The sequence below is a fragment of the Leptosomus discolor genome, chromosome 7 (assembly GCF_034619465.1).
Source record: "Leptosomus discolor isolate bLepDis1 chromosome 7, bLepDis1.hap2, whole genome shotgun sequence".
Lineage (NCBI taxonomy): Eukaryota > Metazoa > Chordata > Aves > Leptosomiformes > Leptosomidae > Leptosomus > Leptosomus discolor.
In genome coordinates, this window is record NC_141397.1 from 59,129,390 (window position 1) to 59,706,105 (window position 576,716).

General features: G+C 38.5%; 1 protein-coding gene across 7 annotated transcripts; it reads right to left on the reverse strand.

The window, feature by feature from the left end:
* Positions 1-142,601: 142,601 nt before the first annotated feature.
* Positions 142,602-451,666, reverse strand: NLGN1 (neuroligin 1). Of its 7 annotated transcripts, none has more exons than XM_086468695.1 (7): positions 451,174-451,666; positions 450,678-450,737; positions 350,405-350,464; positions 341,322-341,474; positions 149,866-150,051; positions 144,424-145,213; positions 142,602-143,424 (listed from the first exon to the last, which is right to left on the reverse strand). In XM_086468695.1, exons 1-7 carry the CDS (start codon positions 451,664-451,666, stop codon positions 142,602-142,604), a joined length of 2,565 nt encoding a protein of 854 aa, XP_086324821.1. The 7 variants fall into 7 exon arrangements, with proteins under 7 accessions (XP_086324821.1, XP_086324820.1, XP_086324822.1 ...); XM_086468694.1 differs by having other exon boundaries at positions 149,839-150,051; XM_086468696.1 differs by lacking the exon at positions 450,678-450,737 and having other exon boundaries at positions 149,839-150,051.
* Positions 451,667-576,716: the final 125,050 nt, after the last annotated feature.

The window sequence follows — 576,716 nt, forward strand, 5'->3', positions numbered from 1 at the left end:
AAAAAAAAAAAAAAAAAAAAGTAGATGATTTTTAGATTAGCATTGTTTTGCAGTTCTTCCCAAATCTGCAATAAAGTTTTATTTTTCCCATTTCCAGTTGCGGTGGTGTATTCTCGGAAAACACAGCTGCTGGCTTTGTATTTCCTAGTATACAGTTACTGCATTGCTGAATATATTTTCACATCGATTTTTTTAATACAGAAGCAACATAGGAAATGAGATCTAAAATACAGTACTCATGCTCCTTCCCCCCTCCACTTACAAACCATGCACTTGTTTCATGTACTTTAATGAATAAATTGTCTCCGTATCTGACAGGGTACGACGTCAGGCAAATGAAACAGCAGAGAAGCCAAAAATGAAGGATGAGAAGTTAATTCTGTGTTCATAGTCAAGGAAAGGAATCAGAATCTCACTTTCAAACAAGGCTCATGGTACACAAAAATAATTAAAAAAAAAATTAAAATTATCTTTTATCTCTTGTCTGCTCTAGGTTGATCTTTCCATGACTTTCTATGTCTGAGTCCCGTAAGATAAGCAAAAGCCCAGCAGAAATTACTGCAGTATGAGGCAGTAGAAGAAAATTAAAGAAAAAGCACGCAAAAATAAGTTCAAAGTGTCAAAACTGGCTGATGCAAAGCATCATTTTAAAACACAACTTACATACTTTAAGTTTTCTTAACCAACACGTTAATAGATCAGTAGTATAGAAATTTCTTAAGACACTGAAGGTACTCCAACAGACTGCTGAAAGCATTTAATATATTCCACTTGCATTCCTTACAAAAGCTGGCCAACAATTATTTAAAGTTATTTAATTTGGTTGTAAATAAAAGAACACTTCTGGCAACGTTACAGAAGCTGTCCAGACTTTTCAACAGCACTGCATGGTAGAGACAGAGAAATTGCCATAAATATTTATTTTAAAATCTTATTGATCCTTACTTATTTTCTTTGTTCAATTATAATAATTTTTAAGGTATTTTGCTGTCTTAGAATCTATTATAGGGGAGTAAATAGTCAACAACTTGGACATCTTGGAAATGAACACAGATTCATAAATCTTAAATTTACCATCTTTTCCTTCATTGATACAGTAGATCAAAGCATAGCTTCAAACACTCGGATCCAAAGCTTCTGTAATGCTGGTGCAGTATGCAGCTCCTTCAATCATGGTGGTTATGTTTAAGTTCATACAATTATATTAGCAGACACTTAAACGTGCAGATGATGGGAAAGAGCAATCTTACCTACAGACCAAAGTTGCCCTTAAGCATACAAGTTACCACGAAATACAGTCCAGAGCCGTCTATCCAAACTTTCCCATGAATCATTATAAGCTACAAAACATTTCTCAGTACCCTGTAGCAAACTTAGGGCTTGTAATGTAAGTATAGGCCATTAAAAAGATAAATAGTAAGTCAGAAACTACAGTTTACAACATGAAGAATGAAGGAGAAAGACCATTTTGTTAATGACAATTGCCTTAAGGCTTTGGTTATACAAATTGAAACATTTCAAACCTTTCACCTGCTTTCCTGAGTATCTCCAGTTACAAGGAAGTAATTCTACACAGTTGGCTGCTGCTATCTTGCCTCTGTGTGTTTGCATGGGGACAGAGAGAAAACAGACTGCACAGAAAAAAAAATTAGATGAAACACCGATTTTCATCTAGATTATTCCAAGTCTGATAATTACAAAGTGTCCAGTTAACACAATTGATTTACCTGCAGCTTCCATCAAAACACTTTCATACAAAGACACTACATTTTGACAGTTAGTCAGGTTTCAGCGTGCCAAACTCTCTAAAAAGTTTCAGCCTTAACAACAACCATTAACAAAAAAACACTGAACCCAACAAGAAAAAACTGAAGCAAGCATTTTGCAAATGACAATTGCTCTTACTAGTAAAAGAGAGATTTATTTTTTATTCTTTCAAGAATTCCAAAGGTAATACAATTGCAGATATATACACATTAACCTCATTTTTATCTGGTGGAAGAAACAGGCACAAAATTGCTAGGTAGATCTCCTCTCCAACCATTCAAAACAAGAACCCAACCTGTTTCCTACAGCTTTGACCTTATCATTGGGCACGAAAGTTGTTTGTGAGAGCCAAAATAAGGAAACTACTTCCTCTGGCAATACAAAAACTACACAGCCTACCAGATTGCACAACCCGGATCTGCAAGCCAGTTGCAACCTCTTCCTTCGCAATTATCTCCATAGAAAGGAAAAAAAGTTAGTAGTTCAATATTCACTTAACGATAACCACCTTCACGTGGTAATGTCCATCTACTTTTCCATCAAGGCCTTCTAGAGAACGCCAAACTAACAAAGGCCACCATCCATCTCCCTAACGAAGCACCGCCTATGTACAACTATACCGCAGCAGACAGATAGCTCTACAGCTCATACTGGTACCCATATTCAAAATTCATTCAAACGGTTGTAAGAACAACTTGTACAAGGTCAAGTCTGTCATCCACCTCAGTGTACACACTTTGTTCGCAGCCTGGTATTATTCCACTGTAAGAAGGGAAACAAAGTAGATGCGTCATTTCATAGCTGTGTTTCAACCACAAAAAAAGCGCTCTTCTCAAGGCTGCAATTATAACACAAATCCCAGCTCATCATCTTTCAGCACTGAGTGTATTGATGATCATTTTCAGAGGGCTCTCAGACTAAGAAAACATAAGTTTACCTGGAATTAGACCTAAGACCTTTCAATTTTAGGCAAATCTCTTACAAAACGTGGCACTTGTCTTGAAAGCATAACAACTGCATGGGACAGCATTCACAACATGTTTTGTTACTTCAACTAAAATGCTTGATTTGCTTCCATTCTTCTTGTGCTTCCTTTAAAAAAAATGCAATACATAGAGACAAAACATATAATACACAAATCTAACCCAGCTATGATACATACTGAGAATAAAGTATGCAAAAATGCAGGTCAGTCTTCCTGAGCTCAAGAGATGAGCCAATTGTCAACTCCTATGCACTGACAAGGGACCTCCGCCCATCCTCCCCACGTTGCCAGGCAACCGCTCCCGTATCCTTAGCTGTATTCATCCGCCATTAACCTCATCAGGCTCCCTTTCTTTTCTGCCTCGCGTAGGCTCCCACTCTCAGAGACGCATGAAGGGGAGGGGGAAGTCAAGCAAGATGACTTACTTTCTGATCAGAAGTAGCATTCTGAGTTTTAACAGCTAATAGATTTTAGCCAATTCACACAATTCATGTAATTGCTTTCCAATGAAAGATACAGCATGATTATAAGGTACACTTCTTTTAGTAAGAGGGCTCTGTTAAAAGTTGACGTTAATAGAAATCTTCTAAAATGCCTATTATTAGACAGCAATGATCTCATGCTGACAGTACTAAAGTGCCCTTCGAATTTGTAAAAAAATAAAATAACAGATGACAGGTTTTTAACTCCAGAAGAATGGCATTCAACATGAGGAAATGCTATTCTAAACCTTGTCAAGATAAATAAAAATCAATTGATCTCAGAAGTAGAAACGTGTTATCTTTAATGTATTCCATGAAAAGAAAACAAAACTTCAGCCACTAGCGGTACCGATCCGCTGTCCTTAATGTTGACATAAATACCCAGTGCCTCAAAAGCAGCAGTTTCCCTGCCTGCCCACCCTCAAGCCACAGCTTAACTTCCACTTGCAGGCACTAACAGGTAAGTTATGCAGCCATAAAGGGAGCTAACGGAGATGAAAACTCTTTCCCTCCCCAGCTCCTGGCTAGCTTCAGCCAGAGCAGCTCTCATCCAGCTCCTCACACTGCAGCCCAAGCATCCACATTGGCACAGGGGAAGTGGTAGGGTCACGGCTGAGGACAGAGGGGAAGATACGGCCCTTTCAGCAAAAGTTCATACTCGTATCACGTTAATGCTACCATCAAATAACCCTGTAATACATTCTTGGTATTTCAGAGTTTTGTTATCTTGCTATTTTTCTATGAGTTCAAAGTTTAAAAGAACTCCTCAAGCGAAGAAAAATATTAAAATATTGAAAAACTTATCGCAGAGCAGTAGAAAACATCAAACATTGCAAAACTCACAACTCTACAACAGAGAAATGCAATATTCCCAGTGTGATGCTGTACAGAGGTCTCTCTTGAGCATAGAGCTAAGAAGCTGCGTTGTCTTTCTATGTGGTTTTTTATTTTTTTTATTTTGAGACCACCATATGAACCTGTTTTCAGGTCTGTTAACCATCACTGGAGAAGGAGCTTGATTAGAGATTATTAGGACAGGGACCACGAACAAGACTGGAAAACATTCTTATAGAGACAAAGCTAGAAGAGCTTAAGCTGATATTTAAGTGGAAGTTCAGGTGTGATTAACTAGCAGTCTAAGTAACTAAGCCAGGATCAGAAATGTGATAGCATAAGGTTTTGCAGGTAAGCAGGAAAAAAAAAAAAAAAAGCTATTTTCAATGCTTCAAGCTGATTCAGACAAATTCAAGAAATAAATAGGGCAAATGTTTTCCAACAGTGTAATCTGTTGGGCAATTTTCCAAGAATCATGAGAGCTTTTCCATCACCAGAATCTTCAGGCTTGGAGGCTTTTGCTTTAACTACAGCTACTGAAAATACAGAAGTAATTGTTCCAAGGAAGGCCTGCTGCCTCCAGACAGAACCACCACATCGGCAGCTCCAGCTTTGAATTATTCCACAGTCTGTATATAGCAACGTTCAGAGGAGAAAAACTACACCACAATACTTCCACATTTGACATCAAGAACTGCTAAGAGAAGGAACAGTGCTATCACCCAAGATGACTACTCTCCCACAATTCCTTTACAAGGCTCCTGGGTATTTTGTTATACACTTCATGAAACAAGACTTCAAAATGAATGAAATTTAGCAAAGCATATGTAACGCACAGAAACAACTCTGGTGTCAAACAACCACATCATGGAGACAATTCTAAAGCATGGAAGGAAACATCCTGACTACTACTGTTTGCTCCTTAGAGCACAAAATCATTTTTACAGGCTCACGTTTCACAAAATTTTCTTCTGGCTGTGTCCACACAGGTCAAAATTGAAGATTCTCTTCTGGTTTCCAGATGAAACTTCTGTAATTTGCACCCAAAGCATACAGCGCAAGAAAAAAGATTTTATGATGCCCATTTTATATTATAGTCCCTTGAGTATAACACGCATAGCCATCCTTATTCGCCGATTAGACAAATGCAATACTGATCAATCTCTACACTGCCAGTCTTCTTAAATATTTCTCTCTGATGCCACTCTAATGGAGACTTTAAAACTATTTAAACATGAAACCATCATGATACAACTGAAGGAACTGCCAAATTTATTTGGCAGCGTCAAACAGGGTGAAGAGAGAAAGCGCAAGAACCTGAAAACTGTTTTTGCTGTGACCAGACGGCCCAGAACCATTGGGAGAGATCCCATCTTCAGGAACAGCAGCCTCTCCACAAGCCTAACCCTCCATCTGTTGTTCCAAGTGAACTGCTTACTGCACTTACAGGAAACCTTTGAAGTGTAGAGTGGAAATGGCTCTCCTGGCCAGACAGAGCTACTACTCTGAACTACGGGGAAATGCAGTTTTGCTTTCTATTTATTGTGATTAAGTTCTATGAGGTATTTTTGCAAGTTCTGGAGTCAAATAATTTAATCACTGCAAGCCCTTCTGTCTTGATCTGGTTCTGTAAGTACCTGATGCTTAAGGGCAAAACTTGGGCCTTTAAATCAAATACACAACTGAACATATATTGACAGTGAATTTTTCAAATTTATTGTGCTGCCTGGAACTTGTGCCAGTATCACAAGCCCTAATACTAGGGATATGAAGTAGCACATAGTTTCTACTACATGTAACAGCATTGGTTTAATTTGGAGAAAGTTTCACTTGAAAATAACACTTTTTGAGTACAGCAGTCCCACAGATTCCTTCAACTGCAGACTCAGCAGGGCAAGTAGATCCAAAAAGTTTCAAACACTGAAAATTGCCCATTTTGAGAGATTTCAATAAATGAACAAGACATAGGAAACAGTTAAACAAGGTACAGCCATGACAAAGGACTATTTAGTGGAGATTAAGAACACTTAGCTGTACTTGCAAGTAATTAACTATTCATAAAGTTATTTTAATAATTATTTTCTGCAGTGATTTCACAAAAAAACAAGCTTGCCACATCTTACCATGGAACAAAGCAAGTTAAACAATTCTGGAGGAGAAAGACTAAAAATATGCAGTGTTAGAGGATACATTTTTCCAAATACATGAGAAATCAAAGCATATACATATATAATGAAAGCTGTAGAGTGCTGAAAATTAGTCTCTGGTTTGGCTCTTAATTTCCTACAGATATTTAATTACCGCTTCATCACTTTCACTGCCTTGCTCTCTATACCAGGAGAATGGTACCATGAAAGTAAAATTAAGAAGAACAAAAACGTGAATTCCCATTCTAGCAATTTTGTTTGCAACTGAGCTCATGAAATACAGAAACTAGAGTTGCAACCTGATTTTCAATTATTTATACTTTGCTGCCTTTGTAATTTCACATCTTCCATTCAATTATAGTGATCTCTCCTTCATATGCATACTCGGTTTTTAGACAAAAACAGACACTTGCCAAGTCAGGAAGACACATAAGCATTCATGCCATTGACCATCATTTTGTTTAATTACTGAAGCCTACTCCAAATTATTTGCTCTCGCTTACACTTTATTTTGACCAAATATGAAGTTTTGCAGCTTAACTGCTTAAAATACTTCCTTTCTCTCTTTGTTCTGGGCACATAATAGCCTCACATTTCTTTCAAACAGAACAACTATGATGAGAATTTACAATAGGTGTTTGATGTATTTTTTGATTTACCTTAAAGCCAAGATGGGATCAGTTTTGTAGAGACTTTTTCACAAAGGCATATTTTCAATCTGGCCTCTGCATTAATTCTCTGCAAAAAAAGGAACACATTACGTTTTGTAATACCATTCATTGAAACAGAAAACTAACCATTTGCAATGATGTAACTTGCAAATATAAACAGAAAATGCATTTTCCTGACACAGCAGTAAAGTAGAATGCATTTTTAAACATGCTGGCACTTATGAAGTTTTTTTCTCGTTTAAAGAATAAAAGTGAGTGTCTAAAATGTCAAAACCAATGCCCTTGCAGCCAGCGAGGTTTGGTTCATGAAGCAGCAGGCTCATAGGCAGGGAACCTGTGGCTGTTGTTCTGCTCTAGCATAAAACACTGTACAATAAACAATTGCCTTGTTTACCCATCAGTAAAGTAGAAGTGCTCTTATTACAAAAAAAAAAAAAAAAAAATCCCCGATAGCCTGATAATTTCAATTTTTCACCTATTTCCCACTAGTGAGATCATTATCATCCACATAAATCTCCCTCCTTTTAATGAAATGCAAAAGGTGTCAACGTGCTCCTTCCCCAAGCAAAACAAGGTACCTCAAGTACATATTTAAACAGTCTCTGCGTATATCGCTGCAGTTCAGTACTAATCAAAGCTTATTATAAAGATTCTACAGATAACTCCACTAATAACCCTGCGTTGCTGCATTACATAAATTATAAAACAAAAGGGAAAAAAGGATCAATAGTAACCAAGTTGTGCCATTGTCATTTTCTATAAACACAATTATATTAGGGCAACAAAGAAGTAATCTTGAAAACGAAGAAAATGCACTGCAGCTTCTTTTCCGAGGCATCCCATCGACATCCACAGTGTAGAACCCACCAAGCCCCTCCAACACTCCATTTTGTAAGACCACAGCCAGCACAAATCCCAATAAACAAATAATGCACTGAACTAGCAAGAGTGCAGTTTCCATCTCTCAGACACTATGTTTTCCTAAAAATTGTATTGGTCCAACGTAATGGCTGCAGCAGCCATGTTGAAACAGGCTTCCCCTTGTGCGGGTACGGAGATGGGAAAGTGGCTGGGAGATGGACAGGCTTTGAGTGGGGGATGAACTGGCTTTTGCATCTTTCCCTAGGTATGCATTCTAAGTCTGACCACAGTTATCCATTAACTAATGGGGAGAATAAAAGCTGTAAAAGAAAATTTTAGAAGACATGTTTGAGTTTGACTTCTGGAGATAAATTATCTTTCAGAAAAAACACACAACTGATGGTACTTTAACTATTCATATTTCAGTTGCTGTTGTAATTGCCTTCAAGGTAACCCTGCAGAGTCACAGCTCACAGAAATGGAAGAACAACAGCAGGAAGACAGTCCCCTTATCCTTGTAGATTTGAACCTTGTCAGAGATGCATAAAGTAATTTGGGTTGGGAGAAGCCTAAGAAGTCACCTGGTCTAATCCCCCATTTAAAGCAGGAATAACATCAACATTCGATCAGGATACTCAGAGCCTTGTACAGTCAAGCAAAACTAAGAGGAAAATACCAGTCCTAAAGTAGATTCATGCTTTGCCCTTTAAAGACCCAATCCCCTTTCACAAAGACAGCTGACAATGAACTGCAGCAAAGAAGCAAAAATTTAAAATTAAGTATGGATTTACTGAGTTCCAAAAAGCACATTTCTTTGACAGTCATAAATACAATATTGTACTACTTTTCCATAAAACAACACCTTTAAACTATACATGTAAAGACACATTACAGTTACGGCCTTACTGGACAAGATTAAGGGGGGGGGGGGGGGGGGGGAGGGGACACATGAAAAAAGAAAAATAAATAAATTTAGTCCTTTCCCTGGACCAGAAAAAGACTTATTTGCTCACAAGTCTCACATAAAAGCTTCACGTTAAAACACTTTATCTGTCTTACAGTTTTACTGCTCAAAAGATGAACTATGAGATTAAATCCAACTTTCTATTAAGCTCTAGAGATGGCCACATGCCATGCAACTCATAAGACTTTAGGGTTTGGACATCAGTAGTAGATATTGAATATATGAGGGAAACATTTCAAAAAGGCATTAACACTAATAGGGCTTACATATGTGTATCAAGGGAAAAATAGCCGCTAAGTTATGATACTACTCAGTCATGATCGAGAGGTAGAGAAAGACGCCGACCGCACAGCTACAAAGAATTCTGAGAGACTCTCATAAATTTGCCCTAATAAGCATCTACCAAGAAGGGAAAAAAAAAAGCAGGGCAAAGAGGTTAAATCATAAACTAATCAAACTCAAAAGCTTTTCGTGTTTTACCAGTTTGGAAGAACAAGTGCAGGGACAAAGTTAGCAGACACAGAATGTTGGAAGAACAAGTGCAGGGACAAAGTTAGCAGACACAGAATGAGTTTTTGGGGTGTGTGGGGGGGGTGTTTAGTTGGTTTTGGGGTTTTTTTATTTGTTTTGTTTTGTGGGTGTTTTTTGGTTTTGTTTTTTTTTTAAATTGAAAAAACAGAGGAAAAAAAACAGTGAACTCTTTCCAGGAAAAGTCAACAGGTAACAGTTTTGTCTGCTCTTTTGCATTTAGACAGTCACAGCATCATCCAAAACATGCAGAACATTGCAGGTTTTTTCTGTCACTATGACTAACAACTGCAGGAGCTCACGCCCCTGCATCTTCCAGGTATGCAGTTAAAAAGAGGACAACATAATTTGTCCATCTACATAGTAACAATGAGATTCAGGATCACAGAACTGAAAAAAGGTCATGTTTCAGTTTTCTCCTTTACCATATAGAGACACTTATTTCATTGCTGACCACCTTCCTGTGCAGGAATGACTATGTTCATAATATACATCAAAATTTTTGTCCATGTCACCTGTATCTAACTTTTAAGCAGCTAGCAAAAGTACAGATAATGACTCTGACGTAATTTAAGTAGGCATGCATTAGCCCAAGGAAAAAATTCCTGTTCACAAATCCTGAAGAAATTATTCTCTCCTCAGCAAAGTTTATATTTGAGAAGATAAGTATTTTTGCTGGGAGAGAATATTGCAAATTAGAACGGAAATCCCATTTGACTTAAAATTGTAATTACTGTGTTTCACATGAGGCTCAGAATCCAGTGGGTAGAGAAGGCAGGGAGAGGAAGGAGGAATACAATAGCTAACAGATTAGATGTGGTTTACAAGCCACTTTCTCAGATTATGAAAATGAAATTTTCCCAGTAGGGCATTTTATGCTTGACAGATTACAGATCGGTTTACACACCCAAAATTGGAGCACTCAGATTTTGCAACAGTTCAGGTCTTCTGAGAGCAGCATTTACTATATTTGACCCAAGTCAAGAGAAATATTCAACAAGACAGTGCCAGAGACACTTTCATGCAATGAAATGTGCCAAGTCACAAACCCCTTGATCACTTCAGCAGGCCTGAATTTAACACTTCTTCCTTGACTATACAGCTGGCTCAGAAAGGTCATTAGACTATTATATTCACTGTTACGCAGAGCAGCACTATACACATGCAAAGTTTCTATAGCAACACTTTCTTAATTCACTCTTTAAGCAAAACACCAATTAGCTTTTTATTATAGCCAATTAAAAAAATCTGCACACTAATTGACAACCTCTCTACTCAGAATTTAAGCTTATGCAAAAGAAAATTGCAGTGACATTTTCTGTGGTAATAGCTTACTTCCTATTCTTCCTTGTTAACAGAACAGTAAATTATTCTTGATAGGGGCTGAACATTTATGTTCAATCCAAAACGTTTAGACACACAGAAGTAACCTACCCTGATACGCCTCAAATCTTAGTACAGCCTGAAGATTACAGGTTTCAGAAAGGCAACAGAAATGTAATCAACTGACTTATTTCTGCATCACAGGAAATTGGGCATAGGCTTATGTACCTGGAGACCAAGCAAAAGCCAGCCAGAAAAATGTTTCTCTCTGAGTACTTAAGCATGTGGAGCCAAGGGAGGGAGATGGCAAAAAACAGTACTAAAAGTCAAATTCAGTAGGGCAGCAGAGACATTTTCATTTGCTTCTTAATACTTATTGATGGGTTTCTCAGATGTCTTCTACGCAGCTGGTGATGACAGCTTCTTTGTACGCCACTTCAAGTAGCAAGTATCAAGATATATTAGTCAGAAAGCAGTCAGTGAGTACAATATAAGAAGAAACACATCATGATGCAGAGTATCAGAAGTAATCAACAACAAAAGCTAAACTGTCCTTCTTGGTAAGATGTTCTGCAGGAAGCTGAATAAAAAAACACAGTTCCCCTTACAGTTGTTCCATGTGAGATGTCGGGATTCACCTTACTAATAAATAAATAAATACACACAGAACAAAGTAGCAGATGGCTCCTCTGACAAGCTTGGCATGCCCCAATCAAGAATTAATGGTACCTGAGGTATCAGTAGCTCTAGTAGTTCTTAAGGACAATCTAAAGAAACCACTTCTATTCTCACCATCTTATACTTATTCACACTGCTTATACCCCAGTATTATCTATTATATATAAAATAGAGAAACTTAAGGCATTTGATGAGTTCTGTGGAGACACAACAGCAGCAACCAAAAGTGGTTCCCTTGAAAGGCTGATGAAAAGAAAGATGGGGTAGGGTGGTCTTTCAATCCTATCACTGTGCAGAGAGATTGTATTAGTCCAAGACACAGTATGCAGTGTAACAAGTACTAATTGAAAATATGTCATCATTTGTCCAAAGACTTCCCTGCTACCAGCACCTCACCAAAATACATGGCACTTCACACACCTCTGCAGTGTACGCCTATCTGGTCTCTGCCCTTGAAGGGAGGAGAGTAACCTACATCCCAGCACAAGACCTGTCGGTCACAGGAATGCAGCAGTGAATGCTTGAGAGTAACAGAGCAAACAAATTCACTTTTTTGTCCTTTTTCAAGTTTTGGGTTTGTTTTGGTTTGGTTTGGTTTTTTTTTAAGCTTTCTGCATTGGCATTTCCATCAATTTAGTATTTCAGCAAGTGGGTCTACCCTGCCAGTTAAGTATCACACACAGACACAGTGTATTTGAGGAGAAGGTTTAGGGCAAAGTTTAAAGGCCGCTGGTAATAGCACAGTTACTTATTGGCAGCAGCCAGGGTCACCTTCAGCTACTCTCCAGGAACCTGCATTCCCAGTATCAGAAAGGCTCCAGCCGGTGACAGTCATTTTTCAAATACATCATCACTAGGTATCTCTCTTACTTTCTTCTCTGATTTGCTCTTTGCCAAGTCAGACTGCACTGGACAGTCACATCCATGTGGTCAGGCAGGTGGTGTGTGATGTGAAAACTCTTGTGGGAGTAAAACAACAGACATGATTTCTGTCAGTCTCATCCCTGCCAAGAAAACACCTTCAATGGCCTCAAATATGAACCCAAGCCAGCTGTGCAGCCATCCCAGTCTTTGTAAAAGCAGAGAGTCCACAAATCAACATCATCAGATAGGTATATGCCTCTGCTCTATATTTCCTGCTATTACCATCAGCATTCAAAGTATCTTCATTAAAAGAACAATTCCCACATTTGGTTACAGGTAAGAAATATATACTTCTACATTCCACTTTAAGAATCCAGAATCAACATTTTCTACTTTGATTGATTTTTTTAAAAAAAAAAAAAAAAAAAAAAAAAAGAAACACCACAAAAAAAACCCCAGAAAACCAAAACCCTGTTCACAGGAGGGCATACTGCAATTAAATTGTCTTTGTCTAAGTATAAAAGATCAAAATATTCTGTTATTTCCAAGAAGTAATAGGATGGCTTTGTTGCATATCTAAATTACTCACCCACTGTTATGACCTACCACAGAACTAAAGCAGATTAGAACAATAGTCTAGGCATTATTGCGAGCGTGGATTTTTCAACAGTTTTCAAACATCCTTTTTGACTCCTTTCATTTACTTTTCTCATTTTGAAACACGTAAAACACAGAAGCATGATTGCAGTAAATTTTGATAACTACTATGGATTTCTCCCACTCCCTCAATGAAAGAAAGTATTTCAGAAAAACCTTCCATCCAAATATATCTATCCAATTTCTACACAATCCTGTGCAGGCAATAATGTGCACCCATACCGCTCGATGATGAAAAGAAAAATTTAAAGAAAAGCATCATTTTCCCACAACATTGTCCAAGCTCTGAGAAGAGCTGGCATTCTCAATCCAAAGTTTGAACACAGAACCTGAAAGCAAAATGACCATACTAAAGATACTTTTCTTTCTTCACGTCTTGGTGAAGAAAGAAAAGTATCAACTTCATGAACTAGTCGACTTCAATGATCTGAAGTTATGACCCCCAAACCTAAAACAACTTGGGTTTTATTACAATTTTGAATTAAAAAGTTATCCAAATAATGCTATTTCAACACAGTTCTAGTTCTTGGTACTCTATTAAGTAAGATGGCAAGATCTCTGACTAGCAATCAGCTCAACTAGCAAATACTGAAAGGTTCTCCTTCCCTTGCGCTGTCATTACTTTATTTACTAGAAGGCTGAAAGTTAGGGGTAGATTCAATATTTCTTATGAAACCTCAACCTTGGATGCACAATTGCCACATCTGCAAGCTCCAAAATTAGAAACCCTGAGCAAACATAACATCATGATCACTATCAAGTTCTCAGACCACAACATGACAGAGAAATTATTGCATCTTTTTAATTTTTGTAAGGTCTCCCAAAACTCATGCTTTTTTATCAGGCAAAATAAATACAACAAATCGCCAGTCTTGCTACCGAAATTGACCAGCTCCTATCTACAGGTGATTATATCTATTTTCTTATTTTATCATTTCAAAGTTAAGTTCAAAGACCTAAAGATAGGATAGATTAAACCTGAAAAAGCAGCAACCACCTCACCTCCAAGGATCCCTCCATCTCAGAGTCAGGAAAAACTGGTCAATTAAAAAAGTATCAAACACTAAGGAAACTACATTGTAAGTTTCTATGGAGGAATAACACTATTAAAACAACCCAGCCTATCTCCCCTTTCCTATTTCTTCCATCTAAAGCTTCCAGTAAGCATCCAGTCACATTACTTCTTACATTATCTTGTATTACAGGCAGAGCAGCATACATTTATATTATATGTATGAGAAAAATCGACACATGCAATTCAAATCTCAGCAGCCATGCAGTTTGACAGATACACCGCTCTAGCTAGTGCCCAGGTTGCAGCTGGGAATCAACAAGCAATTTCAGCACTACCACCAATCCTTGTAGCACCTGATGGATCCACTCCACCTCTTTGGTCCTCAACAAAGTACAGGAAGAAGGAAGAACCAGTACAAGTCACCACACGGAGAGAAACAGAGAACCTATGTTGGCATTATGCTTTGTCTTTGAGATAAGAACTCCAACAGCCTGCCTTTATATATTCAGAGAAAAATAACTATCTATACTTAAATTAAAGGAAAAAGATGGCTGCTTTGACTTGAAAGAGAAGGCTAAAGAAACTGGGTTTAGTTACAAAGCCCCCTAATAACAAGCAACAGAATGCTGTATCTTTTTTTGGGTGGAAGCAGCTGTTCTCTACCTTCCCTACTCCTAATGGTATTCCCTGGGGACTCTTTTACAAGTTTCAAAAGGTCAGTCGCTGTCTCCAAGTGCTTCTTGTCAATGTTAAAGCCACAGTCTAGTCTTTGATACTGAGATAAAAGGTGTATTTGCTGGTTTAGACCTCCACAAACTGACAATAAGGCCCAGCACCAGCATTTCAAAGCAGCAAGTGCGTAACACAAGACGACCAAGGCAGGGTAATATTCAGAGAAGAACAAAATAACTTGTAATGATATACTCAGTGATACGTTTTGCTTCCAGCCTGGTCCAAAATGCACTGAAGTTTGCAGAACTTCTGACAATTTTAACAGGTTTTGGAATATGTTCTCTATGCCCTTTGAAATTATATCAGGAAAGTAGTATCAGTTTATCAGGTTTAGTGGGCACACACATCATATTTTATCTTTAAGCTTCTCTCCTCCAAGGAGAAGGAACACACACACTCAGCGTATTCAGACACAAGAACTAAAGCAAATGAGAAGAAAGGACAATTTCCTGATGACAGAACAAAGGCAATAGGTTCATCTTCAAAATGGTGTGTATTTTCTCCCTTGGCAAAAAAAGTTCAGAGAATATATATTGTTTTTACTTTCATTCTCATCAAGATTCATTCTAGTTGTGAAGAGAAGTCTCTATATAGTTAAATCATAAAGAACAGCAAAAAGTCAATTTCCAGACTTTACAACTATTTTCATCTAATAATTTGTTGTATTTTGCAACTGCTAAGTTATAAACCTCACCAAAACAGGGTTTATTATAGCAGGACTACAGATAATAATCTGTCAGCCTTTTTATTAAATGTCTTATATCAGCAGTGTTCATAAATTGGTAATAAAAAAAAAAGACATAATTCCAACACAAACATACCATACTGGGGGCCCAGGTTGTTTTTAAGTAAGGAGAAAAAACTAGACCATTATACCTCTCCATCTTGCCCCAGCACACAGCCAGCCAAATTTTAAAACTGAAAATTGTTCTTGGCTCATCAGCAAAGGCTGAGCTGCTGTTTTACATGTGCTCACCACTGCAAAATCTTCAGTCTTGATCCTCCAGTACTGCCGCCCACCAGGACAGGCAGAGCTCAGGGGCTTCAGCAGCAGCTGCGGGGGATCTATGGGCAAAGGTGACTTTGGGCATTCGGCAAGTTTAACACCTCATCGCATGTCCAGGGAACTACAGAGGGCTTGGTAGCCCAGGAAAAGGTAATTCAGCCTCAGTGCTGACAAAGGGCGTGGAGACAGTTTTCGATACATTTCTATATAGCAAAATGTTTTGTGGCGCAGAGATGCACAAAGTAGTAATCGATGAGCTCGTTCAGGCACGTTACATACACTACAGTAACTCAGAGTTGTGCACTAATGAAACCAGACTGCACTCAAGCTAGCTTATCCTGAATTATGGTAGGTATTTCTGCCCAGCCCTAAATTGTGCTGCTTTACCTAATCCTTCAGAAGACACTGCATTTAAGTCTTCCCATGTTTTCACAAAGGGGATGTGCAAGGAGAAGTCTCCTCTCCCCTGCTTTCTTCACAACTGACAACACACCTGTCCAGAGAAAGAGCCCCATGAGGGGGTTACCCTCCTCTTCCTCACTACGTAGGATCAGGAGCACTCAGTGCCTCTGACACAATAGGAGGGAAGGTGCATGACTCCCACCTGATTCTGCCCACAGTTTCATGGTTAGGACATGCCACGGATCCGGAACTAAATCTCAGTCTACTCTTTCCCACATCCAGGCAGGCTCTCTGGACTGCTCAGCTTCAGTTCATTGGCATCTTCTGGTTTCCATCATCCTTTGACAACCCCAGCACAGAGATATCCACCTGCTGAACTGCAGCACTAGCCTACCATCTGTCCAAGATTAGAGGAAAAATAGGAGCTGATTCATTTTGAACAGTTCAGCCACACTGAGTTTTGCTGACTTATTATTGGTCAGCATATTTATTATGCTAGATATAAATAAAACATTAAACATTTTACTCAAAATACCCAAAATAGCCTGCAATTTTCCTACTTCCTGAGCAAATTTAAATGAGTTTTCTCTCCAAGGGCTTTTTCTTTTTTTTTATTATTAAACAGCCAACAAAAGGAAAAGTCATGACTAACTACGCCTTTACTAGAAAAAGCAAAAAAAGCAAAGGGAAAAAAAGGAATAGCCAGGAGATGACAGAGTCAGCCAAACTTATACTGTTGCTATAAGCAAAAATTTGTGCTATTGTCGCTGTTGCATTATTTTGGTAGTCCAATTAACTTCTGATGTTGTCAAATGCAAAAATCAGGTAACTAAAAACCAGTCTGCACAATGAGTACTTACACACAATACTGATAAGTTAACAAAACTATACAAATTTCCATTAGCCTATGCTATGAATTACATATTCTCAAAAGCAAAGGAAAAAAATACCTATTTTACAGCAGTAGTTATTAATTCCTGTAGTCCAGGAGACAAGTATTGCACATGGTGTCAAACAGCAATAACTAATTCTGAAATCTCGTTTGCTTGGTTTCTAATTAAACCCATTGAACAACTGCAATGTATGTTTGCAGTTAGCTGCTGCCAGACATCACTGTCACCAGCAAGTACCAATAAAGATCATATTGATTTAAGAGTAGACATTGCTAAAAATCAATGTTCCAATAGGTGGATCCGAGGTGACATCAGAATTGCAAAGTCCTGTTTAGTTCACCGTCCAAAACAAAATTCTCATCCTAAAGCACTTAAGAGTCTTATAAACGAGAGCAAAGATGAAACCGGGCAGAACACACAACTCAGCTAACAATGCAAAACCCACATTACTGTTCACACTGCAAGAAAATAAATAAATAGACCTGTACCGATTTTATTTTGAAATACAATTTTTAATAAAATGTAGATGTATCACCTTGCCCTGGTGAAAAGCCATGGAAAAGTGATTTATTCCAAACACAGAGCTTGATTCTCCACTGGTTCTCTATCAGGTAAGCCAGGAGCAGTCTCAGTGAAAATAAAAGCTACTCTAGTGTTGGTGAGTGCAGGTCAGACACAATCACCAGCAGCTCTGTGACTTAAGAGTCTCGCTGATAATCTGTCTGTGAAAAGATCAGGAAAGCTCTGATGGTCTATTATGCATTATTAAGAAAGAGATCAATACAGAAATCTCCAGGGGCCACTAACATGTACCGCATGTGTGATTTAACCTTCTGCAGACACATCGAGTAAGCAATGAAAGCCGGTTTCCTTCAGCCTCATGGTCAAGCTCTCTGCTGCACAAGGCAGCTTGAGCCATGACTGAAGACCTCCCCCTCAGTTAGGACACGATTGGCATCTCTCCTCCTCTATCTCACCTTCCTCCTCTCTCCCTGTTGGATTTTTCTGGTGTCTACTAAAGCTGAAGCCTCAGCTTTTTCTAATGGGATCACAAACTGTCTTTTTTACCCAGCTCCCTATTTTCAGGAGATTTCTAGGACAGTACTCACATTCTCCAGGCCATCCAGCAAAAATGGCTCTGCTGCTGACACATCTGCATACAGCTTTCCCACCTCAGGGGGATACACTCTAAATGTGTTGATTTTAATGCCCCACCTTTCAGCCAGCATGTGCCTCTGCCTCACCCCATTGCTCCTCAGAAGCTAGCTAGTATACAGGAACCAAGCCATACACAAGCACATGGAAGTTTGCCCCAAAAAGACTGTTTTGGTTATAATGCCCAATGAACACTTGACAACAGATAAGCAGCTGTGACTCCTGCTTGCTGTGCCAGGCACAGCTCTCTCACATTAACTTGTGCTCCTCCAGCTATATCCACTGCCATTAAATTTCATTTTAAGTTCTTCGGGGCAGAGGTTGGGTTGGGAGATGGGGTTGTTTGCATGCAGCAACCAAATGCAAAAAGTACCAGACTCCAGCTGGAACCTTTAAGCATCACTTTAAATACTAAGAGTCACCAGTCATTTCTACATGCTTTTCAGCTGAGGGATTGCTTTTAAGTATCAGAGGACAGCAACAGTTCATTTTTGACAGTTAAAAAGTAAAATATCAGGAACTCCAGTCGCTCAATAATTTTCCTCACAAGACAGATATACTGCTTAAAATCCCCCCCTCCACCAAATAGTATTCTTTTCCTTGAAAACATGAAAATAAAGTTAATTCCTGAAGAGTAGTGTATGTCACAAATATATGTGTCAGCACCGCCCTATGAGCCTCACACCACTTCGCTAGCATTGCTGGGCAGATTTGTCTTATTTACAGTAAGCATAGTTAACAACTTACAATAATCATGTTTAACATCAAGCTCAGAAGGAACTTCTGCCAAACGGATAAATGTGGCTATGAAAATTGATAGCTTTGAAATTTGTTTCAAGTTTCATATACAGAAAACCTTGCCAGCAGACATACAAAAACTAGAACACTTTTAAGAATAAAAGTGTTCTGCATATGACTGAATTAATTAATTATCTGAAAATCACCTACTTGGAAGAAAAACTGTCTCCAGCTTTGGTGACTGACTGTTTCTTTCCAACACAGAAATAACTTTATTCATCGCAGAAAAGGAGGATACCTGATTCTTTCCATCTTTTGAAGAGTAAAAATAAGTACGTAGAGAAAAGATAAAACATCATTCATTTAAAATAGGTCTTCAGGCCCTGAAACATTTTCAATTGCAACACCAACTCCCATATGATTCTCCTTCTGCCTAAAGTTAAGTGATCCTTACTATTAAGACACTAACACGCTACAGAAAGGAGTCTCTGCGAGGAGTTCCTCCTCCATCCTCTTTGAGTTATTCTTCTAGACACAGAAGAATGTGTATTATAAACAGTTAAGCTCATAACAGTAACAGAAAAATAACAAAAATGACAAAGCAATGCAGGTGCCAAGCACTGGACATTAGAAGAAGAACTGGCAATGAGACAAAATGGAAGAGAGTGGAAAAATCTAACAGTTGTTTTCATCACATAGTTTACATGGCTAGCAGTCACGCTATATAGTACTGTCTATATGTTGGATTGTTCAGCTTACCACTGCATGGCATCTGGTTCCACACCCCTGTAACTGCCAGATTTTTATTCTATGGGCTAAAATTCTGAATTTCTCAATCCGAAGGCAGATGTTTCCACAGGTTTCTGAAATTTGATTCCATTAATTCACTGATAACAAATATGGAATCTTCCCCTTACACTGTTAGGGAAATGGAGTTCATATCACAACAAAGGCAGACTGGGATGAGGAAGGTTGGGGAGAAGAGGCAGAGAAGACATGGAGAGGTCAAAGAAGAGAGCAGAAATGGACACAGTGAGACTCATGGTCAACAACGTTCTCCAAAAATCTTACTGCAGACCCCAACATACTCTGAAGCCTTAATTTCTTCTGCTCATCTGGAAGAATATGTGAACCACACCAACAAGCCGTGCATCCCTCATCCTCATCCAATGTTGAAAAACTACTAGTGGTCTTGCTCTTCCAAAGACAAGAAGAGTCTGTTTACGGATTTGTAGCTACCAGGCACACTGCTAGATGCTGGTCAGCTCTGTGGGCACTACTATGATTATGTATCACATGAACGATTAGAACTGTTCAGCCTGCCTAAAAAATTGAACAATAACAAAAAAAACATTAATATTGCAAAGTCAAGCAATGAACAGCTACAAATTTCAAACACAGACATATTTATTATTATTTAATCCATGCATCTAAATTGACACCATTGGGGGTAAAATGGAAGCTGCTGTTTTCTTGTTCTATGCTCATCTGGCAAGAAAGAGACAGAAAATCTGATCCAACAGGGAAGCAGTTGAATGAAAGCCTGAAGACAGCATATTGAACCAGAAGAAAAAAGTATACCATCTCATATATATACTACATATATATACTACTGAAAGCTGAATCGATATCAAAGATAGATGAAGCGTTTCTAACTTGAGTAGCTGATAACTGAAACTTCAAACGAAAACATTTCTTTGTTTTGAAACTCTTGGGACTTTTAAGTATTGAAGAGGGAAGAGGAGTGTGGGTGAGGATGCAGAGGAGAAAGAGAAATGTGAAGGACAGAAGGAAACAAAAACAAGTCGAAATCTGAAGTCCACTATAGGAGAGATGATGACTGCCAAGTACAGCTACCAGTCGCACGGAAAAAGTCTTCAACTGAAAGCACCCGTGTGCTACAGGTAAAACAGACTCTGCACAGGAAAGTTACGTGGAATAAGATTCAGTAAACCAGCATATGGTTACATATGGACATTCAGTAATACAACACCATCCTAAAACTCTAGATTCATATATGACACTTTCAAAGTTATGACTGTAAACAGCGCAATTTATTGTCTGCCTTCTATAGTTTGAAACTGCTGATGCTGTTTAACCAACTTCTGTCCCTTAAGATATTACTCAATTTCTCTATAAAATATTTATATTAAGCTTCTAGCACAGGTTTCTGCTCAGGATCCTATTAAGCTCTCATGAGGAGCTGAGTCAACATGTCACATCCTCAACCCTTTAAACTACTGTTTCTTTCAGGTTACATAAAGATGGAAGGAAACTGAAAGCCCTGGTTGCACTTTGCAGTTCTCATTAATGAAAACATAACTGCAATTAAAGAATGACCAAAAAAAGTAACACGTAGGCATCGAAAAGTTATTTTAAAAATGCTGTTCAACTCCTCAACTAAATTAAGCTCCAGCAAATGGAAGGTATTACTCCAGCATGCTCTTATCCCATCCATCTCCTACTCTCCTACATTATCATCCAACTTCTGTGCCAAATAAGATCAGTCTACTACAGCCCACACCTGGTGAATAATTGATTGTTTTGACATTAAATGTTCATGCACAGCAGCACACATCAATTCATCTCTGCGACCATGGGAATGTGATCTTTGAGGCGCCAGGCTGCCAAAACTTCCACAAAAGTTAATCGCAGTTGCGCTTACATGAAGCGTGCTGTGTGTTCATGGGTTTAAGTTGAGTCCAGAATTTCACGGTTTTCAAGAAACATTCTCTGAAATTCATCTTTAGGACCCTACTTCCCTTCAAGGGAAGTATATACAAGGACTTGCATGACTGAGATCACTCAAACATAACCTCATGGTTTTTACTGACATTTGGCTATCTTCACCTCCAGGCAAAACAGTAAAGAAATTTATATGTAAATTATTCAGTGTGTTAAAGAATCTGGGTAGAAACTCCAGCTTCAATATGAGAAATATTTAGAGGATTACAGGTATCTTAGCTATTTATTAAATTATACTTCCTGGATGTTAGGCTGATCATGAAAATTAAAACAGTCTTGCTGATTTTTTCAAGAGGAAGCAGCTGGAATGCATTTGGTTTAAAACTCTCTGAATTTGTATGTATACTTATGTTAGTACTATTGCAATGCTGAGCAAAGGAATACAGCTTTGCAGCTCAGGCCAGCCAGAAGGACCCACATCAGAGCAAAGTCTCAGTTGTTTTGCACATCCCCCCCCCCCCCCCCCCTTGATTATTGTGGAAGTCTATAGCAACTGAACTTTCGAGACTCAGTCTCAATTAATCAGCAGCTTAGCTGTAATAACAAGCACAAATCATGCAGGTACTAAAATTTGATAAAGATGCTTCAGAACAAGAACCACTCTTCCCTTACCACCTGATGTTCAGAGGGTACACAAGTATCTCACCCTGAATCACATAATCATTGTTAGTCAAACAGCACCTTATTCCACAGCAACCTGAATTTTCTGCTAGCGGAAAAGTCACGTGCTGCCCAAGCGCCGAGTATCACTCACTGCACAAAGCAGAACTTCAAAACACAGAGTGCCTCACATACCACATCCAGAGCTCTGCCACTGTAGCACACTGTAAAGCCAGCTAAGATACACAGCATGATGAAAGAATAATAAATAAGAAAAATGTTAGTTTTAAATAAAATTTGTCAAAATTTAGAACGGGTGGAGGATTCAATAAAATGGCTTACCACAAGAGAGCATACTTGCATACCTAAACTGCTCAACGGTGAGGTAATTCCAGGATAGGATTTTAATTTTTTAAATTTTTTTTAATTAAAAGACGCAGCTGACCTACGTATCATCATTGAAACCAAGGACTTTATCAAAGTGAAAAGCCCAATTAGCATCAGTCCTCTCTGGATGTATAGGCTAACATATCCCTCATCAGCTCAATAAAAACCCAAGGGTGCCTCTGCTCTCCAGAACTGCAAAACTAATAAACAATTTCATTTAATTTGAAACAGACTACACTGAAATCCAGTTTACCTCAGCGTAACAGTGGATTGCATGCTTTTCTCCAGGGCACATGTGGAAAAGTAAGTATAAAAAAAGCTAATGCATGGAAAAGTACGCTGGAGAGGCTTGCATTTACAACCGGAGGAGGGAGAGTGCCATATTTATCAAATTTGAAAGTCACATGCTTGGAAATCTCTTATGAAATGCATCCCAAACACATTTCTGCAACGTCCTCTAAAGTAACTTTCCAAGCTGAATCTAAATGATACCCAAAAAGTAATTTCTTATTATCATTTTTAAGAAGTTATGATGAAACAAAGTGCCGTAGCTTCTTTTGCTAACCAGTATTTTATTCTGGTTGTTTCCATCACCACTAAACGGACTGTCCAGCATAGAAAAAACCTATAGGAAAAGATTTCAGCATTTTGTAGGGGAGTCTTTGATCACTGGAAAGAAAATGCCTTTCCAATTACAATGCTATTTCTATTGCTGTGTTTCAATTACAGTGCTATTACTATATAACACAATAGTTAAAGCATCTGTTCCACGTTAGTTCAACCAGATATATTTTTGATTCATCCTTGATTGTTACATAAATCAAAATCCACATGCTATTTTTCCTTCAAAAGACAAAAGAAAGCAAAATAGCCCATTAAAAAAAACAAGCCTAGAGAGTAAAAGCACCCAAATGTCTAAGTAATAGGAAAGAATAAACAGAATAAGAACCATGTTTTGGGTGCCCTTTGCAACTTTTAGCCAAACAGACTTACAGTCAAGTAAGTGCTAACAACAATGTTCTTCTCTATGGGTCAAACCTAATTCCTGCAGCCTTTAAAACTGTACGAAGAACTAACAACATTTTGCTAATACTGCCCAACAGGAAAGTAACATTTCAAAATTTCCTAAACACAATTCTTTTTAGATACTCTTAAATCCTACTACTCAAGTTAATGCTGATAAGTCAGGATCAGGACAAGCAGCCAGGATGAACTGAAGAAATAAGGGCCTACTCCAGAGAAACACAGGATTTTGAAAAGTGAATGAAAATGAGCTCTCTTTTCCTATTCTTCATTAAAAAAAATCAACCACACAGGGCATAGAGTACCCACCCCAAAACAGACTATAAGACACATACACGAGAGCAAGGGAGGGAGAAGGGACTGTGAATCCTTGTTTTGCAACCACCAAGCTGGAACTGCCAATCGCAAGAATATTTTTGAAGAGTAAACCTTATTCCAGGTCGCTCCCATAGCATTTACGTTAATGTTTCCCACCACCAAATCCAGAAAACAGTTTCACTGAAGAGTTTTGACCAGATCTAATTAAGATATATACAACTCTCACAGTTGCACACCAGTTTGGTGTTTATTTGAACAACTTACGTATTTAATAGCTAACTTCACTTTTAATTACCATAAATGTCAAGAGTTTCCTGTAGGGTAAGAAGAGCTCCCCAAATATTTCAATGATTTTTGAGCTTTATCTGAAGTGGTTAACTTTAGGATTTTGTAATGAAAGCAACCCTACAACATTTTAAAAAACCCAACAACCTTCATGCCTACAGATTTACACTCTAAAACATATCCAAGGACTTTTAGTGAATAATGGTGCCTCTTCTTGCACTTGACATTTATTAGTCATGATTTTAAAGTGAGAAGTATTTAATTACAAATAAAGGATCCCTGCTTTTGATAACTCTCAAGGAACTGCTAAGCATGAAATAAAATATGATGCTGGAGCCTCCCCTTTGACTTTGCTGTGTATATTTCTTTCTTTTGATAATTCCAATAAAATAGGCTGATTGTCAAAGTCTAATTTAAGACTTAATGAAGCAGTAAAGGTTGGGGTGATGAAAAAGGAGCTAGAACAATAACAGGAAAAACAGTTGCAGACTATGACGATCCAAGAAAAATTTTCTGGCCAATTAGATTTGATTGTGTTAAACAATGAAAAACTACAGAATTAATTAGAAATCATATACAGTATTAGCAAGTGACTAAATGCCTGTGCTGGGTAAATGCATTTTATGCTTCCTGAAGACTGCCATGTGTTTTAAACCAGAATCCAATTTAATCATCAGAATTGTACTTTTGCCTCTCATTAATTGTTGCCAAATTGTTTCCCGAATTTTATCTTCCTGCTGGCTTTACTATTACAAAACACTATTAATATTAAAAAGATATTAGGGAAATCTTGTTCACGTATAGTCCAATATTGATAGTGACACAAGAAATTAATAAGCACAATGACTGAAGTCAGGCAGATGCTTTGATAATAAACATTTATGCTTATTTTGTGCATATATAAACAAAAAAAATAATTCATGGAACTGTTAAGGTCCATAGATATCCCCCCTCAAACTGAATCATACAACCAAGATTTTCACATGCCACTTTAGCAGGCCCAAACAGCTGAAAACCCGGTTGTTTTTGCATTTTAAAACACACCAAAAAACCCTCTCTGAATCCACAAAAACACTCACATCACACACAAAAAAGCACTTTATGCCATTGTTCAAGACTGAGGGTTATTCACAATGGCTCAGCTGAACACTGTGGCAAGGAGTACTTCTTGACGTGAAATTAAATACAGTCAGCCTTAACATCTCATAAGCATCTTTGTATTCACAAAGGGTGTTATAACACCATAGCAGTGAACCCACCAAAAAATGTGGAGACAGAACAATACTTAATGTAAATGCTGACAGCCAATTTCCTTAGTGCCTCAAAACAATAAATAAATACAAATCTGACTGCTAACACCACAAGCAGATCCAAATTACTATTGTGCTTTAAATCAGTACCCCCAATTTTAATGTGTCTGTGAAAATAAAGAGACAGAAGTAGGCAGAATTTTCAGAGGGCACAAACATGAGTTAGCAACTTAATGGACTCCCTACATTTTAAGCTTCTCCTCCAGGTGATGCCATACTCATGAAGAATTTCTCCTGACTCACCCACTCAAGTTTTCAGACAATTAATTGCCAGAAAAAATTAAGCCACAAGAGATCCTTCAGCAACATTTCCACTAGCATATTCTTGAATACAAGCAGCATGCAATCGTCTCTATCACCGCATCTGATTAAAAATCAAAAATTATACACTTTTCGTTGAGTACCGAGAAAGTCGTATGTCAAGCTGTCTAACAGAAAACATGGGTTCAGCCATGATTCCCACGGTCAAGGTGCAATAACGAGTGCCCATACAAGACGGATTTTGTTCCGCTGACAATCCTGTGACACGTGGGAGCGTCCTAAGGTTAGATCATTCTCTGCTTTACTCAGCCTCTTTCAAATTTAAATTCAGAGAAAATTCTTCACGTGGCAAGAGGTACAGCAAGCTCATACCTATTGCTCACTTTTGAGTTTTCAAGCTCAAATTCCTTAAAGACTTAAAAATGAAAAGAAAAAAGGAGAAAAAAAAATTTAAATTGTCTTTTCACACAAGTACCATCATCACGTGTAAAGTAACCCAGTCAAGTTCACTCATGCAGCAAGGAAAATAAGAACAAAAAAAGCAGGACTACAGCTAGACTGCTCTTCTGTAGATGCTTTGTGCAGTGTATGATCCTTCAAACCCTGACACAGACGGAGTAATCACAGTTCAAGTTTAACACAGTCCCTTTTACTGTGCTCTCACCTTTAAGCAAATTTCTGTTCAACTGAGGGTTATGTTCATCTTTTATCCCTCCCTTCCACACAATGCTCAGAGAGAAGAGGGTTTATCAGAGGGTAACAAAGAAGCATTACATTTAGTGCTTGCTCAGAGCAAGCTCTCCAAGTTTCTCTTTTCCCATCTTAGACTTGTTCTAAATTGTACATTAATCCATAAAAGGGCTGCCTTAATCCTGTCCTGTGACTCACTATTTTGGATAAGACTGGAATAATCTAAAATCGAGAGATTATTCCCTTCGCACAGATGAATTTCAATTTTCAGAGTAAAATCTTAAAACGATGAAGGAATAACAGGAATGTATTCAACCTAAAAGACGGCTGGCCACTACAGTAAAACTATGGCTAAACACCATAGCTAATCTGTTTTTCCATGTCACCACTAAGATAACCATCCTAAATGCTGTCACTTAATAAAAGGTAGAGTTAATTCCTTGTAATTATGTACGAGTGCTAGACACAGGCTCCAAGATCACAGTGTACGCTTCTTAAAGTTGGGCTGCTTGTTGCAAACACGTAACTCAACTGTGTTCATAAGAACTATTAGAGAGCAGAATCAATTTTTTTGGCAAAAATCTAATACTGAAATTGAGCTTCTCTGAACATCGCAGAGTATCATCTTTTCTAGGCCTCCTCCCTGAAGCTGACGGAGTTTGGATTAAGGGTACTGGGAATCCTGTTTGCCAAAACACATGGGTTTTATTTTTTTCAAAGAGGACAGTGAGCACCGTTTTAGTAAGTTCCTTTAAAATACTAGCAGTAGAACTGTTTTTTTTTTCTTTCATTCTAGCAATATTTGCTCAACTTAACCAACTGAGTGATACTACTATGCTGTAAAAGGAACAAGACTGGAATCACCGGGTACCATGCTTACTTAACCAAATTAGAGTCAACAAACCTTGTCCCAGTTCTAGGAAATTATCTTCAACTTTTGTCATCCCAAAATATCAACATTTACTTACATCTGCTCAGAAGGATTGTCTAGAGAAGAGCAGAAAGAGCAAGCAAAAAAGCTAGGCACTGCCTGGTTTACAGCACCAAGGAGCAACATCTGCACTGCGGTACCTTTTTCACCTTTGCATACTACCATCTTAAAACTTGAAAATTATGAAAGTGGAAGTAAAGGTCTCTCATCCCAAAATTAAGAAAGTGATTCGTTTCATGTCCTGGTTTGGGCTAAACCAGAATTAAATCTGGTTTCGTGCTTTAACTTTTCAGTTAAGTCTCCTCTAACTAACAGCACTTGCTGAAATATCAGCATGTTTTTCCAGACAGTGACTGCTTCTAGCAGTGATAAGGCCTGATGTTTGTAGTTCATACCAAGGAATGGGATGCAGAGAGGCCCTTGCTTATACTTGTTCTTGTAGCGACCAAGGTCACTGCTAAATCTTGTACTCCGTGTTGGGGTGCCGGGAGTGAAAAGGGTCACAAGCACGAAAAACGTCGCACCTGCAGGGAGGGGCCAACCGGCCAGGTGACCCAAACCCGACCCACAGAGTGTTCCATCCCATAGACATCATAGTCAGTATAAAGCTGAGAGATTACGAGGGTCTCGCTCTCTTCTTCGATGGCCGACATCTGAAGAGGACTCTGTCTGTTCTTCTGTCATCTATCCCGATCCGTGCATCCCTGAATCCAGTGCCTGAGTCCAGCTCCTGTATCCCGTCCCTGTCTGCTGCTGAGTCCAGCCTGGGACAGCCCCAGTGCCAGCCCTGCAGCATCAGTGGTGACGTATCGTCATCAGGGCAGGGGGAGTTGGGTTCAGTATTGGTTTTGTATATATTTGTACATATTGTATCTGTTTCATTATTTCCTTATTCTTAGCTTTTCTTTTATCGTTGTTGTTTCATTAAAGCTGTTTTAGTTTTCTTTTCCAAACAGCAAAGTCTCTCTCCCTTGTTCTCTCTCCTTTTCCCTTTTGGGAGGGGAGAGGGGTTAATAGAGAGCGTCTGTCATTCGTTAGTGGCCGGCCCAGCCTCAAACCGTGACATTTCACTATATTTCACACTACGTGAGTGGGAATAACTGCTCGATACAGATGGCAAGGAGATGCAAGAATACGAATATGGAGAGCAGTATCTTGAGCAGTGCTTCTTTTCATAGGTAACTGAGAAACTACCCTGGTTGTCTGATGGAGTTTGTAGGGAAGCGTACCAACAGCCAAGAACTGATTAAGCCTCAACTTTAACAGAAGATTCCATTCAACCAGCAGTAAGACCCGGTTTATCCTTAAAAGGCTTGTCAACTATTTTTGACCAGGTCAGCCTTATTCTGTGAATCAGATCATTTAACTACTGTCTCGCTCTTGTTTCTGACTTCAAATATTAGTTCTGCTTCCCTGCAGTGCCACTGCTTTGCATAAATATTGGGCACATTTTAAAAATTAGATACTATGACCACGTTCTCTCAGTGCCAGTCTGAAGCTTTAATTAACAAATATAAATAATCTCTTGAAAATAATGCTCGATGTCTGGTTGGTTAAATATTTAATAATTATTTAAATGCAATACTGTCCAGTGTTCGAAACATTGAAATTAGTCAAGTAAAAAACCAGTTTTAAACTCAAGCACTGGAAATGCACGTTTTGTGCACTTCATTTCATTTTATAGTCTCTAAGAACTATTACAATTTTTAATAAACTTGTATGCAGGATTTGAAGCCAAACAGTTATGCTCAAAAGGCACAAATTTATTAACTAAAAGACACCCAAAGTGGTAATAAAACGTATTCTCCAGTGGTATATTGCAAATGGGCTGTAAAAATTACATTTTACTAATCCAGCTGCAATTAAAGAATAACAGCTGTACTACTTGCATTGCAATGCCCCACTTTTGGGGAGATGACAAATACTGTTCATTATTCATTATATATTGCTGATTGGCAAACATTTTTCTTAGTCCAGTAGTGATGTCTCTTGGGCATGACTGCTTCTCTTTATGATTGCAAACTGAGTTCTCCTGGTATCATGGGGTTTGCAAATGCTAAGAGTCTTTCTTTCTTTCCTCTAAGATGTTCCATATTTCAAAGAGAATGATAAATTTCTGCTGAAGCCAACAAAACTAAGCAACACATATATATAGACAAGTATCTGGCTAACAAGTTTTTAAAGTGTTACTGACAGTTATTTTTCCACAGCTAATAAGCTAGTTATCACAGCCTCCATCTCTTTATTGGGATAACACATTGAAATGTTTGGCAGGTAGAAAATGAGAAGCAAAGAAAAATAGCAGCTAATATTTAGCTAAGAAATGTACAGAACTATCTATTTATACAGAACTACCTATTTATTTTTACAATCAAAATAATAACTAATTAACTCATCTTTCTTTGGAATGAATACTGTTTGAAGTAGCTAAAATATGGGCATCATCCTCCTTCCACAGTTTGCCATGCTCTGACTTTAGAGTTGGAGTACATATACTGCTCTGTAAACATTAAGACTGTTAGAAAAACATTACAATAACATAAAAGTTGTATGATTTCTGAAAACAGATATGAAGCCACAGTAGGTCAAGTATGATATAAAACAATCAAATATTGGCATTCTTCTATGTATGTCTGAAAATCTTAACTAACTCAGCTTCGTTATGATCCTGACGGCTCTAGCTCCAGCAAAACAGCTTTAGAATTCTCTGTTTAAAATTAATTTTAATTGAAATGTTATCTGCAGCCCACAACATTTTTTAATTAATATTTACGCTATTTCTGACAGGTTTTCCAACCATACAGTAAAGACAGCAACCATTGGCTGGTTAACCATTTGCAAACCCCATGATCATAAGAGCACATGAGCAACAAGCAACAAATAGCTTTGTTTACACATCCAGAGACTAACAAAGTAAAATATTCAGGCATATCTGACAACACAAACAGTATTCAAAAGTTACATTTGAGAAAAAGCAAAGACTTAAGAGTTTGCTATAAATCCACCTCCCAACAAATAAGAATACAGAGCCTGGTTTATCATTGTGTGCACTTTCGGAAATTAGTTGCACATATACAAGTCATTAGCATTGAGAATGCTGATGTATTACAACTACTTTACAATATTAAAAGCAACTGTGCAAAGAGGAGCAGCAAGTCATGTTGCAGGCTACACACCTCCACTGCACCGAAAGTTTTTTGCTCAAGGCTTCTTTAACAAAGAACACAGCAAAATTTCTATTGACTTCACGAGACGATGAGAGCTGGAGCAGCAGGGGTGAGGGTTCCGTGGGATTTCATTGAGCCTACAGATACAGGCAGGATGCAGTTTGGTGAAAACTAGTCACTCCAGGGTGAAAACACTGCCATGGATCAGGCTTCATGTACAAAGATGCAACTATCCTCGCCCTTACCAAGGTCAGGATAGCCAAAGGGGGATTCCTAGCTCCTTGATACCACGGGCCCGTTCTGACCAGTCATTATCAAGCCTGGGTGCAAAGAAAGAACAGGCTGGGGAAATCCATTTCTCAAAGTTTATTGCCCTTCCCCTAGGACTCCTTTTTCTCCCTCCTTCCCTCCAAAGGAAAAAAAAAGCAGGTTTTGGGAGAAAGCAAGCAATGGTTTGCAAAGAAAATTGATGCCTATCAACCCAAAAAGCTGCAGCATAGACTATGCCTCTTCTGCATAACATTTATAGACTGAAAGTAAAAGAAGACTTTACCAGATTAGCAGCAAAATAAAAGTATTGTAGAATTTGGACAAAGTTTCCTTACAAGAAAAAAAATTTTCCCCCTTCCTTCACATATTCGTAGATTAGAGAAAAAAAAAAAAAAAAAAAAAAAAAGCAGCCTTGTCATTTCTCACCTGCTATTCACTGCATTTTTTTATTTTTTTTTTTTGCTTTCCCAGATGCAGTCTCTTGAGTGCATCGACAACAATAGCAACTTTCTGACTTACCTACATCATCTCAGATATTTAGTGATGTTCACTGGTAAGTAGCAGAACATAAACATCTATTTTTAAAAAGATAGTAACATGGCAAGCTATCTTCTCCTTCTTACAGGCTTACTGACAGAGTAGGAATTATCATTCCTTCTGGGATAAAAACACAACCTAAGTAGCTATAATAGTATTGCTTACTTATACAGTGTTAGTAAGCCTTATTTCTTGTCATACTACATTTTCTAGGTAAAAATTTCAGACTGACAGTTCATAATCACTACTACAGGGAATGACTTCAGCGTGTTTCCTCTATGATAATGGGAATAAGTCTTGACTTGCAGACACAAGGACTGGGTTGTGAATATACTTTCATCCAAAAAATCCGAACCCCACACTGAATCTGAAGATCTGTAAAAGTCTGTATGTAGACCTGATCCAGGATCTTTTCTCCTCATTAAATCTATCTCTCTCTGCTGAAAACCTACTAAATCCATCAAAAGGTCTAAACAGATGTCTCTACCAAGCTTCCTGCTGTCTTCAAATCTCATGCACACTGCAGCATTTTCAAGATCTGAAATGTACATTATGAAGGTTTCCTATTGACCCAAAGCAGCTTTACAGCATGGTACATCTGAGAACTTGGAAGAGGACAGCACAGGCTGACTATTCGCAAAGCTCCTGAAGGAAAGAGCAGAAGGAAAGATCTGTCTGTAAAGTCTGAATCACAGAGAGAAAAGAAAGGAGCAAGGAAAAGGCATTTAAGAAGAAAAAAAAAGGGCATAACATTGATTTTTATTCTTTTCAGTGAATTAATGAATCCACTGAAATAAGAGTGGTCATCCAGGAACATCAGATGTATGCAGAGTATCAATTTTATTGCCATTTGAGTTCCTCAACTGCATTTATTACTTGTCATATGAGCTCCACTTCCTTAAAACCTTACTTCTAATGTGATCTAGTAGGATTAACTAGTTTTCTCAATAAGCAGAAGACTAGTAGTTCAGGTGAGAGGGTGCTGTTCACTTTTGTGTTTTGTTTTTTTTGTTTTTTTGTTTTAATAAAGAAATATGACAGCAGTCATGAATTGCCACTTCCAGGCCAGAACATTGAACTGACCTACTTGAAGGATGCTTTGGGTTTTGTTGGGGGTTTTTTTCTGGAATTTTGTATTCAACCCTGAACTGATCTCAGTTCACAGTACAACAAAGGTTCATAAACTTACTACACAGAATCTATTAAAAAAAAAAAAAAAAAAGTTGTGCATCCTGACCTTGAAATCACATGGTGAAAATGAACAGAAACCCCACTTCTTGCACACTGTCAGCAGGTGATAGGGGGGGAAACTAGTGCACCTCTTCTCACCCTTCATTTCCCAAGAAAGCAAAAACTCTTTAAAATGGGAACCATCTTTGCTTGAAGAAGTGGATTACAGCTTATGCAAACCACGAGTCCTGCAATCCTACCTTACAGTAGAGAGCACAGACGCAGTGCCTGTCGGGACTGTCTTCAAGTTCCCATGCCAAGTACAATGCACCGCTAACAAGCTCTAGGCTATGCTGAAAGGCACAGACTACCCAAGTACCTACGCTTTCCAAAACCATTCGCTACACAGAACTTTTATTTTCACCCCATAAAGTTCAGCATTACTTTGGTTGCTGCTCAGTGAAATATTTTTAAAGGACCTGAAGCGTTACAGTCACTTTCCATTAAGTGAAACGTTTGGAAACTTCAGATAAACTCAGGAAAAAAAATATTGTGTAGGGCCTAAATGTAAGAAAACCCAGCAGGCTCTCACACATTAGAGCAGTGTGGGTTCCTGAATTCAGCTCTCAAAGAACCCAAATACAACAATAATGATCTTGGCACAGGGCACTTCCTGCAGATTAATGACCAGCAGGGAGGAGCTGATGGCCCACAGCAAAGCCAAGGGCCATTAACCCCAGCCAGTCATTAATCCCCAGGAAATGCCCTGTGCCAAGATCATTTTCTTATTTCAAAATGAAAAGCAGCAGAGACTATGTAGGTTTTTTTGTTTTGTGTTAATGAATAACACTATTCAACTTCTATCTCCAGGGCATAACACCTATGTAAGTTAACTTGCTGTAGTTTAACTAAGAGACTGCAAGCACAGAGGATAGGCAGAGCATATGACCCAAGCAGAAAACACTTGTTGTATATGAGGCTGACAGCAATTAGGGGATGGCTGCAGCCCTATTCCTTGCTCAGAAACATAAGGAAGTGCTGCATCACTGTATCATAAGCAAAGATATTGTCAAGCTGCATTTAATCATTCCCAACTGTGCTGCTGAGCACACGCTCAGTAATAAGAGGCATGGATGTGCCTTGTCCAAAAAACTAGTATAATGTTGCTCGAGACCAGACAGTGCTATGGACTTTATAGAATATTTTATGGAAGAAAAAGGACAGTTATCGAGTTCTTTACCATTCCCGTCACTTACACACATGTTGGTAACTCACACTTCCCAAAAATCACATTCCCAAAAAAAAAAAACAAACCTACCAAAATAATCTAGAACAATATGATTTGTGTGGACAATTTCACAAAAGCTCTCCGTTTGTAACAAGTAGGTATGGATTAGCATAGACACAGAATAACATCTAGCAATAAACCCATGTTTACAAGCTGAACTGTCACCATAAACTTCAGTCTTCTGTTAACAGGCAATTTGAGTGCTTCACTATGCTGCTGCTTCAGCACGGGTAACAAAACACATGGCTGGAGCGTTCCCACTGCAGCTCATGAGTGAAGCCAATTTGCAGGTACTGCTGGGATTCACTACAACAACCCCTGTGTACCTTGCACTCCTGACGGACTTATTCACACAGTATCCTCAAAAATAACCAGTTTGAAGGTATGAAACTTGCACAGAGAGGGATTTTTCAAAGGGCATCAGGTGAATAACTGTCTTTGAGATGTTGAACGTTACCAACATACTGAAATTCAAACAGCCTATCACAAAACTGGCTGGCAAAGGAGTATGCAGGGGCAAACATCAAACTCCCTAAAGCAGATAACTTTTAGAAACACTTTTATTATATTGACAACATGTGGATGCAGACATGGGAAGTCTTATCTTTAAATTCAGAGTTTAGCATATCTCCAGGTTATCGTGACTGCATGCCCGTGAGTCTAATTTTCCTGGTCTATAATCATGCAATTAAAGCTTCTTGTTAACAGCTTTATCACTGTTTTAAATACCAATATATCACCAGACTTCAGGTTAAGAGATTTTTGTTCTATAAATACTGTCCTAGTGTCTTACAAATTAAATGAGGTCTTGGCAGAAATAAAGACAAGGCAGAACTAAAGCCTTAAAAATTATTCTAACCAACTAACTTCCAAGATATTTCACCATCCTATTATTTGTAAATTGTCTCCTCCAACTAAACTACTCCAATAGTTCTAAACAAATAAATAGTTCATTGTCCTCGGAAGCACGTCTTCTTTCTCCTCTACACTGGCAGTTATAAATCTACCTGCTATTCTTACTGTCTTAAACTGAGCTTACTGTATGGAGTACCTCCCACACACAGTCCCTTCCCAATCTTCCGTAAAGTGCTCTTTTCAAAGATGAGGCTATATGAAAAGTAGATTTTTCTGTACAAAGGAAGCACTTACATGTGTTTTTATCTAGCAGAAAACAACTGTGCATGGTTACTTGCTCTTACAGTCCCTCATCTTACAGAAGGCTATAAGCATCCTCCCCCCCAGAAGGAAAGGCAAACATATAGTACTTTGAGGCATCCCACCCTCATCAAGACTGTATGTGAGCAAAGGGGAATGATCCTAGCACTCTTAACAAGTGCTTGCTGTCCCCTGATTATATAAAAATTTACTGGGAATAAAAACAATTCACAAAAACGATTCAGGGGGGACTGAGTAACACCAGCAGTGCTTTTCAGGAATTTGCTGCCCAGCTGCTATGAAGGCCAGCTCTTCCAGCCTGTTGATCAAATTGATACATGTGTTCCCACAATGAAAAGCAGAGTTGAAGGTTTTTCTTTATTCAGGAGTAGAACAGTGTATCAAAACCCACACTGCATAAACAGAGGACAGGTTATCCACTTCATTTCCACAGAGTGGAGTCGAGTACCAGAAACCAAAACACAGAACAAATTCAGCTCTTCGTCCAAAGGTATATCCAGATGTCACATGAAGTTGAACACGCCCTCCATAAAATGCAGCTTTTAGCCTCTTGCCCAAGCCTACTGCAGTCAGGAAAAGCAGTAGCAAAAACATCTTTACACAAACAAATCATAACAGCCTTTTTTCTTCAGAACAGACATCCTAATAGCAAAGCAACTGAAACACCACATCTCTTGCAATGTGATCTCCTCACCAGCAACCCTTTCCCGCAAAAGGGCAACAATCAGTAAGGGAAAGAAACTGCAGAGCACTGATGGGGTCTGAATTTCCAGGTTCATCTTCACCACTGAATGAAACGTTAATACAGTATCTATCACACAGGACTGTATTTCAAAAGTAGTACAAAACTGTAGGAAATAACTAACTTAAATACTCAAGCAGCTGCTCAGAGTTTTACAGCCCAAAGCCAGTCCTGTACAGCAGAAGAGACCCTGTCAACCTACCCAGGGAAAGGCAAAGAAATCCTAGATATTACGATGAATGAAACAGGCCAGTCTAGCAGTTTAGGGGGCGAAGTTCTGTTTACATATTCTGACATAAATCTAGTAAAACCTCACTGATTTTGGCAGAATCCCTAACCACAAACATACTGTTTGTTAATACACAGTATCCGGATAGAAAACACAATCCTAAACTGAATTGTATTATTTTGTTTAAATTTGAAATTGCAACCCTAGTAATAAATTGAATACATTAATACCTTCAGCAATACAGTAGATACTAACACAGACAAGTGTTGTACAATAACCAATTACTCTCTAGGATGGACTTTTTCACTTCGCTTTTTTTAATCAATAATTTTATCCCTCAATAGAAATAGGTCTTTTCAGAAAGTACTACGGTGCCAAGTAAGAACAGTTATTACCTTGATATAGTAATTGGACACCCCCTTGGTGTGCATCTGTGACACTTTAATTCTGTCAGCCCCATGTATTGAATTTTCTGGGTCAAAACTACAGAACACATCAATAATCTCAACAGTTGACAGAAGAGTGGACAGAGTAAAGTTTAAATATTTATTCGTACAGCGAAATTTTTGAATGCTAGTGAATAGAAAAATAATTCTTTCTTTGCTAACTGTGGCATCTTCAACTGCTGACAATGTATATTTGTGCTACAGTATTCTAGAGTACATCCCAGATTTTAAAAATTAGCTAAAAAAGTTTTTAAATGTGCTCAAAAATTCAGAAGCACAAGTTCCAGAGTAAATTTGCCAAGAACAATATATTCAAATTCCCCTGAAATCCTTCTTGCAGCTCCTCTGATAGGAGACAAAATAAGTATGAAGCATCCTAACAGTTCTATATAAGAGCTCAGGATCTTCTTTCACCTCTCTACTAGGTGCACTGACCTCTCACCTGAGTAGCCTCACAAGTCATCCTCAAATTAATGAAAAGTTACACACTTTTGCTAGTTGCAAGTGTGCTTAAACACAAGTAAAAGTAAGGCTTGTAGCTGTTTAGCGTACATCCACTTCGTGGACAGGTTTTCCACCCACACATCAAACACGTTTTCCTTTAGCTTCAAGTTGAGGTGCAACAACAGACATTTTTCAGGAAAAAAATAAATTATAAAACCCCACGATATAGTATGTATCACATAGAGACAGAAGAAACCTGATTCTCCATTATACAGCTGTGAAGAGGCTTTTAAGAATTATAAGAGCTTTTCAAAGAAAGATGTTTTCTTAAATATTACCTGTTCTCCACTACTGGCAACTTCATTCTAAGTCCAAATGGGACTAAACAGTTCACAAGGATCACTACAATTTACAGAAAAGTCAAAGAGATTGTTCTCAAAACAAGGAAGACACACGTGCACACAAAAACCAAACCTCTACACAACTGATGTAAAGGCAAACTGTACTGCCTGAAGTTTTTACTTTCAAGGTTAAATATTCTCCAAGTCATCAAAGAAATTGCTCTTCAAAAGGTGAGAATAACAGCTCCTGTATACAGAAATCTGTCCAGCTGTTTTGTGCAGAGAGGGCCAATGATAGCCTTTTTTATTCCTAGCTGGGAACTGCTGGCCAAATGTCATGCTAAGATAGTAATGGGCTGATTTCAGAATATTGAGAAGCAGCTTGAAAGTAAAAAACTTCCACAAAATGAAGAAATACCAGCGTTTCTGTACAGCTACAGCCCACGATGATTTAGAGGAGCAACCAAATTGGTTTCAGCATCTTTGTTCCTCTAATTTATCAATCTGCAATTACTGTCATTGTCATAATAATTTGTATCAGTTGTAATTTACCCAATTAAGAAAGAGGCAGATGCTAAAACCCAAATTACATAATTACGAGAATGTTACTGATATTGTGTGTTCTCCAGTTAGTCACGGCCCTTAGAGTGGACAGCTTCTGCTCATCTCCGCGGAGGCAGAATTCCACACCCTTCTAATTGTTTTCCCTGTAACAAACAATAATCAACATGCAAAAAAAGCTCCCAACTACAGAAACTGTTCCATTGTGTCAATGTTAATAATGCTGAGTCCTAGCATACAATTTTCTTGAGCAGTTAAAAAAAAAAAAGAAGTCAAATTCAATAGAAAAAAAAAAAATTAGAAACCATTGGGACTATACTGACCTGTACATTTCCACTACAAATACAGTTTTCCCAGCACAATTCTCCTGACTGCATGTGGAACTCCCAGTTTTTGCACTCCATTTGAGCCAACGGCTCTCAGGAATGGCTGCTGACACAGGGCACCCCAACACCCAGGGGCAAGTTTTTGGGGGGAACACAGTAACAAAGTTAAAGTCTACTCCTCAACATTCTTCTTCCAAATCAACGCTTCCACTTTCCACTTACCTAAGAACTCACATCTCCTAGTTGATTAACATCCTTCATTTTGCATCTACTCATATGGTTTTATTTAGCACAAATAAATTAACGGATACTTGAGCTCTCCTTGATATTACACCACTGCTGACTTCAAGAGTACAAAATCTTGGTCATCTTTTCGCCTTCCAACCCTTGTTATGAAAAGCAGCAAAGGTAAAAGATTATTTTGCCTCTCAATCTCACCCTGATTATTCAGCACACAGAAAAACTCTGGAGCCACTCACTCTTGTTTACAACTTACATTTCTCTAAAAATATTAAAGAATTTCTTTTCCTTTCTCCACCCACAATCAAGAGGGAGTCACTGCAATTTACCTCATTCATCCCATATTTCCACAGTGAAATGACTCATTTGTGAACATATTTTTTCTCCAAGCCAGATCAGGCAGAAGATAAATCTTGGCCTCCCAGTGCTGCTGTTAGAAACAGACTGAAAAAGGACTGAAGGACTTGCCTGTGGCCCCAGGATTACAGTCTGCTGTGGTTTCCATCATTCTTGGCTGGTCTTTCTTAACATTTTGTTTAAAATGTTACATTCTACACCTCTCCCCTCATTAAGTTCATAAACAACTCCATCCTACAAAACTGAAATGCAGACTTTTGAAAATTCAGAAGCTCAGAGGCATTTGTAATATATTGGGCTATGGGATTTTTTTGTTTAATCCTTTGTAAATACATGGATACTTCCACACCTTAATAGTCCCTTTTCACAGTGTAAGGCAAAGGTCATCATAGATTTTGGTTTGGGACACTTTCATTGCATGTTCATTTTATTCCATAAGTAAAGCAGTTAAAGAAATTCACAGGAAGACACCACTGACTATGTACTATCTTAGCTATTCTGCAGCAGCCAGACACACGTCTGTTTGTACTGATCCTGAGAGCTGTTACTGCTAAAAGGTAATCTAATTGAGCCAGAGCCTTCAACACATCAAGCAGATGCTATAAATAATGCAGAAATGCTGAACTTGGTGGAGCTATCACAAAAAACATTCACACCAGTAAGTCCAACTTCTTAGAATGTCTTTAGCCCGAGTCACGCTACACACATCTTTACAAGTAACTCGGGAATTCAAGACTCATTCACCAACATATCAAACTCTTCTTTGCCCATCTGTAAAGCAAATAGTGTGTGCACCTGTAAATCCCCTTAACATTCTGTTTCTATTTATACTGCTTTTAAAAACTTGAGCTGAATACATAAACTGGTAAGTATTGGGCACTCTCAGGAAAAAAAAAAAAACAAACCAGCTCAACCTGTGCACTGCAATATAATGCACTGCAGATCATCACATGGATGTTCAGAGAATGAGAATTTTTTAATTTTTACTGTTTAAAGGGCAGCAAGCACAGAAGAGCATGATACAGGAACGAGGTTTTTTTTGCTTCACTGCTAACTTCCCAACTTGCTGCCTCTGTCAGCTGCATTGCTCAGCTTTCATTCTTGTGTTGAAATCCTGGTTGGGGGGGCAGGAATCTGAAGTCAAAGGATGGAAACTGGGACTTTTATTCTTCAGCTTTAGATAGTAAGGCAGCAAGGAGGTTTATATTGCCATTTCCTTTACCAGTCTCCCCAATTTGTGTGTGTCTCTGTAGCAAACCCTTAAGAGTGGCAAACACTCCTAGAAAAATTAGCTAGCATGTCAGAGTAACTTCAGCAATTTATCTTTAAATAGATTTCAATGGCAATCTTTTCATTTGAATAAAAGCTTGCTTAGCTATTTTGCAGAGAAAGAGCCCAAAGAATCAAGCATCCGTCTCAACTTGCAAAAGACTTGATAAGCACATAAGGATAGTTCATCTCTAAAAAAGAAACGCTTTAAGACTCATTCAAAACCATTTCACCATTTTAAAATGTATTGTCTTCATAATCTGCTGCTTGTATAGGAAGCTTACCCATAAAAGAAAGTGGAAATTCATGTCATAAACATCAAGTCTTTCAGGTTTCTACCAACTACAGAACAAAAATAGCCTTAAGTAGTTAACTGCTACTTATCCCCAGATGATGGCTTATATTTTTAAGGAATTCTGGGATTCATACTTTCAGTAAACTCAAGCACTAATCATCTCAAAGAAAAATTTCAAGTAAATACATTAAGCAGGCTCCATCTCTAACCTCTACCCTCCAGCAGAAGCAAACAGTCAGAAGTATACCTCAGGGAGAAGGATATTAGTCTACCTCTCAGTTTCAAGCAAGCCTGGAAAAAACACAAGATTTAAGAGAACTGGGAAAGCACTGACAGGAAAGATTAGCAGCAATTGCAGCACTGGGAAAAATAACAGAGGAGATAGACAGTTGATGCAAGTCAGTCTTTCTTTTACAAAGCAAGAGAAGCTTCTCATCAGCTTCTGATTTTAGGATTTGGGAGAAACAGCAAATATTTTTATTTCAAATATTTGTATTTCTCAGCTTTATTTTTGCCTTTCCATTCCTATAATTACATAGCTGTTTGACACATCATATATTGTCCTACTTGGCTTTTCCTCTCTCTCAAAAATAAGTTTGTCACTTTCCCCCTTTTTGGAAAATTACTAACAGTATGTTGTTGGGAACAGTACTAACATTATTTTACCATTTGGGAATTGAAATAATCAGCTCACACCACTTTCAAGTGATGTAAAACACAGCTCCACTGTAGCTAAATTCTCAAGCTGAAGGAAGCATCACCATGCTGACCTTAATGGCTACACTCCTACTGTCCCCTGAGCTAAAAAGATTCCTTTCCATGCTAGTCCTGTCCCCTGTTGCCCAACCAAGCACATCTGGATTCTACAACCCTGGGCAAGAAGCACAGTAAAGTCCAGCAGCCATTGAACCACTTACACACTGGAAGCCCAACAATACTGCAATGTTGAAGTTTCCAACAAACCATCACAAATTCAAGTAACTTCAATATACACAAAAAACACGGAACTAATGTAATACAAAAATTAATACTTGTTTCGATGACCACACAGAAAGTAATAGTCATTAAATAAGCAGGCAGTATCCAAAGTCCTCATCACCCCCATGAACAGGTGGCAGCATGCAACAGTCTCAGCGATCTGATTCAGCTCCGTTATTTTTTTATTCCCCTTGAGGCTTCTCAGCAGCAGTTCAACAGTGTTTAAGACAGAGGGGACACACAATTTCCAGAACACTACACTTTGAATCTGTGCTGAAATGAATAACTGCACGGAAGTTTAGAAAATGAAAAATATCAAGCTAGCTTCACAGATCCATAATTGAATGCCCCATGATGGCACAAGTTGGGCAAGTCAGCCGTAAATTTTTACACCTTAAGATTTCAAGTGGCAGAATAGAGACTTGGGAGATATTTCTGGTTCCAGCTATCTATCACACAGTTAAAATTTGCATTAGTTAGCATGTCTAATGCCAGACAAGATTCACTCCAGCGAGACAGTAAATTGATGCTACTCAAAAACTTTGAAGCAAGCACCAGAACCAACATCGTATCGTACACAGTACCAAACACTTTCTTGCTAAATCCTGAGCTTTCAGCATTCCTCCTACCACAATAAGCATCTAATGAGCTGTCAGAGCACACAGAGCAGCACTCCTGGTGTGCAATAAAACATTCTATTAATCTACAACTGGAGACTTATGAAAATCAATGTCATAGTGTCACTGCAAAATGTCTTTCTTCATTTCCCCTTTCCCTACTCCTGTATCCTCAGATACCACATTCAAGTATTCAAAGGTTAGGTTTTTTTTTTTCATTTCCCCATTGCCCAGACTTTCAGGAGAGGCAGACTGTACTCTACAGTACTCTCTTCTCTGAGTCAGGAGTTTTCCTTTGTCATGGATCTCCTTCACTACCAACCAGAAAGCATCTACTTCTCCTGATAATATTAATGACTAAGGCAATCGTATTTCAATATTGACTTTTCTGACAACCCTAAATAACGTTGTCCTATTAATAACATACTCATGAGCTAAGGCTAAACGCACCTTATTTCAGCTAGCAGTTACAATGATTACTACTACCTATGGATCTACAGCCCAACGACACTTTATGTACCCAACAGGTTATTATATAAACTGCTGTGTCTAGAGAATGAAAAAAAAATTACTTCACCTAATTATTTCTTTAAAAAACCCAACCTTCTGCCTTCTTGTATGTAGCTTTTGTTTTATATATATACACACACACGCACACATATTCACTTACATACAAACCAAGGAGCATAAACACATCAACATAAGAAACTGAGTTATTTTATAATAAAAAATAAAAATAGAAAATAACATGACTGGTCACTGGTGGCTTTTGACACCCTGATGTCACCAGCCAATGGCTTGTAATGGCTTACAAAACCTAAGTTAAATCAGTTATTTCATAACTGCCTGAGGTATGACCTGTTTTGACCTGCTCCCCTGCCACACTCCCCTCCCAGATTGATTACATTTTGCACAAGCACAGATGCTGACACTCACCAAGAGCAGCTCCTTATCTGCTTTGAAATTTTCACAGCAACTTCATCCAAAAAAAACTACGGATCACCCGTGCCCCACTGCAGAAGCTGCTTAATGCCCTGTTCTCTTATGTTTAAATGTTCTACTACTCAGGCACTTAAGAGTTACGTACAGGTTGATTGCAGGTCGTTAACTAACACGAACTGCATTCGGGCTAACAGGAGATAAGTTATTGAACTCCAGTACCATCAGTGCTACAGCTAGAACAGATCTGTCCTTCTATAAAGACAAATGCCACAGTTTCAGCCCTTTGCACCCTAAAAATCTTCTAGATATTGTCACCTCGTAGGCAGCTCTCTTTATGTATAACAGTGTGTAACAGAGCCAAACCCAGCATCAGAAATCATCCAGAGTTTTATTAAATAATGCAAACTTACAAACGGCCTTTTTTAAATCTCTGAAACACATTCCTCAATGATTTTTTTCTCCTTCCACTCTGAAGCAGACTCAATTATTACATCAAAGGGACAGCTAATGTGAAAATTAATACAGAAAAAATAATTTAAACAGAAAACTGGCAAAGAAAAGTTGTAGGTGGTAATAGATTACATCCCATTTGTTTCCTCTGAAAGGAGATGGGGAGACCTCAAATAAAAAAAAGCGTACATACACTGAGTGGTTTATGGCAGCAGTAATCAACCTTTTGGTCTAATGCTCTGCCTAGAATCAGGAATGTGAAGCTCATTCAAACATGAGCTGCACTAAAAGAAAAAGCTTTGCCACATAGGGCTATAAACACTAATTTCATTCCCACTGGAGCCAGCAGCACAATTTCCATGAGCATGCTGCAGCCCAGCTCACAGTGCAACACCCAGACTCTTAGATCAGGAGCTCCAGAGAGCAGGAAGAATCAAGTGTGCCTGCACCAGTCACTGGGCTGCATATTTACACCCTAATGGTTTTAATAATTGATTTTTTGTTGTTGTTATTTTTATTTTTGAAGGACAGCACAGCAGTGGATTGGCATTCACAACTGTTCAAAAATAAGATGACTGCAACAGCTCTATAAATGCTAAGAAAAAAAAATGGGAGGCAATCTTATACAGAACGTCCAACCTTTTATAGAAACCACAGTGAGGGGTCAGCAGAGCATAGTGCCTGTCATTCCCGCTGCAATTACAATCACTGCCAGAGTCCAATCAACTTAAACACTCCAGAGTGTTAGTGAGAATCTTTTTTTTTGACACAACTTATGTCATTTATCGACCAACACTGAACAAATCAGAAACTTCTAATGAAATCTTCAGAAATAACTATTACAGGCTCTGAAGGAAGAGAAAGGAAGAGATAGAGGCAAACTGCACGCTCTGTAAATGCACCCTGCATTCTGAAAAGTATATAAATGTTTTATGATGCTTAAGTGTCAACTTCACATCAACAATAAACTAAATACAGAGCCAGGGGTAACCTTTATATACAGTGATGCACATAATAGTGGCAAACTGCTGTGAAGAGACTGTGCTGGGGGTTTTTTATGTATGTAAAAATGTATGTGTATTAGTGTATCAGTACGCGTGCATTATATTTACATATATATAAATATACATATGTATGTGACAAGCTTTTTTTTGGACAAAGTCTTGGGGTTTTTTTCCTCTTTTCTTTTTTAAGTTGTTCTCTGGTCATTAAGACATATAAAATCAGTTACCTCTCCCCAGCTCTTCAAATCTCAGAAGTTCTGAAAATATTAGATCTTTGAATAGAAAATAAATAGTAATATTTTATCATGTTAGACAGAAAGCCAGTCATAAATAGTAACAACCTGATGGATCAATTGTACGAAAATTTTGGTTCAGGCTAGCCATTAATTGGAAGAATACACCTATTGTCATATCCACAGGATTCTAATAGAGATCAAAATAAAAAAGGGTGTGTAAGGGCTTTAATTAATTACTGTTTTCACTGACAAATGCTCCAACAGAAATTCTATCTGATGCCTTTCAATCTAGCCCTTCATCAACATGATAGCTTTTTCATTCTCTCTTTTTTTTTTTTTCTGTTTCTACACAGTTCCTCAATAAAATGAGTATTATGCCTTTAACTTAAATAGTTCTCCTCCAAAGAACTGCAGAGCAGCAGTGATGCACAGTGGCTTTGATACCATCACCACAACTAAAACTCCCTTGACAGTGCAAACAGACTTAACCAGATACTGCTGTCAAGGTAAACTTTTTGTTCAGAAGCAATGCTACACTGAATGCTGCCAAAGCTTATAGTCACTGCTTGAGAAACACCCTGTTCTCACTTTAAGCCTTCCCAGAATATATTTGGTTTACGTATTTTTTTCTTAAAAAATATTTTCCTTTGAAGACAAAGTTAATTTTGTAAGCTTCATGAAACTTCAATGTTGGTAAAAACCTCAAATACAATAACCAGGAATGGACAAGTAGTATCCTGTTTGTCTGAAACTGTATACTCAAATTAAAGATTAATGGAGTTTTTTGCAGGTTTGTTTGGGGTTTTTTTGGTTTTGTTTGTTTGTTTGTCCTTTTTTAACTATTACTAAAGTAGCCTAAAATTTAGAAACTCAAGAAGAGGTAGAGTCAATCTTTTTCTTACAGTTTCACAACAAATATTCAGCAGTTTTCTTAAGGAAACTAGTCATATCAGACAACAACTTTATATCTTAAGGATATTTAGAGAGATTTTTATCATATTGATGGCTTTAGTAGAAATTACTTTGATACAGCTCAATTCTTTCAATTCCCTTTGACACAGGGCAATTAAAAATGTTTACCTCGTTCTATAGCAAGTTCTTCATCATTCAGCAGCAGACTTGAGCATATTTCATACATACCAGTACATCTGCATCATACTCAACCAGGTAAGCTCTAAGCTGTGAGAGCTGGTGGGATTTTTACATTACCAGATTTTTTTTTTTTTTTGGACTTGCTTTATTTCAGCCACTTGATGTCAGCAAGCAATACCAGTTACTTGACAAAGAGCAATGAGTTGCTCAAACTACATTCCATAACCATTTTTCCGGGTCTGCTTCTAGAACATGATACAACTCACTCTTCCTCTTAGGACTTGCGCCAACTTCTGAGGGAAGGGTGGTCATGGTGATGGTCACGGTTTTGATACCAAAAAGCAGTACAAGTATTCGTGGACATGATTGCCCTTCAGTTTAAAGGGGAGTGCTCTATTAGTAACACCTCTAACAGAAGATCAGACAGCCCAAGCCACATAGCCATAGCCCCAACTGGGTTAAACAAGACTTTACTTAAGCAAGACAAGGGCTGGATTGCCATACATTAAGGAAAGCAGAGCAAGAGATTCTGACATAGGTGTCCATTGCATATAGAAGAGTGGATACTGGCTACAGATCTTGAAATGGTTCTTGTTCAGGTAGTGATTCAACTTTTAACCTTACACTTCTGCATCTATTCAATATTTTGCCTCAGCCCCCAAACCATGATGAATCAACAAGCAGAACAGTCTGATTTTTTAACACAGGGGCAAACTTGGTTTCAAGGAACTGAAAGAATGACCCAGATAAAGTTTGGGGTTGAGATAGAACCTCCTAACTAACATCATTGTCGTGTTAAGAGTTAGGATGTAACGTTTGCCCTTCAGAGTCCTCCCAGGGACTTCCACTGAAACAGTCTCACCAAGGTGCAAATGCAGGCAGTTTATTAAGGCAACAGACATAACAAATACAGAATTGCCATTGATAAATACACTTACTGCAATAGTGCTAATATACTGTAATAATGCTGGCCAAGTTTTCCCAGGTATTCTTCACCATGTGCAAAGGTGTAATTCTTACCAAGGCCTTCCTCACCCAAGATAGGGAGAAGAGCACAGCCCGTAAACTGCCTCTTCAGGATCTTCAGTCCCTTTCTCCCAGTCTTTATCCCTTATTCTCCTCTTTTTATTCTCCAATGCTTTGTTTCCCCTCCCACAAGTTACATATAACATGATTTAGGCGGAAAGTTGAGTAAGTCAAGTCATATATGTATAGTGCGATCTCTATAATTCTCATATAGAGAATTAACAAGCAGGGGTGTAAACTGTAGTATTAATTTTCTAGATAATTACACAAAAGTTTCACTCCAGGCTATCATAGCCTTCAAAGTTTTTTGCTGAAACTGTTTTTCTGCATGGTTCCTCACTCTTTACCCAAAACAGAGCCGTCTTGCCGCCAAAAGGCTCCCTCTTTCAGCTGTTATCTCCCCTCGCAAGGTTTGTGGAAGGGAGAAGCAGATACCAGCATTCTTAACCTTCTAATGTTTTTTGCCAGATGAGCAAGCTGCTCAGCTCTCATCCTTGCTCAATCCAGGGCATGATAAACACGTTGCTTTGCTTAAGTCGAACCTTACAAGCCTAGCATTTCTCCAGTCTTCCCAACACCATGCAGAAAATCACTGGTCTCACTTCCCTATTTCTAAATAAACCTACGCAGGTGATGCATATTTACAGGGTCTTTTTGCTTTTGTCCAATGCCCAGAGTTAAAACCATTACCCTTGCATTCTGGAAATGCAGAGAAAGGTCCAAAAAGAAACACAAACTACTCCGATCAAGAAAGAACCACGATTTAACAAAATAGAGAGGAGTTTAGGAAGTCAAGAGAAAAACTTTCCAATCTTCCAACTTTTAACATTAACTTTTATAGTAGCTTGCTCGCTCCTTAGACAATTACTTCTTTGCCTACATTTACCAGTCTGATACGTATCAGAAATTCTATTTTTAATTTCCAATTATAGATGACGTGACAAGGAAGTCTATAGAACTGTATGGAATTGGGTATTACACAACCCTTCACAAACACCACTCAGGGTGTACTGAACACTAAGCAGGAGAACAGTTTCACTGACAACCACAAGGATTATTGTGCTTGAAATAAAGCACTGCTTAAGAGCTTTTCTCATTGAAGCTAAATGCAAGTTAATATCATGACCAAAAAGCATCCACAGCCTCCTGCTTCCCTCCAGATACGAGACTTTATTCAACAAAATTAAAATAAATCGCTGCAATTTCACAGAAGTTTCACATGCTTAAAGCCGGATTAATGTCACTGGGGGAAAAAAATCACAAATATTTCACACAGACCTATGATTCAGTAATGTTTAGTATAACACCACTTTAGAAGCCTGTTCCTCCAACTTAAAAAAGTGTACCACTGCACAAACAAACAACTTGTTGAATAAAACACCCATTTAAACAGACCCACAAATCTTTTTCTGTAGTTGGTAAAAAGGGCAGACATAGCTCAGAAGTCTGCCTGAAGCTGACAGCTTTTGCTATCAGTGACTTGTTAATGCACACTCCATTTTATCAAACTTTTCCTTTTTTTAATGTAAAAACATACAGGAGTTCTTCTGGGTCAACAGGTCATTGTTCATGAATGGTTTGCAGAAGTAATTCTGAATGCAATCATAAGTGTCAAGAATACTTTATTTAGGCAAGGAATTGAACTGCCTGATACGAGATAAGCTTGATGAAACGACCAACACAGATAACAGGTCAGTGGCATAAGTTCAAGGCAACTGCCAAATTAATCAACCCAACGTATTTACTGTAAGTGGAACCATGCTGCATGCCTGTTTTCACTCAGCTGCATTTGTACTCTTTCATTTATTTCTTGAAGCAAGTTGCAGGCTAAAACTGCACAACAGGAAGAGGCCAAGACACTTCAGCTGGCACCGACGGGAGGGCCATGAAGTCCATCTTCGGGGACTCTGACCTGAAGACCACAGCCAGCAATTCATGCCAGCTGTGCAAGTATCCGCACGTAAGCTGAAGAAATCACTTGCAGAGCTCAGATAACTCGAGCTACATGCAAAACGTTCCTAGACTCCTCTCTTCAGACTGCCAGGAACATGTAATGTCAGCAGCAGCGTTGAATTTGGTGACAGAAATGTGTTGCCTTGTGATTTCAATCATGCTGCTAGTAAATACATGGACAAGTATTAATTTCATGGCCTAATGACCAAGGCCCTGATTATCTAAACTTAGCTGGTTTGTTCAGCAGGACAGAGGCACACTTCAAAGCCGAAGTGGAACGCTGCCATCCCTGAGGATCCTTCAGAGGTCCCTTCTCAGCAGAGGGAGCCTCTCTGCTCAGCTCTCCTCCACATTTTGTCAGCAGTGACAAATACAGAACTCTATTACTGGTAACCGTTGAGCTTTTAGTGACAGCCACACAACTGCAGTATATTCAGGGAAAGAAGCAGCTGCAAAAACACTGACCTGTTACAGGAAGGGCAAAATGATTTGTTCCCATAACAGAACTAGTCTCCATCCTACTTCCCAGCACCTTCGAGTAACGCAGAGCACATTTTTTTCCTCCCTGTAAGAATGATAGATGTATAATGTGGTAAGAACAGTTTTCTACTGTTCTAGCTGCATTTTCTTTCTTAGCTCACACAACACTTTGTCTGGAAGAGATGGATAAATATTTGACATGGCACCATTCCCAATGCTCCCCACAATATAAAAGTTTTAAAAAATTTAAGTGTTTTGTTTTCCTGTATAATAATTAACGACAAAGGGCTTTTTTTCTTGCTTTTGTATTCGTTGTAATTACAAAACAAATTACATCATTTCACACACATACAAAAATCCTCTGACATTATTTTACTGATTCTGCCAGCTAGGATTTGAATAAGAACGGGATCACAGCTAATGAAGTCAGCACTAAAACCCTCATATAATCTTTCTGAATACCCAAGAAATTCCACATGGAGTAAAAATAAATCATTTTTATGACTGCTTTCTGACACAGTGGGGCTGAATACAAAAGACAACACGAACTGAAAAAAAAACATGAGAATTATGAAAATATGTCAAACACATGATGTGAGACCAGGATGTGAAGAAGCCAGCAAGAGATGAATGCAGTATAAAAACATATCTTTGGGTTAATTAGTAGCAAAGCTTGTACAGTAGTTAAAGAGAGTTACAAAAATAAAAGGTACTGAAAGTTTTAAAATCTGCTGTGACTGCAATCTGTCACAGGCTAAAGTTATGACCAAAGGTTTCTAGCTTTTTTTTTTCCCCTTTGTCAGTCCATTAGGTAATGTACCAAAGAATGAAAAGGTCTAAGTGAAGAAATCATTTTTCTAAGAAAATAATTCTATTGTGGTTCAGTATAAAGCATTTCCAATACCTTCACTTTGTAGAAGGAAATAAGCAGCTGAACAGCACAGTTCATCTTGCAGTGGAAACATTTGGGAGACAAAGGAAACTGCCGCCCTGCCCCACCAAATCACACGGGTACCTACCGCATACCCTGGGTGACAGCTATTACCAGAAGTCTCATCAACACACAATAGTTGACAAAACACTGTTCCTTCAAGTCCTTGGCAGTTATCTTAAGAACTACTTCACTGATCTTACTATAATATTTACAAATAAATAAAAGCATTCTCATGATTTCTCACTTGCCAAATTTTGTTCCACCCTCAGTGATTTGTATGAGAATTTGGTTCCAATACTAATAAATATCTCATTTTGAACATTAAGCTCTTTGTATCATAAGGACAACATGAGGCAGCATTTTTGACAACTGATATGTCATTTTTTTTTTGTGCACCGATTCCATCCTTCCTCGTTAGAAAGCAGACACGTGCAATCCAGTTCTTTCTGGTCAGCAAAATCTGTTAAAAAAATCCTTCCTCCTCCCAACTCCCTTTCATTTAGAAATGAGACAACTTAGACCTCAGCTGGCTACATAACTTGCAGAGACCTCCAAGAAGCATATTGTGGTTTTGAACCACAGCTCTAGAAGCAAGTAAGACTTGGACTGCCAAGTGTATCACCAACTCAGACTTGCTATCATTTGACCACACTGTTGTCAATGAAATTACTGTATGATCTCAGTCTTAACTTCCAAAACGATAATTTATTACTATAGGAAAAAACCTCTCCTGACATGCAGGGAGAAAGCTGCATAACCGAGTGTTAAAAATCCCCTCAGAGATCTGGAAGGCAGACAAGTGCTTTACCTCCCAACATTCGGGTTAAGAACAATGACCCAATTCATCAGAGCAGTGACCGTGACCCAGCACGCGCTGCGAGGGGAAGCACAGCACTAGCACATGCTCTAGCAATCCTGCCAGCCAGAGCAGGAGCCTCGGTCAGACCTTGGAAGACACCTGGCCACCACGTAATCCGGCTCTCATCCACAGCTCTGGAGCACGGGAAAAAGCTTGGGCCTTGTGAACGTGGTGAGGATGAGACACCTATGGTTGGACAGTGAAAGAATATTCTGTCACCTTGCAAGCAGTTTAAATGCAACAGACCACGCAATGCTCAGTTCCTCTGCTAGGAGACCTAAGGAAGCAAAGCTACGGGTTTCCCTAGCCCTAACTTGCCTTTCCTCCTTCCCCACCCACACCCATACAGCTCACGTTCCCGCTGTGCAGGGGCTTGGCTCAAGGGGGAACAGAGTGTTACAACTGCCATTGCCACACTGCAGATTGCAGAGGCAGCAGGGACGAAGGCTGCTGTCTCCCTTCATCCCAAAGTGTATTAGAACTAGCTATAAAATTAGTAGCTAATATTAGATGCTCACGCTTCTTTTGCATACCGTTGTTGTTCTTGTTAGTCATCTGAGGACTCTGCATTAGGAAATTTTCTCCTGAAACGGTTTTAGTCTTTACCCTGGAATTAACTGCCTCTATAAAAAAGGAAGCATTAAAAAAACATTTAACAGCTGGATACAACATCTGCCTTTCCCAGGTCATTAGTACTTAAGAACAGTTAATTTACGAGACTACAAGGTGACTAGGAGACTGTCAATTAAAAGAATCATACTTCTTTCTAGTTTAAACCTTGTCTGCTGAGCATTCCAGTTAAATAAACTGTCTTTTTGTTTGGTTTGTTGGTTTGTTTTTTTTTTAAATGCAAGCTATGCCAAAGAGACAGCAACACCCCAATATTCCAGTAACTTTGCCACAATAATGGGTCATTTTTCTTTGTAATACGTTTCGTGGAGTTGTGTGATTTTATCTAGTACTTTCACATCTCAGATTCATGCTTGCGAAGTTTAAGACAGGAACTTGGAAGGTTAGACAAAGGAAATATGGGAAGCACAGAAAATTTTATCTCAGGTATTATACGCGTGACGTCCTTCTTCAATATCAGAATTTAGGTAACTAAGAACTAAGGATTTCTTTGGGATATGGTACATAATTTCTGAGTATGTGAGGCAGGCAGGACCTAGTCACCTGCACTGATTTTCTTCCTTTGATCACCAAGCTCCTGATCACAGAGTGACACCCAGCCTTCATTACCAGAGATTTACAGCTTTGTAGTCTTTCTATTTTCTGTTTCACCTCTAGTATGTAATGGGTGAGAGAAGCACATGTACATGAAGTAAAAAGATTATTGGAGGAAAAAAAAAATTTCAGAAAAAAAAAAATCACGAACTACCTGGCAATTCAGCAATGTGTTTAGGAGTACAAACTAATTTCAACTCATTAACAGACCTCCAATAGCCAGCATCTTTAAGACGAAAAATACAATCATACTTTGTGAGTCTGTATAAAGAGGTGATACAATTCTTGCTTTCAACAATAAAAATAAACATCAATCCTTAAAGAGTAAGAAACAGAGCCTGAAAAGGGCAATTTAAGAATATAGAAAAAAAAAAAATTGAAATAGTCTAACTACACACTCAAGAGGGAAGCACTGGTTCTAATTTCTAATGAAGCACTTTTCAAACACCTCTGTTGTCAAGCTCAGAATATTATACTACTATTGAAATTCATTCTCTGCCAAAAGTAAGGAATTCAAGTCTTTTCATTTCATCGTTTCAAATCTAAGTTCAAAAGCTTTTCTTTTTTTCCTTTTTTTTTTTTCCCCTCCTAATCCCAGTTCGAATTGTGCTGATGCAGGCCTGTACCTTGTACAGGTATGCCGGTACTTCCACTATCATGGCTTGTTAAGAAAATATTCTATCAAGAAGCATAATGGCATACGAGTATCTCAGCATGAACAAAACCAGATCTTACAAAATCTGGCATCAAAAGTTACTTCTGCAGAAAGCAAAGGACATCAAAACCTAACTCGCACACCCACAACTCGTACAAACAGACACTTTTAAAGTCAATGAAAGAAAGAGGGCACCATGTAAAGGATAATTGAGTACAAATTAATACTCAGAGGGATATAGAGGAGACATGGATCCAGATACGGCCCTATTTGTTCACTCTCCATCTTCATGACTCATGTCCCAAACTAAACGGCCGTAGGTGGAGTGAGTTTCCTCCTGCTCAGATTTCAGTGCAGAACTAGGACCTACATCTGCTCTGAATTAGGGCTGTAACTTACACTTAATTTTACTGTTACCCAAAGCAAACCCTTTACTGTCTCAGGCAATAACAGCACATTATTATTACACCAGTACTGCCAGAGCAGCACAGCCCTTCGATAGCACATGTATGTGGTCGTATTAACTCTCACACCAATATAACACTGATCATGTAAGAAGCTATACTCATTAAAAAAAGAAATCTGGAGGCTGCAGGAATACATATGGAATCAGAAACAAAACACAACCTGCCCCCAAACATGGGGCATCTAGATTACATGCCTAGGCTGCAAAAAATCTCAGCCATAACTTCAGTCAAGAAGTTTTGTTTCTGTTTTTCTAACCTCTGGCAGGCTTTGAAAAATCAGGCTTAGCTTCAGTGCCAGTCCTTCTCCCAAACCAGATGCAACTCATGATAGTAATAATCCCATCTTCAATTGCTCAATCCATCCTTTTCAGTGCCATTTCCTTGTGTTAAGCCAGTTATTGGCCTGCGGCTCCCCATTCTTTCAGACTTTCCCAAAACTTGATCTTTTAATATTCAGTATGTGCTTCTTCCACACATAGCACATTAAATAAATTGGTTCCATCACGCCTAACATCTTAAAAATGCAACCACATGTGGCCTAAGATGCATATTATAACCCACACATTATACTCTAAGTCTGCCAAGTTCTATTTTGCAATCATCAAAGTGGAGTGGGAAAAAGTGTTAAATCAGATGTAAACAAAATTGTATATTCCCCTATGGTGAGAGATTTCATGCCAAGATTTAACACAGGATGCACAAGCTTTTATAGCTAAGTTACAAAGCTCTGAGAATAACCTTTTTCCTGATGGAGATACTGAAACGCCTTAGGTGCAACAGCAAGTACTGACCATCTTGAAATCCTCATAGCTGGTTTGTGTGAACCACAACAAACAATGGTACCACACACAGTAATAAAAATCACATCCTACATTAATGTATATAATATCAATATACGTTACATAGTTATGTAAGAATTAATGTAGCGAAATAAAGATAAACTGAGATTCATAAGGAAATAGAAGTCAGAATTTCCATCTGGACTCCCATCTTCTTCATTTCACCTCTGTGTTCCTGCTCTTCTATTAACAAGCAGTATTCTCTAATTTCAAATTCTTGCGATGTCCAAGTAGAATGGAACAGACATGATGAGTGAATAAGAAATACTGATTTAAGTCATATGTACAACACAAACAGCAAGCAGAATTTTTAAAAGTTTCCAAATCCCTATTTCTGTTTTCACTATCCATATTTTATGGGGAAATTGTCTCAAAAACCACATGCAGGTTTCAGAAGTTTATCTATTGATTTTAGTATAACAGTCATAAAACTGTTTAGTATAACTGGTGCACTTGCATGAGTGTGGACCAGAGCATATCTACATCCAGGAAATGCCTTTAAATCCAGACTTTAAAAACACTTTCCTAACAGAAAACTCAACATTCTACTATTCCATGGAGATGACGTTAATCACGTTTCACCTTTGGGAAGTGAACAGGAATTAAAACTTCTCCAACAGCGTCACTGTGAGACCCTAATGAACTAACCCATATATCCAGAGGCCAAAGGATTGCAACTGCATCACTGGAGAATCTGTACCATCTGCTACAGGCAGAAATCAACCACAACAACACTCAGTACCTTGGACACAGTAGAGATATCAAGCAAGGAAACCTCATTCTGCAGCTTCTTCCATATATTTAATGAAGAATTCAAAAATGGACCTTCAATTCCATTTATCATCAAGGCTATAAATGTCTACATTTGCAGTTAGAGATATAACTCGACTGCATCACCATTTCTCTTCTCCAAAAGTCACTGTATTTTCAAACTTCTACTGTGATGTAAATGGTACACAGAGCAATAGCATCATGAGATTTAAGTGGTATGCAGACCACATATCACATCTCCATACAGCAGTACCTTCCACTTACTTGCACATGGCCACTGCTTGTGTACCAAAACCCAATACTTTTCTGTCTGTTTTCATTTCAGAGAAGTTGGTTGTCTTCCACAACATACTTTGACCATCATTTAAAACATTTGCTGTCCATGGAATCCCACTTTGTTTTTAGTGGAGTCTTCCAGGCACAGTATTTCCTGAGACAGACATTCTGACTCACTACCTGTCAGGTGGCTGAAGGCACTTGCTCGGGCAGCCTGCAGCTGGAGAGGATTATAGCTCACAACTGCTGCCAGTATCAGTGAGACAGCAAGTAGCAGACAGTTCATTTTACAAAAACTTAATGGAGTGTATGGCCCTGGCTGCTTAATACAAGCACTGTCAAGGCATCTAAGCAAAAAGTCTCAGCTGTCACTGCTGACAAGCTGAGCAGAATTATTTGTCACACTAGAATAGATAAGAGACCAGTAGAGTGGTGTATGGTGAGATTCCCATACATCTCCATGCTGCAGTCTCGGGCAGCAGGCATATGGTTTCCTCCAATACACAGGCAGTATAATGTAATCTCACTACAAGGCAGTATGGTTAAAATGCTGTTCTTTCATCTTCATGTTTAACCACATGATCCTCCTCTTTGCTCAGTGTTTTACATTTTCCAATTAAGTGGTCTCTGACTTCCCCTTCGTGTTTCCGAAAAGAGACGGCATGCAAACCCCTGAATAATCTCAAGGTCATTAGCTAGCATAATCCTTGTCATACTACGTCAAATTATACCAGCTAAAGAACTACCCTGATAGATCTGTTCTATAACACAAAAGTTTTCATCTGGATATTTCTTCTAGCCCCACCAAAAAGGCTATCATTTATTATCTTTCAGCACATTTGTACTCATTAACAAAGACTTCCAAAAAGCTATTTCTTCCCCCGCTGGTGTACATGTCCCAAAGCTCTCATTATCCAGAGTACTGGATGTACAGAGTTTACTTCTTTAGGATATATACCATCCTCCTACACACAGAAACACGGCCTTAAAACTCTACTATTCCTCACAACAGAAGATAAATTAATGTTTTGCATTTATCAGCATTTACCTTGCAAAATCACATTGATATTAACACTGAACACTGTAACCGAAAGGTGCATATCTTCCCATAAACTCGTCAATTACCTAAAACTCAAATAAAAGTTGTTCAAAATCCTCAGTCAAGCACTATGAAACAAACTACTCTGGACAGAAACCAGGTAGTTTCATATGATGCGCAGGTGTTTATCTAGTCCTAATATCTATTATGCAACCTAAAATAAATTTATTTAATTTAGAACTCTACTACTACATTGCACTACCACAGCCTTCATAACATCATTTTCCCCATCAGCCTGCTGCAGGTCATTAAATCCAATACGTGAGTTATTTTGGATAAATGCCTTTTTATGGAATGATTCTTGGCAATAAAGCATAGCAGAGATCGGGTCCCTGACAAAGGCCTCCTGATGTTAAGATAACACATATAGCAGCGTGACTGCCCAACTAATTCACATCCAGATGTCTGGGTCCTTTCAATGGCCTGCCAGACAGACATAGGCAGGTCTGCAGTCCCTGTGCTTCTGATCACACCCTTCGCCTGCCTGGTGTACTTAGAAAATAAGCTCTACAGGTGATGGAACTTCTCTATTGTTTATATAATACCTTTTAAAATAAGGGCCTAAACTGGACTAAGCCAAGGACTCTAGATTTTCCTGTACTACTTTACAAATATTTAAGCATTTATTAAGAAAGAATATACTGCCAAGGAGTGTTTTTCAGAATCTACCCAAAAAGGCTGTAGATCGGTAATCATTTTGGACCACTGCAGTCAATTAATTGTCTGGTATAGAGAACACTGGAGTACCTAGAAATGTTACTAGTTCGGAATATTTCGTCTTTTTAATTGTTTTAACACATAGAGTATATAAATTAAAATTAGGAAGCTATGCCCATCTGAACTTTATTGAGGGTTAATTAGTAAGTTTGAGGATATAGTTTTACTTGGTATCACTTAAAACCAAAATGTTATCTCAAAATCAAGTTTCAAATGTCTGTAAATATATTGTCAAAACTAGTATAATGAAGGTTATTTATGAGTTCTAATCTCCATGATGGATAACCACACAAGAAAAACGCCTGCGTGACAATATTTTGTATTCAGCAAGAGCATTCATCCAGGACCAACAGTTAAATTGATGCACCCAGAGGGCAACTACTTAGTGATGAAAACTTCATTATTTTACCTCTATTTTTAATCCATGCAGACTGTCCATGATGATTCACTCAAGATTAAGTGGTGAAGGAGGGAATGAGTACCACTTAAACCATTCTCCTTTTGAGATGAAGAAACTTAAGGCAGTAGCACTATGAAGGGTTTACGCTCATAATATCATGGCAAAATTATTTATGAATATTTTGTAAAAATATTTTAAAACAGATTTTGTCAAACACCGATATAGGCATGATTTTCTGCATGTAACATTAATGAATAACCAACTTGTCATTCACAAAAGGGCTGATGCCTAGTCTGAAAATAAGCACCAATAAAGAACGTATTTCAAAGCAACTCTCTCAAACTATTCTTAACTTATTAACACTATCAACTATGATCACATGCAGATATGCAGACTGAAGATCTATGCAAGATGCAGAAGAACCATTTGACAGATTGTATCAGAAGAGTTCTGCAAAAGAAACATAACAGCCTAAGTTTGAAGCGCCAAATCTCATTCTCCTAGTCAATACAAAACCCGTATTTCCCTTCAGACAGATTTCTTAAAGTTTTAAGAGACGAATCTTCAGAAAGAATAAAGTAATAGCAAGAAATGGAAGTAATAATACAGACTGAGTCAAGTTATAAAGGGTTGTCAGACAAGGATGAGAAGAGAACTGTGTAAATGACAGAAAACAAGCCTGCTAAAACAGGCTACCTACGTCGCACAAATGCCAGTTTTGCTTGCTTGCTCCTGCCACCTCTTGCTTTACATCTACGGCCTGCTACTAAACGGTGAGATGGCATGAGGCAGTGCCACTTCTTAGGCACACTCCTTCACTCTGAAATATGCTATGAGGTTATCACTGGATGCGATAAAAGTAATTTGTCACACTATTTCCTAGACAATGAAGCAGTCTCTGTATCCCAAAGGCAGTTCTTTCCCACACAAGTTCCAAGGAAAAGCATACACATTTCCTCAAACATTCTTCCTCACAATAGCATGAGAAGTTACAATTACTGAAGTGTTAGCAAGAAAGGGAAAAGACCAAATGACTAAGATTCAGATAAGAGTATCTTGTCTTCTACTTGACATTTATTAAATTTAGGAGTTAGATTGTACAAATAAAATTAAAACCAGGGAACTCCAGCATGTCACCTCATCTCCCAAAGACCTTCCCCACTTCCAAGCAGCCAATAGATATTTCTGTGTTATTTCCTGCACACTGTAGGAGAGTAACAAAAGGTTCTCACTTAGTCTACAGTAAGGAATCGACATGTTACAGAGATGAAGCCTGACAAAATTTTTACTATGTATTACTCATCTACAAACATATATAAACCTACAAACCAGGCCAAGCATGTTCATTTTTTTTTTTTTAAAAAAAAAAAAAAAAAAAGAAAAAACTAAAAAAAAAGGAAAAAGAAAAAGAACCAAGTGCCTCATTGCTGGAGCTGAGAGTCATTCCCCAAGGCTGAAATTCATTCACGGACAGAAGACTTGTACATAGTTTAAATCCCATGCAGTCCCTCAAAAGACAACCGGAGACACAATGCACCCCACGCACAGTTAATTTTGCCTCCCTGCTGAGCCATCAAATTGCAATAGCTCTGACACAATCAGCTCCTCCCTCACTGAAGGACTGTCAGAGGCGCACAGGCTTCCGAAGACAGGCTTTTACGTTCGTGACCAAGAAACGGCTGTGGTGTTGATGACAAGGTAAAGCCTAATGCTGTGGAGATGCTGTACTAAGTTGTGGCATAACAAAATCAACATTGTGAATTTGCAGATCAAGGTGGGAGGGCAGGGCAGAAGGAGATAAAACTAATCATGAATGAAAATCAGAATGAATATGAGATACAAGTGCATAAAGGCAGACACTTGCTAATTCAGACAGTTGAATGTCCTTAACAAGTGAGCAGCTAACCTACTTAATGGGTGCTCGAAGGACTTAAAAAAGCCAGTACAGTCAGCATTAAAATTCATTCTCTTCCAGAAAAGCTCTGTCACTCTACGAGCAGCAAATCATGTCTTGAACGCAGTTAATCAGCCATACAATGAGAACAGAGAGAGACATCCATAAAAATAAATGCAAGTATTTCAAAGGTGTTTCTTTACAATGCTAGCTTTGGGAAAGACCTATGCTTAAATTTCACTCACTGATAAGGGAACTCCTTCCTACCAATGTAGTCAATCAGTTAATGTTATATCATACTTCCTATGATTAACGCAGTCTCACAGACCAAGAAACAAGACTACAACATCCTAATTACACGGAAATGCATAACATCGAATGGGCAAAGATAATCACATAATTCAACAGAAAATTAAGATTAAACCACTAACAATTTAAATCAAAGCCAAAGTAATAAACTAAGTGTAATGTTACAAGATACTAATTCAACTTCTAAATATAAACACAAACTTAAGATTTTTGTCTTGTATAAACGCAAAAGATCAAGTACGACATAATTTATCAATAACCTCCGTCAAGAATCAATGCACATTTATGACCTTTCTGGTCCACCCAGTTTTCCCTTTTCCCTAAAAGCTTCAAAGTGAGGATTTTGAGGCATCAACCCAGAACCTCTTAGTAAGCTTGCACTGCAAGATTTCAAGAACTATGCCTGTTGGCATAAGCAAAGTGCAACATACTGACTGCACCATAAAAATGGCAAGACTGACATTCAGTTGTAGCAATTCAGCTAGACAGCACTGCGTTATAGCTTCACTTTGATGTGTAAAGAAACAAGGTCTAAACACTAAAAACCTGCTGCATGCCAGTTAAATTGCTCCACGATTCCATTTACACGGTGAAACGAGAACATTTAACCTTAAGAGCCTTCAATCCCATGCCAGAACATACACAAGGTTTTGGTGGTTGCTTTGGAGTCACAAACGAGAAAGCCCTTTTGCCCAGGAGAGACTATCAAATTGCAACAGCGGGGCCATTTAGATGGCTGCATTATCCCATCCTAAAGATCCTGTCGTTGGCTCCGCTCAGCCTGACATACACAAAAGGGAAGCAAGCCCAGAGTGAGCTCTCCTCATCACTTGCCTGACAGCTGGTAAAGACTGAAAGACCATCTCCTGGCAAACAGCACCAGGAAAAAGGAGAGAGAGAGAGAAAAAAAAAAAAAAAAAAAAAAAGAGGTAAGCAGAACAGATCACCTGAAATCACTCCTTGCTCTCCCACATCCTATCCCAAATCTCACAAATTCATAATTACTAGAGCTTCAGGAGACAAGTGAACAGATGAAGTAGAATAGTTACTGCTTTCTCATTTACCAGGTACGCCAAAGCAGATAAATTCTTCCACTTTTCGATATTCTAGCTATTTCTGAGCTTTAATCAGCCATCTCCTCCACTAAAATCTGCCATGCAACGGAAGGCATACCCCAGAAAGGAATTTTTACTACCGGCTCCTGGTGGGACCAAACTGATATATTTTTTAACCCGTTTCTTTTTAATAAATGCTACGATTTTAATCAAATTTGTTCAGAGGACAGAAGATTAGTTAAAGAAGAGAAGTAAATGAAACATTAAATTAAGGTATCATTGGGAATTAAAAATGTAATTTATGTTATTATCAGTGGTATATTATGAATAAAGAATACGCAATACGCAATTAATATGCAGCACAATATGAACAGCATTTGAGAAAAATGAATTTGATATGTAGGACAGAAAGGTCATGAATTCTTAAACCAAATTCAATTTGCCTTACTCTGTTCAATCTTCCCATGGGCAACTGTTTAAATATTTCCAGGTATGGGAAATTCTGATATTTTAAGGTGATTAGGGCTCATGCAGGCAACCCAGTATATTTCCTATACGGATCATGGCACTGCTCCTGTAAGATTATTTTTGTTTAAGCAGACAGCTGCTTCCCACATGGAGCTAAATGGAAAGGAACAGGACAAAGACTAGCAGTCTACCAACAGTACAATTATGCTCCTAATTAAAAAAGTTATAAACGTTCTTAAAATTTATTCTTAACTCCCAGCTTATCTAAGGTTAAAATGCATTATTCAGTCACTAACCGGTGTACAGAATTACATTTTCCTACGTCACTCACTGTTTTGTTGATGGATATTTTGAGGAAGAAGACAGGAAGTAATGTCCTGTCAAACTAGCAGTACATTCCAAGTATCATCAAGGGGAATAGCAAAGGTACCCAGAAAACAAGACAAATATGCTGCATATTAAAGAATGCTCATTTGATTTAAAAGCATTTGTATTTATATTTATTTGAAATTATTTTTGTTTAATCAAGACAACAGAGATACTGCCACTTTGCTTGACTTCAGCATTTTTTCTATAACACCAATATCACTTAGGATTTGATCAGGCTCTTTCTGAGCACTGAAAAATGAGAAAGTTTTTCTTAGCCCACTAAACTACACCCAAAGATTACCACATAAGGTTTAAATTCACAGGTATCTGAAATTTTTCAGAACACAAATAGCCAATATAAAGGTTTCTTTTATTGCCACTTGACTCCACTCAGGAGCAACATTGCATAAAACAAACTAAGTGCAGGTGTGTACACAGGCACGGGCACACTCCAACTTTGTGGTATGCATTCGGGAGCCTGTTTTCAGATTCCTTAACCTCCCCTTTCCTACCCCTTCCTTCTTCCTCTTCCCCAGGGGGACGGATTCTTCCAGAGCTCAAATGAAAACTGTATGCATGGAGTCCTGTTTTGTATAGTAAATATAAATAAAAGGAAAGAGGCAGTCCACGAGTTTTGCACTTCTGAGTCACAACTGCAACAGCCAACTCTATGTATGTGTTAGAGAAGGGTTTTTTTGGTTATTTAAAAAGATAAACAAAAGTGACTTTCAAGCGTACATGGGACCAGCAATTTTTTCCCTCATTTCCCTAAAGCCATTCATTGTATCCATCCCAACTAATTGCACAGTCTCACAATTCTCTGCTTATTCCAACCCATGTAATCTATTGACATCTCATCTCTAATAAATGCTGTCTCATGCTTCTGCAAATGCATTCAGCTCAATGTTCACTTCCGACAAACAGCATTTAGAGAGGGCAGCTGTGATCACCCAGACTGACCTTCTACACCGCACAGGCCAAAGAATTTAACTCAGTAATTTCTGCATTGAGCCCACATGCATCTATCTGAGCTACACTACCTCTTTTAGTGATATACAACCTTGATCTAAATATTTAAACCAACACAGTAATCTGGTTAATTTAGTGTTTTGCATTTCTATCTACAGTTGTGACCCTCATTCACAAAACTAGTGGACTAATTTCCTCTATACATTTAGTACATAGGTCAAATTTCCAACTTCATTCTTAAGGTTCAAACATTTGATAAATCCTCTCAATTTCAAAAGACAATTATTATTAAACCCAAATTTTCTTTCTGTGTAAAAGGAAACACAGCAAGATGCTTACAGCTATCAAACAAGTTCTGTAAAGCCAGCTAATTTATCCACAAATAAATAATGTACAAGAAAAACAGTAGTGTTGAATACTGCTAACTACCAAAGATATACTTGGAGACCACTCCTCACAAGTATTAGTGCAGCTCAGAGATCAATAATTACGTGGTCAAACTTGTCAAGTTACAACATTAACACACCATGCATCAAACTTCTTAACACAGATTATCAAAGATGATGCAATTTCAAGAGTCTCATGAAGAGTTTTCATGAAGGGGGTTTTTGTGAAGTACTTTTTCCAGGGGTCAGCTCTAGTATACATTTACATACACTACTTCTTTCTGAAAAAAGGCAACACCACTGATACATTCATAAAATTTGGAGTGCAGAACTCAGTTTTAAGTTACAAAATCAGTTACATGTTCTGAAAGAAAACTACAGAAACCACACTTATGTCACACAACTGAACAGCCAAGAAACAAAACACATTATGCTTAAAGATCAATCAGCGCTTGGCAACAGGGACCAAGGTGACACTGACCTCATATAGTGAGAATTGCTGACTTGGTTCTGTTTATTTACTTCCAAGTACAGTAGCTTTGGACAAGCCTCTGTTTCACAGCTCTCATGAAGAGGACCACCCTGCTTTCTCTCTCATTTTGGATGTTTACTGAGCCATAAACTAATGAAGTGTCCTCAGACAGGCGGCAACATACCTCTGTATGTTCTAGTCTCGCTCATGGTGAGAGGTGATCTAGACAAGCATGACAGCAACAAACTAAGATAATACTTAAATTACATTACTGAAAGGATTTCCTGGATCAGAAACACCTAAGTTCTTTGACAGAGGAAGTCTTTGACAAGCAGACAGAAGAATTCACCTGAAAATGTGTCCTGTATTTTGTTGTCGTTAGCCTATGTCTTCTGCCAAAAAAACCAAGTCTCCTCTTTTTCATTATGTTACAGGCATAAACATGTTGATTTATATCTCTACTTTGCATGTTGACTATTTCAATGCATTCTTGGTTAAGTCATATCTCAATTCTACTCAGAGAAGATAAGTCTGCTTTTTAAAAAATAAGAGTAAGCATATGCTAAAGACACATTTTCTTGAGGGAATTAGATGACTGAAAAGTTCAGAACTAAATTTTAAGTATTAAAGCTTTTATTTTTCAAAGCATTTAGTTATAATTTGCCTTTACCTTTTCCCTTACTTTATTACTGCAATTACTTTAAGATGGTCAAGTTTAAGAGAAAAAAGGCAGTACAGTAAAACTGCAAGCAAGAGGCAGCAACATATTTCCAATGATTAAATTTTGCCTTTGAAATACATATTCACATACAATTAGGTAACCTGAGAGCAAACAGGAAATCTGCAGATTAGGAATATGAAGCAGATTTTAATTAACAATAGATATTTTTTGAGATATTTACTTACTCCTTGACTTTTTTAATTCTTTACTCCTGTAGAGAGCTATAAAGAAGCTTGTTTAACTGATTAGAGAAAGATATCTGCTTACTCAGCCTAAACAGAGTTTAAAACTCTTGCTTAATCCAGCTCTTAGGACTCAAGGCCTGTCAGAAAAACTACTGAATATATTATAGTTTGAGCATAAACCCATACATGGAGACTATTTTTAACTACTGAAAATAATATTAATTGCTGTTGCATTCACAGTAGAGGTGTGCTACCAGAATGCAAACCAGCACAGATTATTCAGAACAGAGGACAGGCAGTGATTTTGAAATGTTAATTAGAAACACGAGGGATATGAGACAGTAGTAAAAGAAAAAAGAATGTGCTGATTGCGAGAAAAAGAGAAACCTTTTGGAGCAAAGCATCCAGAGTAACACTTCCAGTAAAAACAGAAACATGCAGTCGGCAGAATTAAAGTGTGCACATCTACAGTGCCTACAGAAAACTCTATTTTGTGCCATCGTGCAGCGCACTGAACGTCAAGCCTCCTACAACACAGTACACAAACACTCACCAGGTTTACTACAAACCAACTGCATCTCCCATAGAAATCAGTAACACTTCTGTCATTGGATTGGGTGGTCATGGAAAGAGATACCAAATAAAAACAATAGCTTTATTCAGATAAATTGTGCAACTCCCATTAAACTAGATGAATTGTAAGTTAGTTAACATTCACAGCAGAAGTAGATGTGCTGTCTGGATTTTTTTAAAAAATGCAAACCAACATTTTAAATCTGAAATGTTTAAGATGTACGAGATACTATGAAGTAACAGTTTGCCTCTACTGCTGGCTTCCATTGAATTTCAAAGCCACAAGAGCTTCGACACAAAATTCCTCTTTTTCTGCTAACATCTTCCATGCACCTTCTATTGTGATGCCTTCTTTCAAGCTTTACTCAAACCATGAAACAAACGGACCAAAAAAAAAAAAACCCAAAAAACAGCAAAACTTGGAAATCAATCGTAAATGAACCTGATTCTAATGCAGATTACCACAAATTGTAACATCAATTTAATCCCCCTAAGATTAATGAAATGCAACAGAAAATGTGACAGGCATCAGAACCTTCTGCTTGTGTCCTCAAGTGGAGCTCCCTGCAAAAGGGAAGCTGAGTGAAAGGTAAAATTAACTCTTTCCCATTTTCTATTGTGCCACAGTATAGATGGGTCTAAAAGTTTTTGTTATGTAAAGAACCAACAACAGGAAGGAAGAGGCAACTAAGCACACAGGGGCTGTTTGTTTTCCTACAAAACAGAAATTCAAAAACTCACATGTCGACAGGAAAGGTTATCATTTGAAATTTTAGAACTGCTTTAGTTAGCAGTATCAAAATACTTGAGCCTCTATCACAACCCCAGTGTACATGCAGCTATACCATCTATTTATTTATTTTGACTTTACCATTCTCTCAGGGGCAAGAGTTAGTCTCAGTTTGTCCCCCAGCCATGGGCAAATTTAAGGGTGGAGGAGGAAAGATCCTGCAGTTTGACTGCCACGATTAACCAGAAATGATACCAGAAATAACATGCATCTTTATTTCTTTAATAAAGAGAACCTGCTTAGGAACCTGATTTTACCTTTGGTTATACTGATCCAAGTTAGAAATAAACTGATTAGAGGTGACCAACTATGCTGTAAATAAGAAAAGACTTAAATTAGTATCATAGTAATTCCCTGCTTTTGTAGGATGCAGCAGATTATTTAATTTAAATTCATATTGATCTGTTGCAACACAGTACACTAATGCAATATAGCACCAACAAAAGGGGTTGTTCTGAAATAAAATCTTTACAATCAAATACACATTTGATTTTATCGATACTGATTTTTGAAGACACTGGAATCGCCAATTTTGTTACATTATCAAATAAGACAGTTTAAGACCAGAACCTGAGGATTATACACCTACGGTTATTGCAAATAAAGTTAGTCTTTTAGAATTCAGAATATGAAGTTCCATTCATATTTAATTTCATTGATTATAATTAATGGATTATAGAAGAGCAGCTACTAAACATACTAATGACATTTTAATACAGTCATGAAAATTATATTGTCATAGGAGTCTTTCAGAGAAAACCAATAGACTATAAAGCTTTACTGTTTCAGTATGTAATACTGGAATTAGATAATTTCTTTTCTAAACTAAGCATTCCAGACTGACCTTCACTGAAACAAAAAAAGGTTTTTTGCCTATAGGTACATGAAGAATGCACCTGTGTGTACATATACATGCTCCTTAATAAAGCCACCCATATTTCTAGGACTTGTTAACAGTTTCTTCTTCATTCAGGCACCATTCTTCCTTACAAAAAAAGCAAGATGACAAATTGATTTCAGTAGTTTTCTCTCAGAAAAGGAATTAAAAGGCACTATATGAAACCTGATACACATTTCCCATCTTTCACACCAGGGCTGTATCTACATTCCAGATGATGCAACACTGAAGCTGTAGATTTAGGCTGCAGTTTAGGAATCCCTAGCTAATGATGCCTACCCGGCTTGCTGAATAACAGAGCACTTTTTCAGCAGTCTGTCCCCATTTAAAGCCTAATGATACTACTGATCCCAGTTTACTTCTTTTTGAACAGGAGTCACTATATAAGAACCACCAACAGCCTTAAGAAAAATTATCCCTGTAAACTTGCAAATTATTATTACTTTGGCTAGGGAGAAGGCTGAAATGGAACACAGGCATGCCTGCTCGCTCACTGCTCCGGAGCTCCTGCTAAACATACACACTTCGATTGCCAGAAGACGTAACATTTTAAAATTTGAGTTACCTGAGCTCTTTGTTGCACTCGCTCCCTATTTTTTTCACGTATTTGGCTAAAATTGAGGTACCTTAATGCCTTCAACATGACTTAAGTTTTGAATAGTCACAAAAGCCAGACAATTTAAACTGACTGGAACCTGCAACACAATCATTTACATGGATCCTCATCATTCTCTGTATTTTACTCAGATGTTAAAACTGTTTCCTTAAGGATGATTTTTTTTCTTTGTTTGTTTTGTTGGATTTTTTTCGTTTGCTTTTTAACAAACATTACTATCAGATAATAATTGGACACAGGCCCACACACACATGCACGCACATTAAGTAATTATGAAATTCTAGTTTCAAGAAGGTAACAGAGCCTGTGAAGACAGCTTTGTAACCCTTCACCTTTAATCTCAAGCCAACCCAGTAACACACTGTTTTAAAAAGGCATATCCAATAATTTAATATTTAACAGCAAAGCAGTCCGACAGCATCCCATTCTTGCATACACACATGTACAGACTAACACAGAAGATACCTAACAGGCGTGGGTCCCTGAATCACAGAAGCATTCCAAGAAAAGTCGTAGATATATCTTTTCTGACAAGCCAGAACTGTTTGTAGTAAGATCCCTGCTGCAGGTACGTGCACACCTGTGTACGAACTGAAAAAAGGCATCAGAATGTCAGTGGGGGATCTTTTGTAACCGCTTTCACAATCGACCACCTCTGCTCCAATGAAGTCTAGAATGTAAAAGAAAATGCCCCTTAATACTTCTTAAAAAAGCAGATTGTAATAAATCCTAAATAATAGTAATAATAATTTAAGAAGTTTGCTGAAGCAATTCTACAGTTCAAAGAGAACTTAAAGCTTCATAACTTCAGGGGCGCTATGTAAAATGCAGATCTATTCTCGCAAGTTACTATTCTCATGATTGTCCCATACACAAGTCACCAATAACCTGATCCCAGATTTTCAAATGTGTATGAATGCATAATAATGGAGACAGATATTCAGTGGGAGTTCCCAAAAACATCCAGAGCCGTCTGTTACCTAGCTCCAAAGGTTTACAAGGATCAGGTTGTTCAAGTGAAGTTTAGTATTTAAGCGTGTTGGCAATTTTGAAAAATGCTACTAGGCACGCCTAGGTAACATCGCAACTCAGGTCCTTGGAAGCTTTGCTCTTACAGAAAGTCAAACGGGAACCCCTGCTCTACTGGGAGGACAACCCAGGTAGCTGCAAGAGCCCTGCTCTCCAGGCTGCGGTCTGAGCCAGGCGGCTGTAAGCCAGCCCTGCCGAGGAGCCAGAGGGTCATTCACTCACACTATTCCCACACAACTGCCTGAGCATACTACTAAGGCAGAGGACCACAAACTCATGCCACCATGACTTCTAAACCAAATTTGCTGTCCCCCACCAACCCGAAGCACAAACACAGTGAGGCCAGGTTTATCAGAGCCTCGCTGAGAAAGCTCTCCCTCATGCTCTGGATCTTGTCAGAGCACTTGGAGCACTCTGTACCACTGAGTGAGCGAGAGATGTACAGCTGCATACAGCAATAATCAACAGATTTGTCCCCTGCTGCTTCAAATCTGTTGTCCAAATCTACAAATCACCACATCACTGTGCTCCTTTTCGAGAATGTTAATAGAATAATACAGATTGAGGTCTTTGGATAATTTGAAGAGCTGCACTCTTTCTTAGTTAAGAGGGTATCAGCTTACAGCATCATCTTCCAGAATCCACTGAATGCCAGCAAAAGTAATGAGGTAAAACACTACTTTTTGGAAAAACATCTCTTTCTTCAAATTCAAGTATGCTTTCATCACGAATGCTGTATCGAGCTGCTCCTCAAGACAAACAGAAGAATTGCTACATCTCAGTCTAAGTTTCAGAAGTAGAAAGGGCTGTGACTCTGCAAAACTGCTACTACTGATCCTGTATTGGAAGGCATTTACAAATTCTGAGAAAGGATTACAATAAAACAAATGTTGCACAGATTAGCAAGCGTTCCAGCTTTAAAAAAAGAAGGAATAGGCAACATTTGAAACACCCAACAATTACTGTTTCCCCCTCCATTTGCTTCAAATCCTAGAAACCAGTGGTATGACTTCATCATGTACACACACACATATTCATTTGGGCAAGAAAAGAAAACCTCAGACCGCAAGTGGCTTAGTGAACCTTAACCTGCCATAAAATTAAGACCAAGAACATAACACCATTTGACTGCTGTTTCAGCTCAGTGGTCATTTTGCATTTAGCATGTCATAATCTAATACAGCCCAGAAAAGGTTCATGGGGCCTTTTCCACAGCAGATAAAAAGCCCTGGTTTCCATTCCATAGAGTTTACAGCAGAAACTTGCTATCAGCATCACAAGACACTGAAGATGATGCGTCAAGGACGAACGTAAGCCATGTAACTTTAGCGTTCTTTATGACGTTACCTACATTCCAGGTTAATATGAGAGTTTTATATTGGTACATTACCGTGTCTGAAGCCACCAGAGTTATGCTGCAGCTTCTTTACCAGATTGCATTATATTTCTTCACAGTTCCTATCTACTTTCAAATTTAAGCAAACCCCAGGGAACGCAGCCATTCGGTATTTCTGTTGATAGCTCAGCTGCTTTGCCACCGTCTCTCTCAAGAGAGCTTGTTAGGTGTAATACCTCTAAGAAAAGGTTTAAGTAACAGTTTGTTCCAAGTCCTGAGAAAAGTAAAAATAATTTTTATTATATTCCCATTTCAATGCCAGGCCATCTTCTTAACTATGACAACCAACTAAATTCTGTACTGCAACTGACCTTGAGAAACAAACAAAAAAACATCTCGGGCTCCTTAAGCTAGGAAAGTAGTTTTATTTATTCAGCAGTAGGCAACTCAAATGCCTATCATAAAGAAACTATAAAAACATTTGAACAGATACTTCTTATCGCAAAGGGAGGGGACAGAAAAATCTGAAGTACAGCTTGAAGACAAGTCGTAAGACCACCTGCATTTGTCAAGCTTCACCTGATCCAAAGGTACAGGAAAAACATGAATTAAAAACACTGGGAAAAATAAACGCAGCAGGCTTCTCACATTCAGTTGAGGGAACTAACATCACCATAAAAGCTATAAAACAAGGTGCTCTTACTCCTTATTGCAAATGTAGCCTTACGAACATATTCTTACAAACACTGCAGAACCACCAAACTATTCGGAACTAAAATGCCAAGGGCCACATCCCCTGTGTTCTACTCTGTCCCTGCTAGCCACTTCAGTTATGCTCCCACCCTTTCCTTTATTTCTACTCACATCTCAACATGTATCTAACTAGGCAGATTTTTCTGTGTGTGTTAAGAGGAGGAGAACTAATGGATAAATGCAGACGTGAGCACAGACATCGAAAAGCAAAGAAAATGGATTGAAATAGCTTTAGGAGGTCCAAAAAGGAAAAGAAAGTGTTTATTACTTACATTGGGGGGGGCGGGGCAGGCAGGGGGACTGCACTTACTTTTTTGGCACGGCACTTTGTAAATGTAGGAATGCGGAGAAGTGTCGTGTTTTAAAGGAAAAGTTCTAAAGTGATGCACAAACAAAATTGTCTTTCAGATGAGGGGAAATTGAGCTCATGAAAGTATATTTCCGAAATCCAATCCATCATTATCTGAAAGCTATCTTTAGCTGTTGACTAAAGCAGTGACAGTACTATCTAGGATAAAGGATCCTGTTTATCTGAAAAAGTCATATTTTGTAAAAGTACCTGCTAGTGTAAAGCTTGTAATAAACGTTACTCAGTGAGCTCACAGTAAATCCATAAGGTCTGTAGCAACAAAGTCGGTGACTCCCAGTGCAGAGTGTTTTCAGACAACAGCTGGTTTTGATAGAAGGCACAGGTGAACTGGTAGGACCAGAGGTGAAAACAACAGAAATACTTAACCCTTGAAGAGAAGCTTCCCAAAAAACTGGACCTGCCTACCTTCAAGTCCCTCCATCCTGTCTCCAAACAATGCATTGAAACCTCAAGATTTTAAGTTCCACCTTCTGCAAGCCCCACATTTTGGATATCCTCCTTGTTGAAGCTGAAACCTCCATTACTTTAATTATAATATTATTCATTTGCTGTGCAGGTGTTTTGTTGGGGGAGGAAAGCAGGGGTTTCCTTAATGAAAAATTGGGTTATTGCTTCTTGGTTACAGCTTTAGCTTTTGTGAAAATAAAACCATTGCAAACTATTTTTCTCTGCAGTGATGAGCTCTTTTCCATAATGCATTAAGATGCCTTAGAGCACTGAAAGCGTTCATACTAGGACTATGAAATATTGTGCTTTGAGCAGTACTGTATCTATACATACAAACTGAATTTCCAGCAGAGAAATTCATAACACTGCTGAAATCCATCAGAGCTTTGTCATCAACATTGCCAGGATGGGGATGGTTTATTTATACAGGTATAGCCATATTCTTTCTAATTAAAAAAAAATTTATGAAAAAACTCCAAGAAAACCCAAAAACAAACCCCACAAATCCACAGAATTGACAATACATTACATAAAAGTGTTTTACCTGAACAGCTTGAACAGCTCAATTTACTGATTACTGATCAGTATTGCTGATCATTTTTAAATGTTATTCTAATCTAGCATTTGTGCTTGATCCTGCTTCCATTAAAACAAATAAAACTCTCCCAAGAAGATTATCTCTTTCACAGGTATTAAGGTAAAGGACACACTCACTTTTGAACTCAGATGTGCTATATTTAGAACAACATAGTCTTAAAAAAAATTTATTAAACATACTGAGAATGCCACGAGGCTGCTAAATATTACACCTCCTCCCTGAACTACAGCAGGGTCAGAAGAATCTATTTAAGCTTCCTCATTGTCTTGAATTTTTTCAATATTTGTGAGAGAAATAATGATATCACAACTTGGCTGTTCTGAAAATGTTTTGCACACTACTCTAGATATTTATCAATTAACAAATAGTGATTACACTACCTTGCTTGAAAACAAAGGCTGATGGCAGTGTCACACAAGAGTCATTAGTTCCAATTTGCACGTACAGAGCCATTCGTGCCCTTCTTTGTGCTAAGGCATGTAACGTCCTACAAGATCATGGAAGTATTGACCTGAGCGAGGTAGTCAAGGCTGCACTTAAATTCAACGTTTCCTTAATTAGACTTTGGAATTTTTGTTGCACATTCCCAAAGCCTTTGCCATAGCAAACTAGACCTCAAGGTCTAGTTTAATCTTCAAGAAGGGAGTCTTTTTTTGGGCTATAACACGCAAGGGCCCGTTTACAAGTACAACTTTTACTTCCACCACTGCTGCTGAAAATATTAGTAAAGGAAGGGTTAATGCCTAAATCAACCAAAATGCTACAAACAAACTGAAACAGCAGAAACACACAGGTCTGGTGGGCTTGGAAAGAACCTTTCAAAGTGTGACACACTTCATAGCACAATCAAAAAGATGTCCTACATGGTCACAATAAAAAGACAGTAAAATAATGTCCTCAGGGGTTTCAGAATTCCTGCTATGAGCAGGGGAACATGTTAGCTCAGAGGGTCTTGCACACAGAACCTTTCCTGCTCGAACTCACTGAATAATATTACTAGTCTTCCTCCATCAGAGCAGCACATGGGCAGCTTCCCTCCCCTTCCAGCCAACACAGTCCTCTATTACAAACTCATGCTTAGAGCATTGGTCATTAAAAAAACCAAAATCCAAAAAAACCCCAGTCACGGCTAGTTTGTAATGCTGTCTCAGCTAGACAAACCCAGCTCTCCACACATCGCTGGGAAAAAAACTGCTCAAAATTCTCATCCTTTAAATCTACAGTATGCAGCTATTGCTGTAGTAGCTTACACTAGCTTCAAAAACTCACCATCATCTGTAACAAAAGAGATTCTTCTTGTGTTGGCACGGGCTGTCTAACAGTCTTCAGTCTTCACAGAGGCAAACTACACAGCATTCATTCCATGTCAATTTTCAATTTTAAGACAAAAACTTTTACTTCCTCTTTGCAACAAGGAAAAAAGTCCCTAGTAGTATGAGCCTTTTAGGAGTTCTATAAAATAAATATGCTAGTCTAGAAAAACTATACTTTGTTTTACAGATCATATTATAGTTCTGTAGTATTTCCATGGCCAGTCATACACTATTGCAGTCAGAAAAGAGGAATTCACCCCTCTAAGGAATTAATACGCAATACTGAAGGATTATGTTATGGTCTTCTAATTACTTTATGGCACCCTATAGAGAGAATCAACTTTAAACAGCAACACATTTCTGTTGATGAAAACATTGCTCTACTTATGTGTCATTTTAGTATGGCACAGCAGGCTGTCACAATCTACCTCCCGCATGCAAGTCAAGTTTTTACAAATGTTAAAAATCTTAATTATGTCTCTATACTTAATTCAAGAACATTGAGCCAAATTCTTCCCCAAAACAGCTGAAAATAAGGGAACATCCCTAATAACAGATGGTAGGGGATGGAAGGCTGTATTTTCTTCCTTTATATGAAGACATGGTGTGAAATCTTGGCTCTACTGAAGACCATAAGAATCAGTGACAAGTTTGCACAACTTCTTTCTACGGTTACAGAAGAGCCATAGGAGTTGTGTTCAGCCATCAGTAGTGTAGCCAATTACAGCCATAATTTTCAAAGAAGCCCGAGGACATGCTTATCAAATAGAGCAAATACTATTAACTCAATAGCAATTCATTGATTTACTTACAGTAATTCAAATCCATATGCAGACACATGTACTTGGAAACCCATTCTGAATGGGACTTCAAACAATTTTGTTCTAGTAAATGCAAAAAAAAAAAAACCTAACCAGCTGCAATTATCATTACTTGTTGCTTAAACAAATACTACAATTTCACAGGGAAAAAATTAAAATGCATTAGGTCCTGCTAACGGTTTTGAGCATTGAAAATGTTCCCAAGATGCTCCTGCTAAAATAATGACTTGAGGAAATGTAGTCAAAGACACTTCCCTCCACTCTCAAATATACTATGCATAGATGATCATACCACACGCATTTCGAGTCACTGTTTTGACTAAAGAGACTTTTGGAACCTACGGGTCAGCATGTGAGCTTCCTCCCCTGCCTCTGCTCAGCTGATCACGCAGCAACTGAACCATTAAGCTACTTCATGGTATTTTCCTGTACAGTTTGAGGGGATCTTCTAATTGTTAATCTCTCTGACCATCATTAACACATTACAGCTAGAGTCAACCATGAGAGAAGGATCAATTAAGCAAGTGATTAGCAGTTTCCTATCCCCTGCCCAACCCCCTAAAATTAAGTGGTTCAGGCTTGACCGCTGTACCACAATGAAAACGAGTAAAACACATTTTATCTCATTATTCCTGTTTGAATAGCAAATTACCCAAAACCAACTCATTCAGCTGTGGCAATCAGGAACTGCAAATTGTTTATTAGCACTGTCTTATGGGCATGTCTTCTTCACATGTCCTTTCTGCTATGAGTTCTATTACATCACTTGAAGCAATGCTATTTATAAAGCAACTACACAAAACATTTCAGAGGAAAACAGTTGGATAATAATGTTTTATAACAACTAAAAGGCAGCAGCAGCACAGAGCAGAGCCTCAGATACAAAGAGGTGAGGAACAACTTTTTTATTCCATGAGTCCCATAACAGACACTCAAGGAATAACATGGTGCAAACAAGAAAAGGTGCTAGAAAATGGCCTGATTTTAGTGAGCAATGATCTTGAGGATTTTAAAATGCATCTTCTAAAAGTAAAATTGTAAAACCTTCATTGACAACTTCATAAATGGTAACTCCTCCAGATCTTATCTTTCCCCACTTCACCAGGTTATCCTGCCTTACTTCCCCCCTTCTTCAATTACCTTTTCTTCATATACAGAAGAGCCGTCTTATGCCATGAAGAGTCAAGCATTTGGGGACTGGGAAGGGTCTGTGATTCACCTTGATGAAATGAGACCAGTACATCCCCATGACCCAGAAATACAGCATCTTTATTCATTTAAATAGGAAAAAAAGCCATTTGCGTATGAAAAGGGGTTAAAGGAATATTGTGGGTTCAGAAGCCAAAAAGTAACCGTCATAATGAACAGCAAAGTCTAACGGGTTAGTTAAACTGAAATTTTAATAGTTTTAACATTTTCATTTACAGTTTAACAAAAGAAAGTAATTCAGTAAGATAAAGCTCTCAGTTCACTTCCCTATTCCCTTGCTCCCGGCTGAAAATAAATTTACTGGAAACCCATATTAGCAGTACAGCACTGTCTTTGGCCCACTAGCAGGAAGAGTTCTCACTGGAGCGAATGCTCTGTGTATGCCTTCAGCTCTTCCTACGCTCATTCCCTACTTCCAAGGTTCCTTAGTGAACAAAATAAGCAGCGGTGGTGTTCACATGTTTCTCTTTTCCATTAATCTGCTATTTGCTATTTGATGGATGGTGATCTTGGACAATCCCCCACTAAAGTCAGAATATAAATCATGGTAATTTTGCTAATCAGTACATTTCACCCGTTGCTTGTAGAGACATCCAGCAGTTGAGAGAAATCTTATGATTCAGGCTAATACATGGAAGTAATCCCCACATATGCAACCTCTGGTGCACAGAGATTTATATATGCAGAACCATGCATCAGTGTATGCCCAGCTTCATAGCAGAAGCTGGGGCCAATCAACATCAGTAACATCATGAAACTAAATATCATGTTTACATGCAGGGATTTGGTGATGGAAAGTCTAAGCTTCTGCAAATCTGCCAAGTCATATTTAGCCAATACCCTGCTATTGTTTCAAGGCATTACAGAAGTGTTCTAGATCACCCTTCACAGTGCTGCTTCACACCTAAGTGGGTGCCCCATTTAAATCTGAAATGCTACAAACATCCATTTAGATTTACCTCAAAACAATTTACTGCATTGTTAATGTCAAATGGGGAGGGTGGAGTTTCAGGGATGCACAGAGCTGATGGTGCTGAGTTCTACTTCATTTTCATCTAAGCTTTCCTTCCTTCTCTCTTTGTTTACAGTAACAGTAATAATTAATTACACAAACATAACAGCCTTCAACTGTCTGGCTGATTCACTGAAATTATGTAATCAGTTTTCACACTGCCAGAACTCATTTTCTGTCTTTGTACTAGATTCACAGCTCAGATTTTCTTCTAATACAAATAGAAGAAAAGCAAGGTTGGGCAGCCCACTGCTGATAACGCACTGTTAGGGACTGTCTTAAAGAGCTTTGTCCCAAAGTTTGTGCTAACATGTAAACAAGAGTGTCCAAAGTACAAATCAAGGGTGTTCTTTGGTACTTTGAGTGAACAAGTTTTTATTTCTCGTTAAAGGAACAAAAATGAAAATTCTGAACTTTCAGGAAAGCCGACAGTTATTTTAGATATTCATTTAAAAATTTTTTAAACAAATTAAATGCATTCCATTTTAATTAAGCCAAAGGTATATCAGAACTGCAAAAGCTGGCTGTGAGTGTAACACATTAACGCTCAAACAGCTGACAAATATGCATACACAAATGCAAAGAAATTTCTGCTGTGTTAGAAGTAGAGCTAATCAGGCTACACTACAATTCCAGATGAAAGAGAAACAGAAAAGAAATCTGTATATAGGGCAGGTCACACCGTACACTGTTCCTGTTTTCCCTTAAAGAGCCCAAGTCCTTCCTGGATTTCCTAGGAGTTTCTAGAGTACAAAAACGACAGTAATGTGATTTTCTTCAGTTCTTCTCTTTTTAAAGATCTGCTATTAGCAATAGCAAAAAAAAATGCAACTTGGTAAAATATGCTGTGACAAAAAAATAACGTGCACTGAAACACAGACTTCGTACTGTTCGCCAGATTGCAAACTATGTGTGAACCATTGAAGAACCCCTTCAGAAATACTCACACAGAACATCACAAAACAATTCTTTCTAGATGGTGCGAATTTACTTTTTGAAGTCAGTGGAAAGGGGTAAACTCTTGTCCTGTTACCATTTGCAGGTTACATTTCCTAGACAGACCAGAAAATATAAAAATGAACAAAATTGCTGTTAAGTGTGCCACAAGGTCTGTCATCAGAAACCTTCAACTCCTATTTAAAGGATCATGGGCATTTCTATACACGCTAATAAAGTTTCTTTCACAGCAGTTTCGGTAAAACACTCCATGTATTTTTGACTGCTATTGCAAAACTGAAGTTCAAGGAGAAAATAACCAAGACATTTTTTATCATAAGTGATAGCAGTTTAGATACTTTCATGTATCTAAACCACCACAAGTATTTCTCATAATGAAATTCCAACAGATACCCATTCTTATGCTAACATTTTGGCATTAAAAAGGGTTTACTGATATTGCCCATTAGGTTCACTTACCCAGCCAGCAAATACATAAGAAAAACAGCTTACCTTTTGATATGTTTACAAGCAGCAATACACACTATAATAACCATATAACATATATTGAAAGAGAATAAGAAATTATAAATATTGAAGAAAAGAACACTATCGATTTAGAAGTACATATTCTTTAGAAACAAATAAAACCACATAGCTATATATATCTTCTGTGGCTAGTACGGCTGCATGCAACATTTGCAAAGTAATTACCATGATTCACAAATACTTCTGTCGAAGAAAACAAGAAATAAATCCATTATGTTAGTAGCATTCTCAAGTGTGGACTGTATTACGCAGCTTTGATACACATTCATCAGGTAATTGATAAGAATTTCTAGCATTTCATCCTTTATAAGCACTGAAAAGCCAATATTATTTAACTGTCGCACAAATGTTAATAAAAAGTCATAGTCCAGGGAGCTTACCCTGGGTCAACAGAAAGAAGCCCAGAACCATCCAAAGTTATTTCCAACGTCCAGACAAGAGACCTGAGGAAGAGAATAACAAAGGGTTTGTGACAAAGCTGACACACAGTACTCTGAAAGGAGCAAAATCAATTGTGACATTTTTCATTTATTTGTAAATGCCTCTTTGGCAGTATGCTCACTCAAAACGACAGTTGACTCTTACAGAATAGGGGAGGTGATGGTAAAATAGAGGAATCCTGACAGTTGCTTTAATGAGATTCTGCATTAGGACCACTCTACCACTTTCCCTCAACAAGGAGTATGCCCTTCACTTTCAATCTTACACCCTCCAATTTGGAAAGCATTAACCCTATGAAAAACTCTACTCAGCCTCCTCTAATCAGCATCACAGCTCTTCTTTCTACCTTCTTCGCTCCCTCACTGACATTTATGTATGGAGCCCACTCACAACTTTAAATACGTGTAAGTAGCATAGAGCAAATTTAACTTCAACTTGACAGTATTACTTTAATCAAAGTCTAGTTGCAGTGTGTGTGGTGAGCAGAGGATAAGACTCTCGAAATAGACCTGATTTGATATTAAGACAGAGCGCAAGCCCACAGAGCATCCCTTCCAGCTCTACAAATTATGATACCGAAGCGTTCAATGCAGGAGCCTCTGACACTCACTTTTTTTATTGTGAAAATAAATAGGGAAATTTGTAACACGACAGGAAACTTGCCTTGCAAATATTGAGAGAATAATCATTCTGGGAACAGAAGCAGACAGCAAATTTTAATAACTGTAACAATATGCAGCATGGTATTGAACATTTTGTGAAGAGGCCACTGGCTTGAGGATCTAACGTTTGAGTGCACTTACTCTGACATACCTCCAATCTGAGCTATTTCATTCTCAAATTTTCCAGCAATAACACCTTTTTTGTTGTTCAAACTCCTTTTCTAGTACTGTATCACGTATCTTTCAATGGAATTAGATGGCAGTACTGAAAGTATCATGGTAGCCTCAGGCTGCACTGAAATTAGTATTTTATCCTCTGTTAACATCAGTAAAACACTTGTTATTACAACAGTAAGGTTTTGGAAAAAAAAAAATAGAAAAAGGCTCTCATTGTCATTGCTAGGAAGAGCTTGAATCCTAGCTCTTCTGCATGAGGTAAACAACTTCGAGTTGAAAAAACCAAAACACCTGCAATAACATTGCTCAGTCTGTGTTTCAGAAAACAACTCCGTATCACCTCTGTTTGAAGTCTGGCTAAGTCACATTCGGGGAGTTTGCATTGAATTCATCTATACCACAATCTGCTAGACAATCTGTCTACATAAACTGTGAGTAAAGATCTTTCATTTCTTGAAAAAAAAAAAAATGAAGCAAGAGATGGGTCATCTTCATGAGTTACAGAGCAGTTTGCTTGACAACCTTCAGAAAACCACTGCAGTAATCCACGGCTCAAGAAAAACATCCTTTTTCCATGTGATTCGTTTGCCTCAGAAAAGCCCACAACTTTTTAGGAGTATGACACAGTTTTCTAAAAGAAACATTTTTAGTACCTCCAATTTAAGAGTGCAGACTAAAGGTGTAACTTTGAAGTCTTTTGCAAAATCTTTGCTGGTATATAAGACCTTTTAAGAAGTCTCAACTGATAGAAACAAGGACTTTGATTCACTGTCAGTATTAGCTTATATTTTCCTTTAATGAAGATTCACTATTCACTCATTTAAAATTAGCGTTACAAAGCCTAGCACATTAAATCACCCACTGAATATATCAATCTGAGTTAACAAAAAAAAAAAATAGAGTATGCTTCCAAACAAATTCACTTGCAGTTTCTTCTGATTGGTATCAATTCTCCTAAGTTAAAGGCCCTCCATATTTCATTCTTCAATACAGTTACTCCTAGCAACCTTTCACATTTGGATGGCAAGCAGAAAAGGCCAGATTCTGACCTCTGCTCCAGCATGGGAGCACCAACGAAAAATAATGAAGTCATAGAATGAATCATAGAACGGTTTAGGTTGGAAAGGACCTTAAAGATCATCTAGTTCCAATCCCCCTGCCATGGGCAGGGACACCTCCCACCAGACCAGGTTGCTCCAAGCCCCATCCAACCTGGCCTTGAGCACTGCCAGAGAGGGGGCAGCCACAGCTTCTCTGGGCAACCTGCTCCAATGTCTCACCACCCTCACAGTGAAGAATTTCTTCCCAATATCTATTTCTTCCCAATATCTTATCTAAATCTACCCGCTGTCAATTTGAAACCATTACCTCTCGTCCTATCACTACACTCCTTGATCAAGAGTCCCTCCCCACCTTTCCTATCGGCCCCCTTTAGGCACTGGAAGGCCTCTCTCAGCCTTCTCTTCTCCAGGCTGAACCACCCCAACTCTCTCAGCCTGTCCTCACAGGGGAGGTGCCCCAGCCACTTGAGCATTTTTGTGGCCTCCTCTGGACCTGCTCAAGCAGGTCCGTGTCTTTCTTATGCTGGGGACCCCAGAGGTGGACACAGAACAGCAAGTGGGGTCTCACCGGAACGGAGTAGAGGAGATGAATCACCTCCCTTGACCTGCTGGTCACACTTCTATGATGCAGCCCAGGATGCGATTGGCTTTCTGGGCTACAAGCGCACATTGCTGGGTCATGTTCAGGTTTCCATCCACCACCACCCCCAAGTCCTTCTCCTTATGACTGCTCTCAATTCCCTCATTGTCCAGCCTGTATCTGTGCTTGGGATTGCCCCAACCCAGGTACAGGACCTTGCACTTCGCCTTGCTGAATTTCATGAAGTTTGCACAGGCCCACCTCTCAAGCCTGTTAAGGTCCCTCTGGATGGCAATACGCATTTTCTCTAGAAAGGGAAAAAAAATACTATTTAGCTCCAAGGAAGGCTGTTTTATAATTCAGACAGGTGATCTGGAGGCACAGCAGAGCAATAATGACTAACATCACATACTAGAGGGAGTATAAATTTTAACGATACCGCTCATAAAACCCACATTTTAAAGGTTACAAAACAGAAACAAGTTTACAAAGAAAACACATAAATCATTCAAGGTGTTGGGTTCCTACTCCTTAGCTATTTTAAAAATTAACAGCCTGTCCATCACTATATAAACTAGAATATGCTGTACTTATTTATGCAGGACTGAAAAGGAATGTACATCAGAGTTCAGCAAGCATATACCACTACAGTCTCTCTTAGCCACACAATAACCATAATCATTCATACCTTCACTGATTTATTCATTATTCAATAAAATTAAACAAAAATACTTGGCCAAATTCACTTACAGCTAGACAAGATGACAACAATACATAACGATCACTATATTGGCCAGGGAAGTTACATGGACTTCTTAACCAGACACACGAATGCACTTAACTATTTGCTCATATGCATTTCATTGTAGTCCCTTAAATATCTTTAATGGGGCATTCACAGCAACAGACTAGATCAGTTGAATGTTCAAAGACAGTTAAGTCTCAGGGAACAATAAAGTCCATTAAAACACTGGAGTGCTCACTGCATTTTGTTCTTGGTTTTTCAACTTTAACTTCAAAATTTTATTGCCTTGCATATAAAATTAAAGTTCACCCAATAAACTACTGTACCATTTATCTAGGAACTCAAGCTTCTGAACAAATCACAACACACGAGCACTACACTCCTGACTATCTGCACCACAAATTGACCTGAGTTATTACTAACACTGTTGGAAACATCAAGTATATTATAGTTCATATCCATCTGTCACTAGAAACTGCTAAACCAAGCATTAATTTTAGGTCCAATATGCAAATAGAAATAAGTAATTCCCTTCCAAACCAAAACCCCCTAGTTAACCATCCTACCGCTCCCCACAACTCAACCTTCCTCCTATCTGTTCTTCATAAATTCACTGATCACTATTCACGTCTAAAACACCCTCCTTGTAATGTCAAGCACCAAATTTTACCATCAAAATGACTCAGTCAAGTTTAGTCTAATCTACACCCCAACGATCCTCCTTGGAAAAACAGGGTGGCTTTGGGGGCAAATTAGGTGATGAACAGGCCTCTCTAGGTGCTGGAAACATGTAAACCTATCTTGTTTTCAAGAACAGGGAAAGATCCTCTGCACATCCTCCTGTGGCCCACAATGAGACTATTATTGTCCAAACTCCATGACTTTCATAGGAGAAATAGGGTCCAGCATTGATACAGCATACTAGCTTCATCAGTCAAATGGACTGAAGCACACATCACTTGCTTGTAGTAAAACAAGGAAGAAGGAGATTCTCAAAACAAACCTTTTCTTCATCTTGTCCTGCATACTGATGGACAAAAGTGTGGCAAACTGTGTCAAAGCAACGTTGTATCCTGCTTTCCACTCACAATATGAGAAAAAACAGAAACAGGGCCTTATATTCTCATTTTTATTACTTTAATCAGTCTGCAATCACAACTGTATTTACTGTTGTCCCTATACATAAGCTACCAATACACGACATTTTAAATGGCTGGTTGTTAAAACTGTGACTTAGGGCTGATAAGCCACTATTAATCTTGAACTTCGACAGACTTGTCATTCAAATCCACAAACCACCTTTCGAGCTGAACTGGATTTTACAGAAATCACATGTAGTGTTGCTCAGTGATCATTTCTCTTAGTCACAGAAACAGGCACCTCCATTTCTCTGCAAGTAACTTCCACCGCCACCACAGAAACGTACTCCAGGCTCCCTTCTGGAAGCAGCACGCCAAGGGCCAGGCTCAGCACAAGAAGTTTTCACTGCATATGGCTTTCTGCACGCTAGCTCAGAGATCAGGCTTTTAGTTTTTGGTTTTGAGAGTTAACTCAGTTTTATTGTTACTTTTCTTCTTAATATCCTTCTATGTTTGAGCTGTTTAATGGATAACTCAAAACTGACTAACTTATTTTTTCACAAGTAGACAAACACTGAAAGACACTTGCACAAGGTCATTTTGCCTTGCTGCAAAGTCCAGCAAGACTATGAGATAAAGACTCAGCCAAAATCCTTCCATGTCAAAGGGGATATTTCTACTGGCTGGACTTTCATATTGAATGTAGATTTGAGTTCCAGTCTCAGTCCAAATGGGAGTGCAACAATCAACCACACAACTACACAGCTCTTGCTGGCAATGCTCGTTGGATTTAAAACTGCAACCTTGCAGTTGAAATTTCTGTATCCAATTAACAGTTATCAGAGGCAACAAATCTCTTAAAACTGTACTGGTTAAAGAAAACTCAGTATTTAGTTTACGACAGCAATAAACACCTAAATATTTTCAATAAGCTGTTTTCCTTATGCCATATCTTTAATTCTGCATCTTTTCCTGTACCTCTGGAGGAACTTTAAGAAAACAGCTAAAATACTCTTTTTCCAATCTTTGTTTTCTTTAGGAAATTATTTAAGAAGAAAAACCTTGAACTGTGATCTCAGCATTCATACAGCAGTGAACTTCAGATACAGTAATTGCGTTGCTGTGAGCTATGATGACTTTTCCATGAGGGAGAAATGACCTGGTAATTCAGGAATGACAAAGTCAAAAGTAAGGTAAGCTGGGGGAGGGAAAGGATTTCCCCCTAGGATGAGATAAATATAATTTCTCACGGCAGTGTATATCTCTCTTAAGCCTCAGGTGGTTTTAAGTTAATGAGATTAGTTCCAGCAGGCAGCAAAATCCCAGGATATAGGATTTATATTTCAGCAGTTTTCACTTCATCCGGCAAGCACAGTGAAGTCAATCTTTGTGTCATTTTGTTATTGTCCAGGTTTGGGTCTCATTCTCCGACTCAAGCCTGGCTAAAGCACCTCGTAACTTTGACTTGAAAGCTTAAGCATCATGTAAAGAGTGTGTTTAAATGTTTAAAAGGGAGGAGAAAAGCAGCAGTCTTAATCTGTAGGAAAGGATTTTTATTTAACTTTTCAGATGTACTTTCATGCAATGGAATTTGATTTTGTACTTTTTTTTTTTTTTAAACCAAAGTCACACATTTTTATCCTGAACACACACACCCAAAAAAGCAGTAGGCATTGCTGGAAGAAACACTGGGTTTTTTTTAAATTTAGTCCCTAAAAACAGCTGAGGAAGACTGGCTAGTTCAGTATTTTCTACATGCTGAATGACTGCCACCCAGCTTGGTAATAACCACAGTGAGCTCCTATCCAGCGACTACCCACTGGACAGACAAACTGCAGTTTTACTCCAGTCCCCAGTTCTGTTCATACAACAAAACCTTTGCTCCTGTTGGCAGCTCTAGCAGTATCACAAGTTAAACTGGGGTAGCCTCATGCAGTGCTAGGAGAGGGAAGCATTTTGTCTATCTGATGACAAGGCACAGCAGAAGGATTCAGAAGTGTACAGAGTAAGTACCTGGAGCTATCCGAAATATAAATCATTATACAGAGCTGTTAAGCCTAAGGCTTTTAAAAGGTAACATAATGAGAAAAAACTGAGGTCAGATGGTAACACTGATTTCCATGCACTAAGAATTCTTCCACACCCAGCCTGATTTGGACTTATGATCACTACATATTAATAACTGCTAATATAACAACTGTTTCACACCCCAGAAAGTATTTTTAGTTGTGAATTTAACTAAAAAAAAAAAAAAAAACAACAAAAAAGAAAAACTCAGTAACATTACCAGCATAAAGAAAATGCAGAAAAATCTAGTGTTGACAATATGGTTTAGGTAGCTCTTTCCCATCCAACAGGAGAATGGCCACAGCCCTTTCCTCATCTTGTGAAACAAAACGCGCAGGCATCACATCAAGGAAATGCTCTTATTAGTCCCAGGCTTTTTTCCAAGACAGTCTGATTAAACTATGTATCCAGAAAGCACACACAGAAATTATTTTCATCAGGGCATTTAACCTCAAAATACACGATGTACTTTAGTCAAAAGACTTTCCAGAATGCCCAAGCCCACCACAGGAAAAGCTGTGTTTATTCTAGTACTAACTTACAAGCCTTTAACACAGGCACGTCCCACCCACCCACACATCACTGTTATAACTTTTTTGTTGGTGGGTTTTTTTTGTTTTTACTCATGAATCTGCCTTCTCGTTCTGTGTCAATGCACCACCCCGTTATCTTTATTCTTCATTCTCCACAGAGATGTCCTTCCTACTTCAGTTTTTGGCACTTCATTAACCAGGTGTCTTCAGCTACCCATGAAAAGTTCAGTCATCTCTTTGCCAAAAGAAAGGGTGTGCTCTATCATAGCTCAGGGTGAAGAGTGGCAAAAGCTAAGTGAAGGGCAACTGTTCAAAGCTGTGAGACCTATTTCCTTTTTATGTGGAAGTACTGAGCTTGAACCTCACCTGGTACAAAAGTGTATCATTTAACTGAACAGAGACAACATCAGCAAATGAATCTGAGGACAGAGGCCAACACCTGACCACAAATTGGTTTCTGGAACAATTCAAAACTTCATAACCATTGGAATCCAATATGCCGAATAAACACCTAAGCATTACTTACTTACCCGCCACTACTTGGACTGGATATAACTGCAGCTGTATAGGGATGTAGTATCACATGCAAGTGATATTAAAATGCATTCTCCTGTCAGGATAGCTAAATGTTTGCTTACCTGCCAAGTAAATACACATTTGCTCTCAAGTTAAACCCAATGAGTATTTCCAGATGTGCACAGAGCAAAGCACAACGTTTTCAATTAAATATAACATGCAAATATGATTTCCGACTATATGAAAATGAACTACCAGGGTAATTGTTCTGGAAGTACTGCAATTATAAGTGTCATCAAAATGCATTATGTTTTCTGTTAGCAAAAGAATTATTTTGTAATGGGTCAGGGAACTCCTTTCACAGACTTTAATAATCAGCACACAAGCTTCAGAAAGGAAATATATTTTAAATCTCTCCCATCATTTCACTGTCAGCCTCTGCAAGTAACAGGCCTATCAGAAAAATACTTATAAAAGTATGATCACAGAGTGAGTTTCCCCAAAACTAATGTTTTGAAAAGAAAACAAAACAAAAGCCCAATGGTCTTAAATCATTTACGTTAATTTTAAAGCCAGAAGGGTCAATTAAAATGAACAATTTGGATCTCTTGCACAATTACAAGTCAAGAACCCTCATACAGAAACATCTGACACAAGAAAAAGGCTTAATAGATGTACAATGTTCTAGAAGATTTTTGCAGGAAAAAAGTGCAGCTTTGTGACTAGTTCGAAGTGTTAATGTGCGGTTAGCGGCCCTAATCTACTCTGACTAGCTTTTAAAAAAAAAAGTCTAAATACGTGCTTTAACCTTACCTTTCTCTGGGTCAAGTCCACTCTTGCTACATGCAATTTCATTGCTAAATGAAACACTTCACACACACGCACAAAAGAGTAGAGCCTATTGTCAGCATTTGGCTGAAGAAAGCGCAAAAGCATTAAGCTTCCTGAAAGGCAAAAAGGAGAGTCAAGCTTGCTCTCTTTTCACAACAGCAAGCAAAAATGGCCTGATTTTGAGAACAGCCTGCTGCACCCCCCCATAGCTTGCAAGGAACTGCTATTTTATGACCGCAAGTCATGAGCTACAGACGCAATCTCCTCCATCCTCAGAGTACTATGCACCCATATAGCTGGTTGTATATAAGTAAGCACAAGAAAGTTGTGCCCTGTCATTTCATTCCCATGGAGAGGATGAAGAACAAAGCATCTGAAACAACGCTGCTGCCATAAATAGAAGGGACAACTAGTCCGGTTCTGTCCCGGAAGGTATGAAATAAAAACCATGCCTAGCTGTGTACCGATATTTATCTTCTCGATGCTTTGTTTCTTCTTCTCACCTGTACGTGTGTCTCAATATTTGCAACATTAAAAGAAAACTACTACCCTAGAAATTCGCCTAAAAGTTATGTTTTACAGAAAGGGGAGGAATTTAATCTCCACTAAGACTCCTTTATACCACCATAAAAATGGTGGAAAGGGTGTGCATATGAGAGCACGTATACTTAGAAATAATACACAGAGATACACACTTTCCTGCATAAACAGAAAGCAGCCTTAGCGTAAATGGGAAAAATATTACATAGTTCAGTGAAGAGATTCCATTTCGCACATGAAGGTACTCCAACTGCTGCTCTGTCTGCTCTGGGACAGAGCACACCTTGTCAAGAGTCTGGACATTAGACATCACATCACACTAGACAATAAGACTGAGTGATGCTAGAGAATGGCAATACTAAAGCTTCTTTGCTTCGCTGGCATTGCAAATATCCTATAGCAAGACTACTTTTGAGGAAGAAAAATAACAAGGCAATAAAACATCAAGTTTGAAGTCTCATATTCTCTGAAATTTTTGCTCCTAGGTCCAGAGGTCTGCCTGCCACAGCTGCCTGGATATGTCAGGAAAGATTCGGCTTCCTTCTGCAGCAGGAATGCAGCAGATTAACGTAATGCATTAGACGGAACCTTGTTTGGGAGAGGAGAGAGCTGCTGGCATCAGCCTGATGTGTATGAAAGAAGACAGGCTACAAAGTTTAAGGAAGTGTCGAAACTTTAAGAAACAGTTTTGCGATTAAAAAAAGAGATAATGAAACGGACAGAAGTTGTCAAAAGAATTTTCATTTTGCTTTGCATTTCCCAAAATAAGTATTGATTGATACATTCATAGTTTCATTGCAGTAAGCGTTAGATTAGGGCTACTGAACTAACTCAATATGATGCATTGCATGACAGCGAGAAAAATTAAACAGCTCAAGCTGCGATCTTGTCAGATCTCAGAAGCTAGACAGGACATGAGTGACCCGATAGGGAACTTCCACGGAAAGCTGGGACATACAGCTGGGACTTCAGCTCCCGCTCCCACTGAGCAAACAGCCAGCAGACTTGGCTCTAGAGGCTGAGCCTTCAACCCAGGTTTCTGAGCACAGTGATCATTAACAATTGCCAGGAACACCTTTTGCAAGTCAATCCTCTTGTTCTTGAAAAGCACTCCAGCGACACTTTCAGTCACCTCAACACAGAATAGCCCTAGCTTACAAAACTCACACATACAGGAATAAAAATGAATGCTCTTGGAGAGTCCTTGAATGGAGCTAGTCAAGTATTTTTATTATTTTAATGACAGAGAAGACCTATGGTTAGAAAACAGGACAGTTACAAATAGGGTACTCCAATCTTCCTGTAAGAAGCACCCTTCACTTTCCATGCCAGACAGAAGCGCTGCACTCTTTTTCTGCACAGCAACAACTCAGTGACTGAAAAACAATTACCCACAGACCAGACTTTTGAACCACCAGACCACAAAATCTTCCTGGAACCACTGTATACAATCAGCATATCAGGGTGTTGCATATCCTTCATTAAAAGTACCATAGAACCACATTAAAACAGCAGCACAGAGGGTTTCCCCTTGCACAGCCCTTTGCATTGCAGGCCTGGCGCAAGACTTTCCACAAGCTAATGATACATTCCATTTGCTGAAGAATGGGCTATTTTAAATAAGTGACAGCATGCCAATACTTTGCAAATGTTGTAGCAAGGTTCACTCTGTAATGTTAAGATGATTGTGTAGATTGTGCTGGAGGGAATTAAGTGCAGCTATTGTTCATTAAGATTTTCAGACCTTGGACGCCAGTAAAGCGCTTTGGTTATTTCACAGGACTCCACCTACAGTATCTCTCATACATAAGCTTGATATAGGTTCACATTCCTTAAGAAACCTTGAAAATGTGCAGCGTAATCTCTTTTAAGACTATTATGTAAAAATCATCACACAAACATTAGCAAGAGTCTGCTCCAGAAGAAACTCTGCCAAGTTTTAGTTTCTCCTACTTTCAAGCCCTTCGTCAACCTCACTCCACTGCGAGTTTTCAAGTTACACTGACTTTATCGCTGCCATAAAGGATAGAGCATAGATGCCCCACTTCACTACAATGGAAATAATTTCTGTGCCCAGTCTTAAGCAAATAAGCAGGGAACACAAATTACTTTTACCTGAAGAGGCTGATAACCTTGAGTTTCAAGCTGTACCTGGCATTTCCCTGATCTTCACTTGCCATAAGAAAGGTAGAAAGTCCCTAACTGCAAATTACTAAAAACAATCAGCTGCAAGTGACCTTGGATAAAGCAATGTTAAATTGGCCAGCAAATTTTTTCTGAGGCATCACTGCTATTAACTTGCAATTTTTTCATTTCAGTCTGCCACTGATGCTTGGCAGGTTGTAATTTTTCATTTTCTCACTTGGCTGACGCTCACTCAAGTAGAGATTATGGAGATAGTGGTGGAGAATTTTTACAATGAGATTTTTTTTCCCCTTTCACTATCATATCAGATACAAATACAAATCGTCTTTATGAGGTGGGTTACCTTCTAGGTGTACTAGGATTACTGTTAAAGAGCCTTTCAGTACTCAACTAGCAGGAACAGTTCTTGTCTTATTTGGAACTCATGAGCTCTCCAGTGTGTGAACGGACAGCTGTACAACTACTACTTTTTAGGGCATTCCCATTGGACATCACGTGGCCTAACTACATTTCCATTCTATGGTTCACAGACAAAAAAAGTTCAACAACTTTAGTGAACTAGTCCTTTCTCTTGAGGTGACCACTCCTTCCTTTTTTTTTTTTTTTTTAAAGCTGTTGCTCAGTTTGTCATAAAGTAGAGCATCCCTCACTCATGAGAAAGTATGTTTGGCTCCACCTCCAGATAAAGGTTCATCTCTCCCATCACTCCTTCGCTGCTGATTTAATGAATAAAAGCTGTAATAAACAGCTCTTCCCAGTGATCCATTCTGGAACATCACTTCCTATTCCTTAAACGTTCGAGGTTGTTTGGGTTTTTACTTTTTTTTTTTTTTTTCCACATATCCCCTGCTCACAAGGAAAATGTCCAAAATACAAATATCTAACTGCACACAAAGAGATCAAAAAATTTGATTTCATTTAAGTTGTTCTGCCTCTGGTGATGAACCAAAGTATCCTTCTGCCAGAAGAGCCATTTTGTGACATTTATCTCTGACTAAAAATACCTGTCCCCCAAGCAACCCTGATGCAGGAATTGTACGCAATATGCTGTGAATATTTGCAGAGCTTTCCTCATTATCAAAAAAGATATTTCTATTACTAGTATTCTAGCTAGAGCTATGCTAGAAGATACATCACAGAGGAAGTCAAAGAACACATTAAAGCCTGGTACATGAGAAGTGTAACTCACAGTGGGAATACATTATAATCGATCAGAAACTACAGATCACATGAAGCTGGAGACACTATAATGTTGTTACTACTAGATCAGCTTTAAGTTACAGCCCAAAAGATATTAACACAGCCTGACAAAACATGTCATTGCCTCCATAATTATCCATTTTCAGCCTTCCCATTCAAACCATGAATATTCAGTAAAAAGAAGCATAGGCCTGTTGCAATCACTGATCTGAGTGCACAAAGAAACAAGATCACATTTATTTACATTGCCTTTGCTTTGTCTCTTTTAATTACATTTTCAAGTATATATTACCCTAGCAACAGTCTGGCCACATATTTCATTCTTGATATATTGACTGCCATTGAGAATAAGCTTCATCGTTCATTCAATGAGATTGCAATTTTGGCCGATAACTAGAATGATGTAATAAGGTTTCTAACGTCATATGACTATACAAAACTATAGTTCTTAGATCTAATTCACTGCTTTATTGCAATTTCTGATATTTCTTTAGAAAGACAGCATAACATCACTCGTTTTATACACAGGGAAGTGAAAGCACAGGAAAGAAATCGGCCTTGGCCAAGGCCACACAGGGGAACAAGGGCTGCATTTGAATATTGATTGTCTTCCAAATCCAAGTTCATTCCCTCTTCTGTTTAGTTAGATATTCACATTCTGGACATTTTCCTTGTGAACAGACGCTATTTACAGAAAAAGAAAAAAACACCACCACTTTCAGTTCTTAAAAAAAGGGGTTGAGACATTTTTCTTAAGTGTCCATGAAATAGACACATGGTCTAGAGAACAACAGCTTGTGTCAGCTGAGCAGCTCCTCAAGAGCCTATTCCCAGCTTTGATGGAGCTACTAATTTTCTGTTTCCTGTCTTACAACCCATGGGAAGCTGCTTTTAACATCTCCTGGTCCCATTAACACATCCAGCAACACCATAAAATCAGCACACAGGGAACTCCACACCTCTCATGGCCTCAGAGCATCAAGCAGCCTCCTGGGCAGCTCCAGCAGGTAAGGAATACAGCATCACGGCATTGGTCCTGCTTTACTTTATGTAGCTGTAATGCTAGTTTGACCATACAGAGTTTGCAGAATCATATAACTTCTATTCAGATAAAATATCAGCTCTGCTTTTGGTATTTTAATTTTGATTCTAGTAATACATTTTTCCAATTAACTTGGAACCAGGTTGGAGAAACTATTTTTCAATAATGCAGAAATATATTATTATAAACGAGTTTAAAAACAGGGGGTTTTGGGTTTGGGGCTTACATTTTTTCATTCGCCTTTCAAACTGGACTCATTCTATAAGCTGATTAACATTAATTTACCTCTGTTAGTGACCATTTGTTCCAGTCAAAGCATATCATGTGATGGAAGGGGGGCAGGGAGAGAACACACAACAAAAAAAGGATGCAACTAACTTCTATTAGTCAACTCTGCATTAGTCAAAACAGCACTACAAAACAGTCAAAGTCTTTTCACACATTGCTTTCCACCAAACTAATTCACTTCAAACTACCAAATTTGCGGCAGGTCTGACCTCGAGTCCACTGAAGTCCAACAGACATGTTTGGGTGAGAACAGGCATGAATTACAGACGTGTGGAGCTGCAGCTCTCCAGCAATCTCTGCTAGGTAAGGTCTCTGCTTGCTAAAAGGAAACAACCTTTGTTGTTGTTGTAAAGACAGTAGGCTGCCAATGAAAATAATTTACAAGTTTACAAATTAAGGCATGAGTCGCTTCCAATATTAAACTATAATCCATTAAAGCAAGATCAATTAAAAAAAAACCAAAAACAACAAAACACAAACACCACCTTGCCAACAGTTTCACTTCATTACATCCGACTGCAAAATCCTGCAAATTTTAGGCTGTGTATGTATTTATTTCCTTCAAGTCTGACCTGCAGTTCTCTCCACAGGACACAGCCAAGGGAATACGTTAAAAAACCCACAAGTACTACAAAAATGCTAACAGCCTTCAAAAATGCACCCTAGAAAAGCTCCAGAAATCTCTCATCTTAACAGTATCTTAGATAAACACTGAATCCCTCTTTACTTAGTATTGCTGCTCTTATTACGAAGCCCTGATAAACCAGACTCTCAGTACCGAGCCTGCAGAAAGCACTTCTGATTAAATTAACTTCCATTGGCTCTTCCTTTTAATTTTTAACCTGCTGCAGTAATTAACAAAATACAGTGCAGACCTCTGAAGACCCTGATTAGTACACCACAACAGCGAGGATTAAAAAAATGTTCTGAAATAAACAGGAATCACACTGCATGTTATGGTACAGTCAGTGCCTAGAGGACTATCAGAAATTAAGTCTTAAGAAAAGTTCTGATTTAAAAAAGATTATCAGGAAAGACTGAGGTAATATTTACATTAGCTTCTGTAAATTAAAGAACTTCTTGGTGCATGCAGAATGTTCCTAGGAAGAGTTAGTTAGCTAACCAAGACAAGTAGATTTCCATCAGTGAATTACTCAAGTTTTAGCCAATTCCAGATTGCTGGCTTCCTTTTGTTTGTAAAATATCTACCCAAGTTCCCACTCCAAGCAAATCAGGAGAAGGGTCAGTCTGCATTTTAAGCCCGTTTGTGAGGCATATCTCACACCACTGTAAGATGATTTCCTCTATATAGTTGCAAAGAAAATTCTGGTTTTCACTTTTCTTCATAAATCAGCATAACTTGGTGTCAGTCCACACTTTAAATCGAGGTACATTCACATAGCAGGTTGTGATACTCCACATTGCAAGAGGTAACTGAATCAAAGTTTCTAGATGGAACCCCTCCAAACCAAGAGATAAACAATAAATGGATTAATATTCCCTAGGGAGCACCATAATAACAACCTCTAAAGATTTTCTACAGCTTTCAGTTAATTTATTCTAGAACCCATAGAGTAAATGCAAGCCTTCTAACAGAATAAACCCCAAATTTCCACTAATGTGGTTTTTAAGACCTAAGTAACCTGACAGTTTCCTTTTAAATCACATTCATTTCAATTCTCAAAAACTGAATTACTTTGATATATCTTTTACACTGGCACTTTTATGCCTTCTCAGGACATCAGTGATTTTCAGACTTTTGAACTGGTACTAAAAATAATTATGCACTGAAGGTCAAGAAAATGTCTTCCCCTCATTTTTTTTGGTAACACTTCTATCTCATCTTTCTAGGAAGCGTCATTAATTAGCTCCCTTCAATCAAAAAAAGAAAAAGGAGTGTCCGTTCAACATAGAAAGAATTGGACTTCAAAACTGAATCACAAAAAGTATCTGCTAGAAAAAGGAATAAATTACTTAGGCTTTGCTACTTAGAACATATTATACAACTAGAAAGACATTTTATTTTAAAAGGAAAAAAAACAAATAAGCTAAACAGAGCACAAAGTAATCATTATACATCAGTATTATTTTTCAAAAATATACTTAATCTTGAGAAAGATAGAAAAAGTTTTTTTCAGATCTCTCATTTATGCCTGAATCACATACCAAACAAAAAACCAATTTTGCATTAAGAGGCAGCATCAAGAGCAAGTATTTTACTTACAGCAATTCAATTATAATTTCATATTCACTAACACTTTTTTCCCCTCCTTTCATATACTGGACCTTTTACTGAAGGAAGACTGGATAATAGCTCCCTTACACCTCACTCCGCCCTTCCAAAGGCGATCAATACATCTGCTCTCAGATACTAATCCACAAAGACAACTCTATCCAACCCTGATCTATTAGCAACTACACAACAAACTTGTTTCAATCTCAGCATTATACACAGGGTGTGCAAGAGAAACACCAATACCTATTCCAAAAGGGAGACCATCTCAGGTTGCTTTTGCATAACTTGAAATAACAATTCAATAATTGTTCAAACTATACATTTCCTAAGAAATGTACATTTCCTGTAATATATCTCAGATTCCTTTCTGGATAGGAACACAGAAAAAAATCATATAAATAGTCTCTATAACCTTTCTGGAACTACTTTCAAATTCAGAAGCCACAAGCCTACCTGATCAAGATTGAACATACATAAATAAATCCTTGTATGCTTTCATACTTCAGTATATAAATGCTACGTATATGAAAAGGTGCATTACACAGAATCACAGAATGTCAGGGGTTGGAAGGGACCTCAAAAGATCATCTAGTCCAACTCCCTTGCCAGAGCAGGTCACACAGGAACACGTCCAGGCAGGTTTTGAACATCTCCAGAGAAGGAGACTCCACCGCCTCTCTGGGCAGCCTGTCCAGGGCTCTGTCACCCTCACAGTGAGAAAGTTTTTCCTTATATTCACGTGGAACCTCCCGTGCTCCAGCTTGCACCCGTTGCCCCTTGTCCTGGCACTGGGCATCACCGAGAAGAGCCCGGCTCCATCCTCCTGACACTTGCCCTTTACGTATTTATTGACTTTAAGTCACCCCTCAGTCTCCTCTCCTCCAAGCTGAAGAGACCCAGCTCCCTCAGCCTTTCATCAGAAGGGAGATGCTCCACCCCCTTAACCATCTCTGTGGCTCTGCGCTGGACTCTTTCCAGCACCTCCCTGTTCTTCTTGAACTGAGGGGCCCAGCACTGGACACACTATTCCAGTATTTCATTTCGGTTCCCTATACTCAGAGGTACATTGATAATTTTTATATGTAAGAACCATCTGCGCATTACTCCACAAAACAGCAGTACATTGCTTTTTACAAACTAATGGGAACAATGAAAAAATAACTTTACCAGAAAAAAAAAACCCCAAACAAAGCAAAATTCCACACTTGTGCCACAGAAGTATCCTATGTTTGAACACATATCCCAGGAAAATTCTTACTCCTGGAAATTTCTGGTTCTGAAGTGCTGCACCTTTGAACACTCATATCAATTAAAAAAAAAAAAAAACACTCGAAATATTTTCTATTTTTTCCTACAGGGCAGACCTTATTTGCTCTAGAAAACCGAAGTGTCCTTTAAAAACTGAAACCCATGTAAAATACACATGCAAACTTAGTGAATTTCAACTTTCATCGTTTCAAAGTTGATTATCCACTCAACTTCAAAATCTAGACTTAAGTGCTGGCATACAAGATACATCAAGAATGAAGCATCTATGCAGAATCACTTTTTGTTATGGTTGAGTATTAGCATTGTAGAAAAGCCAGCTAGACTGCATGGGAAATGAGGTTTTTTGGTTTGGTTTTTTTTGGTGGGTTTTTTGTGGGTTTTTTTGTTTGTGGGTGTTTTTTTTGTTGGTTTGTTTCTTTTTTTCCCCACATAAAAAAAAACCCAGCTGTTGGAAAACATGAAGAAAAAAATTTTTTTGACCAAGGAAGAAAGTGAGAAAGCATGTCCCAAAAATACTCATTTTCAAAGTGTTTCAAGTAGGTGGATGAAGCAAGTGAAAAGAAGCCACATCTCAGTAATAAAGAAAAGCTATGTATTAAAATTGCAAGGTCTGGTAATTGATCAGAATTAGAGATGCAATTTTGTATTCCCCTGGAAACATCATGTTCTCCACAGCCTCTTCGTTCACTACATGATTTTTTTGCTTGGTTTTTGGGGAGGTTTTTTGTTGGGTTTTTTTGGCTTGGGTTTTGGGTTTTTTGGTGGGTTTTTTGTTGTTGTTGTTTGTGGGTTTGGGTTTTTTTTACTATTTCCATGAAGACAAATTAAACCACCTGGCCCATGCCAGACATACTTGCCCATGTTGTACCTGTTTTTCAAATAGCAGACACCCATCAAGCATCTAATACATGTGACTAGCTGGTAGGAAAACAAGAATTCAATCTGATTTAAAAATACTTTTGCATTTCTTCTCATTCCATCCCAGTAAACAAGTGGATACTTTTGCATGCTTTTCTGCGACTGACAAAGATGACCGAATAACCAGTAGTTCAGCATGTTGAACACACGCTCACATACCAGCTCTGGGCCAGCACCTTGGCTTGAAAACAAGACCAGGCTTCCCTGAGTATTTCAACATACGCCTCTCGTGCAACCACTTACGTAAACAATATTGTATAGGCTTTTTTCTCAGCTGATACAGTGAAAATATGCGGTAACGCAGCACCTCACTCCAAAACAAAAATTTCAGAGGTATGTTTCCGACACCATGTAACTGTCCTCCCTTTTTAGTCAGAACTTCATCCCTGGCCTTGGTCTAAACAGCTGTTACAGCCCCATTTACCGAATGCAGAAGGGGGCACTGCATTACAACCGTCTCCTTCGATAGTTCAAGAGAAGCAGCAGGCTGATCTCTCAATTGTCTTCCACAGGTATTCTCAGAGACCTCTAAATGAGTACATCCTTTAATATTTTAATAGACTTCCATAATTCAGCCTCAGACACAGTCTACTATACCAGCCAGAGGGACAGTACATTTCACCCGCGAGGTTCATTTCCTCCTTAGAGGCAGTTCCTTCCTACTGTAGATGCTCTGCAGTGGTTCCCACAGCAACAGCCAGTATCAACAGGAAGATTACAAAATTCTGTAAGTCCCCAGAATAATCCTTTATTTGTTGTAGATATAAGGTGTGTGTCCACAGCTTTTCAATTTTCTTCACCGCCCTCTAATTACACTTTCAAATATTCATGCAAGAAAATTTCTACGTAGAGTTTATATGGACTTGTTCCTACTAAAATAGTTCTAAAACCAAGTTATTTGAAGCAAATGACCACAAGGAAAGTATGGGTTTTTTTAACATGCCCAAATACTGTAACTCAAAAAGAAAGGCAAGGGAACAGTGAAAGACAATTAACTGATTCAGACAGCAACACAATGTAGATCCCTGCCCTTAGTCTCACCCAGCATGATGCTTGTGATTCATAGATGTAAATCTCTTGGAATACACTTATAAAAGGCATGTGTAATAATTTAGTGTTTCAATGCAGCCTGCAGTTCCCACCTATTAATTCCTCTGAGACTTTACTGCCAAGTTCTTTTTTTTTTTCCCCCCAATTGGCATGACCAGTGGACTTCAAATTTCATAATAAAAGACAATTAGGAAAATTAATCATCTACCATCTATTTTTCCTGGGAGTTTTTGTATCATATTTCATGCCTACAAAGTGCGTCAAATTGACTGTAGAGAACCAGCTGTGACAGTAGATGTATCCAAAGGTGTTGAAGGAGCTGGGTAGTGTCACCAAGAGACTGCTCTCCATCAGCTTTGCGAAGTTGTAAAAACTGGAAGGGTCAAGCGTTACGCTCATCTGCAAAAGGGCATGAATGAAGATGCAGGAACTTGAGATCATTCAGCCTCACCTCAGTCCTGTCTTGCCAAAGCACGGCACAAAATAAATTTTAAGCAAGTAACTGCTGCCTGCAGACGGACACCAATCCTCACTATACAAATACAGCGACATAAAGCTACAGATGGTCAACGTAACTCGATGCCTTTGCTCACTTTAAAACACACTGACACCTAGTACCATATAACCCGGTATGCTCCGGAAGAACTAGAAATACTAATGTCACTTAGACAACCTGGAATAAAGCAGTAGCTTCAAAGTGTAAAACTTACTTGAAGCCCAACATACAAACACCATCTGCTCTTTTGTAAAGGTATAACATTTGAAATAACATTCTTTTCTCTTCCTCTTACTACATGCCATCATGAAGAGAATAATTTTATTATATAAAAGAGCCCGCAAAATGAAGTTCCATAAAAACAGGAACATATGGCCAAATAATTCTGAATAGCACTTAGCATATTCATCTGTAAAATAAGAACCATAACGGGTAGATAAATACACCCAAGTCTACTTGGAAATTGCCAGTATACACATGGTTTTCTGCAAATAATTTTTTTTTTCCTTAAGAATTTCTCACCCATCACTTTACAGAAATACTTCTCATTATTTAGAAAAGGGAACTGCTGGAAAAGAGTCCAGGACAGAGCCACAGAGATGGTTAAGGGGGTGGAACGTCTCTCCCTTCTGATGAAAGGCTGAGGGAGCTGGGTCTCTTCAGCCTGGAGAAGAGGAGACTGAGGAGTGACCTCGTCAGTGTTTATAAACACATAAAGGGTGAGTGTCAGGAGGATGGAGCCGGGCTCTTCTCTGTGATGGCCAATGACAGGACAAGGGGCAACGGGTGTAAACTGGAGCACAGGAGGTTCCACGTGAACATAAGGAAAAACTTTTTCACTGTGAGGGTGACAGAGCCCTGGGACAGGCTGCCCAGAGAGGCGGTGGAGTCTCCTTCTCTGGAGACATTCAACACCCGCCTGCACGCGTTCCTGCGTGACCTGCTCTGGCAGGGGAGTTGGACTAGATGATCTTTCAAGGTCCCTTCCAGCCCCTCACATTCTGTGATTATGGTTTTAGCAAAGTTAATCTATTCAAATCACAAATTTGGCCTGTATCACCTTACATCACACACATTAACAACACTCTTAGGCCTGAGTCAGCACATAAAAGAAACTCCTCTCTTTCATAAAAGTTAAGTTTTTATCGCTGTTACAAAGTCAAAGCTTGAAACGAATTTAGGCAATACCTAACATGAATGTAAATATAAAGTACCAAAGGTAGCATCTATGTGGAGCCACCCAACATTAAATAAAATGCCTAAATGTAAACTTAAGTCAAAAAATAATCATTGAAAAAAATAAAAATACTCCTTAAAGAAAATACGTACACACCTCCGAATTACTTTATGCTAGTAGTAAGGAGAAAAACAATGCATGGTCAAACAACTCTACCTTGCACACACACGCATGCAGGATTTTCTGTAATTATAGCATTTGGAATCACTTTCTTTTTTTCAACAGTACTTTATACATCTATCATCCACTGGTTTTTAAGTCATTAATCACTCTTCATTGTACCGTTTCTTACTAGTAAGCAGACAAAAATTTGTTGCCTGAGCCATAAAAAAACCCCAAACAAAACACACCCATTTTTGCAGACATCTCCTACTCTTACATTGATCAATACTACAACAAATATCTAGCTTTCTCTTCAGCATGTATCATGAAACTTTCTGGATCCTTGCATGTTACTACTTGAAACAAGAAGCACAATCATCTTCAGATTCTGAAAAATCCTTCCAGCTGCAGACTTCTGCTCCAATTTGCTGCAGTATTGTAGCCAGCTGGTCCTCATTGCATACATGATTCAGTTCACCAAACCACGCTCTTCTAATCAATCCTCTGGTCAGTGCTTCAGTATCTTCAGGGATTTAAGCAAAAAGAGTGGTTTCACTGAGTGATGCAGGTTCTCTTGGGTCTTTCTCATTTATTTTGACTATTCTCTCACCATATTGAAGGCAGATTCCCAACACCTTCTCCAAAAAGCTGAAGAGTTTATACAAAACAGTCATATCTTATCTGACTTGCATTTCAGCTTGATTTCTGCTCTTCCTGTCAAAGCCTGTTAAAAGGAGGTTTCACTATTCTGATTTACAAGTCTTATTCCTCCTTATGCTGCCTACAATTCCACTAAGCCCAAGACCTGAAAGCATTGCCTGCTAAAGGCACGTAAAACCGAGCAAACTAAAAACCTCAAAACATTCCTGCTGGCTCTTCACTGCAGGAGTCAGTGCATTATACCACAGATTTCCCCGAAATCTCTGCAGGATCTACAAATCCCTCCTTGCAAACCCCCCAACAATTCACACACACGTAGAGCAGACTCTTCTGTTAACCAGCCTGTTACACTCAGCAGTTTTCTAAAGCAGCCCAAGTGCTCTCTTCTACAAAAGTTACTCAATGACAGCAGAAAATTTTAATTTTTTTTTTTAATTTCACCTTTCTTTCAGATTCTGGATTTAATCGTATTTATTTCCACAGTACTCTCATGAAAACTTGTAAAGAATCTTAGAAACTGGCATGTCGATCTAGTATTTACAGGCAATGGCCAAGACCTACAAACACAGAAATTGAAAGCAATGACATCTACCCGTTGAAGATGAAGAATTTTGTTGCCAACATGACTTCACAATCTTCAATCTTCAGTACAGAACTTCTAAAACAAGTTCACTGTTTCCAAGCATTCTGGACATTTTTAAAAGCCTTAAGTTAACTATCAGCTCTGTTCTAATTTCAACAGTATCCTGGGTTAAAGGACCATATTTTGTTGTTTTCTTTTTACGTAGATTCATGTATTTAGATACAGAAAGAACAGCGTGACAATCTACTTTGACTTAGACAGAACATGGACATAGGCCCTCCATTTTTATTTAGGTATATCTTAAAGGAAAAATATTATATTTAAATTAAAATTTTCCTCTGATGAATATCCTACCATAACCTGCAGTAAATTACCTTCACTGCTGAAGATGCATTTCTTATTTCTACTGTAAGTGTGTCTGGCTCACACTTTAGCCACTGGATCTTGTTACACCATCATTTTCTGCTTCATTGTAGAATCTCTGTTCACAATGCACATACTTAAACATTGCAATCAAGTCCCTCCTTACCTTTCTCTTTGATAATATTTAACATATTGAGCTCTTGAATTTCTCCCTCAGGAGCTATTTTCAACCTTTATTCATTCTTACAGTTCTTCTCTGAATTCTCTTTGACTTTAACATCCTCCTTGAAGTATGAATACCTAAACTTGACAGAGGATTCTTGGAGTGATCTCATTAATGTCAAACATAAAGATGCTGTACATTTTCTGCTCAGTGATATAAAGATTGGATCATATCGAACCTTTTCCTCAAGATCTCGCACAAATTAATCCATATTTACATGGGAAATAGTTAACCGAGAAGCTCAAAAACAAAAATGAAGAAAGAACAAAGGAACAGACCCAACAATCGTCCTTTCAGACGACTGTTACATATTTCTCTCTCACTACACACATGTGCTCTGGTAGCATTTCCCTCTGATTTTCAAGCAGAAACCACAGAAGAACCATATGATGGCTGAATCCTTTGGATCTGTATAAAGAAGGAATGCTGCACTTACCAGTACAGAGAGTTTAGAGTTAACCAGTCTCAGTGAAAAGTCAAGGCTTACTGAGGTCAACAACCAATGTCAATAAAGTCAGGATATCGATTTTCCACACAGGTAATGCATCCATAACACATAACAGGACATTCTCCTTTTACTGAGCTCCTGTATGTATTCTGTGCTTCCCAGATATTCACAGAGAACCGCAAGCACGTTTGTACAAGAAACCAGAGCAGTGTTCACGAACATTTGTTTGATTACTTCTTGACTATGTTTTGAGATACTCAAGTCTTAATTTTTTTTTTTCCCTCCTAGATTCCAGCTGACCAACAGATCCTATGGCTAGTAGAGGGCTCATAGAAAACAACTGCCCTTCTGCACTCGGCCTGGTCTGCAAGAGCCGTACATGATTTCTGCTTCATAGAAACCATATAGTTACTGCAGAATGAGCAATGACCTTTCCTGCTTCCCTGCACAGCAGTGTTAACCGAGCATACACAACCAACAGAACCAGTAGATGCACATTTAAGGAGAAACAAAGTGCTTTAATGCACATGTTGCTAAGGCTCCACGAATAAAGTGCATTGTTTTCAACTGATCATAACTCAGTCAGAACACTGAGTTACTTCTCAATGGAGGCAATTTCCACATCAAATTTCAACTCTCAACCACTTCAGCAACACAGTTAAGGAACATGAAAATCTTCAAGAAAATTAGAGGGGAAAATGTTTCTTCTCCTCATTTCACAATTTAAGTGCACAGTGGGAGTGGGGGAAATCAGGGCTTTTTTGCTGTTAAATAGTATAGCTGTGTTGATGGGAGTTTTTCTGCTGATATACTCTGGAAATCTAAAACTTTTGAATCTAAAACCAGTGCTGACTTAAAAAAAAAAAACGCAACAACAAAAACCGCCACACACACCCCCCAAAAAACCCACAAAAATAAATAAATTAAAAAAAAACCAAAGACACCCACGCACAGACAAAAGATTCATGCAACCACAGAAGCCAGGAACAATAATAAGTGCTTCCTTTACTACTCTAGCAATCTTACCCAAGCTTTTGGAAGAGAAATATAAGTGGACAGAGGGACAGGAGAGATATCTAAAGGACTTCAACTCAAAGGAGTTTGGTTTGCAACCAAAAGAATACACATGTAAGTTTCAGAAATTTATCAGAAGAGGTCCAAACAAAAACATCAATATTAACAAAGCAGTTTTTCTGCAGAAACTGGCAGCCAACATAGCAGCCTTGTGAACTAAGCTGTAGCGCACGTTCCATGGAAGTGCTAGTGCAAAGTTTCATATCCATAAAAGTCCATTTCTGCAGACCAACACAAAAGAGTTCTGCTCTCCCTGCTATTGGCAGTCCATACACAGACCCGGTGGCTGCTGAACTGCCAACAACCTACAGAGAAGATACAAACATAGCAACAGTCTCCTCTGCACACGGCCACCTCACAGAAGGTTTTGGCATATAGTTTTAGAACAAACATGACTGACGTTCCTGACACCAATTACCAGTTTATGTTGAGATACATCAGGCAAGGAATCAAGCAAAAATAGTCCCAGAAGGCTGCTACTTCCAATAGATCAAACATACAACAAAAGTCAAACCCCAGTGGAAACAAGAATGGCACCACTGTATCTCCACATGGACAGAAAAAGAAACTACTTTGCCCCTCAAAAAAAACCAAAACCCCAGACATACAAATCTGTTCTGTAGCTCACAGCTGGAGATAATGCCAACATTTCATAGTTAGATTAATTACAGCTATCTTCAGGAATGTGTTATGACCTTGTTTTACAAATCAGCAAACCAAAGAGTTAACTGCACAGGAAGGCAACTTACAGGATCCCAGTTCTAAGTTTTATCACATCTATCAATTATTTCCTCACAGTACATTGCATGCTCCTAATAAACTCATTTATAAATATATATATTTTTATAGATGCACGTGCTTAAACATCAATACAAATGTCACAGTGGGGAAAAACAAACAAACAAACAAACAACAAAACAGCCCAAGCACTGATCCTAAAGAAATACATCCTACTACAGGAGTGCTGTCTTGGCCAGCAAAAGTACACTTAGAGTAGGAGCTCCAGAGCCAGTGAAAAAGTCTGAGGGTCTAGAAGATGTCTATTTGACAGCTTAACCATAATGAAGATCTACAGCACACATTCCCTTGAGGGTTACATGTGCATCACTAAGAACTACATTTCTGAAATAAATCTGTCTATTAAGGGGGAGAGAAAACATTTTAAAAGTCTATTTTTGGCTAGTTTATATTCATACCCAGAGGTTATTACAGAAGGGGAAAAAAATAATGCAGGTATGTACCACAGTGACAAGCTAAGGCTTCAGCTATGAAGATTACCAGAGTGAGAAGTCATATGATTCAGCATGACTACTGGGAGCTGCTACGACAAAAAAATCTGCAGCTTGTGACACTCATATGAACCATGAGCATCTTTTTATCAACTTAGGCAATTCTGATATTTTTACTACTTAATCCTTTTTTTTTTTTTTGCTTTAGATAAACAACCTGGACCAAACCCTTGAAGCAAACAAAACAGCCTCCCATCAGCACAAAGTATTGCTTTATTATCGAGCATTTTGGCCTGTTAATACTGTCTCAGCTACCATCTTCAACGATATAAAACTGGTTTTACTTTAAGGATGTGAAAAAAAGGCAAAGTTCCGACAGACATTTAAAACAAAAAAAACCTGATGAAACTTGGAGAAAAGTGGTTTTCTGCAGTATTATTTTTTTTTTTTAAAGAAAAAAATTGTGTGTATTGCTCTGCAGCTTTTAATTTAAAAATTTCAGCTGAAAAAAACCTGCAAAAGGTCTGCTAAAAAAAAAAAATCATTCTCTGGCTTGTTTGTGGTGATTAACCTTACAGTAGATTACCATACAGTTAAGAAATCTACTAGGAATGTGATCCAAGACCAAACTTGAGAAGATACTCACCCTTCAGTCTTTTAGCAATACTGGAGATAAGCACCGCATTACGGAGGCACTGGGACTCATACGAGAGCTCTTTAGACTAAAATTCTAAAAATATATGTAGTATTGCCTGATACACAGGACTCTGGCACTATTACAGTTTCAAGTCATCTAATGCCTTCCATATGCTAACCACTGAACAAATAAATATGCCTGTAAATGCAAGAAATATGTACCAAGTAATAAATAAACCAACATGAAACAGATCATTCATATTAGGGTACAATCTAAATTCTTTATTTCTTCCCTAAATATTTCTGTCCAGATGACTCTGCAACAACGCTGCAAATTTCAGCTGAGGTTAGCAAGATGCCTCAGCAGCGTTTGCAAGTGTCAACTCCACAGCCCTCGCAGAGTACATTGTAAATTACAGTTTTGAGTCCATCTCAGTTAGGGAGACTTACTGTACTGAAACCTACTGAAGTCAAGGAGCTCCACATGGATGGAGAAGCCAAGACACGGTGGATCACACAGCAGAACTACCATGTTACCCTGTGCTGGTGAAACAGGTGTGTTTCAGATAATCTGAGCGCACACAAAACGAAAGAGGGGAAAAGCATGTTTTCATCCAGTTCGTTGTTTTGATGGCTTCCAGAAAGTTTTCAAGATGTCACACATCGCTGTTCGGGGGGGTTGCTTCTTTAATATTTACAAGCTTTAAGGAGCTAAACACATAATCCAGTTTCTAAACCTAGCAGAGCCAACGCTTGTGCCTCATTTCTCAACGCAGCTAAGCGAGCACAAAGCAAACAATTAAACCACTCCGAGTAACTCAACGCGGTAACTCCGAACCAAGAAGGGGAACGCAGCGGCGGAACGGCAGCCAACCCCATGTACGTCGGGCACACTCGCAATGCGGATTTACCTGTTACATCGCAAACCGTGCCGTGCCCCAGCCAGGACCTCCCACCCGGCCGGGCCACACACCCCGCGCTGCTGAAGGGCACCACGCTCCTCAGCGGATGGCAGCGCCGCAGCAATTAGTTAATTACCGCGGAGGGACGCAGGTCCCCGCTCACCTCCGCCGTGGGGTGGGAGGGAGGAGCAGCCACCGTGCCCGCCGGCTGGCTCCGAGCTACTTTTTTTTTTTTAAAAGCAAGTTCATAGTTACTTTTAGAAAAACACCCACAAAACTGCCTCGCTTTGAGAAAGTTTCCCCCCGCTGGCGTGAGGGCGAGCCCCGGCTGACAGCGGGGCTCCACACCGACCGACGGACCGGCCTCCCGCCCGGAGCGGAGCTGGGGGGGGGGGGGGGGGGAAATGATACGGTACCGAGGCTCCGGCGCCCCTCACGGCAGGGCCCGCCCGCCCCGGCGCCGCGCCGCCCGCCCGCCCCCTCCCCGCGCCGCCGCGTCGTTACCTGCCCGCCCCGGGTGCCCCGGCGCCGTACGGCTGCCCCGCGCTCGCCGAGGGAGGTTTTCAGCAGCCGTAAAGCGGGGAGCGCGCTCTCCCCGAGCGGCGCGGCACCGGCGGCCGAGCAGGGGCCACCCCGGGAAGCGGCCCTCCGGGCGGGTGGCGGCACCGGACGCCCCCCCCGCGCTGCGGGGCAGGCTGGGGCCTGCGGGCGCGGTGCCCTCCCTCGGCTCCATCTTTGGAGCACGGGGGTTTGCCCACCTCGGGGGTTCCCTGCCTGCGCGGAGAGCCGCTCCCGCCGCCGTGAGCGGCCGGGCCTGCCCTGACCGAGGCCCCCCAAACCCCCCCCCGCAATCAGTCGAGGCACAAGAGGCGAGCGGGAACCTGGTCCCGGGGAAGGTGGGGAGAGGAAAACTGTAGGCGGCTTTTGACACGGTGCGACAACAGGTGGTGCGGGCTACGGGTGAGGCCGTTAGCTCCATTCGAGCTGCAGCCGTTGATTCTGCGGAACGAGAGGGTTTTACGTGGCGTTCAAGCCTTGTTCTAAGGCTTTCCGGTGATAGTTTGGGATATGCATACGGATGATAACATACTCTATACCCACAGACCCATCACCTGGGAGAGGAGAGGCGAGCAGTCAAGTGCACCCAGCACCAGGCAGGACCCACAGGTTTTCACAGCGCAGCTCTGTGGTAGTGAACATCTGAGCACTATGGTCACATCTGACACCGATATCAGCAGGACTGGAAAAACACGAGTGTACGGTTTTATAGTGTCTGAACTGCCGCAGTTATATTGCTTTCACAAAGCCTCTTAATGTCCACGGGTAGACTTGGATCTTGAATGCAGTCCCATTACAATACTGTCTCCCTATAAAAAGGAATTTCCTCAATACAGATTAATGACTTAGTTCTGCTTGGAAGCATTTTGCTGTTCATTCTGTCCTAAATCTACACTTTGTGCTGTAATCCAGGATGCTACCACACAAGCTACAGAGCTCCCCTGTCTTCAACAAAGGCAGGAGAAGTAATAGTCTGTCAAATTTCACTGCCTGAAGTCAGGGTTGGTATTGTTTACCCTAAGAGAACTAGAACTGGAAATGTTTTTTTAAAAAGGGGAAATATGTTAAGAAACATTTCCCAGAAGGACATTTATGGCATACCCCTCCCCACGGGAGGGAAAGAAGGGGGAAAAAAAAGAAAAAGAAAACAATTAAAATGTTTTCCCTATTGGGTGATAAGAACTACTATTAAAACAGAAAGAAACACCGCAACAAAACAAAGGCATCTTAACCTAACAGTTACTGCAGAGAAGGCAGAAAACAAAGTCTTTGAAAAGTCTTCCATGCATATGGTACACATATAGCAGACAGAAAAGCAAATTTCAGGCATTTATAACAGAAGTAGCTTCTGCTAATAAAGTATTAATGGGAAAGTCTGGTTGGACTGCTACAGCTCTGAAAGCAATTTCAGAAAGCACAGAGCAATGCAATCACTGAAGAGCAGGTGAACTAATCTACAATCCTCATTAATAAAGCAGTTTTTCCAACATTAAGCAGAAGCAAAACAACTGCAACTGGAGGCATACTTTCTTGCCCAAAGAAACAGAAATCTATCAGGCATTTAGGTGTACAAATCATTTACTCAAAACATGATTCATGAGGTTTTATTCACAATTTTCTCTTCTCCTGCAAGAAGATGTTACAACTCCGCTCCTACCTACATTCTTCTCTTCTCTTGACCACCTACAGGTTAGAGCCATGGCTATACGTTAGGTTTGCTAGTCACATCATAAGTACAGACTTGAGTTTTTTGTGCCGCGTTGCTTAGGCCAGTTGTGCCTGTTCTGTGTGAAGGGCTGAGACTGAAATTCAAAACAGATTCACCACCAGGACAGTTCAACATTTCCGTGCTTCAGCTGTGAACCACTTCTAAATAGTCCAGAGTTTGGCACAAGCATGAGCTAACACTGCAGCAGAGAAGTCATTTCTGACAACAGATCAGTGCGACAGCCATGACTCCCCATGCTTTCACACAAGGCTCCCAATGTGTTGGGTATCCAGAAAGTTGACTCTTTGGAGTCTCGTGCCTCTGGTGCACCTTAGTCAAAAATTCCTGGACAGGCCTCAATTACTCTGAGCAATAGCATAAAGTCACTTACATCTAAAATTTCATCATTTTGCTAACCAGGTTAGCTTTGCTGCCCAAACCATTGTCTTCCTGCTGCAGTTCCAATAGTTCCTCCCTTCCCCCAACTTTTTTGCCATCCCAGACAGCTGGAGAAGCAAGAATTCACTTTCCACAGTACAGAGTTGTAGCCAAAGGGAGAAGTTTGACTCAACTGGCAAAGAAATTGATTTTATTTTTTTTGTACTGAATCGTGAGCACACACTCCAGAAGTGAGTCACAAAAAAGCAAACAATGACCCAACATTCAAGAAAACTGAAATAGATTTACACTATGAAGACAAAAACTTCAAGCAATTATGTTTTGCAAAACCTTAATGTGACATGACTAGAAAAGAATATGCAAGACAACCAAATATAAACTTAAACCTTCATAAAACTTTTCTGAAAGGAGTTGTCGCATAAAAACAGGACATCCATAGAACACTTGAGTATTTATGTGCATCTTGCCTTATCAAAAGTATCTCAGGTAATTTGGAAATGTTATGGAAACATGGGAAAAGTGGAACATTACGCTTAAAGAGACTTTACTGACATTAAATCAGCCTTGAGATACTGGATATAGGCAGAAAGGGTAAGAGTTTCTGCTTCACAAAAAGGCTAGGTTGAGAGGAATCCGTTTGATGTTTTTAACTGCTGTCTTTAAATTGCTGTTCACAGGAATAAGCTTGCCTTTTTTTCCTGTAGGTTGAAGTTCGGTTTGTTTGTTTCTTTTTTTTTTTACCAGCCTGCTAAGTGGTTGAGCTTTAGTCGTTACGTGAAGCCAAAGTGCCATCTTGTGGCGCTTTTAGTACTTGCTGGTTAAGACGCTGCCTTTTCGGGTCACATTAGAGGTACTAATATAAAAATGTCATTTTTAAGAGTTCAGCCTACGAACAATAAAAAAAAAAATCCTACCTAGTTCACACATTTATGGACTGACGCTGTGAAGGATGATGTTCTCCAGTCCTTGCTGGAGGACACGGATCACTGTAGTTGGCAGGACTATTTATTCCACTCCAGGTGAAGGAGGGCATTCAAACTGTCATTTTAAAGGTCTGAAAGGGACCTACAGTCCTGTCCCTTGTCGTCCATTCCCGCGGTGTTTAATCAAGGAAGCTACTGAGACCAAGACAACTTGTAGGCAATGCCTGGAATGTCAAGTGTTGCTTCCTTGCAGAGGCTAAAGCCACCACACCATTTAAAGAACAGAAACCCCACCAGGGGAAAACAAGAAATTAAATACCATTAAAAGCATCTGCCAAATGTAGTTTGAAGGTCTAAAATTCCTTTTTATGTGCAGTCTCTGCTTTTTATACTGAAGAATTAATTGGATATATGTACTTTACAGAACTAATCCATGATTCAGCAAGAAAATTAATGAAATGAACAGACAGTTGGAACTGCTGCCAAGAGTGGTCATTTTAGACCTAGCAACCTTGGAAAATGACCTTTTAAATAGTGAATTTGGATAAGTACACTACAAACCAACAAAAATGAGTACTATCTACCTATAAAGTCTAAGAGCAATAGCTTCTAAGGAGTGAAGACATTAAACTGATCATATATACTTGCTAGAGCTGCTGTTGATGTATGAAGCATCCTAAGTGTTGAACATACCTGCCTTATCGCACCTGCTGATGTAACTCCAGTCGTGCTCATTATATGTTTCTATACAATGAAGTACTCTGATCCACTGAGGCCACTGGGAGCGCAGAGCTGCGTAGCATTATGACAGAGAGAAGATGACAAAGTTAGGCCTAGGAGGCTAGCGTGGCTTCCCCAAGTACTTAGAAAAGGGTAACCAAACAAGTAGTAATACAACGTATTTAGACAATACTATTAATTATTCATTATCCCATAAGCAGTGAAATACTTCGTAAAAAAAGGCATTTAAGCACATATGCTTTACACAATTGGAAGAATGTCTAATTCATGTTGAACTACTGTTTAAATAGTGCATAGCAATGCAAAGGAGCTGTGTGGTTCTACCGTTAGCCTGGAGTTTCTTTTCATTCCTTGACCCGTGCCGTACAGGGTAGAAAAACTAGGAAAAGCAGGCAATTTTGATTTTTGTCCAAGCTTAAGCTAGAGCAGTATTTTTCTGTAAAGGAGATGACTTCCTGCTTAATAGAAGTATCACATTTTCTTTTAACTTTGAAATCTATCATATTGCAGTGAAGTGGAAGTCCACCATTTCTTATCAATGCGTTCCTGCTGTGGACTTTCTCAGCCTTTTCCCTTTTCCCTTCTACTCAGGAAAACTGTATCCTAAGCTGCAAAACATAATCCCCCAAAGTTTGCATAGTTTATTTGGGTTTTGGTTTGGTTTTTTTTTTTTTTTAAGTATTCAAAGCTTGTCGTTTTTATGGACCACAGGATTCATTGGAAGTTCTTGGCTTCTGATAGCTGCCTAGGATAGACAGCAGTTACAAGTACAAGGAAATACCTCTAGTATATGACATTTACTGAAAAAAAAAAAGTTGATTCCAATTAAAAAAATTGCAAATAAGTAAGTGAAAACAAAAATAGTCTCCTCCTCCTGCCCCTCCACCCAACTGTGTCCTCCCCTCCATTCTCCCTTCAGATTATATTCATATGAAAGAGACCAAGATGATTTACTTAAGAATCACTCACATGCCCAGACTGGCCCCAGGACACTGCCTTTCCAAAAATTATTTTTTAATAAACAATCTCCATAATGGTGCTGTTGATCAAAATGTTGCCATTTTAGAACTGCTGAGAAACACTGGAAGTACCATCGATTGTCCTGAAGTACTTGAGGCTGTTACGGGCATTTTCATGCACTACCAGAAGTTGTTTTGTCACTGACTTGGTAAGATCACAATTCGGGGTTCCTAGCAGGTAATTCTAGTTTATTAAAGCAGTTCAGGGTGTACATTTCAAGATGTTAAAGATGTTCATAGCTCAACTCATTAAAAAGATGTAAATGAGTGAATCTAATCAACATCTCTAATAAGCAGGACTCCACAACACTCAAAGTTGTTTCACAAGAGAAAGAGTTCCTATGATAAAGTTTATAACCACAGATTATGAAAAAGAAAACCTGCCTCCTGTTTTTTTAATTATTTAAAGAATAATCATTTCAGTGGTGGGTTTTAGAAAGTGTTTGTGAATTGAAACAGAAAATGAGAGTGCAGAACCTGAGCCTTAATCCTCCAATTTAATTTCCTTTAATCTTGCTTATAGAATATAACCTCTTTTTTAACTATCCAATTTTTCACCAAAGCCTAGCAGTTTCAGATCCTCTTATGCCTTTTTACCATGAGATACATGCATTTCTCCAGACAGACTTCCCTCCCTCCTCTGTAGGTTCCTCCACCTCATGTTCAACACAGCATTTGGCTTCTAATCTAGGATGGCTAACACAACAAAACTAGAACAGGAACAGAACATAGAGCATTGCAAGTGGTCATTTGGCAGCCTGCAGGGCTCATGCTTACAGCAAATACTCAGAGCACAGGTAGGGAGGCGAACACAACATTAAGACTAAATAAAAACCAATTTATATTCACCCCCATTGAGTTTTAAAGCTGGGGTAGGTAATTTGTTCCAAATGGAGGAGGAACACTACAGACTTTAGTGCTCCAGGCTTTTCTGGGTCTTGATCATTTAACTCATCGTGGGGTTTCTTCACATAACCTGACCTCCAGTTGTTTTTGAACAAAGAGGTAACCGCTGAAGGAGATTGTGAGGAGAAGAGGAAGGAGACAACCCCTAATTACTCGATTGGTTGATTTCATCACAAGCTGCATTATAGTCAGTACACACACATAAGAGTTTTTGTTCTTTACTAAATCAAAACATTTTATTTAAAAGCAGCAGGCCTAGCTAAATAAGGGACATCCTAAAAAACCCCCAGTGGCTTAGACATATTCCATTTGGTGTAGTATCTTGCAACATATAATTTACTTCAAAGGACAGTAACTTATAACCTATGATTTTAATGATTGTCCTGCAACTGATCATTTTGCGAAGTACCAAATAAAGTGCAGTTACACTAAATATTATCCTCTCACCCTTTCAGAGAACAGTATTTCATTTAAGCCATTCAGATAGAGGTAGTTTTGAGGGTTAGTGGGAGATTGGAAAGCTTGTTTGTAGTTATTTGAGCTCCAGGACCTCAGCCTTATTTAGACTGGTTCACATTTTTAAAACTTCTCAGAAACTTTAAAGTCTCATATATATTTTAAAAGTTCAGCTTAAAATAACTGAACCTGCTGCAGGGCCCAGTTCTGATTTTGTATATACCAGTACTTTTGAATCAAGCCAACAAACTTCTACCAGAAAGAGAAAATTCTGTTATTTCACCACTCAAAATAATTCTATTGCCACCGCCCATATTAGGTGGAAAAGATAGATGGCCTTTACTCAAAGATGCTCTGATTTGCCCTTGCAGAGTTAATTGGAGGACTGACATCTGAAAGAACTTTCCGTCTCACAGGACTCATTTTCTCTTTACTCACACTGTACCAACTTGAAAGATAGAAACATTTAACAGACTAGTCCCCAGACACACATTGTTTTTATTAATATTTTCACACCGTGGTATAGCAATCCTGCCCAGAACCTCACGGCAAGCAGCATCTTCAACATAAAATATATACTGCGCCAGCAGAGGAAATTGTCTGTTTTGCTTTTACCTCCTAGAAGTATCTGGATACCAGGGAACAATGTCAGATATACTCATCAGTCACAAGTAATTACAGATCCCTATCATCATTGTTTTTCTACACAATCACCTTATCTCTGACAAGATAGAAAAAAAAAAGCCTACACGTTGTGGAAATGATTCATCCCAACAAGTTTGCTGCCAGAAGAGTAAGAAAATAATGAGTAAGTGTTGTCCAAATGTTTTTACTGTTGCTCGTAAATAGGAAGAAATTAATTTTTTAAGGTTTTTTTTTTTAAATCAAATGCAAGCCTAACTAGCTTCTAAACACCTCTTTATACTTTTTTTTTTTAAGGTTTTTTCAAGAAGATATCTAACACTGCTTTCTTAATGTAGTTTGTGGTTATGTTTCATAACTATTTAAATAATCAAAACCTCATTCCAGTCAAAGCCATAACAAGTGGAGACTTTGCCCAGTGAATCGTCAGGAGAGTCGCTAGAGCCTGTGCCCAGTGCAGTGCTTCCCTATAGAGAAATCTAATTAAATAAACTATATAAATGAAGTGACCATATGGAACATCAGTGGTGGAGAGATACTACGATTTGGAAACAAAATTATCACAATAGATTCTAAAACAAGGAAAGGAGCTATCTGTCAAATATTCAGAGAATTGGAGCAGGAGCTATGTTTAGAAGGGGAGAGTATGAAGAAACAACAAGTTACCATAATTCTGAGGCATTTTGATTGCAGAAAAAGTCACAGAAACATAAAAAAATAATTTCTTTCTATTTAATACCAACTGCAGTGGCCACCTGCTGTTCTGTGTTTGTATTTATTGTGTATTTTTGTTTGTGCCACCAGACTGTAAGCTCTTCTGGGCAGGGCCTAGCTGTTTGTTTGGCACAAACTCCCCTATTACACAGTAATGGGTACACTTAAATAGGTGCTATACATGCTATGTTAACCCTCTCCCTGAAGCAGACTGATTAAATCAAAACCTGATAAAGTGGGGTTACAGTTTTTACATATCAGAGTCAAGGACATTATAATTTTAACTCGCCAGGGGACTGGTGTGGAAAAAATGCAGTATCATTTAAAAAAACCCATAATTATAGCAAAACTATGCTCTAGGAGTAGTGACAGAGTTAGACCTGTTGGGAAGATGCAACTCAAGTCATTAGTTGCATGCTATTGATGCAATAGGACCTTTCAATACAGTGCTGAGCACAGGCAGAGCAATCTAGCTTGTGGCTTGCGTTGCAAGTCCTTAGTATAGTTTGCTTTCACTATAGAGCCAGGGGAAGATTAATGGATCAAGACCTATTTCCACTCCAGGACCTCAGAACTTTTTACAGACTCACAGGGAAGCACTATCCACAGCTGGGATAGCCCATCACACTGCACTATGATTGTTTCCTTGCACCTGCTTGGAGTTAACACTTGCAAGAGCTTGCACTTTATTCTGTTGCTGTCAGGAGACCTGTGCCTGCCGTAATTCAGACCTAAGTATCTAAACAGCCTGGAGAACACCAGAGTGCTATACCCTCTGCTGTTTCCATGGTATTTCCTGCCCCATCATATGCACTATACCCACAGCAGAACAGGTTCTGTTGTAAAAGCATTCATGAAGCCTCCATTTAAATCTGTACCTACCTAGTCTTGTGATTAAACCTAACCTTCTGTTGGCTTAAAAAAAAAAAAAAGATGAAACCCAGTGTTTGAATGGGTTTTATTTCCTTTGCATTGACATAAAAGCCTATGTAAAGTACAAGAATGGAAGACAGCAGCGAACTGTCCAATGGATTTCAAAGGTAGGTTTGTGACTGTCAAGGACCAGAGGATGTCTGTTAATACCCTGTCACAATATAGCTTTACAAGAAAAAACATTTACGTGACTGGTATGAAATCCATGCAGTGACATTTGTTTGGTAGTGCAGTAGCTCTAATTCTTCATTGTTTTCCAGATACATACCCAAGCAAATTATAATAAAGGGAGCCAAATAGTACAAACACTAAAAGATAATAGCAAACCTAATAGAGCACCAGAATTTCATCAAAATAATATCTGCTTCTATCATTGCTACTCATTTGTTATATGTAGCAAAAATAAAGTCACGCCAATTAAAAAACCAAACCCAGATTAAAATGGATAAATTGGGGGCTTGTTTGTCCAGAGCTTAGGTTTTCTTTAAAGCACGGCTTGTACTCGATTTACTTGTCCTAATGCAGGCCAATGTAAAGAATGTTATTAAACCTTTTAATTTCAAACACACTTCTGTGATTGCAATTTAAATGAAAACACATGACTCTGAATCCCACTTGATCTCTTCACACTAGTTCTGGCAGCACATGGGCTTTAATTCTAATTGGGATAAACAAATCCATAGCTGAAACTGGTAAAGAGAAATACATGCCAATTTTATAGGAAAACCTTCCTTGTTTTGTTAAATGCTGAGCAAAGGGAGAAGTACTGAGCAGTAACTGGAGACACTAGCCTGAATAAAATGAGAAAGAGAGCTAAAGTACAGGGCAGAAGGGATCCAGAAAAGACCATGTGGGCAGTAGCACTGCTTCAGTACCTCTTATTAGATGGCAGAAGGGGTGGTTTAGCATATTCATTGATTCTCATTTCAGTTGGTATTGTCTTGGGATATTAACAGTTTTACTCCCTGTGGCCAAAGCTTTTAAAACTAAGGGTGATTAAATTAGCTTTTGAGCAAAACACGACATGCAGACTGCTAAGGTAAGAAACTAAGTACAATAAAAGATCTTTTCAAACTAACACAGGCTTGAAGATGCCATCATATAATAAATAGTACTTTTAATTGGTCTGGTTCGCTTTCATACTGGGCACCAGTGCATGAAGTAAGACAATTTGGCTCTGAATGGTTGCGGTTTTTTTTGAAGTGTGATGGTGTAGCTGGGTACTTCTAAGGATAAAAATGCTGTCAAAACAGCATACAATTTAAGGTTCGTAAGTGAAAGAAAGTGGAAGGTTCATCAACAAGAATGTAATTTCTAAGACTAAACCAAGTTGTTTTTTTTAAAATGCTATTCATTACTTCAAGAGAAAAATTAGAGTCTTTTACAGAACTAGAAGGAGAAAAGCAGCAAGGACAACAAATGTCAAGTTAAAGCAGATATATTTGCTGGTGGGTCATTTAAATTGTGCCTGAAGGATAATCCCAGCAAGATGGGTATTTCAAGTTCGTTTAGCAGCATCCCTAGCTGGGATAAGGAGGTCTAATCACTTATTAGAACAACAGTGTAATTAGAGGAGAATTTTGGAAAAGGTGGCTATTTTTTTTTTGCTTTACTTTTTTTTTCCCAAAGATGTAGCAGTAAAACTTTAGCAACCAGCTTGAAACTGTGTATTTTTATGACTTTAGCAATTAGTCTGATTTTGTGGTATGCCAAAATGCTGACTGTGCAGCAGACTAAGAATTGCACTGTTGTTGCCCATAGAAATACTGAAAATAAAATACATCCTATATTTATATTTTTTACCTCTTATGAGTGGCAAAGTACAGCCTGTTGTGTTTTGCACTTCAAATGTTTTAGAGCAATACACTCTTTACCTCCAGACATCTTCATTCCTTTTCAAATAGTACCTAGAGTTCAGGTGATACAATAAAATTAATGCAGTTCGACCTTCCTTGCCTTACATGCAGAGTTCCTGTGACTCTAACCAGCAGAGTTTGGGACACAGATAAAAATCTTCACTGCAGCTTGGTTACTTGTGGGGATATCCTCTAACACAGCATTAGTGCTGCAAACAGACAGACTAATTAACTCAAATTGAGGTTTTATTCAGCCCTTTAGCCTATTCCCCCATCTAACCAGCTACATCTGTGACAGAACACACAGTATCATTGGCTTCCTCTGCAGTGCCACATTTTGATTTTTTCCTTATACTATGAGGAAAAACTATTCATAAAAGGAATGCAGCACTATTCTTGAACATTACACTGCTAACTGGAGACTCTCATCCAATTAAAAGCTAGAATGATCAGAGCACCTCTGAACCAGAAACTGGAATGTCAAAAGTCTGTCTGTATTTTAAGCTACAAGCTACGTGCCAGTTTCCATACTGAAGGGCCCATAATATCATCTTGGAGCACACAGTAAACAGAGATGCTCAGAGCCCTGCAATGTTCTTAGAATATAAAGCTTAAAACAAGAATTGTGTAAAGGCAACAGAGAGTTTTGTAGTCCGAGACTGGGCGGTCTCACATTGCTTGGGTTTTGGGTTTCTGTGCCATTTTTTGCAAAATCGGGACTGCATTAAGAGTATGCCCAGAAAAATAAGTGTTTTCCATAGCATGCAGAGAACAGAATTCAGCACCAAAGAGCGAGACATTTGATATGCACAGTGCCCAGTTTTTAGCTACTAGTGTAATACTCTTTAGCAGCCTGGAGTACGATTCTTAAGATGAAGATGGCATGTGGCCAAAGCCGTTCTACAGACTGCCTGACTGCTCAAAAGGGTATATTCTGGGCTGAAAGCATCATCATTGTTCTCAATGATCTATCACTTAAAACAGCCTCACATCAGTAGACCACCATTAACGGCTAGTAGCTGCTCCTTTGGGTCCCCCTCCTCTTTTTATTCATAGACTTGAAAGAGAAATGCCCTTGGACAAACATTTTCATTTTGAAACACTTCCTACTCTAAAGTCATCTCCAGCATCAAAATTAACAACTGCAGCATGAATTAAACCTTTTAAGATATGACTTTTGCCAAGTATCACCATCTGGATATTTAAATCCACAAAATCTCTGCTACAGGGCCAAGTGCAACCCTTGTTTCTACAAGTCAGAAATCACCCACTCCTCAGATGTGTCTGTACTTATTGGTGCAGACAAGGTGCAAATTACACCAAGATACCAACCAAGGTAAATCAATATCAAAGAGCCTGTTCATCTGGTCTCACTGTGACTAGCTATGCTGAGATTGACCACTTGCAAGCTCTTAAGTACATTGTTTTAGCAGTGATATGCACACACATCTGGAAAGGAACAAGTCTCCATAGCCCATTGATTTTGCCTCCTTGCACATTTCTGCCTGAAGGTAAAGGGTAGTTAGAGGCAAACAGGTACAGTAAGCTGATTGTTCTGTAACTGGCATAACACGTTTATATGTGGAGGGGGAAAGAGTTCAAGCCACAAGCAACTGCCCTTTCTCCATTAGCGCTTTCCTTTATATTTTCAACCTACCTTACTCTGAACTTGCCCTCCAAACATCACCACTCACTGCTGATACCAGACACTATACCTCTACAGCAGTTCTGATGTGCGTTACAAAATATGCCATGTCTGGATAGGGAAAAAGGGTGGTTTATGTGCCCTATTCCTAACCTTTATTATCGAGAATAAGTTATCTGACTTATCTTCCAACAGTCTAATGAGAACAGTATTTTTGAAATTCTGTCAAATGTAGTTCATGTAAGCTGCATCTGATATTTAATGAGTCAGGAAGTCACCACTGCACAGTTGCACTGTACCTACTACGTTCCTACTATGTATCTAATGTTAAGAATATTAACATTAGAAATTAAAGAGAAAATAATCTCCCAGGCTATAATTTACTTTACCTGTTGCTATACAGACGTACATCAAAAGGAAGTTTATACAGGTACTCCAGGTTTTCACCAAAAAAAAAATCATAGAATCCTAGAATACCAGCTTGGAAGGACCCCAAGGATCATCTAGTCCAACCTTGTAGTGTTAGTTTATGAACCGAAACTGCTGTTTGTCTGCCGTAGTTTCTCAGAGCTGGATCCAATCATGTTTTGAAAAATCTGCACCAGTGGAGACTATGGCCAAAATCTGCTCCACTAACCTAATGATGAGAAAGTTTGTCCCTTAAATCCAACCTAAACCTCTGTAATTCCAGTTTATGTCCATTGCCTCTCAGCTTCTTGCCATGCACTGCTGTAAAGAGCCTGGCTCTGTCTTCTCAGTAATCTCCTCAAAGGCACAGGAAGGCTGCTCTCAGGTCCCCCATAGAGCCAAATGTATCACAGTTTCCCTGTACTCAGTCAATGTAGCATACCATGGGGACTATGGTTTATTTTATGAGATGCAGCTCTCCATGTCCAAATTTTGATTTCCAAGAGAAACTGCAGCAGTTTTATCTAGAAACCAAAGAGCTCATATTTTTGCCAGCAGCAAAATGGAGAAAAAAGGAAAAAAAAAACCCACGTTCAAAAAAAACGCAGCCCTACTTGCCAAAATGTTTTTTTTTTTAAAAAAAAAAAAAGCAAAGGAAAACATTAATGCAGTGCTAGAGCTAGAACACCCACCTCCTGTTTATCCCACTATCTCAACCATAAGACTGCTCTATAAGAACAGCCACATCCACAAATAGAACAGTAAATCCCTAGCAGCATTTATCCAAATACAGAAAAGGCATGTTCCATACAAAAGTTTAGCAACAAAAACAGAGAAGGTCTGATTTAGTAAATCCAGTTTGCCTTACTTGTTATTTAGCAAACACCTTCTACTAAAATCCTACAGTTTGTTGACAGCAATCTGAAATGTGTTAAAGTAGGATACACATACAGAATGTCTTATTTACTAAAGCAGAATTATTTTTGGAAAAGCTGAATGTAGAACAAGCTACATCTTGCTCTAATTTACAGCTGAGCATCCTGTTTACATGCTGATGTCCGTGTTTACTTTTTTGGTTACAGGAAGCAATGCTGAAAGACTTGAAATAATTTTGCCTCACACTGCCTATCAAGTTATTCCACTCCCATAGGAAACAATGGCTTGGGGTCAAGTTAACTCATGCAGAGAGATGCGAGAAAGCAGAGTTGTTTCACTGCTCTAAGACAATGCCATTTTAACAGCTTTGCTACAAGGATTTTCCTTGCCAGGTTTCTTTGCCCAATCTGTCTCTCTGAAATATGTACAACTTCCTTCTGGCACTTTTGCTCAGAATATTGTTAAAATTATTTTTCCTTCTATCCAAACCTTATCTTTTTTTTTTTTTTTAGCTCTTCTCTCCTCTTTTACAGGGCAAAGTACTAACATTTTCACAGATTTACCCTCTATCTTCAAGCTACAGTCTTAACACATCAATCTCAACTATGGAGCTGTACACAACAGAAATTTCTACATCATATTGTTGTCTTTTCTTTAAAATTTATATCTGGAAACGTAGAGTGGCTGGCCTTATAGAGGGTTAAGAGGAGGAAGCCAGGACAATTTTCCATATGAATCTCTATGCAAGCGCCAGCTGGATTTTGCAGCCTGGTGCTCAGCAAAGCACAGTGGAACAAGAATGCTGTTAGTATTCTTAGAGTGCTCTGAAGAGGAACAGGAAAAGGCAGGAAAATAATCTTACTCTGTACCAGAAAGAAGTGCTGGAAAGTCAAAGAGGAGAATTCAAGCTCCATCCTCCCCACAGCACAAAATCAACATCACTCACAGTCACTCTCATGCATCACAGTGACACTAAAGGTAATAAGCTGTACATGAAATAAGGGAAATACTGAAGAGGTGTTGTTGCAGCACATCCCCCTTTCCACGTGCTCTCCATGCCCTCCAAAACTGCACATTGCTTCCAGGATACTGAAAACAATGCTTGCTGAAGCTCTGCCTGGGAGGGGACCCCCATGCACCCATTCCTGCCTCTTAGGATATATTTATTAATGATTTATAGCAATACACTTATTCAAATAACTAGAGCTGACTTAGTCTCTCAATTTTTAATTTAATGGCTGATTAACCCTACCTTCAAATCCCTGCTAAGGAGCACAAGGCAGCCCTAACCACAGACAGAGCCCTACAGCACAGGCGATGCTGGGGTGACACAGAAGTCTTGATGACTCCCTAATGCTTTAAACCAGTTGTGCACAGTGTGCAGGGCCTCTGGGCTGGTTCTGCTCACACAGGGATGTTAATTCAAACACCACTGATTTTTATTATTTCTTTATCAAGAGCAATGAAAATTGAAAGACATCCAGAACATAACCCACTGATAAAATCCCCGTTCTCCCGTTGTCAAGAGCAGCTATGTGGGGGAAGCAGGACTAGATAACATCCCTGTCCTGTTCCTACTAACCTTACCTGCCTAGCTCTACAAATAGACACATGTCTGCCCCCACCATTCTTAGCTTATCCCAAATCATTACATGTGTCAGAAGCACTGCCAGATGGTACAGTAATGCACACAAGGAAAATCCTCCAAGTTCCAAGGTTGTGTAGAAGGGGGAAAAAAAAAAAAAAACCAAAAAACCAAAACCAGTTTCTTCACCTCAGGGGCAAAACTGGACTTCGCATGTGTGATGGACTGAGTAACACTTCATCAAAAGAACCAATTTTCTTTCAACTCCCCTGCAGCTCTTAAAACATAGATCTTAGTTTTGCACCTGATTTGCCAAATGGCCTTCCTCTCTGTCATGCCTTACAAAAAAATAAAAGGGAATGATAAATACACAATTTCATGATTTACTGTGCTTACCGAAAGGTAGATGTTTTAGGAAGGAGGACTGTTCCCACTTGAGAAATATATACGGATATAACAATAAAAAAACAAACAACAGGTCACTCCCCCTCTTCCACAAGGAGAGAAGGGGTATTATTTCCTCAGAAAAAAAACAAAAGCCAGAAGGAAAAGATAAGTAGTTATTAATATGGAAATCATCTGAAAGAACCAGCCCCTGTGACATATAACAAACAAAAAGCCCTAGGACAGTTCCATCTCACATAGCTTATATTTTAGTGCTAACTGTAATAAAAACATGAGAGGTAAAAAAAAGACAGAACAAAAAAAACCACACGTATATAGTGCAAGTCTTGAATCAATAATTAATGTAAGTATCCTAAGAAAGTCAACACTTACACTTTTTGCTACTGTGTAGGACTTTGTTAGAAAGAAATATGACTTTTTTTTTTTTTTTTTTCAAAAAGGACCCTTCCAGCCCAGTACTGAATTCCTTGTTTGGACTTACTATATTGCTTTGCTGCATAAAAGGCGGGTGAGTGGGTACAGCTCCTTGGCTGCATTTCTATTAACTCTCCTGGTTTACCCTTACCACAAGACACATTCATTCAAGAGTACCTGGAAAATAACCATATAAGTGCCTCCTGCCTTACCCTTAAGACTGACAAACACTCACCTCCACCGTAGGAAAGGACCTTCTTCCCTGAGTGAAGGTATTCTGGGTATCTCACTCTTTTAAGCCTTTCCTTCACACCAGCTTTGCAGCTGTAGGAGATCAAGGCCCCAGAGCTGCAGACCCTCCTCCACCATCTGCCCACCTCTTCCCCTCTCGCTCCACATCTCTAGTTTTGCCCCCTCTTTCTGGAAGTTTCTTTCCAGCAGAGAATTCCAGGGGGGGTATAGCATGTCCCAGCTGCCAGGCTACAACCACTGACCCTCACGGGACTAAGGCAAACCATTCCGGCTTTGGCACCTATGTGTAGTTCATGAGCCCCTGATGCAAGACACCTGGCTGCAACTACCTGACAGAACCCTACATCACCTGGGCTCAGCCTGGTTTTGGGTTCCCAAATGGAAAACACTTGGCCACGAGGGCAGGAGAGGAATCCCATCGCTGGGACTGACCTGGGCCTTAGCATCCTGCCCAGCCATGGTGCCTCGCAGCCTCAGGTCTGATGAAAAAAAAACCTGAGGAACTGTTTGCAGAAGTCCCAGCAGAAGCACAGCAAGGCTGGACTGCAGCAGCACAAGTGCTGGGGTTTAGGTGGCTGTTTTGTTAACTCCTGTCCCCGCTGATATACACCGCTCGCCTTCGTCCAACACGTAGGAAAGCCTCTTTTGCAGAAAAGGGCTCTGTGTTTGATGGTACAGTAGCAGCTGTGCAATTACCCCCGGTAACATCTAGTCCCCTCTGAAGCCACATCCAAAGTTCTCAATGCCACTTTCTCATTGTTTTAACACAGGTTAGAGTTTATGTTAGGAAATCTGAGCAGCTTAGGTGCATCTGGACAAGGCAGCGGAGGAAAGAAATTGCCTAGAGCTAAGATTGTGGACACGGAAGCTCAAAGTCAACAAGGAGGTTTTAATTTCTTAGATATGAATGTCATCACAGAAATTTTATTCATGGAATTCAGTGCCATGGGACAAAAGTTCATTTTAAAAATGCTTCATAGTTAATGCAAAACCGACCACTCGCAGGGGAGCTTATGAGCTAATTTGAAGTAAGGTGCTTGATCTATTTGCCTTTGCTCTGTTTTTATTTAATATTGTGGAAACCTGAAAGTATCCAATTAGAAAAATAAAGTTGAGCCAAAGATATAAGATGGGCCAAGTAAAGATCCCCCACTGCTTTCAGCATGTTACAAAATATACAATACCTTTTATAATAATGCGGCAAGAATAAATCAGCCTTTCAAGATCTAGAGGAGACAGTATTACTCGTGCTGGTGCTTTCTGCATTTCAGAGGCAAGTGTACTCCGAAATATTGTCACTTTTGTTGCTTCCAATATGTCAGCTTGGAAAGGAGATCACAGAATTGAGATCAGGCCAAGACAAACGTTTTACTGCTGTTTTTTTTCCCCCTTATTACAATTGCTTTTGGGTGGCTATCAGTGTAAATTTTAGTATCTCATACCAGCCAGATGAAGTTTTTTACTGGGCTTGTTGTCCTTACATAGTTCAGACTTTGATGGCACCGCATTTCATTTTAAGCTATCGCACAACTGCAGAATCTTTTAATTGAAAAACAGTCACTATTTAGATGCATCTTGTGACACACTCTGTGGTTGACACTCTGGAAGAGGTCTTCAGGAAGTCACTGCACCCCAAACCACCCTCGTAGACCCAAATCATAAGGTTTTATTCACTCATATGCTCAGTGTGATGGGAAGAAAGTCCTAAACCAGCTGTGACTGTGCAGACCCACCGTGCAGCACCGGGGCTGGAAGTCTGCTGGGACCAGCCCCACGTTCCTGCCTCCAAGCCCCAGCCAGGCAGCCCTGGTATACCCAGCAGTCTTGCCTTGTCTGGCTTCTTTTTAAGTGAATCTCACCCATAGAGAAATAGTGATTTTCTTTTTCCTTAATGCTGCCCACAAAGAGCTTCTCAATTTTTAGTCCATTAACAAATCTTTCCTGGGATCTATTAACATGTCACTATGGAATGCCTTTTTCTTCAAAGTTTAATATGGCTTAACTCTGTCTTAATCATATTGCTTTACTACACTTTATAGCCTGCGGCTTTAGGGAACCTTTGCCTTTTATTAGTACCCATATACAATCATGATGTCATTCTAAAAATCCAGTGCTGCTTTGTGTTTCATAAATTCTTACACCTGTGATTTACTTCGAGTAACTGCAGCTCTCCGAGATGGAAGATGTGCAGGCAGGGCAAGGAATGAAATGTTACAGTACCGAGTTGTGCATTGCTTTGCAAGGAGGAGCTGTACCTGACAGGAGATACAGTCCTTTTTTCCCTGCAATGGTGCTCATCAACATTAACAGTAATACTGGTTTGGCCAAATTTTTGGTACAATCAAGGTGAGTCTTGTTGTGACAGTCAATGAGAGCTGACAGACTTTCACGCTTGCAACTTTGCTGTGAGTGACTGTTTCTAGCTTGATAGTGACCGATAAGGACGATCTCTGATGCCACAGTCCCGTCAGAGTGGCAGCATTTCTGGCCCATCCAGAAGCTCTGCTGACTGACTTGCTGGGGAGGGATGGGAGTACCGGTCTGTCACCCGTTTTGGGTCATTTGCACCTCCAGGTGAGGAAAAAGAAGTCAGGGACTGAAAATCCTTCCTAGAAGTGCCGATGTTTTATCTTTTGTTTGAGGTGGTATTTTGCACTTTATGACATTTATGAGGGCCGTAAGAAAGTTTCGCTGTGCTAAATCTATGGTGTCCATCTAATGAATCTCTTATTTATATCACTGACTTCATTACTGGAGGTGACAAAACTAAGATGATGCAATTTTATAAAAGTAACTGCTGACAATTCTGTTGTCTTTTCCAATTCCATTTCTACTGAGAAGCATATTTGAATGCAATTTAAGGTGCTATAGTCCTAGGAGTGTGAACAACACTGATTCACTAATTAAATGGAAACAAGGTCCAGCCTGCTGTCTCTAAAATACAACAGATCCCATCATATCCACATGCTTCTCTCCCTGCTCTTAAAGAGATTTGTCATTTGCAGGTGCTTGGGTTCCTTAGCATCACATCAAAGAATCTGAAAAATACCTCTCTGTCTTCTAATAAAATACCATCTGCCTTTTTTTTTTTTTTTTTTAAGGGCAGCATCCAAGCAGGCATTGTCTGGGTCTGCTTAGACATTTGTTGCCTTTTCCCAGTTTCTTTAGGAGAGTTTTTTGATTTTTTTTTTCCCGAGTCAGAGTTGCTGCAATGTTCTCTATGTGGTGCAAGTGTTCAAAGGCATTGGGAATGTGCAGTGTGTACAGAATGCAGCTGCCTGCCTCTGAAATGGTATTAAACACGGAAAATACAGTATATCGATTCTTTGGCATCTATATCAGCTTCCTGTTTGTTTCTGAGTATAATTTAAATCCTAGTTTTTTACCTGGTTGGATCCTGAAAGGTTACTGCTTTTGTCTATATGAATTGCCATAGCAACTGTGATGCTGGAGCAAACAGTCATGAGCTCTAACAGCCTGGGGGTCAGCAGCAGAACACTCTTAATTTAGAGACCTTCATCTCTAAAATCTGGGTTGTTTTACCAGCTTGACTGGACTATATTTTCTGTACTTCAGTATGACTTACTTTGTGATCTGTGGGCTACAGAATACTGATTTCCACGTGGCAGGGAGGGAAGAGATGTGAGTTTATGTTTGTTGGTTTAGGAAGGATTATATTATTTTTCCTTTGAATAAACACCATATTTTAAAAGTCTAGAATGAAACTCAAAGTACAGATCGGCTTGCATGTACATCTTGATGTAAAGGCCAAGTTCTTATATTTTATTGCAAGACTGTGGCTCAAGCCTGAGGCCAGGATGAGACCCTGACCACTATGACATCGCATTTGCTTATACTAAAATTCATTTTGGCTTGTTGCACCGTGCCTTAGGTGCCTTAGGGCCTCAGCCTTAGCAGCGCTAAGGGGCTGCTGTTTGCAGCTCTGTAATCTTTCACATCAGCTGCCCAGGCAGTGTTTTCCCATTGTTGTTCTCGTGTCTTTGTTCATTGTTCCCGTGGCCTTGCACCTGCAAACCCCAATAAAGTTGTATATGCAGGTTCTCATGGGAAGCCATTACCACTGGTGTGATAATCAGCCCTTTCCCCCAACCTTTTCATACCTCATTTTGTAGATGTTAGCTTGTATTAGAGACGACTAAAGCATAGCCCACAACAAAGCAGTATTTGTATACTAAACACTATTAGTATTTTAAATACTAAAGTATTATCCAATAATATACACGCACAGAAAGTTAACAACCAATGTACAACACTTCATTTAACTACCATAGTCAGCTGTAATCATGCCACAAAGAGGAACATCCAAGAGGGAGTTTGAGTTGATCCCATTGAAAAAACCATACAATAAATAGTGGAAAAGCATGCCAAGAAATATCATCACCTTCCTCTTCATCCTCACCATTGCTGCACAGGAGGGAGCCCCCAGAGGACACTTAACTGTGGACCCCACCACTGCTCTTCCCAACTGCCCACTGAGGAGGTTTCCCTTTTCCTTCTGTGTGTTCCCGGCTGCAGACCCCACTAATACTACTCTGTGCACAAGAGCCTGTCTCAACGTCCTGTGTGCTAGCAGTTTGCAGGGGGCTTGCTTTTCCATCTTCTTGGTAAGTCTTTTCCAACCTGACTGCTCTATGACCGCATTCCATGTGTTTTATCAGGACTTTGGGGTTTAGCCAAGCTGACACAGCTGCATCCATCCCCAGAAGTTTGAATCCAAGCTTCCTAAGTAGTCTGTGTGACTACCAGAAGCAGACATCTGCCCACCCACCTTTTGACAGGTATGGCTTTAGGTGACAGTTTCTGTGAGATTAAATATTATTGAAAATACTGCTTTACCCTTTCACCTGCTTCATTTTTACCTCTGAGACAGTTTTGAACAGGGGAGGATACTCCCACTCCCATGTTCTTCAGATGAATGATAGCTACCTACCTTCTTCCTAGAAGAGAAAACATCAAACAGTTGCAAAAGGAACTGAAATGACCCCCCAAAAAGCAACTTTATGTGAATCTGGAATATCCAGAGATGCACTGAGCTTTTCACTCACATTACATTTCCTTGACTACCATTGCTCACATGTAGAGGGATGAGTTAAGCATCAGACAAGTCACCCAACTTTAGCCTTTGGGGCAATCCCCGCTGCACTTCTCCTTAGAAAGCTTCAAAAGCAACTATTGTGGCAACGCAAGTGTTAAAAGAGTAGGATGCTGCGACACAGCGAGCGGGGCTATGGCTCCCTGGCCGGGTGGCTCTGTCAGAAACAGATCTTGGTCTCCTGTATGAGAAGCATGGAGTGGGGGAGAAAAAAGGAGAGAAAGTTTAAGACAATTGTAGTTTTACACTCTCGTTTTTTCAGCTTGCAAACTGGAGATAAGAGCAGACAAGCTTTATGATGGTGTGGAGAAATCAATACATTTTTATTGATTCTTGTAGCTGCAGAACTCTCACCCAGCACAAGTACAGGGGTCAGAGTATGAGTACATGACTGTCCTGCCACACAAGTGTGCTCCTCAGAAATCATACTATTTGATTCACCAAGGATGAAGTCTGCTCCATTACATGACTGCAACAACAGCAGCTGACCCAGCATCCCTTCTCAGCGGGGCAAGTGAGGTGCTGCAAATTATCCACTGCACAGGCCAGAAACTACAACAAAGCTAGTGGCAGCTGCAGCTGAAGGCACAGTTTCACATAAGGAAAGCACTTTCTTTACAAAAGACTATTTTCAAACAATTACACAGAGTCTATTGAAACAATGAATGTTATTCCAAAAGAAAGATGTCCACAAAGTTGCATGTGAAGAATGAAGTATTCTTCTACACAGAAGTCTGATGTCTTCTAAATGGAAGTAGAATCATCAAAACAAAACAACTTGGGAAACTAGCTAAAAAGTGGTGTAGTCAAAACAGAATAAAATTAAGAACTTGGAACAAGCATCTAATTTTGAAACAAAAGGAACTAGAAAAAAGCGCAGTCAAATGAAAATGAAATAATGAAAACTTGAGTATGAAAAATAATTGAAGCAGACTTGTAAGTTTTACATTTAGTTTACATTTTTGTAAACCCTCCAAACACATCAGTGGGAGTCTTTCAAAGCCGTTTTGATTTTGCAGAAATATTAATTTCCTTATACTGGCATTTTCAACTTCTGATGGAAAGTTTCTGACCTGCTTCGACCCTACTGAGAAGCTGTTCATTAGCGAAGTGTGAGGTTCTGTTGCCATTTTCAGTTGCTGCGAAGCTGTCAAAATGGTGTAAAACTTACTGGAAGGTCCTTCTAATATTATGGCCTACCTTTGCAGGTGACATTTTATAGTTGATTCAATTGTGCAGCAGTGGACCTGACCTTTGTGTTCTGTCTTTCGTTCCCCATTTCTTCAGCAGAGTCCATTATCACTTGTTCCAAATTCCTTCAACTCTTCTCTTTGACTTTATGTTACTTTCCACTTCATTCGCAGACTGCACCGCCTAACACCCTACACCTGCTTTTGATGTCACCAAATAGGGACAATGACTATAAAGTTATTTCCCTTTACAAGTCAAACCTGGAAGGTCTCTCTGTTGTTTTGAAGGTCTCTATTTCCATTGCCGGTGTAAGTGTCCTTGTTGTTTTTCCCACTAGTGAAGAAAGGGCAAATGTCATATTCACTGAAGCAAAGACTTTGCTTTGAAGCAGTATTGATTTTTCCTTTTCCCTTCTGAAGCTTTGCCAGGCTCCATAAAAGCATGTCTCTTGTTCAGAAACTCTTTGGACTGAGAGACAACAGGGGCAGCAGAACCAGCGGGGTGCAGTGGGAAGTTATGGCATCTGGTGGGGAATGACAATTATGACAGCAGCTAGAAAAAGAAAGAGGTCATTTTATTTTTAACTGTACTATGAGAACAATTGTGGATCAGAACAAAGCCAGATGGAAAACACAGCTTTAATTCCACCTCATGATTCCTCCTTGTCTAAACCTGAATATGAACATTTTTCTAGGGTTCAGCTGTTGGCAGCAGGACACTGAGACCACCAGAAGCAACAGCTTGGCTAGAGGCTTAACCACAAAGGTGACAACAGCATGACTTTCTGGCACCATGCTATAGAAAAGAGCCTTACACGGCACTATGTGGAGCAGCAGCATCATATGGATCTGCCAAGAACTTCTGAATGAAGGTCCAGTGCTACGACTGGACTCCTGTTTAAAACATCTGAATTACTTTGTTTAGCGCTAGCGTATGCAACGCAAAAATAGCCGATAGCATTTGTTAAGCTCACACATATCGCAAAGAACAAAATGTCTCTGGCATTCACAGATCCCTTGAAGACTATGACCACATACACGTATTTGTCATCCGTGCACTGGAGAGTCTCTCATTCTTAATGAGAAGATGGGTGCTGGCTTCAAGCCTTATTTAAAGGTGGTGCCTCCCAGCACTCTTCCATGGCATTTTGTTTGTGCTGACTCAGAGGAAAGAATGTCACTTACTGAACCATCAGTGCCACTTTTTGCCATGCTTCAGTATTTCTCAGAGCTGTCAGCCTGGGAGAACTGGTCTTCCAAAGCTCATTAGATAAACAGCTGCTGCTGTAACTGCATGTAAAATTACAGCAGCTGCCTTTTGCAGAGTAGGTCAAGTAATAATTATAGTAGATTTTTCCTACAGTTCTTGTTTTTTTGGTAAAATTATTACCTACTACCCAGGAATTAAATAACAACAATAAAAATTATTCCTAATGCTAGTGAGTGTGGTGTCACACTCACAAGAAGTAAATCAACCTAGTGCCCCCCTCTTACCACCTTTTCCTATTCAGTCCCATCTCCCAGTCAGAAAGTTCTTTAAAAGCTAAAAATCCATAAAATGGCTTCCAAATTCTCAGCTATTTTGAGAACAGTGCATACGCGACAGCTGCAAATGAGACTGATTTTTTTTAAACACCTGTGAAAAAAACCTGTTATCAGCGGCCGTGAGAGGGTTCTGTTGATTAAAGGATATTTTCTGCTACTCATTTGTAAGGGAAATGATTCATTAAGTGCTGTCTGAAAACCATCTTCATCCTGAATAAAAGGAAAATGGTTTGTGGTCACTAGGGCTTACAGGAATTGCTTGAACACCCGTGACCATCTCTGATGCTGACCTGCACTTTGCACATCAGCACTGCTCCAGCTGGCGATGACACTTGTCATCAATGCACTTCAGCCTCCCCCAGCACGGCCATCACAAGCTGCTGCTTTTTCCTCCCCCAAAGACCAGCTGTACCTGTCAGTGCAATTTTGCAGTCTCTTTCTCCAAGGATAGGAAATACCTTAAAACGGTGACACCCTGCATAGGGGAAGAAAAGCATAACCGGTATTGTTTGCCCCATCAGGACCCAAGCACAGCAAGTAATAAATACACAGAAGCTATTTTGGTGTCCTGTGTCAGCTCTGACTTTACACAGTTTCCTGCAATACGTTTCAGGGCACATCACACTGTTGACTTCTGCACTGGTGTTACTCGTCCAGTTCTCCATGTACATTTGTTTTCATTACTTGTGCCCCCTCCTGCTGTTTTTTTCTGACAAGCTTGGGATCTGAAAGCTGCTTTGCCAGACCTTTAAGTAACAACCTATCATCAGCTGTACGGCGGCGTATGGAAGGCTGAAGCTTTAATTTGTTTTCACAAAAGGCACATCACAAGACCTGCCTAATCAGCAGTTACCTAGTTTGCTCACACCAGACAGAGTCAATTTACAGACCATGCCTGCTGTTGACCCTGCTGTCTGCTCTGGATTCTTCCAGTCTGCCTCCACTTTCTAAAATTAAATGTTAGTATTTTTAATTGCTGGTTTTAACTCTTCCCTAATTGGGCACAAGCTCATGCTGTTATGGATCTCTCTAATGCAAGCAAAAGGGACCGCAAGTAAAGGAGCTACAGTGGGGTTGCTGGTAGTAATGAAATGGGTTTGTGCCATTCTGGTCCTGTCTGTCTTCCATAGATCATTGAATGGTGATGAAAAAGGTCAGGTACCACTGTACCCTCGCTGCCGAATTCACACTCACCATCATGTTGCAGAGACTCCAGCTCTAGGAATGTGAAGCCTTCGTAGGACTGCCAGTTTAATTCAAAGCAACTCTGAGGTTGCTACTTGTTCATGTTGCAGCTGAATGAGCTTGTGGATGTTGGAGGATGTATCTTGTGGGTAGGTATCTCAGGCTTGCCCGTGGTAAGCACTCAGTGCTGAGGTTACAGATCATGATGTTTTATTGCTATTCTTTCTTTCCTTTTTGTTGTTGAAGACATATGAAATAAAACTGGTTCATTCAGAATAATAACTGCAATATAATTTTGCAATAATCTTGAAAAATATAGGCTTTCTATATATTACTTCAAGGTATTACTAAATGACCAAAGGAAATATGAAAATTCATTATTTTTCTTTTTTTTTAAGCCAAGAAACAAATGACTGGTGAAATTATTATAGCGTTTCTTTATCTTTGACTTTTAATGAGATTTTCTTTCTTCTATGCAACTACCTCTAGTTGATCCCATCTTAAAAATAATTTCACATTAGGGGAGAAATGCAGCCTAGCCTACGCAGTGTGCTATATAGGGTGCCAAAGATTTGCAGTCTGCAAATTCCAAGTTCAGCTCCTTATAGCATGAACATTTTTCTCTACCCATGAGCAAGTTGTGACTGTAGCAACACAGAACCAGGGTGAACATTCAGGAAACATAAGCTCAGCACCTACCTGAGGGATTATGGGCTGATCACAGACTGCAGAAATAATGAGGCTGAAGAAATAGCTACGGATGTGCTCTGGTTTGGAAACGAGCACCTGAATACTCTGGCCACTGTCACCTAGCATGCAGCAAAGACACAGCGGGTCTGCTATAACATCTGTGAGTTAAGGTCATCAGCATGCCAACAGTTCAGATTCAAATTTTAAGCTCAGAAGATGTTCGCTTGTTTTTTTACTTAAGATTTTACCACGACTTAATTTGCTGTTTCTATTAGCACACCAGACCAGGGACCTAGACCATTTTATCATCATGACGGTGATAAAAACCTGAAATAAACACTTTAGTTGCTCCCTGCTGCTGCATTTCAGCCCAATGCCTGCAAATGCCATGTGGAAGGGTCCCCAGTGGACTCAGCTGGGCTATGACCACTTATCCTTACCAGCCCGTAGAAAGGAGTGCTTTCCCTGCCAGTGCTGCCTTTTGATAACCTTTCTTGACTTTCCAGGGAGACTTTCACACTGCCGAGACAGCCAGTGGAGCTACGGCGGCTGCAGTGTTTGTGTCTAAAGCTGAATGATTGTTTTATACTATCACAATGCTTGCACAGTATTGTATTCCAGTGTGACTTGCAATGAACAACTTAAAAGTGTATATGCCTAACAGCCTCATAACATCCTAGGGTTGTATGTCACTAACATCAACAAGGCAAAGACATTTTAAAACTCAAAAGTTGAACAAGAACATTCAAGATTTCTTATTTCATTAGCATATACCTATAAGAATAAAGAGAGAAAAGAGAGTAGATATTAATGCAAATCTAATTGCAGAAAGTAACTGTATGCCAGCAGGGAAATTCCTGTTGTCAAAGATGAAATACAAGATATCTCCTGTTTCCTATAAGTGCTCTTCACTAACTTTGTGAAAGCCAAACATAGCTAATATGCAGGTAAGCATGCACAAGTTCCTTACCTCTCCTCCTCCCTCAGAAAACGCCACGTATAATGCAAGACCGAAGCTAGGGACACATAGGTAACAGTCACAGTATATCAAAAAGAGCTTATTTTTTGCTGATCAGATGTGAACCATACATAATTGTACCAACCCTTAATGCAAACAATTCTACTGTAAACCAAAGTCTGCTATGTCTGGTATCGAGGTTAATTAGATCTACAACTTCTCGGCAAATTCTTCAAAAAAAAAAATGAAAGAGTTCCTAGAAGATATTAGAGTCAATGAGTCTCAGGAATGCTCGCAGCTGTTCTCTGAAATTCAGAATTTTCTAGCTTTGACCTCAGATCTGAGAAGCCAGTTTTACAGAAGCCGTGTAGATCAACAGGGTGGACGTGCACTTGATGGTGATTACGCCACAGGTAGTCCCCATTAGCTGATGCTTTTCATATTGATTTCTCCTCTAAATGGATAATGTTTAGTAGTTTCATAGGCAATGAAGCTGTCAATATCTGTCAGTTTTTACACCTCTTTGACCTCAGCGTGTGGCAAATATTGCTATCAGTTTTATCTGCTTTGTTCTGTTTGGTTTTAGTTTTTCAGTTAGTCTGATTGCAACACAGCGTGACGTTAAGAGGTTTGAACAAATGCAGCTAAAGCTTTCATGTAACTCCTCTCAGACATAAGTGATCACATTTTGCATAATTCTCTTAATAATATTAATGATTTACAGGACAAAATCAGTTCTCTCTCCAGTAAAGTAAGTTTACAATGATTTAAATGAAGTAGCCCTCTAAAGAATGTTTTTAGAAATCTTGTGGTCTTAAATGCTTGTCAAATAGATGTCAGAGACCACATGGAAGTCTAAAAATACTCATGTAAACCCTTCTTCAAGTGCTTGACATCGATCCATCTATTGTACATCTTCATGCTCAACACAGGTTAAAATAGCGCAGCTCACTGCGACATTGTAACTAGAGGCTGCTAAGCTGACAGAAATAATTTGTTATGCTGCCTACAAGTAGTAAAATCCCTTTTGCTTTTGGGCAGTTTTTGAAAATACAACTTTCATCTATTTCACATGTGAACTCTTGCTGTTCCTGCCATCTCTTATAGTCCTTAGACAAAGGTTTGAAGCCTACAAACACACTCAAAACTAGAAGAAGAAAGAGGAATGTCTGACTACATAAAAAAAAAAAGGACTCCACTGCACCAGCTAGTCTTTTTTGTTAACTATAGCTATGGTGCGTTAAATGCATCTAAACCCATACTAACTTCTGAGAAGAATCAGCTTACTTGATCAGAGGAGCTCAAACTGGCAAAACACAGCAGTCTCACCGAGTGCTACAAGAATCCCCCGTTTCTGCTGGTGTGCCAGACTGCTCGGTAGTGGTTTGATCCCCAAAATTCACTCTTCTGGGCTGATCTTTTTCCTCCAGCTCTTCTTCCCTGCTTTCTCCCCCCTGTGGCATTTCTGTGCTCTTCATTTCCACTTCGCTAACACTCCTAAAGAGGCTTGCCCCTCACAAAGTGTATCATATAGAATAAAATAATGTTATGGAACTAGCAGTTCTTGTAAGCCACGTAAGTGTGCCTTACCTATTAAGAATCTTGGAGCTATTTAGAGAGGTGGAAGAAATAAGAAGAAAATCTCCAGCCCATCTAGCCATGCCAAGGTAGAACCCATTCAGAAATGGATTCTGTGCTATAGAAGCCATATGCAACCTACTCCAATCATAGCTATGCTTACCATTGGAAATTTTCTGCACTATAAAGTTTTTTAAATGAGGATTGTTCATTACTTCATTCTGCCTCAGAGTCTTTACTGTTTAATTCTTATCGCTGCTGGTCTTATTCCCTTAGCCGTAGGCAGTATGGTAATAAACAATGGGTGTGAAAAGATATCGTTCTGATCTATGCAACTAAAAAAATTATCAATAGCATACATATATAAAAATAAATGCTTTATCTCATAAAAAGGTTTCAGGCTTTCATAATTAGTTAAGCGTATCTGAAGGACAGAAAGGACAGCAATGTTTTTCACCTACTTTTTCTTCCCTCTTAGTCAACAGGGAAAAACAGATACCAGTGGACTATGATTTATCCAGCACTAAAATTCCCTCTCTTACCAACTTCAGATAAAGTCTAGTCAGCTTCCTTACACTAGGTACCTAGTACTGGTAGTTAAATTTAGGTAGGAAGAATTTCATCCTGATAACCTCCTACATCCAGCCAGAAACCCACAGCAAAAATACCTTCCACAGTCATATCCAAAGTATCAAACCCTCCTTCTGCTCTTTAAGAAGGGAGACAAAGGGCTGTTTCAAGTTATAAAATGGTAGAAGATTGGGTGTGATGCTCCACATTTGTAATTCATTCTCTTCTGCTACGGGAGGCACTCATCTTTCTCAGGTGAAGTCAATAGAAATTTTGCTGTATGCTGCAGTGGGGTCAGCAGGAGCTCAGCTCCATGGAACAGCTGTAGCATAGATACAGGCACTGCCACAAAGGCCACTTCAGAACAAAGTTCTTCATGTCTGCGGAGCCATGAAAAATACACCAACACTTCTCTGAAATGTGGCCATGGGTTAGAATCTATTCATAGCCCTGTTAAAATTTTTAATCTAGCAAGCAGCACAGTTTACAAGTCACTGCTTATTTCTGGAGGCACATGATTGCCTTAGCTCACGGCTGCCTTTTGTCTGTGATATTGATATCCAGCATCTTTCAAAGGGAAAAGCTACCGTTTGGCACGTGTGTGAGGATAGTTCAGTGATGGCTGTGAACTTCCTGGCACACGCCTGTCATTATTTGACTGAAGGGATTCTTGTCCCTACCCACAAGCAACTGGGTTTGGCCATGCAAGACGGTACAGATACTAGAGTAGATGGATTTCCATTCCCATCCCAAACAGCAATTTCTCTGTGGCTGGGAGTTCATACGTTAGTAGAGGAGTTTAGTCTCCAGAGCTGTTCTGTACCCAAACACTACTTTCATAGAAAAAGAGATCATCTGTGAATAGCCTTGGACATGCAACTACAAGAAAAACAAGATAAAGCAAAATTCCAATCAGAAGGACCAAGGCGACTGATAACAATAAGTGAAGAAAACAGAGGTTTAAATTATTTCAAATTTTGCATTTGTGTGAGTAATGATGTGAAAGGGCATGAAGAACAACAAAATTACACTTATCACAGAAACAGTTTGAAAAAAAAAAAAAACAACAAAAAAAACAAAATAAAGCTTAAAGAAAGTAAGAAAAACCCAAGAAAATAAATCATAACTGAAAGGACTGGGATAATATACTTTTTCAGTAAACAATGAATGAATTAAAGAGAACAAACTGCACCTAACAGCAATCCATACTGAAGGAACTAAATAAAAACAAAGAGTTTCTGGTTTTAAAATAAAATTCCTGAATTGAATTGTGGAGTGGAACCAGGAGAAGCATGGGACAAAGGGGAATTCACATGCAGTATAACAACACAGTCCAAATTCTGGTAACCAAGTAGCCCTTTTAGGTTTAAGATAAACTGTATTGTTGAAAAAAGGATTACTTGTTTTTTAAAACAAAGTTAATAGAATCTCAAATATGCAAACATTACCAATATTATATTACAATTGACAATATATGCTCCTTATTCTGTCCGACATAGTAGAATTTGCAAGTGTTTTCGCACCTCCTTGGTGTGTCTCAGAGCTACAGTTCAGAGTTTTTCTGGAGAAGGCTCCTTTCATGAACTTAACCCTGCCCTTTCCTCCTGGGCAAGGCAAGAGAATTCTCAACAGAGCTCCTGGCTGTGCCAATTAAGACTGTATCCTTCCCGGGGTGCTGGTGAGCCTTCAGAGATTCAAGACATACAAATGTGCCTATAGGGAAAAAAAAAAAAAAAAAAAAAGGAAAAAAAAAAAACACCAAACCACCCAAAACCCGACTTGCTATTTTTCTTCTTCTATCACATTTTCTGATCTTGGACACAGTAGTCATGATTCATGAAAAGAAACCAATAGTTCCTATTATCTTCATCTTCTATGAAGAGCGTGGTACACTTAGTCCAGTTACTGACTGGGGAGAGAAAAACATATTTATAGCAAACTGATGAATGTTAAAAGAAAAAAATCATCACATGGTTTAACATAGGAATCTCTACTAGCTGGCCAAGGGTTTGGATGTTACTTACCTTTTTTAGCGAAGGTCTGTGTTTCCACTTTCATGAAATTGCTCTAGACTTACCTGTATGCAAATGAGAACAAAATTTATTAATCTGCTTAGCCAAATTTCACCACTACATAGGAGTAACCTTGTGAAAAGTAGAAAAAGAATACCGTACAACCATATCTCTATCATCAATCAGTAAAATATTGTATGAATCCTTCTGAAAATTTATTTGGTGTCAAATGAGCCATATATTATTTTTAGAACCTTTCATGTAGTCTTAATTGCTTTAAATTACTGCCACAGTTGTTTCTACAAAGTAATGGATGAAATAGGTACGTTGTACATCTCGCTCTCCCAAACTGCCTCGTGCCAGAAGTTTCTGCCCCACCTCTCACTTTATTCCAGGGAAAATCTATATCGAGTACATTGTACTGGGTCTGGCTCATGACTGCTTTGCAGTCACGAGTCTTCTTTTTCTGTCCTTCACGCCCATGAGATGCAATCACGCTCCAGCTCAGAGCCATGTGGCTGCACCAACCTCATGCTGAGACCAGGCTCACAAGACCTGGTTAAAAATAAGGTGTAGTAGCTGACTTTACAGTATCATGGTGATGTGTCTTTTTGGGAAGTAGCTCCCCGTATTCGACCCCCAATGGTGAATACCTGAACGTACCTGCTCCTCTTTGCAGAAATACAGATGGATAAATAACTCAGGGAGGTCTGGAAACATCCAAAGGCTCTCAGAAGCCATGGTCATAGCTGTTTAACTTTTATATGGACCTCACAGGAGTTCTTACAGGTTTCTGAACTGATCCTTCTTTCAATAAAGTCAACGGTGAAATTCTCATTACCTTCCACAGCAACTGAACAAAATCACTACATGCAAAATTTGTCTCTTCTTTTTTCATTTTTTTTTTTCTTTAATAATGCAGTTAAAGTGTTATCAGCTCACACAGTCTTTCATGAACCTCTTGGTAATTGAGCTCTAGTATTATCACCTCTGGTTGAGAGTATTATCAACTTCTGTTTGAAAAGAAGTTACTGGCTCTTACAGCTTTAAAGCAGAACAACTTGAATACTAACTGCCCAACCCTATAGACTTAAGAACTTAAGATTTAGTATTTCTTAAATGGCATCATTCTAAAGCTAAGCTCATAACCACTGAGTGCCTGGCGTCGCTGACACTGAGAGGGGAAAATTCAGATGACAGAGAAAAATCCAACTAGTTCTGTCCTGAATTTACAGCAAGTGTGTGGCTCAGTTGTATGCCTCTTCCCTTCCAGAATGGAGCAGAGCAGAGCAGGCTTACAACTGCTGCAAAGTGTCATTGTGTCTTTGACATGTAGGTCAACGTATAGATTCACGGCTCTGACAAACTGAATGTTCCTTTTTAAAAAGGTTTTAACATAAAACTTACTACAGCATGTTAAGGCTGCAAACTGTAGTACAAACCTTTTCTCTGCATCAGCACAATTTCCAGGGATTATTTTAGTGTAGAAGGCTCTTTTTGCCTGAATTTTGGACTTAACATACAAATAACTATGAGCATATTTTAAAGCACATTTCAGTGCCTGATAGTGCTCATAGAATCAGGTAGTTATACTTGTAATAATTTCTCTGTGTGGGAGTTCATGTGCGTGAGAAGATATGCAAAATTGGATGGTGAGATGAGCCATGATGAACATTAAAGGTCCGGAAGCAGATCGATAGCTGCTGTAAATTGTCAGGGCTCCATTGATTTCAATGGTCCTATGATAAATACTAATTCAGCTGGTGGTAAAAAAAATGTCATCAGCTGAGCATCTGGTCAATAACAGTGGAGAATGTAGAATGAGGTATAGCTGTTACCTCCACACTGAGCACTTGCATTTACCTTTGAATTGGCTCTGCATGGTGCAAAAACGTGAAATTCCCTGTTTATTCATGTTTTTTGAAATCTCCTCTATTGGCTGGAGTAGTGCAAGTAGGTACGCATGTGGAGAGAAAGATGCATATATATACAAGAAGGCATTTTCTGTGACAAACAAATACTCACAGAGCTTTTACTGCTGTGATCGTACTTTTATCTTCAAATGAAATAAAAACCATTTCAAGATACTGTATGAAAATTACTTGTACAAATTCGTTGCACTTCTATGAGGTTTTTCATTCATCCCAATAGCAAGGGAATCTAAATTCGAAATAGGCTTTAATCCACAATTTACATACAATACTTAAATTCCTTTTAAAAACTAAATGTTATTACAGAAATGATGGTTTCCCATGTGTATGAATTACTGAGAATTATAATATCAACAAAAAGGAATGAAGCCAGGTTGCACATAAAAATCTACACTTGCTCGGCAATTCTCAACATTTTTTTCTAAACATTTTCCACCAGATAAAGTTCATTACCTTGTACTAACCATTTCCCACTTCACAAAGATAAGTTTTCACTGAAACTGTAAATAAGAAATCAGTTATACAATAGCATTAACAGAACCTAAGAGAAAAGGGACTTTGCGCATGGCTGGTGGTTAACTCATTGATTCTGCTGCATAGTTCTCTTGAACGCCTTTATCAAATACCGCTAATTTCTAGTCTGCATACAAATGTATTGATGTGCCAGAATTAAATCAAATTAGAATGTTTAGAGTAAAAGCCTGCTCACCATGTTTCAAATTGTTTATATTTATTTGAAGGCCTCAGGAGGACATCTTAATCTTATCAAGTTACTATTTCAAATAGAAAAAGAGATTTTTAATGTTTTTTGGAGAAAGACCCTTACCTCACAGACTGAAAAAAAGCTCAGAAAGTGCTGCGACAGATATTTTGACAAGAGTTTTGAATGAAAAATAACAAAACCTCTGCAGGGAATTTCCCATTAATCTAATTTATTTGGGAGCACATTTTCACAATAATAATTAAATTATCTAATATTCGCTTACATTAAAAAGCGATCATCTGTAACAGTTCATTACCAGAAAAAATGAGGGAAAAGGCCAATATTTTAAACTAACACCACAGGAAAAACAATCAACAACTTACAAACATCAAAGGAATGCCATGATGTTTGACAGCTTCCTATGAATTCAGCTGTTTCATCTCTTAGTGAACTTGGCAACAGAAATTCCAGCGTTTTCTGTGCCGTGGTGTCTTTAAAGCTGTAAGATGTTTATTTGTAGACCTCTATTCATCTGTTTTTCAGAGTGTTTCAATAACCAAAATATTCAATAATTAAAGTCTTGCGACATAGGAATCCATGTTGAGTAGGGATCAACAAAAAAACCAACTACATTTTCCTACGGAACATTGTATTCAGGTAGTTCATCCATGCCTTGCAAGTCTTCAGTGGGTGGAGAATACCACATATAACCAACTGAGATACCACTGAGCATAACGCGTTTTTATCTGCTTTATTTCTCCTAGAAATGTCAGCACAGCACATTATATTGTCTGTAATTTTAATAGATAAACGAGACAATAATTCCATTGTTATTTTTTTCTCAAAATGGTAGAATACATTTTCTTAAAAAGGTCTGCAAACATATTTACAAAAGTGTGAAAGCAATAAATGCAGGCTTTTTATATTTTTACTGAACTTCCAAAGACTGACTGATATCCTAATTTTATTGGAAATCTGGTCCAAGGATGATACAAGAAATTAAATATCACACTCAGTTTTGCTTTCTTGTAGGCTACCGTGGAAAACAAATAAAACAGATAAATACTTTAAAAATATTTTAAAAGAACAAACTTATATTCCATGAAGCATAATGAAGATATTCCCAAACCATTTCCGATATTTTTATTTTGTTTCAGCTTTAAAACATGCCTTGGTCTTTCTCAATGTTGTGTTAAAACATGGGACACCATCTTACTTTTGGAAAGCCAGCTGCTGTAATGTAATGATAAAATAGCCACTAAAATGTGATTCACAGTATCTGCACCACAGGAATGGATTTTGGTTTTTTTCACAGGTGTGATAAAATTTGTGTTGTTGACTTCATCTTTCACATCTTAAATACTGTTGGCTCACAGAAATAAAGTGTAGTGTCATGCTTGGTTTACCTAAATCATTTATTTTGTAACTAATAAAAGTAAACAATTACCAGATACTGTATATATAGAGATATATAGATGTATGGCCACAAAAAAAACTATAGTAGAAAGTTATTTTGGTTTTGATAAAGTTAAGAAAAGCACATAAAATCATATTTAATGAATATCTTGTTTTATGGCCATCAATATTTTTGTATTTTTTTTTGTTTTGTTTCATCAACATAGCAAAATACAATCTTCCTATTAAACAATAATTATCAGATGGCAGACAATTCTTTTTATTGGTTTACATTGGCAGGTCACAGTCTAAAAGCACAACCACATCAGGCAGAAATTGCACACAGACCGCCCTGGGTTTTGAAGACTATTCTTTATGCTTCTACCAAAAGAGCTTAATTTAAAACTGGGGACTGTAACAAGCACTAATTAAATACATTTTTTTTAATAGCTAAATAAAATGACTGAAATTGCAGTACTTTATTCTGCTTTCAGCTTCAGTTTTAACATTTGAGCTTGATGTTAGCAAACACACTTTGAACTTCCTAGCAGTTGTTTATGAAAGTTCAATCACCCAAATAAAACCCAGGTGATTTTTTTTTTTCCCATCACAGAATACTGCAGATTTATTTCAATTAGGCCTGTTCCTTGGCTTTCTTTTTTTGGTGTTGATATTTGCATTTTCAACTTATTCCTGAAATATTCCTGAAAACTAAGGGAGAATTGCATGTAATACTATGGCATCATACAGCCACGATGACAGTATTTCTGTAAGAAATGGTTGTAGGTGGGACTGGCCCATAAATAATGCAGTTGTATTTGTTGTAGAAGGCATATTCATTTCTTCAAAAACCAGACTGGTCTTAAGATATTACTCTTTATTTGAGACAGTTACCATTACTTCATTAAAAAATGACAAAACAGCAATAAACATTTTAGCTCTTTAATGAGCAAAGATCAGGTCTCTTAGCATTGGAATAATATTCGTTATCCAGATTATCTTTATTTCACTCAGTGACCAGTAATATGGCCAAGAAGTACAAAGTAATTTTCCATCAAGTAGTATACAATTTTTGTGTGTAATAAGCTTTCATTCTTGAAAAAGAGTAACTGAAAAGAAATGTTTCTGTTACTGCAGTTAGTTTGTCAGAGAAATTCTTCGCATTATCTTACAAACTATCAAAATTGCTAGTAATTTGAAAAAATGTAAAAAAAAATCACATAACTTTAGTCTAATAGAAATATAGTACAGGTAAGAGAGAAAGTATTTATCAGGGATGTGCTCTTAAGTCCATCTCAATTATTTCTTTTATATAAATGTACATCTGATTACATATACAAACATTTTGAAAGGACCGTGGTATATAATTACTGGAAAGCAACAGGGGAATGAAAAATTTCTTGTGATTTTAGAACATTCATTTCAAATCACACAAACATATGTAGTATTCAGATTTTAAAATTTCCGGTTGTTGTCTCCCCATTCTTACATACACACCCTCTTTTTCTACACTGTTGCCATCTCCTCTAGAGAATTCATTTGAATGGCAAAGCTAATGTATAGCAAAAAGGGAATTAACTTTATATTAACGTGTTATAAGTAAACTTTGTAACATGCAACATGAGTTTAAACAATAAACTGAAGTAATATTGGGGCATTTTTATATTATGAAATATCATTGCAATTAAATTTTTGGACACACTTTACCTTACCAATTTGAACTAGATATATTGTAACTAAATCACAGCAAATTATAAATCCTTCAACAAAGGAGATCCCATTAAACTTATGTTAAAGTTAGAAATTATTTAGGTGGAAAGGCAAAAGTACATTAAGAATACAGGTTTTTTGTCTGGGATTCGTACCAGCGAGGGTTCACCACTGTATACCTTGAATGCCATAAATACCTTTAAGAACTGTTGCAATTCCTTCTATTTGAAGCTACCATGAAATATTTTACGGTAATTACTTTTGCCCCTTTAAAAAACCTTTAGGTTGTGCCAATTGATGAAGAAAGCTTCTATTAAAAACTCCAATGGGATGAGAAGAATTTTAATTACGGCTTAATCAGCAGCACAGCCACCAAGCATATAAATTATCATGCACATCGTGCTAAAAATATCCAGTTTCCTTTATTCCCACAACTTTTATACTGACAGCACTTATGTGATAATGTTGTACCTGCCAGGCTGTAAAACTTCTTTGACTGGCAGATTTCAGCATGAGCCCCTTTCTAAGGCCTTAACAGCATTGGTGCTTTGTGTACTTATTCAAATATGTAAATATGGTCTACACAAGAAAACAGGTCCAAATAAAAATTGGTGAAAATTATCTGACATTCCATTAGTGTGTCCCTTGTGCATATTTATAGGTTTTTAAAATTTTCAGTCATAGTTCTTTCCTGTTTGTGTTGCACATGCCTAATTCCATTATGTAACTTAAATCTTCAAAAAATTAATACTTGAATGTGAATGAAAAAGGATCATTCAGGACAACTGCTTCAAGCAATTGCAAACAGTTGGGTTTTTTTTGTTTTGTTCTTTTGTTTGTTATGTTTGCTTTTTCTTAAGTTCATTTGATATATGTACAATTCATTTTTTTCAAAACCCCAAAAGTTCTTGATATGTATATTCACATAATATTCCTCCATATTTAAATAGTAAGAGTCTTGTAGGTTGAAAGCCAAGTAATCTTCAGTAATATCACCTACTGTAATCCATCAAAAAATAAAGTTTGTTTCGTCTTGTCTGGCTATACCCTGGTTGTTGAGTGTGAATGGGGGTGGGGATGAGGATGGGGCAGAGTATTGTTCTGTCCTCCGGTAAATGTATTGAATGTGTGTAGGGGTTGAATCCCTGGTATAGTGTTGGGGATCATTGTGATGGTGTTGGGTGTCATTAAGGGAATATCATCAGGAGACCTTCTCATAGCTAGAGTGTAGTCTGGGGGACAGGCGGTCCTAAGAACCACCTCATGTGGATGGATGGACTCACATTCATGATCCAAGTCAGTGTGCTTCATTTGGAGGGACATTATCTCCTCTTCTTGTGCATGGGTGAGATCATTGGTAGTAGTACGTTGTGGGCTACATCTCCTATGAACATCATGTCTCCGCTTGTCTTTTTTGTAGTACAATGCTGCAAAGGCCAAAATGTTCAGGAACAGCAAAGATGCACCAACTGCAATAGTAACACTCAATTCTGTTGAATAGTCCCTTTGATCCACTGAAAATGGGCTTGGTTGTTGTTTGGGATCGTCTTGTTTGGCTGTAGGAAAGGCTGAAGTAACAGAAACAGAATTTTTCCTTGTTGGTCTGAAAGTATTATCAGTTGATGGCACTTTAGTTGTGGTAGAGGTATACTGTGAAATGTCGTTAAGATTGTGCAGATGAGGTACCAGTTCCAACCAAAGGTTCACTTTATTGGCCCTATAATGTTCTTTAACTCGTGGTTTTAATCCAATGTGAAGATACAGTTGGTCTTTCTGAGAGTATCTGGTCCATGCTACTTCTTCAAAACGGTTTGGTTTTGTGTGGATGAATTTTGTATCTTGCGGCACTGGTTGATTTGGGTCACTAAAAAAAAAAAAAAAATCATCTCCAATGTTACAAAGTATTTCAAAAGGAATTATAAAATTAACATCATTAAGAATTTTTACTTAATGTTTAAGTCTGCCTTTGGACAGAGCAAAATGCTGTTTCCTAAAATTAGAGGCCTTAATAATCTTGATTAGAAACAGCATTATGCAAACGAACCCTTCTTTTACATAGACTCCAACGACTTCCCTAGTTCCACAAAGCACTAGTACCTCGCACACTGGACTCTTTCGTGGCTGAGAACAGATTGCCAGCAATGTGGTCATGCGGACAAATGTCTATGAGAGACCAGTGAGAGAGGACATTAAGATTTGCTTTTCTTTTTTTAGTAACATAAAGCTAATAAAGCTCAACATTTCAGTTCGCATGCAGTGTCTGCGGCCTTCCAGAGGTGACAGACCATGGCAGGGCATAACTCAGTATAACAGTATAACACATAGTGACTTAGAGTCCAATGGCTGAAGGTAGAAAAGTGGTTTAAACTACCCGTGAAAGACGAATTACTGAAAATGACAAAACTTTTCAAGTTTAAAGTCACATATTTTATGGTCAGAAGTGTCAATTTAAAATAAAATACATTATTAAAATAAGCTGTATTATATTTGATGCAATATTTATGTAATTTTCTGTCTCATGGAATAAAATTCTTATCAGTGCTGGGGTAAAGTCAGTTACTAATGTAACCATTTTTAACTATACACACATGTTAAATGCTTAGTTTTGCACTTTCCTGGAGATCCCTTAATTATTTTTGTGTTCAAAGTATTTTTTAATTTCTTCACTCAGAATTTTCCCTCTTTTTTGCTGCAGTGTGTAGTGAGCTGAGAGACACTACCATAAATAAATATCCAACCCAATTCTTAATCTCTCATTCATCCTACAAGTACAGAGGCATTCCCAAGGGGGATAACCAAGGGAAAGCACTGCATTGTTATAGCCTGAGTTTGTATATGAGACTATTCATTATGTGGTACTCACCCAGTTTTTGCAAAGTTTGTCCAGTATGTCATCACCACCGCACTTAGCATGACGTCATTTTTGGAGAAATTACAAGGAAATAATTCAGTAGGACCAATCATGGGGATTCCTAGTACGTAAGGAACCTCATCTCCATGGGCTGCATCTGCCCATGCAGGTACCTGATCTGTCTGGCAATGATGGTAGAAGGCATAGAAATATGTAGGCGATCCAAAATTCGAGTGAAGATCTGCTGTAGCCACAGCTGGTGCAACCCACTGGTGATCAGTAAACAAAGCCAGCAGTGTTTTCCTTCTCGTCTCAGGATTGTGTCGATCTGCCCAGTCCGTGTACATAAATTTAATAGTTTCCCTCAATATATCTTTGCCTTCAGGGTATCCGTATAAGTTATCAACAAAGTTAGAAACTGCAAAGTCAAAATCACTAGCTGATATGCCATCTTCGCTATCCACAATGTTTTCAACAAATTTTAACCCTTCTCCTTGGTTAACTCCCAACATGATGTCATAATTGAGGAATTCTCCTTGTTCCATCAATATCTGAGGATCATCTGGTATCACATCGCCATCAATTACTGGTCCAAAGGCTATATGGTATCTTGCTGGTTGAATGTCCTGGTCAACAAGTTCTCTATAAGGCTTCTTCTGTAGACATTCTACCAATTCTACAGTGTCTGACATGTTGCAACCAACTTTTGTAGCCAACATCCTCGCGTATTTTGCAGGCTGAAAACTAACTGCCCAGCTGGAGAGAGCTGTTCCGCTTTGAGCTATTGCTCTTTGAAAAAGTCCTGTAGGGAGAAATATTTAAAAACTACTGAAGTGACCTTGAAGCAGCTACATACTTGAAAGATTCAAAGGAATTCTTTGAAACAATAGAAAACTTTAACAGAGGAGATACTTGAATCTTAATACTATTTAAATACACAAGATGGTGAAATCTGACTGTTATTGTACCTACAGGTAATGTATACAAAATAAATGCAATATGTGCAGAAATTGAAGCAAATGATTCTATCTCAGTGTAGCCCAGCTGAGAAACAGATTTTCAAAAGAAACTCAGGAGGAAAAAGAAGTGGCATCACCTTATGTAGGATAACACTATTATCTTGAAATAAATTCCTAAAGTTAAAGCAATTTATGGGTTGGAGGAAAATCCAACGAGTCTCAGAAATGGATTGAATTTCTGGATATTGTTCAAGCCATTAGCAGCATGCATGCATATGTGTTAAATTAACGTAATGTACTGCTGGTTCATGTTTTGTTTGGGATTAAATTTGGTTTGAGAGGTGCAGTGCTTTGGAATTGTATATCGTAACAAAAGTTTATATTCTGGAGCAATAGATGAGAAGGTACTAGGCAGCTATTAACTTTATAAGTGTCTAAGAGCCAAGATCCTGTCTTGTAAGTAGTTTCTAAATGAAGATTTATAGCGATCACACTTATATAAAAAAGGAAATAATATGTTTCACACTATCTAGCTTTGTAATGCGGAGATTTAAACATATATTCAGGTATTAAGAGGAGAGAGAGAGAGTATGATCTGGTGCTACATATAAACTTGTAGCAAATCCCAAAGACTTCAGTGCAATTAATTTGAATTTATTCTGATTTAACTAGCACTCTGGACCAGGAATTCTACTCATAGAAATAACAAAAGATGTATAAATTGACATTTTCCTCTCCCTTCTGTAAGCATTTTTGAGCATATCATGGATGAAAGCCTCACCCCCTTGTAGTCAATGAATCAATCTATTTTTTTTTTGCTTTTGACTTCAATGCAATCAAAACTCCACCCTCGTTCCTATTGATACTTCTTTTGCTCCCTTTGTGTTGGGGCTTTGCCTTTTCCCACTTCCTTTAGGAAGGGTAGCTCGGGTTCTGAAAGAGATTTTGATTCTGAACCTTGCACAAGATAATGCTCATCTCTAGTGTCAGAAACTTAGACTGTATTTAGGTAACTGTGACCTTTCTGGTTTTTTTGCATTTTCATGGAAGTGCATCCAGTTCATTTCAGTAGCATATCTTTTGCACTAATTACTGGAAAATATTTTCTACTGGGCCCTACCTCCTATAGCTCACTGTGGGCAATATAAAATGGTCTATAGCACATGTAAATTATGCTGACTTAAGACATATGGGTCAAAATTTGGTTTTACTTACACTGATAGTCACCTGGAGTAATTCCACTGACTTCGGTAGAGTTGCTTAGGGACTGGAAGTGACATCTGGCCTGACTCACTTAATCTTGCTAAGAATGTATCTTTGGTCCAATGGTCAATGAATAGCTGGATACTCGGACTAAAGGAGCTGGAGTTAAAAAGGCTCAGCTTACCTCAGAATTTTATTCCAATAATGCAAAAGAAGGCTTTTACTTTGATAAGTAACACATTTCTATTGATAAAAAACTTCCATAGCCTCTAAATCAAGTCACAGACATGCCTTTACAGCCTCGATTGCACTACCAGACCCTGTAGACTCCAAAGTTGTTGGAATCAGTTGCTGGCAGGAAACATTTTACAAGCTTCTGAGGAATTTTAAAATCATTCTAGACTGTATTAGGTCCAAATCTAAAAGTCTTAAAATCAGATAGGTGTAGGAACTGAAACATGTAAACTCAAGCCTCTCCTTAAATTTATGAGAAGTCATATCCAAGATATTATTTCCTTGTAAGATATGAGTAAAAAATATGAAAGAACTTGAGCTATAAAGCATGTAAAAATATATTTGCATGTTTACAAGGTCAGATATTGAGCTAGTATAAATCAGCTCAAAGTCAGCGGAATTACCACAGAGGATCTAGGCATTGTAATAAATGTAACTACATGACAAAACTGAATTTTCACAAAGATGTATTTCACGATACTTCATAATGTCTCTTTTTTGCATATTGTGTAAATCTACTTTTATTGCTTTATTAAATATCCCTGAACAAGGACAGAAAGTGTAAGCTACATATTAAGAAAATGCTGATATAAACACTATGGCTTGCTAAGTGCTACATAAACATTAAATGTTGGATTAAGTAAAAGTGGTCAAGTCCCCTGGCCACAAAGTTCTCTTAGGAAATGGAACTAAATATCCCTCCTTCTGTTGAAGAATATTTACGGAAATATTCCTCCTCTCAAACCATTTGGTGAAAAATGAACAACAGTATGAAAAATTGTTTTCATTCTGTCACATAATTCCTGGCAGAAATTGGTACCACACAGGATGGAGAACTACATTTTTGTCTGATATCTGTATGATTATTATAGCTTATGGGCTTCAGACTGATAGAAAGAAGATTTAAACGTTCAATGGACCATATCACTTTGTGACTCCTATTGGAAGTCTCGCCAAAGTGAATAATAATAAATTGCATATATTCATCTGCATTTTCAGAGCACTTTCTAAAGATGGGTGCTGTTCTGCCCACTTGCAGATGGGCAGCTACGAAAAACACCATCTTGAAACAGGCTGGATGCTTCCTCTCAACTACCAAGGGATCCTTTCAAAGGGAAATGAAGGAAGCAAGAGAGCATCCGAATTTATAAAAGAGACTGGTTAACAATGTGAAACAAAAGGTTTTTTTAAAAATGTGAAGATACTTGAAACTTTTGGAATACTTGAAATAACTTTTCTTATTTGAAGCTGACCAATTTTTGTTGTAATATTTTTTTTTAATGGCAGGTCTAACCATCCCCACATGACATATAACATACATGGGGGTGTGGCACATTGTTCTGTATAATCCAAATTTCAATAAAGCGTGGGTTTGCTTTCTTATAAAAGAAATACTCAAAAATTTACTTTTACAATTGGATTTTAAGTATACATCTGTAAGCCCTCTCCATTCCCCTCCTGAATCCTTTGATCTGCTATGTTGGCAAATTACTGCATCAGTTTCCCCAAACAAATTCTGCTCCTGGCAAAATTCTGGCCGTGTATTAGAATCTGACAGGGTAAAATTTGCTGATAAGAGGCAACACATGACTGTCCAGATATTGTAAGCGCAGCGTTTCGCATTAATGTCATGTTACATCAAGAAGATCAAGAGTAAGATCAAGTAAGAGTCAGGGGAGGATCAAACAGGTCTCCTCATTCAACCTTAAGCTAAATCCTCTATGACAAAAGTTACTTTCGTGAATTCTGATGAAAAAAGATGGTGCAGTGTGACCCTGAGATTACAGTGTGATGAGGTAATGCTTACATCTTTTTCTCATAGGCCAGTTTATAAATATGTCCTATTTAACTTCAGGTAGTTACGGGAAAAAAAATTACATTAAAAATCAAATTGTGAAAATAGATCAAAATTTAAACCACAGTCTATTTTCCACTAGACTTTTCTTGTAAAAGACCTTGTAATATTTTGTAAATTTTTTTCTTATTTAAAACAGTGTAAAGTCCTGATGTAAAGAATCTGTCACTTCCACTGACCTCAGCGGGCTTTGCATCATGACTTTGGGCAAACACAGCTCTTTTAATGTCAGTGGAATTATTTTTTTATGACTAGCCAATTAGTCCCCCATGGAGATACAGCAGTATAAATTAGTGGAGGATTGTATGCACAGGACACAGAGTGATGTCCCTGGTAAAACTAAACAATACAGATAAAAATGTGTGAAAACAGTGAGACAAAATTAATGTGATCAATAAGCAATAGCCATGCAAATGAGAGAAACTGTGTGGAACTCTGCTGCAAAAATCATAGGAAAAAAAAATGGGTGCCTCAAACAGTGTGTTTTTAATTTCCTGCTGTCTGCCTCAACTAGAGAGAAAAGGTGTTAGTTAATGGAATAGGAAAAAACATATAGAAGAAAATCTATTTGCAACTTGGATGCTTTGACAATTTTGGATCACGCATGCAAAACATTCAACCATTCTTTTATTAGATGACAGCAAGTGAAGTTCATGCAGTTTCAGACAAAAGATTTCTGAACTAGGTACTTGTTTCCTTCACACAAAATAATAGTTTTAAGCGTTTCAGCTGTTAGCCTGAAAGAAAAGAAACTGTGTCATTTTAGTTTTCTTTAAATTCTGCTCCTCATGAGAAACTAAACATGCCTTTCATGACTGTCTGAATATAGCTGACCTCATCTACTGTGAGCGTGACTGACTGGTTTTCCAAAAAGGACACCCTTAGGTAGGAAAGAAAAGGGACAAAAATGACGCACCGAGAAAATGCTGTTCAGAAGTCTGCTATAAAGTGTTTCTACAAAGCTCCATAGGAAAAAGAAGAAAGTGACCCAAAATTTAAACATGCACAGAAGAGCTGAGGGAGAAGGTGGCTTGTGCAGCCTTTAAAAAGTTTGCTTAATATTGAGATGAACTTAACTGTTCATAGGAACAAAGAGAATATACAGAGCATCACATAGTACTAATGGCGGTGGCATGCAGACACCAAAATTGTCAAAATTTGCAACCTGCATAATACCTTTGGTTGAATTGCTCCAACGGTTACCTTCAGAATAATGGGATAAAGTCAACAGATTGACGCATGAACCGCCAGCACCAGATCCAAAAACAGTTATTCTTAATGGGTCACCACCAAAGAACCCAATATTTTCACTAGTCCATCGCAAAGCTTGAATTAGATCAAGGAGGCCATAGTTTCCTTTTGCTGCTTGGTCCCCAGTGCTCAAAAATCCTGTGAATGTAAGTGAAAAAAGAAAGGGTTAACAAGTACTCTTCTGAGTAACTCTACTGCAATCTTATAAGTAAGATTTCAAAAGTATATGCCATTCAATACTATGCAACTACATACTTTTCCATATTTACCGGACAATTTTGCACTCTTCCTGAAACAAACGATTTGTTGTTCACTGTTTTGGCCATGATATATTAACGTAGGGAAGATGAAGATACATCCCAGGCAAAATACTCATCTAAGTCTTAACAGGTCACAGAGTGTTACTCCCGAAGGCTTTATGTTGATTATACTAAGTTTAAGAGTAAAGGTTTAGCAAACAGATGTGCTGCCGTCATTTCATAAGTGATTTGGTCAACTGTGTATTGAACTTCTGTACTTAGATGCAGCCATGAGATTTGCGCATGCCCGAGAGGCAATGGTCACACTTCTCTGTAGACTGTGTTTGGTTATGTCTCGGCAACACACTATCTTTTCCTTTTTTTGCCCCCCAAAAAACGCAGCTTATGCCACAGGACAAGCCAGGTTGAACAATGTGAGCAGCTCTCAACTCCCTGAGCTCCATCCCATAGTCATTAACCTGAGTTAATTGAATCTACATTAAATGGACAAAGACAATTTAAGCTGTTTCCATGACCCCTTAACATCAAAAAGATAAGAGCTCAGGGGTAATCCGAAGAGCACAAGAATTGCTCCCTTTTATTCATACTGAAAGAAAAACAGCAGAACATGTCAGGTGCAGGAATGACTGTTTTACATTTTACTCCCAGCAGTACCCTCGTATTTAGTATTGCTGTTACTCTTGTCATCAGAGCCTACTGACTCTAAAAGGTGGACAATAAAAACGTTGAAAAAACTCTCTGTTGATAAAAGACATTGCTTTGCTTTTGGGTCCCATTTGTTGACATTTCCAATTTTCTCAGCTTAATAAACAAATGTTTAAGTAATACCAGCATTATGAAGTATCTCAGCACCTCCATTTGCATATCAAGCTGATTTAAGGCTCACTAAATCGACAGTGTAACTGTTTTTCAGTGCATGCTTCGTACAGGAATGCAACCGTTACAACAATTATTTCCACATTAATTAGATATTAGTGGTTCTTCTAGTCTCGTCAAAGTTCTACAGATTTAACTCTCTTGAGTGCAGACAGCCTACTCAAAAGAAGTTTACAGTAGTTTTTCAGACAAATGGCTCTCAAAGGAGTCCTACTGTTTCATTATGACAATAAAAGCAGCTTTTGAGACATTTCTAAGACAGACATGTGTGTGTATACCTATATAAAGTAAGGATTTAACAAGAGCACGGATAGTTGCATGTGTGTACCTATATTCATGTACATAACGAACATGTCATTTGTTACTTTATTATCACCCTGATTTGACTTCAAATAGCAAGCTACGTTTGGTATTCTGCCGTATGTGTAGACATTTATACTAACAGATCTTTCCTGTAAACTGCACTGAAAGCTAATTGGCCTCACTGCCTCCGTAGTTGAGCTATGCTCCGTTTAGGGCGAGCGGCTTTGTTTGTGTAGGTCAATCCTGATTTTTGTTACCATGGAGAGGGAATAGGAAAGTGGCATAAGGTGCCAGGCCAGCAATTCTCCCACTTTCAGACCTAATGTACCAAGTCTAATGGGCATACTTCATTCACTGTAGCCATAGTAAATGGTTGCTCTGATACTAGACTTTAAAATAACTACTCTTCTACAACTAAAACCTGCCACATTTACTACTTAACTGCATACAAAAACCAAGTAGCATCACTACCATAGAAGAAAATACCACCTTGATATGCAGGGAAAGCCTGGAAAAGAAGCCATCAATGTAATTAATTCATTCTGATTTCACTATTACAACTCAGTACTGAATTGAGATGAATATGATGTTATTTTGCTCTGCTTCACTCTCTTTCCTTTTCTTCTGCTTTGCCAGAGGCGATGGTGTGCACGCCTATGTGAAAGGATGGCCCCAGTATAATCCTCCCTGCACAGAAGCATTCATTTCTGTCTTCACGCTCCAGTAAAAAGTTGTCCCCCATAAACTGTTTTTAAGGACACAGGGACATGGCATCTTTGAATCTATGATAGCAAATCTAGTGAAAGCTTCCTAACCAGTCTCACTGCCTTTGTCAGCCTGCTTGGAGTTGAGGGGTGGTACCAGTGACTGTGACAAAATTAAAATGCAGGAAATTATGGGAACTACAGGATCCTGTGGCTGTACATGCTGGGAAAGTCTTCCCCTTTCTTTGCAGCAGTATACGACTGTGGAAAATCAGTGACAAATCAGTTCATCGTATTAAGCACATAAGTGACTGCACTGATTTAAGGGGTTAGAGGAACGATTGACAGTGGTGGTCCTCAAAACACAGGCAGCAAAGAGATGAGAGCAGTTACAGCAATTACCAAAACTGTGCCCTAACCAAGTCCTTCTTTGCTTTTTTCCCTTCCCCTGGTTTGCAGACTCCCTGAGCTTGGACAGGATCTGCCCTCAGCAGAGCTGCAGCCCTGGTTCAAAATGATCTTGTAGATTTCTCAAAGTGATTCCAAGGTATTTGTTAGGAAAATAGACGGTAGGGTTATAGCTGAGATACAGTGATCACCCTGAAGGAAAACAAATGCTAATATGCAAACTTCCTGAAAAAGTTGTTTTCCATATTCTGTATAATATGCAGCAAAGTGAGAAGCAAGTCTTTGCCTGGAAAAGCAACAGACTAAAATTATAGGTAAAGCCTTGGGGTAATCCCCTGCTCTTAAATGAGTTCACATTAAGCCCCAAAGTTTGATGGGAAATTGGGAAATCCTTTGGAAACTGTAAATATACTACTTTTAAAGAGTCTTTGCAAATCTTAAAAAAGAGAGCAAAAGAGGAAGTGTCTCCTGTTGATAAAAGTAGACGTCAGGAACCTTGCATTCAGTTCAGGAAATGTGCCAGAAGGGGGAGCTTTCAGTTTATTTAAAAAAAAAAAAAAAAAAAAAAAAAAAAAAAAAAAAAAGGCAGTATTAGTAATATTCTCCCCATTCATCTATATTGGGCAAATTATGACTTGTGTCCAGAGCAACAGCTCCGATGCAAAAGAAATACCTCACGCCTCCTCGGCAAGAACCACATTGGCTGACTTCCATATCTGCACAAGATGGATGATTATTGATGTTGACTTTCATGACATGAAACATTTCTATCTCATTTTTCAGAACCATAAGAAGCCTTTTAATATCGCCACCTGTTCATGCTTTTTTTCTTGTATGCAGTAGTATCAGCGTGGCTTAGAAGGATTCAGAATGTCATGGAATCAGAGATAAGACTGATAAACAGATGAGTTTTTTCTCTTCCAGTTTGTGGGGTGTTTTTCTCTAGCAAAGAGTGCCTCAATACAGATAAACTTGTCTAACTGAACACCCGTAGAGAAATGCTTTAATGCGCAGCTTCATACCCAGTCTTTAGGTCTGTGGGTGCAAGTACTTATTCCTATTTATCACTTAGATAAAATAGAGATTGCAACAATATGTTTTGTCTTTATCCCAAGAGGAGCTTTCAGTATGTAATTAATATAGATCCTATACATTTCTATGACACAATCATTACACTATCTAGATATTAAGCTAGCAATTTTGAGTCACAGAGGGGAACCTGGTCTTGATGAAAAGGGCTTGTGTTTCTGAAAACTTGTCTGATTTTCTACTGTATCATCTAGTCTATTAAAAAATATTATCCCTTACTGCAAGTGCTGTCTTATTATTATCCTTGGATTGTCATCTCATCAAGAACGCTGCTATCATATGCTACCAGCTTTTGCTCTTGCAAAAAAGGGAACTAAAGTATTCCTTATTTTAGTTATTCCAGGAAGACATTGCAAAAAAACTTACTTTTGCATTATTCTCTAAAAAGGTCAGATTGAGCTAATTTTGTTCCATAATTAAGTCATTCTACTGGAAATATTCCAATCATCAGCTGAACAATTGCTATTTTATATTCTGAATAGAGAGGTTATCTCTTCTTTTATCTCCTCCAAAGGAGCAGACTCTAATAGAATTATGGAAGTGAGGATGTGGTCTTTTGTGAGTTTAAGAAAGAGATTTATTAAGCTCATTTGGACCATTTCTCTGTTACATGTCCATTAGACAAATAGGCAGAGTGTGCCACAACCAGGCCCTGTATTTTGTGTTAAGATAAATTTTAATGCTTTATAGGCTTATCTGCCTGGGTAATGATTTCTGCTTGCCATTCAGATAAATCTTTTTCTAATATGATTCCAGCATTTTTGAAGAGTAAATAAAATAATAGTGTTGGGAAACTTAAAATGTTTTGTTGAAAACCTTAGTAGATTGAATTATGTTAAGCTCTGGCCTGATTTGAACTTTCAAATTAATACAGAGGGGAAGACCAAGACAGAATTTTTCCTAATGTAGGGGGGACTGCTACAACCTAATGATGCAGTAAAAGACTAGGCGCAGGCTAGTAGGTACGTAAGTACCATTTCACATCACAGAGAACCAAACCTTCCCTCTGATGATTTCAGTCCATATAAGTGTTTCATAACCCAGCAACTTTTGTGGTTGGACAAATGTAAGGGGCAGAATGTCTTGTTGGACTAAAAAAAAAAAATCTGCCTGCAAGAAAATACACAGCAACGAATGCTACTCTAAAAATAAAACACAAGAGCTTACAAAAACTGGTCTGATGAGCTTAAAGGGTTTTTTTTTTTCAAAAAGCTATGTTACTGAAAGCACTAACACTTAAGACTTTAATATCACTCACCTGTTTAGGCATATATTATAATAATTTAGCTATATTTCAAGTTACAAATCCCTATGCAGTCAAATGTCATCTTTTATTTTGTGAAAAGCAAATGTTAAATTGTACAAGTATAAATGCATCAATGCATAGTGGAAGACTACAGGACATATTTTGAGGGAAGAATTTATATTCTCTCTAGTTTGCAAGTTCCTTGGTTAGGACGTTAGTTTGACACCCACTATTAATATTGAATGGTAATTGCCATGTACAGAAAATTTCAGTTGCCCTTTAAACTATACCTACTCAGTTAGAAATGTGAGCAAGATAAGCAAATTTTAAGCAATATAGTTAAACTTAAAGAGCACATTTCTTTTCATCTTAGACATCTCTCTTGAATTCATATCAGCTAACTAATCTGAATGAATAACATGGCCATGAGTGCTGTGAACATTAATGTGTATCTGATATTCATGAAGCAGGGTATACTGCTCCTCGCTTTGCTGACCAGTGCATCCTAATGTTAATAGCGTATTTTAGTAATGAATAAGGGGTGAGGTGATTAAAAGGACTAGGAACTCCCATAAGGAATATGTAGGAGAATATAAACTATCCAGTGCAAGAAAGATATTCCTTTGTAGACATCTACAATATACCTCTGCTCAAGAATCAGATAAGCAAGCCTTCTGAAAATGCTGCTCAATCAGTTTTGTATAAAATTTGTTTAATATTAAAAAAAGTGATTGCAACATTAACAAAGTACTTGTTTGTTTCTGTAGCTTTCTGTCACATACGTATTAGTAGTAAGATTAGTGATTTCAGCAGTGCAAGATTTTAGCTTGACTCTATGAGATGTGCAAGTATTATGCTACATCATTATGCACTCTTTCCTGGATGTTTAAGATATGTGAGACACTGCATTTATATAGAGATTTTATTTTAACTGTATGTATAGAAGATAAATTAATATGTCAGAATCTTTGCAGGTGGACACACGGTACTTTTAAACAGTTAGAAGACAAATATTCTGTTGCAAAATCTTTGTTAACAGATGTACATTGCCAGGCTGGACAGGGCTCTGAGCAACCTGATCTAGTTGAAGATGTCCCTGCTTATTGCAGGGAGTGTGGCTAGATAGCCTTTAAAGGTCCCTTCCAACCCAAACCATTCTGTGGTTCTGTGATTCTATACATTATACGCATATATTTGCAAACTATTCACTTTTCACATAGTAAGGTTACATGACTGGTCACATAAATTGTTCGAAAACTTGCATACATTTTCTGATGCCATACCACAAACTTTATAAGTTAAGGACAAGTATCTGCCATACAAATAGCCTGCAGTGATTTTTTTCAGCCACCAACTGTTTTGGGATGTGTTAGGCTTGCATTTCTGCAGTGATCAAGTTTTGACTACCAAAAGAGTTGAATGTGCCACATAACACTGGTTGAAGTGATAGGGGGGACCAGGAAGTATTCTGATATAAGGCCAGTTTAATTGCAAATGTTTTAGAGCTGTGGAATTTGCTTCTTTTTTTTTTTTTTTTTAAAACAAAGACTCTCTTATGGAATGAAAATCCACCCACTCAATATGGCTGGACTATATGGCTGACTTAAAAAGAACACCTCAGAAACTGAAAAGTTTTTTGTGTGTAGTTGTTCCCACCATTCACATGACCTCCGTCACTCAGTAAAAAACTAAGAAACAGCTCAACTATTTTAACTGTCTTAATTAAGCTGTGTTACTGTAAGAACAGTACCTCAAGGTTAAGCGTACGAACAATAAACTGTACTGCGAGTAATGCGAAACAGCTGCAGTAATTCATTAACTTACCAAAGTCTAAAGTGGTGCATCTGTGAGGTAGAATTGCTTAAAAATACCAGCTTCAATGGCCAGTGCTATTGCCCCAGCAGTTAGCCTTTGGAAATTCCCATTCATTTCACCAAAGTAAATAATTTACTGAAGTGAATCAGTAAATATAAGAAGTTGTAACTATATCCTTTGGAGTTTTGAAAGTATACATGGAAAAAAGTGTGTGATGATGTAGAAACTCTGATGTGCTTTTTCAGCATTGCCGTTCTACTGTTGGAATTTTTAACACTCCCCCCAGCATACCAAATCCTTCAAATTAGTATTAGTGAAGTGGCCGGAGTCTACAAAAAAGGCTGGCTTTTCCTGGTGGCTCTTTGAAACAATGGAAGTTTTCACTTCCTTGCATTTTACTTAATTTCTCCCCCCGTGAGACACTAAACGAACTGAACACTGCAAGTTACAGAAGTCTCTTACAGCTGTTTCGGTCTGACATCTGGCGCTTGCCAGCACTGACGCATCACAGCGATCTTCCAGTATAGAGGCAGATTGCGAAAGAGCAAAGTGTCTCACACCAGAGCACTTTATTCCACTGTCAAAGCTGTATTGGCATGACTTTGCTGGGTTCAACGCAACCCAAAGCAGGCTAACCCTTGGTCTTTTTCCAAAACACAGGTTCTCTTTCACAGGCTACATCAAAGTCCTTTAAATGACACAAGAAGTCTGGATGAAGCCAGGTTGTTTCCTATTCTGGAAAGATTATCCTCTACCATTACAAAAGGAAGGAAGTTGCTTAGATTTACTGTGATATGCTTGGCAAGTATGCTGTGGATGTTGAAACAGTCTGAGATTATAATTTCTAGCATTCTCTAAAGGCTGTGAGAAGAGGGTGACTCTCTTTGCCTTTAAAGTTTCAGTAAAGAGATTATAAAAGTCTGAGTGTGCTTTCAAAAGCTTTAGCTGCCTCTTCTTCATATGATCAGTGGTTATTTTCCATTCTGCCTTGTCTATCATGTCAGGACAGCTGTGGGCAGCATCTCAGATTCTAGATATTCTCCATGTGTGAGACATTCGTGTATCAGTCCCTATGACAACCCCATGCTTGCACATGGCGTCGTGATATGGGACAGGCCCATACGATGAAGCAGGTCAATTTTTGATGGTAAAGTACAGAAAGCTGGCTGGTTTCTCTGCCTACAGCACAACACAGCACGGCACGGTGTTGTTTCTTTCCAGCTCTCCCAGCCTGCGTGTCAAGCGTGACCAGTTAGTGGGCCACAGCTCCCGCAGCGCGTGGCAGGCTTCTCGGATGCAAAGCAATGGTGAGAATACAAAAAGTCAGATGTTTGCTGCGGAACTGTCAACGGCAGAGACAAGTTTCACAGTAGCAATTCTCTAAGCCTGTGTGGTAGCGTCGGTATCGGGGTGGGCAGTGTAAACTGACCCTGTGCTCTGTAGGCAGGTCTTGCAGCCAACGTTTTGGCTTCAGCACAGGGAGCAAGGACAAAAGGGGCTTCAGCTTCCCTCTGCTTGTCAGACCTCTAGTCTAAATACAACACAGCCGGTCCCCAATGATCACCCAAGAGATCAGCTCTATAGTAGCTTATTATAGACGATCTTTACTGAAGAGTCAAATGAAAGTCTGACAACAATCTCAGAGATTCTTTGGAGGAGCTATATAAGCAACAGGGCTAGTCCGCTCGAAGTGATCTTTAATACTGATTTCTGGATATGCTGTAAAAGGAGAAAAGAAAAGTAGCCGGCAAGTCTAGCCTCAGAAATACAGCTGCAGGAACTAATTCCACAGGATTTTAAGTGATACATGCTGACACATATCAGAAAGTAGAAGTAAGCCTTAAGAACTGATGAATGACATTTGGCATAGGTGGACACAAAAGGCAGCTGGAGTATGTTTGATTTGATTGTCTCCTCTTCTTCTTTAAAAATACAGAAAAAAAGATGGGATTTGTTATAGAAAAAAGCAGATATATATGAATATTTTCATCTGTGAAGAAATAAGCAATTCTGCTGCCAGGAGAGAACATCTGCTTAAATGCCTTCCACAAGGTAAAAATCATAGTTGTTAGTACACTGCTGAGTCATGCTCTAGGGCGACACAACTTTTAGTTTAAAGTGTTTTTAAGTTGCATACGAGCGTTTCACAGGAAATGATCAATGCTGTATTATTAAGTAATACAATAGTAATGCTCTTACGAACCACCGTCTTTGAGAACTTTAAAAAAATAAATAGATAAAATCAATAGTATCTAAAAGACAGCATGGGCAAAACCATATCTTATTATAGGATAAGGTGTGGAATAATAAAAATCAAACACATACTGATCCTTTCAAATGCATACACTCAGCCAAAGCCCAAACGATAAGGAAAGACTACATGAGAGAACAGAAAAGTCCATAGCCAAAGCCATCACTTGACTTTCCTACTTGGCAGAAGAAAGCGATGCCCTGAGGGAGAGATTCTTGTCTTCGCCAGGATTGAGTGCACAGCTGTTCCACTCCTACTTACTTCAAGTAGTGCAATATGCAAAATTAAGTAGCCCACAGCACATTGCATCAAATTTCTGTCCTTTGCTATGGCCTTTCAGCATTCCCTTTTTCAGTAGCAAGATCAGAAACAAGGCGTTAAGATACGCTAGTCTTTCATCCAACATGCCATAACTTTTAACTTTGGATGACACAATTAAAGGCAGCAGCTACAACCCTGGAAAACATGTTATGGTGGAGAGTTAACAAATATCAATGTTCTTAATGTGCAAGGCTTTAAAAATCAAAATTGACCCTATAAAAAAGTCTGATTTCCATTTTCCTTCAAGATTTGGGCAAAATGAGTTCATTATCTCAAGATAGCCCAGATGGTATTGAAGATCTTTCTACCCAATATATCTGAGAATTTTTTGCTGTATAATGAGCTGTGTAATATGTGCAGCTACTCAGAACTACATGTAGTTCAGATTCAGCTTTCAAAAGCATCTTTTAGGTAGTACATTTTAATTGATCATTACATGCCAGAGAACACTTTTTCTAACATAGGCCTGGAAATCGTCTTTGCTTTATAATGGTCACTCTGGTTGTATATTAGTATATGTTTCCAGTAATACCATGCAGTTTTTCAGAATTTTGAATACTTACGTGGATGACAGAAAAGATGGGTTTAATTTCACTAGAAGGGAAAATTCATATTTTAGAAATAAAAAAAAATCATAATTACAAGTTCCATGGAGAGGGACAGCACCATAATTTTTGATACTTCTTCACAGTGTTGAGATTTGCAACGAGGGTCCAATCAATGCTAATATATATTCTATGAGGTGATGAAAGGGAAGTCAGAAATCTTCATGTAAAACTGTATATGCAAATCACTAATTAGAAGTCTAGCAGCTATTTGAAAGTGCAATCTTTCAATCAGATCGCAGAAATTATGGTGCTAATTTACTGTGAACTCAAATCTCCTTATTTGAAAATAAATAGAAAAGATTAACCATTGCACCAATTTACCAGGAACTGCATTCAGTATGTCATCACTCGCATTTTTAAATCAGAACTGGAGGTTTTCTAAAAGTACATCATTGTACAGATAAGATTTAATTCAGGAAAGTTTTATGAACAGTATATACACGTAGAGGTCATACCAGACCATCACAAAAATGCCTTCTGGTTTTGAATGTGTGAGTTAAACAACATACGAGACTTAAATAATCAAGATCTGCTTCTCTAGCCTGATCAGTGCAGAGAGATCCTTTAAATGTACTGGGAATTTAAATAAGTTTTGAGAAAGCCTGAGAAATAAAGCTTTTCTATCTTCTTCTTTCTCTCTTCCTCTCCTTTTCCTCTTCTTTTCCCTTCTCTTTTTGCAAATGTTAACCTTATTTGTTCAGTATCACCATTATTCTAGGAGTTCTGTTATTCATGTGAATTTATGTATGTGTCCACTATGCTCTTTGAAATATACTTAGGGGCACACTATCAATTTATCGCTTGACAAATCCTCGGGAATACCTGGCAATATTTTTACCCCTGTGATAACAATCCGCCATGCTCTCTATAGACGTTATGTGGTTGACCAGCTTCTTGATCTACCTGCGGCACCACATCCACATCTGCTTCCCTGCTGCAATACAATATGCAGCGGTAGCACGGTGATCAGAAAGATGACATTCTGCTCTGCCCCTTTAAACACCCAGAGGCATATTCGTCTCACTGAAGACACTGTATTTGTGGCTATCTTAGCCTGCATGTAAGAATAACTTTGGATTAAAAAAAAAAAAAAAAAAGTAAGTAGAAAAACAGCCACCCAGTTTCAGTTTGAATTGTAAAGTGAGGCGTGTTGGAGCAAACCGCAGCACCGCTATCATTATATCACATCAGGTTATACATCACGGCTTGTTATTGCAGCTGCCATTTGTGTTTATGATGGCAGAGATGCTGAATCTATTCTTACCCTGAGAAAAGGACTTGTCCAACAGTGAGAAAGCTAGGAAATATAGCAGGTTTTCAGCTTATACCTGTGGACCTCTGAAAGTCTGCAGACTACTTCTCAGGAGCCAAAGATCACGAAGAAAAGCAAACCAATTAAGAGCAATCACAAATGTACTTTATGACTCTCTGAGCCACTAAGCAAAAACCCTGAGAGCTCTGTAGCACAAATATGTTGCAAACAACTACCTTCATACATGGACTTCTGCTAGTGAGATCCTTATACTGTTTTCATTGCTATTAACTGAACACCAGAAACATTTATAAGCACGTATATGCCTAGACAGAGGCTTCGAATCTGGTTTTCTGGTAAATATCTATCAGTTCTGGTAAAACGTGAAGTAACTAAGAATTCACCGGATCACCATGTGCCTGTTCCTTTCTTACACGGCATCCTGCTTCTCCTAGCACAATTTCTGCTTTCTGCTGTGTCTGAATTTCCTGTTCCATAGGGCAAGGTGCTTTATCTCTTCACAATAATTTTACTGCACTGCACACACATTTTGTGTCTTATAGGCAGGGAGCTGAAGAAAAGTCATGAATGGGATGAGGGTAGCTGTTACAGAGGCAGTAACTGCCATTTACCAAAAGAAATGATTGCTATTAAACTATTCCTCCCCAGCAGAATCCCGAGCTGTTTGGCCACTGCTGACTGTACAGCTGTTAAACAAAACAGTAGGACACAGAAGATGTGTATTAACATACAAATCATACACACAACTCCTGTGTATCTCTTCAGAGCAGTCTTATAAAACACCTGGTCACATGCATATCGCCTAACTTTCCTAGCAACAATTTAAATAAATACAAGATGTCAAAGAATCATCCTTAGTCCAAGGAAAAGGAAGAAAAAAAGCCTCAAATCCACCTAAATTTAATTGAGGCTGGAATCACTGCAGCTCCATCCATTGCAATTTCACATTGGTGCACTTCAATTAAGGCATAATAAGAGTGCAAAGTAATTTATACTTATAGATTAGATGTCGTCTGTGAAAAATCACCGATTTAACTCAAAGTAGGCTTCTGGCATACCAGAGGAACAAATGTTGTAGTACTCTAAGTTTTGCTTTTCAGTGAGCACCCTGATACCACAAAAGCAAAGCTGAAATACCTTTCAGTAAAGGTATTAGTACAAAATTTTTTATACTCATGGGCACACACAAACACATCTATCAGCATGTTGATCTTCAGGCTTCACCAAATAAGGTTTCATTCACCAATAAAGCACCAACACAAAAAGGGCTGTACTGTTTCCAATAATGATCTCAAACATTTATTCAGATGATGAAAGGCAACTTTTTTACTCTGTTTCGTTACAATTAAAGAATTCTTTGAAAGATTGCTACTGCAGCCTCAACTAAATGCAGAGCTCTAGTTTTCTGTAAGGTGTTGCGTCGTTTCATTCTACTCTGCAATGAGTATCATATGCATTACCACAACATCATATGAAAATAAGCATATACTCATCTACAGATGGACCAGGCTCATTGTTATTCTACATCTAACTAATTCTAGTGAAGTCAAGAAAATTTGCCAGTTCAAACCAAGCAAGTGTGTGATTCCAGGCTCTTAATCTTTTGAGATATGTAAAAGCATGACATTCGTAAGTGCATTCATAGATACTGTATCAAATATATAGCATCAACAAAGTGGCTAAACTAAGCTATATTTAATGGGTAGCAGAAAATAATTGATGTTTCAGATAATTAAGTACGTGAGGTGACTGGAAGCTGAAGTAAGAGTCTGGAAATCTTTGAAAAGAAAAATACTTGTCCATATGCCATCCAGCTCCCAATAACTGAGATTGTTCTACATTTAAAGATTTCTGCAGCAAATATAGTGAAAGAAAACCAGAGTCCAGCTGAGGTAAATACACTGTTAAAGATGCTAACTTTGCATTTACTGCCCCTATATTTGGTCCGCAGCAGGAAACAAGGTATTCAATATTGCCTAGTTGGGGAGCCTCATCTAGCATGGCTAGTTTCATCTTTTGCCATAAGAACACAGAAACCTGATAAGTGGCAAAGTGAGGAAAATAAAAGCAACACAATCTAAACTATTTCATGTTTCTGTCATGTATTTTAAAATCTAACACTTTTTTGAAAGCTACTCTACAATTATAAAGTAATACTTTGATACACTACAATTACACGGTCTTTGAGTAGGAGGATTCTTTTATGGGGAGGGTAATATTCTTCAGTTACTCACATTTGGATGAAATTAGGTGTCTTGAAGCTTACAACACCCACTTACAGCCAAGCTGAGAGAAGGAACACGAGTCAGAGGTCACAGGGAATAAATTCTTAGTCCTGAGCAAGAACTGAATTTATACAAAATAGTCACGTCTAAGAAAACAGCACTAAGAAGAGGACAAGAATGTCAAGCACTTCTGTAATGGCAGAGTGGCTCACTCAGAGGCATCAGTTTTCTATTTTGCTGCTAAAATTCTTACAGCTTACTACAAAGTGAACTAATATGCACAGTATTCACACAGTAAGTAAAATGGTGCTAATTTGTTTTTAGCACTTAACCAAATACTGCAGGTTCTAAAGGCACTTTTTTAGCCTCAGATGAGTTGGAAAATCTAATCTGTGCTAATTTCCCCCCAAACAGATGGTGCATGAATTAAACTGTGTAGACCCTTTTAAGCTTCCATTCTCACTAGGTCCCTTTTGGGATAACTAATGTTCATTTCTTAGGGCTCTATTCTCCTGCACTTATTTCTCTTAAATAACCGAAAACAGCCTCCTTAATTTTATAGGAAGATACACTCAATGGGAGAAAAGTCACAGAATTTGGGCCCTCAAGGGATTATGTTATGTATGGAAAACTCACTAAACCCAGTATTTTTTTGCACGGACAGTACAGTGGTATTTGTGTTCTTTACAATGGGAAAATGTTTCACTCCAGACCGAGTAATATCATTACCTATGGAAAGTAAATAAAGCCAGGACTACGCCAGTAAACCTCAGTCATGTACCTCACTTGAAGGCAGGAGGTATGAACTCATAGGTCTAAAGACCACTTCATCTGAAAATAAAGATCGCAGACAGTAGATATTAACATGAGACTTTAGCGGTTGTTTATTATTGTACATGTATTAAAACCTCACCACAGCCCTGGGCTTAACATTAGAGAGGTAACAAAGGGTGTTCTTAGACTTTGTAGGAAGGCAAATCAACACGTGGAAAAGTTGTGAAGGTGAAATAACATCAAACGAGAGTTTATTAAACCAACATGACTCAGTTTCTCAGTAGCCTAAGAAGAGCAGATTTCTGCCCATGTTGTTGCAGTATTATAATCTTTAAAAAAAGGTTTCATAAAACCTGCAGTATGCAGTTAGAGGATACCTACATCTCCTTGCACAACATCTGCCATCTCTCCCTCCTCTGAGTCAGACATTTCCATATGGCGCTTAAGCAAGCGCAAGTCCCAAGGTCTGCTCTGATTTCAGTCACCGTCTGCTCCTTAAGGGAGCAGGTCGATGGAACAAAATCAGGACGGTTTCCAGTATGTTATGTTTTTATCCTCACCCTGAATAATAAGCTAGTATTGTTTAATAATCAGTTCATAGGAACAAGGAGACAGCACAAAGAGAGGAGTGACACACCCAAGATTATAGAGGAAAGCTGTGCTGGGAGAGGTAGTTGAACCTGCCTCCGAATTACGAGGCCATAAATAGGATCTGGTAGACTTAAGCAATAAAATAGCTAAAGAATTATTGTTCAATTGTATTTTGAAGAATTTTTGTAACCACATGCCCACCTTTAAAATTCCAGTGGGAAAGATCTTTTAACATAGTGTATAATGCAAGCTGGGTGCTAACTGATGAAATAAATTGAGTTTTAATAGACTTTGCTCAACAACACACCCCAAATGACACATCAGTAATTACCATCAGATATCAAGCAACATCCTGACAAAGTTACTGAATGTAAAGCGCATCTGCTAGATTGCAACGGATTGCATTCTTGGTACGCTCGAGATTTGTCAGAAAATGTATTTATACTCAACATCAATTCTGCTGACTCCGAGGATTGTTTCAGTTAACAAAGGCATCTCTGACACTGCAGTATAGAATCATGTCCCATTTCTGGCAATGTACTAGCAAAATACCAGCTGTTTTCAGTGGAGGATCAGTGTGATACAATGCGTGGATATGCTGGCTTGATTAATCTTTATATGATTTCTCAGCTTCTAAAGTAACATTTGCGTAACTTTATATTTGTAGTCAATGGTGTAGAACATCACTTGACAGCTAAAGTACTTATGTTCTTGTTCTTTACTCATGAGACAGTTGCTGAAGAAAGAAAGTTCATCTCTTAATTTGTTAACTTCTGAAAACAGCAGTGATGAGTTGAGTACACAGACTATCGAAAGTGAGTGGCTCAATGACTAACAGTTTCATTTAGTATCGTTCTGTATATCATTGCTGTTTTCCTCCATCAGAACAAAAGGTACCACGTGGTTTTTGCTTTTCAATGATCCATCAGCCAAATTCAAAGAAGATGATGAATCATAATTTCAAAATATTAATTTTGAAAATGTTTTGCTAATTCTCATAGAAATATCACATATGATTTAAGAAATAAGTAAAATATGTCCCTAAATGTTTAGAACCAGTCTCAGTAATTTTAAGACAATGTATTTCTTTCTAGGATAGAACCTAGAACTCTACCATATCCTTTCACCATATGTATACGTCATTATCACATGTTCTATCTCACACTAAAAATGACTGAATACAAATAATGCTGTGCAAGGTATGAAAAACATTACCTGAAGGGACCCTGCAAGAAGGCTAGGGTGGGACTTTTTACAAGGGCCTGCAGTGATAGGACGAGGGGTAATGGTTGGAAGCTGGGAGAAGGCAGGTTTAGACTAGATGTAAGGAAGAAGTTCTTCACCCTGAGGGTGATGAGACATGGGAACAGGTTGCCTAAGGAAGTTGTGGATGCTCCATCCCTGGAAGTGTTCAAAACCAGGTTGGATGGAGCCTTCAACAACCTGGTCTACTGGGAGGTGTCCCTGCCATGGCAGGGGGCTTGGAACTAGATGATCTTTGAGGTCCCTTCCAACCCAAACCGTTCTACGATTCTGTGATAATACTGTAAATCACTTCCTAATAGCTGTTTGGAACTGGCCATGTAGGAGAGTCTATGCTTCCTTCTACCTTTGTCCTTCTTCCCAGAACTATGTCAAAATAGATATAGAACATGGGGAAAAGGTGCTGTGTACTAAAAAAATGCCAAGTAGAAGAATGCTATAGCTGGACAAAACTTAGACATAAGAAAAGCTGGGTTCTTTGGACCCCTGTGTAGTACAATACATGGCCACTACTTACATTGGTACTTTTGCATTCACAGTGGTCTAGGTGTCTTAAAAGCTATTTCTGATAAGCTCACAGGTACTGTGGATTGTACCTCACTTCATAGAGCAAAGGACAACGTTCGTGTCTAGATCACAGTACTTACTGTCTTTGGCTTGCTATTGTTTGGGGGCTACAGGCTTCTTACATTTTAAATATGTATAATTTTAATCCCTTGTCTTGTTCCAAGCATAGGAGGAGTTGTGGAACTAGCAGGTTCTCTGCTTTCAAAATGTAGTGGTGAATTTAATGGGTTTTTTTTTGAAATACATATCTGTCTCAGGATCAATGAGTTTCATTGTCAACAAATAAAGATTGGACAGCTTTCTGCTTATCACAGCATCCATACAGACACCTTTCCCCACATAGATAGGGCAGGTATTGACCAGTGTACAAAACAGACTAAATAAGGAGGAATCATTATTATCACACAAATGGTAAGAGATCAGATAATAAAGTAACTGAGCTGGGATGTAAGAATGAACTTACCTGAGACCTGTTTGGAAAAGCCATCCAAAATTAAAACCTTTATCCGTCACTTCCTATGAATCTGCTGATGGGGATTTTGCAATGCTTTCAAGAACAGAAGATTGTTTTCTGAGGCAGTGAAGCCAGTGAACTTAATGAAGATATTTCCATTAATTTCATAGACTCTGCATTCCTCATTTAAACCAGGGACTGAACGTTGGTACATTTCCTGCTGTTTATTGCTGTTGTAGCAAAATCTTGCATATATGTTTTAAAATCAAAACCCTAAAGCTATTTATTCCAAAGTGATTAATTGATTGGAGAAGATGCTTATTACAAAATAATGAAAGATTTGCTTCACAACTCACCTATTGCATCTATTTAGTATTTCCAATAACACAAAGGGCAGAAATGGAAGTAGCAGTTATTTCATCACTATATTGGTTTCTTTCATCTGTTTTCAAATTAGTAATCAGATTACCTTTTGCCTGTACTCTCACTATGGAGGGGTAAACAGAATGAACTTTTCACCCCTAGAATCTTTTATATTCCAAGCATTTGGTTTCCCACAAGCTAAAGAAAAAATAATTATACAATCTTTGTTCCCACTGCAGGTACCAGGCAGGTTTTAAATATAATAAATGCATTCTGGCAAAGTTAATGTACCATAAAATCAAGCCGACTGTATCACTCTTTGATACATATACCTGGTAAGCCATCACTGAAAATAACAGTAATTTATGCTAACAGATTATTCATCCATAGCAAACCCACCCTCTCTGTCAGGAAAGGTATTTTAAGATACAAAAACATAATCCCCTCCTCCTATATTTTTTCTCTGAGCATATTATTTACCCAGGATGCAGTGTCTGGTTTAAGTCCTGCTTTTAGTCAATTTTATAGCACGACTGAAACACTGGAAGTCAAGTGACTCAACGCAAGGTCACACAATGAATCTGTACCTCCCTGCAAACCGGAGCTCAAACGCAGCCAACACCTGCTCCTTTGCCCTAGATCATCCTGCCTCCCATTTTAAAAGCATCAGCCTCAAAAAGAAGTTGCTCTTGCAAATTCTGTTTACAGGCATTAAGGTGAAGCGTTGTTCAGGAGGATCAGCTAGCTCTTGTTTTGGGATGCAGGGCAAACTGCACTTGTAAAACCAACTTAAAGGGTTTCCAGCTTCCTCTTCGGTGTCACAATTGTACTTCTCTTCCACGCGACAAAACAGTGCAGATGCCAAGGTCATAAAAAGTTTTATATGGTTCTGCCTGCCGTCTCTTCAAGGTGGGTTGGCAAGGCGAAGGGCTACAGACAGAAAAATGGAGTCATAAAGTTTAAGTAGTGGGCAATAATATCCATCTGTAGTGCTGCAATGCCGATTAAGAGATTGAGAAAACTCCCCGTGGCTCTAATTGGATTTTCTTGTGTTGTGTACAACCCTTGGGGGCCCTACACTGATAAAGCCTGCTTGTGCCGCCTGTTTATCCTTCATGCGTGACTCCATATAATGGACTTACCTGTAAAACATACAAATTCTTATGATGCTGTGGAGCTGTTGCAATATCTTTTAGAGACCACTGTATATCACTTAGAAAACCACAATCTAATCAATTAGTATGACACAATACAACACTAATGGCCATCTAAAAATGTCTTATTTACACCATAATAAGAACAACAAAAGAATCAGAATACAGAAGTTTATGTGCGGTTACCTAACTTATATAGAATCCTCTTAGACCTTGTACATTGCTAACAATACACGTAAGTAAATATGAGGAAAAAATTTAAAACACATGCTAAAACCTAAGTTTTGAAACAAAATATTTGTCTCAGAAAACAAAAAACTATAGGGTTTGAACAACATTGCCTTCTGCAGAACTGAATCTGTTTTAATTTACTAAGCCTTGTACTATAAATTGAATTACAAATGCAAAATGAAGACCACTCCTGAGTCTGCAGACAGCCTTCACAAGTGTTTCCTTTCCTTCTCACAGATTTCCTAAACTACAGATCAAAGCAATGGACTATTCCTGTTTCCTGCTAATTTCCAACCCATTAAACAGGAGAGAAAGCTGAAACCGTTTCACTAAATGGAAAGAATACTGCAACTATTTAGAGGGAAGAAAACTCTGAAACAAATGAAATATTAGAAGACTGGGAATGTATTTATCCTTTTGTTAGAAACAGAAGGAAGCTGGAAGCATAAGTAACAACCCTCTCACTCTGCCAATAATTAAGAGCATTGAGAGTCAGGAAGAGGAAATCAAGAAGCGGGGAATAGAGAGGTACATCTGTGATTCATCAACATAGAGCTGACAGTTGTATTTGTTTGAGATTATTGAATCCTGTTTATCAAATTTTGTTCCTTGCTTATGATTGTCTGCTTCCTTCATTCAGATGCTTGCTACCTGACCTGAAAATTCCATGAGTTCACATGGACTCATCTCTTAATTCCGGGAAGCACGTTGGTGGTACAGGGTATTGAAAGGCGCATCACAAAAAATGGGGTTAGCACCTCATTTAAAACCCTGACAAATAATATGGAAGAAGATCAGTTAAATTAACCAATGACACTAAAAAGGAAAGAGGCTTGTGAACAGCAATAAAATAGAAACAGAGAGTATAAAAACACTGTGAAGAAGGATTAGCTTCAGAAAAAATGCAGACTGCTAAACCTGGGGGAAATGGGAAAAGATAGGATAAAGATGTTAGCAATTTCTCTGCTTCTACCCCAGTTAAGTCCATCACAGGTTTGCATTGCCATACAGCAGCCAAAAGTGATGCTGCTGCAAATGCAGCTCAGCACTTGTTCAGCAGTTGAAAGGTACTAAACAACCCGGGTGTCACAGTGTGTCTTTCTTATCTGGAATACAAAGGGAAAACGAATGGGAGTAAGCTCATGAAAGAGAAACATAAATGATAAGGTGCTGAAGGGGGAAGCATTTGGAAAAGATTAAAAAGTGGGTAAACAACAGAAGGTAAAATGAATATAGTCTGGTCAAAAAACACCCTAGGGATGATGGGTACATTACAGTATGAATTATTCAGGTCGCCACATGAGGTTATCATTAGACACAATAGCACCAAAAGACGAACAGGAAACAAACATACTTCTTGGTTATAAGAACTGCTAAAAATGAGGGAAATTTTCCTGAGAGAAATTCTGGCATACCTCATTGATCTGAACTTTTAAAACCTAGAGACATAAAGCACCAGAAAGTTTTTGCATTGGTGGAAAGAGGGAGATGAAGATGAAAAACAGCTTTTCCCTGCCTAATTTCTCTAGTTCTGCGTTTCTGCAGCTTGGCTGATAGCATGATTGATAAATGATCCTTACAGTATTTTACCATCACCATGCTCCTGCTTTCCAGTAATGAGAAGACTTTCCTTAAAAGGGCAGCACATGGGCGGCTTTCTCTGCTTTATAAATTTTATCCTTGAAGCAGTCTAGCTGCCAATTATTGCAGAAGGTTAGAGAACCCGGAATGTGGGTGCACAATATGCTTCAGATCCTCTGTATAGCTCTAGAAAAAGGCATATTTTATAAAGGATGTTGATGTGATTTCAATAAGGCCTTAGAAGCAAGGGTCAGGCTTTTCTGAAAAATTTTGCATTTTCTGTCATGAACTTCCATCTAGGAAACCTCCCCTTCATGCCTCCCTTTAATTCCAGAGACAAAAAAATTAACTCAACCCATTACGTAACTGGATCAAGTTAGCAAGTTTTACTCTGGCTCTTGTCCATTCCCACTGACATTTATATATCTAGTGTTCTTCATTCATTGAAAGTAAAATAACAGAGATCTTGGGGTCTCCAGGGGTCACACAACCATTAGAGTAGGGCTCAGTCATGCACGTTTTCCCAAACCAGGAGAGGAAACGGCTCCCAACCTTTTCAGAAAGCAAGCAAACATCCAAGCGTGACAACATGCTTCAGGCTGAAACAGTAACTAAACTGATTGATTTTCCTTTTTCAATGCAAACTTTGATGCATTATGTACCTTGGCAGCATCTTTTGAAAGTGGCTACGGAAGCATATGAAGCATTCATGCTGTTTACCGGTTAGAATTTGGCAAATAACTCCTGTTTGCAGGCATTTAGGATTAAAAATACATTAGTAGAAAATGTCTCTAATAAAAGTTTTCCTTTTTTGTTAGATGATGAGATCAAATCTGTGACAGATTAAAACGGCAATCGTGATAGCTATGCTTACAATGCTACAAAAAATAGCTGTATTTGTAATACAATTGAATAGTTCTGCAGTCACTTAAAGAGCCCTGGAAAACTAAGAAACAGACAAACAAAAAGGTAGTTTTTCAGCACCTGCTATTCAACCCCTAGTTGCCATGTTCATCAATCCTGTGTAGCCATGAATGCCTGCAAGCGTACTTCAACACAACTGACACCTGCACACACACATCAGCAATGCTATTAAAGACTGAAAAGAGCATTTATGAAAGCTCGGGGGATAAACTCTAAAACCCACATGCACTTTACTATTGTGGTTGTTGACCTGCACAAGTGTAGCTGCAAAAACCTCTGTTCACACGGCTGGAGGAGCACATTTTAGAAGGAAACATCGTTGAAAATTTGGTTTCCAGCACACAGTGACTGAATACAAAACTGTTGAAGCAGGTGCGAGGGTCAGACTAGTCAGAGGAACAAACTGATGTCACTCTTTAATTCACTAAATTTTCATCAGTGGAGACCAGGGTTCAATATTTGAAATGTATCTGTTAGACTATGGCCAGCTCACAGACAAGTCAGCCTACAGTCCAAAGGGCTGAACACTCCCCACTGCTTGGCAGCTTTTTCTGGCAAGTCCTTGTCAATGGAATAAGCTGCTTCAGCTTGGAATTAGGTGTACTTTGAAACTGGCTTCAGTACCCACCAAAGTCAAAGTAAATTGGATCAGGATCCTATGAAGACTATTTGGACTGTATGCTTGACACTGTCAAAATACTCTTAAGTTTCTCATTCGCAATAACGAATAAGACATTTAGAGATCTGAAGTGGAAAGCTTTTTCAAACTTAGGAGGACTTCTATATTTAGCCTGTGTAAGTACAGAATAAAATCTAGAGGCAAGAGCGTGCCATTTAAGTGTCACGCAGGCAGGGAGACAGCTGAGCTCAAGAAAGACCCTGGCTTTTTCTGCTGCTCAAATGGTACTGCCAACCCTGTCGAGGGCTCCAATTTACTGTATATCTGCTAAATAACTTCAAGATGATGCCTGTTCACAGGGCTGCACTTCCACTTTGTTTAAAAACCTGAGGCAACCGAGAATTCAGCATTTAGTCCTCAGAACTGATTCAGTGAGGAGTTTGAGCACCCAAGTACTTAGATTTAAGTGCTTTGCCCAATCAGGGGCTAAATGTTGAAAGTGATTAAAAGCCCCTTGTAATCTGAAGGAGAAGTCATTACAGTGCTCTTGCATAAATTTAAATTAAATACATCTCCAAAAAAACTTAAGAGCTTTGGAGCCTATTTGTAAAAAACCCAAATGGCAGTACAATTAGTGAATCATGTAAGTCTAAACATCACTATTTTTGTTTCTATAAGCATAATGAAATAAACCTTAGATCTAACCCCAGGCTAATTGTATTTTAAAACAGGTTAGATGGCAGAAGCAAAGCAAAATGCTTCATGGCTGTGTTTTGAACCTCAAGGCTTTCTCAGAGGAAAACAGAGAGTTGCTGCAGCTGAGAATTAAGAGGGGCATGCATTGCGGCTATTGTTTTTCCTCTTTGCACTCTCAGCACAGGCTACTTTCTTTGCCACAAATAACTCAAAGGTTATGAAATGCACTCTTAAACAAAGCCATGATATATAGTCATGCTTGCATGTCTTATTCATTATTGCAAATGAGAAACTTGAAAGTTCCTGAAAGGTAAGTCTCTATCACTAGATCAAGCATAATAATATGAATAATTTTCAACATACTCTTCCTGCTGGCCTTTTCCCAGCTAACACATTTAAATCTGTCCTTAATGAACCCCTACAGACTAGGAAATTATGTCCGGAGGCAGGTAATCCAAAAAGATTTTGCAGGAGCCATCTGCAATAAATCTGTTTGAAGTTTAGTTAATCTGCATTTTAATAGTTCAGCAGCCAGGAAATTCAAGATTTGGAAAGTTGGAGGTTGGTAATACACTAAGCTCTATCAGATGAAAGTCCGTAAACATGAACAACTCAAAACTCTTGTTCACTGTAAGTAAGTTTTCTATGGACTTCAGCCGAGGAGATGTTACAGAACTTGGAGAGCTCTGCATCCACAAAGCCTGATTAGGGGGACTTAATTATTCCTGTGCTACAAGTACTGTTCACCAGTTTGGGCCTTCTGCCTTCACCTGCATGACCATCAGCTCCCATTTACTAGCCCACCGCATTAATCTACAGCTGCAGTTGGTTGAACCTCACTGGCTTTATAAGAGAGTCATTTGTCATTCAAGGTGGAGAGGCACTTTCTGCATCTGCCTGGCAAGCCACCTGCCAGGCAGCTGGGTGGCTCCAAATAGGCATTGTCCCTGGAGGTTATAGACTGTTAATCCAGTTTCTGGACAGTTTAGCCACCACCCTTTTATAAAAAAAAAAAAAAGGCAAACTATTTTGTGGTTGAAATAAGCTAGTGTTTGCTACTTTTCATATGTGAAACATCTAGAGAGTCAAAGTTTGTCTAGCCTGCCTTCATAATTACACTGCATGTCTGTAGAGTGCCAGGTACATCTTCGTATGTATGTGTGTATGTATCTACTCATATAGACAGGTAGTGACGCCAAAGTGTGAAGAAACCAAGGTTTTGGTATGGGGAACTTCTTTTTGCCTCCTTATTTTCATGGCTTGTTAAGCCTTCAGAGAAGGCCTGTTAAAATTTCTTCTGAAGAAACCAGTGCAGACTTAAATGTTTGGACTCAATTAGATGAAGGTCAAAAATGTGACCAGAGATTATTTCCAGGCTGTGTTTTAGTTCTGTTTTAATTAGTGATTTCTCCCCGTGTCATAACCTGTTTGCTCCTGCTTGGACTTCAGTCCTAGGTGAACACGTGCCTTGTTTTGCAACAAACACAAAAACAAGGACCATATTTTTGTGCAGACCAAATTCAGTCTTTGTGTGAGTAAGCAATAATCCCTTGGGTTAAAGCAGCTATGGCTTTTACAGCAGCTCTGAACTGGTCACATAACTTGACCACACAAGCAGCTTCAACAACACCACGCAAAAAAAAAAAAAAAAAAAAAAAAAAAAAAAATCTGGCATATATACCAATCTCTTTACTTGAATAAGAGAAAAATCACCCTGAAGGGGAGACCAATAAGCATTTTGAGTTGAGTTTGAATCTTGTTTTTATCGATAGACAAACTAGGGCTGAATTCCTACCTAGTGTAACAAGCGCAAGGCACCTGCCTACCTATACATGGACTGATTTTGGATTTTCCTCTTGTGCGTTATTCCAGCCGCCATATGACTCAGAAATAAGTAGCTATTCAAGAGACTGCTTGAGCATGTTAGGATACAAAGCGTCTCTCCAGCAGTAGGTGGCAAGCCTCTCTTGGTTTGTCAGCTGCATCCTTTCCTCTTAGCTTGAGACAGATCATAGCTCCAAGCCTCATTTTTCCCACATAAGAGATGAGGATTACAATTCTTTCTTCTGAGGATTATTTTGATGTCTACTGGTATAAAATGATATACATATCATTTAGTAATACTACGTGTTTGTAAAAATCTTTAGGATTGTTGTAAGACACTTACATTGAGGTCCTTTGAAAGGAAAAAATAAAAAACACCTTAAAACCCCAGACAGTAATAAGGGATAATACAGAAAACTCAATCAGACATTGCCTTTAAGAGACATTTCAGGTTGTAATAAATAAAAACCTTGTTATTAGCATGGCTATCCTAAGGCCTTCTGTAAATCCACACCTGATAGCTGCAGTCAGTCATTAGCAGACTGCTGATGAATGACTCATTACCTCTCAAACAGTTATTTATGAGGCTAGACTTCAATTTTTCAGTATTGTATTAACCCAAAGATAAATACTGCTTCAGACTCATCGATGCACAATCTCTGCCTGCTCATCAGCTACACTTGTAACATTTCTTGTTTGCTCACCAGAGCAGCACAGCGAGCATGACAACAGAGAGATGACATTTTGAAGAGTATCACTATATAGCATCTGTTCTGAACTGTCTGGTTTTTAAACTACCTTGTAAATGGCAGGTTATTTTTCACATATCAAATATTTTCATGTCCCATTTTCACAATATCAGAAACCTCCTCTTCTGTCAATTACTGCGTAACTTAAAGAATGGGCTAAATCAAATTAAACTTTGTCCTGGTTTTAGAGATTGACTGGGCAGGTACACCTTTGTCATCATGAGCGCAGAGGCTGGAAAAACACAGACTTAAAGCTGGAGCTGGAGGATTCCCTTCTTCACGCACAGACAGATAACATTCGCTTCTTATGAGAAAGAATGACAGCCTCATTTAAATTCATTCTGTAGGTGTTCCACATGTGGAAAGGAAGTTATTGTTGCTAAAGATGAAATCAAAGGGCCATATTTTGGTCACCATTTACCAACCAATGAAATACTGTTGATTCAGATTTGGAGTCCACTTCCACAGTTTTGTAAAATAAATAATAAAAAAACCCCCACCCAAAAACCCCCCGAAAAATCAGATCCTGGCTTGTTTTGCACTATGAAAATACACTAAAGAGATCTGATATATCCCAAATGGATGGCTCCACCACCAGGCACTTCCTGCACTGCCAGCTACCTGATGCCGCCCTCTTGGTGACCTGAGATGAAGAGGCATCAGAGCTGATGTCACTCCATGGCTCCTGCTCTCCCAGTGGGCCATGGGAAAGGGCTGGTTTGCACCACCGCTTCCCTGTGGGAACACATCGGATTTCAATTCCAGGTGCACATGTATTTGTTAGTTTTTAAAAAAAGCCCCGTGTTTCTAAATGTTTCTCACAGCCGTAGTTTGGTGAAGGTAATTTGCAATGGTCAGAATAAGTATTTCAAATGCCACTGTGGAACTGTTGTCTTCTGAATTTTATATAAAGTGACCACTGTAACGTGCCATTTAATTAACTGTCATCTACATCATGCTTTGAAAGCATAATCATTTTTTTTCCCTTTTCTTCAAAAACTAGCTTCAGTTTTAAGCTTATCTTTATTTCACGATAGTTTTATCCTTATCACATTCAGGTTTTTGTTGTTGTTTTTTTTTTTTTTAAAAAATCTTTTTAATATAAAGGCAACATAGTGTTTCATTAAAGAAACGTAAATAGGCTCTGCAGATAATTTTGTTCATCTGACTTGGTTCAGACCATGCTGTAATCTAAATAACCTGATTTAGCTGTGAAAGATGGAAATGAAGGTGCTGAATATAAAAGAGAAAGCATTATAAGAAGGTTTTATTCTAATTCTGATTCAACAGCAACTGTGTAGTTCTTGGTATTTTTGGAAAAGCCATAGATGGCTGATCTTAGACTTGATGAATGGAGGTTGCAGTGCTTTTAGGAGGAAAATAACAGGAGAACAGAATGTTGAATCAAATGAACAGGCACATCCTCATGAATACACTTGACAAGAGAGACACCTGGATCAAGCATATAGGAAAATACTTCTCAGTACCTAGGTACTTATCTATCTGATTCATTTATTTTCAGGTCAAAAACCCAATTAAAAGTAAAATGTGCACAAATTGCATGTCAAAAGCAATGGATTGTTTCAGAATATACCCATTTCTTTTCAGTATACAATGAAGGCAGCCGGAACAACCAAAGCCAGAGTACTCCAGCAGTGCTGTTCTCTGACCTGAGATGAACAATATGTAGAAACATATACAGATTCATAAAATCTGCTGCTGACATTTTCTGTGAGTCAGAGAAGAAAGTACATCTTTGCCTAGCAAGGTATTTAAAGGCCATACACAATTCCTTCAAACTCTTCACATAAAAGAGATTCATATTCAAGCAACCCTTACAGCAATGATGAGAGACAAGGTATTTTCAGATAGTTTGAAATCTCCTTTGTAAATGCCTCTTTTCACTAAGTCAGTAAAAATTCTGTATCTCTACAATTCAGATAATGCACACCAGTGTAAGACAGGCCCACGCATATGAGAGGAAAAGAAATTGCTAGTTTGAGAAGCAACAAAACACCATGCGAGAAACTGAGAATTACATGTCTAGTCTATTACCTGTGCAAAATGGCTAACATAAAATTGTGAATCTGGCATCTTATCAAACTTGCCCATCAGTAGACAAAACACATCTGTCTGTATCTCTGCAGTAATTGCATTTTAAAGTGAACGTAAGAAGTGCCATAATTTAAGTTATATACACATGTACCTCCTTCTTTCCTCGTCTTAAAAGGTAAGATATTTCAAGAGCAGATTTCCTGGTGTTTAAACATGTTAAAAGTTAAGGTTTATGTCATCCAGTAATTTAATTGCAAAACTGAGTTGCAATACCACAGTTGGCCATGTTACACCTTTCAACCCTGACTCTGTCCCAAGTGTTGTTATGTTCCCATTTATCGAACCCCCTGGATATTGATGTCATGGTTGCAAATTGGCTTCCCTCCCAACCTAATAACTCGGAGACTTTCCCTAAAACAAATGTAATATTAAAATGCAGACAAGTGACCTAAAAATGGCCCTTGAGGGCAGGCCTGCAATTTCCTGAATCACACTTTCCTTATTCCCTCATTTGTTAAGTTTCGCAACATCAATTTTTATACTGTTGCTGTTTTATTCTGTCCAAATGATTGCTGAATACTAATGAACTGTCTCTCTTTGACAAATGAGTTATTGTTTGATATATTACATTAGGGACGTAGAGACTAAACTACTTACAGATACTAGACATTTATAGAAAATGCATTTACATAATAGTATACTATTAGTGTAATGAGGTCCTATATCTGGAAATAAATAGGGGTTTCAATAAACACAAATTTTGGCAGTTATACTGCAGTAATATTTTGTAAAATAAATGTAGGGAAACCACGGAAAATTACTTTCTTTCCAAATATTTTTTCATTTTGATGTTTTATCCTACACTAGTCAGCTGTGCTGATGCAGTGGACATTGCAAGTACAGTAATACCAGTATGCTTTATCATGGTTTACCACTACTGTTATCATAGAGTTTTGCTTTATAATGTAAAGATATACTATTAGGACCTGATACCCAATGTATTCGGATTATTCACCTGTGGCATATTTCATTTGTATACTCTTAACCACCATCTATAGGAAAACAGAGGGAAGACATACAAAAAACCTTGAGTGGACCAGCCTCATTTGTATAATGCTGTACAGAGCACCTGCTCTGTATTGGAACTTCTGCACTGCTCACTATTAACTGCTTTTTCAAAAATAATAAGTAAGAAATTCTGTGGAGAAATCCCCTCTCCTTTATTATCTGTCAGAGGCTGAGTACTCTCAGAGCACAGAAGGGAGTCACTGATCCACCTCGAGCACTAACTGGTCTTCTTAAGTTGTGACTTTATTTTCTTTTGACAAATATTTTCTCTTTTTCCACAGCTAGATTTCTTTTTTTCAGTTGCAACTCCTAGAATATTTTACATTCCCACTGATTAAATAATTTTAACTGCAAGTCCTTGCTTTAACCAAAGTGCCTTTTCCCTACAGCTTATTCTGACTTCCTACGTGAGAAACTAGTACATACTGGCTTTGTTACTTCGTGGCAAGTTTTTCCAGTTGTGCAAGAGCATACAGACCTGAGCTATCAGACAGAGCTTGTAACAGAGCTTCCTCCTCAACCTGCGTAGAAGACTGAGATCCTAAAAATGCACTAGGCTGTCTTTTCTTTGATTTTTAAGGTGTTTTGCTGTTACGTTGAGGCATCAATATTTTCCTTTTATCCAGTATTGCTTGCTATAGGTGGTTTGGTTTTCTTTTCATAAGCTACTCTGGAACAAAATCTATCTTTGCTTAGATTTACTTTACTAATATTGGCTGGCATTTCTATTTGAACCCCTCAGCTAAATAATTTTATTTCTGTTTTGTGGTCTATGGAGAACAACGCACCTTCTGAAAACACGAATGGAGCTGTCTGTGTGCAGCTGTATATACTTTTCCCTGGTTCAGCTCATAGGCTATAACGCGACAAAAGGGAAGGATCTTTGATTTTTCAAAACTTTCAGATTAAAAAGAGGAAGAAGGAGGTAGATGTGATGCTGCTCTGCTCATCTCCTGTGTTTGTAGTCATCAGGATTTGTTTATAAGATTCCTTTTTCAGCATTTCTTTGTAATCAGTGGTTAGACATACAATGTGAAAACTAGCTTCTCTAGAAATTAATTTATTCATTTTATTACTGTTTAGTTACATCTCCCTGTTCTTTTTGTATTTTACATATAGTCATTAAGCTGGGGGAAGAGTTCAATTCAGTAATGTAAATTTTTCCTTCTTTTGACATTTCCCTTTAACAAAATGCCAAACTTGAGATATTTTTCTTTATGTTTCTTCCACACAGTTGAGTCAAGCAATACTACAGATATGGAATTAACCCATCAGCAGTGTTATGGTGCTCATTGGAACCTAAATATTTAGACTACAAATTTTACAATGCAGTAAAGATCAGGATGGCTCATGAAATACTGAACCATTACCACAGTCGGTAACACTTCTAAGAACATGATATTGCTGTCCTTCAAGTTCTGGGCTAACTCAGCAGTGAATGCATGCATTTAAATATGAATAAATTTATATTTTATACTAAATTTATAAAGAAATCTCCCAAAGAACCAATTAAAACCAACACCTAGTAGACATGATTCTTCACTTAAAAGCCAAAGTTGCTTTGGATAGTGTATTTACTTTGAAGCGATTGCTGTCTTTTATGTCAGATTTGTTTTATTTGTTACAATTAAGTACTATCCCCCAACAGAGTTCACTAATAGCAATTCACATGAAGATTATCTACCATTTATTATATACAAGTGGATTTATCTGATTGGATGGGCAAATCCACACATGCAGACATAGAGAGGAAAAAACGCACCCAAAAATATGCATTCAAAATGCTGCACCTCAGCACCTCACTGAACAAGAACTCTGTAAAACTATAGTTTCATTCCTTCTCAGTTCTCTTGTCAATTATTGTATTAATCCGGAGCTCTTATTTATCAAGTCACTCACTGGTCAGCATTTCTTTTCCTTTTGCTACTTCATCTTTGTCATTGCTCTTCTCCTCATTCAACAACTTCTTTAAATCTCATTAAGAAATATTCACCTAGAAAGCCCATTTGTGAAAAGTACTACGTACTTTATGCCCAAAACACTAAGAAATATGAATATTACCTGGCAAATATAAACCAGGCTCCTGCATTGGTTTCTCAAAAAAAAAAAAAATAAAAAATTCCCCAGATCATGATCTTTCTAAAGAAATTTCCTATCCAGGTAGAACGGCCAAGATATCGGCAAATGACTGTAAGGTTCACAGCTACATCTTTGATTCCCCTAGTGAATACAGCACTAACAACAAAACACTACACATGGTATTTTCAACACATTCACCAATTTCTGAATTTGTAAGTTAGGCAAAGTGTAAACGTTGCTACAAAGCATGCAGCGTGTCTGGGTAGTTATAGCAAGAATTATTACAATTACTGTGAGCATTCAAGATGTTGCTACCAGCAAGGAAGCATTATCTGTCTCATTCATTTCTATTCTTATTTTGACCACACAATATTTCTAATTAAGTATCCTGTAACAATTGTATTTTATGAACAACATTTATTAAAGGCATTGCTGCTTTCTCATTTATTCTGTAAAGGTTATTAAGTTAATGCAACTGTCACTTTTAAATTGTGAGGAAATAAGCCCAAGGAGTATTACAACTACAATCAAACAGAAATTAGAGGTTGATATACTATGTATGAATTAATGCTGGGTGAATGAGTCACTTACTGAGTGCAATTAAGAAGCTTGTGGATTGTTGGGTTTTGGTTTGTTTTTTTTGTTTGTTTGTTTTTAAGTTCCTTCTAAAGCCTTAACTAAAATAAACTACTAAAACTCAAATAAATTCCTTTTTAAGAACAGAGCACATCATGAAGCCAATACACATTGTTCTGGACTTGCAGATATGATGTAATTTACCGCTGCTACCCAAACAATGGTGAATACTAATCTATAAAAACCGGCTACATCCCACAGAGATTAGACCATCTGGGTCATTCCATGCTCAGTACAGAGATGGTGCCTTCATTTCCATCTGTCTTTTAGATCTAAAACATTTTCTTCCATTTATCTCCACTTTTAATACAGTTATTTTGAGAACAACTATTCAAAAAAATACAACAGGGAGAAAAATGCACATCTATACCTTGCTTAAGCTTTTATTTTGGAAGTGTTTGAAAATAATTTTTCCACATCTCCCAGGCAAAACGTATTAAAGATAACAGGATAATGATAATTAGAAAAACCTCCTTGGATTATGAAACTTTGAACACCAGAGCCAAATGAAATCTATGTCCAAATTTATTGTCAAAAAGAACATATCATTCCACTGGAAAGATCAAAACCACCCAAACTGATGTTGTACATGATGAAAAACATTATCTTTAAACTGCCGATCCAGGTCAAAGTATTAAAAGGAAACAGCGTGTTAAGTGATGGCAGCTACATGTTCTTCATTAAAAGCTTTTTCAAAGGAGTCACTTAGTGATTTATTGTGATAGACAGAATGTTCCATGAACTGCATGTATTGGTGGTCTGGTAATCAATAATGGAACTGGCTATCAAAGCAACTGCTTTGAATGAACCTTTAGCAGGAGGCAAGGAGCTATAAAACTAATAGCTGTGGACAGTACACTCAGGGAATACCAACTGAGGAACTCTTCTTTTATGTTTATACTTCAAAAGTATTCTCGCAAGCTGCAGGAATTATGAAACCTTCTTTCCTATGACCTCTGCTCTCTAGTAACAGGGTTAGATTCACATGGCAATGTTTCCTTCAGTTAGGGCATTAAGCTCTATCTTCCTCTTCTGCCTGGCTTCTCACCCTCACGAAGCGTGTAGGTACCTAACACATTTTTGGATCTTTGCCCTCAGTCGTATTTGCCTGAAATTGGCCAACAGATTAACAAGCTACTAGCACGGGAAACCAGAGAGGAGACAGTACAATAAAAACAGCAGACAGCATAACTTAAGCCTTGTTTTTTAGCAACCCAAACTAAAAGTTTCCTTTGATACAATTTTCAACTTGGGCTCAAAAAGAAAGAATACTCTAATTTTGCAGTTGTAAATATAAAAACCACTCTTTTTTCCTATTATTTTGCTTCTAAGTCTTGGCTGAAAATATAAAATACAATAGTAGCACTAAATAAATTAAAAAAAAAAAAAGAAACCAACAAAATGAACTGAGCAAAATAGAATATCTTTCAACAAATTGGGCTGGAACCTAAATTATTGTTTCTTAGATTACAATAAATGACATCACCATTCAGCATTAATAATGATTTCAATGATACACAGAGAACTCACCACAAATATTTTCCATCATATCACTACCATCGCAAAAATCTCATTTTAATAACATGTGTGACAGAAGGCTGCTTAGAGCACATTGTTTCTTGTCTGACACTGTTATGATGATGTATTACCTCAACTAAGCAACGAGGCTGCAGAGATATATTATTACAGTATGTTGTAAGCGTGCCCCTTGATAACAGATGATTATTTGATACATCATGAGAGCACTCTTGGAAGCACGGAGTCTGGGACACAGATCTGTTTGGCAAGGCTTGAGCTTTGTAAAAGTACATATTTTGCTAAGAAATAATTTGAGGCACAGATCTGGAAAACAGGCTATTATGAGCCAACACTTCATGTTACTGGGGTCTAGTGAGTGCAAGAGAAAGCTCTCCGTTCTAAAGGACATCCTATTTAAATAGTCTGTATCTCAGAGAAGCATTATGTTATGGGGCTGTGCCCAAATGTCTTAAAATAGTAGAAAGCAAGGTGTTTAAGAGGCAGCTGTAATGAGGGACTTGAAAAGAGACGGTGCAAACAGGGAACTGACATTGTGACAGGTGGATTAATGGGAATGAGACATAACAGAGATGACAGGGGAGGATAATGTTATCAAGATGTTTCTGTAGCCTTCATTACTTTGGTTACTGAATAATACAGCTAGAACTGGTATAATCAGGCACAATCATTCCAAAGGGAAAACAAATGAAATAATATGGATTCTGTAGGGATACTAAAAACATGGACAAATATTCAAGTGTTCAAGGGCACATGAGAAAAATAATGGGTGTGGGTTTTGCTGCTAGAGACTGATTTCACACAATGGAAAAGCAGCACAAGTGATGAACACTAAAACCATGAAAGGTCCCATCCTTGCATAAAATGTATTCAGTAATAAGGCACAAGGGATTAATATGGCACAAAACATGATGTGTGTGGAATATTTTCTAATGCACTTTTCCTAAATGTGAAGAAAGTTCACATTTGAGTCTAAATGAGCAAATTCTAGGTTTCCGAAAGTCTCCTATGAGTCTCAGTAGTCTGTCTGAAACAAATAGGAGCAGCAAAGTTCAGTAGGAAAACATCAAATATAAATCAAGACTTACTGACAAGTTTTGATTTCGGTTTTATCAACAAATCTGGGGGAAAAGACATACAGCCACTTACTCTTCCTTACGAACATACTGAAAAGACCTCAAAGAGCCTTAGCTGTTTCTCACTTCCGTGTCATAAGCAGATTGCAGGGCTCATTGAAAACTTCTACATCTGAATTTACAAATGGTGCAGGTCTTTGTAAACACTGTCCCTCGTTTTACACAGATTAATAGGTCAGTTATCTCCTGCTGCTATTTCTTTTTATTAAAAACAAACACATGCACACAGAGCTTTCGTATGGTTTGATAGTCTTCAGCTAGCTTTCCTCTCTGTTTAGTTGCTTGGCTTCTGGCATGAAGCTGACTTTCATACCGAGGCACAAACCCACCGCCCTCCCACAGCGATGCTTGGCAGTAGGCAGCACGAAGCTGGGGCTCCGGTTTCGCGTTAGTGCCGGCTCTGGCTCAGCATCCTGACAAGCTTCCCAGGGGCTGGTACTGGGGGGAATTCCTGCTGAGGATACAATTAGCACTGCACAAAAGTAGACTGGTGCCAGGCGGCAACACATCAGCCCATGTCCTGCACACACAGCCTCAAAGTCCAGGTTCGGACCTTTAATTTGGGACTGCAGCTCACCATTCCCGTTTTAAAGGGCAAGCGTTCAGGGGAATGGATGCACATTCTGCTCAACTGGGAGCAGGGTTCATGGCAGCAGGGTCAAGCAGCATACCTGGCAGATTTTTAGGAATTCAGCAGTAAAATGCTAATGGAAAGCTGAAAATTTATTTCAAAATGAAACTGGACAATCTATTTAATTTATTTTAATAGGCCTAATTTTTCAAAAGTTGCTCTTGCCTTGAATCTTTTGACTTCTCTTTTCCATCACGAGAGGAGTTCTGCTAGAATTTTGAAGTTAATGACAATTTAATTAGCAACTTTGCATGGAGTGGAGACTGCTAAACACCTCTGGAAAATCAGTTTCTTCAAGCTGAGTATTCAAAAGTCGAAACAGATTAACATAATGAACGTTTCTGAAATGCCTAGTTGTCTACTCTGGCAACATGTTTCACTCTAGTTCTTGAAATACAAGAATAACATTTCCCAGAGGAAGGTGATATGAGTTAGTATCTTACTATGAAGTACTTATTCCTAACTAGAAGATACTGCCCATGCACCTTCTGTGTGGACCCCACAGGCATGGCAATGAAAACAATCAATTAAAGGATGAATTTGGCAGACTTTTCACAAAAGTATCCCATGGGGCATGTTGAAATAAAATAATTGTGGTGGGCTGACCCTAGCTGGACGTCAAGTGCCCACCAAAACTGCTCTATCACTCCCTCCTCAGCTAGACAGCAGAGAGAAAATACAATGAAAGGTTCATGGGTCGAGATAAGGACAGGGAGATCACTCAGCAATTACTGTCAGGGGCAAAACAGACTCTACTTGGGGAAAATTAATTTAATTTATTACAAATCAAATCAGAGTAGGATAATGAGAAATAAAAAGTAAATCTTAAAATACCTTCCCCTCATCCCTCCCTTGTTCCCGAGCTCAGCTGTGCTCCCGATTTCTCTACCTCCTACCCTCCAGCAGCACAGGAGGACAAGGAATGGGGGTTGGGGTCAGTTCATCACATGTTGTCTCTGCTGCTCCTTCCCTCTTAGGGGGAGGGCTCCTCATGCTCTTCCCCTGCTCCAGTGTGGGGTCCCTCCTATGGGAGACAGCCCTCCACAAACTTCTCCAAGATGAGTCCTTCCCACGGGCTGCAGCTCCTCACGAACTGCTCCAGCATGGGTCCCTTCCGTGGGGTGCAGCCCCTCAGGAACAGACTGCTCCAGTGGGGGCCCCCCACAGGGTCACAGGTCCTGCCAACAAACCTGCTCCAGTGTGGGCTCCTCTCTCCACGGTCCTGCCAGGAGCCTGCTCCAGTGTGGGCTTCCCAGGGGGGTCACAGCCTCCCTCGGGCATCCACCTGCTCCAGCATGGGGTCTTCCATGGATGCAGGTGGGCATCTGCTCCTCCATTAACCTCCATGGGCTGCAGGGGGACAGCCTGCCTCACCATGGTCTTCACCATGGTCTTCACCATGGGCTGCAGGGAAATCTCTGCTCCTGCACCTGGAGCACCTCCTCCCCCTCCTTCTTCACCGACCTTGGTGTCTGCAGACTTGTTGCTCTCACTCCTCCCTTCATCTGCTGTTGCTGCTGTGCAGTTGGGGTTTTCTCCCCTTCTTAACTACGTTATTACAGAGGTCCTACCACTGTCACTGATGGGCTCAGACTTGGCCAGTGGCATGTCCATCTTGGAGTCGGCTGGCATTGGCTGTGTCAGACGCAGGGGAGGCTTTTGGCAGTTTCTCACAGAAGCCACTCTGGTAGCCCGCCCCTTACCAAAACCTTGCCACACAAAACCAGTACAATAACAAACATGTTCACTGTCACTGGAAAACAAACTGCAATAGAAAATCAAGTTGCAAGAGGATGTATGTGTATTTATAACATTTAAGGGACCTGAAAATATAGTGGAATTAAAATGGCTCAAGACAGCCTAATCTCTGCAGTGATGTATGTATAGCACTTACAGCACAATATTCTGCAACACAGGAGAATAACTGGGCTTTCTGGACAGCTTTAAGATGTAAAGACATGCTTGTGCATTTCCCCCACTTTCAAAGTAAGCTGGAGTAATCCTACCACCTGTCTTGCAATAGCTTAGTTTTTAAGTACTTATCTGTAACGAAAATAAATTTACTCTAATTCTCCAATAATTTGTTTTTCAGAACTTCACTTCAGCGTTAACAAGAAATTGTTTAGTCTATATCTTGAAACTGAGCACCTACTAATGACAGAGACTACTGGTGAAGGAGCTAGGGCAGATGGATGCTGCAACTTTCACTCCCCAGCACCAGGCACTATCATTATTTCATTTGGGTCTGTTCAAAGACAGAAAGTAGATAAAGATATGGATCCTTGTAGCTGAAATTTCCCTACTGCTGTGACACCAAGGGGGAGAACAGTTGGCTTACTGCAGCGATGAGTGAGAAAGTCATTATTATGAGATACGATAACATTATGTTTTTTCCTCTATTGGCACTATATTTACCACTACAGATCTTCCCTGAAGCCCGGAAAAACACTTCATTTTCCACTATTTCATCTGCAGTCTATGCTGATGCTGCACAGTACAGTGTTTTACTTCAGTGGTGAACAGAATGAGAACACAAAGCAATTCAAACTTTTTTCCCATGGATTCCAACATCCTTATTTGCAGAATTTTAGAACAGAATAGAATGGAATAGAATAGATCTAGATGTCATTTACATCACCAAAACACTCATTATAGCTTACATCTTGAAAATCATAGTGAAAAAATATGTGTCACTGGAATATAAATTAAGCATTTTGATTGCTGTGAAGCCTCTGCAAGCATGTACCAGTCAGTAAACCTGCAAACACATTCAAATTTTACAGGAATCTATTAGACTCTTTTCCACCCAAGCTTTCCTAACCTGGATAAGTCATGTTCTGTTGTTTGTATATGAATCTCCATTCAATAAAAGATAATTTGGTCAGTCCCATCATGGAAAAATTAAGGCAGGTTTCACAGTAGTACAGATGGTTTACAATAACTTTAGCTTGGATTCCTTTCTCCCTCCTGTTCTCCTTGTTCATGTTCATACAAACTCTACACTGAAAACTTGCATTTAAAAGTTCTCTTAATCTTAGCAGCAGTAACAGAATCTGACCTTATGCAAAGTACTGAAGAGACACTAAATGCCAATGCTCGTATACCAGGTGGGTTGGAATGAATTTCTTTAAGCAGCCCAAAATTGAGCCTGGCTTTCACCTACACTTACAAGCTTACAAATTCAGGAAAAAAAATGTGAGTGGTATTCCTAAATTGCTTTGTTTTCTTTGTCCGGCTTGACCTGAAATTGAGATGTATATTTTTAAAATTGGCTTCATACTCCCTTAGAGGCTGCCTGAGCTATTTTAATACCATGTGAACCACATAGACATAACAGTGTTTCTTCCAACGTTCCTATATGAAAAAATTGAAGCTTATTCCCACCATATATTGCTCACAAATGCCTCATTGTCCCTTTGACAAATGGTCTGTGGCAAATTGCTGAAATCATCTCTTGCAGCAATGCAGCTTAAAAGAATCATGCTATTGAATACTCTCCCTCAAAGGCTAAAGTCTAGCCTCAAAATTCCAAATATTGCAGCTTAATAAAATTTTTAAGACTGAGAGACCCTCTCCTGGGATCAGCTGTCAAACATCTTTTGAAAAGAAGAGACATAAACAGCCTCCACCCTAGGGTCTGAAAGCCTCAGTCTTTCGGAAAAGAAAAAAAGGGGACAAAAAAAAAAAAAAAAAAAAGACACAGCAAGGGGTGGTTTTCACAGAAAAAAACCCCTGAATATGCTTTCTGATGTTAAAATGATAGCGTTTTGATCTTCTGTTGAAGGCTATGGCAAGGATACCTTTTTAAATTGTTAGGATCCTGTTTGTAATGAAAAAGCACAACTGCAGTTGTCTTTCTTCCAGTATTTTTAAATATCCACTGCTTTTGTGGAACGTTCTTGGGAATTGCATATATGTTTCCATCACACACTCCCCTGATATCTGCATCAGCCCAACAAAACAGCCAAGCTTCATCTGGGCTTTCCTCCCTGCCTTAATGTTCACTGTAGTTCATGAACCTTCTGATTTTGTTTATTTCCTTCTAATCAAGCCTTATCACAGATTTTTTAGGAAGTTTCAATAACACTCTTTGTCACCATATGCTTGGAAAGCTAATTCCCCCGTAGCCTCTTCTAGGAGGGAAAACTGTCTTGTGTTTGATGACCAGAGGCAAGCCAATACAAAGCAGCATTTGCACAGACCACAGCTGGGCGAGTTTACAATCCAGTATCTGTGCACCAATATGTTACACTGGTGGTTTAAGGTCATGCACGAGGTTGGGAACTGGAGCAACACCCAAGGACACACATCTTGTTCCGCCATCTCAGTGGAGGAAAGGGGCAGCGGACTTATCTTTCAAGAGCTGTGTCAATAATTGATACCACTAGAGCTCATCAGAGGTCAAATAGGCACCAGTTAGTCCTAAACCATGAATGACATTCCTGTCCAGCCTCCAAATCCACAACTTCAATTATGGATGTCTTTTATGTTCACATCTAACCAATGCTAAATAAAACTACCTCTTTTATTGTGCCTGTCAAAGTTACTTTTGAATGTGAAATCTATGAAATCTGTTGCAACTACTTTAGATCCTGGAAAAGAAGAAAAATTGGAGCTGTTTAATGAGAATTAATGGGAGATGTACTGAAACCTGAGCTCTGAGCGTTCCCCACGCTCTCAGACATGCACTGTGTGGGCACTGAGAGAGAGTTTTAAAACTTTCAAATTCCAACCTATTAATCAATACCGTAACACTTAGTGGTAAAACTCTTGAGTAATTAATACTTAGCTGAAGTTATAAAGCAATGGGTTGTTTATGCTGTTCCAAGCACACCAACAAGTCTCCATGTTCCAGCTACAAAGTGGTGCTTAGGGAATAATCAATCATTTCTACCAAGTTAGCAACGATTATTTATTTTGAATACTAACTGCAGAAAATCGTTCAAACTGCTCCAATTTCAAATACTTTTTCTATGCATTATGACAGGAAGCACAGAAACCCCTTACTTCCACCCACGCAATACTAAGATTAGAAGACTAAAAACTCTATTAAAACACCTATGGTCTCATTATATATTTTGTAACAAAAAGGTTCCCTGTGGCAGTTTTGCAATACATTGCATTCCAGCCTTCTGGTTCAGTGCCCACAGAAATTAAGGAAGATACTCTTACAATTTCCAGAATCTACCGGCAAGAACCTTGTTCTTGCCCTTCATTTCACAAAACTGATAAGTGTGTATCCTATAGAAAATGTAAATGTAAACCGAGAAGCCTGCTCTAACAAAATCAAGGCTGCAGAACTAAATGAACTGTTACTTAACACAACAATATTTGCGCTGCACTGGTAACCTGGGCTTTGTTTGAACAACACCATTGCTCAGTGGCATTTCAGTTGCACTGGCAGAAGGAAAAATTCTTTTATTTTTATTTTTCGCTTAAGTCCCTGAGTTCAGCATCCTCAAATAAAGTAATTGACTGATGGTAAAAACAAAGGCACAAAGAAGCAGGGCTTTGTGTTCATCAGAAAGTCTCCTTAGGCGAAGCAAAATCATACTACAGTACTAGCAGAATAAAAGCTGCACTACATACAGTACTACTATTGAACGGTAAGACAGAAGGAGAACTAACATACTGAGTCTAAATCTGATCTCTCCTGCGTCTCCAAGAAAGTCGTTTCTATATGAGCTGGTGTATGCATATCATTCTCTTGCTGTATTACACATGCTTTAGAAAGAATTTTAATGTTTCCGTAGCATGTCAGATGTCGCCAGTGTTCTTGCCATTTTCTTCAAGTCTGTTTACTTATCCTCTATTTGAAATCATCAAGTTTAAATAACTTGACTTGACCATATCTAATTTCACTGAGTTTATGCAGGGCTAAAGCACAGATTTTTTTTCCTTGGCATGTGGAAAAGTCCATTAAATTTAAATTAATATTATATAAATAACATATACACAAAAATACTCTCTTAAACATACTCTCAAATATACTCTCTCGATAAATATTCTCTCTCTCTGTATGTGTAGATATTTATACACACACGTACAAAAGACAGCTAGGAGAATCAGCCAACATAGCACCCCCGCTATAACAATACATGAAATTCTGAAGCTAGGAGGGACTATCGTCCAAAGTGGTCCATTCATGCAAGTGGTTACTACTTATGGTGTGCTGATGGAGAAGACAATGGAAGTAAAATAATCAGAAGATCAAATAATAGATAAAATAATTTGTATTTAAAATTACAGTATATTAGTTTATATTACTGGAGATTCTGTAATAATTCAAATGCATCTATGAGGAATGAAGAAAAAATTATAAATCTATTGGTTTTAAGTGTTAAAACTCTATTTTCTATAGTACAAACTATTTTCTGTACTAGCATACCTGCCTCTACCATGCTTCTAACAAGCAGAGCAAAATGAAAAAGAAATGGCCCTTTGCTATTCATGGAAAGTCCAGCTTTTTGAGAGTATCAGAAGAAATAAATTCCCTAATCTGTGATCACAGCTGGAACGTGGCTTTGTGAAGTTTAGAGCTACATTATGTCAGGCCAGTCACCATATATGAGGTCACTTTTGAAGAGAGGAGGTCTCTAAACCAGAAGACTTCAGCAATGCTATTACATGAAAAATAACTGCAGATACAGGTTACGTTGCAACTTGAAAACTCAGCCATGCATTCAAGATATACCAGAGTGACTGAACGATCAGGAAAACGGTGGTAATCCAGTGAAAACTGCACGCTGCAATTCAGCTTTCCCATAGGGATGCAGAGCACACATAGCCCGTGTGGGCAGCGGCTTCCCATCCCACGCACAGTACAAAACCATTATAGCAAGCTGCTGGTGAGGGGCCATTGGGAAAGCTGCGAGACACCCTCTTCTCCCTTTCGTTACACTGAGAAGTCCGCCCTAAGCATGTCGTGACACTGTCAGTGGCACTACAGCAGGTTAGTGTTTCTTCAACTCTTGCCTGAATTACAGGTGACACAAACTTTTCTTCTTTCTTAAATTATAGTACTCAGTGCAATCTTTAATTTCATGTTCTTATTCTCTGGCATATACAAAGAACTCCACAATAATGGTTTAAATATGGAGCAGACAGAGGGACAGAGGCAAATAGAGCTGAATTTAAAAGCTGGCGTAATTTTGTAATAAATTGGTTGAAGAGTTTAAGGGACACTTGTTAAAGTTCTGAAACTGGCAGGTCTATGAATGGTATCAGCTTTTAAAAAAGCATTTAAAGCCTAAACGATCGCTGCCAAATACTCTCAGTAAGTAATGGAGAAATGCCTACCATTCATGGGCAATTACTCATTCCCACTCATTTCTAAAAGCAGTGGCAGGAGGTGAGACATGAATTGTGCAGTGTTTCATTACATAAGGACACACTGGGTCTTTTTTTGGAATGTAACCTGCCAAAATCTAAAAGAATATATCTTATTAATAAATGATGCTTTCTCAAAGGCACTTTGCATTTCATAGAATAGAGGACAACAGCTAGAAAGGGTAAGAAGACTTCTAAAGCTGGAATGATGTATATGATGGTTTCCTTCCTGCCAGATCTGCATTACTCTGCAGCCCCGTGGTGCGAAGACTTGAACTTTAGAGCTGTATACTACGTAATGTGAAGCTTGAAAGGGATAGAGGCTTGAGTGCTGACACCTAGTGATGATCAAGGAGAGGTTCCACAGTCCTGGAAGGTTGAGAGACTTGCTGAATCCTAGACTGATGTCCCAAAGGAACACCACCATTCCTTAGTGGGTAGTCATAGCTAGATAGCAGAGATTGGGAAGATGTTTAGTCTGTTACAAATGTTTTTGTTAGGCTGCCGTCATGCTTTGAAGTTATGGGTGAAGAGAGTATTATTATTCATGCTTCAAAATCAATGGACAACATAACTGTGGCTAATAGGACTTGTGACACCTTAGCTTGTTCTCACACTCTCTGTAATTCATATGTAAAACTCTCTAGTTTATGTAAAACTTGAATTCCAGAGGCAGATCTCTGCCCTTCTAGACTACCAGCCTAAAGCTCCAGAGGAGAAACCTCCACACTTTGCCATAATAAATAGCTGGGACTAAGAATCTGAGCAGAAGTGTGATCTAATCATTGCAGCAGGAATGCAATGAAGCAGGACATTTATGATGGAGTTACGGTGCTGCTGAAAGCGTCAGGGATAAACAGGAGCTCTAAGCAGTGTCATAAGAAGGTTAAAAAAGGAAATGCGATTTCTGTAAACGTGGGGATTCAAATACTACATCAGCATATCCAATATGAGAACGATTTCACATATGAGAAATAAGAAAGGCTGCTTATTACAGAGTGTTAGTCACAGAGTCTTCGGACGTAATTGCATGAAGTGGGTAGGAAAGCTGGAAGTCTAATAACTATGTAGAGAATCATTTCTTGCTTATGGAAAAGGGCAGGACTCAAGAAAATACATATTAATTAATTAAAAATTGGAGTGACCGCCAGGAAATTTGTCTGTTGTTCAAACAGCTAAATGTACAATAAGCGGTATGGGATGGACACAAATGTAGCTGTCTTGAAAACAGAAAAGCTGTAGGGCTTTAATGACATGACCACACTGACACAACCTATACCCAGCATGTCCAGGGGACGGGTAATTCCCAGCAGTGCCACAGCCAGTGACGTCTGAGTGACTGAGTAACAGTGCTTCGGGCAAAGGGAGAGGAAGGAAAAAGGCTCTGGATCACCATGGTGGTAAGGTCTAAGCTGACATCCTGACTGCTGTTTCCCCTGTCCCCAGAGCTAAGCACTGCAGAGATTAGCATCACGAGCGAGTCAGGACCCAGGCACCGAGGCACCTGTGACAAAAGCAAAAGCCCTGGTGGTATGGGACTTGTCAGGAGACACGGAGGCTGAGGGGCACAGCTTTGTCAGGGCACTCTGATGAGGGTCTGCTTACGTGATGCCAGAACGATTGCGTTTCTCTTAAATAAAAATCTGCCCTGTTAACCCTGGACTCCCTGGTTGCAAGCAGGCATCCCCTGAGCCCAGCTAGGGGTCAGGCAGTGCCAAGAGGGGGCTCAAACCAGCATTATTTGGAGGTTGTTTATTTAAGTGGGATGTTTTAGGAACTGAATCTGGTCCTTTTCTCCATCAAGTATGTTTATCAGTTGAAAGATCTTTTAATTTGAAGGATCGTAATTTTTAAAGGCCCCCCAAGTGAATGACAGCTGTTGTCCGAGTTCTCACAGAGCCCACTGCGGTTTGTGGGTCAGCTGGATATTTCAGTTTGTTCTGCAACTCTGATAGGGAGGGAAAGGAAGGATCAGGGATAATTCTAATAATGTAATGTCTGCCACTATGGGAAGTATACAGCACAATACATCTCTTGGCATTGGATTCCTGACAAATAAAATGAGTGTGGTTATTTTTAATTTAGTATTGCAGCATGTAGGTCGCAGGCAACATAGAGGCTTTGATGCTTAGAGAATATTCACAATATAATTTACCTTTATGTTTTATTTGTGTACTGCAGGGTCTTTTTTTAGAAAACTGCACAAAATCATCCTTAATTTTAACCCTATATCAAAGCATTGCACTAGTCTAGAGCATAAATACTTAAGGATATTAACTAATTAGCACTGTAACTGTTTGAAAAAGGAATGCTGCAATTTAAAATTGTAACAAAATAAGGATGTTATTTTTAACCTGTGAAATCTCTCAGCACCAGCTGTCTCAACATTAACTGAAAGTATGCATGGCAGTCTTCTCTCTTCTTCATATTTTATACCCCTGCTCATCTTTATATCTTATGTTGCTGCAAGCAGGTCCTGCCTATTCTGAAGTTAACTGTCATATCTTTCCAGGTCAAACACCAAAGCTGCTATGAATTTCAGTTAATTAGTGCCCTCCTTTTAATCTACATATTTTTTATTTTCTTAGGGGTTTGGGTTTTTTTCAGTCCCCGTATTTAGGCAGATGTTTTTGTCCCAGTGAAACCCCTTAGTAAGCTCTGTGTAGTCCAGGGGACCAGGCACAAATCAGTTCTCAGGATCTTTGACAAATTCTAACTCATCATTCTGGAGCCTTGGTGAAAACACTGGGTTTTTTTCTGTCCTGTCTAACCGGTTAGAAATACAACCTTACCTTCACTTGCGAATTTCTTGGAGGAAGTAAATAGCACTCCTTATTAACTTCCTGAAAAATAATTTGATGTCAAGAGATTTTTTTTAGGCTTGCTTTTTCCTTTCTTATTACAGAAGTTTCCTGTATCACTGCGCCGACAGGGGAGAAAAACAAACCAATCCCCTCCAAACCCTGGAGTATTTTTAGGAGATCTAGAAAGCAATGTCACACATGAAAAAACAATCTTGCAATAATATTTAATTGCCTACATTCTGTCTTTTTCCTGTCATGAGTCGGGATGCACCAGTATAATTCAGGGTAGAATTTGGCCCATTATATTTAACTTGTCTACACTTTTTTTGCAAAATTCTCACATGTCCTCAATAATTAATTCTCAGATCTAAATACTGGATAACAACACATTTCAGAAATTAGGAGGAAAAAAAACCCTAAACTAGTTGTCAACATCATACTGAGTAATTCAATAGTACTGAAATATCCCAAGGGTGGATCTGAATAAACAATTCATGAAGAGCTGGTAAATTACATTTCAGCTTCTGTTTATTGCAAAACTAGATACTAGTCAAATACTTAGCTCTATCAAATAAAGATAGCCCATTGGGCTTAGAATAAAGAGCATTTCTTAAGAGTTTTTGTCCTATATTTATTTTGTGTAGGATAGGTTTAGGTTTGTAAGCAATCTTGAACACAAACAGATGAGATTGTATCAGACAAGGTCAAAGAGGAAATCTGATGACCTGCAGCAAGCTGGGTTAGTCCTTAATTCTTTCATAGTGTACACAAAAAAAAAAAAAAAAAAAAAAAAGAACTAAAGAGAACCTGTCTTTCAGTTTTTAAGATAACATGAAAAACGAATACAATTTAGAGTATCTTCATGGTACATTTATAAGCTTTTGTAACATTAGATGTCTAGTGGATGAGCCAGTAGCATGTGATTCTTCCAAGACCTCAGCTCACGTTCATCCTATAACCCTAAACAAAATTAATTTAACCCTTTGAAGTCAGTGTTTATAGCAAATCAATGCAGAAGAGAACATCACCAAATACTATTCAGTGTGAAATTGCCAGCAAAGACTCAAAGAATAACTTAGGGTGGGAAGGACTTCTGCAGGCCACCAGGGAAAGATGACCTTTCAAAGCAGAGCCAACTTTGAGGTTGAATCTAACTTTGAAGTTGGATCAGGTTGCTCAGGGCTTTATCCGGTCATTTTTTCGTACCTCTCAGGATAGGGATTATGAAATATCTCTGGGCAACTTGTTCCAATGTTTGACGGTCCTCATTATGAATACTTTTCCTAATATCTATTCAGAGCTTCCTTTGCTTCAGCTTGAGCCCTGTTTCTTGTGTTCCTTAACAACACAAAAGCTTCTAGCACCCTGCCTTAGGTCACATAACTGATTTATGTAGTGCCAGGACAGCACCACTTAGAAAACTGAGAGCTGTGGGAATTTTCTCTACCTGTATGGCAGTTGTGAAAATCCCTGAAATTGGAAAAATACCAAATCTCCCGCTACTGGGTCAGATTGCAAGATTCACCTGCTTGTTGCTTAGGAATATTCTCCAGTGAAATCACCCTCCTTTCAGTGGGGAGTAAAGAACATTAGGAGAAGAAAGAAAGTGCAGCGGAAAGGTGACATGAATGAGAAAGCCCTCATATGCTGCAGCCTTTACCACTGTAAACAGAAGAATCACTTTTATTATGATAGTGATCATTTATACATATTAAGAGCAGTGTGACCAAGATCTACTTGCTGCATAGCATATGCCAAAGAACCTCACTGTAAAACTGGGATTTTTATTCACATACACTTACTTAGAAGCCTCATTTGTTCTGCAGATTTGCAGATTGATAAAGTCATCAGGACAAGCCTGAAATTCATTGTTAATTGCCTTAAATATTATTTATGTCCAAAAATACCAATGAATCTGCTAGTTTTTTCCTCAGCAGTAATGCTGGTGAAGCAGTCTCTATACTCCGAAGCTGGTTGCCCAGTGAACTCCACAGTGTCCAATAGAATTCATGAGTTCTGCACTGTTTTTCTTTTTGGATATAGTTTGGCATCAAGTGGGAGATTCGTTTGCGAAAGAGGTGCTAGGATTGCTGAAATGTCAGAAGCATAAAAGCTGGGTCCTGCTGGCGTTTAGGAAAGTATTACGAAGGAACTAGAAAGCACCTTGCTAGCCTTCTCATGTCAGTAGGAATGTGTTTTGGGGCAGCTTAGAAGGAGAAAAGTTTGAGAGTAAACAGAACAAAAATACCACAAGGTGAAATGGCGATTGAGCTTCTGGGATGCTTCATCAAACCACTGCAGTATTCACTCTTTTAGACCTGGGAAGAGAGGTGAGGTGGGCCTGTGGGACTGTTAGTCAAGAAAATTACCAAGACAAAACTCATATTGTTACCTATACCGCAATGCTATATGAGGTACGAATAAATAACACTAAAGTGACAATCTCTATAATGAGATTCACAATCATTCTCATCACAAATCCACACAACTTCTTAGTGTAAATTGATACTCCAGCTAGAGATGTCCTGACAGTCAGATATCAACTGAAGGCTGTAGGTAATTATAACAATATTTTCCTGTTCAGATGTTGGTTTGATTTGTTCCTACCTGCTACCATAGTTTTTACTGACAGCTTTAAAAATGGGTTACTGCACTGTGGTATTTTACAAAGGTTCATGTCACTTCTTGTTACTTCATTTCATGTTGCAACATGACAGAGCACAGTCTGATATAATGCAGTGTGGTCTCCTATATTAGAAAGGGTCAAACATTTTCTAAACAGTAATATTTGCATTGCAATGGATATTAACGCAGCAGTATTAAATGTTATGTCAAACCATGGCAGCACATTATTTTCCATTTCTGTTAATTTATATGGCTCACACAGACTAGGCTACATCAGTCAATGCTCTGCACCAGAAAATTATTTCTGTAGTAAGGAGAGAGAGACTGAGGAGAAAAAATGGATACAAGTAAAAATAAAATAAACAACCAGCTTTCCTCCCCCAAAATGCACAAAAAAAATTATTTTACATAGGAAATTCCTAAGCTTGTAGATGCGTGCACCCTGCTATCGTCTTAATAAAGCACTCGGATGAGACTGACCTGCACAGGAATGCCAAAACCTCTGCCTATTTGTGTATAGGGTAAGAATGCACGTTCCACTAGCCTCTGCAGCTATTCGTACACCTCATTTTAGCTCTGCTCTTCTCCTTAGGACATAAGCAGAAGGGAAGGTCAGTTTTTCTTTATAGCAACAAACTCATCACAGGTCCAACCTGTATCTGGGAAAAACCCAAGTCACTCTTTTCCATTTAATTTTATTTCTTCTAGTTTACACTGATGTGAGTATAGAATTTCCTCCAATATTTCCCTACAGACTTAACAAACTTAAGATCAAATTAGTAAAACACTCCTAGTCCCAAACAGTTTTACTTGCCTTTCTCCTAAACAACTTTTTTAAAGGGCTGCAAGGGGAAAAAATCAGATGAAATCAAGTGTCAGTTTCCACTTGTGTTTGAGAGCTCTGGAGAAAATTTTAGCATAGGGGTCTTGCCTGTACTTCTGCCTTTCGTCACCACAGAGAACCCTCCTGTTATTCCTGCTTTGAGTTTAGCCTATTTATAAGAATTTAGTATTTCCCATTAAAGCTATGGGAAGAAAGGAAAGCATGTCAGAATACTAAAGCAGAAGAGTGTGAATTCTAATAAGAGCCACAATATAGGCTGACGTTTAAAAAACTGAGACTATACAAAATCAGTATTTATTTGATTGCATAATACATATTGAGAAATCAGGATTGAAGAAATTAAAGATCAAACACCTGGTATTGATAAGCTTTTTAGGAGCTTATACTAATTAATAGTATTTTACTCTACAAATGATACTGTCGAGAGCTGAGTACACATAAGTAATCTCAGATTATTTCTCTACTTGGTGCTGCTTAACAGCCTAGAAGTGTGAGCCTTCTGTGTGCTGACTACCACTGATGGTTGGCAAAAGTATAACTGTTGGTATAAATTTAAACCAATTTAACTTAAAACAGGTGCAAAAGACTGTGTTATTTGGGCTTAAGCCAAACTCATTTAAGGTAATTTCAATCAATATGAATTGACTTATGTTAAATTTAATTAAACCAGTCCTAAAAAAAAATAAATTGAAAGTGCTTTGATGAGAAGTTGTACAGAATTAACTCAAATTAGGTTTTAAAATTACATATGGTAAATTGTGCAACCATCTTTCATAGACGAGTGTCAGAATTTAAAGAGGTAAGTCAGTAATGTGAGCGGCTTGGTTCCTAAATGCTGCCTGAACTAGAGTGATGGAGTCTAGCTACACCTCTTGCTGCAGACCAGGATGGGAACATAAAGCCACTCTGGCCTGTCTCTTCTTCCAGGAGTGGTCTCACTACAGAGCGCAGTACACAATAGCAAGACTTTTCTTGGAAATTATCCATTGACTTATTTTTTTAAAATGAAAAATGGTAATTTCTCAAAATCTTACTATTTTCGGCAAAATATTTACAAAATATCGTAAGTATAAACATGCTTTGATAAAACAATGCTTTTAATTGAAAATTTCAGAATTCAAATTAATTTACTTTTAAAATGTATTTTGAAATTGCCTTTTGCTGTCTTTGTTTATATTATTCACTCTACACCAGCAATAGTTCACTACAATTAGTGATACAGTCATCTATAGCAATAGAGTTGAAATATTTTACTTTTAAATCAAAGAGACATCTGCCACACAACATTGATTAAAACATGTCATTTTTTCTGGACTGAAACATATCCTGTTTAGTTTATGATGGAACATTCTGATGCCTTGACAATCAATAATAAATAACAGGTGCCCTTAAAATGACTTTAAAAGTAAACCCAAGTATTTCAATTATACTGTTCGATATTATGTCAAATCAAGACCAGCAATGAAAACTATGGCAGACTGCCTTCTCTAACATCACAGCCTGCCTTTTTGTACAAGTTCATAACAAAAACCCAAAGAATTTCCATGAAACATCTGAGTTTCCCTGAAACACCATTTTCCAGGAAAAAGCATTCTGCTGGAAAATTCACGACTAGCTCTTCTCTCTCATTTATTTCCATTATGTGTGCTTAACAACTCTAAGTGTCTCTACAACTCGCAAGTGCACTACAAACCAGAGACCTGATTCGGTCTCTAATAATAAATAAAAGTCCCAGTGAACTAGGAAAAAAGGTTCTCTGCATCTGTATCTTCCATTAAAATACATGGAAAAAAATATCTAATTTTGCCCTCAGTAAACAGAAATAATTTCTTTATAATCTGATACATTAAATTTCTGATTACTTACCATGCCCTCAGAATACCCAGCACAGCACAATTGTTGTGTAAAAAACTGTTAAATGTGGGAGGTTTTCAGCTACTTTGTAATTACTGGTTTCACAGAGTCCCCTTGGTCTTGCGGTCGAGTGGGACCATCTTTGTGTGAGGCACCCACTTTGGGTGCATGCATCCCAGATCCCGAGGTGTGAGGGAGAACACAGAGAGGCCAGTCTCGCTATTCTACCCACTGGCAACTGCCTTTGAGAGTCAAACCTACCAACAGAAGGAAAGGAAGAACATCCTGTGGCAGAGAAAGGGAGGAAAACGAGGTTCAAGTGAGAACCTTGGGAGCTAAAATCACACGCAGAGATGCCCAGAGCCAGACATTGGGGAAGCATAGAGGCACAAGTAGGCAGCCAAATAACATCAGGCAGGAACAATTGAACTCCACCTTCATCAGAGGAAGAGGTGATAGTGAAAGGTGGGAGAAAAAGACACCAGATGGGAGGAGGAGGAGGCGTGGAAGAGCAGAAATGCAATTAACAGTTTTCCAAGTGGTTTAAATGGTTATGAATTAAGAACTGCTAAAATTCACAGATAACAAGAAACGAGCATTTTCCACCTGTAGGTGCCAAGCTCTTCGAGAGGAGCCACGCGGCATTAACTCCATCTGCTGACAACAAAACTGAGAGGCACAAAGGGAAAATAAAAGGCATCCTGCAGGTCAGCTTCAGAGAGAGTAACAGGGTCTGAAGGGCAGCTACAAATTCATCCCTAGCCCAGCTACAGGTCTTGTGTATATTTTTTCTAAGCTAGTAACTGCTTCTATAAATAAAAAAATACTCTGTGGATAGAAACACAGGCATAGGGGAGAATCAGCCTTTATGAAACGAGAGTCTATGAAGCCATGTGTGTTGGAGTTCTGCAGAGCTTGAGAACACCAGCTTAAGAAACTAAGTTTTCAGAAATGGTTATTCTTAAATGGTCTGCTAGACAGACTCAATGACCTTGTCCATTTCAATTAACTGAAATTTATGAACATGAAGGGGGAAGACATATTTTGAATATCCCAAACTCACATTTTGCACAATTTACAGGGAACAGAAGGTTCTCAAACCTTGAAGATGGCCATTAGCATTTCACAATATTTTAGTATTTAGTATGCAGCCAGGTCATTTTTAATTACCAAAAGAAGAACTCTTCAGACAGAACATATTCTAAAGATGTGTGCTAGAAACTCTACATAATAGGTGATAAAAATGTTAGCTGATGTAATGACATTCAGGCAAAAAATGTGGACAACATTCAAAGTCCAGCAGAAAAGTAGACTGACATTTCGTAACAAAAATGACTAACCACATATTTTTTTAAAAAAAAAAAAAAAAAGAAAGAAAAGAAAAAAAAAGATCCAACACGTAAAATTGAGGAAAGAGACAGCAGCATGTCCAACACTGACTCCTCCAACAGTAACAATGAGTCAAAGGACTGTTGCAGATTGCAGCTCTGTCCCTTTTTTCCTACTTTCCTTAGTTACTCATTTTCTTGCTCTATTAAAGAATCCTCTCAGTGAAAGCTTTAAGGTCAGACATTGATGTGCACTACAGCCAGTGCTCTACTCTGGGGTGGAAGAAAAATTCTTTCATTTTCCATTTTTATTTCTAGTTTTAATTTTACTTGATAGCTTGTTGCACTTTAACTTGCAGTGAGTGTTTCCTATGTGAAGAAGTCACATCCAAAAGTTAAAAGACTGTAAAAATCAAAGTTTCTACATACTGAACTTCACAGCCTGCCTGACCATGCAGAGACCATCTTGCCCTGGATGTAAAGAACAGATGCCTACATAAAATCCTCTCTGGAAGAGCTCTTCTAGGAAAGCTTTATTCTAAAATTAATCAATCAGAGGCATCAGTGACTACAGAGAGAAGAAAGAAAAAGGTATGCATTGAACCACCAAACCTGTTGTGTGGAATGGCTAAATGGAAAAACCTGTACATTCCACTAAAACTAGAATGCTGCAAAGGTATAAAGAAAGAAAAGCTCTTTGTAAGTGCTTCATAATTTCATGTTATTGCTCAAAAAGACTAAAAAAACCAGAGTAACCTTTATGTTGTAGAAGATTTTCAAATCCCATAATGAAGACATTCCCTTCCTCCTAGTAAGACCTGTTCCACACAAACTAATTTTAGCAAAAAAAGTAAAGATGTCATTACTGTATGCACCAACCTCTAAAATAATGACATCTCAGCAGCGGCGTGCTGTAATTCAGTGCTTTAAATAGCACAATGAATGCCATGAATTTATAGATACGCTGATGCCTGTAAATGTTATTAAGTATATCAAGCTTTCTTTCATCTCTTCATAGGTTGAAAGTAATACCTAAACCATACAAATTCCATTTAAAAACTCATGTCAGATACTACCTTGTATACAAGTGACATCTTTTACCTGCTGTGTACGTGCAGCATTTTATTTGTGAGGTTTTTCTGTACTTCATATGTAATGTTGGCATTTACTTTCCTGAGAAAGCCTTTCAATCTTTTATTGTCTGTTGTGCCAGACATCTCTGCCTGCATTTATACAGAAAACAAAGGTCTTGCAATTACAGAAGTTTTGAAAAAATACCGGAGAAAGGAATCAATGGCATTTTTAGGAGAAGATACTTCATTGTTCTTTGAGCTAGAGAAGTTTCCAAATGCAAGTATTGTTTAATTTAATCTCACAGTATCATGAAACAACAGAGTTATTACCACATATGCCCCAGTGCATTTACTTTCCTTTCTATGCAAAAATTCTGCAGGTCATTTCTGTTTGAATGGCCAGTTCTTCATGTGGAAAGAAAGCTCAGAAAATGTCTTATTGAATAAAGCAGGCTTGTTTCATGATTCATTACACCTCTTTTTGTCCTTATACGTAAGCCAGATCCTCTCGGTTCCATACTAAGGCCAAATGCAAAATGGAGGTTGTGCAGAGCCATAAAAATAATGCTGCAAGTTCTCATGCATACAGTAAAATGCTCAATAAAAATAAGAACATTTTGCAAAAGGTACTAATAGTCTCCATTTTAGAACTGATTTTCATTCTGCATAAGCTCATTTTTCTTTGTACTTAAACAAAATGACAGATGTTCATAAAAATGATATTAAGGATTCCTTTTGGCACTTCTGTTCAGTATTCTCATTTATTACTCTTCTGGTAATAGAGTATGCAATGTTATTCTTATGAAACCAGGATCATCAAAACTGCCAGGTGTCTGATGTGTGATCATTCCCTCTATATGCAAAGCAAAGTGTTTCCAAATGCATTAGTCTAGTGAATTCTATGCTTACGGCTCAATTCTTCAGAGTGTTGTGTACTTTGATTATATACACCTTAACTCTATGAGTTTAACGTCAATAATGTTCAGCCTCCTGTAAGATTGAGCCCTTGAAGAAAAGAAATTCTAATTGTGATTCTTATAGTGAAAAGGTTTGTGTTCTTGAGCAAACCTATAAACTCATGTTCCAAACTATAAAATCCATTCACATTTTCTAGCTCTAAGAAACAGTCTTTTTAACAGAAATGCTAGGCTGCAGATGAAGTTTGCAGTGGCAATAATAGCTGTCTAAATATAAAGCTAGACACTAGGCACTTAATTTAAGATGCCTGGAATTGGTGATGCTTGTGCAATCTCTTGCCTATGTATGATTTACACTGTTCATCTTCCCCCTGCATCTACCCCTTCTCCCCTGGAAAAAAAATTAAAAAAAAGAAAAAAAAAGTACAGATCCATTCATTCACAAAGTGGGTCTCTATATGGATAGATCAGGTTACAGTGTGAAAGATAGCAGCAAGCAGGATAGAAAAGTCGAGAAACATGTGGTAAAGGAGGCAGTTGATAGCTAAAAGCCACTATATATATGCACCACATATGCACCGTACATATCCATGTAACACCCCCTTTATGAAGCTAGCAAGTAAATTTTCACGGTTGGTAGAAGAATAGGACAATCTGACAGGAGCTTTACAGACATTCAGTGGCAGCAAAAGAAAGGGGACTCTCAGAGGACGCCTTCCACCCTCTGAAATACTGTTTGCTCTACTAGGGAAACCCTCTGTGCTACTCCACATTTTCTACCTTCTGCTGCATTCAATCTAGCTAGTTCCTCTCCTGTTTCTCTTCTTGTCCCAGCTTCAATCTTGTCACTTACACAGTCCGCCTTCTTATTCACCTTCTTATTTCCCTTCCCCACGTACCCTCATTTCAGTCACCTTGTGCAAGCAACCCCAATGCTCCAGCATGCTCAGCCCCTGACCTCCAGTGTCTTGCCACCTCCATTTCGATGCCCCCTTCTCACTGTAGCTTCAGAGCATCTCTGTTCTCTGGACATCCAATATGCCCCATTTCTACTGGCTTCACCTCAAAGAAAACCACTAGCAATGAAATACTTTATAAGCTAATGTATTCTTTAACTGTTTATGTGTAAAAGAAAATGCTGTTTTAGTTGATCCAAGTCTGTATCTTTCTAAATATTTCAAGTGCTATTGTATATTTACAGTATTTTTAGCTCAGCTACGCTCTCCTTTCTTATAGAAAAAAATGTCCTAATGACTTCAGTGTCACTATGAGGACCAAATTTATTGGCATATTTCTAGTTTTGGAGAATCTGTAATTTTGTTGCCTTAGCCACAGGGCAGTTAAATGGTAACAGATTTACTAATCACTACTTTAAGAGGGATAAATCTGTTTACTTCCCAAATAATAGAGAGATCCTGCCTCCAGCTACTTACTTCTCCTTCTTGTCTAAAAGTTTTTAGCGCTTTGTTAAGAACTGAACAAGAATTCATTAAAACAAAGGAGGTTGGGAGATGCATCATAGCAATGAGCAGTGAGGAGGCTGGGGATGGAGAGAGAACTCTCCTAAGGTGGATCAGAAAGAAACTTCATTAATGGCAAAACTGCCATCTCAATGAAGGTTTTCATCCCTTCGTTTATGGCACTTTAGAAATTAACTAATTATGTGACCACAGTCTGAGTGGGAAAGAGAAATGAAATGCAGAAGAGAAAAAAGGAGTGTAATAAAAAATTTATACCTAATTTTTAGAGGATGATTACTATTGTAGCGTGAGTCAAAATTAACAAAACTACTTAGGAGTAGCATGGCTTCTCCATCCATCCTCGCCAGGACAACATGATACAAAACTAGAACGAAATAGAAAAAATACAAAACTACATTTCTAATAAGTATCTACTGGACTTGTGTGAAAGGTGAAATAAGAGGGACTCATGTAAGGATTATAAAACAGACATTGCTAGAAGAAAAGATATTTCTCTTTAGTGCAGTATATCCAATCCATGTGTTAAAAAATGTGGGTGAAACTGTTTTTTCCCAGACAGAGTTTTTAAGACTTAATGTAAGCAAAACAAAACTTCTCATCTGGATTCACATTCTGATAAAAAAATCACTCCAATTGTACACGTAATTTGGCCTGAGACAAAGACCTGCTGTGGGTTTCATCACAAATACATCACAAAAGTTAGAAAATGAACTCCAAAAAGAATTTTACCATCACAAGTATCAGAAACCCCTAATTATAGCCTACGTAATTTCTCTGTCTATACTGTACATACAAACATAAGTCTTACAGTAATCTGTAAGTACTCCCCCAAAGCAGTACTTCAAATAATATTAAAACTAAAAAAAAAAAAAAAAAAATCTAGATAAATGCTGAAAATCTTCAGTAGTTGCTTAAGAAGAGAAATTAAATAACAGTACTAGAGTACTCAGGTGAAAATAAAACAGAAGTGAAAAGAGTGTAATGTATCAGGCTGCCCTGTATTAATCCTAAAAAATTTACTTGTAACTTATATGAACAAAATTCTGCAGTTATCCTCTAACACACTCAAGGTCACTGTTAGACATGCTCTGTATTATTTTTTCAGTACAAACCTTGCAAATTCAGAGGCCCTGCAAATAAGCAGAACATTTGGATGGTTACAGAAGACCTGAGCAGTATGTACAAAGCAAAATCAGCTTCCAAAGGTGCACGAGTCACCTTTGCACTGATCAAAAAACCTTCAAGACCTACAGACAGGAAATATGTTTTTTTCTCTTGCTATTATTGGTGTATCTCAGCTGCAAAATGGAGATCCAGATTTGCATATAGCTAAGTAAAGGATTTAATCTCAGGCCAGATTCCTATTTTATACAAACTTCACATTTTGCTACCACTGAAGTAAGGGAAGATATGTTTCTTCATTCAAAAGGGGTAAAATTAAGCAATTAAAAATGACTCCAACTCTTGCCCTTTAATCTCCACATTATCCATCATCTGTCTCATTCATTGTTTACATATTATTGTTGTTACTGCTTTTAACCTAGCAAAGTAATATAGGTTTTTTTCACTCCACGTCGAATAACATTGTGTAATCAAACACTGGTTTTGGCAAGAAATGAGAGTTTTCTCATAAGTTGTAAGCTTACCAAGGGTAGCTGTTGCAGTGTTGCCCTTGCTTCTGTTTTATAAGCATTAATTATCACCAGTATGAGGGAAGAGAAGTACAGTAGAGTCCCCTTGCTTTGGGAGGTCTATCCCCCTATGATGACTTAAAAACAAAGTCACTTCAAGCTTGAAGGGCAAATTTAGCACATAATAATCATGGGGAAATATTACAAATTGTTCCCCACTTTACAGCCTGTCTCACTGATGAGGTTATTACAGTGTAAAACCGAAAAATCAGAGGTTAAAATAAAACCCTTCCCCCTGTGGAACAAAACCAGGTTAAGACCAAAATAACCGATTTGATTTTTGTCATTCCATAGGAAAGAGCTTACAATTTTATACTCCTCTAGTTCTTTTACTAGTCACAAGGTAGATTTCAGTGTCAATCTACCAGTTTTACAAGCTGATTGATGCCAAACTCTGTGCCAACTGCTACCCAGGGAGTTACAGTTTACTCCTTCTCAGTAGTGAAGTGTGATTTTTAAGGGCTGCGATACTGTGTTAGCAGTGGTGCCGAAGTCTTCCAAGCTTTCCAAAGCACACACAGTGGGAAGAATACCAGATCATGTTCAGGATGAGGAACAAGTAAAGGTGTGGAAATCTCTCAGATATACCCTGGGTAGGATGGAGGTTAGATTGGAGGGGTCTAAATCTTTTTGTGGCTGGATTCATGACTCTCCACATCAAAACCAATTATTTTGTGATGACTGGATACACTTAGGACACAGTCACCTTGCTGTGTTTTGATGATTTATTAGACTTAACTTCTATTTCTACATTTTGCTTCAACACCTACGCTTCACCTCCCAGCAAGTATCATACCTCAGATGCTTTTGAAAGTGGTTTGGTTCCTCCTTCCTGATTCTGAGGGAGGAAGAAGGATGTAGCAATTAATTACCTTGCAAACACCTGATCATCTCTGGTCATCTATCATCCATGTAGTGTCTCTACCGTATTAAGGTTACCATAAGTCAGCAGACACACGGGTCTGTCATCCCTCTCTAGCACATCTCTATAGCAAGCTGCCTGTAGAAGAAGATGTACATAAAGCAGACATTTTGTCTGAAGGCATTCGAATCAGTCATAAAGTCTGGCTTTTTTACTCATGAGGTATGCTGGTTCTTATGCATTATGGCCCTCACAATGAACAAAACCGGGAGAGTGAGAGTGGAGTTCAGCAGTGGTTACACTCTGCAGAAAGTTCATAGCCCACAGCATCTGCACATAAATAACAGGCCATAATGGTTGAAGGCAAACTGCGTCCGCTTGGGAATTTCAGAGTAAATTGCATCCTGGGACAGGGCTCTGACAAGCACTCGTTGCACTCAGGACTTGAGGACAAAAATCTCAGGACCTTGGGCATAGAGGAAGGTCACCGAGCCTGCAGCTTGAACTCTGAAGCATTTTCATTCTCCTGCACATTATGAGCAGCCCTTGCTATACCAGGGGTACATGCTGGTATGCTGACCTTCATTCTTTTATTTTCCAAGCTATGTAGCACATTAGTAAAGGAAAGCTAATGCAATTGGCATCAAAGAACTTACATGCATCTGATGGGCTGGCGAGCTGCCAAGCCTCTAATCCACCATGTGACTGACAGGACTTCAGTCCCCAGGAGAAAGTGATTTTTAACACAGTTTTCTATTTCTCTGAAGTTATCAGCAGTTTCATTCAGATCATACAGATCAAATGCCTTCAAGGTAAGTGATTATTTAAGGAATTATTTTCAATGAGAGCCTTTGCTCCTAGTGTTTGTTCTGATAGTATTCGGAAGGAAAAAATATACTTCAGTTCTCTGATGTTGAGCATTTTTGTTCCGACTAGTGCCAGATGAGGCTTATGCTACACAAAAAAAACCAAACCAAACCAAAACAAAACAAAAAGTTTGGGCTCTTTATATATTAAAAAAAAGGCAAAAAGCAAAGTTCACAACTAAATATGGTATATATGCCAGGGGTCACCTAAGTAGATGGAGCTAAATCAATATTAAAAAAATCTTATATTCTTACACTGCAGTTTGAAATACCAGCATGTATTACAGCTGCATCTATGGTGTTTGCCTACGAAGTGCTCAGACAGGAATGAAGGAGAAGGATGTCTGGATTCAGCAAAGCACTGCAGCATGTACTAACTTTCCTCATAAAAAGTGTTCTGAAGTAGTAATAAAATTAAATCACCTCAATGGCTTGTAATAGGACTTTAAGTTGGCTAAAGATTTGAGGTAAATCTGCCTAGATCTTTTCCTTACAGTGAGTTCACAGAAAAGACAGACAGTCTCTTAAAATTAAAAGGTGAAATGTCGTTAGAATAAGAACCAGAACAATTAACGCTGTAGGACAGAGAAAATTGAAAGGGATTAGATAAGACCGAAAACACATGAAAAACATTTTTAGGAAAGAATTCCCCCTTCCTCCTCTGCCCTTCCAGGCTGTTCCTCTCCTCCAAGCTTGGTGTAGCTCTCTGGATTATGATGAGCACCACTTGGCCCCTGAGCTCACGAGGAAATGTCCTTTCTGCTGTCCAGAGGCCTGGGGTTGTCCCTTCCCAGCGTCTCTGTTCTTCCTGTGCTGTAGGCTCTGTCCTCGCTCACAGTCTTCACCACAGCCCTCCTAGGCACTGTTGGGACATCCCCTTCCTCACCCTCTCTGAAGAGGAGCATATTGCACAAACTGAACAAACAAGCCAGACAAGCAGCCATGAGGCCTAAATCCAGGAATTCTCAAACCCTTTTGTGGTCAAAATTCCTCAGTGCAGCGCACACAGTACATCCATAAATCTTGATCCAGGACCTGGAAGGAGTGATGCTCTTGTTTAAATCTATGCCCCTCAGAAGTCCCATCGATTTCAAGAGGATGACTTAGGCATGTGAAGTAAAGCACATACATTTTGCGGGCTGTAAGTTTAGCTTTCATAGGAAGTGATAAAGGAGATTTACAGCATTGCTTTTTCACCTGGGTTTTTACCCCATTTGTCCAGCTGGGTAGAAAAATGACCAAAGCTAGCCAGTAACTATGGTGAGTGTTTGAACAGGCTTTCACTGCACAGGAATATGAGCAAGGTAAAAACAATTTGAAGTTCTCACATGTACAGAGACTTTATGCTCTTTTCCTTTCTTTTTAATGTCCCAAAAGAGTGGGCTGGGTTCCCAGCCAAGACAATGTTCCTCTTAGACCAAGCATTTAAGAAATGCCTAATGAATGACAAACCCTGCCAAAATACCTTGCAACTTAAGTATGAGATGCAAATAAATGCAGATATGCACCTGCTGCTCCCAGTTACACAAACCAAATCCATTCAAAATCCTGTATTTCCATGGAGTTAGTTTTGCTCATTTTTGCTACACAGTAGAGAATAAATAATTAAGTAAAAATCTGGTTAAAATTCCGTAAACGATGTTCATTTATCAACATCGCAGTTATCTTGTCTTCTAATTTACTAGTTCAGCTCTTTAATACCTACTTTACAAAGTCTGAAAGCCAGTGCAAAAGAATCAGTTTTAGAAGGAGAGACTCAGCCAAGGCATTTGTTAGGTTTTTTGGAGCGATTAAATACTTAGCATAATCTGCCATCAAATTATTTTTGGAGTTTAATACAATTTCTAATTCTGCTATATACTTTGAAGCATATGGAAGATGTTACACAAATCAATACATGATCACATTGATTTTATTCATGCTTTAAAAATGGGGGGGGGGGGAGCGGTGACGATGACAACAGAAGAAAAAGTGGACTGATCCATGGTTTTTCATGCCAGAAAATAGTGTGGCTTCAAAAACTGATTGGAAATAAATAAAAGATAGCCTCAGGTGCACATTTTATACTCCCAGAAATGGTTTTGAAACATAATAAATTATTGGAAACAGGCTTTGCATCCAGCAAATTAAGTCAAAAAGCCCTCCAAGGCAAATACCACTTATGCTCTTCATGTTACTGCCAAAGATAAAGCATTCATTAGGGCTACATACTAAAGATAACACAAGCATGTGCAATATCAAAAGAAGCCAGGTCTTTGAGAAAGAAGTGAAACGATGTAAATCCATTTCTTTAGTATACATGGTAAACTGTTTTAAATATTGTTTTCACAACCTATACAAATCAATAATCTCAGTTTAAAACATATACACTGCATAAACACGCTCAAAAGACTGGGGAGAATGTACTATCTGAACTCAAATCCAAGGTCAGATAATCTCAACTGAATGCAGCTGGAAACACGCCAGTCCCTATGAATGAACTGCTAATAAATTGCATTGCAGAATGCACCGTATAAAGAGAACGTTAACTTCTTAAGCACAAATTGGATGCATTTTACAGAAAATATATTCACTGAAGATTCAGCTCCATTATGCTGCATCACGTCTAATATTCCATAAAGTATATTCTGAGAAGAACAATTTGTTTTCTAATAAGCACAATGAAATGTGATTTATGATCCTAAACACAAACTGGTCAGCATGCTCAGGATGCCTCTCTCTACAAAGAGTGAGAACTTGTTTTAAAAAGATTATTCGCTTGAACTGAAGCAAAAATTAGCTGAGTAAGTCCTCCTTAAGAAGTGCATAAAACCATGTATCCAGATGGCAGTGAACTTGACATTAAAGGAATTTAAAATTTAAGGGGAAAATAACACATTTTATATGTCTAATAATTTATAAAGAAAAGGACATGGGTTTAAATTTTCCTTTTTGTGACAAACTGTAATTGTTCCTTTGACACAGTCTAGTTTAAATTTATAGTTGCAATGAATGTAGCATCAGAAAAATAGGCGTGAAGAGCTCGGTTAAGTATTTATAGAGCTACTAGAATTACCTATATTCTGCTTCAAAATTTTGGAGTATATACACATTAAATTGTAACTTTATAACCTTTTCAGTCTAGTGAGTAAGGTTTTAAGTTGTCACTCATAGCCTGATCTTTTTTATTACTTCAATTCTTTCAAGTACTGGAAATGGAAATGCTTGTCATTATTTACAACCAAAGCTGACTTGCACTCATCAGTAGTTTCAAGATCTAAATCTAAAAGCAGAACTTTTTAAATGTCAATCGAACCTTATGATGTAGGATTTGGGGCAAAAAAAAAACCCCAAAACATAACGAAACACATTCCCAGGTATCAGGAAGAATAGATATAGAAACTAAAAACTATGGACATAATCTGAAATGCAGTGAAGCAAGTGGAAAGACTTTTGCTTGCTTAAATGGCCTTTGGTTTAGACTGTATCACACCTTTACATGGTGCTGGTTAGCCTTAGTAACGGCTTATCTAGGAATTCAGGGAGAGCCGCTATAAAATCTAAAGTAAAAACCAATTCTAAAGTGCTCAGTACTTGAAATGAAAAAACTTTTATTTCATATCTGTTCTGATTTGTAAAGTTATAGAATGATCACTTACAGCTGCATTGTGTTTACAACACAATTTAAACATAAGTGTCACAAAATTTAAAAACCATGTGCCTTCTTTTTTTTGAATTTGTTCACATTTATCACTGTTGGAATATTAGATCATAAAATTCTTTTCTAAGAAGGTAGTTGCAAGTGAAGACAAAATCAAAAGTATCATACTGAAGACTATCAAGGGAATTCTGGTTGATAAAAGCCCAAATTATTTCAAAACTATTTTAAAAGCAGAAGTTAGAAGTTCTGTAATATTATCTCATTCTTCTTATATTGAAGGTGTAACCTAAATAAAGATGGTATTAGCTATATCAAGTTATCAGTGCAATGAAAAGTCTGCTTTCCTGCATTCCTGTTAAGGACTAAGACAGTTACTCTGCCACAGCAGTACTGAATTCTGAACAGCATTGAAAACTAGAATGTTAAGAAATATCACTGAAACATCAGTACGTCAAAAGGATGATTTATAGAGCCACATTTGCACCAGTCTACAACGATATATGTATTTCGATGGATCAGATTTCAGCCAGACTGTCAAAAATCAGTATTCCGTTTGAAATAGATGTATTTTGCCAACATCAACAAGAACGTATCAGGGAGTCTCCTCTTTCCCCCGAAGTTAAGTGCCAAACTAAGATAAGCAAAGAAACCAAATCTGCAGTCCTCTTGGTGTAAATAAGAGGCAGCTGCTGCCAGGCTATCGGTGCTGCTGTCAGTGAGGGTCTCTGGCTTCTCTATGAACTCTATCTATTATCTTAAAAAACATCCTGAGTCTTGCCACCTCTCGGGAAAGCTACTCTGTTTAGTTCTTAGAATGTGTGTTTATTTATATCACATAACTACGTTGTAATAACTTCAATGTAATAATTTCATGGAACTATTGTACTTGGGTAAAGCCCTTGATTTCTTTTGTATTTCTGCACGTTTAGACTGAAGATGTAATTGTGTTAGTCCTATGCTTTCTATGGGGAGTCATACTTGCTATTGTAGTGTTCAACAGTTTGAGTAACTGTTGTTAATTTTTTTGCACCTTTAGAGACCATGGGCTCTCTTACCAAGCTGAGTTGATGCCACTACAGGGTCAAAAATCAAGTTTTTTAGAGGAGGCATCAGACTCCAACTGATAATGAACCTTGATTTTGGAACAAAAAAAATCTAGACCTACACTATGCCAAATGTTAATTTTATGTTTCAAATGACACGGCAACAACGCATTGACCACTTCCTGTCAAGAGCGAATATGAGCAAGCAGTTTCCAAACCATACTACAAAACTCTGCAGTAAGACTTGAATTTAAATCCGTGCTACTTTAGACCTGACTTAATGAAATGCTGACCAGTGCCAAAGAGTGCCTCGGAGCATTCGATTCCTAGAGGGTCCAGCCCCCTCAGCGAGACATTCATGACACACCGGAAAATGTCAAACACTTTCAGACTCAGACACTTGTTCTGTATCCTCCTATGAGTCCATTAGTTCATCATCATGACAACTTGTGAACTTTTAACGCTCTACGAACATTCTCCAAAGATTAAATCAAGGTCATTATACTCATAGCTGTTTTTGTTCTAAACCACAGGAGATGTGAGGGCACGTTGTACAAGGTACTCATTTTAAACCACTCTGTCACTTGTCATTTATTTAATCTACTAACCAAAACAAACTAATGGAAAAGTCAAGAAACATCCTCAATACATGTTTGAAATATCAGGTGGTTTTCTTCATATACGATACGGAAATTTGTAATAACTTTTACAGAATAATCACCACAATGTGTAATAAAATCCTTATAAAAAGAAATGAGATCAAACTACAAGGTATTTTCTTGTGAAGAAAATGGGAAGATCTTTCAACCACTCCATCTTTGAAACTGCATTGAGTCCAGACTGAAGGGAGCTCTAGTATCAAACTCAATTTCTTTGTATTAAGCCTGGTATAACCAATGCAGTAATGGAAGTAAATTAAAAAAATAAATACGATTAAAGCAGAAGGGGTTTTGAGATGAAATGAAGAGCAACTAGTGGATCTTTAAATGGAGGTAAGGTCAAATAAGGTACAGTAAACAGCAGAAATTAATTTAATAAGTTCTGATTAGGCTGAATCCATAATGAAGGGAAGCCAACCAAATGAACATTCAGCTACAAAGATTACATACTTATGTGTGAAATAAACTGCTGGCTCACATGTATAGCTCTATCACTTACTAAATACTTCCTATAACTCTTTAGATACACAGAATTATTTAATTTTATGTTCTAATATATATTAAACTATAGACACAACAACAGAAACATAGAAAAAGGTAGAATAAATTGCCTTTCATTTTAACAGGCTAACAAATACAATACCCAAACCAAAGGCACTAGTGACCTTATATATAGAAAGTATTCCTGGTTCTACACATCTGGTAGAAACATCTACTCACAGAAATACAACGAAGTGCAATAAACAACATGGTCTCACCTCTGAGACTATTTAGGAATTTCGTATAGATTGTCGCATAGAAGAGTACTGACAAAGCAATCACTCAACAGAAAACCACTGTCCATGATGAAGAAGTTTTGTAAAGTGTTTGCAAATTCTCTCACAAATTACTGCAAAAATCTAAAGTAAATTCATGGCCGTGGTTATGTGTATGCAGAACCCTTTCTTGGTTTTCTCACTTGGAGCATTCAGCATCTAATAGCAAAATTAAATTAATCAAATTGGCAGGCCAAAAGTATTAAGAACCCAAATTATATACTTTCAATTTCAAATTGCAATTAACTGTGTATAATACCTACTGACTTCTGCCTCTAAGAAACAGAGCACGCAACAGATTGGCTTCAATTTGCTACAGTGAATAGCTATCACTTCAGGTATGGAGCAAAGGGGGGCTGCAAGGTAAAGGAATTTCTTCACCCATAAACGTGCCTGCTGAAAAATGATGCAAAGCAACACACAGCAGTCTCTGCACACTCACGTGATCGTCCAGCAGCGGTCAGTTTAAACTCTGGGAGAAAAAAAGCACACCTTTGCTGCCACTGATTATTGCAAAAGAAAAGTGTTCTCCCACAAGAAATCTTGAACGCCAAACCCTTCACTTGATCAGCCTCGCTGATTAGGAAAGAGATAACAGAAATACTAATACTATACATTTCTCCGTGTGCGAGCCATATGAAGCCCTGGAGAATTTCAGGTTTAATCCAAACCAGCTATTCCGTGCAGCATTGTACTCCAGTGAATGTAGGCTCATTCTTAACATTCCCAGTGTCAGGAGCATTACATTTACTATCAGATTTAGATGAGATACGTGCATGTTGATTGAATTAGGCAGATTAGTTAGGCAGCCTCCTGATGGCAAGAAGGAAAAAGAGAATGAGATCTACCTTGTGCCACTGAACTGGCTGGCATGTACCCAGATATGCCGTGCTATCAGCAAGCTCGGAGTGTCATGCTGGGTATCAGTAGTTAATAGCGAAAGAGCACAGGTCTGATGCAGAGTAATTCTAAACAAGACACATATTCATAGGAGCAGAAACTTTCATTTAGAAAGCTCAACACTGGCCAGCGCGTCTACAATTTTTGTGAAAACAACTTGAACAAAAACACACACAACCACAAGCTGCAACCACAAGATTTATGATCGTACTAGGCTCAGCCTTTATTTTATAGCTGCCATATGAGATTTTATTTCTGGAAAGACGCAGCATTGATAAAGAGGTTTAATTGTCTGTCAGCATGCCTTATGCCGCAGTTACTTCATTTACTTCAAGCCTGTATCTCATTACTACTTCAATTCTCCAGGTTCTCCTCCATCTTGAGGTGGGTGCTTAATTAGAGCAGCCCTGGTAATGCAAGCAAATACAGCAGACTTTCACTTTTTCTCCCGCTGTCATCCTGACAAATCTAATAGACTATCGATTTTCCATCCTCAAAGAGATCAGGCTCCACTTTTACCATTCAATCATGATATTAGCTGTCCATTAACTCCAATTCCCTGGCCTGACAGCTTGTGGACACCTCCAAGGCTGTTCAATCAGCCAGTCAACACCCAGTCAACAACGCAATTACAAACCTCTTCTACACCATAGCCCAGGTCTTAACCTTCCACTTTCTCTTGCTTCCTGAGAAGTTTCTGTTCCTTTTTTTTCTATTTCTTATTTGTCAACTTAATAATACTATTGCTTATTTAATTACTGCACTTGAAAGGAAATATATTTCAAATTGACAAGTTGATTGTGTTATTCCCTAGCAAAATCATCATTTTCAAGCAAAGTTATTCCTCTGTCTCTGCTGCACCTGTAATGGCTTGAAACTAAAGCAAGCACTATAAACATTTGGTATTTGTCTGAGGAAATAAATTGTCAAATCTCGGACCTCTTCATTAACTTCAGCTGTGCAATTTATCTTGCCATTCAAAAATCACAGTCAGGAATGATTAGTCTACTAAAGAGATCACTCAGTATTTGGTGAAAAGAAAAGAAAGGTGATAATTTTATTTCCCCCCTTGCTTATTAGCCAGTCCATTTTATGAAACTACAAGCAATGGTCAAGAATTCTCTGATAACCGTTATTCCCTCTGATATCTTGGCATTAAAATGTACATTTAGCTAAATTAACTCTACATTATCGATATACCTGTTCTTTAGGTACATTAAAGCCCCAAGCTTTTTCTTTTCTTATTTTTTAGCTGCTGACAGTCACCAGTGCTTATCAGCCCTCGGTATTTCTGCCAATTGCAAAATGAACGCTCCAAGTATTTCACTCCGAGTTTTAATAGCTTGTAACAACTGTGGCATGAACGACCTCAGTTTGTTAAGCACAGCCATGCAATTTGGCATGAACACAAAGAAAACACTTGTAGCTTATAGGAATATCCTTATATGAATAAAGCATGTATGGAAAAGTAACTGCTCATGATGATCTGATCTATGGGAATGCAACTTAAATGCCATTTTTTGTTTTAGACCCATAGATTGACAAAACCAATCAGCTTTCCTTGGTTTTATCTCTAATCACAATGGAAGAAGACTCACATGATACTTTTTAAAGCTTTTTGTTTGTGAGATTTTATGAGAAATGTGGCATTTTGGTGTTCACTTAAGTTCTGCCTGCCACACTACATTTGACTTAAATATTTTACAGCCGAAATTCTAACAGGTATCTAATTCTGTAGAATTCCACCTGTATAATTCTGCCTTTCACTATTTGATGATTACATTGCATGGCATTCTCACTGCATGTGCTAGGGGATACAGTCAAGCAAAGTGATCACTTAGGATAATGTACATAATATGTGTGGAATATTTTGGGTCTTTGGTGAGGGGATGTGCAGGTGTTTCAATCTGAATTATTATTTAGCTTTAATGAACAAATGACTGGTTTTACATACCTCATTTTGAATACAGACTAGATTTTTTTTAGATGGATGTTCCATTTTAAACAATAGATACACTTTCATTTATTACTGATAATGTTATTAATAAGAAATCTAAAAGATTTTTACAGTGCACATTCAATTAACTATTCCTGTAAACAGATTATCTGTTCCATCCCAGAGATCAAGGATGTAACTAATGTCACCAATTATATTACGCTCTATGCATCCTATGATCAAATACTTAGTCTTCCAATCTAGCCAAATTAACGCACCCCAAAGGACAGAGTTCACGTCCCCTATTAATTTCTCCCTAGGATTCTTCAAAAAAAGAACTCTTAACCTAGAAAAGCATGTTTCTGCACTGTGATGCAGAAGAATATGATCTGGCAAGAATGATACTGTCACAACAAACTGATTCGTATTCTAGTAAGTTGATTTTATCAAGGCGTAGAATTCTAATTTACACAATACCTGAACCCTATGGTAAATATTTGACCAACGGCAAAATTACTGTCATCCCTAAATTGCACAGCAGGCCCACTGAGATATTAATACTAGTTTAGCAGCTCCCTTAAATGCCCCAGAGAATAGACTGAATTTAAGATAATCATGTGGTGGCATTACATACAGTTGGCAAAATTCAAAGACTATATGAAAAATTATGGAAATTAAACCTATTTACCCTCAAATTTTGTCTTATCTTTCACACCTCACAGCCTAGCTGAGGGTAAACTGAGGCTATTTGATTTTTATGACATCTTCATCTACTCACATTCCCACAGATCTCAAAGGATTAGTTGTAAGTAGGTCTGCAGGAGACACTCTTAAATTAAAAGCCAGTGTTTGCAGATATTACTGATTTGATGTCCAATCCAGCACTCTGTCCTCATTCATGGACACTGCAGAAGGGTAGAATTTGCGTTAAATGAGATTTTCCTCTCCATAATGCAACCAGACAGGAAATGGGCATGATATGTCACCTTTGATGACACTGTGCCCGTTTACTCCTGCAAAGAGTTTAGCCTCTAAAACATTACTATAATGCCCTTGGTGAATTACACAAAGTGTGACTGCATAATATATGGAAAAGATAAAATATACACTAGTATAATCTCTCCAGAACACTAGCAACATGAAGTCCATATTTTACTTTCTATACAGATTCTTCTTCGTTCAAGAGACCGTTATAGTTTTAGAGGACTTCAACTTCCCAGGGAGTAACTGATGTTAGCATTTGTCCACCAAGAGTCTCTAACAACTCCTTCCACAGCTGTAGGCTGAGCCTCTGAATGTCTTGTGTAATTTTTGGGGTGCATTGCTGCAGAAGTTTAAGGTTAGGCAACCCGGCAGGCTCCACAATGACTGATTATTCCCTTTAGTGCAGCAAATTTGCCCGATTTTGATTCTTTGTTGAATGAAGGACATGGTCAGCCAGTTTAGATAGCCTCCAAGAAGTGATACCCGGCTTCTAGAGAAGAGCTGCAGAAGAATTATGGCTGAGTTAATAAAGTGGTTTCAGAAAGAAATTAAATTAAAATATTAGTGATCAGACATGGAAGCAGAACAGAAGAAATTTTGCATACAGAAATTAATTTCAACCAGAAGGCAGACTGGAGATGAGTCTGTTTGGTCTGTTGTACCACTCCAAAACAAGCTTTTATTTTAGCAACGAGGAAGCTCTCTGCCAGCACCAGACCCTCTCTCACAAGCATGTAATAATCTTCGTTCTCTCACTCTCCTCTTTAGCAGCTTCCTCCTTACTACTTTTATCTTTAGATGCTTATTCGCTTTCCTTCTTTGGCATCATCTGAATCATTCTTGCAGGACTAACCTGGGAACCCGAAGTGGTCACTGTAGCTTTGTACAATCAAAGTAACGCTGTTTGTTAAACACCGGGGGTTGACTGTAGTTGAGGCACTTCTAATCGAATGTCTCAAACAAGAACCAATTTAGAACTTCAAATTTTCAACATTTGCAATGGTGTATCAGGTCAAAGTTTTAAACGAGAAAGACCGAGGATTGCATGGCAGCAAAGGAGCTTGGAGCAAGGTGGAGAAAGCCCTGACTTGCTTTCTGACTGAAGACTAAGATATTTAAACAGAAAATAAAGGAAAAGATGGCATTTGTTCTGGTATAATTGATACCTTTTTTCCTCATTAAATTCTGACTGGATCACTGAATATAAAGAGCCCAGAGATTTCTATGTCTTTTCTAGGAGGACCTATCTCAGGACCGGAGAAAGGCTGTGTTGGCCAGCCAAAGAAAATCTGCTGATCAAATCTCTGACTAATCCTTCCTTAGCAAACATGTAACCTCTAAATCCACTGACATCATCTTTGCTCAGCCTTCACTCAGGACAGAGGATGGGGCCACCAATGCACTGTTTCGTCTGAGACAAATTAAACAGGAGCACATAAACACACATTCATTGAAACTGCTATGATGACCTACATATATGGGAATAGATTTTGTAACGGAGATGTAATTTCAAGCAGTAATGATACTAGCTTGCCAACAAATCTACTCAATACGCAAGTCATTCAAATAATTTTAAAAGTCACTGTTCTTTGATTTATGTAAAAATAGCCTTTATGTCCATTTATACAGGTTTTAGTATGCATTTATAACCAGCCCTCAGCCCGATTCAATAATCTTTACGCAGATTCGGTAGTGCTTACTTAAGTAGGCACAAAATCAACAGAACTACAGGGGTGCTTAAAGACTGCCAAAATGAGCTAAGGTTAAAAAAAACGAAACCTGAGCCCAGAGAGAAGTCTTCACTGAAAGAAGCAAATGTGTAATAAAAGTTACACTCATTCAGAGACTGAAAAATTAAAAAGGAGGGACTGTTTTAAATAATACATTCTATTTCTAAAAACTTTGCACAGTCCTTTTTCATCTGCTGACCTTACCATAGGGAAAATTACTGTAACTCTTTTAATAAAAATTACATATCTCATTTTCAGCTTTCCGATCTGTTTCATCTGGAAGCTTTTTCATCTATTCCCTATAGGTGGAACTCCTTCTTTAGACCTTTAATTAGATGGTGTTGCCTTGACCACTGTAGCTTAGATTTAGTTTAATATTCCAACTCTAAAATGGCCACTTGTGTATTTGCGCTTCGATATTGACCCTACAAATTTGTCTCAGAATTTGTTACAGTGTTTTAAAGTGTTGGGGTTTTTTTCCGCCTTGTTCCAGTTCACCGCTTTTTTTTTTTCCCCAAGAAGACCAATAGCATTCTTTGATGAACCTTGATTTTATTGTCCCACTGCCTCTTTTGAACGACTCTGAAGAAATTGGTTAACAGAAGTTACAGAGTTCACTCCCATCTTCTGCAATGCGTTTTTTCACACATCTCAGAACACATTTCTGAATCAGCATTGCTACAGGTTACAACAATGACTTGTTGATGTGATTTATCTACTGAATATTTCATATATTTGATACTATCAATGATAAGATTTTAATGAATTGTTTACAGGCATTATCTCAAAGACCAGTGAATAATTTCATCCTTCTGTGAATGTGTTCAGAGTTAAAATAACAAACAAACCAAAAACCCAACAACAAATACACAGACAATATCTCCCAATAGAAGATAACTTCTGATTTCTGGTTTACTTACTGTTGGAAACTGGGGTCATATTTTAATGTTGATCCCTAACTTAGGGCACTGTTACTTCTTGGTGCACTTTGGTTTGAATTTTCATTTGTATGTAAATAAGGCTCTGATTTATGGCACTAGTAAAGATATTACTCAACGACTCCTATTCTTCCAAATTGCTTTCAGGGTATGTAAAATTAGATAAGCAACCATCTTCTTTGAGCCTGCATGCTGGCAAAATCCGATAGAGTATTAAAGAATCACCTAGTTTTTTCCTGAAAAAATATTTAATTTTTTATATAAAAATCATGTTTTCAAAAGAGCTTATTTCTTTAAAAATACGAAGAAATAGATTTATACTTTAAAAGGCCCAATATCTTTCATTATCTGGCGCTCTGGTAGAATAGAAGCTGCCCAGGCTCTTCATTCACAATTTGCTTCCAAGAGACTAAGGGATTTGTAGTAATACTTGAAACTTACACCTGAGTTTTATTGAACTTCAGTCATTGGTAATAAAACTACACCTACAAAATAAAGGCATTAAATGAAAAACATAAGTAGGAATAATGGTATATCATTCTTCAACAAAAATCACATTTCAAAATTATAACCAATCCAAAGCTGGTTTTAAACAGTTTTCTTTGTGTTTAAACAACCATGACCTGACCTAATAAAGTACATGGTTGCTGAAGAAACTATAGAGTTAATTTTTAGCCATATAAATCACCATTTTCCATAGCACTTTCTACACTTCATAAATTACTTGGAAAATGTGCTAACAATCAATGTCTCAATGTTCTTTTACAATATTTAAGTGTGTACTGCACCCATTACCTATCTACCACAATTAAGCTTCTGGCTGCTTACTCATTAAATAAAAAGGAAAGGTAAAGGAGTAAGGAATAGCAGGGAGGGCAGCACAAGAGCATTTCCTAAGGAATTTTCTTATATTGTCCTTCCATACTGGAAGGAGCTGGAAGGGGTCTCAGGTCTGCTAGTCTGACATAATTACTTAGAAATTAAAAAAAATCTTTTCATGCACATACATAGCGTGATTCACAGAACACCATTTTATCTGTCACGTTATCTCCAGATGAAGAAATGCTGTCATTAGTTAGATGACTGCGCTTCAGATGAAATGAGTGGGCAATTGCTAATTGCAGCTTAAGGATGAATTTACTCACTGCCACCCTGCTGTATGGGAGGTAGAAGATGGAAACTATGCCACCATCCACGCTGTCACTGCTGCTCCAGTTCTGGTGATTTCTGTGCCCACAGAAGAGCCACAGAGAGAAGTGGTGGCAAAGAGCACCAGGAAAACAGCACCTCTGTCCAGCAGAGAATGGGAAATACAGGAGCGAGAGTCTGTCCATCTGAAGCTCTGTAGGTGGCATCAGTTTCTTTCAGTGTTTCCACTACCCACAGCTTTTGCCACATCACTTAACTGATAGGCAGCCCAGATGCTGAAACTGTATGATCTAATTATGCAAAGCATTATGTTTTGAAATGAGCAATTTATATTGGAAAGCGCAGATTGAAATGCTTTGATTTCAACACTCTTCTAAATACAAGCCTGTCATTTATTGTGTATATGGTGTTCCTTTTCATGACAAAAATTTCTTGTACTTAATCTTTTTTTTTGTTTAGATTTCCCCAGGGCAACAACCAAATTAATATGTTCCTCATGGGAAAACACATGTTGGTACTAACACTGTAGACAAATTAGGAAGATAACCTGGAATCACAGTCAAAAGTAATCAGATCAGTGCCGAGTTCTAGGACAGAAAGTGGTAAGTTTTGCCTTCCATAATATTTCTAAATTAGGTTTCCCTGTATGACCTCCAGAAATTATTGCAGAAGACTTTATACAGAGCATCCTTACTAATGAAAAGATATTGTCTTCGCTAAGTAGAGAAAGAATAAACTTTGAGGTTTAACTTCAAAATCCGCCATTTGAAGTGGCAGGTCACAGGCAGGGAAGATTTTTGGGACTTACAAACCAGGTTTTGCAACAGAATAGAATTAGGAATGCATGAATGGTATTAGATCTTCACCTTCACCTGTTTCTTTAAAGTACAGTCAGAAATGTGTCTAGCTGTTAACCAATGGAGTTTTCACCTTGAGCCACGGATAGCTAAGCCACAGAACAGTAAACCATGCTGTTTCCAGTCAGCCTAAATTTGCTGTGCTCTGTTATAGGCTATTATGCTAGCTGCAAGCCCTGAGCCACTCTAAATAAATCTTCCTCTATTTTGTACTTAGAGTCTCTAGAAGTCTAAGACAGTTATGCTTTCCATCCCTTATATATTTACAGCCTGATTCTTCTTTCTTTAAGACAGTGTAAGTCAAGACCTCCAATGAAATTAGCACATTTGTGTTGCTGTAAAAGAGGCATTTGAGCTACAGCAGGCCCAATGTTCTAATTATGTTAAAAAAAAAATCTGTTATGGCCAGACATCAGATGAGTACAAAATACCTCCTTCAATATCAGATATTGTTAGAAGTAATTCAAAGTGTGCTGATTATTTCTCATTTTTATGCTCTTATAAGCTATCTATGCAATGTATACTTCCTTCCCTATACTTCTGCAGGTTGAAAAGTTTTTCTCCACGTGAATGTATTGCCAAGGCAGACACAGTGAAGTGACCGCAGAAAGCATGAATTAACTCAGTGTCTTGTTTTATAATTAAGTGCCTTCTAACATGATCCATTTACACAGAGAAGTCAATTTCTTAGTACAAGTGGGTGCTACAAAGATTTTGAAGATCTGAATATGTATATTTATGGATAGAAGATAATTTCTTCCATTCTTTCAAGTTCAGAAAAATATGATGGAAGAAAGATAAGCCTCAAATTGACAGAGGGGCAATTGCCAGCCATGAAGGAAAGTTTTTTGGCATCTACTGGCAGGTCTTCATGACCACCAAGAACCCCTGAGAAACAGGGGAGCCTTAAGCCTCATTTTACAACTTCTTACACCATCCCACCGTCGTACAAGACTGCCATTATACTACTTCTAAAACAGCATAACAAAAACACCCCACAAACAATTATATTATGTATGAAACAAAGAAACTGCACTTTATAAAATCCTTATAACATGGCTGTCTTGGTACATGACACCTTCCAGAGCACCTCTAAATAAGCATTTGGGAAAAGCAATCTGAGTAAATGGTTTTAAAGACAGGTTATTTATTTATTACACAGGACACAACTTCTCACATTATTGCCTCAAGTAAAATGAATGCTGATAATACTCCTGTCTCTGAAACTGAACACATTTATATTAAAAATGTAGAAAGTACAGTGTACACTGAGGTGCAATCTATTGACTATGTCAGTAATAGCAGCTTTTTCATTTTTCCCCTTGTAATAGAAGTCATTCCTTGCATTCAGAATGTATTGTCAAGCTTTATTAATCTCAGCACAGAGGCCATCCTGGGCCTTGAAAGCTATTGCTTTTTTTAAAGAGATGGTATTCTTTTTCTATGGCCTACTTGAGATCTATTTCAGATCTGTCATAAAAAGGAACCTCAAATTACAGGACACCTTAAACAACGCTTAGTGATCAGCGATGTATTTAAAGTCTCTTACTTGAAAAGCTTGAAAATGAATTATAATATTTTCAATTTTAAAAAACGTTTCTTTGCAGGTCAGCAATCACTTTGTAAGATGCTGCTTTGTCTCATTATTCTCAGATGAGAATTGATTATTAGACACTGAAGGTGATACTCTGAGCAGAGCTGAATGCATGATCTAGGGAAAGGATTGAGAAACAGCCCTCTTTAAGCTCTGTAGAAAGAGCAGTCATTTTGGTGTCTTAATTCCAGAGCTGAAATTCTGATCTTAGTGAGGTCGTTGGGATTTTTGTTATTTACAGGATGGTTTGGTTAGCGTGGTTTTCGGTTTTTTCTTCTTTTTTTTTTTTTTTTTTTTTTTTTTTTTTTTTTAACCTATGAGCACACAGAGGAAGTATTTATGCTACAAGCAACCCTAATATGATTTTTCTGAAGCTAAAGTGCCAGATAAGCCTGTACATATCGAGGAATGGGGGAGTTGTTATAAGGTATAATGTCTGTGCAGTATTTGCACTTGCTTTTTCTTTAAAGGGGCTGAATGCAATGGTATAGGGTACATCAGTAACTCCTCTGCAGTCATCATTTAGATTCAGACTTGCGTAAATATAAATTACCTCCCTATTTTGCAGCATTAACACTGTAATATTCTTGTAGTGGATGCCTGCATTACTTGTCTGTTAACCATTGAGGGACTGGAGCCCAAAGATCAACGTCTTATAACCATTTCAAATACTGTTGACCATCTGACACGCCCCTGACTTACCTGCATCCTTGTTTCTGCATCTGTTTCAAAAATTACTTTGTCAAGTGATTTGCATGAAAGATCCTATGCAACTCTTAACGCCACGAACCAGCACCAAATATGAGCATAAATTACTAAAGAGCAAGATTCCATGCAACACGTGACGCTTGAATTCAAAACCATTAATAGTAATATAGAGTGGTACAGACACGGAAATATGGAAACACCCATTTAATTGTTTTTGTGGCAAATGTCAGTAGTCTGAATTATTTGTCTTTGGCAGGTCTATATGCTTTTACTTCATGCTGTCTTTGGAGAAATAATGTAAGTGGTTTGTACCCTTTAGTAAGACAGCAAAAAAAAAAAAAATTATAAAGAGGCTTGCAGTTTTGTGGCTTTACATTCAGGTGGCATAGACAGGGTTATCAACTTGTCCTTACTACTTGGGTATAAATAAATTCACTCTACAGAACTAGGTACTGGCTGCTGAAACTCAGCTCCTGCAGAAGCGTAATAGTTTGTGTGTAGCAAGTTAATAGCAACACTGAATAAGATTTCACTTGGCATCTTTCAGTTATTAAGTCACGTTGGAAATCAAAAAAGTAACTCCAATAGCAAAGTAGTGAGACTTAAATCTCGCAAGTGATGTGCACAAAATGGAATATAAAACAGACACGACTAATGAAATAAAAGCCAGCTCAAACTCTGTGATTTACAATTGAAATTTGATAAGCCAACGAGCGCTTATACAATAACTTTTGTATTTTTTCAGGCTTGATTTTAAAGTTTTCTTTTAAAAAGATGGAGGTAGTTTCAAAAGTTTAATTGCAGGAATCTCATTCAAAGCAATATGATAGAAAGCCTCTATTGTGCCTTAGCATAAAGCTGGCTAATTGGAAGAACTCTTTGTAGGATAAAATAATATTATGTCATTATCCAGAAGACAATAACATTACTAAGTTGGCAGCTTCACATTTAATAAATTTATTTATGATTACTTTGGGGGTAAATGTTGCTAACAGAGTCAGTTCAATCAACACACTTTCCAGGAATGTGCTTTAACTTTCTTGCACCATTGCTTGCATATAGATAGCACTAAAGGTATGAAATGAGTTATTATAATCTATTTATTATATTCCAGTATTTAACTTACTTTATTTATGTACACACTATACATAGCTCAAACATTGCCATACTTTACTGCATATCTGCACTTTTTTATTGCACATTCTGCAAACGTGAGAGATTATCAACCATGATTCAAAATTCCAGTAAGAAATTCTCCTTTAAGCTGGAATTCCCAAGAAGTACATAGGAGTTTGTTGTCCTGTTTATTTCTTAAAAATGAAAAGTATCCTTTAGTAGACCTTTGGCCTATGAAAATCATCCTTCCATATGAATTGCAAAATCAGACTTTAAATAAATGAGTCAAGTAGCCTTTGAGAATAATTTATGCTTTTTTTCAAAATGGGCTTACATAAAAAAGGAAGCCTTCTTGCAGTTACAGAGTAAGTGTACTTTGTTTAATACAGGGAATTGCTGTTGAAGTCAGCAAGAATTTTTTATGCCAAAGAACTGTAGAACTGAATAAATTTTGTGTAATTTGACAATTCAAGTAATCAAGACACTCTACCATATACTCAGTTCCTTCCGGACTGAAGTACATGATGACAATATCCTGGTTTACTGCATTATAAGATGTTGGGAAAAATTAAGATTCTGGGAAGAACCTCTAGCATTAAATGCCACCAACAGCTGTTAACACTATACATTGATGGGGTGACATTTTGGTATCTTAATCTTGGCCACAGCAATTCTTTTTTAATTTAAAATTTCTCTTAATTTATAATTTTTTTACTTTTAAATTTTGACTCAGCATTAATAAATATGTCACATATTGATTAAATCTACTTTGAAAGTATCAAAATATGTATTTTATTGAAAAGATACACTTATTTGCACATAAAATACAGAAAAATAAACGTAAGACAACTGAATTGTGTTAGTCAGTCCCTAAAAAAAATCAGATCCTGAGCAAAATAGCATAGTTGCTCAGAGTCTATGGATGATACAGTCATGCTCTACACCAGAGAAAATAAACCCAAAACCTCCAAAATTATGTAGCATAACTAATAAGCTCATTCTCTAATAAAGCCTTCTCTCTTCTACGGCCTATTTTACTCTGCAGAGCATATTTCAGACCAGTAGTTGTGTCTTTACATAGAAGTTCTACAGCTCCACTTCCTACCTGCCTCTCCGAGATCTGTCCATTATCAAGTGTTCCGTAACAAGCTAGAAATACACACATGCACACAAGAGTTGATGTCTACATTCACCCATACGCTCCATCCTATTTTGCCAGACGTACTAACAGTTTAGTAAACATGGTAATTTCAATGACAGAATAGAATAAGGAAATATACTTTAGGAATACTGTAATTCTTAGATGTTTCCATTTAAAAGAATCCCTGTGACACCAGTGTTTACTTATAAACACTGACCTTTCCGGGGCCCTGTTTAGTCTGTGAAAGAATCTTCCATCAAGGAACTGTATATAGTAATCATAGGATCATCATGGAATGGTTTGGGCTGGAAGAGACCTTAATGATCATCTAGTTCCACCATCCCTCACCCCCCCATCATGGCAGACTTGTGCACGTGATAGCTGCTGGCAATTTGTGACCAAGATTAGGGCTGGCAAAAGGGCATAGACCCAGCCAGGAATATGAAGCAGGGGTAAAAACGTATAGTGGTCTTCAAGAGTTAATGAAGGAAAAAGAAAGACATTGTATTCTTTAATAGAGTGTCTGAATAAGAAAAATAAGAATAATTTGGATTTTACTGTAAACCATGTCAAGCCAGTCCTCACTTGATCTAGTACTGCTTTGTGTAGAGACACTATTGTTCTGCCATTAAAGGCACGTAGGCAAGCTGCAGACTCTTCGATTTTAAAAGAAGTCTTTGTCCCTACTAAATATAACTGGATAGTTCTTTTAATGGGTACACTATGGAGATTCTGGGTTAAAAAAGGGTGAAGGTGAAGTTTTTCTGATAGAATCCAGAGATAAAACAACTTTCTCTGGAAATACATAGATAAGGCAAGTGAACAGATAATAATTGAACTTAATTTGCCACTTGAGCCTTGCACAGGTATAATCAGCTCAAATAGGACTCTTCAAAAGCACTGAATACTAAATGGCTAAAATGTTATGCCATGGGATAAAGGTAGAGCTAATGATAAAAGTGTTGTCTTCTACTGGATACTGATGAAATCGTATCTCTCTAGCCTAGGACCCTCTTGATGAGAATAAAAGTAATTTGCAATGGGGTCATGTCCTTAGGAGAAACTACTAGCAGAAGGTGCTGCAGAGAGCAAGTGTGCTACACAACCTATTTCGTGTCCACAAAGCAAGAGAGAAGGAAATCTTCAACTCCAGTTCACTCTGCAAATTACTGAAACAATTGCTGGGGCAGGGGGAAGATGCTTCCCTGATATTGGGTCTTATTAGGTGCAGAAGAAGGACATAGAATAGAAAAGAATCTCTTCAGTTTAGCACAGGGAGCTTCTTACAAACACACATGAATGACTTGATCCAGAACAAACAAAGCAAGGACTAATGGTGTAATCAGTTCGAAATTTAAAATGTTTCTCTATTGTTTGCGAAGCAAACTAGCCCACTGTATTTGTCGTATAATCGGGTATTCTGATCGTAATCACTTTCATCCTCAGGTAGTAACAACTGCTATCAAATACTTTTTTGACAGTCAAGAAGTAGTCCCTGCCAAGTGTTGAGGGTCTTGTGTCTGGCGGCTTGAGCCCTGCGAATGTGAGATACGGCATATTCCATCTGTGGTGGAAGCTGCCTTGTACCCGGCACCTCTCCAAACCCAGTCTTTTCCTGGTAACATCTGTCATAGCACTGCATTGCAGTGGTCATGGGGTGGTGGGAGAAATAAAGGGAAAATAAGAAAGGAGAAATAGTTACTTTACCACCCAGTGCTTCTGGGGTGTAAACTATCCAGTCTGTAAAACTTGTTAAATGCCATTGCAAACTGCATCTTTTTGGCATATAGCTAAATTTTGGTAAGACCAATGAGTTCAATATTTGTTTCTTGTCAAAAACAAGAGCTTGAGATTACAGTTGCTCTTCCTTTTCTTCAGCAAGGTAGAAGATGCTAATGTAAAAAGGCAGAACAAATGGGCTCTTTATTTTTGCAGGACAAAGAGCATTTGAACTCCATCAGTGGCTCTTTGACTGCCTTCGAAGCCTGTCTCTGACTAAAATAAAGCCCCTGCTAGCTTCTGATTTGTACTACACTGTAGGCTTTCCACTGCACTAGCAGGTAAATGCATGTAATAGATTAATTTTTACCTTACAATAATGAAAAATATCAGAAACAAGATTTACGAAGGTCTATGTTCTCACTCGATGCAAAGTAGCATAGCTCCCCTAAGATCAATTTTTATTATGTCACTTTACACTGGCTCAGAATCTGCCCCATAATTCAACGAGCTAGTTCTGAGACAAAAGTCTTAACCTTATCCTGTATAACTAGGATAGTGCATTTTGAGGTCACTGATAACGTGAAATAGTTTAACTGGAATTAAAGTGATTTTGTGAAGTTAGAAAAGCACAACTCAGCAGATGAACCAGCAAAATTGGCCGCAAAGCAGGAGACCACTGATCCTCATCTCACTTAATTTAAAAGGCACTCCTGTGAAATCTGTGAGGTTATCTGGGTACAAAACCCCCTCAATCACAACAACAAAGAGGAGAGCAGAAAAGAGCACAGAATGCATTTACATGGCTACACTCCTGATGTAATGGCATTTCTTCATCATAACGTTACAGTAACTGGTTAACACCTAAGCATTTGCATATGAGGGGTTAATATACACCATTATTTCCCCTTTCCCCACTGCTCTCGCTGCAAGGCTACCTCTGTATTCCTCCTGAGTGAGGCAGAGTTGTAGCTGTTGGAAGATCTTGCTTTAGGAACAGAAAGCGGCCTTTTAGGCAACCTTTTAGATGCAGAAGCGGGTAAACAGTGCTGGTTTACCCTATGTTCTTCCTGTACATGAACATTAGGTGACAGCTGATAGATTTGCATTGTTGAACTAGAGTGAATGAATTTGCATTTTGGTCCTTTAGACCTGAATTACACTTATTCTACTCATACTGGTACCACCTCAGTTTTCACTGAGGTTGTACCACAGCTAATAAGTTTTGAAAATGCTGTAAAATCTCTCATTGATTTTCATTAAAGAAATCCAAATATGAACACACAAGAAGCTCCCTAATGATAACTAAAACAATAAGCTTGAAATGCTGCAGCGTTTTCTTGTAAAGCAGGGCAGTTTACCTTGTCTTCAGTATTTAGAAAAAAAAAATATTTCAACAAGAGCCTCACTGGAGATATTTCTACATCAAGACCAAGTGCCCTTAGTGATGAGAATATCCATGAAAGAATTCACCCACAAATGCATGGCTGCTCCCAACAATTTTAACTTTCAAGAGGGTGAACACAGAAAGCAGGGCTGAACGTTCTTTGTACTCACTGGAAATAAAGCTAAATTGCTAGAAATAGAACAATAAAAACCATAAAAGCTGTAGTACATATAGGAATCATGTGCAAGGTTGTCTACCACAGGCACTTGCTGAAATCATAAACACAGGACCAAAGCAGCAAAGATTCATTAGAGGCTGCAAATCAGGAATGGAAAACCTCTACATGCATTTTATAGAGAGAAAGAACAGTAAGTGGTCAGACCTACTTAAAGCTATATTTCAGCAGCTCTACTTAAAGCTATATTTTATCATCTGTTTTGTTCGTTCATTATTTTGTCATTTAAACGATTAATTTTAAAGCAACTGATTTTTTCATTCCTATCATTTAGAACCGTGCAGTTTAAAAGAGACATTTATTGTGTAATTTTACCCCTTTCCGAAATTAGGACATGTAGTTATCCAAGCATAAATCCTAACTTCTTAAATAGAAATGCCACTACTCTGATGGGATTGGGAATTCATCTGAAGGGCAGGATTTGGATGTCTAGTCTTTTTTCAGGCTCTGCAAATTACCATGGCCCACCTCCAGATCCAAAAGGCTGGGCGTCTCCCCTAACTCCTGTGTTGCATTTGTCTTTCCAGGTGTCTTGGATACCTGGGGGTATCTTGAACAGTGCTATGCACCGTTGCTTCTGAGACTGGAACCTGGCCCACAGGTCTACACATTCCGGTCTGGACACACTGTAGAGAGGGAACAAACTGGATAATGACCAGTGGTTGCTGACCCCATGTATAACCAGGCTTTCCTCTGCCTAGTACTTCTGTGTGGTTTAAGTGGTTTCCTTTTCCCTCTGCTGTGTTGGACTAGAAGGAAGCATTTCTACAGGCTGCCTGCTGACAGAGCTTGATAAACCACGGACAAGCTACTGCTTTTAACCACGTGTCCCTACAGCAGATCAAACCCAAGTTCTCCCAAACCTCTCTGCCCTGTTCCTCCATCTGCCTCATTCGCTTAATAGTACTTCCAAAATGTTACAAGCTTCATGTCTTACCACTCATAAAGCACAACAAAAGAAATACTATCTATCACTCAATAATCGCAGCTGAACCCTGTTTATTCCTGCAAAGTGTGTTTCAATCTGCCTTTTAAAGTGAATGTTCTGTTCTTAATGATGCCAGGCTAATAATCCTGAAGGTTTATTCTTCAAGTAAAGCACTAGAAGCTTAACCAAAACGTTGATCTTAAAATTACTAATGAGCGTTTCTGTTGGGGAAAGACCAATACACCCACAACCTTAAGCAGTCTGCCGTTCTCTGAACTACTAACAAACAAATAAATAGGTATTTGGGTTTTTTTCCCCCCAGACAGTCACCTCAATATATGTAAATCCACAAAGCCATCAAATATAAATCTCTTTGGCTTCTATAAACTCTGTACTCAAAACATTAGAAGGCTCTACCTCAGCTCAAATCAGCCCACATCACCTATGAATGCAAGTAAATAAAATGTGCATTTTGACCAAGATGCCAGTCTTTGCTCTGATCGGTTACATCTCCTGCTGTCTAAATTGATTAATGGTCTATTTTCTGGGAAATTTGCTGCCTAAAAGTTGCAGCTGACTGTTCAGAGCTTTCTGAAGGCTGATGGTTGCCAGTTCTCTAAGGACTTTTTACTGTTAGAGGTCATTGCACCAGGATTTTTTGTACCTTCTTTGTGACATTTTGTCATTGTCTATAAGTTTTCAAAAAAAGCCTTACCTTCTTGAGCTCTGTCAGTCACAGAAGAGAATGTAATTTATACCCAAGTGCCTTAAGCACTGCAAATTACCCCCTTTTCCCTCCCCTTTTCTAAGCAGATTCTGTGATTGAAGCTTGGCCATAAACATGACTCCTTTGTGTGATTACTGCAGGCTTCTTACTGCTGTGTAGTAAGGGTGCACCTGAATGGCATAAACTCATTTTAACAATGCATCATGTGTCAGGATGGAAACTTATCTCTGTAGGCTCAACTGGCTGTTTCCCTTGAACATTCCACAAGCGATTGCGTGAAATATTTTCTCTGAAGCCGCCAAGGCCACAATTGCTGAGTGGTCTCACTGCAGACTAGAAGAGAACGTGCTAAATTCAAGGATGCAATCCCTTTTAGTGCAAGTTCAGCCCATGCTGAAGAGCTTTACTAGGGAGCAAGGTTCACACCAGCCTGCAGGATTCAGCTGAGGGCTTTTTATGCAATAAGGAGGACTATGCAGTCCCTCTTTTTCTTACAGGGCACACACACAGATGACTACTGAAAATTAATGGAACACATTTCATTCGACTTTCAGCTTCAGTTTGTCACTGAAATCCTATGAAATAAGGCTTTTATTTCAATAACTCTCCAAAGATTAATAGTTTCCTATAGTTCCATTCAGTCTGTTATTAGAATGTTCTGACTTACTTTCACTACAAAATCATTTAGAATTTTCAGTCAGGCTAGCTTAATAGCAGGTGCTGTGCAGACTGATTTTCCCCAAAGAATTTTAAATCTTGATTATAATCAAGACAACAAGGGAATAAAACAAAGCAGAACTGAGACACGCAACTAAAAAAAATTCTAGAAACGTTTCCATATAGCTAGAGCGTTGATCTCACACTTGTAGGGTTAATATTTACAAGTCTTTTAAGTAATTTTAGATAAGCTTTTAGAGGCAGAATATAGTGCTATCCATCTTCATCAGGTAAGAGAGCAGCAACCAGGGAAGAAATGGGGGAGGGAAGAAGAGGAAGCACTCTTTTTCAGTTACGATGAATTTAGCTTAAAACTGAACAGTCACACAGAATCTCTGGAGTTGCTGGGGTGTTAGTTTGGACAGCTAGCAGGATGATAGATAGGGTTTTGATTCAGCATCATAGAATTGGTTATTTGAGTTAGTTACAAATGAAGCCAACCAAAGATGAGGCACAGTGGGAAAAGAGCAACCAGGATATAGCTATGGGGAACCCTCACAGAGAGGAGGATGGCAACAAAGAAGGACTTCCTGAAAAACAGTCTAAAAGAACAACAAGAGAAAGGTGAGGAAAAAGAAGAGTCAACTGTCTTGACAACTGTCAGCAGGTCCAGGATAAGAACCAAGAACTAATCCTGAGGTTTGCCTAGGAAATGATCAAAATGTTTTCATTAATGTAAAGGAAATACAGAACTGGCGTTTAGTCCAGAGCTCCAGAAGAGAAGTCCTAGATAACATTTGGAAACACACTGTCCACGAGCTCAAGAGGAAAAAAGGAGTAAGGTGGGGAAGCTGTGAGAAGTAACTTAGCACGTGTCCATGCACGGTTGGAGCCCTGCAGATTCCGCTTGGTCTGTCTTTGCTTGGTGTTCACATGTCTTCTCCAACCGGCAAGACTGTCAGAGGTAAGTACACAGCTCTGAGAAAAGCACCCTCTTTCTTAACTGTTTTTGTTGTAAATTCAACAAGGAAATAAATGCAAAATGATTCCCCCATAATAGCTTCCAGGAAAAGAATGCAATTTCTGAGATGTTAATCTGGAGTTTTGCAAATATTGCTATTTACAGCCTGGGATGTACTAGAAACTATAGACGAGTCACAATTTGAGTTTAGGATCCTTGAAACAATATTTAAGAAATGTTCCTCCCAAGTCTTATTATGCTGTTCTCAGAGACGGCATTAGCTGCGTGTACATAATGTGGCATGCACCTGCCAAGTCTGTTAGCAACAAAGTAAGCATGTATAAAATATTCTAGCCTGGTCTGATAAATTAGAAAACAAAGTAAACTAGACAGGTAATTAAAATAATAAACCAGTTTTAATTGGTTAAGTAACCATGTAGAAATTCACTGCCAGCAGCAAAGGTATAAAATACAGCAACTTGGGGTTTGATGTCATCAGTATCTCTGATGCTGTTGAGCCACAGTAATTTCAGATACCGTAGGGAAGCTAGTACTTCATTACTATGAATGTAGAAATCATTACCACACCTCATTCTATACACTTAAATAAAATATGTAATATAGATAACTGACATCCTGAACATAGCAGGAAGGTGATTAAATAGCAGGTACTCAAGAAATATTGCCAATGGGGCCCAAAAGGCATTTTTATTTTTCTGCTGGCCAAGTTAATAAGTGGCCTGATGACCCCATCTCACAGCAATACACCATTAAATTTCAATAGGAATGATGACAAGACTTCATAAATAAAAACATCCATTTGCAATAGCTTCCCACTAAACAAGGGCTAGGTAAGGCACTTTGCTAGCTGAGTACTTGCAGCTAAAGGCCTTATCCTTCCACACTACGACAAAGCTCCAACACTCACGCTGGGAAAGCGCTGTCCAGAAGTGGATGTTCTCAAAGCTCAGTAATCTCCTGAAGGCCACCACAAGAGATAGAAAAGTTAAAGCTGTTAAATTACATTAAATGTAACATCATTCCCTTTTGAATCTCTCAGCAGAAATACAGCCAGAAGAGCAGTATGGACGGGCTGGGCACAGAAGGTGGGTATCCTGAGTGTGATGGGGAATATAATGAGTAACTCCAAAAGTTATTGGCTCATTAACAATGCCCTACAGGAAAGAATTTTCTGTCTAATAATAGAAGTAGCACAAGCACAGATTCTCAATATGATCTGAAGCCTGTTTAATTCAACTGCTTTGGGAGCAGGGCTCTTGATTTTCCCTTTCTCTGTCACTTACATAATTTGGGCACTGAAGTGCTAACTCTATTATATGGTTCAACATGAAAATGGAGACTTTTTTTCAAGCATCATTAGCATATTGTTGCAAAAATTGGCCTCAACAGAAGCTCAGTCATTTTCCAAGACTCGCTATATCTAGCACAATTTGTTGCTGAAAATAATAAGATTCATTTTTGAAAAGCAAAAACGAGATTACAAAATGTTGTGTATTATTCAAAATGGACAACTCTGCATAGATCAGAGCCATACAATACAACTCATCAGAATGGTATTCCATTTGGGCCACTATGCTATATTTAACACTAGCCACAGCACTACAAGTTCATTGCCATCAACACTTTGCAAAAAATGGGCTGAGAACACAGTCCATATTTTGCCTAGTCAGGTCAGCAACACCTTCCAGAGATTTAAACAGTACGTAACTGCCTCTTTCTTTCTGAATGTCACATTAATCACTTTTTTTTCCCCAATTTATTCTAAACAGCATCATAGAGGATAGTCACATACAACATGATTTCTGTGCAATGGTGAGAAGATCGTACACCAGATGTACACCAATACTATAACGCATTCTTCACCTTTTCTTTCCGGAAGTAACTGATAAATCTATATAATTTAAACTGGAATCTATGACTGTACTAAAAAATAACCATTATAGTAGATCACATTTGATCAAGTGTCCTACCATACCCCAAATTTGTCTATCCCAAAATATTGAACCAAATTAGAAAGTATATGGTTACAATGAGAACATATCTGAATCCTACAAAATTCTGATTGCATCTGCTTTCACAGTAAACAAAGTGTGTATTAATAAACTACATTTTCTAAACCAAAGGTATTTTAAATCTCAATCTAATACAAAAAAAAAAACAAAACAAACAAAAAAAAAACCAACCAAACAAAACAAAACAAAAATCCACCCAGGAAAAGAAATTATCTGCAATTTCAAACCAAACATATTCCGATAATTGAACTCAAGGAAATGTTTCTGTCTTACAAACAAGAGTATACTTCAGGTTTCTATGTAGCCTTGAATATGCATGCCAAGCGTTTTTATTTGGATACGAGACACATTTTCAATAAGCGAAGAAAAAGGAATGAAAAAGAAGTTTTATTTTTAAGTGATTGTGGGTGATTGTGAGAAACAAATTGAAAACAGATTATATGTATTTTAAACAATTCAAGGCACAGGTGTTTATTTTTCATTTTTATTCTAAAGCTGTTATTTTTGGCAACATATCTTATTTTTCATAGGTGTTTGCACTCTACAGCAGTAAAACAATTGCACTGTCAACAAGAGACATTACTAACTGAAAGAACATGCTGTAATGGGAATCACGACATAAAGTCTCACATATTTTAATAAATTATAATTAGCCAAACAGTTATACTAGCAAAAAGATAATTGCTAAATATAAGCGAAAGCCTTATTACCTGATGCAATACACATCTTGGGAAGTGAATATAAATAGCAAATATTACCACCATTGTGCGATTTACATTCTTCAATTCAAGTAAGTTTTCCAGATACACCAAACATCATGCTTTAACCAAGAATAATTCCAATTTAGAAATAATTAGGCAAGAAAGTGTTACTTACTCAACAGAGCTTTACCTTATGTGAATGCACAGAGCGACAGCTGATTATTTTAATAACTCCTTCATTTTTACTTCTCTACAGCCTTCTACTCCTTTCATCCTTATCGATCCTAAACAGCGATGTGAGAGCAGGCGGGGTAAAGGTAACGAAGCCTGTACCTGAATATGCTCATTATATTGGCACAGTCCAGACTCTTAACCCTTGAAAGCCCAAGTAGGAGGTAAAATGTAGTACTGGAAGTTTCAAAGAAAGTGTTTGTAGTTAATTAAGATTGTTTGTCCCTCATTTGGATTGAGTAAAAGGTAAATAAATTAATGCATTTTAGCTGCAAGACAGTGAGTTTAAGCCTCCTTCGCTTTTGAACTGGATATATTTCCTATGGCAATGACAGGGAAGCAGCAGGCATGAAGTTATACAACGGCATCAGTACCCTTACTGTCCAGAATGGATCGGCATTTTGGTCTTTATCCAAAGCTCAAATGTTCAGCAGAAGTCTTTTCACAAAACAAGAGGTACAAACAGAAGTATCACCTCTCAGACAAGCAGAATGATCCTTTCTACTCTATAAGCATTGGAAAGACTTCATCTAGAGTACTGCCTCTGCTTTTAGACACTATCTTCGCAGACAGGAACTAACAGGAGAGAGAATCGTTCAGGGAACAGCAGCGACGACAGGAAACAACGTGAAACAAAATGTTTAAGCTGAGGAAAAGGATATAAAAGAGAAATTTGATAACAGTCTGCCAGCATGTAAATGCCTCCTGCAATTAATCCCTCCTTCATGGAAGGCAGTATTGAGTGAAGCAAGAGAGATTTTGGCTAATAATTAGGAAAAAATGTATAACGATAAGGACAGTTAAACTCAGGATAGTTTAATAGAGTCATCTCCTCTCTCAAAGTTTACAAAGATGGATGTTAACTTTCATCAGGAATGACAGAAGTATGGTTGATCCTGTTTGGGGCAGAGGAACGATTTAGACAACATTTGCGAGCCTGGCTCTTGAGACTATACTTGAAATACCTACAAACCGGGTTTATTCGAATTAGCATCCAAAAGGACATATGCCTCAAAAGTATTGCAACAGACTTCAGGGGTCCAATTCTGTAATACACTTAAGGAAGAGGGACCATATCAGCATAGAAGATCCTTCAATTTTTGAAAGAAACAGTATGTAAATCTGGAGGGTTGAAATTTTCAGTTGTAGAGATAAATGAATGATGGAAATTTGGACCAAACAAATATAAAAGCCTCCAAAATGAGCAGGTTTGGATTAGCAGGCTTGCCTCAGGTTCACAGCATCAGCGGGTGTGTGTGTGTTATGAGAAATCTTCAAGCTCGTGTTAAAAAGAAATTTCTGTAATTTTCCATTATAATTTCTTCAGTAACATTTTTATCTATTAAAATACTGTCTGCTGATTAATTAAACACCTTAGCATAATCAATGCACAAAAGAATATGCCTCCAGTATTGATTAAAGGTTTCTTTGAAAACCTGTCTGAGCTCTTTTATCACAGTCTGTAGAGAGATGGTATTTTCTAGAACAAATCAGAATTGCATAGCAAGTGTGAAAGCGTGAGAGAACAAAGGTACAAAATATGTAACTGTTTAGCTGAGGATGTTGAAACAAAGCATGTTCAGAAATGGAATAATGTGACAGGTAATTTACAGTGATCTGATGGAAGCTGACTGGATGCCAAATAACCTGTTGTAGTCACAGGGTTGGTGGTGTTTTTTGTTTTGTTTTGTTTTTTTTTTTTCCTCCAGATACTTTGAGTATCTTTTTTCAAAGCTGGCAGTAATTGACACATTAGATTAGTTACAAGATCACCTGCCAGGAATGAAAAGGGATGAACACTGACATTTAGTTTTTTAGGACCATTTAGGAGTAATGGACTTGATCCTTACTATACCACTCAGGTATAAAAAATTATGAGCCTCCATGTAAATAACAGTGAAGTTGATAGAAGCTTTTTTGCAGTTTCCTCTTTTTGGATGTAGTTGCCTAAATAATATAAATTAATTGTTAAATATAGGGATGAAAAGCAAAGACTTCAGAGGACAATCTCAGAATTTTGCAGGCTCTGATCACTGAAAGCAATGGAATGACTCTTGGTGACTTCCGTATTCGTTTGATGAGAACCAGTCATTTGGTATTTTTAGTTCTCCCAACTGAGTACCCACATATTTAACAAAAAACGTCTTAGATTGGTCATGCCACGTTGGTGCCCCTTCCACTTTAAGAAAACCAGTTCCTAGGAAATCAAGTTGCTAATGTGAAGAATGATTAAAAATTGCTATTTTTTCCATATGTATCAAAAAAGCTCCAGTTTTATGGAGCAATTGAGTAAAGTTCTTTATGCAAGACTACAGAAATACAACAAGCCCACAGTTTTTCATATAACTTCTTGTCTATGTGCAGATTGTGACAAATTATGCCAGAACATAATTTAGCATATCTAGAGAACTGGAAAGTAAAATTGTTCCGTATATTTTAGTTACTCTTAATTTTTCTAAGGGCATGGCAGTTTAGATTTATTCTACCATTTTATTTTAAAATGCACAATAACTTAAATTAATTTCAAGTCAATTATATGCAGGGAAGTTACGTGGTCCGTTAAATGTTGCTCTATTGGGTGAACACCTATACTTCTGCAACTACAGGTGCCGTTTTTCAGAGAAGTAGGGGGAAATGATGAAGTCTATGGGACCGAAGGATACCTTCCCATGCAGATATGATTCTGGAAGGCCACTATCACTTTCAGTGGTATGAACCATAAAGGCAGCCATTATAGTTATTATCCCAGAATTCTATGTATATACTACATATATACAACATAACCTGCCAACCAAAACCTGCAAACGTACAATTATGCAGTGTAGCACCTGCAATTATTTACATGAACATTTTCATTTGGTACAATCGTTCTGTCACCAACGCCCTGCTTTTACAGATGAGCCACATACAGTTCTGTTTATCTTCTGTCTTTCTACCTACAATGCATTAACTAGTTCCAGTGGTTTTCTTGAAAGCATAATGACTTTTCCTGTACTCTAGTAAAAATATATCCCCACAAATCAAGAGGAAGCAGGCTCAGACTAAGTGGCTGAGAAGATTTACATTCTATTGCTAACTCAGTTATTACTCTGCTGAAAACCCCATAGCATCAATATAATGAATCCCTCAACCTCTGCTGCTAGCACAATTTTTCTTCCCAACCTCATTGGCTCCCAACTTTCTGCTTGACCTTTTACAATCTGTGTGTGGCAGAACTTCATTACAACCTTTTAATGATGCACAAATGGCACACAACACCAAGGTCACGGCACACCCCCAGTGAGAACCTCTCCAACACCTCCCGAACAGACAGCGAGTTTTCATTTAAAGAGACAGACAGCCCAGTGGGGGAAAAAAAAAACCAACCAAACCCTTAGGATTTAGTAGGGGTCTTAACAGCTACTAGTGAACAAAAAAGTGACCATGTCATAAAATGAGTATCTGCTCCCAAAAAATGTTTTAACAAACAAGTTGATGTCTCAAACTGTCAGCAATCAAATTAATAAAATGTCTCATTTAAGAAACTCAGAAAAATAGCAGTATTTTTCTATATAGAAAGATTATCCAAATCATAAAAGAAATATATATATACACTAAGGGGTTAGTAACATTCACCCATCTAGCACATCAGAAATCTTTCTAATGCCACAGCAATCAAATGAATATCAGATGATGGTTTCTATTCCAAATAATCACAAACTTTTTGTTGAAACAGTTCAAACCCTGTTCTGTAATTTTCGAGCTGGGATGTGGAGATACCAATGATTAAGCCTATTTTAAAAGTATTTCAGTTTTTTGTATTGAGAGTGCTATATAAATGCAAAGCATCTCTGTATTCAAGCATGTAGACTGTAGAGCACATTATTCATTATTGGTTAATGTTAAGTCACTGCATTTATGCATGTATTGCACCTCAGTTATTGGTGATGCACAGTACAATGTTCCAAATGCGTATTTAACTTTACCCTCATATACTTTTTACATATGAGGTAATTTACACCCAAAACCCATAGAATCACATCTAAAGTTACCTACTAGGCAATGGTGCACTCCTGACATTTTGATCTTCAGTTTATAATATCCAGACTACTTCCATTTGTTCTGTGCAAGTATATGCACACAGAGGTACACTAAATGTGCTTTACATGCTCAATTCTTTTCTCTTACAATGGGGAAATTAGGAATAACAAGCTGAAGTCACTGCAGTCAGACACACAACTGTGCAGCTAACCTGTGATGAGAATTAGTACCCAAATTAAGCTCTATCTCATGATACACTACTACAGTGACAGTGATCATAGTCATAGAACATTTCCAACGATGGAGACCCGCAGCTTCTCTGAGCAACACTGTTCCAGTGTCTCATCATCCTCATTGTAAAAAATTTCTTTCTAATGATCAACGTAAATCTTACCTCTTTCAGTTTAAAACTGCTGCCCCTTGTCCTGTCACTACAGGACTTGGTAGAAAGCCTCTCTCCATCTTTCTTACAAGCTCTCTTTATATATTAAAAGACCACATAAAGGTCTCCCTGGAGGCATCTTTTCTTCGGGCTGAATAACCCCAATTCTCTCAGCCTTTCTTCATAGGAGAGGTGTTGCAGCCCTCTGACCACTTTCACAGGTCTCCTCTGGCCCTGCTCTAACAGGTCCATGTCTGTCTTGCATTGGGGACCCCAGAGCTGAACACAGTACTCCAGGTGGGATCTCACAAGAGCAGAGTAAAGGGGGAGAATCACCTCCCTCGACCTGCTGATCTGTTAATTGGATTAAATATCTCACATTCTACTCCCCAAAGTGTCACCGACACCACTTTCTACTCTTGTCCAAATCGTTTAATCTCTTTGTACTTCCACTACCCACTTGTAAAAACTGCACAAAACCTGTCTCCCATGGCAGAGTATAGGGATCACTGCAGTCATAAAGATCTCTGTTATCCTTGGACACTCAGCACTCTAAAAATGCAGGGCCACATATATGATTTTAGGTATTGTGCTATTATTAAAAAGGAGGCATCAGGAGTCAAACTCAATCCCCAATAGTAGTACAGTTTTAGTACTGCCATATTTTCCTGGATCTTAGACAAATGTGAAAAAGAACCCAAAAACCATTCATCATGGACACTAGAATTCTGCTTCCTTTGGACAAATACAACCTGGGACAAACTCGGTTTTCACAACTTTCAGAGAAGTAACTAATAAATTGTTCTGGATTCACAGCAACATAAATAAAAGCAGATATTGGCTATGTTCCTTTAAACAGTTTGTACAAACACATAGATTTTGTTCAAGAACATAATGCAAGTTTTACTGGTCATTAAATAGTCTTGGAAAGCAACACATTTTAAAGGTTCACTCTCATGCACTTAAATTCTCATAGTGGGTCAAACCAAAATTCTGGTCTCCAAGTCAGGCCAGGGACAAAATCCCAAAGTAGTACTTTGTCATACTGCCCCAAAACACTCATCTAGCCTCCAGCAATTTGTAGCTTGCAAACATCTTGAGCTAGACTGGTGCTTACAAGTCATTAATGGATTACCCTTCATGAATTTTTCTCCTCACCTCCCTCTTCAGTCCTATATTCAGCAGACTTGGTCCATTTGCTATTTACATTGCAGAATTAATTTGAAGTACGAGGACCGGAACATGGATGTAAAAAAAAATTTTAAAAAGAAGTAAATGAAGCTCAATATAATGCCTGACATAGTTGCTAATAAAAATTCAAGATCAAGGCTTGATTTTGATCTTGCAGCTCTATAGATCAGATACAACTTCACTGCAATCATTGGAGTTACATCAGCACAAGATAGTACATGATATGGATGCTGCAAGACAGAAACAGTGGAGGACACAACTCCATCCACCACAGGAAAAAAACCCGAACAACCAAAATAAAACCTCAACAGACCAAAAGTTCACTATGAATTACCACTCCTTTGCAAAACATTCTAGTTTCTTGTTAGAATGACTACTATAGCTAGAGCTTCTAAGGGAGAAATCTAGGATTTTATTTTAGGGCCTACAGCTAGACTTGCCATATGCCGCTTAGACAGTAGGAGGTTTATAAGCACTGTATAAAGCAGTCATAGGCAAATGCCTCTATTCACTTTTTAAAGCTTTTGCATCTTCTTTCCCACATTTCGAAAAGCACATTTCTCTTTCCTTACATTTTTAAAGTACACTTAGTAGCCCCCAGCTGTGCATCCCTACCCAACAAGACAATTGGACACGTTTTATAGAATGCTGCCTGGTCTGCATCTGCAGAACTGTAAAATATCAAGCGAAAAATCAAAGTGCTCAAAGCTTCTGAGTTTTGACATAATGGAAGTACCAGGACTTACTTCTCTTTTAATTAATTAGATTTAAATTGGTCTTGAATTGTAAATTCTTGGAGGTTTTATTTTCATTGCTAACAGGCCCTAAATTACAAAAAGATAAGACTCCATGGAAATCAATCCATAGTCCCAAAACTTTCATTAGTATGGTCATGAAATTATAGAAGAATAACAAAATGACTGTATGTAATTAAGCAAGAGGAGAATAAGAACACCACAAACCATCAATCAGCAAATAATGAAGCTCAATGTATGAAAACAGAAAACAGTAAGTGTGATTTAATGCAGCTTTTATAAAAAAACAAACCTAAACAAAAAAAATAACCCCACACCACCACTGAAACATTCCCTAAAGGACCTGACATTTCTGAAATATATCTGAAGATAATTTCTTATTAATTTGATCAGATTCACATATAGTAGGACAAATAAGGAGATTCTTATTTTACTGAAGCTGAGACATTCCTATTCCTAAAGCACATTGCTGTTCAAAATGTGAGAAGCTTACTGGGAGAGGCTTGATCAGAAAAATATTATCTTTAAGTGATATGTATGAACATATATACCCACAGAGAATAGAAGACTTTCAGTTCGGTTTGTGGCTTGATTACAGAAAATTCAGGTGTAAATATTTTTATTTGGTTTTTAAAAGTGGAAGGGGGGAGGAAGATGTCGACTGCCTCTGAGGGAAGAGAGAGATGTTGGAGGACAGGGTTCTCAGCAGGCTAGAGAACAGAGATTTATTTATGTGTGTGGAGAAGTAAGGCCCAAACCTTCATGGAGAAGCAAGCTGCAGTTCAGTTTTAAAACTGGAGTAATGAGATACATTTTTTATCTTTTGTTCTTTGTACACTGATTAGCAATGAAAATCATTAAAACCTGTATAAAATTATATTATGGAAAAAAGCAGTTAATTGGCCTAATGATTCAATTTACTGAGAACATCTCATGCATCACGTAACATAACTTCTTTAAAGCTTTGTGATACTAAAGGCTATCCAAGGGATCTGGTAGAAAACCTATTCTTGGACATTTTAACAAACATCCAGACAAGAGCCTGAGCAGCCCCAAATTTCAGTGGTAGCCCTATTTTGGGGCATGACACTGGAAAAAGTCTTTTCTGACCTAAATTATTCTGTCTTTCTGTGACTGGTGGCTAACTCCTAGCAACTCATTCACACCAAAGGAGTAAAAGTATTTTAAAATTATTTTTTAACCAGAGCCTTGCTTAATTACTATGAAGCCCTCTTTATATTTTGTTCCAAGTTGGTTTTCTAGGGGGTTTTCTTGTTGGTTTTGGTTGGGGGTTTTGGTTTGGGTTTTTTTTAAATTCTCCTGTTAGGCTTTAGCCATGCTTTTTGGAGAAGTGAAAATAATACACTTAAGTCTTGGAAAGACATGGCTGGTATTTAATATCAGTTAACATGAAGAAATGCCCTTTTCTGCAAGGCTCTCTTGCAAATTCACCATACAATCTCACAGTACTAAAACCTCAACAAAAAGAGACTTCAGAAGATCTCGTACAAGCAGGAAAGGTTTACTGGCATGAAAATGTTCTGAAACTCAAGGATCTTCTATCTCTTTACTCTCATCTAGACAGAGCAACTGTGCATTACCAGGAAACATCCCTATTCCTATACTTGTTGCACTAAAATTGTTCTTCAGTTGCTCAAGCGGCTCCTACTAGATTAAAAACTTTTGAAAATGCACAGCTAATATGCACATGGATGCAGCCCAAACAACTAACTAAATTAGGAATCTGCTTAGTCTGAATTTCATTAGTATACATAGCAATGAGGAAAAAATAATCCAAAACCAAAACCCACCAAACAATTAGTACATCAATTTTTACATTATCTTAGTCACCAGGATGTGCTAACTGCTTTTTAAATACAGAAGGAGAATGTCCTTTTCTAACTACAAGACAAAGATTTTTCCAGAGCAGGGAGTCACCCGTGTGCAGGATGATGCACAATCAGTATCTGTGATATTTTATTCTACTATTAGTCATCCTGACAGTGAAAGACACTGTTGTACATATATAATATACACTTAACTCCCCATTTTTTACAACAGTCAATTTAAGGTCATCAAGACTATGTATATGTACACACGCATACATATACAATTGATACAATTTTATATCTATATATCCACACCATATCTAGAACACCCTAATAAACCTGCAGAGATTTTTTTATTAATACAGACACTACTGTAACCACTCGGGCATATCTTGCATAAGGTAGTGCACCATGTTGAAATGCTATACTGTCATGTGGTTCTTCGATTTTTTCTTAATCAAATTTGCCCCTTAATTTTTCTTACTAAATATTGGTAATGAGGTTTCCTTCCTGCTGAAGAATCAGTAGAAAGAATCCTGTTACTCCCCAAATGAAGTCCCCAAACAACTGACAATTTGCTAAACAAAAGAAAAATGTTGCTCTAAGCTTCAGAACTGACCCTATTGACCGAAAGCTGTGTCTTACCTTGTTCAAATTAATGCACTGGGCACATTACCCCACGCCAAAAAGACAAGAGAAAAGGCTTAAATGGCATTCATACTCCACATTTCCCAGTTGGTATTGTCAGTAGTTGTTTTGTGGAAAACCCAGCAACATCTTAATAAGAGTATACAGCTGGAAATAAGAGAAGAAATTGCTATATCATGGCAGATCTGCCCAGGGTCACTTCAAAAAATTGTCTAGCACAGGTGGTGCTCTCCAAAAATGGAAGGAAACTATTTTGTAGAGGAGTGGGAAAACGAACATTGTCAATCTGGGCTTCTTTAGAGTGTCTGGTCCTTTCATGCTGTCTCTGTTCCAGGTCCTCATCAACAGGGTTAAATTTTCATACTTAATAAACTCAAAACACTCCTCAAGAAGAGAAACTCTTCTCATGGATTAATGCTCATGAGTTATGCGGATAGTATAAAAGTTAACCCCTTCTGTTTTCATTTTTTATTCTTCTAGTTCACATTATCTTTTTATTCTTTTCCTTAGCATCAGTAATAGCACGGTGCTACCTCTGCTACCTTGCCTACCTGTAGTATTGTTATTTCTTCTTTCTCTGAGGAATGCAATATAATCTGACCTCCAAGCTTTCAAATCTCAGTCCTCCGACTCTAATACCTTTATTTTTGTTAGTTGTTGCTACTCCATCTCTTAAGCCTTGTCCTGTTTCCACTCCTTCCTTCTTGCTGGAAGAATCTGCTAATATAATGTCTCAATGTTATGCTCATCTATTTTTATACCATAGTTGTTTCAAGCTTTTAGCACATTAAATACTTTAATAACCAAAGCACAGCAAAAATATTGAGTATGTTAGCCAAAAAAAGCTCTTTAAATGCAACTGGTTAGCATAAATTAAACAAAAATGGTCTTGATTACAGAAGACATCCAAACTAAGCATAAGTTGCTTTATTTTCCTGAGTTAAATTTGTTTAACTATAATTCTCAGCCTCACCTTTTAACTATCCCTCTATGTCACATTTATTTGGGATTTTTTTTTCCCCACACTGACATTGTCCAAGCAGGATCAGGTACGATTTAGTAGCAAATGATAATTCTAGTTAACGGCTACAGAAGACAGGTTGGCTTTACATGCTACAAGGCTACACACCAGCATGATCACCTGGTCCGATTCTGGCACCCAATGAGTCCCTGCTGGCCGGGCAGCCATCAATCAAGGGTGGCTTGACTAAATCAAGATTTTAGAGTGGGCTGATCCTCAGTCTTGCAGAGTTGCAACCTACTGACCCTGCTTTTATTGTAGTTTTGTATCTTTTCATGTCAGTACTTTTCCCTTGAACCCTCAATTTACTATAATCATCTTGAGATTTCACTTTTCCATTATTTATTTTCCTATTGCAAAGCTTTTTGTTATAGACAACCTCACAGCTCAACAATATTGTGGGGTTTTTTTCAGTAAAACTAAACCAGTCACACAGCTGTGCTTCACAAACCTGGCTTTGAGCGAGACAGCCGAACTCCTGGGACATGGGTCACAACCCGAGCTCAGCATTACTTAGAATTGCAGCCTACTGGTGTCATGAAAACTATTCAACATTTTTCTTTAGTTATTTAGTTTATATTTTCTCTAAGTATTGAATTTGTATTTTCAAGTGTCCACTCCAAATAGGCTTTCTGCTCATTTCATTTGTTTTGTTACAATCAATTTGAAATCAGGATTTTATACTGCAAGACCAAGCCAATCTCATAATATTACCACAGCATAACAACAAACTGTTGAAAGTTTCTATAGCAATTCCTTCCTCATAGTAATTAGTAACTAGTGTTTTGCATTAAAGCATTATTTAAATTCAATTGCTTGACAGACTTGCTGCATTATTAAACCTTTTGCTCTTGGGGCCTCTATTTCAATTTCTGGTTGTGCTGGTAGAATCTGCACAATGCTCTCCAATGTCAAGTGGCAATTTTCTGAAGTTCATTCTTACCGGTAAGGACCAGTACACCCTCACTGATAGCAAGTTCATTTGCTTCCAGGAAAGAAGTAAAATGATTAGGGTTAAATTCCCTCTGGCCTTCATTACAGGAACTGATAGGAGGTTTCAAGTTGGTAACTTTCACTATTCAAACATATTTAACTTTAGCAATAGAAGGCAAACAACTTGAAAAGAATGATGATTATTTGTGTCCCTGTTGCATACGTTGTCTCGAATTGGGCTTTCAAAGGGGAGTGGAAGAGTACTTTAGAGAACTGCTTTTATTCGTCTCTAGTGAAGCAGTTGAAAATAAAAATATTGAGTCAATTGATGGCAAGATCCCCAATGCAATGTTAATAGAGGACTTTCAGGCCTACTGACAAGCAACAGGAGGCAAATCCTGCCTTCGTACTAAGCAAAACCAGTGTCTGCTGAACACAGGAAGATCATAAGGTGTCTACTAAGAAAAAGAACACCTTATGTGCTGGCATTTATACAGTGTAATACATGGTATATTTACACATACATTATACTAATTTTATACAAAGTACATACACATTCTCATACCAACACTCTTCTAAAAGAAATGCTAATTAGTCATAGGCAGTAGTCACAGCAACTGCACAGGCCAAGATGTGTCAGAGATGATGTGATGGCTGGGAATGACAATGAGCCCCCTGTTGTGATAATGATCCATCTTAACATTTTAAGGATAGGAAGGGGCAAAGAAAACATGCAGTTTCATTAAATACAGTAAATTATTTAAGGACAGAAAAATTGTTCGTCCTGGAGTAGTTTCCTTTAAAATGCCTGCATGGCTATGAAGCAAACTGCAAATTCTACCTCATGTTATTAGATGGGGACCAGTAAGACTAAAAGCTGATTTTTCAAAAGAAATTTTTCATGCATTAATTCATTATTCTCTACTCCTTTCACCAGAAAAAAGCGTGGCTCAAGTTGTACTTAATTTTATATTTGTTTGTACTTAATAATTTTTATATTTGTCTGTTACCAGAGTAATCCAGGTACAAGAAGAGTACCAGTTCCACCACAAAGAGACAAATTCCTAAAAAAATGTATTTTAAGAGCTTCCCTCGAGTTGTGACTGTACATGGATAGGTATAAAGACGAACAGAACTAGCAGATATCATGCGTAAAAGAAAAGCAAAGAGATTGCTTTGATCCTTCAATCATAAGCTTCTAAGCTGAAGCTTTTTGTTAAAAAGAGCAGATAATTTTCAGATTTTATGGTAAGCATCTATGATCAACCTTGAGGTATCTCTAGGTACCTTCTCTCAACACTCTTGGCTACATGGTGCTGCAGAGGACGAGATGCACATGCAGCTTCACCCAGTTCAGTTCCACCAGTTACTATTTAAAGATATTTCTACTCTTCAGAAATTTGTCTGCATTTTTTCAAAATGTGGAATTTTTCAAAGGTGATATATTACAGCATATTTTTATAATGTCAAATCTTCCTTTTGCTTATCCCTGACTACTTATGCTACTCCCCTTCCTCCCTGAGGCATTCCCCTGGATATTTGAGACTTTACTACATGAGCAGAGCAGGAACGGTAACACTGAGAAATAGGAGATTCTGTAGAGAGAACCCCTAATCCAGTCTCTTTGGAGGCTCATTAGAAATAAGCACCAGCTCCAAAATGAGAAACTATATTGTTATGCTATTATAGAAGGGAAAGACACATTTGGATATGCAGCATGCAATACCACTGCATTTCATATTCAACAAAGAATGATTTAAACAATTACTAGTAATACGAGGTCTGTTGTCCATTCAGGTGCAGCAGACGTTGCAGTAACTGCATCACCAGACTTCTTCAGCAGGCCAAAGAACTGCAACTGATACAGACACTGAGATCCACTCACCATCAGGGGGTTGACACTTCTTGCAACATCTGTCAGGACGGTGGGAATAGCACTGCTGCCTACATGGTCCGTCTTTTACAGACAGGAAAACAATTTCAGTTTCCAAATCTGTCAGTTTAACATTTTCCTAGGCAGTAAATCAACTTCAAAAAGATGTAAATAAAGAGCCACCAACAAAAGTAATGTCAAACACAAACATAAACCAAATATGCAGAATATGTTTATTATTCAAATGTGCAGAATATGCTTATTGTTCAAATTCCGGTTTCAGGAAATATACTTCCTGAATATGGGGGTGACCAGATCTGAAATGCTAGGATTTTGCTCCTAATCTGATTTTTACCATGTGTTTTATACTTTGAAAGAAATCCATGATGATATTTCCCCTGTCTCTCTTGCTCTCAAACTAATCATGTCCTCCCATGTGCCACTTTCAAGAGAGTCAGTTTGAATTACACTGATTGGACACAGGCAAGATGAGAAAATACATAAAGAAAAAGGTAGATCAAGCAACTTTAATGACGAAGGAAAACAAAATCAAAATACATTTGGAGTTACGCAACTTCAAATTTTGTGAACTTACCACTACTATAGCTCGTACATTGCTGTTACAGCAGGAAGAATAGTCAGTTACAAGACTTACCTACCCCTAGGGAAAGTAACACTTAAGTGAAGTGTAGGCGCTTAAACTTTAATGCTATAATGTGACACAATCACAAAATAAGTTATACCAGTGAAGAAACAATTAGCTATCTCTTTCAAGGTCCAAGCTTAGATGCTCTGAGATTCTCCCTAGTCTGGGCAAAGGTACGAAATTCATGCAGCATAGGAAGAGGAAGGCTTACAAGGAGGGGAAACACAGAAAGGACCTAGAGAGCTTCAGAGTTCACAGACACGAGACTGCTCTCTGTGAGTTATATATCAGGGAAACTTGTTATTCAAAAGGCATAAAGGAAAATATTCCCTCATCTGAGACCTTCTGCAGAATTTAAAAGAAAACTGGTTTTCTTGAACAAATCAAAGAAATCAAAAAACCAAGAAGCATTTCTGCAAGAAAACAAAGAAACCAGGAAAAAGCTTCAGCATTGACGCTATTCCCTGTCAAGCTATAGATCTGAAGTAGAAGAGGTCTTGCTGAGATATGTGCCACAGAGGAACGAAAGCATATCTAGACCTTCCAGTGTAGTGCATCACTGTTTCCTGCACAATGTCATGGTAAATTTGAAGAGTTAGAAGCTTCACTAACAGTTTATAATACTAACTGCATTGCTGGTTCTGTCCTCTAGACTAAAACAACCAAATTTTCAGTTACTGAAAGGGAGGATCGCTCTGTTTGAAGGTCCTGCGCTGCCATTGTAATTTACAGTTTATCGATCTGCTCCATAATCTGTATAGGACGTTTTCTTAAAAATTGCCAGTGACCTATTTTATAAATAAAACATACCATGGGTTGAAAGACGGGAAGAAATACTAGCAGGGGGAAGTGAAAAACTAAAGCACAAGAATAAATTGTTATCAATAAACACCATCTGGCAATGAAAAGCAGGGGTCAGAATGAAGTTCTAAGACAGTTTTTCTGTAAGTGATGGAGGTAAGAAACATAACTAGTTTCAAAACAGTTTGACACATATATTAATGGTGTTGTGCGATTTGGTTGGCTGCACCACTGCAGACCACAAGCTTCATACTCAGCGTGTCCCCTTCACTTCTATGACGTGGTATTTACCCTAAATCAAGTATTCCACTGGTAAAAGAACCTTTCCATTTTATGTAATCTGAGTCATGTTTCCTATTGGTTCAAGCGTCGTTCGAAGTTTATACAGACGCTGTTACTTGCTAAAGAACAGAATAATTTGTCCTAGGCTTCAGTTCTCGGGGAAAAGAAAAAAGAAAAAAAAAAAAAAGAAACTCAACAAAAAACCCCTCCACTCTTGCAATGTTATCTTGTTGAAACCTTGCAGCAAAATTTCAAAACACAGCAGCTGTCATTTACCAGATTCTCCAGTACTCTTCTAAAGCTAGATAAGATGAATACAGAAATCTCTAAGGATGGTATATAAACTGCAGTATAAATGGGAAAATGTGAAACAGAATTCATTAAAATACATCAGTAGCTCTACTACCAGCTTAGAATGGATTGATTCAGGAGAAAATCCTGTGCAGAACTTACTGAACTGCTGCTGGCAGGCAGCAAAGGCTCAACATGTGCAAAAGTGATAACTGGTGAGACTGCAGAAGGCCTCTTGGCGATTTAAATGCATAGGCTGCAGACAATTCAGACTGATTCTCCACAATGATTTTTAGTGTTTTATTCCATTACTTTCTGCAGAAAATATCTGGGAACAGAAGGATAGCTACATTTAAAAAAAAGTATCAGTACCCTTGCTGCCTGCCCAAAAATTTGTCTAAGCCAACTTACCACTTAGAGTTCTGTCCTTGCAAGAAAGAAAAAATTTCTATGATCATGACATGCTCTGCCAAGGTTGCTGGCAGTAAGTGAGACCCTCAGGTCAGGAACACATAAACAAAAATGCTGAGGGTCTATTTTAGCTTTGCATACAATGAACCTTCCAGTCTTTACGTTCTCAGGCATACCGAGCAAAATTAAATTATGAGTTATTCAACCAAAAATCATTCCGTGAACTAATGGCAAAAACAAATTTAATGCCCTGAAACCTTGAATCATTATCCCATGCCCTCGATACCTTTGCCTGCACAGAATAACAGACTGATATTTTTCCTTGACATACAAATACCAACAAGAGTGTCAGGTACTTGCAAAACACATTTGATATTCCATTTTATCCTAGCTATCTAAACATGTTAGGATAGCCTAGAGAAGTTACTTGTGGGTAGTGAGGGTGGAGAGGGTGGCTCTGGACTGTGCAAATTGCATCCAACCTACCTGGATTTGCTGATTTTAAGCTCTTGCCAATAAGCAAACAGATAAATAAATCATATCCAAGGCTGATCCAAAAGGCCACATCAAAAGTCCTCCGGGAAGAGCAGAAGAACAACAGATGTTTTGCAAACAAAACTATGTTATCATAGCTGTATCAGCAGAACTTTCAAATTAAGACTACGAGCTTAAATTATATGCCATACAAAAAAAAAAAAAAAAAAAAAAAAAAAAAAGCTTTTTATCTAAAGCAAAATAGATTCGAGTATCAGCCAGCCTTATTCCAGGTTTATCCAGACATCCACCGATCGAGCCCCACCACTGCTACCAAAACCAGTGTTGCAAGGGTAGCTGGGCTGCTGCAGCCAGTTCCAGCCACTGTGCAACAGCAAATCCTAGAGACACTCCTGAGATAAATTTCTTTAATCCCCAAAGAGAATGGGCAAACTTAGTGTTGATTTCCTAGCTATAAGGCTTCTTTTAGCACTTGTAATGCAACTGAACTACCTCCAACGACGTTCCTTATTTGATACAGCACTTCCTCAGTGCTTGTGCACTTCCTCGCACACAGCTTAGTTCTCATCAGACAAGGACAAACACACCACAATTTGCCACTGGAAGCAATGTTCCTGAAACTTTTAAACCTAAAAACATTAAAGCATTGAAAGGTTGGACTAGATGATCCTTGAAGTCTCTTCCAATCTGGTATTCTATGATTCTATGAAAGCTTTCTGACAAAATCCAGACCATTTTCTGGATTTTTATTACCAACCAACTAAAAATTATACTATATTTTGAACGATAATTCGTTGCAGTTGCTTTCCTTAGTCATGCTTGTTTTGCTTGCCTGAATTTTTACTGTTTATTCTTTACATTTTATTTGCTTATATTCTTTCACTAACGATCTTAAGATATTTTCATCTATCATGGGCTTATTTAGAGATGTGTCAGTAGATCAGTTCTCCCACGTAAGAATGGATATTTTTGTAAATTAGACATGCAATTATACATGGCCTATTTAATAGTTCCGAATTCTGCGTGCACAGAAGTAATGCATGCAGACGGCCAACTAAAGCCATTAGTATTGTGTTCAGCTTTGTTTTGTTTTTTCCTGTAACAAAAGCACAAAATATGATAAAGGACTGAAATGAAGGAAACAGAGCTGTGCTTTAGCTAATTATGGTTAGAAAAAAATACAAATTTGTTACTGCCTTTTGTCACAGTCTTAACTTTGAATTATGGGAGGGGTAGTAAAACACCAGCATCACTTGGGCATATACCAACATACCATGTTGTCAGTCCCTTCTCGGAAATTCTTCCGGAGATAATACTTCTGGGAATGACACTAATTAGTCACCAATCAACATTACCAGCTCTGTAACATTGTTCCCAGAAACAGCATCTTTCTGTAGTCATATTTCCAGGAACAATACATGGTATGTTCATAGAGGCAGGCAAAAAAGGTAATAAGTACTTAAATAGACACGATGCCAGAGAGCCCTGGCTCTTCAAACGTAGAGACTTTCATAAGGCATGTTCTTTCAAAACAACACTTATGAGTATTTTTTCAGTCAGACAAAACATTACTATTGATTAAACTGATCCATTTTTTATCGAACCGGGCTCCTTTGCAGCATGAAGCACACACCACTTCTTGTGTTGCGTAGCGTACAAAACTAAGAAAACTGTGACTGATCTGTTTGCTTTGGTGTAATGGAGCCTTTTGCAGCCAACTTGGAAAAAAAATCTGTGTTGCATCCTTTACCAACATGAATAGATACTTTCCTCTGTTTCCTTAACCGGGTTGTAAGAATTTGGACCCAAACAGCGCAGTTTCAAAGGTAAGCAGCAAGGTGTTGGGATACTTAAAAGGCAGCTAAACAGGTTACAGACATTGATTTTATAGGGAGTTAAGGTCCATAACTTAGTGTCTTACAAAAATCCAAACTGCTGCACAGTTAGATGCTCAGTTCAGGAAACAGTGAATCTGTCTCTAGTTTTTCAATAATTAAAGTTATTACATAAATTCTCAATCATTTTATCATTTCAACAGAACTCCAAATCCCTGCACAAACTTAGATTTTACTTCCAAGTCACCACATATAAATGCAGTTTCTTAACTAGATTTCCGCAGCTAGTTTTTTTTCTGCCTTATGTACTCCAAGCTTCAGGTGTGATCTGACAGGAAAACAGTGTTTAAACAGCAATGAACTTAATTTGACCACTAAAGATCAAGGTGAAAGTCACTGTACTGTAGCATATTCACAGTCACTTAAAATCAGTTGAAGCATTCAAATTAGCACTTATGTTGGAATATGGCACGGATGCTAATGTAAAATGAATCCTTTACAAGTTTATATGGATTTCCTCAAATAGATACTGTAATAGACTTCCTTTTTAAAGCAGATCTAATTGCAAATTTGGGAAGAAGAATATTCCATGAAATAGATGTCTACATTGAAACAATTAATCAGAATGACAGTATTAACTACATCATCAGGCAGATTGGGGGTGGGGTGTGGGGGGGTGTTTTATAAGCAGTCTGTAAAACTAAAAAGTAATTCATAAAATTATACGAATTATCATCCTTTAAAAGAGGGGGGGAAAAAAAGTTTGTTCTACTTTTTTCAGCACATACTGAAAGTGCTCTCAACAAAGTTGAACAGCAAAGTTTCATTGTAGTCCCACCACTAAAATACTTAAATTTTGATATAAATATTAAAACATGCAAATTTTTAGTCATCCAGGATTTGTTACAGAGGGAATCAACAATAAAGATAATTGTGAACTATAAAATTGTTAATTGACTCAAGTTATTCACACTGGCGTTGTAATTTGGAGAAATGATCGGTGAAAAAGAGTACCTTAAAACATTTACTTGATTCCAAGTGTAGGTTGTACCGGGAATAACTTCATTAACTCTGTGCCGGAAGAATGCTGAAGAAACCGCTTGGAAGAAAAGCTGCAGAATGCATGTGCTCATTTTCATGACGGCAAGGAGAATTTACTCACTTGAATCTTGGCTTCAGTTTAAGGCTTATTGCAAGATGAAAATATTTTGGATTATGTCCCTGGCTGGTGTTCAGAAGGTACCCTTTCCACATCAGTGATTTTCTTACTAACCACAGTCCAACAGAAACAACAGCAACAAAAAGAAAGTGGAAGCAATCAAAGCTATCAGGATTGTATTTCTTAGCCCTACAAAAGAACTGGGAGAATGTTTGATTGAACTTCTGTTGGTTTTATTGCAGCAACTATGAAGAGGCAAAAATGTTTGGGCATTCATTAGACAATAAAATATTGCTAAAATATTATATCTAGAAGACCTACCAAATGTCAGAGTTAGCAGAGTATGTGCTCAACACTCTTTTCCCCCATTTGGAATTTTTGCTGTCTTTTCCGTTTGTGCTTGTTGCAGAGAAAAAGAGGGCAAACACAGTTTAAAGATTACTGGCTTTGCAGACTGTAAAAGGAAGGTTTCTTTGTTTGATACTAAATGTTAGATAGCAATGACAGCTCACTTTCCAAAATTTTATTCCTGCCTCTTCACGGAGGAACAGATATTTATGCAATGTCCCTTTCCTCATTTGCTGAGGGCAAACTTTGACAGTACTTAGCAAAAGAAGCCCACAAGCAGACACACACACCCCCCCCCAACCCGTAAATCTTTCGTCAAAGATATAATGGCCCTCACACAGCAAGAAACCTCATAATATTTTTACCTTCACAAAGGCTCTCAAGTGACCGCCAATCAAACGAACATAAACATGGCTTTAAGTCAGCCTGTTATGTATTTTGTGATAGAGGATAAGAAATACTGAAAATGATAAACAGATTGAAGATAGTGAGTGTCTGTTCTTCAGGTTATTTTGTTTTTCTCTTTAGGGATGATCTTCCCATTTCCCTAGTTCCATTCCTTCCATGCTCTGCAAGGAAATAAAATGTGAGGAAAAACATGTATGCCATTTTTCTGATCCTTAAAAGGACTTACTTATTGAAATTATTCTTCAAAATATAAAGTAATATATATATCCACTACTATTAGAATTTTCTAATAAGACTGTAAATGTAAAAAGAAATCTATTCATATCGAATTCTACTATCTATGCAAGATGGCTCAAGAACATCTATATTCAGATGTTCCATATACAGCATTAGAAACTAATAAAATACCAGATAATTATGAAGAAACAGCCTGCAGACCTGATTATAGATATGAAGCCTCTCTCAAGATTTTTAAACTTATTTTTAGCAACATTGGATTGTGTGTCTACACTCTTATTTCCAGAGCTAAAGGAGAACGAACACAGTATGTTCTTCAGTACTGCTCTCTATGAGAACGCTATTTCACATTTACAGCTTGAGCTCCACTAAAATGTTAATGACAAATTGTTATTAGATGTCAAATAGGGCGATACATCTGTCAGGCAGAAGGATAACAACCACCTTCAGGACTGCTAGATCTGGACTTGCATCAGAATCCGGTGTAAAGCCAGGAACAGCAATTCAGCAAAGCCCAGGAGGAGAGGTTTCTGCCTGGAACATCCCAGCACGCAATCAGCAAACCAGAACGAGAAGTATGTGCAGTAACCGGATGATCCTAGACACTGTTTGAGCAAAGCTGTACGGTGTTGACTCGTATGCGTTCTCTACGCCTCCACTGGTTAACGGAAAGTCTTACGTACAGGACAGTTGCAGTGTCCAGAACACAGCACTGCCTTAAAAACTGCTTTTCATAACTAATATTTTGTTTGCTTGGGCTAACTTTCTACTAGAAATTTGAGCGTATATTTATGGTAGCAAGACCATTTCAAAAACTGCATTCATTACAATATATTTCCATGCTTTTCTCCAAGGGAATTAAAATACAGTAATTCATGTCAGGATTTTCAAATGACAATGACAAGAAAATAAGATTAATAACTGCTGCAAATAACTTGCCAAAGTCATCCAGCTAATGCTACAGAGAATGCTTCTGCCAACCCACTGAAGAAAGCAGCACAATTCAGAGATTGTTTCATTTACTCTGTATAAGTATATTTAGCAAAGATCCTGAGCCAGAAACAGAGATGACAAATGCCGATGTAAATTATAGACTAGTAAATGGGAGAAAGGCAGAGTAAATTGGCATAAGTTGGAAAAAAGTAATTTAGAACCTTAATTTCTGAAAAGGACTGTGACATGGAATGTCAGACCGGTGATGACCCTCTGGCATGGTGTTGAGAAAATTTTTCACTGGTACTAGAACTATTATTTATGTATCTCTTTAGTGGGAAAATGACATTTCCATGATTTCTAAGTAAGCATTTAAAGATTTATGAAAGTACTTATCAAAGACTTGTATGGCTCAACATCCACACAACTGATAAGATCAAAATCACAAACATGCAAACTGCTCAGCAGAATGCAAAAAGAAAGGGTATATGCAAGAAATCAAAAATGGCTGAAATTGAACTAATAGCATTATAAACTACAGCACAATTTTTTTTCAGTATAGACTTAGGTTTTAAGGAAACAGACACGTCACTTTGACAATGTAACTATGCACATTTTAACCAAAACTTAATAATAATAATAACAAAATAAATCTACTCAGTGAATAATAATGGGAAAGTATTACATCTATTTAATCCCTCACACAACGGAGCCGATGTGCGTACCAATTGGGCTATTCACACATAAATTGTATTTATCGGCTTCCTGTTAATATGCTCTAGTTATATAATGAAAACTCAGCAATCTTAAAGCTCAAGTATCCTTGTTCCTCTACTACCATCAAACTGAGCAGTAATTGAGTCACTCAGGAAAGAACATTTGACCTTGAAGCTTTAAATTTTGATTATCCCACCACATCACAAAACTAGATGTAAAGTCCTCTGTAATTTTCTTTTACTTAAAAGGTTGGAGGCAGTAATAGATCTTCTATTTCAATAGTTTAGAACCAATACCATTTTCAGAAGAATAAAAAATTGTGGTTCGTTTGAGTAAAAACTGGATCTGTTGATTTTTTTGCAGTGGTCTTTTGGCACAAAATGAATTTTCTAAAGACAAAAGACAATAAATCACCAATAAATTCATAAATTTTCATTCAGAGAACTAGAAAAATTGATGAAGCAAAGCCTTAGCTCACAGAGATTCAATTTTTTGTGTGTTTCACCAACCATAAGTCATTTAACTAACAAGCAATTCCGAAATCTGTCAGAGTAGAATTGTAGCTATATCGTATTATGGGAAAAATATCAGTTAAGAACAACTTGTGCAGCATACAATAGGCAGGTTTACTGATACATACCTTATTCCTACAGTATGTCAAAAGAAGTTAAGTCCAGAGCACGTGACGCTTCCAGGTGATTTTCCAAGCTTTGTGCTTTATAGTGACTATAGTGGAATGGAACCTGGTCTAGTGGGAGGTGTCCCTGCCCATGGCATGGGCTTGGAACTAGATGATCTTTTAGGTCCCTTCCAAGCCAAACCACTCTGTGATTCTACGAATATGTACCATGTAGCTCAATAAGTTTTTAGTTTGATTGTATCAAACGGTATTTTAGACATTACACAAAAACAATCAGTTTCCTTGGCCAAAAGGACTATCATGCAAATCTGTCTAACAAAAAAGCTTCCTCTGAGCCAAGACTGTTAAAAAAAGAAAGCCTCTTGCCAAGTCCTTGTTCCATCTCCTGTCTCCCTCCCCGCAGAAAGAAAACAGATGCTCCCACATCCTCTAGTAGCCTAAGTAGCCTCTACAGCCAAAAGCTGTCCTGTTGTCACATCTCAGCCTGAGATATCTCAAATAATAACAAAAGAGTCCAACTCCACTGAATACCTTACGTATCTTACAAGTAGTATTGCTCTCCTTCCACTCAAGGAGAAAAAAAGCTAGCTCAATATAGATGTGGCTGATGGTGGGCAAAGCATTAACTGGCAAGGCAAAGACACTGAACTTTAGTAGATCCTAGATGATGTCCTTAATTTTTAAATACCAAACTGACTTGCTAGTTCTTGAGTTCATGCTTGAGGATATCACAAGGGCCTTTTCATGTATTTTATGATTCAGTCAAGCAGCAGCATCTTACTACAGTGTTCTTCAAGACATTTGCTAACTTTCTTTTCTTTGAAGTCTTGCTAACAGCGCCATGCATACAGAAGCAAATAAGCTGCATTTATTTTGGTATCACTCCATGCAGAATTTGACACAATTCATGCCAGTAGCAGTGGCTTCTAATCTGAGTTTCTTTTAGAAGAATGACACTCTAGGAAAACTCAAGAAATCCATTGTCTGTATTTCAGTAAAGTTATAGCTACCCACTTTAATTAATTAAACATTAAATTTATCCAAGTTTTCTTATGATATTGTGTATTTGCTGATCTATTTCCATGCTACTCTCATGCATTACATATGAAATTTAAAAATATCTAATCATATCTGAAGCCTAATGGATTTGATCTGAATTTACTAATATAAATTAAATGTCTAAACTAAAACTTCATATTATTGACTCACAAAGTGGTCAAAACTATGTCACATGGGAAAATCAACAAGTTTATAATCTGCTGCACCATCTACTGCCCGAAAGATACTTCAACAGATCTCAGAAAAATGCTACACAAGTCAAAGAACATACTTAAAAGGAAAATACGTGTATACGTGATAGACTGGTTTCTCTAAGCCACAGTCCCGATGACCCTAATATTTTGGACTTTATTGCAGTGATACTATAGATAGTACATGTATGCGGGATGTAATTACTCTAAGTTATATATGGCAATAAGGCTAGTGTTTAGTTTTGGGGTTTTTTAAAAATATTTGACTGAATTTCACAATGGCTAACTGCCCATAAAACTGGTTTTTTTTTTTAATTATTCATTGGATTTTTAAGGTATAGCTGTCACACATCTCAAGCTTTCCAGCCAGAATAGCTGAAATGTCACCTTTCCACTGTATATAGGTCACATGTTATAACAATGCTGAGATTTTCTTGTTGATACCAGGAGCTATCAAAACCAGCTGCAGGATGTCCCCTACTTATTTACGTATTTTAACAAGAGCCAAGGAAAACAAGAAAAGGACTATCTATCTATAGGGCCGTGAGATCCTCTTGTTCTATCAAACTTCATAATTATTCATTGTAACTGCCTCACTTTTTTTCCAAACAAATGTGGAAAAATGAGTCAAGACACTTTTCTCACTGGGAAGGAAGATAAATACTGCAAGCCCAAGTTATCTATAACAATATGCTGTAACTACATACGACTATTTTTCCTTTCCAAATGATTGCTGAAAAGATGCAGTGGCACATGATGAAATAAAAAGGTACTATTCCCTATTTATAGAACACCAGCATAATTACAACACAAAGAACGCACTTACTTCCAGCAATGTGTATACAAGGAAGAGACTAGTAAATTGTAAGGCAGAAAGAGAACTGCAAAAGTAGTAATTACAAAGATGAAAAGAATAACTTATGAAGAAAGAGTACAAGAAATAATATGCATAGCTTGGCTACATAATTACTGAATGGACTCACTATTACTGCATACAAGTATTTCGAGGATGTAAACATGAATGAATTGCAAGGTGACTTTCCTAGCATTAATGGACTAAAGCAAAGCAGAAAAAAGTTTAACTGTAACACTTTATATTTTTCATTTGTGAGCAACCCCAGGCCTTTTAAATTCTATGTATGTTTCTGGTGACTTTCCATAAAGTTTATCAAATACCATAATTAAGCATACTTTTTTTTTTAAAACATTACCTTGCAGTACTACAAGTAGAAGGTTATGACACTAACTTTGTTATATATTTTAATTAAAAGTTCAGGGGAAAAAAAATACTTAATGTATTCAGTGTTTTCAATATTTTCAACAGGAAAATGAAGGAAAAAGAGAAGAATAATAGCATAAATTATTGAAAACCAGTAGCATAAAGGATCTTGACTTGTAAATTTCTAATCCAATCCCAAATTTATAATACATCCCTCAGCAAAGTTGAAAACAAAAAGCTTCTTAAGCACTTGACAAGGACATACATTCTTTCTAGTGTTGACTGAACTCCTTGTATATACGGCTGCATACAGCACTACAGAAACTGTTAACAAGACTAAGCAAAACAAATCACGTATCAACCAAATCATCAGCTAACCCTTAAGTGGTTTGTTAATAATTAAATGAGAAAAACCCACTGATTCCACAACACGGAGACATCACCAAGAACTGGATAGATACCACCAAAGGCATTTTTCCTCTCTGAATGGTATGTATGAAATCCTGTTCTTTGTAGTTGGAACAAGTGACAACAGACCAACACTTAAGTCACGCAACACAAACAAATTGGGGAACTTACAGACAGGCTGCTCTAGATAGCAAAACTATTACATTAAAAAAATAACTAAGGAAATTCACACAAGAGCGTGTCGTCAGAATCTGTTAAGTATAAAGTCATGACAGAACATTCCAATTCAGATATGAATTTGTATCAGCCTGCAAAGCCAAAGCAATAAGTGCAGGGAGTTAGGTAGGGACTCACTTTACATTTTCAGAGGTATAGAACATATAATCCATATGGTTGCCTAACTTGAGAGCTCATGGTGCCCAAAGACTTCTGAAAAGCCTTAGATGATGTTCCAACTTATGCATAGTACTTCTCTTCTCCCTTGCTCCCCTCTTTTAGGGGCTCTCATGCACACTAACTATCCTAGCTAAAGTTCCTTTTCTTCTAACGCTGTTGAAAAGCTTTACAGGATTTTATAAATATCAGTGAAAACTATCATATATCCTCAGCATGAAAAGTGTAATTGTTCTATCAAATTATTGCAATGAAAAAAAAAAAATCAAACCTATTTTCTTACAGGAGAGGGTTCATAATTCCACTAGTTAAGTGAGCATTAAGCAAAAAAAGGTTCAGGAACAGTTTTCTCCCTTTTAAAAGTCCATTCGAGTAGCACTAAATGAAATTAGTAACAAAACTAAGACCGAAGAAGCCCTCGCTGATCTGAGTAACAGCTTCTGCTTATTGACCACCCCACAAAATCTAGTTAGACCTAAATTAAATTCACTAGTGTAATGGTCCTGTTCACCCTCAAGGCTGATACAGCACAGAAGAAATCTTAAAGGTGCCAGTGTTCATGTCAAGCTTGCTTGGATAAATAAAATAAAATGAAATATCTCATCTGTATTATTTTATGGCAGCTCAACCATTCATTTACGACAAGGCTTGTCAACTTTTTTCAGCTGACTTGAGAGAAAAGACAGTGTCTAGCACCTCACTGGATCCACATCCTCTGAGAGCTTGTGGAAGACAGGTAAAGTTTCTAAACGCTAAGTGTTTAGCAAACCTAATCTTTGTTCTTTTTCCAAGAAAGGGAGAACAGAAGAATCGTTGAACTTCAGACTGCTTTGCTTTATTAAGTAATCAGAATTATAAAACTACATATGAGTACTTGAAAGTGTTATTTCAATTCGTAAGTCAATCATATCTTGTAGGTGAGAAGGGAAATACTAATTTCATATTTTGACTTCAGAAACGCTTTTCACACAATCACACTTTACATTTTCATAATCGAGACAAAGAGAAACAGTATAGGTCTCAGAGAAGGAAGCAATAGAACATAATTCCAGGACAAGTCATTTTACACTTTCAGCAAGAATAATCACGTGCATAAATGCAAGATACTGAACAGTCTGTTGTGCTTCCATTCTTTCAAAAAAACCCCAAAATCTCAGAATTACAATGGATCATAAGTTGACCAACCCTTAGCTGTATCAGATAAGACAGACATGTTCCTAATATTCTGTATGGAAAACAGGCTAAGCTTTCCATCCTGTTAATTAGTGGTAAGGCCTACAATGCAGCCTATGCAACCCAACTTTGAGTACTCCAGGAGATGTGCAGGTTAGTTGAACCACAAGTCTGGAAAACACCATCTAAACCAACAAATTCCAGGAAGCTATTTATGATTAAAACGGTATCAGACCAAGAGGACCCAGAGCAGTGACATTTAAATACACAAGAGGTGGCTGGAAAGACAAAGGGAATAAAATATTCCTCATATCTCATGTCTACCTGAGGCAAATAAGAGTGGGCGTAAATTGTAGAAGCAAGAATTTTGGTATATGAAATCATGGACTCATAGATTGATTTAGATTTGTATGTTCTCCTGGAAATCATTTGGTCCAACCTCCTCAAAACAGGGCTGACTTCAAGTTATTTATATCTTTAAAGTTATACATTAGGAAAGTAAATCTGTTTCATGGCACAGCTATAAGAACAGACTGCTTCTAACCATTGGTACCTCCACTATTTGAAAGCAAGAATAGATTGAATAGGAAGAGTCTAAGAATTTTTACTATGTTTGGGAAAAGGAATGAAGCCCATGAGGTCCTATTCTATAGTTTGTGACCTTGATTCTTGAGCTCTTTCATACCTAGTGCACACATGCAAAAACATTTGCCTCAATGATATTTAAAGATTCTGCAGAGCAGCTTTTTGCAATGTTTAATGAGAAAGCACAAATAGGGAGATTCATACATCACTGACACCAGCCATGAAAAACAAACTGCATTATTTGCCAAACATCAATTTATAAAGTATCATTTAGTTGTTTCTCTGCAAAAAACAAATTAATAAGTGTTATTGTATGAAATATTCATGAATATGCATTACTATACAAACATTTTGCACAACAGCTGTGAGTTGTTTACTAATTCCTGGTTTAAATCATAATGACATTATTTTGAGGAGGTGAATATTGCTGTAACTATCATTATAAGTGAGGATTAATCAAGTACTCAATGGAGTAAACAACTGCATCGTCACCACTGGTATCACAGGATCTCAAAAGCCACAAAAAACTTCACTGAAAGTAGAACTTTAATTTCTATAGAAACAGAAATTTTCCTTTTGTTCTGTGGGAAAGTACAACTGGTGGAAACAAAAAAGGGTTGTCAAATGTCTCAAGGAATATTTTTTCCAGACGTGTTTCAATGCAAGCTCTGAGAACAGAAGAAATTTACAGCAGGAAGATAAAATGGAAGCATGAAAAATGAAGGACTTGGGTTTTTCACTTTACTGAGAACTTTCACTTAAAAGAAACTATACATTTCATGCAAGGCAATGTCCAGCTCTAAATTGCAGAATTCCCAAGTAAAATCTATTATTATTATTTTCATGTTGTGATCCTTGTACTAGAACATGACTGCCTCTTCTAAATAAGGAGATCCACTACCAGAATTTGTGGACATGCTTACATGAGAACAAAACTGTGCCTGAGATGAGTTGCAAGCAGATCACAAATTTCACAGGATTCTCTTTAAGCTTTCTCTTTTCTTCCCTGTTTTTTCCTTGACTGCTCACTTGCACATTAAGGAGATTTCATAAAGGAACCGTCCCTGTACCAGTGATCCTGTTTGGGATACTTGAATTTTGCATCCTCCTATTTGATCATTCCAAACAAAACCCCACGAACTGCTACAGGATAGTTCCTGTGATGAGGCAGTGACTACTACATTGTAATGACAGAGTATATCCTGATCCTGGTGCACGAAGATTCCAGCTTTAGAATGTAGTGCTGGTGAAGAGTCTAACAGTCAAGGAGAAGTTACAAGCAACTGAGATATAGCAGTCTTGCTGAAGTGAATGCTGGATCCAGTGTTACATAATTTTGCATATAATTAAAGACTAAGCTAGTTTTGGAAGTTAGAAAATCGTATTCCTCAAGATTATGGGCATCTAAACAATGCTGAAGGTAAGGGAAGGATAATTTGCATAGCTGTCTGAAAGCTTCAGGAGCCCAGTTCCAGTCCCAGTTGCACTCAAGTAATGACATTAAAGCCTCTATTACTCACTTCAGTAAGAGATGCTTTCTCACATGAGGTGGAGTTACAGTATCTTGCCCAACGTTTGAGTCTATATACATGTATGAATAGTTGCTAAAGAGAAAAGCCCAATCCTAGAATATCTCGTGGCTAACCCTTGCGCAAACGCCCAATACTATGTATTGCACAAGGATGCACAAAACGAGTTCTTTAATTTTGTTTTGTAACCACAGAAACTTCAAAAGAAAATGAATAAACTACAGTTTTTCTAAACAAATATGGACAATAACTAACAGCAAGTTTCCTGTTATTTAAAAGGTAACCATCTAGTCATCTCTATTTCCTCCTTTCTCCCTAGATTTTCTCTATCACTGTTCCACGCCAAAGCTGGCTGAGATACTTCTGTGTATCCTCCAGTATACTTTGAAATGGGTTTTGGACCTCCTCTCTATGCTGAAGAAACAGGTATATTGGAGAGAGAAAGATACACAGTTCCCAAAACACTGGCTCTTCAGAACTAGCTGCCCTCAGGAATTTATTTTTAAATTTTATGTGGTAGGTATTTCCTACTTCTATTTTGTTACATACGAGCTTTTTCTGCTCTTGCACAATGCAGTTAACTTTTTACTTCCATTATTCATATACCAGTATTCTGGCAGCCTTTAGAGGAATATTAATTAATAATACACATATTAGGGAAACCAATTAATATGATGCAATAAAGGGCATGAAATCAATTTTTTATAGAATATAAACGAAAAGCATACATAAACTTTGATCTTCTGCCATGAAGCGTTCTGCAGGAATTGATTTGATTTTATTTGTTATCATAAACAACGTGTTTACATGTCATGCATATTTTAGGCAGGAAACTTCCAATAAATCTTCCATTTAAAACACATCTGTAACCATGCATGGTAATCCTATACACACAAGACTACTTTTATCAGCTCTAATTGTTCATTGATAACACATCTGATTATTTGCCCCAAGGCAAGATTGTAAATTCTAAGTTGTTTTTTCACAGTTATAATTACCATATGTTTTCATTAATCTGATTCTGTTAGCTCACTCTTTGCTGAGCAATCTTAGCGTCAATCAATTACTCTTCCAGCATATGCATCAAACCAATTAGAATGGATCTGGGAAACTGGAAATGTAATTTTTTTTTAGTTCTGAGGAATTGTTCCAACAATCTGAGTCACAAAAACTGCTTTTTAAACCAAAGTCACGATACGACCCCTGTGTTTCCAAGAGGCTGTAATTTATTCTCTGTGCATTCTTTAAAAAAAAAAAACAAACCCAACAGTCCGTAAGCACATGGATACCTGTTAAAAACATAGGTAAAACCCAGTATTTGCTTTTACGTTTTGTACATGTCAGACAGGGTAAAGAAGCTGCTGCTCTGGAGCAGCTACACACTTGATCATGTTTCTTAGCAACAACTTCTGGGGAGAAGTTTGCAAGGAACTGCAAAGAGGATTCAGGCAGTACTTCGTTGTTCAGTAATTCAGTTCTTTGCCTCTAATTACAGTGACCCTGAATCTCTTTTGTTTATTAATAGTTTATTTAATCCAAAGGGTCTAGGCACCAAAGATAAATTGATAGTTAACAAACACACACTAAATTACTACCGTAATTTCAGTTGTGTAAGACAATATCAGCAAAAATATGAACAAGTTCTGCACTTGGTATTTGAAGCAATTTTAAACAACACTGACTGTCACTAAAAAAAAAAGGGAACCCTGTATTGTGGAAACTAAGTTGTAGTTGTCATTGTATAGCAAACAGATTTTTTTTTTTAACTTAAAAGACCGCCTATAAATAATTTTTGTTAAAATATGTTTTAGCAGCATTATAAAACCTGAAGATTATTAAACCCAATGCTGACAATATGAAGCATAGTTAAACAAATTTTTACATTATGTTTGTTTACAGTATTTAGTTGAGGCACCAAAAAAACCCACCACCTTTTTTACTTATTGGCTTTTATTACAGTAACATACCCACAGCATTAACTTTAGTATATAGAATACAAAGCACACCATCTGGCTATAAAATAGATCCTACATGTTACTCAGTCAATTTCATTACAGTTAATCTACAGCACGAACATCACAGAAATCAAAGCAGGTACATTTTAAAAAGGAGCCTGCTAAGGGCATCTACTACGGCCACACAGATGACAAACTCATAGCACCTGAAAAGCACTATTGATATAAAGCAGGATAACATGAATCAATGTTAAAAATAAAAATTAATTCAAATAGCATCACTATTTTGTTCATTTCATCAAATTTAACTCATGAAATACATTTTTTCATGGCGCTATCACCTCATCTTGTTAGCATTAATTAGAGATTACATGGAACGATGTCTGTGTTCTTCAGTGGAAGGACACTAAATGAGGTATTTGAGAGGAGAGACACATAACTTGGATTGCAAAAATTTTGGGGAAATATCTTAATTCCTAGCATCTTTCTGGATCATGACTGGAAGCATCAGGCACTCCTGTTTCTCCAGCAACAAAGAGAGAGATGCACTTGTCAAGACTATATGGCCTCAGGGTATTTCAGAAGCCCCTGGACTAGCTAAAGGGCTGCTCCAGTTTAGTAAATCTCTCGAATAATGCCAGCAAAACAAGTGGCTGATACACCGTCATACCTTCATTTGGGAAAGCATGACAGTACAGCTGTTCATTTGGGCAGGTTGCAAACTGAGACATCTCAGAGCATCTCACCATCTCCTACAGTCATCCAGCTGCCTAGAATCATAGAACGGTTTGGGTTGGAAGGGACCTTAAAGACCATCCAGTTCCAACCCCCTGCCATGGGCAGGGACACCTCCCACCAGACCAGGTTGCTCCAATCTCCACCCAGTCTGGCCTTGAGCACTGCCAGGGAGGGGGAAGACACAGCTTCTCTGGGTGACCTGTACCAGGGCCTCACCACCCTCACAGTGAAGAATTTCTTCCTAATATCTCATCTCAATCTGCCCTCTGTCAGTTTGAAACGTTACCCCTTGTCCTGCCACCACCCTCCCTGATCAAGAGTTCCTCCCCACCTTTCCTGCAGGCTCCCTTTCAGCACTGGAAGGCTCTTATGAGGTCTCCCCGGAGCCTTCTCTTCTCCAGGCTCAACAACTGTATTTTGGGGGCTGACAGAAATTTAAGTATTTCCTATCCCAGTGAATACAAACTGAATGGAAATTGTGTGCCTTCTTGGCAACTTAAGATTTTGCTCGGTGCTTTTATTATTGCACGTTGGTATAGTTTTATACTCTGATTATCTCTATCTGGAACATATCCTAATTTACATGAAAGCATCCAAGTTCCATTTCTGAAGGCCAAGTATTTAGTGGGTTGCAAGTCTCCAAACATATCAGATACAGCTTTCCATTTCTGTGATGAGGTGAGGGCCTTTCAACTCACTGCTCATTGCTGACAAGAGGATTTCCACGGCTTTCACTGTGTCCAGTCTTATAGGTCGAGGCCTCATGTGCTAAGAAGGTCACAAAGCAACGGTTGCTAGCTTTTAAGACCAATTTAATTTCAAAGTTGTCTAAATGAGGTGGGTAAAGTTTAGAAAATATAATTTCACAATGAAGTGTGGATGTTATTTTGGGTTTTTTTGAGTTTTCTTAATTTCCTGTGGAAAGAAAACTGCAGCTTCTGATTAGTTCAAAAGCTACTTTATGTTTTGAGGACAACAGTATCTTTCCTAAACTATATGAGTTTATCCAAATATAATCATAAAAAAGTGATTGAGGACAGAGCCCTAAGGAGGTGCAGGCTCCTCTCCAACAGTGCTGGACTTCATTACTCTTTAAATCTTAAATTTGCCAAGCTAATTCTCACACTTGTTTCTCACTCTTGCCAAACTTATTTACATGATCAACAATTTAATTGCAACATAGTAAATATTAAATATTCAGCTTCCTAATACTATTATTTAAAAAACAAAATGCATCTCAAATTGTCTGAAATATAATTTCCATGCTAAAAGAGCGAACATTTATAACACTTATTTACATTTCTACATTAGCAAACATCCCTCTTCACATTCCTGACTTCAGCACAGGCCATAAGTACATTTATAATTACAGCTTCCATTCATGCAAATGACAGATATGCCTCAGTATTTATCAATGGAAACGCTAGAGAATTCTAAGTGGAGCATGACACATCCAAAATCATTAAAAAACCTCTCTATCAACAGTTGACATGCAGTAACACATTGAACAGAGTTAAATGTTTGTCTTTGGAGATTTCGTACATTAGCTTAAAAAGTGATTAATAATGCCAGAATTAGCAATGGATTTGTCTGTGGTTTGCTGTCACCTGTTTATCTGAGATGCATTACTGGAAATAATCTCCCTGCATAATAAACATCCCAATATAAAAACAAGCTTAATTAGAAACTCAATCCAAGCAAGCCATTTACCAAATCAAAAAGAAAAATGGGCACTTCTTTTTTAAAAAAAAAAAAAAAAAAATCAAAATCCTATCAGGTTACCTTTTCCAGAGATAAATATCCCTGTGTCAGACTATACAGGTTATGTCTGTTAACCTAACAGGCACCCATCCTCACAAACATTATCACAGAAAAGACATACACTGGCAGTCACTGCCCTTAAAACAATGGTTTAAGCCAGGTGAACCATGTCAAAAACTTGAGATAAAAAAATAAAATCAAAGTTCACATGGGGCTATTGCATTGTTTTAGACAACTAAAGCCTTCTTGCATTAGGCTGCTTCTGAAAGTTTCAATCCAATAAATTCTTTAAACTATACCTATAAAATAATTCATACTGAGTGTTCAAGGTTTAAAGCTACAGCAGAGCCCTGGGTGGGACAGCTTGCCAAATTCTATTTGAAATTCTATTTAAGAGTTCACACTGAACTCGCCAGTTCTTATGTACCTTTATCTACAAGACATGTATGAAAGTGTAAGAGGCTCAGCAAGTGGCAATGCAGCACAGAAGTCCTCAGAGGATTACACAGATTTACTTGCTAAACCCTGGTCAGTAGTGTTATGGCTTACACATGTGTTTTTACAGTACTGCTACAGTGATTTAACAACAATGAACTTCTAAAATATAATAGTGACTTCAGAAAGTCCTTTGCTGCTTTTAATCTCTTCTGCCATGGCTCTCCTCCTGTCAGTCTGATCCCTCCTTCAGTGGCTTTTCAGAGGCTTCTCCATGCAGCTCCTCAGGGCTGTATCCTCAGTCACTTTTATGGTCATCTTTGGATAATCTCACACACAAATGAAATTTTGTCTGAACAAGATTTCGAATTCTACTAAAAATCTCTTCTTTCTCCGAATCTACAAGGGCATGTGGGTTAAGGCTGACATACCTAGCCGTTCAGTGACAACGATGTAGCACAAATTGTCCAAGCAACTCATCTTAAGTTCGAGTGTTTGTCTACAATCTTATATGAAACTTCAGTTGTTCCATCATTACTGCCATCACTCATAAATAATGCAGAAGTATGTCTAAGTATGCTACAACCACATCTTCAACAATATTCAAATATGCCCTGGCACACTTGCTATCTTACACCTTAAACTCTTTATAATAGTGGTTTCTTGATGCATATTTAGGTCTCTTGGTGTTATGCTGAGTGAAATCATAGGGCATAAACCAAAATAACTAGAATTTTCCATTTAGTCTAATTCTATTTGGCCCATTCCTACATTTAAATTCTTTTCAGCCTCATAACTTCTTACTGTAATTTCATAATCTATAGATGTTGCACACTGTCACAGTGTGGCTCCAAAAATTTAAGCTATACATAGAATGATAAATGTTTTCTTTTCTTTAACAACATTCTTCGCAATTTCAGTGATTAAGGGGCTTCTTAAAGGGGATGGGGGAGGGAAGTTCCAGGGTTTTTTCCCCAGATACTGTATAAGAGATGGCTGAGAAGTCCAAAATACCTGTAACAAATACACATGAGCTTAGCATTACTCAAAAGGAAGAATAGCTTCTGTGTGGAGTAAACAAAGTTAACCTGGGGCTTTCACATGATAATGCAGAAAAAGCAGAACATAGAAATATCTCAAAAGCAAAGATATGCATGGTGGTTTTAATCACGCACATAGAGACTAGCTCAACTGGACAGATCACCTGTACTGAAATAGAAACAAAAGCCTTAGAATAATTAATTTGGTTCTGCATCTATCATTTTAAAAGACCTAATTTCAGACCTAAAACCCCAAAATTTAGTTTCATTTCTAAAAATTCTAAGTTCATAACATTCAAATTCTTGTACTGTTTCTGAATTACTACCTTTTACTTATACAGTTGTACAGCAAATACATATAGGCATGACAAACTGAAATGGGGAAGTTATATATTAGACTTACTCTGTATACCTTTCAACAAAGAGATATTTAGAATAACGTCACACACTGTTTATTATCATCATCACCATCTAGAGCCACATTTACAGGCTAGCAACATCTTTTTATGATGCTCCAATTTTAAAGTTGCTTTCGATTGCTCCTCCCATTAAAATTAGAGTTAAAAATATTAATTTACGCAATCCAAGCCATGGACTGACTTCAACTAGGCTAATTAGCATAACCTTCTCAGATGTCATCCATATTCATTTTGCAGATTGTGGCAAAGCTTAATGGCAGAACTAGAACTGATGAAGCCTTAAGCTGTTTTAGTGCTCCACTTCACAAACCTGTGAATTCAGCAAATCTTACCGTTGCCACCTACAGCAAGCGCTGTGTATAATGTTAAGTAACTGCTATAAACTTCATTAAAGCCATCAGGGGATTTGTGCACTTAGTCACAGCAAAGATTAGAAATAACAGTAGCAGTGTCCATGCAGCATCCTTCCTCAGCTGCAGGATCCCCTTGGCTGGTGGAAGTGGAGCAGTTACATCCTCGAGGAGGTGGTGCGAGTAGGTCGAGAGCGTGCATGGCAGCATGCCCAGCCAGGGCAGCTGTCCGGAGAGCACAGGTTTGTATCTTTGGTCACAGCACATATTATGGGAATCACCAAGAAGAGTCAGAGTCAAAGGTTCAGAGCCCCATGACCTGTGCAAAAGCTTGTGTAACATCACCTGAAGGTGCTGCCTGGGCTTACACTCGTTACGACGTGATCTAATACCCAGCCCATGCTGGGTATCGGGAAGTAGATTCCTTTTGGAAAATTAGTTTTATTAGCAATCTTATCCAGTCTTGTGACCAGCAAATATGGGGCCGTTCAGGACTTCTACAGATGAAAGAGTTTGTGTGAAAACAAATGGGGAAGAAGCTACTATATTCCTGACACTAAGCTAGATGCATCTTCCAGATGTTGCTAGAAAACAATTTGAGCTCCCATATGAAGTGTTGTACTCTCATCAAATATAAACCATGAGTTACAAGTTTAATAATCCTTATTGTTAACACCATCTAAACATTATGATGAGGAAATCCTAAAAGGCTGCAACCATACTCCTAATCCCTTGGGTTTTGAGGACGCTAGATTAGAAACAAATGTCTGATAGTACTTCTTAGGATCAGAGGTCTTCCTCCGACTAGCCTCTCACACTCTTACCTCCAACCATCCATGGACACACATTTGTTGACAGTATCCACTGGCTACAAACCTTATACAATATTAACACCTTTTAAAAATTACAGTCACGTTGGTTCTCCGTTACAACACTTCACACACAATTTCTTCAAATATTAACTTTGCAAGAATCTCAAGAAAATAAGCCTGGCTTCATTAATGTTTATAGGGTCATTTGAAGCGAGAATATCCTTCACAAGCAATTCAAATACATGTAAATGGTCACCAAGATACACGGTTTCTTGTTATTTTAATCCTTTCACATAGAAAAGGACACAAATTCCTGCTAAATATATTAACTCACTCTTGCAAATACATAGTCCAAACACCATTACAGAAACTTACCCAGGAGCCCCCAAGCCCTAATCCTGCTACTATGCCTTTCTAGACATCAGTGCTACAAAATGTGAATGTAATTAAAAAGCAAAAAACCCTTTCCATTGGACACAGATGCCTGTGGCTTCCAGGACAAGGAGTACAAACAGCAACCTTCCTCTGGGTGATTTTAATTGGAATTTTAATAAAGGCTCTACCACACTGGAGCAAATTGCCATTAGCACAGCTCTGACTCTTTTAATCAAATTCCTTGGTGATCACTCTTGGGACTGACCAAGAATATAGAAAGTTATTTTAGCAATATTTATATTTTTTCTGATTTATAATGAAAAGTTTTACTCAAGTAAAAAGACAAAAAAATTGTAACATCCTTGCAGATATTACACTGGATGGCTCAGGCTATGGGTCAGACCAGGTTTTTATAATACTTCCATTTCAGCAGCATCCAGAATCACTAATAAATGGATTTATCAGAACCATTTTTCAACTCACATTTTGCTCTTAACATGGAGCTGCATATTCACACAGAATTTCAGTGCATTAATATCTCTAGATAAAAATTTGTCCCTTATCTCAAATGATTGTAATAACAACAGGTTACAATAAATCCAAATAACTAAGCTTCACTCTCTTTGATAGCTTCCTCATCTGTTTACCAATTTCACTTCATTTTTAAAAGGACACGTTGCAGCCACTACATTAATACTGTAAAGTGTACACTTTGTACTTCCTGTCTCAACCTGAACCCAAGAGGCAGAGAAAAAAATAATCTTAATTGCTCTGTGAATTTTAGAATGCACATGTAGAGTTCTTATATCATGCAAATCAAACTACAGACATCAAACGATTTCACTGAAGTGTTTTGGTTTTTCTCCTGAAAAGATTTCTTAAAAATTGGAGCTAGCTATACACAAATATTTGTCATTGGTTTGCGTTCAGCAAACACTTGGGTCAAACATCATTTCATATCTCTCCAAATTAAAACCTCTCAGTAAACGGATGGCTAATACCCTTCAACAGCAAGAGATGGAATTTATTAGATTCCTTTCTTCAATGGCAGAGTGAACCAGGTAATTGATGTAGTAATGCAAAACATTATTAATACTATTGCCTCTGCTAATTCTAAACCTCCCATGCAGTCTTTTAAATCCACTGTGGCAATTTCTGTTACTTCCCCTCACTCTTGTTGATGTGCTTCATATTTTTGCATCAGAAACTTCCTTTAAAATTTTTCTGACAGATATTTCAATGAAGAAAAACACGTAAATCCTGAAATATAACAGTTAAAATTTCCCAAAACTAAGAAGGAAGGTAGAAGTTTAACTCCAAGTAATCTGTCCATGGTCCGCTATTTACTTAACATTATGACTTAGTGAAAGTTATTATTTTTGCATCTAACATTTCTATACTATAACTAAGACACATATCTAACAAGTTCCTCAAAAATCTCTTTTTTAATAAAGCTAAGCATTTTAAAGGCTTTACATCAGGCAAATATTTCTTCACCAGTGTCGCTTCACCAGCAGAATTCTTTGACCCAGTTGGTTTTAAAAAAAGAACAAAACAAAACAAAAAACCAACCCCAAACCCTAGTTTAAATGTAATTTCTACTTCTTTTTCTATTTCTGATTATCTGAATCCAGTTTTCAAGAACGCCATCAAATCCACACAATTCACCAGCATGTGATGTTCCGCAGCAGGAGGGTAGGCAAGATTGGGGGAACAGAGGCAAGCAGTGCCCCTTCTGCATCGTCAGCAGCCAGCTGGGCTCTTACTGATTCTGCAGTAATTTTCCTTTCCTATTTTGGAAGGAGAGATGAACCAGGAGACATGATATGTGGTTCAAATGAGGTGTTGAGCAACTCGTAGGAGGGAAGCAAGTTCAAAAGAATGTTGTCTATTTGGTCTTCAGGATGGCAATTGTAAAACTGGTCTCAGCAGTAATGAGGGGCTTGTGCCTTGCATCCCACAGAGTTCTCAAACATGTCTCAGTTTCATCACTTCGACATTATTGCAGCAAGGGAGGTTAAAAATAGCACACCAAACCAAAATAACATGCACCGAAAGACTTGATTTATAAAAACTATGTTCAGAACTGATGAGAAAGAGCCTTGGGACATTGTGACTTGGATATTTGAACTGTCTCAAACTCAGAATAATAAGTTAACTAAAACTGTCCTGAGTTCCCCTTGATTCTCTTTGTTCAAGACAAACGGCCACCTAAACCAGCAACACTGGCAGATTGTACTGACTATGGGATCTCAGTATTACACTTTCAAGATTCAGCCAGTTCAGGCTCGATAATTTGAGCATCTGCTGGTTTTATTCTTTTATCTGATTTCCAGTCCCCTCCCAGAGATCCACCTTTATCCTCCTTATGTAGTGGAAATGTTACAAATAAGAAGATAGTAAGTGACTCGCACAGCATTTCTTTGCTTGGTGCTCAAATACAAATGGTTCAGTTCTTCACTACAACTCTGAAAATTAATAATCTTCCCTAAGAAATAACTGGCCCATCGAGAGCAATACAAGAATAAAGACTAGAAACAAAAAATCCAAGAACCAACATCTGATTAACTGTGTTAAATAACACTTCATTTGCAGTTCGAATCTTGCTCTTAACAATTCACAAAGTTGTCCTTTCATTTTTAAAATCCATTATTTATGGATAGAAGGACAGGTTCAAATCATATTGCTTTGCTCAAACTTTGCTCTGGAGTAAATGCTTTTTTTTATGGAAAAGATTGTTTGAATTTTCAATATTAATATTTTAACATCAACTTTGTGCATCTCAGCAGTTGTGGTTTATCACAAATACTCAGTCCTATATACGACAACTCTGTGAGAACTGGTGTTCAAAACCAAGAACAGGCAAATGAAACAGTCTGCACTATCATTAAAGATGCAAGCATTATTATTATGGGAAACATTTTAATTAAATGCCTTAAATAACCACATTTTTTCCTTAGTTTGCTACAATGTATCATCTTTTATACCTTGTTTAACGGGCCCTCATAGCAGCAGGGGCGCTTGCTCCTGACTTCTAACCAGGTTGCTGTTACACTAACTCTGACATTACCTTTCACATCATCATCAAACTTTCATGCTCTCCACTCTACCCCTGCCATTCACTTAACCAGCTTGGGTGGTAAAAGGTAACTGTGACCACTCGTTTCAGAGAGGCTACAGGCTAAGCCATGAGACTGTTTAGCATCTCCATGGTCTTTTCCAGTTGTGAAAGCAGAAGAGAAGAGTTCTCTTGCAGTCACAAACAGATCCTGCAACACTGCACCTATATCACACTTAACCTGGGGGTGTGCAGTTAAATGCCCTTGCAACGCGCTCGGAGGACTCCTGTTAGAAAACAATAATGAGAATCTGCTTGTTGCATTAATAGCCCACCTTACCTAAGGGACAGAAGGTAAAACATTTAAATATGCTTAAAATACTCTATAATCAACAACTAGAAACAATTGTTTATTTTCATATCTTTAATTACGTTAAAAAAATTAAAAACACCCACTGTGTGCAACAACGAGGTCTCAAAACTAATGCTGAGGGACTAATGCCTCTAATCAACTCTTTGAACTGAGAATCAAGGCACATTTCTGATCACTGGCAACAGATCGGTAGCGTTAAAGATGCATTAACGCAGATCACGAATGCCTGCATGACACACTAGCAAGCATGGTTTCAAACCAACCCAAAATTTCCATTGCAGAGAAATTCTGGGTAAGGGATGATGGGAAAACAAAACAAAATAAACCCCAAGCTATTGTACCACATTCTGTTTCAGCTGTACCCGTGAAACTCTACCAAATCATTTGGAAGCTGTTCAAATATGATTTGGAATAACAAAAAGCACAGCCTCATTTCAAAGCCAATATCGGCCATTATTTTCCACAGGTCAGCAGATTTAATGCTCTCAAAGCTGGAAAAAGCTTGAGCAGAATATAATTTCTTTCCATGTGTTTTTGGACAAAATTGAGAAATATCCATCCCACAACACTCCCACCTCCATTTACTTTCTCACGTGGGATTCTGGATCAGCCTGTGAAGTCAAAAAGGGAGAAAATTATCTTTGTGGAGAAAAGAACTGGAGGCAGGCAGGATAGGGACTGCAGAGCAAGTTGTTCTGCTGGCAAAAATGCTCTGTCTTCCAGATGGTGGGAGAAGGGAGCTGATTACATTCCTGTGGGAAGAGCTGCATCGCCAAGTATTTGCCAGGTGCTTCAAGTCTCTTGCTCCGTGCAATTGTCCTGCCCTCTTCTACTCCCTGTTGCTTAGTACAGAAGCTCCACTTTCAGGACAAATTGACTGTTTAGAGATTGGAAGGAAATGTTCTCACTGAGGCCAGGACTGGCAGACATTTCTAGGAGTATAACTTAAGCACACTTCAGTTAATAGGCATAAGACTCAGAAATCAAAGTAAATAATCTGAGGGAAAGTTTAGTTTATCATCTCTTCTGGCTTATGTCCAAGCGTACTAAGAGGCAGAAAGGGAACTCGAGGTAGCACTGAAGACCCCAGTTTTCATAGCTGGACATTAAGCTTGCATCAGGTTCTCCCTTAAAACGTTGAACTGCATATAGCACTAGGTAGATGGAAAAGGACTACTCAGAGGTTTACTGCATTAGGGGTATAAAGAACCACTCCACGACTCCTACACCAGCAACACTTGAAAATTGCCAAGTACATTAACAAAGCTGTAATGTGAAACTTCAAAATCATCCCTTTAATCACATGCCACTCAAGATCACACAAAATCACAATAAACATCAGACTGACCATTTTAGAGTGCCCACCACTACTCTGAAACACGCCATTTACTGCAGAGACGCAGGAAAAACAAACCACTTTTAGCACAGCATTTCTAGAGAAGCAAGAAAACCTGCAAATACAGTCAAATCCAATCTTTTCCTGCAAAAAAAAGGAACCATCCCCACCGAGTTCAGGGGGGTGAGCTTCTGTAAGCAGGTATGAAGTTTCCATAATGTCCTAGAGAATGTAATGAATGTTTTCACAATTATATGTGTGAAAAAATTCCACTTCTTTATTCCATCTGCCTGAGAGAAAGAAAATGTTTGTACTATCATATAATCCTAGCAGTTTTTAATGTATAAAGGCAAAAAAAAAAAAACCTAAAAATGCAAAGTAGCAAATTTTCAAAGATTCAGAGTACAAAAACACATGAGGACCCATCCCTCCACTGACACTGGTAATCAAAGGCCTGAGATGAGGAAGGAGTGACTCAATTTTTCCACAGTGAGCACATGGACTGAACTTGCACTTTCTACTGATTTGCCTAGTTGTGCCTCATTAGCTGCATTTCTTGTCATTTCATTAAAAAAAAAAAAAAAGAAAGAAAGAAAAGGCAGCATGCTCATTACCAATGATACATATTTGATAGGCTTTTTATGCTGGTAGCTACATAATGAGTAAATACTTTTAGTAGCTATTAAATTTGAAATGTAAGGTAAGTAAAAAACATTTTTCCCCTGACACTAACGTTTCTTAGACATACCAAAGCTCTTTCAGCTATATAATACATAAAGAAAAAGCTTTTTCTTAATCTGTAATGATATTTCAGAAATTACTTTTACAGTACAGTAATTCTAGAAATGATGAGAAATGAAGACGAGCAGTGACAACTGAGTTTAAAGTTAAGCCGATGTTGCTCCAGGGAGCGCACAGCTACCAGCACAAAAATATTCTTCTGCTGAGAGAGTCCAGGTGTTTGAAAGAGGTTGCGCTCTTCCAGTTTACAGTATTTTCACTTTAAGAGCAGGAGGAAACCTAGACACACCCCAGAACGGACAAAACAGATGAAGAGCCTACAAGGAAGATAAAAGTTCAACCTGGAATGCAGAGAAGTTGCTTATCCGAGGTGCACTATTGCCCCAGCAAGAAGGTAAAGACCACAGTAGGTGCAACTTGAATATCCACAGTACGCACGGAAGTACGCTATGAAAGTCATAGAAAAGTTTATGACAAGCTCAGGATTTAGAACAATTTATAAAACATCTCCTCAACATAATCTCCAGCATGATCATAACTATTATACTGTCTGTTCACAGTCCTGACTCTCATTGCAGGTAAACTGTAACCATTTATACCAGTATAATCTGAAGATAAGTTGATCTGAGAGACTCAGAGCCAGGAGACTCCTGGAAAAGAGAAATTAAAAGGGGAATAAAAAAAAAAGAAAAGATAAGAAGAAGAAAAAATAATCAGTCTTGCAGAGCTGAGGAGAAAAAGAAGAAAAAAAAAGTTACCTTATTTCTCCTTTCAGATACTTGAGGGCAATTTCATTCTTTCTCCCTTTCTTTGCACATAAAAAAAGAAACAGATGAAATAGGCCTAAACTTGTCCTCCTTCCTCAGCAAATTATCCCAGTAACTCCAATGGGAAACCTGCCAGTAGGAGCAAACAAGATGAGGTACAGCTGAACCCTACCAAAAGTCCAGCAAATATCAAAAAAGAATTGGACTGTCTTTATTGACAGGTTCATAACAGAGACTGAAAGTTCAGCATCACTGTGATTATCTGAGCAATACCAGACAAGAATTTGCATCCAAAATTCAAATGTAGTTTGATTGACACATGGTCAGATTTAAGCTAAATTTGGACCTACAGAAGATTTGACAGTCCAAATACAACTAAACATCTTTAATATTTCTTCCATGAGCGTAACTTTATGAAATATTTTCTGAAGACCTACATTTTTCTCTAGATGTTCTAAAAATCTGCAGGGACAGGACACATTTAAAGATTTTAGACTTATTCTACAATTCTATAGGTCAAGTCATGCTCCTGTTACATCACCACAGTTCAGGAATTACCTTGAGTAAATCAGTGCAATTAATTACAAGGTTTCACTTCAGTGAGAAAGGAGAATCTAGACAATTATCTCTAACACCCTTAAGTATTGCTATTCTACTTTCCCCCTTCTTTCTCTATGAGACAGACATTATCTATTAATACCTTTTAACTAAAGCTTGAGACTCAAATCCTTATCTTCACAGTAGTGCCACCCCTACCTCAGTATATTTCTGGAAAAAAATTATTTGGAGATTAACTGTATTAGGTACCTACTACTTTCAAATCCTACTGATACCAGGCACCCTTTATATCCAGACAGATTTTTTGAATAAAAGAAACATTCTTTAATTAGTATGCCCTTCAAAGTGCTTGTTGGATGCGCCTATTGGTAGGTCGTGCTTTTTTGTGCCAGATGGGTTAATTTTTCGAAGTGCTAAATGAGAACTTACGTTCACATTTAAATCAGACCAAAACACTAATCTCAGATCTAAAGGTACTCCACAGCAGCAAAGGAGATTTTATCCTAGATTTCATGGGTCGTGACAGTCTTTGCTTCATCTGCAATAGCAATCCCATTTTCATGTGTTTAATTTGATGTAAAGGTATATAAGTTATGTTAGTCAGCTTCCCTAACTAAAACTGTTATATTTCAAACTGAAATTCATGGGGAGGCTGGGGGAGGACACCAAACAATCTAACCTGTCAGTCACAGACATGTTGAGATGCTTGATACTAATTAAGCGTATCAGCTCTGAAGCCAGACTTCTGTAAGACAAAGGGCTCCATCAAATTGATAAGACTCTGCTAAGCAGGGTTTAAAATTAATTCATAATTCCTTTTATGTTTGTCATGTTTTGTGAAAATGAACTGCCATTCAATTTTTCATAAGCTCTGCACAAGCAGAAGCAGCTTAATTTCAGGCAGTGTGCTGACAGGCCTGGGTAGTTTTACGAACAAATTATGATTACACACAGAGGTCAAGCTCCAGATAATTGAAGCAGCACACCAAACTATCCAGCATGCAAAGATTAATGGATATCCCCAAAGTCTCTTTGAATCTGCACCATCTAAGAAGTTCTAGCTTCTTTTTGCATTTGGAATATTTTCAGCATAACTAGTTAAAAAGTGTCATCTAAAGGATCTTCCAATGAAGATCATTCTATCTTAGATTTCCAACTATTTGGAGACGAAACAGTGAGCTTATGCCTGCAGCCTGACATTCAGAGCACGTGCCTGGGAAGGGCTATTTCTGCACCCCATTTCTGATTGCAAAAATGAACACGCTCCAAAGTCAAAACTTCACTCATCTATTTTTAGGGGTGCTGAAGTCACTGTTCTCTAATAAATCAGCAGAGCTTTCAGAACATAGCACCTCCAAAAATATCAGAGCCAGTGTGTCTGAAGCCTTAATGGCTGAAATGTGGCATGATAAACTAGGAAAAATGTAGGCCAACGGCATTAACGCTGCCTAAATGACTAATATCTGACAGATGTTTATTTTAAGGTATCTTGGAGTTCTAGAGATAACAGATATGGTTCAGTGCAAAATATTGTTATTATCAAGAATAATCCAAAGGGTATTGTGAAGATTTAGTTAACTTCTATGTCTAGTGTACTGGTGAATATCAGGCCTGTGAATTAACTAATCACAGTGAAAGCCAGTAAAAACTCTATCTTTAATATTAAAAATCTAAAGCCACAATTTATTTCAGGCTGGCAAAGAAAATAGTGAGACTCGTTGCCTTAGGCATTGAGAAAAAAAAAATTGCATTAATATTGTCAAGGCAACAATGGATATATTTTACTATTATTAGGTGGAAAATTGAAGGTGCAGAACTCCTTCACTTGCTTTGTAATAGCTTGTTTAATAAAGGGGGACCAGAATAATCGTTTTTCAACTTTAATATTATTATAGAGAAAGAGAAAAATGGTGTCTGCAATCTAATGCTGAAAACCATTTTCCTGCTGGCTGTGAACAGCTATGTCTGTTTTGACAAATCTATTGCTGCACTAAACAAAAGGAAAACCTTTCACTATCACCTCATTAAGACAGTCATGAGTGGTGTTCATTGATTAGCTCCTATTACAGCAATAATCCTCAATATGCTGCATGCTACATGTGAACACCTTTGTGTGTAAACAACTACTAGTTATTAGTGATCAATGAATAATTTTAGCCAAAGAGATAAAAGTAATTGGATGAGGACATATTAAGAGCTATTTGGTTTCATTCTCCTGGTACTCTAAGGAAGAAAAGAGATGTAGAGAGTCATCCCACTTTGTTAATTAGTATTTTCTTATGAAATTTTCTGATTTGCATTAGGCATTACATCCGAGATGCATCCCTTCAAATAAAATTTTATATAATCAAATCTAAGTCCTGCATTGCTGGTTTTTTCACCCAGACTTTTAAAAGATTTCTAATTATTAGTGCTGCACACTTTTCTACTTTACAGATGTACCGAATCATTTTACAGAGAAAGGCTGTAAGAGGTACACATTGAACAGCTGCAACAGCTACAGGTTTTCACACTGATGAACTGCAACATTAGAAATAAAAGGGAGCTGCAAATGCAGCATATTCTGGTTGAGTTCTTCCTCCAGAGCCCTGAAGCCCTCCCATGCAGTGGCAGCAGACAGCCAGTCTTTTGTGTGGACTAACTGCAGGTAAATCTCATTTTTTCATTCAGGGGTTTGATAGCTTTAGCAGGTGCTTTACAGAAGACTGACATGAATTGACATTTCTAAAAATCAGTGGGAGGCATGTGGCCTTTTTTCCCCACATCTCGTTTCCAAACACAACACAAATGGAGCAATATTAAGCAAAACAGAGTGTTTTCCACTTTTGTGAGAAGCCACAGAGCATTACGTTCCGTCGTCTTTTAGCCAAGTGAGTGTCCAATCCCTTGTAATGGCTGGACTGATTTTAAAATTGTGTTCTTATTCTCTGACGGAAATAAAACCATAATATTATTGTCAATGGGACACCCTCTCTCTGACTTCTGTCTATTGTTACAGATATTTATCCACATTTTTCCACTGTCAATCTCCCCTGGTTTTAAGGTGACTCACTCTTTCTTTCTCTGGTTTTCCTGTCACTTGAATGCAAATCAGAATGCTATTGATGCCCACACATCCACACAAAGTATGCTCTCAAATTAAGGAAGATCTAGATTTCAGATTCAAGTAAACATACCAGTAATGTCACCAGCAGTCTGAGTGTCCTGAAATAAGATTTAGCTGTAAATAAGACAGTCCTTTGATGTTTCTGGCTGCTTTTGACTTTTCAGTCTGTGTGATGAATCCATAGGTGTACTTTATTCTTAGTCTTTCTTTTCCTTGAGGCTCAAAGATTACATAAATTATTGAAGAAATTTCAGTGTGAAGTGCAAGAACTGACTAGTATCCTTTCACAAAAGCAGGTCCTCAAATTGTATGATATACAACTCTTGGGCTATGAAATTTGATGTAAAAATCACTGAACATTTCACAGGTTTTGATTTAAATCCAGACTCTAGCAAGTTAGCTATGGGGCTGGTAACAGAGGAGACTAGTACAACAGGGACCTCTAAGAGGCAGTGAGTGAGTTTTAAAAACCTACTTAGCTAGAGATACAACATCTCCTACAGCACACTCGAGAGCGCAGAAGCAGTGAGCGGGCACAGCTATTGCAAAGATGACAATTCTTATCAACAGGGCTGTGTAACTGCCGATTGCGTTGTGGGAAAAACAACACAAGGGTAAGGGAACAGTTGGCCTACCCACATGTGGCGCTCACCCTGAGGACGGCGAGATAGGCACCCTGCAAGTACTGGGAGAGCAATCCTCCTTGTTTTATGCACTGCAGGTTGAGACATTTTTACCATGCCTCTTCACAAAGCCCAGCAACAGTCTGCTGCTTCGAGAGTCTTATCTCATCCTTTTGCGCTGTCCTTAGGCACAGAGGATGCGCTGGAATAATCTGAACTAACGCCCCAAAAGGGTCTGGATCACCACTTTCAAATTTGTTTCAGCTGGTCATTTATGACAAACACCGATGCAACATTTCTGGTTTCTCCTCTAATTGCTCAGTTTGTAGCATTCTGTCACTTCCTTCCCCTACAAGATTACTCCCGATTTTAACAGTGGTTTCCCAGGTGAGGCACAGGTAACAACTTCTGGCAACATTCACTTCAGTATTCCTTGCCAACATCACACCTCCATCAGGGAACAACTGACAATCACAAGGCTTGCCAATATCATCCCAGGGCTTGTGCACTTTAACTGACTTAAAAATAAAAAAATCAGTTGACACAAACTAATATTTTCATTTGTGAATGCTAAATCCTCTCGACTTGAAAATTAGAAGCCTAAATCAGACACTTTGAAGTTCTCATTGTGAATCATTATTTTCTATTACTTTATACGTTGTAAATTGCTGCAGATAAAAGCCTTGTCTGTCATTTACAACCGCTTAGAAAAGTAAATTCCTTTTTATTAGCTACAGCATATAAAGTTTTGCAAGTGCATTATTAAAAGCATCTAATTGTTCTTTGAACCAGTGAGTACGTATTTCTCTTTCCAATTGAAAGTGAAGTTTCTAGAGTATGAAAATATCCCACTGCATACAGCAGCTTTATGTAATGTTTTAATTATTTGTACAAAGCCTCAGACTAAGTTATTAAGGCTTTAGCTTTTTTGCTTAATCTAAAAAAAAAAAGAGATTATTCACAGGGTAAAAATTAGTGTAAATAAGAACTTGAGTGAAAAAAATAATAAAAATAAGGTCCAAAAAAAATAGCTAGTTCTAAAATACATTTGGCTATTCCATCACCTACGTATCACATGATGGTAATAACAACACTGAAACAAGAGTACCAATTTCAGTGATAACTGCACTGAAGTGAGAAGCATCTCTCTCAAGGCTGTAACATTATTACAGGAATGGCACTCCAGAACTAGGCACATGCCTTAAGGCCCGCAGGAACAATAGATGCAACACACTAATTCCTGATGGCTAAAGGATGTTATTACACCTTAAAGGGCATTTGTTCAGTCTTGTGATACACCTTCAGCTGAGAATGGCAATTTAGAAACTTTAGCTAGAATGCTGCAATCAACAAGCAAGCTACAAGGGCAGCTCTGCAGGTAAACAAATCAACAACCAAAAGAAGACTTGAAAAACCAGCAATACCCTCTTTTTGAGAAACGGGAAAAAGATGATGGCTGCTACCCGAATTAATTTATTCTAATAATTTCAACATCTCTGATTCTTAATTTTGAAGTGATAGCATCAAACTTCCAAAGGGCAGTAGAAACTGTCTGACACGGTAATTCTGAGCACAGACTGCATCTGTAATTCTAGGGGTGTATCAGTGTATGGATTCTCATGGGTTCCCCCGTCCCCCTTTGTTTTTTTTGAGGGAGACGTACACAGAGACAGACAGAGAAAGATAATTCAGCATATCGTGCATAACATTTAAGATAATAAGAAGCTTGTTTTGCAAAGGTTTGCAGGGTGTGTATTTATCCATGTTTTTGCTAATTGAAACAAACGAAAAAACTTTCAGAAAGTTTACAAAAATTAAAGTTCAGTTCTAGTATGTGGATACTGTTCTGGAATAGGAAGGATAAAACAATGCACAAAGCTGCTGTATGACACTTCAGAGCCAGCTGCCATCAGATCTCAAGAAAGATACGTTGATAATCCCCACCAGGAGCTACTCCTCCACTGCCTCAGGTCTTCCTCCTACCCCTTCCATGTTTCTTGGGAGAGTCACTGCCAACACGAGGCCTCTGCCTGGGCAGCGGCAACAGCAATAGCAAAAATAGCAAAAGCTGCCATCAGGGATTTGTTGTATCTGCCCTGTGTTTGCAGACCTCATGCCCTCCCCTTGCTACAGCTCAAGCAACAAAACAGTAAATGAGTTTTAAATAGAAACCGAACTGGATTCTCTTCATGGTGACAGTACTATGAGTCTTTTGAGTTCAGTAAACACTCTCCCAACTTACACAATGCTTGAAAGAAGTGAAGGCGCATCGTCGTGACAGGATCTTTGTGATTGCAGTTTCATTAATCCTGTGGCACTACTACTTGATATTATCGTTCGCAAGTTGGTTTGGGAGGGTTCTCTTTTTTTTCTTTTTTTAAAAAAAATTCCTCCTTCTCTGGCAATTATTTTTAAAATAACAGAGTAAATTCAGTAACAGATATTTTACTGAAGTATTATCCATACTGAATCATTTATAAAAATCTTTTTTTTTAAAACCAAGAATAAAATCTCTTTGCCTTACAACATGTAATTAGATGTACTTGTTTTACTTTGTTTACTAAGTTTACTTTGTACTTGTACTAAGTTTTTAGCCAAGACAGCTTCTTAAATAATTAAGGAGATACATGGTATAAAAATACGTTATTTACTTATAGTTTGTGCCAAAAAAAGGCAGTAATTGTTTAATATATACTAAATCCTGTATGTTATTAATATAACTATATGGAAGATGAGCATTGTCTTTACTCTTTGCAGATATGGCTTGATACAATATGTGCATTCTTTATCTGAACTCAGAGTAAACAAGCCACGAAGGCATCAGGAAAGGATTTAATGCAACACACTACAGCGATGCTAACCCTAAGGGATGTTAGGGGAAATACTGACTCCACTTGTTCTTTCAACATGCTCTAATCTGGATAACCTCAGCAAAGCACCTCAAACTAGGTGGGATGAGCACAAACTGCTACTGACTTTCAGGGAGCTGTGCAGGAGCAATTCAACCCATATGAGCATTTCCCTCCCTCATTTCACACTGGCCAGTCATAGGCTTACTCATAGAATGAAGCATCCTCAGTATGCATCACCCTTGTGCTGGAAAGCAATGGTGTGAAGAGACATAATTACTGTCATGGGAAGAAAACGAAGTGCCATAACCCTTCTATCTACAGTGGAGCCTATTTTATTCATCATCTCCTTAAACTGCTATTTCTGGGGGTCTTAATAAAAAATTTAAAAAAGAAAGAGCAACTTTGCTGGGTTTTTTTCTGTGCAGACAGCCTTGCAGTTTCTGAATGATGAGGTACACAACACTTCACATTTTTCTTGACGCAAAGAAGCAAAAAAATCCTGACATCATAACGCCAGGGAAGGATGTAACTGAACATACATGTCCAGGGAGGCAAATATTCTACTGTTTTTCCATCAAAAGTGAATGTGGCTTCCCTAGCTGTGGGACAAGGCATTTCAGTGCCATTAACCCTATGGTGCTTTATTCTTTTTTTTAAGATCAAAAAGCAAGTCATAAACTCTATCGTACTTACCCTGTCTCTTTCCTGTCCTGTTTTCGAACGTGTCTGAAAGAGCTTCTCAACTACTTTTATTCCATTACCTTAAGTACTTAAATTTCATTTTCAGTAAGGCACTGTTTAATGAATATTTATGAGTAGACCCTGCAGTGTTCATTGAAACTGCAGACTTCCCTGCACAGCAGGCTACAGATTTACATTTTGCTTTTTTATTACTAAAATGTTAGCCACACAAATTGATGTCGCTTAGAAAATAAGATGACAGTTCTTCCTGCAACTCTAGCACCTTCATCCGAGTAACTTCATATATTGTATTATTCTTTGGCTCTGGAGAAACATAATTTATATTTTTGATATGAAATATTTAATTAAAAAAATACATCATTATAAAACTTCCAGCAGCCAAAATTTACACATGGCAGCCTCAAGTTGGCAAATCACCATGAGTAGTCTCCCTGAAGTCACTGAGATCACTGGTGTGAATAAAGTTACTCACTTGCATAAGCGATCACAAGACAAGATCTTTGTTGTAACAATACTCAACCTGAAAAACAGCAGTGTCGTCTCTGCGGTTTCTTCTGCAGGCACTGATTAGAGGTGGTTGATCCCAACAACAGCGATGCATGGGAGCAGCACTGCAAGGCCATCTTGCCAGTTTTTTGCCAGGTCCAGAAATGCCAAGCCTCTCTCCCAGGTGGCAATGGAGTGACTGCAGTTGAAAGCACTCACGCCATTGCAACACACACGGAAAGATAAAAACATCTGTCTCCTTCTCTATTCACTTCAACTTTACACTTGCAAAAGCAGGGGGACGCAAATCTAGTTTATCGAAAAGTATACACACAACTACCCATGTTCAGAGAATATAGAGGTCATTTATTCCAAAATAGATAAGAGACAAACATTTCACTCACAGCTACGTAACTAACCAGTGAATAAGCAACAAGCTCTTCTCTGTAATGAGCTACAGTACAAGATGAACTTAAACAAGTTCAATTCAAGTAAAGCAGCCCAGGAATTTGGGAGAAAAAAATAAAAATAAAAAAATAAATCAGACTATCATATTCCCCAGCATCCTCAATTTTACTGTGAAACTGAGTTTCTTTGGTTTTTTCTGTAGAGTAGTAAGAGATTTGAAAAACATCTCTAAATTTCCATGGTGTCAAACAGAGTTTCAGACACATATACTTTGTAGTCTCTGCTTAGGAGTGTTTGTTTCCTCTGAGTAAAATCATCCCTGTAGGCTATGGACAGGCTGGAGCTGCCTATAATACAGGATTTCTACGGAAGATGTTAAGAGTATGCTTTTATTTATTTAAACAAGCTTAGCTGTCTTAAGCCATATAATATATATAAACACCTTTTCTGAAGGACAAGATACACATTACACTCTTGAGTTTCAGTACTGAAGAGGCAGCACTTCCATTGTATAACCTGCTGGGTAGAAAGTTCACAGAAGTAAGAGTAAAGAATTTTCACACAAAATAAAAACAACTGGGCATTGTCATTTGTCAGCTCTAGAAATATTTCTGATGCAAATGCTACCATATAATCTGCCTTTCAAATTGTAATCAGCGTTCAATTTGTAAGCTCACAGTTCAGAAAAGCTTAACTCTTGCTACTTAAATATTTTCTATTATATAGTGAAGGCTTTCTATTTTCTTAAAGACAAGACTAAAGAGAAATCTATTATCCAAGTTCAGCAGTTGGAGCCTGCAGACCACATCATTCCCTTGACAGTGTGTATCAGAATAGAGCTTCACAGTAGCTGTGCATTGTTATTTATGGAAGAATTACAAATTTTATTACAACAATTACAATTGTACAGTTAAAGCAACTACCCCTAGTTGTCCTTGGAATTCCTATTAAAACGTACTCTTCCTTCCTAATGCAAGATACACTCTTTTGTACGTGAACATTACTTTGTCCCTTGGATGAGAACTTAAACATCACTCATACAGAAGTGAGTTGCAGCATGTCATTTGAGCCAGATAGGCACACAGCCAATTACTATCTCAGCCCATGGCTAATCCAAAGTAAAATCAACAAGCATGAGAATCAGGACATGAAAGTCACAAGCTATCAAAATGTTAGCCAACATGTGACCTCTGATAAACTCAACACTTGCGTACTGAACAATGGAATTGATACCGCTAAAATCAGGACTGCACTTTGTGACTTTAAGGTCTACGTTAAAATTTGTAAAAAAATCCGTATTTCCCTTTAAACCATCTTTATGTCTGAACAGATACTATTGTCAAATTATAGCTGCCTCCCCTGTTCTTTCCTGTTGTTGGGTTACCTCTCACAAAATTAGGTCTCGATACTGTGAGCAAAGTGTGGTATCGATGTCACTGCTACCAATAGAACTATTACACATAAAGCCAAGTGTCGGTTCTTAAAGTAAAAGCCCTTTGAGACACAGTCTAGTTTCCAAGTTATCAAGGTTGGATTTTCTACAGAAGAAAGCATGCTTTCTGTACATAAAAATAAGAGCTAAGCAGCAAGTGTGCCTTCCTCACACATGCACTACTTTATAAAGGTATTAGGAGACACCTAGTTCCTGAACTTGGTGGTACTTCTTTAATATTTAAAAATCAGGTTCAGGTATAATATCTTACTGATGAAGACTACATGATGGTACAGAACAGACACAAAAGAAAAAGACTGTAAAATTACTTATGGGTATAACTGGATCCTATGACAGGCTTCTTCTATAAAATCAGAAAGATAGAAATAACAAAAATGCCAAACAAAACACACTAGAGGTTTATATTAATATACAATTTTACAGCATTGATCTTCTGCCATCAACAGATGGAGAGATTAAAATGGTATTGTTATACCTCAGGTTTGAAAGCAGCACAGCATGAGATACTACAGGGTTTTCCAGGGAACACTGTAACAAAAGAGTTTCAATGGGAATTCTGCAGATAAATGCACAGGGAAAAACTGAACATAAAGCATAGTACACGTACTGCTTCTCCTTGTTGAAATTCAAACAGCCAAACAGCCTACAAAGAACAAAACCCTATTTTCAAATAAAACCAGCCTCACCTGGAGACACACAGCTGTCATCCACACTTGCATTTTAACAGCCTGCCTGGGAGAGCCTGGCAAAATGTTTGAACAACTACTACAGTCACATTTCACTTTGTCCTTCTGCCAAATTTGCACTTTTTTTTTTTCATTTGTAAGCCTTCTGCAAGAATAACTAATTTCTTGCCAAATTGCTTGCTTCCATTCAAGGGCTCATGAAAATCAGGCACCCTAACAAAGATTAAAAGCTCTCCAAAAATCTAGGGTGTTTATTTGCATCAGATAAGAACAAACAGTACATTCCTGAGATTCTCACTCTTTCTACCCAGCCAATAAAACTTCAGTGGTAACTCACTTTTTCTGCATAATATTAGAATGGGATAAAGAGTCAATCAAAAATACATACAGCAATAACTTCTAAAAAAGGTTTGTACCACCAGCATAAAAGTATTTTTTTTGCTTGTTACGAAGCTTCAGTCAATGTCCATCTTTACAAATACCTATTTTGAGGTCACTGAAATATAAATCAGAATTGCCTACAGAGTACAACAGTCTGGAACTGACCATGCTATTGCACTTGCTACGAAGCTGAAAACTTCAGGTAAATAATTCCAGGTTACTTTTTATGTAACCTTCTGTTAGGAAAGTCAATGTCACCTTTACTGGTTTTTGTATATTTCGTATAGAGAAGCAAAACCAGGGTTGATGCAAGAGTATGATCATATAAAACTCTCCTACAACACAAACCAAACAAAATTCAGGTCAGAGAATTGGATGAGAACAAACAGGATTTTGCTCTAAATCCAAACAAGCAGCTGTTGATTGCTGTTGTAATTAGTAAATACAAGGTTTGTATATGGTGCTGTAGGTACGGATGTGGAAAACCATGAGAGACTAGGAACAAATAGTTTTCAAATTGCAATAATATCCCCAAGGTTGCCAGGAATAACAATTACTTTTTTTTTTTTCCATTCCAGATCTATGATGTAAGGACCAGATTTAGCCTCTTTACTCACATTCAGCTATGTATTAACTCAAAGCAAACCCCAGTGGAGTAAACAGATGCAAGTAATAAGGGTATCAGAATCCATCTGACAGGGATAAATTCAAGTTATTATGTGGGTTAACAGAATTGTTTTGGTCCTATAAATAAATAATTTCGCAAAAATACAAAACATGAAGGAAAAAAGTAGCCAAATATAATGATATCATTTTCGATCCTTTATCAGGATCACTTTACCGTGTTAATGATAACCAGAGAAAGAAAGGGGGGAAGAAAAAAGAAGAGAGAGAAGCCAATTTTAAGCACTTACTGTCAGCAAGCCTGTGTTAAGCATCTTGTTGATATAAGGCAGGAAAAAAAAAATCCTTTTTTGGAACACCACGCTCTAGACATTTGATTCAATGGATTATACTATTAAGTCCTGTTACTAAAGAGCTATCTGCCAGCCTGCTAGTTTCCTCTCACACTACACACAGACAATATTTGCATTGCACAGAGGTGTATTTCCTCTTGTGACAACTCCCCATGAAATATCTTGAAGTCCTCTTGTGCATTTCACTGTACCTTTTACACCAAAACATGTCCGAAGAGCTTGAATACAGCTCTAACAACTCTGCTGGGGTTCCTGGTTCCTTGTTAAAACTGGAACAGAATCGTGTTTCTCCCTCAGGCACTGCCTTAAAAAAAAAAAACTTTAGGCCATACATTCTTGAATTATTTATCAGAAGTTATTATGCAAACAAGGATTAAATAATTCTCTTTGAGCTGCTTGTGGTAAGCACAGCAGCTAGAGGCATATTGCCTGTGTGATATCTACGTTTTATCCAGCCTTCCTGGCAAACAAATTGCATTTTGCTAGAGACACACAAGACCTGATTTTTCTCTTTACTCACACTGGTGTAAATGAGAGAAACCGCCTCAGAATTTTATGGAATTACATCAGCATAATACTGGGTAAGTGAATCAAGGCCACTATTTGTTTCCAAATGCATTTGATTAATGAGTATTGGACAAAAATAGCACAGGCTTAGACTTTATTCTGCCCTCTTGCTCAGTTCATCTGGCATTGCTTTAAAAATGGCTAATCTGTTAATGAATAAAGGAAACAAACAATAACCACAGAATAATTTCAACTTTTTAAAAAAGCTGTGTCATGAACCATATGAAGTAAATGAAGTTCTCAGTATTTTTCCAAAATAGGTATCACTTTACAAACAGTTTTTAAAGTGTATTTAGAATCTATATACTCAAGCAACTGCCGTTGCTTCCGCATGATACCAGTTCAAGAAAGTCACCAGTCTGCTTAAAAATGTGGGTTTGTGCAGTTATGCAATAAAAATAATTTAAAAAAATAAAAATTATGAGCAGTATCTGAGCATGTTGTGTGGAGAAAGACATCTGGACAAAGAGAAAACAATTATTGCCACTGCCTAGGATAAGCACTACCTTATTTTTGCTATTATTTTCTATATGCAAACTTAAGAGTATTTGTGAAATGCCCATTCCCTTTAGTAAACTTCCAAAGAGAACAGATTGCTTTGTTCATTTCTCAAAACTGACTTATTTACATATGCACACAAGAGGTTTTAAGTTGCTTAGCACAGCAAGGCAAAAATTCCATCTCCTACTATTAAAGGAAGGGATACTGAAAAAGTAACCCCAAGTTTCCACGAAAAGAAATGTGCTCATGCCCCTCGTCTTCGAAGGCGGCATCTTTCTAAATATTTCGGCAAGGTGCGTCACCCAAGATGCAAATACTGTGATTTGGACTTAGATCCAAGAAAGGCTTAGCTGAACTTTTATCACCTAACACCCAAAACAGAACAAAGAAAAAACACTGGCTACTTTATTTTAGAGGCAGCAACTCCTGTTCTTCTGCGCAAAACTGTTCCACCTCAGCAAGTAAGCCACGAGCTCCAGCCTTTGTTGCCAGGATTATTTTTTTATTTTGCCCTATGCCTTTTTAACCTACAGTAACAACAGTAATCTCAGACTGAAACTCAGTCTGGTCTTTCCCAGGTAAAGGCCTTAACCGTGAAACCAGGCTCCTCTTCCTTATCTTCTGCTGGGCTCACATCAGGAATTTCCTACCTGAACACAGCCCCTCAGCTGGCCCCACCAGCCACAACAGCTCAGCAGACCATCCAGACCCCTACGATGTCAGACGGCAATAGAGAGAGGGGAAAAAGCTGGTATGCATTCAGCAATATTATGGGGCAGCCCTCAAACTGAACCCCTCAGACTGCAGAGGCTGATAAATGACCGTCCAGAACCCCCTAGGCAGCCTCTCTGGCCACCACTAGCCCCTTAAAAGATGCTTCTCGGCGGATCAGGCTTCAGATGCTGCACAGATAGAGTCCTCCTGGCAGTCCTGAATCAAGCAGCTGTGTTTCTAAGGCAGGTGGTAGTTCAGACTCACCTTCTTGGCTTAAGATATTTCAGTGGCTAATTCTGTAACTCTCCCCTGGGTGAATCTAGCCCCAAGCAAATGCGGTGACTGATAGCTAAAGCCAATAGAAATTCTTAATTAATGTCAATGGGTACAGAATGAAGCCCTTAAAGAAGTTAATTAAAATTGAGGGGTTTGGTGCAATATCGAGATGAATAATGTGCTTCATGTATTACCACAGAATTAAAAAGAAACCCCAAAACAGTAGCTGGAACATTGTTCAAGAGTATTACAAAATTCCAGAGGGGAAAGAATGAAAAACTGGAACTCTCTTCACTGCATCTTAACTATAAATATTCAAAGAAAAATAGTATCACTAAAAAGAAAGTTTTAGGCCTATAGGATTTCACTTTTTGAGTAGAAACAGAGGAGAAATAGTCAAAGACCAAAAAAAGAGCTGTATGTTGATTTAACATCTGGCAATAGTAGCAAACCAAACCAAACTCAACCGAGATGCACAAACCAGAGGAAGCAAACAGCTCCATTGCCCGGTACCACGCATGCTGCCAGCACTCGCACCTCAGGCCACTGAACCCAGTTGTGGATGCCTGCCTACCCCACCGCATCTGCTTTCTGCTGGGGCTTTGAAAGAAACATTGGTAGCAACATTTCTTTTTGATTTTTGTCCTTGAAAATTAATACTCTCCGAGACTGAGACTCACGGGCTGGTCTTGCCAGACGTTAAGTGCTCTCTTCTTCTATGCACTAAGTGCCTCTCAGAACCAAGATAGGAATCAAAATAAAGCATACAATCAGATGCTATTCAAGCAGATTATTTTCTTTTCCCGTATTTAAGTTGTTGACAGACAGATGCAAAAGCCCGCATCTCCTCACACCTCATTAATTTTTATATTTGGCAGTTTAAATTTAAAAAGTCCCCAGAAGATTAACACTATTTTTTTCCTTTCTAAGACAGAAAGTGTAACAAGTGTCATGTGCTTTGGAGTTTTTCAGTCCTGGATGAATAATGATTTAAAAAAAAAAAAAAAGTGTGGTTTAAGCACCTAGTATTTACAGACCGCAGGCTCCGATCTGACACACGTACTTGCCAAGCTGAGGCACCCACAACAGCAGGGTGCGTAAACACAACATCTCCCTGTCCCAAAGACAGTGGAAGGGCCCCAAATGGCTGCTGGGTCGCTCCAGCCTCTGCCAACCTGAGGGGTCCTCTGGGCCTCCCCACAGCCCCTCATTCCTGAGTACTGGCAGGGGTAAATGCCTCCAGGTGCTGAATGAGGGGCTGCCAAAGTACCAGGAGGGCTGCTTTCCACATGTGCAGGTTTTTGTGCGGTCTGAGGAGGCGTGAGCCCTCGCTGGAGGGTCCGTTACAGGAGAGGTTAACGGCGATTCCTTTTAGGTCTAGTCACTTCGGGGCTGGCTGATAATTGAGATAAACCGCTAGATTTAAAGCTGGGTGGGGGGTAGGAGAGAGTGCTGGTGGTTGTAACGGCCCAAACAATTATTTCTTGTAGACTAATGCCTTTCTGCTATGCTGTTTAGGGTAACTTTCATGAATCACAGAATTTCCTCTTAAATTGGGCTTCTGTTTTTCTAAGTGAAGCCTTTTTCATTTTCCTTTGTACATAAAGCTTTTTTTAGGTAAACTGTACGTTAATCCAGAGACAGCAGCAGATAACCTTGCTATTGCAGTTGCAAGCTCCCTAGAAGACTGCTGTTTCCAGTATAAAAGAAACTAATCTAATTATTCCACTCATATTGGTACTTGCATGTTAACTAATACTCATTGCATTTGATCCTGGAGCATACCGAGTAATTTATACACCCACTAACTCATTAGATCTTCGGAGCAGTCAGTATAGTCTACCTCCAAGACCTGAAGTGCACCTGGGAATTGTTACGGCTTTCATGGAGGCAGTGGTAAAAATTGTCAGAGCAGCTATCCTCTTGCAGACACACAATTCCGTGATAAAACCAAAGTTCTCCGTATCAGCTAAGTTATGCAAGCTCTAGGAAGATAGTAGGTCCTCTGAACCCAAGGGTTTAATCTTCTCTAAAGTAAATGGTTCATCAGTTTTAAGTCCAAATCCAGTACATGCTGGTGGGAGCAATTTACAAAGATATGGAAGGTTCCCTGTATACACGCTTTTCTCCTTGTACATAAATAGGCATGTGGTCATTTGGATTGCTGAGCTGAAGGTATGCAAATGCAGTATTAGCCATAAACCCAAAAAAATTCCACACTGAGTGAAAAGAATTGGCTTTTCCCTCATGTGGAGTTAAACGTGTCACTACTGCTGTTGCAGCCAGGAGCAAATACAGGTAGATGCAGCCTCTCTTCTGACCAGAACCATTTTAAAAACAATTCTTAATTAATACTTAGGAGATTTGTTCAGGAATCCTAAGGCTTGCAGTACTTCCTCATGTGTGCTTCCTAAAAGGTGCCAAGACTCATATTTTAGACAAAAATTATTCTATCAGGTGACCTGTACACTACTAATTTCTTAGTACCCACCATAAGATATCAAAGGTTAAATACCAGCAGTTAGTTGTTAAATGTCTACGCAGCTTTTAGGGCTCACGTGCCAAATATGTACTGCAGTTATCACAAATAGAAAAGAGTTGAAATTTGGTAAGTGAAGCCACATTTCACAGAATCATTAGTTTGGAACAGATTCTAAGATCATCAAGTCCAGCTGTCAAGCTAACACCACCATGCCCTCTAAACCGTGTCCCAAAGCACTCCATCAACACGTTTTTTGAACGCCTCCAGGGATGGCGACTCCACTATCTCCCTGGGCAGCCCATTCCAATGGTGTCCACCCTTTCAGTAAAGAAATTTTTCCTAATGTCCAATCTAAGCTTCCCCTGGCACAAGTTGAGGCATTTTCTCTTGTCTCGTTGCTAGTTACTTGGAAGAAGAGACTGAAACCCACCTCACTACAGCCTCCTTTCAGGTAGTTGCAGAGAGCGATAAGGTCTCCCCTCAGCCTCCTCTTTTCCAGACTCAACAACCCCAGTTCCCTCAGCTGCTCCTCATAAGACCTGTTTTCCAGACCCTTCACCAGCTTTGTTGCCCTTCTCTGGACACGCTCCAGCACCTCAATGTCTTTCTTGTAATTTCATTCAATACATAGCGTATATTAAGCAGAATTTGTAAAAAGTGCTAGTTTACATGAATCTGCATGGACTCCTATGACTTCTGTAGTCAGTCCATGTCTCTATTATGAAGCCATTTGTCAAACCTCGCAAGATAGTGTTTGATGTTGTAGAGCAATTCTACTTTTATTCAACCCTCGTCTTTAAAATTACAGTCATATAAAATCTGTGTTAACTTTTACAGAAACCAGCTGCAACACTGGTTTGAGACAGTTCAATTTATTTGCCAGACCAATTGTGTTCACTTTCTTTAGAAAACTTTCTCTGATGTTAAAGAAGTTGTTTTAATCCTGGGTCTACAATTAAGATTTAGGAATGCATATGGTCCTAATTACGTCTCATCTGAGCCATCCTCTTGATAACCCTTTCATCTCAGCTTTCCCCCTGGCCCTAGCAGATCCCATTCTTTCTCTTCCCTATCCCTGCACATCATCTCCCCTTGAAGTCCCCCCTTTTCCATCCTGCTTATCATTCCCCATTTATCTTCTCTTTGCAGCAAAAATTTTGAAAATATCAAAACATCTGGGACATACATCTATACATTATTTGTAACTTGCATAGAATCTGAAAGCTGGTATTCTTCTGGCTGAGCTATCTGTCAAACTGGGTTAATGTTTTCAGAAGGGATCTAGCCTTTCAGAGCAGATGCAGAGAATCTTCTTGGCTGCGAAGACCAACGACACAGAACAGAACTTCTGCAGACAACAGATGTAAAGACCATTTTGAATCCTGGGAGAGCAAGACGCAAGATTTTTTTCACACCATCTCCTTTTTGTGCCAGGAACTGCGTTACTTTCAACTCCACTCAGCGGGTTTATGTTGTTTAACTTCATATAATTGGCAAACTGTCCTATAAATCTTCAAACCAACATCTTAGTGCTTTATAGCCATCAATCTCACCCTCCTCAGATGTGCCTGTTCCACAAATGCAATCCAGTACAGTACAACGAAAAAAGGAGAGAGAAAAAAAAAAAAGAGAGACAAGTCTCATTGACTCAACTTCATTTTATCTTTGCCAGGACTGGTAACTACAGGATCTAATTGCCCCAGAAAAAAATCCCAAGTCTCAATATGACATGGTAGTATAATTTGCGGGTGAGACTGGCATGGTTGTAGACATTTTTGAAGCACCTCTGCCAGACATTACCATGATCACTAGGTAGAGTGGTAGCCTCCTAGCACAGATGAAAAATGAGGGACAAAGCAATGCATAGCCCTGGAAAATCAGCTTTGCTTGTGCCATATGAGGGTTGAGGTGAACAGGGCAAAGGTTACCATGAGGTTTCAGGAATCTCTTTGCAAAAGCAGCTTCCCTTGGATCCCCTGTAGCAGCAAGCTCATCCCTAGCCTTTCGCGCGAGAGAAGATGACAACGTGGGGCTTCTCATCCTCAGACCGGCAGAAATAGCTCCACCTGCTCTGCTGAAACAGTGAGTTAATTTACCCAGAGATTACAGGTCAAATCCTGTTCTGCTTTACTGCAGGTGTGTAAACCCCTTAGTTCACATTTCTGTTTGGAACTGGATGTTCCAAGGAGTGAGACTACAGTTGTGGGCTACTGTGGACATTTAATGGTGTGATTGAGAACTATGCCACAGGTTCTCACAGATTACTTTGCTCTTTGAGCGATCTATTTCATGGGAATACGACTCCACACCTTCCTCCGTGTGTCAGACTCTAGCCGTTGGCTCCTCGGTATGGAGATGGATATGCAAATCCACTGGTGGCTCTTGTACTGCTCAGTGCCTTGAGGCTCTCAAGCTTCCAATTCATATACTTGGAATATGAGCTTTTGTTGAAAACATCACGTGTAGCTGGCTGAAACATGAGGGATCACTCAATTTCAGAGGACTGTGCAGTCCTTTGCATTTTATGTTAGCTTCAGACATTATACCACAGAACAAGACCTTTTATGACCATAAATCTCATTGCCTGGAATGACTCAACCCAATACATGCAAGAGTGCCACACCACTCTGCTTATATTGATTACAAGTTTGAGTGGTGCGTGCACCACAAAACAAATCTATTACCACACTTGTAGAATGAAATCCCTGAAGCTTATACAGGTCAGTAAACAGAACTTCCCTGCTGTAAAATATTTATTGCATATCCTGCCTTCTCCATCCATACCAGTGCTGAGATATACCTTGTACATTTACTAGTGTATTACAGTGTGATAACATATTTACTCTATTAAGCAATGCTGTCTGATTCCTTTCGTAAGTAAAGGAAACATAAATCATGTAAATACCAGTGAAAACAACAGAGATATGTGGAGGAAAAACCTCAAGGCAACAGACGAAAATTTTTGGATAGCCTAAAGATATGTATGTAGAAAACAGGTGCTAAAGTTAAAAACATGCAGTAAAAACATATCATGAAAGCAATTTATCCAATTGACAGCTAGCACGACTGTCCCAAGAAAAGTCTGTCTATACGTTCTTTTTCTTCCTTTGGTCTTTCTACTCCAAAGCGTTTCACACCTACATACTGCCATTGCAAAACAACACAGCAAGTTCCTACAGTAGCCCTGGCCATTACATATGCTTAAGGGTAGTAAGTTTCCCCCACAATTACAGATTTTCCTGTAGAATACTTTCAATGATAAATCCTATGTTGAGGATACGTCCACAAATACTGTCAGTTTGAGGAGTACTGTTGGAGGAAAAAAAGCACATCCATAGCTTATTATGTTAGTGGAATCCTTTAGCTAGTGGTACTATCATAACACTTACCAGGTGTTCTACGTACCTAGTTCTATGCCAGGACCCTGGTGTGCTGAAAAAGGTATTTTAACCAGTGAGGTACCAGGACAGTGTTTCTGCATGTCTATTATTATTAGTGTTTTGAAGTCATTTTTATTATCATTATTATATCAATGTTTCCATTATAACTCCATTACACATGTGCTTTACAATCAAAAAGCCATTTTAAGTGTAGACATTCATGAAAGGTCAGCCTTTGAATGCTTCTTTAAAATAGCAACAGTTTTTAAACAGCAACGCTCTCCCTTTCTTCAAGTCAATGCTACTAATTTTAGGATAGGAAAGGGTAAAACAACTGAGCAGTGTTTGTTTCTCTCAAGCATTATAACAGCCTGATTTTTTTAACACTGCTGAAATACAGATGTGGAAAACATTATCTAGTGCCACACAGCACCTAAAGTATCCAAACAACGAGATGAAACATTAAAACATCTCTTTTACATTTTTACATTTTACGCCAGGCAGGACAACAGCAAACCTCCAATTATCATGGAATTGGCAGAAACTAAGACAGTAGAAGACTAGCTCTGAGATCTATCACCAACGAAGAAAGAAAATTCTACTAGTACATAACCAGCAGTAGCAGAACCATGAATCACTACAACCCTTCCCAGACCACAACCTGACATCAGAGCACCTGTGATTTAACTCATCAGGAATGGTGAGGACGAGGATTTCCCCTTGTGCTGACAATAGCACAGAACAGCTAGAGACTGGAAACGGACATAAGCATAGGCATTTACATCAGCATTTCATACTGGTAAACTGTGTTGCCTGCGTGCAGTTCAGGGGGGTGTTTGTTTGTTGTTTTTTTTTTCCATTTTCAGAAGTTAGAGTCATCCCATAAATCAAGTGACCTTCCCAAATTTACCCACCACTTACTCCCTATAAGATATTTTATTACAATCCAAACTATAAAACACTCAATCAACTCTATATTGTAGGAAGAGCAAACAAATTTGCAGCTAAAGACAAAACTACTACAGGTCCCAACTTAAGCCTAATTAAAAAAAAAAAAAATCCGTCACCTGTTTAACAGCACATAAATCAAGCTTACACAGAAACAGCAAAGGAGCCTTGTCCCACACAACACTCCCACACCAGATTTACCTTTTCTTGGGTGATGCCTCTCACAATAATTTCCAGGTAGCTTTTAATCACAGCAAGAGCCCTTCTAAGGACAGAGCTAGAAGTGCTCTTCTTAACTGACCCTGGCCCTCCCCTTTTACTTCTCCCTCCTAATCAAATACCTGCTACAGCTGTAGTGCCCAACCACCCCTTCTCCAGGACCCAGGATGCTTTTTGGTCTCTAACACTGCAACCTGATTCTGTGACAAAGAACTACACAGAGTTCATTTAAATCATTCTGATGCCCTCATAATTGTAGTTTGTACACGTGTATTTTTAAACATTTAGCTTTGACCGATGGTGCTTCACTATAAGCACATGCACATTATATCACTAGTTTCCACAGGGCTAGCATGGAGCTTAGTTGTTATTGAATTCAGTTATGTCTTTAGCTGTTTAGATGAACTGTGGTTGAAAAAAAGTACCATTTTATCATGTCACCAGCAACTGAGCTACTGAAATGAGCATTATACTGAGAAAATAAAGACACTTGGTAATCATCATTCTATTACTACAAATTTCTTTCTGCCTTTCCTGTTTGTGTGGTTGGTTTACCCTGAAATTTCTCAGCTGTCTCTAATGAAGAAGAACTCCAAAATCACCCCCACCCCCAGTTGTCTATTGAAGTAGAAATATATGTTGTTGCATGTATTACGTATACACAGTGTGAGGTCAGGAAGGAAAGATGACTGCTAGACAGGTTGACGCATCTTGCCGTATTGCACTCAGCTGCAGACCTACTTGCTGATGTACTGGCCTGTAAATTATGCTCTCTTATTACTGCCATGGTCTCTAATCTCTCCAGTACCACCCATTAGAAAGTCACTATTTTATAGAGAAGATCTTTAATGCTCTTTCTTGATCTATTGTTGCTATGCATCTGTTATTCAGCTGTAATAGTAATTATTGAATGCTCTCATGGAAAGAAGAGCAGAGCTATCTCTTAGGAACGTGTGGGTGCATATAAAAAATCACTACCAAAAAGTACTTTAATTAAAAAAAAAGTATTCCTGCCACCACATTATGTCAATTCTGCAGTTAATTGCAAATGCAGACTGTACGATGGGAACTACTGTGCACAGTAGACTTGTCTATACAGAAGAATAAGTAGGTCTTACTTGTGAGAAGATAGCAAGAATTTTAATTTAAGAATAAAATTGTGCTTGATCTTCAAAGAAAGTTTTTACTTTCAGACTTCATTTGCTGCTGCCCTGTGCCACGTAACGAAAGCCCACCTCTTCTGAAGAGTTCTGTGATGCAGCCCAGGGCAACGAGCTATAAATGAAAATTGTTTGTTATTGTTGTCCTTTCACGTATTTTTTTTAAAAACAAATCAGGCACGTGTATTAGGCACGTGTGCATACAACCAGTGCTGGCACATGCATGCGTGTGTGTGTATCTCATGTGTGCGACTCAGCAGGGTCTCTGGAAAGACTCTCTTCAATTACTAAAGTCTTCATCTTTAAGCTAACAATTCTCCAATTTGATAATCTGTAAAAAAGTAACTACACTTCTGTTTAGCTTTTTCTCCTCTCAGGCTTTACTTCACATTTATTAAAAGGTCCTTTGAAGCAAAGACTTGTTTCCATGAACTCTGTTATTAAACAAGCTAAAATTGCTGCTTTCATTGTGACACTTAATTGGGATGTTGTGCATCAGGACCCATTAGAGCTCTCCTGCTGGCACGTCTGGTAATACCATGTTATGCCATATGGAAGGCTCAAGCTTGGAAGCGATTTTGGGGATGTTTGATCTCTGTGCCAATGAAGGCTAAAATAGAAATGAAGGTAAGTCCCAGCTCCAGGGACTTGAGAGCAGAGGGTGAATTACTCTTCCATGTCCCCTGGCAGCTGACAATCTGCATGGATTGGGAAAAAAAGTTACTCCTTTTAGTCACAGAGTTAATTGTGTGATGGGGAGATGCAACCAGTGAATACTGCTTTTACCTGGAGCATTAACTTAGATTATTGTATTAGGCCCAGGAACTTTCCTGTATCAGAAAGTGATAAGAAAACTGGAAAGGCCTTGCAAAAATGGGTGGAAAGGAGGATTTAAACATAACACTTTCTCATTGCATGATGCAACAACAATGGGAGTAGTTTCACAACCGTTATAGATATTAGGAGGATGTTTAAAAGCCAGGTTCATATGCTTTATGTGTGTTTTTATCATTAATGCTACTAAAAATATTCAGTATAGTCTTGTAAATCAAATAATGCAATCCTTGTTTTCTGAAGAGGGTTCTAAATTCATGCAGTATTTGACACTGGAAAATTTTAAATACTTTTTAGCACTAATTAAAATGAATTCTGTTTCCAGACAACATACCAGGGTATAAGGATCATGGATTGGAAGCTCATTCTGTCTTTCAAATTAAATTTCATTAATTGGAAATAAATAGAGTATTCATAACTTGTTTATGTTGCTACTTTAATTTCCTGTAGAAAACATCTTCAGTTTTTCCCCCTGAGTTATTTCTGACTTAATTAAAAAACTGCTTCAAAAATAAACTAGTTTTGTTACGTGTAATAGTCTGGACATCAGCACTGGTTTCTGTCTGCCTCTTTAAGAATAATAGTTGTAGGTTGGATTGCATTTTATTACATCTCTTCGATGAATCCCTCCATCTCTGTCTCTGATTCCGGCAACAGATTTTTACAACTGAAGCTACATTACATTCATAAAGCATTACTGTGACCTTCTAGTTGATAGATTTCAGGCAAGAGCTTGCTAGAACTCAAGGCAGAGCATCTAGTAATAATTTTACCTTCAACATTGTTGCACTATTTGTAAAACCCCTTCTGCAGTAAGAAACAACAATGACTGGAATGTTGGCTATTTTTTCCTCTTTCTGCATGAAGATTTACCAATTTAAAAAGTGATTGCTATAAAATAGCGAGCAGCAAGACTGCTTTTGATATACCTGGCACGTAACGAGGTGCAGGACCCTATTGTAAAATACACTTTCAATATCAGTAAGGAGGCCGGGGGTTCATGAAACATTCAGTTTGGGGCTGTGTTTAAGTGCTCTACTATATTGAACCTATACAGCAAGTTGTTTTCAAAATTAAAACCAGCTCCGATGTTTGCAGTGTATTCATATTTCTGTAAAATGGCTAGAAACAGCACCTAGGGAAAATATTGCCTCTGCTCAAGGAAAATTCTTGGGATTCAGCTCTGGTAAAAGCAATTCAAAGTATATTCATAGTGTTGCAATTGTATAGATTTGTAGGCGCACAATAAGAAAGTATGGCAGAACAGATATGCAAGACTGACAACGCTGAGGCATTTCAGAGACTCCAGCAAAGCGTAAAGCCAGGCTGCAACCGAAACTTCACTAAGATTATTGTGTTTAAAATATGAGTAATTCACAGCATGATCAGTTTAGGGTGATATATTACAAGGCCACAGTTTGCAGTGGCGAAAGCCCCTAGAATTATTTATTTTACTGCTCCATCTTTATAATCATGCTTTTTTTTTTTTTTTTTTTTTTTTTTTTTTTTTGAGACAACTCTGAAACCCAACAGTTTTGATTGAGCTTAGTTTTAATTGGCAATTTTGTAAACCACCCCACAGGAAAACGCGGGCATCGCTTTAGAGTCTCTGAAACCTCTCAGATGCAACGGCTGTGCACAAGTCATCAAAGGCCCAACAGGAAACAACAGAAGAAGCTGAAGTTTTGGGCAGTATTCAAAAAGTAAGAAAATGAAAATCTAAAGGATGGCCCAAGGCTTTAGCCCTGAGCACTGGTAAATACAGGGAAAACATAACAAAAGAAAATTATTTCGGCAGGGTAGGTACCTTTGCTGGGGGCACCTTGGAAAAACTAAAGGCAAAGCTTTCCTCTGCTGGAAATTTACTCTAGGCTCCTGTCCACTACATGAAACCAAAATACAGGAATAGTAAGCAGAAAAGGCGATCTTCTTAACAAAAGGCATTTGTTTGGGTTTTTATTTAATGGACAATCTTTTGAAGGAATTAGGGGCTTCTGCAGTTCTGAAGCTGAGTGGGGTACATCCTAGAATTTTTCTGACACCATTAGCTCCTCCAGTCAGGAGAAGTAGAAAGCATATTTGTGTAAATGAACTGTCAGCTCCCCAGGTGAAATCACTGGAGTGGGAGGAGGGGAAGCAACTCTCTCTTCTTTTCTGGGAAAGCCATAAAGCTACTGCTATTTCTTTTAATAGATTTGCCCTTTGAATCTTGTATTTGTAGCCAAGAGCTCAGAAAGCAAAGTATGAGGGGAGAGACAACAGAGAGAAAAAGTAGAGTTGACTAAATAACAGGAAGAAAGAATAAAAGAATAAAAGTAAAAGAGCAAAAGGGAAAGAAAGAAAGAAAGGAATCTAGACTGCTAATAACAAAAGCAGTTCCAGACATCCAGGAAATACCTATGTCACAAAAGAAAACCAAAGACTTCAAAGAAGCTTACGCATAAAATAGAGATAAAAAGGAAAGATGTAAAAGGAAATGTGTGAGGCTTTACGCCTCTGAAACAGATTGTTTGCTGGTTTTTATATTTATACGTATGTATGTGTGTATGTGTGTGCAAATACATTTAGGAATGGTTGCTTCAGTCATTTGTAATTCCAACTCTAGTGTCTTCCTGAGGGAAGTGCAGCCCTGCACAATCCCCAAGGAATGCATTGTATAGATCTTGCTTCGCAAAGTAATCATTCAACACTTTCCTCTGTTTAACACTCTCAAAGAATTATCTTGTGCATTCATCATTAAATCTGTCTCTCCATGTCTGCAGAATTGTTCCTGTATATTTTTTTTTTAATTTAATCTTCCAAATGTACCTTCAAGAATCAATTCTGCAGTAGCACCCCTTAGTAATACCTACTGTGTCCTTACCAAACCACCCCCAGAATCGTTTTCAAAGTTACGTCTGTGCTGCTTAAGTTGGTGGAAACAAAAGCAGACAAGCTTTCCATACTTTGTGCAAGCTGGGTAGTGGCATGTTGTAAAGTAAGCAGACAGTATTTGGGGTTTAGAATACTTGTTTTCATTATATTATGTCTGTCACAAAAAAACTCCACAAGCTCTGGCATTGCAGGAATAAGAGTGGCAGGAGTGCAACACACACAACTGCTATCGTCATCTGCTCCAGAGAAACCAATATCAATTAATTCAGTTAATTAGTTCTTAAAGGCCCTCCAAAGTGAATTTTGTTAAAGAAAGTAAGTTTGCTCTGTTTGACTCTACTCACATCATAAGTCTTCTAAAAACTTGCTAAGCTATTAAGAATTTGCAATATTCAGCTTTCCATAGTGAACATCCTACTTTAATTAAGTAATCAAGAAAAATAAATCCCTTTGCTTATGAGGGCTTCAGAAAGTGAATATTAAAAGCATCTGATTTTCAGCTGCTATAACATTGAACACACACATGCAGAGAACCAAGACAAATCCTTGCCATGGCCATACACCTGAAATTTGGATTTGAACAGAAGCTGTAATAAGAACCATTTCTCCCTCGAAATGAACACCTTGTTCGTTGGAAGATCTCTGATATTGAGGATAAAATACAAGGGCTTCAGCACTTCCCCAAGTATGCAAAAAAGGATTGTACAGGAGGTGATAAAGGAAGAGGAAAAAATTGAGAAATATTTTGAATAGCTCTCATAACCATAAATTACCTAGATCTGTGTAGATATCTGTGCCTTCCTGCTATATGAGCAGTTGTTCTGGAATACAGAGAAGAAAATAGTCCAGGCAAAAATAAAAGCCACCATTCTGCACTGAGATGTATGCCCACAACTCTCAAAAAAATAGAACAAACTGCCAATGAGCAAAAATAAAAGTATGTTTAAAAGCACAGGATAAAGATATGTGCTTTTTGGATTCAGAAAATGAAGTCAGGCTCCTATTCACATATTTCTGGGGTAAGAAAAATGTGTATTAGAAGTCTCTAAAAGCCTGTCATTGCATTATACTTACCTTCACACATATACATACATAATCGGCATCAGCTAAAAGTAGAGGCATTTGGTCTGGGTTCATCACTTTGTATTTTATTCTGTACAATGCTATCTGGATGTTTTAGCCAGGAAAAAAATGTGGTTTCATCTGTGAATGGGTCACTAACCTTAGAATTGAAAGATTTATCAGGGTGTGTTTGCATGACAAAATACAGCACTACACAGAAATACACTAGCTCTAAATGTGACATTTCCAAAATGGAAAAGGATTTAACTGAATTAGCACAGTCCTCTGATCAGCCTCCTATGCCCTGCTGTTCAGTAAAGCTACTTAACCCAGACAGAGCTGTACTAACACAGTTATACTTGGCCTGGTTTCTGTGCTAGCCCAGCACGACTCTTCACTGAATTTAACTCAAAAGAGATTTACATGATGCTTTCCAAAAATGACCCGCTAAACCTCCCGACACCTCCTAATTTCAACTTAAATAAGACCCTTACCAGCAAAGTAAAAGTATTTTATTTATTACTATGGGTCCTGAGAAGGAGTTGGATCCAATAAACCATTCAGGTCCTCGCTATGGAAGAGGTGGAAGTATGCAGAACACATGCACAGTATATAAACACCTGGACTCCCACAGATAGCAGCGACGCAGCAGTTAGTGGAACCTGCGAGGACTGGTACTCAGTGGAAAGCTAATGGATTCATTAGAGCCAGAAACCTCTAAAAAAATTAAAGAAGGGGGGGGGGGGGAGGGGTGGCAAAAGGAGCATTAATTTAGGTCTAAGTGAGATCTTGAGAACAGGATGTATTCAGCACACTAGAATGTGGAAAGAGGACATCCCTGCGAGGTGCCTGGGAAACACAGAAGCATCATTGGAATTGCCTCTTTACGAACACAGATGTAACCTGGCCGACATCACTGAACCTTGGTGGGAAGAGTATTATTGGAAAAGTGATGTTAAAATAATTCTCTAGAGGGGACTGAGGGACAACAGGGAGGGATAACAATATGCTATGTCAATAAATAATTCTATGAGTACAATAACTAATGAAGCCTTGTCTTTTAGTGATCTTCCTCTTGTGAATGATTGATGTCGTCTAAGATATATTTTTTCACAGCATACCATTTGTAAAAGCTCTCCCATGAGGATTCTTTGTCATCCAATAAGCCTTTCTCATAGACTATGTACTCCTAGTCTCCTTTTTCTACCTGGGAAACTGTTTTACTAGTTAATATGAGCCTAAAATATAGAAAACAAATTGTTCTTCAGAGTGCCGCTTATTGGCCAAATTTATCTGGAAAGAGTCCAGAGTGGAAGGAGACAGTCTTAGAAGGTCACATAATGCTGCATGATCACACTGTCTTTTTCCATGGGAGAGCTGTTAAAAAAAAAGGTTCTATTAGACTAATGGATGCTAAATGATGGAAACAAAAGATCTGGAGTGCTCATGGATACATACTGTATCTGAACAGAACATGAAATCCCTGTTGACATCTGCTACACAACATCAAACACCCCAGGGGAGATGATGAAGGGATACATCAACACCTAACTGCGATATGTACAGAAGCAATCATATAATCATGGGAGAGTTAAACCTGAAAGGTCAAATTCTGAAAATCCCCTGCTGCTGGAAATAAAATGGAACCTTGGAAATTATAGGAGAAGGTCTCCTACCTCAAAAATGTGTATCTAACGTGAGGGGATTCTATATTAGGCTGTGGTTGCAGGTTACTGTTCTGAGGAAAGCACATCTGAGAGAAAAGGTTACCACCTCCTTCCTGCCTTTGCTTTCTCTTTCTCAACCTAAGCTACATCCAGACCTTTCTGGAAAAGATTACTGCTCCTGAGTTATGGCAATTCATCTGTTCCTGTGATTTAGATATCTGAACTGGGTACGTGAAATAACCTAACTTGCAAACAGAGAAAAAAATATTTAAAATTTTTAAGCCAGATCATTTTCACAGATGCCTACATTCATGGTCTTCACAAATAAAAGGGCAAAAGAATCCGTGGTGACTTTGTTGCCAGTGACTATAAGCTAATATACTCTGTTATAAGAAAACAGAACAAAATTCAGAGCTTTTTATGTATTCCTTTTTCTTTAAAATGTCTAATTCCATAAAGCTGAAGATAATTATGAACCAAATCACCTGGGAGAAAGAGCTAAGCAGGGGAAAAAAAAAAAAACAAAAAACCTAACCTGAGAATAACTTAGTAGATGTTCAATTTAAATGGAAAATCATGAATTATAATTGGGAACTGCTTAAAAGCATTTTCCTAGATGCCCAAAATCAGCAACCAACAATCGCAAACCACAATACTCTGAAAATAAAGCAAAACTTGTTTCAAAGCAAAACGGAATGCAGCTATTTATACAATGTAAAAAGATACTATTAGAGCAAAAGGCAGGGGGAAAGGGATAAAAGGTAATAAATATATACCTATAGGTAGGGTTCTCAAGGAAACTAGCAATAAAAACAAAAAAAATACAAAATCAAAGGCTGGCAGATTTGATTAGGATGGCAGAAAATTTTGAAGTATGTAAGGGATGAAGGGAATTCTAAAATTGATATAAAGATTTGGAACAGTTACCATAATAATAATGAAATGCAGAAGAACACAGTAAGTATTTTGTTCCCGGATTTTGAACCAACTAGGCATTGCCATACAGCAATATGATGAAAAATTCTTTTCCAGCATAAACAAGCAGAAAGTTAGTGGGACAGCTTTCATACAGGAGGCCTAAAACCACTGCTAAGAACCTCTAGGCCATATATGTTAAAGATATTATCAAAATATATTAAATACATTTTGGATACTGAGGATATTCAGGACAATAATAAAAAGCTGAAATTGTGCTAATGTTAATTTAAAGAGGGATACAGAAAAGCATTTGTGTTGAAATTCTCTTGACAACTTTTAGACAAATTGAGTTGGGTTTCTAAAGTATTGACATATTATACAGATAGAGTATCACATGAGATTTTTATTAATAAAGTGGAATGATTCAAAACTCAGCATGAAATACATTAAATTAGTTGCCTTCTTGAAACTGTAATTAAAAAGGGAGCCATCAAGCATCATTAATACTCCAATTGCACTCCATTATGAAAATCCATTGGCATCAGGTATAAAAACACTGACGTGCCAATAGCCAGGTTGTGCACCTAGTGCTACCAAGATTGTAACATTTGCATATAGTCCTTAGTCATGAAGTGGAAGGTCTTAAAAGCCTAGTCAGTCCTTCAGGTTTGCTTTTGTTTTTCCTTACAAACTATAATGTGCTGACAGGAGAGTAGATCATTTTTCATGAAACTACTACATACTTTATCAGTACTATGAGTTCCTAAAAGCTCTTTGTTTTATTTCAATTTAATCAAGAAATACGAAAAACCTGTGTGAAAAAGCAGGATGAACTGCAACCAGAGACTAGCACTTACTTTAATGGTAAGCTGTATAGTCCCGTAATGTAGTAAAGGTTACAGAGGAAGCCCAGGTGTCGTAAAGCAGTTCCACTGACTTGGGTAGAATATTATACCTGCTGATTTTTCTATTTTCTCCGTGCTTACACTATGGCTATATTTATGAGGGGAAAAAAATGATGAAATATTAAACCAGTAAGCAGCTTGAAGATATTCTATTTGTTTGCTAAAATTTAACACATGCTGAAGTAAAAGACCAAAGTCCTAGAAGCAAGCTGCAGGGCTTTCAGGGAGACAAGGAGCTGTCTTGGTACATGCCCTGCAGCCACAACAGCTCACCCCAAGTGTTTGGGAGTTCTGCACAGAGGGCCGTTGTTGCTGGGCCTCAGGAAACTTAAGGGCTCTAGATACATTTTAGAGAAGGACAAAAATAGGATGTGATGTTCTTTTTGTCTTTAGGAGTGGAACTGGTTTGGAGTAAAAAAAGGAAGCTATCAAAGGAACATTCCTGACTTATTTGTAATGGGATGTAAAGATTAATAATAGCATTTCCTCTCGGAAAAGTGGCTCTCAACTTACTGTGAATAGACCTAGGAGTGGTCCACAGCTTTGTCTTTTGGATCTACAGGATGCATTTTTTAGGTTCGATCATATTGTCAACTCAACCATATTGTCAATTGCCTTCAGTTTTTTGAACTGCCATCCTGACCTATCTTTGGAAAAAAAACAGAGATCAGAACTTCTAAAAATTTTCTGAACTCTTGCTTTAGAGGAAGGCCATTATAGGAGAATATTTTTGTGACAAGAGTAATTTAAATAAAACAGAAATGGACCACGTTGCTCCAGTCTTCCATACTTATTCTGTGGTCTCAGTCACTGTCTAACTGTGGGTTATGGACTGTACAAGCGAACCTGCCCTTCAAAACATGATCTTGTCTCAGATACGAGAACCAGGAATTTGAAAACTGAAATACTGTTAACCATGCAAAGTTGTTAGATGTTTTCCACCAAACCTTTCAGGCTGCAAACTGAGAGAAATAATCAAACATAGCCAATCAATTAATCTGGATATGATAGTATTCTAAATTAAATTCATTAACTGTAAGTTATCTAAGTGTTTCTAGGTGGCAATCTTCAGGAGGGAACCGGTTCCTGCTCAACAGAAAAAGTACATAAAGCATTTGAGGCTATATTCTCAAATTGTTCCTGTAATGCATCATTGCACGAGATTACTTTGGGGGGACACTAATTTACACTGAAAGGTGCAAATATGCATGTAAACACTGGAAATTTCAAGTAGTGATTTACGAAGTTTTATAGAAATAAAAACCACCATAAAAGAGATGATAGGACTGGATTTAAAAGCTTACTCTGGACCTCTGTCTATTAAGTGACCCTGAGAAATTATCTGGGCCTTCCTCTGCAAATACATTTGGGATTTATACAGTATTAATAAGAAAAGAAAGATCATGTCAGGATACTGGCAAAGGGAGACAAATCTCTTGGTTTGAACAAGGTGAACACTATCCTTATCCAGCGCTGTAAGATAAGGGTAGTTCCCTCACTAGCTTAATAAAAAGGTGAACTATTTAAAGGAAATAGCACATATCCAAGCAAAGGGAGAGTGAAGCAATCAGTAAATTTTAGAACAATAAACCACCTAATAAAGGATATATAGAAGGAAAAACAAATCTGGCAATTCAATTCTTTCTTTATATGTTTTGGCTGTTCTTTCATGAATTTTTATTTATAAAGACATACATATAAAGATAAGATAATGAATGGAAGAAGTAATGAATTTTATATAGAACTTTGTGTTATGAATATTAATATCAAGAAATAGCAGCATAGAAGGTTAAAAAATGGAAAAGTAAAACCAAAAAGGCTGAGAAAGCGCAAATTCTCAATCTTAATGAAAATGCATGTATTAATTCAGAAAAGCATGAAAAAATCCCTTTGTTTCATCAAAAAATCTGATAAAAAAATGTGAAGTACAAAAAATTTTTGTTCTGATGGATTGTTAGAGGAGACAACGACTTAGGACAGAATGCAGCAGTGACATCTGTAACAAGAAAGATCACATTTGCTCTTTCAAATGGCCACATGATCCATAGCTGCATTTGGGGACCCAACAGAGCCCTGGTGACTTTTAACTTCTTTGAAAGGTATGGTGCCAAATCCCCACAAGAATAAACACTTAGTTCAATTGTCATAAATGTGAATCCTTTCTCTAGGGAATGTTCTTGACCCTGACAATGTCAGCTTGTTCAAATCAAGTCCCTGCCCACCTATGCCCTATGCTCAAACCTTGCTAGCACAGTCAGTGGCTTGATGCAGAATCAAAGTTGAATATTCCCATGAACACAGCGACAGCACTAAGCAGAAGAGGGGGAGTAAAATAATTAAAACATTAACTAGATTGAAAATTAAATGGCATGGATCATTGGGTAGCTCTGCATTGGCTTATTGACGGTTGATAGGTTACTTCAATTATTTGCAATTTCTACTGCAGTAACATTAAGAGGACCATCGTGAGACGTACTATGTATACACGCCTGCTCTTAATGACTAAATCTAAAAGGACAACACATGGGAAGTGACACAGTCATAAAGAGGTTAATGGACTTAACCAAGGTTACAAGACAAGATAATAGGAGGGATGAGAATAAAATAAAACGAGCAAAGACTACAAGCCATACCTCCTATCCCTTTGTCATGCTTAAAGAAACCCCTTGATTTAGATAAATGAACTTCACAAGCAACTAGCTTTAACGGTCCTAATACGATGCATCTCAAAGTCACCTGGTGACTTTCTGGTGGTAGTGGAAAGATATGTCCTTTGAAAGATTACAGGTCTGGTACAGAGGTCAGGAGATGCAACTTTGGTTGCATCCTCTGCCAAATTTTTGTGTAATCAGGGACAAGCTGCCTAAAACTTTGTAGACATGACAGACTGTCCTGCCTCAGAGTGTTATGATGACGCATGTTAATGTGACAGCAATAAGGCCAAGGAAAGGTATTTAGACTCAAAGTGCTCTCTGATTCTGAGAATTTGCTATGTAAAAGCAGACCTCAATCGCAGTGGACTAAAATTCAGAATTTAAACTGTTCTCCCCATTCGGGATTTTTCAGTTTCTTCTGTCTTAAGTCCTAACTGTAATAACAGCTGATTTCTGACACTGATTCAGTTACAGTAGTTACATGCCTTCATAATGCTGGCATAATTAAATCAGACAAAATATTAAAAATATAATATTACTTATCAGCATCTAATCATTGTTTCCCCTTGGCTATTAATACATCTAATTGCTATAAACTTCGACACAGTGAATATTGCTATTTAAAAAAAATAACTTTTTCAGTAAGCTTCATCAGATACATCAATATGTTGCATTAAGTGCTATAAGGCTGAAATTCATCATTATGTGTATTAAAAGCTGAAAAGCCTGTTGTTAAAAAATATGTACATAAGCATGTGAAAAATGAGATCAGAGCACGGACCAGATCATGGGTTTTGTTCATGTTCTTGGATTCTGCAATATGCCCATAGTTACTAAAGACAAATTGTCTGGGACAGCAAATGTAGCCTTTGAGCGAGGAGGGGTTGCTTTTTAGTTTTGCCAAGGAAAGCTTATATATTTCCATACTTTGCACTTTTAGAATGACATTTCTAAGCTGTATAATGTTGAATTAGGTATTATTTTGCCAAACTATTTACCATTTGCAGGACTCTTGTTAAAGAAGAGGCAGATGTTTAATATCAGATAAAACCTTCCTGAGATTCTACTTTTACTAGCTGGTACTCAAAGGTGGTTCACCTAAAAGCAGGGAGAAATCAGGACAGTAAAGGAGAATTTGAGAATATGACTGCCCTTTTCAACAGGAAAATATTTTCTTTTGCTTTCCATGACCTTTGAGGACAGCTCACCTCCCAGTTTCACATCATTAAAAAGGTATCTAGGGAGGAAGCTGAAAGAATTTGTGGCATTGTTTGTTCTTTTCCATTGAAGCACCAGGTGACATTTCTTCAAATGATTTTATCTTCTCTAATTCACTGCTTTCACTACAGCATATCTCTTGGAGCCTATGTAAACTAGAGTCCAAGTCAAACATAAAGTGAGAGTCTTACTTCTTTTCCATTTGTTTTCTAAATGCTTTCTCTGTGAAGAAATTGAATATTTCTTTCTGTAACTTAAAGCACCTTATAAACTATTGAAAGTAAGACACTTGTTGGCACATACCATTATGAGCTAGTGATAGTCATCTGAACTGATGTGAGGAAAAACTGACCGTTCATCTTGTGAGAGAGAGTTGTTTATGGTAGAACAGTGCGATGAAATGAGCTTTGTTTACTTCCCAGTGGGCATCTGCTATTCCAGCAGGTACAGAGTAAGGTGTTTTGCCTTTGCACCATGCTACGCATGTAAGCAGAAGATGCTCTGTGGTTTTCCATATAAATCACTTGCCTATTGCTCTTACTACTGCACTTCTAAGTGCTTGCAGCTGTTTCTTAGGTTTTTAGTTTTTTGCTGGGACAACTATGTTTTAATTTTTAACTTATCTTTTTAGAGAGGCAAAGTTACCAGACTGAAGAATCCATGTGGTTAATGCCCCTTGGGTTTTTCTGGCTTTTTGAGGATACTTCACTCAGTCCTTGTTCAGGTTCTGCACTGGGCTTTCTGCTTCCTTAACTGAGTTCTGACATGTGCATGGGAAATGAAAAATAGAGAAATTAAGAAGGATTCATTGGATTGTACTAGTTGAATATTCATTAAATGTTACTCGGTGTGGCTACCTTATACATTCAAGATTCATGATTCCCTACAACAGGACAAAGTTAACTGAAGCAAAAAAAGTGGCTCGGCACAACTGAGCACCTCCTGCTTGTGCTGACTTCAGTTGCAAATATGGTAAGATAACTTCTCCAAGAATCTCCCCTCATTTTTTCCAAACTGACCATCCAAAAATCAATGGACATTCTTGTTCACGTAAACTTTTGCGCTGCCAGAATAATTTCCTGAAGCTTAGAAGAACCAAGCTGCACCGTATTTCCCAGTGATATTATTCTGACTAGTAAAAGAAATTGTTTCCTATGACATTCATCTATCATGATAACAGAGTCCTGGAGAGTTAAAGCAGTTACAGAGTCCATTTTGTAACTGGTGTAAAATGTGATGAGAGTCAAAAAGAGTATTGCTGTAAGAACTACGATAAATAAAAAGCAAAATCCTGAGATTTAAAATGCTTACACTTTTGGGTGTTCTCTTCATGTAACAGTTTGGGTTAAATCGTTTTTTGATAATAAGGAATTACCCTTAAGGAAAGAAATTTGTCATCCATGATGCAAATAGATTAAAGACAACAGAAGATCACATGCTAATTAAAAAACTGACAGTAAATAATAATCTACTAAACAAATTGCCAATATGTACATCCATTAGCTGTCACAGCAATGAACTGCAACAAATTTAGTAACAAAAGCTGGTGTCTCATTTCCACAACTGAGAGACAAAGGTGATTTTCTTCCTGTTAGATTCACAACTAAAAGCAGGGTATATTGGAATTCTTGACCAACACTCAAATGCTCTATGTCTATTTTAAAATTAAATTTGGCAATCTATCTTCCTTCTAACAAAGAATATCAGAATGACCCACACCTTATGTTCTCATTTCTTTTGTTTTAAATAATATATATCAGTAATGTAGTATAACTACTGTGTTAAAGATAATACTAGTTATTATGATACTCACCTTCTATTATTTTCTCTACCTCTTCTTCCTTTTGGCTCTTTTCCATCAGAGCAACTCTTTTATTTAGGCTGAGAGATATGGAGTCCACAGACAATAGCAGAGCTAAGGTGATTGTTTTAGAATACCACAACAGCCCCAGTTATATTAGTTTCAAACATACAAAAATTCCAGAAGAAAAAAGCCCCACAACTGTCAACAGCAACAAATAAAATTGTGACTGCGGCAAAGCCTTCCCTAACTCCCTTTCAACACTAGTTGCATGGCCTCATAGCACAGAATTAGGAAGAGTTCAAAACACTTTTTGGGTAGACAGTTTAGAGTATTAAATTAATAAAAATCAAATAAAGCTCCTGTGACCCAGACACAACAGCCAACTGTTTCCACAGTCATGGTCCAAATTCACACCTACTGCACAACTGGATACTGCATTTGTGTCAGCATCTTCTAATCTCTGATATGCAAACTTTAGAGTACCTTATTTCTAAATGCTGTGAACTGGGCATTTATTTCCCTATCATGCACTTCTTAGGGTATTGTAATGCCAACAGGTCTCCAGTGAGAAGAGAACAATTGGAACTTACAGGAATAACTTGATTAAAATAAAATCTGTAGTAAAAAGAAAAAATCTTACAGCACACTGAAGAAACTCTTGTTTTCTCTAGAAAGCTAGCTTTAAAGCCAGCAAGTATTCCTATTTCTTATTGCCTAAGTGTCCTTACTGCAAATACACCATCACAACAGGAATTGATGAAGAACAAATATTCAGGTGTTGATGTTTTTTTCATCTTAATTACATTTTCCCTTTAAACACAATCTCTCAAAATCAGTTTGCTTCCCTGTGAGAGGATGCTCTATAGAAGCTTCTACTGTGTTTTCTTGTTCAGGAACCAGTCCTGAAATAAATAGTCATTCTCCAGGGTTAGTAAGTCAAGACCTTTCATAAGCAGTGTATTTAAATCCATAAAAAGAAAGCATGAACTTAACATAATCTCTAACAATTAATATCTCTTACAGAGCATGCTTGTCTGTTTGCAAAGCACGAGCCCAAGTTTTGTTGGCCTTTCTTAATCTTACCTAAACTATTTCCAAAATACTGTTAGAGCAGGAATCAAGCAAGAGGGGAGAATTTTTTTTTTTCCAGCATTATTGGCCTAGTGAAATGTCCAGCACTACATAAATGACCTATTCTAGACCGTTTACTCCATATGATGAATAAAGAGCCCATATAAAAAATTAATTTTGAGTTCAATACTTAAAGGTTTAAAATTGACATTCAAAAGGAAATGAAAACCAATAACGTGTGGGTTGAGGATTACCACAGGACTCAGGAAGGAAGATGCCTTTGGAAATTAAAGTTGTGTGTTTACAGTAGGATAACCCATGATAAAAATCATGGCCTGTTTTAATAAACAGCAAGAATGAAAAAGGAAAGTGGAATACACTGAATACCCATCTAAATGGCAGTATTTGAACAAAACAGATCAAACCTCTGTATGACAGAGGCTCAGTTTTGGTAACAAGATTAATAGGTAAACCCAAGGCTATTGTTATTTGGTGTAATAGAGATCCCAGAAGAAGAAATAAATATTTTTTTACTATTCGGATTTGTGGATATATTCTGAAAAGAGAAATTGCAAGCAGTGTTGCTTTACATAGCTTTCAGAATGCAAAGGTAAAAACTGATTTGTTTTGTTTAAATGAAGAGAAAAAACAGTATATACTTTTCCAATTCAGGTAACAACATAAAATTAAAAATAATATTAATAATCATTAATATCAATACCTTTGGTTATTTGGAGTGAATAATTATTCAGTTACAGGATACAGGCCTCTGAAGATCTCAAAACACATTATAAATATTAATGAGTTATGACAGCTTTACAACAAATATAATAAGTAGCTGTTTTCTAGTCTCCAGAAGAATGAACTGTGTCACAATCTTTTTTAAATAAGAAGTGGGTAGGAAACAAAAAGAAACCAACTCTGATTCCCTTCTCCTGCATTACAAAGATTGTTCTTCCTTTCATGTTTGATATTGCCTCCATACGGAGTATAACTTGTGCCTGTGTCATTCTTAGAAATCATTCTGAAGGAAAAGAACTCCAGACAGATACCAATTTTTTTTAACACGAAATACTATGGCTTGTGAGAAGAGAATTGTATTCAAGTCTGCCTTCATTGGACATGTTGTGGTATTACATTTGGTGGTCATCAACAATGAGAAGATGGAAAAAATGGAAGGCAGCCTTGGCTACTCAAAGGATCATCAAACTTTAGTATGTTCCTGTAATACATATTTTGTATTAAAGTCGTATGCATAGAAAATAAAAAATTACCTTGTTTACAAGTCACTTTCACACAAATTTATATTTCATTTTTACTGCATTCTAAAACACTAGTTGCCTCACATTTCTTTCAGAGTGCAAACCAGGTATTTTTAATAGATTTTATGCAGAGATGCAATTATATAATACTCGGAGAAATGGTAACTCATTAAAAAATGCAAGTGTCAATATACTAGAAAAATTCACATCCTAATTGTTGATGTAATTTTGGGACAGTATATTCTTTTGCCAAAGAAATGCTGCTTAGATTGGGCTATTCACAAACCATAATGGGCTGGGAATGGGGGGGTTTATTTTGGGAGTTTGAGAGGGAGTAGTACTAATTTATAGAGGAAAAAAATAGGTATCCATGACCTTAATGCATTAAAGAAATGAATAATACCTTTTTTATTTTTAGCACAATTTCTGTGATCTTTTCTATCTAAGTATGAAACTCCACTTTTCCTTTAGAACTTTCATAACACATGTAATATTTGAGACAGTAAGTGCAGTAAAACTTTCTGATCAGAAAAAGGATAAAGAACTGTGCAACATCCTGAAAAAGCCCATTCTGCAAAGAGAAAATTTTTCAACTTTTTAAAATTTTTCTAATTTTTCTCAGGTAAAACACAGCTAGATCTCTCAAAATAATGAAAATTAGAAGTGGGAGCATGTACTAGACCAGGAGATGGGGATGAACGCACAATCAGATGGTCTTACAGGCCAAGAAAGTGAAGTTTATGATCAGCTCACGAAGCCTGACAGGTCTGTATATGAGAGAGAAAGATCTGGATTTTTTGGAGGAAAGATGGGGAGAGAACACATACGCAATTAAGCGGTGAAGGATCTGTATCAGTTTACTTTTGGTAGGGCAAAGTTTCAAGTTAGGTGCCTGCAAATACTTATAAATACTTATCTTCTCAAGGCCAGAAGAGACCATTAAAATAAGTTCCTCTTTCTCTTGGAATGCAGCAAACCAGAGAATTAAGGACTCTTATTACAACAGTTAAACTGATTTTTAAAGAAACAACAGTAGAGTAAGGCAATAAACATCCATTTCATTGCAATGGAAAGGAGAAGCCCGATTCATTCGCTCAACAGCTATCTAAGGATTGCCTGGTCTCCCTAAAAGCCAGAGAAATACCAGAAAGAACCGGGCTAGGAAGCTACCTTAGGTGCAGTTGGCTGGAGCACCTCACGCACTGAGCTGAGTTTTGCAGGTCTTCGGTAGATAACTATGTAACGCAGACCTGCAAAAAGCAGGCTGTGATGGGGCTGCAACGAGAGGGTTCCTGTGTTTCCCAGGCAATCAGCCTGGGGAGTCCACAGTGTGGAGACGCCTGAGGACAGTGCCGAGACACTGCTGCAGGGAAGCACTGGACAGAGGAGCCAGGCTGGCATGGTCTTGGCCACACTGCCTCTGGGCAGTGGCCTCTGAAATAAACTATCCAGACAACAGCACCTAGGTTTCATCTCAGTAAAATGCATTTCCTCACTCAAAAAAGCAAGTCTGGGAGTAAACTAAAATGCATATAATGTGGCTACATCAGCATGAAATAGGAGATCCATCTCTTGGCAGTTTAGATGTATGCTAAGGTTACTGGAATGCAACAGCTTTCCCAAATAGAACACTCTTCTTTGTAGCTCAACCTTTTTCTTGAAGAAAGACTCTGCTGTATGAAAAGGGGAACCCTTGTCTCATCAAGCTCATGATTCAAGGAGATTCCCCTCTATTTGAACTCCCAATAATGCTAAGGAGTCCAACTTCTACCCTCTTATAAGCTGCCAGACTTTTTCAGGTGACTCTGGTGACCAGCGCTCACAATGTCATCATACAAATTGGCAGATGCCTATTGCCAGAAAACTTCATTCTTGTCATCTCAGTCATCAGTAGAAGGTAACTTACTGTCATGCACAATTACATTTCAGTGGTAATAACACTTCAGTCAAGGATTCGCTGCTGGAGCCCCTTAACAATACAGTTCAAGAGAGAGGGTAAGTGGCAAAACAGAGTCAAAAACTCAAAAAGAAATCTGGAGTCTGACTACAGCATTTGCAGAGCTCATATTCCCAAAGGCAATCAGTTAGCAGTACACCGGCAAGTTGCCCAAAATAAATGACATCCACGAGAAAATATATTCCCACTTTTTTCCTAATTATAACCAAGGAGCTGCATTAAAATTCTTTCTACCATTCTTTGTATGTTGTTCTTAAACAAATTACTAAAAACTAACATCAAAGAGGAACAAATGAAGAAGTCAAGGGGAAAAAAACAAAGTGTATTAGTAATTTTCCCTGAAGGAAAAAAAAAAACAAACCCACAAGAACCAAAACAAAGCCCAAGGGAAAAAAATAGCCATTTGGTATATTCTGTGCCATCGTAAAAGCAAAACAGAGTAATTTTCTCAAGCATATTTGAGTCAGAAGAGAAGTTATCCCTTTTGCCTGCCTAGCAGAGCACTGCCATGGGACACAAGAAAAGCCAGAGGCAAAGCCAACACAAAACAAACAAAAAACCCAAAACCAACACTGCTTCCCCCTAAATCCTCTCAGTCTGTACGAACAACTTACAAACACAAATTATGATTCTTGCCTCACAACAAACATGGTCAGCAGAAAATTATTTGTGTAAAATCTGTCTTTAATAGGGTGCCTGATCTATTTATTTTTTTGCCTCAAAAAGGTGAATAGTAAAAATAATAATAGTAGAGGAAGTCAAAAACTATCCACAAGAGTTTTAAGGACCAAGGATAATGCATTAATATAATCTTTTTGGCAGGTTAACAGTCCCAACATACCCAATACCAAGACAGTCACATGAAAAGTTGCAGGTAAGTAGAAGATGTGAAATTATCTATGTAATAATTAAAGAAATGGGTGATTGTGTACCACCTTTGCTTTCCTAATAAGCAGCTGCTCAGATCTATCTAAGGCCTGACTCATCTTCTTTGCATTTAATTTCTGTATCTCCTGGACCACAGAGCATTCTTCTTTGCAGCTTACTTAATTCAGGATTTAATTTTGTATTTTTGTTTTCCTTTCTTTTTAAAAACAAAATCTTGCCCAGAATTGGAAGTTTTCCATTCAGGTAAGCAAGCAACACCTGCAGAGAGGATTTTATAGCTGTTACAGCAAGAATCTTTCACTGTGGATCATGGGCCAAGTGATGCCACTAGTTCTGGTGTCGCTAGGATGCTTGCACAGGACAATCTAGTAGTAGTTGGAAGGCTGATTTCTCCCTTAAGTTCCTAGGGGAAGCAGACACACCTGATGCTGGAAAACAAGAAAGTACCAGAAAATTAACTGTCTAAACTAAAATCCCAGGATAAGTGTTTAACCCATAAAATAGTTCAAAGAGACAAAAGCTGGAAAGAAAGATGTTAATAAGTCTCTGAATTTTAACTTGCACCCTCACAAGTTCACTAACTCTGGTGCTCCTTCCCATAAAATTTATTATATCTGCAGTGTTCCATTTCCTTTATACCGGTCCCTTTGGTAACTTTGATAGCTCTCATAAGCAATTGCCCTTGATTTATCTAAATTTCCTGGTTAACACATTTTAAAGACAGAAGTAACCACTATTAGCATGGAGACATACCCTGAGTAAGGAAAGGCAAAGAATACTCTCCATGGTGATCTCTGCTGAGACTAATGATTTGTATTTACGTGATTTACATGTGACTTAACAACAACAGTTAGAAAGTGAAAAAAATAGTATTTCACAGTTCAGATTTATATACTCTAATTATGACCTGGAGATGAAGAGAAGTCTGAGCTGGATATTACTAACTTACCAGTTCTAGGCAAAAATCAAAAGATTCAGATTGTTGTTTTTTTCCTATTGACACTTGTCCATTGGCAGTGACACATAAATAATGGATCTTTCAGATACTTGGTCACTAACTACTGTGGGACAGATTTTTTTGCTTAAGTATAATTTCCATACATTTCCAGTCATCATTTATAGGCACAAAGTAAAACTTAATTTCAGGTAGGAATCCACTTCATCCATTTTTACTAATCCCTTAAAATTCTTTTCACTTTTATGCATTCTTAGTCCATGTACGTTTCAGAAATAGGACACTATTAAAAGAAATCCTTTCCTGGTCAGAACCAAGAGTGTGTGAAAAACTGCTCTAAAGCAGATGGTTATCTGGGGGAGGGGAAGATAAATGTCATACCAAACATTTGGATCCTCTAATTATAGATTATTTCACTTAAAGTACCTTATCTATATTATGGGTGGACCTATATTTCTTAAAAAATAGTAAGTTTAATTATAAATTAAATCAAATTCTAAATACATCCCTCTCTGACTATCTGAAAGACTTAAAATATTTTTCTTAAAGATTCCCCGTTTCTTGAAAATTATGTTTTATCTTCTCATAGGTTGAGGGATTTGCAAAAGCAGCATGTGAGATCTCTGAACTAGTTGAACGCTGATCAGCCTGTCAGATTGCTATTTTGGGCTAGTGTTTTCACCCGGTTAGATCATTAGGTGAGATTGCCATCTTTGCTTCTCACCAACCCAGGGCTAGACGTTTGGAAAGTCTCTTTTCTTGTATCTCACCTGGGATAGAAGGGTCATATGTATTTTATGAAGAAATCATGAAGATTAAACTTGTTTCATAAAGTGATGTGATACCTCAAGTATATGCCAAGTGTTGCGTAATAACCGTAACATATACGCGTGTCAACGTACGGACATATAGTAACACGTAAACACATATAAGCAAGTACAGAAACAGCTCTTCTGCAGTCAGCACAGAGGAGTCACATTGTCTTACAAAACTGTTTCTGTGACTAAGCTAGTTAAGGATAAGAATAACATGCACATACAGTGATTACTCTACAGAAAGTGATCCTTAGTATTTAGAGAAGTTTCCAATTTCTTCTTTTACACGCTATCTAAACCAAAAAATTGTTATGAAATCAGCCACAATTTTTCCCATTACAGAAACAATACAGACTGGTATTCCTTGAAAAACTCTCCAGCTACGTAGGTTTCTAGGAAGAAGTTTGCCAAAATCAGGGTAGCCTGTTGCTATGCATGGCATGTATTTTGCTAGTGCAGTCAAAAGCTTGACTGTATTCACCATCAGGTCTCAGTGACATTGCTACTTAGAAGACTACGATGCGTGGGCTCGCTTTTCCTGCTGATTGGTAAAGGAACATTTTTTTATATTCCCTTACACTTCCTTGTTGTTTGATAGATGTTGATAGGGTTGAACTCTCAGGCCCTGATATGGCAAAGACATCCACATGAACGCAATTAATTGAGGTGAAACAAACTGGATCACTTACTGAGAACAATATTCATGTACTTAAAAAGTTGATGAATACTTCAGCCGTTGACTTGAGCTAAAGAAAATTGCATCCATTTTAGGCAAGTGCTTTACTTCAGTAACACCTTTGATGCCCAAGGTCTTGCCCTTACACTGGACAACATATCTCATTTTTTCCAACAGTTTTCCTGACTCTGTTTATCACAGGATTGAAACCCAGGCATAGAATTTTTTGTTTCAGTGTCATACGTAGAGTCTTACACATAAAGGAAAATTACATAACTGATCAGTTTGTAAACAGATACAAATTATTACCTTTTCCCCTTTGGAAGCCACGGCTTCATCAGTTTTCCATGTGACCTGAGAGAAAGTATGGCTTCTCTGAAAATACTAAAAAAAATCCCGACTTTATTTTTATAAAAGTTTGCCTTAGTGGCATACAAGCATAGATATGGATTCATTTCAAACTCTGCTGCAAGACTGGTGGAATTAAAATATTTCAGTAGGAAGAAGACTGTTGATGAGTAAGTCAAAAAGCAATGCAAAGAGTAAAACAAAAAGAAAGATTAGATAGCATGGAACAAAGTATACTTGAATTTTCATAGAGGTGTAAAAGACCATTTTATAAGAAAATTGTTTTGTTGTTACTATTTCTTGCATGGAACATCATCCAGTATCAGGGGAAACATGATGATATCTGTAACAGTTTAATTTTCCATGTAAATCTAGAAGGTCTTTTTCTGTGATGCATCAGTAAAATCAAGCCCAAAAAATTACAAAAAAATAGAATATTCCCAAAGATCTGAATTACAAGAATTGCAAGATCAACAAAATTTTATCTAAGATAGATCAAGTCAATTAATTTGGGATGTCTGTAGCTGCAAATACTGTATGGTAATGGCACGCGCAGCCTATCTGATTGCAGTTACTCCCAAGACCCGCTTGTGCTGTAGACATAGGGTAAATCAGTAACGTATTAGGTCACACCCTACTTTTAATGTCTCAAATATTCTTATAAAATTCCATTCCATACTTATCAGAAGTCAAATCAGTGTGCTGCCCTGTGGCCAGTGTGAGATTTGCATCGCAGTTTTGCCCTGATAAAAAGAACTTGCCCTCCAGGTTTGACTGGAAACTTAAATACCTATTTTGTTTCAAAACCCTCTGAGAAATCGCCCCTTATAATGAATATAATGTCAAAAAATGTCACTTATACATTGACTTCCTCTATAAATGATCTTTTGGAACAAGCTGTGGTTGCGCTGCAGTTCAGTAGTTCACTGTATCTACAGTGGCACTTTGTAAATCCACTTTGAGGAGGCTAGAATCCCATAGGGAACTATTCTTTTTTCCAGTATATTTGACATGTTCAGCTGTTAGTGCTCATTACGGTCATTATGAACTATTACTGCTCGTTACGCTGTTAGGCAGATGGAATCTAGATTTACTGAACTAATGGTGATGGGGGTGGAAGAACCTTTCTTTTTAGATACAGGAGTGATCAAAAAGGAGAGCTAAAAGTCTTTGAGATGAGAGGAAGAAAAAGAGGTATTGAAAGATAGTACTACACTTCCAAACTCAAAACAGTGATATCAAATCATGTATGCCATTCAGCATTATGCGTACACGTCCTTGTTACACTCTGCTGTGTTTTTCTCTCTACTAAGCTCTAGAAACCATATATCTTAACTACTAGAAACAACAATGAATTGAAGCTAATTAGAAGAATAATTCCAATATTACTGTTCTGTTTTCTCTGTGCCATCCCTCATGCAATGACACATTTCACTTTGGTGACTTTGCTGATACAATTTCAGATAGCCTTAGGCATTACAATTTAATTATTCTCTAAAACAAAAATAGAAATATTGGCATAGGCAGTTTCTGAAAATAATATCAAGAGCTGTACAGAAACACGACTGTCTGGAAAAAGTATTCAATTACATATTTGCTATTTCCATTATCGATTAATACAAATCATATACAAATTTAGGGACTGAAAACATTCACCAGAAAGAAGCAGTAAATAACGTTTGTCCCATACAACAAAGTGGCCAACAGGCTAAATTGCTTAAAGAACAATTATCTACATAGTATTTTTTTTTTCAACCATCATTATTAACTTTTTTAAGATTTCGATGAGCCATTGGAAGAGGGGGGGCAGGCAGTGGTAAGCACATGAGTAGCTATGATGTTTGACTTAAAGCCTGATTTCCGGTGAAACTATTTCACTTGAAATTAAGCTTTTTTATGTAAAGAACAAGAGATTAAACATAATTTCCTAAAAAATAAATGGATTACAATGGCAAATTTCTGATTTCTCTTCTATTGCTACTCCAAATCTAAGGATACACCGTATGCTGGCTTTCAGATCTGCACAGGTCCTTTATTAACTTCCCTGTGTGTCACACAATTCAACACAGCACTCGAGCTCCTTGACGAGAAACCCTTAGAATAGAGTCTCTGAGGATGCACTGTACTGCAATGGCTTTAAGTATTATGCACTCACTGGTGTAAAGAGCCTAGTATAAGCTGGAGGATCAAGGGAAAGGAAATGCCACTGCTACCTGCTATTTGGTGTAGAACAAGAAAGCAGCAAGTAATAATCTTTCCCCTCATGGTTTCCACTCAGCTGTGTGCAGGCAGGCAGCGAGGCCAATGTTCACTGGCTGAGAAACAAAACAAATGTGATCAAGATGAAAGTGTGGAATGAGATATGTCACATTAATCTGCCTGTTGCATCCCAGAAACCCAATATTTGGAATGTACATAACTATAATATTGCAAGTCTGGGAGTCATAAGCCCCATCTATGTCTCTGTAATAAACCAAAGAGAAAGTCATTAATTAATCGGTCAGGGATAATTAACAAATGGATAAATAATACGCAGTGGCATTTATGTAATCTAGAGTAGCTTTAACAATCTGGGTATTTCCAGTATTGTCTCTTCTGCCGAGATACAATTGTAAAGGGCACTAAAAGTCTTTTTTTCAGATAAAACAAGCCAAAACGGCCTATCACAACATTGTGATAGATACAACGTGCCAGCTTAAACTTGCACGGTGTGTCAGTTCTTGCCTGCTAGCCAAATTTTCAGTAGAGGCAATCTCTGGAGAAAAAAAAATTACGGAATAAATACGCCTATCCTTCAACCTCCAACAGATTGAAATGGAGTTGTTCTGTCAGTAACAACAGCTTGTATCTACTTTGGGTTGATATCATCATGACAGGAGCACTATAACATTTAAATAAATATAAATAAATATACATTCTGAATTAATTTCCTAATTGTTGATGAAGGAATCCTCTGAATAGCTTTTTATTCTTGACTGAGTATTGTCTGATGGCTAATCCTGCACCAATAAGTATTATCTAGTGCTTTCCTTATGATCGAGAATTATATTGCCAGATGTCACGAATGCAGTGGACAACTACATCACATTATAAATATGGGGCTTAATCTAACATAATTCAAATTAATGAGTTTTTTATTGCCTGAAATTTGCTAGAATCAAGGCCATAATTAAAAGATATTGTCACACTTTTAAAAACAATCTATGCATTTGTGATATATCTATTTATAGTACGCGACAATCTTGCAACTATCTTGAACATAAAAAAGTCAGTATGGGTCTAGTTTTAACTGAAAAAAAATGTTTTCAATGATAAGTTTTTGTTTCTTTAAAAACAGACCATTTATACTATTGTGATCTAGTAAAATACTACAAAGGCTTTAAGATAATCAGGAACAGGAAATCAATTTTCTACAAAGTGTCTTTAGAATTGCTAACATTTATTTTACAATTGATATGTAAATCAAATATGATCAAGTGGAAATCACACTTCTGCACTGAGACTCAAAGGGGAAAAATATTTATTTTTCTAGTTTCCTTAAGAGCAAACTTTTATTATTCTCTTTCCTGTATTCTCCAACACTCAGATTTTATAAACATCTATTATATGTTAATTTTACACATGTAAGCAATCTAACTACAATCAGTAGAACTACTCATATTTCTAGTTAATCAGGAACAACAGAAATAATGAGCAGTTATAAAATCACAAAAACTATTTTAGCAGCAACGACCAGGCAAAAGAAAGGAAACATCAAACTCATGCTTTTTTAAAGGGTGTAGATTTTCTACTAGCCTTTCTGTTTATTATGCTCGAGACAGTCTTCCTTCTGTCTCAAATTGTCCTCTTGCTTCAGACTGATGTGAAACTATGATACTGCTACCGACACCTCGTCAGAGTTGTACCGTCGTAGGGAGAGAAAAATATAGCGTAATCTTTAAAAGCTTTAACTCTGGTGTTATTGGAGAAGGATGTTGAGGTTACCCACACCATCGGGAACGTGACAATGTGCTGTATGTTGAAGAGTGCTGGATGAGTGTTGCCCTCAGCAAGAAGCAGAGTGCAAATGGCACAGCTTCAGATCTGAGAGCACAGTTACTCGTGTTTGGAAAGTACAAGTGAAACTAAGAAACTTAAAAAGCAGTAGACATCTTTCCAAAGGGATGAATGAGTAGGAGAAAATGGAAATTATAATGCAGAAGAACAGACAGGTATAGCAGGAAATGTAATTTTGTCTTACTGAATTAAAAGCAGCAGTGAATTATTTTTGTTAAGTTATCATATAACCTATAATTTAATTCCTGGTTTTAAGTAATTTCATGTATTATTAGTATTTTCAAGATCATCGATGTTGTTCTGTATTTGATATAAATCCATTTCTATAGTGCTATTTGTTAATGATCATAATACTTTAAAGGAAATATTTAATAAATACACACCTCAAGTTGCTTTAAATTACACAAATTGCTAACACAACTACATTCTCCCTTTCCTTCCTTTGCTGTGCCACAAGAATGTTTGCTAGCATGGCATAAAATAAGGACTTTTGACTTTCATACTGCAGCAAACAACTGATTGTCCTGCTGGATGTTAGTGCTGACCCAGGTAGCAGTGGTTTATAGCCTGAAGATCGAAGTGCAGCTTACCATCAAAATCACATTCCAGCCTTTGTTTATTACTCTCTTAACCTGTTATCAGTGCTCTACACAGCACTGAAAAATATAAATATAAAAAAAATGTTCAGAAAGTCCTGTTTTGGTGAGTGATCTTTATTTCTTGACTTATAGTATTAACAAGTTCTTTGCTTTTCTTGAATTTCTTCCATCATTAAAATTACTATGATACACCTTCTGAAAAATCAGTGATTTAATATATTAAGTACATTTTTTTCTGACAGTGGAAAATGTATTTCTATTTGTTTGATTTACCTTGGAGATATTTATGTTAAAGAGCTGGTATTAATGAAAATAATGAAATAATGAGGTTTATCACTAGCATTGGTTTCTCTTTTCCACATTCTTTTAAAAATAACTTTATTTTGGGAGGATTTTTTTTAAGGAAATGCAGCAAATAATATCAGATATATGTAAAAACTCTCAAGGGGAACCAAAACAAAACCATTTATCAGCTGTATTCTTACAGAGAAATCCCCAAAGATGTCTTTAAAACTGGCTTCTAGATTCCGCAAGTTGTTAAGCATGGGGTGTTTCACCTGCTTTTTGCAACTGCTTCATTCCAAAGCATTTCACTACTTGCATTTACTGAGAAGCCGCTATTAAAAGTACCCTCAATCTGCTTTATATGTGTCAATAGCAGAAAGCTATTAGCTATAACTGGTAATTTAATTTTCTTTCTTTTTGCTGCTTTTAGTGTATGATCAGCTTCCAGAAATTAAGGTTTTAGAATTTCACTGATGTTCTTCATGGTATAGGGAGTTTTTAGTTAAGAAACTGGCCTTCATCAACATGTGATTTTTCAATATGTGTCAAAACATGTGAAAAAATATGGGCTCAGAAATTGCCAAATGCTGCAGGAAAGGAACAGTGAGAAGAGTGACAGCACACAGGAAACATCCTGGCATGATGAAAACAAAGGGAAAAAAAAATAGAATGCCATATAGGTCAGTGGCTGGTAGGCTGAACATAAATAATTGGCATCAAACTAAAACAAGCCTACATTTGGTGGGTATAGGTGCAGCTTACACTGTATCCTTTCCTAAGAGGAAAATGAGGCAAAGAAGGGAGAGAAAGAGTTATCACTTATAACTTGCAGGTAGTCTTCAGAACTCCTAATCAGAAGCTCCTTTCCAGAAAACCCCAATCCTGACTGAAAAAGCTACAGCGTAAGACTTCACTTGATCTAACCTGTGACCACGTGATTCTTCACCCAACATTTAATTTATGGGTAATGCTAGGGTATGTGCAGGGCTTACCAAAAGAAATTCGAAGGCTTAGCTTAAGTGTGAAAACGGTTCCACATCTCTGCTTTGGATGTAAGCCACTGTAAAGTTTGCAGGAGATGGATCATTATCTCTCACGGCCAGACGGACAAAACAGAGCTAGTTTACTCCATTGGGATGGTAGAATAAGTAATCCTTTCTGTGCCTGGGAGCCACAGTCTGAAACCATAGCAAGGGAAAGTAGATGATATATCTACTCATGTCAAAAAAAGGTAGTGGTGTGGTTATTGCTTTGCAGAAAAGCATATTTTTTTTGCCCAGGACAACTATAATGGGCTAATTCATTTTCATGAGAGTCCAGTCCATACAGAGACAAGGTTTACAAAGATAATGAGGAGTTAAAACATCAGTTAGACATCTAGAGAACAATTCATCTCCACCCTCGTAGTACTTGGCATCCCATGGCTACGCTTTAAGGCCACAGAACCACAGCCTCCAGGTAGCAGGGCCCTCTGGAGATTTAGTCCACCACCTCCCCCGCTTAAACCAGGGTCAACTGCAGCAGGTTACTCAGGACCGTGTCTAGGTGGGATACCTCCATGCACTGGAGACTCCACAACCTCTCTGGGCAACTGGTTCCAGCATCTGACCCCCCTCAGAGTAAACAAGGTTTTTGTTACTGGAATTTCCTGTAATCGGTGCCCGTTGCCGCCTGTCTTTTTGCTAGATACCACCAAGAGGAGTCTGGCGCTTTTTTTTTTTTTTTTTTTTTTTTGGAAAAATCTTCCTCATTCTATATAAACTGAAATTGAAGCTAGTGAAAACTAAACCCCTTCATATGCTTGTTTTCATTTCTTTTGGCTTCCTGCATAATGCTTTCTTGGCAGTGAGAAGTTAAGAACCACGTTCTGAATACGCTTCTCTTGGGTTCTGCAACTTTGCAGCATGACTTTAACAAGTAACTATTAGCGCATATTGATCATTACAGGTAATTTTGTTTCTTTCAGTGAGATTGATTATCTTTACCTAACTCATGCTGATCTCCAGGGAGGATATACTGAGGAACCACGGAGAACATAACTGAAAAAGCCTTTAAAGGACTCAAAATCAGCGCCAATAGACAAAGCGCTTGTGTAAATGAGAAGTGCAGCCTCATGAAAAAAGCTCTTCTCTGTGTAATCAGACAAAGGAACTTGGTTTATCTATTTCCACCACCCAAATGCCAGCATTCAATCATTAATTGGTAGTAAGCCTACTTGGGCTCATTTTTCAAAAATATTTTGTTGGAGTGTGCCAAGAGAGCCACATAAAAGCAGAGAAAGACCCACATACTACCAGTGCAATATTGAAAATTTCTCCATAGTCATTCTGGAATATCGTGAAGACTTCAACAGTGGTGAGCCACAAAGGTTCTTACGAGAATGGGAATAACAGAGAAAAAGAAACGTGTGGACCTATTTTTCTTTGGTGCTATAGGCAGCAGAAACAGAATCTCCACCTCTTTCAGAGTCACTGCACCAAGTGATTTTCCTACGGATACAAAATGTCAGCGCTTATTCTTCAGTACAAACCACGTAATATTTCCTATTTGTGGTTGGTCCTAGTAAAAACAGGTAAGATTCTAGCGAAGCTGATGACTCCTAATGACAGCTGCTTGCAACCATTTTGCAAGAGGGCCTGGTCTATGGTTACAAGACAACGCTGTCTATAAGAGGGCTTTTTCCCATGTCCTTAAGATTATCCACGCTTTTTGTGACCCTCAGCTGCATCTTTGATACACTATAGCCAAGCAATGCTGAGGTTTTTTTCATATTTTGTATATCCGAAGGAAAAAAAAAAAAGTTAAAACTGAGCATTTACTCTAGATAATACTTTTTTCAAAATTATCAGTTCCACTACACCTACTGAATATACTCCCAGTTGTAAATCTGTTTGCACACAGTACTTTCAAAAGAAACTTATCAACAAAAACATCTACTGCCACGACTGAATTTGAACCAGAGATCAAAACACTACCTATGAAATATTTATAAAAAGAAACGAGCCAAAAACTATATCAAACTTTCAAAGGCTGAAAAAACATTATGTGCTTATGGAGGGGAAAGAAAAGGAAATGTACACATCATTTTAAAGCTATTTAAGAACACAACCTTAAATTTCAAATTGTGATCATCACTTCCATAACATTTAGCTTAGTGACAACTGCAAAGATTGAATTTGGGCGCTACTGCAGATGTTGAATTTTGTGTTTGCTGGAAAATGGAGGTAGCATCTTGTTACTTATCAATAACATTTTTCAAGCACATCTTCAGATGGAGGGAATCCACACTAGAAAAAAATCTATATTAGCAAGGTAGATGCCAAGTGAATTCTTTTCTATTAGAAAGAAAATATATGAAATAGTGAGCACAGTTCCATTTTAAGTTATCTTTTTAATATAAATTCAGGAACCTAATGATAAACAAAATCCAAGCAACGTGCATCCGAACAGCTTTCAATTAAAACAACAGGAGAAACTCAACAATGAAACTGTTTGTAAGCTTTGAACACACAGCATGTGTAAGCTCGTGAAGTCTTAAAAGAGAAAATTTTAAATCTGAATCTTAAATCAGTAAGAAATGGTGAATAGAAAGTTAATACTCATTTTATTGTGAACATTTCCCTTTCAGTCTACCATAAATTCGCCTTCCTAGTTAAGGACTATATAAAAGCAAAAAGAAAATATTTACAGAATTTTTTTCAAGAGGCATGTAATAATAGAGTGAGTAATTATAATAGCATTAAGATGCTCAGGAGTGTATTTTACAGGGTCATTAATATGGTTCATGGGTAGCTGAAAGCACATGGCCTTTGGCCCCATGCCTCATAACACACATGGGGCATGCATTAACGGCTCTGTAAAGCACACCCTATTGCATCTCTCTGCTTTAATAAAGCCTTACAGATGGAACACAAAACCATTTTCATTTGGGCTAGAGTATTTTGCTAAAGTTGAAAGGAAAATTTCAGTCATAGAAGCAAATCGACTAATGTGCAATAAATTATACCGACAAGTAGAGATGGAAATAAACTTTTTTGGAAGAAATTAATTTACCCGTATGTTTCCTGTTGAAATCAGTGAGATGATACAAATAAATGCTTACTAAATTCATGGGATATTAGAACCTAAGTACGGAAAACAGATTAGGGATATGTTTGTCTTTTCTCTTTGAAATGATTTGGAGCCATATGGCATTATGCCTCTTCTCTCTTTATATTTTGTATTTCTGTCCTGAATACTTCAAGATAAAGGTAAAGAATTTGCATACCTATTGCAACATAAGATCCCTCAACTGAAATCCTGGTAGAAAATGTTGAGATGACTATTGAGATGATTATAGTGAATGTGGGAGACTTCATAAAATCAAACCTTCAAGAGCTGACAGGAAAATACAGCAAAAAGAATTTTTAAAATCAGTATATTGTATATATGAATGTATAGTAAGTCTCCTAGAGGAAGACTGCTCACCTCCTTTTGATTCTATTTCATCAGAATCTTGACACAAAAGGAGCGAAAAATTACTGCAGAACAATGAAAAACCCCAATAAGATTGATTTGTCTTGCTTCTCATTTTGAGCAGTAAACTCCCTGAAACATGGAGAATCTATTTCAAATACTTAATTAAGATATATAATCTTTCTTTTTTCAAAAAACATGTTTAGCTCGCAACATATTCAACACAAGAGATACTCAAAATACTTCTACAAATACATTGGTATCTATTATTTATATTTGCTTGAAGGCAATTTTCATACTTTGCTTAATAATGATGTTAACCAATATATATAATTTCCTCTGGCCTTTCATAGGCCTTCATCTAGCAGTTTTTCATGTAATAATGCATTCAAATTCAGTTTTCACCAAAATAATATTTATTTGCAGTACATCATGGGATGTAAGAAATCAGTATATCAAACAATGCAGTCTTCCATATATTCTCTGTTGGAAAGCAATGCAAATTGCTACATTTTACAGTAATATTTTCTGTGTTAGCTAATGCAGGCATTTCACACGGATCACACATTAAATAGAAGAAAAAATTTAGGACCCTCTCTTGCCAGTACTGCTGCCAAGACAGTTTTGGTCCTCTAGATCTATTGTTCGCATTACTCTTTTGAACCATTAAATAGTGCTGTTACAACCTTAAGATACAGACCTTGATCAATCGATCCAAAAATATCATGAGGTATTACATCAAAGAAGAATCAGAACAGTATTTGAGCTAGTACCTATATATGTAAACTAATTTGCACACGAAAAAAAAACCCATAAAACGGGCAACTTCATGCATTTGAAATGTGTGAAAAATGAGAGCAACATTTGCAATGGAAATCCCTGTCAAGTTATCTATTGCTTCCAAAGCCCCACAGTATACAGAATTGCTTCATTTAAGCTTCAGAAAACTCGGGACTATTTTAATATATGTAATTAAACGCAGTGAATTGGGAATTCAGAAGTATGCTATCTACTTGTCCTGCTACTTCTATTAGAAGCATCAAGAGAATCTTCATTTGCCTTATTTCTGGGCATGAATTACAGCAGCGCAAAACGCAAGAGTGAAGAGCGCCCAACTGGGCACAGATCTAACTGAGATGCTGAGCTGTAGCGTATTTCGTAGTGTTGTCCTGCCTTGGTTGAAAAATCAGAGTATTGGAAACCCAGAGGATTATTTCAGTGTTGGAATGCTCTGCAGTGAGATACAGATTGCATAAAAATCCTAATTTAGCCTCACCTCTTGGCTTGCAGTCAGACAGAGCCTTTCCTGGGAAGTCTGGCATTCTGGCAAAGGCAGAGCAGCCTAAATTCTGTTTGTTTCTAAGGATGAGGCCAACCCTGACTTCCTGACGAGTCTCCCATCACAAGACAACCAAAGGCTTAGGACAGCGTATAGTGTATGACAAAGGTTGATTTGTATACCTGAAACATGTGTAATACTGTAGATTAGAGGTTTTGCACAGGGATCAGTGATGGTGTAAAAGTAATTTGGACATATACGACTTCAAGGAAAGTGAAAGTAGCTACGCAGAACCAGATCATAAAAATTACAAATAACTTCATGTAGGATAATAGGGCCAAGGATTTTGTTACATTTTTCTGAGGCAGCAAGATGTCTATAATTTGTCTTCACTGAACACTTTTTCTTTCCTATTTTGCAAATATTATCAAGTTGACGTTTATTATGCTTTCAAAGATAAATCTGCTATTTGGAAAAACTGGAATACTTTTATTACATGATTAAATATTGATCAAGGGAACTTATCTTACCAAAAAGTATTTTCTCTTGACAGAATTGACACAAACTGCTCTTATGCCAAAATGAATAGTTTTTAAGTTTGTTATTTGTTATTTTTCTGTTTACCAAAAAAGAAGTCTAGTGACAAACGTTAGAACAAACCTGTTATTTAAGATGTACCTGTACAAAGATAGAAATCTATTCAATGGCAAACAAAATGATGTCTTTGTGCCCTAAAAAAAAATAGAGAAGCGGGTGTGTATCCATCTATCCAAGCAGGTGGATAATGTCAATTTGCTGTGCTAGAAAAAGCACAAATAGAAAAGAAATGGTTCATTTTGAAACTGCACTATATATTCAGGGTTCCCATTTCATAAATATCTTGCCTGCTGTGCACTGCAGTTGACCCTTTAAACATATCTAGTCAATAAGCTATTGTTTACCGCAAGTCCATTTTGTCATTTTGATGGTACAGATTCAAGTGTCGCAATCTTCCTTTCTCTGCTTCACTGCATACATGACTCCCTTTGGCTGGTACTAGCTCGCAAAAAAAGCCACTAAAATGTCATTAATTACAGCAGGTCTGAGATCTGAATGCTAATTCTATTAATGGACCTATGAAATTAGGACACTGTAAATCTAGATGAGCTATGCTTGGGCCTCCTGCAAACTGGGCTGACCTGAGGTTACCTACTATATTAAATAAGAATGGTCTAATACATTTTTAGAATTCTAAGTATGTGTAAATCAGACCTTGTGAAGTACACCACCAGAGGGAATAGATAACTGGCATATGCTTTCTATCTTAACTTCTTCTACTTATCTAGCATCAAATTCATTTGGAGTGCTTCATACCAAGAAACAGTGATGCCCAAGGCTAAGGTGGGATCAGATAAGGCCTTCTGGACACTTTCCCTACTGCGCAATCCCAAAACGTTAAAATTTCATTTATAAGCAACTTAATATTCATGTATCTAAAAGAGACTTGTTATGAAGCTGCCAAGGGTCCCTAAAAGTATTTATGAATTAACATTCTCTCCATGTTCTTCCAATTCAGAAAACCTAAGTGAATGATTTTTGACTGCACATTTTTATGTGTTTTGCTATTAATTTCCCATCTTTACTTTCAATGTAATGTACTTTTAATTAGGCAATAATATATAATCTTCTGTTCATCTATCATTTTTACTCAAACATGTTAGGAAATGGGTAATAGAAAAAAGGCTCATCAGAGACCCTTTGGTGGTACAGCAAAGCTGGAATAAAATGTCATCTCCTGACAGTACCTTTAAGGTTTCATAAAAAGATAATAGATGTGCTTGTCACTGACGCTAATGATCAAACATTTTCCCAGTTTTACTGGAAATGAAATTGTGAACCATAAAAGAAAACCCCATAGTCTAAGCAATGTAGGAAAAACAATCCTGCTACATTTTTTATCTCTGATATCTAACTAACATAAACCGTCTTGTTCCACTGTTCCTTTCACTGAATAGTCACTATGCCATGAGTGGGTGATGATTACTTTTACTAAAGTGAAGAGGCATATTTTCAGGAGGAAAGACATCTCTCCAGGTTGCAGAATAGGAACATGATAGGTTATATATGCAAAAAAACTTAAGTGACACAGGACAGTAATTCATCACAGTATCTTTATCAAGTTGACTAAAGTTTTTCTTTAATCAGACGTGAAGGAATTTTTGAAAGAGTTATGTCTGCATTTTATACATGATTTTGAAACATATTTCAAAGAGAACCTGTTTAATATTTTCAGTAGTATTACCATGACATCAAAATAAAGAAAAGACAGCAAAAAACCCCTCAAACTATGTAATGGGAACAATACAAAGTAAATCATTACCAAAATAAGGATCAATCAGTTTGACAAATTAGATTAACAATGAGGAAAAAAAAAAAAAAAACAGATCTAATTTGAAAGCACTGAAAAAAAATACGGTACCTTATTCTATTTAGGAAGAGAAAAACATTAGAACAAAACACAATACCTTCTAGTCAATCACAATGGAATTAGACTCCTAAGATAGTCAGGTACTTGCAAGCTGTTCTGAATCAGTTTTCATTATAATATATTCTCATTTTTGTGTTCAATCCCACAAATGTTCACCTAGGTAATTCTATCCATGAAAAGCTTCACTAGGCTACATTCTGGAATTACTACGGTAAGGGGAGCACACCCATGTGTATAAACTTAGTCATAAAGGAAAGGCTGTCCATTATTTTTTGCCTGTTAGGAATGAGCAATGTCTTGCTGAGAGAAAGATGGATAATGGCAGAAATGCTGGGCTTGGCACAGATTGCCCAACACTTACTGCAGAGTTGTATCCTTATATTTCACATACCTCTTTAGCCAATAAGATATTGCTGGTTAGCACGATTCTGCATAGAAGAAATATGTATGTTCAAACCTTATGTATTTTCCTAATGTATTCTGACACACGGCAACAAAACACGTTAATGCATAATAAGACTCATCCTCTGTCACTGCATCATCCATAAACCCCTAACAGTCATTAACAAAAGTACAAAAAGACTTTTGCGACAGCATTTCTGCTTTGTTCTGTCTTCTTTCACTATTCTGGGTTTTATTTTACATGAGCGTTGCAACTTAAAGCAGCCAGCTGAGACAACACTACTGAAAAATTGAGGTTTGGGCTGGAAAACACAACAGACCATTTCTAAGAATAGCTCTTCTCAGAAGAAGCTCTGTGCACGAGTAGCAATTTTCCAGTACCCTTTTTCTTCATTGCATCATTTCAAATTACGGGCAACTAGGCTCTGTCACAAGTAGAAGCACTGTACTTATGAACCCCATTGATTTCAGTGCAGTTATTTGTGAAATGACGTACTAGTAAGAATAAGGATATCAGGCCTTTCAAACAGCATGTGGCAGTGTCTTTACTTTCAGCATTAGAAGTACAAACTGGCAAAAAAAATATCAAAGGGGCAGAATACCTGGATAGGTGTTTTCTACTTACTAATCCCAGTCAACCTCCTCCAAACAAAGGGTGACAATATAAATACAAGACTAAATGACAGCAACAGTTCCTATACCCTCTCGAAAGGGGAAAATTGCTTATACTCAAAGTAAGCATAACCAAGGCAATCTTACTGATGGGTGTGCTTCCATTTTGGCATAAATTATGGTCTTATAGTTATAGAATGGTTGCCTTCCCAAAGCAGACATTATTCAGAATGCCAAGTGGAAAATAAGAAACACATATAATTTTTTTCTTTTTCTTTATTACCACCTTTTAACCCAGGCCCTTGGAATGACAATTTACTGTTTCTGTAGGGAAAACCACTGCCTCTTAAAAAGGAAAAAATGGGAAATTTAAAGCAGTGCTTAACCTAGAGATTCCTGTGAATCATTCTTCTATCCCCAGTTCAGTTTGCGAGCTGCATTAAAAATGTTTCTTTCAGTTCTACTAAAGTCCTGTGGTTAAAAGATAATCAAGAGCAAGAAGCATAATTTAATAAAACGAGGAAATGAGTATGCAGTTAGCATAAAACACCTCTCTCCTTTCCCTCCCCTCTTAAGAGCAAAAGGGGTAGCAGCCACTGCTGACCCAAAGCATCCTCCTTTTCTAAATAAACCTTTCATAAGAAAGAACACAGGGAACAGCACTGGCAGTATTAAATCTGTCTATTACGATCTTTTCTGGATGTTAAATAGACTCCTTTTATAATCCTTTTACGTTTCTTTTATGAAATTTAAATTAAAAACTCCTGCTTTTTACCAGACGCATATATGTTAAACAAACATTTGAAGTCCCAAATTAGTTGAGTTCAAAATCTAAACATCTTCATATCTGCCATAAAAATATATCTGCACTTACTCCTATGCTGTCCTTCAAGGGAGTTAGGCTATTCACACAGTATTCCTCACTAGACAAGATTGCTTGCACAAGACTTGCATTTAAAGAGAATCTAAAGAAGATATAATTATGTCCGTTTCCAATGGCTTCTTATTCAGTAGTCCCCAATTTTCCAGGGAAAAAATTTCTCTTTTCCATTTTATCTTTATCTAAGGAAATATTCTAACAGACTTTCATTCTCAGACTTGTTTCAAAGACAAAGTTGGGCCAGGGAACTCACTGGGGTTTTCTTTGGTTTTTAAATGCACTCGCTCCATACTTTAATTTTTATCATTGTATTCTCTTTACCAAATGGACTTCACTTTCAAGCAATTTGTAACATTTTATTTAGAAGCAAATCTTGTATGCCCATAAAATGCAGGTTCTTGAGCAGATTGGTCTATAAGAAAAAGGACATTTCAACCCAGAATGAATAGAAAAATAATCTGAATTGCACCAAAAACTGTTGATATCTACGATTATGCAAAAGTTCTACTCTGAGGCTACCTTAAGATCAAGAAACTGTGCAAATTTTCTTTTTTATTACTAGTGTGTTGCTACACTACCTATTTAGTGATGTGTCATTGTTATTTATTTAATACGCAACAGACAGGCATTGTACCAGATACAAAATATATTAATGACTTCTACATATAGTTAACATGTGTGTTTATTTTACTAGGAAAACCCTTCAAGCCGAATACAGGGTCATTTTAGTTAGTTTGAAAGTAATTTCAAGTATTCTTACCAATTACTGGATTCTACTGTGAGTTTTAGAGGTTTTACTGTAATAGGTCCCACTTAAAAGAAAATTAGTTCTCTGCCCCTTGAGGCTCTGTATAGACCACAAAGTCCAAAGAACCACAAAAGCACGAACACAAATGAAATCCTCCTAAGCTCAGTAAGATGTTAGCAGTGGGTTACCTCCGGGATCAGTGTTAAATTACAAGTAGAAAAGTCATTACCATCAACGAAGGTGAATTAATTTTCATCTTTCAAGCATCTAGCCCTTTCAAGTACTATAACTACATGTCATTTAGGAATTAGACTAAATAATTTACAAAAATAAACAGTGCTTTCAGATAATAGATAGTGTATTACTGGACAGAATGCCCTACTGATATATAATATAGACAAATGTTGTTTGAAACAAAGATGAGAGCACTGGTGTAAAACTAAAATGTTGATTAGAGGCACAGATTACAGGTTATTAACTGCTGCACTATTATGTGCCCAGGACTTGAAGTCACTACATAAACTGGAAGAAAGGAGGGGGGAGAAAAAACATACAAAATATCAGGGTTTCCTTGCTTAAAAAAAGTACAACACAACAACTGGATACTAAGGAGATAAATCCATCAAGAAACAATTATGATCTTTCTGGCAATGATTCAGTCCCTTGTAAAATACAACTAAGTTTCAAAATATGAAGTCAAAATCCACTCCCTCCCCCCAAAATTAAGTGCATTCAGTTGTCAAATTTTTAACAAAAATGAAACTGTCGGAAGAAAATTACCCAGACGAGCAAACCAGAACCAATGAATTTGGGGATCATGCTAACTGAATTCAAAACACAAAGAAACAGCAATGACGAAATAAAACGACCGCACAAAAGAAAACACAGCAGCAGACATTGCTAAAGCCCATGAATTGAAAATAAAGCTGACTGGTCTTCAGAACCAGCTCGCTGCTGTGAATGACACCTGGCCTATCGCACCACTTCAGATGTTACAGGGAACACCCTTATACCTATGTAAGTATTCTGAAGTTACTGGACTGAAATCTCCATCACATCCCAGAACTGAACTCCTGCTTTCAGAAGTCTTAGCATGCAACACTTCAGTAGCAAACACAGAAGAGAAACAACAACAACCAGATTGTCTCAAGAGCTGGTGAACTTGTATCAGGAATGTGAGAACACTGAACAAATAGCAAAGTACAACTTTTCAGAAACACAAGCTGCCAGAGGAATCCTGAACAAGTCTACCAACAGCATCAGCATATCCTATTCACTGTATTTGAAACAACCACAAGTAACTCTATTCACTCTATAATTTGGCCTAGAAAGAAAAACTGGAGGTATTTGAATTACACCCGTAACAGTTTTCAAAACCACAATGAAGCTAAAAAAAAAAATAAACAGGTAAAAAGCACAGCTCTTATGAAACAAACTTTTCATACCCTCCTTAGCTGTTCCGAAGTATGAAAAAAACCCACTGTAATCAAAACTTGGTCGCTTTCTTCCAACAGAAATCCCTGTCGTCTAAGACTTAACAGTATTTTTTTTTTTTTAAATAAATCTAATTTACCTGTCTATGAAGTAAAGCATCACCGTTATTCACAGAAAAAGAAAAACAAAAGGGCTCTTCTAGCTTAACAGCTCAGCAACGGGAATACTGGTTTCACAGCACTAAAAGCATGACAGCAGGTTCTTCCAGATATTGCTTGCAATGTCTTTAGATCTCATCCCCAGAATACAAACCTTTTATTTGATAAAAGAAATAAAAAAGTTGTTACTGTTCTTTTGCCTTTCTGGTTTTTTGTTTGTTTGTTTTTAAATACATTCTCTCTTTTAACATGAATTGCATTGCAGATAGCAGGGATTAGTGGAAAGCTGAAAGCTTCTTACCAAGTACCCCAAGGCGATAGTTGACTGTGATGACTATCACATTCCCATAACTTGCTAGAACACTGCCATCATATAAATTTCCAGTGCCTTCCATGTAGGACCCTCCGTGAATATACACCATCACAGGCTTAGGTCCCCCACTGTCCCGAATGTCTGGAAAAAATATTAAGACACATTTTATCTCAAGAAAGTACCAAAAAAAGATACATGCAATATTTTAAATTTTTTTTAGTGAGGTTATTTTTCTTGAAGTGTTTCTCAAGCAACATCTTTTACATAAGGAAATGGGCAGGTGGGAGTAAGTGTTTCTTTGTGGCTTGCTTGTAACCGAAATTCATATTTTTGAAACACTCGTAGGCCTCAGAAAAGCAGAAAGGAATCGAAAATGGTAACATATTTGCTCGAAAGCAATGGGACAGTGCTCTGATTCTGTTCCTGCTGAATTTGACGTAAAATGTCTGCTAACATCAGTGTGAGCTCATTTAGGCAAAGTCTGAATGCTTCTGAAAGCTCAGTCCACCTTTGTGTTCATTTAGGTAAAGCTGATTCACTGTATTAAGACAAACAAGATTTCTGCTTGTACATAAATTGTTGACTGCTTCCAGTCAGTAAGATCAATAACTTATAAAAAGGTGTGTAGACAGCTGTCTTTTCATAGGTCTGAAGTCTAACTACTCAAAAAGTACTTGGAAACCTCAAATAGCTATTATTTGTAACCTGGGTAGCCTGAAGCTTAAAGTGCATTGGTACTTCTTATTTCACTAAATGGTGAAAAGGATTGTATATTTGAAAAAAATAGCTGCCTGCAACAATGCTTATAAATCCCCACCCCACACTCAGACAAATTGTAAGGTTCTCAAAAGTGACACCAAATGCAGGTAACAATTTTATATCTTAGAAGCTCTGCTATTCTCTCAGATAACAAAATTTTGAGACGCTTTTTAATGAAGACATTGATTTGCGTATCCCTTCCTGCCAAATAGATGCATTGATGCATCTACTCAGAATAAAATTTTGAATATCTGAACACCGCTGCCCAAGTCATCACATTCCATAATAGTCCCTAAAAATCAAGAAAGCCAACAGCAAGAGAGCATATGAAAACTTCTCGACGAGGAATTGTACTGCATATTCTGATTTGAAGACATTTTTTGTCACTATGACAGTATTCAAGTGACTTCCCTGATTACTCTCTTCAGCATTTGAAGAAACCTCAGATGCATTGTTTACTCCTTTGATTTGGAGGAATCTTAGTTAAGAAGCTTTCAAGTAAGCTCTCTGTAGAATTATTTGGATCATTTCTGAAGCACTGTAAAGACTACTAGGTGAGGGCAGTTACACTTTACGAATTTGCTGAAAAAAATCAGCACAGATGTGTCCGTTTATAGAAAGCCAGTCGCTATTATTATTTTGATATTGATTCTAATTTGAAGAAAATGACAGAACAGTCAAGATCAGAAACTGTATCTTCAGTATTGGAAGTACTAGGACAATCATTTATTCAAGACCAAAAGGATGATCAAAGGTTGTTCATGAAATTGCTTGTACTGCTTTCATCACTCAAGCATATAGTAAGGGCTTTCCAACATGCAATTTTCAGAGTGTAAAGCTAAGGAGATTATTTATCTGCATTGTCCATAGGATAGAACTATGATCTCCTGAGGCTTAAAATCTACACCAAGGACAAAGTATTTTCAAATTCATACACAGTTTTCAGTAGATGGTTTGTTCATAGTCTATGTCTTTTTTTTTTGATACAAATATGGAAGCAATAATAAATTATTAATCTGAAATCACTGTGTGACTGTTCCCAGCAGAAATTGTACACAGTTAATTGTATGCTTGGTGGTAGCACAGGGGGAGACTGTCTCAGAATTCTTCTTTAATTAAAATTACATAGAATTACAGAGCACCAACTGTGAACAGTAATGAAATGTTGGTAGTACTGGCCTGTTTATCTGGAAAATAATATCGGAATATTTAGAAAAGAATGTGTCTCCATTATCTGAGAAACGAAGCACACATTCATGAGTAAAATCTGACATATAAAGAAGTCATTCTCCGAGTAAATTCTGTCTACACCATACTTTTGTTATTTCCAACTACTAATATCCTTGTGAAGATTATAGACAGATAAAGAAAGACTAATTTTCAGCTCTGCCTATGTGCCATGTCAGAGCAGATGACATGCAATATGAATTTTCCTCATGCTGCCTTGCCAAAGTAATCAGTCTTAACAAAAATCCCCTCAACAAAAGAAAAATGATGCTTCTGTGTGTCTTGGGCAGTAATCTAGTACTGGAGACATCTATGAGGTTATGTAGTATTCAACTGAGGCTAGTGGGGCTTTGGGCTACAGATCCTATAGAAGCTATGGAGCCCTTCATGTAAAGAAGGGAAATTGCTGCACGTTAGTCTTAGTGGTTTCATCTCAGTTGCAGTCTATAGCTAGGAATATTTGAAAGGTGTAAACATTCAGCTGGGAGAGTACTGTTTAAGTTACAGATGTGAAGGACACAGTGGATGTTATTGAATAATATGATCAAAGGAAGAGAGCAAAAAAATCAGACCATAATCAAGAATTGATTCCTACCTGAAAGACAGTAAATGTTCCCCCGGGAAAGCTATCATCCTTTAAAATTAAAATGGAGGAAGCATTAAGATAATACTCTCAGAGGAGAAATTCTGTTTTGGTACCAAAGCAGCAGAAAGATGCACTTTTCCAAAGTGCTTATTGGAGTTAAGTGTCCAACTCAACAAAGAAAATAATTGAGACTTTTGGCATTCGGAGGCTTTTCAAAACCTGGCCATAAATGATTTGATATATTGTTCATTTTTTCCTGAAGGCTGGTATCAGTCGTTTGTGCACATGTGCTAGAGCAGTCTCAGTAAACTGTAGTTACACTTTCTCACACAGATTAATAGTTATACATGGATGCAGATTAATGACTATTTGTGGAAGAAGCTCATTCTGAACCTGAAGAGCTGGGGCACAAATGTGGCATTTCTGCCAAGCGGAGAGTTACACACTGATTTAATTTAGTTGTGTACTGTACTTCTTGTTGCATTTGATTAAGTATTACTTTAATTAAAAAGCAGACATGTGAATATTTTCAAAGACATATGCAGAGATAGTGCTGCTCAAAAAAAAAAAAAAAAAAAAAAATCATTCTCAGATGCAACTCTTCTGTTTTTATTCACACAGAAGATTAGTTTTGAGTGCTGTGATTTGTTTGGCTTTAAATTGCTAGTTCATAAAACATCTAAGTAGGTCTTACTGTACAGTAGAGAATGATCTTGTTTATATGACATATACATGAACTTTTTTGTTATGATATCCATCATCTCCTTTCTTCTGTACCTTTCTAATGTTTGTTGCATCTACTTTTTATGTCTGGTCTTAATTACATTATAGGCAATTTAGGAATAGGGCTGTCTTTTCTTCTATGTTTGTTACATCACACAACAGGGAAGCAGGTCTGACTGTGAATACCAGTCACAATTGTCATATATAACAAAACATAATTATAGCTTCAGTCATTTGAAGCTGATGTGAATTGGCCACGTGACTTAACAAGTATAATTTACAGGGAACAACCAAAATGGGAAAGGAAGAAAGCCTACCTGGAGACAACTTAGCACAAAAATATAATTAGTTTAGTACAGATGTCACCAGCAGTGCTTTTCTAAATGCTATTAAAAAAAAAGGATATTTTGATGTAGAGTATTAAGTAAATGTTGTTTTTTGAACATGAAACAGTGCAAGAACAGTGGAAAACTTTTAGACTAGTTATTGTAAAACCTATGTGTTCCTTACACAGAATATTATCTGGATATATGTGTAGCTCTTCCATAAGTTTTTGTCCTAAGATATTTAAGTAGAACATGGTACCAATTAGCACTTAATAATTTAAAAGCCTTTCAACATTATTTGACCTTTCAGTTCAAATCTATCAGATACCTCCTAGATGCACTGCTATTTTAATAGGATACTGCACTTCGCAGTGCTAAGAGGTAAACATGTATTAATACAATGTTTTTAACAGGTGTTATAAAACTAGATGTCCTAAGACTATTAAAGTAACTATTGAACTTGTTAGGAGTGGCAGCGAGGTTTAGACACGTTTGGTATTTTAAAAGATGGCCTGCTCCCACCAAGTTTCAGACAAATAGAATTATCTCCTTGTTTTGCATCTGTTGAACTAACAGGTCACTTTGCGCACTCTCGAACACCTAACTACCTTTACCTGAAAGTGATTTGACATCCTGGTGGATGACTACATCAATGTATATTCTAGCACAAAAAAAGGCCTATGCTTTTACAGGTAAGCATCTGGATCAGATTCTCATTACAGAAGGACCTCAATATAGCCAGGTAAGTAGTAATTTTAAATTATTAAAAGATGATTGTTAGAATGCAAAAGCTGACAGACTCTTCACTGTACAAGCAATGCTTGGCAGTGCCAAAAGTATAATGGAGCCGTGAAGAGGTCCTTCAATTAAAGGTCTGTCAGAATTTTTATTATGCATGTTTTCAAGTATTAATACTATCACCACAAAAATTCAACATAATCTAAAGTGAGATTCTCAGCATAAAGGGAAAACATAATTGGCAAAATTTAATACACAAGTGACATTGGAATCTCTACTTGGGAACTAGAATCACAGAACCAACATGAATGGGTGACAGGATGAACAGGAATCATGAATATATCTAAGTGTATCCGTCAACAAGTTCATCCAAAGTGTTAAGATCTGTGCTGCTCCAGCCTGGCTGGAACTCATTAGAGGCTACAATTAAGGCTGGAGCACGTGGTTGCTTTGCGAGGTAGACAAATGTGTTCTGCTGTTTACTGGTCTCTGAAGTCCAAAAATGTACAACTAGTGCCAGACAGAAAGATTGTTTCTCTCCCTATTTTTTACCATGACAGCTGAAAGCAGATGAAATGCTAAACTTGGCAACTGAGTCTATTTTAATACTAATGGAGTGATAGGGTTTTCTGGAGAAGATCCTCAATTCTGAAATGTGCTCTTTTGCGCCAATGATGCTACAGTCTGTTAGGCATAAGAAGGGATTTGCAGACGCATGCTGCATCATTAGCAATTTAAAATTTGAGTGGATTTTTGTTTGTTTTGATTTAAAATATGCTCTGGACCAAGAACTTCCTTCAGTCAATGAAGTCCAACAGCCCATATAAGACAGAGCATCAGACTAAATGATCAGAATCATCACAGTTACAGCCTGTGAACAAACAGCAACATCTGTTCCTAATCTGTCTCCTTTTTCATGGGAGAGTTTGGAATGGAGAAGGAAAGAGTAGAAATGTCTAGCAATTACAGTGCAGACCCCGCTGCTGAGGCATGTACTCTCAGTTCCCTGCTTTACTATGGACATGGCATCTGCATTCCTCAAACCTAGCACCTGTATTCCTCATTTCTAAAAATGGAATGATAGCATTCCTCTATCGCAGAGGGATGCTGTGAGACTGAATACATTAAAAACAGAGATGCTCAAATAGCATTGGGGACTAAATAAGCATCAAAGATTGACAGATTGACGGGCTAGGTAAGGTGCATATGACAGAATGGTGGATGAGAATTCATTTATGAGCAATCCTTCATGGATATTACATACAGCACTAACTACCCAGAAGTTCAGTTCTGACCCCTGAGTTCATAGGCTGATTAATGATTTGTGTTGCTATATTTTAAGTCATGCTAAAGATTTTAGCACATAGCAATTAAGGGTGCATAGTCACTGGCTTTTGCTATAGCCAAATTAAAGAAAGTTAAATTATTACCCTACCAAAATTAAGACTGAGATAAGATACTAAGATTAAAATATTTTACTTTTTTAAACTAAGCTTTGTTTCTAGACTGGGGAAGGTACAGCCTATTCAACTGCTGAGAAATTTAAAGTTAAATCTTGAATCTACACTAGATATTGCTTACCTGCATATCAGCAAATAGGCAAATCCACCACTGCTATCAAAAGGGAAAGTCTCAAGGCTCACTGGTTGCAGGTGCTTTTGCCACTCTTGTTTTTGGTGCCTGTTCAAGTAGTTCTACACTTATTGAAAAACAGGCAAGCAATTTCAAGTGTAGACATGAAAGGGTTAAACAGAAACCAGATTAGGGAAAAAAGACATTTATATAATTTCTGACTTTCTGCACATTTTGCACTCATAGAATTTGAAAATACCTTCATTTTTTAAACAGCAAATTTGCAGATCATTAGCTGGTAATGTGCACTACTGCCTTTGGGTCTTTCGAAAACAAAAATGAAAAATGACCTAATTAAGCCTGGTCTACTGGTTGCTGCACATACCAGAAATCCGTGTTTGATTACTGACTCTAGCGCTTGTGCTGGCAAGGTCTGGACCACAATACTGTGGTAGTAGTATGTAGCAGCAGATGGGAGTAGGACTATTGAACATCATCTTAAAATTAAATCTCCTACCCAAACTCTGATGTTTGAATGACACAATACAGAATATTTTCCAGGCATTTGATCCAAGAAGCTGCTATGAAAGATTTCGGGAAAGGTATAATGCATGAAATGGACATGGGATTTCTGAATTTCTTAATACAGAGAGCATACTGGGCATTCTAAAAAATCACTGGACGCTGTTTATGTAGCATGAATTCTATGGTTATATGACACAGTTTTTCAACCAGTGTTGAAAGAGCCCAGTCTCTCTAATATTCCAACTTCATCATTCATCCAGTTTAGTATTGTTTTATTTTGGCTCCGGTTATTAATTTTGTAGATTTTTATATTGAGTAAAAACTGTGATACTGCAAAAGGTGAAGGGTTTGATGGACAGGTTAGCAGAAATCTAGGCAGCTACGGTGGCTTTTTGCTTTGCCTCCCTCTTTCCTGCTACTCATACCCAAATACATATGACTTGGAAGCTTGTGAACTCTTCAATTCTGCATATGCGCTAGAGTTCCCATGCAGAAGAGCAGGTTCACAAAATGCAGGTCATCTGATACTGCTCCTCCACTGCGCAACAACGACATGCAGGGCCTCAGCAGACAGGGTTTCTACCAACCCAGCAGACATCCCAGCAGCCTTCAGTGCCTACCGATCACAAAAATTTAAATTTGTCCTGTCTCTCTGTGACTCTCGGAAGCAGTAAAAGTCTAATTACTGCTGCCTTCTTCTATTGGCACAGAAAGGAGAACAAAACTGTCACTTGTATGTCAGAGAAAATTAATCCCAGTCCTATAAATTACAGAGACTTATTAGTGTTGTAAATGTGTTTCTTCCCCTCTAGTTTGACTGCTGTGTTCTTGCAGTTCTCTCTCTCCTACAATTGTCAATGTGGGAGACAGGTTTTCTCCGACATGGACACTTGTTCTCCAAAGACTGAGATCCCTACTCTCATCTGATTCTATGTACTAAAACGCTCTCTGATAGCAACCACTCTCTGCGGAATTTCAGCAAATCGAGTAGCCTCTTTTAAGTGTGTCTAAGCAGAGGATGACTCAATAAATGTTAAGCCATTAGCATCTGTCTTGACAATTACACAGCAATTTAGGAGAGCCATTAAGGTCCACTGGATGAATAACCCAAGTTTCAAACAGTTTCTTAAAACATATTGTTAAAACAAGACAGAGTAACATTTACAATGGCTAATTCAATATCACAGGTCTTGGAGAATACACAAGAAGGTCCCTTGCAATACTTTGTCATGAACTAATGTAAAAGTGACTTGGCCTCATAGAGCTACATGAATCTGAATTATCATGCTTAGCTCTGAATAATATGAGAGCTTTCAAAGGAGATATTCAATTAGACTCTTCTTTCAAATGTTAGGCCAACTGGTGGGCTTTCATTCGTCTGCTTAACATACATGTCCAGTAGAGGATCATGAATCAGTCACATCAATTTATGGGTTTATTTGTAAAGTCTCTGTCCAGTTATTGGTTAAGTAGTTAAATGTTCATATTTGCCTTACTTCATCTTTTGTGATAAGACTGCACGTTTCTCTGAGTAAAACTGTTAATGTCCTGTGCGATGAAAAACTTCTTAATCAAGAGCCCAAAAAAAAAGATATTAACAGAGAAGCAAGCAGCAACTCTACCAGTCTTCCAGTCCTATATGGTAATTTGCTTTACTCATTGACCATAAAATATACAAAATATGTATTTAAGAATCAGAATTTTGAAGCATATCTACTTGAAGGGATGAGACTGCTTAGGAGAAAGAGCCCCTTGTTACCATTTTCATAGCCCTGAAAAAATATCAAATCTGCATAGCTTATATGATTAACAGAAATAATTCATAAGCAGAATAATATGCCTGACATTTCAAACATTCGATTTTACTTGGTAATAGGGTTTTCTAAGGGTCAGCAGAAGCAGATAGGCATCTCTGTATGCTTGTAGAAAACAGAAGGGATCAGATTCCTTTCAATGACACCAGTTTAGCTCCACTGAATTCACTGGTGCTGCACAGAGCCTCACCAACTGCAAATACTGCCTGCCATTCTAGGGCTACCTCTCTTCTACAGGGAGGTGGGGTAGTCTTGTATTTACATTTTTTTGTGGCAATGTAAATGCAAAAGGTTTCGTATTTGGGAAATTCAGTTGCTTAAGAGACACTTTCTAAGAATTTTCTGTATTTTTCCTTTTATAAACACGACATTTTATATGTTTATCAAACTGAGATCAGTCAGTGAAAAAAGAAACATCTTTGTACTCGGTGAAATACATAGGGTTAGAAAACATGCAAAAAGGTGTACAGAGAAACTTTAAAAGAGTGTTAGTTTAAATAGTATGGACAAAATTCAGTCAAAAGGTGGGATGCAACATATCAAAAGTCCATTTCAAGAAAACAAAAAACCCTCCTCTTTAAATATCGTTACTGTTTTGTATCAAAACGTAGAACTTAACAACATTTTCTTTTAAAAAATTAAAAATATATATATGTATAACAACAAGCAAGAAGACAAAACACATCAAAAATGGGAATAAAAAAAACTCTTCAAAAGAAGACAAGAAGTCAAAAAAAGAGGGGAGAAAAAAGATTTTCAGGGATCCTTGTCATGCAAATCAGTTTGGCGGCAAAAAAATACCTTCATCTTCAGCACCGTCATTATCACCTAAATCATCTGTCTGTTTCTTTGTAAGGGGACCTAGGATTGAGAACGGAGAAAATGGAGGAAAAAAGACAATTCAAGAATATACAAGACTGAGGAAAAAAAACAGTGAATATTAAATTCCCAGGGATGTTTCAAGAAAAACATTTGCAGGGAGGGAAATCTTAGTTTATAACAACCAATTTTTCATTACATTTTTCAAACATTACAGCAAAACCTTCCCTAGGGGGTATGGCTATTAGAAACATCTAGCACAAGAATCAAAGATTGTCCAGTGCTTTATTGTTTTTAAATGAAGAATCAAAGCTTGTTTACTAAAAGCATACCCACCATAAACTATATTTATCCACTGAATTTAATCATTTTTTGTTTTGTTGTTATTAGGAATAGTGGAGACAAGAACTGCCAAATTACCTCTTGCATTTGATGCAATAAGGTGGCTAATACATATCTTGACAGTTGGTTAAAACAACATTTTCTGGCAAATGCTAATTCACATTTCCAAGTTCAACCATTTAAGCTCATGCTTTACAAAGATAAACATGGGATTGGCTTTTTCAGTTTTCCTTTTTTTTTTCCCCCACACAATCATTACATTCTCTTTTAAACAGAATTGTAGATTCCCTTGAAACCTTTGACTACCTGCTGAGATATTTGTAAAGGAACATGAAAATCAATATGTGAACTAGAAACAAGAGTGAAATCCTAGACCAACTGAAGACAATGAATTTTGGCATTGATTTCAATGGGGCCAGGGTTTTGCGCACAGTATACAAAAGTTGTGTTGAATATGGAATTGAAGTTTTCGCTTGGGCAAGACACATAATATCATAATTCCTTATTTCTACAAATGGATGCCAAGACAAAATTATTTCATGCCCAGCACCTGTATTATTAACAAGTATTAATAGATTCATCATATTTTCCAATGGGAAAAATGCCCGCTTCTTTACTGAGCAATAAAAATATACACCAGAAGGAAAGTCAAAGGCTGTTCTGAAAATATTTCCACGTCATATATTTTACACACTTACGCACAAACAAAAGACAGTTGGAACTCAGCATTATCTTTCCTTTTTTTTCAGAGCTCTCTCATTTCCATGACATTCTGTAATTTGCATGCAAAAAAGCAATCAGTACGAACACAGGACTAAGTAACAGAAAAGAAAAAGCCAGCCAAGCACAGAGTAGAAAACAAGAACTTTCTCATGCATAAAATAGCAATAGACAAAAACAACAACAAAAAAAGAGATGAACAGTATGTGTTGATATTTGCAGTAGATGTAGGCAAGAGACATGCATTAACTCTAAGCACTATGGAGTATTAAAACATTTGTATTTAAAAAGCTCTCTCTAGCTGTTATTTTACAGAATATTAGTTATTCAGCATGAAATCCGTCGTTTATAGGCAAAATACCATGTATTTGAGTGATGCATTTAAAAAAAAAAAAATCATAAAATGTTTGTACCAGGTGCATGGATTTGAGAAATAGAAACAATCCATGAAGTACCATGAGATTTTAACTGTGAATGTAGGAACTGGACCATATTATTGAAAACCAAAGCTGAATACCTTAATTACTGCGTCAGTGAGGAGTATAGTTTTAAACTGATTCTAAATACAGAACACTGGAATTATAAATCATAAATGAAACACGAGCAATTTTATAGTCACACCTGCAACAATCACTGTTTAGCACAGAGCCTTGGTGATGCAATAGCTTTTCCTAATACAAGCCCTGTATCCAGATGATGTGACCCTATCCAAATGCACACATTCAAATGTCTTGCTGTCCATCATTCTCATATCACAGCATCTTTACTTCTAAAAGAATAAAACTAGAAAAGTAAAAGAAGTGTGCAAAGAGCAACAGTAATTTCATGGTGGGTTTTCAGCATGGTAAACAGGAAGAACTCAAGAATTTTAAGAGCTATGCACTTAAGAATGGACAGCCAGGCACAGCAAAAGAGAGAGAGATATACATATATACACACATACACACTTGTAATGGCTTCTTGTTATCTTTTAAATTTTTAAGTCAGCAGAAAGGAACAAAGTAGCATCTGGAAAGGCAAACAGCACACATTTCTCCAAGTAACTTGCACAGAGAGGGGCGATTACATTTCTGGATGAAACTAAGACAATGAATGTCACCTTTTTTTAACAGCTGGCCTTTGTGAGATGTTTTGTGTAGGTCTCAGTTCCAGATCTCAACAGCAGTTACATAGTGCATCAAACAACTCAACACAAATGACCGACCTCATTCCAGCTCTGATTTTACAATATGGTGAAGCATAACTGGGGCTAGCTATTAAAAATAACCTGGGTAATTTTAACATGTATACAGTTACAAGTTTCTCTGAAAACCATAAAAAAACCCAGACCATCTTCCTGATAATCATAGAATCATTATGGTTGGAAAAGACCTTTAAGGTCATTGAGTCCAACAGTTATCCTAGCACTGCCAAGCCCACCACTAAACCATGTCCCTAAGCGCCACATCTACATGTCTTCTAAACACCTCCAGGGATGGTGACTCAACCACTTCCCTGGGCAGCCTGTTCCAGTGCTTGACAATTCCTTTTGCAAAGAGGCTGACCTATTTTTAAGTTGTCATAGATTAAACATGCTTTCTAACACACCTATATATCTATTTCACAACATAAGGGCTCTGCTTGCCACATCCCCTGAGCAGGAGGACTCATCCCTAGTGGAGACATGTGGCAGACTCACCAGGCACCACTAACAGTATTCTGTTAAGAAAGAGATGAGACATGCTTTCTGCCATAAGTTTGCTCTACACTGCAAATATAATGGACCACATTCATTACATCTCAGCAACAGCTAACTTGAAGAAACGCAGCCCAAAATGCATCAGATTTTCTGCTTCCTGGAGTAACAACTCTATCCAAGGCCTAGAAACCAAAGCAGACTTTTGTCCTCATGCACCAGGCCTGAAACTATTTACCTATTACCTGTACTTTACCTACACACACAGGGATACTGTGAAACAACTCGTAAGTTGCTCTGCAGTCTCTAAAAGAAACATGAACTCAAGACCCACTGTGCACATGGCTACCTAAAATGGCATACAGCAACATCAAGTGGTTCAATCTTGAATCCTCAAAGAGGAAGCAGAGCTCTGAGCTTGACTGCTTATGTTCTGTCTTGCCCACTTCATGTACAGCTGCTGAAGGAATTTTCTGAAATCATGAAAGTAGTATTAAGAGAAGTTCTGTATTAGACTTCCACCCATTTCAGCAGCAATTCTCACTCTAAAATCAGTAAGAAACAGCTTTTGCTTCTGATTCTCCAGAAACAGACTACAGTGACTAACAGCATCACTATGTCTGTATCACCACAAGGAAAGACTAACGTCTTGAGCTCTTAACACAGGAAAACATGCTGAAATCACTATCAGATAAACAAAATAAAATCTTATGGCAAGATTCTACAAATGTAACAGTGATAGCCTTTGTAAGTAAAAAATAAATCAGGACTGAAATTGCTTAGTAAGTGTATAATTTCCAGTTAGTTTCTGCAGGTTTGAATTAATATTCTACAGAAAATTTATGATTTTGTAAATTAAATGTAGCCCTCAACTAGATTTATTTCTTTAGCCCTGACTGTTTATTCAATAAATGATTCTTTAGGGTTCTTGCTTCATTTTAATAGTCTTTCCAGGTAACAAACAAATTTTTAAAATACTGATACTAAGACATGATGGACTAGGAGCCAATGAAACAAAAGAGAATATACATTTTAAAGAATTATGATCACAAAAAGTCTTGACTACAATTACTTTCCATTGTTGTTCCACTGTAGCTTCTCTTCACCTTTCATGAAGGATCACGTACTCCTCATCTTTGAGCATTTCACTCACAAAAATGGGTATCCATTACAAAAAGACCGGCTTACTATGTTTAAGATAAAAGCCTTCAAACAGATACACTGCTTTATTGTGCTGGCCTAAATTTTAGCTAAAGTTTATGTAATAAATACTAAATATTAACAAAGTAATTGAGTACCATAAATAATGAGGGGGGAAAAGGGTATGAAAGCCTTTAAAATGCTGATGCAAAGACAATTTACTTCTCAAGGGACTCTAAGGTTTAGTCTCATGTAGTCTCATGTTGCTGCATACCCATAACTCTCATTAATCCTAACGGGAACATAGACCTCCAAGTCAGTTTAAAAAGGGGAAGAAGCGATTACTGCATTTTATGTCTCCTAAAGGCAATGAACAGTCTTCCTGCAAAAGCTAAAGGAATGCTGTGTGCGGAACTCCTAGAGAACTCTCTACTCATTTAATTTAAAACCAGTTCTTACATTATTTAAAGTATTATTCAAATATTTATTCTATTTGTATTTCTATCAATGCTAAGGAAGTAAGGATGCATTTTAAAATCTCAATACTTGACTACTGTATGCTTGCAGATGGCTTTCCTTTGCTCAAAATAAGAGAAATAACATACCTCCCGTCCAGTTAGCTAAAGAGTAATTATGCGCTCAGAAATAATTAAAGTCCAGCCATATTAATTCTGGTTTTTTATCATTCCCTTTGATGAAGGACTAAGGTACTTTAGCTCCCAAATACATTAAAGCCGATTATAAATTCTCTCTTTATGGTCTTGATTGGGCAGAAATTATCTGTGGCCTTTTGGACCGTGTATGTGTGGGAGGCATGGAAGCTGTGGATGTCATTAGCTTTTTGGCCTGGGAAAGCTATTCATCATTAAAAAAAGTCATAATGCAAGTTGACAACATTTTATAAAACAACAGTACAAATCCTCTAAACTTAATAAATCTGTGCTCATGTATACAGCCATTGTTTGGGCCAAAATGTTCTCCTTCCTTAATAAGAAAAGTGGGACAGAAAAAAAGGACCTTTTACATTAGGTTATGTAGACTCTGTGTCTATAGCAATATAGAAATCTCCACAGTAATATTCATTCTTTGAGTCAAGGTGTCTGTTCAATAAAAAGGGAAAGAGATGAGATTAAAGCCTGAAATAATACAGGTGGTAGAAAAATTCACTGAGTGGGTTGCAAGACCACGGAACCCAGTAGTGCGCACGTTAAATATAATGTATACATTTATCTTTAAACTTCGATAAGTGCCTCCATCCATCCATTGCTATTTCTTCTTTATTACCTCATTTTTTAACGGGGCATTGAAGATCTGTAAATTGAAATTACCTCACCTTTTAGGCCATACCCTCAGTTCCAAATATAAAATAACCAATCCTTTGTAATTTCAACTATCATTTTTACACAACAGACTCTCCCACCAAAATAAAAAATAATCTGTGCTGAATTATCACAGTCTAGCAGATGCTAGCTGAGGCACAATAACATGTCGTACCTATCTCCTGTTTTTAATATAAAAGAAATTAATGATGAGTTATAATTAACAATCTTTAGACCTGAACATTTGCAGTGAAGATGATTCAGAAATCAAATTCTTATATGTTGAAATTAAAACATAACTACATAATAATTTTTCTTATAAATGTAATGACAAATTGGACAGATACAGTATAATAGTCATCTGATGAATAATTTTATAAAATCATCTTTCATTTGAAATTAGAAGGCTGTCAGCAAAAATAAAAGAACTAGGACTCCTTACAGAAAAGGGATTTGGAAGGTACAAATGGCAGCTGGGTCTTAAGAAACACATAACTGAAAATAAAAAAAAAGTCTCTTTCTATTACCACACTTGCTTGCAACAGACAAAACAATCTCCTTCATATGTTCCCTTATTACTGTCTTGCTTTCACCACAGGCTCACCCCTTTCCTTGTTATTTTTCCTCCTTAAGTTCCTTTTATTTCCATATTGTACATATTCATAATATTTGTACCTATCAGTGGGGCAAAGCCTTGGTCGACTTTGTTTTTTGACGATAACATTTGCACTCATGTTTTAACAACAAATGATGGCACAAACCTCAGTCGTTTCACATCTTACTACCTGACTTGTGATGACAATCGAGTACTGTAATTAGACCTGCAAGTAACTCAAATTTGCATCTGCAAGTGAATGACAGGTGCAAATTGAACCCACAAAAGAGTTTCCAACCTTCTTTGAAAATTTACATGTATAAATGCTTTGTCACTAAAGAAGCTATTCTGACACATCAAGACTAACTCCTGCTGTGTCTTTTATAACAGCATATTGCTGAAATGTCACAGAGAAAGAATGTCTAATCCCAAACCTTTTTATTCACAAGATTAATCACACTGGCTGGATCTTGATTTCTCTTAAATCTGAAGGAGTTTCATTACTGAACGCTAGATTTGTGTGGATGTAAATGAGGTCAGAATTTGGGAATGTAGATAAGAGTTTCGCCTCTCTGCTTCCTTTTTTTGGTGCAGCCTGAAATTCTGTGTATTCTCAGAGGTGAATGCACTTCATATTCACACGTCCTGTGGAGAGCAGTCCAAATGAAGCTTCATTTCAGGCTCTCTTTAAATCCCATTCCCTTTGCAAGAGGCCACTCTATAAATCCAATTCCCTTTCTAGAGGCTTTTGGTTATGTGATATGCCTTACAGGGAGCACTACTAGAAAAGTAGGCAAGAGAAGTACAGATAAGTGGGTGAGCCACGGTCCCCGGGGGCCCATCCATACAGCAGACGAGTTCAGCCCTGAAGATGCAGGCAGCGTGCATGCCTTACCCTTCTGGATGTCTGCCCGCGCTGGGCACTCTTACAGTGTCCTGCCTGACAGTATTTTGGATGGGTAAAGCTCTGCTCCACTCTGCCCCTGCACAGCAGTGCGGACGCAGCGGTACCACTCAGGTGAGTAAGATTTGCCAGGACAGGTTCAAAGACAGCACAGGTACTTTTTTCCCAACTTTCCATAAAATAGAAAGCTAATATCTTAGGTGAGTTGCCTGCTAGCCTTATAGGGTTGCAATGAAAACACAGCTCATACACGGAGTACGCTTAGTACGAGGAGGAAGCAATTCCAGTGGAAGACCCAACAACCTGATCATTGTTCTACACACCGCAGCTTCTGAACTACTCTGATTTCTGTTCTAGCCAATGGGGAAAAAAAAAATTACATTGGAGAGGGAGAGAAGAGTGACAGTCATTCATTTATTTTCTCTCCAGTGAAAGAAAGGAACAGACACTTATGGTAAAGCAGTGGCTGTCCCAGCCATTGGAATTATACGTGAGGAAAAGGATGCTGCCAACGGACCAAGACTCCGCTGGCCAAGGCTGCCACGGAAAAACAAAGCCCACTGATTTAACCAGGAACACTGCAGTTGGAGTACAAAGCTTCAGAGGTGAGGGATGGGCAGGTAACAGACATGAAAAATGAAATTTGTAAGCTGTTATGTGGCCATTATCATCAGTATTTACCACTCCAGTGCCACCTCACCTGCTTATATCACAAGTTCATGCAGCTTTTAACATTTCACTTGCATTAATAATTCATGTTGTTTTACAGATACTCATATTCTAGGGTGACACACTGCTGTAATGAATTGAATGCAACATTACACAGCTGTGCCACCATCTGAGCTTTCAGATCATGAATCAATTCTCTCTCTCTACAGGTAATGACTACAAACCAGATCCTAATGAAGACTTATGCACATGCTTAACTTTAAGCCTCTGAGTAAGTTTTCTGAAGTCAACAGGCTAAATCTCCTAATGATATAAAGACAGATCCACTACCATTAACAGAACTGCTCCTATTTGCATCTGGGCCAGGAGGTCAACTCAGGAGTAAAAGTTAAGCAGGCATGAGCATCCCAAATGTCTAACTTCCCTCAGTTATTCTGTGGATAAATCTAATCAACAAATACAATTTCAATCTCTTGAACATACTATAAAGCTCTCTAATGAATTTTTTTTTTTTTTAACAAATGCATTGCTTTTTAGTCTGTGTACGTACAAATAAAATTCTACATTCATTTTCTAAAGCTTTCATAATCAAATCACTTCCTAATTTTAAGGAAGATATGAACTCATTTTAGACCACAAGCTTAAAAAAGTTATCATATTTAACTTATGCAATAGAACAAAAGATTTGTAGTTTTAAGATCCAAATTTTCATTTCCAAAAGGAAGATTTACAATTGCCATCATTACATCAACACTAATCTTCACTTTTGTTCAAAGATCTTTATTGAGTTGCTGCAATAACAGCTCAAGTCAGCATGCAGGAAGTGCATCCAGCATATAAGGATATACAAAGAGACACAGCTGAGAAAACCACCATCAATTGAGGTAAAACTGGTAAGGTTTGTTCTCTCTTTTGCTGCTTTTGTGGGGGTTTTGCATTATTTTGTTTCAGTCAGGTAGGGTGGGTCATCTACAGCAATAAGATATATGTTATCAGAAAGCATCCCCTGCTACTTCTTGACTTAAATACGATGATATAATTAAACCCATACTTTTAAAAAAATCCATCTTATTTTACTTTTTATTTCATTGCCCCCTTCTGTTCTCAACCCAAAACAACAACTGGACAAGTAACGTTTGTAATCTTGCACCTGAATAACTCCCTCTGGAAACTAGTCCAAAGCAGCAGCCTCGGCAGATGAGACAGCTTTGGGATTCTTGCATGTGTAATTACCTTTGCTAGGGACAAACACTGTTGGTCTGCCTTCTGCTGGAAAAGCCTTCTCCCCAACTAACTCTATCAACTGCAGGGGCTGGTGTTACAGCAGCTCTATAGTTTTGTTTATGGTACAGCTGAGCATACAGTCCAGCTCTCTTGAGACCCTGTTTCATAGCCTGAATAGGAGAGCAAAATGGTCTTCATGTAACCATGTAATTGAACACTGCAAAGAAAATCAAGTTAATTGTGCATAATATTTTCATATAGTTTGGAATTAAACAAGTTCTCCCACCCCTCTCCCCAATGTACTTCATGTCATCTGGTTTTCAGCCACACGCTTTGAGCCCTGTATAATTCACTGTACCACTACAACCTGTGCAGAATTTAGAGATCCACACTCTTGCATACCACAGAGATCATAAATAATGTGTAAGTCTTATTTTCTCAATTTTCTGAATGAGTCACTATCAGTAAAACTTAATTCTCCAGCCACCTCACAGAACTGAATTTCTTCAGAAAAGTGGTAAAGGCGAGGAGAATGTTTTGTGTGTATAGCTGACCGCAATCAAACCGTCTCCTCGCAAACACTCAGCAGACAGAGGGGCAAGGATATTATAGGCAAAGCACCTTGTTGATCAACTTTTTGATTCCCTAATATTAACTCCAAATCACTGCATTTCTTGCCGTGTTTTGAGTAGTACAAAGAAAATCAGATTCTATAGCAAGCAACCAAGGTAGACATCATGTACGTCATTCACGGTAGGCTAAATTAGCCAGAACTGCACCCTCTGACATCAACTCTAAAGGCTTGTCTTCAGCATCGGCCAGAACTTCCCAATTGTCTAATGCTGATCCTGGTACCTAAGTCACAGAGTTTCCTTGTTCTTGCTATCGTACCCAGATTTGTATCTTGTGATCTCAAAGCAGAGACAGTATTTCTGATACTTTACATCTATCTGTATGAACGGTCATATCTAAATATTTTAAAACATTCACACAACAATGTTCTTCCTGGAAGGTAAAGGTGGACGATTTTCTTTTATTTATATATGGCTATATAAATATGTGCGTGTACACACACACATACAGGCAGGTTCTCCTATATGTCCTTTTAATACAGAGAGCTTCTGCCTACAGATTTGAAGCTCTGAGCATTACTGAAATAGAAATACATTAAAAAAAATTAATACCGATATTAATAACGTGGTGTTCAGAACTACAGTCTTTCCATTAATGTGGCCCTTAAAAAGAATAAAGATACTTCAAGTCAAATGTTTCTCCACTATTCAAAGCTTTCAAAGGATCCTTAAAAGACCATTTAATTGGGACTGTGGTCACCAGCTTTTAGAAACATAATTATATCTGCTTTCATTACCACACCTTTTGACAGAATCAAAGTGCATAACTCTGAGAAACAGTGATGGGAGAACTGAGGGGGCAGCAGTTATGTAAAAGGCTGTCAGAAGAAAAGTGCCTGGCCTCACTTATTTTCTCGTATTTGCATACTGTATTTTTAGAAGAGCATAATTTTAGGCAGGAAAACTGAAAACATCTCAGCAATGGAGCAGTCACAAAACAAGAACAGCACAGCCAGCACTCAAAGATTAGCGGGATCAAACACTTGTCATAAGAAAAATCATTTTCATTTTGACATGTTTTCAGTATTAGCATGGTACTTGTTTTGAAACTGCAGTTGACTTGCTCTGCACGTTATATTAAGGATTCCCAAATGGATAGATAAAATCCTTATACTGAATGGAGCATGAAAGGAAATCAGCACATCACTTCTAATCTAGCAGAACTTACAGACAGGCAGTGATACTTGAGACCACATATTTACACAGCTACTGTCGACTCCTATACGGACAGAAGGCTCGAAACCCTTACAGTAGAAACTTTGCTTTCATGCTTACTGTTTAATAATTGAATACCTTAACATAGAAGCTGGTGAACAGGAAATGATCATCCAAATAAGAGAGACTTACGAAATGTCAAGTCTATGACTACAATATATTATTTACAAAAAGCATAGCAAATTTAAGAGCAAAATGTCAGAATAGCCCTTGCTTCCATTTTCACAACAACCATTTAGGTGAGAGTTGACAGGTTTGGGACAATATGACATTTCTAATTCTTTATCTGCCGACAATAACCCTGCTCTCTGGAGGAAAGAAGCAAAACGCACAGCAGATAAAAGCATAATATTTTTCAGCATTGGACAAAAGTACTTTGTACCCTCAGTTCTTTTTTTATTTATTTATTTTCCTTCTCAGAAGTCTACTTGCTTAGCATCATGGTATGGGCACAGTTACCAGGGGTTTTATACTGAGCTCTGTTTCTCTCTTTTAAAGCTGACCCTAGTGGGGTAAAAGGTACTTTCTTTTCCCTAACAAATATAGAGAATTTACCTAAATAATATGAACTACTAAATTATAATGGTGGCCTAAGGTTTCACGGTCCTTTTGATAGGCCCAAGATCCTTTTGATAACAAAACCAGCAGCTAAATTAACTACGGCATTTTGTAACAACTACTTAGTTACTTTATAACCACTTTAACTCTTTAGTGATAATTATCACGGGGCTTTTTTGTTTAAGAGTAGTCCACTATATGACTAGAATATCTTCTGTTTAGAAAGTAAACAAATCTATGGGGAATATGTCAGAGAATATTTAAGCAAACAGTCCTTATGACCCTTTCCCAAGTCAACTAAAGTTTGTGGACTATATAGCAGTAATCCAAGATCCATCCTGCTGAGCACAATGAACGCCTACAGCAAGTATAGCGAACTACTGGCACCAGAACAATACTTCAGACTATCAAATTACCAAACAAACTGGGGAAAGTGAAAGTTATTCCTGTAACAGACCACTAATAGCCTGTTCCTATGGGGCAGCAAAGTTTGCTTTTTCTTATGGCCCAACAGTACAGATAATCTCGGTCCCTGCTTTTACTTCAGCATCAGTAATGAGTAGTTTCCATAGTAGGAGTCAAAACTTTATTAAATGTATAATTTTCCTTTAAGATTTTAGTTTACTAGTATTGTGGATTCAATGAAGTTTTGGTAACAGACAGATTTATTCCAGCTCTTCAGCTACGGGATTATTAACTAAACTGCAAGTGCAGGGTATTTAATGCAGACAAATGGGAACAATCCAATTAACTTCAACAGATTCTGAGAGCTTTTAACTCATGCCATCAGATCCACAGATGTGCTAAGTCTATATTAACTTTGTGATTTAGATGAAGGAGAAAGTTTTAGAAATGTATGTGGGCATAAACAACTTCTACAGTCTTTGCTAATATGAGAGTTAAAAATAATTCTCTTTCTCCTGGGATTTTCTGTGTACAATTTGAATATATCTGATGGAGAAAGACTAGATGCAGACATAACAGTTTCAAAGCAAAAGAAAAGGAACCTATTACCTTAGCAACTCCCCCCAAAAAGATGATAAACTGTGTTTACTCTTATTAGAGAAATCTGGTTTTGTGGAAACTATACTGGTCAGGATCACAGATCAATAATATTCCACTCTTTTCATGTTAAAAGTTTTTGATAGAATAGTTCTATTCTGTTATCACTGTTATGCAAATCTTATACTTTTTTGAAGTAATAATATAGATACAATCAAACTTTTATATGGACAAAACATGAATGAACCGCTTCATTTAACAGAAGAAATTTAATTGTTCTAAATGGTCAGAAACTGTTAAAAAGCAAAGTTGATTTATGTATCAATGTAAAGCAGTAGAAACAACTTTGTAATTACTATTATTTGTAAATTAAAACTATTTATGTACACGTTTATGATTCACTGTGGTTTTGGACAAGGTTCCAAATCTTTACAAGCTGAGCTAGGCTGTGTCCTTTAGTTTGGAACCGCTTTCATAGAAGTTACAGAACTTTTTCTGGCCATTCTCCTTCTGCAAGCCTTTCCGCTTTCCCAACGCATTACACGCCATTACTATAATAATAATTTCTGAGTTTTGCAGATTTCCAATAGGCTGGGAATTTTAGCAGACTGAAGCCATTCATTGCAACAGATTGCTTCCCAATAACAGCTGTATGATTGACATCAGCACAAACCACACCTGAGCTGGCTTTCCTGTAGTCTGACCACACATAGAAGCTTAAATTTCAGGGAAGGTTGTAATTCTGTTGAAGAGTCAGCACTAAAACTGCAAAAACTAGCTCACAACTACTCAAAAAGCCTAACATATGTTGCAATGAAACCCACCATTCTTTGCAGTGTCAGTATTATATCCTTCATTTTTTAAGGTGCCATTCTCTGGGCCAGCGTCTTTTGCTGGTACCACTGATAAACAAAGCAATTTATGACATAACGTGAACAAGTCAGAACAAACTGGCATTTCACTAGTGACTTAAGTTCTATAGCAGGATATCCAAAAATCAAGGGAAAGAGCTACAACTTTAAGAGTTAAACTAACACTATAAAGACTAAATGTAGCTCCTCACATGCAGGCTAAGTGTCTAAACAAGCTAGGACCGTGTTGATAATGGACTTTTCAATAAACAAGGACCATGTAGATAGTATAGCCAGGGTAGCCAACAGAATGATATCATACCCTAACATAGACCCCTACACCTGTAGGCACCATGTACATTTGTGTATTCCTAAACCACCAATACTACTACAGCTACAATAGGTGTTTAAATAGTTGGCTCCCACAGACAGCTACTGGGTGACTCCTTCATGACATTGTCTTAATCTGGAGCTGAATCCCACTCCCAGTTTGCAGAAACTGGAATTAGACAGACATGGGTAGTGAGGAGCACATATCCTTCACACAAAACACAGTAAGATTTTTTTTTATGTCATTTTTTAACACAATCAGTTTTATAAAACTTGTCAGCTCACTGTTAATTTTTGTGTTGAGTTCATTTCAGGCAGACAGGAAGAATCAAATTTACAAACTCTCATTAAAGTGAATGTACTGTGTAGCATCACACCTATACAATAGTCTATTATCTTGAACAATTAGTGCACATCATTGAAAGCACAGATGGATGATTCAAATAAGTCTATGTCACATGCAAAATTCACTGAACCTTTAAAGTTGTCCAACTAGTTGCAGCCATCATATCTATTATGCCAAATAATAAACTGCAGAGCCTATTCTGGGTTTCAAGCTTGAATTAAAGGTCCCCAAGATCCTCCTCTCCCATCATCTTTCAGAGAAAAACTTACCTTACTTTGACCTATGAAGGGAGAACAGAATATGTAGAAACTTGTACTGTTTTTCTAGCAAGAGGTCCCATTTACACGTCTTGTTATGACCACTTGCTCAGGCCAAAACAACCTACAATTTTATATCCACCTACTAAAATTTCTCACTTGAAAGACTTCCCAATCTCCTTTTGCTAAAAATTTGGCCCAAAGTTTCATTTTAATTTTGAATTTTAATTTCCTTAAAAAGAAAATGATATATTTAATGGACCACAGCTGTCTGGAAAGTACATATTTGATAGGCATACAGTACTAATTTGGAAAATGAGTATGATTTACTTGATGAGTCACAATGAATGTCTGCAAATATATATCCAAGTTCTTTACTAGACTAGTCTTGCAAGCTGTATTACACAGAAATCACGCTCAAACACATGAATATCTCCCCTGAAGAAGAATGGAGGCCACAGCTAACAGCTTCTGTCTTCCTTACTGCTTTCACGCTTTTGATTGGTGAAGTCCAGAAATAAGATACTGTCAGAGTGCAAATATTGAATGGAACAGATTTTCCCCACTGTAACCTATTCTGTAGAATAGAAATCCCATGGCATGGCAATGGACAGCCCCTGCTGCAGACAGAAAAGCAGCTCCATTAAAGCCAGGCACCTCAGGAACGGCCCTGGCCATAAGACGGGAGTGGTGCTGGCACCCTGCAGCACACCCCCAGCTGCTCTCTCTCCTTTAGGCCCTGTCAAGGCGTGTTTGCCTGTTTATGTGTCAGGAGAAAACATGGATATTGAGTCTTGGGGAGGAGGCAAGGTGGGCAGAATAAGCAGGAAGAAAGCACACGGACACAACTGCATCTGTGCCTTGACAGTGAACACCACAGATTATTTAACACATCAGTACTTGGTAGGATAGTCCTGCTTATCAGGTTTCCTACTCAACTGTATTTTGAGGAAAATTGCGTAGAACCATTCTGGCACTATCAAGAACCTCTGGATTTCCTAGATTTACATGTGAGGAAGGAAGAGGAAGGTATTTTGCATCAAGTCATCCTCCATCTAACAAAGATGTTTCCGTAATCAGCACAGTGCATTGCCAGAAACACGACATTTCAAACTCAAATCTGAAAACACATCCATTGATAGCATTAATTTAAAATAACCAGGTGATTAATTGAGTGACTAATAGTGTTAGCGAATAGAAAAAGAAGATGAGATTGTAATCAGCGGCAAATCTCAGCTCCTAGAAATGCACTAGGCACAACACGGAATCTAAGCCATAATGATCACATACTTGCTTATTTCCTAATATAAAATGCCGAAGTGTTGAAAATTAACAGTAAGTATGTTTATTACCATCATAAGCCATCAAGCTGTTTAAATCTGTTGATTTTTTTCTTTAATTTATAAAGAAAACAAACTTTTCAAACACTACAACTCAAGCTCAAAGCAGGCATTTCTTTGAGCTGTTTCTTACAGCAAGTAAAATAATGAAATGAAAATCACCTCACGTACCTAAGGATGGTACATGTTGTACGGATGGGAAATCAAGGCTATGGTAATAACATGGCAAAACATTTAAGATTTAAGCATTCGAGCAACTTTAAATACATGAGTAACTCCTGTGAGTGCCATTGAATTCATCCTGCTTACACGATCAGGATCTTCAGAACACATTTCGCAGAGGATAATCGAGAGAAGTCTCAAAATGTACTCTAAGAAAGAAGATAGAAGGGAAAGGATATTTTCTGTAGATAGTTGCCAGCTGATTGTTCCTAATTATTTTAACAATGCTGGTGCTTTTCAGTTAGGTTGATAATTATACATTATGGGGCCTAAAGCTCTGTGTAGAGCTTTCTAAAAAACAAATGTAAAGTTGTAAAATTATGCCTTAACCGTGCCTTTTCTTTGCCTAAATATTTTGCAGGATCAGGGATTAAGCAACTAGATAGCAGCAGAAAGCCAGGCAATCAAGAAAAAAGTTCCAGGCCAGCTAATTTAACTTTAGGACATACTAACTAATATTTTAAATTTTATAAAATAATTTCTCCTTCCTTGTTTCAGTAGTATGATAGTACACTAAACTCTTCCAGTATATAAACTCATGAAAATAAAATCACCATCATATTTAACACATTAAAAATTCCTGTATGTCTACATTTACCCTGTACCCAGGGCTAAACTATAACAGTTGCTCTGCCATCTGATGACTCCTCACCGGCCAGGGAGGGGAATCAGGAAAATGGAGAGCTGACCCACAGATGGAAGTGAAAACAGATTTAATGAAAGAACACCAACAGAGATGTACAGAGTTATACTCAGCCAAATGAATATCCAGTCACCACAACCGACCAGAGAGCAGTCCTTGCAAGAAACCAGAGGAGGAGCAGGAGGAACCCCAGCAGGAACCCCACAGGAGCTCCCCTCCCTCACCAAACCTTCCCCCTTTATAATGACCATGACATGATGGATGGGCTACACTTGTAGCTCACTCAGGGCAGCTGCCCTGGCTGACTGGAAAGACTGGGCTGGGATTCTGTCCCAGCCAAACCAGGACACTATATCTACTAATAGTCTAAGTTAGACAAAGGTTAATTAGCAGCTGTAAAAGGGAAACTGAAGTTAATCCAGCAACATTCGAAATCAGGTTTTTTTTAAAAAAAAAAAAAACACATTAGAAACCACATTAAGGTGACTGTCAGAAATGTGCTACAGATTGTTTCCTTACTTGTTAATAGTAATGACTGATACAGTGAAGAAGAATCGCAGAATATTTTTTTTATCTAGTGTCAAATCTGAAAACAAGTCAGGCAGCTAGCTGTTGCATTAAAACCCCTAATTAAACAGATTAGCTAGATTATAAAGGGGGGGGGGGGGTATTTACAACTCTAGACACATTTCAGTAAACCACGTCTCCCTGATTATGTGAAATGCCCACAAACAAATATAAATGTGGTCTTCTCTAAAAAATGAAAAAGCCTGAAAGCCAGGGCAATGCCCATATTGCAAAAGCAAGTTGCAGTTATGCCCTGTTTTACAAGCCTAAGTGGAATTCACGTGGTTTGTAAGCCTTTGGTAGCCTTTTGTAAAAGGATGAATTTCTGTTTTGCTGTTTTCTGAAACACACACCGGTCTTGGGCCAACATTTTGCTATTAAAAATAAGTAGTTTGCACAGCACTTGGATGTCTGAGATCTTTTTAGGAATATCACAGGCATTTGTGCATACATAAAAAGCATTTTTCAGAAGCAGTTGCAGCATTTTACTTTTGGAAGAGTTAAAGGATAAGAGTAACTTCAGATGTAGGTTTCCTTGGGCGTTGGAGGATGAAAGGGATTAACAGAGGGTCACAAGAGGAGGATAGAAGAGGAAATGGAAATAAGAGGACAGTGCTTTTGGATGTAGCTTATCCTTTCCCTAGGCAGTGGTTAAAGGTGTCTACAAGAGGAAAAAGGATTGACTACTTCTTGCTACATGTTTCCAACTCTTATTCCAACAGAAGGATGAGTATGGTCAAAATGGGATTTTCCTATTCTCTTTGTTAACAGAAAGACTAAGGCTGTGATGTCCTTTATACAGAATTTGATTTAGTGTAAACTCAGCTCCTTCAGGCTAAGAGTTACTGGAATGGCTGTGTAGGACTCTACATGCTTCTTGTTTTTTTAGAGGATTTGGAATAAAGCTGAGAAATGTATACCACACAGTTATGGACTGCTTTTTTGGAAAAAAAACGTATATTAAAAATAAGATTGCCAGTACACTTTGAGATTTGTGCACTGGAACACTGAACTGGCTTTACAACAAATTATTATAGACGAAGTTACGGCAACTGCCTATCAGGTACTTAGTATATCAGAATGATATTTCATCAAGCTCATGTTGCTGTATTATCATTTTTTAAGATGTCATTAGGATGAACAACATAGCCATAAGTGTAGGATTCAGTTTAGAATACTTTCTATTATTTAAAAATAAGAATGGATCATGTTCCTAGGGTCACCACCCATATAAAAAGTCCTACTGGACTGGGAAACCTCCCACTGCTAATACAGATCTTTGTACAAATAAGGCCAGTGGGTGACATGAATTAGAGTCCTCTTCCACTGCACAAGCAAAAGAAAAAAAAATCCACATTTGCCAGAGTATAACCCATTACTCCGTGAATATTTGATAGACTTTGCAAACACAGTGCACATAGCATTGGAAAAAACAAGGTTTATGAAAAGCCTGCATTTAATTTCATTTATAATAGAAAGCTTTTTGTTAAAAATATTAAGCTATGCACCTTGTGAGTCATCATTCTGAATTTTCAAATATAAATGTATTGAAAACAATGCCATAATTAATGTCTTGTTATTAAGTCTATGCATAATGTCAAAGGTGGAGAAAAAAACCTCTACATAAACTTCAAAAAACAGTATATTATCACGCATTTTCTAGGGGTAGGAAATTTAACATTACCTGGCAGGCCTCTGGGCCTGCTAAGCATGTAATGAAAGAGTACTGGGAGTAATGTGTACATTTCTGACTATCAGATTATAGGAAGCACAATGCAAAGATTCAAAATATACAACAGATGGCAACTGAAATGAGTCAGGTTCTGTGAATGTAAGACACGATACGACGACGCTAAAATTAAGTTCTAGACTTCAGGAAAGAGGAAACTGAACAGATATGTAACAGAGACAAGAAAATAAACAGATATGCCAGTGAGATAGATGTTTGAGATTCTACCTAACATACAGGCATCGTATGATATTACTGGAAAAACAGGAGGAGCTACTGCAGGAGCACTATATCTAAAGGCTGAACGTAGGCTTAACATAAGGTGACTCAAGCTTAAGTCTCCCGCAGCATGGTCAAAAACAGAAGCTTTGTGAAGCTTTTAAAGGCTGAGCAGAGGGAAAAGAAAGTCAAAGGTTCAAGTACTGTGCAAATTTAACATTAGTTGCAATTTATAGGGTTATATAGACCCAGGGTCTTCTGAGATCTGAGCTAGAACCAATTGGAGAAATTTTCAGAGGCACAGAAGGGAGTTAAGCGCTGTTTCCACTGCCTTTTGACCCTCACATCTTCCTGCCTTCCACACATTTCTTGTGTTTATTACTATTCTTACAACACTCGTGTGTATCTGAGTATTTCTTATAAATGAAGGAATTTACAATCACAACTCACCTGTGAAGTATAAATGTTTCTGCATTTCCATTTGGGAGAATAGAAAACAAGTGAGTGATGAAGCGGTTGGCTTGAGGTCACACACAGTGTGGCAGAAGTGGTTTAAAAATTTCTCATCTCATTGTGTGTTCCTCTTCACCAAGCCTGTACACACTTTGAGCACTGAAAAGTGAGATGCATTTTATCCACCATCAGAGTGATTTGCAAAAAAACCCCAAACAACCCATACTTTAAGAAGGTTAATAGTATGTTGTTTATTTCTACACAATTTTGCAACAAAAGTGGGGATACCCTAGTCATTAGCGATCAGTTTTTAATAGTTTCGTTTCTGGGAAAAGTGTTCAGCATCCTTTTCTCTACCTTACTGTATCAGTATCTTAAGACAACTGCTATTACAAAGTATATTTTTTCTTATTCCTGCTTTTTGCTAAGCTCTTTCTTCCAAGAAACATCAAGGAACAAATTATACCTTTTTTTCCCCAGTCATTTACACTGAGCTTTGACATTTTCTGCATTTTTTGTGACCTTGGGAAAAGTAACTTCATGAATAACACAGAAATACATGACAGACCTCAGCAAGAAATTATAGTCTAAATGGTTTCTTATGAAGCCTCATAATTTAACCTCCCTATTACAAAAATTCTCAAAGCAAAATTAGGTTTTTTTAGATCCACTGGAGGTGGATGCCCTTTATCTTTTTTCTGCTAAGTGCTTCATTTGTGTGGCTTCAGTTCTATGATTCTTTTTACAATAGTGAACATACTGAAAAGACTAAGTTTCTTTTTCTACTCCACAAATGTGATATTGTTAAAACATTGGAAAGGTAAACATCCAAATGCTACTTATATTGCTTCATCTCCCATCAGAGTTCATAATAACACTTTCCCACTTGGTTTTAGTCGCAACCACCCAGCACAGAGTAATCTCACTCTGTATGAATAAAACCAGTTACTGCACAATACGCCACAGATAACATCTGCTGCTGTGCATTGGGCAGGCCTGAAAGAGCTGTCCCCTTAACATCCCTGTTGAGCCCTGTTCTGTAGGCTTAAGGCAGGTGTAACAGCTGTGCAATGCTGATTTACGTACAAGGATAAATTAAATGTGGGGTTTGTGCTTTTTCACTTTTGTCCCTTATAAGACACATTTAGCCATGACACAGTACAGCAATATCCCACTTGGAACTGCAGACTCTTTGGCTAAGACAAAGCACAGAATGTCTTTGTCATCTGAAGTGCCTTCCGCTGGAACAATACCATGCATGTGTGTTGGTCTTGTAGAGGTGGTCTCACAGGTCACTTCTATCTTTCATTCTGAGGAGCCTGTGGAGGATTTGTTCAGCTAAACCCCATAATTTAAGCTTAATGTATCAGCTGTATTGACAAAAAAGTCTCTCCGCAGAAAGCACAACTAGCACAACTAGCATGGGCCCGCACCTGTATCGAAATGTGCACATGGTACAGATCATACTGCACAAGGGACACTTCCCTCTCAGACTTGCCCTCAGTCTCCCCCGCTTTGGTTCTGGCAGGCTCCCTGTGATAGTACTTGCATTCTTTTGATGAGCCCTGCAATAAGAGAGCTTTTATTTTTCTCCTGCTAACTGGCTGAAGAGTATTTTACGAGGCTTGCTGAGAAAAAGCCATTGTAATGTTTTTGTGTTGTTACATGCCACCACAGAAAAAAAAATTAATCAAACCCTTTACTGAAACTATGTGGAGAAAAGGATGCATTGAAAAGCAATGAATGTATCCCCTTTATTTCCCATACCCTCTCAAGGCAAGGCAAGACAGGGTCTAATCATGAGCCCAGATAATCATTCCAAACACTTCAACAACCAGATATGCCTGCTGAGGGTAAAACACATTTGAAGTGTGCAAAAATGTCTTTCTTGAAGATCCTGCCATACAAATCACCTTGCATTCTTCCTACTCCTCCCTCTTCCTTCTATTTCCACTTTAAAATTCCAAATTTCTGCTGGTGTCTTTAAAACCATCTTACAACTGCTTTTTTTCAAGTTAAAAAAAAAAAGTCTTCTCCCCAGTTTATAGAAAATTTTATTAAAAAGTGGGATTTCCTGCAGCTTCCCACCCATCCTTCCACTGTGGTTCTCTTTGCTTGTTTTTAATCTGAATATTGCTCTGGCTGCAGCAGACAGAATGCTCTTCTATTCGTGGTCAACTGCATTTTACTGCTATGTCAACGGAGTGGTTTTTTATCTTTATTTTCAGGTCTTGGTATCTCATCAGTCCAAATCTCACCAAACTTACATTTTTTTTTCTGTATTTTATTGTTTCCTGTGCCCTTTGAGAAACCTCTGTGACTTTTGAAGTCCCAGTCCTAATCACCGTTAGGCTACTGTTAGAAGACTACGTGCAAGAATTGTTTGCAATGTTGCCTGAAAGGGTAAGTACAGACAGATAAGAAAAGGAATCAAGATATTGGGAATTAAATCCAGGTCTTTATCATTGCAGTTCAGAGCACTTTATCCTGGCAATCGACGATTAACTTTCAATTCATCATTACAGTTGGTAAACCATCTTCAAAAAAAAGATCCCTGTGGGAAACCCAATGTTGCATGGTCACTTCCTTTTATTTATTTATTTTTTTAATCTTATCCTTTAGGCTGATTTGGAAAGTCCTTTACAAGTTTTTTGGAATGGTAGGTCTTTGTTTTCCATCTTTTGAGTGATTTTATGTATCATTGGAAAGAATATATATTTTGAGGAAGAAATACGTGTTTTTTCTTTTAACTCCATCAGATTTGTTTCTGTTTTTCCTGTAACTCCTGGTGATTTCATAGAATGTTTAGAACGGATTTTTATATCTTTCTCAGAAAGGGAGTGCTGAAGCTTTCATAGAGTCCAAAAAGTTAATGGGTCACCTAAAAAAAGAAAATAATCTAACTGTAAATTCCTACTCCTCTCACTCATTCCACTTTCACTCTATTGAGTTCATAAAAGTCAATTCCAATGAAGCTATTCCTAAAGTAGTTAAAAACAAATCTGGCTCTATACTTACTCAATTTTCATTTATCCAGTCCCTCATGATTAAGGGATTTTTCTTCACTGCTGCGTTAAAGGGGGATCCTGCCTGGATGTTCTCTGTAACCAATTTCCCATCCACACAGCAAAACTCTTAACTCGGGCACAGGGTAACTACAGCATTCCTGTTGATCCTCTTAGGTACAGTCTAACACTACAGTGCTGCTTACTGTAAAATAGTAATCCACATGCTTTGCACCGAGACAGGCTAAACCTCTCAGGTAAAAATAATCCTCTCACAGCTATTCAACATTTCTCCACGGTCCCCAAAAGACAAATTCTCCTGTGCTTCTCTGATAAAGAAGAGTAGACCATCACAGCTTAGTGGGTCACTACGAACTGTGAAGGTGACATCTGACATCCTATGGACACAAACAAGTGCTGACAGCACCAGCACCGAGACAGAAAAGAACATGTTCGAGGGTGGCTTTTCAATGTAGCTGCCAAAGCAGGAATTCACATAAAGGCCAATCACTGAAACTACTCTTCTTCCGAAGTAGACCAGACTTCCAGGGGAAACAAATGCATGCTGTTTCCTTGCTGAAACAAAGAGTTTCTAAATGCCAGCTGGCCTGCTAGATTTGTATGTGAATGAAAAGTTTCAATTAATTCAAAATGCAGCCATTTAATTCCTTAGTCATATCAAAAGCTAACAATGTACCATCCTTCTTTCTTTCTCTATAACGATTCCCCATAGAATATTCGGTCAAATTCAAGGTCTTGCTGCTACATTTCAAAACCACCTAGGGAACTGATTTAAAATACTCACGGGAGCTCCCCTTTTCATAACACTAACATCCCACAAGAACGACGTTCCTCAGAAACTTTGAAGCTGTCATCCTCAGATGACACTTATGATTATAAGAGACAGGGCTATTTCCACAGAGGACTTCGGCTTCGGTTTACACCAGAGGAATTTACAGTGATCACAAATACAGTAATAAAGTAAAATTCACTTCTGAAGCTTAGTATTCTTAAAGGTGGAAGAGAATAAGAAAAGATAAAGGAGGGACATTATTAGAAGAATGAGAGCACTGAGAAATGAAATTTAAAAGCTCTATAATCCGAAATATTATGCAGGATGTAACATAGATCAGTATTGCAGTTTACACTGTTATTGCTTGGAAAACACAGTTTTTGCAGTGGAGATACATGAAAAGCCAAGAATACAGATAGGATCAGACTAAAAAATACAGTGAAAGGTAAGTGAAATAAGTGAAATTTATGCCTGTTAAGCAGAAATTTTTAGACCTGATAGGAAAACACTTGCTGATTTTTATTAACACAGTCATCGGAGAAAGACACATCCCATTTACACTATAGGGGTCACAGTTTGGCCCGTATTCTTCCCTTTAGGTACTGGGACTACAAAGGATCTAAAGCTGCTTGTCAGCTTAAAGATTGACTTCTTTACAAGTTAGATGGCCACATAAGCAAAGGTTTATACAGCGGTGATATAACACACAAGAACGGCACAATGTGAGGGGTTTGAAATAAACCTATGAAACCAGGCCATTTCAGAGTTAAGCCTATCAGTCTATCTTTACCTTATCTCCCCGTGTCTGGCTATTGCAGTAATCTTGTACAAAATCATTCAAGGATATTTTGTCCCATGTGTGCTGTAACACTGACCTGGAGAAGGCATAGTGCTGAATTAATAGATAAGCAAGAGCTTTAGCTTCTATTTTCATTGATTTTATGGACTTAGGTTAAACCATTTAGTTATTTGAAGCCTTCTTTCCTCTTAATGTTATTTATTTAAATATGTCTCAAGGATATAGCCTTCTACATGATACAGGAACATGGCTCATTAACATGTAATATTACATTAATCAGTAGCATCGATTCTTGTTGCTTGTTATAATGATAATGTGCACTAAGACTATTACAATGGATGTTACAGCAAAGAAGGACAAGTATTTCCCTCCTTGCTGAAGGAGTAGTCAACATGAAAATTTTATTCAAATAAAGCGCCAAAGACTTTTCTTGTGGGCCTTATATTCACATGAATAGCACTAATAAAATCCACAAGAGGAGCAGATACAGGACTGAGCTCTTAACAGGACACAGGATTGTAATCATGTTCATTTACAGCAAGTGAAAAATCATCTTCACTCTTTTACATTCAAAACACCAAAAGATACTGAACTGATTTATAATAAATTGTTTTTCAAAACCTTGTTTCCTATTTCAAATTAAGACACACCAAGGCTTCTGCCTCAAATCAGTTGTCTATTTTTGTCTCAGAGTGCTTGCAAAACCACACAAAAATGTGCTCCAGGCAAACCTGCAAAGTCAAGTATTCCATACACTAGAACTGTGACACATAATTCAAAGGTTATATCATATTTGGAATGTTGCATTCCCAAAAGGAGGTGAAAACGTCACAAAGGTGTAGTTACATCTATTTACCTTCTTCCAGTCCTTCCCTACAGTACCACTGCAGTGCTGTAAGTTAGACAGATTCACCAGACTAAGCCAAAAGATTTATAGCCTCCCCATCAGCCTTGTTCAGTGGGATCTGCTATATTATGTGACATGACCACAACTGTGCAGTACCCTTCCTGGCAAAATACCCACCAGGATATTTTACATCCTAGACCATAAGTACAGCCAGAATAAAGGTACCTGATGGTACAAGCTCTTTACTCAACACAGGCAAAAAGACAAATCAATTGTGACACTCATCCTTTTATTCATATAGGATAAATGTATAAGCTCATTACTGCTCTTGCTTACTATTCTATCCTATTTCTATAAAACCATGTGGAAATGTTTAATGTCATGGACATACTCAGATTACTTTCAGCTGTCTTAGTTGTAAGAGAAATGAGCCAAACCTGTTAAAAAATAACACTCTATGTGTACATGTGAGTCTGTATGCGTCATACATAGATGCACAAGATACTTCTTCATGATGTCTGTGCATCTGTGTGCCAGCCACTTGTTTTACCTCTACCACCTGACTGACAGAACATCTAACCCGAGGCTGTGCCTCAGCCAAAGTTTGCACAGTGACATGTGTGATGTGTTCCTGCCAGAAATTCATCTCTTCCTGCAAAACGATCAGGTAATATGATCATGACAGACCATCTGGATTTACCAGGCTATTCTGTCTCTTTAAAGAGGTATTCATTCAACTTCTAAAAGGTCAGATTTGACCCATCTGTGACGTACACTGGTTGGGGTATTTGTGATAAAAAGATAAAACTTCAGCGCAGACAGTTCAGCCGGCTCAAGAGCTGAAAATAATTAGGGAAGGAAATAAACAGTACTAACCTGTCTCATTCGTGTTTCTGTTCTTTTTGATGCGAAATACCTGACATGGATTTATTTGGTTAGGTGTATATTGGTAGTAAATTTTGAGATACTTTACTACTATTTTATATTAAAATATTAGGTCTTTTCTTCGCAGCTTTTCCCTCCAGCTTTGATCAAGGAACATTAATTTCACACTATATTTGGGGGCAATTTGGAGCTTTATTTTCCCTGGACTGTGTAATGCAGCATTGGAACCAAAGCAGAGATAAGCCAGGATCCAGAAACTGTTGGAATACCATTAGTCACTATTACCAAGGTCAACGTGAGCTGTTCTTTGAGCTCTGAAACCAGAGATGATGTCTACATACGAGAGAATAAATTTGGAATTTCAGCCATATTTCAGATAGACATGTACACTTCTGGAGACCCACCTAAAACAAACAGTGTTATCACTGCAACGATCAGATATTAGAAAAGCAAAGTTTATAAAGAGAGGTCATATCTTTTAATAGGCCTGGCAGGCTAGCTGGAAAAAGAAGGTAGGTGCTAAATATAAAAAAAAAAATTGTTATTTGATAGAACTGATTAATATCACTGAATTACACCAAAAAAAGTTCTTTCCAACTTCAACTTAGAGTGGAGATAGCTGCCACTTTGACCTGAGGAAAGGACACTTGCATAATATTGTATCTTCTTTTCCTAGTACGTCAGCAGAAAGAAGAAATCATGGGCTAGCATTGCAAAAGTAACCTGGTATTTTAGAACCTATATATCACTTCACAAACTTACAAGGAAAAGAAGGAAGGAGTAAAGAAATAAAGCAACTAAAACTAGAAGCTTTCATTTCCTAAAAATATTCTACCAGTCACGGGCTGTTGTTTTTTTCCCTTAAGACTATGACCAGAATGATGGTAAATTGACAGCAGTCACAAATCCTAAATACAGAGTCAGGCTTTGAAAAGCTATGCAGAAGTAAATGAGCCCTCATTTCATTTTACCACATCACTAAAATTTCTCAATGGCCTTTTCTTTGCATATTTTATGCGCTCCCTGCTTCTTGCTTTTCTTTTTCTTAAATAAGGCAATGCTTTCACTGCATTAGGAAAAAAATAAGCAAACCTTGAATGCTATTTATAACTCCAAGGAGCAAAAGCTGATTCAACATAATAAGGTTATAATTGTAATTATTGAATGCTAGTGAAGCAATTGTCTTATATATTACGATTGTGCTGACAAGAGTTCAATGAACTAAAGTGCTGTATATACATAGTCTAAAGCCATTTAAAAATAATCAGTGAGTGAACCGATGCTTCCAGTATTTTCCATATAAATCTAACCCAGATGGCAAATGAACTGCATGCCAAGTTGTATTTGAATCTAGGGCAAAGCATACCCCTCAACATTTGAGTTAAAATGAGAACAAAACGTGCATATGATACCATTTTGATCATAAATATCTCATGCCATAACAAAGCCATACAGTCTGTTCCTGCTTTTAACTCTTTCAGTGTTTTCCCACCAGAGAATGCCAGAAGCAGATAGAGTGGATTGCTTTGATTTTCCATAAACTTACATACAACTTTGTTTCTTAGGCAGCACATTATGAAAAGCAGTTAATATGGCAGGAAATAATCCAATATTCTCCAGCTAAATTCTGAGTAGCGCCTAACACATTCTACTTAACAACGATTACGATGGCTTTTGCACTGTCAATGTGAAGTTTATCCACATTACTTATCAATTGCACTAACAACATCCTAGACTCACTTTAAAACCCAAAGCAGCATGCAAACATGTTGGATTTACCTATTTGCCTATAGCTACATTTATCCTACACAAAAGTTTGTTTGAAAACCTGGCATAGAATACAGTGAGTTGATGGTGTTTCTCTCCCCTCTTATAGACGCTATAAATGCCTTTTTTCTTTAAAAAGTTAGTTTTTCAATAGTTAATTGGAATTGGTGAAAATAAGTGTTTTCCAAACCATTATTTAAAAAGCTTTTTCCACTGCTGCATACCCACCTCTGGTTGTGGTAGTGATTGTAATTCCAACCCTTCAGCCCGCAAAAGCACAACACACAACAATTAAAAAATACATAGACAGAAACGTCGTACTCTGCTGTTACCTGTGCTTTCATACACGTCAGTTCAATAGGGACCTCTAAAATGTCATTCTTTATTCAGGGAAAAAAATACTACGTTCTGGCTATTTCCATTATATCTAAGTAACGCTAATCTAGCTCCCTGAACTCCAAACATTCACCTCTTCCACTGTACAGCAGCTGGAGACCACTACTATATTTTATTACTAAGGTAGAAAACTAAATGGCAATCATGACTTTCTAATTTTATGAGTCATTTACAAATGCTAAATTTAGAAGATGTCCTCAAAGAAAAGTCCCTGTGTTACTTAGAGTACCTCGGCCCTGTATAGGCTAAAAACCAAAAATAAAGTATCTGATGGAATATATTCCTAGTACCACATTTCATTTGTGAAAGCAGTGAACGCTGTCTGACACTAAGAGAGAAACTCACAAATGACCTAATGACCATTGTAAGACTCACAAACCTCCGCTCAAAGTGCAAAATAGCCCTAAACCATTAGGTCTCTTCAGACACACAAAAGATAAAAAATATGTACTAAAACCAAAATAAACAGCCCCTCTAAAAGCAAAGCGTATACTGCATAACCAAATTCCGCTTTGTCAGGTAAGAAATGGGAGAATACTAGCCAGATGTGACGGACACTATTCATATTGCTAAATGCCCTTTTAGAAAGAAATTCTTTTAGGAAGAGTATGGTAGAGGAATCCCTGGAGTATAGCACGGAGCATATAAAATATGGGCTTTCAGAGTGTGTTTAGAGGATGTAAGCGAGAAGTGATCCAAAAACTATATCCCTTTTTACCATTATCATTACTGAGACTACAGCAAAGCTTACTGCTTCAAATCAGCCAAGCCCAGCAACCTCAGGGAGCGTCTGAATCGCACAGCAGTATTACACCAAGTCTCCTGAACAGCCTGAATCACCGCAGAGGCAAAGGGAATTTCTAAACACATGGTTGGGTATTCTTGAATAGAGACAACTTGGTTAAGGTTGATGAGTCCTCAAGATAACATCGAACAGCAACAGGGAACAAACTCATCCATTACACCGTGGTGAGGAGCTGACATTTGGGGAGTTCATTAAACTGCTGAATAGAGCTGTGATGTCCTCCCAAACCTTCCATGAATTCTGACCTGTCAGTGGTTTCACAACCAGACAAGGAAAGCAAGATTCAAAATTGAGCTTTCTCTCTCCTGTGTTAGCTCACTGAATTATTTTAGCATTACAGTATGTCCAATCTCGGTTAACAAACAGCGTATCTCCAAACAGTAAGTTTTCTTGGGTACCATGAATACCGCAACAGTAACCTAACAGCCTGTGATCATCTTGTTGCAGGCTTATTTTAACAAGTATCCCAGCCCATCAAGCAACTAGATGTAAAAAGGAATTAGTAAAGTCTCTCAAATAGTTGGTAAATATTTATGCATGCTTAATTTGCTTTAAATAGTGTAATTAACCCCAACAGTTCTGAAAAGCATAGCATTGGAAAAATTTCTTCACCAAAAGGGTTGTCAAGCTCTTGTGGCCCAGGGAAGTGGTGGAGTCACTGTCCTGGGAAGTATTTAAAAGACATGTAGCTGTGGCCCTTGGGGACATGGTTTAGTGGTGCACTTGGCAGTGTTAGCTTAGCAGCTGGACTTGACCTTAAAGGTCTTCTCCAACCCAAATGATTCTATTGTTGTCATACCCACATGTGTTTTATTTTCCTCTAAAAAAAATAAACACAAAATTCAGCCTTATTCTTTTGCAAAAGTATCATTTACAAAGGCTTCTAACAATATCAGTTCTACAAGTAATAATTACTTGCATCCTGATAAACTGTCCGAAACTAGTGCAAGGGGAAGAAAGATTTCCAAAAATCAGAAGAGGTTGTTGATACTATCGTGAGCCTCTGAATCAAGCACAACAGGTTGGTGAGGTTTCTTAGAGAATGTAACATTTACATTGGGTAACTGTTATTAGAAATTAACTTCACAGTAGCGAACACTTTACAGCCACATACACCTAATCCTGCCAGTGGCGTAGAAAATATAGGATAGGAGAACATGACAGTATCAGCGTCCTGCTGAGTGTACAGTGGCTCGTCCCCATGCCCTGAACAGCCCCAGCCCCCAATAACTCCAAACACATGGCCTGGCAGGAAACTTCCCTTATTCCAGCACCAGTCCCACCAGTAACTCTTGTTGTAGCAGTAGGGCAAGGTGGGAAAGGCAGCTTGTAGAGAGGTCTAGCCATAGCCAAGGTGGAGGCAACGGCCACACAGAGGTTTACCGGGCCTTTGAGTTGGAACAAGTAATCTAGAGAGATTGCACGTTTTTTCAGTGAGGACAAAGGATCCGAAGTAACCTGTCGGCACATCCCAAGAGATGGCCACCAGAAACTAGAATGGCATTTAGTCAGTCAAGGGATGGCATCACCCACCTTCACTGCCATTTTGCAACACGCTCTTGAGCAAGTATGGTGTCCTGCAGTTGACTACAGCTTAAAGCTTTCCAGGTAGCAGTGATGTTGGTTTCAACACGCTTCATGAGTTGACCTGTTGGAATGAATGTTTATTCTGGGAGAAAGTAGTAGTAGAGGCAATTTTCCCCAAAAGGTCAGTGCTCACAGGAAATGCCTTTGAAGCTACCCTTGAATGGAAAAAATTTGAAGTATATGAGATGCTAGAAAGGAGATAGTAAAAGCTCTTAAAAAGGGAGAGCTACTTGGAGATCTGCTGGTAACCTCCACTTCTTGAAAACTATATGCAATGTAGAATCTTACAAACACAAAGATTAGTTCTTTCCAAAAAAAAATTTAAAAATTTAAGAGTCAGACATAAAAGTCAGTACTAGCAAATACGGTTTGTGGTGTAAAAAAAAAAAAAAAAAAAGATAAGGAAACATGAACAAGAGTAAAGGAAAACTCCACAACTGTTTCCTTCCATTGGAACTCTGGCTCATGGCTGTTAGCTGGGTTTTTACATTACAGCATGCAATAATCAAAGGTCATGAGTGTAAATCCCCTATTGCTTTGAGTTCACAGCTAAACCGAAATGAAGGTAGGTGACGAACACTTCTTGATTGTTTCTGTCAATCATTTTTCCAGCTGAAATGAGAAAAACTACACAGGGTTAACTGAGAAAGCAGAGTTGGAGCTCCTTTGATATAAATAGGAATTGAACTCATGGGACTGTGCTGCTGAGAAAGACTTTGCAACGTATTTTCATCTTTCCCAGGATTTTTTAGAATTCTCTAGGCATCTTGCAAAGCCCACATTTATTCACTGCCATCAAGGAGTGAACCAAACCCACTGAAGTCAATAGGAGTCTTTTCATTGACTTCAGTGACCTTTAGATCAGTTTTTTTAGAGAGACTGACAGAACAGAAATGGAAGGAAGATCTGATAAAACTTCCCAATTTGGTGCAGGCTATGGCCATTGCGTTTTTACTTATGAAAGGATCTATAACATGGACTTCTTGTTCAGCCACACGTGGAAAAAAAAGTGACTGACTTCTTTTATTGTGGTAGATGTTAGGAGCTCTGGATAATTATCTGATATAATAAAAAATATTAATCTTAGCCAACTCATGGAAGAAGGAAAACACAACCCCACATACAACATATTTCTTCCTATTGTTGAACATACATTGGAGTAGCTATTGAAGAAAGTGAAAAAATCAAGTGAAAGGATAAATATATTTAATTTTAACTGAAGTCCACATACAAAAAAAACGATACTAAATTTAACATTAAAATAAGTATGACAGCATGACAAAACAATACAGTTTAACGTAAAAGGCTTAAAATGAGAAAAATCAAAGCATTTGTCTTCAACGGTTACACAAGACATTTTCTATTCCGTTCATTCGACCTATTCTTGTTAGCTGATATGGTTTAAATATTAATATCAACATAAAACATAAATGAGAAAAATAAATTTTAGACCCCCAAAAGCAACTGTCAACATTCTAGTACTAAAGCAAAGCTTATTACGTGCTAACATGTCACTTTCCAAAGCCGTGCGTAAGATAAGTACTCACAAAGTGCACCAAGAACAGAATTATTAAATCCAGCCTCGCCAACTAACATGGGTCACCGGCTGTCCCAAAGGATACAATCCAGGTTTGTCATCAGTTCTGCACTGTGCCTGCGCACAGTTCACGACCAGAACAAGTGTACAGTTTGGGAAGGACTTCCCTAATTCCGGCCTAAGCATGTTAATACATCTCTCATCCTGAATACCTTTCTCACATTTTAAGGAAGGGATCATTTACAGTCCTTGCACCCCACCACGACCAAGCAAGCTTTTCCAAGCTAAATTTTCTATATCAAAGAGCATTTGTCATACACAGGTTTTATTACACATTTTAAAGTAAACTCTGGATCTCAGGCCATTCATCTGGTCTCAGCAGCAGAAGCTGAAATGCCAAAGCTACCCAGGAAAAGCATCTATTTAATTTCCACTAAACAGGAAGCTATTCAGAGCCCTCTGTAGTGCCTTTAGTTTTTAAATTACTGGAGGATATATGGCTACATTAATATTTCATGTTATTTTCTAACAAGATTTATTAAAGGAAGCTACCCTGTACCAGCACAGAAATGGATGATCCTGTAATTTTATAGACTATTTCAATGTCAACCTTGTTAGACCCTCCAGCCACTGGTTACAGACAAAAATGGGAACTATATACTGATGTCTTCAGGGACTAAGACATAGGGCCATACAATGACTGTCATTAACCCAGAGTGACACGTCACATGGTACTCTAGCGATACAAAGCCTCCACACAGGCTAAGGCAGAGCACATCCCCTTGAGCCAGAAAGGTGAGTACAGAAGTCATCAACTTTTAGAAAGGCGCATTAACTCTTAAAGACAATTACCAGCAGATAAGATTAAAATCTTTACCAATAGCATGTGGCCATATGTTGGACTCTTGAGGGATTCTATGTGGAACACTTCCTATTTCCTCATTAATATTTCTTTTTTCAACTTATTTTTTAAAATTATATTCCTTCTTTGCTGTGTTATACACTTCCTTTTCCTTTCCTATTGCCCTTACTTTCATACTGTCTCCCCAGCACCTTTCAGAATCCTCTCATATTTTCTAGTCCCACTCTTTTCCCTTTCCCAGCCTGTTTTACTGCTTTACCTTTGCATTTCTTGCAGTTCTTGCCTTTCCTATGGGCCTTTCCATTTGCTTCCTCCTTTAACTCCTTTCTTTTCTCCTTCAGCCTTGCTTATTTTCCAGAATAATTTCCTCCATCCTTCCCCTCCAATCACTTTATTTGGTCGGTTTTAAGGTATGCAGCACTGGGCTCACTGGTGACACAGTGCCACACTGTAAAGGTAAAAACAAACTCCAGAATCTGTAGCCAGCGACAAGGATCAGTATTACTAGTCTGATTGCACACGACTTAAGGCTTGTTTGGACAATCTGAAGATTTTGACGTGTTCTTTGCTTTTGATTTCAGTTTTGCAGGTTTTTTTCAGTAGTGGAGTAACATGTGGTTTAGCAACTGCTGTTTTTGTTCAAGCATAGCCTGAAAAAAAGAGAGATAATCCCCAGTCTCCTATGTCATGTTATTTTCCACATTTTTACCCAGTACCTGTGAGCCTAAACTCCAATCGACCTCATTCTGAATTGCACAAAGCTCTTCCCACCTCCTTAAAGATCAAGCAGGTCTGATTTGACTTATTTTGTCCCACACTTCCATTAGGTATTGAAGAGACAACTGCTTTATTTTGCAATAACAAAGTGCCTCTGTACTGCAGAACAGAACATCTCATGGCAACCCTCTAATCAGTTTTCAAAGTCTGCAGTATTAGAATGGGAGAAGCCAAGTAATTCTCATTGCTTGCCATGATGTTGAAAGATTTAACACCTTAGCTCTTGAGGAGGAGCAAGAAATACATCCCTACATATTAGAAATCTGAATTCATTACAAAAGGAATCATTATTGAGACTGTTGGATACAAAGTATTACAATGTCATTTAATAGTGTGGCAGTGAATAAGTATTTGCAAAACGACAGGGTCGTGCACGTATTTTGTCAACAGTAAGCAGTTGCTTCAGCAATCTATAAAAATCCTTTCTTAGTTCTTTTTGTGCAGTTTTCACTATATTTAGTATAGCTCTGCCCACTCCACAGCCTGACATTTAATTATGAATTCTCAAGAAACCATTCCTTCCATGTAAAAAGTTCCTTTTGTACAAGGGCTTTGACAAAAGGACAGAAGGTCCCCATGACTTTGCCTCTCTTTCTTTAAATCACGAGCTACTATAAGCAAACCTCGTCATCTGTCAGGATGAACCGCTCTATTACACTGCCACTGCCAGAAACCTGGCTACCCCGGCAGCGCACAGGCCTCCCCAGCCTCCTGACAGCGTACTGTCATCAAGCTGACCTGGACAGACAACTTTCATTTCCCTCTGGAATCCTAAAAAGTAATTTCACTACTGATATTCCTGGTTGTAGATATTTTTAAATCTTAAATACGAGATAAAAGATTTTATATTGCAAAGATTACCGAAAGTCTCTAATTATGCAAGACAATCTCGTACGTACATCTGCTCATCATTTGTGGAAGTAATGTCATGTTAATGAGGGAAATAACTGTCGAAAAATTAACTCTTGCAATTTTAAGATTAATATTTTTCTTCAATACCAAAGTTTATGATCTATAAGCAATAAAAACTCAAAAACTTCTGTCAAAGTACACAATTATTTGAATTATCTAAGAAGTGTTCTCATTGTCAATTCACTATTGAGATATTTTGCTTTGTTCGCTGTGAAGATGTCACCTAAATTATTGCCTTTGCACTTGGTAAATTCTAGGAACCAAAAGGTAGCATTATAATATTGCATGTATAAAGCTCAGTTCTGAAAAATCTAAGGCCCATCAAAAGATTCCAAAGTCTTATTTGGTGACGTAACAAAACTGATACTTGCAAATAAATAATTTTTCATTTATATTCATAAATTCACTGCAGCTTAATCCCCGTAGGGTTTGAGGAGCTATGTATATGAACTACATTGCAGCTAGTTTAGAAGTTTACCATAAAATCGATCTGCTTCCATGTGCCAGTATTTGCCTCTATTTACTATCCTTATTGATTAATAAATGAAAGCTGACTATGTCCGAAATCTTCAGTGTTACCCTGTAATTATCTTACTGTTTTCTTGGACCATCCATCTTCTCTGGAAAGCCAGAGACTGTTGTACAATGAGTTAAATGAAAGAATTTCATAATCCTAACTAGCTCCTAACTTTAGGATATCTCGCACACAGAATTGTTTTGTTTATATGTACCTGTACCTGTGAATTTTGGAAGACTGGTGGCTTCCTTATGGAAATTCTGCTATAAGCAAACTACAGAAAGCATATGTAAATAGTGTGGCAAATTAAATGCAGATGACTTTAAAAATGATCAATAAAGCAGGTTGTGGCACTTCAGTTTCATGTGCTCAAATTTTATTGAGCACTCCAATTTATGTGTTGTCATCATTAGAGTTAATATTTACATGCTCCAATCACACTAAACGAGCAGGTCCTTAATTTCAGTGATTTTTCAGCAGTTGCTCTAATTTCTGCCTCTTCACTTGTAGCTGGCAGTTGTTCTCTTTTTGCTACTGACATATCATCATCCAGCTGGAGAGGTGTATGTACACTTCTTCCACATCACTGATGTGCACTAAATGTTCTCACTTCCCTAAACTTTCTTGTTCTGTTTTACTCAGAGAAGTAAAAATACAAGGAATTAATAATACGAGCGTGTTTAGAATCAGTAGTAAAACTACACAGCCTGAGACGTGTAAGCAAAAGTAAAACATGAAATGGACATTTCATAAAAAATGAGATTGAGATTACTACTTATTGAGCTATCATATAAAAGAAACGACATGATGTTAATATCTACAGATATTAAATGCGTATCTATTTACTTCCATTTGTGCCTCATCTATGCTAAACCCTCCAGCTATGCAAAATAGCATGCTTGTATCGGAGCAACATCAGGGATGACAACAGTAGTAACAGCATTACTACGTTACATACATTCCTATACACAACCCTCTTCTTAAATTAGCGCACCTTATCCTCATTAAGACAGCTTGTTGCATCCCATTTCTGTGACTGGATTCACAAGGGCAGACCCCAGCACACATTACAACCTTTCCTCAGAAATGCTCGGCGTTAAAAAGTTCTTAGCAGACTTCATGTTGTACAGCGCATTCCAAAAGTAATGAGAACAATTGACGGTGATCACAGTAAATTTTGTAAGACAGTAAAACAGACTGGCAGAAAATGTAAAGACAGCAATTTATGGGGCAGATGAGAGCGCAAAGCTCTCATTCTGCCATCATGTCCACAATGCTATTGATCTCCAGGACAGAAACTCTAGTGTCAACCAGCTTACCTCAGCGTTTTGTGGACAGCCAGCCCATGAACAAAAGCTTTGGTGCCTGCTTTAAGATAAATCCATCCAGTCATTTTCTCAGCATGGGAGCTGGGCTTTTTGACAGGCAACAATGAAGCAGGAACAGAGAAACCTCAACATAAATGCAATTGTGCAATACCAGCTTCTGCCCGCTGGAGATCACCAGCACAAGCTATGGTTGAACGGCTCTGGATAATTTTCCAAGAGAGGCGATGTGCTCCAACATCTCACGTGCCAGCTCAGTTCTGCCTCCAGAGCCAGCCTGCACCAAAACTTCCATAACCATACTTTCATAGCCTGCGTAGGTTGAAGGAGACAGGATCTTTTTTCACACAAGCAGGTAAGTACGATATTCTCCAAAGCCAGTTTTTCAACTTATTGCACAGTAAATCTGCTTCAGAATTTACTGATAATAATAGTATCAGAAGAAGGAGCTCTCTTTTCTCTGATTCACAGAAGTAACTAAGTAGAGACATCCCTTTTTAATGGAAAATAATAATTAATTCCGTGTCTTTATTATATAGCTGAATCCAACACGCGGGGCACTTCAAAGACAAGCTGACAATGACTAGCACCAAGTGCAACAATGAATTTTGACCTGACGGTATTACACATTACTCTAAAATGGCACTGTGGGCACCGTGCATTATTCTGGCTGACCCCAAGCACAGAGAAGATGCAGAGCTCCCACCATGGGGTGCTGCCAGGGCAGAAACAGAAATTGTCTCTGACAAAGCTGTCAGGCAGGAACAAGGAACTTCTTCACAGCAAAAATTTCAATAAGGTGGGAGGTGAGGCAAAAGGAGGGTCAAACACAGCCAAGGACCTGTTGGGAGCTCAGCATGTCTCCGTAGCCTTAATGCTCAGGTAAACTGTTTCCTTCCAAGGGCTCCCAAGCATACAGGTAGTTTAAGTGTAGGTAAAGTAATAAGATTTTAACATTCAGCATTTAAAAAGCTTCGATGAAAAGGTTCTTTCCTGTCACCAGATAGGCTGCAATTTAGCAACTGAAGGGAAAACACATTTGTTTGAACAGTTAATTTGTTCTCCTGGGGCCGAAAGCCATCTCAGAAGTATTTGGAAACAAAACCACCACCAGCTGTGGGGGGATCTGCTGATCCTAGGACGGCATTAACCCGGATACTTTGCCAGTACATGCCAACACTTCAGTAAAATAATGTCGACACATTTCTCCATTCTTAATAATCTCCACAAGTAAATTCTCAGATGTTATCCCGGAGTTTAGAGATTTGCTCAAGTAGACACAGGCTGATGTTCCAGTGCAACCCACCTAACTTGAAGCAACTATTTATTTCCCCGATTTCATTTTACAAGAGGAAAGAAATACATACAGAAAGGTGCAAAATCAAACAGGCTTTTCCCCCTTCAGCCCAGCCCCTCCTCGCACAACGACGACAGCACTCGCAGCGGGGCATTAAAGCAGCACAGGCAACGGTTTTATTCCTATAGGTGCCTCATATTACTACCGGTACTAAGCTGCCACATGTCTCCACCCACAAACCGGCACTAAAGACCCGCTCTCCGCCGCCCTTCCGCACGCTCTCCGAGCCCAAGCGCCGGCGGCGCCTGCGGCTGACGGGGCGGCGTCGCCCTGGCAACCGAGCAGGCCCCGGCCCCGGCCCCGCCGCCCGCGCCCCGAACGTGAGGCGGGCGGCGATGAGGTCCCCGCGCCGGGGGAGCCCTCCCGCGGCCGGGCGGCGGCGGCCCCACGCCGGCCCCTCGGGCACTATCGTCCCCCCTCCTCGGGCACTGGGGCGCCGACCTCTGTTGCCAGAGGTTTGTAATTTGGCTGGAAAGATTTGTCCTTGCGCGGCGCAAAAGGGTCAGACTCTGGTGACTTTTCCCCTCCCTTGCTGTTGTTTACAAGCCAGAATTAAAATAAAGCGTCTCGCTAAGGAAACGTGAGAAACTGAGCAAAGTTCGCTCGCCCTGAAAATTATTAGGCCGTGAAAACTTAAATTTGACAAACTGCTAATTCACACTATTTAACTGCTCTTTATAATCCAAGTAGCAGTGTAAATAAGAAAGATAATAAAACCTGACAAGAGATTAATGTCTGACTGAAGCAGTAATTCGTTTTTAAAGATATATAATCAACAGATTTATGACGTAGAGTGGAGGAGCTATCACGATTTAATGGATAATAGTACAGGCCAAATCCTGCTCCCAGTTGCACTAAAATCATTTTTGTTCTAGATTCAAAGTGGAAGTTTTACATAGTTTTAATGTATGCATTTTTCTGGTAGTATTCCTCAGCTTGGGGAGGATATATGCAAAGCTGTGAGGTTACTAAAACACTTCACTGAAATAAGCTGTATCAGGAGCATAAATTTAAGTAGGAAAAAACTGGAATAGGTATTTGCATCCCTTAACTGTAGTCATCCATAAAGCAATCAAAAATTGCTGTGGCAAAGAGAAGCAGGAGCACTGTGGCGAGCCGAGGGGCTGAGGACAGCCGAGCCTCCCGTGCAGCCCCGCATGCAGCACAGGCAAGGCCACAGGCACCATTTTGGGGCTCGGCAAGGGAGAAGGGCTCCAGCCTCCCCGGGTCCCATTACAGCACCAGGGGCACCTGCGAGGAGTGGGGTCGGGTTTGGGGAAATTTTACATCATCATGGAGGAACTGGACATGCTTAATTGCAGATAATCCACCTCCCAGCAGGAGCGCACATAATCCCCCAAATGACTGACCAGTTGTACGAATTGGGAGAGTATTAGTCTTTCCATAAAACACAAGGACGTTGGGAGGTTAAATGAGGTACTGATAATCAAACGCAGAACTCATACTGTGGGTGTCACTGCACAGTGAATCAAGTTATCAAGGGATGTAAAAAACAAAGTGATCAGTGTTCTTGAGGCTAATGCCAGAAGTCTGTACAAAAATAAGAGGAATATTTAAAAGCTTCCATTTGAGAAGAAATTAGACAAAACTCAAAATTATCAAAATCTGATGGGAGGATTTACGACTGGAGTGTTTAAAGTCTCTAAAGTCAGGAAGACCAGCGTGCCTAGCTAGGGCTGGGGAGGGAAAGTGTTACTGCTTCAAATTATTCACACGTCAGATATCCAGGCCCTGGAATGGATTAAAGTCCTGTCTGACAGCAGCAATCATTAACGTTTGTTACAGAGTACCATATTAGATCAAAGAGCAGGATTTAACATGTATGATAAAGAGACGAAAAATGCATTATCCAAGGTGACATCAGCCTGGAGGACATATGCTGGTTATCTTATGTGCTGTTACTAAAATGTCTCTAAAGAAGGTGTAAATGATCACAGCCTGGTAACATTTGCTGTGTATAGACATAGTTTATGCTAAGCAAGACATATCCATAAATGTAAATGACAACTGGACTTCTTAGTTGTTCAAGGGGAAAAAACCAACAAACTATAATTCCATTATTACAAGAAAAGATTGGTTTACTTAAAAAGTCATCCTGAATAAAAGGAAAAGCGAAAGCTGCACTATAAAAAAATCTGTCGCAAAGTGTAAGAGAAAAATCCTGATTGTGTTGCATAAAAACTTAAATTTAAAAGATAGCTGGAAAGCACTAATAAAAAGAACTGTGGCAAATAGTGAGGCACAATAATAAAGAAATTGAATCTATCAGTGAAGCATACATCCATTACTATATTAGGATTTTTAAAATACCAATAAAGATGCTAAAAATGATTATTCAGTAAGTACTCCTGTTTATATCTGGAAAGACAGAAAATATGTGGATAAGATAGACAGTTAATTTAATGGGGGTTTTATCCCTACAGAAATTAGAGAAAACCAGTCATCTACTAATGGTGGATTTTTAAAATGAGTAGAACTTTTTATCCAGTTCTTCTACAAGAATTAGCGGATTTCTAATACCTCTTGGTATAATGCAGAAATTCCAGAAGACTAATAAAGGACATTCTTTAGGCGAAAATTGTAATGAATTCTGTACCTGCGACTCATTATGTTGATTTTGATCCTGAGCAAAACAGCAAGCAGCTGCCAAGTGAGCAAAGAAATAAGGAATTGGAAGAAAAAAAATCATGTCATTCACCTTGGTTTTATAAACACGTTTTTAAGTCTTCTACAAAAAAATTTGCTACCAGCTTTAGTTGACAAAAAACATCTCTCTGCGAGACATTTAATGTTGAAGCACACAATGTTCTAATAAAAAAATAGCACTACACAGAATTAAAGTGGCACATTTAAATGTGCTAAATGTGCACATTACTATGCTAGGCTGACAACCATGAAAGATACTGTTAGATATTCATTGCTCACTAGAGGTGCTGCTACCAGGGGTCTTTGAACATTTGTTCTTGGCCCTACACAATTTCATAGTGCTTTTACCAGTAATTTAGGAAAAACATACAGTCATATAGCTTAAGATACAATGTTTTGCAGAGTTGTGAATACAGAAACCCTTTATATAGGGGAGTCCTGATTGGAGTCATCTATGCTGGAAAGCTCTCAAAAGGCCATATAAAGGGATAATCAACTCAACATTTTCTATGAGAGCTGACATAGATCCTGGTTGTATAAACAAATATCAAGAAAGCATAGCTAAATGGTATTATGTTTGTATGAAACATTAAAGATGCTATTCTTCGAGAACTCTTCGGTTCTTGAACAGGTTAAAAGAGTTTTTTAAAAATATGGAGAGGGTGCAAAAAATGTGCTATAAAATACTCATATCCTGGCTAGGTCCCCTTCTCCAAATGAAGAATTTCTTTCTAGAAACTGCCAAACTGTCTTTTTGAAAGGAAAAAAAAAAAAAATTCTTAACTCTGAGACACTTCTAAAGAGCAAATATTTTGCCTTTGAAATACACCTCATTGCACCAGATGGTGTGTATATATATATTTTTAAATGTTCCTGTGGATGAATACTCCCACATATTCCTTACAATAGCACCTTCATCACCGTTCAAATCATCAAGACACACTCAAAGGCACACAATTGCAAACTTAGTCATGCAAAAGAGTAGCAAAGTGGAGTAACCGGGAAAAAAGAATGCCATTCAAGTGCATAAAACTCTTGTGCTTGTTAACAACCCTAGTAGCAGTGCTACTATTTAGTACTTAACACTTTTACCAAGATCTAGAAACCATACAAAAATCTAGCATACCAAATATAGGGAAGTTTTAACGTTGCACATATTTATCCAACAGACTGGAAAGACTCCTTTCATGGAGTTTATGTTTTATTGATACATTTAATGCACCCAGTTCCTTAAGGAATAAAGCACAAGCTTCTTACTGCTGTGCTCTGGGCCACCCATAGCTTCACTGCCACGTACGTATCTACTGTAGATCACGGTTCAGTTATCACTTGTGTAGGCGTAACACCAACGACCTTACTGGATTTCTGCCTAGTTTACAACATAGAGCAGAAGAACAAACCTTATGGTCAGACTTTCAGCTGATCTCAATGAAGCTCAGTGATTCTGCATGGAGCTATACTGATTCCTCAGCAGAGGAATCTTGACCCATCTCCTTCACTCAGCGACAATGCCAAGTTCAATCTTTTTCTTCTAATCTGTATCTACATTTTCTCCTGAAGTTTCTACAAATGGAATACTTGGCTGATACGATAACTCCTCCATCATGCCAACCTTACCTTAATTTCTTTCTTATCCATTTGTAAGCCTTAGTATAAGAGTATAACATGTCTTTGCTGTAAATTAAACTTAAAAATTAAAACTAAACCTCAGACAGCAACTCCCACAGAGGCCTAAAATACTGACCTAAACTACAGTCAATACTATCTTTTCATAGTTAGCCAAGTTGTCAGCACAAAGTAATCATTCAATTGCACACAAAGCGTTGTCACATCATACCTGACAAACTTGCCCTACAAAACCAGAAGAAATTTCCTCTGAGCCTAAACTGCCAGACTGCCAGTCCTTCGCAATATTATTCAGGCCACATAGGAAATGGCCATCAAAGAAACACATTCATTGCTTTCAGTACCGCTTACCGGTGCTTTACTATTTAAGCAGATTATTCATCTCACAGCATAATACCTCCTAGCCTCTGTCTCCCAAATACAGATAAATGCATCAAATCCACACAGAGAACTGAGCACATAAGCTCCAGCACGCAAAACTCTATACACTTCTGCCACGTCCACTAGAAATGGATCAAAAATGACAGTAAAGGAGAAAAAGTCCAGAATTTTTTGTTCCCTGAATACTCTGTTGCACATGGTAGAGAAACGAGGTAGTCAAGTGGCTGGTTATAGCTTTTCAGATTCTCAGGAAGAATTTCTACTGCCTTGAGCACTGCCACAAGGTCAATTTAGTAAGGATCAACTGAAAAATAGGAATGATTAACAGAAAACTGCCATAGTTAAATTCTTACCCATAATATTTCATTTCTATAAATACGTTTCTACAAACCTGCACTAAATAATAAAGGAACATTATCAGGAAAAAAGAAAATTCTGCCATCCCTATGCATTTTTCTTTTCAGTAAGTTCTTGAAGGCCCAGATATAATCTCTACTTTCATCTCTCCTTGTCTAGTTTGCGCTGCAACAGTGGTGCTGTTTTGAGACAAAGTTTTTTATTTAACTAGCAAAGGAGGTAGAAAAGCACTACATCACAGAATGTAGAACACGAAAAAGAGCTTTGAAATTGTTATTCCTTTAAGAAGGCTGCTGAGTAATAATGCTGGTTAAATTAGGCAAGGAACAGTGCATTCTCCCACAGACACACATTTAATATCTCCTGAGATTTGGTGTATTACATAGTCGAATGGAAAATGTGAAGATTCTTTTATAAGGTTTCTTTGTAAAAATGCTCCTGGAGATAGTAACAGTTCCATAGAGAAGAATTTAGTGACAGATAATTTTTCATATATATAGCATCAATATTAAAATGGAAATTAAGTTCATAAAAGTGGTGGGTTTTTTTTTAAAAAAAAAAAAAAAAAAACAACACAAAAACTAAACTACCAAACCACAATTATTTGGAATGTATAGTTCCTTTCAAAATCCCAACTCCAGCCCCCAAAGGAGCAATCCTTGTTTGTGCAGCACTTTTCAGACAAGGTGCTGCATGTCTTCATTCCGCACTGATGCAATTTTTTGCCTTTTCATCCATGTCGCTTCTACTGTGATGCAAAGCATTTTTACCGAAGCCTTTCATATAGATGTTCAGGGTACAAAACTCCCTCCCATCCAAACAGAAACGCTGCGCTACGATGGCAGCTTGAAGCAGAGTTTCTGTTTAGTTGTTTATTTCCCCTCAGTGATAGAATAAATTCTGTTTTGATGTGTCTTCTCCTGTCTCCCCAAGATGTGCAACAGACACATCTCAGATCTTAATGGAACAATATTCACCGAACAGCGATGTAGGCAGGAGCCTGAAGAAGAAAGCTGTGTAAATCTGAACTAAAAGACTATGAAAACATACTGAAGGTCCAGATAAGTATCTTTTCTCTGTGTGAGAGCTGAGGCATTTTTGTGTCTTCAAATGACCCCGCACAAACTGCAATATTTTGCAGAGATCCAAGTGACTTTTAAAGATACTGAGTTTTGGATACGCTCATCTATCTCTTCTTCAGAGAAGCATTTCTTAAATACACTACCCATTCCCGGAGGTGTACAACATAAAGCTGGATACTCGTCAATGAAAACTCTGGTCTTGCAAAATTTAATGGCAAGATAGAAACAAGCCATGGGTATTCTGATGTGAACAGCAACACTGAGCAGGAAAGCTCACAACAGTTCTTGGAGAAGAAGAGAATGGCAAAATATAAGGAAGGAGAAGAAAGAGGAAGCGAGGGTTTCCAGGGACCATGCTGGGGTTGAATCACACTGATAATTTATTTGAAAAGAAAGGGGGTGGGAAGGGGAACAGCAAAGGAAATCACAGCTCTGCGGAAGAAAATGGCAAACTTCCATTGACTTTAACAGGCGAGCATTCAACCCAGGCAAGCTGAACAAACCCTTTAAACTGAATTTACATCCCTGCTGCAGCAGTTACTCAAAAAAAAGAAGATCTTGTTTTTCATGAGAAGGAAACCCAAGCTAAATATAATTCCATTTCGCTCGTATTTATTAAACACTAACAAATGATTCACGACACAGCTGAAAAGTCACTAATAAGAGCTGGAAAACTCCCACACAGAGCAGGATTCAGGTAATCATTATTAGCAATAAATATTAAGAAAAATATGAAGTATAATGCTATTAGTAAAGTAGAACTGATGCAAACAGAAAATATGGCAAGATGTGAAGTGTTAGTTGGGTAATATTGATGCAAGTAAAGACATTGTACAAAATTAAAAGATGGGCAAGGAGAGTCACTTTGTAAGAAAAAAAAAGGAAGCTAGCACACATAAATGAGTATCTGATACATTCTTTAAAATCAATAGATGTTTTGAGCATCCTATGAATCCAGAGCAGCAAGACAAAAAAAAAAAAAAAAAAAAGAAGAAAAATGTGATGTTAAGGGGAGAATCTGCTGTCATTTATAATGCAACTAGAGAAGGAAACATTTGCATTTGACAAGAGTGAATGCCTAGATCCCAAGGAGAAACACAAGGCAAGCTAAGTAGCTCTTATCGGCACAAAAATCTGAAATTAATTGACAAGTAATTGTTCCTTACTAAAACCAAATTGTTCATTACTAAACACTAAAAATTAAATCACCATGTATGCCAAGGCTGTCGTTGTCCTGAAATTATGCTCATACATGTGAACACTAAAAACTGAAGTTGTATGTAGAAAGAGACATGGGGAAAGGGTTAGGACAAGACAATTTTGATTGAACAGGACATTTTAACACAGAAAATATTAAAGGGCTGGAAAAACTTTGCTTCCTTTCATGTAATGCAGTCAGCCCTTTTGCTCTCTTTCCAATATCTCAAAATGAGTAAGACATACAGCTGATACAGGTAGAAAATATGTTCTTGTATTTAAAAGAAATTAAAACATTCATTCAATTTTAATTAGCCCAATTATTTCTGTACAAAATCTGGCTCATCCGTGTGTGCATTAAGAAAAGCATTTTATACTGATGTACATCTGTTATAAACAGCACAAGTCTAAATTGTAGAATATTTTTGCATCTTTTTCAGGACTGCTGTAAAAAGAGAAGAAAAAGGGATTTATTGATGCATTCAAACAGTGTGCATCTTGCTTTGTAATGTAATCTGGTTTTCTTTTTCCTTAACACCTACACAGCTTATGTTCCTAGCTAGTACGGTTTAAAGAATAAATACAGACCCAGGGTATCAACTTCCAAAGAAAAACTTGTAAGATGCTGTTTGCAGATTTGCATTTTGTTATTTCAGAACACGATAGTCAGGTTCAAGTTTTTGCTTCTTGAGACACTTAAACCAGCTGAAAGGATTTTTGTTGTTTTTTTTCTAGAGTTCATATCTAAAGGTCCAATACAGCTACTGTATCTGTTAATGTAAATTCTTTCCCTGCAGACTTTCATAAAGGAGCCAGGAGCTATTAAAACACGTACAGAATAGAAGACAACATTTTCTTCTCAAAATGAAAATGCCTGTTGCACTGACTATATCCATGGTAATCCTAGACATATGAAAACCGAGAAAAATCAGGGAGAGTGGTGGCGTGCAAGCTGATGGACCTGTATATTCCAGGGAATTGCCATGTGGGAATATGCTTAACTTGGAAAGAACAATGAGGTTTTCAAACCATTCTTAAATTCACACTCTTAAAACTCCACACAGTCACAAAACAGTTCTCAGATGCAAAGGGAGACCGTGGTCAGCAAAGAAATGAAGCCGCATCTGTGATGTCGCATTCGCAAATGGCACAACAGAGATGAGCATGTGCAGTATGACTAATGCATTGCCTCAGCATCAGCGACAGGAAATGTTATGCCATACCTTGAACGCTCTTGAACAGAACTCACCCTTGGGGGGCCACATATCAGGGGAGGGCTGGGCTGGGAGTGGAAGGAGAGGACACAGTTTCACAGAAGGCAAGAAAGAAGGAAGAAACGGCCAGATGGTCAACCTCAGTCAAGTATTTGCTAAATGAAGAAGATTATTGTCTGCTGGGCTATTCTGAGAGAACTGGAAGGACGAGTTGCCCGAATTCAAGTCCTGTGACTATGGGTTCTCTTATAAGTGACATGAATTTCTCCCAAGTCAGTGGAGCACAGTGAGTACTCGCGGTCCTCTTCATTTAACTTTGTTTTCGACAACTTTGAGCAGTGTGCTTATGAATTAAGCACCAGTCTTTCCCCAGATGGGAAAAGTGATTTTTTAATGAAGTGACTTATTAGAGGTGGCTTACACAGACAAGTCACACAGCCAGATAATGAATTATATAGGTCTTCTGGGACCACGCTGGTAGACATGAGTTTGTACAGGAAGATCAGCTGACTAAAACTGAGCCCAAGGGGGACAGACACCATCCTGACTAGCCTACAGTCATCATTACTTGTTTAAGTATGGACCTGAAAGACAGTCCATTTATTCTGCACTTCCAACTGCCCCCAGATTCCTCCCTCATCCTCAGTTTGGCGTAGTTTCTCAGTTACAGGAACATTTTCTACGACCTCCAGTTGACAATAGTCCTTCTCATTCTGAAGGGCAATAACCTGCTCATAGCTAGGTGCGCTTTTGTCACCTCCAAATTGTTTAACAGCCCAGAATATCTAAATCATCACTGGGAAGTCTGAGACCAAGAAATCCGCTCCAGATACACCTGTACAGGGGACAGACTGTTCCTCAAGGCTGGCATGAACATTCACAGGACCTAAGCAATACTTCAGATCTCACTACCGGATGTCTTATGACGTTCATTTGAATGTACATTCAAAACCACACACAAATTGTAGCAAAAGAAAAATAAATAACAACAAAATTATCTTAATACTTTAAAATCTCAACAAGTTTCTCTACAAAGAGGATCATGGCTCACACAGGCTGGTCACACTGCTTACTGCTTTTCAGGAAAACACTGAAAGCCTGGAGTGATGAACATAGCATAAAAATGCCTAAACTTAGGAGAATGGAATTGGGTCATGTAATCTTGAACCCCACTAGTTTTTTCTTCTAACTCACCCTATACATGCTAACATCGTGCAGTTGTTTTTTGCAAGTGCATACGCCCAATAATTATGTCGAAAATATCTATTTTAAAAGTGCCTATATGTTCTCATATGGAACTACCACAGCACCTATATCCCTATCTATATTTAAAAAAAAAAAAAAATGCAGGGGGAAAAAAGGTTTGTTTGGGTTTTTTAATTTTTAAAAAACCTTACAGGTTTCATTTGCATATTTAGAAAACTTCTGTTTTCTTTTGGAAAGAAGCAGAGAGGAACAAGTCTGCTTTAAGCAATACATCTTATTTCCTGTCTTCTGCTATTGTATATCGGATGCTACTCCTTTAAAATTTCCTTGCACCTTGTAGGCAATACAAGGGCAATAAAAGTTCTTTCACACAACATGTGTAGTTCTTCTTCTAATCAATAAAAAAGTATTCTTACTGCAAGGTCCCTCTCAATTTTTCTGTAAAAACAAGTAACATACATTTTTAGAAGGATGATGGTGCTTTGAGTTTAGTAGGTTTCTTTTTCTAAAGTGGTGAGAAAGCCAGGAGTAAAGGGTAATAGGGATGGACAAAGCCTGTGCAAACTAAAAATCACGCTTTAGAATATCTTGATGAAGATAAATTGCTAATGCGTGCATTTGACTAAAGCAAAGTTTTAAAATAAACTGTTAGCAGCTATGTCATTGCATTTGCTTGCAAAGCTAGTATGTTAAATCGGTAAAGTTCACGACTTTTCTGCAGCTGTCCTACAGGTGGAAAAGGTGTTCAGAAAGAAAAAACCTCTACACCTATAGCACAAGGCTTTTCAGAGAAGGGGCATTTCTCCCAGGGGGGATCGTATGCCCAAGAAAGCAAAAACGAGCAACATATTTCATTAGTCTTAAAATTTACGTAACATAACTAGAGCTGTACTATAGGCAGCCTGTCCTGTCTGTGGCAGCACACAGAGCTTAAAGTACACTCTCATAGTTCAACACTTTTATCTCTTCCTCACTATATGATGTTTCTTGGCACCTCCACACTTCAGTGCATTTCACACACTGCAGAACATAAGAATGGAGGAAAAAAGACACATTACACGAAAGAAAAGTCAGATGGCAGCTGTGCCAACTTAGGGCAAGAAAAGAAAACTATAAAAATCTGAGTCAGGCAAATTCACAGGTGAGGAAGAAACATGAAGAGTAGAATATGAACAAAATGGAAAGGAGGCAATGGAGAGAATAAATGCATCTCTGTTGATGGGTGTGAGAAACAAGAATTCACGATCAGAGAGGCAAAAGGTGGAAGATGACAGACAAAGTGCAGCTGGAGGAACAAAGGAGCAGGTAGGAATGGGTAGGAGCAAGAACAAATGCAACACAGGAGGATTCTGTGACATCTCTTTGATATCAGTTCATGATTATGCAAAGCAGGAAATGATTAAACAAAACCCTTCTGTTCTCACACCAACCACAGCAAAACCCTCTACGTTTCTCTAGCCCAGTGCTGCTTTCCTTGCATAGACCGTTACAAAACACAGACAGCGTTGGAAAGCTTAGTATCTCAGGGAACCACAATGGCCTTCCACCGCTGGAGGACAACAGCATTTGTAAAGGACAAGCAGTCACAGCGGAGCTCTAACTGGTTGCTCCAACAAACTCACTACTACTTGCTTTCTTTAACTCTGCATAGGGGTGACAAGTCTTCTACACTTCCTCACTTCTACTGTCTCACTGCCCAGGTGTGATTCAGGACCCTGCATACCACCTACTGCTGGCTCACAAATTCGTTCTTCTCAGTTGATTGCATTCCCCAGTATTACCACTTCACACAAGTGATAATCCTGTCTCTTGCAAAGACTGTGTATTTTGTCTGTGAGATTATTCATTTCTTATCAGTTTCATGTAGAGCACGCTTTTATCAGTCACCTTGCACTAGGATAAAAAAAAAAAAAATCTTGTTGGCAGTTGATCTAGTGAAAGAATTAGAAGAACCACCTCAAAGTGGCAGGTTACTCTGAAGTTTGAGCAGCTAACACAAATAATACAGACACAGCTGACTATTTCTGCAAGCTTGTGGCTCCATGAAACTGATGAGGCAAATGATACAATTCCTTTGAGAAGGAAGGCAGCGAAGAGAATATTGGAGATTATAAAATTGTGCACGTCGGTCCTGGAAAAAGGCTTTCATTACTTTTTTTGATGCTAGTGATATTTTTCACTTTTCTAGAAACCTTTCATAGGTCCATACAAAGATAAAACTAACACTTCAGAGTAGATTACATCAAGTTCAGTTAACGAGTGAAGGTACTTGTTAACTAAGACTTACTCTGGCATCACCAAATAAAACAACATTGCTTAAATTTACTTCTGTCAGGTAGGTTCTGTTTAATCTACAGTCCGCAGTAAGGCAGTGAAGGGACAGGACTGAGAAGAGGTTAAAGTCATCTGCTTATCAGAAGTCATTTAATAAAAAGTAAATTGTAATGGTAGCTGGAGGGAAAATAAAATACAAGAAATGAATTCAGGCTCTGCAATCGAAGCTGCAGTTCCATTGATTAACGTCTGCTAAAATAAACTGCTGGACTGTAGACTTTCTCATTTATTGTCTTCCCGATGTTTTGGTTGCTATGACATCCTTCTAAAGATATGTGGCAGTTACTCATCTGAGAGGTGCAGGCGGGCAAAGGACAGAACAAGCAAAAAATCCTAATTAAAAAGGATGATTAACAAATAACCCAAAAGGAATTATTCTTGTGCCACTTCTGAAAAACTCTCAGACAACCTTTGCACCCATTGACAGAAAAGGTCTTATTCTGCCCCATTAGCATAACAATTTCCCTGACTCCTGATTAGGCAGGGCTGAGTATTTGCAGCAGATACAGTGTCTGGGAAGTATTAAATAAGCGGAGGTGGAGTCACATTTTGCACAGATGGGCTCAGAAGCAATGAAAAGCTCAGGACTGTTAGAGTAATAGAGCACAGACATCCCTACAAATTATCCAAAACGGCCATAAATTTCCCCTTCTCCAGCCCTCCATTCAGTGCCATCCCTACTGCCATTAAATACCATCCCAAACAGCTCTGACCCATACTTCCCCGACGCACCCACTAGCCCGCCCAGAAGCAGCATGCTCTCATCCACCTTGCAAACAGGCTGCAAAGTAGCCAGCTCTGGGAAAGCCGGGCTCTGGGACACTGGGCTCCCAGCTCCAGCTAGTGCTGGCAACAGGCAGAGGCAAACCAGGCTCCCCTCTGCAAATCGGTGTGTTTGTGCGCTAACCCCTCGTCGGCTCCACCTGCATTCGTGGGCGCCAGCCGGGTCATTCGGCTGTCGCTCAGGGCCCCGGCGGAAGGTGGCAGTGATGCTCGGGTGGCAGTTGTGGCACCATTTAGGCTCTAGGAAGTTTATTCCTATTGATGACATGTTTGCTTCAAATTCCTCGTTAGCTCTGCAGTGTGTTTAGGTGAAAAAAAAATAATTTTCACTTCTAAACAGAGCACTGAAAAGTCAAACCTTATAGAGCTATTATTTCAGCATCACTTTTCCTGTAAAATGCTCTTTTATGAATGACTAGAGAGATCCTTGAGTAATTTAGGAAGCCTCCCACCTATATGCAACGTTCTCCCAAATAAAACATGGCTTTCATAAACAATTTCCTAAGACTGTTTAAGAAAAAAATGAAATGTTTCAGAGGCTAAATTTTAGGTTGGATTTGATATATACCTGATTTCCTTTAAGTAGTATTTACTTCCTTGGGTTCAAAGAAAGTCCTATAGTCTCCCATAAGCCCTATTGCCATTATGTTTTGTATAATTGTATCAGGCTTTGCTCTTAAGAAAGAAGTAGTTATGTTTTTGAATAAATAGAATTTAGAAATTTGCTGTGTTCAGGCATCTGAGTATTCCAAGGGGATTTTTATCCTACTACTTCTAAAAAGTTTTCCAGAAAAATTTCCTATGAAAGCTTATTATTTAACACTATAAAATATTGAACAATATTTCCCATGCATTTTAACAATTTGCATTTAACTGTTCTGTTGGAAAAGCCACCAGACTGTTACGGAACCAACCCTTATTTGAAAGAGTTATCAGCATCGTTTTGGAAATTAAAAACTCCAAAATATAGATGCTGAGTCAGAGCACAGATGCCCCGAGGTTTTCAGTTAGCAGCTGTAGCATTTGGAGAAGAGCGATGCCTTCACTACCCAAAAACACACAGCATCAGCCATTTGCTGGGCACTCTGTTCCTGTATCTGAACAAAAGTGCTTTCACTAACAGAGTTGAAAATGACTTGTATCTGACCACCCGCCATACCAACGCACTCACAAAAGCAAAACTAGAGCTTTTCAGATGTGAGATCTAGACTTACAGAAATGTCTGCATTGCCATTTGGCCACTGAACATACGTACGGATATGAGTGTATATATATGCATATACATGCATGTGAGCATATGTGTTTGCACAGCAAGGAGCCGTAAGAAGTGAGAACGGCTCACTCTTCCCCAGGATGTAATATTATTGTGGCTTTAGCTGAGACCATCCGAGGATAGAAGCGAAGTAAGGTCTGCAGGGAAGGGTTTATTAGAACGGGTAATGCGGTTGTGAGAAAAAAATGAGACTCATATAAAAGCTTGTCTTCAGTTTTGGTATAGGAGCTGTAACCTTCAAGTGAAACCTGGTGAAGGCAAATTGGTCACATTCAACTAAGTTGTCTAAAGAATTCAGAAAAAGAGATGTTCAGTATTCACAAAAGGGACTAAAACAAGATGATCAGGAGTTTAGTCCAACAGGACAGGGGAAAGAGACAGGAGATTGTTGCCACTGGAACACAAGAAATGAACAGAATCAAAATTAGAATGTGCAATAAAACCTCTGTTGAGTCCTTGTTTTTTGTGTCCAATAGATGTGAATTATTCTCCTAACATAGCTTCTCGAAAGTATTTTGTAGGCCTTCCCTAAGGATTTGTAAGAGAGGGTGGAAATGGAGTTGTCGTCTTGGGAAAAATAGGATTTTCATATTTTTTCACCAATTGTCTGTGTGAATTCATTTTAATGCGCAGGGATTCTTTTCACCCTGTTTCCCTGAGGACATTTCGTGCACTGGATGAAATATGTTGCAGTCTGAGATAGATGGAGAGAGCGAGAGAGAATCCATGAATTTTGATAGTTGTGTTGTGAGAACTATTTCTTACAGCAGGTGGAAACTTGTTTGCAAATTTTACACGTGTTGCTCTGTTGGTATGCGGTGGTCCTCAGCAAGTCTGCTTCTAATGATGAGTTTTGCAAGCCTATAATGCATTTGAAAGCTATGAAGAGAAATTCTGGGAAAATACCTTTCAAGGCGTGGTGCTTCTTGCATAGGCTGTTGGGGAAGAGATTTCTTCGGTAAATACCCTTTTTTGTCATGAAAGTGATAACGCGAATTTCCTCACAGTGAATGTGGAGGTAGTTGGCAGCGAGGCTACACATCTGTGCACCTACATCCTCAAAACAGCAACCACCCCCAACACACAGCAAGAGGCTATGCTTTTGGCTCAATGGCACATTGTGATTTTCTCCCCACTGGCTCCACGTTCATTTTTCCACAGACAACTTGAATTTTGTATCATATTTTTTGATGTCCTGATCACCTTGATTTAGTCCCTCCGGTGAATATTCATCATGTGTTTTCCTGAGTTCTCTAAATGTGTGTGTCAATAACCTGTGGGACCCTTGAGAAGATCAAAAATATTTATCTATGGTCTTTATACAACTATTTGAACTGCAGCATTTTTGTGTTCTCAGTCACAGGAGATTAATTCAGTACCTTTGATAACTTGATAAGATTCACGTGAAAATAATCCCAAATCGCACTGACTGCTGGATTCTCAATGTGTTCAGACAGATTTTAACTGCAGTAACGATACTTCCCAAACCAAGACCTCAGTCCTGCTGTCATCCATGGATGTCACATGGATGTGAATATTTACTCACTGAGTGACTCAGTGGGAGACTGCGGTGAGAGTGCGGTGCATGTATCTGCAGGATTAGACCCCCTTCAGAGAGAACAACAATTAACTTGAGTGACAGTAAGACAAAGTACAGAGACAGACAGTAGCAGAAAATATTGTCCTCCATCACCCCCATTGATGGAGAAGCAATAAGAAAGGAAGCTCAAAGGCCTGTAGGGACTTCAGGGACTCACAAAGGATACTTCTTCATAGGAAATTATTTCTTAGGCAGGAAGAGGGCTTGAACGAGCACAACTGAGACTTGAATTTCCACTGAAAACTTAAACTAAGTTCTTCCTTCGTGAGAGTGGCTTGGGAGTAGCAATGAAGAAATAACTTCAATATACATTAACCACAATATCGTTGTTTAGTCTACAAATCTTTCTTTAGAGTGAAATCAAGACACCCATATGTAAGAGTCGGTCCGGAAAACAGCATTGTCTCAACCTTGTCATCAGGGATATGGACAAAAAGGTACCCCAAAAGTTAGGCTAACATCTTGACATGAGTCTGCAGTGGCTTGCCTGAGATGCAGTTGCTGATCCCGAGAATGGAATGTGGTACGAACACCCCGGGAAGGACCGATGCATGGCATGAAGAGCGCCGTGTACGAACACCCCGGGAGGAAGAGCTGCACGGCACGAAGAGTGCTGTGCCATTCTCTGGTACGGGACAAGCCCGAGCTGATAAGGCAGACCGCATAACTGCCGTCACGAAAGACTGATCAGCATCGATGGAGCCAAGAAGAGGCGGAGATACAGAGGAGGAGCAAGGTGTGTTACCTGGCATAAAAGATGGCTCCTCAGCACCCGAACTTTGGAAGCTTTCCCCTACCAAGGATCATGATGATCATTAGGGACCAGCAGGATGCTGCCTGGACCTGGGATCATAGGGACGCCTTGGACCCATGGTGGTAGCTATCCATCTCTTTCCTCTTTTCACTTTTACTTTCTCCCTTTCCTTTCACCCTCTTTACCTGTCGCACACCGCTTTATGAGCAAACCATAACGTTTCACTGTTTGATTGAAGCGAACCCCTTTGGAATGGTCACCTTAATTTTGCACTTCGAGATCACAGCGAACGAACCATCATGAGTCCACCGAGTAGACCGTGACACCATATCAATTTACAACACTGAAATGCGAATCTTGCTTTTGAACATGGTGACGATAATGGACATTTCCCCACTGGTTTTAATGCAGCTGGCATTTCACAAATAGCATACGGTTTTATTCCCCATATTATTCATTAGAAAAAAACCCTACTTTATTCAGTGTTACAGTGATGTGAGATGATATAAGAAAACAGTGACACTGAATAATAGTGAAATGATATATATTGCTTCAGTTACATCTACACATTATAATGTGTTTTATAACAATTTGTTAGAGCAGCATCTGTTACGAATTTACTAAAACAATTTGAATATGCTTTTCAATGAGCTGAAGAACCGAGCTCCACCTATTAATCATGAAATATATATCAATGAATAATTAATAAACTGTACCTTTATTTAAAGTGCTGCCAATTAACTAAACAGTCACAGCATTCGTAATTGTATCAGTCACCTCTAAACTTTCAACTTTTATCAAGATTTCAAATGCAGAGGCAGAGAAATAGAATGAAAAGTAGGTTTTCAGCATAACAGCTTCACACTGACTTTGATTGTCTCTGGCATCACTGACAGTTTCCTCAGGAAAAGCAATTCTGAACCCTTTAATGTAAAAAATATATATATTCCTATTTCACACCCCACAGCTTTTTAAAGATAATCATGACTGCACACTGTAAATAAAGTAAAATAAAAATAGGTACTGTGTACCTCTACAAAAGAAGTAAAGCGAAGCTAACTTAATAATTCCGCTCCAAAAAAGACTATATCCTGTAGTTTGGTATTTGTACAGATTTTTTCATCTGCAACACAGGTAGAAAGCTATAATTTTTTTCCAGGGCCATGCTCCCTCCTAGTCTTCCAACTGCAGAACAAACTGTGCAATTACATGCACTGTTCTGTCTTCCAGTCCCACTCACCATAATGACATTTTTACTTCAAAACCAGTATAGAAACATTCGTACAGCAAGTAACAAATGCAGGAAACCTGTCTTTCCTACTTTATTTCAATTAAAAAGTCAAATAATTTCAGTCAGCCACATTAATTCGAGATTAAAACTGCCACTGTAAATCACAAAGGGTCACATAAATCACAAAGGGTCACATACGGTGACATAAACAGAAGTCAAAATTATCTGCATACATTTTTAATGTAAATTGGTGTTATTTGCATGTCCAGAAAGGAGGAAGAATGGTGGCAAACAAAAAAGGCAATCAACTGTCTTGCCTTGAAGCTTCGCGTTGGTGCCTCCCAGCATGGAAGCTGAGCTAACACTTCCTTCCTGATGGGTAAGATGCAGCTGTGATATTTAGCTAATTAAAAAAAAATGCTTGAAAGTGCATTAGTAAATTTTGAAAAGACTGGGCTATAACAAGGTGTTATTCACGTAATCCCTGAATTTAGCCCCCAACGTTTTAATTTTTTTATTGGCAACATCAGTTTGGCAACGCTGCAAATTTAACATTTATTTTATCCTCCAATTTTCATAATCAGTTCATTTGGCTTAAAGTGGAACTGCTGTTATCACAAAATGTTCACCAAATACATGCAGCTCAATATCATTAATTTTGAAAGAGTATCTGTTGCAATTTCTTCAGCTCACATTAACGTACTGTGGAGGTTCTTGTCATGTGTTTCTAGTCCTGTAAAACGTGCAAGGTTGTAGTTCTGTGTAGACATCAAACCGTAATGTACCTGTATATTTGTTTATGAATACACACACAAATAAAAACACGTATCCATACCCAAAATAAAAAGAGACATTCATATCACATACATACTTGGTAAAAGACAGTGGTTAGTCTTGGGATAAGAGGAATGCAATTGTGGCTTGTATTGTTGTTCTCACAGTACGGAACAATTTTTTTAAAACATAGCAGAGAGCCAACATCAGAAGCACCCAAAGGAACAACAAATTCCTGAGAACATGAAGAGAAGCCAAAACAGAAGATGCATCTACTTCATCTTGTAATACAACCTCCATTAAAAAAAAAAAAAAAAAAAAAAAAAAAAAAAGATATAAATGAAAAGTCAGCGAACGTGTAGATTGGTAATTGAAAATCTCTGTAATTACCCTAGTTACCAAGGGATTTTTCATCTATTTGTATGCAAAGACATTGTTTTTTAAAACCAAGGCAAGATTATAAGAAACTATTAGGGAGCACTTTAAGATAATATTTTTAAGTATGTAATAAGAGTAAGGAACATCTCCGATTTTATGTCCTATAACACCACCCAAACTGCTTCAATTAAATTTCCTGTAGTGCCTACAAGCTACAGACATTGTGCATTTTCATGGAGACTTTAACTGCCTGTGTAGCACCCATGACATACAACAATTTTGAGCAGCCATTGGGGTCTTGTCTAACAGGAAGAATGATACCTTACAGGGATTTCCAAGCTCACCACTGAATGTTCCCACCAGTGGAGCACATTACTGTATTACAGGAGTTACGATAATGGTTGACTCAAAATCATTTTCTAATGGCTGCTTTGTAACTTGGAATTTTAAAATCATTTCAATCACTTTCAATATAGAGGCAAGCAGTGAGTGGAGGAAACCCTCTAAGAAAATGGTTTAAAACTCTTTCCTGTGATTCATTTTGTACTTTAAATAGCTTACATTAACAGATGCTGGGACTCTAAGCATTTTTCCCTTAGATCTTTAGTCATGCAAAGAGGCAAGCCAAATAAGTGAACTAGATTGAACCTCTACCAACCTAAAGTTAGTAACAGGCTGGAGGCTAAAATCATGTCCACTGTCCCTATCAGCACACATCTGATGTATGTGCTAAACCGACGGCATATGAAAACAAACAAACAAAAAAATCTTGTTTTCATTCTTAAAATCCATTTATGAAACAAACCAGGTATTCAGTTCACATCAGTAAAATCCTCACTAGCAGCAGTGAGGCTACATGGATTTCACTCAGAAGAAGGCAGGAATCTTGATGAAGATACCCCTAGGCAACAGCCTGAGCTTCCAGTGTTGATGGGCAGATAATAGGACTATTTTAAAGAAAGACCTGATGCAAACCACCAGAAATAGCCTTGATGGAAGGAATCTCTAAAGACACAAACAACGACAGAAATTCAAGCTGACTTTATAACTTGTCTAATTTCTAAAAGGTCTGTGTTACCAAGGGGTTAAGTACCTGCTAACACTTCTGATACAGCTGAAGTACTAACATCACCGGACTACTATCCTTTTTGCACGTACCCTGCTTCTTATCTTGTCCATTCCTCTCTCTTACCTTTGATACTCTTCAATTTCTTAGTCTCCTCATTTTAATTCCTCTTTTATTTTCTCCCTACCATGTTCCTTCAGCTTTATCATACGAAGTGCAACAATATGGAAAGCTGTAAGCCATTCCCTTTCATCAATTTCCTTCCTCTCAACCTATTTGTATTCCTTTGGACATCTTTACTACCTTGAATTGTAGAAATGAATAAAATTAATGAAAAGTAGGGAATTAACAAAAAAGAGAAATACCACCGTTCTTTTATTCATGAAAATACTTCAGTGACTATTTTCCCTGGGATCCATCAAGAGTGCCTCTCTGCAAATTGCTGTCACTGAAGGATTAAGACAGTGTGATGCAGATGATGCTGAAAATGATGCTGAAAACAAAATGTGCAGAGTAAAACAACATTTCTTGTTCTGACAGATGGCACTTTTTTTTTTTCCCTTTTAGGATTATTTTTTCCAAAAAATACACATTTTTAGACTTCAGAAAATTAATAAACTGAAGAAGACTGTATTTCTGAAGTTATGTTTCTATGTAAAGGGAAAAAATATTAAGTAATTAGCTTTTGCTTTTGTGATTGATATATTCTGTACAGCTACCCAGACCTCTCTTGGGCTGTCTGTTTGCTCTTAGTCAGTAAGGACAATAACATCCTAAAGTTATCATAGCTCATTCATTTCACTGAATGTCATTCTTAGGGAGAAGGGAAATTAAGTGATTAAACAGGAAGAAGACTGAGCTGTCACTGGAAAATTAATATTTTCAAATTAAATTTAGACAAAGGATGCATAAAATCTAAGTTATGTTGATGAAAACAAGCAGTTTCTCCATAACAAATATGTAAATCAAGCCATTGATCTATCGGTTATTATGACAGTCTAATGTCTCAGGAAAACTTGGTGTGATTCCAAGCAAGATCCACGCAATGATGAATACATACAGTAGCAGATCAAGATGGTAATGCGTAACTGAGTACTTAGAACGTTTAAAAATACCCTTTTTATCAGGTGATTTTTAATATCAACAACTTCTAAATGCAAAAGCCTTATCTGTCACTGTTAATTAAACTTGTACTTTGTCAACATACAATAATCCATTTATTATAGTAAAAGCCACTACATTTCAAACCACTCACAAATTGCAAACCATAATTGGTAGGATTATTTTATTTCCAAGTGCAGGCAGCAAAGCCACCTTAAGATTCAACAATGGTGAGATAATTTTGGAGTGTAACCATAGTTCTATCTCACAGTCCATTGGCTTTAATATTGGCAGCAGACAAGCTGTAATTTTTCATTTCCTAATTAGATTTAGCCATTAATTTAACTGTTCTATCATATTGGTGGGACAGAACAACCCTATTTGTTTGGTCCTTTTTTTTCCTCATTGTTTTTACTAAATACTGTGTGATAAATGCAGCAAATGAGAGAAAAACCATGAGGATCTGATGATACAAAAAGACCTAGGCACTTCCACGCTGGTCATGTAACCACCTAACTTTTAAGCACCTGACTTCCAAACTGGAACTTGTGGCGTTTTAAGAGGCATTTTCTGGTAGCACACGTGGAGAAATTCTGGGAGGGATTCACAATGTCTAGCACGCTCTCATAGTCAATGGGCAATGCTGAAGCGATGAGAATGCTATAAATCCCACCTCCCTGTAAGGCTCAGGTGCCTCGCTCAGCGCTGCCAGCATCAGATGGGAATTCAGAGGATTGACAACCTCTGTGGTTTGGGGAGCTGGCAGTCGGGCTCCGGGCACCTAGCTGATACCGCGCAAGAAGTTAGTGCTCCACACTGTCTCTGCCCCTCTGTTAGATGCTGCCATTCAGAAAGCAGAGCCCCGGTGTCAAGTTGGGTGAAGGATTCAAGACAGTTCAAAACAAGTCAAACAGATGAGTTTAAATCGCCTTTAATGCTGGTTCAAGCTAACCTGGCTGACTCTTGATTGACAGGGAGGGAGAATGTCTGCTTTGGAGGTGGTAATCACTTACAGGGAAAAGGTAACAACACAAAAAGGCAGCGTGGTGGTTACTTCTTAAATTGCTACAGCCAGTCACAAAATAATCCTCTACTACTACGCTTATGCACCTAAATCATTCTTTTCGGCAAAGTGAGCAAGGGTCATTCCTATAAAAAAAAAAAAAAAAGCATAATGGAAGGAAGGAAGACGAGCCACTTTTCTTTTATACACTATGGAGAAAAAGAGGTAAAAGTTCCACATTGTTCTCAGCGTGAAAGGGTTCAAACTCGCATCTTTTACCCATTTCTGTAATGCTTCAACCACCTGCTCTCGGCCAGAAGCACTCTCTGCACTACACAACTGCGTGGAAAACATCTCTATGTTAAAATTAACTGGAACCAACAAAGGGCAGAATAATCTGTAATCTAGGAGTTAGAACACTTATTTACGAAGCGAGAAAGAGGGGGTTGGGTGCTGATCCCTCTTCTGGGGACTGCTCATAATTTTTACACAGAGGATTTTGCCCAATGGCAGTTTAAACCATACTTGGATTAATGACTGGACCGAGATCTCTGCTGACCCAGGCGACTGCCTCAGTGACTGAACTGTAGACATACAGTGCCTGTTCAGTCCAAGAACCTGGAGGGTGTTTTTTGCAGAATGACAGAGATGTAACTGGAATGGACAATGCCCTCTGTGCTGAATACCTTGGGGAGTTTAATGGGAAATGAAAGGTATGAATTTGATCTCCCTGAGGCTACAAAGAGCCCAGAGTCTCAGGCTTGCAAGCCTGAATGAGTGCTCTATCTACTGAAATATTGTATAAATTTCAGAAGTCCCAATTTGGCCATTCCGTTCTGTGCGGGCATCACATCAACCACGCTTTAGCTGAATAGGACTGCTGAGGACATGTAGACAAAACATCCCTTTTCTTGAGGATCCCAAAGAGCCTTGGGTTTGAGATAAGTCTGTGTCATCGAGAAAGTAGTACTTTAGGAACACAGAGACTTTACTGGAAAAGTAAATGTGAGCCTGTTTGTGCTGGGCAAAGGATTTTGAAGTCCACTCCTATGCATTTAGGGTCCTACGTTTATCATAGAGCCTCCACTTCAGATGACTGACCCAGTATTTTTTAACAAACAGCTCTAGACGTTCCACATCTTCCCAGGAAAGTTGTAGCTTAGTGAAAGTATTTGTAAATAGATGTCAATGCCCGAGCTACAGTACGGTCATTAAAATAGGGACAATCTTCCCTCAAGTCTAAGAACTGAACAGCGGCCTTTGGAGTAGTTTCTTAGATACCTCCCACAAGTATTTGTAGTGTTCTGTCTTCAGGATGAAAACACACATAAGGTAAAATTTACCCAGGAATCAGCAAACAGATTTTGAGTATTGTTAGATCCATGTCAGGACCTGCTAATACACGGTGAACTACCAATTCTTAAAGAATTTGCCTTTGTAGAAGAAAGAAAAAAATGTTAAGTACTTTGCTGGTTTTTTAGAACTATCCTAGCAAGAAGGCACTGACAGCGGGGGGTGCGCACACTGCAGCGCTGACAGGCACCCTTGGAAATCCATGGGGGGCATGTTTGGAAACTCAAAATGCAGACCTGAACGAAAGATCTTTCGAGGTCCCTTGCAACCCCTAACATTCTGTGATTCTGTGACTCTTCCATCCTGGACCTAGAGAAATATATCTCATAGTGACTTCTCAGTCATGTTGTTATTTTTCCCTACCGCGCATTTGGGATGAGAATCTTGTTCTAAAATCATTCTGAAATGTGTTAGTCACCAAGACTTGGTACTTATGCCAAAAGAGCCAAGATCTGACCTCTGAAGTTACAAGTAACAGATTTGTTAAATATCCCTGACACACAGTCCCTTGGTTTCATATAAAACCTCAGCTTACATTAATTCTGAGATTTGCTAAAACTGAAAAACATGAGAGGGGTTTCTCCAGAGAATTCAAGACAGAGCAAATGACCCTTGCTACAGATAAGCAAATCTTTCTTCTATGTGAGCAAGTACCAGAAGGCTAATTAATCCTTAAGCACAATCATAACTCACCCAACCAAAAAAGCAAGGTCAAACAATGAGTTTGTAAATCACTGAAATTTGTACGTAATTATGTAATACACTGTCATTGCCCTGAGGCTTTACTTTTTCTGATTGCAAAGGCACAGGTGAGGTGTCCTACAAATCATTAAAGCATGTAACAACAAAAGCAGCTATGTTCTTAAGTCTGCAGACTGCAAACCTGAAGGTTTTCATTTGTTAATTATTGACATTTTCCCATTAAAAGTTAGAGTTATTACATTGATTACTGTCACAAGGAAAGAAAAAATAATATAGACAAAAAAAGGAGGGAAAATAACAATACTTTGTGATTTAAAATGAAACATCACCGCTACCGCTAATTGCTCTCTGAATCTGAATTGGTAAAACCATCAGATTATCAACAAGACTCAGTACAGGTAGAACAATAAAACCTAACTCTTTCTCACAAAGCATGCCATTCCATTTAAAACAGAGGAAAGCTAAGAGCAATAAAGCCTATGCTATCAATAATAAGTCTTCTGCACATGTGATCAGACTCACAGAGATAAAGAAGCCTCTGAATTTAATGATGAATCCCATATTTCTGGCTGGGCTTAATATTCTCTACTAATTATGTTGAAAGACCTTGTGGTACTTAAAAGTACATAGACTACAAAATGTGATGCTGCCTCCATAGATTCACTATTAGCCCTTAACATTTAATACTGGGCACTAAACTACACCGTGAATTAATATGCACGTTTAGGGTTATTGCTTTTGTTTAATTTAAAAAAAAATAAAGTAATTCTGAAGAGCTTGAGGACAGTGTTTTATGAGCTATTTGCTATTTAGAAACCCTTAAACATGAGCTGTATACATTTGCTACCCTAAATTAAAATTCAGCAGAACATGTTACCAAACAAACTTGGGGCAAAAGAATCAAGTGCTTTAGGAGGATGAATTGAGTACCTGACACGGGCTAGCTCTTAGCAAAACCAAGAACAAGTAGGATTAAACTTGTTACACAAGATGAGCAGAAAACAGAAAAAAAATCATTTAATCTTTAAGCGAGTAATATTCTAACAGCAACAAAAATGTTAAATGTTGCCTTTGTACAAATTACTTGGCCACAGAAAAGTTATTTACTGAACCTGCCGTGGATACGTATCTTCCCTTCTTTCAATTGGTTTGCAATATATATTTCTTCTTTTTAGTCTTGGAAAAGATGCAAAACAAGTCCTTTCTCTTAAAACAAACAAAAAAATCTCCATAACTAAATTACCAAGCTAATGAGAACTACAGGAGAGGGGAAAAAAAAAAGTTTTACTCTATGAAAAAAATAATTATAATATCGAATTTATAATAATGAAAATTTTTATCACATGCACTGTGCCTTAAGACTTTCCAATAAAAGAAGTCATATGTATTCTACAGATTATTATGCAGTTGCTAATATAGATTTGTTTCCTGGCATAAAAAGTATATCTTCATACAGTGCTGTGTGTCTGGTATTTCAAGTCTCTTGAGAAGTATGCAAACACCTACTTAGAACAATGTTCTTAGCTTGATGTATGCATATACTACACACACACATACACACCATGTATACATAGCCCAGTAACTCTCTCTTTGTGTCTTCCCTGTTAAAGATGTTCAGAAATCTCATTGGCATTTGTGGATGGCTGGATCTGGTTTCTAATTTGCAAAAGCCGATAATTTTGCTCACAACTAACAGATCGTTTCACAGAATGCTGCGTGGGAGAGAAAACATGCACAGCACTGTTAAAACGGCACATACAGGGGCAGAATTATTTTTACCAACTTCTCAAAATTTGACGCTCTCCAACTGCAAGTAAAACCAGATACGTGAACAATTTAATCAAAATGAATCACTGTGTTTTGGGAATATACGTGTCTCTGTAGTCCCTATACAAAATTGTTGCAGAGACAAAGAAACACATTTTGGTAATTCTGATTAGAAAAAAAAACAATTTCAATGGCTAGATAAATTACAGCGGCTCCCTGTTATCACAAATTAAGGTGTAAAGTTAGTCATGTGTGAACGATGAATTTGACGGACCCATCAGTGACAGTACAATCCAACTATGAAAAGCTGTGCTATTCCATGAAGCATCTGGTACTGACCACAGCAAGGGACAGTGCGTTGTCTTCTAAAGGTCTTTTGAACCTGCTCCTTAAGCACCACGGATGTGCCTTTGAAAATCTGTCTACAAACACGATAACTGGAGCTACTAGGTACTACCCGCATAATATGCATATGCCAATATGCCCAATATGCATAAACAATAGTATCTCTGTATCTCTGTATTTTCCAAGAACATCTTCTATTCAGCCACTTTGGAGTTCATTCAAGGTTGCAATCTACTTTCTATTTCCATTGAGACAAGCATTTAAGTTTGTACTTTTTCTCAGAAATGCAATTAAAACCTGTATATTACTGCAGCATATGCAGCCAATACTGTATTTCAAGCTGTAGGTTTTACTGAATTTCACATGACAGAAACGCTGTAAGAAGTATTGTAATCTATATCAAAGCACCAAATTAACAGGGAGCAGTGGGTAGCCTGGACTGATGCTGACAGAGCCTCCAAAACAGGATACTGAACAGCCCCAGTACGACTGGCAGGTCAAATGCTGGTATAAACCCACCATTACTGGGGACAGTTTCCTGACAATATGCACAGGCAAACGAAGGCAGGAACAATTACAATCTTCCAATCTGACTTTCAAGGGAGGGATTTTACAGGCTCGCTGATGGTCATTACGGATTTCTACCACTGTGAGGCACAAATCTCAAATATAATTAAACTCAGCTTTAGTTCTTCCAAAGCGCAAAGCTAGTTCTGCTGTTGCCTAAATGCTTTACTGAAATTTTCTTCTGAACACGTGTCAGCATAAAGCTCAGATGACATTTTTTAGGCATTGCTTGAAAAATTTGTATTATTCTAGGGATTCATTTCAGCATACTATTGGAAAATGCATCAAATAAAGTGTAAAACATCTTCATCCTCTGCTTTCCACGGCCTTTTCCAATAGTATTGACCAATTGCCAGTAGGTGTAAGATTGCCTGGGTTCACAAAGACAGCGGTGCTTCCACGCCTGTCATCCAAATGGTGTCAGGGAAAGCACTCTTCGCGTAGATGCCCTCCTCTGATGCAGAACCCTTTGACTCGCAGACCTTAGTGTAGACTGCTGCCAGACTGCCATATTGTCTGCTCTATGTTTTCTCAAACATTTACATGACAAGATGAGACAGACAAACGGATCCTCATTCTGATGATATGAATCATTATTCATTGCCAGCAGTATATCCCCTCAGCTCACACTCTTAAAGGCACATTAAACGAAATTTATGTTTTGTTACCATACAGGCAAAATGGTAATCCTAGTTTACTGGCAATAATTCATTACCTTCGTCTCACTTACAAATCAGAAGTATCTCACAAAAGAAGCTGATGTGCCATGATTTAAAATTGACAGAAGTAAAAGAAGAATCAAGTCAAATTTCTTTATTGTCAAAGTTGGAGGACATGAATGGCAAATAATCCTCAATTCATTTACTAGATTTCTTCCTCTTTCCTCTGGGTGTATTTAAATACTTTTCCACATCAACTGTGTCTTTCATTTTTTGCATTTAATAAACAGGAAATTCTTTAGCACTATATAAAGTACAATTAGCTTTAACAAAATCTTTCCATTGATCATCTAGCATGCATTTGACTGAGAATTTGTTTTGCGACACATGCATGTGATTGCTTGATTACAACTGTGAATTATAACCTGGGCACCTACATCACCCATTTCTATTCCGCGTAAATATTATTCAGTAAAACACAAATTGAAAATACGAATACATACATTTTCCTATATAAGTCAAAATCATGAGTTATTATCAGCTACGAGAAACTCACTGACTCAGCTCACTCACATACATGTGTGCCCACGCTTCGCAGCAGGGAATCTGAAGGGGGACAACCCAAAGAAGATTCAGGATCACTGAGTTACACCAAGGTGTGCACCAAAACACTTTAAATAAAACCTGAAAGAAAATGTCATTGCTCTCAACCTTCTCAGCACCTTTCATAGCCCCTGGTGTCCAAATTGTTTTCAGTCAGTTCAGCACATCTCTAGTGTATAATTTGTTTTATTCAGTGGAATTTCCTGTCATGTCTTGTCACATCAGTACCAGAATGGCTCATTGCCTTTAAGAGATACAGAACAGTCTACGGTAAGGGGAAAATGTCAGAGAACACCACAGTCATAGCTCACTCAATGCAAAGGGAAACATTTATATGGAAAAACTATCTCTGAACTACACAACAAATGCAAATGTCAAGAGGTGGAGAGATTTTGTATTGCAGTGAAAAATGAAATGTATAGCAAGAGTTCTTTACATCAAAATAGAAAGCAAAAGGCACTTTATGTATATCCCATCTGAGAGAAATGGAGAAACACACAGTGTAAGTTTCTCGGACTCATACTTAATGCAGAAATCATACTGCATGCAGAGACTTTAGCTTGCTTTCAGCTCAGCATAAGTGAAAAAGGTAAATTCCTAGCAAAGTTGTACTGCTGTCATCTGCATTCCACCTTAACCCACTTCTGGGGTATTTCACGTTTCAAGCTTATAGCATGTTCAATTTGTTGAACAATTTAACAATCAACTAGTGAAATATTTTCTATTTCCTCAGAAACTATAGAATCATTTCCTAGAACAGAAAAAAAAAGCAGTCTTCAGTCTGCGACAGCAGCGCAGCCTAATAACTTGAGTTTATCTAGGTTAGAAACAGCAGCTTTCTGTTTCCAGAATTGATTGGGTGAAGGTCTGTGGACAGAAAATCAAATTGGATTACTATGTTTCCTTCTGATCTTTTACACTATGAATCTGTGATTTGGCCCTCTGCTTTGGTTTGCACACAACGTTTGGCTGAAAGCCATTTATATTTTTATTAACACTCCTGGTCTGTGTCTTCCCCTCTTGTTGGTAAAGCTCCTTTAGCTGCACTGTAATTTCACCAAGGAAATGTGTTGCACTGTTTTTCAGAAGCTACCTTAGTACTGAAGAAAGGCTTTTGGAGAGCCTATGCAATGCTGAATTCAACACATCTGCGCTGCTAATTCATGCTCAGTTCAGTAAGAGAGCATTCGGTCAATAATTTAGTGATACAAAACCTGATGAAATGTATGACTTCAGACACAGGCAGCCAGTTTGTGACAAACTTTAGCTGTTATTTAGGGGACAGAAAATGGCATTAGCCCCATGATACTCTGCATTCGAATGGCATGGTGGAATAGGATACAATAAAAAATAAAAAAAAAATTATCTTGGGAGTTCACACAACAGAGAGAGAGAAATCAAACATTCAGGCAAGAGAGGGGTGTGCCTGGTCTGCATATGTGCACTGCAGGGCCCCCCTCAGTTCTGGGGAGACATGAGTGCAATGGTACACAAAGAAATCAGAAATATCTACTCTGGGTGGCCCTGCTCTGGCAGGGGGGTTGGACTAGATGATCTTTCGAGGTCCCTTCCAACCCCTCACATTCTGTGATTCTGTGAAATAAGCTTACAGCAGACAAGGTGAGGCTAAGTTCAAGGAAATGAATAAACAGGGGATTTATGTCACTGAGAGAGACATTAAGTGCCCAGAAGAGGAAAGTGAGGCACGGTCAGATACCAGAGAGGTTGTAAAGGAAAAAATAGATGTGATTTGGCAAGTCTGACCACAGGAAAGAAGAGAAAGATTTGAGCACAACCTGAGGTTGAAAACAGTGTGATAAACATGCTCCAAAGTGCTGACCTCAGTGCTGTGTCAGATTCTTCCATTAGCTGAAATACAGCAGTGGCATTAAAGAAGTCCCAATTTTCCCAATTAGAAGTCCAAGGCTGTAAAAAATGCTTGCTAGGAAAATGTAGGGAAAATTCGTGATGTGATAAAGGATAACAAGTTCAGTCTCATAAAATCTTAGAGTTATTTTAAAAAATATCCACAAATGTTCTGGCAAACTAGAAGGTACGACACCCTAGGATTCTCATACAGGATTCAGTTTCAAAACAGTCGCGCAGCTGGGTTAGGTTTTTATCAGGATCCATCTTACAAGGCACCAGTTAACCTCCTGTGGGCATACACGTTTCCAAATGAAACACACACTGGATCACCCAGAACATGACAAGATCATTTGGCACTTTTTGTAAGAGATCAAAAGAGGAGGAAAAACACCCAAGAAAATAAAGCTCCCTGCCTCCACCCCAGGCATCTGAACGTGGCTGTTCTTGGACACTGTCCCACAGAAGGGCATATGCCGAGGGAGCTCGGGGCTCTGCGAGTGAGATAGAGCAGGGCAGAATTATCCCAGATTTACATTTCTTTAATTCCTGCTCTAAAGCAAGGTCATGTAGAAATCCCACTGGGCACCACAAGGAGGGAGGGAGTGGGACAGAAGTCAGCATCCATTTGCTTTAAAGAACAGGAGCGTTTTCCTGGTGGCATCCCCAGGTTAAAAAGCATCTAGTTAGAGGTTGCCTTTGAACTCAGGCAGTAACACAGGCAAGTGCAAGCTTCCCCTGCTGGGACAGCTTGCTCATTCCATTTTGCTAGGATAATTAGGTTTGAGCTACTCTAATTGAAAAAAAAAATCATATTCTCTGCTTCACTTTTGTAATGTGTCAGTAACTCACGCCCGTCAGGTTCACTAGACCCGGGAATATGCTGTGCTTGCATATTAAAAAATATCGAGCGAATGTGTCAACACAGTTTACTAATTTAGCCATTTCTGTCCTCCTATCTCTACAGAGCTCTTTTGGCTGCCTGCTGTAATTAGTAACTGTCAAGTGTGTCTCACTTTGTCTATATCTAGTATCACATTAACAGCAACTTGTTTTAATAGGTTCACGATCAAGAAGATCACCAGAGATCCCACACATCGTCTTTTATTATGTGCATACTGTAAGCTATTAGATGACCCTGGTCAGACAGAAAGATGACCATTTAGGTGCTCTGATAATCATGGGTGACACGTTTGTTAAATCTGCTGGCACTCAACTGCATGATACACTATTCAAACAGCAACACAATTTGGTATGTGACATTAATTCTGCATCATTATGTATCATTCTATAGGTTCTTGGCATTTCATCCAAAACTTACCTTCAGAACATTTTAAAAAATCCATCTATAAAATAGTAGGGTGTTCAAGCTAATGAGAAAAGGCTGTCTTCGTAACATTGTTTATACACTGCTTCATTATTCATTTTTTACAGGTACCTTATTAAAATTGGAAAATAGAGGCAGAAAGACTATAAAAAAGCTCCATAACGATAGTTAGCATTTCATTTTTCTGTGCCAATTTCTTTAAAACACTGAAACACTAGAGAATACTGTTTGTCAAAACTGACTACAACAAATCAGTTTTATATTTAAAATTTCATTTCCCCTCTTTGCTTAAGGAATGAAACACTCAAAATATTTAGTGCAAAATAAGACGACCAATTATTCAGAGTTATGACTTTCCAAGTTCTACTCTTCATTGCACATCATATGACCAACAGGACAGCTGTAGGAAATTGCATTAAGAAAATGAAGGATTGCAGTATAATATGGGTGTCTGAAGAGTATGTTCCTTGCACATAGGTCTTTAAAGTCTAGCATCTACAGAGAGCTAATGGTCTGTGAGTAAATTAGTGCCATGAACATCTTTTACATCATATTACCCCAGGGAGACCTTAGACCTACTAACTTCAGCACATGAAAGATGTATTAAATGTGTTCTGACCATTGACTGTCAGGTTTATACTTGTCAAAACTGCCTTAGACACCGAGAAATTATAGACAACGTTTTGATCCTGATGATGCTCGTACAGAAATTGCCTTTACTTAATCTTCTTGTCTTTAAGAACTACAACTCACAGCAAGAACATCCACTGTCATCACTGAGAAGGAAAAGTATTTGTTGTCTCTTAATGTGTTACTAATTATTCAACATTTTTTTCTACATAGGAATAAATCAGTGTATTGACTACCACATGCCTAGTACTTTATCACATGTTTATTCCTTTTTGTGGACTGTGCTCTGTTGTCTAATGTGTGGTAACTTGTGAAGAATTACTGAGATTTTCCATTAAATTTTCTGCTAAAAATAATTTTATGGTATATGTACTGTAGCTTCTGTCTCTGAACCATCCACTTCTCAGCTCGTGGGAAAGTGCACGGCAATGCATGACTGGGAGGACATAATAAGAAGAGGCTACGAGGAGTGGAGAAGGTGAGAGAGAGGAAATGGTGGTGCATTTCTTTTATTTTGAGCAAGCAATGGGAAGCAATAGATATGCACGCAGCAGAAAAGCTAAACACATTTAAATCTAGTTTTATAAGGCTCAGCACTAAAATGCTGCTGAAAGTGAAGTATTCTGTAACAAAATCTGTGCCTTTTATCTCCTTTGCGTCATGTTGAGAAAAAGCAAAAAGCAAACAAACAGAAACCTCATCTACAGGAGGACGAATACTAGAAAATGCCTTACGGAGACAGTAGCTGTGAGCACAACACACTCAATCTGTCTGAGAAACCTGGACTTGAAAGTAACCCCAGGTTTCAGTCTCACCCAGCATGTCACAACCGGGAGGATCACCGCGGTGATGCCTCAGCTGGTGGGTGATGGCAGATGCTGTGCAGCACATCGCTTACACGCAGCCCTTCGGGAATGAGTGCTGAGACCTTGGTGCTCAGCCTCACTCTCCGTCTCTGCCGTACAGTGACAGCTTATGAGAGGTGATGGAGGTGAGACTTGAGAGAGAAAAAAAGGGCCACTTGCAACAAGAAGAGAAGTAGAAGGACCTGATTTCCGAAAGGAATGGCAAAAGCTAACTGGAAGCACCTCTGACTTGAAGTCACTGAAAGTACCTCCTTTTTTAGGGTCAAATGGGACAGGCTTAAACCATACCTGAAAATCCCCTTGCAGAAATGCACCTGCTTCCTCTGGACAAAAGAAACACAAGTGCATCGCCTGATAAAAATAACAGGTTAGTGCTTTGGGTTACCAGAGCTTTTGGTTTATTGAATAAGTTCAGAAAGAAATATTTGATGTGTCTGAAGTTACCACTGATGTTCAGGGATGGCATCCTGGGATTGTTCATTTTCTTTTCACTGCAGCTGTCGATAAAGTCATGCACTGACAACAATTTCAGCTGCAGGTGTGCATAAATGGGGAGCATAAACCAACAAAAAGAGGACAAAGATGACCTGCCGCTTATTTCACAGGCCATCAGAAACTCCTCGATTAGTAATCGGAGTGAATTGAACTTGTGAACTCAGATGCCGAATCTGTAGCTTGCTCCCTATCCCAAAAGTACTTATTTCTGTTTACGAACCCACCCAGTCTGCTAGAAATATTGATAAAAGATTGAGACTCACATGTTCTTTACCGTGGTACCAAGATAACAGCCCTGAATTTCATTACTCGTTTTAGGAAACAGTTTGTTTTGTAGAAAAATTGTGGAAAGGTAAGTGTCAATTAATATTCATCAAGACATTTTCCATTCTCTTTTTAAAGCTGGAACACCAACCACAAAGTCTCTCTATTACCTTGCCAAAAGCAAAATCTTGTCTTTTCGTCTATTTCCTAGCATATAAAATGCTATTCGGTATACAAAACACTTTCTCTGAACTCTGTTATCTTTAAAAATGAAAAATGTATATGACTTTGTATAACTTTATCTGGTGATAGCTAGGTTCATACTGTTGATCAAATTTGGTAGGAAGAAACCATAGCCCTAATTAAAATAGTTAAAGCAACATAACAATTATGTTCAGACAAAATGCCTAAATGCTCTCTGAACGGGGTATTACAGTCTTGTTATTCAGTAGTTATGGATCATTTTGTGCATGTGATGTGTTTAACAAATACCATCCTTCAGGTATCCCAGTGCAGCAGGTTGTCCGAGTGAACATCAAGGCAGCGAAATTCACATATGATTTGCTCAATTTTACCAAGATGAGCAGAATTAACCTGGCAGAGGGGAAATTATATGCTTAAACTCAAATAATTTAAGGCTTCAGCTGCCTGGGCACATTTTACAGCCTTTTACAAAAAGGAAATAAGAAAAACCAAACCAAACCAAAAAAAACATAGATTATTTTCTTCTTTACCCCTTTTTAGACTCTTCTAGCCACTAAGAGCACTCTCACTAAGTAGTTTAAAAGTACTGGCTGTGGAAATAAAATAATTCTGCAGCTTTGCTTACCTAGTATTGTCTTAGAAAGCATTAAGCAGAGGTAGTTGAAATCCTCGCCAAGAAACTTGCTGTGAAAGAAAATTTTCCTTATTTTTTCAGAGCCACATCCAAAGCCAAAGAAAATGAAGGCAAGTGAGGATGGAAGTGACAAATTAGTGTTCCCTTATCGCAGCCGTGATTCCCTGCCAACGCCATTGGGTGCAATGGTCCCAGATACTGCTGTGACAGAGTACGGGAGCTACAACAGGAATATAAGAAAAGGGAACTGTACCAAAGAGCGAGAAGCAGCTAAGCAATCCATTTCTCCACCTCACAGTTCCACACACTGTTAGTTTGTGTGGTTTGGGGATGCTGCTTCAGCTATTACAGTTTAAGGCAGGCACTGAATTTAAAAAAAAATAAAAAAACCTAAACCAAACAAAAAAAACACCAGGTGCTGAATTTCCTTCTTCTGTGAGAAAACATGACACAGCAGAGTCTCAGATCAAATCCTTTATCTTCATGCTGAGGTCTTCTGACATTTTAAATATCAGCCATAATGATTAACATCTCTCCTTAAAGCCAGAAGCTAAAATCCGCCAGCCTGCCACACGCAGCGACACCTTTAAACACTCATACACTTCAGCAGTTACTAATTTTCCAATCCAGTACCTGGATGTGACATTTTGACAAGTTTGCAAAGGATTTGCCCAACTACTTATTACTTCAACGTATAAAAAGTGTGATTTTTTGCAATACCTTTCAAAAATAGCTTCTGAATACCTTTTATATGTGATTTTCTAAAGTAGCTTTCCCATTGCTCTGCTTGCATGTGCCAGAAGATCCTAACAGTACTTGCAGCATTCAGGCAACTTAGAACATCTAATTACTTCAGCATTATTTTGAGTAAAAGCAATCTATTTTCTGTCCAAGTTCTCTTTAAGCAATGCAGTCATTAGGCAAATGGGTGGATCAAGAATTTGCAATGACATTTGCAGTGATTTAAAGTAGATACCACTGGAGCTGTCCAGTGCTCTGTGCAAAACAGGAACATGGCCTGGAGCTGCTTTGTATTTGACAGATGTCTCCATCGCAAACACCGTCACAAAAAAGCAATGCTGTGGGTGTTTTAACCAAAAAGGTAAAGATACGATAATGGAAAAAATCCTTGGAGGTGAATGTAGCCAGGGATAGAGTAAAGGCTGTCTGAGGAAGCTGCCGCTGCTTTTTTGCGTGCAGGATCATAGAGAAAGCGAGAAGCTCAGCCCAATACTATTGGCAGCTACTAAATTAGTTATAGAAAACAGATTCTAATCCGATTAGCTCAGTGCTCCTATATAATGCCTGTATTATTCTTTCTCCCTGAAGTTCTCCTAGGTCAAGTGATTGTTTTCCCATTATCAGAATAACGATGGGTTATTCTGTGGATCTGATACATTCTTCTCAAGAATCCAAGAAGCTTTTTATTATCCTGAAGGTAAAGCGAGTCGTGTGTTAGCTCTGGTACAAACTACAGGCTGATTTAATAAGACAACGATGAAAACTAGAATCACTCACAGTGGTGTAGCATTCAGCACGTATTGTTAGCTAAAATGTTGGCAGTATAATTATTATGCCATGCTAAGATAGACTTAACACTGCACAAACATCACATTTCCCCAGCAGATTTTACAAAGTGTTTGAACTTGCAAAGAGGCAAGAGAAACGGAGATTAAAAATGACCTTACGAAAGTCATGAAGTGGATCAAAAGCCCTGGGAAACAGGAACGGTACTCAGATTTAAGCTCAACTCAGAGGCCCACTTGTTGCCCGAGTGTCCTTACTTGAACCGCAGGTCTGGTCCACGTGTATTACTGCTCACCTGGCAACAATACAATGTTCCACAGGCAAAATGTTGTCTCAGACGCATTCAAATGCATCTTAAATCACTCCAAAGTGATCCCAGAAGAATTCAGCCCTTACATTTTTAGGAAGGGAGCATCATTCTAGTCCAGCTCCACATGGCTCTCCCCTTTGCCTAGGAGTCATAGGTTCCATACGCTTTTTGGAATACAACAGTATTCCTCAGGAACTGCCAGAAATCAAAGATGACACGTATTACAACCTTTCTTCCCCAGAAAAAGAAAAACAGTCCTCAGACAACGGATGTTATAGTATCTAGGTCTTGTAAAACAGGTTGTAATGAAAAGAAGCTGATCACAGAGGACGTTTTTAGCTGCTTTCTGGCCTACTGGTTTGAACTTTATGAAAAGATGTTCATTCATATATATCAATATATGAGATAGATATATATATATATATATTATCTATTATCAATGATGTCTTTTGAATTACAGATATTTTTAGTTCGAGAAATGGGGTGTGGCAGTAGGAGTTTGGAGCCAGGTCCCATTTTCTGTCAACACTCAGAATCTGTGCAAGATCAGGATCTGAACTGGCATCGGATGTATTATTGCAGGTTTGATTTCTTCTCAAAATTACCAAAACACATTCAGCTGTTACAGTTCATATCTGTAATTCAAGATCCTAAATAAATGTAAGTATCCTCCTCTCTTTTCCTGTCTGTCAAAAAAATGAGTTTGGTTATTCCAGTAAAATATACCAATATGTTAAATGGGATAATCATGATGTAAGTGCAAGGCATATAAAAATTGCATTATGATGGTGGAAATAATGCATTTATAAATTATACAGTGACAGTTCTGTTTTACAGTTTTACTTTTCACAAGGGCTTTTAATTTAAAAAATCAATTTTTCTAAACAATACATCACATTTTTTAAACTGCATTTTTCCTTTATATAGAGTTTAGCTTGTTTCAATGCACTGCAGAGGGATGGCAGGCTTAGCCCATACAGTAGCAATGAAGGAGCTACACAATCAAGAGGGAAAGCAATTGCATTTTGAAAATACAAAGATATCATTATAGAATTATTTTTATGACATGACTCATCTATTAATCACGACCCCACAGCTGGACAGGATATTTGTAGCAGACAGAGACGATCCAAGTGTCATTGAATGGAAGTGTCCCATCCCCATCCTGACGCAAGTCGTTTTCAAAAGAATAATCCATGTGGTGCCAAGGAAGTTACTGGGTCTGTGCCCGCACTCTTTCACTTTGTATCTTGGCATTTTTAATAGAAGTTTATTGATTTTTGTATAGTTTTGAGATCAGACATATATGGCATTTTATAATACTGAGTACCATTATTTTGAAAAGCATCCAAGACTCTTCCAGAAAACTTCAAGGATTGCAAGAAACAAGTAAAATAAGAGATGTCTTGTGTCTAAATGTGCTCACCACTAGCAAGAAGAGGAGATTGTTGCTTTATTTGTTTTAAACCGATTCCAAAACCATTTTCACTGCGGACTCAGACTGTGCAGCTCCCAGTAATGCTCCCGGGTGCCATCTGGTGTTGTATATTTACGTTGCAATTCTTGTTAGGGAAATATTTTCTGCAGACATATTTCATCGTTGTATTCAGCTAAACGGGGGGTGGGGGACACAGAACAACAGTTGTAAACTGTTACTTTAGTCTAGGCAAAATGAAACTTGGAGTCTTTCCAGTACCGATTCTTGGACATTGCAAATACATGTAACAGCACATGCCGCACCTTCTGCAATATAAAAAAAAATTACAAGACGACCTTATTCATTTGGGGCTAAGATTTAACTCTCTCCTATCTGAATCTTTTTAAATATAACTTAAAAGACAAATAAAGCGTCTGATGTCCTTCAACATAGTGCCAGTCCCCGGCATTCTCCTGCTATACTTCAAACAAGGCTTTTGTTGTGTCTTTTGTTCATTTAAGTCTTTGCTGTCTAGCTTGAAGGCCAAGCTACGCATAGGGTTTGGCAGACACATTATAATGCTCCAGCACCCAGACAGAAGAGCAGAAGTGATTTCACTTTTCCCCTATATAAATAGATAAATGCTCCTGTATGTCTCTACTTTCCTTTAAAAGTGAAATTGTTCTAAAAATAAAAGGTCAGGCGTGTCAGGTAGAATTATACTGAGACAGACAGCATTAGGCCTGATATCACTGTTTCCTTTTACACTGAAGTCAATGGGAATTTTGTGCATTTAAAGATGACAAAATTGGGCCTTTTATTCTGACCATATTATGAGCTTCTTTCTCACTCTGCTGAATAAGTCACTCAATGGAATAGTTCCATTGACTGTGATGAAGCTATTCCAATACAGTGCTAAAAGAGCAGCCGAGTCAACCTGAAATGTCTCCGAAGGATCCTGATTGCTGCACAGGAGGGGACCGAGATACAGAAGACAAAATTCTCCCCGTTTCACATTGCTACTTTCTCTGTGTCACTGCTTTGAGAGCAGAACGAATGAAAGGTTTAGTGCCAGGTCCCACAGCTCAAGAAACACAGGGATCCTGCAACGGATCAGCTGCTGAAATAGGAACATCTCGCACCTTTTTGGATGCTGCAGGATATCCAGGACATTTGCAGAGACTGGCAGAGGACACAGGACCTCGAGGAGAAATATATCTCCCTGGAGAGTAGCCAGGGGTAGGCAGAACACCCCAGATCTCCAGGGGGTGACAGTAGGTACCTTGAGCATCCATTCTGTTTCCCTAATGAACATCCATGTGCAGTTTCCATATTGTATAGCACATGTGTGGTAACAGGCCATTAAATGGGCACAGATTTAGACACTAGAGTAAGTAACACACAGCAGTTTGTGTATGTGTGTATATTTTTCCCAGCTAAGACCATCTTGATCTTTGGTTTGTTTGTGAATGTGTATGTGATTTATCACAATCTGGCCTTGGGATCACAGAAAATTTGTGCCTTAAGTAAAAGTGGAAAACAAGAAACTAAACTGTTCCATGATAGATGAGAATCAAAGCATGGACAAGGGAAATGATTGCTGGGTACACTGTGTTTAAATCCCGAGGGCAGAAAGAAAATGCAAGACCTCACTCAGCTACTGACACACACACAATAATTTCTAATTATCAGAAACTGCTCATATGTGATTAGCACAGACCTAACAAATGATCATATGCTTATACCATTAATTTGGGGTTTTTTTCTCCCAAAGTGCCTGCATAGGAATTATATATTCACATTGCTTTACAGGTAAACATTTCTTCACGAAAAAGGCCGTGGACAAGCATAATTCCCTTGATGATACAGTCTCCTGCTTTCTGACTTATGCAGGTATATAAATATTGTGACTCACTGCGACATAATCTCTCTTAACAGAAATTCATTAAAATTAAAATGACGTTTAATAATGTATATTATCAACGCTAAGAAACTGATTATCCATGAAGTAAAGAAAATGATGCAGCAGCAGGTAAGTGTTCGAATTAAACCTTTTTTCTAAATCTAGCTGGAATATGGTCTTACCTGTGACTGAACCTACTTTAGAAACACATGAAATTTTCAAGGGAAAAAAATGGATGGAAATTGAAGGCAAGTATAACCTGTAAATAATATATTCTCATTGCGCTAATGCATAAGAGTGACCGTCGCTGCTCACGGACCATTCCGAGAGCTTACACAGGGCAATATGAAATACAGCCTATGTGACTGATCATGGGAGCAGTGAAAGCAGGGATAACAGCTAGATCACAGTATCTCACCACACTACGGCAGTCACAGCAGCAACACCTAGAACTCTTGCACATTGTAAACTCAGTGAGGAGATTGTGTTTAGGTCTGTACCGTTTAAACTACCTGTTTCACTCTGCACAACTTCCCAAATTCTCACTTATATACCTGAATACTGCCTCAGCTCCCTCTGTAGCAGAAGGTGAGCATGCAAAGAAAAGTTAATTTCCCTAAGTGTGTTATAACCATACTAGGTTTCCTGGCTGGGGAGAGACAAATCTCCTGTTTCCTGGTACTTCTTTCTTTTGTTTTGCCAGGTTTCTGATTTAAATACCCCTCTCTCTCATGAAATTTGTGCAATCTACCCAAATGCCTACCACGCTGCTTTCAGAGCGCATCCTACCGGGTCAGGTCACAACATAACATCTTTCTAACACTCCAGTAATTCCATTTGCAGAGCTTTATAGGTTTAAAAGCAATGCTATTTCTGCAGAGAGTTACCCCAACTATTTCCTACAGAGCAGGAACTGTAAGGTCACGAAGCGACTGAGCCTACCCTTGTTTCAGAAGCAGCTTCCTTCAACAGCTGTAATATCTAGGACGAGTGTTTGGAGAGTGTCACTTGGCCTCACTGAGTGATTCATTGTATACTGGGAAACTGCTCTGCATTCTTCTGGATGCCTTTGCCGCGTAGACAGGACAAAGACCCATTTAGCTGGAAGCCCGGCATAGTGACTCATTATTCACCTGCCACGGCAGTCACAATATTGTGAGGGCTTCTAGACAATGGTTAAAATTTCTACCTACTTTTATAGGAACACCCTCCATTTTCTACCTTTGTATCCCGAGGAACAGAAGCTGTGTATGGACAGAGTGTAGGGAAATGGGAGTCCTTTATTTGTGTGAAAAAAAGAAAAGTAAACTGCCATAGTGCTCTGCGAACTGCCGGGGGATGCTCAAGGCTCCATGATCCTGCCTCGGCACCAATAATGTATACTTCAGAGAGAGAGAGAACGGGGCACCAGGGAGAGGAGGGAGGGGGAGGGAGAGGAGGAAGTAAGGAAGAGATGGAAACAAACCACTCGGCTATCTCTAACCTGTAATTCAGCCCATGCTCGGTGCTCCTGCGGTGCTCCGCCAGCCCTGGAGAGCTCGGCCTCCCCCCACTGACACCCACCACGGCCGTGCAGGGGGGCAGGTCCCACCCGGAGACCCCCCCTGCCCGCTCCCTCAGCCCAACCGCTCCCAGGGCCAGCCACAGCCGCCGGCTCCCTGCTGAAGAACGTGCCCTCAAAGCCAGCCCTGGCAGGAGAACTAACCCAGATCTGTAAATCTGCGTCTCACATCCAGTGCTGTAGCTTTTGCTGTTTGATTTTAGGATAAATACGCTTTAAATGCCACGCAGAAGTAAACACGCTCGCTCCAAAAGCGCTACGTTTAACAGCTGGGTTTTTCCTAAAGTATTTTTTTTTCTCAGAGCAGTAATAATTCAATAAAACTAAGAGGTGGCTTTAACCGCTTTCCTCTCAAACGTGTGTCCTGTAATACACTGCTGCACAGGGATATCCTCAGCACTCTTGTGAAGGCTTTTAGCGGAGAAAGATTTCTACCTCAGCAGGGAAGTAAACAGTATCAGCAGGCTCTACAGCAGTACTCTAAATGGCACCTGCATTTAATTTCTACAGAGTCCTTACAGCACTTTTTGTCTTCGTTTCGGTTGCCACCTCCTCTTTCGTCGAACTCATCACTGTCGCGTTTACAGAAGGCGCATATTACACCGCGGCGTATTTCCTAGTTACATTCACTTACTGCATGTCTGTGCTGCAAAAATCATAAAAAGGTATTTGGGAAACAAATGCTTCACAAAACCATGCTGCATCCCTGTGGAGATTGCCACCTACTTCCTATTAAGCCCAAGCATGCCATATGTTTTAAGGGCTTTTAACCTCCTTTCTCTCTTGTACAGTTCTGTACTTGAGATCACGCTGCTGGTCCTGCTGCCGTGGGATGTGCTTTTTGCTGGGGGGAAAGGGAAGAAAGGGAGCGAGAGGAGGAAGGGATGGAGATTTTACAGACAAAGAGGGATGCTCCTCTGATATAACCCACAATATGAGCAACTATTTCTCTGGCTAAGGTGAGAGAGAAGTATTCGCTGCAATAAATTTGTCCATGCAGGGACTCAGGCAGCGATGCTGAGGAGATACCTGCTGCCTCCCTGTAACAGGAGGTTCCCCACTCCGGGCCAGAGATGCATGAAAACATAACGATGCATTTAAAAATCCTCTGGGGGAAAAGTGTGCGCAAATTTCCTTCTGTGCTGTCCCAAAAAGCTGGATGAAAGCCAAGGGCCATCATGGGTCCAGGAAAAGTGCAGGCAGTGACAGATTATCACTGTCACACTAATGCTGGCATGTACTTGTAAATCACGAGCCTCACCATATTTCATGTCAGTCTTTAAGCCTTCTGAAGCCAAAGCTACACGAAAATTTCAGCTAATATATTTCCAAGCTTTGTGATTGCTGAAAATGCCTTGAAGAAGTAAAATAAAAAATTTGGGAAAAAGGAGCCAAATTAAAATAGCTCAAGGTATTTCTTTCTGTAATCTCAAATAGGGGGCAAGGTGAGAGCAGCAAGTAATTTCTAACTTTCTAGTCTTAGAGGAAAAAATCAATTTATTAGTGTATTTTGCTTTAATTAATAAGAAGAACATCTGCATAACTCTTTTGTCATCCTGATTTATAATTAATACCATAATAAAAACCCCACAAGCATTAAAATAATACACGTATTATGCTCTTTGGCATGTTTATTTCACACAAACACCAATATATGCATTAGCTGAGATGTTAATTAGAACTCGCACTGCTGTACTGTCTAATACTTTAAAGCTTTAAACCAGACTAATGCTTAATTGTGAAAGATCAAGTAGATAATTCTTATTGTGGCTTTCTTAATCCAATGGTAATATGATCTGTAAGGAAATGTAACTACCTCTCCTCTGGTATGCCACACAGAATTTAGGTGAACATGCAGTACTATTCAGGCAACTACTAACATAGGAAAATGATGAAATTCTATTTTTTATGAAAACAGTATGAATTTTATCTTTGGATTACAAATTATGCAAATAAGCATACTTAAAAAGTGAATTTTGTGCTGTGAGAAACATGATGGGATCCTACAGAATGTTACTGTAAAAATCTACAGAATGTAATAGTTCACTATGTCACTTTAAAGGCTTCTTAAAAAAATCCTTCTGCCTCTACTGCAGCAGATATCTTTTCTGTGCTAATCACATAAACTCTTCAAGGAAATCCCTGTGATTTCAAAGGGATGAAGATTTCACCCTCTTTCTGTGGTAGTTTACAGGAGTTTTTCTGAAAGCCACCATAAAGAGACATTTTCTCATTTCCATATGAACATGCATTTTCCTATTCTTCCTCAGAAACATCTCCTGTTAGATTTTCTGTGTGGTTATCAGATTTATAGGACCTGTGGGGACTCTTTGTCTGTATCAGTCTCAAGAAACTATATTAAAATAACATTAAGGTTGCTGAGCCGAAGACTAAGAGGTCAGGAAACACCAGAATTAAGTTAAGCTAATCTAATTTGGCTTCTTATGCAAATGCCTTATGAAACCGTCTACAGTCTTATAATTACATGCTCACATCTACCCCATGCCTGCTTTGGAGCCTCCATCAAACGGCTGCAACAACTTTCTTTGCAAGAAAAACAGCGTATTTCTGCCTTCTCTTGGCAAACAGCTGTGGGGGCTTTCACTGACCTTTTCCCACAAAATTCAGCCTGAAGCTGATACCAGCATAGATGACTTTAATTGCTAAACTTAAATTAAGAAAAACTAAGAAAAACAAGGAAATGGGTAAAGCAACTCTACCTGTAGGAATCCCCACCGTCAGTACCTGTGATAAATCTGGGGAGAAGCCGTATGCCATGACAGGAAAGCAAACAGGAGCCATGGACACCACACGGTACCAGCTGGCACCCACAGCCCAGCCACAGCGGGACGTGATGCTGGTGAAGAGCAAAAACTACTTCACAAAGCACCCTGGGATTAAAGGTGTTGCTTTTTAAAAAAGAAATTAAACCCCCAAAATACAGATGTACAGCATCGACACAGTATGTTCCACGACTGTGGCGTATCATGAATTATTAATTGTTTTGGAACTGTAAATATTTATGGTTATTGTTCAAAGAAGGAGGCTGCCTTCCACTCAAGTCTTTAACTTTACATTACAGTTTCCTGCTACCTACACCCTTAAGCTTCACCTGGATTTTTCCACTTTAAATGACAACTTTTTTTGGCAGTGTTTCTGCCATAATGTTCATTGTGATTTATCACATAAACTTTCACTCTAAAAGAAACAGGAAGAGGCAGAGTCAGTTTAAAGATGACCTGCAGAGGGGAAGAAATGAATAGGGTGTGCCCTTTTTGCCCTCTGTTATATATGAAAAAAAGTTTGATTTTCAAAGCAGTTTCAAAATACAGAAGCTCCTCTTGGTTTTCACATTAGAAATGTGGGCCAGGAAAAGCCTACAGCATCCAGGAAAATGAGAATTTTTATCAACTCAGAGGCAGTCAGAGAGTCGAATTTAACTTCCGTAAGGGAGAATACTAAGAACAAAAAATATTGTAGACAACTGAAGTCCTATTCTCTTACTTAAAGGTACGACCCCCATGTAGATAACTATTTTTCCTGACCCCTAAAAAGACCCCTAAAAGCTCTGGGATTAGCTAAAACAAATTTTCCCCACTGCCCAAGATAAGCAAAAATAAATTTCAGAAGATTGTATTTCTAAACCTTTCAACAGTTTTTACACACATTAAGAAAATAATTGTCCATTTTTTCTCTTTTTTCCAAATCATATGTGTAATTACTTTTTAATATTTATATGAGGCACTTCAGCCCACACACCTTAAATTACCATAAGAAAACCACTAAAAGATACACGTATACTAACATATAAATCTGACTAACTAACTACAGAATGCATCTGTGTGGATACAAAATACCTGCTTGCCCTACTGGTGGTAAAACACCGCTAGAGGGGATGGGGAAACTGCCTTCCCCTTCCCCACAATGGCTAGGCAAAGTGAGCATTTTTTGCTTTCTCTGAAAAATCTAGTGTACCATAAACGATGGTCCAGAGCAGTACAGGGGATGTGGACAAGAAGACTGATACCACTTGACAGAAACACTTCTGGCGGCTGGATGGTAATCCTCAATGTTGCACCACTACCCCATTTTTATAGTAATACAGGCTTACATAGGGGTTTTCTCTGTTTTCTTTTTTTTTTGTAAGAACTTTGCACATCTTTATTCCTACAACTATCCATGATGTAGCAAGGACATTTCATATCTAATTATTATGTTTTTCTGACTTTTCTACTTTATGCATTTCTGTGAGTCTGAGGAATGAAAATTAAGAAATCGGTTCACTTTGATTTCAGTCGGGTCCAAGTTAATTTTCGTCTCAGACAACCCTATGTTACTGCCTGACAGAGTATCTGTGATACAGAAATCTGAAGAATTGCAGTTTAATGAATATTAATAGGACTGAAAATCCATAAAATGTACTCTTAGCCTTTATGTTTATATTGCTTTAATTTACAATACCTAAAAATTCATCTTAATTTCATCTAGCAATGGTTCTTTAATAAACAACATGTATTTTCTCTATCACCATTTTACAAATGATTTCAGCTACCACAAGGGTAACTCCCAAGCACAAATTAATCAGTAGGTTACTACAAGTCTGTCTTATAATTATTTAATCTGAATACCATTTTGTTAAAAATATATAACACTGTTTCTTTCTTCCTGCTTAAAAAAAAAAAAAAAAAAAAAGAGAGAGAAAGAAAATCAACATCTGCCTCCTGAAACTGCTAGGTACCAGAGTTTTTAGCTGCTATACTGCACTTGGAGACGAATTTTACTGCTATAGGCACCACCATATGCACAAAGACACAGATGTATCCAAGAATGCAGAGTCATATGAGCAACATATTAAATTTAAAGATTGGAAGCAATTTTAATTGTGGAAACCAATAAAACATATTCCCTAAGTGTAAAATGTCTGAAAAAGATTCTCTCTCTTTTTTTAAACCTCCCTGCCCCACCTTTTTTTTTAAGAAAACTAAGTTTTTTAATCAATGAGAGTGAGTGTTCTTTCACTATTCATGAGAAAGGAGGGCAAGATCACGTCAGAATCTGGATTACATCAGACTGGCAGCAAGATACGGTCAATTAGGGATCAGATTTTTGCCAATTCAGGTCTCTGTTTTATTACTGTGAGGAATTACTCTGATTCACTAAAAGAGAGCAAAACAATAAAGCAATTCAACCCTGCCTACCACAGCCCATAAAATGAGTATGGATATTGAAAAGCCGTGCTCGTAGAAACGCTGGCGTTAATGCCGTTGTCACTGTATTCCACACAATCTAAACCTCCTTTAAAAAAAGTTCTGGGCCATTAAGATAACATAGAAAACTTAAAATAAGTACAATAATTTTGTCACATCTGCTGCCAGAACAAATGACACGATGACTCCAAGAAAGACATAAAAGTCATTTTAATTATCTTGTCTCTGAAGGAGGCATTGGCTCAAGCCAGACAGTCTGGATCCAAATCTGAATTTTCGCAAAGCTCAAGGTGAACCCCAGATGTGTCGTTAAGGCCCTCTCTACTATCAGTAAAGTCAGCTGTCGGGGACATCAGCTCTTCCTATAAAACCACGAAGCACTTAACACCTGCTTGAACAGTCCGCACGTCGGGCGTGTTGCTGGATCTGTGAAGTCTCGCACCAGAAGCGGCTAACAAACAGTACGCGCTTGCTCCGTGAAACAGCACTTCACCGGTGCCACATGCAAACCCCGCAGATGAAAAGGAGGTGCGGGCAGTGCTCGCAGTGAGCGAAACACTGCATTTTTCCCACTTTTCCGAATGGAAAGCGTGATAGGTACAATACAGTTTGTCCTGCAGCTTCAGCGTGTTTAATGCCACAATTCCAATGTTAATCTAAGTTTTGTAGGATTGTTTCCTAATTTTTTTCAGCATTGCATGAATGCCTTTCTAACTACATGCAAATATGAAGCTGTCCAGGTGACACACTAAAAATTCAATTGAAAGCTGCTGCTTTCATAAAAGCAATTAGCAATCGCTCAAGTTGCAATAGATGACAGCCTCAAGAGGATTGCTGCCCTGGCAAGGAAGTAACTGCAACTTACATTACAGTCAAATGTTCTGTTCTTTAATGCTATTTTGTTATAACAGGCAAGTACAAAGTTGCTGATTATGTATTCATTGCCCTATATAATGTTTGGCTGATCTTTTTGTCCACAGACTTAGATGCGTGCACTCTGCTCCTGTATCTTAAAATATTCCCTCTCGAAGTTGGTGAAAAGAAAGTTACAGTAAACAAGCAAATAGATGCAACTGCAAGCAGAGAAGGTCAACAGCGATGTCTTTTTGGCTCAAGGTAAAAATCATACAACCGTACAAATATTCACCTTGCTCTGAATTCATACAGTGACTACAATTATGCCTCTTTTATAATAACATTATACAACTACTTTAAAGTGTCAAAGCAACATCCAGGGGCTTCATGGTCCCTAGGAGTCACCCTTCTTGTTTCAGCAAACTATGGGACAAGACCTGCTCCTATAACAGTAAATGGCACTGTCACCACCAGGCAAGTTTCAGTTAATGCCTACCTCAAATTACCCCTGCCTAAGCCCCATGTTCCACCACTGCTCTCCTTAGGAGCGTGCTTAAGCGAGGGCCTTAAATACGTGCGGACTGAGTCTCTGAATAGACTCCGCAGCTCTTCAGTACAACGAACAGCATTTGATCAGAAAAGAAGTAATGCCCAAGTAACACGGCCAGAAGTGATTTAGAGCAGCCCTTTGCACCAAGGGGAACAAGGTGAGACGGTATTGCACCCAGACATCCTGTTTTTTTCTAGGCAACAATTTATATGGTGTTAACATGTATTTTTTTATGCTATGGCTGATTACTCATCATAGATTATGTGTTTAATATTCGGTTATTTCAAGTGATCTCCATAGCAGCAGTTGTACCACATGGGACAACAGCACGCTACCGTACAACGTACACGGCCACGCAATGCCTAATACTGTAACACAGTCACTGGGAAATAATGTCAGCATCTGTGGATTGCTGTAAGCTAAGTCTAGCCTACTCTGTGTTGTTTATATACACTTTCACTCTTTGTGCTCATCCTTGCATGCATCTAAAAATAAAATCGTACTAGGAAAAAAAAAAGGAGAAAATTATAATGGCTCTACACGAGGTTAGGGACCGAGTTCACAAACAGCCTCAGTGGGCATCCGATGCAGCACTTTGCCATCACACTGCTGCATCTGGGAGGGACACAAACACGGTGGCTACTCTCACTGGCCCAAAGGCGGCCCTGTGCTAGGGGCTGAACGTGTCATAAATTCCTCTGATGGGGCCATTTCCCATTGGCTCGTATGGCTTTTGGGAACAACCACTAACTGGCTCACCCATGAACCAGCCATGGTGGAAAGAGAGACCGGTTCGATCATGTCGGTCTCCATTTGAAACATGCACTTACCTCTGCCACCCGTTGAGTTAAATGATTATATTCAGGAGCTGAAAGAGCACCACTAAGACGCTGAGTGGTAAACACACAAATCAGGTCAATCCTTTTGCTTTCCTTGTAATCCCTGCACGTTATTTGTTACTGGCTTTTACTGCTGCCTCTTTCTCCTCTTCGGGCACTCTGTGCACGCACCCGAGCACTCTTGCTCGCCTTCTCCTTCACACCATGTATTATGGCAATCCCTTCTTATCAAAGCTTCTGTATGCTGCACTACTTTACTACAACCACTGCCTTTATATCTTCACCTCTGTTGTCTTTCCTTCAGTGTAAATTCTCTAGAGCAGGGAACTTGTTTTCTCCAAGTTTGTACTAAAGCCTGTAAATTTATGGCACTCTAGGAATGTTTGATAACAGCACATAAATAATTAATAAAAGCTGCAGCAACCCTTTCTTTTTCCCTGTTTGGAGGCTGTAAGGCAGCAAGACAAGTGGGAGGCAGAAAATATTTCATGGGCTAAGACAAGACGTGATTCTCACCCCTATGGGAGGTAACTGACTGACAAATACTTGCACTTAGGAAAGATCAGGATGAAGTTGTGCAGGAATTAAAGATAAGAAGCATTGCTTCAGCTACATGAACCATAAAAGCAGCCCAGGAGCATCATAAACAGCCCAGCCCCAAAAAAATAAACATGAGATAAAAAGAATGGGATGTTTTAATCTCAGCTCCACAATGATACACAGTCTCTTTTCCTCTCTGCGGGTGACTTTGCAGAAGTCCACTCTTTTGTCCTAGTTTCTCCATCTTCAATGCAAAGGCAAAAAATAAAGGATATAGTGACAAATGAATAGCTCATGATTTTGTAGCCTTAAAGAGGTAGTAAATGTTTCTAAAAGGATTAAAAAAAAAAAAAAAAAAGAAAGGTGGAAACATGAAATAAAGACAAAACAGATACAATGAGACTATGAGAGCAGGAAACAGAAAAAAGTAAAAGACAGAAAAACGTAAAAGATAGAAAAGAAAGAGAAAGATAAAATAGATTTGTTACTATAGTAGAGGCCACGATACAAGGCAGGTATGAGATTATTTCAAGAAAATAAGATGGGAGAAAAAAAGAACAAAGAAAGGGAAAAGATATTTATGTATCTTAGGCAAACTTTTCAAAGTCAACCAAACATTCAAATCCCCTGTATCTATCTCTAAGCTTATGTGTGTTCATCTTTTGGAGATGGGAAATTGGGCCTGGTCTTGTAAAACTTGATTTGAATTTCATGATTGACTTTTATGTGGCCATGAATTTACCCACTGAGTGCAAATGGGTACAGGTGCTTTCGACTGGAGCACAAAGGAAAAGACTTTATGGATTTTTGTGCTTCAAAATAATCGAGAACGTAATCCTGACACTTATGGTAGTTTTGCCGCTAAATATCCCAGTTTATTAAGGCAATCAAGTACTTTGGCACCAAGGAATAGCAACTGCACTGAAAGAAATTTGAACCTGAAAAGTGCAGGGACAAAACCAGAAGCCACTGTGTCTAGCACTGAATGTTTAATCAGTCAAAACATCATAAAAACACAGCAAAAAAAGGCAGGAAATTACTTGATTTTAGTGCAGTGAAGTCTTCAAAATTAGCTCTCTTTTAGAACAGAGACATAATGACTAGCTTCTGAATAGATATTGGCACAGCAGGGCACACAAAAGCCCTGATTAGCTGCTGTACGATGGAATATTTAGTTAATATTTGTTCTATTTTGGTGTTGATTCCTGACCTTTCCTCTTTGACTTTAATTGGTCAAAATCCAAACCCGTCTGAATTTATTTAATCCCAGGTAACTGTTTCTAAATTGCCAGAATGTCAGGTCACATGCTCCCAATAAAGATGGTGAAAAGGCACTGCATGTTTTTCTGTCGCTTTTTCAACTTCAGCTAATTCTGAAGTAGATAGCAACGTTCGTAACAGTTGCAACATGCGATCCAACAGTGCTTGAACTGGTTTTAGAGAAAGTAGAAGAAACAACCTGTGAACTGTGTTATGTCAAGCCTGATTCGGACAGCCTTCATCCCCATGGAAAAAAAGAGCGGGTATACTGCAAATTCAAACCTGTACAGAATTCTGTGCCAGCATTCAGTGCGAAAAGAACATGATACAATCTTGCTCTAGATTTTCATATTAGGGAAAACCATCAGAAGCTTCTTTGTTAACTCCTAAGCCAGTGATAATCCTGCAGTTATTTCACCTCTTTGCATTTACAGTTAATAATACGGTAAAATATTTCATGATATTTCAGAGCTCTAGCTGCTCTTGTAATACTGTATGACAGACTCCTCACTGATTGATTTACGTCCACAACTCCTCTTCCAAGAGCTTTCGTCCCAAATTAAACATGCTAATGATTTTCTATGCAAAATTTAACAACCTAATAGGCTGAACAAGTCAAATGAAAATACAGTAGTTGTTGCCTTTGATGTACACTATTCTGCCAATTCTCTCATGAAAACAGTATATTAGCATTAGCTGGAGTACTTACCAAAATATATATTAATAAAGAAAAGCTCATATATATATATACACACATATACACATGTTAAGAGAACAACAGTGCAGTCTGTAGAAAACACACCTTCAATGCTTAGGACTGACATGAATGGCTACCATACACTTGAAAACTGTTTTCACAGGAGCCCTGAAAACAAACTACTGAAGAATGAATCACAAACCTTTATCTGAATGTGCTAGTGGAGGCTCATAATACTGGTTTATGCAATAAAAGTAGTCCAAGTAAGATTCCATATTCAAAATAATAAATACAGAATGAGATAAGAGAGATAATGAAAGGCTGGTGAGAGAGCAGAAGGCTTCCGGCCCAACCCCAGGGATCTGAAATCAGCTCCCCCAAGAAAATGCCCAGTTGCTTTATGTAGTAAGATTTCCGTGTGCATGCATTTTTTCACCTAGAGTACAAGCAATAATGTGTTTTAGCCTATGACCAGCATCACAGAGAGAGCTTAACTGTAGAAATTGGTTTATTCTGTCCTTCAGCCCAGTTCTGAGCGTGAGGCTTGGTGCCACTGCAGTCTTAACACACATACACAAAACAGAGGCAAACAAACAACAAGAGACTATAAATACTCTCTAAAGAAATACAGTGACACAAGATTACTTTCTATTGCTTTGCCTTTAAGAGTTTGCTATAATGATTTGATAATCTAATCTAATTGATCTCTCCAAGTATTTCTATGGCTCTAATCACTGTAGTATCTGATTAGTGGAACGGATCCATACTTTATCTCCAGATTTAATAACTAAATCTATACTTGAAATAGAGTCACACAAGTTCACCAGAGGGAGAGAGCCAGATGCTGCTGAGCCAGGGGAGGAGGGAGGGAATGGGAAAAGGCTAGTGAAGTCCAGAATGACTGGAAAGGGACATTTGGCTTTGTGTTAAATCATCGCTCTGCAACCAAGCTCCATTTAAACAGCACATTTCTGGAGTTACAGAAGTAAAGCAGGAATGTGACATAACTAATGAGGGCAGAACCAAAAATGAGCTACCGTCTATGGCCCTCTCTCCTTCAAACTGTCTTCTTCACAAGCATAAAGTAAATGTAATTATTATTATCGTTTCTTTGTTCTCTTCCAGGCTAGCACTTCATCAGCCTGGAAACGATGACATTTCCTGAATGTGTTTCAATGGCTTCTTAACCTTTCTAGTTCCTGAGTGCCAGTACAATGTCATGCTGCACTCAGAGATTTCAGCAGTGAAAAGGTTAACACCCAAAATTGCTAATAATAACAACAGTATTCACTGAGCCAGATAATCACTCACACAGAATTTCAATCCAAAGTCACTTAAAATTCAAAAGAAATCGCTGTATTTCTTTAAGGAAGTGACAGCATTTAGAAGAATATTCGTAATTCAAACAACCGGCCAAAATCCAACTTGCTGATGAGTTTATCTATTTTTAACTGAGCAATACTAAGGGCTAGCTTTTGCTCTACTTTAGGTCAAACTTACGTTGTGATGTGTCCTCTAACACATGTCTAGGTGCTGGACAGAGAGGGATGACAGCCAGACCACTTGCATAGTGAAAATCTCAAGCATGGAAGGGATATGGAGCATTTCTGGTAAATTCTTTGTTTCTTCCTCTCTTGTTTGACTGCTGCTTGTTTGTTGTGCTGATACTCAGCCAAACTAGCTTGTATTTGAGTATGTCAAAGCTCGGGGCAGAAAAACAGCAACTAATATATGTTAGCAAACTCTGGAGAGAAAAACAGTTTCTGCCACTAAAAACTGCAGGGTGGAATTGTGCACTGCCTCCTTCTTGGTCTTATTTTGCCTAAAGGGAAAAAGCCTTTTAATCCTATTTCTATGCTTGGTTTGCACACTGCCTGGCAGTGTACACCTGCTTCAATGTGTGTGTCAGGAGCTGCCTTTGCTGTCAGATTTGACTGCTGCTTTCTGCTCATCTTCTGTCTCCCAGCTCACCTCTGCAAGCAAACGTCCCTCTCACGCCTAACCACATTTTGGCAGCCATCTTTCAAAGATGTCAGGAAAAGAAACAAAATCAGGCTGTCAAAAACACATGACTGTTTCACAGTTCAAGGGGCAATGTTCTCTTCCACATGTGAACCACACAGAATATGATGAACACAGAAGGGGATGTGAGGGATTTCTGCTAACAGGCCCAGATTCAGGGCGGGGGGAGTTTTACTGTGACCTCTTCGGCAATCATCCACGTCTGTAAAACTCAAGCGTCCATTTCGCTTGATCTGGTATCATAATGTGCTTTTGGCCTGGTAATACCTTCAGTACTCGAACTGCAACACTGCAAGAATTGACAGTTAATCAAGAGTTTCATGGCACTTGAAATAAAAGACAATTGATGCATCTTTTGTTTCTTCCTTTATGTGAGACTTCATATAAAAGAAACTGCAAGTGCTTTGGCACTTAAGTATAGCAATTATTTTTTGTTTCAAAAGTTATTGTTTCCAGCAAAAGTAATCCATTTGTCATTAACGAATGGCTCAGTTAATGACTGAAAAGTGTAGAAAACAAACTGAATTCTCTTTCCTGTTCCACGTAGCACAGCTGCTAACTGATTCATATGGAAAGCTGCTTCATCTGAGGTTAGCATCCTGGAGAAACAGGGAAAGGAGTAAGATTTCAAAATCGAGGTTTACAGCCTGATGATTTCTGCGAAATTTCCCTAAATAAACCTGCCTCTACACCAGCCAACTACAGCAATATTTCATGGATCCAAAGCGCTACACAGATCGTGGGGCACTATCATTAACAAAGGCAGTCTCAGCGTAGGTAAATGTGCAAAATCTTCTCTTTGGGTCACGTAAGGATCTTAGATCTGGCCTTCAGCAACTAAGTTCAGATGTTTTAAAACAGTCCAGATTTTTTTTTTTTTTGGTCACTTTAAAGTAAATGCAAAAACATATGAATCAATATTGATTTTGCAATGAAGTAAGACAAATTGTACTAGCTTTCCTTTGGGCTTTCAAATTTGTTTATGACTGTATAGTATACACATACACATAGATAAATGTGTGTTTCTTATTCCCTTACCACCGAGTCCATCTTGATAAAACTATTGCTTTGAGAATGAGGATTCTCAGAGACTAAATTCTCATTGGTTCAGCTAGATCCAGCTGGTGAACAGTATGTTCTGTTTGTCTGTTCACTACATTAACACTATTATATTAAAGACTGAAAAGGAAAGAGTAGTGTGGTCAGAAACTAAAAAAATCCCTGCCAGGGCACTGGAAGGGAGCTTGACCACACCGGTGGTGCTCAGCTTCTGGTTAAAGGGCAGCAAGTCCACCACAACCATATAAGCAGATTGGTTCTTGTGTTGGCTGCCTCAGCAAGGAACCGTGACACAAGATGGTACAAACAGGGAGCCCTTCCCCAGGCCACAAGTGGATGCTTTTTCTTTAGCTTGGGGCACAGTAAGACGTTTTTGCTGCCTCCAGGATCTCCTGCCTCTTGAAGCTTTGTTTCCATCCTTCTGTGGGACATCAAAATTCTGCATTAGAGGAGACACTGCAAATCCTTGAGAAAAAACGAGCTGAGAAGACCTGCCTTTTCTCCAGACCCCCTTGAGAAAAAATGAGCGGACGTGAATTAAGTGAATTAAACAGAAGGTTTGTCTAACCTGCCCGAACACATCTGAAGTAACTGGGAAGAATGTGCATGAGTCATTCCCCTGACAAAACGGGGAGCAAAGACTGGAGGAGGGGCCCCAGCTGGTAGGTGGGAGGTAAGCAGCCGGGTGCAAGAGAGATGGGAGGCCCCTCCAGCTGGTTTGTACATAGCTCCAGTCTGCCCAGAGCCTCAGCCCAACAGCGGGGTGCTGTCTTTGGAAGCAAAACCGAGGGGGGTGTCATGGTAAGGGTGGCTGCCCAGTTGCCGGTCATGCAGGTACACTGTTATATACCCATCACTTAAGAACACACTATATTAGACGTAAAAAACCCAGAATGATAAAATAAGCCTAAAACTTGTATATGCCTTACTGCCATTTTCAATTACTTTTAAAATTAACTGAAGGCAGAGAAGAGAGATCATCTGTACACTACAGAAGGTTGACATGAAAGACGATGAGAAATCTGCGATCCTGAGGTTTTGTTAGATTCTGGCATATGTCATCCTTGCCTCCCCATCCCTTCTGGAGGAGAGAAAGAGAGACACTCCATAGGGTTCCGCTGTATCCACACTGCTTAGTCCATCTCCTGTCCTTGGAGCATCCCACAGATCTGTGCTACAAGAGGTTTTTTTTTTTCTCTTTCCCCAACACCTGGAGTTGCACTATTTGGACATTCCAACATGTAAGCAGATCATCAAAACTCAGTACGTAACGAAAACCTCCTTATACTTAGTGGAGTTTTTTCATCATCTTGAACCAACTGTTGGATAGGTTTTTCCTCTGTATAGAAGAAGGATGTCTAAGTACAGACTGTGCTTGCACGTAGATCCTATTTGCTCTGGGCTGAGCCTTCTAGAAAGATTCAGCAAGCTGTGCAATCTCCTTCTTACACAACGCACCTCTCCATTAAAAATCTGCAGACAGTTTTTAGGTGTAAGAATATAGAGAACAGAAAGTAAAGACAGAAAGGCAATAGAGACAAATCCTTTTCCATGAGCTCTGTGAAATCTTTTCTCAAAATAACTTTGGAGGGGTTTTACTGCCAGTTCATAATGTGGATGAATCACTTCTGATATTTCTGATAAAACAATATTCAAAACTTCAAAATCACTTCCAATTCATTTATGCCACCATTTAATTAGGGCTTCTGCAACATGTTACAAGGACGTCATTATCCCCTATAATTGTATAATAACTACAATTTTTAATGAAATAATTGCAAGTACACTAGATGTGTAGATATAATTATGGTAATTACATAAATACCTGATTTTCAGCTAATAATTAAAGAGGGCCTTTACAAAAAGGGTGAAATTTAATAAATGGAAGCTTTCCAGAAAACAAATACAAATAATAAATGTCTGGCTGCCTCCTATAGATTTTGCCTTACTAGATTATCTCTCTCTCTATATGTATACTATATGCATGATTTTCCCCACATTATAAAATAATTCAAGGATAAAAAAAATATTTAAACAAACACTAAATCATATCAAGAGACCTCAATACTTTGCCTCTGCAGGGCCTGATCCAAAAACACTGACATTAATGTAGCTCAAACCTAATAAACCTGTGATAGCTCAGCATTTGACAAGGCACTGAATTGTAAATTACCATTGAGAGAAGGAAGATGTGAATAGCTCTCACAACAGCGTACAAACGGATATTCTGATTCCTCCGGAATGGAAAGGGACAGATTCTGGACCACCGTAAAATACTTGGGAAAAGGCCCAAGTGCAGAGGAGTCCCTGACAGCTGCTGCGGGACTGTGAGCCTTCCTTCAGGGCACAGCACTCCAACACAGCTGCTGCTAAAGCTTACCAGTCATCCTGGCTATGATCTTCTCCCAAGATGCGTCTTTTTGGTCGAATCTACTGGCTATACTCCTGCTAACACAGAAACCCTGCAGAAGCCTTAATTCTCCCTCCGTCCTCCTTAGTGGACAGAACTTTACAAGGCAACGGTACTTCAATAAAGGAACTCCTTCCAGAGCTTTGTCAGAAATTCTTCAGCCAGGTAATTTTCCTTCTCTTCAAACGCATTCCTAAGTCTAAACTTACCACGTATTTACTATACCATTAGCATGGATAGGAAAGGCAAAAGCCACCCTCAATGAAACGCATACAGAAAACTCTACCAGGGCAGATTCTGATTACTGCTCTGACAGCATAAAGGGACACTGAAAGAATTCCCGCAGCAGAGGAATTAGCAACGTGATTTACTGTCGCTGCTGAAACGTTTCAAAACACTGTCGCAAAACTCCGGAAGGGAAAATCAGCTGCAGCACCTGCATTGTTGCCATTTCCACGTGTCTTGCAATTTCTGCATTCACTTAGAGCAGCCCTGAGGGGGCTCTGATTCTGGCCAGAGACCACTCTGGTCCCAGCAACGTGTTAGAATATAGGTGCAAACATAGCTTAAAGTCAGCTTTGTCCCACTTCCCTTAGCCTTGTATTGTTCAGTGCTGCTTCGTTTTGGAATAAATCTTCATTATTACAAGCATGAGAAAGTAAAAAAGAGATGTTAATATTAAAATAGAAGGAAATGGTTTGATATCCCAAAAACAAATCTCATTTATGTTAAGCTCATTAGAGCAGTTGGGTTCTGAATGCAGAGTATAATTAACAGTACTATACATATCGAAGTAAAGAAGACATGTAAATGTGACAACATAAAGTAAGTAAAAATAAAGAGGGCTAAAGAATTATAAGTGAAAAGAATTTGGAAAAAAAAAAAGAAATTATACTGGAGCAATATTCAAGTCATAAGCAGATTATTAACATTATAAGTGAGATGATCCTTAAGAATGTAAGCATCATGTTTTAAGCTTCGAAAAATATGCAAAGAATACTAAAAATGTTTGTATTCACGTGTATTATAAGGAAACAAAAAATGAAGACCATGAACGCAGAGAAGAGCACAGGAATAATAATAATACCATACAGAGAAAAAAAAATACTAAAAAGGCAAGCAGAAAAAGCAGTTAGCCAAAAGCCATATTAGTTAACTCAAATGTTCCTCCTGAAATGTACAAATATAGGTATGTGGCTATTTTTTTTTTATAATATTTTTCCATTTTGGCTTTAAATGATAAATTAGAAACTAGCAGATTGAAAGGAAAACCATCTCACAGTTGTTTACTGAGTACAACTGGTCCAACCCGAGAAAGGCCAGTGGAAGAAGCACAAATCAGTTTTATCCGACTTAGCATTATCAGGGTAACAGAACTGTATTAGAGCCTGTGTGTGGGAGGATGTAGAAAATGAAAAGCAAGCAGTAAAATAATGGACAAGGAAGGGAATTAGATCAGAATTTATGACCTGTTAGAGCTATAAGCCCTGTCAAGGTATACGAACGGAGCAATGACAGCACCACGACTGTGTGGTCAGCAAGAGCTCAGAGCCTGAACAACCAGACATTTACAGAGGACTTTGGCCAGTGTTGATGGCATTTAAGATGACTGGAGTCTTAAAATGCAGTCTGCAAAGTTTTCTGTTGTCAAGCATTGCCTCACCCAGAAAGAGGACCGTAGAAAATACATCAGAGTTTAAGTATTTTATTTCTATTTCAAATATGACATAAACCTACTGCACATCTTTGAAAAATGCTGCTAAATGACACTAACAGCTTTAGATTGTGAAAGGATGAAAAGGTCTGTACAAGGCAATGTTTGCTTCATTATCGTCTTCTATGTATTACTAATATAATAGGAAATCCTGCAGTGGTATCCGAGGACTGAAAAGCAGGAATACAATGCTTCGAAAAAGGAACACAAAAATTGAACAATCTTGGTGCCTTGGTGCATAGCACTGGAGTTCAGGATTACGGACTACATTTGTGCCTGCTGATACCGCAGGGATGAATTTTGGCCTCCGGAGGCCAGAATGAGGATGAGGGCTCTTCAGCCAGGAGCCAGCGAGGGTGAATGGGGGCAAAGCTTCCAATGTGTGCAGGCAACTACTGACACAAATATACCACAGGCAAACAATTCGTTATGAATTTTCAAAGTGGCCCAGTGAAGATATACACCCTTTGTAACAGTTAATATACACCGAAATATGCACTAAGCTAGCTCTGTGGGCTTTGACACTCACTCTCAAGTCACCACAAGCCCTGCTAACGGGCTGCAAAAGCATGTTTTTAGCCTACCGGCAATGCAACGTATTTTGACATAGCTCGGTCTGCAATGATGGAGGCTCACACCTTAGATTTCATACTTTTCATTTACATGGCCATGGAGAAAGAATATTTCAACCGTTTTTGACAATAAACCATCTACAAGTCAGTTACTTTGATATTATTTTCTACATTACATATTTAGAAAAAAAGAACCTGACAATCAACGAACAAATCTTGCCAGTGGAAATACACTTTTAAACAGGTCTCAGCTTGTCCTTTTCTGGTTGATTTCAGCGCTCAAACAGGTATACAGAAAGAATTTCATTTAACGATGTCCACAGGAACCACACACATTACATTAACTCCCTTTTTCCAAAAATTAATCGTAAGTACACAGTCTAGGATAGTTAAATGGAGTGTTGGAACAAACACCCAACAGAAACGCAGGGTAACAGTCTAAATTGGACTCTTTGCATTTCTGCTTAGATTTGTAAAAAATACTTCATATTGCTTAACTTAAAAGCCTGAAAGTTATCAGCACCATTTACAAATCACAACTGATGTAACATAATCTCCACTGAAAACAATGAACGATCTAAGCAGGGTGAGATCATAGCACTGTGATTTGTGTTTCATTTCCAAGAATGTATTTGTATGTGTGCATATATGTTCCTGTGCGTCCATAGTAACCAGAGCCATAACGCACAAAGTATGGTGTTGGGAGCTTTGCTCTGAAACTCAAGTAGCCCATTAGGAGGCATAAATATTAAGAGAGCTGTCTAATCCTACACTCTCAAATGAGGTAGTTCAGATCATGATTCTTTGCATTTAAAATTTATTCACTGCACCGACTAGAATAAGAAACAGAATCCACATATGAAGAAGTCACTGATGTTGGGCGGTCTCTTAGCCACTGATAATTCCTAAACATAAAAGTAAGGATCAAGTGATTTCTTTCCTTATTCTACTCCCAATTCTCCTACAAATACTAATGTATCCAAAACTGCACATGCCTCGTCCCATGATAGTGAGTATATATCATATTCTCTAAAAGAACTACACCACCACATCTTCATGTTCAGGTATCTTCAGGCAATATGAATGCTTTAGTGCAGGTTCATAAGAAAGGGCATACTATCCTCCCAAGTGCACAACACACAATACCTGAGGTTTCTTTTAGTGATCACATTAGTGATCATTTTCAAATTTTCTTTATGTAGTTGTCATTAAAGCTGGAAATTCCTAGTGCAAACTGTTGCAATGCAAAGAAATTAATATAGAGTATTAAAAAACACAGGTATGCAGCGAGAGTGGGATGTACAGTCCTCCTAAGAGATAGTAAGTTACCCTGTCATTCTGGTTCACAAGCAAAATATTTGTGCTTTGACTATAAAGTAAAACGAGATCTGAAACACCAAACAGTGCAAAACTATTCAAGTATTCCCTAAAAATTATGCAAAACTTTGTCAGGAAATTCAGGAAATACCACATAATCAACAATATAATTAATATCAGTCAGTAAAACTGTGTTACCTGCAATCTACTAAAATTTAGAATTATGGACACCAGCCTCTAAAAAAACACCACAAAATTAATGAGATTCCTTTACACAGATATTTCTAAAGCCAGCTCTAGCAAATAAAGAAGTTTCTGCTTGTACACATACCTGTAATGAAATCTGACCTTCACATACATGAAGGAAAAGACATGAAAAAAGATGATCTTTCTTTACCTGTCAAATCAGTAAATCGCAGATGAAGTATACTGAAATACAGGCATCCCTATTTAGCAAAATTATACTGTATCGGCTCATTCCTTTTCACCCAGCTCCAGCCTATCACTTAGCAGTCTCTGCAGTGTGCATATCCCAATCCCACCAACAGGTGATGGTGCTTATAAAGCTCGTTACAACCTCCAGCATGACTCATGGATAGCATTCCTCTCATTTCTGCATCTAGCTTCATCAGATTACCCTGTATTCTTCAAAACTTTGCATTTTCTCATGTCCCTCAGCTGACAATGAAGTATAGATACTGATTTATTTATCTAATTCAATCTATTTCCTGTAATAAGAAAGAATCAAACAATATCTATGATAACATACAGTTGTTGGTTCAGTCACTTTGAATTGACACATCCTTTATTGATTAAAAAGACAGTGGAAAAGTCTGCCTTTTATTTCCATATTTTCTCTTTCCATTAATTTTCATCACTAAATGACTGCAACGTAAAAATCCAGCAAAAGCATATTGGGCCTTTCTTCTTTTCATACAAAACCAATGTTCTTTCCAAGCTGCCGTTGCTGCTAAGATGCTGTGACTCTATTGCAGCTTTGTTCTGCACGATTCCTTTGCTACTAGGTATGGGGGCAATCCGAGCCAAGGGTAATCTTAGGTTATGCACGGGTGAGTAAAGCATGAGTTACTCGGGGAGCAGAGATTACTACAGCTGTGCCAACTGCCCAGGCTGACAGTATTCAGGAGCTCTCTGCACTTGTCAACAAGAGAAGCCAGGCTTCTGCTGCTTTTTATTGTGCTGCGTGTGCACCCAATTTAGCTGGAAAGGTACCTACTGAATTTCAAATAACTCTCTATTCTCCTTCAGGCTCACAGGACAATAAACATGACTTTCTCATCTTCTGGGCTCTACCTCCCTTTATTTTTGCTATTTTTTCTGATTTTTTTTTTTTTTTAAATATTCTCTCATAGGAGAAGATGCTTTCTGAGAACAATGACGGAGATCTGCATCTTTATTTATGACTTTGTGAATCAGCGTCTGGGTGATAGGAAGTGAAAGTTGCTCAGCTAATTACACACGCTTGATGAACTGCGTAATAACTGCTGCAGCACTGCACATTAATTGAATGCATATAAATGACAGCAGTTATTCTAACTTGAATGATGTGTGAAGAAGTGACGTTGCTCACAGTACCCTGATTATCTTTGTTTCCAACTTTGGGAATCCAGATTAAATGACTGCATTTTTAGAGCACTGAGCAAAAAAATCCCTAATAGAAAACATGAGAAGTTGCTTCAAAGCCTGACACTTTAAAAACAAATCACCTTAAGTCACTGAAAGTGGATTCAGACATCCAAAAAAGCATACACTGAGCCACTACGATTAACAATTAGTAATTAACAACTAGCTACAACTAAGTCAGTAGGAGCTGTAAGAGCAAAAAGCTTGGAAAACAAGGCCACCTTCATTTAGATGCCTAGATATTGCCCTAAGAACCTAATACAGAGTTCACAGAGTTGAACTCTGCCCCAGTCTAAACAATTTCCTGCTATGACACTTTCCTAAAATGTATTTGTTCTGGAATGACAGGGATATATAGCAACTGATATAAAATATATGGATTACAGCTAACAGGCAACCATGTATGTCCACACTACTCTCTCTTTATCCTAAAAAGTATCCTAGATTCAAATGTATTCCAGTTATTAAATAACACATTATTTTAAAGAAACAATAAAGAAAAATAATTCAATGTAAAACAAATCTGTAAAGTAGTACAAAATTAGTGCTTTAAACAAGTACCAAACACCTACTTTAAATCAGTACCAAAATATATATATACCTTCTGTATGGCTTATCAATTCCTTCAGGAATTTGCAAATGTTCACAAAGAAATCTGCAAATTCTCCCGTACTATCTAACACGAAAACGGTAGAAGCCAAGTTTCCAAAGCTTCCAAAACAGCCTAGTTTCCAAAGTACCATGTCACAATATTTTAACATTTCCCTACACCCCTACTAAGAAATCTTTGGCTTTACAAAGAGAGCTGTAGTCACATAATAAAGGAAATCAACGCTCACTTTTAGAAGCGTGTAAACGAAAAAAAGTGTTTCGCCTCTACGTTTCAGGAAGGTTAACACTGTTCCCAGAAAACAGGGTATATCACACCGAAAGCCAACGCAGATTTTCAGCTCTGCTTTGCTGAAGTACACCACAGCCATTATGCTACACCACTGGAATACAGAGCTGTGGAGCCGTGCCAAGCAGCTTCAATGGCAGCAGTACCAGGCCCCAGGCACAGGAGCTACCCCCGATGCACGCGCAGAGAACCTACTGGATCTACGTACGAGTGACAGACACTCCTCTGAACCACGAGGCCAAGACAGAAAAGCTGCCAGTAAGGTCAGCATGAGACAGGGCAAGAGAGACGATCAGGTCCAGCTGAGTTCAACTTTACAACGGTTATCTTCTCATCTGCTTTACACGGTCCTCTCTTTAAGTACCTTTCTGGCTTCATCAGGACAAGACAGTCCCTAACAGTTCACTTCAAAGCATCAGCAAATCAGCCTCTTTCAGCTGTATTACTCGTTCTTCCTTTGCAAGGTTTTGATCTTTCCCCCTTTTTTTTTTTTTTTTTTTTTTTGTCCACTTTATACATACCTCCTTTTCTACAAATTTTCTTGCCGGGTTTTCTGGCACATTCCTTGGATATTCTTTTGACTGAAAAATGAATAGAAGACTAGAAAATAACATGGAGCTCCATCACAGACAGTAGGAGCATGCAACACCACTATCTAACTTAAATATGACCTGCTTTATTAGGTGCGGAAGATTCTCAACTTGTTGTGCCTGCACATGCAATGGATAAGATGTTGATGCATCTTCCCAGAAGTCAGTGGGTGGCAATGAGAATTAGGTACCAACTTTGACCTAAAAATACGCGTGCTGTGGGAGAAAAAAAATGAGTGTAGACAGAAAGAAAACACTCAAAACAAAACCAAGGACAGATGCACACACACAAAAGCAGCATGCACACATGTAATACGCTGGCATGCAAAGAAAGCCATGCGTGCTACCAGTTCACGTGAATTAATATTGTTAGAACGTAGAACAGGAAAATAGAAAGATCTCCCTGTTTCGCCTGCTATTAACTCACCATCCTCGGTTGGGACATAGATATTTAAATAGAGGCAGTCTTCATTCTGATCTTGTACATAGGTGGAAACTACATCCAAGTTATTAGTAAACCACACGGGAAGCATGACTTCAGGCAACCTGCCTTCTATAATGTTCTGGGGGCACACTGGAGCAAACTGAGTGGTATTTCTGATATCTGCCCAGGGAGACGGAGGCTCAGGAGGTTGGAAGCGGCGCTCCCCTGTTGGAGGGGCAGCATACGGAACCCCGAGAAACTGAATAACGGGCCCCAAAATTTCATTATTAAGTTCCTTCTTAATCCCTCTTATCTTGCCAAAGTTGGTGGTCACCACTGGGTTGGTATCATCCAATTTTTGGGAGGACACAGCTGCAGCGTGAAGCAAAAATCCGAGTATACAAAAAGCAAAAGTGGCATTCAATCCCATGTGTAACAGGCGGACTATCATCGCTCTCCATACACAGTTCAGCCACATGGATCTTGGAAAGGCCATGGTCCCACATTAGTTGTGTAACTACAGTGAAGCAATCTGATTTGTATCCACTGGTGTAAAAACAGGGCAACCGGAGGAAACAGATCAAGTTTCCTAAATAGGTGCCTGTCAGAAAAATCTCAAAAGGCTTTTCATGCGGTAAGTATCTTCCATTGATTTCACACTTATTGAAGCTGCATCTTCACTCAGCACTATTTATCAGACTACATCCTATTGACAATTCTGTTTTCCATAGCAGCAATATGAAGAGAGCAGCCATTTACTGCAGAATCCCCTCTTATAAATCAAATCCAGTTAGCCGCAGGTCTATATCCTGGAGAAAATGAAAATAAATCATTAGTATGAAAGAGCTAATATGAGCAGAGTGATAACTAGGTGTCTCACAAGTTATTTACATACATTAATAGTTGCTAGAGTCATGTAAGTAAAATTACAGTAGTTTATGGGTCCATGAAATGGCAGGTGAAACACTGATTACTGGATTATCTATAATGTCACTTGCTGAATTTATAGAGATTTTTCAGAAGAAACAGGAATCAGAGAAAATACATTTTTTAAATTCACCTTTTAAAGAATAAGCAATTTTTTTGCCAGGCTACATCACGTAAGCGTTTATGTTAATATTTTACGTTACTTAATCAGCTCATAATCAATTTTCACCTTGTTTGCACAAGTTGATTTATCAAAATGAAAGCAATTATTTCTTAAAGCAGAAGATAGTAGAATTAAGGTAGACAGGCATACTAAAGACTCAAATGCATTTTATTCCACTAAAAGCAGATTATAAAACATACAAACATCTTTTTTTTTCCATTTTAAAATACGTCTGATTAAAACATTGTGGCAACTGGAATATATTTGTAAGGATAACATGAATTACCATGCTTATTCATGACAACCTGAATGACCATACTTTATATGGTTTTCTCATTCCACAAGTTTCTGGTAGCTGATGAAAAACACCTACAGACTGAAATGTTGACGTCAATGAAGGACCCAATTCTGCTCCCACTGAACAGCAAAATCTGAATTTGCACAGAACTACAACTGGACCTCAGTGGGGGTTTTTCAAAACTGATTTGGAAAAGGGCATGAACACAGAGTTTAGGGGTGGAGCTGTATGTCACAATTTTTACTTCAGACCAACCTTGCGTTCCTTATAAACTACTGACTTCAGTGAAAAATGAAAACGCATGACAAATGCACTCAATCCCCACCATCCTTAATTCATAACACAAACAATAAATGTTCCCATAGGACAGTAGAAATCTTATCTTTCATATACCCACATGCTGACTGAACAATATCTTAGAAATATAATCAGTTAGGATCAGAGACTGTATAATCTCGAATTCCAGATCCTATTTTTAACTACTTTAGCTCAGAGGTTGTCACACAAGGCTGTGTTCCAGCACTTCTGAAAATTGCTCAGTGCATATCATTATATCTTCCATATTCATGTTAAACATATTTCCAGCATGACTTACAATATCCTATTATTTAAGATGCAGTGTTATACACAACATAGCAGCGTAATCTTACACTCCCTATTAAGCGGTGTGTAATGCACAAGAAATGTATTTTGCTTTGTATAGGAAACATTTAAAACCACCTGCTTTTGAAACGGCATTGGCAGCTTTAATGAGAATTGTTTTTTTATCATGTCTATACACATTGTAGAGAGAATTCAAAAGAGCGGCTTGTCTAATAGTCAGACTACCCTGCAGTTTGGGTTATTAAAAAGGAGATTGTAAAAGCTATATAGGACAGCAGGAGATTTGGTTCATGTCTAGTGTTCCTTTAGCTCTGAACAATCCATCTCAGGAGGCAATAAGGAGATAGATGAAGCTTTTCCACAATTTTCTCTCTCCCTTTCTTTCTCTGCTAATTCTAACACCTTCACTGTGAAACTGCATTAACAAACAGGCTTATATCCCTCATTCTCCAGCTTCAAATTCTCAGCGTTTGCTGGAAACACACCAATTTAGCTGCAGAAAATAACTCCCCAAACCTGATCTACGTGTTTGCATTTAGTTTAATAAACTTGCACACAACGGCATGCAGACAATTGCCTCTTGGAAGACCATTGCTTTGTTGCATTTCAAATTTCGAAGGTAGTAGGATATTACTTGAAAAATAGTAAAGACAGAGTACACAGACAGGTGCCAGAGCAGAAGGCACTTAGTACAACTTTGTCCTTCTGAGTCAATGTACAGTAGGTCATGGAAAGAGGGAAGCTTATTCCTTAGGGGTATTCAAAATGCTCCACAAATTTAAACCTTTCCCACTACGTCTTAAAATCCACTTCTTTTTTTTTTTTTTTTTTTCCCTGTCAGGAGTGGGGAAATGTACTCTCTCTTCTTTCTCAACCTCAAACTTGTAAATAGCAGGAACTTAACCTCAGTAGCCCTCCTGCTAATTTACATGGTCTGGGGAAGGTCTGAGGACAAACCGAATTCAAGACAGGTACGCCAAACAATAGCATCCTCCTTCATTTCAAGTGCTGAGTTGGTTCAATGTGGAAAATTACCAAGATGCTACTGATAATTCATTTTACACTTTCACTCTAAAAGTCTTAGGCCTGTTTTCAGATCTAAGACAATTTTTTAATACACTTTTGATAAATAAAATGGTAAATTCAATGTAAACGTAAATTCAAAGCAAACTCTAGAGCTGAGCTATAGTTTTAAGCTGGTCCATCAGCTGTTTTGCCATTGCAGTTGAACAGATCTGCTGTGATCTAAAGTTCTGGTTTGCCTCCCATGGACAAGTTTTTACTCTAAGACAGAGACAGGAGGCTAAAAAGGCAAGAATATAACTCAATGCTGTGTTTGGCTATTCTTAATTAATTAACTATTGGGTAATAGCTAGCTTCAGTGAAGAGATTTATGGGCTATACAGGGCAGTAAGTTGTAAAGCAATTTGAATTGGAATCAACAGATTTTCATTGTATTTGTAACCTAAATTTTGGATTTCCTTTTTTTTTTTTTCTTCCCCCACAAGCCTTTCTTATTAAATGGCTAAGTAACAGTTTATTTTGGAGATGGAGAGGTCAAATATTCAAGCCTGTCACTGGCTGCCCTGAAGCTATAACATTAAAAACACAAACTCATGCAAATAAAGAGACTGAGATTATTCAAATCTCTTGAGACTTTTATGCCAAAATTTTATTTCGAGCACTAGGTGGAAAGGCAAGAAGGGAAGCTAGCCTGGAGCATGTCTTGTTGAGAGTTAACGTGGGACAGAATTCTCCTTAGTCCTCCAGCAGGTGATGTACATAGGAGTTTCCCTTGGTCTCTGGACTTGACTGAACAGGAATCAGTGGAAAGACAGAAAAGCAATAGACAGGGGCAGAAAGGATCAGGGAGATGGCCAGGAGAATAAACTAGAGAGTAATGATGATCAGTCTGGGGCAAGCGTCAGCTTCAAAATGTTGTGGATCTGAGGAGGAGGAGAAACATTTTCAGATTTTATTATTGTCTAGATATGAGGATCACAATTGTTCCCTGTGGTAACACAAATGAATTCTACTGTAAAAGGTATTTGATAAAGTCTTTCATGGTCTTTGGAACAGTCGATACTATATAGAGGTTTTTTCTATCATCTATTATTTTATTATCTTCCTTTCTGAATTTAAATTACTTTATAGCTCAGATTCTGAAATACTTTAGAGAGGCATTTAGTATGCTGAGGAGCGAACAATCCAAGATAACTTCAGTGCATCTTTGCATTTCCAATGACATAGGGCATCCCACAACAGGTCACATCTGCTGCACACTGCAGCAGCTAAACCCTTCTCTCTTACTCGTGCACATAGCTTCAGATCTTAAGGGATGTCTTGAACTACCTGTCAATAGCTCCAATGGATTAATAGAACCTTTGGCTTCTGGCCATATGCCAGCTTCAGCACATGTAAAGGCGTTGTTATGATATCTTTACATCACCGGCTGTTTTCTTTTTAGCTGAAGATGTACTCTGGGGTTTGATATTCACGCTTAAAAATTCCTTTCCACCTCAGTTTTGCTAGTAAGTCCCAAGTGCACAAATATTCATAGAAAGTGATTGTAAGAGTTCTGAACACCACACAATGCCATTTCATTTCAAAACACAAGTGCTATTTTGTGGAACCAACTACATTTGCATCCGTTTTTACTTACAACAGTTTCGACTTAGAACTAAGAGCCCAAAGATGTTTCATGTCTCTAAAAAGAAATCCGTGTTCTAAAATATGCTACGATGCCAAACAGGAACGTGGCCAGTGGAACAGAAGCCATTAAAGGAAAGACTCTGGCCCAGGGTGAGCACTAGGTCGGTGTGACACACCAATTGTAAACATGATCAGACAAATCCTCAAGAGATGCATCACCGAATCTCCCATCTCTTCTTTGATGTTTCAAGTTAGCAAAGGGAAGTGTTGTGTCAAATACGGCATGTTTGCTCTTTATGTAGTAGTAAAGATTTTGAAACCGACCCTGCTCTTGGGTATTCCTATAAATACTTGGTGAAGGGAAGGGATATACGCTTATTTAGTTCAAGTAATGAACTACAACCTTTCTTAAAAAATAGGTGCATGAAATGATAACAGAGAAGACTGCAATCCTGAACACATACACCTAAGAAGGGTACAGCTCTGGTGGGCTTTGGCTAGCACCCACACACCAGCACGCCTCCACCTGAAGAGCAGCTACAGGTCTGGAAGCTCCAGGAAGCAGCTACAAATCCATCCCTATTGAGATGCACAACCTTTGCTGAGACCACCACCAAAGGCATGAAAAAGACATTATTCTGATGGGGTTGCAGTCCCACCCCACATTAGTATGCGATTGCAAGTGTTCCGCCACACGGGTCCACAAACAACCCAGTGGTGAGGATTTCCAGATGCTACAAGCTGTGTAAATATATCACTCCCAGATCAGAGAGGCTGATTCCTCAGTGCCATTCTCACATTTACCTCTATTTAATATCATGTTTTGTACACAAAGCCTTGCAACCAAATTAGCAAAAACTACAGTACTTAAAGACAGCATTCAATGCAGTGTAGCACAAACTAGTGAACAGCTGAATTGAACAGAGTAGATGTTATAAAACTCATTTAAGTTGTCATCCATTTTTCATCTTCACTATATTTTTGTTCTTCCCTGTTAGTAGGAATATTCTCTAATGTTAACTCATTATTAATTAGTATTTTCATGATCAAAAGATCTCTTAAATAATTTCCGCAACTTGGTTTGCCAAAATAGGAAGACTTCTGATGATTTTCTATTAAGCTGGTTTTGAATTAGACAAATTAAACCTATGAGAAGAGGGTCACTTAAGTCTTATTATCTTCCATTTACTTGTATCAATAAATCATTTTCTTAAAATAGTTCTACTTCTTAGCTGAAGTAGTTGTTTATATTACCAGAAGTTGGCTACAGTTTTTTAACGCGGACTATAGCTGTTTGACATTTTGCACAGTAAGTAGGTAACGAAATGGTGATTTTACCCATAACAGAAAGAATGGGTAACTCTGTCACTTATGTGTAAAGTTTTAGACAGCTAAGTAATACAGATTTAAATTAAAAATGACAGATGCACTGGCTTGGAATATAATGGGCACTGAAGTGAACCTTTATTCCTTTTAGCAGCTTACAGTTAACTCTTAAATGGACCACACACTATACTCACTTTTGAGCATTGTAACTATTCAGCTAAATGATCAGATGGCTATTCTGTTGATGGCAGTAGTGTGCTTCAGGACATGAAGATTTTCTGACCTACTATAGAAATTCAGCTGAACTCATGTTAATCAGAGGTCATGCCAGAGAAAAAAATATCCCAGATGTTCCTCATTTGAGTTCTTCACTATTGAAATCTGCATATTGTATATCACAAAGTCAAGTGGATTTAACTTGCTTTGTTTAACATTTGATAAAACATTCTCATGCTTCCCATCGGATCACCCTAACACAGTATACTAGAACTCACACAGAGGCCCCTGAAACTAAGTGTTCTTTTATTGTCTTTTGCAGGTTAAAAATTATGCAGGTTTTCTATCTGGATACCATATGATAACAGTTCTAAAGTATACAAAACCCTTTTAGAGTTAGAGCAATAACTAGGCTTTTCAACAAGATATATTTTAAAAAAAAAATAAAAAATAAAAAAATAAAAACAAAACAACAAACTTCTTGGTGGCACAAAAAAAGAGCAAATGCTTTTCTTCTTTGATCAGATTCTGGTCTCAGTTCCACCACAGCAAACTCATTGTAAAATCCGCAGAGGTATAAATATAATTTTTTAATCACAAGCCCAACATCTCTAACGCAACTTTGGAAGTGCTCTTGAACGGTGTCACCATGCTTTCCAGAACTGTAGAGTGCACACTACATTTCAAGTGCAATATTGGCATTATAGGGATCTATCAACTTGAGAGTCCATTTCCTGTGATGCAGCATTCTGTACATCTGTGACTTTACTTGCGTTGGTTCCAAAATGAATTTCATGCTTAACTTGTTTTTCTTAATTAAACTTCCTTTAGCAGTTTCTAACATGTGCATTATTAAAACTCATTAGTCCCATTCATGCCTGCCTGTCATTTTTGGCTTCACATTCATGTATCAAAGAGCTCTGTTGCTTTATATAGGAAGCAAATTAAATAATAAATATGAGAACTTGAACGTTTTATGAGTGTCAGTATGAGAAAGTGGCTGCAAGGCCCATAAGGTTTCACACAAAAAAAGCATTACAGCTAAAGCTAACATGCTGACACATCTCTGATCTATAAAGTCTGCAGTAATGGTAGCAGTAAAGTGTTGTGCCATAGATGGGGAATTTTTCTCTCACATGAAATAGAAATAGGATATAGCACAGACGATATTTACCGTTGTAAAAAAATTTCAAATAAAATTTCTCAAAAGCTTAGAATATAATGCCATTAAATGTCTACAAAGATTTACGCTTTCCATCTGACTTCACGTGTAGCTCCTATTATTCAGCTCCTCGTCCTGTTTTCATTTTCTACTACTATCTGTAAGAAAGATACTTATTTAAGTTATAGCAACTAGTCTCAGGTCTCCCTGCGGTCATGTCCTGGTCATGCTGACCATGACTCCAGTGACAGAAATGTTTCCTAACCCAGCAGTGGGGTCTCATGGTGACTATTTCAGAGCTCAAACCACCACAGAAATAACCCATCTTTGTGAAACCACTTAAAGAAACAAAAGCTCCATCCCAAAATGCCCATTTTACACAGGTTTGAGGATGTCAAAATATTCCATATATCTATGTAGTAAGGTTTCTCCTAGATAAGTTGTCGATTTCTCCTCATGAATATTTCTAACACTATGTGCCTACATAACACTTTACTGCTTTCAAGTACTTTTGTGAAAACTGGGGGTTGCGGTTGGGAAGGCAGAAGTTAAAGAATGACTTTAAGTTCAGATATTGAACTTAGAAGCTTCAGTTGGATGGAATTAAATAAAAGTATAAAATACAACATAAATGTATTCCCCTCGTTAAATTGCCAGAACCAGTTCAACAAGTGGGCTAATAGCATCTCTAGGCAGGACGTGACTGAGGAGATTTAGGAAACTTATTTTTAAACTGCCATTTAAGTTCTCTGCTTGGTTAAAGGAATATAAGTCACTTGAAAGATAATATTTGTAAAGTGTCCTTGATCACTTTTATGATTTTACAGTCATGTGTTGCTAATTTCCAAGCATTGCATTCTCCCTTAATGTAGTGCAAAGACCCAACCAAGCAACAATGGAAAGAAACAGCCTACTCAAAGGCAGCACCAAAACTGATTATGCAGAAAATATTATGGGGACAAAACAGAAGAACTCAACAAATGAGGGAAAGGGAACTCCAATTGCTTTTCTTTTAATGGCCTCATCTTTCATTTGCCCACAGAAGTGAAAAAAAACCCCAACATTTTAGACTGATGTATGCAGCCTAGACCTTTGCATGGCCTGACTACTGTAAGTACACGCTGTGCCCCATGGTTTCACACAGATGGTGCCCCTTTACACCGCCTTGTGCTTTTCAGTGAAAAGTGGCACAGTACAGTGGGTGCACAGAAAAATTTGAACATGGTAGTAAGTAGCCAACTAGTCACTTTTTATCACTAGATAATACACAGCACATCATTAACTAGTAATTAATAATTATGAAAACAAAGGCTGTTGGAAGACATGTGGGGTCTTCAGAGGCAGGTGGAAACGTGGAGCTGAGTCACCAAGAAGTCAACGCGATTTCCCCTTGTAATTGCGCTAATTCAGTAATCATTCTGGGGAACGTAACATCATCATTTGTCATTAAAACTACAGGATGTCCTTTCAATATGCAGTATGTGATGGAGTTCCCCCATCAGCTTCTTTTTTTTGCACCCCCTAACTCCCTCCCTCCCATACAAACTCTTCTGCAATGGACGAGTAGCAGGGCAGGCATCCCCCTCTGGATGCATATATTCCTTCGTAATGCAGAGCTCAGAAACAGGGCTACAGCAATGGAAATATGCTTTTAGAACAGCCTTTATTCATCAGTCAGGATCTATTTTTTATCATTACCTGTTATACTTACCATGGATGGATATCTGGGACTAATTGGAAATTACATTGTTTACTGAATCAGGTTGATTACTGCCCATCCTTTATTAAAAGAAATCCACAAAGGTTTCTACCGAATCTCTGGCAAAATGTTGCCTTTTCATTATTTGCTTTCAAAGAATGTCTGCCTCTTTTTGCCCTTCTTTTTCACTATTTAATTTTTAAATAGTTGCTTTTTCATGTGATTAAAAAAACATAATAAATATGACATCAAACAAATAATTCAAAGCTGGCCAAGGATCTGTAATACAGCTCCGCGTCTCTATTAGAAGGGAATGTATATTTGTTTTTAATAAAGGCAAGCCAATCCATTACAAACCGAGACCATATCTAAGCCTCTGCTTTCTTTTCTTTTCCCCAGACTCCATTTGAACAATTAGAGTGGTTTATGCTTGTGTGTACGCCAGTGCATATTAAATATGCAAACTGATAAAAAATAAAACTACCACCATTACTGTGTTCAAATCCTCCATTCACTTGCAAATCAATTTATCTGCTTACAGCTCTGTCCCAGTCTTTAAATAACCCTCCTCAGCAGACTGCTCCACCTCCAGCCAAATAATCCAGAGCAAACCGACTTTGTTAAGGATGTTTAAGTATCAACAGCTAGGATATTATCTTCTTACCCTACCGTAGAAAAAGGGGTAAGAGAACCAAAGCAGCATCAGGACGACAGCCCCTCTCCTCGCTTCTACACAACTTACTGCCTTAAACAGCCTGAATGTTCTCCGATGGCTTTCGTTGCTACTTCGGTTAATCACAAAACAGAGGTGTTCAGCCAAATCCTGCTTCCCAGCACACTTAGTATGATTATCCTCAGCCTCATTTCTCTTCCTACACTCTGCATATGATTCACATGAAATACACAGAATAAACAGAATCTATTCATAGGTATTTAAGGACCCCCTAGCCATTTACTGCAAGCCTGCTTTTGCAACGTTGCTGTAGTCTAAGAAAACCAGCATCATTTATCAAAAGTAACTAAGAAGTAGTCTCCTTTAACCCTGCATTGTGCACCAGAGGGGAAAAAAAAAAAAAAAAGAAAAAGAAAAAAGAAAAAAACCCACCCAAGCAGTATTTCCAAACATGGCTACTTGGCTTTTGGCTCCCAATCTGCAAATCTAATTTCAAAGATGCAAAAGTGGGCTGCGTGTTACAGCTGTTGAGCCCACACAAGTCTCAGTGCAGTCAATGGGAATCAGGATCTTTGAAAATCAGGGCCCTGAACAATAGGCTCTATTTTTAAGTGTTCATTTATATCATACATGGGTCTTTCACTTGTCAGGTGTCTGTAATAAGGTACATGTGATTTCATAAGTATCCTTTGCTTCAATTAAGCCAGATCACAAAAAAAAAAGTAGGAGAAAAGATCCCAAAGCTCACAGTGTTGCTCTTTCACTGGTAACAATAGTCTGTAGATGCATACAAAATGCTGCTACTGTAAAAAATCAAGCAAACTGAAAAAACAAACTAGGTCTTAAGGGAGCATGAAAAAGTTATTTTGAGCAGCGCCACTAACACATGCTTTCAGATAAGAATTATCTTTGTGAATTCACCAGTACAGTCTGGTCCCACTAAGGCTCTGGATAAATGCAAATATTGCCACAGTGGACGGCAGTACTGGCAAAAATATTTCTTAAACCAAGTTCTTACACTTATGATAGGGAAAAAAAAAAAAATCTACTTCATTTCAAATTCACAGAACATCTAAACGTGTTAAAAACATTCACTTTGATATTTATAGCTTCTATAGGATATATTTCCATTTTATACTAGTGGATTTTTCATGCCACAGTTGTTAGAGCTAAAACAAACTGGCCTTCCAGAAAGCAAAACCAGCGTCAAACTAAAATGATATTCCTTCAAAAGGTCAGCAAATTTACAGAAGAAAATACCTTGTCCCGATTGTGTCACCTGCAGCAGCAAGGACGCCACACTTTAATCAAGCTCTGTTTTGTTTTGTTTTGTTTAAACAATTATTTTAGTGTAATTGCTCTGAAACCATATGCACCCTTAAAATGATTCGGGATAACATCCTTTCTCCTGATTCCAAGGTAACTTTCTGGCTTTAATTATAAGTCAATTAATATTAAGTAATTTCACTGATTAATTTTAATTAAACCTGTTGAAAATTGATTTTCCTTCAGCAAGTAAAGAGGAGGCTCTAGTGCGACCGCCAGGAAGAGAGGAGCGGGGAGGGCAGAGACAAACCAGTACTTAACACCCAAGCGAGAAGATGTCTGAAGAAAAAAAAAAAATAATTAAATAAATAAATAAAAGAAATCCCTCCATCAGGCATGGCAGCCTCGGAAGAGCCACGGCACTGTGCGGAGGCACTGCCCGGGGCGCCCACGGCAGCTCCGTGCCCGGGCCAGAGCCGAGCTGCGGCCCCGGCTCTCCCGGGGGCAGCGGCTGAGGGGCGGCGGGAGGGGGGGGGGGGTGAAGTTCGGACGGCAGCGGGGGCAGGAGCCGGCGAGCGGACCGCGCTTGGGGCAGATACGGGGGGTGCCTGTGCGGGGGGTGCCTGTGCGGGGGGGGGGGGGGGGTGTGCGGGTGAATCGCCCGACGGAGATCCTGCCCCCCCCCCCCCCCCCCCCGCAGCGGCTCCCGGCTCCGCGCAGCTCCCCCCGGGGCACCGCTCGGGCTCCGTCGCCGCAGCCGCGCAGCCCCGCACCCCCGGGCCGGTTGCAGCAGCTTAAATAAATGCCATCTCACACGCTCTCTCTCTCTCTCTCACACACACACACACCCCCCCCCCAAAACCCCGGCTCGTACACCGGCACCGCAAAGCGCCCCCGGGCTCGGCCCCGCAGCCGCCCTGCCCTGCCCTGCCCGGGGCCGGGGGTGCTGAGCCCGGCCCCGCCGCCCCCCTCCATCCCGGCTGGGGCTCGCCCCGCACGCCGAGAGCATCAAAGTATTTACCAGTTCACGGCCGCTTTTCTGCAATCGCAGCTGAAACTGTAATTCACTGGATTCGCCTCCTCCGGCTCTCTCGCAGCCGCTGGGAGCTGGAGGTTTCTCAGCGGTGCCCCGGACACTTCCGAATTACATCGATTTTTATATATTTTTCTCCCCTTTCCTCGGATCGGTGCGAGGGGAGGGGGTGCTGGAAATCCCCACCCGGCATTCAGCCTCATCCGTGCCGAGCCACCTCCATTTAAATCCGACCATCAGGCAAGCAATAGAAATGATCAAACGCGACTTCTCTCCGTCTGCAAGCAGATAATCCTCCTAATCCAATAGATCTCCCCCGATCCGAAATTGCCCTCCAGCCGAATCCCTTTCGCTTGATGTCCGGCGGGTGATCTCGGAGCCGCGACGCTGCCCCGAGGGGTGCGTGTGTGTGTGCGGGGGTGGGGGTCCGAGGGGGTGTTAATCTTTTTTAGCTCCTGGGTGCACGGCTCGCTGAAACCGCCGAGAACCCTGCTGCCTTTTTTTTTTTTTTCTTTCTTTTTTTTTTTTTTTTTTTCCGCCCCCCCTATTACACGTTTCCACTCCAAATTGCTGCTGGATGAAAAATGGTACAAAGATACCCCCAGCGGCGGCGCGGCGAACAGCGCGGGCAGCCCCGGCCCCGCACCGCGCCGCCCCGGCCGGCCCCTGCCTCCGGGGGACCCCGCCGGAGCGACAGGGGGAGGCGCCGCGGCAGGGGAGCGGGTTTGGGGGTGCCCCTCCGGTGGCTGCAGGCAGCCGCACGAAGCCCAGGCAGCCGCCGTGTGCAGACAGGGGGTCTAGAGCGCTGCCAGTGTGGGATAAAAAGGCTGGGTACACCTGCGGGCGCGCAGGCTGTCGCCTCTTACTAAATTATACCTGTGTGCCATACTCAAGTGTTTCGCACGGGTGTAATTTAGTAAGAAACCAGGAGCTCACTTAGACTGTCACTGTCTGCACGCAAGATAGATGGGACTTTTTTTTTTTTTTTTCCCCCTGCTTTTTCTTGAAATCTTTAAATGCTTTTTCATTGCCTACTTTCTATTTTGAATTGGGGGGAAAAAAAAAAAAAAGTATTCTCCGATCCCGGCCTTCATGTTTTCTAGGGTCGCAGCAGAGAATGAGAATTGACAACTCGGGGTATGTGGGGAGAAAGGAAGGCCAGAGCAGGAGGGAAAGGAAAATAGTCCTTTGAATTCTGAAAGGTCTACTCGTTTTTTAAGAACAGGCACAATCCCACACTAAAAGATTATAAGCATCCTGAGTTAAGCCTCTTGTACAGAGCTCATTAACATCTCCTATTATTTTAGGAGAGAATCCCCTTCACATTGTGTTAAAAAATCTGTACTTTGTTGCATTAACATCCACCCCATTTTAAAATACTGACACTAATCACGCACAGCACACCCATTCCTGTTTCCAAGCATGTAGCCGCAGGCAAGGTCTGAAGGTTCCCGATAACTTGATAAGCTTTTACACCCCTCACCTGAGATCACATCCCAGCGGAGCGAAGGCCAGTCCCAGCCACGCCAGGCTATTTACGTCTCTCAGTCCCACTGAGGATTTACATCTAAATGTCCATGGCAGAAATGACAGGACACAGCAGCAGTTTACCCTGTGACATTTCTGTGTGCTGGACTAATGGTGTCCTGGGCACATTTTTCACCTGGTAGGTATCAATAATTATTGTAGTCCATGGTTAATTTTCAAAGTCCAGCATCCTCCAGTACTCTGAAAGTTAACCCTTTTTCTGCCACTGGAAGGATATGGCTCTCAGGTACGGATGGAAAAGGCAGAACACACTCTGCTGACAGAGCAATCCTATGCACATTGTTATGTTGTTCTCAAGGGAACACTAGGGCGAAAAAAAGGTTTCAAAAGTAGAGAGAAAATGTGCATATGAATATCAATCACTTGCCACCAGCCACAGATCAACCAACAGCCTAAAAACTATCACCAAAGAGGGCAATACCAGGTGAGCTATTCTGCCATTCTTCATCTGCACCAAAGCCTGGAGTCATCTTATCTTTGGGTTGTTTTTTGCACTGAAATGTAAGAAATAATGGTGACATAAAATAACTTCACCCTTATTGTCACTTGATGAGCCACTGGAATCCAGATGTGTAAGGTTTTCAAGGAGGATATGTGTATCTTCCCCAGGTTCCCCGAGCCGTCATGTGAACACCTCATTGGAGTGCTCCAAGTATCACTTAAGCATATTGTCCCCTACTACATGAAAAAATCCACCCATTTATCCCTTTACCATAGGTTTTTGGGCGGGAGCTGGTAATTTCCATCCCATTTGCTACAATTCCTCCTTTGGCCATCAAACTTCCACCTGATCATAACGCATCTTCACTTGTGCAGAAACAGCACAAAGTTGTGGTTGAGCACAGTAAGTTTTTCTTTAACTCCCTCTCACAGCAGTGACGCGTGGGATCTGTTCACACATACCATCACTTTTGCTCTGGCCTGTCCCCAAGGTTGGGGTCCCTCTCCCAAACTTTCCCACTGTCTTTCACTCCCCTCCTCTGTGCTTCAACACTTCTTACTTCCGTTCCTCTAGGGACCTCAGTAGCACAACAGCTCTTCTCTCATCCAAAATATTGCTGGGGAAAGAGAAGTACTGGCTTGTGGGGGGCAACAATCCTCCCCCTCTACTCTGCCTTGGTGAGGCCACACCTGGAGTATTGTGTCCGGTTCTGGGATCCCAGTTCAAGAGGAGTAGGGAACTACTGGAGAGAGTCCAGTGGAAGGCTACGAAGATGATTAGGTGACTGGAGCATCTCTCTTATAAGGCTGAGAGACCTGGTGCTCTTTAGCCTGGAGAAGAGAAGAGTAAGAGGGGACCTTATCAACACTTATAAATATCTAAAGGGCCGGTGTCAAGAGGATGGGGCCAGGCTCTTCTCAGTGGTGCCCAGTGATAGGACAAGTGGCAACTGGCACAAACTGGAGCACAGGAAATTCCGCTTGAACATGAGGAGGAACTTCTTTACTCTGAGGGTGTCACAGCACTGGAACAGGCTGCCCAGGGAGGCTATGGAGTCTCCTTCTCTGGAGATATTCAAAACCCATCTGGACACGTTCCTGTGTGACCTTCTCTAGGCAACCCTGCTTCAGCAATGGGGTTGGACTAGATGATCTCCAGAGGTCCCTTCCAACCCCTGTGATCCTGTAACAAGATCTGTCTTCACCTCCAGGAAGGGTTGTGCAGGTCTAGAAAGGGACACAGGATTGGGAGAACTGAGATGTGATAGTAATAGCTGTGCCTGAACATAAATGTGCTAACAACACTGCCTGAGGCTGGATACTACTGTATTACTAGTATAGTTTCTGGTGCTCATTCAGTCTACATCCAGCAAGTCCTTGCTTTAAAGACCTAGGTGGCCTATACACACATTTATTTATGCATACATATACACGCATATATATACCTACGTACGTACAAAGAGTGTTTGGACTCATTTGAAAGAAGGGGGAGAAGATCTTGTAGTCATTTAGAACTTAGTTAAATAAGTTTTAACAAGCTGCATGTCAAGAAATTACACTTTTATTAAATCTAAGGAATGCAAAAGAGATTTAAAGGATGGCATTAGTTAATATTTAGTTCATCTGAGTCTTGACAGGGATGGGTTATCTGCATTTATTAAAATAATGGAAAGAAAGAGAGATAAATTTCCATGGACTCCAGCATCCTGCAGTACTCTAAAATTTAACTGTGCTCCATTTTCTCTGTTTTAAGAACATGAAGACCTTCATATAACCCCCACCTGAGCACCTAACTTCTAAAAAAAGCAAAACATACAAAAACTAAAGAGAAGAAAGCTGCTACCAACTAGCAATCCAAGCTAAAATACATATCTGAGGTACATAAAGTATGCACCTGAAGCATTAGTGGTAAGAAAGGTTTTTTTAATGTGACACAAGTTTCATGAGCTGTTGAAAGATATAACTTAAAGTAATAATATGTTTTTCTTTCAAGTATAGATTTTATCAGACTGTATTTCTCAAGAAAAAAAAAAAAAAGATTAAGCTTTCTAATAGGTAGAAAAGTTGGGATTGTTTACCTATATAGGATTCTAAATATTCATTAATTTGCTCGTCTCAAGATAGCTCAGTAAATTGTTTCTTGCAAGTACCTTCATTAAATATTTCATTTGATTTCATGAAACTTACTTAAGATTACTCACCTCTGTCCATTTATATTCTTTAGATAGCCCCTGATTGCCAAGTCTTTAATGAAATTGTAATGCCTGTCTATAAGCTGCTTTAGTTAGCTGTAACTGCTTAGTTATTGCCATTCATTTGGTTTAACCTTGCCAAGAAGAGAGCCACTTAAAAGAGGCCGTCCCTCTTCACCGCATCGCCATTAAAGCTCTTCTCGAAGATACAGAGGACTGCCACTCCCTCGGTCACTTCAAACACTCGTCATTACTTGCTCATCATTTGCTTTATTTAATATTGCTCTTTTATACCGAAACAACCTCTTTTATACTAAAACAACCACATTTAAAAAACTACGATGCTTTGCTTGTCTGGCAAAGAACTTGGGAGCGGTCAGACTTTCACATATCAAGAGTCAAGAAAATAAGATGCACGTAGTCTAAGGGCTTCAACTTCAGCTGCATTCGCTCCCGTCCACAAAAGTCCCCAAGCCTGTATTCACGTCCCGTACGTCCTTACCACCGCCTCCTCTGCAACGCCTGACTTCAGTGGTCAGGGTCACTGGTTTTCTTCCTCCCGGCCCGTGATGGGAATCGTACATGTTGTCATCTGGTAGGATTTGTATTCTGACATCACACAGGTTGTCCTCAGTGACATTCACTTTTTATCATTAGCACCCTGTAGTGGAATATTTAATTGGCTATGTTGCATCTCTGCACTGTAGATTTATTTTGCATTTTCATTTAATTAACAGCCATGACCAATGGTCTGATAGATGGCAAACCATTCTGTGAAGCAGAATCCTACTGGACTTAAAAGCTTTGCTGGAAGGTTTCAGACGCCCATTCAGCCTGAGCTCAAAGGTGATTTTCTTCAAAGTACTGTGTTTCCAAAGCACAACACTCGAGGACATGGGAAGAGGAAGCAAAGGGGACCCAAGGACAACACAAAACCTGTTCCTACAGACTCACCCCACGTTGACTAGATGCTCAGAGGAGCACAGCCCACCCATGGCTATTCTCAGATTCAGCATTTCAGGTTCTTTCGGGTGCTGTTAAAGGACTGATATTGACAAAGAAAGCCATTGCCAGTGTTCTTACTGGAACTTAATCAGTAGATGACAACACATTACAACACTGCGCTTGCCAGGGAACTCTGAATTAATTATAAAATCCATTTCCTTGTTTATGTGGCTGTGAATACTTTTAGTCCAGAAGAGTTTTATGACTTTGTTCCTTCCCAAAATTTCAGTTATTTTTTGAAGTCAGAATCTACCAGTACCTTGGTTTGCGGTGACCAACTACAGGAAAGTATGGGCGTACACTTTTTTGGTTTTACTTTACAAAAAACATTTACACAAAGAGTTTTCTGTTTACGCTATGTGAAAGCCAATCTATTTTTAGGTTTTCTAATTTAAAGTAGTTTAAACCTATAGTCGAAAAGAGTACATACTGTATACCACTTCTGACGTACTGAATTTTAAAGCACACAGGGACTTTCACCACAGGAGCTGGTGCTCTAAGTCAGTATTACACGCAGTTTATATTCTTTTAGACCCAATAAGCAAGTGACAGAGAACTATGGGCCAACTTTGTCTCTGGTGCAAAGAAATGGAAGTTAGAAGAACCTCATCTGAGAATTTTGTTTCCTAACACCTAACCGCAGCAGAAAAATGAACATGTAGGCTGGATTGCTAACGTTTGCACATAAAAGTAGTAAATTGTTTTCTGCATGCATTTACTGAGGAGTACCTTTTATTCTTTCACCAGCCAGTTTCCGTAAGCAGGAAAAGCTTCAGCTTCTGTGAATTAAGACTTGCTGAGACCTTGACACTCTCTCAGTACTGACAAAGCATTTTAGGTCCTTATTTAAATCAGTCAGTAATAAGATGATTGTGAAATACATCATGATTTTACTACCAGCTTCTCTTGGCATCTGTTTGCCTCCAGTTACGATTACACTGATAACTTGGTGACCGATATAATTAGCCTGGCTGTCATTATGGCAACTGGCCAAAAGAGCCAAAGGTGTTTCTTAAAATTTCTTTTCAGCTGCACCAAATAACATGATCCATTAATTAAAACTCACGCAGTCCCAGTTAATTCCTGACAACTGAAAAAGATGCAATTTGAAAACACTCTTAAAAAGCAGTAAACCACTTCCAACGTGGTCTATGTGAGGTGCATCTGAAAGAGGCTGGGATAGTCTTGGGTTTGGGTACTGGGCTGGGAGTCAGAGGCAGAGCCCTGTTCTGTCTTTGCCAGTGAGCAGGTAGAGACCTTGAGCAAACTATTTTATCTTTCCTATTTTTAACTCTCTCTAATCCACTTTGATTTTTCTGTCACCAGGGCAGAGAAAATTTTCCCACACCAAGGAGAAGGAGGAGGAAGGAGGCTAGGGATCCCCAAGCAGGAGAGGAGAGGGAGGTCAAGAGGCAGCGCCGGAGCAGCCAGCAGAGCAGGGCTGTGCAGAGCAGCCCGGCTCTGGCTCTGCCGCCTCTGCCAGCCCCAGCTGTTTGGCACCGACAGGCGCAGTCACTTGCAGGTGCAGCAGCGGGTCCGTGTTGCTACGGCGCATTGATAGATCTCTGAAAGAGGCCAGGCATTGGAGAGACTCATGCGGGACAAACTGTTCTTGTGGAGGAGTCGATACAACGTGTTTATGAAATTCTGCTATAGTAAACATTAGAAAATAATGGACCAACAGAACACTTTATAAGAGAGATGTTCCTGTGTTCTGCAGGCATTAATCAGCCTCAACAGCGATGGGAAATACAGGAGATAGTGTCAACATAAAAATACCATCGTATGAGCAGTAACACGTTCACCTGCCTATCTTAGTAAACTTTAAAGCTTGTGATCAGAGATGCTCAGGGGGCTGGAGCACCTCCCCTAGAGGACAGGCTGAGAGAGTTGGGGTTGTTCAGCCTGGAGAAGGCTCCAGGAATATCTTATAGCGACCTTCCAGTAATTAAAGGGGGCTACAGGAAAGGTGGGGAGGGACTCTGGATCAGGGAGGGTGGTGGCAGGACAAGGGGTAACAGTTTCAAACTGAAAGAGAGGAGGTTTAGATTACATTTTAGGAAGAAGTTCTTCACTGTGAGGGCAGCGAGGCACTGGCACAGGCTGCCCAGAGAAGCTGTGGTTGCCCAGAGAAGCTGTGGCTGCCCCCTCCCTGGCAGTGCTCAAGGCCAGGCTGGATGGGGCTGGTGGGAGGTGTCCCTGCCCGTGGCAGGGGGGTGGAACCAGAGGGTCTTTAAGGCCCCTTCCAACCCAAACCGTTCTACGATTTTATGATGTCTGAAAATCTGATTCACTGCACAATGACAAATGACACAAAACTGACACGTACAAGAAAGAAGATACACGAAAAACAGAGCGTATAGAAATTGCCAAGTATTTCCAAAGCAGAGACACCTAAAGAGGCCCTAAATTGAGGGACCTGAAGAAACGTCACTGTTAAGGGGTGATAGGGGGCATTAATCCTTTTGAAAATGCAGTTACTTTTAAGAAAGCAAACTGAAGGCAGACCAAATCACTTGTGATTTCTGAAAATCTCACTGCAGGATAACCAAACCATTATTTATAGCCTATTAGTATTATTCCTGTAAAGTATAGTTATTCTAGTGATTTTAATACCACAAGTAGCAACAAGAAAATTTTGCACATAGACACGTGACAGTACCAGATCTACAGTAGCTGGCTGTCAAGTCCCACTGGAAAACTGGAGACACAAACAGCACCTCTGTTCTATGCAAAATATCTGCAGATACGTCTGTCTGCTATGACAGGAAAAATACAACCTCAGGAAGCCTTAGCTGGCATCCTTGTAGGCAGACAAGGGAGAAAAAGAAAAAAAAAAAAACGAAGAGAGAAAGAAATGGCAATAGAGAAACTGCAGCATAGAAGCCTATTGTTTAATTGATGCTATAACCCAGGAGATTATCCTCTATATACTATGGTCATGTTCAGTATGCGCTCTACGTGGACTTTGAAATCTCAGTTGTTCTTTATACAAGATCTGCTAGAACCATCTGAAAGTTAAATCTATACAAATACTTTGTAATACCTATCTGTGGCTAAAGTGAATCCCACACCCAGAAAGACATGACTTTGAATTTTAATTTTCAAATTTCTAGGTGGTCTTGGTTGCAGAATACTATTTTTTTCCACATCTGGCATTTGCAGAACATAATGAGCAGTGTCTCTAGCATTCAGAATAAGCACAATACAGGTTAATCTCTTTCTGTGTGGCAAACTTTAGCATTCCCTTGCCGTAGAAAGTGAGCACAGTGGTTTTCAACAAATAGTTTCTCCAGCAAGAGGAAAGAATTCATTAGTTCTATTTCTCAGACCTTTAACTTTCTTTCCTATTCCAGACGAACAGGACACCCAAATTTCCTATTACTTTTAATAATGATGCTATAAAATTTTTGCTGGCAAATATTATTATTCCGGGCTGAGAAAATTATTCCTGTAGCTGAGAAAAAATAATCAAACCCACCTGCGGTCTGTCTAGCAGCCAGTAGAGGGTGCAGGCAGTGTGGCTGCATTTCCTACACGCCTGAGCTGGCCACCGCGGCTGCTTGTTTCTACAGGCAGGCAAACATAATAAGGCATCTAATGTTACGTTATGGGTGCAGTTCAGTGCTAAATAATACGTGCAAATTGCGCGGCATCTGTTTTTCTCGGCTTCTCTTTTTCTTTATTCACAACTGTTCTCAGTTTTTATAGTGATGCCAGGGTTGTGTTGCACACATGCAGTTCAGAATCTGCAAGAAAGGCTTGCAAGCTCACATACCTTGTGACTGCAAACACAGGAGACACGTCTGTAAGATATTTTCACAATCACGGGATTAAAAAAGGTGCATTTCCTATCAATAGAAAAGTTTATTTCTGTTATATTGTCAGACGCCTTTATTCAGGTTTCAGTCAAATGAACTTCCACTGAAAGAAATGAAAAATATTTCCCTGGCACCGGGAATGTTAGCTTTTCAAGATGATGTAAATTAAAGAGAGGCTAAGAGGCATTTGTTTGCAAAGGGGATGCTGCAGCAGTCCTTGTTAAAGGGGGGGTTATCTCAGGGCGGTGCTTGCCTCCCTCCAAAGCCACCTGTGGGTTAAACAGTCCTGGGTGACGGGACTGTGTGATGGGCACTGCCAGTGGGCAGTCAGCTCTGCAGCACTTTACAGCCTTCTGTTTCGTAAATATTTTGCGGTAAGGCTGGCAGAGATGTGAATAAGACCATCTCTGTAGAAGCATACCAACACACCTGCTACACTCTGTGTTTCACATCTGTAATTCTACTCGCAGTGCCTGGTGTACCCAACTGTCTTAGTGTCTCCAAAGGCCAAAAGGAAACACTGGGATTTAGGCGGGATGTAGGCTGTGGGAACCTAAGCCCAGCGCTTCAACCAGCCTACAACTCTGTTAGATTGAGTTCAGCACCTATAGGATAACCGAAAACACAAAACCGTGCTTGACAATGCTGAATTGTAGAGGTGAGCAATTATCAAAGAATGAGCACAACGTAATAATCACAAGAAACACAGCATGACAGGTTTTGTCACAGGTGAAAATGAACACATTTACAGAAGGTGGAGCTAAAATTTGAGTCTAAAATGGAGGATATACTGTTCCTTTTGAGGAAGGATTTGTAGATCTAAAGACCAAACCAATAGTGCTTGCCTCATTAGCATGTGCTAAATAAATGACGACTTCTTTCAGCATTATTTTAGGTTTAGTTGTAGGTTCCCTGTCAAAGCCTAGACAAGATAAAGCACCTCGCGTTAGCATACCTATCTGACAAGATGACATCTCAGAGTGGTTTAGTAAAATATGACTGTAAATTTTACAGGTCGATAATCTTTACCTAGCACGAGTGAAATCAATGTTGTCCACTCCTTTCCTACAGAGCTATCCATGATGGAAACAACTAGCAACATCTCAAATGAAATGTCTCAAATCTCAGTGCAGTCCCTACAGTTCATCAAAGTATAAAACAAGCTGAGGAGAGCTCGTGTTCAATGATGCTCTGAGGGAAAATGATTGTCTGGCATCAGCACTGGAAGTAGGATGTGGCTGACTGATGATTAAGGATTATTTTTTTGAAGATATGGGGTAAATTGAGTAATTTGAACCAATCATGGAATATAACGTGCAACACAACATTCTTCTACCCTGCAGTCTCCCTTCTGGGAAATCTGGTGTGGCAGTGAGTGCATTTATCAAGAAAATAATGACCCCAAACAGACTCCTTGAAGCCTAAGGTTTGGGGTTGGTTTTTTTTATAAGAGGACTCTAGGGAACTAATTAGGAGGAAATAGCTCCTCAATGTCCTGAGTGAACTCCCACTGAGAAAATAAACAATTTACTGACTCACGCAACTACAGACATCATGTCTTTATGACATGAGTTTTTGCAAGTATGGAACATAGAACAGCATGCAGAGGCAATGTTTGATAATGAAAAAAAAGGTGTATATTCAAGGATCCACTTGTCATGACTATTCCAATTTTATCTTTGAACTGGGAAAACTAATTAAGATATCCTAAAGATGTGTATAGTACAGTATTCTACTCAAAAATCGAGGGAAAGAGATGAGGTTACTTTCTACCTATTTTTACAGCCTATAACCAATTTCCTTGCTATGTTATGTTCCATTCATTCTTTGGATAACAGGAAGTGCAGGGGATTTGGGTGTGGACATTTGCTGGCTGTCAAACAATAAATGTTCTAGAACCAGCTTTGAAAACACTCGGTTTTGCAAATATTGAATCTTTGGGATCTTCTCCCCAGAACAGACGCCAAGTATTTTGATCAACAAAGGAATAAAGTCATGAGAATGGAAAACAGCAGCAGTGCATGTATTCAAAATATATAGACACCCAGGAGTAACGCAGAATATCAGAGGGAGGTATGACAAGAAGTAAGGGCAGCACATTAATATTTAGACTGAGCATCAGCAGAAATGTCCTGTCAGTGTGATGTGTGGAATTATCCTAAGGGATGTAACTAAAGATCGTTGCTGACAACCATCGCTTTTCAACATCTCAAGTTGGCAGCTCCGTACCTCTACCACACATTCTCATCAGCCCTTTCGTTTTATGATAAATACAAGAAAAAAGTATATAATCGATAGACCAATATGAAATAGCTTTGCGTTGTGGGAGGCTGAAATGGAACACTTGATCTGGGTGGAAGAAGTGAGCAGGATTCACTTAGAATTTTATTAAAATCCCAGCACCCTGGAAACATCCTGATTATGTTCCATGACTCATCTTAGGGCCTTATATGAACAGCTCTGTTGTAAGAAAGTACTGTTGAAGAAAACTTAGCTACTGCGGCAGGATGCAAAGCTAAATCGCTTATTGTTGTCATTGCTGAATATCTACAGTTAGAGTCCCATTCTTTTAGGATTCTAAGGATATTTCTTACGGCCCATGGAGACAGAAAGAGGGGGGTTTGAGATAATAGAGACTGAACACACTGGTGCCATATTAAGCTATACATACGTTCACTCACATACAGTATCCTTTCTTAACGGTTCAGTGCCCTCGTGCTTCTAACATGCTCTCTTTCAAAGGGCTTGTCAAGACAAATTGTCTTCCAAGTAAAAGAGGCAATTCCTTAATATAATTTGATAATCAGCATTTCCTAGAGAAATGTTTTCAATTCCGGCTGCTCAATTCTTCTCCATTCCATCCATATAGTCTCTGTTTCTTGTTCTCCTGCTGATCTCCCAACACATCCTCTCTGCTGATGTCCATACTGGTTAGGCTGCCAGAACTTGTGGGCAGGACGTATTCTATATTTTGCATTTTGCGCTTTCTGGAGCTTGTAAAAGAAGCATCCAACGTGTTTCATACTGGGCATCTCTATCCCTGACACATTATCAATTGCTCTTCTCACTTTTACATAACAGTGGTTAAAATCTGACATGAATGTCTTCTTCATGCAATCTTCTCAGAACCCCATGGTCTACACAGTTATGACTCACGATTTAAATCCCGTATTACACCTTCTTCATCCTGTACTTCATGCATTTATTAAAAAAACCACTGTGTAACTCAAATGCATATAAATATGGATTTGCTCATTAGCAATGCTCCTCCTGTAACTACTGTTAGGGCACCTTAGGGAATAAAATACTTAATTCTAAGCATTTGGGAGGGACAGTTTCTCACTTGTTTTGCCCGAACTTTCTGAAAACAAATCACACATTTGATATGTAGTTGTCAACCCACTAAATAAACACTGTAAGTTCAAGAAGTAAATCTAATGCTCAGAAACTGTTCTGGCATTGGACTACCTGACCGAGACTTTACCCTCACTTTTTCCTCACGGTTTACCCTTAAGCTGCAACTATGATGTGCAAAGGCAAAAAGTGGTGGTTACCTCTTTCTTAGTTGTGGTTTGGCCATGCTGCCACGAGCTGGATAATGAGGCAGCTTGTGATAATTAGTGACTAAACAGGATTGTGGCTAGTTCTCACATTTGTTTGGGTAGTATCAATATCTTCTGGGGGAAAAAAAAACCTGTAAATTTTTAATGTATTAAAGCAAGAACATTATTAACTAGAATGCTGGACACATAAAAAGAAAAAAAAACCTTATACACATGTTCTAGGTTATATTACCTGCCTTAACATATGATACCACAATCTGGAAAGGATTTTATCTGGTACAGGTCAGCACAAGTTATTGCTGCAACAAACTGACTTGGGCCCAGTGTTCAGCATACAATGCTATGCTTTGGTAGATTAAGATAATGATGTGAAATAGGGGAACCAATGCTAAGACTATTTGTCTCATGTCCTCTTTGTTTGGGGCCTCTAAAATATTGTGGGTGAAAATTATTTGAGATCTACAAAATGTTGCTCATTACATAAAGGTTAGCATAAAATGTATCTGATTTATAAAAGAATCTTGCTAGAAGGAATATTAAGGGAGTTCATCCTGACTAGATATCGTCCAAAAGATTTATATATTTTAAAGTTTAGATCATTATATATTGGTGAAACATGATTCATGATTGCATACAACTTCCAATTTCATCCACTTTTTCGGCAGTTCTCAGAAAAAGGCATCCAAAACAGCAATCATTTATCTTTGATTTAAGCACAATTTGCTGCCTACTTAACATACATACAAAATAATTCAAGACAGCACAAAATGTGCATTTGATAGGTTTCCAAAAGACACCAGTGCATATTAATAATTTTGCGTTTACAGGCATAAATTCATGGGAGGCTCCCATGCTAGATGACTTGAAAAAGTCTGCAATAATATCGTCTATAAAGATTATTCATTTATTCAGTATTTTAGTTGCATATTCTTCATGCATTATTTCCTGCAATACTTAGAGGATCATGTTATTCAGACATTCTGTTACTGTTTACCCATACAACATTACTACTTGAAATACCAAGAAAATGCTGATTTGCAGGGTTTTTTGACAGAACAGATTGTAATAACTGTCTATGGAAACTGTCTATAAAATATGACTGACATAACTATGCCCTTGAGAGCAATGGTTAAATAATAATATACATACATAATGTCATTATTATATTGATTTATACAGTTGTGATAGTACCTAGGCTATATGTGAAAGAAAAAAATGGCAGCTGTTAATAAAAGGAAAAATTAGTCATATAACTTCTGCATTCAAAAAAAAATTTTAAACCAATGTTGAACAACATGTATACATTACTCTGTCTCACATCTGTGTTCTGAAACACCACCGAGGCAAGTATTTTATAAATAAAAGAACAAACCAGCTCCTAGATCAAACTTCTTGCTATTCACAGCAAGCTTGATTTGACTTGGCCAGAAAAAAAAAGACTTCTCTAAAAAAAGCCTTCTAAATACAGCATCTTTTCCCCCAAACCCATCAGCTCATTATTAGTTCTTTAGGAAACTGTGGGCCTTTAGCAGTGAATAGCATGTTCAAAAAATGCATGAATTTCACTGTTACTGAAGGAGGATTCAAACTCATCCTAGCCCGCACTGGAAACTTTTGAAGTTATGTAGCTCTACCAGCTGCAATAAAAGAGAGCAGTGCACTCTTATACTATGAGTTAGTATATACAGACATTGTTATATTTGTAATAAAATTCTTGAGGGCATAAAACCCCACATAAAATCAGGTTAAAGGCATTCTGACCAGTCATTACTGCAATCAACATATGTTTCTCAAACTGGTTTTTGACTGAAATAAAATTGAGGCCAGAGGCTCCTACTGAAAGAAAAACGTCTACTGAGAGAAGATCAGCTTTTTAATATTTTTTTTCCTGTTAAACATCCACATCATATTTCCACTGATTCATAGCCCAAACTTCTCTCTTTCAACTCTGTAGTGATAAGATGTCCAGCTAGAAAACATACTTTTGCTCAGATTATGCCCCAATGTCTTTACTGACTCCTTAACCCATCTATAAGCCAGCTATAAGGGAAGATATAAATCCTTACCCTCCTTCAGGTTTAATAATTGATTGTAAGGCATGCAAAATGGGATGAAGACAGAAGGATGGTAAACTCAGAGGAAGAAGTCAAAAGCAGGACTTCTTACTGCACTTCTTTCTTATGGAAAATGTAAATAGTTCAGAGCTTGTGTACCAAACTTGGACCTCATTTTCTACTCTATGTTATTATGTGCACAATATACAGTTTTATATGTTGCATCAATTTCTTAGATAGACTAAATTCCTCAATTTGCAAAAAAAAAAAAAGTCACCAGCTTCACCCGATTTCATGAAAGCCAGTGGCCTTAACGCAGTAAAATCTAATATGGGGTGAAACAGGCAGATACAGTGAAACTTATCTGGTACTCAAATGTACCAAAAGAAGCAGCATTTGCAATCTTTGGACGCTATATGTTGATTCATAGGTACTCAAGGTACCCAAAATATTGAAGGGAACACACCAGTCCACAAGAAAACAGACAAATCCAAGTCACTGGGGAAAGGCAATGAATGCTTGTTCCTGGCAGTGTGATGTTAGGATTGAATTGAGCTAACTGCTAAAACCAGAGAATGAATCAAGAAGGGAAGAACTTCTGATGTGAACAGGAAGACAGACACAAAATTACTGTTACACCTTATGACAAGAATCTGAAAAACATTGCACAGTATCTGAATTCCAGACTACTGATTCAGAAGTCGGGCATAGCTACCCTCCCGCAACATTTCCTAAGCACCAAGGTCACGGGCGTTTGGCAAGCCAAGATACCCCATTGACTGCATCAAGTGTGTTGGTTGGGCAAAGTCCACCTGTCCCTGACAAACTAGGAAATCAAATCAAGATAGAATAAATATTCCCTTTCTCCTAGTTTTAAATCTACCTAACAAGGCAGAACAGATGATGATACAGCCATGTAAGGACATATAAATGCTTCAGGGAAGGTTCTGCTCAGCACCCTCAGGACTTTATTTTAATAGTTAAACAAGTGCAAAAGACGTTTGGTATTCTCCTTTGAAAGCTGCCGTGTGCCATTGACAGCTGAGATGATTTACAGGAGCCATCAGAACTTCAGCCTGTGCTTCTCAATAGTTCATTTTTATTCAAGAAAACAAAGTAAAATGGGTTGCACATTAGGCTCTCCTGCTGTCTTAAATCATGAAATAATTGTGTTGAAATTGATAGCGACCTTGTGTTGTGCTTCTCTAAATATCTCAGAACTGTTCTTCTAAAGTAAACCGAATCAAAACAACCTATGCTCCCAACTAAAAAAACCCTAATATCAATAATGAGCTTTCCTTTCCACTAACAGCCAAAACATTCTGATAATGTCTGCAAATTAAAACATCCAGCACCGTAAAAAACATTTAAGCACCGTATATCAAGTGGAGACTTGACAGAGATTCCCATCAAGTCCTCCTCGCTAGGTAAGGAGGAGACCTTCAAAAGAAATTTGATTGGTGATATATTTCTCAGGTCTAGAGGGGCTTCATATTGTGCCCTAATGTATTACTTCAGCACGTCATTTATATGCTTCTCCTATAGCATCAGTCATCACTAATGGCCTGAGACCTTTCCCATCTTTCACACAGTATTCATCAGAACTGGCTCCTCTCAACATTTTTGTCCCTTTTTGACCAAGTTACTGGTTGCCATCTAAATTGATTATCATCAAAACATGACAGCTACAGAGTTAGCTGTTGAAAACTAAGATGAGAATCCTGAAAGTAGAATTCTGTTCCTCGTCTTCAGTTTCAGTGGGGAGCTGTGCAATGCTGCTTCCAGATTGCAGAGGTCCTCACCTCTCAGACTGTGTTTCTGGTGCAGCTACTCAGAAACTCCACCAGTATAATTGGCTTGCAGCAACCCTTCCCTTTCAATTAAAAATGCAAAAAACCTTCTTTTTAAAAATCCATGTTCAAACCCATCATTGCTTTACTCTGGAGAAGTATAAATGGCTTGCACTGCTAGTAACACAGATCTTTTCAGGAGAGAATTGAGGGGTTTAGATAGGTCTCTGCTTCTTTCTTCCACAGCGTGAAGACCAGCAGAATATGCCTTTCCAGGAGAGCTCTTGCATCTTCCACCGGGTGTCTCCCTGAAAGTTGCCAGAATAAATTCTCTCCTGCCTCTTCCACACTTTCCCTACTATAGGCTACAGTTTTAGCACAAAAAGTCTACAACCTGGAATAGTAAAAAACTGAAAGGAGAGCTTCCTAAGTTCTCACTTCAGTCTTGCTGATACTTCCCAAAGGAGGACATACTTATTCTGCAGCAACATTTGCCAAGCCAAATGATCTTTGTATTGCTGCTATCTGTCCTGTGCTTCAATCCAAAGACTAATGCCACCATTCTGGTATAATTGACATAATACAGCTGGTCATTATAAATCACAATGACCTAAAGAAGGATAAAAAGAAAAGGAACATTTATGCAGCACGCATAATTCGCAGCACATTTATATTGGCATTTTTCAAAAGCTGAAAAGGTATATGGATAGAGGGTGAGAAAGGAGAAGTGAAATAAAGAACCATATGATATACTCACAGGATGTCTGTTCTGAGTGCAGATAAACTTCTGGAAACTTTTTAAAGGTCATGGTTACTCAAGTTTATACTGAAAACTTCAGTCTTTTTCCCTCTTCTTGCTGACCTTAGTGTGTCCTTTTCCTTGGTGATTTCATGCCATGTTTAAACTAGTTACTAACTTTCTTAGGCTTGTTACTAATCAAGAATTATGTATACTTATGATGCAATGTATTACTGTAAAAGTTAATAATCATTTACTTCAGATTTTCAATTAGTGTGCCTGCTGACATGAAATATAGTGCAGAACATGGCAAAAAAATACTGCTAACAATAGAAGTAACCACAAGAGATGTAAGTGTCCATACAGTACAAGAAAGCTGCATCTATTTTAGAACTTGCTGCTTTTTAGCAGGATTTAATCAGCATGATAGGAAACCTCCTAGAAGCATATGAACTTTGATCTCTGAAGAACATCTATGTCCATGTAATTGTTTTATTTCATGTCTCCTGTGCCATTTTGAAGGCTTCACTGTCGCTAGTACTCCAGATCAAATTCAGTAATTGAGTTCCTTAATTTTACTAACCTCTGAAAGGCCATTTAAATCATCAATCTCACCATTACTTTCCTGGAGTCCCATGGAAGGGAACCTTGGCAACTGACAGTCTGGGTGCCAGCATTAAATAATACAGGAAAATAAATACACTGTGTTTCCCAGAAAAGGAACGATGTCACAAAGCTCTTGCAATACATGGCATGTTTCTCCAAAGTTGCACCAGGCCAGCTCTCTTTTGGAAGGAAATTTAGCAGAAGGCATGCTGACCCTGCTGTTAAGCCACACCTGGCAGTCTCAGACAGTTTTTCACTTCTCTGGGAAAGGTGAAAGCAACAGACACATCCCCACAAACCCCCGTATGCAATGAATCTGGTGCTTGAGCTTCCTATTTTTAAAACATAAGAAACCTCCACAGCGGTAATCACAACCACAGAAAAACACCATACAGCAGGTAATGCTCTTTTCTAGGCTTCAAACTTTTTTTTTTTTTTACCTTTTTTTTTTTTTTGGGGTGGTCTGCTAGGATAACAGGATTGCTCTTATCTACTGATGGTGAGAGATGAGCAGGTTAATGACAAGACTGTAAAATAAAATTCCACTTAAAGTCAGAGTAGCCGCAGCAGCAAGTACTGGTATCTCCTGAAAACGTAAATGAGTCTGCCAAAACAATTACATATGTAGCAAGAGCTGAAAGTAAATCCAAGTCTATGGTTCTAAAGAGTAAGTGTAATCACTATTTTATCTCCATTTAAGTGATACATTAGGACAGAAGGAACACCACTGTGTTCCTAGCTGTACAAACAGATATTTAACACTGGTAGCATTTTATGCAAACTACCTATTAAGCTACTAAGAAAGTGCCAAAAAATGTAGCAAAGTAATTAAATAATGGACAAGGCCTGAATTTTGTTATAAGCTTTCCAAACCACAAAAACAATGCCAAAAGATAGCATAAATTCAGTATTGTTTTAAATTCTTCGGCACTGTGGACTCTTGAAGTCCTGTGCTCTGATCTACTCTTTATTACTCATCCACAAAACATCTAGCAATTTTTATTACAAGTCCCATCCATTACAGTATTAAACTTAAATTCAATATACACTGCAAGGTCGTGATCTCACTGGTAATGAAAATCTGTGTCTGGTACAGCCTGCTTCATTTAAGGCTTAGATCTCTTGACCTACTAAAAAAATGAGACTCATAAAAGGCGTGCTCAGATGTCAGAAAGAGTAGACTCGGCATCAGAGAGGAAAGTTTACCTAGTATCTCCAAATGGTTTAATTGCATGCCAGACTCTATTTATGAAGGCCTTCTGATGTTAGTGTTCTGGAAGAAAACCCCTCTGGTTATCTGATGTCAAAGTTGAAATTAGTCCTTCGGATCAAATAACGACAACAAATAAATATTTAAGCCAAGCTGCACGCGCATTATACCTGCCGCTGGCTACAGTGAGTCTGTAATCTGTGGGGTCACTTCAATTTTACTCAATATTTGCTAAGTTAAGTTGTACTTCAGACTTTGTAGTACTGCACTGGCAAATCTAATAACATGAGTAATGCTATTTTGCAAAAGGTAAATAGCACATTCTCGGCTGAATATATATTAAGGATGAGGTCAGAGTGACATAGCCCAACATGTGACATTACTAAATTATAGAGGACCTTACATTATTAATACTGGGAAACAGTTAGGTACTTACTTTGAAAAAACACATGATTGTTTAAACATTTTCACATCTTTATCTCACTCCTCTTTGCTTTATTATTTTCCTTCCTCCCATTTTCTTATTTTCTTTTTTAGCATCTGAAATTGAGTGATTGCTTCATCTCAGTAGTAGTGTGATAATTTAAATTGTTTACATCTTAATTCTGGAGCAAGCAGCCAGGATTTGTCAAACAAACAACATAAGGCATGTATTCTTGATGTATTAGGTTAATTAATGCTAATTGTACCACTCCTGTTACCTCATCAGCCTTGTCTCTTGTCACATTGTCCAGATAAGGAGTTCCAGGAGATAACAAATCTAGACCAGTTACGTCACCCATCAGAAGGTAGAAAACTGCACAAAAACTCTCCAGTTATCGCCTAGCAACAGCATAGTATTGCCTTAGTATTCTGATTTGCCAAAGCAGTTCTCTTTCCTAGAATTATTGAATAGTTTAGGTTGGAAATGACCTTTAAGATCATCAGGTCCAACTATTAACCTAATACCGCCAAGCCCACCACTAAACCATGTTTCTAAGTGCCACAACTACATGTCTTTTAAATACCTCCAGGGATGGCGACTCAACCGCTTCCCTGGGCGGCCTGTTCCAGTGCTGGACAACCCTTTTGGTGAAGAAATTTTTCCCAGTATCCAATCTAAACCTCCCCTGCCACAACCTGAGGCCATTTCCTCTTGTCCTATCACTAGTTACTTGGGAGAAGAGACCAACACCCACCTCACTACAATCTCCTTTCACGTAGTTGTAGAGAGCAATAAGATCTCCCCTCAGCCTCCTTTTTTTCCAGGCTAAACAACCCCGCTTCCCTCAGCTGCTCCTCATAAGACCTGTTCTCTAGACCCTCTACCAGCTTCATTGCCCTTCTCTGGACACGCTTCAATATTTCAATGTCTTTCTTGTAATGAGGGGCCCAAAACCAAACACAGTATTCAAAGTGCAGCCTCACCAGTGCCAAGTACAATGGGACAATCACTTCCCTGGTCCTGCTGGCTGTACTATTGCTGATACAAGCCAGGACGATGCTGGCCTTCTTGGCCACCTGGGCACACTGCTGGCTCATACTCAGCCGGCTGTCGACCAACACCCCCAGGTCCTTTTCTGCTGGGCAGCTTTCCAGCCACGCTTCCGCAAGTCTGTAGCGTTGCTTGAGGTTGTTGTGTAACCCAAGTGCAGGATGCAGCACTTCACCTTGTTGAACCTCATACAATTGGCCTCGGCCCATTGATCCAGCCTGTCCAGATCCTTCTGTAGAGCCTTCCTACTCTCCAGCAGATCAACACTGCTACCCAATTTGGCATCATCTGCAAACTCACTGAGGGTGCACTCGATCCCCTCACCCAGATCACTGATAAAGATATTAAGCAGAACTAGTCCCAGTACTGAGCACTGGGGAACACCACTTGTGACCAGCCTCCAACTGGATTTAACTCCATCCACCAGAACTCTTTGGGCCCAGCCAGCCAGTTTTTTACCCAGTGAAGAGTACCCCCATGAAAGCCATGAGGAGCCAGTTGCTCTAGGAGAATGCTGTGGGAAACTGTGTCAAAGGCTTTACTAAAGTCTAGGTAGACAACATCCACAGCCTTTCTCTCGTGCACTAAGTGGATCACCTTGTCATGGAAGATCAGACTAGTCAAGCAGAACCAGCCTTTCATAAACCCATACTGACTGGGCCTAATCACCTGATTGTCCTGGGCGTGCTGTGTGATGGCACTCGAGATGATCTGCTCCATAACCTTCCTCAGCACCAAAATTAGGCTGACAGGCCTGTAGTTCCCCAGCTTCTCCTTCTAGCCCTTTTTGCAGATGGACATCACATTTCCAGTCAAATGGGATCTTCTCGTTTAGCGAGGACTGCTGAAAAATGGTTGGAAGTAGCTTGATGATCACTTCCTCAGCTCTCTCAGTACCCTTGGTTAGCTACACGATTTTCCCCTCCCCAGTATGAAGAATTACTTTTATGTCAGTCTTTTGCAGTAAAGTACCTGCTTATGAACGGTTATCAGGAATAAGCATTCCTAATCTGGCCTAATGAATTAATCTAGAATAGACAAAAATAGAAGTAGGCTTTGAGCAAGGACTCTGGGATTTGTAAACCACAGTGGGAATGCAAGGACACTCCATAGCAAAAACACAGCCACTGTCGTTACATTGTTCTCACCGTGAAAACAATGGTAGAGGCCACTCCAGCCATTAAAATAGCGAGAGCATAATAAAGGGTGGAAGACACATTTTATAAGTGGAGACTAAGGTAAAGCATTTTCAAACACTTAGGGTCTACGTGTGAGACTCCCATTGTTAGGGATGGGAGCTGAGCCAAAATAGTTATACGCAAAGGGAAGAGACAGTTTGGAACAGTTAAATGGAAATATTTTGTACAAAACGTGTAATTAAATTGTGGAACACTCTTTCATTGTAAAATACTGAGTCTAATAGCTTAGGAGAATGTAAAAAATACCTAGATATTGTAGACGTAAGGACACATGCAATGTATCATACCCAATTACTCTAAAATAATGTGTTACTCCATGTTAGTAGCACAGAAAAATACATCTTCCTGTTCAAGATATGGTGTTATCAACCACTTGTGTATAAATTAAAACTGCTCCCTAGAAGTACGTGTCCAAAACTGGCAAAGCAAAAAAGAATCTATATGCGAAGAGCTCTTTTTTTTTTAACACTTCAAGAAATTCTATAACACTGATCTTGATATGCAAAGCTGAGCCTTACATTCCCATTAAAAAGATGTGTTTTCCAAAGACAGACAAGGAAATGAAGTACATAGTGAGTTAATTCACAGTTCATTGATGGAATCCTTGATCTACCGAGGTTAAAGTGATTAAATCATTGGCTACCTAAGCCATTAATGAGCAAAACCATAGAACTTGTAGACGGTTTAAAGCTGAGACAGTATTACAGGAAGGGGCAGATAGACAGGTGATGAGTACTGAATATGCTTTCTACACCACAGAAATAGGTGAGTAGGATAGAAAAGACAAAAATCCCCAGGCAATAACTTATAATAATTATCTGGCAGCATAGAATGTTTTGAAGAGAGCAGAAAAATACAAAGTATAGGAAGGCAGGGAAAGTTTGATTTCTCTTTAAAGAAAGAACACAAAGCTTGCCCTTCGCTCATACCAACAGTAGCATAGTGACACCTCATTATTTTGGAAGTTGCTACTACAAACAGCTCTACCAAACGACGAGCGACTGAAGTACCTGCTTCCACTTTCACCTTTGTTGCTGCAAAACCCGTCAAGCTTAGTATAGTCTCTTTAGAGTTATTCTTTCTTTTGTTTTGTGCTATACAGAAATATTTTTTCACTGGGAAAAAACCCTCAAAATATCATACCTAAGAAAGTAATAGCACTAGGAACTACCAAACTGCAGTTACACAAACTTTCACTGAGCAAAATAGTAGGTCTGTCTCATGCGTTAGAGGTGTTAACATTCCTCTGCAAAGACATCAACGCTGTTAATTTAACAGTGACCTCAAATTGTGAGAGAACTTGTTTTCAAATGTTCGTTATATCACACAAAGTTAGTTAAAATTAGCCTTCCTCGGATTCTGCACACAATATTTTACAAGAGTAAACAATAAAATTAGGGCAATCTCTTAAGAATATTCTCTGAATACATTCAGTGACATATCGTGAAAGTGCAGCAGACCATAGAGAAGCCCAGGTCACTGGTGACATCAGTGTAAATTTTATGTCTCTCTACTGAAAGACATAACATGGTCTGTAAAAATTTCATTAAGATCCTCCAGAACCTCAACAGCAAAAAGATCTGAAATGTGCGAAAGAAACGCCAGTGTTGTCACATGAGTTGTGCTTTTTACTTGCCAGAATTTATTTTAAATTATATACTTTACAACTAAACTTGGACTGATTCTGAGAGTTAAGAGCAAATTCACCACCGTTCTGTACCTTGTGCAGCCAACATCTGTGACAAAGTGTCACTGAATGAGCGTAGGCTGCTTTCACTTCAGATTGGGAAATTTCCACACTCGCTTTGCACAAACAAAACTTCTGCATAAAATGAAAGACAGTGGCTAATCTGATTCCAACAGCTGTATGAAAATTATCCTACTATGAGTGAACTCTGATTTCAATACAGAATTAATCTACTTACTGTTATAGCATGCTTTTTATTTACAATTACCAGGTTTTAAAAATCATCCGTTGTTGCCTTAGGTGACTATCGCAATTTCAGCTGTAGTTCACATGCAACAAATATTATTTCATAATTTAAGACAGCAGGAGAGCCTAATGTGCAGCCCACTTTACTCTCTTTTCTTGAATAAAAATGAACTGTTGAGAAGAGATAGCGCTTCCTTGAGGGCTGTTGTGGATTTAGAAAGCGAGACAGGTATGCACACCTAAAATATTCATTAAATTGTATTAAGAAAAAAAAGTGCAAAAATAACGGGCTTTACAAAAGGTCGATTTTGGAGAAGTGAGTTTAAGAAAATTGATGTGAATTAAATAGAGTCCAGAAAATCAAGTGTAGTAAAGGAAGGATATTACTAGCTATGCTTGTTCCAATAAAACATCTAAAGGATGCCTCACAAATGAGAACAGGAGCTGGTGTGCAGGTGCAAAGGATGAGGAAAACAGTATCAAGGATAAAATGACAGTGTTAAAAGGTAGAAAGAATCTAGAATACAGGAGGATTATGCAAATTATAACAAAAGCCTGAGGCAATCAAAAATACTTGAGAAAGCCAAATTGAAAAACGAGCATCAAATAGTGCAAAGCATCTCAACTAATACCAAAAGATATTTTAAGCATAATTATACACCAAGCAACTGACAGGAGAAAAAAGGTGATGGAGTGTAAAGGAACAGGAAGGCTATACAGCAATTATTCCTGTACCGATCTTTAAAATTGAGGAGGGCAGACATTTGCCTAAGACTCGACATGCAGAAATGATGGTGAGAAATTAAAAGAAAAGGTGATAATACCCAAACTGTCAATTAACTGGATCGCTGTTCTTAAAACTGATAAGAGACCAGAGTCGAACAATTCTCATCTAAAAGTCTTAGATGAAGTAAGCATAGAAACTGAAGAAGGTGTAATGAAAATTTATATTTAGTACCATCATTTCAAGAGACTGGCATGGGGCCAAGCAGACACACAGCAAGAAATTACCAGTCAGTTCATTTCCCATTAGTTGTCGAGCAAGTCTTAGACAACCATTAAAAGGATCACACTGGGCCTGAGGAGGAGGGGAACATGAAAATTCAGAGCATAATCAAGGACAGCTAATATTGTTTCAGGTCATGCCTCAGTAACTCAGATTTCATTGAGCCTATTACTGCCTACCCTGGCAAAGGGGTGCAGTAAATGTCAAAGATGTTAGTTATTTACATTGTCAGAAAACATTTGACAAAGGTCCACATCTACGAGGAACTTATCAGCGTTATAAACTAACAGACAATAAGCTCTAAAGTGTCAGCAAGTTCTAAAATTCAGTTATTAAACGTGCAGTGCCACTACAGAGTTCAAGGCATTATAAACCAACGCAAGAGCAGGCATAGGAAAATCAACACTAGACCAGGAGGGACTAAAAGAAAGGTTACAGATCAGATATGCTTCACAGGGGTGAAGAGCTCTTCTGCCAAGTCACCCTCCAGGGCAGTTTAGATACAGGGTCATTAGAGCTGCATCATCTTGACAAGTAGATCCAATTAGCTACAACCAGGATGCAGAAGTGAGAAGAGGACATTGGGTATCACAGGGGTCCTGGAGGGAAGGAATGCAAGTTGAGTTTTCCACTGTTCCTGCTTTACCAGTAGGAACCCAGACCTGCCCTTGCTACCTGGGCGGAGACACATGTGGACACTCTCCCAGCACTGACCATTGGTCCACATGCTTCTGGCCTTGCAGGAGGGTGTGGGGCAGGTGCCCTTCTTGATGATGAGATAACACGTTTTGCCTGTTCTGCAGGAAAAATCATTTTTAGACTGTACTAAATGACGACTTTGACATTTGTGGGCTGCTAAGACCTGTTGGCTCCCTGTCTCTTTGTGCTGTATTGTTGCAGTCATCCAAGAAAAGGACTTCATCCAGTTACCAAGCAGAAAACCTATTTTCCTCTTCACAAAAGGCTTTTATGCATGACTATCTGTGCAATCACAATGATTACGTGTATTTAAATCCCTTTCTCGAGTTTATCAATGCCCCAGGAAGGCAAATCCTTCCAGGAGGACTCCAAGGTGCCTTCTGCCTTGTGCAGAAGCCGCTCCTGGGGCTGTGTGTGTGGAGGAAAGCATGCTGCAGAGGCCTTTTAGCTGTGCCCTTGCTTGTCTCATCAGAGGCAGCATGTTTTATTCCTTATTCCCACACACAGTCTCTACAGCTGCAATTGTGAAGTTGTGGGGTGAGGGACCACGAGTGCCAGTGCTTGAGTCATGCTGCTAGGCAGAAAGGGACGTCAACAGAACAGAAAAAAAAAAAAAAAAAAAAAAAAGGGGGTGGGGGGAAGTCATGTACTCCCTCCCTGCGCCCTCTGCCACTTCTGCGCAGCGAGCAGCAGGCTGGTGTTTGACAGGCCTCTTGGCACTCCTGTCCTCCCTGCCCTCTTGCCCGAATGCCGCACAACGCGATTCTTCCCAGCCAAGCTGCCAGATGTTTTACCGTGAGCCGGCGTAGAGCTATGGGGAGAAGAGGGAGGGAGATGCACTGCCAGTGTGAGCCAGCCAGTGGGAAAAGGCAGAGGGGAAGGAGGGAGGCACGCTGTGTCAGAGACAGCTGGGAGAGCCCCTGTCTTCAGGGGATGAGGACCAAAGAGGATGGGGGATAAGCAAGGGAGCTGGCAAAGTGAACTCCCTCCAGAAAAGATTAACAGCGAATGGGACAAAAAAAAAAAGATCCTTGGCCTCAACATCACTGTGCATCTGCTTAAAATGTGTGTTGGATCCTTACTTCATGCTAGAGGAATTGCAGTGTTCCTTCCACATCATGCAGGAAGGTAAGAGATTATTTCAGGTAATCATTCGATCTGTGGTCTCCTCCACTCATCAACTTCTGACACTGACTTTGGGCAAGGACTCTACTGCTGAGTAAAATGGCATAGGGCTTCCAAATGTATAGATTATAACTGGTATCTAGAGTTAATATTTCTAATATGCAGGTTAATATGCCTTGCACATGATCCTGCTTATGTATAATGACTAGATGTGACCACCAGTCTGTGATAATGACTAGAAGTGACCATGAGTCATGCTGGAATATGGGAAAAATTACTCTGTTTGGAAGGACAGAATTGGAGAAAATAGACAGCTATCAATGAAACAGTCTCTAGGATTGTTGTATTATTATTATTGAGAAACTGTCCTAGTGGAAAGAATTGCAAAATATATACCAAAGGACTGAAGAACGAGAAGTTAAATTTGAAGGAAGTTTCAAATACTTCCCTGTTGACAAAGTTGGGAGATGAAAGTAAGACACAACAGTGTTTAATGAAACTAGGATGGCCAGATCTTCCTTTGATTTCCACTAAGTAAAGCAGTTTACAGAAGCCAAGCCCCTTGCTTCATATCTTTAAGATGTAGCCTGATTTGATGAGAGATTTTCCTAAACTAGGCTCAGCTGCTAAGAAACAGTGATGCATAATTTGTAATGAATCAGGCCTGCATTCTGTGTTAAGGTCTTCTGATTATTTTTTTTATTATTATTATTTTATTTTTCCTAAAAGGGCAAGTGAATAACTCTAATCCCATGACAGGTTTATTACAGAAAGAAATGGCAGTATTTGCATCATAAACCTTTTTTTTTTTTTCTTGGAATCTGATAAAGTAATATAGAAGAGTATTTAAGTCATTTCTCTGGCTGAATTAAAGAGAGAGAAAGAGTATATTGACTTACACACAGGCAGGTTTTTTCCACTTCATTTTATTTCGAACAAAACCAAGTGAAAAGGGGAATTAATAAACTAGCATTGAAATAAAACAACCCCTCCCACAACACTTTAAAAATTTCAATATTTGGTTTTCCAAGATACACTTTTTTATCACCGAAGTGCTGCGTAATGGATTTCAGTAATAAAATTATTTCACTGGAATGATCTGGTTTACATAAGAATTCTTAAGCTTTTCTCTGCCTTTCCAAAGAATACATGAAGGCAAATTAGGAATTAGCTTCTAGGTTTAAAATAGTTGAGTGGGTAAAGAAAAAGGCAGATGTGTAATCCTGCAAATGTATGATAATTTAACATAAATAATTCTTGAATTAATTAAACGATTTATAGGTTTGTGTTATGTTCTTTCTGCTGGCTTTTCTTTTTGAAAGCATGACTCAGAATGATCATCCCACATATATCTGGCACACATAGCGATATGGGTGGTTTTAGTGCACACAGCTATTTATAGGCAAAATTTCAATGTTTTGGACCTTCTCAAATACCAAGATCTGATGGATTTTGTCTTATGTAGCCCTCATGGCTCTCCAGTCTGGCTACCATCGTTATAACCAAGTGTTGGACAAATCAGAAAAATCTATTAATTTGCACAGGTCTTTAATTGGCCTGAGATGATCTTAAGAAATAAGGGGCATGTCTCTTCTCACTTTGAGCAGAATGTATGGATTCTGAAGTACTGGTAGTCCTTGCCAAATTGTGTGCGTGTCAGAGGGGAAGGCAGAAGAGAAGATGGATATTTTTTAATGTTCGTAAGATCTGGATGTAATTTTTGACTGTAGAACAAAGGCAGTGCCTCATTCAGCAAGATGACAAAAGGTTATTTGGCACCTGGCATAAAATACACTTCTTGCAAGAACCTGGCATGAAAACCAAAGTGATAATGAGTAAAATGCCAACGTCTGTGCAATAAAATCATTGATGCTGAATGTTAAACAATCATAAACAGAATACTAAACCTTCTAAGAACATTACTCCTCTTCTGAACATGCAAAAATTAAGCAAAGCTAAGCTGACAGCTTCTCTGAAATTGAGAAAATAAACAAAGCTAATGCCCCAAGGTCTTTACCAATACCTTTAATGTCCTAGAACATCAGGTAAACTGTAGGAAATATATACTGCTACTTATTAATGAATCACATGGGATAAAATTACATCAGTCCAGTTAATGGATACTATTCTTTGCCAAATCTATGGCTTTAAATTTAATTATACTTGAGCTTCATCAATCATACAGCAAAAGAACATGGTGATGAAGACTTGAACTCCAAGCTCAGCCCTTAATCAACAGGCATTTGCCTCATCTGATATACTTGCCCATAGAAACCATTTGGTAGAGAAAAGAGAACCGTGGTCCTTAAAGCTTTATGATTAATAGCTACATTAGAATAATTCAGTCCTTGCCCTATGGATATCACCTCACCACAAATACAGGTATAAAACACAGTGTTTAGGCTCAGACATAAGAGTTCTCTGATTTTACAGTTGCTTTACTCTATTGCTGCTGTCTCCTTGGGACAGTCACTTTTGCTTATGTTTCTGCATCCGTAGAGAAAGTGACTGGTATGGTTCTCTATCTTTCATGGGATTGCAACAATTAACCTTTATATCATGACTGGCAGATTAAGGGCTCCTGAGATGAATGGAAAAAGTTCCATTCTCATCAGCAGTCTGGATTAGCACTTGATAAAGAAAACCTCCTAATTGTGAAACATTCTTAATTCTATTTAAAATTCACTAGGACCAAAACTGGTTTTTTCCCCCCTGCCCTCCCCCACCCTCCTCCTTTATGTACCTTACATGACAGGAAAAGAAACAGATTAAAAAAAATAAAGTTTTGTAATAGCTGCATGTTATAATCCAAATATACAAAATAGCTCCCAGCAGTTTATCGAGTCCAATACATCACAGGGAGGAGAGGTTATTCTTAGACAAAGACTGAGGGATTAAGGACTACTCTCTTTCCTAGAAATCTCATCTCTGATTCAGCAGTGGTCCTAACAGCCGTGGCCCTCAAGCCCTTCTGAGCAGGCAGATACTCAAGGTGGAAAATGCTCTTGGCATGACCCTGTGCCTCCCTCCTCCCCGTTCAACACCCACCAAGGTTCCTATTCCTGCTTCTGTCATCAACTGCATACAGAGGAGAGAAACAGTACGCAAGTTGTCTTCAATAAGTATATGTGTCCACCAGAAATCTACATGTTGCCTACATGCAGGTAAACCAAGAGCACAGTCCTGTTAACTACTCAGCCAATGTTTCTACTGACCACAGGTACTTGCTCAAGCAAGCATGGAATTCACTGCAGGAATACCCCAAAGTGCAGACACTTTCAGTAAAATGCTCATCTCCTAAGCAGTAGGTCTTTTGATACTACTCCACTTCTTGTGTATAATTATAAGCATATTGTTTTGATTTTTCGTAATTACATGCTAATCTGAGAAGTGTCCACTTTGCTGCACTTAAACTGTGGGGGAAAAATTAGTGAGAAGAGTGCCTTTGTTTTCAAAAGATATTTGTATTAAACCAGCATATAACAATAACAAGAATGTGCTCTTTCATAAAGGCAACTGTTAGATTATTATGCAATTCAGAAGAAACAGTCATCAACTGGGAGCTAAAAGAGTTTTAAAGTCCATCACTTGTGGATGTCAATTCTGTAAAACTTCATACCACGGCAACTGTATTGTAACTACAACACTAATTATTATTTAACATGAATACTGTGAATTCAAAATCATTAATTATTCCTCACTATTTTTCCTGAAAAATAAGGGATATTAGTTACTTTACAGTGTAAGATTTAGAAGCTGTGGTAAGACTGCCTTATAGCAGACAGGTCTAAGAGATGATCAAAGCACGCTGTATTCTCAGACCATCTCTTCTAACATGCAACCTGCTGGCAAATGGACAACCACAGATCAGCTGTCTCCAAATCTCATGCTGTACTGAACCACAAGACAAGAGATCAACATTGTTCATGTGGTCTTCGCTGCCTGACCCCATTTTGCAGGAATATTACCAAAAGCTCCACCCTTTCCATCTGCCAAGCCACAGGGGTTATCCAGAGCCCAACCATCAGTGTGCGCTTGTATCCAAATAATCTGAACGAAAGGCAGATTTGGGTTGAGTAAGGGCATAGCCAGGGAAAAATTACCAGGTACCCAAAATCACAGGTTAAAGAAAAACAGGATCACAGTGAGAAACGACACTCTTGCCACCCAGAGTGATGCCACTGCGTAATACTGTGCTTAATGCAACAGCGATGATGGTTAGTAAGCAAGGATTGACCAAACCTCAGGTAACTTCCTTTTATGCAGCCTCATTACGTTCAGAGCAGACAGAGAACACTGAAATTTATTCATAAAAATATTGTTTTAATCACTAACCCATGACTGTCTCTGGAATACCAACACATTCAAGAGAGGGGGAAGAAAAGCAACAAGCGTAATGTAAGCTGCAGAAGATCAAAAGAAACCAAGAGTGCAATTAATTTCATCCATTTTTAGAAGTAATTGTCTTTGCACCTTATCCAAAATTTAATGAGCATTACTTCTCTAGCATGTAAAAAAGCTTTGTTCTTTTGACTTAATTGATTTGTAAACGCAGTAGGAGAAGTGTATCTGAAGTTCAGTAACCTTGATAGTTGAAAGAAATGGAGCATTCAATGGGTGTAATACACGAGATGACTGCAAACCCTGGAAATGTAACTATGAAATTGATTTCCTGCTCACTGAGACTCGTATGCAGTATATGTGTGTTTTGCAATTTCACTTATGTTCCTCAAATAATCAAACTCTCCTTATAATTATTATTTAAAATCTTTTTTCTTCCCGCTTTGTGATACAGCTCTTTATTCTCCAGGACTATAATAGCATATGTGGTTTCCAGTAACAGAAAAACAACGCAGATTGAATGGCTGGCAAAAAATTCCTGGCAGAAAGGCAGTTTAGTATCTTTTGGATGACAGAAAACCAAGACTAGCCAGAATTTTGTACATTGCATCACAGAGGACTAGTTTGAACGTGGTCAAAGGATTATGGGTTCAACGCATCAGAAACACGTAGCTAAGGCAGTAGAGGAAAGAACAGAAAGGATGTGGCTGCTGTCTCAGATGAAGAAAATTATTTTCAGTTATTTTCTTAAGCCTGGAAGAAGCCAGGTTTACATTTCATTTTTGCCCCTCAAGGAAAGACTTCGCTCGGTATTGTTCAGTATGTAAATTCTAGTTACAGTCTAATGAGATTCCTACAAAATATCCTATTAACACTAAAGGCTCTAAGATTGTACTTACATATGTTGCTTATCTTTTTCTCATCAGGGTTCTTTTATGCTCCTGGATGAGTTTCTCAGCTGGATCATTGTAAAGCACACAAATTATGGGATTGCTTACCTGTACTTCTAGGAGATTAACTCCTACGATCTACCACCACCCACCTAGACTCTGAGGCCATACGAAAACACCCTTGTAAGCCAACGTGCAAAGTCACTTAAGACAAACCCGTGACCCAAATATAAAATGCAGACATGGTATCACGTATTATATTGATATAAATATTACCTCCTTGCCTCTCCACTACATTCTGCAACATTAAAGCCAGCTGATCTCTTGGAATAGTTTACAGAGAGGCCAGGGAATAGCATAACCACTTCATCTCTGCAGAGCTTTCAGTCAGTCAGGAGAGGTGTTGTGATACGAGACTTCAAAATGAGCCTCATGTCCCTGGAGAGAAGTCAGAATTACAACATGCAATGCTTCATTACCATGTGTATCACCATAATGAGAAGGTAGTTATATTACTACAGAATTATATATGCACCATGTAGATGTGGTTTTAGTGCTACTGTATGTGGATTGGACAGGACATATGCAGAGTTTAGGCATATTTTTTCTTTCCTGATTCACTTTTATCACTATTTGTACCTTAAGCAGAAGTAAAATCCATGTTGAATCATGGCTACTTAATTTAGGCAACAAGCATTTCTGGTTTTAAAATTATCATATTTAAATTTCTATGCAATACTAAGATTAACAATGTTAAAATATAAGGTTAAAATATAAATGTCTGATAATCTATTAAAATCCTTTAAATGCTCGTTTAAAAATATACTGAACCAATATGCCTCACAAATCTTAATGAGCTGAAGAATATCTTCTCATTTGGATGAATTCCTTGAATGTTGGAAAAATGGCTACGAGCTGAAAAGTCAGCAGGCTTCCTCTTTCAGTCTATGACAAGAAACTATTAGAAAAAATAAGTGATCTATTAATTCAAAAATTTGGAAGAAGTGGATCCAGAATATCAAGTAGTTAGGTAGAGTTCCTGCTGTACTCATTACGTGTTCAGCCTTTGCGGAATTCAATTCCTACTGACTTAGTCTAACTTGGCGCTTCTGACAACAGCGCTACGCATGCATACCCATTTTTAAATAACAAAATATCTTGGAAAGTCTGTCAAATGATGACACCCCCCCTGCTAATTATAATAAAAATTAAATTAACATTTCTTTTTTTAGTAATAGGTTTGTCATGCAAAATAAATTTTGAAAATCTAATTTTTTTTCTATTCTTAATGCATCTCAGCACTCAGGATATTTTTATGCAACTAATTAAAATTATAGTTTGTATGTTATCATCAAAATTAAATTTCTATTCACACATGGCTTGACAGAACTGAAGTAAGAAATTGATCTACTGAATTGAGATATGTTATTCATTATTTTTAATACCTTAAAATTAAAATAATATAAATTGTGTTGACCGTAAAAATTAATATTCTGAGCAATTGTAAGTTAAGCTGTATACATACATACATTAGTACCAAGTACGAATACATGGTACATGGCTTAAGCAAAACTAAATTCCGTATTTAATAAAAAGTATGATTTTGAAAATCACTCTGTTGTTCTAATTAATAACAAGTCTTTCTTTAAAGAAAAGAACTGACTATTACACCTTTTTTTTTTTTCCTCTTCATTATTTTCAACTTAAACCCAGCGTTTTAAATCACTTCAGTTTAAATAAGTCTTTTCCATTTGTCAGCCACTGGAAAATCCACCTATGGTTTCATCATTTTGATATTGCACAGACCATAATTTTCTGTCAGGAAGGTAAATCTGAAAGCTTTGAATAGCACCTTTTTGAAAATGAGTATTTGGAACCTGACTAAAGTACATAAAATGCCGTTTTCATGAGATGTACTTCTTGTTCCCAAAAGAGGCGTTCCTGGCACTTTCCAAGTTGTGTGACCTGTGTCAAAACGACCGCGAGGTCTGCCAGTTCATTACGGAATTCATGGTGTAGGTGTGGCGTGGGATTTCATTTTGCTGCTCTTAAATAGTGATGGGTTTTGCACTTTTCTTTTTCCTGAGCTATCGGTCTCTTCCAAAATGGAACCAGCAAAACAAATCTGTTGAGTAAGCTGGTGCCAAGCCATTGTCACACTGGCTACGGCTGGGTGTGAAGCCACCCTGTGTCACAAAGCAGCTCACAATTCGGTTATATTCAGGGGAACGACCCTGCAGGCCTGGAACAGGCAAGCATCAGTCATGCACTTACACTTGGACGGGGAAAAAGGGTCTCTAACACCAAGCCATAGAAATACTTCATGAAATAATTTTATCTGTGCATCTGCAATCTAATTTTATGGCCAGTACTTTTAATCAACAGATTTTTATTCTGTCCTCTTTATTCATCAGAGGAGAACTGAGTATTGGCGTGGTAGCTTAGCAGATATACATCCCGGCTGGTTAAAGAGAAGCAGTTCTGGCATGCTAGCTCAAAATCCACAGCATTTTTACTACCCTAGTGGTGTTCTGTACACATAGTATACATATGAGGCTAAAAAAAAAAAAAAGAGAGAGAAAAAAATAGTAAATTAGTACGTTTCCCAAAGGAAGGTGGCCCTTAAGTTTCTTTAACACGGTATGGGAGACAAACTGGCAAGAGAAATGGGTAGAAGTTACAGAAAAAAAGATGGTTCTAGAATGCAATTATTTCCCCAAGTACTTAGTACTCATTTGCTCTAAAATCAAAGCTAATAAATATATTTTCTCTAAATTTTCCAGATGCAATAAATATATTCATTTTCCAGTTATGTTTAATTTTATGGTGGAATTTTGTGCCTCACTATGACTTTTACTGTGCTCCATGTGGTCAAAATAGATTAAAAAATTGCTGCCTTCTGTATTTTAAAGATATAAGAAAACTGTATATTCAAAAAAAAAAATAAAAATCCACCTAACAGTGAGGCCTAATAGGCTGTGAAATAATCTTCCAAGGAAATGGCAGACTTTAAATGAAACTGGAAAAAGCATAAGGAGCGTAAAACAGAGGGATGGTCTTGAAAGAGATATACAAGATGAATTAGGTCACCTTTTTAATCTCTATATTCAAGTAAAATATCAGCGAGAATATAAAATTCAATAATTCTGCTCACAAATGTCATGTCATATGCAATATAATGCTTTAATCCTATTATGTCTAAAATTTAATTGCAGTTTTTCAGAGAAATTGAGGGAGGGAGAGCCCTCGGTGTACATACAGATTAGATCCAGTCTCCACTCAAACAAAGCAGCAAATAAATAGGCCATTCAGGTCTTGGTTTAACAACCCACATTAAAAGATAGGCATGTTTTCACTTGGAAACTCCAAAGAGTGATTCCAGCTTTTTAAATGCAAAAAAGATGTCCCCGGTTATCACTACAGATGAAATAAAATAAAAAAGGAAATTAATACTTGGGAAATAGTAGGTTTGATTTCTGTTTCTCTGTAAGGCAATTTTCATTTCATACATATCCAATTAATATGCTCCATTTCCAATATGTGGATATGTTGTTCTACTGTAGCTGAAATTTTCTTTCAGCTGTACTTTTACTAAAGAAAAGAAAATTCCAGTACATATGGGGGCATACTGTCACTGATAAAAATAGCTGTCGTTTCATTAACATCATTGCAGTAATAAGGAATACAGCAGCTGAGGATGAACCCCGTAAACTTGTGTTCAAAGCTCAGCAGAACGAAAAGGAACAGTCACCACATTTGGATGCATTATCTACTTTAATGGCAAACTTCAGCTCAGGAATTGTCTGCTACTTTGAGTTTGCAATGTTTCTAGTATGAAGGATCTCAGCTGATTTGGAAGCACTACTGCAATAAGCAAGATTTACAATAAAACTAGCCTATTCTGCTTTTTAACGCTTGTAATTGTGATTTTGTTTCTGTGGAGGCAAGGTAACAGGATGCTGCACAGCATCAGCATAAGATTGGGTACCCACTCACAGATATCTATATGCATCTCGCAGCCTTGGCAGCATTGTTAAGTAACCTTAGTTCAGAAATTTAAAATATTTCCATACGAAATCTTTGCTTATTTGGGCACCCCAGAAAGACAGGAGGACGTAAGGAAGACAGTTCTCAAGTGCTGTAAGGCAACTCCAGTTTTCCATCAAGATTTTTGTGACATGTATGGTTCACTGACATAACAAATGCTAAGGCACCATATAGAGCATACCTGGCCGTACAAGGAATGAAAAATCTGTAGGTTGCATATCAACTTTCTGTTCAGTGGCCTCTTTTCAGTTTTGCTATTCCTCACGCTCTTCTGAGACTAATCCATCTACCTTTTTGGCAAGCTGTGTCAATTTTTAAATGGTTTTCTTTACTTTTCCACACCCACAGTCTGCCCATCTACAGTAAATGAGAAATTTTCCCAGCGGTACAGCAAGCTCTAGGGATAGAAATACTCACAACATAATGACATAATGATATGAATAGCAAATCTGACTTTCATCGCTTCTTTCTCATTACCTTCCTAAAAACAGATAACAGATTCATACCATGGAACAAGCAACTTAGACATCAGAAGTTCAAAAATAACTTTAGTTAACATTTAATAAGAACACTTTGGTATAAGAACAGCCTAATAAAGGCTCACTCTAAAAAACTTATTTCGCAACCACTGCTATGGGGTACATTTTTTTAAAAATAAATACCATTCTCTTTTACTTGAGATGGTAACAGAAGGTATCAGTGAAACTGGAATCAGAGGGTCATCTGACCCCTTCCATGAAAAAGGTAGTAGCCAAAAATCTATCTTTAGTTGGGTATTTCAGCTAAAAAACCCCAGAATTTGTCAGAAATCTCATAACACAGCCATTCCAATATGATAGCACCACATTTCTAGAAAATTGGACAGCTAACAAAATTATCTATTGGGCTTTTGAAGGCTATTTCTTTACCTTAAATATTATAGAAATAGCTTTCTGAAGGACCAACAGCATTATAAAAATCACATTAAATCAGCTAAAGTATGTAAAATTTTAAAATTCAGAAATCACAATTTAATACAGCTGGCGATTCAAATAAGACATGGACAGCTAGTGCCATTTCTTAACAATTTTGTAAAACTTCTGTTTAAAGAGAGAAATCAAGACCTGTTGATGATTCCTTTTGAATGGGAGCAACAATTTGAAATTCAATTTGAAACTCAATTGAGAACAAACCTGGAATGCATATGTTTATTTAGGAACAGTACGGCACCAAAAATCCAGTGCATGCTGAAGTTAGAGGACTAATTTCAAGGTTCACTTTAGTTTCTATTTACAGCACAGTAAACCTGGAATAATATGCAGGTATTGCAGACAACTCTTTGGAAACCATCAGCAGGATAGAGTCCTGTTTTAAAATGAATTAAAAACTGCCTCTTGAAAGCTGAATGCCACAAAACGTAATTTTCATGGTATGTGCAAACATTAGATTGCTTCAATTAAACTTACCAAAAAAAGAGCTGTTTAAAAAAAATGTTTCAGGTATTCTAGCTATTATTCATGAAAATGCAGTGCTTCCCAGCATTGTGTCTTATCGGGTATAAACCAGAATCCTACATTTTAAATGAAATGATGTGTAAAAGTTGCTATCTTTGTGAACGTAAGATATTAAACAATTTCAGAGAGGAATGTATGAATCAATTAGATTCAGCAAAATAGGTTCTCAGTATCTGAATATTCTGGATACACTGAGACGACGTGTCAGAGAACAGTGCTGACTCGAACATTTTTCTAAACAAAGCACTCAACATACACCATCCCCACTATGAGATATATAACTTCATTTATACCTAAATGTCATAAACCCAAGGATATTTAAATTAATTAGATACGTTGCCTACAAACATATCACTTAAGGAAAAAATTATTTAGTCCAAACCCATATTTTTGTAAATAAGTTTAAGATATAATTGTTTTACTATACATTTTCCCAAAGGAAAGCTTGACTATCATAAATTATTATATTGTTAAAAAGGTCTCGAATAAAACCAAATTATAATATCTCATGCTGCTCATCCTTTGGCTTCTATCCCAGTACAGGGTCATGGCTCTGTACTGAAAACACAGTGGGATAATAAAACTGCCTGGAGATACTAAAATGCTCATTGTACAGCAAGCAACTATGTATGACTTCTCCCTTGAAAAAAAAATTAAAAATAAAATCACTTGAACTTACTGATGGAAGATTCCAGGGATTAAGTCCTCATCTACAATAGTACAAAGCTATCCAAGGCAATGGTATTATCGCAATTCATACTAAGTGATCTGGCTAGAATTATAAAATTTCCCTCATTCTTGGAGGAAAAGTCACGCCATGGCTGTGTATGAATTAACCATATGTACTTGTTTGGATGAAAAAAGATGTTAACTAAAAGTTTCAAATGAGTATATGAGAGAGAGTTACAGGTGCAAAATGTCGAGAGTGCTCCCAGCTGTTTATACTTTTTACACTGTTTTAATACTCCTCATAGGATGTTTATATATATTATATAACAGAACACTGTATTTAGCACATAATAAAAATATTCAAATACAGAGTATGGACAGCGTAGCATAGTACTGTTGATAAAGCAGCATTATGAGTTGTTAAAACTTGATATATTCCACTCGAAAGAACAGGCCAAAAAAAAAAGTCACACTCCACAGGAGGTACGGCCATTACCTTTGCTCTGTTGCCTGTAGATTGCAGAGAGCTGTTACCTCAGATGTTTCAGGACTTTAGTGTAAGATCAAGATACAAACAAGGTTCACAAAGGGAAGCAAAGGGCTGCTCCATACCCCATAACTGGGGCAGCCATCCTAGTGCATACTGCTTGTTTTCCCCAATTCAAGGGTGTTATGCTTTCCCAAATGAGATCCATGCTCTATTGAGTGCTGGTAAATGAAGGAGATATATACGTGTATTATCTGTGTTGACACAAATCTATTATGAATAAATATAAGGTACATTCATGCATAATCTGTTTATGGTGTTAGAGAAGAGAAACAGCTTAGAAGCAGCAGCCTACCCTTCCTCAGGGAAATCTCCTAGACAATAAACCAATTACTAATATTTTTTTAATTTGGTGGGGCTTTGTGAGCAGATATGTAACCTTAAGTCCTGCTTGTGTTGAAGTTTCACTGACACAGTAATGGCATTATGTTGGTAAGCAGCACAATAAAATGCTCTAAAAGCAATTAACTAAAGTGCATGCTAGTACCACGCTGCTCGACAGAGATACAAGGTCAGCCTTCCTGAGATTTTTATTTCATGGTCACACGTTGCTACAGCCCATTCACCTGATTTTTTTCCACCTGCCCTTCAGCTACCTGAGACCTGGCTGTGCGCCCCTGGCTGTGCATCAGCTCAGGGTCCCAGCACAAAGTCAGTGATGGCTCCCAAACGTCTTAAGACTGAAAACTTATGCTTCTTCTCACATTCTCCACACCACTTTCACTATGTCAGTGTCAGTTAGTTAATGAGATACCACAAGAGAAACTGTTCCAATCCAGGACGCCTAATCCTGTCAGTAGGCAGAGACTGTATCAGAAGAGGTAAACTTCACTAACAGGGAGAGGAGGAAAAAAAAAGAGGAAGAGAAACAAGGCTTGCACAGATGCAAAACAAAGGAGGGAAGATCTCTCCCTGCTTTAGCAAGGGAAAGGAGGCTGTACTCCCTTATACACTCCCTTTAATTAAACAATGAGGCACACTCCTCATATTAAGCACATGCTCTCAAAAGTCATCAGCTGTGTACACAAGTCACCCTGTTGTCATTAACACCCATCAGACTGGGACACTGGGCTTAGATTTTATTTGGAAAATGTTATAGGGGAGGGAAAGGGTTCAAATCCTTTTAATTGTTTGATGTAATCTGCAAGGTGAATTTTTAAATAGTATATATATCAATACTGCTTTCACACACAGGAAAGATTTCGCATGTAAAAAGCACATAGCATTTTAGGGGGCTGTTATCTGACATTTAACATTTGCTTCTTAATGGCAGCTGTAATAACTAAACAAGACTGACAGGTCAAGTAACTTGTCCAAATAATATCAAAGCGGACCCTCTGCTTTCTATTTTCATAAGAGGAGCTCTGCTAGAGGCAGTCATTTGTCATGATGGAAAGAATTAATTAACTGTGACCCATTAACGTTTCATAATTAAAATTATGCCCAAAAAAATCAAAATAACAGCTTATCTGATGATCCTGAATGCTATAGTTCCAAACTCGACATCAAGGGTAGTCCTTGTGATTGGCATGAGTTGTTCTCAACCCCTGAAGTGATTTACTAAGGGTTAGTGTATATGAAGCCAGCAAGTTAGAAAGACAATTCCCTCAGAGGTAGTAGAAGTGGAAAGCTCAGATTTCAGCAAGTGATGACCATGACAAAAAAATCAAAATAAGCAGCCCATGACCTCACTACAGCCACTTCAGAGAAGTTGGAAAAATCCCGCTGTCATAATACATACGATATTTTGCAGCAGAGAAAACAATGTTTCTTATGGCTTCGAAGCACTTTAAAATCCTTAACTAAGGCTCAACAACAAATAATAGATGGATGAGAATGTGTGTAAAACAAAACAAAAAAATCAATTCTCGTTTTGCTACTGAAGGACCACAGACGAGAACATGGATATGTAGCCATGGAAAAGTCAGGAACAATGAGAACAAACATGGAACTAAACCAGATTTCTGCATTATTACAACCCAAGTGGAATAGCCATGACAAACTTGAACAAGGACACTACTATATGGTGACAGAGCATTCCCAAAATAGCATGGCCATGTGTTTGGTAGTGACTCAAAAGAAGAAAATGCCAGGTGATGTTATTAAGCATTATATTTGCATTTCTTTGGGTTATTTCACAAAATTATGGACTTGCCTCCTTCTATTTGTAAGGTAGAACAAAAGGAGAACGAATGAGCTTATCTTGTAGGACACCAAGGTGCCGAGCTGCTAGAATGTAATAACTCAAGGGTAACTCAAGAAAGTTATTTCTTTTTTTAATCAAATAATAACATAAGCATGTTCTTATAGTAATTTATAACAGCTGTTTAATAAAATGCAGCAAAAATAGATTCTGTAATCAAATATAAACTGAGGAATTAAAAGGAAATCAATCATTTACTCATTTTTGTTACCATCCTCTTTGTCTCTAGAAGTGTAGTTTCTGTTGCCAGTCATCTTAACGTAAGCTCAGCTATTTTATCATACATATAAATAATAAGTGATAAGGATCGCTACATGTCAATAAAGAGAGATTACAGGATTTTCTACATTAGCAAACTGAGTGATGTATTTTTTCAATTTATTAGCAGTTTTTATATGAGTGAGGGGAAAAAACAGGAGCTAACAATTGTCTTATCTTGTTAAACCTGGCACATGAAAAAGGACAAATGTTTGTCTTGTATAAAATGTAAGGTCGCAAGTTGCTACGACTGAGCACTAGCTTATAATTATGCTTAAGTCCTTAGGTATTCACTTAATTGTCAGGTCAATTCCAGTCCTATTGTAATGAGGAACAGACAAAGGAAAAAAATATGTCAAAACATTAAAAGCATTTTTAACTGACCCTCAGAGACAAATGGAAGCGAGCTGTGGATTTTGATCTGAAGATAATTCTTCACTGGCTGATCTTTCTGATTAAGTCCTTCAGGCAAGAAATAGTTTCTTTTATAACGTGACATCTAGAAGACCATCCTTTACTCATAGAATAATAATAAAAACTTCACGCTTCTTTAGTAACATTTCTAGCCATAGGAGCATTAGGAAATTAATTAATATCATTGGAAAGCAGTCCACCAAAGGACCTAAATAAATGGCTACCATAAGTCATAGAATTTTTCGCGTATGCAGAATATCCTAGAAAGCTATGCAAATTATCTCATGATCCGGTAATAAAGAGGCTACATAATAAAATTGCTGCCATTATACCTTCACTAATATTTCATATATTGTCTTGGAATAAAGTAAAAATGTTTTTATTATCAACCTGATGAACTTTGGCTAAAACACCAATGGAGGTTACTGTCTTCCTTCTCTGAAACAGGGCCTGAAATTTCTCCTTGCCTCCTGCCAGAAACACACACTATTCTTACAAATGATTCATGTTTCCGCAGTGTGCTGGAATCCTAATCAAGGCGCTCAGCCCCACCACATTGGACTTCTACAGACAGGGGATATATCACGTGAACTGAGGGAGCAGCCATTCGGGGCTGACAAACCAGATTTGCAGGAACAAGTACTGGTAATTTGCTGGGCAGGGCTTTATAATTTTTTTCCTTATAACACACTAGGTAAGTGACAAAGAACCTACCAGAGAACATATGTTCTCTTTTCAATGACAGACAAAAGAGACAAATTGAGGAGAGCTGGCAAGTAATGGGGGAAAAAAAATTAGTTGCATACTTCAGTTTACTGGGGTGGGAAATATCCCAGCTGAAATGCATTTGAGCGCTGTACGGTCATACGCCTGCACTCCCATGCATGTCTCTAATCTTTCTTTTAAATACTCAGTCATGTAAAATTGTTCAGTTTTATAGTCTTCAAAGTAAGTTAAGTATAAATCATAGAATGACTGTTTTCATAAACTCTGATCTTCCTGTATTTGTCAAGTTCACAACAGTATAGAGCTACAGACTGTTTATGTTCATTTTTTCAAAGACTGCTTTAATCAGTTAATCTGGCGTCATACTTACATCTAGCTACAATTTTGAACTTAGTCACGTTTAGGTAATCTTTGATACTCTAAAATTCATACTGACACTGTAAGCATACACAACAAGTTACTGTGCAGCTACAAGGGCTTTATGCTTTATTAGCCTCATTTGTCTTATCAAAATTCTGCTCCGTCGACCAAGAAAGTATATAGCTCCATCTGGCATGGATACGCCACTCAAGCTACCTGGGTCCTATTCACTAGTGCGTTGTGCACCATTTACAACTATGCCCACATAAAAAGTTCAGGATCCACCCAAAGGGTCTACATGCTCCAGCGTTACAATACCCCAAAGGCTTGTTCTTTTGCATGGCGAAAAATAACTCACTGTTTAACTGGAGGGCAGGTAAGGCAAACAAGAAGGGAAGCTTCTGCTTAACGTGTGGCTATGTCTAATTTCAAAAGACAAAATAAAGCTTATTAAAAGCAAATTTCATTCAGCTGAACTGAGCCATGCTTCTGACACATCTGCTTGACAAAAAATTGTAAAGACTAATAACAAGATAACCAAACATTTGGTACATTATATTCGGTGAGATTGTATTTCCTACATTTACTGTGTCAACATGTGCTTCTTTTGCTTTTAAATCTGTAGATGATGAGGCACACTGCTTGCTGGACCTTTATATTTCTGCTAATTTTGTGGTAAAAGCACACATTCAAAAGTCTGGATGCAGAAACTCATCCAAACTAGTTAAGTTTTCTGATTTTTAGTGCAATTCCCATTAATTAGAGAAGGTATCTCTATTTTTTGCATTACAGTTAGTATACATTTTTTTATGCCTTTTAAAAAGTTTAGGATGAATATCAATGCCCATTAAACAGCCAAACTGATAATTTTGGCTAGAATCTAGTATCATAAGCCAACAGCTGCCTTCATTTACAGCCAAAAAAGGGCTATCAACTGAAACTGCACTGAAAAATTGAATGAGATTGCAGAGATTAAAAAAATGATAATTTGATTCTGTTTTGGGAGATGATTTTTCAGGCTTTCTGTTATTCTATGCCCTGATTAGATGAAGTCCTGAAATGCAGCATTCAGTACAAGTCAGGCCTGTGTTTAGGAATAGTTGCTAACTGTTTGGTTTTTTCTGTGGTAACAATGGAAAAAAATACCTTCCAGGAAAGGAAGGCAAAGTAGTGTTCTCACTGTGGGATTTGCTATTTTAATAATATAGTTATATACCTAACAGGCTTTCTTTATCTCTTCCTAACTCCACCCCATTCTCCCCACCCAAAAAAAAAGACAAAACAAAGTGGCAAAAATGCAAGAGCGAAGACTTTTTTCGTAGACTTAAACAGCAGTAACAGAACAGCCCAGATAGGGCCTGCGTAGGTGAAGAATAAGGATAACCTTTTATCTTTCACTGTTTCACAGCTCCTCAGTAACATCTCAATCATGTCCCAGGGGACTAGATGCTCTCACCCTTCACCATATAGTAGGTACCGCTCTGCATTAAACCACAGATACTTACAGAACATTATTCATCAGCATGGGAGCAACCTTTCAGTGGTGACAGGATTAAGATCAAAGTAAAAGTGCTCACTAAACCAGTAAGCACTTCCAGTAAATAACAACTCATCAACACCTGAGAATATATGCCTACATAACAGCCACTACAGAATACATCTTTGTCAAATGCAAGACCATCATGATCATCCTTATAACTTCATTTGCATATATATATATATACAGAGCAGCCTTAAATGCAAAGTAAGGAAGAGCCTTTTGTATGATCAAAGAGCGAGCTGGAATGTCTTTTCAGCTTTTAAGCGCCAGAAAAGGTAGTAAAGATCATCAATGTTCTAGGCACCACACCATAAAGGAGTTCGGAGACGGCTACGTGGGTGGCAAGGTACAAATATCACACTCGAATTACAAAATAACGTCATCTTTGGTGCTTCAGGATGGATTAGTTGCAGTACCTTCATTTCACCTGTTTTGTAGATTATCTTCTGCCTCAAAGGTTGAATTCCCCCAACGTAACACGGACCCTACTCTTTCCTCATGAAGCAGTCAAAGACTCACAAGATTTGAGGGCCAAAATAGGGAACAGCAAGGCTGCGAGTAGTAACATATTCCTAGTGACAGTAACACATCTCTCTGCAAGGAATTCTGGACCAATCAGCAAAGTGATTGTGAAAACCGAAATGCCACATCCATCCATTTCTGACAGCGAGAGACCAGAAAGCCTGACTCTTCTGAGAAGCCACTACCTAGCTGTGTTGACCTCGTCATTCCCAACAGTGACATGATGCAAAACTCCCCATAGACTGGCCGCATGCTCTCCCTCCCCCAAATTTCTAGGCAGGCATAACTCCTTAAAGAGTGCTGTTCTTTGACTACAAGATTGTATTTCTTCATCCTAAATTTATGCTGTGTGGTCTTACTTTCATAGCACTACACTGAATAACTTATGAGCTGCAGATTTGGGTAAGAAATATGAGAATTTATTAAAGAGAAAAGGAAATTATGTGAGAATATCAGATGACAGATAACAGGATTTTAGTCATTGTGCAAGGATTAAGTGTGTGTATATGTAATATAAAATATATATAAAATATAAAAATATTTTCAGTTTTTTATACTATAATTTTTATTTTATAAGCACTAATTATCTTTTAATATGGAAAACTGGAATGATTAATATAGTTTAACACATTACATGAGATCCTGTTTTTGCAAGACAGCTTGCTTTCTGTTTATTCTCATCTAGATGTTTAATGAAGTGACTGCCATATCACACAAGTAGATGGGTTAAACGAATCAAACACAACATTTTGCCTAATGAGAAGAATTTACAGAAAACTTATGTAAAAGGTTAGATTTATTTTTTTTAAACACAGAGATGTAACAGCAAGAATTCACAAAGGTCTGTGTTCCTCAGAAAGTCAGAAATCCTTATGAAAATATAATGATCAAAAGTGTCGCACAGAAGAACTCTCAGTAATTATCAAAAACTTCAATATTGTCTGTAAGCTGTTACACCGAAAAGCCTAAAACCTGTATCTTTTTATTTTCTCACTTCTTCTCCAAACACATACAGTTAAAGGAAGACTGAAAGTGCTGCCAGGATTTTTTTAAAAGGCATGCTGTAATGATTCACATAAAAGCAGCTGAGCTTTTCCAACTTGCCAATACAGGGTGTTTAAGACTTTCTTGGTCTCATTTCAGCCTCAGCATGATCATCAGTGTAGTTCCCTTAATGACACTGTCCACATGACGTAAATGTCAGTGTTATCACTCCGTGTGGTTTGTGAAAGCGGTGAGACCTCGAGTGCTCACCCATGGTCATAGGGAGCCCCAGACTCACGTGTCTAGCTGGGACCTTTGCAGGACGCAAGAGAAACCCGCTGCTGTTGAACTAAAACCTGCTACGTTCCTAGCGAAGTAAACGAACCTATGAGCCGTTAGGACCAGCAGCAATTCAGTAAGTGTTGCTGCTGGGTTTTCTGAGGAAAGAAGGAAGGGAGAAAGCCTTTTCTTTATGCCAAGGGAATACAGCAACGTCTCCATACTCTAAGGTTAACTGGAAACCAGTTTAACTATCATGCCTATATTAGCAAGAAACCCTTTTAACCTTCTCAGGTCACAAGATGATACACACAATCTCTGTGAGGCTACTGCGCAAGCGGGGAGCAGGAAAAGAACCAAAAAAGACGCTTTTCTCTTTTAACTAGAAACACTTTCATCTGCCTATAGCTTTCCACAGAAGCACCATCATAAAATATAACATAGCTGATTAATTACAACAGAAGTACAACCAATTCAACACAACGCTGTGCATTAGGTAAGTACGCACTGCAAACAGTAACAGACTAGAACAACCAGATGAGTGGAAGTGATTGTCTGTAATTGTAGGTTGACACCAAAATTACTGACTTCAAGATTGAATTTGGTGATAACTTAAATCACTCCCTGTTATTCTTGTCTTATGAACTGCTTGAAAGAAGATCACTAGATTCCTCTGTAAAGAAAAGGAAGTAAATTCAAAGTATTTCCCACTTCCATTAAGATTTCTGTCGCTACTCTGTTAATGAGGTGCAGGGTTTGGGGCTTGGTTTTCAACATCCCTTTTACAATCTCAGTTACTATAAATCCAACTCCACGGTAGCTGCAGGCACATTCGTTGTCAATAAAGGCATGCCCTGGTCACCTTTACAGCGGTGTCCACTGGTGACTTGCTTTTATTACTGCTGCTTCTTTTCAGGACAATATTTATAAAAAAAGTTAGTGGTTACAGTTTCCTCCTGCAGTTATGTATGATGACTGAGAATTTGGTGTAATTGCGTGGGGTCTTATTGTCTTCCAGCTCTCTCATGACAAGCAGAACGGTATAGTCTTTGAAAAACAAGACATAAAACTCCCTCAGAGCCCCTTCTATCATGGGAGTTCCTCATAACCAACCAACAACCAAACCACAGTTAACATGCTTGTGATCACAAAGGAGCCTCTCTGTAAGATCTGTCTTTTCTATAAGTAACACAAAGAGAGATGGAAGAAAAGACAGCAGAGATAGAGACACAAAGGCTGTTTTTGTATTCGCATTTTGGCTCAGAGCAGCAGAGCAATTTTGAAGCAAATCCCCTGATCTTCCCCACTGCAGGCTGGTGTGGTTCACATAGCTCGATTTGGTGAGAGTGAATTCAGCTCCATGCAGAGGAAACAAAACCATTTGCTCTTCTGCAGGTGCAGAGTAAGTGCTCTCCACCCCTAATGAGCGCTTGGCCATTTAGATAGCCTCTAACGACATGCCTGCTGAAGATGTTTGGCCTAGGGCGTCAGACTAAATATTTTAAACAGAATTATACCACAGTCAGCGTAAGAAAAAGTACAGTCGTTCCCAAGATCTACAGAGCACTTTCACATGCATGGTTCAGTACTGCTGGCAATCCGTACCACTTGAGTCCTATGGACCAAGAAATTTATTTGTTACTGCTGTCCAGTAATTAGTTACAACACACCTCAACACAACTGAGTGCCAGAATACAGCATCTTTGTAATGGAGGGTACTGCAGAGGCAAAGAGCCTTTGGAGATAGCCCAAAATAGTAATTACTTAATACCCAATTGATCAGAACATGAATGAAATAAACAGCATGGTTTCTGGCAGCATGATAGGCTTTATGAAAAGCACCTTAGTTATTAAACAATCAAGTAACACTTATCGAAGGGGCTCCCAGCACCAGATAAGAGACTGAATAACTAAACAGGAAAAGGCACAGGATACAGGCAAAAGCTATTATCTTGTCAGATCTCGATGAGATTTTTCTGGAGATAAGTTAGAAAATGTTCTGTATTACCCTGTCAAAAAAGTAAATACACTGGCTGTACGCTGTGCTACGTGAAACTGCACATCAGAAAACAAAACAAGTCAGGAAATGCACACATGATGGGAAGTTGTTTTAATCATAAATCAGACAAAATCCCAACACATTAATACAATACTACAATTTACAAATACAAAATAGACTTGATTACCAGCCTCCTTATTTCTGAAGGTTAGATTAAAATTAACACTTAAATAGTCTACTGTCAGGAAGAATTCAGAAGAGAATTAGAAACATTCAGCTGAGACTCGAGCTATTTTATTGTGGCTAATAAGCAGATTTCTACTTGATTTTTATTCTCAGGAGACTGTGTTCAGAAGTAACTGGATCCGCGTTTCAGCCACTTCAGGGTAACCCAATGAAAAGTTGAGGCTATATAAAACACTTGGCCAAATCCATCTGGTCAAAGGTGTTAGAAAGGTTTGGACTTGAGAAACACTAAGCACCTTACAAAAAGCTAATATTCAAGACTACATATAAGTATTTTGTAGATCAAGCTTTTTGTAGGGCTTCACTTCTCACACCTTCACATGATATGCTAACTTTTGTAAAGGTCCACACTGGCAGAGTTGGCCTGTTTCTGGTAGTGTAGGAAAAAAAAAATAAAAACAACACCAAAATAAAAAACAACACCAAGACAATCCAGTTTGGGGGACCTCTACACTAAACTGTGTTACTTTAAGAAGGGGAATACCACTATCAGGTAAACTTGCACATGCTTTCACATGCTGTGGTTGCAGGTATGATGCACCTTGCTGTGATGCACCAAGGTACTGAGTGATTATCAGTGGATAATCCATGGACTTAACCATGTATGGGCATATCAATCTTCTAAAGACATTGCTAGAGTAAAAACTCCCATTTATATGCATGGCAGTGGTCATGGGTGTCCTTCAGATCAGAGAATAGAAGAAAAACTCTTATTTGCCAACACACTTTTTCTGTAGCAATAGTATTTGCATCAAACTGTCATGCCTAGTTCCCAGAGCAGCACCATTATTATCTCTGATATTGGGGCACAAGCACAAAAGGTAACAAAAAGCCATTAGTATGAAGTCTCATCAAAAAAACACATGGGAAAAACCATAATAAATAGACAAAGGACAAGTCATAAAAAAGGCTTGAAAGCTTTCTTTTCCATCTTCTACGAGGAAAAAAATACAAAGAAATTGTACGGAAATATGACAATGTCCATTTAACTCCAACAGACTTACTAGCTTAACAGTTATCCAGCATGAAAAGAAATATGTTATAATATTATTACAGTAAAATAGGAGATTGTGGACTATTAAAATAGATGCAGACAAAACACATCTGAAACCACTATCAAAGATATGCTTAACAGCATAAGTACACAAATGCTCTAAATAAGCTAGATCATACAGAGCTGTAACCTAACATATAAACCAAAAACAACTGGCGTAGTATGATTGGCTTGTGTCATCTATACAACTGATTATTTTCACACCTCTCGGTCCCAAATACTCCTCAGCTTCACTTTGCCTTGTACTGTTGTTTTTGCAAGATGTACACCATCTGAATAACTCGAGTATCAACCAACTTAAAAAACACATTTGCAATTTCAGCACAAGTTAACATGTGCCAAACTGAAATCAATCCCAAAGAATTTAAAAATATCCCTTCTTCAGATTTACGTGATTCTTAAAAACCATGTATATAAGTTTACGTATTCACATGGTGTTTTACCAATATGGAATAATATAACATGCTGTCATGAAATGCCTGAATGCAAAAGGAGACAAGAACCACCAACATGAGAGAAAACACGGAATGACAGTCAGAACATGTTGAATGGGGAGTGATTACTGGCACATTCAACTAAGAAGGGAAGATTTCTGGCATGACTACATTTTGAGAGAAAACATGGAAATGGTAGGAAAGAGATGAACACAGAACTAGATGTAAAAAGAAGAGCACAGTACTGATAAAAGCCATGCAGATTTGAACCAGAGAAAAATAACAGTAAGGTGAGATACCTGGAAAGCTCTGGTGTATAGCAATGGAGTCTAGGGTTAGTTTCAGTTTGCATTTGAGCAGTAAACCGTACATTTGAAAACTGTTCCTTATCAGCAATGAGTAGGGTAGGGCAGCAAGAAAACACAAACTGAGTTGACACAGTTGAACTGTAAATATGAGACTAGTGCAAACCCAATCCAAATTAAGCTGAAAATGAAAACAGAGGAGGCACTATTTCAGTCAGAATTTCATCTTTGTATTGAATTAATCCAAAATTTCCATTTTAAATTTAACTGAAGCTGTCACAGAATTTCCCATCTGCCTCACAGGAGGGCTGCAGACTCTAGGAGACTTGCCACGTCAACATAGAATAAGTTTGCTGTGAAAAGTATGACTTTTTTTCTAGAACAGAAGGTATTGGTAGAACAAGAGAGAGTAGGAATCATTTGAGACTATACAAGTACGTCAGCTGAGACACTGAGTGATTCTGTTTGATGAATCATGGGGTTAAGTAGGACAGACTTTTGTAGCAGTGTTTTGGACAGGCTTGAAGGAGGGAATACACATGGCAGAGGGACAGAAAGGAAAAATTACAGTGAATAAGCCAACACATAACCAACGTACTCAAAAGGGCCTGTGGTAAATTTAGTTTCAAATCCTGGCAGAGATTTAAATACATTTTGAATTATTAATATCAGATTGAAGAATGAAAACATTCAGAATATTATATTTGATGTGTTTCCCCATCCATTTTACACTAATGGCACAATTGATATAAGTCAATATGAAAATCAATGCTGAAAATTTGGCACAGTACAGCGGTACATGGCAGCATCCACTGAGAGCTATTACATTCAAAAAATTAAGAACCTGCAAGGAAATAAATACAAATTATATGTAAGTAAATTACATAAAGGTTTACGGTTTTGATGATAAAAAATGGTGCCATCTGTTAAAATTAAAGCAGGCTTTAACAGGACAGGAAATTGCTCTAAAGTTAAACATTATCAGTGGAGAAAACTGTAAATGCACATTTTTAATCACACAGTAATATTCTAGTGTCCTCAGAAATAGTCCCCCATCCTTAAAAAGTGTTCTCAACTTTGAGGTCTTTGAACAGCCAGAAAAAAAAAGAGGCATAAGCATGGGAGGAGGAAAAAAAAAAAAGAGGAAAAATGTGCAATGAAAGAGGTACACATAGTTACAGAAAGGGAAGTTCCTCTCATCTCTGTTAGCAGCTAGGTACCATTTGTAGGTAGGCTGGAAAGGAACTGGTTACAGAAGCACTAATGACTTCATGGTGCTGAGCTTGTCTACCCATTGCCCAAAGACCATCTGTTTTATGGATGAGCAAAGAGGACTTCAAGGACAAGGACCAAAAGAAATTTGTGTTAAAATGCAACTAGATGCTGAAAAATTAGTCTGTAAGTGGTGTCAGTTCAGTCTAATGTTCATTGTTGGGAGTGACTCCTGATAAGATTTACTTGACTTACAAGGTTTTCTTGTTTCCACCACTAATATTCTGCCTGAAATCTGAACAAGTTGGGCTGTTTATGGTCCATGAGTCATCATCTATAACAGAGAGTCTACATTTGGGACTTAATTAATACAGCCAGGTCAGAATTCAGCTCATTCCTTCCCAGAGATGTGTTGGCTCTGCAATGCTAACTGGTGTAAAGAACAGTACACGCTTATTTTTCTGCAGGAGTCAGCAGAAAGACTGAAAATACACAGGACATAGATCTACTGTCATTTCTTGCAGTCACTTTTCTGACCACATACATTTTTTAAAATAACAAATTTTTTTTTCACTTCCCACAGCATTTGCAGTCCTTACTCAAGGGGTATTTTGCCAGAGAAAGCACTCGAGCTCTACGGAAAATTATTGGCACAGTTACACTTCATTTTGCAGTGTCCTGCTTTTTCTGAGGCTTGTAGCCCAGAAGTACAAGCAATTCTTCCAAGTAAAGGTTGATTTCATTTTTCACATTCACAAGTTGGTCTCTTCCATTTTGCTTACACAATAATGTGCATATTATTCAAACATCTACAAGCTGCAGAGGTATAGTGACAAACCTTTTATTTCTTGTATACTCCTTGCCTTTCCTGTCTGCCAGCTGTATGATATTGGGCAGCAATACTTATGAGAAGGCCTTTCTGACTTCCATAGGAAGTCTGCTGATTAGGGGATGAGCTAGAGATATATTACATGTAGAACTTCAAGTTCGATCTGCGCTTATGGATAATAGCAGCACTTTGTCCTCATTGCTACTGGGAGAGAGTGATATGGGCAGAGCTACCTCATGCCAAATTGCAGACTGACATTCTTAATTTTCAGAGGTAGGAAAACTGCCACCTCATTAAGAAGAACACTGTGTTATTAGTTTATTGGCATGGTACCAGCACTGAAAAATGCAGCATGCATGTCCTTGTGACTAAAGGCACAAACCTGGAGAAGCTTACAGAAAATTATTTCTTTGGACAGGAAGAAGAGAATAGTGACCGTGAAGAGACCTGAAACAACAGCTACTAGTAAAGAACTTTGTACTTGTGACTATATCCTCCCATTCCATAATATCATTCTAATCGGTGCATTTTCATCCACTTTAATTATTTCAAAGACTCATGAATCTAAGACAACTGATTGACATTCCAGCATTGAAAACTTCACAATCCAACAAAGGAGAGAGGGTATCACAAGAAGGTCAAAGTGCACTCCTATCATAATGCAGATTCCTCCCCGAATTCCCCACCTTCTACGTTCTAGTGACACATGGGAATAAGATTAATAGAAAGAAAAAGCAGCTTTCATTCTGAACAGTCTTTCTGAAAACCAGCATTTCCACCATTTCAGTACTTATTTGCCACAGCAGGGGGCTAATCCGCTAAAAATACCCCAACCCAATCGGCCAATTGAACTGAAAGAATAATGACTTCTTTGATGTTTTCTTTCACTGCACTGGGAAAGTTCAGATGCTCTTGCTGGGACAGTTCAGATGTCCCAACCTGCACTAATTACAAGACAAGTCCTTCCCATTCATTTTCGTTGTTAATTGCAGGAATCCAAGGAAGGTAGGTTCGTAATGAGGCCACTGTTGATTCTTGCACAGGTATTAGTCTCTAGCCAAGAGCTAATTCTTTGTCTGAAAAACTTTGTTTTCAGGCTTCTGAAAACGCTCTTTCATTCCCAACATGCTTTAATTGACATGTAAACTATCATACATCTTGTTTTTCTTTCACATGAAAGATTACTTGCAAATGGAATGTATCTAAAACGAATGGCTCTGCTCCATCATTGTATACTGCCCTTTGCAGAAGAAACAACTAATCTGAGAGATGCATTGTTTCTGTTGAGATTTACAGCCTCGCATTGTCTAATTATTCATGACGTGTTATCCATCATACTGCAAACTTCTTCACAGGACTAGCAAAAACAATGTGTTCCAGTTCAGGAAAATTGCTAAAACAAAGCTATCAAAAGCATATGCCACTTTGATATAAATGTCTGTGATCTTTTATTCATTTTGGGGGGTATTGCACCTGCTGAACTTTCCTTGTTTTGAGAGAGCAATGGAAATTATTAAAATTAATATCACCAGATAGTGAGGTGAATTAAGTGTTGACTGAAATGTAAAATTTACCTAATCTTTATACTCAGAAATTATTTTAGTATTTTTTTCATTTGAAAAGTCCTAATCTGCTTCAGTTGGCCACTACCAATTATAACACAGTTATAGAGCTATGCTGTTAATAAGTAAAAAATATTAACTAAATATTTTAAATTGAGTATAAACAGATTCAGAAATACCAGCTGGGATTGGATGGGTCAAAAAACTGCTTCCTGATTATAAAGCACTTTACCTCTAGGTTGCAAATTAAATATGGAGAAGGTAAATAATGAACGATGGTATTACCATTAATAACTCCTTGGAGATACGAGGAAATGAACTTGCTTATGTCTGACCATTTTCCGCTTTAGTGATATCCGTGTCTCAAGCACAACTCCTAAGCGGATGGCTTCTTCACTTGCAGTCTTGATGTCGAGAGAACATTGTTGGTGAACTGACATTGAATTCCACTGTCTCTTGATTATAAACAGCAATGGGGTGAAATTTTTGTTGTATCTGCACCTGAGACTTAATCCTTACAATGCCTTCTAGAACTAGTGCAATTAATTTTTACGAAATGGTTTTTTTAAAATAAAAATTAAAAAAAAAACCCAAACAAACAAAAAAACACAAAAAAATCACAGCTATTTCACATCTGTTTGGGGTTATGGCCAGCTACAATGGTTTATAATCTAGATTAAAATTTTTCCCTGGCAATAGGAGAAGTGAACAGGAGAGGATTCCATTGCCCAGACAGAGGTGCATAGTGCCGTGTTACCTGCTGTGGGCCAGCCCAGCCAGCCTTCAGCTCCCACTCCAGAGGCTTGTGGCTCTCCACAGGCTCTTTTCATGCCAACCAGCACTATGAGAATGTCTTGAACATCCTGGGGCACCTGAAGTGGTCCTGGACATCACTGTGTGAGCAACTGGATCACCTCCTAACCATTTGTTTTTCTGCTTCTGATCTTGCCTTTGTTTTTCTGCAACCCTGTAATGGCTCAATGACTAAAGGAACTAGGTTTCTCATGGGTTTTCGGTTCCCGCATGACAAACATATTATAATCAGAATGCCTCTACAGAAAAAAAAAAAACTTCCAGCGAGAGAATGCAATAGATATATTAACCTCAATTTATCTTCCTGTGCTGGACTCATGCAATAGGTCTCCAACAAATACTATCCCAGAGGCTATGTGTAGCTCTTCATTGGGTGGGTAAGAAAGAGAAATACTGCAGTGCCAGAAGATACACATGGTATCTATACAGCCAGCCCTTTTTGCAAGTTTTCCACCGAGTTCCACCTGAAATTTTAAGCACTTCTACCACCCAGGCTCAGAGGTATAATGTAACTGTGTGTTTCTTCTGTCTAACTGGATTTCTGACACTCCGCATGCAAACTAAGAAGCAAAAGCACAGCAACCAGGGCATTCATTGGGAAGTTGAGTTTATGGAGCCAAGCACACAGGATGGTTTTTTTTCATTCAGCTTGTAAAACTAATGCTATTTCAACTGAACCACAATTTACATCCCCGTTCAACACTACTGATAAGACAGAGCACAAAGTGATTAGAGCATCACCCCCAGCAGGTGTCTCAGCAGTTTCCATGTTAGGAAAAGAACCCTCTACACTCATTTTCTTCCTTTTCAATCCTGTCCTGGAGATTATGATGCACCAAAGTATTTGCATAGATATTGCAACAGTATGAGACCACACGCACAAAAATAATCAAAAAGAGCAGAAAGTCACTTCAACTTTCCTTTAATTTATTTGCTAAAATCTGTCATGTTCTGCCCAAGATACTGTCATTTGTACAGAGTACGCTGTGCTAAAGCTTCAATCATACTATCTAAATATGAGAAGTCTGGAAGTAGCCGTAATGAAACCGATGTCAGACAACCTCAGCTCACACTAGATTCCAGCAGCTTGACAACTTCAAATACAAAGGACAGCTCTTTATTGCAGTTTTGGAAGTGTGTCCATGTTTCACACTGAAACTTATATGTGTCTCAGTATCTGTGGTGATTTATTTTCCCATGTAGCACTTGCAAAACATATGAGAATACAAACCACTGTGCAGTTTATTTGCCATTTCAGGGAGGTCTGAGCCAGTCCATTGAAATTCTTTAGAGCTTGTCTCACTTACTTGGCATCCTAAGCATAAAGGAAGAGGCACTATCAATAATCTACTGCACAAAAGCTGGCTACAAATATCTTCTTGATGATAGATTAAAATCACATCTCTGCAGGGACAAATTCCGTATCTGTACAGGTTACTAGCACAAATTTATCAGTCTGGAAAAGTCACTTTGAAGCAGAGGAATAGTTAGTGGGTCAATTGAGTTGGCTTGTAGAATCACTCCAAGAGGGTGAGCTTCACATGATGGGGTAGATAGACTTGTGTATTTTGCTCGTTGGAAGACTGCTTCTTGGGCCCAACAACATCGTTAATAGCAAATATTACCATTTACTCGAGGATTAAAAATTCTAATGCAACCAGCATTCAAGTTATGGACTGTTTTGGGAAGCATGGTATGCTGAATAAGCCTCTCACATGTTTGTTCCATAAAGGAGTGTGAAAAGAGCTAGAGGCCTAATTCCCTTCAGAAATCAATAAAGATTTTACGTAGTGTATGTATGTGGGATGCTAAGCTCGTATATTTATATATCACCGTTTTTATTCCAATTTCTAGTTGGTTTTTTTGAGTTAAATATTGTCACAACACATAGGTGCCTAACCAGATTCTCTGCAGTTCCTATAATAAAGCCAGTCAGAAATAATGTAGGAGTTGGATATTTGCAGTGCAAGTCTGCTTAAAGTGTAAAATAAATGTGAGGTCAAATAAAAGGGGTAGATTAAAACTTATTGCAGAGCCCACCTACTACTTAAACTTTCTGACTGTAATCTCAGGCTTTGATTCTGCATACATGCACACATTTGAGCCAGGAGTGAGATTTCTTGTAAAAATTAAATTATACATGTGCACTCAGAGAATCAGATTCTCATACACACTGTTTACTCAAAAAATAAAAGAACAGGAAAAATGTGCAAGACTTGAAAGAAACAAAGAACAGATTCCTCCTGGAAGAACTAATGCAGCTACTTACATTAGAATCAGATTGACTTTAGCTGTTCAATATTTAGACCCTTATGTACCACATACCTAACCTGGACTACAACTTGACTAATTATGCATTAAAAGCTTTGTGTTTCTATTGAATCACATGCCTATGCTGAAGCAGTCCTTAAATATTTATAAGTAATGAATCCTATAGGCACCAGAAATAGTCTCTTGCAAAATTAAACGACATCTTCCATAAAATAGTAAAAAACTTTATATTTACTGAAAATACAAGGACTGAGGATACTTGACGCCTTGCAGAATCATGACCTACTGCAATTCTGTTTGAAGACTTGCCACCTATTTCATAACTGACAAAAAAAAGCTTTTTTCCATATTTGATCAATATAAGATTTTTAATAAATATTTCAGAGACTTAAATTATTAGTAATACAGTCATAGAAATCTTACACAAATCATTATCTCTTTGGGAGCATCCTAAAGAAAAATCTTCATGGAGGAAAGAATATTTATATTCCTCTTTCTAGCAAATTCAGCCCCTCAGACTTCATGGAGGAACTCTGTGTGAATGCAAGCCTTTCCTGAAAAAAAAAAAAAATCAAAACCTTAAATGTGTATTTTTCCATACCTCAGTTTTAATTTATCAAAAAGGCAAAGTTTGGACTGAAGCGAATTTGCATTACACTGAGTGTGGGTTGAGGAGTTAATGCCATATTCCATGCATCCCTGTAGGTAGATAATGTTCTTTGGAACACTAGATATTATCCTTTCTGGAACCTCCAGCAGTTGCTCTTGCTCCCTGCATCTTAGTTTCCACACCTAAAAAACGTGAATATCAGTGCTCTGCTATAAAGCATTTTCAGATTTTAAGGGTGAAAGGTAGATATTAATGTGAGTTTCAATCCTCAAATCATGAGAATAAAGACACACAATCACGTCTGACAGTCTGAAAACTACCAGAGTACTGCTAAAATAAGTATGGTAGCCAAGCGTTGTTTTTACTTCTATTTTTGCAGTGCCATTAGAGTCAGTGAAGCTGCACGGAGAGAGAATATAGTAGGGTTTTGATTCACAAATTACAAGGGTGGGTTTTTTCCTCCTTAAAAGCATTTCTAGTGGAAACAAACAAAATTATGAAAAATGGCAAACTTTTACCCCATCATGGTAGTATCATACATAGATTTATCCCATTATTCTTTGGGGATTTATATGGCTGCATGAACTATGAAAAATTTATATCCAAGGTACCAAAATACAGGCAAATACAAAATAAGTTTTACCACCCAATCAAAGCAAATATAGCCTTGGGAGAAAAAAAAAAAAAAAAAAAAAAATCTGTAGACCAACAATCTCCATCCATTCACCTTTGGATTACAATAAATACCTAATTCTTTAATTTCTCCAGAGTGTACAATAAATGCCTCTACTTATCTACAATGTAGCCTGTCAAAATCAGCCTGGCAAACCATCAGGAGCTGGAACCATTTGTGGTGGGACCTCAGTGTTATTTTACTGACTGTGGCAGAATCCCTAGGCAGTTTTGTTGGGTTTATTTCATGTATACAATATACAAGAGTATCTCTAAGGCAACAGAGAGCTCCTGAACAGAGACCAAAAGGCTTTCAAAAACGATATTCTGAGAACAGCCAACTCAACAAAACACTTTATTCTGAGGTTTATTGAAAAGAAACTCTACCATTACAATCATTAACAGCCTGCTGTAGACTCAAGTAGAAGCACATTTTTATAATTTAGACTCTACTTTTAAAGTATTTGACTTCTAAAGGTGTACACAATAAATTCATTTCAACACAAGACAGGGTCCTGGGCACAACTGAATATATCAGTGGTGACTAGTGGGAATTGTTAAGTGTTTATCACTTCCACACATTTCAGATATCTTCCTTTGTGACTGCTGCACCTCGAGAGGGGAAAAATCAAGCCTCAGTTTTGAAACTAAAGGCCCTGTTTAAAGGATTGGTTGACTGAATAAAGACGGAGTTTGGATAAGAACCAGCGCAAGCATGCCTACAGATAAACACATTCCTGTGCTGGGTCGGTTTCCCTTTCAAGAGTTATTTATATGTGATCTGTTAACAACTTCTCATATTGAAATATTGAGCAAAATCTTGCCTGTGCAGTTGGGTCTGGCTCGCAAGGCTGATTTTTTTATTATTCAGTGCTGTTCTCTGTAATCCTATGGACCAATACTTTACTACTACAGTGATGGGTCAGCTAATTGTAAAATCTTAATTACGGACTGATAACTTTGAAACCCCTAAACTCCTTTAGAGGAGAAACATGTAAATCACCAGGAAATGAAATAACTACGTTTCCAGATCAAAATACTAAACCTAAAAATGTCTTATTAGCAGCCATAGTAAACTGTGCCAGTGTACTTTGAAGTGGAAATTCAGAGAATTTTGTTAAATTCTGCAAATCTTGAGTTACGCTTGGAATGCATTTCCACTAGGTTATCAGAACTGAGCAGCTACTCTATGAACAGTAATAGGTATAGATAAAGAAAAGCAATAAAATGATTACCACTGTGTGGAAATTATGAAAACGTTTTATTAAAAGTATTCATCTGGAGAAAAAGCCCTGCTGCATATATTTCGGCAGTGTTATAGGTTTTCCTGCAGGCCTGCATATCCACATGGTTAATGAACTTGCTTGTGTTTTTGTTGTGCTTTTCTAAAGAGAAAACTATTTCCTTTCTCATTCCTGTGTGAGACAACATCTTGACTTGTACGCAAAAGAAAAAAAAAACCTGCAACAGAAGATTTAACAATACTCTTGTGCTTGTTTGAGCTCAAACCTCCAGCTAGCGACAGGTATAGATTTACTTCAGGCTGAGCTGAGGCACTAAGGAGGTTCCAGATCTCCCATTAGCCCCAGCCCCTACTCTCCTGCAAGAACAGCAGAAAATCCCAATGTAATATTGTACTTTTCTGTTCCCCAGCTTAAAATAATCTTCTGTAAATGTACATCTATGTAAAATAAAAACAAAGTCAATGACCCCATGCTGCTAGGGTCTGTCCCAATATGTTGAGTGACATGTTATGATACAGAGCTGCCTGCACTATTGCTGCGGCTTTCAAGGAAGATGCCTTGCGTCAGGCTTTCAGAAGGTATGTAACTCCTTCATCACTTGCAGGCTCTCTCCTGGTCTCTAGGGTACACAATATGAATACATTACATTTTAATCACTCTTAATCCTGAAAACCAGGAGAAAACTACAGCTCCCGGTTTTCAGTTGAAACTCATTTGTATTGGCAAAACCATAGATGGTGCTCATAACAAATTCATCGAAGAGAAAGTCCAGCTAAAGTGAAGTATTGGTAGCAGCTAAGGCTGCCACCTATCAAACTGCTAAAGCATAAAGCAACCCAATGTGACTTTGTCATTCAATGTGCTGGTGGAACTGCAGGGCAAACTGCCTTCAAAGAACACATCGCATGGTCTGAGAAAACCCTAATCTAATTTAATAGTAAAACCCAAAGAGAGTTCAACAGAAATTACTCTAAAAATCGATGGAATTGAATCTTATCAGTTTGGGGTTTTCTGAGCATCCTACAGAACTCTGGTTAGGGTATCTCATTGCCTGTTACTTTACACTTGATTTTGCAAAGGGGTGTGGGACTCTCCTCATTTTTTTCTTTAAACAGCACTACTCTTGAGATGGTCTTTGCTCACTAAAATGCACAGGCTGCAGGCATGGTCAGCTTCCATTGAGGGGATTGGAAGGGAAAAATGTTTACACTTCCCTGCTCCATACCCACATGCCAGAATCCACGGCAAACTGGGCTTAAGAAAACAAAACACATTCACGAAAATGAGCAGAGATTCAATTACAGAATTAATCCTTTTGAGCAGGTGGTTTCTGGTGAATTCACTGCCAGAAACAGGCTCCATATCAGGTAAATCCAACTTCTACTGCCAAGGAGTTAATCAAAAAGCTATTATAACTTATTACTTGTCTAATTTGGGGCCTGCAAAGCATTGTAAACATCTCCTAGTTATTTATAAGTAGCATATCAATTATCCATGTCCAGATACCAGGACAGATAGATAAATTCATTATTCTGTAATTTAACACGTGAATTCATGTGTGTGCACGCTATTCAGCAACTTACCACGAAGTCTGTTTCTTACATCATTTGGCATCTTTTCCACTTTTGAAAAACCAGCAAGGAACCCTTAAATATATATGTGTAGTCTGAGCCACACAAAATGCAGTAGCTCATACTAACAGCTTTAAATCAGGATATCAGAAAATAAGCTTCTAACACTAATGTTCACTGGCCCTCGTTATGCATCATTGTATGGACAAAAGAGCTGTCAAAAGGGATCAGGAAACTCCAGCCTTTTAAACACTTTCACTGAGGGTGGCTAAGACTCAAAGTTTCAGGGAAAGTGAACCTCCTTTTCTAGTATAATACCCTAAATCAATTATGGCAAACCCAGCAGGTGATTAGCTTATGCCCTGAAGCATGAGATTTGATTATTCTTATCTTCGTTTGCATACTGGAGCTACAAATATTATTAACGGCCATAAAATCATCCAGCCTTAAAAAAAAAAAAAAAAAATCTAGGCTGAAAGTTTGATTTGATGACCTCTGTATGTGGCAAATTCCAGAATGTTTCTTCTGTTTAATCTAAATGCTTTAGCTATCCCATGGACTCCTGTATTCATTCACATCACAAGACGTGATTACAAAGCCTAACCATTTTGTGGGCACTTTGCCCTTTGACAACAGCATGTGTGAGCTTCATGATTCCATTGCTGGTAGGAAGGTTCAGTAGAGATCTAGATGAATAAGTGAGCACATAATTTTCCTTGAGATCTTTTTGAAGGAAAGCAATAAAAAAGTTTTTTCACAGAAACACTACAGACAGGGATGTAGAATTTTTCATTAGGAGGTCATTATTTAATGGAGAACGTAACATTGCCAGAGCTACTGAAAAGTGATGGAAAAACCACAGACATCAATGGGAAATCTTCCATGGATTTCATTGGACTTCGGGCTAAGCCTCAGCTGAGCTAAATCACACTACCTAGTTTTGGTTGTATCTCTACAGGACGATTCCCAGCCTTGTTTAAATTAGGCCAAGGAACAAATCATTTTCCCCCAGATAACCCACAAACCAGACTTTGTCACAGTACAGTGTATTTCCACCAACGTGCGTCAATTTACAATTACACAGATTGGATTTCAAGTACCATTCTGCTGCCCAGTTATTCCACCTTGATTTTTTCATAATCCTCCAGGTTTTAATATGTCATCCTGCCCAGAGAAGTGAGTTAGTGAAGAGTCATTTTGTCTTAGTAATAAATAATTTCCTTCAAGATGCAAACAACAGCTACTGTTTTCTGAACGCTTGGCTGACAGAAGGTTCTTGGATAAATAGCCTCACTTAGAAAACATATTTGCAAAAGCCTTTGAGAGAGTGCAATATATATGACAGTTTCAAATGGAGCTTTAAGAACACTGTACTTGACCTGACACAAAACTGAAGATTTTTTACAGGAACTTCCCATCTAGATGTCCTTCAGGCAACAAGCTACATCATAATGAATTGTTTATTTGTGTTTGGTCTTTGAAAAAAAAAAAAAAAGAAAGCAAAAACTGAATCAAAGACCAGAAACTTTGAATCAATCATATTAAAAACACACTAATGAGTCTCTCTCAACAGTTTCAGGTTGTTTGGTCCACTTCTGACAACCTTTTGGGATCCGAACTTGCAAACAGAGTGAAAGAATATGTTTGAAAGACCTAACGGCAAAATTTGCAGCTTTCAGGTTATGATTCACTTCTTTTTTTTTTTGAACAGACTGTCAAAGACTGCATCTTTCTTTCGTTTCAAAGTGGGAAAACTTTAGTTCTTGAAATTCAATAAAAGATCGAAAAGGTAAGGAAAACTGCAGTTCCTCTGTTACTGATCTTAAGGCTGCTATGTTATCCAGGAGCAAGGAAAGTTGTATTGACACAAACTCTCTGGATCTTGGAAAGAAAGGGAACCAGCTGGGTGATTTAACTGGTGCCTAATGTCAGTTTGTTGCTCTGGTCATGTTTTGCTGTATGAGTTCACATGTGGTTTCATTACCTGAGTTCAAAACGTAGCTGTCACTAAGACCCAAATATCTCTTTTCATCTGCATCCTCTACCCACTGTTTCAGCCAGGAAGAGATATGGAGAGATATCTAGCACCGAGCTGGAGAGTTTCAGGCTAAAACCATTCTATTGCCCTAGTCCTGCTTTGCAAGTCAAACTAATTGAATTATCGGTTACATATATTTGCAAATTGTTTAATACGGGAGAAATTCCGGGATGTAATAAAGGCAAAATGCACTGTTGAAACAAACTTTTGTTCTGTATCTTCTCAAAGACTTAGTTTGCCATTTAAATCTGGCAGTATAACTTGTAAAATATTGAACTGTAGGAGAATTCTATTAGCAGATTTAGTCCAAATGTGAAATTGGGAGCATGGCCATTCATTCAGACCCTAGCAGCAAATAAATTGGGCTTTTCTGATCTCTGTTATCAAGTAAAAGAAAGCCAAACCACTCTGAGTACTGAAATTTTTCAGATGCTCCACTCCCAACAAAGTCTCAGCTAGACTCAATTTCTAATTTTGACTTTGAAATAACTAATTGCATATATATATATATATGTGCATATATATATATATACACACACACACACATTCTGGAAGTATGCATGTGTATACATACACATACTCTCCACACACACCACCGTGGGTAGGTACCTACCTTGGAAATCTCTTAAGCAGACAGACTGAATACACTTAAGTTGCTACAGCTTAGTAATTTTGAAGCTCCACACGAATTGATTTTAGTACTATTATGCTGCCTTATCAGCAAAGCCCCTGTCTAAGGAAAGGAGTTGTGTGTGTGTACGTGTGTGTGTCTGCATGCGCATGCCTGTAAATAAGTGAATTTTACTACAGTGGTAGTAGAACACACAAATCTAGTTTTAAAAGAATTATCTTCAGTGTACCGAGATCACTTTTTATGGCAGTAAGGTTAAGAGAAGAGGGAATATCTTATGAACAAGGTGCCAGAGTAGGACTTCAGAGGTTCAAGTTCAATTCCTCATTTTGCCAGAGGCTACTTCTGCGACCCTGTTCAACTCGCAGAAGCAGTTAAGCAAGTGCTTAAGTCATCTTTTGTTTGAAGGGCCATATTTCCTTTCTCTTCTTTTTTGTCTGTCCTAGCACATAGATTACAAATGCCTTATACAAGCCCCTGAGAGGTAGGGTCGGGGGGGGGGGGGGGGGGGGGGCGGCAGTGGTGTTATTCTTTGGGTTTTTTTACTATGGGTAAATACAGCACCCTGCACAGCCCAGCCCTGATTTCACTTTGCAACCTATGAATTTTACAGGCACACAGATTCACAGAATGGTAGGGGTTGGAAGGGACCTCTGGAGATCATCTAGTCCAACCACCCTTCTAGAGCAGGTTGCCCGGGGCCACGTCCAGGCAGATTTCTAGTATCTCCAGAGAAGGAGACTCCACAGTCTCTCTGAACAGCCTGTTCCAGTGCTCTGCCACCCTCAGAGTAAAGAAGTTCCTCCTCATGTTCAGATGGAACTTCCTCTGCTCCAGTTTGTGCCCGTTGCCCCTTGTCCTGTCACTGGGCACCACTGGCCCCGTCCTCTTGACACCCGCACTTTAGGTATTTCTAAGAATTGATAAGGTCCCCTCTTACTCTTCTTTTCTCCAGGCTAAAGAGCCCCAGGTGTCTCAGTCTTTCCTCACAGGGGAGATGCTCCAGCCCCCTAATCATCTTTGTGGCCCTCCACTGGACTCTCTGCCTCTCTGCAGTAGTTCCCTGTCTTTCTTGAACAGGGGGCGGGGGGGGGGGGGGGGGCAGGACTGGACACACTACTCCAGATATGGCCTCACCAGGGCAGTAGAGGGGGAAGATAACCTCCCTTGACCTGCTGCTGGCCACACTTTTCTTAATGTACCCCAGGACACCATTGGCCTTCTTGGCCACAAGGGCACATTGCTGGCTCATGGTCAACTTGTGGTCTCCCAGGTCCTTCTCCACAGAGCTGCTCTCCAGCAGGTCGACCCCCAACCTGTACTGGTGCTGGGGGTTTTTCCTCCTACAGGACCCTACACTTGCCCTTGTTGAACCTCATTATGTTCCCTCTCCGCCCAGCTCTCCAGCCTGTCCAGGTCTCGCTGAATGGCAGCACAGCCTTCTGGTGTGTCAGCCACTCCTCCCAGTCGAGTATCATGAGCAAACTTGCTGAGGGCGCACTCTGTCCCTTCATCCAGATCGTTGATGATTATGTTGAATAAGATTGGACCTAGTACTGACCCCTGGGGAACAGTGCTAGCCACAGACCTCCAGCTGGATGCAGCACCACTGGTCACAACCCTCTGAGCTCCGTCCTTCAGCCAATTCTTAATCTACCTCACCATCCACTTGTCTATCCCACACTTCCTAAGCTTACGTATGAGGTTGTGATGGGAGACAGTGTCAAGAGCCTTGCTGAAGTCAAGGCTTAAATAATACTTAAACAATTATACTTTACAGATGAAGTCCAGAATCATTATCACACACATTTCAGTTCTCAGTAATCTAAGAGAATATGCATTAATGCAATACAAAATATAAGATTACTAGGAGGAAAAAAAAAAAAAGGGGGGGGGTGGTAGTCAAGAAAAAGAATCATTAGCCTAATCTGTATTCCTACCAGGTATCACACTGTACCAACTAAGAATACAAATGTAAGGGTCCAATATGTACATATAAATTGTATTTACATTATTATAGCAAAGAGAGGATCGAAAGTTACAGTTGTAACTGAAAATCATAATTTATTTTTATAATATCTTCTTTGTAAGGTGTAAAATACTTTTATGACAACAATCCTCAAAAAATTGCTAGATTAGAATTTGAATGTAATAAATTAAGAGTATTCAATGTAAGAAAAATGTCAGATTCGGCCAACAGATCAACACACCAAACATAGCTTCAACTTTCAAATATTATTTTTCAGGCATATACAGTGCTCAACAGGTTACTATTTTTTTTTCCCCTGCCGTTTCAACCCCTTTTGTTGGCTCTTTCCAGCCTTCGAGCTGCTACATGGCCAGGAGTCGGGCAAGCGGCTCCCTCTGGTGCTGACACCAACGCAGCTCTCTGGGTTTTGCTGACCTTGCTCTCTGTATTTCAGTTTAGGACCCGATTATGGAAAATCAGCATTATGCAAGACTGGGTTTCGTAGTCTGTAAAATAATTTCTTTTCATACCTATGGTTTAGTTAAGCAGTGAAATTGCCTTTAGAGAGATAGCTCTGAAAGCACCACGCTAACTCATGGTATCTTATTCACAGATAACCAAAGGTAAGACAGGACTTGTTGCTAAGGTTTATACACTTCCCACTGCTTTGATTAAGAATCTGCTTGCATTTTTGAATTATCGAATGTCTTCTGAATTAAAGTGGGATTGCAAAATGGCAGCTCAAGTATATAGCTCGCTTCACTGACACCAAGCACAACTTTTTGGTTAAGGTTTACGTATTTTTAGTTCTACTAGAAGTTTCACGCTCTGTGTCCTGAAGCTAAGCCACTGTGGTACCATACTTACTACTTCTCTCCATTTCTGACAAGTTACCTGACCCCATATAAAATATGGAGAGAGGTGCAATTGCTGGCATCACAAAGGTTTTCATCACAGTTCTATGACAGTTAAAGGTCCGTCACAATTTTCATTGCATTTTCCTAATGATTCAAAACTATTTTTAAAATGTGCAAAAATGTTCTATATAAATTTCTACCTATGAAGTTATAACTCTCAGGGAAATATGTTTATATCCAAGGAGAAAATAAAATTTTAAGTACTTTTTAGTAAAGTATTAGAAATATAACTGGATTCTAACTTTTCATCATATATACTGATTTCTTTCACAAATGCCATCTAAGTTTATACTAAGCATTTTTTGAATGGCCAGGCCAATATACATAGTGATGCTTTGTTATTTTGGGAGAAACATACATGAAAAGAATTAAATACTGCCATTTCACAAAAGCTGAACAGCATCCATCAGGGTCCAACAAGATTTCCCTGCGTCAAACTCCTCATTTTCAAAGGCCGTTACAAGGAGAAGGCTCACAAGAACAGGATCGTTCATTGCACTGCTAGCCTCCGAACCAAGAACGGATGGCAGATGAAGACAGACCTATGGCTCCCCCACTAATAGGAGGCTTAATATTTTCTTGCTTCATCTGCCAGAGCCTTTACACAATTCTCATAACTTTTGAACAATGCAGTGTTATACATAACGATCTGAAGAGGCAGCACTGTATTTTTTCCATCTGCAGTGAGCTTTCCAAGCATTCATTAATCCTCACAGCATCTCAGGGTAGTAGTTCAACTTATGGATGGGAAAACAAGATAGATTGAGTACCGGAATACACTTTAATGTAAGTGCCAAGCAAAGGTACGAGATTGAAAGTGCCCCCAGTGCTTCTTTCTTGTGGACACGCAGCAGCTAAGACCTTAGACATGGGTATACTGGAAAAATCCGACACAGCATAACTGCTGCGTCACAGCCCCAGCAGCTGGGTGAAGAGTGAGCATGGGAAAAGCAAAGACTAAACTATCACCTTGGTTCTCCTCTCTATTTGTACCCCAGTCAATGGGGACAAGAATGAAGGCAACGCAAAATTTTGCTGAACAGACAAAAAGGAAAGCTGTGGCACCCTTTTAAGGTCTTCTCCATCATTAATATTCCAAATGCTACAAGATATTATGTTATGCTACATGATTTAGTGATCTTGCTCCTAATGACACCGGCAAACTTTCTAAGATACAAAAAGTTGAGAGTCAACTCCGATGTTTTTGCAGACTGTTGCTGAGGTCAGAGTCGCAAGAGCACAAAATGGTGGATGTGAATGAAGAGCAATAAAATCATTTGGGTTTGCATTTTCCAAAAATTGCTCTGTTCATAGATGTTAGTTGTAGCGAACGTTCCAAAACACAAATTCTTTTTTTCTTTAATGGCCACTTTAAAGTAATGTTTAGAGTTCAGTTTTCTTCAACCTTTGCTTAGACCTCCACTTGCCAAATGGTATGTGTCTCTACACAGGCTAAACAGGCCATAGGCTAAAAGCCAATCTACATTTTTATATTCGTAATTTTTTAAAAACAAGCAAATGAAATAGCAGGGAAAGAGTATTGTTAACTATGCATCTTTCATTAATTCATTAAAGGCACAAAAGTTGACCAAGTCACTGCCTGATTGAAAGAAATGCTGTTTCTCCCTGTATACTAGCTGCATTTACATTTGCTGTACATATTAACTCCAATAACATTGCTGCAATCTCCACGTATTTACGCTGAAGTTTAATCAGACCACACGTAATTTCTTTTGTGTATTTGCATTATCATACAGCATAGTGCATGTGTATATACCTATACATGCATGCATATTTTTTAACTGACTCTACCAAAGATGAGGAAAGTTCCCAAATGGATTGATCATGATTTTTTTAAAAAGTGCCTCCAAATGTTTATTTCACTAAGCACACTGAATTTATTTTTCTGACCACTCTACTTTCACATGTTGTGAACGCACAAACTCAGTGCAACTGTGGTAAATCATGCAATAAGAACTCGTAGTAGAGTGAAGCCTAAATTCCTCGGGATACAAAACGTATTTCTTATTTATTTGTATAGTGTCTTGGACAAACAGGTGATGATTTTGGCCAAACCTTCTAGTTGCCCAAGGAATACAAGGAATAACTAATAAACCCTCAGCACTCAGCTCATTTGTAAATCAGTGACATCTAATTTTCATTTCACTGCAATATAAATTCCTACCTGGCTACTTCTTTCAGTAAAACTTCATCTGCTTTTAATTTTAAATGTCCAACAAATATGCTTCATAGAGCCAGTCCCAATTTTTCCGAGCTGAGGAGTTTGGGGTTTCTTTAATAAATATGAAGTCAAATATATCTCAGCTATTGAAAATAACAGATAAGCCAATTCTGGATAATTGTTGAACAAAAGAAAAGGCAGGAGTCAAAAATAAATGCCCATGGGCATATTGCTACTTCCTTAAAATTAACTTTCACCGTATTGAGTGTTGGCAAATAACTATATAAGCATTAACAAAATTTCTACTTCAAATTTCTATTTCAAAATTCAGAACCCCCGTGCTGTTTTCCGGCAACTGGGATGGAAAGTCTCCCATCCACTTCAGAGGAACAACACAGCCTCCCCCTTTTCCTTCCTCTGAATAATAAAGTCCCCCTCAACAGGAAACGGATCAAATCCTAAATAAATAAATAAGCGCATCTGGTATTTATTCATCCCAGTCCTTGGAAATTTTATGCTAATTGCATTTCTGTTACTAAGGCTCTGGAAAATATCTTACAGTTGGTTTTATATTATTTAACTAAAATGCACAAATAGAAACACTTTCTTTCCCAGCATTCCTCCCCTCTGTATCATAGACGAAGTTAGTCCTCTCACAGCATATGAAGTTAGTAAGCTGATTAAAAATACAGCTGATCAATTCCTTCTGCTTTCTTCTTGTGTCATACAAAGTCACTTTACGAAGTCCTGTGTTCTCAGCTCATCAACAATAATGAAGACAACTAAAAAGTAAAATCATGGTTCTGCACTGCTGTAGCCCTGTTGTAAACTAGTGCAACTCCACCGAAATGGACTTCAGCCTGCATTTTCACAGTGGCATTTCAGGACTGAACATGGCTACTTGTGTTTGCAATGCAGCTTTACAGATAATTAGGCATTTATTATGCTCAATTAGTAGCAATTTATCATCACTAAATCAAATATATCATCTTTTCCGATACATGTCTTCTTTCCAGCTTCATTCTTCCTGCTTTCAGTCCCCTCATCTTTCTCATGCCCCTTTTCCTACTGTGCAGGTAGCTTGTCCAGCCTCTTCCTCCCCAAAGTCTTCACATTGATAAAACTACTACAAAATTTCATTTTGGAAATATCCCTTGAGATAGTGCATACTTCAAAAAAGGCTGCAAATCTTTTGTTTGTTTGTTTTCTGGCTTCGCAAAAAAGTTCTCCAGCAGAGAAGAGTCACGCACAGGTACGGCCGTTTCCTAGAAAGTTGCAGAAATCAGCCTGTCGTCTGGTGTCACAACAACATGGCCATCTCCATCACTAAAACTGGTCTCGTGAAATCTTAATCCTATTTATGACAAAACCATGGCCTTAACCATTTGGATACACGGCAGATTTCTGACAATTACTCCTCTGCCCCACGTGGACCTCAACAAGCGTTCAGACTTGAAGCTTGGACCACCAATACATGGGGCCAAGGAGAAATCTCACTATCTGTAAGCAGTAGTAAGCTCTTGCCCCATGCACCGAAAAGCTAGGAAACGAGCGAGTCATCTAGCTTACCAACTTGTTACATGAGAAAATACATGATCAATGCAAGGCTGCAGTTTCAGTCTGGTGTTCTAAAGCAGTGAGATCTACACAACCACGCTCTGTCTGCACTTCCACCATTTTTTTTAATGGGTTGGTGATTTCAGTCCAAACTCTGAGGAACATGCACATGTGTTGAAAGTGAAAAAACAGGTACGAGGAACTCTGCAAGACTCTGAATGCTTCTCTCAACCTCTCATAGCAGAAAAAAAAATCCACCCTGCAATACATCACTGGGCACGAGAAAGATGAAAGAGAGAAAGCTCTCATCAGTGTTTCATCTGGGGAAGAGTTTCACTCTGTAAGACAGAAATCTTGGGGAAAGCAGCTTTCCTTAGTTCTGGCATTTCTAAACAAATACGAATAGCATTTTAAATGGTCACAACTTTATTGAGCTCATCCTGCTGACTGTGACGAGACTGTAAGAGTGCAAAAGTGACAAAACTTGGTACATATTGCACTTGGGTGCCCTGAACCTCCTGCTTTTGCAGATGGAGGTGCACATTGCAGCATGGATCTCACAGGCAGCGGGATACTTGGCTTGAAGGGGTCTGACCATAGGCAGGTGCCTGAGAGTGTCCTGCTGCTCCATGTAGTGGAGGGCTCATCACCTGGAGGTCTCCCACTGAGGCCAGACTGACGGCCCCAGCATCTTCCAAGCCAACAGATGAGCAGTACGTTTGACATGCTGTACCATCTATGCTACCTACACTTGCTACTGAACCACTGCACAACCTCAGATCAGCCACCCCCTTCAGGTACTTTTCCCATCAGTAAGAATTAGGATATGGATAACTGCTCACTACTGAAAGGCACTATGACATTTCGAGCAAAAGTTGAAATGGGATCAAACAGTAGTATCAGTAACAGTACGGACTTGGGTACAATAAATCAATTTCTTTAGTGTCTGGAAGACTGTATCTCTAGTTTTCCGTTGCAAAATTATTGACTTCCCTCCTGTGGATTAAAACATAAGAGTCCTGCAATACCATTTACCATCTGAAAAAAAAACTCCCAAAGCTAATTTAACAAGAACTAAACCGGAAATGTATTGTGCCTCCAGCAGAAATTATGGCTGGAGATTTAATTTGCCATACACCTTGATCAGCAATATTCTCTATCCAGTCATGAATCACTATGTTGACCCATGAACTCAAGCATTCGCTTGCAACTCACTCTTGCTTAAGGACTTATCATTATCATAGCATACAGGGACAACCACGTTTTAAATTGGAACATAAACAAATGAATAAACAAAGAATTTATTCAAGCAGTGACCTGTCAGTTCAAGAACTAAATTATGGTCGAATGCATACACAATATAAAAGACAATGAATAGTAAAAGGGGATATAGACAACCCTTCTAGTGAGTCACCAATGCTCTTGATGTTCAGAGGAAAGACATTGTAAAAGCTCAAACCCCAGTCTGTCCTCATTGAGTAACTGTTCTTGGGCAAAGAGGGAATGACAGTGGCTGTACTGATGACACAACAGGAAACACTTCTCTGACCCTTTCCAGTTTACAGAGACAAAAGTAAATTTTCTAATACTGACAAATTAACTTTAAATCAGTAGTATCGGCAAAGTCACCATCTAAATTCTCTGACTGCACAGTCAGAAATTCTCATTGAAAACATGTTTGTACACAGATTCGTGAAGTCTATGGGAATTTTTGCTTGAATAAGGACAGTAGGATTGAACTCAGCATCTCTGCGATATTTCATGCTAATAAAACACCCTATTCAGAGGGACTCAGACAAAGCACTAAAATCTACATACATTTCATGAAATAGCTTCTTAGAGTTGAGTTCCATTGACCTTACTCAAACGCTTACTCAGCAGCCACAAGGAGTTCAGTCTTATCAGATTTTGCATGTAGGTATTTAAAAAAAACCAAACCCAATCATGGTAACAATTTTTGAGCGTATCTGTATAACTGTGTTATGGTTGGCAACTATGGGCCCAATTAATCGCATCATGAACTGAACCTGCACCTGTTCAACTGCTGATTAATGTTTTTGCACAGTGGATGATTTATTGGCAGCATTAAATGGAGCCCAAACCAAACACAGAGAGCTACACAGATGATATACATACGTATAGATGCGTGTTACATCACCAGTTGCAGATCATGTTAAAGATTATCAAAGGCAGCAGAAAGAAAACTCAAGTAACTGTAAGCCCTGTGGCTTAACAATTCTCTCAGAACAGTCAGATTTGATTCCTTTCCTCATAGCACGTTTCCCTCTGTAAGAACACAATATCTTATTCCAGCCTTTTCAATATGTCCTAACTGTAAATAATGGATCAAAAAAATACAATCAGGAATACAGAAGAAGGTGGAAATAAAGCAACAGAAAAGGATAACATGAAAGAGGAGCTCTCCTCACAGCACTGCAGGGACACTGCTATATTCTGCTGAAGGATTGAACTCCACAGCTTCTGCTTGTTTTTAAGAGGATTAAGAAAGCTAATGATAGAATCATCAAGATTACAAAAAAAAAAAAAAGTTTGCTTCGTCATTTAATCAAAGTCTGTAATCAGAAGGCCTCAGTGATGAGTACCTCCTGCTTTCAGCCCAAGTCACCGAAGCAGCCTGCTAAATGGGGTTTCACTCTTTTCGGTGCCAGGGAACGTGTCGAACAGGTACGTTCACGCACTGCACTCGCTTCACAGCCATCTGATCTCTCCCTGTGTTTCGAGAGGACAGCGGCTGTCTACAGCTAAGGCACGCCGTAGGAGTTCAGTGAACACGGGACCCATATGAAGAAAGCCACGTTTTAGTAACAGCACCTTTATTACCACAAATATGTTCACAACTGTTACTGCAATTAATTATTGGGATGAGGAGATACACAGCAAAAAACTAAAAATCACCTCTACTGGAACACAATTCATTCAGATGATTTATGGAGTTCTTTATTGTTCGCGTCACAAGAGCTTTTTCAAAACAAGAGAAATCATTAAATCCCATAAAACACGGGCTATCGCCGCGGTTAGCTGGTAATTGATGTCCTTGCTCATGCCATTTATATCCCGAAATGGAGCTGATAAACCAGAAATTAGTAAAGCTGATGGAGAGTAAGAGCCTGCGACACCCCAGAAGAAAACAAGGGTACCCCTTCCCTCCCCCCCCAGAAGGAATTACCCCCCCTCCCATGCCACAGCCCCCAGAAGCGTTTGAAATTCAGCGCAGGTGCCCCCTCACACACACACACCTCTGCCAAACGGGGAGGTGGGGGGAAGCAGAAACTTTGGGGGGGGAGGACGGGAGGCCGAGTCTTGACACCCCCCCCCTCCCGAGCCGGCGGCAGCAGCGCGCTCACGGCCGCGCCCCGCGGGGGGGACCCGGGCCGGGCAGCGGCGGGGGGCAGCGGGGGGGGGGGGGGGGGGACGGGGGACGACACCGGTGCCGCAGGCTGGGGCTGGACCTCGGAGCGCTTCGCCACGGCCCAGAAATCAGCCTCGGCCCCGGGGAACCGGCGGCGGCGCGGGGGGGGGGAAGGGAGGGGAATCAATTTGCTTTTAGAGGGAGAAGCCGAATGCTGACATCCCACCCACCCCCCCCGCCCCCCTCCGCCCCAACCTCTGGCCAGTTTCCTCCGGAGGGAATTTTAACTACTTGTCTCTCTTTCTATAATGCAAAAAATAAAATAAAAAAAAAATAAAAAGCTATTGTGTTGCAGTTTTCTATGGGGCTTTTCAGGAATCCTGCTGGGTGGAGAAAGTGCAAGATGAGAAATCATTTTAAACAGAGGATGGGTGGTTTTAAACAGTTACCGAATAACAGCCGAAACATGTGCACAGCAAAGAAACTCCCAAATACAGAGCAGGCAGGGAGAAGGAATGTATCTTTTAGTGCCGGAAAGCAAACAGGCGTATTAGAAAAGACTCGGAAGGACGGGAGAACAGCACCGAAAATGCAAATAAATCAGCCCAGATTCTATGAAAAAAAAAAAAAAAAAAAAAAAAAAAAAAGAAGCTGCTGGTAACCCTGAGCAAATGCTGCTGCCTCAAAGATGGAAATAGCTCCCTTACCTTATTCCTAATCCTCGCTTGCACCTGCTCTGCAATCATAAATACTTCGAGGTGCTTAATATGAAGCTAAATTGATCGCTGAATTTAAGAATATCTTCGTACACCTCATTTACAGATTCAAAAGGAGATTTTTAGGATCGTCCTCCTCAGTATCCATTAGCTTCCCAAAGAATTCCAATTCTCTTGAAAAAAAAAAAAAAAAAAAAGAGGCAAAAAAAATACGGTATGTCTATTTACAAACGGGCACTGTAATAGATCCAAAAAACAGGGAGCGGGGGAATCTGAGAGGTGTCACTACAAACTTGGCAAGCAAAACGTATCCTCAGCACGAAGGAGAGAGAGAGGAAAAAAAAAAAAAAAAAAAACCTGCAAAATACAAAATTCCCAGGGAGATTTTGTAGGAAGGGAAAAAAAAAACCACCACCACCACCACAGCACGGAGGAAAGACGTATGAAGAGAGCACAAATGGGATGGCGGGATCTTTCCCAGCCATCCATCCGTCAGCAAAGTGAGCAACCGCCCCCCGCCCCGCCGCTGCGGGTGAGCTGCTCCCCCCCGGGCCGCCGCCGCGCTACCTGCGCGCAGGGCAGAGCAGCCCCCGCGCCCCCACCCGCGCCCCCAGCCGGTGCCGTGGCGGGGAGCATCCCCGCCGGCTCAGCCAGGCTCGGGCTCGGCGATTCCCGGCGGGGATCCCCCCGCCGTGCGTGGCTGCGTGTGCGGGGTGCGGGGGGGTGCGGGTGCCGGGGTGTGCCCGGGCCTGCCCGCCCTCCCGGCCCCCACGTCAGATGTGACGCTCAGCCGAGCCGGGGATGCTGGAGCAGCCGCAGCCCGAAGCCGCTGCCGCGGAAAGTTGCCCCCGGTCTCTTCCCCCTGCCCTCAGGGGTTTTCAGGTTTGGGGGGGTGGGGGGTGTTTCTCATCTCCCTTCCTCCCCGCCCTGCCCAAAGCCGGACCTGGAGGCAGTCTATCCCCCACGCTGGGGGTGGGGTCTCTGCTTCTGCCTCCCACCGCTCCCTCCTTTCGCCTCTCCCCTCCCTCCCAAGCGCCCTGGATGGCTCAAGCCCCGTTACAGGTAGGCTGGGGAAGGAAAGGTCGAGAGGCTGCTCTCCCCGCGGGTGAAAGCCCAGAGAAAGCCCAGGGGTGCAAACGCTCCCCAAGCACCTCTTCCCCGCAGGGCTGGCAGCCCCGGCTCCCTGGGTGCATTTCCAATATGCCCCCGATCATCCCACAGCTACCAGGTCATGGGAGCAGGCACATCACCTCCCATCTCTCACTGCCACTGCCACCCTTGACCTGGTACACACTTCATCTGAGACTTTCAAAGACCTTTAATTATTCTATTAATGCACATCTATAAATCGTGGGGAGCAGCATTTCATTAGGCAAACATCAATAGATGGGACACAGATGTAAACAGAGGCACCATGGGCTAGACATGTAGCAAGTTACACACTGAAGCCATAACAAATGCTAAAACAGAATTGTTCGGTCTTGTTTTCCAGAGCTTTTCTGGGGAAGTTCTTCTGGTTTTTTTTTTTAAAAAAAAAAAAACACCAAAGGTTCCATGGGAACAACTTGTGTCAGTAGATTACCAGGTTACTAGAGCAAGCCCCAGTTTACACTTTACACCACCGTAACAAGTCTCTCTATAAGCCCTTACCGGCTTACAGTTAGACTGGTGAGGGAAAAGAAAATAAAAAGTTCACAAGCATCTTAACTACAAGTGTTTTACAGTCATATCATTTACATATTTAAACAAATGAAACACGGGGTTTGGTTTTTTTAATTCTTGACAAACTGAGAAGCAGAAAATGGCACCATCAGTGGAAGAGACAAAATATGAGTCTATCCAGCTAGGGCAGAAAAAGACCAAGGAACACAGACCTCCTGGCTCACACTTGGGCAATCATATGTGTACTGTACAGGTAGAGGGATTTATAACTTGTTTTATCCCTCATAAGGTGCTTGGAAGAGGTGATCAGGGGTGTGCAAGCAGAGGGATGCAGAAGAACATCAAAGGGAAGTATGAGATTCAAAGCAGGTCTTAAAGATGGATACAGAGAAGGCAGAGGCAAGGAGAGGAGGCAGCAAAGGGTGCAGTGAGGTCTTCCTAGGCAAAGTGGAAGGGTGGAAAGAGAACAGAGGCTACAAATAACTCTTTAGGGCTTCCTCAACTGGAAAGTGTCTCATTGTGAAGGACTAATTTCACACACTATTTTCCAGTGAGGAAATCAAAATCACATCCTAGCAATTAGGTATCTTCTGGTTTAATTTTGAGGACTGAATGTGAAGGGCGTTAAACTCTTAAAACCTTCTTCTCTGACAAAAGGAAGGAAGAAAAAAAAAAGAAAAAAGAAATCAGAAATTAGTTTAGGGCTGAGCTCCGGAAAGATTCTTCATGATTCTGGTATCAGACAGACATGTTTACAGTAAAAGCAAAATACCACCCCTGAGAAACTGGTACAAGTGGAAGAACAGGTTTTTTCCTTAAAGGCAGTGTTGGATGCAGAGCAATCTGGAAATCCTGTAGAGATTCCAAAGACAGCACCTGTCTGTGAAACATGATGCGTTTTCAGAGTCCTCAAGTCAGTGTGACTAACAGGGTTCCAACCCGGAATGCTTCTCCCAAAACGGAAAACTCCAGTGCACAAAAATATTGGGATTGTTTCTGTTTTCATATCAGAAACCATGATTTATCCTCTGGAGCAACGTGTGTGACTTTGGAATGTGCAATCTCATCTTGAATCGCCGTTCTGATGGCTCCAAAAGCAAGGGCAGATGCTCCCATCTGCTATGTGGCACTGGGTGGAGCAGAACAAGCCAGCGCCCTAAAAATGGATTGGCAGACACAGCACCTCTACCACACCTATGAGGGTCTGTGGGAAAGGCCGCCCCCTCCCCACACACGCACCTCCCGTTCTGCTGTACCCAACTAACATATGTGCACACACCCCCCGCTCGCTTCAAGCAACGGCCATGTTGAGGAGAGAGGACCTACGGAGAGAAAGGACAGAGCTGGGGAGCAGCTGTTCTATACAGCATGGTGCCTTCTGCAGTATGTGATTTTCAGCTGGAAATCTGTACGGTCGTTTCAGCTTAGGAAAAATGGGAGATCAGCCCTTCACCTTCAGTCCCACTGGAGAAAGCACTACTGGCAGCAAGAGAGGCTCTGCATTGGAGCAGACATGAAGGGAATAGGAAGACAGATGTAGGGGAGAGCTCTTCAGGTCTGGAAGGTAAGTCATATACATTTTTGAAGTGATCATTAATTTGGTATTCCCATCCCAAGCAGCAGATTTAACCTTCCAGACAGTAACTTATCTACATAATCCTCACCACTGCAATATCTGAATGCCTTAAGAACTTTAAGCTGGGCATCCAGATGATCAAGTTCACAAAGTTAAGGTGCAAGGCCGACTGCTTCAGACTCACTCAGGTTTTCCGATGGGTGGAAGCTTGAATGTAACACGGATGCACATACCGTTTCTACCTTTCAGAATGAGGGTGATTTGTCAGGATTAGCCTCAGGGGTATTTCTAATACCTTCCCTTTACTTGTGGTGATTAAACAAGATTGAAGACATCTTCCAGTCTCTTCCAACTCCTACATCTTTTCCTGGGGATTTATATAGAAGGGAAGATGCTGTAATGCAGCTAGTAGCTAATCCATCTCACAAGGACAACATAAAGTCACTTCCTTAATACAAGTTTAGCCTTCCCCAGCTTGTAGTCATAGCTCTGTGTTACCATGTGGGTCCTGCCACGTTAACACTCAACCAGAATCACCCCACTAAAATTTATGAAGAATAACGGAAAATAATTCTATGGTTTACTGTCCAAAAGTAAAGAGAAGAGACTTCCACGCTTAATGTAATCATCTCTGTGTCTGTGAGACAGAGGAAATGAAGGTGCCCTAAACATGACAAACAGAAAATGCTATGTACAAAAATAGGGGAAAGAGCTGCATAATAAAGCTGTCTTTTGTAACTGTTCAAGGCAGACTGAAAAGGCTGAAAATGAATTGCAGCAAAGATGACTTTGAAGAGAAATTGTCAGCTTGCTTAGCTCCCAGATTCCACACCCTCACGCACAATCTTTAGACAAAGAGCAAAATGCAGGTGCCCAGGAGTTTTGAGGCAGAGGATAAGACCTTTATGCTTTCTTTCTGGGTTTGTTACATATTCACTCTATGATTATAGCTTAAAGTTTCATAACAGGAGGAGTTACATTAATAAGATAAATATAATTATGCATATGAAATATTAATGATAAGTTATTGGCAAATATGTAAAAGGGAGTGCAACTTTAGACCTCAAACTTCATAAAATCAGCCTGATTCTCAAAGGTGCTGGGCAGCTGCAGACTTCCTGACATCATGGAAAAGTGAGGGACATCTTACCTCAAAACCAAAGCCCAACAGTTTCTTGAAGTGCTTACACTTAAACTTCAATTCTCATTTTCCCTTCCTTTCTTCTGACTATAAACATTTGTATCACCTTCTTTGATCAGTCTACACTAATGTCTAAGAGAAGCCTTGTAATGACTCCGTTAGAAGCAGGTGTGGTTCCAAAGACATTGTGTTTTTTTCTTGAGCAGAATCAAAGATCAGTCTGGAGTAATAGAATGGCTGAAATATTACAGTGTTAAAACTTCAAGGAAAATTATATACTACTAGTGCAGAAAATTAAAAAGCTTATTTGAATTATTTTAATCCATTCTGAGGTTATTTTTAATATCAAAGCAGATGTTATCAGTAGCAAGCTTACAGGGAACCTCAAATAGGCATTGAAACATTCTTATAAAGATGCTCTACAAATGCAATGGAATACATAGGACATACTATGAGAAGATATTCCTGCTTTTAGTGGCTACTGTTTTAACAGTGTGAGGGTATTTTCCTCCTTCTTCAGGTATGAAGGGGCCCTTACCGGCTGCCAAGAAAAGAATAAATGAAAATATTAAAATAAAGAAAACACAAATATTCCAGTGCTGGGATCCTGAGGCAGCCTGCAGTGATCTGTCTTTTTCACCTTACCTCAGTGTTCTAGCAACTGCTCTCATTTCCCATGTTAGTATTAGGATTCAAAGATTCACACATGATATATACGTCTCCTCGTTAGACTCGTCCAACATATAATATTAAACCACAATGTTGTCCTTAAATCAGCTGTGTCACAAAGTTAAATTTCCTTATAAAATAATAAACACAGTTAGGAAAAAAGAGAAAGACTTCTTGGGGGCCTGATTTGTCTCCTATGTAATCAGAAACCCGAAGTCACCCACTGTAGGTTTCAGGCATTGATACCTGCTATCCAGAAACAAATCTCAAAGATTAGTATTTTGCCAGCAAGGCAAATGGACACTTCACAGAACTTTGGAAAGCTTCTAGCTTTGGCCCAGTTTCTATCACGATCGCAGGCAGCACCTCTTACACCAGCCACAGCTTTATGAGTAGTCCCAGTCAGCACTAATCATCATTAATCAAAACACCAGAATAAGACTCTGGAATTTTAGCATTATATTTACATTTGGTGATAGTTAAATATATTCTCATCTCAAGCGTATCTACAAGCATAGCTTGACACCATGAGTATTCAAGCACAGGGCATGATCCTGTAAGATCTTGCTGATTTACCTATCTGGTTCTCACGAAGGACCAGTTTGTTTATTAAACCAATTTGACTTTTAAGTCAAAGACAAATTTGATCTCACTGAAAATAAATCTTCTTCTTCACATATCTTAAAACTAAAACTGGCCAGTAGCTAAACTTTTCCCCCTTCTTCACTAATGATTAACAAGTTGAGCTGCTCATCAGTGAATAGCACATGGAATAAAGGTGACCCAAAACTACACAAGAGCTCGTGGGTAGAAGACTTTGTCTCCTGTCTGCGTTTCTTATCACGCAGCCAAACTTTGTATAGCATTAAATACATATTTAAATGATGCAGATGCAAGTAAATCTCAAAGGTTTTACCCCCAATATGAGTTTGACGTGCCTTCCAGGTAGTTAGCTTGAGGACTCGAAGTTACTTCTATTCCTGATACTTGAAATATCTTAATACTCTCCTGGAATAAAGCAGCGCTACTACTTAGGGGAAAAAATAATTTAAAAAAAAAGTCTCTAAAAATGCAGTTACCATCACAAGAAAGGGAGGAAGCCACAGTGATTGTGCAATCGCTTTGAGAGACCACCAGTATGGCGTACATAGAGTACAGAACACAGTACTCAAAACTAAGGCTGAAATAGCTACCCAGGTTTAAAACATTATACAAGATTCTTTGGCCTTTTCCCACTTTCTCAAACATATTTAGTTGTCAAAAGTCTTATTTCCATATCTGAGACTACTAGGTCTACTGGATGTAAAGGAGTTGTGATTATCCCTAAAGTGTATCTGACATTGCTGTTAATGCTTTAAACTTGCTACCAGTGCATTTTTGCAGTTTCATCCTTTTAGCAGAACTGACACATATAAAAGCTTTGAAAATTCAAAGTATTACTCTCCAAAAGCGTATGTGTAGTGATTACTTAACTGATAGGATGTTTTTTCAGTTCCTCTACAAGTTGGCTCAGTAACAGTACAATATTAATAATGCTTTAGCTTATACTTTTACAACCTGTTCTCCATTTCTCCCATCTGTCGACAGACTAAAATTGTGTTTACAGAATCACTCATTTTCTAACCTTTTTTTAAATTCATCCGAGACAACTCATAACTGTTTTGTTGGGTGTTTTGGTTGTTTTTTTAAAGTCTAAAAAACCCCAAAACTTAAGGCTCAGCTTGGTTTTCAGAGCTGTTGATATAATTGTGAAGTAACTCCATTGATTTGAAAAGTGTTATTTTGGGTTTCATTCTGCAATGAATGAGAAAAGAATTTTCTTCTCATTACTATTCCAATTAAATACATGCCTTTAGTTCAGTTCACTGTCTTTCCCACCAAACTACAACTTGAGGCAAACGTGGGGTCTGTTACAACATTAGTAGGTACACGTACATAAAAAAATGGCAATATTTGGTGGGGAAATAAAGAGGCCAGTGATCTGCATTGCAAACCTGAATCCTCTGGAACCCCCAGATGGGAGAGCAAGAAAGAAATCATTACGGTGCTGGGTGCTATGACCTACGAGCTTCAGTGCCATATCACCTTCCCATCCACCGAGACTCCAAGGCCTCAGACACGTGGCTCTGTGCAGATGTCACTGTAACTACTATTTTACACATCGATCTCTTCGCGTGGTCAGCAACAGGGAAACAAAGAACTCTATTACCTCCTCAAGACCCTGAACTCTCTCCCCACGTGCTGCATGCAGCAGGGGGGAGACTGGCATAAAGAAATTAAACCTTCAGAAGTAGCTCACTGAGCTATAAGTTAGGCCACTGTTTTCACTCCCATTCAATAGACTTGCTGGAGTAAAGACTCTTAAAAATTGTTCAAGGACCTCAAGATTTGGCTCCAAATCATTGTGTATATAAATGACTTCATTTACAACTATGTTTTTATGCCAGATTTAATGTCAACAGCCTAACGGTGCTTTGGATTTCATTTATAGGATTTATTTTTATTAATTTTTATCTAATGAACAATTTCACAAGGCAATTTAGATGATTATAACTGTGAAATGTTTGCAATGAGGACCAGATCTTGCCAGCCTTGCTTGCCTATAATGCCACTTATATCAACAGTAAGTGAAAACAACCGTACGTTAAAAGCACTGAAACAAACCAGTTCAAAACCACTTAGCCCACACGAGAAAAGGAAGCAGCGCAGTCAGTTCTGAGCCACATGTTGTCACCGTACAGATAGGTACAGCTGGAGTAGGCTGACTTACAGGAAGAAGCATGGCACGCTGATGTGGGGACTACACCTTTGGATAAGAACTGCCAACGTGCTGGTTTGGCTACAACAGATTGTCCCTGTGACAAAACCCCCACTGATTACAGTAGGAACAGAATGAGGTCACAGCTGAACATCCTAAAGTCTCCCCTTGTCACTTCAACAAACTTGAAACTTAAAGCAAGGGAACATTTCTTCGGTTATGTACCATGTGAACCAAAGAGGGACCTTTTTGGTAAATAAACCGTCCGCTGAGTAATAGGTAGGTTTGGGGTTTTATTTTTGGTAGTACGACGTTGCTTTCTCCTTCTGATACTACAAAGCTTCCCGTTTACAATTAATGCTTTTTTTTTTTTTGCTTAGGTGGCTAGAATCTTCCCAGCACCAGTGCCCAAAACCAATTACCAGCATCGTGTTAAGTTTACTTCACCTCCCCTTCACCCAGCAATAATTATATTTCTTTTGTGTATTTCAGAAAACAGAGATCATTTGCCGTAACATTACCTTGACGTCATTCAAAAGAAAATGCAAAACATTTTATAAGGAGTCAGAAAGCTGCGACTGTGAACAGAGGCTTAAACAAGAACAGGGAAGACTCGTGCTTTCAGCCAGAGGAAGCTTCATTACAAATCAAGTTTTGTTTCCTTTTCCTTGCTGCAGCACAATGACAGCTTTGACAGACATATGGGTTGTTTAGAATCATAAAGGCTTTTTAGTTTAAAGTGCTTCAGGAACATATCTAGCTGCAGTATGTGACGTAGGCACTATTTATTTAGCTGTATTCTGCTAAATGTAGTTTGCAATTTGAACATCTTTCAGTCCATGCATAGGAAAATCTGTTTCGGTCTACATCTGCATTGCTGAGCTGCTCATGCAGCAGGTCCTACTAAGGCCATGCATTTTATACTGCACATTACCATGCATTTCAACACCACGCATATTATTGTCATTTTTTTCTGTGGGAACTCGAAGATACTCAAGGCTGTCGCTGTCTCTGAGTAGACAACCAAATCCACAAGGTCTTTATGTCATTTAAACCTTTTTCCAGAAAGAACAAACACATAAGGTCACTCCAAGCTGTTGGTTTTCAGGTTTTGTCTTGTCGCAAAGTTGCAGTTTCAGGTCTGTTAACAATGCTATAAGGTTTTGCTGGAAAATGTCATACTCTGTTATTATGGGCCTGGCGCACATTGTAGCTGCTAGCCCTGCTACATCTTTTGCTTAGTTTAAAAATGTGTTGGTTTGGATGTTTGGTTTTTGTGTGTTGTTGTTTTGTTTGGTTTTGGGGTGGGTTTTTTTAATGTCAGAACTGTACACTTTGAGACAGATCCTTACTTCAATTACATCATGTAATACCCAGAGTAAAGCCATTTGCTTTAGTGGAATTATACTAGATGACATAAGCATGGGAGAGATTATGGGATCTGCAAACCAAATGGTGCTCTTTCTGGCTCATGCATTAGTCACTGCCAATAAAGATGTTGCAGCTCTAAACTCTATTAGTTCAGAATGCAGAAACAAACTCGCACTACAGATAAGAGATGAGAAAACACTAGCCTCGTAAACTGCTGTGTGCTGCTAACTAAATGAGAACAGAGCTTGGTTTTCTTGGCCCAAGCCTGACTGGTTCTACCAGTAGGATATAAAACACACAAAACTGAAGCCATCCCCAAAGCCAAACGTTCAGAGAAAGTCTCCAGGAAGAAAGGAGGCTGTATTTTCCACAGACTTGGCCACTGGTTCCTCTTATTCTGGAATGCATAATCTTGTAGAGGAAGAATAAAGCCTTTCCTTCAGTGTGACGGTACAGCGCTGCCCCCACCTTATGTCAACCCTTCATATCCAACTCCTACCATGTCCTACTCTGTAACTGCACCACCATCGCAGCCACAGTTTATTTACAGCTGTAATAACACTTGGCTCTATAGCAGCAGTTTGTCCTAAGAAACAATTCCTTGTTACTATGTTGAGTGGAGGGTATTGCAAGATATCCTGGCGCTGTTAGTGCTTGGAGGGTTTTTCACCACTAATAGCTTTGGTTTAAGAACCCATACAGAACATCATTTAAAGGGTCAACCGTAAGTTTCAACCCATGCTACTATGGTGCTTTAGGTATTTTGCTGTTCTCTGGAAAAAGCCCTTTGAGAGCTGGTGCTACCTGGTACAGAGTGAAGGAACAGCTGCCCTACATAGACCTCTGCAAAGACCGTTATTTGATTAAAAGTGAATTAACACTTCATTTGGGAAAAAAAAAAATAAGCAGAAAAGGCTCACCTATAAGAACACTTGACCCAGCAGAGATGGGACAGATTAAAAAGGAACCGCAAGAATGAAACAAAAGTTACACTCTTTGACTTTTCTTTGAAAATTTAAAAATATCTTCTGCATGAACAAGTGTCTCCTGGGTGCCAGCTTCAGGAGTAACTTAAAGAAAATTCTCATGTCATTTATGGTTGATGTAATGTAAGAATCCTTTCTTACAGTCTTCCAGTGAGATACAGGGTAGAAAACTGGACTCCCACTCACAGGCAGATATTAATTTTTTTTTTCCCTTTACACACTTGTCAAAGAATATGTCTTTTCCTCTTAGAATAACAAGAGCCTACTCACTGAAATTCTCTGCAAGCAGATCTTCCATTTCCCCATCAGTGAAACATGGGCAATGTCTGGAGTGTTTCGAAAGACTCATTAATAAGTAGTTATAAACACTAAGTTTAAATAAACATATGCAAATCCTGAATATTTCTTCTGTAAGAATTATGTGGGGTCACACCTCACTAGGTATTTTTCTAGCAGGAGAGTTTTGGTGGGTTTTGTGGTTTTTTGTTGTGTTTTGTTGTTGGGTTTTTTTTTTTTTCCTCCCATTAACAAGACTGTAGGTTGGCTTTGTAATTCAGGATTTGTAATTGAGCCTGCATTCAAAGGCAAAAGACCAGATGATCCTGACAAGCTTCTGCAGTGCCTTCAAACTCACTTGTTCCCAGGATTGGGCTGCAGATTTTTTTAATTATTATTTTATTTTTAAACAATTCACAATAAAATACCTGATGAGTACTTTTGCCAGGGAATGGTTCACATTTTTCTCCCCACCTCACAATCTTAAGAAACCTTTATATACATCTGAGCTCTGATAACTCACTGAGAAAGATAGCCTGCTGTTCTTACTTAGCCAAAAATTGCAGAATGTCAAGAGATACAGCAGGAAGAACATTTGGCTGCTTCTGTCACTCCCAACAAAATCTCTAACATTTTGTTTTATTTAATGGCTTCACTTTTCATAAGATGATTCAAACCCCTATAGGGGACCTACATTAGTCTGCTGACATTTTTCTGCTAGTATAATTATTACGTCCTTCTACAGTCTGCTTTTCATCTGTGCAGAATTTCTTCCTGGCACAGAAGAGTTTAGTTAAAGACCTCAAGGTGGCAAACCGGAGAAGCCAGAATCGTTCTTCAGCATAAGGTAAGGTGGAGGGCAACTTACTTGGTATAGCTGTGCATGTGCCAGGGTGCCTGGCAGCTGAAAGCATCAAGTAGCAAATAGATATAATGCAACTAAGAAAAAAAAAATCCTCCTACGCTAAGAGAAGAAAATATTGGGGGTGAGAGAAGAGGTGTGTTTGCCTTTCTTTTACATTCCACCAGGCAAAACACACTGCAGGTTCAGCTGCTTAAACCATAGGAGGAACGGGGGTATTTCTAACACAGTACACACTGCAGTGTATACCTATATACAGCCACATTCATCACAAGCCATAACAATCTGATTTGATTACTCCACACAAAGGCCTACCCTACTGCTTTGTATTCAAAACAAATAAGTTTTTTTTTTAGAGAAAGAAATAGACCCCACTGGAGTCTAGTGTCATGATAACATATAGGGCTACTGCTACATGCTTAGAGGTTGAGCTGTGGGTTTTTTTTTAAGGACAAACTTATCTAGGCTCAGCTGTACTTTTAAGCCAAGGTTACAGCTAGCCCCTTGTGCACGTGTCTTTTTGTTGCTAAGCAGGTGCAGATCTGAAATCAGAATAGAGTACTTGGATAAAAAGAAAGCAAATCCACCTCCTCATATTTAAAGACAATATTGCCTTGGTAACAGGTAACACATGTGAAGTACGTGGTTAATTAAGGCTTCCAGTTATAACAGCGACAAAACAGAAATGAAAATGAGAAGCACTGTAGCAAAATATAGACAGTCCTTAATAGTCAGGTAGCTTAAAACACATTAGTGTACACCATCAAACAATTGAAAAGACAACTGTGTAGGTCAGATGGAAACCACACAAGTCCGAAAAAGTTAGTGGACTGGAATGCTCTCAACAGGATGAGAAAGTATTCAGAGAGCTCACGCCCTCTTCACTGGTGAGTGAGAAGAACAAGGGTATGAGAAGATGAAGTTATCTGAAGCTATTTCAAAGGAAGAATGCAATCACATACACAGTTTTTTAACTGTCCACTGTCATTATGTACAAGGGCTATACAAAGCTGAAGCTGACACACCCTTCATTTACTCTTCCTTACCAAGTGACTCTGACCTCACCTGCCCCTCTTGGAAAAAACTATGAGGGATGTGAGCACAAGGCCAAGCGTCACGGAGTTGGAAGAACTGAAACAGGGGCCCTTTAGCACAATAAGCAACCACTCTGACAGCAAGAAATGGAATATGGAAACAAACAGATAAATAACAGTAGATGAAACAGACCCAGTTTACACAGTGGAGCATACAGCTCACTAAAATTAAAGGTTGAAGAAGTGTTAAAATCGAGACAATACTGCAATAAAGGAGTTTGAAAATCTGAAAGCATAGATAACCTAAAAAAAAAATAGGAGGAACATCTATTCTCTGCTGGTCACACTGCTGGATATTAGAATTACATCACATTCATAGCAGACTGATTTCTGACTCACAATTAAATTAACAAGTAACTTTTTAATGCGCCATCTGATTAAATGGGAAGCTTTGAAATAGAAAATATTTCCATTTATGATACACAATCCCTACCCCAAACTAGAAGAGGTGGATTGATCTTTTGATAAAAAGTTTTTTATTACAGAAGTGTCAAATTCCACTTACTTGACATATCTTTTATGACAACTATGAATGCATTCTGAGTAGAGGACTAACACTAGGCATAAGTACCAGACCACTCAAACATCCATTTGTACAGACCCATTTGTGCAGCAAAAAGCTGAATCTCATACCACAGCAGCGCCAGCTGACAGACTTAGCCCAGTATTGACAAGCCAAAGACAACTACGCGCTTCCATTCCCTGTTTAGGCATGTTTGCTTTCGGATGTTGCATTGACACCTGTGGAGAGTGCCATGCAATTGTGGACTGAAAGGGTTTTTATGTATGTAAAGGGTATACAGCACAGCCACTTAACACATACCCACAACTCTTAACTCAGTTTAGTGGAAAAATACTAAAAAAGTTAAAGCGGAGAATGCTCATAGTATCTGAAGTCAAGCTGCTTGCGTGCTGAAAGGTTGAATTAAGTGCCTAAATTCTTGCAGATTTTCACTCGGTGCTTTTGTTACTCTCTAAAAGGAAATATAATAAACACTCACCAGATTCACAGAAATCTGAACAGGATTGATTGGGTTTTGCAGAGGTCTCTGATAGCATGTGGTAGTAGGCATTACTCATAATTCTGGGGTTAAGCTGAATTTGACCCAGTAACCTACAGTTGAAAGACAGAATCAATCCATCTAGTCACAAATCTTTTAAGACAGCCAGCTGGTTTCGGATGTTTTCAGAGAGTCACAATGATAAAATATCAGCCATATTCTCTTACTCTGGACTATTTATATAACTCCACAGCAAAGCTTTTCGGTTACAAAAGAAATCTAGTTATTGATCACTTGTAATGCTTAATTCAATTCTGAGAGGAAATGGCCTACGTTTCATGGATGCATTTCATTAAAAGACTATTTATTCATCTTGCGTTTTGTAAATGCTTTAGCAGAGAGATATCAATGCAAGCTCGCAGGGTAGTGAGATGAATTGGAAGATTTGTTACCAATCTCCAGCAAAATGTGAGCAAAATGGTGTTAGTACACTATGATCTCCTAATACTATTAATAGAATCACAGGAAAATAGGGAAAGAATGAACGCAGAAAGGTCATTGTGTGTATCTCCTTGCCTTAAGGGAGGCTCAAATACACTTATGTTGCTTCTGACAAAAGTTTGTCTAATTCAATCATTAAAGATCTCTGTTGACACTTTACAGCCACCTCAGAAAATCTATTCCAATGATGGTTTATCTGCATCATTAGAAAGTTTGTAGTTTGGGGGGGGGTGTTTTGTTTTTAATGTCTAGCCCGAGTCTTTCTTGCTGCAGTTTATGCTGGTTACAATCTGTCCTACCACCTGGAATACAGAAAACAGCTTAGACACCACCACCCCACCACCCCCCCCTTTCCTACAAAATCCTTAAAGTTTTCAGAAGCTGCATATCCCCATCAGCTTTCCCTTCCTCCATCCTCTAAGCTACTTTCAATTTGTGTCATTCAGTCAGTTGTTATATATCTTGTTCACGAGACTCTGATCATTCATGGTGCTGGTCTGTATCTTGCTTTAAGTGCAGTGCCCAAAACCAAACATTATATATTCAGCTAAGCTTTTATCAGCACAAGAGTTATTTGTACTTGTAACAGATAACTGTAAGCTGTGTGCATCAAAGCCTTGACTTCTCTGCTTCTTTCGTGCAACAGTGTGATCTTGGTCGCTCACCATTTGTCTTGTGACCCAACATAACTCCTACCTTTGTCCTTGAAGATAAGTTGTCCCCCATTTTGAAGTGAACTACTGATAACTCTGAATGCGTTACTACAGCTTGTCTTGCACTCCACCAGCCACAGCCCCAATGTTAAAGAAGCACAGTACAAACCCTAGGTTTCCCAAAGAGTTTCAGGCATTAAATCTTACAAAAATAAAGAAATTAATAGAATGGTACAGCATTAGGGTCAGCTCCAGCTGGGTGCCTCTGGAGAGGGACCCGAAAGAGATCCGTGGGCATTTATACCCTTACAGACTATGCATCCACTCTTGATGTTATCTTCACGCACTGTTCACGTGCCCTTTGGTACAATGGTGATTCTGGCCTCAGATCTTCCGACACCTTCTGACTCCTTGTTGAATTCCTATTCCACTGTCTCCAGGCAGGCTGTTATCTTGACTAGTTGCAGCTGCTGATGATGGTTGTAGCCTTGAAGCCTTCTTATCTTCAGGTTTGTGCTGGCTCTGGAGGCCCCGTCTTGCTTGAATGGATACAGGTTCTGTACACATCCAGTAAACCTAGGCAAAACTTCACAGCTTGCGGCCTAAGGCTTCAGCAACTCTAGCTACTCATGCTAAGTAAGCACAGCTAAGCCAACAGCATACTAAATCACACAACATTATAACTTTAAGTGATTTGTTCCATTTAAAACTTATTATTTAAGCTAAATAACTAATATCCCTTAACACCCAGCATCTCCCTACCTGGCTTGTGAGAATGGCGTGAAAACAGGCTGGCTTCAGCAAAGCTCTGACATTATTTAACACCTACAGCTTCTTGCTTGTCCACAAAACATGCTGCTCTATTGTAAAAGGAAATTAGACTCATCCTGCATGATGTGTTCTCAGTAAACCCACGCTAGCAGTTATGTATTTCCTTGCTGTGCTAGAGTTGCTTATGAGTCTTTCATTTATTTCCAAATAATTTTGTTTTGATTTGGTTTCAGGAGTTGGGTTTGTTTTGTTTTTTTTTTTCCTTTGAGAGTTCTGGCTGAAGACACACACTGCATTTGTTTTTTCCTCTATTTTCTGGTACCTCATTTACCTTCTGCTAGTTTGTTAGACCTGATGACTAATGGCTCAAACATGTTTGCTGTCCTTGACTGAAGTTTAGCAGCCCAAGCTTATTCAAAATGTTCTGATCTCTTGAATCTGTTAAGCTCTTTTTGCCTGTCTCCCTCCTTCATTTTACAAAGGCTACAGCTGCCAAACGACAGAGTTCAAAGTAACACCTTTTTTTTTGCCTGACCTTCTTGAACAAGATTTATCCATTTTCTATCAATATTCCAGCATGTTCCATCAAGACACTGCTATAGTAAGTCAAAATTTTGGTATGTATTAAAATTCTGCAGATAGGTCTTGTGCAGGCAGCTGAATCAGATATTCAGGCACTAACGCAGGACTTGCTACTTCAAATGTGGAATGGAAAGGGAGAAGCTGAGAGGAAAAGGTTTGGAAATTGTGAAGTTTTTAATAAGTGTGAAGAGGAAAAGAACATCTTATACATGTAGAATGACACAAGCCATGTTTCACAGCATTGGCCAGAGAAAGACTGTCACCAAATACATGCATGGACAGTGTTTGCTGTATGGTATGCCTAGAAAGGTGTGCAGGGCCCCTGTGGCCATGTGCCAACATGAAAATACACCTTTAACTAGAGCCAAGAAGAAAACCTGTATGAAGTAACGTATACAGCTGGGCACTGCAGAACTGGAGCCTTTGCGAATGCACTGTAACATACAGTTATGCCACATGAACAGTTATTCAAACTTCTGCTTTTGCTTCAATTTCTGGGCATTGCCCTCTTTCATACTCTGCATTGGAGATTTATGAAATCATTTATGATGAACAGAGACATGGTTAATGATTAATAAATTTGTTTTAAATTTCTAGCCCACATCCAAAGCAACAATAACTATTTTATGCATACACATGTTTATAAGCTTAGCCAGAAGCCAGTAATGAATAAGGCCCTGACCTACATTTCACAGATTCACACAGAATTAGGGTCCTTCTTCCCCCCACAGCTTCTATATTTTATGACTTTCCCTGTTTTAATACTGTAGCTATAAAGTGCCTCGGGACTTTGTAGAAAAATACTATCAACAGTCATGCTATTAAAAGTGTTATGGGTTACTGTAAAATTTATTTACATTGCTATTATCTCTCTGTAAAGGTTTAAATGAATCATGTTCCCAGGTTCAGAGTGACTAGGGCATCAAATCCAGCAAGTTGGGGTAAATCAAGCAGAAGGCTGTGGCAGCCAGGGCTGAGGAAGTCACCTTGTCTCTTCCTTCTTTTTTTTTTTTTTCCTTTGAAGTGAGAAAAGAGCAAGTGGCAGCCCCCCTGTGTGGAAAGAAGGGCTTGTGGATCTATGTAGGGACATGTTTGTTATCTTTGTCCCTTGTGTAACGTGTATTCCAAAATATTATGGCATGTAAAGTTACTCAATGATCTACTACGATGTATTCATTCCAGCTTTGCTGCAATTGGGCTTCCAAAAAAATCAAGGGATTTTTATGATGAATATATTACTGTCACCAAGGTGATTTATAAGGAAAAAGCATCCACCTTCACAAAAGTCACCAGCACAACAGGAACCAGCATTAGCTTCACCAACAGATGACTCCACACATAAGGAGGTACAAAAATCTACGCTTTTTTATCTGGCCTTACAGAGAGGGAAATCTAGATTAAAACTTTTTAAGCCTTTATATGAAAGGTCTCAGAGCAGCTCTAAGACAAGTAGAGTTTGTGAAGGAAGCAGCCTTACAAAATCAGAGGTCATCTCCTGAAAAAATGTGTAGGGAGGCGAGCTGCCTACCAGTCCATAATACACCGGCACGCATATATCAAAGAGGAAGTTAATTCCATAAATATATTTTAAAGTCACTACATCTGAACACTTAATTTACTTCTATGTTCAGGCACAATTTATTTATAATCTTTATAAATATAAGGCATTGGGAAAAGCAGGTCAACATAAATTATTCTTCAATCTATAACCACATCAAAAAGAGGATGAACATATATTCTGAGCTTTACATGCTTTTCACATTAGTTACCTCAGCAATTTGATGACCATGTATTTGTGGGCTACCAACTGTTTTTTCCTGAATTTTTTGTTTTTAAAAAGAAACAGTAATTGACAGGAGCTTAACAGAGGAAAGTGTCTCCTTTATAATTGAAGTACAAGCAAGAGGGATGGACTTGTTAAAGTCAGCTTCAATTTGTTTGATATCTGGAATCAAAGAAATAAAACATAGCCTACAATCCGTGGTTGTTTCCGTTACATTATAAAAGCTGTATTTTTCCATTTGGAAAGGTAAAAGTTGATATGGTTGCTTGCAAGATTTAGAGTCCATTCTCTGTCAAAAGACACAATGTTCCTTCCACTGAAATCAATGGCAAAACTTAAAAAATGCCATTATTCTTTCTATACAGTCTCTTCATCAATGGGACCAGAAAAGAAACAGGAAAAAAAGCAGCTTCTTTCCAATATTTGGAACTATAGTATAATGTCAAATACTAAATATTATCCAATCATATTCAGTTGCTGAATTTCTAAAGTTTAATCTTTATTCTGCGTTTGAAATAATCTCACCTTAAAACCTGCATCCGAAACCACCTCAACTAAACACACTACTCCCGAGTGCTTTTGGTCCAGAGGGAAAGCATGTGTTACTAACTACTAATCTTTAACTGATTTATATATATTGTCTCCCCTAATCCGAGCATACAACTACCATTACGTTTCCAACCAAAGGAGGAAGCCGAAACAACGTTAGGAAGGTCGTTCTCACTCTTGCAGCAAGATGTTTTTCTGGCCAGCAGAAGATGATGGAGCTAACTTCTTTTAGGGGATAGCAGAGAAGCACATGGAATTACCTCTGCATTGATCAAGACTTGTCTTCGTTTCTGTTTTGCCAGTTTGCCTGCCTTTTTTAGTAATCTGCAATTGGAGATAAAGGTTTACAAATTTCAAGTCCTATGTACATTTCTCTGCAACATATTCAGTTTATAGCTGGGCAAGGGGTTTCATATGCCAAAAAAAAAAAACCACCACTTTCCTGCTGTTCTCAACTATTTCATTTAGGCTAATAAGAGTTTTTACTTCTCTCTACAAGCCTTGCCTGGAAAGAAATCTTGGAAGATGAGAGTCAGAACTTTGACTTGCCACCCTTCCTTCAGCAGATGATTTATATTCAGGGAGTTCATGCATATTTAATGATATAGTTCAAATGTTAACCTAAAAGCAGAATAGGATTTTCCTCTTGAGTTTGGATCCCTTGGGCATTTTGTCTGGTTTTCAGGGGACAGAAATTTGTACAGAAATTTGAAATCTCCTTGCATTGACTTGTCCTTTGAAGAAATCATTCCCAGAGTCCATTCCACAAACCCCTTAAACCCAGGATATTTCACAAGTTGAGAAAGATTAAGTTTCTTTGTATACAAAGGAACTGCTAATCCAAAAGAAGGAAGATATGATCTGTGTGGTTTTCCTGAAATCCTGAATTATGTTTCAGCAGCTTCTTATGAAAATTCCATGTATCTCTCCAAGCACTAGTTTTCTTGTAGGCAGGCAGACTAGAAAGTCTTGTTTCAAACTTATTTGACCCTCTGCTCTTGTTTGAAAATTTCTGCATGCAAAAATTTCAATATATGACAAGGAGCACTGTGAGCTTGTCACAAAGGCATGGACAATGCGGAAAAAAATATAGTACCGAAGCAGAAATACAGTCTCTGTAGTCACTGCAATGTGATTATACTATTCTTGAGAAAGCCATTTCATGAGGCACTGTGAAACATTCTTTTGGACACAAAAATATATCATACTACTTGTCCACTTTTTGCTCCTGCTGGAAGAGCCCTTCCACTTTGCTAATATCAAAGGATTGTTTCATACTCAATTCCTATTTCTCCATTTTTCCTCCTTTTTGTTGACAGCAAAGCCCTGCTATCACTTTTTCAGTCGGCTGTGGGAACACATATTCCTTACTGGCCAGACTTTTTAATGAGAAGGAAGATAGAGAAAAGCTATGCTGTTTAAAGCATGGCAAGCTACAGAAAGAAAGAGACACAGAACCCTTCTTCAGCTAGCAGAGAAGAATCACTCCTTTTACTGAGAAATTACTGCATGAAATTCATGATGTCTGTTGCATGGGACTTCAATCTTAAGAGTCAAAATAGTCTCTTTTTACCTGAAAGAGAATCTGTGGCTCAGGAAATATTTCTAAGTTACAACATGCCCACTAATTCTTTTCTGCACAACTTCTAGTCAACTGTTTGGCTCTGTCTTTCCTGATGGCCCATTCACAGCAGGAGTGAATGCCTCTGTGCCAAAGCTCACATGTCATTTTCCACCTTCTGCAGAGCTTTTCATGAGGGTTCCTCAGAATAATGGAATCCATTTTCAGAATAGATTTTGAACAAGAATTGAGACCCTTTCTGGCGCTTGATCTCATCCGCATCCATGACCGATATATCCCACCATCAATTACAAACCCAACACTTCAATGAGAAATTAAACACACTTTACCATTAATTAACTACTGAGATATAAATATGGTCCTTTCAGCATACTGAAGAGAGAATACAAGTACATAACATGCCATATGGATAAATCACACAGCTGACTCTGTAACTTAGGTAAAAATACAGAGGATATTAATGTTCAGTTGATAAACCCCCTGGAATGAATTTTTAAGGTGTTTAAGCTTATGACATTTACGACATCAAAGGCAAACTGTCACAACTGCAGGGAAAGTAAACAGGAGGAACTGACAAAGCTTGTCTACAATTCATATTAATTCTAGATAGTACAAACCCAGATTCATTATGGAATCTCAGGGAACAAACAGATGTAGATGCATGAAAGAAAGAATCTTAGCATCTAATAGATGCCTAAACAGACAGATAATTGAATAAAAATACAAAGCAAGAGGTCTGATACATATTCTACATAGAAATCTATTACAGTTGTGTACATATTTCAGTGACAGCCAAAAAAAATGGAGAAACACACAAACCTACAAATCATGTCAGGTATTATTGACTTAGTCTGAGAATTCCAAAGGAAAAAAAATGAAGTTAAATCAAAAAACTGCCTCTTGTTTTGTCCCCTCAGTATTGCCATAGTCCATAAGGGACAGGCAGATAACAGATGTCTCCATTTTTATTCTAGACTAACATGCCAGGTACTACTGATTTCCATCTGCAAATTAATATACAAAGTTATAAGCCCTATGCCCATACCAGTCCAATCTGACCCTTTTTCTTTCACAGGCATCTATTCATGTGAATCCTTTCTGGCCAAATCGAAGCCTCAGGTGAATTAAAAGGGATCACCTCTCTGTTCTTTGACAAAACAAGCCAATCAACCAAAAAAAAACCACAAACCAAACCAAAAAAACTCGGTCCAGACCATTGAAGCACAGAGACTTGGTCCCGAGTGGTTTATTCAGGCAAAGGTTCTGTTGATTCCAGCATGACATGTGGCTCTTCCGCCAGCGTGTGTATCACTAGGCTGCAGTAGCCTGATCTCTTTATAGCTCCGTTACAACTCTGTATGTCAGCCTCGAAAAGGGAGGACTGCCTATTTCACTGGCAGGAACAGTCCCAGGAAACACTATACAATCACAATCCCAAGAAACATCGTTCTTCAGAGACACACTTTTCCCTTCAACTTCTGCCTTCTATGGTTGGGAACAGTGATTTGTTGTGGCCCTGTATTAGAAGAATTAATTTCCTTCTTGGCACAGAATCAATTATTCTGTCCAAAAGGAGGGGAGACAGAGCTAAGATTCCTCCCATGCCCCTTTCTGAAAGTATAGCCACCAGCTTATCTTGCTTTCTTACTTTGCATCTGGACCTGGAGAAGTCAAAAGGAGTACAAACACTAGGTCAAATGAGCCTGCAAGGGCGTTTACTTTTATTTGCAAGTTGACTGCATTGCAATCAAGGCCTGAAAGAACAAGAAAAGAACAGAGGAAACGAAACCTAGTACCATTCCCTTTGCAGGATACACTGTTATCACCACCCTGTTTTACAGGTGTGCTCGAGGGGAAAGGAGGGGAAAGAAATGCAATGGGCATACTTTAAAAGTCAGTGTCTTTGGACTTTCAAGAAGAATTCCTAATGCTTAAAATTAATCCTATATATATTAATAAGAAGTGAGACTCATGACTTCGCAGTGTCCATTCTCCATCTCAGAAGTCATGGTCACGTGCATAGGCTGAATTCCAGCTAGGTCTCTACCCTTACTGTCACCCATTCACTGAGTTTCCACAATAGCATGCAGCCAACAGGAAATACTAGTCTAAGGGTTCAAAACAGAATTAGATTTTCAGAAACCTCTAATCCTCATTAAAAAAAAAAAAAAGAAAAAAGAGATAGGAAAAAAGTTTATTTGGTTTCTGGTGAAATCAGGGATATCACCCAAATCTCCAGCCTTCCAGTCTATATTTCTGAACTGTATTTCAGTTTCACTTCACAGCCCACCTGCATGTCTACGTTAAGCCTGTACCTGAGGCTAAGTTGTAACAGTCCCTCTACCACCTGACAACCCCTCACCATCCAGGGAGGGGAATCAGGAAAAAGGAGAACAGACCCATAGGTGGAAGCGAGAACAGATTTTAAAGAAATAACACCAATTCTAACAAAGATGTACAGAGTTATACTCAGCCAAATGATTATCCAGTCCTCACAACCAACCAGAGTGCAGTCCCCGGGAGAAGCCAGAGGAGGAGCAGGAGGAATCTCAACAGGAACCCCACAGGTGCTCTCTCTCCTCAGCAAACCTTCCCCCTTTATACTGACCTTATATGATGGGCTCCCCCTGTAGCTCACTCAGGGCAGCTGCCCTGGCTGACTTGAGCCTGCCCAGCACGGCTGGCCTGTGACTCTATCCCAGCCAAACCAGGACACCCAAGTCATACCAAACCCAGTATTTCTTCAGACCAAGACTACACCCAAGCTGCTATCCTGAAGTCATACTATGATTCAATCCAAAAGTGTTTCTGGTTGATGGCTCAGAAAACAGTTAGGCTAAAACCAGTCTCCTTCGCATCTCATCTGTTGGCACAGCAACAGCCCACGCTCCTACCACCGATCAGGTGACATCGCACCATAGCCCCTCCTTCCCTAACCCTATGAGGGGCTTTTTCCCTTCACTAGCTCAAACAAACAGTCACCCCAAGGAACAGACTTGCCAGCTCTTCATTTCCAGTCCTTGCCTGCTGATGACTTCTATGCTTTTACAGCTAGAAGGACACCATGAGACCCTGAGCTGCTTCACTGGTCAACTCTGATGGACCTCACCATGGATATGTCTGCATATGACACTGCAATACCTGCGTTTTGTATGTCAAACTTACTGGCAGATGGAGCAGACTAAAAGGTCTTTAGACATCCTCTCCTGCCTTTCTTGCCATTTTCTCACCACAGCATCACTGCTGCTCTCCTCTACAGGATTTAGGGAATTCATTGAAGTGATGGCATTAGACAGACACAAGCGATGCCAGACCTTCCACAACCAATCTGCTCCTCCATTCAAATGAGTTCCCATTTGGCCGTTATTGACGCAAAGCAAAGTTAACTGAATCAGCATCACTACTAAACCAAAAGAAAATTTACATCATGGTGGCTAGCTTCTTTTAACACTTAGGAATTAAAAATTTTATACTTGTCCATGTGGCATTAACATGGATGGTTTCCTTGTGAAGTGTCCTGCTACAGTAGGGATTTCTACAAAAAGGATACTTACTGGATGCCCAGAAAATGGTAGTGGGGCTGAATGTTCCTGCTGCAGCACAGGTCAAGCCTCAAAACAGAGCAATGACTTTGTTCTGCTAGTTATATACTCTTGAACAAAGATAGACAATTCTATTAATTTTGCTTTTGACAAAACTGTTTGGGGTATTTGGTGGTTTAATATATCAGTGAGAGCAAGAAACTATAAGGTCACTCTAGAGTACCTCATCCTTGCTCAAACCTCTCCTTCCTCCCGTTTTTTTTTTTGCTTTCTACAGTGTAACTCCGCTGATGCTGCTCCTGGATATCTCTGTGTGTATATATCTCTAGAGGCATTCAGGGAAAAAAAAAAAAAAAAAGAGGGAGATGCTGTGTTTGTAAGAGAAGGCTCCGATTTCAGGCTTGCTTTCAATTTTTAAAAGATATTTGGCCCCACTATATGTGTTTTAACCATGCAGAACTGTCTTCCTATTAACATGCACAACAACTTTTAATGAACATATAATGGCCAATATGGTGCCCAGTTACAAGACTTCTTAGTATTGTATTGCATACATGACAGTTCATTGCTAATGCAACCCATCTGCTTTCTACAAGCCAAATGTGACTAAGAACAATTGTCTACTTTTATTTGAACTGGTTTCAAATTAATTTTTTTACGTGAGAATGGCCAGTCATGTCCAAAGCGACTTTGACAGGGTAATAAATACAGCACCTATAAATAGACTTTGATCCACGAGCAGAGAAAATGTCTCCAACAATTTCTTAGAGCAATGACAGTGAAATAAGGAGAACGAAATCCAGACTGAGCATCATTCAGTATGTTGTTCCATTCCAAGTACTTAAACAGTTGCTTGTGAACCAATGTATTCATTATCTATTATGGATAGAGTTGGAATCTGTGAGATAGGTCTGTAAATAATAAGCTGAGTGGGCTTGCTTTCTCTCTTTCTTATATAGCAGGGTAACATTTGTTTTCTACTACTGTGATGGAAAAGTTCCAAGGCACAGTGATAAATTGAGCATATAGGTGATAGGGCCCTGGTATTACATGAGCAGCCAGTTTAAAAATTTTTTGGAGATACACCAGCAACACATCCCATCAGAATCCACTGCTGCCATTTCTACATTTGCATAAGCCAGGATGTCTCACAAACTGCTGCTCCTGTTCCTACTGCTTTCCCAAGCCAAAATCCTTCAATCTGTTGCAGTTTTGAAGGCCAAACCCCTTCAATCTGTTGGTGCTGTTTCCAAGTGTGGCTGATGATCCAGCAGTTGCCCTAGCCAAGCTCTGGAGTAGTCTTTTGCTGTTTATTCTTAGCTTGCTCAGCTCTGATCCTGGCTAGCTTTAGGCACCTAACAAGAACCCTAAATTAGGAGCCTGTTTACCTCAGACTCCTCTTTATTCAAACAGGAAGGAAGAGCCACCCCTAAAGTTCAAATCCTGGCTAGCTGAATCAGTGAGGTACCTAAAGGCATTGGGATCAATCAGATCAAGCCTTCCAACTAGGCTCTACGAAGGATTGTCTCTTTTCCATTGAGCCACATAATTCAAATGGGGATACAATTCCAGTATGATGCACTTACAATTTATTTGCATAATATTTTAATATCTTTTTTGTTATTGTTGAAATTTCATTTGCATCTCTGCTGCCAGAGGATGAGAGCTCTGTGGCCCAGTGTGCCATGCAATCCCTACCACATCACAAGGGACAGGTAGGGCTACCATACAAACACCCGAGTGTTCCAGTGTCAAATCTAACCCCTAGCAAGGCTTTTAAAAGTTTCATTAACCTCATCCACCGGTTTTGTTACCTTCCTGACTTGCCTGCACAGAAACAGCAACCTAAGACAGTGCTCTAAAGGAAGACCTCCAGCAGCCCTTTTCCCCTTTGTAGTCAAGAGACACAGGAGAAAGAAGGAAAGTGGTTTTTGTACCCGAGTTGGGAAGTTTTTACAGTGACTTCCCTGTTTCCCCTGCCAATTCTAGACTTAAGCTTTCTCCTGGCTTAGTGCCTGCAAAAACAATGCTGGCTGCCTTGAACTGCAACAAGTTGAAGGCCTAGCCTACAGTAAGTTTATGTCCTCTTAACATAAGCCATACTAGAAAGAGACAGGCAACATCCCTCAACCAGCATTATCTTTTACAATTCCAAAAGTGTCAGCCAAACAAACCGCAGTGATCAACTGACTGCGCCTGCCCACTTCTGCTGCACCTCATCATCCCTGGGAGACAGACATACAGGTCAGCCACACGGCTGGAGGGCAACAGCCTCAAAAGAAAGTGTTTTTTCCCTGCATCTTTACCTGCTGGATTCTATGTGCAAAATTATTTTATTCTGTATCTTGATAAGCACATGTCACATTCAAACAAATACTTATAGCAGGTCATATTTTCCTCCACCAGCACGTTCCCATTTCTGTCTGCCTATGCTTGACAAGTGTGCTTGTTGCAGCTTCCTGCTCGTACCCTCAGAGTTGTGCTTTAGTGTTGCTGCTTATTTCACAAAGCTACAGAATCAATGTAAACACCTTGAAATTTAAAGGAGTTAAAATTAAAAAGGAAGATGTCAGTTTATGATGCTCTATTGAAATATGTGGTACACACCCTGAAAATAACACAAGCAAATTGACTATAGAATCAAACTAAATCTTTCCATCTGAAGTACCATTGAGGTTAACAGCAGGCATAGCTTTAATAGAGAGTCAGTCTCTGTGCTAGTCTTTAAATACGTCCCTGTTGCCATGATCTGTTTTAAGTGTCAAAAACATATGTAGAAAATTGGCAAAGAAAGGTCTGGGCCTTAGACAAATTCTTTTTTTTTTTCCTCTTTTTTTCTTTGCCTCCTAAAAAAACCAACGCATTGTTATAAATACTGCTACAGATGTGAGAAAACAATAGCATTTTATCGTTGTAAATGTTTACATTTTTTTTTGATCAAGCCACCAGACCTACCGTTTCTCATCTCCACAAAGCTTTAGAAACAATACTCAGTAATAATCAATCATTATTGTACAACCCATGAATACTAAAAATAGCAAATATCTTTTCCTTTGTTTTCATGTTTTTTCCTAAAAAGTTGTTCTTTGTAATGTTGTGATCATCTAGCAGGCTGTAATAATTGCCTGGTACTGTATCTATATATGTCACATGATCAAGATACATTTGGGAACCACATGTGCAACTTTTTGCTTATAAATCTGACATCTATTGAGAAAGATGACCATTTAGATATCTCTTTCCCTGACTAGCATTTATTCTATTGTACCTATTTTCAAACCGTACACCCAAGTCTTAAAACAATAAATAACTACACAAACAAACTTTCTAACCAGAGTAAAACCATTCCCAGAGTTTTGTTCAGATTCCCATGCACCATTCAAATAATATATTGCATTTTTTGTATGAATAAGTATATCCTGACACAATATTTAATAAATATTCATTTTCATCTGGTTCATGAAGAACATGTTTAATCCCCTGAAGACTAAATACACTACTATAAGAGAGAAACCAGAGCTGATCCTAAGGCATACAGCACATTAACCTGTACACACATTCTGAATGGTTAATACTCAGAAAAGCAGCAAGCGCTCCTGAAGACTGGGAAGTACTTTGATGCAAATACAAAATACATATGTAAAAACACTGCTAGTATAACTGCAAATTAATTTATGTTAAGACAGGATCAGAATGCTAAACACCTTTATTGGAGACAAATGATGTTTTTTTCTATTCTCTGAGGGTGTATTATACATCTCTTGTCAAGTTGTTGCTGAGATACCATGTTATCCAAGCACTTATATTGTGATTTATAAAAGAAAAGGAAGAATTCTGCATGTATTATCATGGATTGTCTACCCACTCCTTTGCTACTTGCACCCATTGTCTACTGCAGTGTTCTAGCAAAGTCAGGTACAGGAGGCTGCTAACATTTCAGTGGCTGTATTTACCCCTAGAGTTCGTAAATCAAATAACAACTGCTTAATTTAATGCTGCATAAGGGTTGAGTGACTTCAGTGCATGCAGTTTTACTTACTCAAATAATGTTTTTTAGAAGAATAACCCAAATGACATCCCTGCAAAAAGCTTGAAATGCTTGGAAAGATAATTAGTAATACAACAATAGAATAGAGGCCACCCAGCCTCATTAAAGGAAAATACACTTTGATCAAAAAAAGCTCCACAAGCCAACAACGGTGAAGTTATAAGCAGCAAAATGTCAGCCAAGCTACCAAAAATCAGAAAATTAAGATCAGAAGCTTCACCTCCTCCCCTTATTTTCTTTTTAAATCCACACCAGCATCACAGCTGGAACATTCCTTTAAAACTATCAAATATATGAAACATAGAATCACAGAACAGTTTCGGTTGGAAAAGATCTTCGGGATCATCGAGTCCCATCTTTGTCCTAGCTCTACCAACACCACTAAACCACGTCCCTAACTACAACATCTACCCATCTCTTAAACACCTCCAGGGGTGGTGACTCCATCACCTGCCTGACAACCCTTTCAGTAAAGAAACTCTTTGTAATATCCAGCCTGAGCCTCCCCTGGTGCAGCTTAAAGCCATTTCCCCTTGTTCTATCGCTTGTTACTTGGAGAAGAGACCAACCCCCACCTCACTACAACCTCCTTCCAGGTAGTTGTAGAGAGAGATAAGGTCTCCCCTCAGCGTTCTCTTCTCCAGGCTGAATAGCCCCAGATAACATGTTGCATCAGTCTCAGAAGTTGCAGTCACATTACTTCAGCATGCTGGAGGGGAAGTTCTCCGTATTTAGCATATAGACAGATGTCTGCTGTTTCTTACCAAGTGAATAGTATAACTTAGATACATGATGAACATTAGACATGTCTAAAAAAACAGGACAAAGACACTTCCTCACAAGTATCAGTAATACATTTACAGATAATTATTTGCTAAAAATAAAGAGAAAGGCAGTTCATAATTTTCAGGAGTCAAAGAACAAAGGTGCTACACCTGGCTATAGTAAAAGGTGAATAAAAACAAATAACTCTGGAAACAATGATTTACCTGTGTATCTTAGAACTGCTCTTATATCAAGGCTAATATTATAGCATTTCTGAACTTCAAACACACTCTTCAATCATGAATACAGACCATTAACACCAAACAACTAATGCCTTGAGTTCTGTAATATCAGATGTATAAATTACTTCCTCTATGATAATGAAATACTCATATAATTAGAAGCAGACTGTGAAGTCTATCAGGATTCTGTCTTTATTTCATTTATTTTTTTTTTTTTATAAGCAACCAGCCCAATGTCAATATATTTGTTTCTTTCTCAGTTCCACAACTCCAGAAATAGCTCCAGGCATGAGAGCAATCATTCCTCCTTGCTCTGCAGTCTGTTGGTGACTGCGCAGCGATTCCTACATGGGCAGGCAAGGGAGGGATCCTGAACAGTGTAACACCTGTTTTCTTTGGGAAGGAAGAAAGTAAGTACAACCAAGCCCTGATTTTAGATGGCCCATGCTGCAGAAGACAGAAGGAGAATTTTGCTTCCTAATCTGTCATATAAGCCAAATATGTAAAGACACACTGTTAGAAACTGTTATGCTACTGTTCATTTTATGAAGTCTGTATCGTCTTGTTCTCTAGAAAAAGGTAACAGCACCCAAATCTATTGGAACCAGTGATGTTAACTAATTCAAAGTTCCCCCCTCTCTCACACACATACACAAAATTGGTAAAAATACCTGAAAAAATGGCAGTGAAAGTACCTGAACAATATAATCTGCCAATAACAAGTGATCTCATTGCCTTAGGCAGTCTTGAACAACAAGGGCTGAACTGCTGACTAACCATGATCAATAATGCATAATCAAAAAAGTGGCAGGTCTTTAAAATCCATAGTGCTTATTTGAATTGGATTTTGGGGGTCATCAAAAGCACCATGACCCAAATTGTATTTACTCCTCTGAATTAATCTGAAAATTACTTCAATATATACTGACTTCATTTTTCTCATTTTTGGCCATTAAATGGAATATTAAGAAAATCACGTTAGTAATTGTATTTCTTGTTGCTATTATACACACACACTACACTCTTACAACTCTTTGTAGGTTTTCCTCATCTTTTACCACTGGAGATTATATCCATCAAAAATTGTTCAGTTCTGCTGAAACTTCTTGGCACCATAAAACGACATGACTTGAATGTTTGCAAACTCGTATCACTGAAACAAGGAATGTCACAGGAGTCTAAAGGCCTGGTAGCAACTATTGCTCATCCCTTTGCTCTAGGGGTATTGCACTGTAGTCCTTCAAAGAGAAAGCAAAGGAGATAAGCCTAGAACAACTATGTCTAAATAAAAGAGCAGTTTTGACAGAGTTAAACTCCTTTTAATACACCTGTAAGTCATTCACCCCTCACGTCCCAAGTATTCTCTGCTATCATTCACTTCAACAGGAGGCATTAGGACTTAGCAGGATCCAGCTTATAGTTCTAACAGCAAGTGGCATATCAAGAGCATATTACACTCCATCACTGGGATTTTGAAATGCTGAGCATTTTTTAATATAGCACCCCAGGTGTTTGCTGCTTAAAACATACTCTACATGAGCATCTGCAGATGGCATGTCAACAGGGAGCCATCTAGATTCAAATGCACTAGCATTCACTTTGGGCCCCCATGCTGGGACCCTAAACAAAAAAAAACCAAACAACAAAAAGTGGAAAAAAAAAAAAAAAGAGGAAAAAAAAAAGGGGGGGGGGGGGGGGGGGGAGACATGGACGGGGAAGAGAAAAAATGAAGAAAAACCCCGCAACACAGTGGATTAGCCACTGTGAAGCATTCTCATGTCCAGCAAATACAGGACCCAGTCCTGCAGTCCTTAATTCAAGTAAATTGCCCCAATGAAAATAAACAAGAGAGGCAAGTCAAGCAGTCTACTACAAAGGTAAGGTTCTCCCTGGATAACTCAACCATGAATAATTCAGTGTAGGTTAAGCTCAGGTAAGGCCATTACTAACTGTTTTCATGTATGGAGGATTGATTTTCTTTCAGTATGAAAGGAGGCTTTGGTTGCAGTGCTTCTAAAATGAAGGTATAGCACACACTGTTGATTTGATTGAAGCGTGCTGCCAATGGTATACCTACATTTTGCCTCATTCCACACAGTGGGTAGGGAGGGGAATCTTCCCCATTGCAGTTTTGCACAGTTATGTGCTGTGTATCAAAAATTAGTTAAACGTGACACTTCTAAAGAGGAACGTAAGAAACAGAGAAAGATTTTACAGGTATTTCCTGCTTCTGTAAGCTAATGGCAACATTTAGAGGCTCTATTTCCAGAAAGAGATTGTTCAGCCTCAAACAACACTAATATGGCCAAAAGTATTAAATAGTCAATAATTGTTAGTAATTTATACACAGGCTGCACAGCCAGAAGGAGGCACATGACGAATAAATGGCACATAAACCAAGACCTATATGTGAGAACGCCAATTGTATTTGACAGACATATGTAAAGCACTGCCTACAGAAAGGCTTATATTCAAAGATTTACAAGAACAAATACACAACTACACCGTATAGATTAAGTTGTCTTTCTGAGATAAAGAAATGAAACTACATTATGGAAAAGGAAAGCTGTATTTTGTCAGCCATAGATAAGAGACTTCTCTATATAACTGCAAAGTGTCAATGGCAGATTTTGATTCTCATTTGTCACTTTAAAACCATTTTGGAAGAAAAACAGCTCTAGAAGAATATGAAAGATTAAAATAAATTAGTTGTTCATTTTCCATGATACCTTAACAGTCATTTAATAGCATGAAAACATTTCAAATCTAGGACTATTACACCCTACTGTGACACTCTAGACAGTAAAAGCCATCCTACCCACAGCCTTCATCACTTAATTTAATAACAATCTAAAATTAAGATAAATTGACTCTCTAAATGCTTGAAAAAGATTATTAGAATGAACCATGATGGAAGAAATCACTTGCTTGAAAACTGTTTTTAAATAATTTGCATCATTAAGGTTCACTTTCAAGAGTTACTTCATGAAAGATTATACAGATATTTCTAGCATGAAGTAATTGTTTAGATCTGTGGCTGTCCTGTAGTCACTTTTTTAAAAAAAAAAAAAGAGTATTTCTAGGTATTGCTTGCTGCTGTTCAGAAAAATTAGAACTGTTATTGCATGTTCAAATGCATAACATTTCAAAAACAGATCAAGATGAACCTGAAATAATTTGTCAATGAATAACAATTGCTGTGAATGAATTTTACTCTACCCTTACACAGAATGGAGTCCCAGTACTTTTTTTTGTTCCTATATATTACCTAATATATCACATGAAATTCTCCATTAAAAACAAGCAATTCTTTCAAAAAAATGGGAACAGCATCTACCACAGAGGACCACTGATTTATGAGACCTGTCTTGCCTAGTTTCAGCACCATCATTGAAATACATCATAAAAACTAGTCTTAGTTTACCCTTACACGCAAAACCCTCATTGCATGAGAAGAAAATTAGAAGTCTTCTGAGGCTGGTTTACTGTCTGCAAACAACACTTAGTACAATGTGATTAGAAGCCAAATTTAACATTTCCACAGTAAGTTTTACTGATCCTGAGCAAAAAGTTAGAAGCGTTTTGAAACAGGAGTCTCCTCTGAAAATGGACTGTGGAAATGCCAATATTGAAAACTAAATTTACTGTTGCTTTATATAGCAGCCATGTCAAGTACATAGTATATGTGTCACATCTACATCATGGTTCTTTTGAGTGTCAGCCCTGCAAACTAGTTCTAGTTCACCCTGTTTGCACATTATACAGTTCAGAAATCTCCTGCCTTTCCTTACTCCTCTGCAGCACCAAGGGTTGCAATGGCGTTAGTCCCCAGTTAGGCCACAAACAGTAAGGCGTGAAAACACTGGGGTCCTGCAGTCTACTGAGATGCCCAAAGTTGGGTTTATGAATACGTGGGGTACTGAACTGAAGCCTCATGACGACAAAAACGGGCAAAAAAGACACCCCACAATTTTTCAAGGCTGTCTTGTAGAGGTTTTTAAGAGGAAAAACCATACTGTCCAACAGTCTTGTTTCTTATCTTGCTAATGCTACCGAAAACCCGAATTTGCTAAGCTTGAAGAAACCAGGTTTGATTCAGTCCTAAGATAACATACAGAAGTAAACAAACCAGATGAAAGATTCTTATAAGCTTCAATACGCTTTGGATCAAGCACACCGTAGTTTTGGATCAAGCACACCGTAGTTTTGGATCAAGCACACCGTAGTTTTGGATCAAGCACACCGTAGTTTTGGATCAAGCACACCGTAGTTTTGGATCAAGCACACCGTAGTTTTGCTTTGCTTTTCTGATTAAACTAGATCATGCTAGCCCTTCTCCATTAAGCACACTCTTGGACTGTAGATATGACCTAGAGTTATTTAAATTACTGAGATGGAATTATTTCATGATCTGAAATTACACTGTTTGGTCAAAATAGAGGTGGACTATCTACCTGAGTGCACTTTCACAAATTCAATACATTTCTGTTGCATACCATTTGAGTGAACGATGCACAGGAATGTTTCAGTCAACTTTGTCAGTTCAATCTGGAATTGATTAACAATTTTAAAGGCAAAAGAATGAGCAGCATACCATTTCTCAGTCTCCTTTTCCTATTCTTCCTGCTATTTCCTTATGGAAAATAAACAAGTAATAAAACCTAACCAGAAAGAACAATTTTGGCATTTCTTTTCATACCTTACACATTGTTATACCTTATTTTATTGTTGCTTTTTAAATTAATAAAAATATATTTACTAAAAGGTATTGGGAAATTTAAATTTCATTTTATTATATTACAGGCATAACTGATGATGTGAAATGGACATAAATTAGACAATACATAATAGGCAACGCAATGTTACGGCACATGGTAAAAATCCGTTGTTACTTGTCTTCCATTTGGCTGCTGAAACAGTAAATATCCTATCCTGTCTGTACTCTGGGCAAGAACCCTACAGAAAAAACTCTAACAAATCTAAATATTATGATTTCACTTATTTGATGTGAATACAATATGTATACTTGCATGTTAATTCAGTGATAAGTTCTCTATGGTAAGTTTCTGTGTGGTTACTTTAATGCTTCTCTTCCTGTATAACCCATTTCTTAATAAAAACTTAAAGATCAGATTTTTGTATTTCTCATTTAGCCATTTACTTCTCTATACACTTCTGTTTTCAACAGCACAATTGACAAATGTATACAAGAACATGAACATTATCATTAAAATCCTTCACCTGACAGAAAGCGTATTGGGTAATTAAAACCAAGGAAAAGAGATCTTTGGTTTGGGCAATACTGTCTCCCTAATCCTTGACTGAATACATTCTGAACATGTATCCATTTATCTTCACAGCAGCCCTGTCAGGTAAAAAAGCACGTTTAGCTCAGGAGGGTGAGCCAGAGTGGCTGAGACAAGATAATAGCTCTCTGCTTCTCTGCTGCTGAAAGAGACAGGTCTTGTTCCCCACCTTCCCTCCAGGTTCACCCTGCTCAGCCCAGACCTTGCCCAGCACTGGCTCTGGCACCATTTGGTCATCTTGAATCCACTCACAAACCCAGCAGAAAATTACCCATCTTTTGGCAAGTTGTTTCTGGGGTTTTTTTGGCCTAGTAAGTTGAACTGACTTAAGGACAGGTAGAGATAAAAGCTACAGCTGACACCAGCTGTGCAGATAAGCCCAGAGAGCAAGGGTGGAGGAATGAAGATGGAGGAGGAAAATGGAATATTCCCTCTAGCTGCAGTAAGGTTGGCTTGAGCTCATGCAACAACTTTGAAGTGTCACTGATGGAAAACCAAGATAAAGAGCATTAAGAGAATTTCCAGCTTAAACCAGACTAAAAGCCAATATCAAATACAGTGAGCTTGGAGAAACAGTCCTTCCCTGGATCTTTTGAGGGCATAAAGTGCTTCAGCTAACATTGGGGGTAAAGCCAATCACATTTACCTACAGGGAAAGGTATAGGCAGCCACAGAGCAAAGATCTGAGCTGCTTTGCTTACTACAAATAAATAGATATAGAAATGGCACTACCTATAGACAAGTGACATACTTAGGATGGGCAGGGGAGTTTGAAGCATCATTTTGAATTATGAAATTCCATCCAATCACATATCATGCTCATGATTCATTTTTTTTTATTTTAAACCTTAGATGCATTTTGAAGTTTGCCAAACAACACTGTGAACAAACATTTTCAAAATGCATACCATCTTTTGCTCAAAAACAAGATACAGCAGATGATGAAGAACACTAAGCCATTTTTTTGCTAAGGTGTCTCAAGAAAATAGATATTTGTAAGCAACAGGAAAGCTTATAAATGATGAATACAAGTGCATTTGCAAATCCTTCCTAGGGGGACCAAACAGTTTAAAGAAATACCTTAAATTTCACTTTGCCTTTAATTCAGTAGTTCAAATCTAGCCTAAGCTGAGGGTAGAGGCAAATAGCTATTAATATCTGCTGGCTGCTGGGCAGCCTATGCAAAACGAACTGTTAGTTTTAGACCTGTTCCTATTAGATAAATTCTCACTTTATAAAATCACCTCTGTAACCAAAAACCTTCATCAGCAATCGCAGTGTCCTTGGCATATGGAAATAGAGATACACAAAAACTTATTACTGATAAATTAGCTAGTTCTTTCCTGTCAGTGCAGGAATGGGGTTGCTGATGATGAACTACACTGCATTTATGCCTAACCTATTCCTAAAGTGCTGGTGTTTTGTCTAGGGGTTTCTACATGGCGAGAAATTCTTTTCCATTATTTCCCAGAGGGCCCAGATCTAAGTGTAGTAGAGGATTTCACAATTAGTCTATTTTCTCATGAGATGCAGCCTAAATTTTTCTTCCTCTTAACTCAATCACATTTTTTCCAACTTAAACTCTCTTCTGCTCTAGATAATTCTTGCTTCTTCTGTTGCCTGAATCACAGTAGTTAAGTTTGTAATGCCTCCTCCTCCCCCTGTACATCACAAAACAAAAGGTTTTTGGAGTTTTCTTCCAGGTTTTTTTGTTCTTTCAGGGTTTTGTTTTTTTTTTTTTTTTTTCCTCAGGGGTTTTTAGGGGTGGTGGTGGTCTTGCCATCTTATCCCAACTTCACATCTTTCTGGTAGCTTTACAATTCATTTCCTATTTACATTTCTCATCTCCCCAGACTCCACCAGAGCACACAACAGACTCTCAAGATGGAGGCTGGGGCTGGGGTACAGGGTGCCTCCAGGAGCCATAACCCCCACTGCAGGACTGCAGTAGGGCTCCCACTAATGGATACCGTACACCAAGCCCAGAGCTGAGGCAAGCTCCAACGCTTGCAGCAGGTGACAATATGCAAGACACAGGTGCAATACCAGGAGAAGGAAAGAAGGGAAGAAAGAAATTTGTTCATCACTATGAGGATGAAACTAGACAAGTCCACTGAGTTTTCCTAGCTTGAGAAGAACACTAGGTCCTTGGTACAGCCCATTGTTCCTTTTTTTTTTCCCTTATGAAAATGCTCCATTACAACTGTCTCAATAGTTTCCGAACTTGCCTTTTGAGAAGAGCTGTGCTTTCCACCATGCTCTGTGCTGTGCACGATGCTCAAGCGCCAGGACATGAGGAGGTCCCGCTGAAGTCTCCAAGGCCATTTTAGACCCCTTCCCCATCCTTTTCCCTCAGGCACTCCACAAAAATTATCTCCAATGCTGATCTTGAAGGTAATCTGCAAAGGTTTTGCAGAAAATTAAAAGCTTGCTTGAGATCCCTTAGGAAGTCAAAAGTACACAGCTTGTATAAAACAGAATTACCACAGTATTAAAAAGAGATGAGAGGGACAGACTGCCAATTACTTTACACCTTCATTTAGGACACAGAGCTGTGGAAAAAGCAAGAGGCGACTCAGGGAACCCTCAGCTCCCTTTGTTTCAGGGCCAGCCTGGAACCTGCTCAGTCCCCACATAATGACCCCATGCCATAGGTGGTGCCTCCAAAATACCCTGCCCCTAACTCATCATCTCCAGTGCTCCCAAAAACATTTCCTGAAGACTTGACTTTTCCCCACCTGCCCTGAAGAAATGTTGGAACACAGTCAGATCCCATCCGACCCACATCTGGAGCCTCTTCCTTCACTTCCCTCTGTTTTAGTGTTTTCCTCCCCTTTTAACTTTTTAAATTTAACCTGACTCGACAATTTACAACATTCTTCACTGCTTTGCACCTTGTGGAGCCCCATCTGTGTGTGCAAAATGCTTCCAAATCCAAACGTTAGTGCTCTAGTTTGTGGGTTAACTGCTGGAGTCTGAGGATTTGTGTTTTGGGGGAAAAAAGGGCACTCTGCCTCCCACAGAGGGGAAAACAAACCTTTTCTATTCGTATTAGTTTCTCATTCTTAAGTATGATATTTGATATAAGGAATGACTTCTATAAAATGGTAATATATACAGTGTAGTGGTAAAGGAATAGGGAAATACTGCTGAAGAAGGAATTACAACACCACCACACGAGTTCAGCTGTTCACCACCATTAACGCAGCATGGGGCCTGAAAAGAACAATTCAGAACCTGTCCTCTGCACGTCTTGCATCAAACGGGAATCCAACAACCCTGTTACCACAGGCTGCCATGGTCACGCGTTTCAGCATCTGTGGTGCGTGCCCTGTGCCATTCATCCCATACCTCAACCCAAGTGCCCCATATGTGCGGTGTTATCTATCACGGGCCGTTCACTAAGGTGGCAGCAGCGTGAAATCTGCTTTATGGTGTCTTTGCAAATGCAAAGTCAGCTATAACATGACTGCAGCAGTCACCTTGTAGCACCGGGTTCTTCATCTTCGGTTTTTTCCATCTGTGAAATAGGTCTAATTGAAAGGGAAGTTCAATTCCCTTTGAATTGAAGGGAACACATATATTTCTAAGCAGGGGCCAAAAGGGGAGAGAGAAATGTAGAAAATTCAAGCAAATATCATCGTTCAGAAATGCTGATGTGGTATTGAAGCTCACTGCTGCATTGTTCAGTGCAGATTACGACAGCCTTGGTCTGAAGCTGTCCTTCAGCTAGCAGCACTGCTAAAGGACCAGCCAGAGCAAAAGCCCATCACCCCATTTCCTACAGCCATCCCTCCCAGTACTGCTGCTCCACAGGCAAGCATACAAACACTCCCTCAGGCATAGAGGCTCATCCCCTGGCAGAGTAAATGGCGCCTGAAGTGCTGAGCACCCCTTCAGCACAGTCTGAATTAGTACACGCACGGGGTAGAAAGATCTTACTCCAAATAATATATTGGAGAAGGGAATTAAGGGAGACAAACTGTCAACCTTTTTTTCCTAATTTAGAATGAAAATCTGGGTAAGTTGCATGGTCAGCTGCTGGCTTTTCTTTACAAATTTCCCTACAAACTCTGTGGAAGTGTTATACCAGTCACCAGCTTCAGCAATTCAAACTTCATACGTGCTTGTCCTAATGAATATTTTCCCTGAGTCAGGGAAACATAAGGAAATCCAAGAATTGCAGAGAATTGGGAAAAATTGATTTACTGGGTAAACTGTAATTGTTTCAGGCTTCATATGCTAGAGAAAATAGAGGCTTTTATGCCACTATTTTCCTTACAAAACTAAAGGTTCTTTACTTAAGGCCAATGGAAACTTTCAAAGTGAACTCTACCTGAACTACAGTAATTGTTTGTATGATGGTTAAAATGATGCAATGTGGCGTATTCTGAAATGTGCATGTAATTTAGATTAATTGCACAGCATACTGACCTTTTACAGCCTGCAGTGAGACTGTAACTCTATGGCAATACATAATCCAGTGAGGCAGGACAACCAAGTTCAGGGTTAGCCCAACAGTGACTCGAGCTTTCCAGCATGTGCAGGTATCACTCATGACAACACATTTCCTTGGTCCTCACTGATAAGCTGCAAGATCTGTCACTACTCATCATTCTCTTGAGTGAGTCATTTCGGCAGAAGGCTCTGACAAAAGCCGTTTGGTCCATTCTCACAGAAGAAAGAGTAATAATTAGTCATAACAAACTGAATAAAAATGAAAGCAATTGACATAAAACGGGTTCTACAGAATTTGCTTCAAAAACTGGTAGGGCTGAATCCTCTTACTGTGTAAGGCGGCTCCACTGAAGTCAATAAATTCACCAATTTATGTAAGCTGACAACTGCCCCATTGAATTTAATGGGAAGTTATCTCCTTTCTATAGATTTTCTCTGCTGCTTATAATTACAGTTCTCTCTTGAAATTTACAGGATGATTCAATGAGAAGCCTTCTTCAGACCTTGTCTTGGAAATTGTTCAGCCCATAATTTTGGAAAGCAAATAAATACGAGACATATAGGGCAGCTCTCAGACTAATCACAAACCAAAAGTTGCTATTTGTTACTATAAAACGTCCAATTCACAGCCAAAAGTTCCTTCCAGTAAATACCTGAATTCAAGGAGAAAGGCACTAGCCATCAGGGAGATCCACCTGGGTGCAGGAGTCTCCCTGTGCGGCCCAAATAGCACGACCTACAGTTCATTTCATCTCTTTTCAACACCGGACAAATTTGTACAATATTTAAATGGTAAATCTTTAACAGATATCCAAACACATTCAGAGTTGAAGAAAAGTTTGGAGTTTTGCTGCCAATATTGTTTTAACTGGGACACAAAATGTTTTCCCCATTTGCTCATACAGGAAAGTTTTTCTCCAGCGATGGAGAAAAATACATTTTAGAAAAGAACCTTAGGTTGTATCAGTTGAATTACACTAATCTATTCAACAAAGAGAAGACTTTATTAACTTAAAAAAAAAAAAAGGTGTAATTAATTTTTAAATGATACTGCAAAACCTACATAGAGATCCTCCAGTATTGTGAGAAGTAAAAACTGTCTCTTCCAGTGAAGTTGCAGATTAATTTTTCATAAATTTAAGAGATATTTCTCAAGCTAGTGGGAGTTGCTTTGCAAAGAACTTCAATGCATTTAAAACACTCTTAAAGACATTAACCTCCCACATTTTATGTTACAGTGTTCCCTAGGTAACCTCGGGGCAGAAACACCTCATTCCGTGGTACACATTCCCCTGAAATTCTGTTACAACCATGATCACCCCAAGACAGCAGTAGTGTTCAGACAACATCTTCCCTTTGCGTTACACCCTCATAACACCAGTAACATTAATCCGCCTTTCCTCCAACTAGAGCAGAATCCTCCTGTTACAAATACTTAGACAGACACAAAATAAAGTGTTAAAAGACCGC

Bases quoted from the DNA above. Each gene is read 5' to 3' on its own strand.
- NLGN1 (XM_086468694.1), bottom strand. From the start codon at position 451,666: ATGGCCTTTCCAAGATCCATGTGGCTGAACTGTGTATGGAGAGCGATG. The intron at 350,465-450,677 runs GTATGTATAAAG...TCTCAATCCTAG, and splicing joins GAAAATTTGTAGAAAAGGAG to GTCCCCTTACAAAGAAACAG. The intron at 150,052-341,321 runs GTAAGAAGCTTT...TTACATTCACAG, and splicing joins CTATCGCCTTGGGGTACTTG to GATTTTTGAGCACTGGGGAC.